The sequence below is a fragment of the Balaenoptera musculus genome, chromosome 13 (assembly GCF_009873245.2).
Source record: "Balaenoptera musculus isolate JJ_BM4_2016_0621 chromosome 13, mBalMus1.pri.v3, whole genome shotgun sequence".
In the NCBI taxonomy this organism is placed as follows: domain Eukaryota; kingdom Metazoa; phylum Chordata; class Mammalia; order Artiodactyla; family Balaenopteridae; genus Balaenoptera; species Balaenoptera musculus.
In genome coordinates, this window is record NC_045797.1 from 28,976,646 (window position 1) to 29,539,352 (window position 562,707).

General features: G+C 44.9%; 4 protein-coding genes and 1 long non-coding RNA gene across 28 annotated transcripts; 2 read left to right on the forward strand and 3 right to left on the reverse strand.

Moving 5' to 3' along the window:
* Positions 1 to 30,561: 30,561 nt before the first annotated feature.
* DYSF (dysferlin) lies at positions 30,562 to 264,085 on the reverse strand. 18 transcript variants are annotated; one of them, XM_036872978.1, is made up of 59 exons: positions 263,518 to 264,085; positions 239,490 to 239,545; positions 238,181 to 238,272; positions 217,027 to 217,132; positions 201,661 to 201,775; positions 200,289 to 200,381; positions 199,725 to 199,936; positions 197,402 to 197,530; positions 196,945 to 197,007; positions 196,218 to 196,268; positions 194,327 to 194,357; positions 193,599 to 193,714; positions 186,651 to 186,777; positions 183,126 to 183,229; positions 174,928 to 174,996; positions 174,757 to 174,800; positions 171,161 to 171,243; positions 163,753 to 163,794; positions 161,959 to 162,074; positions 161,319 to 161,432; positions 159,920 to 160,097; positions 159,238 to 159,362; positions 157,169 to 157,275; positions 151,868 to 152,060; positions 149,652 to 149,807; positions 145,942 to 146,073; positions 145,691 to 145,857; positions 144,775 to 144,889; positions 144,381 to 144,486; positions 143,983 to 144,125; positions 142,090 to 142,263; positions 126,755 to 126,848; positions 126,158 to 126,235; positions 118,113 to 118,294; positions 115,470 to 115,610; positions 114,629 to 114,658; positions 113,148 to 113,177; positions 107,103 to 107,144; positions 104,213 to 104,314; positions 103,933 to 104,094; positions 102,720 to 102,885; positions 102,189 to 102,265; positions 94,786 to 94,848; positions 71,703 to 71,714; positions 70,275 to 70,373; positions 62,618 to 62,746; positions 62,141 to 62,296; positions 60,515 to 60,606; positions 57,704 to 57,874; positions 56,949 to 57,091; positions 54,753 to 54,892; positions 53,447 to 53,535; positions 53,105 to 53,200; positions 52,557 to 52,698; positions 48,395 to 48,494; positions 37,779 to 37,957; positions 36,082 to 36,191; positions 34,586 to 34,733; positions 30,562 to 30,840 (listed from the first exon to the last, which is right to left on the reverse strand). In XM_036872978.1, the coding sequence occupies exons 1-59, from the start codon at positions 263,603 to 263,605 to the stop codon at positions 30,802 to 30,804; spliced, it is 6,459 nt and encodes a 2,152-aa protein (XP_036728873.1). In that variant the 5' UTR covers positions 263,606 to 264,085; the 3' UTR covers positions 30,562 to 30,801. The 18 variants fall into 18 exon arrangements, with proteins under 18 accessions (XP_036728873.1, XP_036728875.1, XP_036728880.1 ...); XM_036872980.1 differs by lacking the exon at positions 200,289 to 200,381 and having other exon boundaries at positions 263,518 to 264,084; XM_036872985.1 differs by lacking the exons at positions 107,103 to 107,144; positions 200,289 to 200,381 and having other exon boundaries at positions 263,518 to 264,084.
* Positions 264,086 to 296,549: 32,464 nt separating this feature from the next.
* On the reverse strand, positions 296,550 to 393,645 carry ZNF638 (zinc finger protein 638). 5 transcript variants are annotated; one of them, XM_036872333.1, is made up of 28 exons: positions 393,539 to 393,645; positions 380,558 to 382,073; positions 376,123 to 376,184; positions 370,020 to 370,058; positions 368,967 to 369,259; positions 367,550 to 367,824; positions 366,019 to 366,165; positions 364,972 to 365,094; positions 343,447 to 343,505; positions 343,166 to 343,218; positions 335,698 to 335,748; positions 333,743 to 333,814; positions 332,858 to 332,944; positions 332,519 to 332,587; positions 332,097 to 332,137; positions 330,248 to 330,379; positions 328,217 to 328,345; positions 326,272 to 326,313; positions 325,639 to 325,773; positions 324,361 to 324,486; positions 312,015 to 312,052; positions 306,099 to 307,326; positions 305,449 to 305,514; positions 302,623 to 303,577; positions 301,709 to 301,813; positions 299,248 to 299,349; positions 298,388 to 298,506; positions 296,550 to 296,869 (listed from the first exon to the last, which is right to left on the reverse strand). In XM_036872333.1, exons 2-28 carry the CDS (start codon positions 381,869 to 381,871, stop codon positions 296,804 to 296,806), a joined length of 5,928 nt encoding a protein of 1,975 aa, XP_036728228.1. In that variant the 5' UTR covers positions 381,872 to 382,073; positions 393,539 to 393,645; the 3' UTR covers positions 296,550 to 296,803. The 5 variants fall into 5 exon arrangements, with proteins under 5 accessions (XP_036728228.1, XP_036728227.1, XP_036728231.1 ...); XM_036872332.1 differs by having other exon boundaries at positions 393,529 to 393,635; XM_036872336.1 differs by having other exon boundaries at positions 296,550 to 297,136; positions 393,529 to 393,635.
* Positions 393,646 to 451,578: 57,933 nt separating this feature from the next.
* On the forward strand, positions 451,579 to 468,088 carry LOC118905612. Of its 2 annotated transcripts, XR_005022292.1 has the most exons (7): positions 451,579 to 451,668; positions 451,778 to 451,880; positions 452,697 to 452,852; positions 460,682 to 461,629; positions 462,643 to 463,553; positions 466,293 to 466,466; positions 467,814 to 468,088. It is a non-coding gene; the product is annotated as an uncharacterized LOC118905612 (long non-coding RNA). The 2 variants fall into 2 exon arrangements; XR_005022291.1 differs by having other exon boundaries at positions 451,628 to 451,880.
* Positions 468,089 to 486,166: 18,078 nt separating this feature from the next.
* On the forward strand, positions 486,167 to 533,406 carry PAIP2B (poly(A) binding protein interacting protein 2B). Of its 2 annotated transcripts, none has more exons than XM_036873231.1 (4): positions 486,167 to 486,329; positions 524,767 to 524,915; positions 527,531 to 527,707; positions 528,687 to 533,406. In XM_036873231.1, exons 2-4 carry the CDS (start codon positions 524,778 to 524,780, stop codon positions 528,741 to 528,743), a joined length of 372 nt encoding a protein of 123 aa, XP_036729126.1. In that variant the 5' UTR covers positions 486,167 to 486,329; positions 524,767 to 524,777; the 3' UTR covers positions 528,744 to 533,406. The 2 variants fall into 2 exon arrangements, with proteins under 2 accessions (XP_036729126.1, XP_036729127.1); XM_036873232.1 differs by having other exon boundaries at positions 486,167 to 486,294.
* A 4,301-nt stretch (positions 533,407 to 537,707) lies between these two features.
* On the reverse strand, positions 537,708 to 546,684 carry NAGK (N-acetylglucosamine kinase). Its single transcript, XM_036873690.1, has 10 exons — positions 546,562 to 546,684; positions 544,709 to 544,793; positions 544,455 to 544,553; positions 543,486 to 543,627; positions 542,562 to 542,672; positions 541,745 to 541,857; positions 540,360 to 540,447; positions 539,275 to 539,372; positions 538,699 to 538,777; positions 537,708 to 538,030 (listed from the first exon to the last, which is right to left on the reverse strand). The coding sequence occupies exons 1-10, from the start codon at positions 546,588 to 546,590 to the stop codon at positions 537,840 to 537,842; spliced, it is 1,035 nt and encodes a 344-aa protein (XP_036729585.1). The 5' UTR covers positions 546,591 to 546,684; the 3' UTR covers positions 537,708 to 537,839.
* Positions 546,685 to 562,707: the final 16,023 nt, after the last annotated feature.

Here is a 562,707-nt window from a genome sequence, read left to right on the forward strand (position 1 = left end):
TCTGCCTTTCCAGGTGGAGGCCTTTGCCTTTCAATTCCGAGCTCAGGGCTGAAGGATCTTGGTTAATCTCAGACACAGACTTGCATTAACTCAATTCACACAAGCTAGAGTACAAACCAGATGCCAGTTCATTCTTCTGTAGCAGGGACTGTCCCTTCTTTAGGCTTAAAATGCACCCTCCACTCCAGGGCACCCTTTCCCAGGGTTGGGGGTAGGGAACAGAATAGCAGAATAGTTAAGTACATGGGGTCAGGAACCAGGTTACCTGCGTTCAATTCCTAGCCCTTCATTTTAACTTAAGCTCTCTGAGTTTCAGTATCCTCATTTACAAATTTGGGATAATAACAGATCATGGTGAAGATAGTGAGTTAATACACGTAAAGAACTTAGAACGTTGCCTGGAATACACTAAGCACCCCATAAATGTTAATAATAACAATTCTACTACCTGAGATGACAAATTCTTACTCAGATGACTACTTTGTGAATGTGGAACTAGAAAAGGGGTGTGGAATGGTTTGGAGGGAAATTTTACTGTGTTCAGGGGAAGCCTAGTAAAATATCTCAACTCCACAAGAGAGAGCCCTCCCCCATTTCCTGAGCCTCTCTTCCCTGAACGTGGCTGGAAAGCAACAAACAGCTCTTATTCCTCTGATCTTTTTCATTCTAATCTCACCATTCCAACCCACCCACCCTCTTGTAAATGAGCTAAGCACCAATGTGCTAAGTACAGTGACTGTAGCTGTGAACTCAAAGGAGTTTCTTAGTGCCCGTGCCTCAATTTCACATCAATTTCACTAAACCATCTACAGGGTTGGGTTGCTGTTCCAGTTATCTATTGCTGCATAACAGACCACATCAATCCTAATGGCTTAAAACAGGGGTCAGCAAACTATGGCCCACTTTGTGTTTTTGTACAGCCTAAAGGCTGAGAATGGTTTCTTATATTTTTAAAGAGTTGGGAAAATATCAAAAAAATAATAAAGTTTTATGGGAACACAACCACACCCATTCATTTATGTATTGCCTGTGGCTGATTTTGCAGGACAAGAGAGTAGAATCATTGCAATAGTGACCTAATGACCCACAGAGCCTAAAATATTTACTATCTTGTCCTTTACAGAAGAACTTTGCCAACCCCTGGCTTAAGCTATCAACTGCCATTTATTTTGCTCACAAATCTGCAATTTGAGCAGTGCTCAGTGGGGACAAGTTATCTCTGCTCCTTCCAGGATCACGTTGGGTGGCTTGAGGCACGGAGTGACTCACTGTTGGGGTAAGAGCGCCTGAAGTCCTGCTCACTCACCTGTCTGGCGGCTGGTGGGGGCTGTCGGTCGGGACCTCAGCTGGAACCGTTGGTCAGATCGCCAACGTGTGACCTCTCCATGTGGTTGCTTGTCTTCCTCACAGCATGGTGGCTGGGTTCCAAAAGCAAACGTCCCAAAAGACAGGAAGTGGAAGCTGCCAGTTTCTTAAGACCTGGTCCCAGAAACTGGCACAGCATCATTTCCACCTTATTCTTTTGGCCAGGCTGCCACAGAGCCCAGATTCAAGGGCAGCGGACATAGACCCCCACTTATCATTGGAAACAGTGTCAGAGAATTTGGCGGCCATGTTTTTAATCCACCGCAGTTGTGAGGATCTGGGGGCACATGGCAGGGGCTCAATAAAGAGTAGCTCTTATTATTACTGTTAATCAGCGTCAGCATCACCATCATTTCTGATTATGCTTTAAGGAAGTCCTTGCTCCCTAGGTGTTTACTGACATAGATTCGGATTTCAACTGGTCTGGAGTAGAGTGTGGACATCCCTATTTTTCAGAAGCTCCTTAGGTAATTCTATTGTGCAGATTGAGTTGAAGACCACTGGGTATGGGAGCAATTCTAGCCTTTGCTGTCAGCCCACATACAGTAAATCCATTTCTCTAGCCCTCTGTGTGAAGACTTGAGGGTGAGAATCTGGTTCAACTCTGAATTTCCTGCAGAGCCCAGGCCAGACAGGGTCCTCAGTTGATGGCAGCGGGGTCATATGCACCTGAGGGTCTCAGGATTCCAGGCCTCCAGTTGGGTCACCCTATTTCCTGCAGGCTTGTTTTGACACGGGGCTGACACAGAGCAGAGGCGCCTGGCCTTTTCCTAGCTTTCGCAGCCCCTTCCTTTCCTTGCTTCTCCTCTGGAATAGGCAGCTTCCAGGACAAAACATCGAAAGAGGCATAAGCTCAGGGCAAAGAATCCGTTTGGTTGCCCCTTTCCTTGGGCAAAGGAGCAGCATTGAGTGGGTTCGCTGGTTGTTTTAAGGGACGAGGAATGGGTCTGAATGAGATGAAGCTTGTCACTCAGACTTGCTGGAGGCCCCAAAAGCCCATGACCAGCTGTGTCACATCTGAAGAGCCCTTGCCATGGGCCACATTCCACGTCAAAGCCTGGCCTCCAGATGCCAAGCTCCAAAGTCAGGGCCACCATCTGCCATGGCCCCCATAAGACCTCCCAGACTGCAGCCATGTGCAGGAGTCCTGTCAGTGGAGAGCTGGGACCTTCCAGTTGCGGAGCACTTGGACTGACAGATCTGCTGCTCCCACCCCAGGCCTCACCATGGACTTTGGAACTCGGCGCTACTAATGTTGAGATGTCTCCATTGGAGGAGGGGCCAGGCAACCTTTCAACAGCTGGGGCTTTGGGAGGTCACAGGACTCACTGCACGTCTCATCCACATCAATTACACTGAGGATAAACTGCTTCCCAGTCACACTCAGCCCTAATTCTGGTCACATCAGTGTAACCTCAGACTGACCGCAGACTGACCCTGACACTGACTCAGACTGATTCCAGCCCTGGCCATGACCAACCTCTGACACCGGCCACAAAACTGACCCTGTCCTAAGACTAACCCTGACCCCAGCTGCAAAACCAATGCTGACCATGTCCACAGACTGACTTCTGACCTATGAATTGGGTTAGTGGAATACACCAAACCAAAGCACGGCCTCACAGGTGTAGCAGTCTGATTATACTTGAGTGACAGCCATGTGGGCCAGGAGGAGGAGGGTCTGTCCTGTGTAAACTCAAAGCCCCCTGCAGCAAACAGGTCCTGAATGACTGCTCCTAGGCAAGACAGCTCAGAAGCACCTTCTGGAATACCAGAAAGGACCAAGCAATTGCCAGGTACACCAGCCCGCTTGGCCTCCGGACCTTGTCCTGTAGTTCCCCACCAGGCAGGCTTTCTTCTCCTTTCTGCTTACTCTGTTCCTACCACATCCAGTCCACCTGCCTGAGGAGGCCCGTCTGACTGTTCCGTGTAGGTTTTCAAACAGCTTTGACCGATATGATCCTCACGTGAAGCGTCCTCTAAAAGGGTCACGAGGGGGTGTCTCTTCCCAACCTTCCTATCCAAAAGTAGACACAGAGCTGTCCCTTGCTTCCCCCAACAAAATTCAGTGGAAACCAGTCTGGAATTGTTTAAATAAGATTTCACCGTCTTCTTGCATACATCGTTGCTGGGGAGAAGTCTGGTGTCAATTTGATTTGGGTTCCTTTTTGTAGGTACTCTGTTCATTCTCCATCTGAGTCAGGAGGAGAGGGGGTATGCGACAGAAGGGACAAGGAGAAGTTCACCCCTTGGGACACTGAGTGGACAATGGAGTGGGAGCCTGGTTGAGGGTGCCTTGGTCATGGCACCCCCCACCCCACCCCATCTGCTGTGCCTATGCTCCAAGCCCCACTCACTCTTCCTTCCCCAGCGTTCCTGAGCCTCAAGTCCCTGAGAACCAGGATTTTCTCCATACACACAGCCCCTATTCTGAGAGCTCTGGACCTCCCCTCTCTCATAGCAGGGAGCCATTCCCCATCCCAGCATGGCTGACCAGGGGACACTGCATATGTGAGTACCTGCTATGCAGGGTGTGTTCATACTTGTATGCATACGTGTGGCTGTACCTACACGTGTGTATGAATGTGTGTGTGATTGTGCACGTTTGTGCACGTGTACATATACGTGGATATGGATGAGCATGTGAGAGGTGTCTAGAAGTGAGTGTGTGTGTGTTTGGTATGCATGTGGGTGTGCACGGATTATATGGGTATTGCAAATGTGTTACATATGAGGTGTGTCTACATGTGTGCTTTTGTATATGTGTATGTTTTTGAGAATATGTTGCTCTTCCACCCCCGACCAGCAATGTGCTCCTTGGAGAGGTACCCTGCTCACCTGTGTTTCCTGCACAATCCTTGGACTAGATGTGGCAGATTCCCGGAAAAGCTCCAGGGCTTGGGTTCAGTGGGACAAGTTCCCAGGGCCTTCTGAGTCTGTGGCCAGTAGCCTTGACAAAGCCAGGAACCTGTCAATAGTTCAGTGCCCATGGGTAGCTTGGAGGAACAAGGACACCAGGAGCCTCTGGGGTGGACTTGTGCCTCAAAGTTGTTCCCCCAACACTAAGACTAAGCTCATGTGCTGTTACTGCCAGGACATACCACCTGCAGCTAATGCTGTCCTTCTATCCCAAAATCCTGCTCCCAGGCCCCAGGCCCCTCAGCATGCAAACCACTAGCCCCTGCTTCCTACCTGACCACTAACTCCCAGCTCCATCTGCCCCACTCCACCCTCCACACACACCCTCGCAGAGAACAGGAAGAGAGAACACCTTCAGGAAGTTCACATTTCCACAGCCGGGATTCTGAGCAAGCCTGAAGGGAAAAACCAAAGTGCAGCCTGTGAAAAGATCTTGCACCCCTGGGTGGTACTTCAACATCCATCTCAGCCCCGTCCATCCATGAAGAGGAATTTGAGGCTTCAGGAACTTTTCTTGGTTCTACTACACCCTGCAGCTAGGAAAGATTGTTAGAGGGTGAACTGAGGTCTCTCTAACTGGCTCTCAAGGCCTGTAAGGAGTCTAGGACCCCAGCACACAGGTTCACACATCAATCCACACTACCCTTCCCACCAGGTGGAGGGAGAAACAGGAATTGAGGCATCCTGGGAAGGGCATGAGGCATCCTGGGAAGGGCATGAGACATCCTGAGAAGGGCATGAGACATCCTGGGAAGGGCATAAGGCATCTTGGGAGGAGCACATAATTTGCATCAAGTCCCAGCTGAACTGCTTATCAGCTTTATGACCTTTGGTGAATTTTTCTTTAGTTTTCTTATATAAACAAGAATAACTGACAAGATAATTTAAAATCCAAACTGGAACACTCTTAACAGTGAAAAAAGGTCCTATTAATAATTATACCCAGACAACAGGTGTGAACCCCAAAATTCCATGCAAATGGGGATATGAGATCACCCTATGTCATCTACAAAAGTGATGATGATGATGATGAAGGACTTCCAAAGGGAAGAGCCCTGGTAGATTTTTCAGACATTCCATTTTGGCCCTGGGCCAGGATCTGAGGAAAAAAGGGCTACAGGCAGTCCCTCTGCCTCCCAGCCTCTCTGCCCTGGGGCCTCCTGCCCTCTCTCCGCCCTGCTCACCTTCAAATGCCCCCACTCTCTGACTCTGCAGCAGCGCTGATGCCTTTAGCAGTCACCCAGGTTTATCTCCAGGGGAGTGCTAAGTTCAAAGATCAGATAAATTTTCTGGCAGACGTTGGGCTGGTGGCCGACTGCCAGAGGTGGGAATGGCCCTGCAGGCGCAGGGTCAGCCGGGTTATTTTGACTCCTCGGCATGGGGTGAGGGGCCTTGGGAAGGAGAAATGTACAGTGTGGCAGGAGGAGATTCTCTGATGAGCTGGATTTGGCTTCGCCTTCCAGCTCAGAACAGGAAAGGAAGACGGAGGACGGGGCAAGGAGCTAGAAAAGGAAGGGGGAGAAGGAGCTAGAAAAGGAAGGGGGAGAAGGAGCTAGAAAAGGAAGGGGGAGAAGGAGCCAGGGGAAAATAAATCTGGAGAAGAACCTATTTTAAAAGTCACTCTTTTGGGTTCCAGCTTTCCCCTACCACACCCCAAAACCCAGGCACTAGGCCACAGGGTGTGGTGACAGGGTGTGGTGACAAGGTGTGTGTGGTCGGTGGCAGGAAACCCTTAGGCATCCAGGGCAGCTGGGGAAAAGCAAGGTGGGGAGGGGTGGGCGGGGCCAGGCAGAGGTCACCACAGCCAGTCGCCTGTCTCACTACCATGATTGCCTCTAGACTGGTGTCTTCAAACTTTTTGGATAGTGACACACAATTTATGCCACAACCCAGAACACACAAGGTTTCCCCCAAAAAAATACTTCTTCAGGGCATCCTACATTTTCAATTCTACTCTTATTTTTTTTAATGGTGATTGCAAATCATGGCATCATCTTCACGAACCACTATAGTCCTCACCTATGGTGCTGAAAATCACTGCTCCAGACTAGCACTTCTCACACCCTAATGGGTCTGCCTACAAATCACTTGGGAGCTTGCTAAATGCAGATTCTGGTTCAATAGGTCACCAATGGGACCTGAGATCCTGCATTTCTAACAAGCTCCCAGCATGATGTCGTGCTGCTGATCGTCAGATCTGGGAGTAAAAGGCTCCAAACTACAACTTCCTAGACAGCACCCATTTCAGCTAAGGGGCTGGGGGATCACGCATGCAAGGTGAAGGGGGAAGATGAAGGCTATCCCACTGAGGGTTATCCATCACTCAGCCTCCAGGCAAGGCTACAACTGAAATGTTGCAAAGTCCTGATGGCATATGACGGCAAAGAGCTGCCCTCCAGGGACCCAGGCTGAAATGCTATGATCTGGGAGCCACGTGCGTGTTCAGCTGCCAGTGTGAGCCCCCCCCCCCCAAAAAAATAATAATAAAAGAAGAAGAAAGAAAGAACCTTGTAGGTTTGGGGTCCTCACTCAGCACTCTAACAGGCAAGGTCAACAATGTCACAAACTGGGATTACTCACCAGAGATGCAGAATAACCAAGAAAAGCTGTCTGGTTTGTTCTCTGGCTGGAACAGTAATGCTGACCTTCCCCATAGGTACTCGAGTTAGAAAAAGCTATGCAGCAATTGATTAGGGCAGAGGATCCCAAATAGAGCTTCTGAAAACCCTAGCTTGGCAAGATCAACCAGAAATGAGTTCCAAGGTCAAATGTGTCTGGAAAACACAGTCCCACCTTAGAGCATCCAGTTCACAGTGAAAGGCTGTGAGAAGACCTTCAGTCAAGAACCCTGTTTAATTTGTTTTAACTCATTTAAGTTTCCAAACTTACTCAACCTTGAAACTTTTTTTAACCTATTGTTATGGACTGAAATGTGTCCCTACAAAATTCATATGTTGTAACTCCCCTAACCCCCAATGTGACTGTATTTGGAGACAGGGCCTTTAAGTAGACAATGAAGATTTAAATGAGGTCTTAAGGATGGAACTATAATCCCATAGGATTGATGTTCTTATAAGAAGAGGCAGACACAAGCTCTGTCTTTCTCTCCACCTGCTTGCACAGAGGAAAGGCCATGTGAGGACCCAGTGAGAAGGTGGCCACCTACAGGCCAGGAAGAAAGCTCTCACCAGAAGCCAACTCTAACAGTATCTTGATCTTGGACTTCTAGCCTCCAGAACTGTGAGAAAATACATTTCAGTTGTTTCAGCCACCCAGTTTGTGGTACTCTGTCTGGATGGCAGCCCGAGCAGACCAATACACCCACCTATAAGGCGCCATGGAAATCACCTTAGGCATGCAGGATTCAAGTTGTGCTTTTCATACCCTTAATCTTCAAGGAGACTTATGAGTTTCATGTAGACAGAAAATGAACTACGATCCCCATTTTAGAGGTTAAGAAACTAAAGTCCATGAGCATGAAGTGAGTGGCCCAGCGTCACACAGCTGGGCAGACCTGGGCACACAGAATTCAAACCCAGCTCTGATTGAATCGGAAGTCAAGACCCCACTGTGCAGAGGCTGCAGTTGATGTGCCTGGTCTGATACTCCCACTCATGATGAATGGGGGCTCTCTCCCTAAGCACAAGACTAGGTGGTAAGAAAAATTGTTGTTGATCAAAGAAGGTTTCCCAGAGAAGGTTGATTCTAGAAGGGGGCATGGAGTGGTCAGGTTTGAAGTAACCAGGGATGAAACTGAAGAGACCTGTTGGTGACAGGAACTTAAGTACTAGGCTGAGAACCTACTATCAGCCCAGCTGGGCAGTGAGGGCCCCTGTAGGTTCTTGAGCAGCAGGGCCATGACAAGGTCTGTGCTGGTGCAGGTGTGTGGGACAGCCAAGGAGGAGCCTGGATCTGGGAGGCCCAGGGTCCAGGCCAGCAGCAGAGTAATTCTTCAGAGGTGGAACATAGAAGGAGTAACTTCATCATTCTCCCCCCATGCCTGTCCCCATGACCTTGCCAATGGGGTGGGGATGTAGGGTTCCAGGGGGCTGGTGGGATTTTCCAGGTCTTGACGTTTAGAGCTGGTCCTGGCAGCCAGCCCCTCCCAAACTCCTGCTGAGGAAACTGACAATGAGGGGTGGAAGGTGGACGGAAAAACTAGTTAAGGTACTAAACACAAACACACACACACACACACACACACACACACACACACACACACACACACGGCCAGGATGGCTGCTGGGCAGGCAGGTTCTCTCTCTGCTTCCCTTCTTCTCTCCCCACGTGTAAGTGAAGCCCGGCTCGATGCTCTCATTTCCATGCATCCTCCCAGACCAGCTTATTCAGCCCAGAATTGGCATCACATGAGGGGAGGGAGAGAGCCCTAAGGCAAGCTCCAGAGGAACTGGCTGGGCCATCAAACAGGGTACCAGCCGGCCCTCCAAAAGATGGTCAGTTGGCCCCTTTAGGACAACTCTTCCAAGGTCTGGGGATTCCTAAGGCTCTTCAGAGTGTCTTGGGGGACAGAGGAGTGCTGGGGGCTGGGAAGCCCAGCATCTGCCCCCTCATCATCACTCCCATCCAAACCCAACTTTAACCAGCTCTGCTCCGCTTTAATAAATTGGGGTCCTCGTACATTCACTTAGTGAAAGGGATCTACATCTTAAAAAACCATCATCCTAGGGGTTGGGTTGGGGGTTTGGGGGCAGAAGTGCTGAGCAGCAGCTGATACTTTCATCCCCCAAGGCAGGATCAGAATTATGACACGGCAGGGCAGGGAGGGAGGGGGTGGCTTCTACCACTCTCTGTTTAATGCTCAAGGCAGCGCTACGAATTAAGGATGGTTTTTCCATTTCACAGGACGCAAACTGAGTCAGGAAGACTGTGAACTGACTTGCCTGCTCCCTGGCCACACAGCCAGAATCTTCCATCTCCCCTGGGGTGGCAGCAATTCCAGCACCTACTGGTTACTGGAGGGCAGCCTTAAGTAGGCCACCCCTGTCCTCCAGGAAACACCACTCACAGTTTATTCTAGAGAGGCAGCAGAGCCTGAGGACGGAGAACATAAGGTCACAGGGATTAGAATCCTGTTCCCATTGGAACCAGGGTGAACTTGAACAAGCTGTTCAACTGCTCTGTTAAACGGGGATAAAAAATAGTTCCTATCTTACAGGGTTATTGTGAGATTAAATGAGTTAATATTTGCAAAGTTCTTAACAACAGTGTTTCCTCATAAGTGTATTTAAATGAATGTTAAATGAATTCACTTGATTCTTTGTGGCTGGTACCCCCCCTGGAGCTGGTGCAAATCAAATCAGCAGAAGAGGAAGGGGGATTGCCGCTAGGGGCAAATCTGAGTTCAAACCTGGGCCATTTTCCACGACCTTGGATATGACCCTCTTTCTGCCGCTCATTGAATGACGATCGGGGTTGGCAAATCCTGTAAGAAAGCCTGCTGAAATCAAAGTCCAGCTTCCCAAAGCCCCCTTTCTGAGCTATCTGTCTCCCTCACATATTCTTCTTGGCCACTACACTCATATAGATGGCAGCACCCTGGGCACTGATCAGCTCTCTCAAGGGGGCCCAGTGGGGAAGGGCCTCGGCACAGTTAGGCAGCAGAGGACCAGAGACCAGGCTTCCCTGGCCACGGCAGACGGGGGCATCCTACCCCTTGTCTCCTGCACTGTGGCCACAAATCACCTCCCAGGCTTCCCCTCAGGGGCCCCTCCGATGGCCTCCCGCCCTCCCTCAGCTGAAGGGTCTGCTTCTCCTCCCCTGGTCCCAGCTGTTCGAGGCCACAGGGAGGGGCTGGGGTTCAGGGCCCTGGCTGGAGGCCCCTATGTCTTCCAGGTGTGGGGGAGGCCCAGCTGGATGGGCAGGTGTGGGGCGGGCCGGAGCAGCTGCAGCGTGTCTGGGAGGCATTTGGGCAGCTAATGAGCATGGGATCTAATTAAAACACTGGAGGAGGAATCTGGACCCAAGCCACGTGAAGCAGGAAGTGCAGACCGCGGGCCTGCCTGGGCCTGGGCTAAGAGGGAGGTGTGCCTGAGGAGCAGGGGCCAAGGGGGTCCGCAACTGTAGCCCTGACTCCACCCTTCCCAGCCCCACCTCTCCCTCCGGGGCCTCCATCACTTGGATTCTAAAGTGGCTGGGGACGCCAACCCCACGGTCCCTCTCCTCTCCACAGAGAATCAGCTCTGGGCCGAGGGCTGGGGACTGCGGAGTGGGTTAGGGATGAAGACCAGGGCTCAGCTCGGCTAAGTCCAAGGTGTTTCCAAGGACTGGAGATGAGAGTGCAGGGTCCCGCTAAACAGAAAGTCAGGGAAGTTTCACCAACCGGATACCATAAAAGCGGGCATCTGAGTGGAGCCACGCTGAGGACATCAGCCTCCGCCATTACTACCCCATCGCCACCATCACATTGTCACCGTCAGCACTACAGCCAGCACCACAGTCACCAACATCACTGCCCCCATCACCGTCAACCCTCTGGACGCTGGTCGCTGGCCCACAACGCCCTTGAGAACTCCGCCTCCACTGAAGCAACGTCATTACTCCCCCCGGGCCCTGGGCCCCATGCCCAGCCTCCTGCTCCTGGTCTAGCAGCCCCCAGCTTCCTTAGGCACAGTCCAGCCACAACACATGCTCCCACCCCTCACCCCGCCCCTGCCGGTGCCCTGGACGTGGATCCTCGGACCCCAGAGGGGTTCAGGAGAGGGTCAGGTGACGTGGACCCCCAGTGTCCATACACTGGGGCTTCTGCTGGGACACACACCCAGATAGACATGGCTCTCGGCATTGCCCTTCCTGAAGGCCCCTGTGTACCTCAAATCTGGATTTCCCTGTAGTCTGGACCAAAGAAGTTCCCGTGGAGGAGATGCTTGCAGATAATTGGCTCAGGACCCCAGTGGTCTGGGTGAGGGTCTGTCTGGTTTCCTCCCACACATAATCCCACCCCCGCCCCACCCCGAGGCTGACCTCCTCCCTCCCCCACGTCCCTGCCCCGCTACCATCCCTTCCCATCTGCTCCCAATAACTCCAGCTCCCATCTCCCAGCATGCCTTTCACCTCCCGGCCCTGCGGGAGGCCGAGGAGACACCTCCGTTCTGGTCCCTGACTCAGGGTGTTAACGAGGAACAGGTTTGCACCCCGGCCGTGGGCCGGGCCCTGAGACTGCAGTTTCCTCCCTCCTGCCTTCTCCTTTATTCTTCAAATGGCCCAATTTCCCCCACAGATGCTGGGGGGTGAGAGGCGAGAGGCAGGTGGAGAAAGTGAAGGCTTCTTTCTGGAGTGGAGGTGACAGGAGGAGAAGGTGGGAGCCTGGAGAGGAGAGGGTGACACTTCCTCGGGAGGCGTAAGGGGCAGCGAAGGAGGTGGCTGAGGAGGCTGCGGTCCAGAGGTGAGAGGTCAGGTCAAGCAGAGGACAGGGTCACGGTCATGGTCGGGGGCAGACCTAGAGGAGAGTTGGATGCTGGGTCCCCCGCAACCCAAGACGTCCTGGCCCTCCATCTCAGCTCCTGCCTCACCGCATCCTCCACCTCCCACAAGCCCCGGGCCAGGAGTGTCTCCCCCTGAAGCCTCCGAGGGAGCCCCACCTCCAGGAGGACCGATGCCCCCCCGCCCCCAGTGCAGAAGCCGCCCTTCAGGGCACAGGGACTCTTGCTCTTCCAGAGCCATGCGTCCGCTTCACCGAGGGCAACATCAGTCTCATTTGTCTGCCCTCCTTGCACAGGCTCCTGTGCCCAGCACACACTCGATAAATTCCCGTTGACTGAGTGAGTAAACGATTGACGGGACGGCACTCATGCAAAGTGGCAGCCTGGGAGACGGAGCAAGGAGCCCCGTGTTCTGCTCTCCCCTACTTGGCTGTGCAGGCTTGGGCAGCTTCCTTGCTGTCTCTGGCCTCAGGGGGTTGGACTAGATGAGCTGGGAGTGGGGGTGATGCTGTCTCCCTTACATGGTAGGATCTGAGGGGCTGGGGCTGAAAGGCGCACAGGAACTGCTTGGCGAGGACAGAAAAGGCAAACACAGTTGTTGGGGCGCTTCTGGGAGGGGTTTAAGCCAAGCTCTGCAGGTGGCAAGCTGGGGGAGTGGAAAGAAAAGCTACTCCTGCCCCCAAGCAGGCTGCTGCTTGACCCACCCAGGTTCAGGTGTGGACTGAGGCTGGGTCCTCAACCTTGATTCCCAGGAAAGAGAAACTCCCCAAGTGCCCGGCTCATTGGTGCAGGTTGTATCAATGCCTGGTGCCATCCGGAAGTTCTCCTTGGTGTCTGACTGCATTCCCTCCTGCTGCCTGACCGGCCATTAGTGCAAATTCAAAGGGTCAGACGAGGACAGAGGATATAGGAAGGCTGCCCTGCTGCTCTTCTCTGTTCCCCACCCCCTGAAAAAAACAGCCCCTACACATATCCCACCACTCGGCCACTGTGGGCACGTGAAGACTCCTGAGAACTAGGCATCTTGGTGCTCACTCTCTGTGAGATAATAGAAAATATATATTGGTTTCTGCCCCTGGTTCCTGGCACAGAGCTCCTGAAACCCTTATACATTCTTAAGTGATAAGAGTACCAGGAGCACCTTTTGTTCTAATGAGGAAACTCTGAGTGAGCTGCTGGAAGACTCCTGAACCGGGCTGGCCAACAGAAAGACCAAACCATGATCAGAGGCTTGGAATCTTCAGCCCCACTTCTCATCTTCCAGAGAGGGAAGAGGGACTGGCAGTGGAGTTAATAATTGATCATGCCTACACGAGGAAGCCGCCACGCAATCCCAATAGTACGGGGTTCGGAGAGCTTCCAGGTTGGCTAACACATCCACGTACAGGGGGATGACACACCCCAGCTCCACGGGGGGAGAAGCTCCTGTGCTTGGGACCCTCCCAGACCTCACCCTGAGTGTCGCTTCATCTGGCCGTTCATCTGCATCCTTTATCACGTCCTTTAATAAACTAGTCAACGTAAGAAAATATTTCCCTGAGTTCTGTGAGCTGCCCTAGCAAATTAACCCGATCCGAGGAGGGGGTCATGGGAACCTCCAATTTGTAGCCAAACTGGACAGAAGTTGTGGCTAACCTGGGGATCTACTACTGGCAGTTGGCATCAGAAGTGGGATGGGAACAGTTTTGAGGGACTGAGCCCTTAACCTGTGGGATCTGACGCTGTCTCCAGGTAGATAGTGTCAGAATGGAGTTAAATTATAGGACACCCAGCTGGGGTCGCAGAGAATTGCTTGCTGTGGGGGAAACCTCCACACATTTGGTGACTAGAAGTGTCAGAAGTGAAGTGTTCTGTGTGAACGGTGAAGGAGACTCACAGGAGAGACACTGGGTTTTGCCCTACCCCAGAGGTAGACTGAACTGAGTTCTTCCAACACCCTCTCCAACATTCGCTGCACGTCACACCCAGCAGAGTCAGGTCTTGAGCATGGCAGGGGCCGTGCCCACGGTGCTTGGTTAAGGGACACTGTCTGCTGAGAAGGCAGGCCCGGGTGGACCCCACAGCTGAGGTCCCTACCAGCTCACCTGGCTGGACACAGTCATTTTGCAAAGGGAAAAACATCCGCGCCCAGACCTTGCCCTGGTCCCCCAAGGCCCTCTCCCCACCATCTCTCCATCCTCCCTTCTCTCCTCCTCAACAGCCCACTCCCTCCTACATTCCTGGTGGAAGGACTCCACTTGTCACCCCACTGGGAGGGTCCTCCTGGATTCCAGGGCCCACACTGCATACTCTGAGCTACATAACCTGGGGCAAACAACTTCCATGGCCCCCAGAGGGCCACGCAGAGGGCGCCCAGGATTCTGTGTGCTGAGAACACCGTGAGAAGCTTCCTAAGGCCTGGCTGCCTCTGGCCCAGGGTGCCCTTGCCAAGCCAAAGTAGGAGGCAAGAGGTAAGTCAGCATCCCACAGCCGGGCTCTCCATGCAGGGAGGGTGTCTCCAGGGCAGAGCACTGACTCCATGTGGGACGCGGGGGGACGGATTCCAGGGCTCCCCTCCTGTGCCATGTGCCTCGGCCCAGGGAGCATGCTAGCTCCTCAGAGGGCGAGGGGAGCCCAACACTGGTCAGGAAGGCCTCTCCTCTGGGTGACTCCTGGGGGTCGATTTAAACCAGGGGCCTTGAGAGGGCACACGTGCCCCTGCAAAGGAGTGGTGCTGTGGTGGGCGAAAGGATGCTTTCTCAGAACTCCTAGAAACCCAACCCCTCCAGTGGGTCACCTCCTCCAGGAAGCCTCCCTTCATGGGGAAGGAACTCCCTTCTGTGTTTTGTGGTCCCTTGACCCTGAAGGGCAAGGGCAGATCCTGCCTCCCACTTACTTTCACTGCGGGCAGGAGGCAGGTAACCCCACACCAGTCACTGGTGTTCCTCTCCCCATAAGGCCCCAGTAAGCATCCCTCACCCCTACCCACCCCCAGGAAATTCCGTGGGTCCCAGGGCCTCAAGGAGGGGTTCTGGCCCTTTGGGGCTTGCCATGCTCCCAGCCTCCTCTGCACTCTGCCATCAGCCCCCGGCACACGGACCCTGGCCCATGGGCTGCTCTGTAGCAGAAACACCAGTGTTCATGATATTCTGGGGCTGCCACCCTCTGCTGTGCTCCCTGGAGTCCTCAGAAGGGTTCTCCCAAGCCCCCCACAAGCCAGCCCACACCCCCGCAGGACCAGCACAACTGCCTTCCTCTCCATCTCCGCTCCTCTCCTGCCGGGACCCAGCCAGGCCCAAGCTCTTCTCCCTTGACAGCTCCCATGGGAATCAGGACCCACCCAGGGGCCCCAGGCCCTGCTCTCGGTCAGACTCTCCCACACCCACCCGAACGCCCTTGAGTCTCAGCTGGGACCAACCTTGCCACCCACGTGTCTCTCTGGTCTTTGCCATTGGTTCTAAGGGTCTCCAAGGACAGGGGCTATGTCTCTACCACTTGACTGGGCACTCACTAAAGGACTCGGCCTCCCCCATCAGAATACGTGCTCTCTAAGGGTGGTGCCTGTGTCTTCTCCATTAATCTCGGAGCTTTGCATGCTCAGGGGCTGGCGACCTGAGGCTCCCTGAAAGCAAGGATTGTGAGTCCCACATCGGCCTGGGGGCTCACAAGGGGCAAAGACCGTGTCTGTCCCCGGATGGTTTGTGTCCTGGAGCTGTCATGCCTCTTTCTCCAATCTCTGGGCTCCCTAAAGGAGAGGATGTGCCTCTCCCATCATCAGATCTGTGGCTCCCTCATCAGACTGTGGCTCCTAATGGAACAGGCCTGGCCACATAATTCATGGGGCCCAGTACAAAATTAAGATGTAGCGCCCCTTTTTAAAAAATGATTAAGAATTTCAAGGCAGTGAGAGCAGAGCACTAAACCAAGCTTGGGGGCCTTCTCAGCAGGGGGTCCCAGGCACAGGTCACCTGCCCATGGAGCTGGCCCTGCAAGGGAGGGACTATGCCTCTCGTCCATCGAGGTGAAGGGCAAGCAGCTGAGAGGCCAGACGGGCACAAAGCCAAAGACAAGGGGAAGGGGCCTGGAGGTGAGCAGGGCAGGCCCCAGGCCCAGAGGAGGGACACGCAGGGTCACCTCTGGGAACAATGCGGCATTCACCAGTAGCCAGTCTCCTCCGCGGGGCCCGCGGCCAGGCTCAGCTCTGCGATTCGTGCTCCGCTGAGCGAGCGCTGGCAGGAGCTCAAGTGGGAGAAAGTTGAGGCTGCGGAGGTGGCCGTGGTGGAAACATCTATTTTTACCCTGGCGGGTGGGGAGGCAGGTCAGCGGTGGCTTTGAGTGTGTCCCAAAGCCACCACCAGGGCCAGTGAGGGCCTGGACTGGGTCAGCCATGAGGGAGTAGGGAGGGGGGTGGGCAGCCCAGCGTAGCTGAGAACCACCCAGGCAGCCCACCAAGCAGCACCAGTCAAGCCTGCCTCGGGCCCAGTAACAGGAGAGCCCGTGTGGAAGTGTCCCTCCTATCTTGGCTCTAGCCTCCCTGCCATGTGACAGAGCCTGGTCGCCACCCCCATGCCCACTCCTACTTAAGGACCACCACCTGCCTCCTCCCAGGTCCCTGGAGATGCTCTGGGCCATCAAAGCTGGGAGGGTAGAAGGAGAAAACAAGGGTTTCAGCTAACTTACCCTGACAGGACGGACCTGTTCAGTCACCCTCGGTTGGGAGCGGGAAGTGGGTTGTTCTTTAAATAAGGAGCCGGGAGAAGTGGTTGCAAAGCCAGTGAGTAAAGCACCGACAGGGGAATTTGGGGCTCTGTGCCAGCCTGGCACACTGCCTCGGTGGCCCCCACCCAGCTCCTGGGTGAGGCTGCCTAGTCCCCACTGGTGCCCCCAGCAGCCCGCCCTGCAAGGTGGATACTGTGTGCTGACGTGTTTACGCTACGTAAACCCAACCACGCTCATCAGGACAATTTGCGGCTCCCCCGAGCAAGGAAAATTCAAGCACCTTTTTATGCCGGGCCAGGCTGGGCTCCCAGCCACAAACCCTGGATCCACTTCTGACTCCTGGGTTCCCCAGGGCCACTGCCGGCATGGGGGTGGAGGAGGGACACCCCCGCTTGGCTCGCCTCTGCCCGCCCTGCTGGGCTACCCTGAGGGAGGCAGGTGATTAGCACCTCGGGCAGCCTGCCCGAGACTGAGCCAGAGAAGGATGTGGTCCCCTCCAGGGGTGGGGGACCACAACAAGGCCTAGAGATGCCACGCACAGCCCCCAGGAGCAGGGCTCACCCACTCTGGGCTGGTTCCCTCTCCATTTACAGACTGTCCCCTATCCTCGGCACCTTCAGTGCCGCCACCCAAAGGCCACGGGCCCTATTCCTCAAATACCTCCTTGGTGCCACAGCAAACACTTCTGTAGGGTTCCAACCACTTGACATTTATTATCTGGTTTAATCCCAGGGCCATTTTCCCTTCCTTCTTCCCTGTCACTCCTTCCAGGTGGGAAGGCTAGGGGCAGAGGTCCTTGGGGCAGAAGCTGCCTTGGAGACTGGGGCAAGGATGGAGAGGAGAGAGCTGAAGAGGGTGTCCTTCACGCGTGTCCTACCCAGCCCTGGGGAGGAGGAGTGCCATCTACATCACTGTCCTGAAGCCTGGGGTCTTTAGCAGCGTGCAGCGCACAGCCTGTGCAGCCTTCTGAGGAGTGAGGGGCAGATCTGGGCTACCCCAGAGGCATTGTCCATTCTTTGTAGGTCTTCTGAGCCGCCCTGAGGCCATCCCCTAATGAGTCCTGCCTGTTCTCTGGGGCCTAGCAGATTCGGATCTAACTCATAAAACCACAGCAGCCTGGGCTCAGACAGTCACGGGAGGAAAGAAGGGCCTGGCTCCAGGCCCCAGCGTGGGGAGGAGGGGAGAAAGGGGGTTGCAGACAAATGGTTTTTACACTTTGAGTTAATGAGGGTCAGGCAGGGGCACCCACTGGCAGGAGGGTATAAAATGAGACGAAAAGTGATGGGGGTGCAGGAGGAGGAGGGGAAAGTGCTCTGGGTGAGGGAGGGAACAGAACACTTATACAGCCATAAAAACCTCCTACAGACACACACACAAAGCACAGGGCAGCCCCACACAAGCTTCCTGAGCCCCGCTGTGTGCCAGGCCTGGTGCTGGAGGCTGGGGGGCAGGGCTCTCCAAACCCTTTGATATCACTAAAAAATCTGAACACGCACTCTCAATGTATGGCTATTTATCTCTCCATAAATTACATCCACGTACAACTGCCATGAGTCGATGTCTCAAGGCTCACTCTATGTTTAGGACAAGGTTCTTGGGTACAGTCCTAATTTCAACTAGTCCTCTCAATATCTCAGTTTGTGTCACTGACTTCTTGTCAGATCTGATTAAGTCCTTGTTGGTTTGGGGTTGTGTTTGTTTCTTTGTTTGTTTTGCTTCCTAACGAACTTGTCAGGTGAGCCCTTGCTGGGCTGGGAGATGTGTGTATCGGCTCTGTCCGGCATTTCTGCTTTGCATTGCTAGCTTCTCTTCAATCTGCTATTCTTTTCTGTCTACTTTGTTAGCTTATCTTTAGTCAGAGTGTTTACGTGGCAAGAATCTTTCTAAGCCCAGTGTCCTTTGTGTGAGGGTTACTTTAGTTAAATCCAGATAATGTAATCTGTCAATTCTCTTAACCAGGCTTGCACCAAAATCTAATACACCAAAAGCCGATAAACAGGGCTTCCCTGGTGGCGCAGTGGTTGAGAATCTGCCTGCCAATGCAGGGGACACGGGTTCGAGCCCTGGTCTGGGATGATCCCACATGCCGCGGAGCAACTAGGCCCGTGAGCCACAACTACTGAGCCTGCGCGTCTGGAGCCTGTGCTCTGCAACAAGAGAGGCCGCGCGCGATAGTGAGAGGCCCGCACACCGCGATGAAGAGTGGCCCCCACTTGCCGCAAATGGAGAAAGCCCTCGCACAGAAACGAAGACCTAACATAGCAATCAATCAATCAATAAATCAATAAATCTTAAAAAAAAAAAAACCCGATAAACAAGGGTGATGCTACTAATACCCCATGACATAAAAGCCATGCCCAACTGCCATATGGCATAAGTGGAGTTCAGGATCAGTCTGAACATTACATATTAGGCAAGGGTGATAGCTATGATTCTGTAAATATTTTCTTCCCATACCCCAGTGAAGTATTGCGTACATCCTGAAGTATATGGAAACCCACTGGGAGTGGGGGAAGGCACAGAGATGGCGAAGACATTTTATATCCCCTCAAAGACTTAGCCTAAGGAGAGAGAAGAAAATGTAAAAGAAATATTTAAAAACTGAGCATCTATCATGTGCCACACTCTACATTCCTGGCCTCTGGACCTCACAGGAACTCTCTAAAGGGGGTATGAGGACTCCACATTTGGTGGGGGGAACAGGACTGCCCCAGGCCTCACAGATGGTGGTGAGCGAATCCTGAGAGCTGGGAGTCAAGTTCAGGCTGACCCCAGTAACTGCTGTGATGGTGAGCAGGGGGTGTGAGGGCTCCAAGGGAGACACAAACCATGACAGCAAAGGCTCTGAGCCTGCCTTGGTGGAGAAACCAGAGGCAGCTTCGTGGAGGAGGCAAGAGGGGTTTTCCCCATCAGTGGTGCTCAGACAGCCTCACTTATCCATACCGCCCCTATGCTCCCCTGGGGGCCCTCAGCTTTCCCACCACCACCACCCCGCAGCTTTCCCACAATGCACCAGAGCACCAGCAGCCTGCAGACTCTCAGGACCTTCACCTCGGGGCAGGAGATCCTGAGCTCCCATCCCCCTCCCTGCTCTAGAATTCAGTTCCGCTACACCCCTCCCGCCACTCCCCGCCCCAGGCCTATTGCTGGCAGGCTAGAGGGCCAGAGTCTCCTTCCTGCAGAAGCAGCGCTGTTTGTGGACAACGGTAGAGAAAACAGTTTCCTTAGTTAAATCCTATCTCCTCAGTCTTCTCAGTGATTCAGCCTTAGCTTCGGGATGGCTGAGAGACCTAAGGGGTCCCTAACCTCAAGAAGGAAGCAGGGACCCACCTGCCCTGCCCAGACCCCTGTCCCGACCTCTGGCATCCAGAGGCATCTTACCCTGCCTCATACCTCAAGAACTTTCTAGACACTTCAAAGAGCCTCCTAGAATGGCCGGGGAAAAGGCCTGTGGACAAGATGCTCAAACAAAAGTGGGGGTGGCGGGGGGAGGGGCACGGCGTGCAAGGGGGAACTACCTAAAAATCCATCAGTAGAAGCCTGGTTAAATAAACCATGGCTTATCCAGATGATAGACAATTATGGAGCCATAAAACCATGTGGTAGAGGCGCACTCAGTGATGCAGATGTATATTCACAGTATGGTGGTTGCAAACCACTATAAACAGTGAGGTCATATTTTTTAAAAATACTCACATATATTTTATACTCACATGGAAAATTCTAGAGATACCCAAGTGCCAACAGTGGTTCTTTCTGGGTAATGGGATTAGTTAGTGGCTCTTTTATACTTTTCCTTTTGCTAGCTGTTTTCTCAGATTTCTATAATGAACGTATATCACTTTTGTAATAAGACAAAAACCAATAGAAGCTAGTTTTAAAAAATAAAATAGTCACCCTCGCCCATCTGGAAATAGCATGTTGCCTGAATCGGCAGCGGGGGTTAGAGTGGGCAGTGAAGAGTGTGGACGCTAGAAGCATTTCCCCGAGCTGCCAACCATGGGAAAGAAGACAGCTGGGGGTCTGTCACAGCCAGCCTAGTGGCTGAGGTGCCCCATCAGTCCCGGCAAGGGCAGCACACGGAGCAACAGGGATGAACTGCAATGACATTGCTGAGAACAGAAGGAGTTTCCAGCTGCGCCGTATGGGGGATGGTGGCCAACTCCCAAGCGGTGGCCAGTGCGAGCAGGGCAGCAAGCCAAGCTCTGTCCTGCCTCAGAGCCTTTGCACTTGCTCTGCCCTCTGCCCGGAACGCTCTCACCCAGGCTTTGCCCGCTCGCTCTCTCACGTCAGCCAGTGTCACAGTTTCAGAGGGCTTCACCTCAACCTTTTGGAGAAAGGTCACTCCCCACCCACTGTCCTTTCTATCTCATCCCCTTGCTTTATTTTTCCTCCTGGCATTCACTTATTACTACCTGAAACACTTCCTTGTCTGGCTCCCCGACTGAAAGCTTTCACAAGGGCAAGAATTCTGTGCTTAGAACAGAGCTTGGACATGACAGGCGCTCAAAAAACACTTGCTGAGTGAATGCAAAACTGAAAACTTTGCAGTGTCAGGGCTACACCTCCACACACAATCGCCCTCACCTCATCCTGCCTTCTGTACCCCCGACACCAGGCAGGGGCTCTGGGTCTGGTCAGGACATCACCAGCTGTGAGACGGGGGTTGGCTGGGCCTGGGGAGGGGGACAGAGAGCAAGGACTCTTGAGTCACCGTGGCTGGGTTTACCTTCCCTTGACAGCTGTGTGGCCTCCCTGAGTCTCCGTTTCCTTGTCTCTAAAATGGGGCTCCAAATAGCTACCTTCCACAGGGGAGGACTAAAGGTGACAACGCGCCTAGCACAGCGCCTGACACGCGGTGGGCCCTCAGTAGCCGAGGGTTGCTCTCTGACCAGCCTCCAACTTCATCCTCAGCCCTGGACCGAGCAACTCGGAGGCTGGGAAGACCTGGGTCTGCCTAGGAGCCCCTGCTCCCCCGCCTTGCTGGGAACAGGAAAGGAGAGCAGCAGGTGCCTCTGGAGACCCTGACCTGGTGGGATGTGAGTCTCAGGCGTCTGAGGCAGCCTGACTGGGTACAGCGGGAGCCTCCCTGCTCTAAAGCCCTCGGGGAAGGCAGGCACGGGGGCTCTGCCAGGGCCGGCCAGGAGCTCGCAGAGCCAGCGCTCGCGTGTGCTCTCTCTCTCTCTCTCTGTCTCTCTCTCTCTCTCTCTCTCACACACACACACACACACACACAAGCCCTGGCTCCTACCTTCCTCACTCCTATTCTTTGCGGTGGAGGTGTTCCCTCAGGCCCATTTTTCTCATTCTTCTGGCAGCCTGAGCCTAACTGTGAAAATCCAGCTCTCCTTGGCCAGGCCTAGGTTATGTAAAAGGCCCCAGAGGCCCGGGGAAACGGCAGGCAGAACCCCTACCTCCAGCCAGAGGCCTGCCCCTCCAGGCCTCTTCCTGTGGGCCCCCTTGGCTCCCCTTCAGGTCTCTCTGTTCAGGGTCACCAGGACCGTTCCTACTTCCCCCACCTCCCTCCCAGCCTCAGAATCCCCAACTGCCCACTCACAGCACCCCCTTTCAAAATCGAATCTCTGCCAACTCATCCATCCTCTTTTCAAACTAGCCTCACCTGACCTTCTTCGGGAATTCTTGTGGAACCAAAAGCGCCCAGTTCCCCCAATCCCGGTAGTCCCCTTTAAGTAACTCAATTCCCCTCCCTGCCTCTGAAAGAATGAGATGAGAAGGCAGCTGTCACAGAGGACCTAGCCTCGGTCCGAGAGGGGACGCACTTCTTTCTCAGCCTGGAGCAGACAGGAACGCTCAAACCTTCCGCAGCCCAAGTGAAGGGTATGGCCAAGGAGAGGATGCCGCATTTTCCCCCAGTAGGCTTCTGAAGGGGCACTCAGACGAGACGCTCTCAGGCTGAGATCCCTGAACCCCTGACTGTATGTGTCTGAGGGAGGTGGGTCCAGCTCCAAGCGGAGACCCTCATTAGCAGAGCTCAGAGAGGGGTGTACAAGCATTAAAGCCAGTAGGCAAGTGTTCAGGGGGCAGCAGAGCCTCCATCCCCCCACAAGCAGACCTGTGCTGGAAGCCAAATCACCATCAGAAGTTTGCCTGAGAGAGTGAGGGGTGAGGGGAAAAAGTCAGGGTTTCAAGGCCACAGGCCCCAATAGCCGTGGGAGATAGAAAGCCTTGCCAAGGGGTCCCCCAGCCAAGTCTCTCTCCCCTGGACACAATCAAGGTGAGTCTCACCTTTCTCTCCCAGGGTGGGTGGACACGTGCGCCACCACGGTTTGCCAGGCCCTGGGACCAGTCGCCTCATTAGGGAGCCTTTGCCAGCCTGTGCTCTGATCCCACATGTGGTCATTTCCTCACTCAGGTCTCAGAGGGCAGCTCTGCTTCTGCCAGGTCCACGTTCTTGGATGGCACCTCGCTGCTGCCCCAAAGCTCTGTCGGTGTGTGGTATCCAGGAATGGCTACAACTCTTTCCTGGATCCCGGACAGCAAGGAAGGGGGATGAGGGTACGGAGCAAGAGGGTCCCCTGCCCTGCCCCATTTTCCAGGCTCAGCCACGTCCGTACTTGTCCCCTCATTTCAGTAGCTGGCAGAGAGTTATAATTGAATTTGCAGTCAGGCTGAGAATGAAAAAAGAAAACCCTTTACACGTCTGGGATTAATTTATCCCTGATGATGGCCACATTCACACGCTCTTTTCTGCTTAGGTTTCCAGAGTGTATTCTGGCCAAAAATGTGAAACACACATGCACACACGCACGCACACACACACAGCAACACGTGTGCCCTGAGTGCACACGCGTGCGCCTGTGAGTATGCCTGCATTTGTGACTGCATCCCAGACAGCATGGTGCTTCCTGCGTGGGTCTGAGCGTAACTGGCCTTGACCATCTGCCTGAGGGGGTCTGTATGGGGCAGGGGCGTCCTCTAGTGTGCACCTCTGTAGGGATCCCTATTCTGGTCATTGGTGGGTGACTGTCACCCAGCCCACCCCAAGGCGGCATGCAGAATAGCTGCTCTCCAGGAAAGGAAAGCCCAGACGTGGCGGCCGAGACAGTCATGTGGTGGGCACTGCCCGTGTGGCAGGACAGCTGCACAGCTTCTCTCCCTCCTTTCCCACATCCAGAGAGCAACAAGCCCCGTCCTTTCCGGGCAAAGAAATGCGGCCACTGTCCCCTTTACACTGGAGGAGTCCCCCAGAGAGGGGAGCCCCCCCCCAACCTGCCTTGCCTTCTTCTTTAGCACTCTCCCTCGTCCCAACACCCTGGCAGCTCAGAGCTCCTTTTCAAAGGAAATCGAGCACTCACTGTATGTCAGGCACTGTGTATCATCTCAGGAAAGGCTCCTGGAGGCCCCAGGGGTCCCCTGAGCCTGCAGGAGGAAGAGGCAGCCAGACTCCAGCCCTAGGCTCATGATGGAAACATGTAGAACCAGCCAGGGAGCTGAACCAACCACAGCGCCCCACTCCACCCCACCCCAAACACACCCCGGCCAGCCCTGCAGAGTGAAGGGGAATGGAGCCCAGGGTAACCGATGGAGCTTACAGCGACCTAATGGGTTACCAGGAAAATATGATGTGAGGCTTCCCCAACTGGATTTGGAGTGGCCAACCCAGGGGCGTAGGCTCTCTCTTCCTCCTATATTCTGCGTCTAACCGAATAAGCTTGGGAGCCAGTGGGGAGGGCAGAAGGGAGCCGGCTCTGGAGGAATGAGAGGAGCTGAGGCCATGCTCCACGCAGTACGTGCATGAAAGGTTCTGGTCCCTTTCTGGTCCCTGCTGCACAGTCTTCCTGTGTGTCTGTCTCTGTCTCTGTCCCTCACCGTGAATCCGTCTCTCTCTACATCTGTCTCATCCGTTGTCTCTCTTTTACACACGCGTGTGCGCTCACACACACACAGACACAGACACAGACACACACACACACACACACCCCATGAAAAACCGAGACCAAAATAAAGGCAGAGAAACAGCATGAAATCCACACTGGGCCAAGCCACAGGGCACAGAAGCTGCAGCTAGTCGTCTCCAGAGCACAGGACGGAACGGCAGCAAAGGGGGAAGGAGGGAGAGGGGGGTTCCCGCTTTACTGGTGGGAATCTCAGCCACCATTTAAGGGCTAGCCTGGCAGGCGAACCCTGACCCTTACCCTGTTCTCATCCGCGATAAAAAAAATGTTTCCTGGGCTGTCCCCATGTCCCAGGCAGGGGATGCCCACCTGGCTCCCATGGAAATCCCCTAATCCTGCATTTATGAAACACGTGGAGAGAGGATTGAGACAAGTTTGCGATCCCTGGGGGCGGAGGCAACGGGGAGGGGGCTACAGGCCAGGGCTGTGCTTACAGCTCCTCCTGTCTATCCAGCTCCCTGTCACTCCAGCCTGGGCTGTCCACAGAGCCCTGGAAAAGGAACAGAAAATGGTGCGCGTGTGAATGCGTGTGTGTGTGTACGTGTGTGTCCGAGTGCACAAGCAGAGTCTCTCTCTCCAAAACACCAGCAAAGAAAATAAAGTCAGGGAACTGAGTATTCAGCATATAAAAGGCTTATGAAGTTTTACTGAACCATTTTTTTAACAGATGAGAGTGATTCTCTACCTTGCAAAAGGATAGGTCTCAAATGTTGAACACTAACTGAATTTCAGAACACAGAAATCCAATTTGCAATGGCTCTGAGGGCCTGCTTATTTAAAGAGAGGATGCAATGAAACACTTAGTAAAGTCCCTTTACTGAAGGAAGCAGACATCTCATTAAGGACTGAGATGGGATTTCCACCTTGGAGGCACAGATTAGGGGTCATGGGAGGCGGGGACAGTCAAGCGTGCCGGGTTTCAGTGGTGGACAGGCACCAGGACAGGTCAGAGGAAACCTCCCAGAGGAAGGGGCCACACTGAGGCCTGAGCCACAGGCCAAGGTCAGACTTGCTCAGCTTTCCACTCAGTAGAGCAGAGGGAAAAGCAACAGGTGAGGCAAGAAAGATGGCAGGATTGTCCTCTGAGGACCCTGGGCCAGCATGGTTGACCTCCCTTGTGAGGATGGAATCTGGGAGGAGGGGACCACAGCTGGGTCCAGGGCTGACTGCCTGTGGACAGTGAACTGAGGTGTGGCGAGGGAGAAGGCTGACGGAGTGGCACCTGGGTTCCAATGACTGGCCTGCTTGGGGGCCTGATCGTAATTGGAAGGGGTGGTATCGGGAAGAAAAGTAGCTCGATCCAGAGAGATTCGAGAGGCAGAATTTGCGGCATCTGCTGCTGTCTTGGATACAGGCTAAGGAGGAGGTAAGACTCCAGGATGCCTCCCACACATTCAGCTCCAGTGACTGGGTCGATGGAGGGAACAACAGGGCAGGAGCTGTTCTCATGGGGTGGAGGATAGAGATGTTGAGTGGGGATGGGAGGCGGGGGTTGAGTTTGTAGGGCTTGTAAGTCACCCTGGGGGAGATGCCCACACAGGGGAAAAAAATGGGGCTAGAGGTAGGGATTCCAGGGTCGGTAGCCTCTAGAGAACGACCAAAGCCACAGGAGTGGGTGAGGCTGCTGAGGAGGCGCAGAGTAAGAAGAGAGGACCAGGGGCTTCCCTGGTGGCGCAGTGGTTGAGAGTCTGCCTGCCGATGCAGGTGACACGGGTTCGAGCCCTGGTCTGGGAAGATCCCACATGCCGCGGAGTAACTGGGCCCGTGAGCCACAATTACTGAGCCTGCGCGTCTGGAGCCTGTGCTCCGCAACGGGAGAGGCCGCGATAGTGAGAGGCCCGTGCACCGCGATGAAGAGTGGCCCCCGCTCGCCGCAACTAGAGAAAGCCCTCGCACAGAAACGAAGACCCAACACAGCCAAAAATATAAATAAATAAATTAATTAAATTAAATTTTAAAAAAAAGAAGAGAGGGCCAGGCCAAGGGCCCTGGGGAACACTATAGACCAATCAGAGAAGGCAGGGCCGGACAGAAAAAAGGAATATTGGGCAACTGTGGTGCCATGGAAGCCAAAAACTGAAAGTGTATTAAGAAGCAGAGAACATTCAGTGCTGCCAGCTGCTGCAGAGAGTCGGGAGGATCAGCGTCCACAGATTTAACAACCAGGGTAGGTGGGGTCCTGGTGTGAATTAGAGAAAGGTGCCCCTTCCTCAAGGTAGTTTACTTCCATCAGAAAACCATAACACACTGATTTTATTAGAACAAAACACTTTACTGCCATCTGTGGGAAAATTGTTATAATAAAGAATAAACTCATGATGTCTTAGATGTGGTGCCTGTACACAGCGCCTTGGTTATTGGCAACTGCAGTGAAAACAGTAGAATGAAATCTACCAACAAAGATGCTTTGAGCTATGGGTAGCACACTACCCAACCAAAGATGGCTTAAACAATAAGGAATTTATGATCCCACATAACAAGACCTCTGGAAGTAGGGAAGTTCCAGAGTTGGTTCTTTCTCAATAGCTTCCTGGAGAATCAGGTTCTTGCCATCCTCTGATCGACTTTCTTCCTCAGGCTTGTCCCCTCATGATCACAAGATGGCAGCCATGGCTCCAGACATTACGTTTTTTCCACAACAAGAAGAAAAGGCAAAAGATGAAGATGTGTCTCCTTGTGTGTCCTTTGTTATTGGGGATAGAACCTTCCTAGAAACTTTTCAAGCACCCTCCCCACCCATAACCATCACCACCTTCCCCTCACATCTCATTGGCCATAAATGAGTCACATGCCTCTTCTTAAACCAATCACCGTCAAGGGTAATGGCTTTACTATGGTTGGCTTGATCTAATAAGACACCTTCCCCGAGGGCTGGGGCAGGGCTCTTTTCTCAGCACAGTGCCACAGGGGAAAAGAGAGGGGATGGCTGTTGGAGAAGACGACCCACTGAGTCAGCCACAGGGACGAAGTCAGACCACAGTGGGTGGAGGAGTGAGTGCAAGGTAAGGGCATGGAGACAGCAAGTGTAAATGATGCTTTCTAGAACTTTGTGAAGAGAGGAGAGACCATATTAATAGGGAGACATGGAGGACAGGAAGGGTACTTTGATGGTGCCCTAAAGATGTCTGAACTTTCTTTTCCAAAATGGACTTCATGAATGGTCCCACCACTCATAAAGCCAGGCAAGTGGGAGTCATTTGTAATTCACCTCCCATCCCAGCACCCCACAGCCCCACCCCAGCCCTAACCAGTCAATTCCCCAGGCCTCTTAGTTCTATCTGCTCAGGGTCTCTGCACTCCACGATCTCTATGCCAGAGTTTCCAACAGCAGCACTATCAGTTCTCCGGACTGGATAATTTGGGGTGGGAGGGTGTGTCCTGTGCACTGAGGGATGTTTAGTAGCTCCTGGATGCCAGTAGCACCCTCAGCCCCTCCACCCCAAGCCAGGACCATAAAAACTGGCTCCAGACATTGTCAAATGGCACCTGGGGGGCAAAAATCGGCCCTGGTTGAGAACCACGGCTCTGTGCCTTGTGAAGATTCTTACAGATCTTTGAACCATTTCTGGTCAGTGTTTGCTCTCTCTACTGTCTTTTCCACTCCCTGCCCTTAACCCTGTAACCCTTGCCCATCAGTGTGTTGTAATTACCTATCTACTTGTCTCCCTCCGCTACTCAATTGTGAGCTCTGGGAGAACAGGAACCACTTTTATCCTTTTCAGCATTGTATCTCCAGAGCCTAGCACCTTGTCTGGTACACAGACATTTCTCCATGTGTGTGTGTATGTATGTGTGTGTATGTATTTCTTAAATGAATGAATGAGTGAATGAATGAATGAATGACTCCTGCCCTGCTTTTCAGAGTTGGCTCCTGGACTAATGGACCAGCCTTCTAGAATGGCCCTCTGCAACTGGCCACACAGCATCCTGAGCAATTGTTCTTCACCACTTGTGATCATAGACCTTATTGCAGAATTGGGTGAGATCACTGGACCCTCACCCCCTCGAAAGCCGTAAGGCTTATACAGCCTGAAGCCCCACCATGTGCTCCCAGAAGACTCCTGTCTCCCAAGATAAGAACTAAGAAACCACAACACTGATCAAGGCCAGTCCAGCTTTAAGTCTTTCCGTGCTTCTTCCTTACCTCCGGAATGAAGTTCAAACTCTTCAGCTGCAGATACAGGCCCTTCAACACCCAGCCTTGCCCTGAAGGAGCCAGGCTCTCTGACAGCTGGAGATTGGTCTCTATCCCAGCTGCTCAGCACAGCTTTCCCTTCTTAGCCACTGGGCCAGTCCAATGCTCCACTCAGATGACATCCCTTCCCTGTCCCAGGGTGTCCTTTCTCTGATACTCTCACAAGCGTTCAAATAACCATGGTTTCCTGATCCACCTTTCCCCCCATGCTGGGAGCTATGGAAGGCCAGGAGTCATATGTAACTCACTGCTATATCCTCAGAACCTGCTCTAGGGCTGCCACGTGGAGTCTCTCAATAAACATGTGCTGGACGTGGTATCTCCTCACCATCCGTTCCTCATTCTCCCTGAGTTTTGCTTGGTGGCCTATATGGTCCCAGGGAGAAGCTTTAACCCCAACCCTAGCCTGACAAGGGCAGAGCAGAGAGAGAATGCAAAGTCTTGGTGACCTAATTGAGGAGCTGGATCAGCCCTCACCTGAAGCCAATCCCTCTGAAAGTTTCATTTCTGTAAAGCCATTATATTCCCTTTACTAGTTTAAATAATGTTTCCTATGATCTGCAACTCAAAGCAGCAAGAAAAAGCAAATGATTAAAGGAAAAAGTTAATAAGTGGGCACAATGTACCCCCAAACTCATTTAACCCAGCTGATAGTTGCACAGTATGCATTTATTTCCTCCAGCGTTCTTGTACCTGTAGGAAAGAGAGAACTTTCTTTCCAAAGCTAATGCCCTCCCCTCCTTCTCCAGAAGCTGGTTCCATTAATTATCCCATTTTCTCTCTTGTGTCCTGGATCTATCTTTCCCTCCTCAGTGTCTTCCTCCTCCCTGCCTTCAAATATTCTCGGGTCTCCCCAGCCTCTAAAGCTCTCTCAGCACCTCCCAAAGCTGCAGCCCCAGCTCTTGCATCCTTTCACCTCCAGCCCTCTCCATGGAATCGCCAGCTCATGGCCTCCACGCAGGCAGGCACGGTGGGTATTCAGGGAAGGCTCATGACCCAGAAGAGTTGGGTAACCCCAGTCCTTGCTGCCTGTTCCGTGCGAGGTGTGGCCACCCGGCTCCAGGTGTCAGGCGTCAGAGTCTCAGAACTGGCCACCCAGGTTCTCAGGGCCCACACGGAGTTGGACACTGAGGCCGTCCTCCAGCCAGAGCCTCTCCTGAAGAGAGGACCACTCTATGTTCAAGATGCAGCTCCCTCACCCAGGAGGGTTGAGGTCCTCAGCCCTGTGCCAATCAGCCCCCAGTCCTGCCAATCAGGTGGGGATGAGGCAAGGCCTCAGTCTGGGTCCCAGCATGCAGTGAAGAGACAAGGGGGCTGGAAGGCTCACTCGGGGGCCTCGGGGCCTGGGCCACGGGAACAGGCTCACAGCAGGAAATGGGAGAAGCCCTCCCACCAGGCTGTGCTCCAGAGTTCCAGCCCGTCAGCCAACAGAGGCAGAGGCCTCTATTTCGGAAACACGATGTTTTCGTGCTCTTCGGTTTTTCTCTAAGTATGTTCTTGCTGCTCTTGTAGATGAAGGCTGATTCCTGCGAGAGATGTCAGCCCGACAGCTAATGCGATGCTCAGACCACAAGAAAAGGGTGCGTTTATCCAGTCCAGATCGTTAAAGCAGGGTGAGGAAACAGAGGGAGGGAACCCCAAGAAATCCCAAGAGCATGGGAGACAAGGTCACAGCCAGGGGTCCAGCAGCCATCCCAGCTTGGAGAGTTTTTCCGAGGGGCTCCATGTGCATAAGTGGAACCTCTTCCTGGGCATGGTACAGGTAACTGCCCACCCAAGCAAAGATCACCGTGGGTGAGGAGATGCCTGAGGAAGGAGGGCACGGGGTGGAGGGGTGTCCCGGAAGCAGAACAGGCTGGGTCTCCAGGCAGGCCAGACATCAAGCCTCAAAGCCCCCGCCACCCCTACCGGTCTTACCGAAAGATACACAGTCCCACCGGGAACGCTGCAGAGATGGCACACACCCCGCACACGCGCCCACCCAGACATCCCCATTCAGGTACCACAGAGATACACACACCAACGCCGCTTTGTGGTTCAAACTGTTTTATACTGAAATACACATGGGCTGATCCCCAAAAGGGTTGGGTTGGGGGAGAAAGAAATGATGAAAGCGGGGTGACCGCAGGGCCCGATGTCGCCAACACTTGGAGCACGTGCCAGTCCCTCTCTCTGGCTGCCCACCCTGGCGGGACGGTGAGGCCTGGACATCTGGAGACACCCGGCTGAGCAGGGCAGAGGAGGCAGCCAGTCCTGGGCCCGAGGGTCCTCAGCTGAATGGCTTCACCAGCTTCATGGCAGTATAGTTCTGGAGGGAGGGGGGAGAGGCAGGGACACGTGGTGACAGCTGCCAGGGAAACGGAGCTGGGAAAGGTGGCTGGTCCACTCAACCACCTGCCTGCACCTCTCCCTCATCACCCCCCAGGCCACACTCAGCTCAACACTCCGCCCGGCCAGCGCTCTCGCTGTCACACGAGCCCGCACTCTTGCCTGGGGGCCACAGCGCCTGTATTGCTCTGGCTTCTCCCCCAGTCACTCCAGGGCCCACTCCCGGGTTCTGCCCAGCTACCAAGAGGACTCTGCCCCTGGCCAGGCCGGGCCCGGCCTTTCCCATCAGACAGGTGGCCTGAAGGCACGGCTGTGCTTCTCCCCACCCTCCTCCCACACTCCCCAGCGCGGGAGCCCGGGGCTCATTGGCCACCATGCTCCCGTCCGAAATGCAGAGAGAGAGTTGGGGCGGGGGGTACAGAGGGATGACCCACAGCGCGGGCTAGCCCTAGAGACGGGTCACCCCTGATTAAGCCCTGGCTGCTGCAGGCCTGGCAGGAATCTCCCCTCCCCACTCCTCCCCCCAAAACCATGAAAACACATACAACACAACACAGGGCTCCTAATTGGGACAGTATGTTCCCCAGCGCCGCCCAGGAAAGCCAACTCTGGAAACAAAGCCGCCGCTCCTTCCCTGCCAGATCGCCTCCTGCCTCCCCACACTGGCCCTGCTCCCGGCTGCCTCTAGGGCAGAGCTGGGAGGAATCAGACAGGCTGCCCTCCCTGTCCCCCTCCCAGGGGAATTTCCAAGAGGGTGGGAGATTAGGCCAACTGGCGGGGAGCCCCTCTGCACCCAGGCCTCTGCCCCGCAAGGCCTGAAAAGCCAGGTGATGGACGGTCACAGGTCTGGCATCCACCAGGTGACTGGGTGACTTGGCTGGAGGCAAGCAGGATATGCCCAGCTTGTAGCAAAGGCCTGCAAGCAAAAGCAGTCTGCAGTCTCAGACCCAGGCTGCCCTACAGCCCTCGCCTAGGATCTAACCCCACATGCCAGCTCTGGAGAGGGAAGGCAGGGTTGGTATTCGAAAGAGGACAATTCCTGAAGATCTCAAAGGAGACTGATGCCGCCGTTGGGGACTCAGGACACAGGGAAGAGGCTCTGATCAGGGCCTGCCCACAGGGCCTTGGGATAAGGCTGCCCCAGGGACGAGAAAGGACCACAGGCTGGAAGGGACTGGAAATCTTCCGTCCATCTCCCAGCCAAGCAGCAGGGCCTCCTTCCCCAGGTCCCTGAGGCCTAGTGCCTTGCAGGGGCGGGGCCCAGCTGGCCAGGGCACAGGGCCGGGCACAGGAAGGGTGGTGGTGTTGTTACTCTGAGCCCGCCCCTGCCCTCCCCCCAGCTCTTCAGCAGAAGGCTGGCTTGACATGCAGCCCCCCCCCCGGGGAAGGCAAACTCGCTCCCCTATCCACAGTGCTAGTCACAGCAGGTCAGCGCTGACCTATCCCAGCCCCTTCCTCACGCAACGGGAGGGCCTGGCCGAGGTCACTGGGGAGCCACTGACAGAGCCAGAACCCAACCAACGGCTCCTGACTCCACGTGGAGCTCTGTCCCGCACAGCAGCGATGCTCAGACCTTGATGTTCCCGAGGCAGATTCCCCGGCAGGCCTGGGGCCGGCCCAGGACTCTGCATTTCTTCCCAGCTCCCTGGTGCTGCCGCTGCTTGCTCCTCAGACCACCTCCTCAAGGAGCGAGGGTCTGCACCAGCTCCCCTTTGCCCGCACTCCCCGGCCTGGCCTCACGGCACGGCGTTAGGCTGTACCCTGTGCGCCCCCTCGCCCCTGGCTTCACTGTGTCTCCTCGTGGACCGACAGCTCCCAGGGGCACGGGCCCCGCCAGCCTCTCCCTCACCCACACAACACGCCCTCACCTCCCGGACACACTTCGCGCGCTAATAAGGTCTTCGCCTGAACCGAACGGCAGCTGGGTGTACTCAACATGAGAGGAGGTAAGCCTGAGGACAGGCCAGGTGAGGGCCATTGCGCCTCCCCAACTCGGCCACCGGGCCGTGCCCCAGGGGAGGAGACACAGGGGACCGGAAGGGGAGTCCTGGGCCCAACCCCTGAGCCCAGGTCACTGCCAGGGCAGCTACACTCCCGGCACCACACTTGCTCGTGCCCTTCCAGGGCCCAGCAGCTAACCTTGTACTTGTAATCTGTCCTCCTTTGCTTCAGGAGGGCCCCCCAAACCGAATGAGCTTCAGGCCCCCCCAACCTGGACCCGCCCCTGGGCCTCAGGCACATCTGGCCAATGGGCCGTGAGTCGTCTTGCTGAGCCTCAGAATGGTCTCGGCCTGGCGCTCCAGGCGACACAGTCAGCAGAGACGAGGGCCCGGCTCGCGGCCCAGCTCATGGTCCTCCCAGCTCTAGACCCTCCTTTGTCACTTAGGGTCCAAGGGGTAGCCGAGGCCTGGACGTCCAAACCTCAGCATCCTTTCTGCTGCTCCCACAGTTCATGATATTAGGGCCTGCAGGGGACTGTTGCGTGGTTTTAACCGTCCCCCTCATAGGAGGCGTGCTCTGCTGGTACAACGCCTTGCCAGCTACGGCGGGAAAGCGCTCTCGGGCGCCTCCTCCTCCCGGAGGATGCACGAAGCAAAGAGCTCGCAGGTGAGTGATTCCCAGAGCGCACCGCCCGCTGTGGGGACCGTGCGCTTGGCCGGCGGCCTGGTGCTGACCAGGGCTGTGGCCGGAACCCCAGACCGGGAGCTGTACACAGATTGCCATGCAGCCCTGAGCTGGTCCCTCTCCTCTCTGGATGTCTGTTTCCTTCCATTCAAATAAGGGTGACATGGAGTTGAGCACACCATTCCTCTTCTTGTATACGATTTTGAATTTTTCATATTAAAAAGTTTCAAAAATTTAAAGAATATTAAAAATCAGGTATCAGCCTGGGGACACTGTGATCCCTTCAAGGTCTGAGGTTCTAGAGACACTGGGGGTGCTTCTGTGAGGAGCAGGGAAGCGCAGGCAGGGAAGGGAGCTCCCGATCTTCCTCCCTTGGGAGGGGCCCATGGAGCCGGGCACAGCAGTCCCCACGCGGGGGGCCCTGGCCACTCTTCGTCAGGCATCAGCTGGCTTCTGAGCAGGTGAAAGGGGCCCCAGTGTTTACTGTGCCCAGTGAGAGGCTCCTTGCCCACCTCCTCCTCGCCCACACCTTGCCCCACGCCCACCCCACCGCAGCAGGCAGGACACACTTTATCAGGTCCCCGGGGGGACAGTGACACCCTCTGCAGCCCCAGGTCCTCAGCAGGTGCCATCTGCCCAAACAGAGGGCCTGCCCCTCTGCTCTGCCATCCACACCTTCCCTTCCCTTCCTGACCCAGCTCCACACCCTCCTTCTAGAAGGTTCCCCTGCCCATGCCTGCCCAAGGGGCCTTGCCTTCTGCCAACCCCTTGATTACATAGCCCCTCAGGGGCTTGCTGAGGATGCTGTGTCTCCCCATCTAGGGCAAGAACTCAGATTCCCTCACTGGACTAAGAGTTCCCCAAGGGTCTCCTACCAGACTGGGGCCTCCCCAGAGTAGGGCCTCTGTCTCCCTCACCAGACCATGGACTCCCCAAGGACAGAAGCTACTTCTCTCCATCAGACACGGGGTGCACTTTGAGGACAATGACAGACTCCCCTGAGACCAGAAGCTGCTGGAGGTCAAGGGCTGTACCTCCCACATCAGACCAGGAGCTCCTCCAAGACAAGGGTCTGTGCCTCCCCACTCAGGCCTGCTTACCGGGAAGGAGTAGATGAAGATGCCCAAGAACAGCAGGAGAATGAAGAGAATGATGAAGAGGACGATGGCGCACCGGAACCGCCGCCAGAGGATGAACTTCATAGTCTTGTACGGGGAGGTGAACCAGAGGAAGGAGGTGTCAGGGCGCCTGCGAGTGAGATCCCAGAGGTCAGCAGGGTACCTCCCACCAGGGCTTCTCCCTCCGGGTCCTGTTCACAAATCGCCCTGGCCCTCCCCAGTCAGCCCCCCAGACCTGCCCAGCCTCCAGGCCCCCAGCCCCTGTCCACACCTGCATCCCCCTCTCCTCCCAGCCTTCGCTACAGTGTGAGCCCCGCCCGTGTTGCCCTCCTCTTCTTGGTGCTGTCAAGCCCCGCACACCCTCAGGGACCCAGTTCTCAGCCACTCTGTCCAGGTCACCTTCCCTGCCACTCTCTCCTTCCTGACCCAGGACTTAATCACAGACTAGAGATTTGGGGACTCGGCAGAGCTTCAAGGGGCTCCACGTTAGATGAGCTATGGTCCATGAGCCCCAGATGAGCTAAGCCACTGGCCTAGATGCATGTGGCTGGTTCACTGTCAGGGAAGGATGGCAGGGAGTGAACCCAGAACCCAGGGCAGGATTTTGTGTCTCAGTAATGGCCATTTTAACTACTGCTTGCGTGCTGCTGGGTCTCCTGGGTCTCTCTTGTCTTTCCACCCAGAGCCCAGCATCCTTGGGCAGGGATGCTTCTCACTGCTCTGCCAGCCAGTGGCACTCAGGATAGCGCTACAACAAAGTGGGCTGTCTGTGCTAAGTGTGACTTGAGCTGAGCAGGCCGTGGAAAGGGACCCAGCAAATGCAGCCCCGCCCACTCACCCCCGCCCCCCACCCCGAACAGCCATCCTTCAGGCTCCGGTAACTGCCTTCAAGGCTTCTGCATCCACTGGATTGGGATGTAGGCCCCTCCCTTAGAGGCCTGTGAGGTAGGGGAGGCAGGGACTAGGCCCCCATTTCACAGATGGGAAAATTAAAGCTGAAAGGCCTTTTGAAAGCCACATTGACACCACAGGAGAGCCATGGAAGGCAGCTTGGTCAGGGAAAGACCTTGGTCAGGCTCCGGGGCCAATCAGACCAGGTGTGAGAATTTCAGCTTCACCACTTTCCTTGGAATGACCTTATTTAACTTTGCTGTGCTTGTCTCCTCATCTGTAAAGCGGGGATACTAATAACGACTCAGCAGGGAAGGTTCCATGACACAACATATACATGCCATATGACAGCATGCCTGGCCTACGACCAACAGCTACCCAACAGCGCCAGCTTCTGGAACTAGCTGATGAGCCCAGCGTGTCCTGGAATGATGTCTGTCACCTGCCCCCTAACAATGTGTACCCTTGGATGAGTACCCCTCTCTGGGCCTTGGGACCTCTGTGAGGCTATACAGTGAGTGTCTCCTGTACTGTGGATACTCCTCCCCATCCCCTTGGGCATCAGGGGTCAGGGGCTGGGCACCAACCTTGGGTCCTCGAGCTTGGGGTTCATGTTGGGCTCATCCCGGCCCTGGCCGGCCGGCCGCTCCTCATGTTCGCTCTCGGCTACAATCTCCAAAGTCATCTCCAACTTGCCCTGAGGGGACAAAGGGGACCTGATCAGAGACATAAAGGCTTGGCCCCATGGCTTGGAGAGGAGCCAGGCCAGGACAGATGTAAAGGTCACTTTATGATTTTTTTGAAAAAAAGATACAGGGTGATCTGATCATAAAAGTACCTGCTCCTTGCAGAACACATAGGAACTACAGAAATGTATAAAAAAAGGAGACTGTCACCCATACTTCTACTATGTAGAGACAAGCACTCTTAATATTTATTCATCAGAGCTATTTTTCTTTGCAAGTATATGAAATATCACACTGTGTATATATGGTTCTATAGCTTGTTTCTTTCAGTTAGGAATATATTTTATTATATAATTATATACTCTTTAAAGTTCGCTTTTAATGCTGTATCTATGCAATGGTTGACCATAATTTATTTAGTAAACCAGTTATTTTGGTTCGTTTAGGTTGTTTCCAACTCTTTGTTGTTATAAATAAACCCTAAGTTTTTAATTTTATGGGATTATTTCTTTAGGAGAGATTTTAGAAGTGGGATGAAAAATTTCAAAGGCATAAATGTTGTTAAGTCTCTGGCTATATATTACTAAATTGTTTTCCCCAAATGGTAAAAATCATTAGCCTGCCCAATAGAGGTAAATGAGAGGGCCGTCTCTCTGCATCCTCACTAGCAATAAGTGTTTCTATTTTTAAAAAATTCTAATATAATACATAAAAAATGTTTTCACATTTTAAAGCATTCCTTTATGTAATTACCAGGGGAAATGAACCTTCTTAAATATTTAATGGCCACTGTACTGCTTTATGTTTTATCTATGTATGCCCTTTGCTCATTTTTCTTTTGAGATTTAGTATTTCTTATTAATTGTTATAATTTGTTATACAACATGGATATTTTATTTCAAGGGCCACTTTAGGGATTGGCTGGTTGCCTGCCATTTCTAAGTACAGTTGACCCTTGAACAACACGGGTTTTAACTGCACAGGTCCACTTATACACAGATTTTTTCAATAAATGTACAGTTGGCCCTCATTTGCAGGTTTCAGATCTGTAGATTAAACCAAACACAGAAGGTGGACTATGAGACTTGAGCATCCATGGATTTGCTGTCCACGGGGGCTCCTGGCACCAACCCTCTGCGGATACCAAGGAAGGACAGTAAACTCATTTACTTCCTCTGCAGAGGAAGGATGATTCTCCATGGTCCCCAGTCACACCCCTGGGCAGACCTCTGGGCAGGGAGAAGAGGACAAGGACAGTCCCTTATAGGGTCCTGCTCAAATGGGAGTGGCATGACCCCTGTCCTCCACAGGAAGCCCAGCCAGAGGGGAACCCAGGATACAGAACACTGTGAAGGCCAAGGAGCAGAGTATAAATTAAACAGGGTCCACGGGAGATTAGGGCATCTTTCGATTTAGATAGGCTTTCCTGGGATACGAGCCTCGAGGAGACGAAGGCTGGGAACTGGCAGGGAAGAGGGACAGTGTCTTGGGAAACAGACAGGGAGGGCAGGAGAGAGGGAGAGGAACACGTCTGTGCTCAGCGATTTCTATGGATGAGTCACTCCCGCGTCTCCACCAACCAGAGGGAGCAGACTTACCGCCAGTATCTTCTTCTCACCCTCGTCCGCCACACAGGGCCACCAGCCCTTCACTGTTTTCTGTTCAAAAAGGGACACAAACCACTCCGGGTGGAAAGTGTCATCCAGCTGGTCCAAGGAACACTTCTCAGCTGTCTTGGCAGGCTTGGGCATGCGGTTGAGGTCCAGCTGCAAAGAGCCTGTGGCAGAGGAGGGTGCTTTGGCCCACGCTTTCTCAGTCACTGCCAGCCTAGGGCCACCCTGGGGCTGGGCAAGTTCAGCCTCCTCAGCTTCTATCCATGGTCTTAGCCCCATGGCTCAAACTCCACTCCCCACCCACTGCCTCTCATTCCATCTGTACAGCTTCCTATCCATCTATTCATGCATGCATATGCCTGCTACTGTGCCCTGATTGATTCACCCTTAACAGAACTTCCCACCTGCTCAACTATTCATCTTACTATGCACAAATTCACTCATTCACCCATCATCTACATCCATCAACCATCAACTTTTTTAACTGTTTTTAGTGCAGTAAAATATTTATAGATAAGATAAAATTTGTTATTTTAACCATGTTCAGATGTATACTTCAGTGGCATTAATTACATTCACAACATTTTGCAACCATCAGCACTACCTATTTCCATAACTATTTCATTCCCCCCAAACAGCAACTCTGTACCCATTAAGTAATAACTCCCCATTCCCCTCTCCTCTCAGCCCTGCTAACCTCTAAATCTACTTTCTGTCTCTATGAAAAAGCCTATTCTAGACAGTTCATATAAGTGGGATCATAAAAATTTATCCTTTTGTATCTCGCTTATTTCACTTGGCATAATTAGTTTGCCAGATTCATCCATGTTGTAGCATGTATCAGTACTTCATTCTTATTTATGGCTGAATAATGTTCCATGGTATGTATATACCACATTTTGTTTATCCATTCATCTGTTGATGGACACTTGGATTGTTTCCACCTTTTGACTCTTGTGAATAATGCTGCTCTGAACACTGGTATGCAGATGTCTTAGTCCCAGTTTTTAATCCTTTTGGGTACATAACTAGAAGTGAAATTGCTAGGTCATATGTTTAGCTTTTTGAGGAACTGCCAAACTTTTTTCCAAGCAGCTGTGCCATTTTACATGCATACCACCAATGTACAAGTGTTCCAATTTCTCCACATCCTCTCCAACACTTGTTATTTTCCATTTTTTGTTTTTGTTTTTGCTTTTTTATAGGTATAAGTGTTATCTCATTGTGGTTCATCCACCAATTTTTTCATCTGCCTGCCTAGTTATCCAAGCAGCTACCTTTCTATACTGCTTCATCTACTCATCTATTTTATCCATCTTCTCCAAGAATAGCTCCATCTACTGGGTTGAGCTATATGAAAATTCTGGTATTCAACTATCTTTGACGTATAAAAACAGCAATTTCATGCAGTTTCACCTAATCCAATTCCAACAACACGAAGTCAATGGGATTGGAGCATAGGTTACTGAAGGGATTAAGTGAGAGAGGTAAATCTAAAAAATATTTTCCAAGGGCAAATTGAAGAAATTCTGTAACAGGGAAGAGCCCAATCTGACTACATGTTGGATCTGTTTCTCTTACTTTAACCTTTGCTTTCCGCTGCTTTTGTTCACTAAAAGGATACTGTCTATACATAATGGCCTGCCTTGGGGAACCCTGCCCCTCTGCCTGAATGTTGAACCAAAGTGCCTTTGTTCAGGGAAACATCCAGAACCTGTCCATCTGTGGATGGCTATAAGAAAGAAGAAATTAACACATCCCCTCCCGGAGGCTGGCCATTCCAGGTGATGTTTGCAAAACTTATGGCCTTTTTACTTTACTTCCTCATCTCCTCCCCCTCTTTGTGCTATAAAAGAAACTGGCATCCAAACCCCAATAAGATGGTTATTTTGAGACATTAGTCTGCCATTTTCTCAGTCTGCCAGCTTTCCGAATAAAGTCGTATTCTTTGCCTCAACACCTCATCTCTGATTCATTGGCCTGTCGTGTGGCAAGCAGAGTGAGCTTGGACTCGGTAACAAATTTGGCAAGCCAGCCAGGAGGCTTGCTGCTTTTGGCTAGCCAGTCCCGGTCAGGGAACACTGTGGCAAGGCCTAGCAGATGCCAGGACCATTTGTCCTGAGGATCTTCCCTTCAAACTTCCCTGAAGCGGCGCCAGCTGCCGCAGCACTTGGCAGTTGAAGCAAGGAAAAGACCAACTTCTACGAGTCCACAGACTCAATTTTGTACAGTTAGTCTACCCAATTTGGTAACCAGTTCATTTGTTTTGGTCTTGGTCTTGTTTTGTTTTTGTGTATCCTTTTGTGTTGCGAGTCAATGAACTCGACTTTGTAGGGTAAGTTGCTCTGGCGTGCACACTGGGAACATATTTCCCTCTCAGTTTGGGCTTTTTCTTTACGGGATAAGCCAATTTGTTTGATTGGGGTACGCTATTGGAGGGGGGAATTGTTGTTGGACTCTACCTGATTTGGAGCCAGTTCGTTGGGAACTAGTTCGTTGGTTTTGTAGGGTAAGTCTACCCGATTTGGGAACTAGTTTGTTGGTTTTGCAGGGTAAGTCTACCTGATTTGGGAACCGGTTCGTTGGTTTTGGGCTTGGTTTTGTGTGCACCAATGCTAGAATTTGTTTGGGCCTTTTGTGTTGGAATTTGTTTGTGTCTTTTGTGTTTTGGTGTTATCAAACTTATAAAAATTGGAAATACTCCATTTATCCTGAAGGAGATCCCTTTGCGGTGTATATTAGATAAATGGGCGAAACATAGCCATGAGCCTATGACTAAGAAAGACATGATGTACTATTGTAATAGGGTGTGGACCCAATATATGTTAGGATGAGAAGAATGATGGTCCCTGAATGGCTCACTCAATTATTATATGATCTCGCAGTTAGAAGTGTTTTGCAAAAGAGCAGGCTGCACCAGCAGTTTCTCCAACTGCTTCCCCCCATGCCACCAACATATTCACCGCCTCCTGTTTCCCCTACCCACGGGAATCAAATAGGAGTTCCTATGATAACCCCCAAGGCAGAGGGACCTGGTTTAGTACCACCATCTAAGACCCAACAGGACACCCAATTTGGACCAGGGGCCACTTCTATAGCAGGGCAATTTCCCTTGTGCCGACATCCTGTAAGAGGCCAGGGGACTCCCTTGGACCTTGAGGCGCCCATTCTAATTTCCCCACAGGAGCCCCAGGGAACTTTGACAGTGGGGAACGAGTTGATTGACTCTCCAATAGATACCACTCCCCAAACCCTCCCTGTTTATCTTAAGAGGCTTGTAAATATTAAACAAAGGGGAAACAAAGTCATCCTAGGAAAAACTTGCCTGTATCTTTGAGATGCAAACGTCCTTTCTGGTCTTCTCCGGAACCCTCATCTCTGCCATCTTTTTAAAATGCATCTTTTTAAAAGAGGGTAAAGTAATTTAGAAATTGACTTATCAAGGATAAATAGAAAACCTAAGTGTCTTTTCTGTAAAAATTCAGCCATCTAGACAAGTGAGTTTGATTTTTTCCATCTGTCAGAAACCTAATTTGAATCCAACCTCTTTTTTAAACTGAGGGGTTTCACGTGGCTGTACCTGACTCCCTGCTGAAATTTGGAAATGACAACTATGACGTCTCTGTATGTTTGTGTCCTCGTATGTGTCTTTGTCTTTGGATAACATTGCTGGGGTTGATTTGCGGATGAGCTCTATTTAATTGGCTTAAAGAAGAGTAAGTTCTTACAAACCAAACAATTCTAAATACAAGAAAAATTAAGCTAAATGAATTTCGGGTTCATGTGAACTGAGAAATATTCAGTATTAATGTTTGTTTGTTGATCTAATTATTATAGACATGTCATTAGAGTCATCAGCATTAAGTATAATACTTTCATTATGCCTAGGTTTAATATAAGGTAAATAATAACTTGTTATATCTGTTGCAAATTTGTCAGCAAGGAAAGTAACTTGATGTAAAGAAACTTTTAAGGAAAGAAAATGCAAATGAGATAAGAGCTTTAGATGCACTTTTTAAAATAATTATCTTTATCTAAAATTAATCTCTCCAGAGCTTCCCTGGTGGTGCAGTGGTTAAGAATCCGCCTGCCAATGAAGGGGACACAGGTTCAATCCCTGGCCTGGGAAGATCCCACATGCCACGGAGCAACTAAGCCCATGTGCCACAACTACTGAGCCTCCGCTCTAGAGTCCACATGCCACAACTACTGAGGCCTGTGCTCCACAACAAGAGAAGCCATGACAATGTAAAGCCCATGCACCGCAATGAAGAGTAGCCCCCGCTCGCTGCAACTAGAGAAAGCCCACGCACAGCAACAAAGACCTAACACAGCCAAAAATAAACACAAATAAATAAATAAATTTTAAAAAAATAAAATTAATCTCTGCAGATATTCAACAACTTGAAAGTTAGAATTGTGCCAAAATAAATTAAGTCATGGGAGGTTTATGGGAAGTGGACCCCAAGAAAAGAGTTTTGTACATGGTCAGGATTGACTAAGTTTAAAATAAGTTTAACTGAGTAAATGAATTTTAAAAGTAAGCTGGTGAAAAACTTGAATTTGGCTTTTCTCTCTGTTAAGAAGACAAGGTTTCTTAAGATTCTGAACTGCCTCTGATAACAGATTTTAAGTTTTTCTACCTTTTAAGTGATCTGTTCTGTATTTGCCTTTGAAATCTTTTATTGTTACTTCGGCTAAGTGAATAACTATTGTTTCACAGTGACCTGCGATCCTATCTGACTGTTTAAACCCTTTTGATATTTTTTTGACAAAACTTCACAAATCAGGGGCTTCCCTGGTGGTGCAGTGGATGAGAATCTGCCTGCCAGTGCAGGGGACACGGGTTTGAGCCCTGGTCTGGGAAGATCCCACATGCTGCCGAGAAACTGGGCCCGTGAGCCACAACTACTGAGCCTGCGCGTCTGGAGCCTGTGCTCCGCAACAGGAGAGGTCACGATAGTGAGAGGCCCGCGCACCGCAATGAAGAGTGGCCCCTGCTTGCCGCAACTAGAGAAAGTCCTCGCACAGAAACGAAGACCCAACACAGCCAAAAATAAATAAATAAATTTTTTTTAAAACTTCACAAATCAAATTATAATGAAGTTCCTTTGAACTCTAGCTAACTTTGGGATGCTTCAAAGGGCCCCTGAAACACCCCAAAGAGAGATATTAACTAATTAGGTTCACTTGGTATGTTGAATTACATGGGAAGTGTCAGATAAGTAATAAATCTTCTTAGGTTATACTGTATGGCAAATGATACAGGTATTCTAGAGATTATGTGGAGTTCCTAAAATTTGATGTGTGCTGGTAAAATGTTATCAGTCATAATTCTAGCTATTATCTAAATGTGTTGCATGTCACAGCACTAACCAAGTTACTTTGTCAATTGCATTGTAATCAGATTTAAATGTGCCTTCTTAAGTCTTTCGTCATTATAGACAGTTATGGTTTCACTCTGATGATGCCTTTGTAAAAATGCTTCCTCTTCAAGAAGATTTATGGAAAGGACTTTGGATAAACACAAGTTTCTGGCTTTCAGGCCATAATGCTGAACTGGCTAAGAAATTGAAGAATTCTAATGGGAAACCTGATGGCTTCATAAAGCTGTTAACAAGAAGGATTAGTCACATAGGACTCAGTAAACTGGTGAATATGGTTATAATTTTTATGGTTTCTATCTGAAAAATGACCGGTTTAAATCTGTGTTTTCCAGGTGTAAGGAAAACCTCCCCCTTAAGCTAATTATGACCCACAGTAATTTGGTAAATTACATCTTTGTAAGCCAAATTGTTTGTACTTTGTGTCTCCCTGCTGCACCATGTCTTCGTCAATGTTACTAGCTGCATTACTTATATCCTGTCTATTTTATAAGACTGTTGTCTCTTACAGTACCCAGTGTGTAAACAGGTTTCCAACAAAACTTCTATGGCTAAACATCTTGAGGAAATAGATCACATTTATAATGTAAAATAATTGTAATGGTGTGATTCTAGGTATGGGAAGAAGCAACAAGGGAAAATGTCTCCTGGATCATAATTAGATAGGGGATCCAGAGAATCTTTAATTATCAATAGGGCCTAATCCAAAAACTAGCACTTGGAGTGGCATAACAAGAATTTTCACCTGATCTGGGATGAGCCTCCCAGCGCTGTGGGACAAAAGTTGATGTTGAAATGTCTCCCAAATATTGGTCAAAATCCTGACCAAGAGGAGAGGATCTGAGAAATTGAATATTTCCTGACACATCAGTCATTAGCGATTGCAGCCTTCCAACATGAGCCGGTGAACCCTGAGGAAACTCAGGATATGAGAATACAGGATACAGGCCCCAGATAGCTAAGGTGCATATCAAGGGAGTGATTTCAGTGAGCCCAGACTCTTGCATTTTCCCATACATAGAAAAGCGCTAAATTCCTTAACTTGAAGTGCTCCCTCCCAAGCTTGAAGCCCTCAAAATTCCCACTGAATACATCATAACTCTCAACTTTTAAGCTGTGAATATTTTTTAAGGCTACAAGTGTAAAGGAGACACTTTCCAGAGAGGAACAAAAGAAACAATGTTTGGAACACTGACACCGATGGACACGCCCAGAAAGATCCATCTGATGAAGCAATTAGAACGGTCATCACCCCTTCTTCCACAAGATTGTGGAATGGATATTGACAGTGGGGAATTGTAACAGGGAAGAGCCAAATCGGACTATATGTTGGATCTGTTTCTTTTACTTTAACCTTTGCTTTCCACTGCTTTTGTTCACTAAAAGGATACTGTCTATACGTAATGGCATAATGTCTATACATACTATCTATACTCAGGGAACCCTGACCCTCTGCCTGACTGTTAAACCAAAGTGCCTTTGCTCAGGGAAATATCCAGAACCTGTCCACCTGTGGACGGCTATAAGAAAGAAGAAATTAACACATCCCCTCCCAGAGGCTGGCCATTCCAGGTGATATTTGTAAAACTTATAGCCTTTTTACTTTACTTCCTCATCTCCTCCCCTTCTCTGTGCTATAAAAGAAACTGGCATCCAAACCCTAATAAGATGGATATTTTGAGACTTTAGTCTGTCATCTTCTAGGTCTGCCGGCTTTCCAAATAAAGTCGTATTCCTTGTCTCAACACCTCGTCTCCTATTCTTTGGCCTGTCGTGCAGTGAGCAGAGCAAGCTTGGACTCGGTAACAGTTCTTGAATACCATACAAAGGAGATTAGGTTTTTTTCAGTGTGGAATGCTCAGTTACTGCAAGTATTCATTGACTGGATCTATTTTTCTAGCTTTCTTTCTTTCCATACATCTATCTGCTTTGACTTAACTATCTACATCCCTCTAGAGCTACCATTTGCTGAGCACTGTATCTATCCATTAATCAGGTCATTATTCTATCCAGCATTTGTTCAACTCTATCAGCATTCATCTATCTATCCACCCATCTACACATCTCTCCATCCCTCAACTACAGACGAATGTTTATTTCCCATTTTAAATATGATCCCAAGATAATATTAAGTAAAAATCAGGATATTAAACTATATATACTATATCTACATAAAGACTGTAAGGAAACATAGGATTATTTCCTGATGGCAAAATTACAGATCTTAACCATTATTTTTAAAATAAAAGTAATAAGTACTCAAAAGAAGTAAAATATGTAATTAGAAAATACATTATGAAGGGGGAAAAAAGAAATCTCTTAATAATACTGTAAGTTGCTAAAAGAGTAGATCTTAAAATTTCTCTTCACAAGAAAAAAAAATTGTTAACTACGTAACTTATTTTGGCTATCACTTCACAATATATACAAACATCCAATTAAAAAAAAAGAAATCTATGGAGTTAAAAAGTAGTAGTTTTATTTTTAAAAACAAAAGCTGATCCTGTTTAATTTTATTTTGGACACTGTTTTCTCATTCAATAAAATGCAATTTTTTGTTTGTCTTTTTAAAATTGATTTTCTAAAGCCTCACCTCATAAAGGCAAGATTGATAGACTGATGCTAAAAAAAATTATTTAGTCTGTAAGCAAAAAAAAAATTCCATAAAAATGTGAAAGGCAATTGAAAACTGGAGAAATTATTTGTAATGTGTCCTTACTATATAAAAAGCTCTGAAAATCAACAATAAAAGAGGACCATCCCAAAACCATAAAAAAGAAAATCCCAGCAACAATATGGATAGCAAACATATTTTTAAAGTTGTACCTTACAAGTAATGAAGAAATGCAAAGAAAGATAAAAATGAGGTACCACATTGGCAATTTTTTTAAAAAAAAGATAACACTGGCAGCAAAAATTTAGGAAAAATGGTGTCCTTAAGGCAAACAGGGCACAGGTGAGAATATAAAAATGTAAAATCTTTCTAGAGGGCTATTGAACAAAATGTGTCAAAACCCACTAAAATGTACAAAGACTCTAAAAATCTGCTCCTTAGAGTTCAGGAAAGATACGCACAAAGGGTCCAAAGATGTAAACCTAGGCTGTCACTCACGCAGGAAATCCTAGAGATGAGCCGAGTACGCACCTAGGGGGGACTAGTGAGGGTCCGATGGGACATCAGGCGGGATGTTAGCACCATGATGCAGATACAATGCAGATGGATAACTTCTGACAGAAAGAATGTTTTTAATATATTGTTTTCCCCAAAATCAAGATCTAAGACAGTATGTGTAACATAAACCAATTTTGCTATCTATATGCCATATATGCATGTGTATATATATGTATAAAATACACATATAACACATATGTGTTTGCTTGTATAAGATACATGCCAAAATAATAATACACGCCAAAGTGAAGGTTATCTTAGTTATATTATTGAAGGTTATCTCTGGGTAGTGAGATTATAATAAAATAGGAAGTGGGGCTTCCTTGGTGGCGCAGTGGTTGAGAATCTGCCTGCCAATGCAGGGGACATGGGTTCGAGCCCTGGTCTGGGAAGGTCCCACATGCCGCGGAGCAACTGGGCCCGTGAGCCACAACTACTGAGCCTGCGCGTCTGGAGCTTGTGCTCCGCAACAAGAGAGGCCGCGATAGTGAGAGGCCCGCGCACCGCGATGAAGAGTGGCCCCCGCTTGCCACAACTAGAGAAAGCCCTCGCACAGAAACGAAGACCCAACACAGCCATAAATAAATAAATAAAGCACACAGGGGAATTAAAAAAAAATATATATATATATATATATATATATATATATATAAATAGGAAGGGGAGGCATTGGTTATCTCCGGTTTCTAATTTTGCCACAGGAATTATGTCTTCCAGAATAACAAGTAAAAGAACAAAAGTCCAGCTTGGTGCTATGATTTTGACACCCTGAATCTTTTACAGGGAAGCTGTGGAGCAGCTCCCGGTCCTCCAAGTTCAGGGGACCAGGCTCGGGGCCGGGGGGAAGTGGGGTGAAGAGCAGCCCGACGGGCAGGCAGCCCTCCTCCCCATTCCTGCCGGGGCTGCTCCTCAGGGCATCCTCTGCCGGCGCCCACGAGCTCGGTGACTTCTGCAATCACGGGCCACCCAGGGAGGGCTCCAGTGATTCGCCCAAGCCCGCCCTGCCCCCAGGTGGCAGAGCAGAACTGCAACACAGGACTCGTGACTTCCTGGGCCGCCTTTCTCACAGGTTCACTATTTCTCTACTGAGGTGAAATCCACATAACAAAATGCACCATTTTAACCATTGTAAAGTGTACAACTCAGTGGCGTTTAGTATATTCACAGAGTTGTGAGACCACCAGCACTATCTAATTCCAGAATATTTTCATCACCCCTAAAAAAACACCAGACCCACGAGCAGTCGGTCCCCAACCTCCTCTCCTTCCAATCTCCGGCAACCACTTTCTGCCTCTGTGGATTACGTATTGCGGACATTTCATGTAAAGGAATCATACGATATTTGTACTTTTGCGTCTGGCTTCTTTCACTTGGTTTGTTTTCAAGGTTCACCCCTGGTGTAGCATGACCTCATTTCTTCTTGTGGCTGAATAACATCCTATTGTAGGGATAGGCCACATTTTCCCAGTGAACTTTTATAGCTGTCATGGAGCTGCTACTCAGTCCAGCCAGCGGGCCCCACACCTCACCCTGTGAAGGCAACATCTCCACCTCGTCCTCCAACCCAGCGCTCCCTGTTCCGCAGTCAGGGTTGCCGCACACTTTCCCCCAGCAGAGTCCTGGCCCCAGGTGTGTTCATTTGCTCAGTCTCTGGGGCACAAGGGCAAAGAGAGCCTTGACCACTCACTCACTAGACTGAGGTGGCAGGGATCCTGTCACGTGAAAGGCCAGACAGCCAGTGACGGAGCTCCTGCTTGCACTGCCTTCACCCTGCGCTCCCCTCTCTTCCTTCCCTGGGTGCTACCAACCAACACGGCCCAGCGTTCAATGTCACCTCAGCTGGCAGGCCACCCTGCTGGTCACCCTGATCACCCTGGCACTACTCTGTGTCACCGATCTCACTCAGCACCAGGGACCAGTGACCCTGAGTTCCCTGATCCTCCTGCCAGCCTTCCCACAAGGCTTGAGAGAGGCACACAAACATACAGCAGGGGTTCCGGGCAGCCCCGACAGGCAAAACGGTGCTGACCGGAAATGGTGCTCACCCAGAAAGTCATCAAAGGAGAACTTGTCGTTGTCCCAGATCTGGAATACCACTCGGGCGCGGATCTTGCTCTCTGTCTTGTCCAGACTCCAGAAAGCATCCTGGCCCAGAGGAGAAGCAGAGGAGGAAGCAGGAGAGCAGGATTAGAGAGGAGCAGTGGTCCCTTCTAGCCTGGAAGGCTGCCTGGAGGAGGCAGTGGAGAGGGACGTCCCTTAGGGATTTGCCAGAGCCAGGTCCTGGCAGGAAGACTGCTGAGACCCCAGAGGGCCATGTTCAAGGGCCCAGGAGGGGACCATGCAGGCTCACTTGACATAAGGTAGCTCCTTTAATCCTCGCAAGTCCATGAGTCAAGGTTCTCATTGCCGTTTTACAGATGATGTAACAAAGGCTTGGAGAAGTTAAGAATTTGCCCAAGGTCTGACAGCTAATAAAAACAACATTAATATGCACTTCTTAGGCATCAGCCTCTTCGCACTATGAAATCATTTATGCTTCCAACGACCTATGAGGAGATACTATCTTGAGGAAACCAAAGCGAGTAATTTATCCAAGTCACCCAGCTGGGAAGTGGCAAGCTGGATTCCAACCCAGTCAGTCAGGTTCAAGAGTCTCTTAATCCTGCCCCTGTGATCTTGGGGACAAGGTGGGCTGGCTGGGAACCTGGGTGTCAGGGGGGATCCCCCGACACACCACTGTAAGGGGCTGGCACTGGGGGCAGTGTCCCCAGCCCACCCCACCTTCCCCTCCAAGAGCTTGCCCCGGGGCACATCGAAAGCTCCCGGCGCTGGGAAGTTCACCAGCTCACTGCTGTCCCCTCCCCGCTCCCTCAGACCAGTCAGCCTGGAACAGCACTGTCTTGGGCTTCTCTCCACCAAGGCCTCGTGGAGCCGCTGAGGGCTGGGGACGGGCACGCTGAGGCCTGGATCCGCCCCTGGGTCCAGTCACACTCAACCCAAAGGACCGTCCCTGGGGCTCTCCCACTCACACCTATTCTCTGTCCTCTCACTGTAGCTTTACCTGAGTGGCTGGCAAGGACCCACTGACCATCCCGCAGATGGTGGGTGCCAGGTCACAGCAGGGACCTGGACCCAGTCTCAGGGGGACAGACTCCACGGGAGTCGGGGAGCACTGCTGACCACACAGGGTTTGTCTGGGCCCAGGTGCCCTGTGTACACAGCCTTGGAGGCCACTCCAGATCACGCGGACCCCACAGAGGTCCCGTGACCAAAGACCGTGGCCAGCGCCCCCTGAGGAATGATCACCTTGCAAAGCAGTTGGCTGCAGCCTAGACTGCTGCCTGGGTGAGTGAAGGGGCTCAGGTCCCCACCTGGCCCCTCGCTCCCGACCCCCATCTGGTGCCTCCCCCTTTTCCGGGCCCCAGCCCTCCTGCAGGTGCCTCCCTCCTCTGGCGGGGCTTTTATGGCCAGCTCTGCAGACCCGCCTGTACAGGACGCCAGCATCCTCCGTGCCTCTGGCCGGCCCGGTTTATGGGCTCAGTAATGAGCCAGAGGTTCAAACAGCCCCTGGTGGGAGCAGCTGGGCTGGGGCTCCAGCCTGGGGATGGCCCCCCAGGTCCCAGGCACTCATTACGTTCCCAGTCTGGGCCCTTTTACTAGCTGTTTATTTGCAGGGTGGGTGCCTGACGCACAGGCCGGCTCCGGTGGGTGTGCTGGGCTCCAGGTGGGGAGCCAGCCGGGGCAACCAGCGGTGGTTCAAAGCCGCCGGATGAAAGGAGACCTTGTACTTTACAACAGTCTCGTCTGGTTAATGGGGTCCCTGGAGGGCCTGCCTGCCAGAGGCGCTGAACCCCTCGGCAGAGGGCTGGCTCTGCAGCAGGACCAAGGAGCCCAGAGGCTGTGCAGTGCCCCTGCACTAACCGCCCCCAGGCTTAGTCCCCTAGCCCAGACCAGCTAATTGGTGCCCCACTGTGGGCACGACTCCCCCTGCCTCCCAGGGTCCTTTCTCCCAGAGGGACCCGATGGCCCCGTCTCGGGTCAAGCCAGTTCCTCCCTCATGTTCCTGGTTGACTTCAGAACCCCTTGACTGTTCTCAACCTCCTCTTCTGACCTCTGCCACACCCCACCTCCAGCCACCCTCTCCGGAGCCTGGCACCAAGCGGGGGGGGAGTCCCGTTCCCTCAGCTCTCCCCACTCCGGGCGTGCCTCTCCCAGCCTCCTCGACGCCTCCAGGCTCAGCATTCCCCATAGCCTTCGCATTCTTCCAAGGCCAGCCCAGGCCTGCGGGCCATCGGGCCAATGCGTCGGTTCCCTCAGCCCCTCTCTTCCTCTGGAACTCCACTGTGGGTCAGCTCAACTCTCTCCCTCCTTGCTGGTGTCTAAAGGGCAGAGATGAAACCCCACTGTTGCCAAAATGGAGCCCCCTCAAATTCTTTATCAGCAATCCCCATTGGGCCCTCAGAACTGCTGGGTACCACCAATTAGCTCCCTCTCCCTCTGCCTTTCTCTCCCCCTTTCTCTCCTTCACTCAATAATAGCTGCTTCCCGCCTTTTCTCATTTGTCTCAAATCACCTGCCACAGTGCCAGGAGAGTCTCTCTCTTCCTACTTTGTAGCAAGGACAGAAGACGCTGCTCCCTGCGACTCCTTGCACCCATCTCCACCTGTCACACCAGAGAGGTGGTCCCGCCTCCCGTGTTGGGCCGATTGGCATCTCTCAGCCTCGGTTCCCCAGCCACGCCTCACCCCGTGCAGGGCTTGTTGAGCACGGGAGGTGGCCTGAAGAAGGGCCCGGCCGCCCTTCCCCATTCCCTCCGTCCACAGCAAGGACGGGCACTGTTTGTTTGACTTGGAGCTCTCCCCAGCAAATGCAGCATTTGGTTTGTTATGGAAACATCTTTTGATAGACAAACATGCTGAACAAAGGCAAACAAGATTAAACCTACAAATAGGCTAGGCTTTCCTTGACTGCACAGCACCCAGGGCTGTTGCTAAACTCTGCTTTCTGGTAGGCGTCCCTGGGTGAAAGAATTCATTTAACCTTATTTAACCCATATTTTCTTTTGTTTGATGGTTTCAGAATGTTCAGCGGAACATTCTGGTTTCTCTGAAGTGCAGATGATTCTGTCTGTTGGGTTAGGAAGGGGTCATGGGGGAAGGATGTAATGAAGAGAATAAAGAAGACCTAGGCAACCGAGGTCCATTACATATTTCCCTTCCTGAAGCCACACAACCGTTCAGGACATCTTGAAAGAGGAGTCACAGAAGCTTTGCCTTGAAGCCCTGAGCCACCTCTGGAAGGAAACGGGACCAGCAGGACCCAGACCTCCAGAGAGGCGTTCACCCTGTGGAGCAGGAGAGCACGTGCAGGTGGAACTGATTCTAGGTGGGATGCGGTAGTTAGAAGCTCCAACAGAGGGGCCCTCCGCCTCCAGAAGCTGACTGCCCACGGCACCCTCCTCACTGTGCTCTGGGGGCTGCTCCCTAAGGGCAGGCTCGGGGCCACCACCCGCCTTGGGGCCCGCCTATTTCAGGAGGAAAGAGTTCACGGCCCAGATGAGGCCTCAACTAGAAGATGCTATCCCACAAAGAGCTGAGGTCTCTGGAGCTGCCCCTCCCCCCGGCTGATGCACCGGCGTCCCCAGGTCTGAGAGATACTAGCCTGGACAGTGGCCCCAGGCCCCAGGCACAGAAATGGGAGGAAGGGGGAAGCAGCAGGGACTTGGCTAAGCAACACCCGATCCTACTGGGTGGCCGGACGACCCAAACCGCAGGCCAGACAGCCCTCTGGGGCCGCTCTCCCTAGGGGTTCTGCCCCACCGCTCTCTGATGACCGTGCTGGCTTTCCCTACCAATGTTCTCCCCACTCTGAGCCCATGGCCCTCCCTGCGGCTTGGTTTGTTAGGATTTGGACTTAGCTACATACAGTGGTTGTAGCGCTGGCGTGGGGGAGATCGTGGGATGGCAGCAATGCTAACGATGGCAATGATGGCAGAAGTAGGAGGAGTGGGCACGGTGGACATGGTGGTGGTGGCGACACTGGCAGTGATGGGACAATGGTGGTGGCTGGTATGCAGCGATGGCCGAGGTGCTTCCAACAATGGTGGGGCAGCGGTAAGAGTATGACAGTGACACGGCTCTAACCGTCATCAGGCTGATATTTGACAGCCCTGCGACTAGCGCCACTGGGGACAGGAATGACACTCACCTTCTTGGAGACAGTGCAGACTTGCTCAGCTGGCAGGTAGTCAAAAGGGAAAATGAACCTCCAGTTAAAGTTGCCTTCACCTCCCAGGGACCGATAATGCACATCTGTCTTTTGCTTGTGTTCTTCAAAGCCAACCATCCAACTAGACATACACATTTTAGAGAACATGGCTAATTAAGGTCTCCACCACAATACACAGCCTCAACTTAAGCAAACCAGGAATTAAGAAGGTCATTGAACTTGGTAAATGATAAAGGAAAAATAAGTTGATGTAGCAAATGTGCCATAAATTTCAAAATGTTCTAACTTCTCTCTCGAGGGACATCCTCAAACCTTGTACGTTCAACGCAAAGATTAATGTGGAAGAAGAAATCTGGTGGGGGTTGACCCCCCAAAGGCAGAGACCACTCCCATAAGGCCATCCTTCCTTTCTTGTTCTCCCCCTTCCCTACACCAGAGTTCCCCCTTTCCCAACCAACCACCACCCCCGAGGGAGCAGGGGCGGCACCGTGGAGTCGGGACGGGTGGGAAGGAGGGTGACTTCCTACCCTTTCACGTAAATGTCGCTCATCTTCTCCCCGGTGATGCTGAGGTCATCCAGGATCACATCCTTGGTGTTCCAAATAATACAACGCAGGAAAAACCTGCAGAGAAGGATGACTCAAATCCCCGTGGATTTCCCACCAAAGGGTGGGCAGTCCTTGTCCGAGAAGCCAAGAAGTCAGCTCACCCAAGACTCTGCTGCTTGCCTGGCTGGACACTTGGCCGGGCCCGCACAAGAGTGAGGCCCGAGTGGCCCAAAGCCTGGCCCAAGAGCCACCTCCTGCTCCCACCCGCAGCACCTACTCCACCACCCTGCTCAGCTCTGAGCCTGGGCTGGGGTAAGTCACCTTCTGGCTCTCCGCGGGGTGATGTTGAAGGGAGGTCCCGGCCGCCCCAGGGCCTTCGGAAACAGGTCGATCCACATCTGCAGCTTCCCCTGGGGAGGGACACACGACCCTGCTCTCTCGCCACCCTTTTCATTCAACCAACATCTCCTGACCACCTGCTCTGCACTGGATACTTGGAGCACAGGACAGAGAAACCCCAGGCCCTGCATGGAGAGGCTCAGCACCCTGTAGGGGAGGTGCCCTCAAGGGGACTATAGGGCCAACCACAGGGGTGAGCCCACTGCCCCACAGGCCGAGGACTGGGGTAGCACCTGGGGATCAGGGGTCAGGGCAGCTCTCTGGAGACAGCGAAGTTTGCTGAGTCTCACTGTGCCAGGTGGAAGAGGGCGGGGGGCGTTCGACCTTGGGGACGGTGTACACAGTTGTGGAGGCTCAGAGAGCATGGTTTAGTGATCGGGGCTCAGAGGGTTTCCACGACAGGAAACCACTCTACCTGCCACCCCTTAGCTCCCTCTTTCTCTGCGAGCCGGCTGTTACCTCTGTCCCCATCTTACAGAAGAAGGAGCAGGGATTGACCTAACTTCTTCTGGTTCACATGAGCGTGAAAGAGCTGACATTTCAACACCTGCAGTGCCGCTCTGGGGAGCTGGTGGCCACGCCGCCAAGGGGAGGAGAGCTCAGCTCCAAAGAGCAGAGGGGAGGTTCTCTGCATGTCCACAAAGGCACCTTCGTGCCACAAAGGCTGCCTCGGCCCATCTCTGCCTGCAACCTTTTCTCTCCTCCTCCTCCTCCTCCTCCAGTCCCCTCCAGGAAGCCTCCCCATGTCAGCCCTGGGCCTGCTGTCCCTCTGCCCTCCCCCCACTGCCTGGGAGGATTCCCCTGGCCCTCCTGACGGCTGCTCTGCCTCTCTGTCATAGGCTCGCCCTGTCTGAACTCCCCACTGCCCAGCACAGGGTTGGCCATCTGGGATGTCACTGACTGATGGCAGGGGAGGACTCCCTGTGGCCAGGCTGAAACAGCGAGGCATCAGAGTGACTCGTGGGCAGCCAGAGGTCCAGCCTACACGGGGATGGAGGAGGAGCCTCATTCCCCAGGCCCTGAGGCCTGCAGGCAGCCAGGGGAGGCCAGGCTCAAGAGGTCCCCTCGTAGGCCAACAATGGTAACCATTCAGGCTGTGGAGAAACTCCACAAGGAGGGATTAGCCAAATCCTGAGGTCTCCACTGGTACTTCTGGGATATCCAAGCTGTCCTTGGGGCGGGGTAGCTGAGGGTCAGGGGCTCTGGGGCCCGAGGGTGGAGGTCCTACCTGCTCGATGTCCGGCTGCAGGGGACTATAGAGGGGCCGGGACTCCACGTGCTCAGGGACCAGGCCCTGCTGCTGCAGGACATGCAAGGCCAGACGTTCCTCCACTGGGCCCAGGTGTGGGTTCGGGACCCTGCCAGCCTCTGCCCCAGAGAGGAGACAAAAAAGTTGCCAGGACTGAGTGAGCAGGAGATGGTAGGGGGGCCTGAAGGCCTCGGGAAGCTGCCAACCCTGCAGCCTCACCCCTAGCCCAGACACACTTCTTCTGGCCCTCACGTCTCATTCTCTGTAGGGGAAACCTCGTTGTCCACAGGCTCTGGGCTTAAAATCCAGATTCCCCATTGCCATCAACTCTACCAAGCCTCTTCTGTAAGCTCTCCTTCCTTTTTCCTACCCAATACCAATTCTCCCCACCCTCCAAAGCCCACCCCTTCCAGGAAGCCCTTCCAGATTGCTCTCAACTCTGAGGCTCCACAAGCTCTTCTCCCAGATTGGGCATCTAAGTGCTCTCAGTAGTATTCTCTGTTTCATGCAATCTCTTTGATTAGTAGCAGTAGCTAAAATAATAGCAGTAACAGAGAACACTTATAAAGCAGGAGCCAGGCACTGTTCTTCATAAATATTAACAGGGCTTGATCTTCAAAGTAACCCTAAAAGGTAAGTGCTATTATTAGCCCCATTTCACAGATGACAGACATGAAGCACCGGGCAGTCACACAGCTGGGTAGCAGGGCAGCTGAGATCACACTCTCATTAGGAAAGGCGCATGACTGGATGTGAATACCCCTCCCTTCCCCTGCGTGCTTCCCAGGTACAGCTCTACCTGCCAGGGGTTGGGTCATGGACTGGTACTGTGCGGGGGCGGGGGTGAGGACACGGGGGTGGTTCTGACCCTGACAAGCCTGGCCAACCAGCCAGCAACATGAACTTGGAGCCCCCTTGACAGAGACCTTGACTGGGGGTAGGAGGGTCCACATGTGCCTATACACACGTACACACACAGGTCTGTGCACTCAGGTGTGCCATGTTCACCAGCACCGATTCTAACGTACACACACATACACACGTTCATCCATCAAACCTGCCCTGCCCACTTTAATAGTTGCCACTAAGGAAGCAGCATTGCAGAAGGACCACCGGGCCAGGAACCTGGTTCTGCCTCTAACCAGCTGGGTGACTTTGGGCAGGTTGTTAACCACTCGTGGTCTGAATGGCCTCATCTGCAAAAACAGGGAGATGTCAGGCCTCACCAACTCTAGCTTTCTGGCTTTCTTTTCCTATGAATTTATGACCATGAGCCCTGGTTCCTGTGCTTAAGCTGCTCACAGACTAGCAGAAAGAAATGAGACCACCCCTAAAACAGATGCATGTTCTACAGGAAAAGAGACTGGGGGAGGGGTTAGGGCCTAATGGAAAGGAGCCTGGCTCAGCCATGACCTCGGAGAATCAGAGAAATGAAGAAGGAGGAGGGGGATTTGAGATGAGGGAGCCAAAGCCTCGCTCCCCTTTTACAACCTCAGCACCAGCTCTGACATCAAACATCTCCAAAACCAGCAGGAGGCGAGGGGCCAGCTGCACCTGTAAACACCTCCGGGGAGTCCGAGCTGCTCTGGGTGGGCCGTGCAGGCCTATAAGCAACTCAGACACGCGGGGAGCACATGGCAGGACCCTCGGCATGAGCGTGAGGCAGACCCAGAGAATTAGGCAAGACGGGGGCTACAGGGCTTCCTGCCACCCTTTGGATGTATCAGGTGCAGGAGTTGTGACTGGGGGCTCAGAAGGTACCGTCAAGGTCAAGTTGACAGACTAGTATGATTAAGTAGAAAACTTTCTCAGCGGTGGGCTGTACCCAAACTCTGACCAGTCTGCCCACCCAAAGCCAGAAGCAGACTGATCCTAACCATGACCCTGACCCTGGCTTCAGACTCACCCCTCATCTTGTCCTTAGACAGGCCCCAACCTGGTCTTAGACTGAGCTCTGACCCTGACCCACCCTGACCCTGGTCCCACCTTGACCTCAAATTTTCACAATGGTGTCCCAGGTAAGTACTGGTCCCAGGAATACCAAGTGCAAGTTTAGTCCGTCTGTGCTGCCCTGTAGAGACCCAAGACCACACCGTGCTGGTGTGGGTTGTGTCCAGTGGCTACAGCCAGCAGGAGAGGACCCACAAGAGAGAGGGCGGTAGCGGGAGAACTCACCTATTTCTTCAATGGTGTATTCTTTATCCTGAAACACTACACGGTCTGTCCGGTACACGGGGGCCTTGACTCTGTGCTGCTGGCAGAACAGGTGGAGGAGCTGGGAGGGATGGAGCTGATCCCTCCACTGGTTGGGTCCAGAGCTGAGGCCCAAACACAAGACAAAGATGAGACGCTCCAGGACACTGACGGGGGCAGAGGTGTGTGCAGTGACCTATGTACCCACACGCATGGCATCACCCACCCTTCACTTTGACCGTGGGCACCCTGTGTGATTGTTCATCATGACCGGGGAGCCCATTTCACACACAGAGAAACTGAGGCCCAGAGACAAAAGGACTTCTTTACATACACATGGAATTGGAACTGAAATGTTTCCAATTTCCAGCTTTAGAGAATCAGACCCAGACAAGACCCAAGTTGGCAGGAAGTGGGTGGGGCTGGCCACACGTGAGTTCACCTTGGGGCCCAGCGGGGCTGTGTGCCCCATTGTCTGTCTCCCTCCTCCTTCCCATCTCCAGGCCCTCAACGGTGCCTTAAGGAGAACTTGATTATAACGACGTGAGGAAGAGCTGGGTTCTTAGAGTCAGATAAGCACGTTCAAATCCTAATCCCACCACTTACAAGTCCAGGTCTCAGTTTCCATATCTATGGAGTGGGGGTAAGACCTGGGCTGACTGAGAGAGACAGTGTCTGTGCCGTGCTAGGCCCAGGCTGGCACACAGTCAGGGAAGCAGCCAGCGCCCTGCACCTACACGCAGTAGGTCTGGGGGAGTCCGCAGCGAGCCCCAAACTTGGACAGCAGCCTGTTCTCCAGGTCGATAACCGTCTCCCCGATCTTTTCGTCCTTGGAGAGGAGGTCGTAGTCATAGAGGGTAACCTTCAGGTCCTTCTCCAGAGGCAGAGTGCAGGTCAGCTCGAACATCCTATTGCGGGGGGAGGGGGGCGGGGAGGCGGGGGCAGTTGTCATGACGACACCAGCTCCCAGAGGTCACCGGACACAGCGCAAACTCAAGTGGGTGGCAAGGCTGGAGCAAGAGCTAGAAAGCCACCCCTGGCCTCCTCCTCTCCCGGGAATGGCCTGCAGTCCACCCTCCTCAAACCTCCTAGAGCTCTTACAGCACACCACCCACAGCACTCCCGGTGCTGGGCTTGCCTGAGTGTGTGTGTGTGTGTGTGTGTGTGTGTGTGTGTGTGTGTGTGTGTGTGTGTGTGTGTGTGCGGTTTTCCCAAATAATCTGAGCTGGGCATATAGCAGATGCCTGCCTGATGGACCACAGAATGGACCAATGAAATGAAGCACAAGGTTAAAAATGAAGTTTCAACCAGGACACCTGGAGACAAGAGATGTGAAACTCCAGAGCCAGGTGCCAGGGCTCCAGAATTTACCAAGGGCGTGGCCTGGGATCCACTTTCCGCACTCCTGGGGCTTCAACACTCCTGCTGGAGTGGGAAGAAGAGAGGATTTGTGCGGAGGTTTCTTTGAAGAGAGCTCCTGCCGTGCTCTGAGACCCCCCGCCACTGCCCACGGAGGTCAAGTGTACAAGTGCTGTCCCTTCTCCCCTGAAATGAGTTCCCTGCAGGAGGGACACACAAGCCTGGCACCCGAGCTGTGGTCGAGGAAGCACAGGCAGCTTGTAGCAGAGAGGAGGTGGGGGATACGTTCGGGAGGAGCTGAGCTCCCGTCCTGGCTGGGCACGGAACTGCAGTGCTGCCTGCGGAGAAGGGCGCTGCTGCTCTGAAGCCTGTCCCACGGGACCTGGGGCTCCAACAGCGAGAGACTGTGGGGCGGCCCATCTGAGAACGGGTTGGGGGGAATGGGAGGGGGACACCCGCTACAGGGACCCAGCACCTGCCACATCCCAGGAGCTATGTGAGGAGGGCTCAGGGGGTGTCTCTGAAAAGCCCACAGGGAAGCAAACATCTGCCACCCAAAGGGTGCCGGATGGGGCGAAGTCAGCACTTGAGATGGGCCCCTCCTCTCACACAGGCTCCCCAGTCCTGGTCCTGCAAGTATGGCGAAGGACGGCAGGAAGGGGCGGGGGGGACACTGGGCAAAGACCCTTCTCCCCTCCGCACACACCCACAAGGCGCACACGCTGTGCCCAAAGTGGACACAGCTGCGAGAGGGAGCGACTGCCCTCCAGCCATCCGGTGCGCTCCTGATGACACGTGAATGCGCGTTCTGGTTACCAACTTGAGACGGTGGGCGGACGGCAAAGTGGACTGTCTAAACCTGAGCGGGAAAGTGGCCTGCCTGCCACAGTTTCCACTCAGGGAGTGAGGAAGGTCACCCGCACAGAATACATGTTTACAGGAAACCGGCAGACAAAATCAAAGTTGTGTCTGATTATGTCCCATGCGTTCTGCTGGTCAACACGTGGGTGATAGAAACAAAGAGCTCCTGCTGTGGACTCACAGAGGCTTGACACCCCAAGCAGAGCAGGTGGCCATGATCCGAGGGAGATGGTGAAACAGAGAGGGAGAGGCGTGTTTCTACACTAGCGCCCCTACCCTGCCCCGGGCCCTGCGCGGTCCCGTCAGCCCGGGGCCCCACGCTGGCCACTGGGGCTCACCAAACAGGGTTCTTCTCTTCCACCCGCCATCCTCCCCGCAGCCCTTCCCTCCAGTTCCAGCTTGGCAGTGGCTCACCATTGGCCAGGACTGTTTCCCCTTCAAAAATGGCATTTCCCCTGGCTGATTGGGTCTCTCTGAAGGGCCAGATGACTACAACTAACTCAAGAGACACCGGTTCATGAATCCAGTGTGTCGCTTGACAATATCGGTACATGCCTTCTCCTACAGGTGCTAGAGAAATAGCTGCCAACCTCCCTCAAGGTTCTCCTTTCTCTGCCCTAAATACGCTCGCATCCAAACAGCAAGCAAGTCAGGAAGCCTGGGAACTACTCCCGTGCAATGGGCCCTGCTTCTTCCTTCCCTCGTTCTTAGATTTTAGGAAGCATTTCACCCTCTTGAGTCCACATCCTTCCACTCTCTGCCACAGATGAACATGCAACAGTAAAAGAGAATAACTACTAAATGTAATAGGAATCCTGGATTAGATTCTGAAACAGTAAAGGGACATTAATGGAAAAATTGGCAAAACCCTAAGAGTCTAGAGTTTAGTTAATAGTAATGAGCCAACATCAATTTCTTAATTTTGATACATGTACCATGGTTAGGTAGGATGTTAATGGCAGAGGAAACTGAGTGATGGGTATACAAAAACTGTACTATCTTTGTAACTTTTCTGTAAATCTAAAATTATTCCAAAGTAAAAGTTGATCTAAAAAAAAGAAGAATTAGCAAATGCATGCTCTGGGTTTCCATTTAGATTTCTGATCTTCAGGGTAATTGTTTAACTAGGAGCTTCTGCCAGGACTCAAGCCTTTAGCGCTTAAGGAAGCGCTAGCTGAGGTTACCCCCCTACAGACATGCAAGATTTAGGGAACACAGTTTTGCTCCAGGAGATGGGGACTTCCCAGTGGCGGCCACATCGCTCCCGCTGGGCTGTGGGTTATCCAGACTGGCACCTCCACCCCAAGACCCAAGCCACCCCAACTTACTTTCCAAACACAGGCTCCAGAGTACAGGGGATGTAGTTGTCCTGGTCACTCACCGACTTCTTCCCTATGGAGATCCTGATGTAAGGATCACACTGGAGGAGGAGAAGGAAACACTTCAGCGACATAACCTTCCTAACACACTTCTGAGGCGCCTTCATTGCTCTGCCCCTCAAAGGGGCAAGGGGGCCCACCATTCAAGAAGCTGCCACCTGCCAGGCCAGCAGCCCCATCCTGCACACCACCCCCGACGTGGGCTTCTAGCCTCGGCTCTGGCAGTGGAAGCTGGGCGCCTAAGTCCTCCATACTCCCAATCCACTGCCCCACTGGGCGAGGGTGGGTGGGGGCCAGGCCCGTATCATCAGAAACATGCCAGTTTGTGTGACATATGTGACTGGGCCAAGCTGGGGTCCTGTCTGTGACCTCTGCTTCAGCAGGTGGAAAGCGAGAGAGATGGCCAGACTTTTTCAGCCCAACGCAGCCTCCTACCAGCAGCAGCATTCCCTCAACTAGCCTGTGGAGCAGCCAGGGCCACAGAACGTTTACGGTCAGTCTCGGCACCAGGAGGGCTTGAAGTATATAAACTTGACCACAGCCACGTCTTGGAGGCCATCGGTGGTGCCTGGGCGGGGACTGCTCCATCCCGCCCTGTGATCTCCCAGCAGGGCATGGGCAGCTTTTCTCACCTTGAAAAGCAGGGCACCAGGGACGGGACACCAGGCCCCTACCCACAACCTAGGACACAGGCTAGGCCCACACCTGTCTAAGGAGATAAGAGAAGACCCTAGCCTCGTACCTCTGAAACCCACTGTCCCCCACTCCTGCCTCGCCTCTTCCTCTTTCTCTCTCTTCCCAACTTTACTCTGCTCCTCCCCCCATCTCCCGGTAGCTCCAGACTCCTGCCCTCCCTCAAGCTCCCCTCCTTCACTCAGGGTCAGGACTAGAGTAGGTCAGTGAGGTACTCGCCTCAGGCACAAAATTTAAGGGAAAGACAGAAAAGCTTAGTAATCAAAATAAACAACACTTTAATGTGACATTTTAAAAATTAAAACCAATACCAACAGTCCATGATGAACAACATATCAAAATTTTAAATAAAGACAGGATCAGGATTGCTGATTTTTCCTTTTGCCTCAGGCTCCACCGTGGCCAGGCCAGCACAGTTACCCATCATGTTCCACCCCTCCTTCTTCCCTTCCCACCCCACAAAGTCCTGTCCCAGCCTACACCATCAATGTCCCTTGTCCTTATGCCTTATCCTTGTGCTAAACCTACACTAAGGAGTCTGCTCCCAAACCTTTGCCAAGGTTTTTGACTCCTCCTAAAATATGGTTTTCTTCTCCCTCCCAGCCTATCACAACTCCATCAATCCTTAAGAATCCTATTCCTTCCAGGAAGTCTTCCCCATTATTCCAAAGTCTTGTACTGACTTTGGCCTTTTCTGACCTCCTGGAACACTTGGCCTTGATAGAACTCCAATGCAGTCACACCTCAGGTTTGTACATGTTTGTCTGCTTTCCCCACTTACTGTGAACTCCTTGGGGCAAAGTGTGTATCCAAATTCTGCAGCCTCTTTGTACCCCAGCCTATCATTTATTCCAGGGGAGGTGAGAGCTCTAGGAATGTTACCTTCCCATTGGGGTCCTTGGGTTGCAGGCCAAATGCTCGGATAATGTAGATGCGGACCAGGCATTCCTGAGGCCCTTGGGAAGCCAGCTGGTGGAACTGTCTTGGGGGAATGGGGATGGCCGGGTCTTCTGGGAGGGGATAAATTTTGAAGAGGCCCTGAAAAGGAGGAGGGGTCAACTTTAATTTTCATCCTCAGTGTCGCCAATACAATCACCACTACGTCCCTTACTCTCATGTCTGCCAGAGTCATCACCACTGCGATCACTAAGCCCAGTGCCATCCCATCACCCCCATCACATTCTGCATCAGCAGCATCACCGTCCCCGCCACCACCTCCATCACCCACATGGTCACCAACCGCAGCACTGGGGTCACTACTGATGTTACTACAGTACCTCTGCCCTCACCCCCTTCACTCATTGCTGCCACTCCAGTCTTGGGCCCCCCTGGGTTAGAGACGTGTCCTCAAGGACTTACCTTAAACTCCCCAATGACAGATGGGTCTTCCATCTCCTCCTGAGTCTTGCCCCGGTAGAGCTTGAAGGTGTTACAAAAGTCAGACAGGCCCTCAAAGTCCTTCACATTCTCCAGTGCTGTGTCATAGACCTGCCACATGGGGAGACAAAAGAGGGGGACAAAGGAAAGACAGAAAGAAGAGGGAAAGCAAGGAAAGAGGAAACATGACAGTGTTCAAGTAAAGAAAGGAGAGAAAGGACAGAGAAGAAAATGAGGGGGAAAAGCCATAAGCAAATTAGAGAACAAAGGCCAAGAGGAAGGCAGGTGGGAGAGGTGGAGGTAAGAGAGGGGGCCAAGAAGGAAGAGAGGCAGAGAAGAAGAGAACAAAGGCAGAGATAAAAAGGATGCAAATCATGGAGATGAGAGAGAGAAATGGGGGGGGGGGAGACCAGAGAAGGGAGTAAGAGGGGAAGACATTTGTTCAACGACGTTGGAAAACAGGGTTTTCTGATTAATCCAATATTCTAGATACCCGAGAGTCATCAGATACATGGGTGGTGCATTTTTTGAGAATAAGATCACAGTCAAACAAATAAATGAAAAGTTAACTGACTTTTTATTTGAAGATCAAGACAGAACTCTAGAAGATTCACAAGTCAGCAAAATACTTACTGTCCAGGATGTCCAAATGGCAGTGGATCAAATACTGGGCTGAGGAAGTCTTTTGAGCACCACTTTAAATTTGTCAACTCAATTTATTTGTTTCTCTCCTCTCAAACAATGACTTTTACTTGTTAGAGCATTGCTTAGACTTAAATGAAGCAGTAGTCTTCTATTATAGATGATAAAATGTACCTAATTAATAGTGATATTAACCCACTTAATATACATGCTAAAATTGGTTATGTCTGAAACTGACTGGCAAGATAGTCGGCCCTCCATATCTGCGGATTCCATGTGTTGAATCCGCAAATATGCAACCCGCGGGCACAGAGGGCCTACTGTACTTCAGGTAAGTTCCTTTCTCATCTCGCTAAACATTTTTTCTCATTAGGCCTAGCTCTAGTTCTATCTCTTCCATGAAGCCCAAGTTCTATCTCTTCTAAGAAATAATTAATTACATGAGTGATATAGGTTCATTATTAAAAATTAGAAAATGTAAGTAGATATAAAGAAAATATTATTATTGCCTTAAATTCTGATCTCCAAAAATGACAATTAATTATTTGGTTAACATTTGGTATGTATCATTTTGAATATTTTCTTGCCATATTTATATAGTTGCATCATTTCAATCAAAAGACCAATTCTTTGAGGTGACTATACTACCGTTTTCTCTTTTCTAGTTTCTTATTTCTGCTTCTATTTCTATTATTTTCTTCTACTATTTTAAGGATTTTTTTTCTTCTAATTTCTTCAGTTGAAATTTTAATTACTTTGTTCCCTCTTTTCTGATAAGGAAAACACTTATTGCTATGAAATTGCCTCTGCTTACTATTGTCTTAGTATTACCCCATTTGTTTTCATGTATAATGTTTTCATTTTTCTTTTCTTGGCATTCCATAATTATAGTTTTATATTTACTTTTTGATCTTAAAGCTAGATGTGTAATTAGTTTTCTTTCTTTTGTTTTAACATAAGTTTTTAAGGCTATAAACTTCCTCTGAATACTGCTTTAACTGTAACCAGTAAGTTCTAAAAGGTAGGGTTTTATCCTTGCTTCCCAGATATTCTGCAATTTCTCTTATATTTTCTCTTTCACCAAGAATTGTTAAAAGAGAGTTGTTGTTTTTTCTAATTTTCCAGATAGAAGTTTTTTGTGCTTTTGAGCTTGTTATTAATTTCTAACTTTATGGCATTATAATCAGAAAACATTGTCAGTGTTTTGTCACTTTTTGAATTTTATTAAGATTTTCTTTATGCTCTATCACATGGTCAATTTTTGTTTTGGGGTTTTTTAAATTAATTTTTGTTGGGGTATAGTTGCTTTACAATGTTGTGTTAGTTTCTGCTGTGCAGCAAAGTGAATCAGTTATACATATACATATATCCACTCTTTTTTAGATTTCCTTCCCACTTAGGTCATCACAGAGCATTGAGTAGAGTCCCCTGTGCGATACAGTAGGTTCTCATTGGTTATCTATTTTATACACAGTAGTGTATATATGTCAATTTTGTAAATGTGCCATAGGGGTGTCTCTATTTTCAAGCTACCAGGTTCAATCAGGTTAGTAATTACTTTAGTCTTCTATATCCTCTCATGCTTTTGTCCCCTTGATCTGACATGAACTGAGAAAAGTGAATTAAAATCTCCCCCACAAACCAGTATATTTCTATTTCTTCTTCTATCATCTCTTGTAATTTCTGTTTTGTAAATATTGAGGTATTATTTAGCACATAGATATTCTCATGACCGTCATAACTAGGAATTGCAGCATTTAGCATTCTAAAGTGCCAAGCTTTGTCTCATCTAATTTGGGGGACCTGTGTATGCTCTCATCTAATATTAAGATTGTGACTTCTGCTTTCTTTTCATCTGCATTTGCCTGGCACACATTTCCCCAATCTTTTATTTTCAACCTTTATGAAGCTTTTTATTTTAGAGTTAGATTTTGCTTTGAGGTCTGATTTAAATTTTGTGATTAATAAGTGATTGATATGACATGTATTGATATGACAGATATGTTTCGTCTGGTTTTACATTTGTATTATATTTACATAGTCATGTAATATGTTTATATTATATTTTCTAGTTTCATAGGGTTTTTCTAAAAATCTTTGCATGGTCTGTGTGTGTGTGTTTTAGTTTTTCTGAGAGCTAAAATGACCTGAGTTTATGTTCTAATATTATTATGTCTTTAGGGGCAGTATTTATGGGTTCCCCACTATAGCAATGATAAAATAATCAAATTTTATCTTCCTCCCTCTCCATCACCTAGTTTTAGACAATATTATCTATCTTAATGTTTATGTTTGTGCTGTTTGCTTATACTTTGCTTATACGCCTATTATTTGATTTGCCAATTTTATTTTTTGTATTTATATATTACATATATTAAGCATAAACATACCTTTTTAACCACTTTAAGTGTACAGTTCAATGACATTAAGTACAGTCACGCTTTTATGCTCCCATCACCACCATTTATCTCCAGAATTTTTTTCATCCTCCCCAGTTGAAACCCCAAACTCACTAAACAATAACTCCCTTTCTCCCCCCACCCCCAGCCCCTGGCAACCATCATTCCACTTTCTGTCTCTATGAATTTATTACTCTAAGTACTGCACATGAGTGTAATCATACACTATTTGCCCTTTTGCAACCAGCTTATTTCACTTAACATAATGTCTTAAAGATTCACCCATGTTGTAGCATGGGTCAGAATTTCCTTCCTTTTTAAGGCTGAATAATATTTCATTGTACATAATTACCATATTTTGTTTATTCATTCATCAGTCAATGGACATTTAGGTTGTTTCCACATTTCGTGATTTGCCAATTTTAAATAATATCTGTCAATTCTATTTATTCTGTAATATGACTATCAGTGCCCTTACTCTGTATTCCATCCTCTTTCCTCCTTTACCTAACTTTTGTCAGTTTTATCATTTCTACATTTTCAGTATATATGGTATTTACATTCTGTCCAGTTACCCTAACCCTCCCATTTGTTTCCATCTTAGGCCTAAGGTAAAATATGCTCACAACCATCCCTTTTGTTATGGTTTTCCCAATTACATCCAAGTTGAGACGGCTCCTAGATGAGCTCCAATTCATCCCGTAGGAGTCCCTCAAGACAGGCTCCTGGGAGCCATACTACCTGTCTCCTGACTGTGAATACCTGTGTGTCTGTAGCCTTTCTGCTTGAAGGGCAGCTTGGCTGAATGTCAAATCCTTGGGTCACTCTTTCCCTGATGATCTTACACATGGTGCTTTATCGTCTTTGGGCATTAAATGTTGTAGAGAAAGTGAAGTCACTTTGATTTCTTTCCTTTTTTAAATTATTTAAATTTTTGTGGGGGAGAATGTATGACTACCCAAAGAATTTTTTCTTTATCTCTAATGTCCAATAACTACACTAGAATATGTCCCTGGGTTGACCAATCTGGGTCAATTTTTCCTGACACACAGCAGACCTTCTAATATGCGTACTCAAGTATTCTTTCATTTCAGTGAAGTTTTATTAAACTATCAACTGTTTGTTTTAGTTCCTTGTTTTGGTTGTCCTCCTTGCGGACTCCAATTATGCAAATGTTGGATCTCCTTTCCCTGACTACTATGTTTGTCATTTTCTCTTTATTCTTTTATAACTCTTTCTTTATTTCCATTTCATTCTGTCCTCTATGCCCCTTTCTGTGTTTTCCAATGTGGCCATTCTGTCCTGTGCTCCTTCCAATTTCATGTTTTCTTCTCCTTTTTTCCTGAATCTTACTAGCTCATATTTCACATCTTCTCATCTCACCATCCCTTCATTCTTTTATTTCTGCTTGCATTCTGACCACCCTATTTCTAAAAAGTTAATAGCAAAATTTTTCATCTCATCTGTTCCTTGGAGAAATTTTTCTGGTGGGTATATATCCTCTTCTTTTGGTTAAGTTTTGTTAAATATTCTCTCTTCTTTTTTTCATAGTATTGTAAAATTAATACCGTGCTATTTTTTTTTATTATTACTTGTCACTAAATGTGTTGGATTTTCCTAGACCAGTTATTTCCTTTGTTCCCATAACAGAGGCAGGCTGTTCCCTACAAATATGGTTCATCTGTGTGATTCTTGTGTAGCTCCACCTTCTCTGTTTCTCTGAACCAAACCAGGTCTAAGAGGCTTCTGTCACCAGCCTGAACCTGTCTCCAGAGTTCCCATGTCCATTGTTGTGAACAAAGGATATATTTTTATATTTTACAGTGAAACTTCAATTTCGGGAATTATATTTTTAACTATCTGTTATGAAAATTTTCAAGCACACACAAAAGTAAAGAGAATAGATAAGAAGTCCCCATGAATCCATAGCCTGTCTTAAATAATTATCAACATTCTTTTATTAGGAAGTATGGGGTTTGCTGAGATCTGCTACCACTATGACCTTTCATCATTTTCATGCATCTTCTCTTCATTTACTGCCGAGTGGCTTCTACCCAATCTCAGTTGCCTTTGGACAGCCCTTACATGTATTTTGGAGTCTGCGGGTTTTATTTGTTTCCAACTTTTACTGAAAATGAAGTTTGTGGGTTTGAATGATTTCCAAAGAGAAAAAGTGAAAAATGCTGACTTATGCAGCCATGTTCATACTGGAAGTCCCAATAAAATACTTTTTAAATTTCCAAGTGGTTGGTCTTTTTGTTTAAACTTTTGTTATTAATTTCTCATTTTATTGCGTTTAAATCTGTCTTGTATGATTTCTGCTTTTGGTAACCTATTACTAACCTAATATGTGATCAAATTTTGTAAGTGTTCTCTGAGCATTAGGAAAAATGCATTTTCCATTTTTAAATTATTTTTATTCTCTATTTTAAAGCTACTCTTGCTGTAGCTTAGAAAATATTTACCTTGTTATTCAGATCTTTTATTTCCTTATTTATTGGTTGCCTGTTTCATCTGTCCAGGAAAGAGGTGCATTAAAATCACCACTGCAACTTTAATTTCTGTAATTTCATGCCTTCGTCTGTGTGGGGTGTTACTTTATATATTCCTATCCATTTTTGCTTTAAGGATTTCTAAGCTTTATTGTTCCATACATTAATGTTTGGGAGTTTTTGCACTGAGATGTACATCTTTTATTTATACAAAACACTCCATTTTGTTTCCTTTGCTTTTTACTTTAGTTTCTATCTGTTTCTCTTTTGTTTGCACTTACTTTATTTTGTTTGCCTAAATATTTACTTTTTTAGCCATCTAAGTTGTATTGTCTTAGATGTGTCTTTTAAAGACATTATAATGAATTTTGACTTTTGATGAAGTCTGAGTCCTTATCACTTAGTAAAAGACTGTAACCCAGTTTTATTTATTAGGAAAATTAATATTCTTTTTCTATTGTGTTTTTCTATGATTTCTGCTTTTCTATGCTTTCTTGCTGTATCTTTGTTTTCTATCTTTCACTATTGTGACTATGAGTTGTCTTTTTTTCCCTATGATAGCAATTTCCAAAATATGGGTTTTTCCCCCCCGACCCACTGTGTACTCCATTCTCTCCATAATACTATAAGCTATTTTTCAAAGACCCATGTTGGTGGTGGTGGTTACTGATCCCTAAAGAACCAGCGTTTCTTCCAGATCTGCTTTTCCCCCCAGAAACAGGTTGAATGCATTTTGGTTTTAGACAGCCCATTTTCACTTGGAAACTGTCACAGATCTCAGAGAGGTCAAGCTGGTGGGCTGGGTGCCAGTTCAGCATCCGGCATCTGAGGGAGTGGCAAGGGTGCCAGGGCCATGGGCCACCCTGGCAGGAGTCCTCATTCTTACTTGGCTTTTCTCATTTTTTGGCAAGGCCACAGTACCACATGCCAGACTTAACGTGTCGGACCTTCTTCCTGGTACACAAATAGTTCTGTCTCTTTGCCCAGCCTCACACACCCACCTACCAAGTCAACAAAGAACTTGCTGCCTGGGGAGGCCTGAGCCTTCTGACTGCTGCTGCCTGAGGCCTCATCTCTGCCCCTCCAGGTCTCCAGGTACAATGACATGCGGGCGTCCAACGTACCAGAGGCAGCTCTGGCCACCTTGTGAGATCACCTTCTATACTGGTCACCCACCACTCCAACAAGCCTCAAGCCCCCTTCATCTAGTCCCTGTTAGGGAGCTCCTTGGGCTTTTCTTGCATGTCTGACAGCCTTGGCCCCCTCTTGCTTTCTAGGTAGGGCTGCCAGGTTTAGCAAGTGAAAATACAGGACACCCAGTTAAATTTGAATTTCGGAGAAACAACAAATAGTTGTTAGATAAGTATGTTCTGTGCAATATTTAAAGCATATTTACACTAAAATATTATTCATTATATATCTGAAGTCCAGTGTAACTGAGCATCTTGAATTTTACCTGGTAACCCTCTCCACGACACTATGTAACTCCTTCAGGGAGTAATTTTGAGTCACCTCTGGTTATCTTTTTTAAAAGTAGTCTGCTTTTAAAAAGTATAACCGTATTTGTGGAATTTCCTCAAAATACCAGAATTTGGCTGACTCATCCCTGGTTTTGTGTTGTTTTTCAGGCTCCGGGGTTTTTTTTCCACAGAAACAGAGTCTACCATATTTTTATATGTGCTGGGTAATTTCTATCCCAGTTGCAGAGGTGGGGAATCAGAGGTACATTCTCACATTGACTTTCCTTTTAATTTTAATGGAAAATTTTTATAATAGAAAAGTTCAAATAACTTTAAGAGAGACAGAATAGTATAACAAATCCCTAAGTACCCATCTCCAAGCTTTAAAATTTTCAATATTTTGCAATTTCAATCAATCATCTTTAATATTTTGAACATCTATCAGAGGGTGACCCACATCATCTAAATAATTCATCCTTACTTTTCTTGAGCATTTTAAAACAGATCCCAGGTATCATTTCACCCATAAATATATATGCATATACATATATGTATACATATATTCTCTTTCAGTTGCAGCTCCCGCTGCCCAGTGCACATGCCCAGGGACTGCTAGACTGAAGAGGACATTGTGAGGAGGGCTCACCTTTAGAGTGTCAAAGTCCTTCTCCAGGTAGGACCCGCACTTTTCCCTCTCCCCTATCGAGGCAAAGAATTTGCTCCACCAATCAATGAACTCCTCCTCCTGAGTGGGTAGAAAAAAAGAGACCATTTCAGAAACAGAATTTGTCAAGCAAGGTTCTTCTGGACCAACACCAAGCAAGGCTGATGGGCTGGCCTAGACTGCAAATCTCTCCTGCTGGTGTGAGTTCGGGGGAGCAGAGAGCTGGAACTCCCTGCCTCTCCAGGGGCCAACTGTACAGTCAGGAGAAAGGTCTTCACACCTGCTTGGTGTTGAGAGGCAGAGGCTCTCGCCCTGGCCCTGCCTACCTTCACTGTGTGATTCTGTTAAGCTCTTGGGGCCTCCCTTTTCCTTTCTGTGAAGTGGGCATAATCATCACAGGCCCCTTGCATTCCAGGGGCATACTGAGGCTAAAATCAGAGGATACATAGGATAACTCTTTGGGGGGAAATGTCAATAAAGTGTTATTTATTAATAAAATACAGTAGCCCCAGGAAAACTCAGACCCCAAAGGGCTATCCTGATCCCCCCCAGACTCCAGCCAAAAAAAAGCTTCCAAAATCAGAACTTAGTCTTCTGCAAGGTCAAATCAAGGCAGAGTCCCTGAAATTCAACAAATACTAAGTGCCCATTATTCAAAAGACACTATACTCAATGGGGGAAATTAGGTGAGAAGAAAGGAAGTTTGTGACAGCACACTCTCTGCCTCTTCCTTCCTTCGCTTATTCAAATTTGTGGGCAAAGGTGGACGGGCCTGTTGGGGTACACACTGGTCTCCCCGCCTTTTAAGTCTTCCTGGGCAAGGCCCTCTTGGCTCTTGTGTCTAGAATGCTCCTTCAGCTGTGTTCTGTGCAGGTGTCCGGTCACCCAGGGAGTCAGCAAGCTCTCTGAAGGTGGGATCATCACTCTCCCCAGCCTCCCCCAAAACCCACGCAGGCCCAGGCACTGGGTCTGTGCTGCTGGTACCAGTAAAGCTCACCCAGTTCCATGGGAAGGGCCCAGGACAAGGTGTCAGGAGAGCCCATTCTGGGGCCTGCTTTCCTCCTCTGTATGAGGCAGTCAACTAGGGGATCTCCCAGGAGCTTGCTCTGATTCCATAAAATGAGCTGAACCCCATCATGAGTTTCTGGAAATGCTGGTGCTCCCTTTAGACCAATGCCCAGTCCGTCAAGCTCCACCTTATTAAGGGTTAGCACATGCTGCAGGCAGACCAAGGGAACTTGAACAGGTACAATGGGGAGAGCATGGACTGAGGTTCTCAGAGTCTCCACCCATCCTGGAAGTATGGCCCTAACACCATCTGTGTGGCCAGAATATGGTGCCTAGACAGAGCACCAAGTGGGTGCCAGAGTAAGACTGAGTCTACAGAGAGTCTCTGTCTGACCAACTTACCAGGAGGATCTTCTGCAGCCAAAAAGGGGAAAAGAGGTTCAGGTGGGTTAAGATACAGGGTAGCAGAGCTTTCGGAGTTGTAATGACTCTCAAAACAGCCAGCAAGGCAGACACCAGCCGTGATGTTTTAAGTTCAGTTTGAAGAAAAAGATGCCACAGATGAATAAACATACACAGACACACATATCAAACTCACCCAATCACAGACACACAAAAGAACATATTTACACAATCATGCCCAAGAGAGATGTATATGCTGAAACGCACATATATCCCCCCAAAGTACACACGCTAACACACAGGCAAATATGTACACAGAGGTAGGAATGGTTAGAATGGAATTCAAGTTAGCTGTTTGATTCCTCTTAAGTCTTTCTTTTCTTCCCCAGCTCAGATACTTAAAGATCTGAGTTTATGACTCAGGCTCAGAGTCAGGCATAAACAGGCAACAATCAGTGTGTTTTGTACAAGGAAATGACAGGAACACGATAGCTGTGGGAAAGTCATTACATTTCCCTCAGTCTTGAAAAACCAAGCAAACCAAGTATTCTTTTTAAAAAAAGAATATGGAGACAGAGACTCTGAGTAATATGATTAACAGTGTCATTTAAATACACAACCATCATGTAATCTAAAAACAGAACTTACACCTTCTTTTCCAGCACAATTGGAGCACTTAGAAAAAATTAAAAGCCACAAAGCCAATGTCAATAAAGTCCAAGGAATAAACCCATTACCAGTCACACTCTCTGGCCTCAATAATAAAACTAGAAACTAATGAGAAACTCAAAAATCAAAAACCCCAACCTTTTAGACATTTAAAGATGTACTCTTAAAACCCTTCTGAGTCAAAGGAAAAACCAAAACTAAAATCACGGATCCTTAGAAAATACCAAGAGTAAGAGGGCTATGTCTTAAAATTTGGTAGCCAAGTCTGTACTCAAAAGAAAATTTAGTCTTAAATATTCTTGCTTTTATACAAAAAGAATGAAAATAAATAACCTGATAACTCAAGAAATTAGAGAAAAGTAGGAAGATAATTTGAAAATGATGAGTAGAATTATGGAGAATATTACAACTGATAATTCAATCCCAGAGCAAACTTTCAAAAGACCAATAAAATAAACATTAGATTATTTACCAAATCTAATGTTAAAAACTAGGTACACCATTAGGAATAAGAAAGATCAAATAAAAAGATATTATGGAGAGAATAAAAATATTAAGAGATTTGCTACACCCAAATCAACGGGAAAACCTTGGAAAATCTAGATGAAGTAGGTGACTTTCTAAAAATATATATAAATTGCCAAAATTGATTCAAAAGTAATAGAAAACATGAAGAGATCACTTCCTGAAAGTGGAAGAGATCTCAAAGAACTACCTCCAAAAAAGACATCAGGCCAAGATGGTTTCTTTGGTGGCAGGTTCTATCAGTCTCTCAAAGAATAAATCATTCTTTGTTCCACAGCATAGAAAAAAAATGAAGTTTCTCCCTTTCATTTTGTGAAGCCTGACCAGGGGACACACACACACACACACACACATCAATCCTGTTCCTGAACAGAGATATAAAGGTCCTAAATAAAATACTAACAGATAGATTGCAACAGTAGATTTTGCATGGATTAGACTGGATTATTCCAGAATGCAGGAGTGGCTCAGTATCAATAAGCAAGGAGAGAAAACCCAAATGATCATCTATAACAGAAATTTGCAAACTATGGCCCAGTAGCCAGCCACCTGGTTATGTAATTTACATATTGTCTGCCTCTTAACTACAATAGCAGAGCTGAGTAGTTGTGACAGAGACTTCATGTCCCTCAAACCTGAAGTATTTACTATCTGGCCATTTAAGAAGAAGCTTGCCAACCCCTGATCTATATAGGCAAAAAAGAAGGGAGTGTGAGGGGTTATAAAATTGTTATAAAATTTTTAGTTATTTCTAAATGAAGCTCTCATGGATTAAGAATAAAAGGACACTTTCTTAGCATTGTAAAGACTATCTTCAAGCAATAGACAGCATTGTACTTAACAGTACCAGGCTTTCTCCCAGAAGGGAGTCTGTCTCAGGGTCCAAATCCTGCCACTCCTAGCTGTGTGACCTTGGGCAAAACTTAACTTCTCTGTGCCTCAATTATCTTGTCTGTAAAATGGAAAAATACTAGTACCAATTTGACAGAGTTACAGTGAGGAATAAATGAGTCGTATGTATAAAGTGCTTAGAACAGTGCCTAGCACAGTGCTACTGACAATAGTATTGCTTTTTTGTGTGGACCAGATTAGCTTCTGGCCAAGGGCTGGCTCTCTCACAGACTGCCAGCAGGAACGTAGCTGGCCACAATCTTTCCAGAAGGCAATCTGGCTGCATGTTTCTACAGCCCCAAAAATGTGCCTACACTTTGACCCATCACTCCCATTCTAGAAATCTATTCAAAGAAAGTACTTATAGATATGCCTAGAGGTTTAACAACATTTATAACAGGGAAAAACAACTTAAGCATCTGACAATAAGGAACTTTTTGGGTAAACTGTACATCCATGTGATTAAATGTTGTACAACATAAAAAAATGATGTAGAAATGTTTATTGACATGGAAAGTTATTCACAATGGATGAGATTTACAACAGGTTAAAAACTGAATAATGAGAATTCTTTTTAATTAAAGGATCAAACCCCAAATGTTCACAGCAATTACCTGTGAATGATAAGATTACAAATGTTTTGTTTATTCCTTTCATTTTTGGGTATCACTCAAAGTTTTCTAATTTTTCATCGTATGCATGTATTCCTTACATAATTTTAAAAAAATGAAATATTTTAAAAATAAAGAACAATAGGAGGATACTTCAAAACACACCACCAAGAAAATGAAAAGGTAATTCACTGAACAGGAGAAAATGTTTGCCCGTGTGTATCTGATAAGGTGATCTGTAACCAGAATATACAGAGAACTCACACAATTCAATAATAAAAAGATGAATAACGCAATAAAAATGAGCCATGGATTAAAACAGACATTCCTTGAAAGAAGATACACAAATGGCCAATAAGCACATGAAAAGATGCTCAACAAGATGCTCAACATCATTAGCCATCAAGGAAGTGCAAATCAAAACCACAATGAGAGAACATCTCACACCACTAGGATGGCTATAACCAAAAAGTCAGATAATAACAAGTGTTGGTAAAGATGTGGAGAAACTGAAACCCTCATCTACTTCTGCTGGAAATGTAACATGTTGCTTCGGAGAATAGCCTGGCAGTTCCTCAAAAGATTAAACAGAGAGTTACCATTTGACCCAGGAATTCTACATCTCATTATATATCCAAGAGAAATGAAAACTTAAGTCCACACAAAAACCTGTACATGAGTGTTCATAGCAGCATTATTCATAATAGCCCCAAAGTGGAAACAATCCAAATGTCCATCAATGGATAAAGAAAATGTGATGTACCCATACAATGGCATATTATTTGATAATAAAAAGCAATGATGCTGAATTGGGCGATTGGGATTGACATGTATACAGTGATGTGTATAAGACTGATGACTGATTAAAAAAAAAAAAAAAAAAAAGCAATGAAGGGGCTTCCCTGGTGGCACAGTGGTTGAGAATCTGCCTGCCAATGCAGGGGACACGGGTTCGAGCCCTGGTCTGGGAAGATCCCACACGCCGCGGAGCAACTAGGCCCGTGAGCCACAATTACTGAGCCTGCGCGTCTGGAGCCTGCGCTCCGCAACAAGAGAGGCCGCGATAGTGAGAGGCCCGCGCACCGCGATGAAGAGTGGCCCCCACTTGCCGCAACTAGAGAAAGCCCTCGCACGGAAACGAAGACCCAACACAGCCATAAATAAATAAATAAATAAATAATTTAAAAAAAAAAAAAAAGCAATGAAGAACTGATACATGCTACAACTTGGATGAACCTTGGAAACATTATGCTAAATGAAAGAAGTTCATATGTGGTCACAAAAGATCACATTGCATGATTTCATTTATATGAAATGTCCAGAATAAGCAAACCCATAGAGACAAAAAATAGATTAGTGGTTGGGAGGAAATGGGGGACAACTGCTCTTGGGGTACAGGATTTCTTTTTGGAATGATGAAAATATTCTAAAGTTGATGACGGGTGATGGTTGCACAACTCTGTTAATAAACTAAATGCCACTGAATCGTATACTTTAAATACGGGCTTGTATTTATGTGGATTATCGCAAAAAAAAGCTGTTAAAATAAAAAAGAACAGATGATAAAATACAAGCATATAACCTCTAACAGAAGAACAAAAGCAGAAATCTCAAGTATTTATTTTAAGGAATTTAAAGTTTTTTTTTTTTTTTTTTTTAAAGAACTAGCAATTGACCACCAAATAGGACTTAAGTCTTACCACACTCAACTTTGCCCGGGAACTCTCAGCTGTAATTTCCTCCCCCCTCCAAGTTCCAGGTGATTTCTATGGCTGGTTCTTCTTAAGCAGACACACTGGTGAGGAGCAGGGCTGGTGACTTTCCTAACCCCTGGTAACCCCAGCTAGCCGGCCGGCTGCTCAGTGACTTCAGTCCCCCTTTTCTCCCTGCATCCTGCAGGTAAGTCCTCTTCTAACCGTCCTCATTCTTGACAGAAATGATACATGCAGCAGAATCATAATTTACATCCTAGCTAGTTTATATTTGGCCTCTTTGCCCTTCCCCACTTCTAAATTCCCTTGGCCCTCTCTTGCTCCATTGTATTTCTGGCCAACCAAACCTAGGTTTAAACCCAGCTCTTCCCCCATCACATCCAACGTGGCTGAAAAATAGCAAACCAGAGGCTGGTCTCACTCCAAGTTCATGTCACAGCCTCAAGTGGGTCCATTGCTGTCGTCCACTCCATCTCAACTCCCTGGTCCTCTGCTCTCCCCCCGCCGGACACGAGCATTCCACACCTTCTCTTTTCCTCTCAGCCCTCTAACACCTCCTCCCTGTCGTCACTCTGGGCCAGTGACCCTGCTTCCTCTTTCTCTTAGAACAGAAGCAATCAGAAGAGACCCCACCCCCTGCAAGCCCACCAGCACCGGCACCACACCTGCCCTCCCTCTTGTTACGAAGGTGCTCTGCTTGCACCCCGACCCAAGGCCACCCCTGCACTCATGCCCTCTGACCCATTCAAGGACGTGATCCTCTTCCCCCTCTCCTGTGTCATCACGCTTCCCTCTCTACTGGATCATTCCCATTGGCGTTCAAACATGTGACACTAGTCCCCCATCATTTAAAAAGAAAACTCTCAAACAGCACTTTTGGCTCCCACCTACTTTCTTTTCTTCCTTTTACAGAAAAACGCCTAGAGTTGTCTACACTTGTCTCTAATTCTTGTTTTTCCATTCTCTCTGCTCCACCGCAAGTTGCCTGTCAAGGTCACCGAGGACTCAGGTCTCAAAAATCAACCAGCAGCAGTATTTGATAGAGGCAGTCACTTCCTGTCTTTGAAACATCCCCCTTGCCTTACAGAGCATCACGGCTGTGGTCCTCCCACCCTACTGGCCACGCCTTCTCAGTCTCTGTTGATTCCTCCTTGTCACCTGTGCTTTGATCATCTGAGTGGCCCATGGCTCCAGGCTCAGACCCCTTCTCCTCCCCATCCACTCTTACTCTCTTGGGGTTCCCCTCGAGTCTGATGTCTTTAAATAACATATACACTGAGGAACCCCACGTGGAGCTCTCTCCAACCTGCATGACTCCTCTGAACTCCAGCTGCCTGTTTAACATCTCCGACTAGACATCTAATAAGCTTCTCGAATGTGCCATCTCCAGAATCCAATTCCTACTCACACCTCCCACCCACCCACCTGCTCCTTCCAGTCTTCCTCTTATAAGCAAGTGCAACTCCGTCCTTCCAGATGCTCAAGTCAAAACCCCCGCAGTCACTTTGGACTCTTCCTCATGCCCCACATTCCATCCATCGGTGAATCCTGTTGGCGCCACCTTCAGTACATACTCAGAATCAGACCGATTCTCCCCTATCACCACGGGCCTGGTCCCCATCGTCTGGATAGTTTTTTGGGTTTTGTTTTTTTTTTTAACATCTTTATTGGAGTATAATTGCTCTACAATGGTGTGTTAGTTTCTGCTTTATAACAGAGTGAATCAGTTATACATATACATACATTCCCATATCTCCTCCCTCTTGCATCTCCCTCCCTCCCACCCTCCCTACCCCACCCCTCTAGGTGGTCACAAAGCACCGAGCTGATCTCCCTGTGCTATGCAGCTGCTTCCCACTAGCTATCAATTTTACATTTGGTAGTGTATATATGTCCATGCCACTCTCTCACTTTGTCCCAGCTTACCCTTCCCCCTCCCCGTGTCCTCAAGTCCATTCTCTACATCTGTGTCTTTATTCCTGTCCTGCCCCTAGGTTCTTCAGAACCACTTTTTTTTTTTTTTTTTTTAGATTCCATATATATGTGTTAGCATATGGTATTTGTTTTTCTCTTTCTGACTTACTTCACTCTGTGTGACAGACTCTAGGTCCATCCACCTCACTACAAATAACTCAGTTTCGTTTCTTTTTATGGCTGAGTAATATTCCATTGTATATATGTGCCACATCTTCTTATCCATTCATCTGTCAATGGACACTTAGGTTGCTTCCATGTCCTGTTTATTGTAAATAGTGCTGCAGTGAACATTGTGGTACATGACTCTTTTTGAATTATGGTTTTCTCAGGGTATATGCCCAGGAGTGGGATTGCTGGGTCGTATGGTAGTTCTACTTTTAGTTTTTTAAGGAACATCCATACTGTTCTCCATAGTGGCTGGATCAATTTACATTCCCACCAACAGTGCAAGAGGGTTCCCTTTTCTCCACACCCTCTCCAGCATTTATTGTTTGTAGATTTTTTGATGATGGCCATTCTGACTGGTGTGAGGTGATACCTCATTGTAGTTTTGATTTGCATTTCTCTAATGATTAGTGATGTTGAGCATCCTTTCATGTGCTTCTTGGCCATCTGTATGTCTTCTTTGGAGAAATGTCTATTTAGGTCTTCTGCCCATTTTTGGATTGGGTTGTTTGTTCTTTTGATATTGAGCTGCCTGAGCTGCTTGTAAATTTTGGAGATTAATCCTTTGTCAGTTGCTTCGTTTGCAAATATTTTCTCCCATTCTGAGCTGCACCAGTCTTCTAACTGGCCTCCCTGCCTTCACCCTTGTCCCCAAATCTATTCTCAATACGACAGCCACACACATCGGAACATATCGCCTCTCTGTGCAAATCCAGTGATTTGCCAACTCGCTTGGAATAAGGCCAAAGCCCTCACAACAACAGCAAGCTAAAGTCTCTCGTGATCAGGCCCTCACGCCTCCCCCACCTCACGTCCTTCCATTGCTTCCTCACTCACACTGCTCCCGTCCCGGTGGCCTTCCCAGTCTGCGAACATCGAACATCGCCAGAGCCCTCATGCTCCTCCCATGGCAGGAAGTCTATTCCTCCCCTGGGTCACTTCATCACCTCCTTCAAGTCTTGACTAACTACGATCTGTTTTCCCCTCCTTATTCACCATATTTTAAATCACCATCACCCTCCCAGCAATTCTCATTCCCCCTTCCTTGCTTTTTCTCCCTAGCAATTATCACCATCAGACACACCATATATTTCATTTAGGTACTTGTTTATTATGTCCCATGATGGCAGAGATCTTTATCTTTTTTAATGCTATACCTCCAATCCTTAGAACATTGCCTGGCACATATTTGGAGGCCAGTAAATATCTGACGGATATATGAATGCCTAGACAGCGGGGGGTGGGGAGGCAGGATCCTTGGCTTTTAAATTTCCTAAAGCAGATAATATGCCATTAAAAAAATAGGTTTAAGAGGATGTTCTTTCCAGCCCTTCTCCCGCTATTTACAGAGGAGATGAAAGAGTAGAGTGGGAGAGGAAGCAAGAACCAGCGTCTGTGAGGGTTTCTGGTAAGGCATCCCCACACCCTCCGCCACAGGTTAGCCCCAAAGTGTACATGGCATAGACCCCTCCGTAACCTTGGAGATCTGGTAAACAGCAGCCATCCAGAGATTGCCAGAGAATTTGGGGCATATGGCACTTGACAGAAGACGACTGCATGGGAGTCATGGGAGAGAGAGCCTGAGGGAGTCCTCGTCATTTCCTGTAGACCCCGGAGTGTCACAAAGGAGCTGCCGAATGGTACCGCGCTCCCCAGAAAGGCTTGAAAGGTAGTCGAGAGAGAGAGCTGGGACACCTGAAAGGGCCTTCTGGTCGAGTTAATGAGATATAGTCTGTTTGGTCTGTGTGCCCAATAGATCCAGGGTGCACACACACTAGTGACCAGGGGTCCCTTCCTGTGGAGGTCATGACCTTATGGAAGCCCAACCCGGAATTCAGCTGCCTCCCAGGCATGAGGACAAGGAAGAAAAATCCAAAACTAACTAAAGCTTAAACCTAAATGGTTGAAGTTACCAGGACTTTTCTGCCAGGAAAAATGTGAGCTCAAAAGAGAGATTAAGTTGAATTACAGAAAAATAAAGTTATATTTTCAACACGCTCACAGATGTGACTTGAAAATATCATTCCTGCTATTTCACTAACCTGGCTTCTGATGGAGTTACTTCATGCCCACTTCTTCCTTCCCTTCCTCAAGAAGCCCAAGAATAAGTTAGCCCCCCATGAGAATGAGCCCCACAGAAACAGGACGGTCCTCCCATGTCTTATCCCAGATGTGCCAAAGCCAAGCCACCCTCTGGTGTTAGTGGAATCCGATAATCCAAAGCTCCAAAAGGGAAATGGTCGTACACTCTCTAATTCGAAGTGTGCTCTTGACCTCATTTTGTAATAGCTAAGCATCTAGTCTTGGTACACGACAAAGAGGAGAAACAAATGCAAATGGCTTGATTGTTGAAGTGTCACCTCAGGCTTTAGCAAGAAGTCTGGCCATTAAAGCTTTATTTCCCCGTGCCCAAGGTTCAAGGTCCCTCACCATTCAGCCAGCCAAGCAAGTAAGTCTGATCAAGGCACGGACTGGCGGCCTCTCCAATTTCAGCTAATAGCCAACATTCAGTTCCTGAGCAACCAGAGCCATGTAACAAAGACATGCTTCTCCAGGCTTGATCCAGTCTAATGGGCACCCTAATCCCTCTGAAGACCCAAATCAGCACGGCACATTCAGACCATTTAATCTCCCATTTTCATTCAGTAAGCCTGACGCATTTCATGAATATGGATGGCAAAATTGACAACAATCATTCCAAGCCTGACTTCCTGTGAAGTTAGGAAAGTTGGGGAAGGCAGGGGGTATCGCTTGTGTTCTCTCCCCAGGATGACCACTTGAATCAAAGAGAAAAGTTCATGGTCAAATTCCTTTATCACCAAGGTTACAATGTTGAACCTTGGAGTCACTATAGGGAACTATACACCCACCTCCATTTTTTAAAACTAATTTTAAGCAGGCCTTCATTGCCTATGTCAACCAGAAGGTAGCCATCCTAGACTGTGTTGAAAGTAATTTCTGTCTTAGCACAAATCAGCATCATCAAGATCGTAATATTAGAACCCAACACTGGGATTAGTGTAGGCTTCGAGTTGGTGTCTGTGAAGATATTTTGTGACCTATAAAGTTTACCATGATAAACGCTCCTGTTGATATTGTCAACATCACCAGTTTGACCCCCAATGCTGCTGTCCCATAGCTCAACATCTGCAGAACTGGAATAATGATGTGATGATTCTCTAGTTCTTTAATTAATGTCTTGAGATTTAAAAACTGAGTCTGTTTGCTCACACACACATCAATACAAACACAGACATAACATATAAGTACTCACACCTCCATGTAAACCAGACAAACCCCTAGACGTGCAACGCCCCGACTCTGAACCTACCCCCCCCCATGCATACTAAAAGTTTCATGCCCCCCCAAACCACACAGACTTACACCCACGGTCAGCTACCATGTTGATTCAGCAGAACTCTACACACTAATGACAAAAAAAATCACTTAATTATCCCCACGAGTGGAACACTGGGCTTTCAGTCTTGTGTGGACACTCCCTGCAGTTCTGCCTCCATGTCTGTGGAAGGGATCACTACTCTGTTTACTCTGACTTCCAGCTGGACCAGCAGAGGTGGGAGGAAAAGGAAGACCTTTAACCAAAATGCTGAATTGCTTCCAAAAGGCCCCGTGAATCAGTGTGCCTGAAATCTGGCAAAGTCAAGCAGATGGCGAGCAGAGAAGGGTCAGGACCTGACAATTTGACTACTGGCCTGATCCAGATGGAGGGCCCAAGTGAGGTGGGGGACCTGTGGAAAATCTCTTCCAAACTCAGGAGCCTAAGGTATGTATGGGGGCCCCATGACTTGGTCCTCTGAGGACAGCATGACCCCATAACCCATGCAGAAAGTCCAAACGAATGGAATCTATCCAGCAGGGTGAATGAAAGAAGAGTGTTCAAACCTATGAAGAAAGCAATGAGACATCGCTCCTCAAAATCTGTGATGATTCCAGTAGGGCCTGAGCAAAAACTTGCCTTACCTTCGTTCTGCTTACGTAGACAGTTTTGCTTGACAGGAGTTCCAGCCATCTACTTAAGAGAAAAACTATTTTTGAAGGCCTTCCCAAGGTTGCAGAAGCATTCATCAAACTACAGACACTAATCTTAGCTATCTTAAATTCAATTTTAAAAGTATTTTGGGGGAGCCTACTATGTGCCAAAGTCAACCTACTTTCTAGTTACTGTGTGAGTTTTCATACACAAAGTCATATTACTTTTCAAATATTCTATATTTTGAACTTGCTGCTAATTCAGGCTGGTTTCCCATGCCTCAGTAAACGTAAGAGAGGTGCTCACGTCACTGGGCAGGTTGATGAACCAAGTTCCAAGCACTGTTTTGACCCAGGCTGGGGAGCGGGAGGGGACAGGGATGATGATAGGACCATCAGGGGTAGGAAGGCATTAAATTAGACCTCAGAGAGAACTTCCTGTCCTGTAGATTTTCAAGGAAAGCCGAGAATTTCCCTCTGGGAAGAGATGAAGCTTCTTCCTCGTGGACCAGGGGAAAGACCTCTTGGGAAGAGGGGAGTACGGGGCGGAGGCAGGGAGGGCTGCTAGGTGGGGGCTGGGGCCTCTTCCTCTCTGATGAGGCCCTGGAGTTCGCCAGACAAGTCTCACCCTGGGCTGTCCCCCCTGCAGTGCGCATCGAGGGAGGAGGGGTGCACCCCCGAGGAGACCACAGGAATGCCAAGCAGGGGAAAGGCGCCCGGAGCCAAGGGCTCCGGCAACGAGGATCCAATATCGGCGGGTGACTCCAGCCCCCGTAACAGGAGAGACCGTAAAGTATGTGCTCTGCTTCCCAACCAGCAAACACAGCAAATAACCAATTACTCCAAATAGCTAACAGATTTCGGCTCTGATTTCCCTCCCCTTGCCTCCCCTGTGCCTTCACTTGTCATTGGATGGGCGATTTGTATTTGCTCTGAGAAAATGAGAGAAGGAATGACTCACAAAGGAAGGTCCAGATTACACACAGTGACAGGCATCAAACCTCCCTAATCAGAACTAATGGGAGTGGGGGGAGGCCAGGCTGCACTGGCAACACATCTGAACCAGAGATATTTTTAAAGAAGTAAAGTTTTGTTACTTTCAAGCGCATACAATAATTCTTGCTAAACCAATAGTGCCAAATACAAGTGCCAAATGTCCTTAGGAAACCTGCTTTAAGGAGAAGATAAGTACCTTCCTCGTTAGCAAATCTGATATGTACAAAAGTACAGGTAAAAACCATTCATGTTATTAAGGTGAAAACACTGCCCCTGAAACTCTCAAGGTCAGAGGTGCAAGCACGGTGCACTGAGACAAACTACCTTGGGCACCTTCTGGAAATACTTCCTCACTTGGGAGACACACCCTGTCATTGATTCCTTTGCTCAGAAAACCTTTGCTTCCAAGTCTTTCAATAAATTGTTGTTGGTACCCATAAGCTGCAGTGAAGCATTCCCCCCAAAACTTGGAATTAAGAGAAATAGGGCTGCCCTCGGAGAATCCGACCATGAAATCAATGCAGAGGGGTTCAGAGCAAGGAGAGGCAAAATCATCTCAAAGGGAAAGGCAGCTTCTACACTGAGCCTTAACCGTAAGCAGGTAGATTGTACTAATACATCTAGAGAAAGACTATGTCAGGAAAAAAAGGAACTGATCAGTCCTGGAAATGTAAGAGAAGAGGAGTTAGAGTTGACTGTTCACACCAGCATCACCAGGGGCAGGATCCCGGGGTTAGGGACTAAAGCTGTCCCTTTCTTTGGAGATGGAGGTATCAGTCCGTTTTGGACAGCTGATACTCAATTTCAAATCCCAGAACTCCTCTCTCCTCATTCTGATTCCTCACTCATCTCCAGTCACAACTTGGCTTCCTAACTGCTGAGCCTATAGAGAGACCACAAGCTGGCTCACTATCCAAGGTCACATCCCCCAGGCAGAAGTATTTCTCACTGTAAACTCATACATTGGTAACCTTGGTTTAGAAACTTGAAAAATATGCATCTAGCCCTAAGAAAGTTGACCCATCAGGTGTCTGAGCTCACAAGGTTGAGGGTCCACACAGCCAAGACTGTAGAAACTTCCCTAGAGTAACACCCCTGCCTGGAGCCAGCTCTCCTTTATTTAAGAAACTCCTATATAGGGTTCCATAGGCAAGAACTGTGGCTCGGACCTAGCCAGCCAGCATCTGACTGCCCCAACAAACATAGAAAACAAACTCTTCAGCCCAGTAGAAAAGCCTCTGATCCTGTTTTCCTTCTTAATTCTCCCACCCTGCTGGATTCCTAACTGGCAAGATAAAATTACAACAACCTTAGACGGTTTCCTTCTTCCTTTTACCTGAGTTTGAGATTAGAAGGGGGCCTATGCACTAATGGAAGAGCCATTGGAGCTCCTGGTTCTTGACAAGCAAGGACTTCCCTCTGTAAGGACAGAAAGAAAAGATTAAGGTTCAAAAGAAGGGGGACAATATGAGGACTAAGATAAGTGTTCTGTTAAAGGGTTGAGTAAAAACAAAAGAAAACAAATGACCAATTTATGGTCACAGGAAGTCTCAAGAGGATCCCATAAACAAGAAGTTAGAGCATGTGGTCCTGAAGGAACTAGAATCTGCATGAAGACATCATGACTGTCAAATTGAAAACTATAACAAAGACACTGATTTCCAGCAAAATGGCAAACTAGAGGACCAGAGAAACCCTCCAAGTAAGAACACCTAAATTAATTAATAAGATACCTTTAAAATTCTTTTTAAATGCATGACTGAGCTGATAGGAATGTAAAGAAGATCCTTGGAGGCAAATGAAAAAGCAAAAATCCAGAGAAATAAGGAGCCAAAATGCAAACTAACAGTGGGGCCCAAAAAGCCCAAGCCAAACATTTAGTTTTAAGTGAATCTGAGTTTGTAGTGTTTCCAGGCATCTGGTAAAAGTAAACACGTGTCCTCTCTGAAAGAATGTGACTTTCATCCAGGCCTCAAAGAACTCTCAGATAAAGTTCCAAGGAACACGAGTTCACAATCGAAAATAGTGAAACACATAAGAAACAAGGCACCATGAGTGAGAGTCAGCTAGAAACACTAACTGCAGATCAGACCTGTCAGGACAACAGAAAGCAGAATTAGCAGAAATAGGACTTTAAGAAAAAAACTGTTTAAAAAATAAAGGCATTAACAATATGGCAAAAGAACAAGACACTTTCAAAAATAAACAAGAAGATTTGGAAAAAAAGAACTTTTAGAGATAAAAATATTAATACTTAGGACTAGAAACTCAATAGACAGGGTTACATAACCTTTAGAAACAAGACTTAGTGAACTAGAAGACATATCTTCAGAAATTAGCCAGTGTGTAACACAAAGAAACACAAAATACGAAAGAAAGTTGAACCGACATGGAGAATAGAGCAGGTCCACTGTAGATCTAATCAGGATTTTAGAAGGAAATGAGAGAATGGGGAATATGTAATATTTGAAGAGATAATGGTTGACCATCCAGAACTAATTAAAAGTAAAAAGGCAAAAAAACAGTCCTCAGATTTAGGAAGACAACAGCACAATGGAAGCCAGAAGATAGTGAGATTAGTGAGATAGTATCTTCAAAGTGATGACTGGAAATAAGTGTCAGTGAAACTAGTATTTCTAAAATAAGAGTGAAATAAAAATATTTTCAAACAATAATTAAAAAGTGAGACATGCCTGCTGCCAAACACCTGGAAAGCCACCCCCCACACACTGGGGCTGACCCTCACGCACCTGCCAGGCAATAGGAATGGCCATCATCAAAAAATCTACAAACAATAAATGCTGCAAAGGGTGTGGAGAAAAGGGAACCCTCCTACACTATTGGTGGGAATGTAAATTGATACAGCCATTATGGAGAACAGTATAGAGGCGCTCAAAACACAAAAAATAGAATTACCATATGACCCAGCAATCCCACTACTGGGCATGTACCCGGAGAAAACCATAATTCAAAAAGATACATGCACGCCAATGTTCACTGCAGCACTATTTACAACAGTCAGGATATGGAAGCAAAATGTCCATCAACAGAGGAATGGATAAAGAAGATGTGGAAAAAAATTGGAAAAAAATTAAACAAAGTGACGACATTGCCAACTGTTACATGATCTAAGAATGTCCAAACAATGGCAGCAAATGAGTAGCTGGAGAATAAGGGAATCGTGGAGTGAAAAGAGTTTTGGACTAGGATTCGGGAGATTTGGGATTAAATATTACTTTATTTATTATCATTATGCCAATTTTAAATGAAGGACTAGAAGCTCAGAAAGTTAACTAAGTCAGCCAAAGATACCTAGCTTCTGAGTGGCAGGAATGAGATTGAAATGCAAAGCACTGAACAACTCAACTGACATTTCTCACTGCAGATATCCAACTGCCTTCTTGATATATCTTTTTGAAGTCTAACAGGCATCTTAAACTGGACTGGACAAAATAGAGCTTTGAATTTCTCTGCCTGCCCTCCTAATTCACTTCCCCACAGATTTTCCCAATCTCAATTATGGTATCATCCTATCCATTCAGTTGCTCAGGCTTCAAACTTAAGAACCATCCTTGATTTCTTCTAATTCATCTAATTCATTGGTAGGATCTGCAAGTTCTATCTCTAAAACATATCCTGCCATTAATACTGTTCAACTATCATATTTTACCCCAACTATGGCAACAGCCTCTAAATTGGTTTTCTAGAAAAACAAATCTTTAAGTAGGGACATCAGGTGCTCCTGAGAACTCTTGCCTCCTTTATAGTCCATCCTGCATACAGAAGCCAAAGTGGACTTTCTAAAGTGTGATTCAGACCCTGTCATACTTCAGTTTAAAATCACCCAAAGCCTTCTCTTTATAACCAGAAAAAAAATCCACTGTCCTTGAAGTGCCCATGCACTCATTCCCCTGCTCCCCACTCTCCCCTTCATTCCCTACTCTGAGCCACGTTGGCTTTTCTGCCTCTTAGACAGCCAGCTTCTTTCCATCTCAGGATTTTGACATCAGCTTTTCCTTATCCACATATCTGCCTCCTACTCATCATTCAAGTAACAATCAAAATGTAATGGCAAAGTGACTACCTTAGTTAAAGCAACCCCCTCACTCACTCTGAATGGCGTTTCCACATTTTATCTTCTTCTTAGTGCTATCACTTCTTGAAATCCCAAGAGATTAAAGCCTCATTGAAGACATAGACTCTGTTTTACACACTTTAGTATTTCATGCCCAGAATGGTACCTGTGTATGTTTGGTGTTTAATAAATATTGTTTGATTGACTGAATTAATGGGTTATTTGCATCCTAAGGTAGCCTTTCAGAAATGGTGAACAAACTAGTGAAACAATAGAACATTCTCTTTCTAAATCCAGGCATATGGACACATTGCAAGTTTGGTTCCAGACCATCTCTATAAACCAAATATCATAATAAAGAGAGTCACATGAATTTTTCAGTCTCCAAATGCATATAAAAGTTATGTTTATACTATGTTGTAGTATATTAAGTGGGAAATAACATTATGTCTAAATAAACAATGTACATACCTTTAAAAAAAAAGATGTGGTACATTTATACAATGGAATATTACTCAGCCATAAAAGGAAAGAAATAGTGCCATTTGCAGAGATGTGGATAGACCTAGAGACTATCATACAGAGTGAAGTAAGTCAGAAAGAGAAAAACAAATATAATACCACTAGAAAAATGGTACATATGAACTTATTTGCAAAGCAGAAATAGAGACACAGATGTAGAGAACAAATTTATGGATACCAAAGGGGGAAGGGGGTGGTGGGATGAATTGGGAGATTGGGACTGACATATACACACTACTATATATAAAACAGACAACTAATGAGAACCTACTATATAGCACAGGGAACTCTACTCAAAGCTCTATGGTGACCTAAATGGGAAGGAAATCTAAAAAAGAGGGGACACATGTATATATATAACTGATTCACTTTGCTGTACAGCAGAAACTAACACAACGTTGTAAAGCAACTATACTGCAATAAAAAAAATTTTTTTAATAGAAAAAAAAAGTGAGAGTGTTTATAATGAATTGATCCCAATTACAGGAATTTCTATAGGCTCTACTTCAGGAATAAAGATGATCTCAGGAGGAGGAAGACCAGTCTACAAAACAAAACAGTCAACGTGGGCATAGCTAAAAGAAAAATCGATTACTTAAAAAATAATATTGCTTTAAAAGTGTCATTTATAGAGGTAGAACTAAAATATTGAACAAAAGTTTGTAAATTGGTAAGTGACTGGAATTAAAGCATCCAAAGTTCCTTGTAATATTTTGGAGGAGGCTATAAATACCAATTAAATTTAGACTTTGCTAAATTGAATATACATGCTAAAGTTTCTATACTAATCGCTGAAGGAATAGAAACAATGTATAGCTTTGAAACTGAAAAGGGAAGAAGGAATGAAAAGACAGGGTGGGGGGGGATCTTTCAATCCAAAAAAATTTTAAAAAGAGGAAAAAAAGAAAGAGGCAGGACAGTAGAATAAAATGGCAGAAATAAATCCAAATATATCAGTAAGACACAATTAATATATTAGACTGTCCAACTCTCTAATTAAGAGTTTATGTCAGAATGTACTAAAAAAAACCAGAATCCATCTATTTGCTGTTCATCAGAGACACCTAAAACATAAAATCACAGAAAAGTTGAAAGTAAAAAGAAAAAGATATACCAGGAAAACACCAAGCAAGAGAATATGGTATAGCTATGTTAACATGAGACAAAACAGACTTTAAGGCAAAACTCATTAGTAGAGATTTTAAAAGGCAAGGAGTGGGGGTTTACTACGTATCATTAAAAGATTCAATTCTCTAGGAAGATATAAGAAATCTACAGTTGTTTGTGCCTAAGAACACAGCCTCAAATATATAAAGGAAAAGTAGGCAGAAATAACAAGGAAGAACAAACATCACATCAAAGCAGGATGTTTTAATATCTCAAAAATTGATAAACCACACAAAACAAAATCACAAGAAAATAGATTTGAATAACACAATTAACATGTCTGATCTAAATGGACATGCTATATGTAAAACACATTGGGAGAATACACATTCTTTTCAAGCACACACAAGATCATTACAAAAATTGACCCTGTACTAGGCCATAAAGCAAGTGTCAAGAAATATTGCACACAGACCACATTCTCTGAACCACAGTACTGTTAAACTAGAAACCGATAAAAAGATAACTTAAAACATAAGTTAGGAATTCTAAAACATACTTTTAAACAATTCAGGTGTCAAAAAGAAATATGACAGAAATCAGAAAATACTCAGAACTAGAAAACAACAAAAATACCACTTACCAAAACCTGTGGGATGCATAAAGCAGTACTTCGAGGGAATTCTATAGCTTTAAATGCTTACATTAGAAAAGAGGAAAGTTTGAAAATTGATGAACTAGGCATAGCACTGAAGAGGTTAAAAATATAACAAGCTCTCTAAAACTTGAAGGAAGAAGATAATAAAGAAAAGAACTAGAAACTAGAAAACAAGGAAACAACAGAGCTAAATCAACAGACATAAAAATTGGTTCTCTGAAAAGACTTTTACAGATCTGACAAATTTTGGCAAGAATAATAAAATATAACCTTAGGAATGAAAGGGAACATAAATAGAAGAAGAAAATTTTTTGAAACAGTAAGAGGTTATTATGAAAAACACTATGTCAATAATTTTTAGCAAGAAATGGATAAATTCCTAAAATATAAATCACCAAAAACAACTCACGTAGAAACAGAAAATCTCAAAGGTCCTATAAACATTTTTAAAATTTTTATCAGCAGTTTAAAATATCCCCAAGAAGAATGCTAAGTCTAGACAGTTTTACAAATGAATCTACCAAACCTTCAGGCAACAGATGTCAAGCTTTTATCATTTATTCAGAGACTAGAAAAAGAGCAAATATGCCCCAAGTCATTTTATAAGATTAATAATACCTAGATACCAAAACCTGAAAAGAACAGTATCAGAAAAAGAAACTCCAGGCCATTATCACTCATAAAGATTGATGCAAAAAAATTCCTAAAGTAAATATTTGCAAACTGAACCCAACAATGCAGAAAAAAGACAATGTAACATGACCAGGATAGATAGTTTCAGAACTGCAAAGTTGTTTCAGCATTTTTAAAAAATCTATTAATGTAATTCACCACATTAACAGATTAAAGGAGAAAAATCATATGATCACCTCAACAGATCCATAAAGAACACTGAATAAAATTTAACATCATTCATGATAAAAACTCCTAGCTAGCTAGTAATCACTCACATGATAAATTTCATACTCAGTGGTGGAACATAAAAATATTCTATTTTATGGATAAAGAAGATGTGGTACATATATACAATGGAATATTACTCAGCCATAAAAAGGAACAAAATTGGGTCATTTGTAGAGACGTGGATGGACCTAGAGACTGTCATACAGAGTGAAGTAAGTCAGAAAGAGAAAAACAAATATTGTATATTAACGCATATATGTGGAATCCAGAAAAATGGTACAGATGAACCAGTTTGCAGGGCAGAAATAGAGACACAGATGTAGAGAACAAACATGGACACCAAGGGAGGAAAGTGGTGGGGGGAGGGAGGTGGTGGTGGTGGGATGAATTGGGAGATTGGGATTGAAATGTATACACTAATATGTATAAAATAGATAACTAATAAGAACCTGCTGTATAAAATAAATAAATAAATTAAATAAAATTCAAAAAAATATATTCCATTTTAAATTAGAGCAGATAAGAATACTCTCTATTATCAGTTACATGGAATATTAAACTTGTGGTCCTAGTCAGTGCAGTTGGGCAAGAAAAGGAAATAATAAAAAAGGAAAAGAAATTAAAAGTACACAGAAGAGGGTTTCCCTGGTGGCGCAGTGGCTGAGAATCTGCCTGCCAATGCCGGGGACACGGGTTCGAGCCCTGGTCTGGGAAGATCCCACATGCTGCGGAGCAACTAGGCCCGTGAGCCACAATTACTGAGCCTGCACGTCTGGAGCCTGTGCTCCGCAACAAGAGAGGCCGCGATAGTGAGAGGCCCGCGCACCGCGATGAAGAGTGGTCCCCACTTGCCACAACTAGAGAAAGCCCTCGCACAGAAACGAAGACCCAACACAGCCATAAATAAATAAATAAATAAAATTAAAAAAAAAAAAAAGTACACAGAAGAATAAAAAAAATTTAAAGAGCTGGTTCTTTGGATGAAAAACAACCATAAAATCGAAGAAATGCTATTAAGCCTAATGAAGTTAAAAAAACAAACAAACAAAAAACATAAATTACAAAATTAGAAATGAGGATAAAAAACAGAACAGATACAGAAGGATTTTCTTTTATTATAGTAATATGTATACATCTATACTAATGTAATAAGCAATATCTGAAGACATCTAAGGCACTAAATTGATTGAAGAAGTAGAAAATGATCAAAGAATCCCCTTCCAAAAATGGTGCTGGGCCCAGTCTTACAAATGAGTACAGAGCAGATGCATCTTATACAATTGTATAAGGTATGCATTCCTGAAGATCTTCTAAAATTCAAAACTCATGTCATATAACACCATTTTCAAGAAAAGATGATGGGTATCCTGTTTACCAGCTAAATCATAAATACAATTCATTTGGCCACCACCTTTTAAATTACATGACTGTTAATCATTTTTTAAATGTAGATTGAGTCACATTATTACACATTTTATACATAAAGCAAGACTATTAAAATGTTTATATCATGTAATTTTCAACTTGCATAATTCATATTCATAAAGAATGGCTCTCATGTGTTTTCAAACCTTTAAACAATCATTCTCCTGCCACAGAGACTGTTCAAGAGCACAGGAAATGAGAGTATACTTCAAAAAATATTTCATAAAACTATTATAACCCTGATATCAAAACCTAACAAAGACAACCTAAAAGTAATACTTATTAATAAAGATGCAAAAATCCCATATAATAATAACAAATCTAACTCAGTAATATATGCTAGAAGTTCTCCTTACAAACTTCCCCTTAACCAGGATTAACAAACGCTACCCATTCTCTCTGCTAACGATCTAAGGTCCAGAGCAGATGAAAGCCTGCAGCTAATCTAATTTATCCACTGCAGCTCCCAGCAGATGAGCTGCATGTTTACCGAGAGTTAATTGTTTGTTCCCAAATCTGCTTATGCCAGTTGTACTAATACGGTAATTAGATCAATAAGTAAATATTATAAAAATAAATTTGAATTTAAAGAGAAAGGGCATTTTATCTATGAAAATGAACTTAATGCTGTTGTTTTTTTTTAATTATGAAAGTTAAGTATGAGTGAGGTCACAAAAAGGTGAGGGGGATCTTAAATGTTAAAAAAACTCCATGTTCAGGGTCTTTTGCAGCTATCATTAAGAGCTCATCAAACTTTAATAAACCTAAAGGAAAAATCATAGCTAATGCATTATGAATGTGGTTTATACTGGAAAGACAACATGACACTCGAATAGCAGATCCAAATTCAAAGAGGCCTTGGCACATGTCAAATGATTGTCAAATGAAGATACATGGATATGATTAAAAAGAAATGTTCGTGGTACTTATATTTGACTTTTAATGAGTCCCTATTTAACCGACTTTAATTAGCCAACCAACTACCTATCTTGATTGACTGCATAAGAGGACTTCAATTGTAGTCAACTATAATACCATGACCAATTGACTGATTTGGGTTTACCCCAGGAATGCAGGACAATTATACATACATATATATGAGTGTGTGTATATATATATATGTGTGTGTGTGTATATGTGTGTGTGTGTGTGTATATATATATATATAAAAAACGGACAATGGAAAACAAAATGATCATCTTGATAAATGCCAAATGCCATCGGATAATATCGGTTGGCCATAAGATGTTACGGGAAAACCCGAACGAACTTTCTGGCCAACCCAATATTAAACCCCCATATATAATTTTTAAGTTATTAATAAACTAATAATACAGGACACAACCTGACAAAATCAAGAATATCTACCTGAAACTACCAATCATTATCATAATGGAAAAATGACAGAGACCTTCTCATTAGAATCAGTAACTAAATAAGTTTGCTCACTAGCAACTCCATTATCAAATGTCATTCTGGAAAAAGGAATAAGGTATAACTATTAGAAAATGACATGTTTATTATTGTTTGAAGAAGACAATCTTATCTACCTGAAAAACTCAACCGAATCAATTAACCACTGTCAGAAGTAATAAAGGCACTTAACAAAGAGTCTGTTTCAAAGTAAGTATACAAAAATATTGTTTTTCTATATTCTAGCAATAGCCAGTTATACAAAGTCATAAGAAGAAAAAAGATATTCCATTCAGATAGCAACAAAGACTATAAAATGCCTAGGAATAAACTTAACAAGAAATGGACTAGACCTATTTAAAGTAAACTAAAAATAACTCCTCTAAGGGACAAAAAATAAGACAATAGTGGAAATTAAGAAATTAAATGTCCAATGATAGGGGAATAGTTTATGGATGTCCATAAAACAGAATGACCTGCAACCATTTTTTAAAGAATATAAAGATATGGAAAAACATTCATAATACATTTTAAGTACAAGAAAATGCAGATTTTTTTAAAAGTACAATATGATCTTGATTTTGTAAAAAAAGATAAAAGTATGTACATGTGCATAAGAGATATCTAAAAATGTAGGCACATCAAAGTCTTAACAGTGCTTATCTCCAACTGGTAGGAACACAGGTGGTTTTAACTTTCTGCCTTACACTTTTTTGTGTTTTCTATATTTTCTACAATGGATAAATCAGAAAACATTTAAAATGTAGAGTGCCTCTGCCTAGAAGCCATAAAACACCCAACACAGCAATGCCTCCTCTTGGCACCATGAATGGAGTTTAACTTTCAGCAAGCCCTATCTCTTATGTCCCCCCTACAAGTCTGGGGCTCCCCTTGACTTCATGAGTGCATGTTGAAGGACCCTCGACCCGTAAAGATAATACCTAAGGAATCAGCCCAGGAGGACAGAAGCATCCCTCCTGGAAACTGCAGGAGTGAACTGTGGGCCCCAGCAGAGCTCTCAGAATCTGCTGGGGACAGCCAGGGTTCCGTAGTCACACACCTTTCATGCCTCTGGGCAGAGTAGAGAAAATCAATCTGCCTTTGCCCACAGAGGCCTCTTGTGTCCCACGTCCCAGCGGTCAGGGTCTAGAGACTTCCCTGTTTCCACTGGCCCATGCTACCCCATACAGGGAAACAAGATTAAGGTAAATCCCAGGATGCACCAAGAGATAATTCAGGAATGTCTGTTTCTGTAAATCTTCCCTCAGCTTTCTCCCTACCCCTCCATCACCACACAGGACAGGTAACTGTTTTCTGCCAGGGATCAGAAAACTCCTTTCTTCCCCTCCCATCCCCACCTCCTCTGTTCCCTTCCTAACTCCTTACCCCCACTCAGCCCCCCCGGGAAAATCAAGGTGCCCACAAATAGGTAAACAATACATACATGACGACTGGATGGAGAAGACGCCATGTTAGTGGGGGTGAAGCCCGACAGACCGTCTGCAAGCTACAAATTAAACACGCTGGTTAGCAACAGGATTAGAGAAACCACTTCAGGTAAGACTGCACGGTCCCGAGGAAGTAGAGCTCTCCAACCAGGCACCCTGTGCTCTCTCTCCAGGGAGGCTGCAAAAGTTGTGGGAGAAACGTGTGCTTTGGAGCTGGACAAGTGTGGCTCCAAATCCTGTCCCCACTGCTTTACCAGCTACGTGACCCTGGACAAGCCCCCTGACCTCTCTGAGTCGGCATCTCCATCTGGAGAATGGGAACAAAGCGGTTGTGTTGTCACAGAGCTGCAGCGAGTATGGATGAGGTGAAGGCCATGTACACCTAGGACAAGGTGAGGCACGTGGGAGGGGCTCAGCCAATACCTGTCTCGTGCCCGCTTTCTCACTGCCCTTGGCACCACTGACTCCATGCCACTCTCACATGCCCTCCCTGCCTTTCAAACTTCCTGACCTCAGACATACTCCAAGCTCCCCATCATCCCTGGTGGTTTCTTCTAACAGCTGAGCCACACCAACCCCTGCTTGGGCACTATTCCTAAACCAATGCAGGTTTCTGAGTCTTCTGTCCTCAAGGACAAAACCCAGGGCATCATATGGCTTCCCCAAAACCAGGGGGGCTTTAAGAGTCTCATAAACACACCACCCCTATACTACAGAAACCTTGCTGCACTCTTTTCTGGCATCAGATCCTTGCCTGCAGTCTCCTAGTACGGTGAATCCATACTTTATAGGCTGCAGGGTCCAGGAGGGCCTTGGTGGGGGTCAAGACTGAAGGCAGGGTGACTTTTTCAGGGGCCACTACAATAGTCCCAAAGGAGGTGATGGAGCTGTGGGTGGACGAGTACCAGTCTAGGTGGATGAGGCCAGGAGATGCCCTCTAGGCAGAGGAGACAGCAAGTGTGAAGGGTAGAGGAATAAAGCAGCACTGCCAGTTCAAGAGAGAGCAAACGGTCCAGGAAGGCAGGCTTGGGGGATATGGCTGGAGGGATGAGGAGACCAGCTGGGACCCAGGGCTGCCAGTGTGGGACCCTCTCTTCCTTTGAGTCTGGGGCAGGGGGCTCTGGGAGACTCCCCAGGAGGCCGAGCCCCTGGAATCGACCAGATGAACTCCACGTGAAGCCCCCAGCTGCCCAGAGACTGACCCAGCCAGGCAGTAGCTCTGCCCCTCTGGTTCTCATCCTGAGCCTCACAGAAGCCTTATTGTTATTTTTAATACAGTTCGTTTTTAGAAAGGTGAGAGGGAAACCGGCAGTTCACCAGTGCAAGAGGGAGAAAAAATAAAGCTAAACATAGTGCTCCAAAGGTCTGGGCCAGCTTCCGAAATTACATGTTCCCCTTTGGGATTCGGACATAATTTGCCGCTCCGGTTCTGGGAGCACGTTCCCACCTTCACGGTGTCCCAGAGACTAAAACTGGAGCAGGTGGCTCAAAATTAGCCCGAGCTGGGAGCCGGGGAGCAGACGGCCCAGCACCCCACCCCACCGCACGGGTGCGGGGAGCAGGCCTCCTGATGCCTCCTGCACGCTAGCCTGGGGTTCCCTACAGCCTCCCAGGCCCACCAGACACACACACACACACACACACACTCAGTACACCGTCAAACACATGCCATCAACACACATGCTGTCAACACACACGCACACACTCAGTACACCATCAAACACATGCCATCAACACACATGCTGTCAACACACACACACAGAGTACACCATCAAACACATGCCATCAACACACATGCTGTCAACACACACACACTCAGTACACCATCAAACACATGCCATCAACACACATGCTGTCAACACACACACACAGAGTACACCATCAAACACATGCCATCAACACACATGTTGTCAACACACACACACAGAGTACACCATCAAACACATGCCATCAACACACATGCTGTCAACACACACGCACAGAGTACACCATCAAACACATGCCATCAACACACATGCTGTCAACACACACACACTCAGTACACCATCAAACACATGCCATCAACACACATGCTGTCAACACACACACACTCAGTACACCATCAAACACATGCCATCAACACACATGCTGTCAACACACACACACACTCAGTACACCATCAAACACATGCAATCAACACACATGCTGTCAACACACACGCACACACACTCAGTACACCATCAAACACATGCCATCAACACACATGCTGTCAACACACACGCACACACACTCAGTACACCATCAAACACATGCCATCAACACACATGCTGTCAACACACACACACACTCAGTACACCATCAAACACATGCCATCAACACACATGTTGTCAACACACACACACAGAGTACACCATCAAACACATGCCATCAACACACATGCTGTCAACACACACACACTCAGTACACCATCAAACACATGCCATCAACACACATGCTGTCAACACACACACACTCAGTACACCATCAAACACATGCCATCAACACACATGCTGTCAACACACACGCACACACACTCAGTACACCATCAAACACATGCCATCAACACACATGCTGTCAACACACACGCACACACACTCAGTACACCATCAAACACATGCCATCAACACACATGCTGTCAACACACACGCACACACACTCAGTACACCATCAAACACATGCCATCAACACACATGCTGTCAACACACACACACACTCAGTACACCATCAAACACATGCCATCAACACACATGTTGTCAACACACACACACACTCAGTACACCATCAAACACATGCAATCAACACACATGCTGTCAACACACACACACTCAGTACACCATCAAACACATGCCATCAACACACATGCTGTCAACACACACGCACACACACACACTCAGTACACCATCAAATACATGCCATCAACACACATGCTGTCAACACACACGCACACACACACACTCAGTACACCATCAAACACATGCCATCAACACACATGCTGTCAACACACACACACACTCAGTACACCATCAAACACATGCCATCAACACACATGCTGTCAACACACACACACTCAGTACACCATCAAACACATGCCATCAACACACATGCTGTCAACACACACGCACACACACACACTCAGTACACCATCAAATACATGCCATCAACACACATGCTGTCAACACACACGCACACACACACACTCAGTACACCATCAAACACATGCCATCAACACACATGCTGTCAACACACACGCACACACACACACTCAGTACACCATCAAACACATGCCATCAACACACATGCTGTCAACACACACGCACACACACACACTCAGTACACCATCAAACACATGCCATCAACACACATGCTGTCAACACACACGCACACACACACACTCAGTACACCATCAAACACATGCCATCAACACACATGCTGTCAACACACACGCACACACACACACTCAGTACACCATCAAACACATGCAATCAACACATATGCTGTCAACACACACGCACACACACACACTCAGTACACCATCAAACACATGCCATCAACACACATGTTGTCAACACACACACACACTCAGTACACCATCAAACACATGCAATCAACACACATGCTGTCAACACACACACTCAGTACACCATCAAACACATGCAATCAACACACATGCTGTCAACACACACACACACACACTCAGTACACCATCAAACACATGCAATCAACACACATGCTGTCAACACACACGCATACTCAGTACACCATCAAACACATGCAATCAACACACATGCTGTCAACACACACACACACACACACACACACACACACACACACACACACCTCCCACCACCAAGCCTTTGCCCCAGCTCCTCTGCCCACCAGGAAAGGCCTCCTCTCCCCTCTGCTGTTCTAACCCCTCTCACCAGCCCCCTCGGAGAAGCTTTCCTGATGACTTAGCCCACGCTGACCTTGTAGGGCCCAGAGTCCAAGATCTTGGTGTCCCTGCTAATCAAGCATTCATCGCTTTGCTATCGCTCTGTTCATCTCATCTGGATCTGCCACACAGCCCTCCTCTCTCTGTCAGCCAGAGGGGAGACTTCCGAGAGCGCTCTTCCTCTTTATCCCTCCTCAACACACACATGTTCCCCACCCCACGGCCTGAGGACTTCAAGAGGAGACTCCTACCCAGGGTGATCTCTCAGAATGATAGGCAAGCGTCACCCTTGACCTGAAGGGTGGGTGCCTGAAGGTAGGTGATGTGTGGGATGGGCAGGGGGTGTCACCTCTACATGAGCCTCAAGACCCTCTAGGAAATGGTGGGAAGCCCACTCTGGGTGGCTTCCTGCACTGCTTCTCTTCCCATTTTCATCATCAGAACACCAAGAACTAGCAGACTAGTCGACAAAGACCCCAAGTTTGTTTGAAACGTAAAAGTACAGCCTGATTCATACTCAGAGGCAGAATCAGAGACAGAGAGAGCAGCCTGGGGGGGAAGGGAAGGACAGAGGAGGCCACGTTGGGAGCAGTTCATTCACAGCGTGTTCCTGGTTGGAGGCAACACCTACCTGTTCATTATTTTTCTATATTTTCCAAACTTTATATAATGGACATATATTTACAATCAGAGAAAAATGAATATATCCTTTATCTCAAGCAGAGCACTACACGGAAGGAAACACCTCTGTGCCCCTCTCTGAGGACACCCCCAGCCTGCCCTCAGCAGGTTAGGTGTCAAGGCCACGATGCTTGCAGCAGCACCACTACGCTTGCACACACATCTGCTCCCAGCCCCCCACCCCACCTCTCACTCACACTCATGTGCGCACACACCGCACACACCCACACTACCCCCATCCCCAGACTACGGCTCTAAAATCTACACGAAGACAACCACACAGACCAAGAATACACTGTGGAGTTGCCATGCGAGAGCTGATCTCATCCCAGCCCCGCTTCTCTTCCCAGAGAAGAGTCCAAGAGGCCAGGCATCTCCTTACTCCCAGAGACAGGTGCCCACCTACAAGTCCTAGAAGGCCAAGTGGACGGTTCTGCCTCATACATCCATTTCAGATCATCTCTAGAACTGGCTGCTCTTGACGGACACCGAAACATTTCTCAAAACCGGAGAAATGCTTGGCCGTGGTTGTCAGCCAATGGCACAAGCATCAGGAAAGTCTGGGGTATCTTTTTCTAGTGTGTGGCAGCCCATCCCAGGAACTGGCGGATGATGGCGAGAAGGTTCTTCAGCAGAGAAGAGGCAACTGAGCAAGGAGACGGGAGGGACCAAAACAGAAGCCAAATGTGGCAAGAGAGCATTTGGAGCTGGGGAGGAGCCCTCCGCTGGGTCCACAGCCAGAGCTGGTGAGCACAGCGATGGGGGCCGCGTCACGGGGGGAACGATACGGGCAGCCTAGAGACACGGGCTGGACAAACGGGAGCCAGCAAAGTCCAAATTCTGCCAGACTTCTCATCCCTCCATTCCGCAGAGGCCAGGGCCCTCTATCCTATCTGCACTGGGGAAGGGGCGAGGGGACAACAGCCCAGCCAGAACTATCTGGAAAACCACTGGATCTGGAACCCACAGCCTCCTGGATCAGCCCCGGGATGCCCGGTCCTCCCAAGTCCTGCACAGGAGATGTGCAAGACAGAGTGTGGGAAGGATTTCCCGGACCAGCCAAATCGGATCAATGATCTCAGAGAAAAGCACAATACAAAATTGCTTTTTCCCCAAGCCCCCAGCAGACCCCATCAGGACAGGGCTTCCCGAAGACTGGGACTGATCTCCCTGCGGGCCTCGGGGCTCCTTGAGAATAGGGTTATGTCTCCTCCATCAGACAGGGAGCTCGATGAGGGCAGGGTCCAAACCCCCTCCACCAGAGCAGGCGGATCTCACTTCCTCCTCTCCCTGTCAACCTCTGAGGTCCTGTGAGCCCAGGCCCTCCCCGCGCGGGCATGCCTCCACCAGCCCTAACGCCAGCTCCCCGCCCTCTGCCTGGCCACAGCTCTAGCCGTGTGCTCCCACCAAGAGTGCAGCCCCTGCTCTGGCTCAGACCCCGGGCCCCGGTTCACTCATGTCAACGCTGTAAGGACATCCAGCCTGGGCCTCCTTACCGTCTGCCTCTGGCTGTGCTTGTAGCCAGCAGGACCCAAGAGAGTCCCTCCCCATCTGAGTCTGTAGACATTTTGAGGGCAGCACACACAGAACGGAAATCCTGCTGGGCAAGCTCTACGCTTCCCTGCACAGACTCAGATGGCCCGCTGACGGTGGGGGTGGGGGGAAGCGGGAGCCAGCACTGGGCGCCCGGAGCTTGGGGCTAATTAGCTGCCTCATTCAGCTACGAACACCCACCCAGGCCAGAAGGTACTAGCCTTGAGTGTAGCTGAATTCTGTGTATTTGCAATTTCCATTTGGGAAAGTACTGCCTACACAGGCTGGAGGGCTCTGCCTCCGGGCAGCCCAGAAGCTCTGGGAGCCCCAAGTGCCAGGGGTGCGGCCAGAATCAAGAGAAGCTGAGAGGGGGGTGACAACCTGGAACAGAGGGTGACAACTTGGAACAGAGCTATTCAAGGCTGGTGCCCACAGTGAGGCCTTTTTCCATCTCCATTGCAGGAAGGACTGGGTGGTCTCAGCCGTACAGGACCCAGAGCCACCCCAGGGCCCAAGGTGAAGAGAGCGCTCCCCCCTCAATAAGAGATGCCACAGACCTCTTGCCGTGCTGTTTGGCACTGGTGTCTGGGTCACCAGCTCGCCCTGTTGTGGAGCACATAGCCAGGGGCTGCCTCTTACCTGCCGACAGGGTTGGACACCCTTGCAGTAAGGCCCCTCTCCTGGCCCCCTTCCTCTCCTTCAGGTGGAGGGAATGGGGTGAGAGGGACCACTGGCTTGGACAAAGACCCCTCCTTCAAGCTGCCTGCCAGGTGCCACAGAGCACAAGCCCATAGATGAATCTCTCCCCCAAGGAGGGTCCTAGCTGGGTAAGGCGATGGGGCTGGGGCACCCCAGAGGCTACCAGTCACTCCCCAGCCTGTCCTCCTTCTCTCCCGTTTACTCCTTCCACCCTGATTTCCTGGGTGATTTCCAGGAGAGAGCCCTCAATGTGGCCCTCAAGGTAGTGAGGCCATTTTTCTCATATGCTTTGGGGGAAATGATTGGGTCTTGACCAGAAGACCACATACAGCCTCCCCTGCAACCCCCAACCTGCTCCCAACCGGACTGAAAGCTCCTAACTAGGGCCATCCATCTGTAAGGTGTCCAGCCACCAGGCTAGAGAGAGAGTGTCCTATGGAAGCCGCGTGATAAGTAAGGGAGGGCAAGGGGCAGGGAGAGGGCAAGCAAGCCAGCTCCTGGAAGGAGCCAGTGTCTGTCCCCAGGGACCCATCGTACCTGGATGGGGATGAGGGGCTCCTTGTCGTCGATGTCAATCAGCACATCTTCCCCAGGACTGAGTAAGCTCACGTCATCTGTAGGGGGAGCAGTGTCCAGGCCTGAGAGGGGGCTCCCTCAGGGGCTCTCCCCTCCTGAGCCACAAGACTCGGCCCTCGGTCTTGCCACACTTTTCACTCCGTGTCTTCCTCTTCCTCCCACCCATCCTTCCCTCTCCCGTCTCCCTTCGCGCTCCCCGTCTCCCCAGTTCTCCCTCTGGCTCCCTCCTCATCCCACTGACCCCTGTATCTCCCTCTCCCTCGGCCTTTTCTGCACCACGCCCCACCTTTTCTGCATCGACCCCCCCACCTCTCCTGGTGGGCCCAGCCCAGGGCCAGACGATGCCCTGAGGGAGACCCGTCCCCACCCGTCCTTCCGGTCCTCTCATTCAGGGCCCGGTAAGAGGAGGGCTTCAGGACACGTCTCAGCTGGGAAGTCCACCTGTCCCAGCCCCCTCTGCCTCCCCACCCCCGTCAACAGCCCCTCCCCTACCTGGGCCGCCCTGTGGGGACGGACTCTCCTCTGAGTAAGGGTCGCACAGGAAGCTCTCCAGGGAGCGGATGGTACACTGGCCCACCACAGGCCGGCGGCCAAACTGGCGATTATCAATTACCTTGATCACGACGGGGGGACAGTAGAGCTCCTCCCTGGGCAGCATCTGGGGGGAGGGGGAGGGAAGCTCTGGGCAGCAGCCTGACCCCATCTCTGGGAGGTCTCAGAGGAAGGTGAGCCCTTCTTCCCAGGGCAAGTCCAAGGAGCAGAAAAATGCTCTCAACCCACACAGAACCCCCAAGAGCCAGCAATCCAAACGGGTGCTTTGCCGAGCCCAGGAGCTGGCCAGGGGAGAAGCCACACGCCCTTTCTGTCTGCCTCTTGAATGCTGTACGCAGAGGCCGACTTTCCCCTCACAGTTTCACCTTCCAAACACATCCAGCTCAACCTAAAGTTAAAACAAGTCTACTTTCCCTGAACCCTCACTGGCCGGGGAAGCAAAGAAGGGAGAAGTTGGCCCGGGACTCAACATTTCTCGCAGACAGACCCCCCCCAAGCGGATACTCAAGAGTTGGCTTCCAGCCCCAGATTCTTCTCCCCCCAACCCTAAAAGCACTTTGAACACAACTTGAAATAATTTATATGCTCTCCTTCGGTGGCGGCTTTGGCTCAGCCAAGAGGCGGCTCCTGTTGACAGCCACTGGGCCTGGAATTTCTATAGCACTTTCATCCTGCAAACCATTTTCCTTTCCTCAGACTTGCCTTACTCTGGTCACTAGGCCCAGGCAGCCCAGGTTGCTGGACAGGGCTGAGGCCTGCGGGCCGCGGGGGTGAGCCCCTCTGCGGGGGCCCAGGCTGGGGGAGGACCAGGTCCTGGAAGGTTTGGAGGAATCCTGGAAGCTCAGAGCCCTGGCAGGGAGCACCGGGGGACGGAGGCCGGCCCTGAGAGGGGAAACAGCCACGGATGGGTCCTTGGGAGTTCCGCGGACTCCGGATCTGAGGAGGAGGGGCCGAGCTGTCCCCTCTGCGCTGCTTGCAGGCTGCATCTCCTCCAGGGAGGAGACAGCATTTCCTCCCATTCTCCGGTGAGGTGGGAGCGATGCCGTGACCCACTCAGAACCCCGCAGGGAGCCAGACCCCAGGCCGCCTGGGGCCGCAAGGAAATTCTAACCACCAGGACTCCGGAAGGGGACGGCGGGGAGGTCGGGCTCACCACTTCCATGAAGAGGGTGCAGATGTCAAAGTTGGGGTTCTTCCGGAGGTTCTTGATGACACAGGACTGCACGCTCTGGCCCCCGCACTCCACCACCAGGCTGGGGGAGGACACGCTGGCCAGCTGGTAGCTCTTCATGTTCCGAAGGCCCCACGCCAGGATCTGGGGGCACGGAGTGAGGACAGCAGCTGGGAAGGCCCCAGGCCCCAGAAAGGCTGGGCCGGGAAGAGGAAGGGCCCGGCTGCCCACAATCCCCACCCCGCCACGGGGGCGGGCTCACCTCGATGGCGGTGCGCCGGAGAACCGGCCTGATGTTCTGGGGGACCATGTAGATGTTGGCCTCCCTCTGGGGTGGCGGGTAGGGCAGGTCCGTGTCCTCCGACTGCAGGGCAGCAGGTAGAATGGAGGCAAAGGCAGGAGGAAGACCAAGGCGGAAAGGCAAGAAAGGAGGACAGACGGGATGGAAAGAAGGATGTGTGGAGAGACACAGAAACAGAGCGGCGAGGACACAGAAGTGGGCAACCGGGCAGACAGAAATGAGAGAGCAAAGTCAGTTTCCCAGGCACCATCTTCTCTAGGATCACAATTCTAGCCCCTTGGCCCAGGGTTCAGGTGATCCTGTTTCAAATGAGCCCCGGGGCACCCCTCCTCCCACCAACGAGCTGCTCAGGGTGACCCCGTCCCTGTCACACATACACGTGTGCACACACGCGCACACACATGCACTGCCCCGTCCAACCTGACACGTCCACTTCAGCCCCTCTCAGTCCCGAGAGGACCACGTGCCCTCCTGCTAGCCTGGTTCTCCTGCCTCCTGGCTCAGACCCTCCCAACCTACCACCCGCCCTGGTGTTCCGTCTCCAGTCCCAAACTCCCACCTCTCACACCTGTCCTGAGGTGTGACACATCTGAACAGAACGCTTGCACCGTGGGCCAGAAGGGGTATTTACAAATAGGAGTAGGGGACAGAAAGGCCCACCATCCACGGGCACCAAAGGGCCTACTGGGGAGGCTCCTTCACACCACAGACCAGAGATGAGCGTGGCCCGTATCAACCCTACCTGCTATGGGTTTGCCAAAAAGACTTGGGCAAGAGTCCTGTAGAAATACATGGGGAAGCAGGTGGGGCAATGGAGGCAGGTATTACCGTGGATTAGACAACTACCAAGTCTGACACTGGTTAGGAACACGGGCTCTGTGTATGGATCCTGACTCCACTACTTACTGAGTTAAATAAGTTATTTCACTTCTCTGTGGCTCAATTTTTTTCATCTATAAAATGATTATTAAAAACTATCCACCTCTAAAGGTTAGTGTGAGGCTTGGAGAAGTTAATACAACATTTAGAAGAGTGCCTGGTTCATGTAAACTCTCAATAGGAGCCCACATGGCACCTTTGTGACAACTAGAGAAGGATGACCCTTTCTTAAAACTCTTTACTTCCACGTCAGAAAATCATCATAGTTTAGTAGTTTATTAGAACGAGACACTTTACTGCCACCTACTGGAAATTGTTATAATAAATAAAAATACATGATGTCTGCACTGGAAATCGCACCCCCTTAGACCCAGTGCTCTTCTGCAGTGCACAACCTGCACATCCATACATGGAGGCCCTGACACTCAGGAAATGTTAACTATAAATAGAAGGGCTGTTCTGCGTGCTTTACGGAGCTTGCCTCATGTAATTGCATTAATAAACAATGAAATCATTGGATTCATTCTCCAAGTGACTTGCTCTGGGTTCCATCTCAAAGGATGGTACATCCATCTACAGATGCTCTGACGTAGATGGTGGGAGCAGCTGGAGCATTGAAACACAACAGCTTCCTCCCGCCTCATCACTTCACAGCCAATCCCAGCTGTCACTCCTGCCAATGACACACTGATGATGCTATGCTTCGTGACCTGGGGTGGTAAGAAGCTCATTTCTAGAATCAAACCAGACCTTGGTCCTAGTCCTAACTAGAACTGAATTACAAAACAGAACAGAGTCATACATTTAGAAAACACACTTATGGCTGCTTAAGGGGAAAGGTGAGGTGGGGTGATGCATAAAACAAGAGTTTGAAATTAGCACAGATACTGTTCCATAAACCAAATATGTAATAGACAAGACCTACAGCTTCTGAGCTATTTGACCTTGGGCAAATTATTCAACCTCTGTGACTCAGTACCCTCATATGAAAATCCGGGATAATGAAACCCTTACAAAATTGGTCTGAGAATTTAACAAGAGAACAAACATAAAGAGTTTCTGGCACACAGGAGGTGCTTAATAAACAGCAGTGACTAAAATGATCATTGTATTGTTGGTGGTGCCACTGTTTTCATCACTAATGTTGTTGGTGATCCCCCAGTGACTTGAGCGGAGCTGAGCCATCAGAGACACCTCTCAAAACAACGCCAGCTGCAGAACTATCCCTACGTCCCCCGAGCACAGAGTGAAGGAATTCATCATTTTCCTCCAGACCCACAATGCAGGTGACATGATATTTTTAGACTGGCTGAGCACCGGACGCCATCAGGAGAAAGAGTGATGAGCAGGGCTGCCACGGGCACAACTCCAGGGGGTGCTGTGCCCGTCACAGTTCACCTGAATGGTGCCCCTGGAGGCTGGAGGCAGAGCCCGCGGTGGCCTGGCTGCTATGGGGACGCCTGGCTTGGTGTCCACCCTTGGCACTCCAAGGCCACCTACTGCAACAGCTGTGCAGCAGGGGTTGCCTCTTTTTAAAAAAGGTTATGCCTGAAGGCCTGCTGGTGGCCTGCTCAAGGCTGATGCCCAGCCCACAGTGGGCCCAGGGCCAAAAGCCCACGACGAAAGAGACAAATAGAAGAGGTCAGGGAGCGAACAGCCCCGGGCTCCTGGGTGGGGAGGCGGAAAGACCAAGCCTTTCTCATATGGCTGCAGTGTTGTCCTGAAATCACCCAGGAAAACTCATGAATATACTTCCCCCAGAACATTCCTCTCCAGGTCCCCACACTCTGGGCAGTGTCCCTTGGATTCCTTTTTGTCCCTCACTTCCACGTCCCGCCTTCCCTCTGGGCTCCTCCAGCTCCCCTGTGAGGATATTCCTCTCTCTGTGCAGACGCCCAGTCTCCCCACCGCAGGAACCTGCTTACAGAGGAGGACAGGGACCAAGAACCTGGAGAAGACCGGGCTCCAGTACCGTTTGCAGGAGGCCCTGGAGGAAGACGGCGGGTGCACACAGCTGTGGAGCGCCAGGCCCGGCCAGCAGGAAGGAGAGACAAGCAGAGACAGCGGTTAGAGGCGCATCCGCAGGGCAGCTTATGAGGCACAAGGCCCCCAGTCTCATCCCAAGGCCACCTCCGTCCACCATGCCGTCCTCAGGGGTCCCAGGACATCCTTGCTCCCTGCACCTTGTTGCCATTCCCCAGAATCCCTGCCTCTGCTGGGGCTCCCCTCTGCCTGCCAGCTGCCACCAAGTCCTCTGTCCCCTCCCCACTGTGCGCCCCGCCCCGCCTCTCATTATCACTGCACATCTACGCCGCCACGCGCTCTGGCTCCCTAACCCGGTCTCATCCAGTGTGCCCCAATTTTCCACACTATGTGCTGGATTTTTTCCTTCCGCATTTAAAGACAGTGTCAAGATGGTATCTCGGGTCCGTCCACACCTTCTCTCTGTGTCCTCTCCTGCAGCCTGCCACCCTCTCCTCTCTCTCTTCCTGAAAAAAGGCTGCCTCCATCCCCTGCCTCTCCCTCCCTTCCACACCACCCTCTCTGCCCCGTGCACTCGCTCCGCCCCTTGCACCCCCGCCCTGGAAACTTCTCTCTCCAAAACTAACAACAACCTGCTTGTAGCCCAACCCAGAGGAAACTCACAGGCGCCTATCTCTCGCCCTACCTCAGCAGCATCTGGCCAGCTGACCTCGTCCTCCTTCCTAAAGCCGTCTGTCTAGCTCCTCGCCGCTGGCCCCTCTGCCCTCTCTACCCTCCGTTGGCTGTGTCTCCCTGGCAGCCTCCCCCTGCTCCTCTGCCCAGCCCTCCCCTAGGCTTTCTGCTCCCAAACGTCTCTCCTAAGCCCCACACTCACATTCCAACCTTACCGCTACTTCATCCGTGTGTCCTCCTGGCCTCTCACACCGAGCTTGTCCCAAACTGGAATGTCTAAGATCCCTGCTCTCTTCAAATGTCATCTCAGAAACCAGCCCCAAAACCTGCTCTCTTCAAATGTCATCTCAGAAACCAGCCCCACCATCCACCCAGATAGCCAAGCCAAAAACGCCACGCCACCCTTGGCTCTCCTTCCCCTGGATTGATCCCCAAGCCTTAGGGCTCTGTCTCCTAAATCTCTCCCAGGCCCACCCACCCATCTTCTTTCTTGGGTCTGGGTCACCACCATCTCTTGCCTGGATTCACCAGCATCATCCTAAGTGATCTCTTGCATCTGGTTTTGCACATCCCCTTGCAATGAATGTATGCTGTACTCTGCAGCCAGGGAAGACTTTCTAAGAATGTCACTCTCTTTAAAACCCACCCACTCAGGGTGAAGTCCAAACTTCTTGACGCAGCCTCCAAGGTCCCTCACCTTCTAGCTCCTGCTGACCTCTCCGGTCTCGCCTCTCACCACCAACTTTCCCCTCTGGGACCCCAGGCAGTGATGAGCCGCCTTCCCCTTCTGAACGCCAGCAGGCGGCAGGAGGCCTCACACTCTCTCTACCTGTGAGGTTGGAGCTCACTGGTCCCTCTGTCTGAAAGGCTCTTCTGCCCACTTCATCTGGCTACCGCCTACTTGGACTTCAGGTCCACTGAAGTGTCCCTTGGAGCCCCAGGTTTAAGTTAAGCACCCCACGGTTCCCAGAACAACTTGTCCCATTGAAAGACACATCACCCTGGGTCATTTCTGTGTGTTCATTTGTCTGTGTCCCTTGTTCAACCAGCAATTCTGCACACAGGGACAACAGCTAAATCCCCTGTCCAATAAATAAAGGCTTACGAACAGATAATCGAAGGCAGGGAGGGAGGGATGGCAGAGGGCGAATGGACGGGGGGATAGGTGGACAAAGAACCGACTCCAACATACTCTCCCATCCTTCCCAACGCTCTTGCCTGTGTCAGTCTTGCATTCTCACCAGCCCCTCCTTTCCCCGTGCCTGCTCATTCCTCCCTCTGTTTGAATGGGCTTCCTTTGCCATCTTCCAGAATCTACCCCATCTTTCAGGGCCTAGGTCAAACGCTACATCCTCCAGAAAATCTCCCCAACCACTCCAGAAACTCCTTACAACCCTACTCTCTGACTTCTTTTACCTCTAATTAAGCGACCCTGGGCTCTGGTTGCCCAAGGTCCTGACTGGTCTCCCACATCTCACGCTTGGGAGTCCTGTGGCACCAGCCAGATGGCCACTCCTGTGCCCAAGTTTCTCAATTTTTTTCTGGTCCAGCCCATCTGAGAGGCATGAGATCTCCTTCCAGGACAGTGGCTCTCCGTGGGGTGGACTGCAGCGACCCCTATCAGCACTGCCAGGCAGGGAGGGGGTGGGCGTAGACTGAAAGCACCGCCAGGACATCCTGATTCACCGTCCTGTGTGTGACGGGGGGGCTCCGAGGCAGCCATGGTGGGGTCCATCCCTTCCATGCTCCTCCGCACCCACCCTGAATGCAGGGCAGACGTGGGGCTGCTACACTGACGGGGTTCTACAGGTGTGCAATGCGCTTACCGAGACAGCTCAGACCAAGAGGACAAGGACACAAGGACAAATGAGGCTCTCTCCCCACTTTAAGCAGAATCCACCTCCTGCCTCCTTTCATCTCTCCGTCCTGCTGGCCAGTTCAGTACCGGGAACTGAGGCCCTGAGCCATGAGGGGGGGCTTCCTCTCCCAGTCCCAAGGGCCACCACACTAGACAGAAGTGCGTTCCCAGGGCTGGGGCAAGTGTGGGCAGGCCCCTCCAGCCACCTAGGTCAGTGTTGCCACCAGTAGCCCACAGACTCCCTCCTCACACAGCAGGGCACAGTCAGGTGACCCTCTGGACACTCAGATCCTGGCTCCTCGGGGAGCTCCATGCGGGCACAGCCGGGCGGGCTGGGAGGGCTCCACTGTCTGCCTGCCCCACCCAGCTCGTTAGGAACAACATGCTGCTCTAATTACACTTCCCAGGAAAAACAGTGTTTTAAATTAAAGCCTTGGGGGAGGGATAGGGGGATGGGGGACCACTGGGCTTATTTTCCTGATTGCAAAACACCAAATTTTTCCTTCTGGAGGATTTGGGGGTGCAGGAGAGTACCTCATGTACATCTCAGACTAAAAGCCATAGCCTGTTGCCTGGATTAGGAAGGGGATGGAGTGACATCTGGTTGGCCCCCAACTCTCAGCAAAAAAGCCACGGAGGACGCTCTCCTTTCTACCAGGGCATGCCTCCACGGAGCATGACAGGAGCATCAGAACCAAGGGCGATACTCCGAACCACGCCCCCTTAGGTGCTCAGGACCACAAGCCCCTGCTCCCACCTCAAGGGTTCCCAGATGGGGTCCTCCGCACAGGCTCCACATCCTAGGAGCCCTCAATTATTAAGGAATCTGCCATCATCTCTTCTGTTGTTTGTGTGTGTGTGTGTGCGTGCGTGCACGCGTGCATGCTCTCGTGAGTGTACATATTTGCACACACTCACACATGCCTGTGCACTCTCCATTTCTCAGGAAATCTAAAATTGCAGTTTCTTTGAACTCATTCCCCTTGGCAGCGAAGACCGCCTTTGTTCTCCAGACAAAAAGGAAAAGAAACGAGACAGAGGGCTCAGAAGAGGCGGGGAGAAGGAGGGAGAGAGGGAGCCTGGGCCAAGGAGCAAACAGAGGAAAAGGGAAATGCGAAGGGAGAGCAGGACAAGGGGAAGAGCAAGGCTCAGGAAGAGGGGAAACAGCAAGCGACAGACAGAAAGACAGGCTAGGAGCTGGAAAGAAACCCTCCCCTCCACCCGTGAGGACCCAGGTCTCCCAGACACCAAAGCCTCAAAGACACAATGCAACAGTGCCCCTTCCCGACCAAGAGCCCCTGGAGAGGGATGCTCCAGGTGGGCAAACAGCCTGGGGGAGGGGAAATCTTGTTGCCCACCAAACTGGCCCCACGCGGTGACACGCACCCCCAGCCCGAGGCACTGCCACCTGGACCCCCAAAGAGAGCTCAGAGTCACCTCTTCCAGGAAGCCATCCCTACCGTCCTCCATCTGCTCTAGGAGCGCTCAGGCTGGGTAGATGCCTTTCACCTCATTCATGACACTGTCTCCCACACAGGCGTGGGCTGTGCTGGCCAGAAGGCAGTCCCCAACGGAGAGGCCGTCCTTACACCATGCTTCAGAGTCACTTGCCCCTCTCCATTCCCTCTCTAGCCTAGTCCCCCATCACCACATCTGTCTCAAAGGCCTCCTGTGCTGATCTCTCCTGCCCCTCGCTCCCCAACCCAAACCTCTCCGCAGCCAGACGGCTTCCTAACACACCCATCTGCCCTCTCTGCTCCCAGACTTTTGAGGGCCCCCGTGGCCAGTGGCCCAGAAGCTAAGCTCCAGGCATGGCTTTTCACAGCCCTCCGGGATGGCTGGAGCGCTCTTCACAGGGATCAGGCCGGGAGTCTGGAGGGGGCTGAATGAGGGATACCAAGCAGGAGCTCGGCCGCAGTAAAGAAGACAGAAAAATCTTGCTAAGGCGTCAGGCTTCCAGCAGGACCAGCGACAGAGCAGCAAGATTAACCTGCCTCCACCCCGCCCCTGGGGATTCTTAAAACCAAATAGGACCCAGGACCTCGGCATGAGTCTTAGCCTTCAAGTGCAGGGGAAGAAAGAGGCAGAGCTATGGGCCCCAGGGCCAGGGCGGGAGACCTCTGGGGATGAAGGGGTCACAAGGTCACCTCCTGGGGTGGTTCCCTGGACCAGCTGATCCTCCATCCATCCTACTGGGCCTGGGACCCTTTGAACGTGCTGGCCCAGCCCTGTGCCCAGCAGACCCCCAGGACTTGCTCTCCTCTGGCCCTGCTGACCCACCCCCGCGCCTCAGCCTGTGGCCGGCTGGCCCTGCGGCAGGGCACTTGGCCCTCGTCAGGCCCTGGCCCCAAAGCTGCAGATTTTGATTTGCTTCCTGACAACAAGACCACAGCCAGATCCCTGCTCTTGGAATCTGAGCCTTCACTGTTATATATTACAAATCCAGTTATTAAGGATTTTAACTTTTTTTAATAACTCATCCCTGGGCTGGGTCTTCTTCAGAGCAGGCTGTGGGTTTTGGCCACAGAATGCTCTCAATCAAGAGAGAGGGCTCCGTGCTGCTTCCCTGGACGGGACTCTGCTCCCCTTTCCAAATCGGCAGTCTTTCGCAACTGCAGCCAGAAGCAGAAGGCTGCCTGTCAGGCGCAGCTGCGGCCAGCTCGCTTGGCGGACCCCACCTCGGTCTGGGAGCCGAAGGAAGTGAGGTAAGGGGCGCGGGGCCTCTGCGGATCCCACATCCTGACCCTGAACTTCAAGTCCAAATTGCACTGCAAATGTCAAATGGTGTTCGCTCGCAGCCTGGGGATTCCCTGACGGCGGGAAGTGGCTGCCCTTTTCCCAACCCCCGTCTGACCAGGGCTCTCCTTCCTGTCTCTCTGCCCGGGCCTTTGCCTCAGCTCACTCTTGAGGACCTGCTCACAGATGTGCAGGAGGCCATGAGGAAATGTGCTCCTCATCCCGCACAGCAAAGGGCATAGCCTTGCTTCATTTGGATGCAAACCCCAAACTTCTCGCAGAAGCTAGGAATCCCCAGCTTGTCCCGTTCCCTAAAGCAGCCAGGCCCCAACCTGGTGCTTGGTCCCTTGGGCCAGAGGCACGTTCCCAACCTTCTTCCTAAGCGCTACGACAATGTTTGGCTAACGCCACCTCCACCAGTAAGGCTTCCTTGACTACTCTGGCCCCTTACGAACATTTTATTCTTGAAAACATGTCACTTGGTACTCAGCCAGTTGAGGCTCTGTACTGCTGTCCCGGGTGTCTGGGCAAATGTGGCTTCCAACATAGCAGCAATCCACCTAAGAGCCAGACTCACACCAGGACACACCCTAGGCAGCCCTGGATCTACGCAGAGTGTGGGAAATTAAATCCAGACAGGGGTCCATGTGACAGAGGCACACTGGAGTACTAGGAACCAGGAAGACTCCAGGGCATGGCCTTCACCTTCCCTCTGTCTCTGCCCACCTATCCCCAGCCACAGGCCACAGCTGTGAGGGGCCAGCTCACCTCTTCCAGGATCCCTGATGTATCCTGCACCTGGACCACACCATGGGACAGTCCACATCCAGGAGACGGTGGAGGGAGGAGAGGAAGGAGGGTAAAAGTTTACCGTTAGTGACAAGGACCACTAGGCTGGGGCAGAGATCAACACACCAGATGTCTCCCTACAAGGAGCAAACAGAAACCACTTCCCATCTAGGGTGAGGGTGCTGTGCTTCCCAGACGCGCCCTCTACGTGGTCCCTGAGAAAGAAGGTACAACAAACGTTGATGCAGAGGGACTGGTGGGAGAGGCCAAAGCATAAACCTGGAGCCCAGGCATCTCTAGAAGTGACAGGAGAAAGGAGACTGACTAACAGACAGGTGCTGGGAAGGTCCCGGACCCTGTGTAACAGCCCCAGGAGGCAGTCAGGCCTGAATCCCTGGAGCCGCTGCTGGAGATGTGGACTTGGAGAAGCAAGGAGAAGCAACCTACATGCCCAGGGCCGGCAGAGCCGAGAGCACAAGCTTGGACTGAACAGGGAGCAGGAGAGGGAGAGGGAGAGAGACTAGAGGGGGTGGGAGGAGAGGCAGAGGGTGGAGTGGGGGCAGGAGGCAAGGAGGGCATGTACTGTCAGAACTGTGCAAATTGCCTGGGCTCCCTGCCTCGTAAGGGGAGAAGCATCCAAACAGAGCCCAAACGACCACTTCTCAAAGCTGCAGCTGAGCCTGGCCGGGCAGAGGATTCCTGAATCAAATTAGCCTGGGTACCAGTAAAAGGTTTACATTTTTCATGACCCCCAGGAGAAGGAAGGGGAGCAGGGCAAAGGGAATGAAGTCCCCATAACTAGTAGAGGAAATAAAACCGGGGCTCAGTGGGAACACTGAGTTGGGAACTACGGTCTAAATCAGAGCTCCTGAAACGTGAGCACGCGTCCGAATCCCCTGGAGGGCTCGATAATACCCAGGTTGCTGTGCTGCCCTCAGAGTTGGCTTCATAGGTTTGAAGTGGGACCCAAGTTTGGCATTTCTAACAATACCTCGGGTGATGCCACGCTGAGAACCACTGGCCTAAGTCGATGGTTCTCAGCCCAGGCTGCACATTCAAATCTCCTGGGCAGCTTTGAAAGATACCAAGGCCTGAGCCACACCCTGAAAGATGGCATTTCATTTGGTCTAGGGTGGGGCCTGAGCACTGATGATTTTTAAAGCTGCCCAAGGGATTCCAACGTGCAGCCCAGCTGAGAGCCCCTGGGCTGGATGACCATGAGGTCCCTTCCATCTGAGTCTGTGATTCTTGGACTTCTCAGGGGAGAAGGGCAGGAAAGCCAGAGGTGGGCAGGGACCCCAGCCCCTACCCACCCTGCCCCTGTTGCCCCAACTGAGCCTTGCTTGGCTTGAAGGCAGGATGGTGGTGGTGTATGACTGCTCCCCTTCCTAGCCTGGGAGGGGGCTGCAAACACCGGGAGGGGGCAAGTTTGAAGAAGCAAAGGTAAGAGCAAGACTTACCTCAAAACCAGGAATATGGTGGATGGCCGGCTAGGGTGAAGAAAAAGAGCTTTGGTTAGGTGCCTGTCACCCAAGGCCCCACCACCTTTCTGCCCTGGCCAGGCAAACACATCTCCAAACACAAAATGACACTCATGGAATATGTCTGTGATCAGACAGTCCAGGGCTTTGCAGACTCTTCCTTGGCGGACTAGGGACTCCTGGGAGGTGCCTGGTAAGTGGGTGCAGGGGAAGCCAGGTTGGCAGTATGCCGTGTCCCGTCCAGACACTTCAGCCAGAGTAGCCTCACTTCTAGCCGGCTTACATATTAGGGTTCACATCACACTAAGAGCAAGTTTGAAGATGTGGCTCTAATCCAAATCCCCTATTTAACAGCAGGGAATTGGCTGGCTGAGGCCATGGCAGAGCCAACACTGCAACAGGGGCCCTGCCCTCACCTGTCCCTGGAGTCCCCTGCCCCGGACAATTAAGCACCCTAGCCAGATCACAGAGGTCCCCCCTTCCAGAAACCACGTCAGGATATAACCCAGAGAAAAATACATCCAATGGCCAGAGGACTCAGACATAGTAACACAGTTCAGATTTCAGCTTTCTGCCCCAGTGTTAGATTGTGTCCTGATTTGGGGCTCAGAAAAGATGGGCAAAACCGGTTCCAGCAGGAGGCCTAACATCCAGAGGTGGCCCTTCAGTGCTCTCCACTAAGTGCAGGCCCTTGGTGGGGGAAGAAGAATGTATCTAAGCCCCCTCCCCTCTATCAGACCATCCCCTGCCTGGGCCCTCACCCTCCACCACCAGGAGCTCCCTGCCGGGCCTCCTGGATCTGCATGTGGACCAGCCTCACCTTCTCTCTCTGGATGAGCTCAAAAGAGGCCAGCAGCTCACCCGCCGGCTGGTTGCCCCTAGTCAGCGGGAACCAGGCCAGCCGGGGCATCCGTTCCAGGCTCGGCTGACAGATGCAGCGTCCCATAAACTCATCTGCACCCTAGACCGAGCACAGAGAAAGAAAAGTCAGCGTCCCCCAGCCCAGGGTTCTGGCGGCCTCAGAGCAGTCACCAGACCTACATCTGGCCTCCCGAACTCGGCAGGGCCTCAGAAGTCAGGGCAGTCCCTGGTGCAGACGGTGAGCTCTGCTTCCCTTAGGGGGATGCAAGGGCAGCATGAGAGTGGCCTCCTGCCACTGTTGCTAATGCTGAATTCCCATCATGGTCCAGAAGTCCCTTTGTATGTCCAACTAGCGTTCACCTTGCTTTAATTTAAGCAAGCTCTAAGCCCACTGGAGACGAGAGTGACAGCCTCCTAGCATTTCTTTAATGCCCTCAGCAGGAGAGGTGTTTGACATTCCCCAGGAATTTGTATCTCCTGTTCATTTCACCTTCAAATCCCCCCAGTCTCCACATGGGGAAACTGTGATCATCAAATTAAATGAGTCTTGTTAAAATGATGTTTTCATCTTATCATTCCTTTACTCATGAGCCTTCCATGGCTCCCCACTGCCTAGAGGATAGAGTGACCTTGCTGACCGGTGAACTCTGACCTCGTGGTTAGCTTCCCCAAGGGCAGCGGCCGCAGACAGAACCTGGGTCTCAGCCAGATGATGCCACAGCTGTCACAAGCCTTGGTGGCTCGCCCAAGGCACTCATCGGGAGAAACCCAGGCCAGGACTGGGAGGCACCCCTACCTGCAGTCACATCACTGCTGGGGACATTGCCAAGAGCCATTCTGGAGTGGCCACCAGCTTCTGCATAAATGGCCACACCAGCGGGTGACAGTCCAGCATAGACCACTCAGAGTGGTCACCAGCCACAGCACTGGGAGGGGTCCTGGAGGCTCCTCTGGGCCCAGTGTTGCCCTCTAGTCGCTGGGTCATGGAGAGGCGCGGGGAGGGGAGTCCTCGCAGAGCCCAGGCAGCCAGGACAACAGGAGCTCAGGGCAACGGGTATTTGCCAACAGGTGCAGCCCCGTTTGACTATATTATCAATGAGCACAGCTCCGCTCTCCCCCAGGACCCTGGGGCCCACCCACCCAGAAGAGGCCATGGCTTTCTCCCCCGGGATCCCTCCCGGGCACTGGCCCGAAGGGGATAGAGTACCATTTGTGAAAGAGGAGGTGAGGTGCCATTGGGAGAGCGAGGCTGTGTCCTGCCGTCCTCCCGCCCGCCCTGCACCAGCACTCGCGCCTGCTTCTGCAAAGTCCCCTGGCCCCGGCACCCTCCGGGTCCTGCCGCCTCCCGCCTCCTCCTGCCCCAAAGCTCCTGAGATCTTCCCCCCAAAATCCCCAAAAGACCCTTCCTCCAGCTGCTCGGCCCCCATGGAGCCAGCTTTTCCTTCTAAGGGCAGAGCTTACAGGTCAGCCTCCCCAGCCCAGGCCCGCATTGCCCACTGCCAGCCAGTGGGGCACCCTCATCAGCCTCACCTTCCCCCAACCCCTGGTCACCACACCCTCCCTTCTAGTCATGGCAACTCTTTCTGGAAGCATCTGTGAAGCCCTATCCCCTCCCCTTTCATCTACTGCCACCCCCGACCCAGGCAGGGCCTCTTGGCCACACACCCCTCGGCCAACACAGTCCCTCTCTTCCAACAGCATCCCACCCATCCTTTGTAAAATGTCGCCCTGACCCCGCCACTCTCCCGCTCCCCTAGCCTCGTACTCCTTGCTCCTCCTTCCCTGCCTGCCTTCCCCGCTCTTCCATCTCCCACTGGCCCCCGTGCTGTGCTAACACCCCTGCCTCATCCCAACACCCCAATCTCACATTTCCACCAGGGCCTGGGTCTTCCCACAGCCCCTCACATTCCAGCCCACAGCCCTCTCCCTTCTGGGAACCTTTCAGAGCTGCGCTGTCCAATACCGGAGCCACCAGCCACCTGTGGCTACTTAAAGTTTAATGGATTAAAACTAAAACACAATGAAAACTCGGTTTCTCGGCACACACGGCAAGTGGCCCTCGTTTGGGGGGCACGACCACAGAGCCTTCCCGCCAGCACAAGAGGTTCTGTGCGACAGCCCTGCAGAGAGGGCCCCGCCTGTGCCTCACACTGGTTCCCTGGAGGAGACCCTGCCCGGTGGTCCCTGAGCCCCGGCTCCCACCTAGCCGGGGAACCCCACGTGAGGGGCCAACCAGCCCAGCACAAGTGCTTGATAACTGTGTGTGGAGTCAAAGCAGCCCTCTGATAGGGAGAAGGGACCGACCTGGGATCTTATAAGCAAGTTAGAGACAGAGAAAACCCAGGCTCCTGACCCACAGCCAAGCACCCTTGCCAGATCTGTCCCCTCTCTCTGCCGTGGGCACAGCACACATGGTGGCAATTCATTTTTAATTACTCTAAAACAGTTTTCACCACTGCCTGTGGGGTTGGGGGAGAGGCCATCAGCCCCAGCCTTGGGGAACTCCCGTCTCGTTGGGGACACATCCCTCACAGCAGCACTCCCCTGGGCCCTGGAGAGGGTGGGCAGTGAGGGTTCGGGGGAGGAAGGTGGGCAGACTCACATAGGTGTCGTGGTCGTACAGCTCCACCACGATGCTGGCCGGCTGCTCGGCGATGCTGGCCAGCTCCCCGAAGATCTCGATCTCGTAGAAGATGAGTGTCTGGTCCCAGGTGGGGTTCAGGGTGTTCTTCACCACCACAGTCTTCTGGCTCTGGTGCAGGAAGGAGACGATTGCGTAGGGATCTGTGTGGGCCGGGCACAGAGAAGGGAGACGGGACACAACAGAGACCGTGAGAGTCACCCGCTCAGGAGTCATGCAGCCACAAAGCTGGAGCAGAGCTGTGCCTGCCACTCAGGAGCACCGACGTCCAGGCTGGAGCCCTATCCTGGGGGTACCCCCCACCTCCATCCTCCATGAGGCCAGCCGGTGGCCACCATGGGAAGATGGGACCGAGGTCCCGGAGAGCGGGCGCAAAGATCCAGAGAGCTTCCCTTCTGGGCTCTTCCCTGGGCTGGTTGCTGGAGGCAAAATGAATAGATTGTGCATTCATTCATTCATTCATTCATTCGTCCAACAAGCACTTACTGACTGAGTGCCTTCTGCATGACAGGCCGGGGGCTAGGTGGTAGGGGCTGAGGATACATTTGGAGCAAAACGGTAATCTATACAAACAAACATGAAATTACAATTTTGATCATGCTTTGTAGAACACATATGAGGTGCAGTGGCGTGTGAGAGAGGGATCTGGCACGGCTGAGTCTGCATTTCAGCAAGCTCACTCTGGCTGCCACCTGGAGAAGAGACTGGAGGGGGCAGAAGTGGGTGCAGGGAGACCAGTTATGAAACTACTGCAAGGGTTCAGGCAGGGAGGGTGGTGGCTTAGATGGGTGGGGGCACTAGAGAGAAACAAAGGGATTCAAGGGCTATTGAGCAGTGGGGGGCGTGAGGGGAACCCTAAGATCCCTGCAGCTCCCTGACGCCCCCAAACTACTTTCCAGCCTGTCGGCCCCGGCCATGCTAGCCTGGGACCCACCCAGGAGGCATTCCCTCTGCCTGGTCCCGAAGTATCACTAGAGAAGATTCTAGGGCAGTGGTTCTCAAATGTGAGCATGCAGCAGAATCGTCTGGAAGGCTGGCAGAGACTGCTGGGTCCCACCCTCAGAGACTCCTTCATCGGGTCTGGGGTGGGGCCTGAGAATTGACATTTCTAACAAGTTCCCAGGTGTTCTTGATGCTGCCTTTCAGGACCACACTTGGAAACCAATGCCAGAGAAGGTCCCATGGGACTGAGTGCATGTAATTTGGGACAGGAGCAAAGGGCTTGGAGGAGGGGGCTCCTCCAACTTCTCTCATTAGGGGGCAGGGTCCAGTTTGCTGCCATTTTGTAAGACTCGACGTGCCAGATGCTGAGGGCATGTGGACAGGGAAGTCTGGGGATGCAGGAGGCTGGCAGCTGGATGCTAGATGTCTGGCAGGGCTGAGCCCAAACGCTCTATCACATGCCCTATACCCTTGGCGGCTTCTCCAGCCTGTGGCACCTTGCATCCTCTGCCCCCTCCAGGGCAGCCCCCACGTGACTCAAGAGGGCCTCAGCGCCAGACATCTAGAGCTGGGGTGTCCAACTGCAGTCCTGGGGCTGAGATGGGGAGCTAGCTCTTCCCCACAGAGGGGAGGGGAGCAGGCCAGTCTCTCCCTGGCCATCAAGAGTCCAAGTGGCATGCCACAGCCACGGCACAGGAGGTGGCAGAGAGTGACTATCGAAGAGGTGGGAAAGTTGGAGTGGGCAATAGGAGGACTTCCATCAGGGGATGGGGTGGGGGACAGGGTCCAGGATTCTGGCTATTGCTCAAAGCGCTTGTTTTAAGGGCGAGGGGGGGGATCCGCGTTAGGAAACAGAAGCTACGGGCACTCACTGGCCGAACAATGCTGGGTTTGCCTAACAGGAGGCAGCCACCAGGCTAAGACCAGCTTGCCAGCCTTCAGGCACAAAAGCACACTGGGGTCAATCCGGGAGGGCTTCCTGTAGGAAACAGGTTTTGAACCTGATTCTGGAGGTAGAAGAGGGCAATGGGAGGCCCTTGGCAGAAGAAGGGGCAGGGGAGACATGCCCACCACATCTTGCCACGCCCACCTGGTGGGAGCCTCCCTGGCATGGGGCTCTCCTTTCCCATGCACCAGCCTGGCAGGGCTGGCCCAAGCCGTTCCCTTCCTGGCCCTGGCAGGGCCCAGCGGCGTCTGTGCATTTAATGAAACCGTCTGGCTGTGATACCATCAGCTCCAAGCTCGGCAGAGAACCTCTCCCCGGTTCCAGTAAGAAAAAGAGGGCGCGTTCCGATAAATAAAACCATATTCGAGAGCCAGCGAAAAAGCCCCTTTTGTTCCCGCCCCCTGTGCTTCCCAAGGCTTTATTTTTATAAGCGCGCGGGCCCCAGACCGACCGCGTTTACACAAAGATCACAATTGCACATTGTGGCGGCCATGCACGCTGTATTGGTGTTGGCAGCGCCCCCCACGCTGGCCCCCGAGCAGGCGACTCCTTCCAGCAGCCCCATCAGCGCAGGCAATGAGCTCAGCACTGGGGGGAAGGGAGGGGGTGGCTTTCAAACAAAAATCACCCAGACCCACACGCTCGCCCCGCCCGCCCGGGGCAGGGGGGAAAAACACACAACAAAGGCATTGTAAGGAGCAGGCCTGGAGGCCTGGGGCCTCAGACACTGGGCTACTGTGTGCTGGGGCCTGGCCTCTCCCCACACAAGGCCCAGCCCCTCAAAAAAAGAGAAACAAGGGGGGGTGGGGTGCTGCTGAAGCAAGGTGGGCAGATGAAGGGAAGCCAGACGGACGCACAGACACAAGCCTCTTCCAGGAAAGCCAGGAGGATGGAGAGGCAGATCCCAAGGAGAGGTGGAGGGGAGAGGAGAGGCCAGCTCTTCCCAGAGCCACTCAGGTAGGGGAGGGCCAGCATCAGCCCTCCGGCCTCACCTGCCAAGCCACACGGAGCACCCCCCGGGGCTGAAGCTGGATCGGAGCTCTGTGAGGACCACAGGCTGCCCTGGGAGCTCCAGCCAAGAACACACAAGGGTTCTACTGGACTCCATCACCACCGGAGGCCCCAGGCAGGTGACTGCTGGACCTGAAGCCCTGTGCCTGACCTCTGCTGTTCAGACCTTCCCGGAGCTCCAAGGAGGACCCTTCTGCAGTCACAAGACACTAAGCTTCCCTCATGGGCCCTCCCTCCAGCTGCTCAGACCACAGGGCAGGTGTCATCATACCCCTTGTCAGAAGAGGGAGCGTTGCCCCAGAAAGACGAAGTCGCTAGCCCCTGCTCACAGGTGCCTGGGACCAGACTCCCTGACTCCTAGTCGGTGCTCCTTCTACCCGCCACGAACACGGGAAAAGAGCCCTTAAGACAGGGCGGAGTAGACTGCTAGTAATCAAGGCAATGCAAACAAAAACTGCAATACAGCAGTATGTTTCCTATAAAATTAAGAAAAATTGTTTAGATTTATAAAACCCAGTGTTGGCGAATATTTGACGAAATAGGTACTCTCCTTTATTGCTGGAAGCAAGTCAGCAACCCTTCGGAAAAGCAATCAGGCAGTATGCCCTGAAAAACATAAAACTGTTTATACCCTGTTTCCCATATTTCTGGGAATCATCCAAATTAACCAAAAAGCTATATGAACAAAGATGTTCACTCCAGCATTATTTGCAATCATTCGTTCAACATACAGTTACTGACTGACCAGAATATGGTAGGTAAGCACAGTGCTCTGAATATGAAGGTGTACGAGACACAGTCCGGGCTCTTAAGATCATGACTGCTGCTTGGAAGTGGTAACTAAACATCAGTTACAATACAAAGCGATGTGCAGCTTCACAGCGGAGTGTTCAAGGCGCTAGGGGTGGGGGTACGCCCTGGAGTCTGGTGGCGTCAAGTCAGTACCCCGAAAGGCGGTCTCCTACCCCAAGTCTCAAGAATAAGGAGGTAACCAAGGTGGACCAAAGAGAAGGGGGCGGCCAGGCACCCAGCACAGCACTGGCAAAGGCACCAAAGGGCACTCAGGGAACAGTGAGTCTGTCTGAGAGGGGGAAGGGAGCACCCCAGGCCCCAGGGAGGAGGATGCAGGCGGGCAGATCACAAACGGCCCTGGATTCGTGCTGAGTGAGCTGGACTGAATCCCGTCCGTCAGTGTTCCCCAAAATGTGTTCTTCGCAAGGCGAGTTCTTGGGGGAATGAAGGAACGCTTAAACACGTTCAACAGGCTCCTTTCCTGCAGCCGCCCCAGCCTTCGATGCCACCATGATTTGTAAATCGCTAAGTGTGCAGTGTTTCCCAGTCTCTCTCGCTCAGGAACCCTTTTTAAGTGGAGCATTTCACAAGCCTCCAGCACACCTTGGAAAATAGCTTCTTAAGCTCATCGGGAGAATTCCCCCAGCCAGAGCCAAACTTAACAGAAAGCTGTGCTTCAGAAGAGGGGGTGGGCTGTGACTGGAGTCCAGACAGAGGAAGTCCACAAGCAAGGGCTCCCCAGCCCCACCCAAGCCAGAGTCTGGATCTGGGGGAGACGAAAGCACTGGTCCCCACAGAGGTGACTTCAGCTGTGGGGCACCCATGGTTCACCAGACCTCACTGTGGCCTGGCCTGGCAGCAACGCCCCTCAGGACCACCCAACTAGCACACAGCTTTGACCTGCCTGGAACCATGAGGCCGGCAAAGAGGGCACAGGACCTTCTGCTTTCTTGGCAGACGCTCCACCCCCATAAATGAATAACTTGGCATCTGATCTACTAGCCTTCTCTCATCTTCTTCGTTAACCGAGTCGGGCCCCTGAGCCCACTGACCCATGAGACTCTCAAGGAGGAGTTTCTGGGTGCCTCAAGCTAAGGGCCATGCCCTGGAATGTGAGCTGCCCAAGGGTCCTCCCTCCTGGCGGCAGCTCTGTAGGCAGAACGTATGGCTCCCTCAAACCACACCGGTGGTCGCCGGCTGGGGACGAGGCAAAGCAGAATTCCCTGGAGTATAACAGGGCAAAGGAGACAGCACCCTCCCCGATCCCCTTTGAGAAGTATCAGTCTACAGGGAACAGCAACTCAGCTCTGACCGCTGTTCAGAGCCACAATGCTGCCCAGTAGGTACGGCCCTGAGGACAAGTGATTTCTAAGTCCTCTGGAGCCCTATCTTTTCTGTTCAAAGTAGATCCAGTTTGTACTCCAGATGCTCACCCAGCAGTGGCAACCCTATCCCAATGTAAGAGAAGTCATTTGAATTAAGCATCATTTCACATTTTTTTATGCCTAATCACTATGCTGGCCACACACACTCATAAGCACACAAGCACAGGCCACACTCGCCCTTCCAGTGGTCCAGAGAATTGATGCCGGCCCTCCACGCAAACCCCACCCAAGGCAAAATCCTCAGGCAGCCTGGATGGCAGTATCTCCACAAGCCTCCCTCCCCGACCGAGTTCAGTGTTATTCATCAAGTGTTTCCTGGACAATTCCTCTGTGTCCCCCACACCTTCAGCCAAGGAGAAGAAATAGACAGAGCACTGGCCTTGTGGCAGCCCCAAGGCCCACCACATAAGGGCACAGCACAGGGTCATGGGAGCCCCACTGGGGGAAAAGCCCAGAGCAGCAAGGTCAGAGCGCTTCCCGAGGAGAGCCCTCTCCGCTGCAGATGCCAGCAAGCAGGCTGGAAGATGACACCAGTGACAGACTCTGTGCCGGACCCTCCCCAGACCCCAGACATTCCTGATTCACACAGGAGTTTCCTCTGAGAAATGCCAGCCAGTGGCCATGCACAGCCTCCAGCCACCCCAGGGTCAGTTCCAGGGGAGAAACTGCTTTGGTTTAGGGTTTGGGAGTGAAAATAAACACTCTGGGTTTTATAGGTTCACCCGTGTTGGCTGCTGTTTTCCTTTCCAGCAGCTGCTCAATCAGGCCTTTCATTCAGAAGCCAGCAGCCTCTGAGGAAGCCCTGGGCAGTGCCCTCAAAGCTCAAGGGATGTTTATTTGGGGGAGGGGGTGGAGCTAGGATGGAAAGTGTGACGTCTCCTGCGGCCCCCGTACCAGGCTGACCCTGCCTGCAGTCCCCAGAGGTGCGGGTCCCCAGGAGGAGCTCCCTTCCTGCAGGGTCCACCCCCAGCCCGGCCAGTGGAGGACAAGGGGCCCTCGACCTGCACCCCACTTACCCACCCCCCACACACAAACCTGCCGCCTGCACCCCGACCTCTCACACCCTCCCCTGAAGGAAGAGGAAGCAAGACTGTGAATTAGGTCACTTCTCTCTCCTGGGGGTAGGTGCTGATTGTCAGAAAGCATCCTGGCCAAGGTTCCCAAGAAGTCACAGCTGCAGAGATCTCCCCCGCACTCCCACAAACCCCCGCCACCTGCCAATCACCACGTGCTTGTTGCTTCATCCACCCTGAGCCTGGCTGCGTGGAGCTAGAGAAAAGGTCACTGAGAGGAGAGGAACACGAGGAAGCACAGCTGCTGGGGAGGAACCAGAGTGGTTCCCAGGTCGGGGAGGAGCAGGGTCCAGAAAGGAGGATGGGTGCCTGGCCGTGAGCTGAGTGCCATTCTGTGAACAGGAGGTCACTCTCATAGGAGAACTCAGATCTACTCAAGTAAGTAGCAAGCACTTGGAGTAGGGTACATCACTTGTCAGCTATTTTAACTCAAGCAATTTAGTTTCTTCATCTGTAAAATGGGAATGTTAAATGCCTGCTTCATAGGAAAGTTGTAAGGGGTACATGAAAAAATGTCAGCAAAGCGCCTAGGCTCATAGTGAGCACTTAGTAAGTGATAGTTCTTTAGATATCTTAGTAAGTGTTAGTTCTTTAGAACCTGCTGCAGGTTCAAGAGTAAGTCAAGGTCCCTTCCTGGAGGAGCTCAGAGTCATGGTGGGAAGAATATGACAGAGGTAGATGGCAATTGATTTATGCAGTGGGTAAGGACTCTGAGAGAGGTGCTGGTGAGGTCCTGGCCAGGTGCTGAGGAAGCAACAACCAGCTCAGCTTGGGGAAGAGTCAGAGGGCATCTGGGCTGGGTCTTGAAGGATGAGTAGGAGTTCACTGGATTAAAAATAGGGAGGGAAGCCATTCTAGGCACTGAGCACAAAGGCCAGAAATGTGGAAGAACTAGACAAACGCTGACAAAAGTTGGTGCAGCCAGAGCTAGTGGATAGAGGGGAATTAGGGAAAGATGAAACTGGTGAGGTCCAAAGGGGTCAGATCACGAAGGAGTTGTCCGCCAGGCTAAAGAGTTGGGGATTTACCTGTTAGTGTCTATATCTGAAATCAGGGGAGTGACATGACCAGCTGTGTCTGGGGTTGTGTGGAAGGTCACAGGGAGGCCAGGAGACGACTGGAGCATTCAGATAAAAGGGGTAAGGCCAGTGTGAGACGGCAGCCACGATGCAGAATAGGAGGGAACAATCTCCCAGACAGATTCAGGAGCCAGAATCAACAGAACTGGGCACCTGATTGTTACCAACCTGATGGGTAGTAGAAGCGCATTGATGTGATACTAGGACCAAGGTGGGAAGTAAAGGGGGGCCTGGATCTGGGGGAGGGGTCCCAAGGAGTTCAGCTTGGACAAGATGAACTGAGGTGCCTCTGAGGCTTCCAGGGGAGACACCGAAAATGTAGCTGGACATAAAGGAACTAAACACCTGGAAGCTTCCCCAACAGGAGTGGCTACTGGGTTGCCTGGGGGACCCCAGTGCCCAGAGAAGAGAACACACACAGAACTCTCGGAAACATCAGGCTTAGAGGGCAGTAGCTGAGTCGGAGCAGGTGCAGCAGCAGGAAGCTGCAGGAGACCAGGAGAGAGGGGTGTCCCAGGGGCCAAGGCCAGGGGGCTTTCAGGAGCAGGGGACGGTCAGTAAAGCCAAAACCTGCAGACGGGTCAAGCAGGCCACCTGACAACCAGGAGGACACAGTGACCTGACAGCAGCCCTCACCTCCACAAACCCAACAAACACAGCGTCCCCCAACCCACCATGGGAGAAGCCCGGGCCATGTTCCCTGTGGTCTGAAGGCCCAATGACTCTGTTCCCAGCTCTCAGTCCCTGGTCCCTGGCTCTCCTCCCTCCTCCCACCTACCAGAAAAGGAGTCTTTGTCCATCGCAGGCAGATCCCGGGCCTGGTACATGTAGCAGCGTAGATGGTAGCGGTTCCCGTCTGCACCGAGGAAGAAACAGATGCCAAGTGAGGGGTTGGGGGTGAACAAGATCTGGGGCTAGAGGGGAGGACAGAGGGTGTCCCTAGAACGGGCAGCGGACAGAGGGGCTGGATGGTAGAAACGACACGTGTACGCTGTGCTGGAGTTAGCTGTTCTCAAGATCAGGAGAGCAGACCACAGTCCAAAGGTGGACCCCCAAGTGATGTGTCCTTGGGCCTGGTGACAGCTGGGGAGGTGGCAGAGGAGAGGGAAGGAGTGGAGGGGTCACAGATGATGGGGGCAGTGAGAATGCACAGCGCCTTGAATGCTGGATTTCAGGCTTAGAGTTCACACACACACACACACACACACACACACACACACACACACCAAGAGACACTGACCCACTAACAAAACACCCAGACTCAGTCCTCCTCAGCCTCCACATATACACCTGACCATGTAACCCACACAAACAGGAATGTAAGGCTACACACTCATCCGTGTCACACCGGTAGACACCTCCAAACGTCACTTACAGTCAAAGATGCAGGAAATCGTGGGTCTGTTCACGCCAAAGCTCAAGGTGGAGACAGACTTGGAATCTTCACTCCTGTCGTCCACCACGCCGCCCTGGAGATGGAGAGCTGGTCACCACAGACTCTGACCCCAGAGCCTGGGGGTGGCAGGGAGACTGGTACAGAGAGTCAGGTCCCCGGGGTCCTTTAGACAAGGCTCCTCACCTGCCCAAAGCTCTGATTTCACTCCAGGGGAGCGCCTCCCCAGACCCCAGTGTTAAGTCCACAGGGAAATTCTCCCTCTCTAGTGGAGACCAGACGAGCCAGAATGGGATTTTGAGTTGTTCCAGCCTAAGAGGTTAGAGTTTGATAGAAGGAAAGACTCGAAGGGGCTCTCTGAGAGGGAATCCAGTGGGGATCTGCCCGGGGTGATGAGTTAAGGGGAGCCCGAGTCTGGAGGGCCCTGTCTAGCATCTCTGTCCACCCAAGACATGTCTGGACACGGTGCTGGTGCCAGGGACACACAGGCGCTTAGCTGGGTCCCCAGCTCTGGGGAGAAGCTGCACTGCCTCCTCCACTGTCTCTCATCAGCTCCCACTGTGCTGACGGTCAGAGGAGAACTCAGCCTGAGGACAGGGAAAAGGAGCAGAGGCAGGGTGGGTCTACACTCGGCCTCAGAAGCTGTGTGTAAACCTTGCCCTTGTTAGCACTGGGCTCTAACCACTGGGCCATAAACCAGCCTCCTTGGACCAGATGCCCCCCTCCTTGGTGCGCTGCTTCCCTCCACCACCACCTCTGCCACACCGCCGCCCCTCATCAGGGATGAGCCCCAGCGGGGATCAAGGCCCCCACAAAAACTGAAAATGTGCCAGTCACACAGCAGCCCGTCCTTCCAGACCTGGCTTTCTGTGATATCAGCTCCACCAGCCTCCCACGGCAGAAGCCCAACAGAGGGACTGCCCGCTTCCTCTGCAAGCCCTCCCCCCCTCCCCACACTGTCACCTGCCCCAGTCCCTCGCCAGTCCCTCTTCCCAACACACAAGCATGCACACCCTTGAAAGAAAACCCCGGCCTCCCCTCCCGTGGCATTTTCACCCCGCCCAGGCCCACCCAGAGCAGCCACTTCCCAAGGCCACCCTGCCCTCCACCTGGCGGCAACCATTTCCCAGGAGTCTCGACCTCTCCCCAGGCCCTGCACCTACATCATCGCCCCACGCCCCCAGATGTACGGCCACCTAGTTGCTCCTCCTCTCCAAACCATGCCCACCCTCAGGGCCTAGCCCCAGGCCTCCAGTCCAAGAAGCCTCCCTGGGTGCCCGTCCACTGGCTTCCTATCGGCCCGCACCCAGGACCAGAGCCAGCTGCATTACCCACACTCAGCACTCGGCTCCCGGCCTGAAGCCCTCCATGGCTCTCGCCACCTGAAGGGTCCTGGTCAGACCCCCAGCGACCTGCTCCACCTTCCCCCTCCAACACCAGGGCTTACTTGCCCCAAATCCAATCGGGCGGGCCACGCTCCCCAAAGCTCATCTTAGCACACCCAGGGAAGGCCTGCCCTGGTCACTCTGCGTCAACAAGGAAATGCAACCTAAAGGCAGGCAGAGTCATCCTCTGCTCCATCCCACAAAAGGGCCCATAAAACATATACGGGGGAAAGACTTGTTCATCCGCTCTCCCAGGGGACCCACCGAGGTCCGGCTACGACTGGGTGCGCTCTGGTTCCTAGCACAGGACAGGAAGATACAGTGACCCCCCCCCCTTTCCTTTGGTCACAATTTCAACACAAGCTCTAGAATCAGATTCCTTGGGCTCCAGTTCTGGCCCTACCATTTACTAGCTGTGTGACTTTGGGCAGGTTGCTTAACCTCTCTGCACAAGTCTCTCTATAAATTTGGGATAATTCTCCAGTATCTATCTCAGAGAGTTGCTGGGATTGTTAGGAAGATAAATCCCATGTTGTGTTAGCACACCACCTGCGGAGGTCATAAACCATGAAGTTACTAATTGTGCTCAGGGGTGGTATTCATATACCCCATATTTGTTCAAAATTATTCCAGGAGCTGGAAAAGTGGACATTTCAGTGCAAAGGCACAGTCCTGGGCAGAAATCAAAATCGGTCAGTCAAGCAATCAACCTCTCTCCACACACACACACACACACACGCACACACACGCACACACATACGCACGCATGCACGCACACACACGTGCACACACACATACGCATACACACACATGCACGCACACATGCACGCGTGTGCACACACGCACACACATACACACACACAGGAGAGCAGGACAACAGGGAGGGATGCAGACAGGTGAGAACCCAAAGGCCACAGCATCTGCAATCTTCCCTGCCGGCAGGCGTGGGTCCCGGGCGTCCTGGGTTCCCGCCAGGAGAGGCCTTGGGCCCAGCCTCACAGCTCTGGCCCTGCCGCCACCCACACCAAGCCCAGCAGCTAGTAGCTCTGGTCGGAGGGTCTACGAGGCCGCATGTAGGGCCGGAGCTGGGGGCCCAGCAGGCCACCCCAGGCATGAGGTACAGGGACGCCAAGGAAAGCAGGTCAGGATGCTGGAACCAGGGTTTGGCCAGCCCCCAGGTGCCACGAGGCTTAGTGCAGGCAGCTCAGGGCGCCTTGGTCGAGGGGAGGGCAGGCTCTGTAGCCCCTCCACCTCACCCTGGCCACACATATGCCCCACACCAGCAAGTAGGGCGCTGAGGTGAGTGCGGGGAGGGAAGCCACCTCCGGCACCCATGGGCCCCATGATTCCTCTCTCCCACCAGGCGCCTGCAGGGACCTACACGCTTGCGGGCTGCCTCCAGGGCACATCCCCACTCAGCGCGCACCTCCTCCAGGTGGCCCCCCCAGCCGCGTCCCGTCAGCAGCGGTCCCACCCAATGGCCTCTGTCCGGGGCTTTGGCAGCGCTTTCTGGGTCTCTGTCCAAAGGCAGGGCCGCCTGCCTGTGATGCAAAAAGGTGTCCCCCTCCCTGGGATTTCCACAAGGCTGAGGCCAGGTACCTGAGGCCCGGCTCAGTCCTAGCCCACAGCAGGCCCTGGCACCTGGCACCTGGCAGGCACCAGGCAGCAGGCCCTGGCACCAAGAATGACACCCTTCAGAGGCAGAACCAGCGCTCCCTCGGGATGGCCCCGAGGGGCTGCCGAGGCTCCTCCACCTGCCCTGTCTCCAGAGGAGGGGCCCACAGCCACTCCCCCCGGTCCACAGGGCCTCTATCCGCCCCCACCCCCATCTGCCGCCCTTGCGTGGCCCTGCCTCCGCCTCCCCTTCCCTCCCTGCTCAAGGAGACAGACAGGGGTTGCTGGGAAGAAGCTAGGAGAACCAGGACGACACACACACCTAGAGTCCCCAGTAAGTCCAGTCCCCGCCAGAGGAGCCTCAGCCCTGCAGTCAGCCAGGTTCCCAGGCTGGGCAGAATTCCACCCACACAGCAGGCCAGCGCCTTTACATACTCTGGCCCACTGACCCTCCCGGGGGGACTTGGGCTCTCCACGCATCCCCTTCAGACCTTAGGAGCAGAGCGGAGGCCGGCCCCCCTCCCAGCCCGGCGGCAGCCCCTGCGTTGAGTCTCCAGCAGTCAAGATGCTCACTCCCAAACACCACAGCCTGCTGCCTCCACACTCAAACCAGCTGAACCCCCAGGGTCCCCTTTCTCACCCTCAGGCCTCCTGCACACAGTTCTCTCTGCCCTGCTCTTTCCCTGGCTTTTTCCTCAGACATCCAGTCTCACCTTCAGGGTCACCCTGCAAGGATGAGTTAGGTACACCTCCCGTGTGCTCCCACAGAGCCCCAGATTTCCCCCTTACTGCATATATCACCCTCCATTGTAAATGGAGGTGATGAATGAACAGGTAAATACCTGTTCACTGTCTGCCCCTCCCACAGAGAGCTCTGTGAGGTTCCCCCCATGCACCCAGCATCCAGCAGAACCCCTCACACACAGCGGGTGCCCAATTAATAATTAGAGAATGAGTGAATGAATGAATGAGCACACACCTTTCTGGGGAGAGCTGATGACAAAGGCCAGGTCAGGGGATCAGCCTGTGCCTTAACACAGATAATCCAATGCCACGCTTTTTCCACTTTGAAGCATATTTTTGGCTTTCACACGTGGACATACATGGCTCACGTTTGGGGAATTTCTCTCAAAGCAAACAATGAAGTCTCATGAAAAGCTGATTTGGGAGCTTCTGGGAAGCATCTCCCTCCCGTCAGCCCGTCCCTCTGGCATGCCACTTGTGTTTATTGAACACCTACTTTGTGTCAGGCCTTTCCCACATTCGAGTTGTAAAATAGGTATTGCTGCTTGTGGAGACATAAAATGTCACCTCCCCAGAGAGGCCTTCCCTCAAAGGTCAAAACTCATGTTCACATCCACACCGTCACATACCCCACCCCACACACCCCAACCCCACATAATAGTCCTGTCTACTCTCTTATTCAGCTTTACTGTTCCTCATAGCACGTATTACCCCACACATCTGCTATATTAACGTTTTTGTTCATTGTCTCTCTGGCTCCGTGAGGGCACTGCTGTGTCCCCAGAACCCGCTACGATGCCTGGCACACAGGAGCCCTCAGCAAATATTTACTGATCAAGGAATAAAATCCAAGTTGAGCCCCAGTCTCTGTAGGTGCCTCTCCTGTCACATAATCACCCATTTTCTGGAGGGAACTGTTTGGGGCTAAAGGAACTTTCTGGGCCGAACCTGACTTGAGGGAAGCACCCCCTGAGAAAGCGATGATGTGGGCAGAGGGGAGAAGAGAGGGTCAGTGGAGGCGCAGCAGAGATGCTGTCCTTAGCATCTATCGTCACAGCAGAATCCTGCCGACACCTTACCACCTTACAACAGGGACTGTTACTGCCTTTGTTCTCCAGACGGGCAAACTATGGCATACAAAGGCCAAGCCGCTTAACGATTGCGTGGAGGAAGAGCGGCCTGCAACTCCCTGACATTGCACAGCATGTGCATGGAGTAGACGATCAGGGCGACTCATTCATTTTACAGACCCTGAAGCTCCGACATAGAGAACATCAGGCTGCCAGTCCCCGGGCATCGGGCTCCATGTCAGGCACCAGGAAGGGGGGTGGGGGGCAGGTGCCTGGAGCTCACAGTGTGGGTCGGAGGAAGGTAGCTGGGGGTGCCTCAGGGAAGCCTGAAACTCAGATTCCTCACTGTAAGGTGGCCATCGTGGTAACACTCACCTCGATGGGCTACTGAGGAAAAGGCAGGGGTTTTCAGCCTTGGCACTATTGACATTTGGGGCTACGTAACTCGTTGCTGTGGGGTCTGTCCTGTGCATTGCTGGATGTTCAGCGGCATCCCTGGCCTCTACCCACTAGATGTCCATAGCTGCCCCCCTCCCTCTGTTGTGACCACCAAAAATATCTCCAGACATTGTCAAATGTCCCTTGGGGGACGGGGTGGGGGATAGAAATTGTCCCCAGCTGAGAACCACAGGTGGAAATTAAATGAAACGTACCCACAGCCCTTGACAGGTCCCTGGCACATAATCAGCATTCATCTCACCAGTTTCATGCTGAACAATACCTTCCCCCGCCTTCATCCCTGCCCTCTGGCTTTAAGTCTGGAATTCATCACCATCCCCCTGCCACAGGACCTTTGCACTGGCTGTTCTCACCACCTGGAATGCCCTCCAGACAAGCTAACTTGAGCTCTTCCCTCAACTCAGTCGTCACTGAGGCTTGGACACTTCCTCGACTGCCCTGCCTTTATCAGCAGCTCCTACCCAGCCTCTCCTAGCATCTCTCCTGCATCCATCTTTCCTTGTGTATAGGTAAGGCATGCACGTTCCTTTATCCCCTGCACCTGACCCCAGTGTCTGGCACTTAGTAGGCATTCAATGAAGATTTATCGCATGAAATGAATCACCAGCATCCCCGCCCTAAGGCATGTGCACAGCACTCAGGCCTTAGGTCCCAGGGAAAGCGACAGGAAAGTGTGCATCAGACAGCAACCTCCCAACCTCATGGGGCTCAGGGTCAGATGCCACCAGAGAAAGAGAGAGTGACGTGGGCTCACTTACACCCCAGGATGGGGCCATTTGTGGGGTGGAATGGAACAGGGTGGGCCCTTGGAAGGTCCCATTCAGGAAGGTTTCCCGGAGGAGGGGAAAGAAGAGGGGTGCTGGAACAGGGGGAGCAGTGGCACGCTGGAGGTCTGCCCCCCTCCAGAGCTTAGGGGAGGCTCGGCTAGAGGGGCAAGGCTGGGGCAGGGCGAGGCCGGGAGTGGGAGGGCTGGCTTCCCTCTGCTCTCACTTGGAGCCCTGAGCAGAACCAGGCTGCAGGGGTAGCTAAGGGTCTGGTTTCCACCCACCCACGCTTCACCCCCACTCCGCACTCACACTCTTCCCCAGCCCCAGGCCAGGCTCGGGGCATTGAGTTTCCCACAGTCACATTCCTCCCTCCATAGCTCATGCCGATGTGACTCCCAGGCCGGGGCTGGCAGCCACGCGGTCTGTGGCCACGCACTTGGTCTTGTGGCTAGCTGTGGGAGCGATCCTGCTGCTTGCCCAAGGGGACTGGGGGGCCTCCAACCCGCTGTTGCCCCGCTGGCAGCCACGGCTCCCTGGAGGTGCCCGAGCTCAGGAGGGTGAGGAACTCTCCTTCCCAGATGCCAGGGCTCCCCAGGGGTCCCCTGAGCCAGTGGCCAAGCCCACCTTCTCTGCTGAGGGCTGACCTCCCGGGACCCTGGCCGCCACACAGGGAGGAGGTGGGCAAGGTCCTGGGAAAACAAGGAGTCTGTGAAGGGGACTCCTCGACCCACCTAAAGTGGATCCAAGACCGAGCAGCAGACCCCTGGCGTTTCTGAGATTCTTTCTGCACGCAGGCTGTCACACACATGCCTCCTCCCTCTGGCACTCCCACACGGGGTCTAGAGGTCTGGTTCAGGATCTATAAAGCGGAGGCACCGAGGAGACAGAAGGGGCCAGAGCAGAGGAGGATGCAGCAAAAGGACACAGGCTGAGCAGCGGGGCTCCCCAGGGCTGAGTAAGAGGGGGACAGAAACACACAAGCCACACTCACGGCGGTCAGGAAGGAATGGAGCCTCGGAGGTAGCTCCAGGGGCCACCAGGGCACGCCCTGCCCCAGCGGAGTCAAGCATATGGGTTTCAGGGGCCAGCCGCCCTCCTCACCTTACAGGAAGGACTCAATTCCTATGTCTGACGGATCCAAAGAGCACAGGTGACAGAGCTGACAGGAGGGGTGCCACTATGCAGAGCCCCAATCTCTTTCTTTATGTGAACAAGATCAGAAGACCCCCGAGAGCAGCAGGTGCTGGAGCTGGCTCTCAGGGCTCATGAGAGATCATTAAATTTCCAGCCATTTGCAAGCCATTTGTTAAACACGGTCACTTGCAAAAATTAAATCATATAAATTTGTAACTTCAGAAATTATTTCTAAAACCAAGGTGATAAATATTCAAACGCATCACTTCCAAATTCTTCCACTACCTTTTACTGTTATCTTGCTCCCAAGGTGATTTACATCTAGAGTATCTGTGAGGTGGAAGTACTATATAAACACTATATAATGGTGTGCTACTGCCCATCTCCTCCTATCCCCACATTCTGTGATCTCACATTGAGACCTTGCAATTGGCCATGGCAGGGATATTTATACCATATCAGCAAATGCTACAAGTAGAGCTGGATTTGTTCTCTGGATTTTTTTCCGGAGAGCCAGTTGTTAAACGTCGACCAGCACAGGCAGGCCTCGGGTGACCTGCCAGGATCTCTTCTTCACCAACGGCTCTGCTGGGACACCCAAATAACAAATGACAATGTAGAGAAGAGTGCTATAAACCTGTGCAACCCAGCCATTATCCATAAGATTTTTCACAATATTCAACCAAGGAAACACCACTAAAATAATTATTACTTGTTTTCTCTGTGCCTCAGTTTGTTTCTCTGTAAAATGGGAGCACTAATAAAATCTACCTCAGGATTATTGGGAGGCCTAAATGAGATAATACATGAACAGGGCAGAGGGCACTGCCTGACACACAGCATATGCTCTAGAACGGCTGACAAACTTTATCCATAAAAGGCCCGAGAGTAAATACTTTCACCTTTGCCAGCCACGTAGGCTCTGTTGCAACTACTCAGCAGCCGTAGACAATGTGCACATGGATGAGCATGGTTGTGCTGATACAGCCCTGTTTACACAAAAAGGCCGAGGGCCAGACTTGGCCAGTGGGCCATCGTTTGCCAACCCCTGCTCTGTCAGGGGAGGTGGTTATTTTTGCTGTGTTGTTATCACCTCCATCTGATAAGTGAGAAAACTGGGACCCAGAGATTCATGTTTTCCTTCAGGATGCATGGGAAATTTGCTGGTAGAGCCCGGGATCTCCCAGGACCCCCCGCAGGGCTCTTCCCAGCTCCTGCTTCCCCATCAGAACTCAGCACCTGAGCAGGGATCTGAGGCAGGACGGGACTGAGTGCCAAGTCAGGGCCCTGGAGAGCCCACACCCATGTCACTGCCCTGACTGCCCTGGCCTCAGCTTCCAGGGAAACCCCACACAGGCCCACAGGCCAGGCCAGAGGAGAACCCTGTAAAAGAGAAAACTTGGGAACACACAGCCCTCTCTTCCTAATCAGGGCTGATTGCAACCTTAAGTGGAATAGCAGGCGAGTGTGCAACCCCATTTAATTTACAGCTGGAGCCAGGGCTTGAGAGCAGCTGCGAAACTCCTTGCAAAGCTACCGGCCAGCCCCTGGGGAGCCTGGGAGTGGAATTAGGAAACCTGGAGAATCCACAATGCCACGTGTGGGCTGGCACGAGTATCTGTGTTTGCATGTGCCTGTGTGTCCCTCTAGGCTTTCCAGGTCTCTGAAGTCTGCAGAGGACGCTCAAGCAGGTTTTAGGCCATGCCAGAGTGCCTCCGTCATCAGGACAACTGTATGTCCTTGTTTGCCTAGCTTATGCCTATTTTCCAACATGACTTTTAATAGTGTCCAGACCAGACAATATTATAAGGTCACCCTAGCCACTGTGTACACAGACCCTCATGCGTGTCTAATGACACACAGGGGGCACAGTAACACCCACAGTCCATGCTTGCCTGTGTGCTGGCATTTTGTCTCAGGTACACAGACACACAAGTTTCAGTGGACGCACGCAGGCTTCAGTATCCAAATCTTGGGTGAGATAGACCCAGAGTCCACATATTTAGAGGATTTACTCAAATGGTCCTTCTGTGTAATCCTCCGGTGGCCCTCAACCTGCCCCGTAGCACAATGCCAGGTGTGGAGCAGGTGCTTGATTAGGACATTCAAGAGACACAGAGCCGCCTTCCAATGGCCCACAGACCCAGCCAGGGGTCTTGATTACTTAATAAGGCAAACCCCTTTCACCTCTCAGGTGCTGCCTTTGCTCACTCTAGGAAGCATGCCTAGGTGCCCCGCACACAGCAGGATTTCATCCAGGTCCAGAGGTGGCCCCTCCCCCACCCACCCACATCTGACCTCCTTTTCAGCCAGTTCAAATCCGAAATTCCTCCTCTCTGGCACCAGCTTCTCCCTGACCCCCTTCTTAGCACTTCCGACTCCCAGCGGCCCTTCCCTGCCCCCTGGCTGGGGCTGGGGATGCCTGTCTCTGTGGGTCCTTGACACTTCAGGTCAGGACTCAGGCCCCTGCCAACCAATTGGAGGCTTCCTGGCTGGGGGCAGTGGTGCCAACTCCCCTCTAGCTGCCCAACTGCTTCAGGGAGGCCAAGCTGTCTGGCTACAAGACGAGGAGGGGGATGCATCCAGCCGAGGGCTCCAGCCAGCCGCCCATGATGCTCCCTGGGACCCCACTCAAGGGTCCTCTATGGGGGAAGGACTTTATGCCCTCATAGCAAGTGGGGGGATGAATCTGGAGAGAGAGAGCAGAAGAGCCTGCTCTTCTGGCCTTGGTTCTAGAACCGGCTCATGCCGTGCCGCTGGGCAAACTCCTTCTCAGGCCTCAGTTTCTTCTGGGGCTACATTAGGGACTCAGAGTTGTTCTAGAGCAGCACTGTCCAACAGAACTTTCTGTAGTGATGGAACTGTTCTGCACTGTCCAATATGGTAGCCACTACCCAGGCGTGGCTGTTGAGCTCTTCGAATGTGGCCGGTGTGACTGGGGAACTGAATTTTCTAATTTTAATCACTTTAAATGTAACTTTAAATAGCCACACCTGGCTAGTGGCTTTCATATTAGACAGTGCAGTTCTGGAACCTCAGTCTCCCCAACTGTAAAATGGGTATAATCATAGAATCCAGCCTTCTGGGGTCCCTGTGAGGATGAAATGAGACAATGCACGTACAGCTCTCAGCCTGGTCTTTGGCACGAGGTAAAATAGATTTCTGTAATTCTTACCCTCTTTGGGATCCTAGATTTTCTTGAGAATTGGAGAAAACCATGGACTTTACATCAGAATTTACCCACCACAGACACACACATGCACACTGCACACACACGCATATCACACATGTGCACACTCCATATACATCCATACACACAATCACACACGTGCTTACACATCAGACACACGTGCACACACAGATCACACATGCACACCCACAACTCTGCATCCAATTTCAAGCAGCACCAAAGCCAGATGGCGAGTGCTTTCGAACATGAAAGTTCCTTCCAGCTCTAAAAATCTCCATGACTAGGAGCACATGTGGCCGAGTCTCCATCTCCTCTTCTCCCTGCCCAGGCTCAGGCATCTCAGAAAACCCTTTCAGACACTCCAGGCCAAGCGCAAAGACAGGGCTCTGGAAAAATCCTCGCGCATGGAGGGCAGGCCCAGGGCAAGGGCCACAGGATGGATTCTGTGAGCTCATCCCCAGCAGCCGTCACCAGGGTTCTCAGAGAGGCCGGTGGCGTCAGGAGGGGGTGACTGGGTGGACGCCGGCGGTGGCGGTGGCGGCGGCAGCGAGGGGTGTGGGGCAAGGAGAGGGAGGCTGGATGGAACACGCTATAATAGCAGCTTTGTGCTCCGCTTCCCAGCTCCCTGGGAACGCCAGGAAGATTATGAAACCCGGTGTCTTTGGGAATGCCAGGATATTAGCTGGAAAAAGAATAATACGAAAATAAAATAATGCTCGGGATGGAGACAGCAGACGATTAGCAGACAGAGCCAGGGCCTCCCGCTCCGCGGAGGGAGCCAGGCTTGGCCCCGGCAGAAGGTTTCAGGGAAAGGCTGCCCGTGCTAATGAGCAGACTGGGCCTGCCTTCCAGTGAGACGTCTTCAGGAGGGGAGCTGGCAAGTGAGGCCCAGCTTGCTGGTGGACGCGTGGGCCAGGGGACGGGCAGTAGGAGGCAAGGGGGCGCCACAGGCCTGGCCCTTGCGCCCAGACGTCCAGAACTGTCAGATTACCAGGAAGCCCACCTGGCCACCACCCACAGTCGTGGCCTCCTCCAAGCTCTGCCTCCCCAGGTCCTCCTCCAAGAAGCCACCCTCATTAGGCGCTGTCACTCTGGAATGACCCTTAGTCTGCCCCCTAGCACTTCGGAGATGCAGATTCTGTTGGGTTTATTTGCATTCACACGTGAATATCCCTCTTCCTAATCAGACAGGGGTTTCCCATGAGCCAGGCCTCCACTATCAGGTGGAGGATCATTGGAAGAAAAGATCACTTTCTCCCCACAAGGAGCAGGGAGAACATGTCACCTGTCCCTGCCTCGCTCTCTAGGGCCCTGGCGACACACCTCCAGTCAGGAATAGACACCCCGCCTCCCTCAGAGAGGCACCCGGTAGTGGCCGATGTGACTGCCTCCCTCATCTTCGGGATGCACTGTGCACCCGACATCCTTGTTACTCAGAGATGGTCCTTGGACCGGCAACATGGGCATCACTGGAGGCTGTCAGAAATGGAGACTCTCGGGCTCCACCCAGACAGCAGGTCAAGAGCATGCGTCTTAACAAGATCCCCAGATGGGTCTTATGTTCGTTAAAACTGAGAAGCACCTCTGTACATGGGTTATGTCCTTAATCCTTATGATGGACCCATACATGTAGTGACGTTCATAAGTAACAGAGTCACTAAAGGGACAAGTGACCTTTCCACAGCTGAAGCAGAGGAAGCAGAATTCAAACCAAACCAGTGCCATTCAGAAGCCTCACCCACCCCACCACGCTCCCGCCAAGTGAATCGGCAGGCATCAGTGACCAGTGGGCAAAGGCCAGTACCCAGAACAATAGATTGGTCCTGGCACCCAGAAAACCCAACCATCTGCCCCAATGATGCAGGGTGGACTCCAGCCCCAGTGCCTTGCTGGAGCATCAGTACTTCCCAGGATGAAGGACAGCAGACTTACGGATGGGAACCCAGGCCATCCTTGGTCCTGGCAGGAAGCATGTAAAGGTGACCATGGAAGGGGAGAGTGTGTGTGTGTGCATGCGTGTGTGTGCGTGTGTGTGTGTGCGTGCGTGTGTGTGTGAGCACGCGTGCTGATGGGGGCTCATTTGCTCAAGTAGAGTGGTCCAGACAGTTTCTGTCCAATGGGGCTGTGGTCCTGTCCAAGTGCTGGTCACACCTAAAGACTGTGTCCAACTCCAGGTTTGTGGATCCAGCCGTTCTAACCACTGTCTGCCTCTGGCTCCCTACGTCAGCAAAGTTCCCCCAGGACTCTGGGCTTCACTACTTTGGTTTCCTCCACATTTCACAGGCGAGTCCCATCTGCATCACAATCATTCACCTTCCCACTTGACGTTTGATTTCAATGCTCCCTCGTGACATTTTTCTCCCACGTAAAGAATAAACGGACTGGTTTCTCTGTTCTGGGAAATGGCCCTCTTCATTCTCCCGGTCACCGAGCCATGAAAGCTTGGCAGTGGGTCCGCCAGCCTTGCTCGTCTTCTTCCCCTAGATCCTCGCCAGCCCCAGAGCCGTCCACGCTTCCATCCACGGGTCTCTGGGCACCTCCGGCCTTGCGCCCTCTCTCCTCCCAGCCCCCTCGCCTCACAGCTGATGCTCAGCGCCCACGCCCCCAGCCTCCCCGCCCCGGGGCCGCCTGCCAGGCAGCCGTCAGATCCATCTTCCTCCTACAGCACTTCACCGTGTGTGTCACGCTTGCCAGGGCCAACCGTGAACTCATCGCAGCCCCAGGCCCAACCCGCCCCGTGGCCTGGCGATGGGAGCGGCCCTGCCGTCCACCCAGCGGAGCCTCTGATGCCCACTTGACCCTTCCCTCCCCAAGCCCTGCTACCCCACCTCCCTCCACTTCGGTCCCTTGGCTCCCACCCCAGATGGTCACATCTTCCCAGATCCTGATGGTCTCCTGATGGGAGGCTCTCCGTCCCCTGCCATCCTCCACGGCTACTTGATTAATGGCCCTAAAACCCAGCTCTGACCAGAGCACTCCTCCTCCGCTCAACAACCCACACTTGTTCCCTGCTGCTCATTCAAGAGAAGAGTCCTGTAGTCGTCATCTATAGCTCTGTGTCCACCACCGTTTGGGGTTTTTTCCTTTTCAGATGCTCTTCTCCCCAGCCTGTGGGGCTGTCAACCACAAAAAAGGGGCGTGACCCAGGACGGTCATTCAGAACATTCCGTTCCTCGCCCTCAGGCTCAGGGGCTGGTGTGGGCACGGGGCCAAGCAGAGCCAGTCAATCGCACACGAGACAGTACTGGCACTACTGAGAAAGTGCACTCTCCGCTCTGGGGTCTCCAGCTGTGAGGAAACAGAGGATGCCCGCTGGGCTGTGCTAGCTGTAAAGGTGGCGTCAGCCTCTGTCACAGGCACCATCTTTGCCAACGACATGGAAAGAGCCAGTGTGAGAACGGGGCCAAGACAGAGGAGCGAGTCGGGGACACTGTGTGAGCCCCTAGTTCCTGCCAGGCCTAATGCCTGATTCACCTCGGTGAGTCAGATTCCCAGCAATCTGAGCCCTTAAGCTCTTTTTCTCTCTTCAGCCCACTTTGGTTGTATTTCCGTCGGATGAAAATGAGTCCTGGCTCCTTAGAGGGCAAGCACCCTCAGACCTGGCCCTGCCTCTGAGGCCTGCTGAGGTCTTTATTCCCCACTCCTCAGCTGGAACCACACAACCTCCCCCAGGCACTGCCCTGTGCCCAAGCTAGGCCCCTTCTGACAGGACAAGGAGACTCCCGGCTGCAGCTGCTCCAGCCTGGGTGGCAGTTCCAACCCCAACCTGAGCACCAGCTCAGGGCCCCAGAGAGCCCAGAGCTCTGCCGTCTCCTTCCAGCCTCCTCACCACTTGGCCCCCAAGACCCAGGAGGGGCTCCCTCCAGAGCCTCTGACATCATCTGGGCCCCGGAGGGTTTCCTCTCCCGTACTGGCACCCCTGGGAGTGATGGAACCTCCAGGCCCTGCCCACTACCCCTTGGGGCCACTGCCAGCCTCAACTCCCTTCTCTGTAGCCATCCCATCGGGTCAGGGGCCTGCCCCACTGTACTCCTTAGCTGAGGGCTAAGACCCACTGCTCCTCACCCAGACGAAATGCTCATATGGACGCGCGCGCGCACACACACACACACACACACACACACACACACACACACAGCTGGCTCACACGGACACACGCAGATTCCATTAGCCAGTGAAGCTGGTGGGACCTGCTCCCCTGTGTCACAGCCCAAAGCCCCCTCAGGGGACGGGCAGTCCTACCTGGATGTCAGAGAAGGTGTCTCCTCCCGGACATCTCACTCCCGATGCTCGGAGCCCCCGCACCAACAGAGTGGGGGACAGGCTACCTCCTGGCCCCGAATGTCCCCACTCAGACTGTCCAGGAAGGGTCTGCTCATCTCTTTTGCGGAACACATCATCCTGACCCTGGATAACCTTGACCTGACCCCCATTCCACTGGCTCCGGGAAGTACTCTCTGAGGCAGGACAGCCAGCCTGGGGTTTGATCTCTGAGGCACATCTCTCCCCAAAATTCCCGAGGATGCCCATAAGATAGCCTCCTCTCAGGAGGACTCATGTCCAACCAAGGACATTCAGGGTCACTAGACCTCTCAGGCTACTCCCTTGGACCGGGCCAAAGCCTCCCAGACCCACTCCCCAGGCCAGCCAGCCTCTTCAAGAAGAGCCAGGTCCCTTGGCCCCCGTCACAAGTCAGACCATCAAAAGGCCGGGGCCCTCTCCCCTGGTCCCTTCTCGATTACCAAAAAAGCAGTGGGTCTTCTGGTGCCAAGAAATGAGCTATTTTATTTTAGGAGGACACCCAGACTGGTGTCCACTTTCCCCACACGCAACCCCAGAGGACTGAAGCCAAAGTCCTGTCCCGGGGTCCTCTGCACCTCTCCTGCGTCAGCCCTGAACAGCCCTGGGAGACCACGCTGCACCCCACCAACCCAAGATGACCACTGCCACGTACCAGGGCCCCCTCGAGGGCAAACACAGCTGCAGGCCCCGTCTTCTCCAGTGGTTCCATGCGGCGGCGCCAGCGGCGGCGGCGAAAGGCGTCTGTCTTGCGGTACTCCAGGTGGAACTTCCAGCCAAAGAGCGAGGCGTACTCCCAGCCCTCACCCTCCGCCTCTGCCTGCCTGTGCTGCATGGGAGAACAGGGCAGACTCAGAGGCCACTTGGCAGGTTGGCGGGGAGTCCTGGGTTGGGCTCCAGCTGTGCCCTCCCTGCCCTCCACGATTCCCCCACACACACCCCACACCATCACCCTCCAGGTGGGAAAACCTGGGAGGGCCGCCCGGAGGAGGGGGCTCTGAGCAGTTTCCGCAGTGACAAGAGCCTCGGGTCAGGAAATCAGGAGGAGAAGAGGCTCCCTAGGCTGTGGGGAGGTCCAAGGAGCCAAGAAAGGAAGGTAGGTGATGAAAACACCAGCCCAGTGATGAAAACACTGGGCTTTCGGTTTGTTTGTTTATTTGGATTCTGGGTGGATTTCACGAATCCAAGGTTTTCTTGTCCTTTCCTTTTTCTTCTTCATATCCCAACTTATAAAAGTGGAAATGGGTCTGCAATTCAGAGGCAAAATGAAGAGCCCATTTCCCAGCCCCAGGCTGTTTCTCCATGAGGCTAGGCCTACGTCAGTGTGGACAGACCCCCGCACTTCTTCTCAAGGGGTCCTTTCCCAGCCTGGGGGAGCCCCGGAGGCCCCTTCCCATCCACCTCGTGACCTGAGATGATCCTCAGGTCAGGCCCAGGCCATGAGCTCGGTGACAGTGCCAGTTCCGGAGGCCAGCTGCGTCCCTCTCCAGGAACGATGCTGGTGGTGAGGGAGCAGGCAAGGCTTTGCCTCTGTCCCCTGGGTGCCCTCACAGGGAGAGTGGAGTCTGGTTCATGCCACCAGGAACAGCCTGCTGCCCAAAAGCCTTGCCTCTCCTGGGACCCAGTGACCTTCCTCTCTAGATTCACTGTGACCAAGGAGAGAGGAAGGGACTCGGGTAATGCCAAAGGCTACTCCAGGACTGGGGGAGGCCTAGTTCTCGAGCCAAAATTCCAATGCGTGCTTGGGGAGGAAGGACGCAGGCCAAGAGGGTTCCAGGGAGGCAGGCCCTGAGGCTGTGCACGACACGGGCATCTGTGTGACCCCAGGAGCAGGTACAGGCACTTGTGTGCTCATACAAGCTCACTCTGCACCTGTCTGTGTCCCAAGAGTATCTGGGCACGGCCGTGGGCATGTGTGCTCACACTGTGTACATGCCCTCTGGTAAATGCTGACCAAGCCCACCCAAGCCCCTTGACCAGCATCCCCCTTCTCCAGGGAACTGGCCGTGCTGGAGGGAACAGGCTCCCTCCAGCACGCCCCCAGCAACCCCCAGCCAATGACTGACGGCTAAGACCGTACACACCCCAGCCCCCTTGCCTGGTGAGGAGGATTCTGTGGTGCTCCAGGCTGAGCCCCTTCCCAAACCACAGCTCAAGCCAAAGCTGACTTTGCCTGAGACCACATCCTTGCTCCTGGCACCCCTGAGAGTACTGCCTCCATAAACTACAGGCAGCCGAGTCCCTGTCTCAGACTCTGCCCCTCGGACACCTAGCCATAGACACACTCTAGGTATGCCTTTGCACCTTCCAGGTCTGTGCGTGAATTTCAAGTGCATCCCCTGGCTTGGTCATGGGCATTTGGGTGTTTTCTGTCCGTGAGCATCTGTGTGAGTGCTGGGTGCGATCTGCGAGCATCTCGAGTGAGCCTGTGTGCCTTGTACATGTCCCCTGCACAGAGGTGTGCACCTGTGCCCAGCTGGCCTCCCCTCCCCAGGGCCTCACCCCTACCCATCCCCCCACCCACCCCACCCCCACCGACTGGGCTCACCCTCTTCAGCGCCTCCATCTGGCTGAGGTCCCTCCTGCGCAGGCGGACCCAGCGCCGCCGACGGTGCGTGTAGTACATCTTCTCAGCAGGGACCCAGTGCCTCGGCTTCCGGTCCGGGGGGATGGTGATGCTGTACTCCCAGCCTGGGGGAGAGGTGCCCATCACTCACTGCCTGGCCATTCCCCGTCTCTCCATTTGGGGTACATTCACAGACTTTCAAGTGGCCACTGACTCCCAATTTGTACTTTATAGTGAGGATTCACCCAGGAAGTCCCCCAGATGAAGTAGCCCAGTGAAGGCCAGAACCCCAGGCCCAAGGGGCCTGCACTCAACAGTGCCCCGCTGCGGCACGCCTCGCGAGTCTGCCGGGTGCTCACTGGGCTCCACGTGCTGCCCACCTTGTTCGTCAACGGCCCGATTGAGGTCCGTGGACCACTCTTCATCTTCCCACTTCCAGCCCAGCGGGCACTCGATGTCATCCTTGGGAAGCACCTTCTCCCCGTTCTAGGGTAACACAGGCCAGGCGAGCGTGAGAAGAGACAGACGTGATCAGGGAAGATGAGAAGATGCAACCTGACAACATACATTCTAAAGCCCCACGTGTGACTCGGGCTCGGTGTCCTACCCTTGCCAGACCTCACACACTGTCCCTCTGGAAACCAGGGCATGGACGCTGGGGATGTGGGAGCAGGGGAGAACATTCCTCTTCTTTCAGTCACAGGCCCCTCTTGGGCCCAAATGTCCAGGCCTCCAGGAAAGCAGAGCCCACCTGCCCCCAGAGCACCCCCTTACCACGTCCGTGTAGTTGTCGCTCATGTAGATCCACTGGCCTCCGGGGAGCCGGGTCTGGTTCTCAAACACCTCTTCCACGAAGCTCAGGTGGCCCGCGTCGGTGTCATGAAGCAGGCTATGGGCGGGGGCGGGTCAGAGCCTCTGCCGAAGAGACCCCCGGCCGTCCACAACCCCCAGCAGAGCACCCCAGAGCCTGGGCCAACCTTCCTGTGTCAGCCTCACCCCAGCCAACAACAAGAGAGATGAGGGGAGAGAGAGGAGGGGCAGCGAGTCGAGGGGAGACCCAGGGAGACACTTGCAGACAGAAGAGAAAGTCACCACCAAGATAAAGAAAGAGAAAGGGAAGCCAACTGAAGACGTCGAAAACCCAGTGGGTAGTTGAAGCTCAATAGATAGTTGTAGAAAGGTAAAATGTTACCGAGCTATATACTTAAGATTTGAGTACATGACTACAATATATGTTACTCTTCAATTTTTAAAAAGTTAAAAAAAAAAAAACCAAACAAACAGTTGCTGAATATCAACCAAACTGGAAAAGAGAGAGAGGAGGAGGGGGAGATGGCGATGTAGATGGAGAAGGACGAGGCTTTTCTGAGGGGCACTAAAGGAGGGACTAACACGCAGAGAAGAGAGCGGGCTTCCTGTGGTATCTTGGAGGAAAAGGCCGTAACCAGTGGACGCAAAGTCCACTGGAGGCCAGCTTCGGCTTAATCATAAAGGACTTTCCAATCATTAGAACCCTTCCAGAAAAGAACGCTGCCTCGTGATCCCCCAGTCCCGGGAGAGTTCAAATGGAAGTCGCTGTGACCAGCGTGGGGGCAGTGGCAGTAGACAGAGGTATGAATAGAGCCGAGGCCCGTTCAGAGAAATGGCTGGGGCAGACGGGGTCCCCAAGCCCTCCCTGTCCACGACTCACGTCTTCTCTGGACACACAAACCAGTCTCCAGCCCAGGCCCAGCCAGCTGAGGGGCGGAAGCTGTCCTTGGGTAGCTTGATCTTGCCCGTGACGTCGGAAAATTTGGGGTAGGTGAGGCCCGTTGTGCCCCAGTTCCCGACCAGAGCCAGCTTGGTCTGGTTCTCATACTGGAGAGTGAGCAACAGAGAAGTGAGTGGGGCTGCAGTAGCTTTGGGGCCGGGGGTAGGGTGGGCAGGCGGTCAGGCACTCACGGTTTCAGCAAAGACGGAGAGCTTGCCCTCAGCAAACTGGTTGAACTCCTTTTCATCCACAGAGAGCCCGAACCACAGCCTGACCCGAATCTGCACTGGCATCCGGGCTCCGGGCACCCCCTCTGTTGGATACTGGGTAGCAGAGAAGGAGAGAAACCCACAATCCCCTTCAGGGTCAGTACGTCTCGACTTGGGGGAGACTCCAGGCCTGAGCATACCAGCCTGACACCCCATCAGGTATGTGCTCCGTTGGAGGACTTATCAGAATTTCATGGAAGAGGGGTGTATGACTAAGAAACCCCCCCACCGGCCAAGATTCCTTCCCATCACAGGAGAAGACTGCATCCTCCCCATCTAGATGCTCTCTGCAGAGACGAGCCATGTCTAGACCAGGAGCCCCCATTCTCCCCTCTCCCACCACATCCTCATTTCTGTTCTCTTCTAGAATAGCATTCATTGTCCAATGGAACTTTCTGCTACAGTGGAAACGGTTTATATCTGCACAGTCCAATGCACTGACCCCATGTGGCAGTTGAGCCCTTAAAATGTAGCTGGTGTGACTGAGAAACTAAATTTTTAGTTTTATTTAAGTTTAATTAATTTAAATTTAAATAACCACATACGGCTACCGTATTGGATGGTGCAGTTCTAGAACATGTCTTTATAAGAGATAGAAAGGTCTGGGCTTCCCTGGTGGCGCAGTGGTTAAGAATCCGCCTGCCAATGCAGGCGACACGGGTTCGAGCCCTGGTCCAGGAAGATCCCACATGCCATGGAGCAACTAAGCCCGTGCGCCACAACTACTGAGCCTGCACTCTAGAGCCCACGAGCCACAATTACTGAAGCCTGTGCACCTAGAGCCTGTGCTCCGCAACAAGAGAAGCCACTGCGATGAGAAGCCCGCGCACCGCAATGAGGAGTAGCCCCCGCTCACCGCAACTAAAGAAAGCTCGCGCGCAGCAACGAAGACCCAAGGCAGCCAAACATAAATTAATTAATTATTTTTTTTTTTTAAAAGAGAGATAGAAAGGTCTGAAAGGGGAGGAGGTTAAAGCCTCTCCCTTCATTTTCAGTTTTTTTTTTTTCGGTGGCGGGGGGGGGGTTGGCTGGATGTTAGTGTATCATATGATATCCCTACCCTTTTAAGTGCTTATCAGCCTGTTAACCACTATTCACTGGTCTTCAACTGCTTTTTATCCTGAAACTTTCAGAAGCTCTGCCAAAATGGAATAACCACAACAACCCAACATAAAAAATTTATTCTCCACAACTGCTTCACCATTTGACTGAAATCAAGGGTCAGACATGGCCTGAAGAGCAGAAGTGCCTCACTCTTAGAATAACACACAGTCCCTTAGAGGAAGTAATACATTAACTACCCAGGCTTCATGTGTGTGAGCTTAGAGGAGTGTCTCCCCTGGGACATGGAGCTGAATGAGACGAGAAAGTCTTGGTGGGTTCAGAGGAGGAAAGGGAGGCTGAGCTAAGGGCTCTCTAACTGGTAGAGGAGGCCTGGATCCCCGGAGGGAGAGCCCAGGCCGGGTAAGAGGATCAGCAAGGGATGTCATGGCAAGGCATCAACAGTCTCACCCTTCATCCAGCCTCTCTGCCTTTGCTTCATCCTCGGTGAAGCCTGGAGGAGCCCCTGACCCCAAGTGTCACCCCCCAGAAACCTCCCCATGACTGCTCACTTCAGTGTCCTCTCTCCTGGGATGGTTAGCAGCCTTTTCCCCTCCAAACCACCAGCCCCAGGGAGATGGCAGGAATGCCTGACCCCCCTTTCTCCCTCCGCCCCCAGTCTCTCCCCTGCCCTCCCCCAGACAGGGCCAGCCTGCTGGACCCAAAATAGCAACAGCAAATAAAGAAATGTCTAGTTTGGGGCTCCTCTCCCTCTCTGCTGGTGCTCATTTTTTCCAACTTTGGTTTAAGTTAAGAAACACCAATGTTTTCTTGGTCTCTGCTTGCTGCCAACATTTTTGTAGAGCTTGCTCAGGAGCTACTGGCGGGGCTCATAAACTCAGTGGGGAAGACTTCGAGAAACAATCCTATATCTTTTTTTTTTTTTCCTTGCTCGGGATCAGGGAAATTTTTCAGTTTGCATTTCCCCGAGGCTGCAGGGCCAAGAGGTCAGAGACTGATCCCGTTCACGGGCATCCACCGGGCCCACTCCTGCAGCCCCACCTCCACTGTAGCCTGACAGCCCTCCCTAGTTAACCCCATTCAGATGTGGCCGCTCCTTGATTTCCTTTCCCATCTGCCCTACCAGGCAAGGAGCTGGCTTGGGAGGGAGGAAAGCAGCATGCTAGGAGGTTAGGATCTCACAAGGAACATGCCCGAGGTGGGAGGGGCAGCCGGCTGTCTGACGCCCCCGACCTCTTTCTAGGCAAAGCCAGCTCTCCTCTGAAGTACCAATGACCCAAACGCAGATATCTAATCATCCCTGGCCCTGCGCTGGCCTCCAGTCATGGTGCTGGTAGAGCCTCCTCTCCCCAGGGGGCAAAGGAGCTCCCCAGAAGGAAAAAGGGAGAAGAGGAGAAAAACACTGACATTCACTGATCACCTAGTTCCAGTCAGACCCTTGACCTGTGTTACCTAATTCCATCCTCAAAATTGTGATCAGGGCAGCCCGATCTTTGTTTTATAGGTGGGAAAACAGCATTCAGAGAGGCTAGACAATCTGCCCAAGACCACACAGGATTCCAGCCAGCCCTGCAACCTGTCCGCACGCTCCGGGCCTTCGAAACCTGTCTCCTCTGCCCACCTCAGGGGGCAGCAAGAATGACTGGTCAGGGTACGAACGGGTCGACCAATAGCCACTCAGAGGTTCGAGGCTAAGGTTAGTCCACAGTGACTTCATGGAAGAGGTGAGGTGGAAGGAGGTCCTGGTGTGGATGGGAAGAGAGACGTGGGAAGGGAGCGTTGAAGGCCAGGCAGTTTACGATGCCAGCGGAGCCATCTGGAGTCAGCCATGCGTGGTGAGGGACGGCCCTCCCCACGGGACGCTCCCCTGGGCCGCGAGAGCCACAGCTCAGATTTCCCCGAACTGTGTCCCGACCAAGCAGCCTGGGCTCTGTGTCCCCACATGAACCCAGAGAGGAGGACGGGGGCCTCCAGGCACCTGCTCACTTCCCTGTTACCCACCCCCCAAGGCTGAGAGAAGATGGCGGGAGGACAAAGGGCAGGAGAGGTGGGGGGGGGGTGACTGGAGGGACAGATTATCTGCTCCCAGATCTCTGATGGAGCAGAGCCATAGGCACAGCCGGTGCCCAGACCCCAGCCTTCCCCCGGGGAGGAACCTGAACCCACGTGTGGCTCCACCTGAAGCCAAACCCTCGGGAGGGGGGAGGGGGGAGGGGGGAGGCAAGTCTGTGCCCGGGCTCCTACAGGCTGGCGGTGGGAGCTGAGGGCTGAGGCCCCCCACCAGGGAGCTGGCTGGAGGGGAGCACAGCCTCGGGAGTCAGCCCCTCCTTCGTTCCCAGCACCCCTGGTTCCAATTCTCACCTGCTCCCTTTCCAGACCAGGTGCATGGGGTCTAGGGACTTTGTGGGGAGAGGGGAGAAGGGAAGTCTTTTTACGCAAGCCCTCGGTCCCTTCCAAGAGCAGAGTCTAAAAACTCGGAGTCTGACAGAGAACAGGAGGGGAGACAGAAGGAGAGCAGACCACCCTGGGGGTGAGAAAGTATGACCATGACTTAAGGAGAAACAACCCACTTTCAGAAACATCGTCTGCAGCTTTCCACAATTCTTGCCACAGTAGCTGGTGCCCCGTCGGGAGAAGAGGACCTCATGGGCGGGCACCCGCTGGTACGCCACCCGCTTGTCACCCTGCAGCATCCAGATGACGATGTCAGGCAGGCTGTTCTGGGGCTGGAGAGAGGGTGGCAGTCAGGGTGGAGATGGTACCGCCCAGCCCGCACCCTCAGCCCCCTCTCCCCAGGCCTCTCCTCCCAGCTCCCACCCGCAGCCGCCCCCTTGACCTCCCAGGGCTGGCGGGGCACCCCTGTCTTCAGCAGCTCTGAGCCCCCAGGGATAGGGCGCCAGGCTGCCCCTGGCTCACACGAGGAGCCCGCCAGGAATTCACTAAGCTGGGTTCACGTTTTCTAGGAAGAGACACTCCTGCCTGGAGCCCCAAGTCCTTAGATCCCCTCCACTGGGGGGGTAGATAGAGGCTCCCGGTGGGGAGACATCGGAGGATCTGATTTGACCCTGGAGATGACATACACTTAAGGTGTCACCCCCTTCCTCACCCCTGAGAGCAGAAGCGAATCCACAGAAGGGGTGCGCCTTCCCAGAGGACACACGATCCCTCCTCCCTCTAACAGCGGGGACCCTGGGGGTCTGGCCCTTTTCTGGGCCTGCTGACACTGGGCTCTGAAAATGGTGACTAGCCCAGACTGCAGGACCCTTGAGCCCCTCCGAGCCTCTAGGCGTGAGAGCTGCTCCCAGCTGCCACGCTCAGGAGAGGCGGCCAGTTGGCTAAGCCCATCTGCTCCCAAGGCTGCAGAGCGGTGTGGTCAGCGGGGCGGGGCTGGGTCTCAAAGCCAGGCTCCTGCTGAGAGCTGATGGCTGGCACCCTCTCTCAACACCTCCTAGGCTGTGTCGCTTCATCCCTACAGCAAGCCCAGAGGCAGGCACAGGTGAGGAAATTCAGGCTCAAAGAAGTTAGGAACCAGGGTTTTCTGATTCCAAGTGTATGTTTCTAACCACGATACCAAGGGTTCTCAAAGTGTGGTCCCCAGAGCAGCCGCAGCACCACCTGGAAACTCGGGGGAAATGCAGATTCTCAGGCCCCGTCCCAGACATGCGGGATCAGGTGGGGCTTGTACCCTGTCTTAACAAGCCCTTCGGGGGATTCTGACGCACACTCCAATTTGAGGAAGGCTCTCTCTGGTTTCCCTCACAGTCCATAGCACCCGTTTCACCTTAACCACTCCCAGCCATAACACAATCTGCGTGAGAGCTCCGGGGTCTGGGCCAAGACGTGGAAGGCAGCCTGTGACCCGCCCAAGGGGATGGTCCACAGCCACTGCCAGGGGTCGTCCTGGGGCTGAGCGACACAGTGGCCCCCAGGTAACCGGCCACACGTCCAAGGCCCCGCTTGGGGACGAGCCAAAGCTGACTCTCAGGGACCAACATTTCAGGCTGCTTCCCCCCCCCAAGCACCCCTTCCACCTCCTGGACCCCCTTCTCCCCTTCAGCAAGTCGCTCCCCCAGAAGCCACTCGCAGGCCCTGCCCTTCTCTGCACACTCCTTCTGGGGAGATCCTTCCTCACCATCCCTCTCCCTGGGGGTCCCAGGTGGCTCTGGCCAGGGTGGGCAGCAGCTGTGTCCACCTGTGACATATGAGCAGACCTTTCTCCTCATTCTGGACAAATCTGCGGCCCGCCTGCTTCCCTGCAGAGCTGGATGGGGGCACAGGGGTCGGGGTGTAGATGCAGAGTTACTGCAGGTGCAGCCACCTCAGGCCTGGGGCTCAGGGGCATCCAGAAGGGCAGGAAACACAGGGTCCCATGAGAGGCAGGTCTGAGGCCAGGGGTAGGCAGGTTGGTGGGGAGAAGGAGTTGGGTCCCTGGGGGGAGCAGACCCTGGCACTGAACCTAGAGCCGGGAGCCCTGGATTCTGGTCCCAGCTCTGTCTCTGACGTACTTTGGCAGCATTTATTAAGCACATTTATCGAGCACATTTGGGGGCATATATCGAGCACCTACTAAATGCCAGGCTCTGTTGGGCCCTACAACACCCAGTATCCCGTTGCATCCTCTGGCCTCCTTCTGTGAATGGGGACACGGAGGCTCAGAGAGGTTAAGCCACCTGCCCAAGGTTACCCAGCAGTGGAGCCAGTGTGGATCATGGTCCAGACTTTCCCCACGTCCCTCCCAGTTCTGACACTCCAGGCAGGAAGGAAGGCCCCTCTCAGGGTCAGCTACCTCATCTGCCAGGGCACGGAGACGCAGGAGCCAGTCCTCAGCCTGCTCCAGGGCGGCGGGGAGTTCACTGTGGCCGAGCTTCAGGGCCTGGGCCGCCTCAGTGATCTGGCTCAGGTGACGGGTGCGCAGGCGGTACAGGTAGTGGTCCAGGTGGGTGGCGGAGGGCGTCTCTTGGACATCACCCAGGGGTTGGCTGTGACGGACAGACAGACGGCATGTGCCCGACGAGCAGGAGCCCGGCGCTCGCCCAGGCCCAGGTGCAGGCGAGCACGTACACACGTGTGCACAGGCCCCCCCCAACGGGCCTCACACCCTCAGCCTGCCTGCTGGCTGCGGCGTGTGCCCTGGGTGCCTCCTCCAGCCATCTCCTCCAGGAAACCTGCTGCAGCCACACTGGCCAGCATGCCTCCTGCTCTGAAGCGCCCCAGCCCTTTATTCTGGGGCTGCCTGTCTGGAACCTATCCTCAAGCCTCCAGTCGTGTGAGTCCCCTCTGCCCACCTGACTGCACGTCCCCAGAGGCCCAGTGGGTCCCTCCCTGCCCCCGGCGCCCTCCTAGAGCAGAGGCGCAAGCACTAAGTTGCCTTTGGCTGAAGCGAATCCGTTCTGTTGTACGCACACGTTCTTCAAGAAGGAAATTTATGGACCCCTGACAAGCCACTGCAGACGCTGTGGGGAGGCCGGCAGCCAGCAGTACAGATGTGTCGACCCAGGGCGGCCGCACAACACCCCTCCCAGAACCCTCTGCTTTGGGAAGCCTCTGGAGAGGAGCTGGGGGTACACGCAGTCCCAGAAACACAGCCTTAGGCCTCCAGTCGGGGGGTTGGGCTTAAACTCAACCTCATTTAGAGGCGAAGAACTCTGACCACCCCCATCCAAAGGATGGGCTCCCTCTCCGGGAGCTCCCTAAAAGCCCTTTATGTGGCTCCCCCTGGCCATACGAAGCCCCGGGGTCAGTGAGCGCACACGCAAGGGTCACACAGGATGGAGTGGGGTGGGTGGGGGTGTCTGTGCTCTTCCTCACCAGGCAGGACCCTCTAGATCATGCCTGCTGGAGGGTAGGGGGGCTGCCCCCCCCCGCCCCCCGCTAAGCCCCTGACTCCCAAACAGGACATCAGTCAGGCCCGCTCGCTCGCCACATCTGCTGCCCCACCTCACGCTCCCCGCCCCACAGTGTCTCGGCTCCCGGCTCCCGGCTGATTTATTTTTCTGCCAATTTCCCCGAGCTATGCAGAACCAATTACCGCCGAGTGCAGCGGCACCGCCGCCGCCAGATACACCACTCTGGCAGGCCCTCGGCGCACTACATTTTTCCTGTTATTTTTTTTAATTGAATTTTTAGGGTGGGGGGAGCAGTACGCAAACTCCATCTCGGGAAACTTAAGCCCCGGGGCCTGTCTCAGGTCACGTACTGCACACCCCGTAGTAATATAATATTTACTGCCCCGAGGGTGCCTCGGATGGGGCTGCCCCAGGCCAGGAGAGGGGCGGCCTCCATCCCCAGCCCACTCGAACGCGGCGGAGGGGCATGTTCGGTGGGTGAAGGGGGGCCTGGGCCAGAGTCCTGGGCTGGGCCTGCTGGGAAGGGGGCGTGAGTGGGCCTGAGGGTGGGGGCAGGCGGGTCTGGAGTGGGATATGGGGAGGCAAGCCAACCAGGGTGATTTATGCTCCCGGCCTGGGTCGGGAGCTGAGAGGGACTGCCGTGCAGACCACCAGAGGGAGACGTTCACGGAGGCTACCAGCCCAGCCAAGACTCCCCAAGAAACAGCCGGGACCCGTAACTGCCACAAACAAGATGTCTCAGCCCTTTCTCGCCCCCAAAAAGCCCAAAACAGGGTACAGAAAGAAAGGGAGACCTGGGAGAGGAGGCTAGATGACACTGCCCCAACCTCAAGCAGGGGCAGTCGCCCTGCCAACCCTGGCTGACTTGGAAATGGCAGGCGGGCCCCGGGCAGGGCTCAGCCTAGGCTGGGAGCAGAGCTGAGCTGCTCGCCAGGTTGCTGCCTGCCCCTGCGGTGAGTGGGTGCCTTTATCAGGGACAGCCGCCTGGGAGCGGACAGCGTCCAGCCTGAAAGATAAACTGGCCGCTGGCTCATTCATTTCACTCCCCACGAGCAACAGCTCTGCTGGTCCTGGCTGGAGGCCGGGTCCAGGGATGAGACCCAGCCCTGCCCTCAGGGAGCCCCTGGAACAGACAAGCAAGCAAGCTAGATCCCCCCGAGCAGCCTCAGAGTCTGGAGTCCTTCCTGGAGGAAGTGGCCTCAAGCTGCACTGGCAGGGCCAGCGGGAGCTAGCGAGGCCAAGAAGAGCAGGAAGGGCGTTCTGGCCAAAGGAGCAGTATGTGCACAAGACAAAGGCTCAGAGGCACGTGGGAGTTGGTTGGAGAGAGGTGGGGTGGGGGGGTTGAGCCAGCACAGAGGCTCCGAAGGGCTAGAGGGTAAGACTGCTGAGGTCCAGAAGGCAGGCAGTGGGGACAGAGAGGCCCATCCATCAGAGGAGAGCTGCAGCTTTTCCTAAAGGCAACAGGAGCCACCGCAGGGCTGAAGTCGAAGTGGCACGGCAGAGTTTTAGGAAGATCACAGAGAATGAATTGGATGTGCTGGTGGACACCCAGGTGGAGATGTGCAGCTGGCCGTTGGGTCCGTGGGTTGAGACATGAGAGGAGAAGGCTGACCCGGAAGAAAAGAGTGGGCGCCCCTGGCCAGGGGGAGAGGGGTTCCCAGGGAGATGAGTCAGGAAGGGGTCTGACCAAATGAAGGACACTGATGGTGGATGTTGGGCAGGGGCTGGCTGGAGGAATGGGTGACAGCCAGGTCATCTATGGCAAGCTGGCTCATGTCCCCCATGCCCAGCTGCCCTGCTATCAGCTGTGACGCTCAGCACAGAGCAGGCCGGGGGTGGGGGGGGGGGCGGGTGGAAGCTCTCTTGCTGCGGCCCCAGGGCTATTAGTGGCCTCAGGTGGTGCCAGAGGAACTGGTCCTGAGGCCCAGTGTTCTCCCCAGAGAGCCGTGCATGCACTCCTGAGGGGATGGGACCCTCCTCACAAGCCCTTGACCTGGGACCCGGGCTCCCCAGGAGGGCCCTGGCCACCGTCTACCCCCAGGAGAATGATTCAAGGGGACCAGGCTTTGGCATAAGCATTTTTAGCCAAGTCCGCCAAGAACATAGCCCTGAGAGAGCGGAGTGACAGCCCAAGACTTGGGACCCACCCATCTCAGATGTTTCAGGCACCGCAGACCTGCCAAGGCCCACACCACACATGAGTCACAAGGAGAGCGCAATGAACCGAGAGCTGGGGCCCACCCTCTGCACCCGAGGCTGTCAGGCCGGGCAGTGGGGCACAGCCAGTCATTCTGCAGCCCTCCCTGCTGACCGCACCCCCGTGTGCTCCTCTAGCCTCGCTCTGACCTCTGACCTCCAGACCACAGATGCCCACAGGCACCTGCCACTCAACATGGCCAGCCCTGAACTCCTCATCCTCCCCCAAACCTGCTTTTCTCCCGCTGACTCCCTCCAGAAGCGGCTCTGCTCTCCACCCACCTGCTCTGGCCAGAGCCAGGGAATCATTCTGGACCTTCCTTGGGCCCTCACACTCCATCCACCATCAAAGCCTGTCTAGTACAGAGCAGCACAGCGAGGGGGCTCAGCCCCTTCCTAGAGGCCTGAATCTGGGCAATTCACCTCTCCATGCCTCAGTTTCCTCATCTGTAAACTGTGGATCATTCTACTTCCTACCTCATGAGATGTTTATGATTAGCTAATACATGTGAAATTCTCAGAACAGCACCTGGCGCAGAAAGTGCTCCTCATGAGGCTGTTACCACCATGATGCCTCCTGAAGAGTCCACGCTGCCCTCTGCTTCTTCTCTCACCCCACGTCCCTGCGTCCCTGCCTTGGGTGAAGCCTTCGTCCGGTCGCCCCTCATCACCACCCCCAGCCCACCTCTTACGCTGCAGCAGGAGTGGGCGTCTGAGTTCCGGGAATTCCTGTGCCCCAACAGCCCCCAGGGCTGAGCTTGCCTTAGCAAACCCTGGAGGTCTGTCGCCTCTGGACTGCAGCTTCCCTTGCAGCCCCAGGAGGCAGCAGGCATTTTGGGCTCCTGCGCCTGTGCCCGGCAGTCCGCTCCCCAAAGGCTGACTCCTTCCCCTCCGGAGTTCACGTAGGGCGTCCCCTCCTCCAGGAAGCGTCTCTGATTTTGATTTGTGTAAGATGCACCTGCTCTGAGCTACTAGGGCACATGCCTCAAGCCCCCAACACACTTTCCTTCGTTTGCCCACTTCTGCCTCGTCACCCCCAGGAGGGCTTGAGGCAAGGTCATTTCTGATAAAGGTGCACTTCCCAACTGGGGTACAAAGGGCCAGAGGGGCACTGTGGCAGCCAGCCACGGTCACGGATTCCTGATTCGCAGCATGAAGGCATTTCTCATGCATTCCCGACAGGGGCTGGGACGATAAGATTTAGAGGGGGCATAGAATACATTTGCATATATTTACACTTAATCCCATAGAAAGTAGAAAGACAGCTGTTTATTATTAAGTCCATTTAATAGCTGGGAAAACTGAGGTCCAGAGAAGTGAAGTTGCCCAAAGCCACAAAGGTGGTTAATGGGATGAGAATCTAAATCTCCTCACGTTTCTTCTTCTCAATAATAATTACAGCTACCGTTTATTAAATACTTCCTAAGGGCCAGGCATTTTGCTTGTGTGATATTATAAAGCAGTTATTCTTAATGTCAGGTTGAAGATGAGGAAAGCAAGGTCCAGAGCAGGTGAGTGGTGAGCTCCAAATCACCCAGCTGTGGAGGAGACGCTCAGATGCTCCCCCTTCTGCCGGGGCCCCGGGACCCGGAGCCCCCCCATTCTCCTTCACCCCCCCAGCGCCCCCTTTTCCTGAAGGTGACAATCAGCCGTGTTAATAGAAGGCTAAACAGAAACTGTGGTCCCCGACATGGACTTGGGGGAAGGAGGGGTGCCGTCACTCCCACCAGCCAGCTCCTCCTGGAGATTCCATCAGGGAAATAAGAGGTCGGGGATCAGAGACACAATGCTCCCCATTCAGGTGAGCCTGGCCGCCCCGGGCCCACAGCTGCCGCCGCTGCAGGGAGATTTATGACCTGCTCTAAATGTCACCTTTTCAACTCCCCGCGCTGGCTCCACCACCTTTGGACTCAGCATGGGCTGGACTGCCGGCCAAGCATGGCTGGGGAGACGTGCAGTCGCTCACCACCACACACGAACACTCCCGGGGAAAGGGCCCGGCCGGGCCAGGAGGGGAGGGCGCGTGGGTGCCAGGCACCCCCTACCTGCAGCCTGCGATGAGCTCATCCATCAACCGAGCCACCAGGGAGTCCACGTCCTCGGCAGAGCGCTGCGCTTTCAGGGCCAAGTGGACCTGCTCCAGGCCGGCTTCCTGTGGAACGGGCAGGCAGGGGTTGGGAGGGTCACCGTGGGACAGACCCTTAACCCCAGGCACTGTCACCACAGCCCGGTCCCACCAAAACGAGAGAACGGTTAGAGCCAAGAAGGCAGAGCCCAGACCCCACAGACCAGCAACTGTCTTGGCTCAAGAAGCTTCCAGGATTCCCCACACCAAACAGATCCAAATTCCCAAGCCTGGGACTCCCACCCCACGGGCTCTCCACGGGTCCCCGTCAAGCCAGGTCTAAGGTCTCACAGGCAAGTGACCTTGGAGCTGGCTCCACTTCCCCACCTGGCACCCTCTCTCCTTTCCAAATCCTGCCACCCAAGCAGGCTTGGATCCCTCCTCCTTCCTTCAGGAGCACTCAGACAACCTGCAATAACGGGGCTGCCCTCTCCAAACTCCTGTGGCCAAGTTGTGCCCCAGTTGCATCTGGTCTCCTCCATGGAGCTCTCCTCCCTGGGCCTCAGGCCTGAGCTGGGAGGCGGAGATCTCTCACGGGACACCCCTCAGGCCAAAGACTTGCCCCTCAGTCCCCCACCCCCTTCCCCACCTCAACCTTCCTGAGCGTGTGCCGTGTGCTGCACCCTGGGACTACCATGCTGGGGACAGACAGGCCCTGGAAGGATTAGCCAACCCCTGCCCGCAGGGAACGGCTTGGAGAGAACAGCTGGGCCAGAAGATGCTGGACTTGCACAGCATCGACTCCGACTTCTCCCAAACCGGGTATGGGCTGGTCCCCTCCCTTCCACAGAGCTGTGGGTCTCAGGGAAAGTGTGGTTCACCACGGCCCCTGACCGGGGCCTGCATCCCCTCCCAGACACTCTAAAATGCCCACACACCCCCCTTCCCTTTCCACTTTCCCTCCTCACTGTGCTCCCCTCCTCCACCTGCCCAAGCCTCTCCAACCCCCTTTCCTCCACCATGCTGCCCATCGCAGGCCCCAGCAGCATGGCCACGCCTGCCTCCCCATGTCCCCACGGGCCACACACCTCGTGGGTGAGCCCCCGCCCCAGGCGCACACAGAAAGGGCTGGGGACCACCACCAGGATCGCCCCATCCTGGCCTCTACACCTCTGCCCACTTTGATTCTCCTCCGCTCCCTGGCCAAGCACCAGGCCTGCAACTCCCAGCCTCCACCATTAACCCCCGGCCACATCCAAGACAGGACCCATCACCTGACCTCGTAGAGCCTGTTCTTCTCCCCAGCTTCCCAATTCCCCAGCCACCGGAGTCCTTCCTCACAGCCCCTCCTCCCCAGTTCAACAGACCACCAAGTCCTGGCAGCTCAAGTCCTTCAGTTTTTTCCCTGAGGTCAGCTCCTTCCCAGAGCCAAATCATGCCCCCCTGGACCCCTGCAAGGACGTCCTAACCAGCTCCCAACTCCCCTCACTGGACGCGGCCCCCCTGCTGCCATGCGATGCCTTCCTGCTGCTCCTTGGCCCCTCTCCCCTCCGAGCCCCCCTCCCTAGGGGCTCCTGGAGCGTCACCAGAATGTGAGTTTGAGTCTCTGCAGGAGGGGGTGGGTGAACCCACACTCTGCTTTACTAAGCTGACTCGCGAAGGCAGGCACAGAATCCTGTTCATGTCTACCCTCTAGCTAGAAGTTTCCAGCACAATTCTTGCTGTGGCAAGAGTCAAAGGCACTTGATGAACGAATGAATGAAGGAATGAATGGGTGGTGTCTCTGTCCTCTGCTCCCAGCTCAGTTTCTCTCAGCTTTTTCTCTGTGCTACCTCCTACATCAGACTGGGGGCGCCCCCAGGGCTGTGCTCCCTCCCTCTCCTCTATTCCCAGTAGGCAGGACAGGATCACAAGCCCGGCCTGGTCAGGTTTCAGGGGACCCCCAGGCACCATGAGGTCTGCAGGCTTAGCGCCCACGGAAGCAGGTCTGAAGACACCCACGAGGGGTGCGTGCACAGGTTATGGTGGGCGGGGCCAGCTTCCACTCACCAGCCGGTCGGCGATCCTAAGCAGCTGGTTCTGAGCCTCGACTCTGTGGCTGACGTCCTCCCAGTAGGATGACAGCACCACCACGGGCTTCACGTTGCCCCAGGGTAAGTAGTAGTAGTGGCATCCTGGAAGGACCCAAGGGCCTGGTGCTGAGCCGGGAGCGGAGCGGTGCGGGGACCGAGGGGAGGACGGATGCGAGCACCTGCTCCCCCACTGAGAACTCCCGTGGATAGCCGTGGCGCGGCCAGTATCCCCCAGTGCCCAGACAAGGTGCCAGAGTTCCCTTCCCGCGTGGAACAGGGAGCTGCCGCCCTCATTAGGGCTCCTTAACACATCAAAACCGAGGGGCTGTTAGAAGGGCCCTGGGAATCCCACACTCTCCGAAATCTCTATGCCAAGCCCGCAGCCGCCATGTGATAACCGACCGCCACAAGTCAGGATCAATGCCGACCGCTGCTGGCTTCGAGAGCCCAGTCTATGGGTCCCAGCAGGGATGCACCTGGGGATGAGCAGGGGGAGGCGGCACGGGGGGGAGCAAACCAGGGGGTCCCCCAAGCAGGTGTGCCCAGGGCCAGAGCCTTTGGGCGAGCCTCCAGCAGCTTTCCCCAGGGGGCAGGATTTAGGGCTCAGCCCCCTGCGCAGTGGTCTGGGTCCCAGCCAGGCACGTGGTCTCTGGCCTCACCATCAAAGACCGCCCGGCTGTACTGGGTGGTGGAGGCCAGTGGCAGGCAGGTCGTGTCGAACTTGTTCCCGTAGTTCCCGATGCTGACCTCAAACTGGACTGCGTCGTCAACGTCCTGCAGCATGGTGGCCGAGTAGAAGGCGGCAAAGAGCGAGTATTTGCGCCTCCGGAGGTATTTCTGGGGGCAGAGAGGGCAGCGGTGGGGTCAGGGGGAGGAGGGGAGAAGACACCAGCGTGGGGAGGGGTCACATGTCTGGCAGGCCCTGGCCATGCCTGGCACCCAATAAATCCTGGCTGGACGGATGGGTGGCAAGTGGTCCAGCTCTGCACCACAGCCCAGATTTGGTCAGTAACTGAGCAAACACATTCCAGGCCTGTGTGTTTGGCCATGTTCCTCTAATAAGGTCCACGCCTCCAAGGTCATGCTGCTCCTTGATCCAAACAAACAGCGATGGCACCGCCACCCCGGGGAGCCTGGTCTCCCGCATCTGCTGTTCAGAAGGGGCCGAAGGCTCTAACCCACCATGCCCCCACCCAGAAAACCCACCCTGCACCACTCAGGCTCTCCACCATGCCAGCCAGCTCTGCAGCAGCGCAGGGTGCCACGTGCGTGGGGTGAATGAATACCATTGTCCCCTCTGGGCATCGGGCACGGGGCTGAGGACATGGCAGGCACTCAACCACACACCCCAGCCTGAACCAAGGTGACTTTACAATCCCCTTTGTGGAAGGCAGAGAGAAGAGGGATTATACGACTATGCTTTTAGATAATGTACACAGTGATAACAGCTAACACTTACTGAGTGCTTCCTGCATGCAGGTATGAATTACTTTAATTCTCACAACAATCTTACGAGGTGAATATAATTATTACCCCCACTTTACACATAGGGAAACTGATACAACAGCTAGGTGGTCAAGTCAGAACTCAAACCAGCACAGTCTGACTACAGGGTCTGAAAGTGTACACCACCACGAGGACTCCATACATTTGCCTCCTGGACACAAGGCCCAGCTCCACCACTTGCTGCTCTGCTACATCTGAGCCTCAGTTTCCTCATCTGTAAAATGGAGATACTCATAGCAGCCACCTCAGAGGTGCTGGGAGGACTCAATGACATCAAGAGTGTCACCAGCATAGTGTGTGACACAGTCAGTGATCAAAGGGTTAGCTATTCTTACATTATTATTATTAATAAAATAGCCTCTCATTGTGCATTGAGCTCTAGACTTTAAAAACCTTCATTTATCTTCTTTGAACCTCTGAACATTCCTTAGGGAGGCAGGGTAGGTGTTGGGTTACTCTGAGGCCCAGAGGTGTGAAGGCGCATGAGCGTGGGTGGAACTGAGCCCTCCTCTGCCAGCCCCACTTGGCCCCTCCCAGGGCCACGCCCCTCACCTCCACCCGAAGGATGTCATCCGCAGGGAGATCTTCCACCTTCTGTTCGCTATGCTCCACCAGCTTGGTCTCCAGGGAGAGCAGAAGCCGGCCTCGGTAGGCCACACCTTCCCCCTGAGAGGGGAGGCTGGGTCACCAGGAGCAGGGGCGATGGAGGGGAGGAGGGGAAGGAAAGGAGCCTGATCTGGCCCTGGGGTCAATCACCTCCCCGGCAACCAGGAGGGCCCTGAGCCACACCCCATCACTCTGCAAGTGAGGAAACGGTGGCCCAGAGAGTTCATGGGACATGCCACCCTGATGGTCAGCACCAGAGTCCAACTTAGCCAGGGAGAATGAAACCTGAGACAGATGGAGGCTGGGCCCTCAGAGGCCAGGAAAATTAGGGGGGGCGGGGGGAGGGAGGGGGTCAGGCTGGCCCTGAAGGAGAGGCAAAGGGAAGGGAGTGGGAGGGAGGAAGGGGCCAGGAGGGGGTCAGGAGGAAGAAGGGTTCTCTGAGGGGGTGGCTGCCAGGCCCTGGGCCCACTCAAGTCTTGTCAGGCCCTTGGAGTCCAGGCCAACCGCAGATACTGCCCAGGCCAGGGGGGAAGACCCTGCATGCAGGCCTGGGGATCTGGGGGCTGTGGGTTCCTGTCTGACTCACCTTGCCCGTGTTGAGCTCTGCATAGGGGTCCGGGAAGCCAGTGAACTCCCTGGGGCTGCCGTAGAGGTTGACATAGCAGGGCCCGAAGGTGGGGAGGAAGCCCAGATGGTCATCCACTGGGAGACACAGGTGTGGATCAGAGGGGCCGTCCAGCCGAGATTTCTAGCACTCAACCCAGCCACCTCCGGGCCGGAGACCATCCCCAGCCCTCAGTTCCTCGCACATGCACGGGATGCAGGCCCCGTAAATGTATAAAGGATAGTGACACCCATGAGAGTTGTCTCCCATAAGTCCCTTTAATCCTCACCACCATGCTGAGATGTGGAGATTTGCATTGATTTTATTAGTCTCATTTTACAGATGAGGAAACTGAAGCCAAGAAATGCAAAGGAATACACGACTACAAAGAGGCACGACCCGAAATGGTCTAATCTCAAAGTGCATGCACTCAGCCAGTGGGCAAAGCTGGGGCTCAGGGGCCTCCACTGCCCTGCCCCTCTCAGGCCACATACCCTGTCCTGCATCCCCTCCTCATCCTGCACTTACATCTGTGTCTCAGGCCATCTGGCCTGTGGGGAGGCACAAAGGAGGCCCAGGAGCCTGGTGACCAGAGACTCCATCTCTCAGGTGCCAGGGAGGGGGCCCAGCTTGATGCCACCTCACACACAGGGCAGCCCCCAGGCACATGTCTCTTCCACCCTTGTACCCTTATGAAGTTGAGACAGACCATCTAATAGCCTTGACTCATCCTGGCATCTCCTCCCCTTCCCTACATTGTGCAAAGAACGATCTTTCAGTGGAGCAAGTTGGAGGAGAGTTTGAGAATTATACTAGTGATGAGGGAAAATCTTTTCTCCACATCATTTCCATCCTTTTTTGGAGGCTCTCTTTTGTTAATGTCATGACTTTCCAGTTGACAGCCAAGTTTCCCAGGACGGGACTTCACTGGCCAGATTCTGAGAATCCTGAAAAGCCAGGGTGCCCCTTCCAGAGGAAGGAGGAAGAGGCCATTTCCAGAATGGCAAAGGTGGGAGGTGGGCCCAGGAGCAGGTACCATCTGGGATGCTCCAATCCATAAGATCATGGGTGGGGCAAGGTAGGCACAAAATAAATGGCCTCAGCAAGGAAATACTTGAGCCAGACCCAAGGACTGACTGCAAACTCTTGAGTGCTCAGACGCTGGGGGTGAGCTCCGGGGCTTGAGCCCATCCCTGAGGAGTAAGATATTACCAACTAGAAGACAGGAGCATGCCTTCCCCCAGAGCCCTGCACCCAGCATCACTCATCCTCCCGTCCCCAGCACACGCTGGGCTCTGGCATTTGGGACAGGGGTGGGAGGCCTGATGGAACTGTTGTGAGCATTACTAATTATCTGTACTAATCATCTCGATTATAATTTACCTTGTAAATTTCAACTTCAAGAGTTTTCAACTCACCCTGGCCTCCTCCTCCTGGTCCCCAAGAGGACTTACACTGCCCCTGCCTCATCATGTACTCCCCTGCCTGCTCCACCCCCTCCCTGCTGAAGAACTAAACTCTTCTGAGCTCCAGGGCCCAGCAGATTCTGGAAGGGGTTCAGAGAGTGGGAGGGAATTGCCTTTAAAGCATTCCAAGCAATTTACATATTCAACCACGTTTGAGAGGTAACAGCCAAAGGTAAACTGGGATTGTGGTGGGGAATCTCAATCCCACCTCAGGCAAATCAAAAAATTCCCGGCAACCAGTGTGCCCTTGCCCCTCCAGAAAAAACCTCAAGGCCCACTCCCTTGTCATCCCGGAGGTGGAAGCACGTACGGTCTCTGGCTGGAAGAGGCGTGACCACACCTGCAGGCTCCTCTGAAGCGTAAAGAAATGGAAAAGGGGTTAGGATGGGCATGGCTGGGTAGAGGACGGATTAGGTGAATGGGGCATGTGGATGGACAGTTGGCAGACAGACAGATGGAAACGCAGCTCCTGGACGGGGAGACAGATGTGGCCCGAGACCCCAACCCCAGCCCAGCTGTGAATTTATCACACATTAAGTCAACAGCGTGCCCCCCTCAGCCAGACACAGCCCCAGTGCCCTCGTGAGCACTCGGGTCTCTCCCCACTGATGTCTGCCTACATGGTTGTCAGTTCTGTTTGCCAATTGGAAATTGGACCAGAAACTTCACTCAATACATTCAAGAAATAACACACGGACTTCCCTGGTGGCGCAGTGGTTAAGAATCTGCCTGCCAATGCAGGGGACACGGGTTCGATCCCTAGTCCGGGAAGATCCCACATGCTGCGGAGAAACTAGGCCCGTGGGCCACAACTGCTGAGCCTGCGCTCTAGAGCCCACGAGCCACAGCTACTGAGCCCGCGTGCCACAACTGCTGAAGCCCACGTGCCTAGAGCATGTGCTTCTTCACAAGAGACGCCACCGCAATGAAGCCTGCACACTGCAACGAAGACCCAACACAGCCAAAAATTAATTAATTAATTAATTAATTTTTTAAAAAATAAGAAAGAAATAACACAGAAAAGAAAATGTGCTTTTCCATATTATACCCAGATAAGTGAGGAAAACAAAGTACAGATGCAAAGAAAGGGTGGGGGAAACGTGAAAGGGCCAGAGCTAGGCAGTGAGGCACACCCAGCGGTCCCTGCCACAGGCAGGTTGACTGCCCTGAATGGAAGTGTTTCAAGGCACAAGATCGCCACCTAGTGGTTATTTCCAGTATTACCACTGAGGGCACCGTGTTGCATTTTCACAACAGCAGGCACTGGGATCTGGCTTTTGACACCTGCCGTTTCAAATGAACCACAGTGCCAGGCACCCTCCATTAGCTAAAGGTCCTACTCTTGGGTATACCCTAAATGCTGGTGAGGAGTGTCTAGAAATAAGAGAAGCAAGAAAGGAGATGCTCTGGCATACTTTCGGCCTCTTGGAATCCGTCCCTCGCTTATAGGCAGGTACAAGATGCCCCCAAAGGAGTAGGCAGCCCTCGGTCTCCTTCCACGGTCCTCTCCGATTCTGCCTCTACCCACACTCTGACCTTCCCTGTCTCCTCCTCCAACCATCTAAGTGTAGCCAAGTCTGGGGTCCTGATTGACCTGGGGTTGTGTTTGGTGAAACCCTAAATTATTTTCATTCATTGATCGCATTTACCCATTGGTCTCCTTCAAAAAACAATACCTATTGCTATTTTCCTATAGCTCCATGATCAGAGTTAAGAGGCAAGAGCTGAGTAAAACATTGTGAAGGAAGAATGAGGAGAGACACAGAAAGAAAGAGCGTGGGGAAGAGAAGAGGGAACGTGGAGCCTGGATACGAGGACAGGGCTGACCAAGTGAGCCCAGAGGGCAGCACGGAGGGCAGTGAGGCGAGGCTCTGGGGGGCCTGAGGCCCTGGGACCCACCCACTCAGCTCTCCACAGCAGGCCTCAGCTAGGAATGCCAGCTGGCAGAAGTCAGAGCTGCAGAAACCATAATTCATGGCCATTTTCATATCCACAGGAATAGGTTTTCATCAGTGGGGGAGCGAGGCCTCTGGTCGCAGGGGAGTTTCAGCAACCACAGAGGACCGACACGGGCACAGCTGCAGCCCCAGGAGAGCACAGCCAGGGCCCGCCGGAAGGAAACAGATTCCACTTTAAGCTCCTTCCAAATGATTACAAACAGGCCCGGTCAGTTATCTAGGGCTAATGAGGCCGAGGTCATAGTTCCGACCCCTGCGTGCTTCTTGCAGAAGCAAACATGGCTTTCCACCCACAGACCAACTCTGAATCCTGGCTGCAAGCTAGTGCCCAGCCCAGACACAGATGGCCCCTAGTCCTACCAGCCATCTGAACAATACGTGCCTCTGGTGGCTGGGAGGACCAAGTTAGGGGGCTGCAGAGTAGCCTGGTTCCCAGCCACGCCTTTTCACTAATTCCCTCACTCATTCATTCATTTATTCAGCAAACCTAACAGGCCCAGTGTAAGGTATGCTAAGACACGGCCCTGCTGACAACTGAGGCCAATGGCTCCTAATCTGGGGGCAGGGTCACAGGTCTCCGGGTGCTGAGGATCATCCTGGGTCCTTCCCCTGTGTCTGCAGACAGCTCATAAAGTCAAGGGCAGAGTCACCAGTGAAGCCAACCAAGACAAAGCCTCTATTTAGTCCTCATCACTCTTCTGCCAAAACACAAGTGTTCTGGTGGTGTGTTTTCCCTAAGCCCAAGGAATAGGGGCTGGGGAAGCCCCAAAACACAGATGAACGCTCCCAGTTCTGTAGCCTGAGCAGCCCAGCCCAGCTCCCTCACCTGGGGAAGCCGGAGGGCAGGCCCTCCCAGCCCGGGACCCCGCGTCTCCTGGAGAAGCTGAGGCCATTACCTGCGGCCAGCCCTGCCGCTCCCCCTGCCTCTCAGCCCATCTCCCACGCCCACGGCTTGGCTGCCTGACACCAGCCCGCGCCAGGCAGGAGGAGAAACCAAGAACTGCTGGGAAATCCTCATCATCTACGTTCCAAAGACAAAAAGAAACGAACTCTGGATTTCGTAGCTGTGGAAAAAACTGCCTGAGTGCTATTTATGTAGCACGATTTTCGTATGTACAAAGTTATAAAAGAATCTGTGTAGGTTTCATGGGTCTCATGTTCCTGTTACCTTTCGAAAGTACTGCAGCTTCTAAGAAAAGCACTCCTTGTTAAAAAACAAATTTTTTACTAAACGCTTTGGAGCACAGGGTCCAAGGAATACTTAAGTATGCCCAGGCAAACTTGTGGGCAGAGGTGCTTAAGAGGCTAGTGTTAGGTCCTGTCCTAGCTGGAAATCAAAACAAAACACGAAAACAAAAACTCCTGGTTGGATCAAATAATCTGGTGAACTGTGAGGCCGGGGAATATAGAGAAAGAACCCATTTTTACAGTTTGGTTTAGTTTGGGTTTTGAGAGCAGTGGGGAAATCAAGGGCCATGCATCACCCAGATGTTCAAGAACACCCCAGTGTGGAGAAAAACACAAAGATCTGAAAGCTGGGGTGACATTCTGAGGTGGCCTCAGGACAAGTGGGAAAAGCTTGGCAGGGAGAGAGGCAAGGGCTAACTTTCCGGGCCTAGAGAGAGCTTGGGAAGAACAGCTCCAGTTTGAGCAGTAAGTCTAACTCTTTTATTGCTACATAGATCAAGCTATTTAACTGCACATCTAAAACCGGTTAGCTGGTGGCAAGAAGATTCTCATTTAAGCCCAAAATGATCTGTGGGAGCCAGTGGTCCCTGAACCACACGGGGTTGCCCATGGCCTGAGCGCCATCTAGTGGCCAAATAAACATCTTTCTCACGTTCCCATTCAAATATTCATGATGACCCTGGAAAAGATCAAGGTCAACATCACCACCAGACGTGAAGACTGATGAGGTCACAGGGATCTAAACTCTCCCTCAGGTGGTTGACAGCTGGCGCAGCTGTAGCGTCATGAAACAGCAGCTGTTGGAAAACAGTCAGAAGGTCACTTTGTGCTGTACCAGCGTCTGTCCTTGGACTCAGAGACAGGAATGGCACCAGCCAGGAAACTGGAGAAGAGGTTCCTTCCATGCCAGGAGTTCTGATCCACGAGGAGCCTAGAATACCCTCTCTCCCACCCACTCCCATGATACACTGCCCCCACCTCCAATCTTTCTACCTCTACACACAGAAGAAGCACTGCATCCTGGGACCAGCAGTTCCCACAGTTGGGAGGGGGAGGGGCTGGGGCAGGAGGAGCCCACATGGCAGTGACTTCTGGAAGGGAGTTTTTGTGTATTCCACCAATTACAAGTATCAACGATGAAATCAGAATGACAGAAAGCAGCTAGATGTTAAAGCTGAGTGAGGGCACCTGGGAGTTCATTGTAGAATTCTTTACTTTCATGTATGTTTGAATTTTCTATAATTCAAAGGGTTTTTTCTTTTTTAATGTTTCAGAGAATCTAGAAGGGATTGGTCAACTTCAAGAGTGCTAGGTGGAATCTTCCAGAAACTGGGCATGCTAACCTGTCCTCCAGATAAAGATCTGAGAAGATGGGTGGACAGAGACCCACACATCCTGTCTGTAGAAAGACACCAACACTGACCAGATCTTGTGAGAGTAAATAAAGGGGGAGGGGGAAAACAGAGGGCCAACCAGTATAGGGAAACAGGGAGGAAATAGCATCTGTAAGATTCAAGAGAGTGTTCACCTGAAATTCTCAGGAAACGATTTGGAATCCTGGGTAGAGTGCAAGAAGACATAGTTTTTGTGGAACAAAACAAAACTTGAGGGAGAGGACAAAGAGGAAAAGGAAAATATAAAAAGAAAGACAGAGGGAAAAGAAGGCATGACAAGAAACTAAAAATGCAATAGTCAATTTTAAACCACATGGGAAGCAGTAAAAAGCAGAATTGGTACAGTGGGAAGAAAAATCAGATTAGGGATGCAGAAAGCCAGTAGTAGCAATACTAAACAACAGACATTACTTTGGGGTTTATTATGTACCAGAATGTAACATTTATAATCTCACTGGATCCTTACAAGAACCTTACAAGGCTGGGACTGGTGGGAGGAGACTGGAGCAACTCTCTCAAGCTGCCTGGTTCCAGAGCTCCCCTCTTACCCCTCCCGCACCCTGCCTTCAGCTGCTCAGGTAAACAATGTAAGAGTAAATGAAATCATCCCTCAACTCAGATTTAAGGATTCACTATGTCTCAGACAAAATTCAAGGAAAAGAGTCCTGCACCTAGGCAGATCAAAGGAATTTTTTAAACTGCAAGGAAAAAGAGACATTCCTACAAACAGCATCTAGTCAGAAAAAAAAAAAGACTACCTACAAAGGAATCAAATCAGTCTCAGAAAACACACCAAAATAAATTCAAAATAGATTAAATATTTAAATGTAAAAAATAGAGAGCAATATAACCTTGGGGTTTGCTGAAGGCCAAAAGCATGACATATGGAGCAGAAACCATACTTCCATTATTTAAATAAGAAATATTGAAAATAAACACAAGAAGTTAATTAGAAAGTTAAAAAGCAAACAACGAAATAAGTCTAAAGAGAGTTAACGAGTAAAAAGATGAGAGAATAAAAAAATTAGAAAATATTAGAATTAATATCTAAATCCAAAAGCAGATTCTTTGAAAAGTCCAATAAAGTAGGGAGAAAAAAAAAACTTCTAACAAGCCTAGTCAAGAAGAAAGAAAATTCAAACATATTTCATTAGAAATAAGAAAGCAGAGAGAATTGTTTAAATTATAAAAGATTACTCCACACAACACTATAAGTAAAAAAATTAGAAGACCTCAGTGTAATGAATGTTTTTCTAGGAAAATGTAGATTATCAAAATTAACTATAGTAAAAGTAACAAACTAAAAATACCAATGATCACAGGAGAAACTGAAAAGGTTTTAAAGAGCGAGTGCAACACCCACTCAAAAAGGGCACCCAGCCCATATGGTTTTATGGGTGAATTCTTTCAAACCCTCAAAAGACTATATTCTTATGATATATAAACTGTTCCAGATGTTAGAAAAGACTTTAAATCTTTCCAATTAATTTTACAGAGCCAGCATAGCCCAGATACCAAAACCTAAGAAGTAATAAGCAGACATACCAATTAAAGATAATAGAAAATCAAGAAATAGGCCCAAGAACACATTTAGGAATTTAGTATGGGATAAAAGTGGCAATTCAAAACGCAGGGAAAAGATTATTCAATATATAGCATTGGTATCACCAAAGAACAATTTTGAAAAAAGTAATGTTAAACCCTTTCCTAGTTCACTAAGGAAAAGATTAATATATTTGGCTATGTAAAATTTTTTCATTTCCACATGTTAAAAACTATTAAATGATAAAATAAGATTGACAAAAATTATTTACAACATATATGATGGGAGAAAATTAACCTCCACATACATACACAACTCTTAAAAAAAAATGAGAAAAAGACAAGCACACCATCAGAAATATAAACAAAAGCATGAATAGGCAATTTACAACAGAATAAATTTAAAAGTATATAAATATATATAATTTGTAAGTGTAAGATAATTATTAAAATATTTTAAAATTTACAGTGGTCAACTTTACCAGATATCAATGAAATAAAATTAAGGCAACAATGAAATTCACCAAACAAATTGACAAAGTTCTTTTTAAATACCATTATTTTGCATTTTGTTGATGAGGGTACAGCAAAATAAGCTTGAGTGATTAGAATGTAAATTAGTCCAGTCTTTTTGTAGGGCAATTTTGATATATACCAAAAGATTCAAAACGTTCAAATCTTTTTAAAATATTTATTTATTTTTTTACTTATCTATTTGGCTGGGCCAGAGCTTAGTTGTGGCATGTGGGATCTAGTTCCCTGACCAGGGATCGAACCTTGGGCCCCCTGCATTGGGAGCACGGAGTCTTAGCCACTGGACCACCAGGGAAGTCCCTAAAATGTTCAAATCTTTCAACACAGCAATTCCACTTGTAGGTATTTATGCAAAAGAAAAATCACAAATTACATAAAGATTCAGCTACAAAAATATTCAATATCAAGTTAGCTGTTTATAACATGGAAAAATTAGAAAACACCTAACTATTCAACATTTAGCTAATGTGGACTATGGTGCATTCACACAATGGAATGTGTGTATTCATTTAAAATTATATTGTAGAAGAATATTTAATAACATGAGTAAACATCTATGTTGTATTGCCAAGTGACAAAAAGCAATTTTCAAAACAATTGAAAATTGTTTCAAAGCAATGTTTTTCATGTACATACATACCGACAAACAGGTCCCGGAATATTAATATTTACCTCTTATATGGGAGGGTAGGCTTATGGATAATTTTGTGAGTAAATTTTATATTGTTCTTTCAGACTGTCTCTTTTAAATTGTACAAAATGATCATGAACTACTTTTTCACAGGCCAATGAAAGCTATTTCAAAACAGAAGCTGCTAGAACACAGTCAACCAACCTAGAACCCAGTGGATGGTGTGGCCACAGCCACCAATATCATCTGCAGGAATGAATCCTCCCTATGCCATTCGGTGGTATATCCCACCATCCGAAGTGGGCCCGTCCTAAATGCAAACCCATCTCTCTCACTGGCCAGAGCCCTTCTCCCTGGGAAATGGGCAGCAAAGACCTTATAATCTTCCCTCTTCTACAAACTCTCAAGACAGTAGGGGTGGAACGAGGGAGAGCATGGGGGGCCAGGGGGAAGCACAAAGGGGGAACGTACCTTCTATTTCTCCTCCAGAGGCAGAGATTTTTGACATACTCAGGTAGGTGGTGGCCACAATGTCGTTGTGGGTGAGGCGGTCCCTAGAGCAAAGGGGCAGAAAGGGCGTGAACAGGGGAGGGGGATCGCAGGCCACAGCCCACCCAGGAAGGAAACGACCTCAGTTATACATCATTAGGGGTCCCAGTCTTCACACGGGGTATGTTATGGAGGCCTAGTAATCCTAGGCAAGAAGAGACTGGAAAGAAAGTGTTACTCAAGACTCCTCTAGGGGGGACCCAGTCCATCTCCCCCGCCATCAGCATCCCATCGGCCAGGCTGGAGGTCTGCGGGCACAGCTGCAGGTTGAAAGGGAGGAGACCTGAGGCAGGAGGCAGGGCAGGGGAGCAGGAGGCCGCTCAGGGAGCCAGACCCCCAGGCCCAGGGAGAGCAAGGCTCTAGGAGCCAAGACATACCCGGACCAAGGAGAAAACCAGATGACCAGGAAGAAACTATCTCCAAGGCCACAGTCTTAATTAGCTTATGGTAGCTAATGCATAGCTCTTTTTTGTATCTGATTCTGAATGTGACAAAGCACTTTTAAACCCCCTTATCTCCAAGGATCCCCACAGCAGCCTTGAGGAACAGGTACTCTTACTAACATCTCTTTTGCATGGATGAAGAAACTGAGGCTCGGAGCCAGAAGGTCCTTGCCCGCGGTCAGCCTGGGAGGGAGGGGCAGAGCCAGAACTGAAACCCTGGTGTCCAGACTCCCGGTGCTCGCGCCGTGGCCCACGCGGTTTCTGTCTACAATACGAGGCCTGTCCTGCCTCCCAGAAGAAGGCCTCTCCCCTCCCCAGCCAGCACAGGGGACCATGGGGAGAAGCTTGAGGACTGACTGTCTTGTGCGGACCCTTCCTCTGTGCCCCACACCTGCCCCCCTAACAATCATATACAGTAATAGCCAGCATTTATTGGACGCCTCCTGAGAGCCAAGCACTGTGCTAACACCGTCACGTGACTTGGCTCATTTAATCCTCATGTTGGCCCTATGAGGCAGGTTCTGCAATTAGCCCCAATTTCAGATGAAGAAGCTGAGGTAGGCAGGATGGCAAAGCTGGGATTTGAGCAGAATATGCCAGACACGGAAACCAGAGCTATGCTTGCAGCAACCAGCTGCTTCCTTGCCAGGCTAGACCTAGAGTTCTCAATCCAGTGATTTTGACGCCAGGACATTTGGCAACGTCTGGAAACATTTTTGGTATGGAGGGGAGTGGTGTAGAGAGGCCATGTTTGTAGCCAAACATCCTACAATGCACAGGACAGTCACCCACTGCAAAGACTTTTCCGGTCCAAAGATGTCATAGTGCTGAGACTGAGAAACGCTGGATGGGGCAGGATCTATCTCCTTCTAGAAGGTTCTCCACGTGCATCTTCCCTCCTCTTGGGGCCCAGTAGGCCCTCTCTCCCTGCTGTGCATCATTTGGCCACAGGAGGCTTCAGGAGATGACACCCACGCGCCGCATTGTGAAAGACCCGCCTGGGCATGGCAATTTCATTTTTCCTTTAAATCTTAAAGCCATGAGATACCAGATCTCTGCTGCTCCCTTCCTTCCTCTCTGTATTTCCCAGGGAGGTGATTAAGCTTTAAAGTTTTCTCTCAGGGCAGGGGTTACATTAGGAAGAGTGAATTGTCAGCACAGATCTGTATCCCTTTTCCTGGTGAATGACATTAATATGAACTGGAAAGTAAAAATTCCCTTAAACATTTTACAGTAAGATTATCAATACCAGATAATGGACAGTTGATGACACTTTTAAACTGCCTTCATGGCCAACCCCTAGAAAAGACCAGCCCTTGGAGAGGAATAGGATTTCTCACCTCTGGTCTTACCGGAATCTGGTGAGAAGGGAAAGAGAATGGGAGGAGAGAGATTTTGTGTCAGGTTTTTTTTGGGGGGGGAGGGGGTAGTTTGGGGGGTTTTGTCTTTTAATGAAAGAAATTCTTTGAGAACTGAATGGAAGATTAAGTTACAGAGAAAAGGCCATATGGACCATATCGTATTTCTAGGATTCAGGTAATAACACAAGTTTATCTGAGTTTTCTGGGAAGAAAGCACTTTTCTGGATAGGAACTTGCAGCAACAGAATGCTTTCTGGCCAAGAGTTGGGTTTTGGGGCTTGGGGTTGCTTTTGGAAAATACAGCAAGTCTGAAAATAGACTCACAATAAAAATGCCACTTCAGCCTAAACCAGAGAGGCAACCACCAGATTCGGTAATGTGTTTGGATTGTACAGATGCCTCACGCGGCTCACAAGGACTCGGGCGAGGCCGCCCCCAGCACAGGGGACGCGGCGCCCTTGTGCACGCACGCCCGCGTGCATCCACTTACACTGCCACGCACAGGCACGCACCCAGCGCGCGCACATGTGCACACACAGCGAGGTGAAGGATGGCCCTGTGGACGTAGAGCACATTGCCCCCAAACCACCTCCCACAGAGGGCCCCAGAGGCCTCTCCCTCCTCGCCCCCCTCGCACTCCCTTCCTCTCCTCTAATTCTCCCAAGCTGTCTTCTCTCGGGCTGGGGACCTGGCGCACACTTTAATGGCTCTGTGGCCTGGGGGTTTTCCCTAGTCTCTCATTATCCTCCTGGCTGGGGGTGCCATGGGCCTGAGACCAAAGGACAACACGCTGGGAACCGCACAGCCAAGGCTTTTTGGGGGCAGAGAAAGGACAACTCTCTCTTTTGGGAAAGCCTGATGTAGGGAAGGTCCTGGAGATCGCGCGTGGGGACTCCTAACAGCCCTCGGGCGTGAGAGAAGGCTCAACGCGCAGGGGTCGGCGCGGCCCGGTGGTTAAGCACACGGGCGGAGGGAGCACAGGCTTGTTCGAGCCTGGCCTCGGCTGCTTCCCAGCTGTCCCCTCGTGCAGGGTACTCAGTCTATTCAAACCTACTCCCTCATCTGCAAGGCCGGGCCGTGCCTGGAGTCAAGGTGAGCGTCAGGTGAGGTCGGGCTGTGCCTGGAGTCGAGATGAGCGTCAGGTGAGACACGCATGTAAAGTGCTCACTGGGAGGAGGGCCTGGAGCACATAGACGCTCAGCAAGGGTTAGATACTCATTTTCTAAGATGACCGTGTGGCTCTTGCCCTCCCCTGCTACAAGCCGGCAGTGGCATCCCCTGCTTGGGTAACCGGACCCACCTCCCCAGCCTGGAGACCCGTTTCATCCTACCAACACCTGGAGCATCACAGCCCACCCTCCTGGAAGCTCTGCTCTTTCCAGCTTTCATGCCTCTGCTTATGACCCTCTCTTCATTAGAATGCCTTCATCCTGAACTTCCCAAAACCCCACCTCCTCCAGGAAGCCTTCCTGGCCCCTCCTGGCCTCAGGGATCTCTGGTTCCTGGAGCTGTTCCAGCCCCGCCTGGCTGCCCTGGAGCAGGGCTGTAAGCTTCCCAACAGCTCACACCCTCTCCTTCTCTGGCCTCCCCCAGAGGAGACTACCTCACCTGAAACAGACTCTCCCACTTCATGCAGACTGAACAAAAGGAAACCGAAGGACCAAGTGACCCCTGACAACAGCCACCTCTAAAGATCCTGGGACGCAGAACTCACCAGTCTATGACACGAATCCTCATTTTCTCACACATGGAGGGAAACTAAGGAGGGAAGAGAGACGGGTTGGGTGGGGTCCTTCTGAAGAAGCAGAAGTCCGGGATGCGGGCGGGAACTGGGTAGGTTGGGAGTCCAGGCCTCCTGGGGTGGGCTTATGGGGGTGAGGCTCACCATGGCAGGCACTGTGATGTTCTGGTTCCACTGAGGGTTGGCCGTCTTCTCCAGGATCTTGCTGCAGAGCTAGAAGACACAGAGCACAGGTGGATGGAGCTTTGAGGGGACTCTGGGCTCCCTCGGAGACCACCACACCAGCCAGCAGCCATTCTCTGCCATGCTGGCCACCCTTTGGGCTGGGCAGAAGGCCCTGGGGGCCATGGAGCCTGGTGCAGTGGGCTCAGACACAGGGAATCTTTCTAGAGACAAAGCTCAATGGTAGGTCAGACCCAATGGGGCATGGGGTGGAGGGAGTTAAGAGGGATAGATTGTTTGACTGTTACAACTCTTCTTCCTTATCTCATACCTCTGGCTGGAAATTCTCCTCCCTCACCTCCCATTATGGCCATGACCCTAAATATGGGGCCCTGAGTCCAGACCAGCTTTCCCAGGAGTCCTAGAGTCTGAGGCAATCCCCTTTGCCCATCAGCCCAGATCACCTGCCCCTTTGGAAGACTGTGAACCCAGGAGATTAGAGATGGAGGGAGGGGGAGAGGAAAGGGGAGCGGGAGGGCCAGGGCAGGGGGCCATGCACCTGCATCTGAGAGAGGAAAATTCAGTGAACACACAAACCTCATAAGCCACAGTCTGCCTCCAGTCAGCCCTGCTCATAAGACTGGGCTTTCCACAAACAAGAAACCTAGCAGAGGTGGAAACCAGATCCAAACCAGCGGCTCGTGTGTTCTACTCTGCCCTGGGAGTCCCCAGGGAGGCACCGGGTCCCTTAGCCAGCCCAGGGCATCCTGTACCCACACAGGGCAGCAGGTGAAGGCTCTGCTTCAGACATACAGATCCTGGAAGGTGTGTGTGTCCTACACACGGAAACAGTGAGCAGCCTTCCTCAGAGCATTTACTGTGGGTCCTGACTGTGCGAAGCATTTACATGCATTTTCTCATCTAATGAGCACCTGACCAGACTGGGCGCTTTGGGCCCTCCATCAAATGAGGGTGTGGCCTCCCTAGGGGCCAGGACTTGGTCTCCATCCCTGATCCACCCGGTACCAGCCCCTGTGCCCACCATCCCCTCCTCCCTGTGAGAAGAGCCCAGGCAAAGTCTGGGGGCAGGGATGGGTGCCGGGATTTGGCCCTTGTGTGAGCAAAGAAAGGAGTAAGGAAAGAAGAGATCCGACAATCAGATGGAACAAAAGGCAAAGTGGGACACACAGTTCTCAGGAATGGGTACACGAAGGGCTGTAAAGCACACAGAAAGATGCTTAATCTCCCTCATAACAGAAGAAACAAAAACAAAATGAATGAGATACCATGTCTCATCTATCAGATTCACAAAAATCTCTAAATCCTGACAGCCCTCTTCTTGGCAAGGCAATGGGGAAACTGCACGCCAGGATTTTGCTGGTGGGAAAAGAGAACAGCCCAACCCCTCCAAAGGGCAATTGGCCACTATCTTTCAAAATTACAAATGCAAATGCCCTCTGACCTACCAGTTCTACCTCTAGACAGTATCCTACAGAAAGACTTGGCACCTGTGCAGAGTAACACGTGTACGAGGTTATTCACTGCAGCATGGCTCCAACTAGGGAGGATGTGGAACAACCCACGTGTCCACCAACAGAGGACAGATTAGATAAAGTGTGATCCATCCACAGAATGGAGCACTATGTAGCCCTAGAAGAATGAAAGAGCTCTGTGATATGAAACAACTTCCAAGTTATATTATTAAGTGAAAAAAGCAAGATGCAGAACAGTGAGTATCATGTGCAACCGTTTGTGTTAAAGGGGTAAAAGGTAAGAATTTGTGGTCAGATGTGTGCAGCATATGCATAATTAAGCCAGAATGATGCAAAATGATGGATGCATAAATGTGTATGGTGTGCATAATGAATGTATTACCTAATTCAAAACTTAGATGAACAAAAGTTTAAAATAGGAAGGAAGGAAGGGAGGGAAGACTCTTTAATCAGACACAGCTGAGAGACCCTGGCAACATCACTCCTCAGCTCCCTGGGCAAGGCGGCACAGGTTGTCCCCACCCTCCCCCAGCCCTGCCACAGGTAGTCGAAGGCCTCCTCAGCAATCGCTTCCTCCGGGCTGCCCTTGGAGGCTCCCCGTGAGAGAGCCACCAAGACGTGGGTTTGGCAGCCTGAACACAGCAGCTTCCCCCCGCCTAGGCCAGCACTGCCTCTGGCCCTAGAAGTCCCCAGCTGCCTTCCCACACCCTGCTGCACTCCCCGCACTCAGCCAAGGCAGCACCAAGCTTCCTCTCCTCCTCCTCCCCCCCTTCTCTCTCCCCCTCCTCCTCCTCCTCTCTGAGCCTTTTTATTTTTTAACCCTCTTTCCCTTCCTGATGGAGTGTATTTATTACACCCTTTCTGGAGGGCTATTTTGGCCACCTGTATCAAATACTTAAAAATAAGCATGCCCTCTGACCCAGTTCTAGAAACTTTCCCATGGAAAACCAATCAGAGTGTAGACAGAGTCCTGTACACTGATGTTTGTCACAGAGTTGTTCATAAAAGAGGAAAATTGCAAAAAAAAAAAATCCAAAAATAGATTAAAATTTATGTTATATCGTCTCATGGAATATTATGCAGCCATCAAAGCCATCAAAAAATTGACTTCAAAGACTATTTAATAACCTAAGGAAATGTTAGGTGATAAAAGCACTTTACCAAACCACACAGATATAGTGGATTCTCATTACTGGCGGTAGTTACACATTCTAACTAGACATTGTAAGTCACCAAGGACATGAGCTGATGAACACTGAAGCATTGCTCCTAAGAGAAATACAGGGTTAGGTTCCTGCAAGCCTCTGTCACAACATTTTTTTGTCAACTCCCCAATAACCTTGTTTTATGTGTGTTTCTGTTTCAAAACACCGTTTTTTTATTATATATTGTGGATTCATTAACATTGAACTCACAGCCAACAGCACTCGAACTCATGCCTGAATGAAGCTTACCTAATAGATAGTTTCTCCATAAGGCACGTCACAGCCTTCTTACACAGAGAAATACTAGACAGCATTTCAGCGCTACACTCGAAAGCCATTGTAAACACTGAAATCACCAGCAAAAAGCCCAAAAAATGCAAAAAGAATGACACTAAATAGACCAGGAAAAGGACACATTTACACCATGAGAGCTGAAACAAGAAGGGAATCACATTGTTTCAGCTCAGCTGGCAACATGCACCTCAGCTGACTCAAATTGTTCACAGCTTTGCAAATGATCACCAAAGCACCACAGGGATTAATTTTGGGTTACAAATAAATTTCAGCGAGCAGGCAAATTTGCAAATACAGAATCTGTGAATAATGAAGTTCAACTGTATTCTGAATCCAATTTTTTTTTTCCAGTGGGGCAGGGCCAGGGTTGTTGGGGGGGAGCGGGTGCAACAGAGAGAAGGAGTGAGAGCTACAGGGAGGAAAACATACTAGCAGGAGATATAAACAAATGTTAACAGTGGGCATCTCCAAGGTGGTGTGCAGAAATGTGCTTAATTTTTTTCATTTTCCTTGCTTTTCTCTGATTTTTTCATCTTTTTATGATTAATAGGTTTTACTCTTGGAAAATAAAAAAGTTGCTTTAGTCTCCCACTCTGCCCTCCAAGTACCTCCCCTGTCCTTGCCCCATACCATGAAGAAGTGTGATATGTGTGTGTGAGTGCGCACACACACAACCGTCTATCTCGGTAGCTTGGCCAAATCAGGTATGGTTCACATCTTAGATAACAGTGCCACCAAGCGTCCATTAGAGGAAATGCAAAGAGGGCCAGGCTTGGGTGAGTAGGCACACAGAGGACAAATCCCCAGGGCTTTTCATTTCAGAAAAGGATGAATGAGAAAAAGTGACACACCAGAGACACAGAGAGGACAGGCAGGATGACACAGGTGATAAAGGTAGCAGACAGAGTTGGGGGAAGCCATGATGAGGTGGCTGGGGCAGAGAGCAGGGGACACAGAGACCCGGGGACCACCAGAAGATGGAGGGTCTCAACTGCCTCCTTCATAAGCCCCTTCCTTCTAGAGGGAAAATGGAGGGTGCAGCTTCATTCAGGAGCCCAGCCACCAATCAGCTTTATATATTCCCTTGCCTGGGCCAGGTCCCCTGCCTCTATCACCTTCCCCAGACATCTGCACCTTCCTAGAAAAATCCCCAGGGCCAGCCAAGGGCATCTCAGAACAGGAGAAGACCTAGAGAGATCAAGGTGCTGGCAGGGACCCAGTAGCAGCTAGGAGCCCCAGAGCTCTGCGACTCAGCTCCAAGGAAAGCCACTGAATCTGAAGGCAGGTCGGTCTTGGTTCTAGCCATCATCACAGCACCCTACCATGTTGGGAATGTGGAAGAAAAACAATCTTGAGACGTGACTTTCCCATCTGTCAAGCTGGGAAAATTGATCCCGGTCCTTGGAGTAAGTGTTCAGCAGGACTGTCCAGCCAACCTTCCTGCTTCCTTCCTGCCTTCATTCATCCCGTCACGGTCCCTCCTAAGGGCATCAGACTCTGAGCCCAAGCCCAAACAAAAACTGCACTTCGGTAAGACCCACAGTGAGCATTTACACCCCAGTGTGAATGAGCTTAAAATTCATGTTACCTCTCCCACAGACATTTCCCCTGAGACCCTGTCTTAGCCTGGGATGGAGGAACAGCTCAAAGGCGCTCCCACTGGCCAACAGCAGGACGGTTCACACATCCAGCACCATAACAACTGATTTTAACACACTGAATTAATAAAAAGTATTAGGGGCATATTAACACTCAAAAGGGAAGAGGGGAGGGGAAGCTCTTCTTTACAAAAAACACCAGCTAATAAAGAGAGAAGGAATGATAATGAGGGAATCGCTGCTTTGCACCCCAGGTGAATGACTTGTTCAGGCAAGGAGGTCAATGGCTTCGTGGACCATTAGGTAAGAGGTTGCTGGGAAACGGGACATCAGCACACATCGAGATATCGCCCACAGATAACCTGCAAAGTACAAAGGCAAGCGTGTGCTTTGACAAGGGAGAGATCTGGAGACACCACCTAAACCAGGTAATCAATCATTTCCAATGATGGGACAAGCTGTCATTTTGCTTCCTGTTGTGATGCAATACGACGTACGAAACATCACCCATGATGCGTTCTTGCCAAAACAGTTCATTTGAATGCAATCTGGTCTTGAGACCTAACTTCCAGTTTATAGGAAATACAGGGGACCAGAAGAAGAAATTAAACAACAACAGAAGGAAACAATGGGACAAATCCAGGATATGGACAAATGGCTTGGGCTTTTCAAAAATGCAATGCTGTGGGGTGAGAAAAATGGGAATGATGGAGGTGGGTAAAAGACTGTTACAGAAGAGACTAATGCAGAGCATAAATTCCAGTTGGGTCTTAGATCAAAACAAAATTAAACCAGCTCTAAAAGACATTTGGGGGATAATCAGAGAATATTCATATGAGCCAGTATCTGACAAGAGTAGGAAATAATTGTTAATTTCCTAGGTGTGATCATGTTATTGTGGTTACAAAGAATTTTCTTTTTCTCAGGAGGTGCATGCTGAAGCCTTTAAGGGCAAAGTGTGCAACTAGGTTTCAGATGATTGGGGGGGTGGGGGGAGTATCCAGAGAGAGAGAGAGAAAGTAAATGCAGCAAAATGTTCATAATTGTTTCATCTAAGTGGAGGCCATACCAGTGGGGGTAAGTGTTCACTGAACCATTCTTTCAACTTTTCTTTATGTTTTTAAATATTAAAAAAATAAAGTGTTTCAACAGTGTCTAATATTGATACACAGTAAAAAAAATAAAAATTTTAAAAACTAGAAAGATAGGCCCCAAACATAAACTTTGTATGATGCCTTATGGATAATGTTACTTTTTTCTGCATTTTTCAAAATTCCTTAATAAATATGTGCATTGATAATAAAAGAAACATAAAACGGGGGGAGGGGAGAGGGGAGGAAGAGTGTGGACTTCAGGTAGCAGGCAGAGGAAACAAGCTATCCAAGGCCTTCCACCCGTCTGTGAAATCACATCTGGGCCTCAGCGATCCCGCCCCTGACCTCAGGGGTCCCTTTGTTGGTGGGACGGGCAGGCAGACCCTACGTCTTTCCAAAATGAATCTAAGACGAGATTAAGTGAAAAAGAACACTGCAAAGTGCTGTGTGAATGGGAGCCCACACCACCTCTATCATCACCCTAGGCTTTTAGCGTTTGTTGTTAAGCTTGTAAACGCCTCCCCAATTGTCCTATAACACCTGTGTGTCTCCCCCTTCCGGCCTCTGCCTCTGGAGCAAAGCGGAGCCGGCTGCACCCGCCCTCCACTCGGCTCGGTTCAAAGCCCTTCTCCTCCTAAAGCCCTTCTCCTCCGCCCGTTTCCAATTTTCCTGTTAACACCCAAGTCATCCGACTCAACTCGCCGGAGCCTGGCGCTGCGGCCGGCCGATGGACCTCTGGGCCAGGACGGCGGGGCCCCGGAGGGCGCGACCCCACCCTGCCAGCTCCCTGAGGTCCGCACGAAGCTCAGAGGCGCCTCGGCAGGGTTCCGGGAGCCGGGGCGGAGGCTGCGCCTTCCGGATATGTCATTCTCCCCTATTTCCAGTATTTCCACCAGTCTCTGCTCTGAGGTTACAGAGTAAACGAAATCGGGCTGTTTCCCCGAAAGTCAGAGGAACAGATGCTAACAAACACCCGAATGCAACGGAAAACGGGCTAAAAGAGGGCCGTGCAATCGGCCGCGCGGAGCCCCGAGGGCCGAACTAGCACATCAGGCCTGTGTGGGTGACGGAAGCTAAACCTTGAACGATGCAACACACTTGGTGCGGGGCGGGGGCGGGGCGGGAAAGGGCCAGAAAGGACCCCGGAGTGCACAGGCCCGGGCAAAAGCTAGAGGCGTGACCGCAGGGCAGACGAGAGGACACACGGGCGACGTGCGGTCTGTGCGGTTTGCACCCGCACGCCCCCCCACCCCCACCACGAGCGAGCCAGTGGGGCTGAAACCCGCTCAATTCGGCGCCGCTCCAAGCGGGCTGCAGAGCTGCGTCCGCCCAGGAGGGGGCGAGATGTTCCGCATTCTCGCAAAGACTGTACAAGCTAATGTTGGCCGTGGAGATGAGGCGAGAAAGTTCGGCTGGGTGAGACCTGGTCAACCAGGTTATGCGGTTTGAACTTCATTTTACAGACAGGACTGTGTTTTACACTAAATACGCTGGTGGATTTCTATGGGGAGAACCCGGACAAGAGAACGGACCCAAGGCTGTTGTGTTGCCCTGGGGAGAGTTGCCTTGGGGAGAGTTGCCCTGGGGAGTGACTAGGGGCATAGAGACAGGAAAGGACCTCGGGATTTTTGAAGGCAAGAGCTAGGGGTGGCACGTTTGATGTACGGCGGTCAAAAAAGAGGGACGAATCAAGGCAAGCCCACATTTTCTGCCTTTGATGGTGGTACCTGATTAGGATGGCGCTTCTGGAAGTGGGGCGGTTTGGGACAGCAGATGACTCCTTTAAAGGGCTGGAGGGGCAGAATATAGAGACCTGAAGAGGCATGGGGAGCTCTGCGTCTGAAGAGAGGGGTCAGAGTTAAATAGAGCTGTGGATTCCTCTGCGGAGAGGTGATGGCTGAACCCTGGGAGTGGCTGAGGCTTCGAGGGAGAGCCTGGAAAGTGGGCAAAGCCATCCCTAAGGTGGGATGGAGGGAGGGGCCCAGGCAGACATCAAGAGGGACTGGAGCAACAGCCCTGCCTCTGGGCAAGAAGGAAGAGAGGTACATGATCCCTAGGGCCCCCACCAGCGTGGCCGAAAGGAGTCTGCCCAACTCCTGCCACAACTTTTTAAAATAATCATTATGTTTTCACTGCATTGTTTTTAAGTTTCCCTATCATTGTGCCTTCACATCTGGTTTCCTATTACTTAATTTTGCCCCAAATATTCCTCTATGAATCCACTGTCCATATGTCCTCTCCGTGTCCATCCACACCTATGTGTCTGTCTCACACACCTGAGCAGACCTGTCCTCGTGCGTGTGCATGGCAGCCCCAGAGAGCTGGGCCTGCGTGTCCCACCCCGTGTCCCACAATCAGCCCCCCATCCCCGGTGTGCACATGCCTCTGATGCGGGGCACTGTGTGTGCCTCACTCTGTCCTGCACATCCAGTGCCCATCCACAGGGACACCCAGTCGCCATCCTCCCACAAATCCTCTTGTTGACTTGCCCCTTACCATTTTCCCTGCAAAGCTGACTTCCACGAAGGGATCCACCAAGTTCTTCTTGTTACTCTCAAAGCCAAAGATCTGCTTCACGTTGTCCATTACGGCATCGTCCACTGAGGAGAAAGACATGCTGATCACTGCCCACCTGCTCTCCCATCTTCAAAACCCCCACTTCCCACCTGTCTCCCCGCAGTCCTGGGACTCCCTGAGAGAGACGCCATGGACCCCTCAGCCCAGGGCTCCTGGGAGGAAGGACCATCTCAGAATTGCAGCTCCTGAGGGCACTGAGCTGCTTCCTTGCCCAGCTCCAAACAGCTGGTTCACTGTCCCCCCACCCCCCCGTTCTCAAAGGCTTTCAGAACAGGTCCAATTGATCGACTGATTAGAAATCTACATTGCTAAGAGCAGTAAATAATCCAGAAAAAGACTGGAAGTTGGGGACTTCCCTGGTGGCACAGTGGTTAAGAATTCGCCTGCCAATGCAGGGGACACGGGTTCGATCCCTGGTCTGGGAAGATCCCACATGCCATGGAGCAGATAAGCCCATGCACCACAGCTACTGAGCCTGCGCTCTACAGCCCACGAGCCACAGCTACTGAGCCTGCGTGCCACAACTACTGAAGCCCGTGCACCCAGAGCCCATGCTCCACAACAAGAGAAGCCACAGCAATAAGCCCGCATACCACAACGAAGAGTATCGCCCACTCACCGCAACTAGAGAAAAGCCCACGTGAAGCAACGAAGACCCAATGCAGCCATAAATAAATAAAATTAAACTAAATAAATAAATAAACTTTTTAAAAAAACTAAAATGAGGTATCACCTCACACCGGTCAGAATGGCCATCATCAAAAAAATCTACAAACAATAAATGCTGGAGAGGGTGTGGAGAAAAGGGAACCCTCTTGCACTGTTGGTGGGAATGTAAATTGATACAGCCACTATGGAGAACAGTATGGAGGTTCCTTAAAAAACTAAAAATAGAACTACCATGCTATAGTGGGAATAGCAATCCCACTACTGGGCATATACCCTGAGAAAACCATAATTCAAAAAGAGTCATGTACCACAATGTTCACTGCAGCTCTATTTACAATAGCCAGGACATGGAAGCAAAGTTAAGTGTCGTCCATCAACAGATGAATGGATAAAGAAGATGTGGCACATATATACAATGGAATATTACTCAGCCATAGAAAGAAGCAAAATTGAGTTATTTTTAGTGAGGTGGATGGACCTAGAGACTGTCATACAGAGTGAAGTCAGAAAGAGAAAAACAAATGCCGTATGCTAATAACACATTTATATGGAATCTAAAAAAAAAAACATGGTTCTGACGAACCTAGGGGCAGGACAGGACTGAAGACATAGAGAATGGACTTGAGGACATGGGGAGGGGGAAGGGTAGGCTGGGATGAAGTGAGAGAGTAGCACTGACATATATACACTACCAAACGTAAAATAGATAGCTAGTGGGAAGCAGCCGCATAGCACAGGGAGATCAGCTCGGTGCTTTGTGTCCACCTAGAGGGGTGAGATAGGGACAGTGGGAGGGAGACGCAAGAGGGAGGAGATATGGGGATATATGTGTATGTATAGCTGATTCACTTTGTTATACAGCAGAAACTAGCATGCCATTGTAAAGCAATTATACTCCAATAAAGATGTCAAAAAAAAGAAAAAGAAAAAGAGTAGCCCCCGCTCATCACAACTAGAGAAAGCCTGCGTGCAGCAACGAAGACCCAATGCAGCCAAAAATAAATTAATTAAAAAAAAAAAAGAATGGAAGTTGTTATTATAATATCCCATTACTGGTGCCTGTTTGACATTTTCCTTTATATACATTAGCACAGTGATTTTCCTGAGGGTAACCAATAAGTCAATTCTGTTTAAAAAAAAAAAAAAGAATATTTAATCTATGCTGCTTCAAACCAATATTTTACTGAATTAGCCCTATTTTTTACATATGTATTTACAGATGATAGATGTGTGTATGTATGTATGTGTATATATGTTATGTATAAATGTACATATAAAAAAAAATGTACATATGTATATGAATGAGAAAATGAGAGGAGGGGACAGTTAACAATTGTATACTAGTCAATGTCTACATGAATACAACAGATAACAATTAGCAAATACTTGTGTTCTATTTACCCATCTATTTTTCTTTTATTTACATTTAAACAACATTTCAGAGAATTCAACATAATCCCCTTCACCTTGAGCAAAGCAAACATTTCTATTTCCCCAGCCCCCTTTGGAAGCTCACCAGCCTCACTTCTGCATAGTTTCAACCGACAAACGCAGAATGTTCTAAGCCTGTATTTTAATGCCCATTACTTATTTAAAGGCTTTCCCCATGATTTTGGTTCAATTAAACTTGTGCAGAAGGAACCCATTTATTGGTGTCATTAGTCAAAGCAGAAACCCTCAAGCAATTAGCTTCATGGAAAACTCGTAAACAGGGACCCAAGTAGTCCCCAACTACTTGTTCTCGTGAACTCTGCTATGGACAGCGCCTGGCTTAATTCTGCTAATGCATGCTCCAAAATAGTGGCTTATAGCCCGCAGCAAGAGAACTACCAGGGAGCATTTTTAAACTACCAGTGTGTAAGCCCCACCCCAAACCAAGTCAACCTGAAACACTGGAGGAAGGGCCCAGGCATCTGCACTTCCTTAAAGCTCCCAGGATGATTAACTGCAGCCTGGGTTGACACCCACAGCTTTAGAATATTCAGCATAATTCCCCCACATTTACTGAGCACACAGGGTAGGGCTAGTACAGGGTTAGTCACTGTAAGAAATCAGGCAGTGGCCACAATGGCCTTCCTGGGATGAAGAGGACATGGCCACAGCTAGGGTGACCCACTGTCCCAGTTTACCAGGGAATGAGGACTTTCTGGGATGTGGGACTTTTGGTGCTAAAACCAGGACAGTCCCAGGCAAACTAGACACCCATGTGTCTCCACTCGGTGGAAACACTGAGCCCTTCTAACATTTCAGCAACTGCTTCCCCAGCCCAGGGTCTGCCAATTTTCAGGCTGGGGCTTCCTAGAGGAGAGAAAGAAAATCAGTGGGATCCAGCCATGAGCGCAAAACAGAGTTGAAATGGTGCTGACTCCCCAGTGAGAGCCAAGAAAATGGGTGCATGGAGTGGCCAAAGAGCCAGACAAGGCCTAGCGGATGCTGAAACAGAGCCCAGGGGCAGCTAGTACTCTCAAGATTTCTTGCATCTCTGTGACTCCACCAGCATCAGTATTACTTCTCATTAATTCTGACTGTTTTTCTGTTAAGAACAGTAAAAAGCCTTGGGAAACCTAGAGAGGGTGTGAGGCTTCCCCAGGCGGCAGAGCAGAGGGAGAAATGGGCTGACACGGATCTAGTAGACCCTCGGGGTGAGGAAGCCAGGCCAAGGGGAGGCAGAGAGGGACCAGGGGACCAGGCCCTCCATCTCCTTCCCCCAGGGAGCTGAGGCAGCCCAGCCCAGTGTCCCCCCTCACAGTCACCCAACGAGGGCACCAGACTCACTCTGCGGTAAATCCTCGGCCCTGAAAACCTTCAGGCAGAAGTGCGCTCCGCGGAGGGCCACGCCGGTCGGCCTGAGCAGGTTGCCTTCAATGTCCTCCTTGTCTTCAGAGGGGTCTTTTCTCTCCAGCTACAACACAACCAAATATGATTCCTTAATGTGCCTTCGAGCACAGTGTTTTCCCTTCCTTTTCTGAGAGCTCAACCAACACACTTAAATGGTGCATCTTGGGACTTCCCTGGTGGCACAGTGGATAAGACCCTGCTGTGCTCCCAATGCAGGGGGCCTGGGTTCGATCCCTGGTCAGAGAACTAGATCCCACATGCATGCTGCAACTAAGAGTTCATATGCCGCAACTAAAGAGCTGGCGAGCCGCAACTAAGGAGACCAACTGCCACAACTAGAGAGCCCACGTGCCACAACTAAGGAGCCTGCCTGCTGCAACTAAGACCTGGTTGCAACTAAATAAATTAATTAATTAATTAAAAAAAAAAAAAAGCATTCCTCAATCCAAAATTGCACCATTCGGGTCATGTTTATAAATAAATAAATAAATAAATGGTGCATCTTGAAGAAAGGCAGATCTCGCCCTGCCACTTCCTAGCCTGTGATCTCTGACAGATTCCTTACCCTGAGACTCTGCTTCCTCATCTGGACAGTGGAGACAATGACACTGACCTCCCGGGCTGTGGGAAGATCAACTTCAATAACGTGTAAATGCACGTGGCACACCGGCAGGCACTCAAGAACCGCAGTCTCCTTCCCATTCCACCCATTAAAAAATAGCACAGAGGTGACAGAGGTCTAGGCCAGCCACCGTCTTCAATAACGTCTGTTCATTCACCCAACAAGTATCTACTGAGTGACTACTAAGTGTCAGCATCACGCAGAGGGGCGAGGGCTGCCGCAGTGAACAAGGGGGACAGAGGTCCTGCCCCCGTGGTGCTCACCTTTCACAGGGAAAGCAGACCTTTAAGCAAATGAATGTAATAGCATGTGCTGAGTATTATGATTAGAACAGTCATAATAAAAATAATATTTATTGATTGTATACACGCTCTCATTTAATCCTGACAGCAACCCCCATGAGCAGTGGGTCTCAAGTGTGGCTATACATTAGAAACTGGAGAATCAGTGACTTCTAGACCACTGCTGTACCTTCCAACTAAAATGCAGATTCTGGTTCAACAGGTCTGGGGTGAAGCCCAAGACTCTGCATTTCAACAATTGCCCAGACAATGCCAATGCTGTGGGGTGCAAGGCCCTAGGATACCCCACTTTACAGATAAGCTAGATGAGGGTTAACATAGGCTGGATGCAGAACCAGTGGGTTTAGAAAGAACAGAGCAAGGGGGCTTGTAACTATATTGAGGGGAGGGCGGGAATAGTGTTGGTGATGTGCCAGCTTGGAGACCTGGATGATGGGATCCAGGCAGGGGCAGCAACTCATGCAGAGCGAGGGCTAACTTGGCAGTTTGAGGAACAAAAGATCCACGTGCTGCACTTGGGCAGGTGGGTGGCAGAAGGATAGGGGAGAGGTGGCATCAAGCCATGCCCAGCAGCTCACTCCTTGGAAAGCTGCCTGGACCATCCTCACTCAGTCCACAGGTAGAAACCTGCTTCAGAATCTTTGCAGCAAAATTCTCCATCCCAGAATGCCTCATGTCACACAAGTGCTTGTGAAGGAATTAATTCTGCACTGATTTTCCTCAGCTCACACCTGAAGAAAATGATCATCTCCTCTGCTTTCAGTCATCCTTAACACTGCTCATTCCCTTAGACAACAAGCACTGATTTAGCACCTACTGTGCACAAGACCTGTACTAGGCAAGAGGGGAGATAAAACAGTTCATATCTATTATACTGTCGCTGACCTCAAGAAACTGAGTCTCGGTGACAAAGATGGACACATTAACTAAACTAACAAAACATGGGGTGGTGACCGAAAGGAAAGACCAATCAGTTTCCCTGGAGGACAAGGCAGGCTTCGTGGAGGAAGTAGCATCTGAATTGGGTCTTGAAGAACAAACTGGTTTTTGGTAGGCAGAGAAGGCATCCCAACAGGTGAAAAGGCAGGGAGAGGGATGGAAGTGCATTCTGGAAAGGGTCACATTGTCTGGTGTGGCCACAGTACAGAGTCCGTGGAAGTATGTCCCGGCAAGTGGCACTGCAAAATCAGCCTGAGGCCAAATGTTCATGGGCCTTGAATGTCATGCTAAGGATTCTGGACTTCATCCTGAAAGTAACTGGGAGGCAGGGTGGGTCTCCAGCAGTTTTTTAAGAGGAGACTCACATGATTGTACCTGAGTTTAAAGAAGATGGTTTTGGTGGTAATGTGGGGTTAACTGGAGTTACAGCAGCTGAACCTACATCTTCATTCACATAGAGGCCCAGGTAAGATATGATGGGAGCCTGACCTTGAACTCTGGTCTTGGGATGAGAGAGAGGAGAGGCGTGCACTGAGGTTGTCATGCCAACAAGACTGGCCACCTGTGTGCGTGTGGACTGACAGATGTGGGGCTGAAGGATGAGGAAAGACGCTCTGGCCTGGGGAACTAAGTGGATGATGAGTGCCATTTCCCAAGATGTCACCTAACACAGGACGGGAATCAGGTATGAGGAGTGGGCAGCAAATGATACTGGGTTTCTATATGTGAAGTTAAAGGGGCCTAAGGGACATGTTCATGTGCTTTGGTACAGGCAACTGAAACTGAGCATCTGGAGCTCTGAAGATCCAGGCTGGAGATGAGAGATTTAGGAGCCTCAGGTAGACGGAGACAGGGTTCTCCATAGACAGATAGATGCACTGCGAAATCAGACTGAGGCCAGATGTTCATGGGCCTTGAATGTCATGTCAAAGGCACAGCAAAGATGCAGGCAGCAGAATTTTATCAAGCCACTGAATTTGAAGGATCCATTCCAAAAAAAAAAAGGAAAAGAATGAGGGGAGTCATGGATGCCGAGGGAGAAGAGAGTTTCAAATAAGACGTGGGCTCCAAAATCAAACGCTGTGGAGCAACAGAGCGGATTAATGAGAGAAGAGCTCCTGGGACTTCGCGATGGATATGACCCTTAGGCCAGTGGTTCAGGGAAGGAGGCGGTGGGAAGCGCGCTGAAGGGGTGAAGGAGTGAGCATCTGGCAAAGGACTGGAGAAGAGGGACACAGGGTACTCTCAAGAACTTGGTGACCTTGGTGATGGCTGAAAGGAAGATGAAAGCAGCTTGGAGGGGAGGGGTGGGGAGAAATGGTGAAGGCAAGGGTGTTTTGAGATGGGGAAATCTGGAGCCTGGCACAGACCAGAGGGCAGGAGCCAAAGAGACAGGAAGAACAAGACGGGGGTGGTATGGAGGGCACGAGCACATGCAAAGGAGATGGGGAGTGGGGAAGGGAGGGAAGATGAAGGAAGATGGGAGGTGCGCGGACGACCCAGGGAGCTTCAAGCACTCACATCACTCCCGCTGTGCAGCTCTGTCTAAGGGGGACCGAGGCCGGAGCTTAAGACCAGGAAGTTGTTTTGTTTTGTTTTTTTTTAAGTTTTTTTGGCTGTGCCACGTGGCTTGCAGGATCTTAGTTTCCCTGACCAGGGATCGAACCCGTGCCCTCGGCAGGGAAAGCGCAGAGTCCCAACCACTGGACCGCCAGGGAATTCCCGACCAGAAATTTTGGAAACAGCCACTGTGGAGGATGGGATAAGGAGTAGACCTCACCCAACTAAAGGAAGACATTGACAGCAACTCAGGTGACTTTTGCCACTAAAGCTGACCAAGGAGTGGTGTGGACAGCGTGTCGTGGGGAGGGTGGGGGACACGAGGTGTGGCAGCAGACCCCAGAAGCTAGTGAGCACAGAGTGCGCGTGAGGATCGGGGATGGGGGCCAGGCTGCAGGAGGGAGTTGATGGGCTGGGAAACTGAGAGGGGTCAGGGCTGTAACCTCAGTGAGGAAGAACTGCCATTCACTGAGGGTGAGGGAGGGAAAGAGGCAGGAAGAAACTGGTGGAGAGAGCAACTTCCAAGCTCAGGGTCTGAAAGGAAGTAAGATCAGACGTTGATGGTTCATCAGCAAGGACACGTCAGACCTCAGAACCATGGCAAAGATGGGAACCTGCCAGCAAGGACCCTCCTGCACCTGCTCTGCCTGTGCCAGGGGTAGGTAACAGCCCAGAAGACCAGGGGAAATAACCAGTGAGGCAGGCTTCAGAGAAGAAGGCAATCTACAAGCAATAAATGCCAGAGAGGGTGTGGAGAAAAGGGAACCCTCTTATACTGCTAGTGGGAATGTAAATTGGTGCAGGCACTATGGAGAACAGTATGGAGGTTTCTTAAAAAACTAAAAATAGAGCTACCATATGATCCAGCAATCCCACTCCTGGGCATATATCCGGAGAAAACCATAATTCGAAAGGATACGTGTACCCCAGTGTTCATTGCAGCACTATTTACAATAGCCAGGACATGGAAGCAACATAAATGTCCATCAACAGAGGAATGGATAAAGAAGATGTGGTACATATATACAATGGACTATTACTCAGCCATAAAAAAGAACGAAATAATGCCATCTGCAGCAACATGGATGGACTTAGAGATTGTTATATTGAGTGAAGTAAGTCAGACAGAGAAAGACAAATATCATATGATATCGCTTACATGTGAAATCTAAAAAAACGGTACAAATGAACCTATTTACAAAACAGAAATAGAGTCAGAGATGTAGAAAACAAACTTAGGTTACCAAGGGTGGGGTGGATAAATTGGGAGATTGGGATTGACATATACACACTGCTATATATAACATAGATAACTAATAAGAACCCACTGTATAGCACAGGGAACTCTACTCAATACTCTGTAATGACCTATACGGGAATAGAATCTAAAAAAGAGTAGATATATGTATATTTATAACTGATTCACTTTGCTGTACAGCAGAAACTAACACAACATTGTAAATCAACTACACTCCAATAAAATTAATTTTTAAAAGAAGAAGGCAATGCTGAAGTTGAGAAGCTACTGTGGGAAACCAAAAGATGGCCACACCTCCCATCCTGAAAGCCACAAAGAGCTGAAGCAGAAAACAGGGGCTTCCCTCTGAGTTGGTCTCAAGAAAAGTGGTTTCATCTGGGAAAAACAAGGGTCTGATCGATGGGAAGAGGAGGAAAGAGTGTTTTAGGAAAAGGTAATAGATTCAGAGAGTCCATGTAGAAGGAAAAGGAGCAGGAAGGCACAATGTCTGTCTGGGCTACAGAGGGACATGGGATGAGAGATCAGGGGAGATGCCCTTGGGTGGAGCTGCTCCACCTGAGCTCCATTGGCCCCTGCACGGCACCCGGGGTTCTCCTTCCCCTAACCCTTTCCACAGCGGCTTCTTGAGCTCTCGTGAGCAGCCAGCTCCTCGTCCTTAACAGCCTCATGGAACTTGCCCTCCGCCTCCATGACCACATGCGGCTTTCCCTGGGGATTCCACCTCCCCAGCCCTCCTGGAGACCTGCCTTCCCCCCTCCTGCCTCTCCCACTCCTCCTGGCTCACCCTGCCTTGATGATCTCAGTATCTGCCTCAACTTTTGCGTATTTGATTTCCAATTCTCCCATGAGATAATCAACATCCACGTGGACAAGTCATTCACCAACACAATCCCTTGTCCTCTACCAACAGCATCTTAATCTCCCTCCCCTGCAGCTGCTAGAGGGATGGCCATATCTCAAACCTCCAGCCACTCAGAACCAATCCTCTAGGAAGACCTTGACCTTGAGACCCTTCTCTAAAGACAGCCTTCAACCTATCCACCTCCTCCAACCCCCCTCACACCGAGTGAGGCACCCAGCACAGAGCTTGGCACACAGCAGGCACTCAATAAATGTGTGTTCCTTAGCCCTTCCCTATTATTTGTCCTCCTCATCAGCTCTATGCCCAGTCCTCTTGCATCCTCCCCGCCAGGCTCATCAGCTACCTCAGTCCTGTGCCTCCACCACACCTGCCTTGTCCACACCTGACAGCACCTCCATCCTACCCCTCGTCTGCTTCCAGGCCAGTGAGTATTATGAGGTCACTCTCCCATAAAGCCTCCAGCCCAGTGTCTGCCTTTGTGTCTGCTCAGAAATCCTTCTGTCTTGTGGTGTGTGTGCATACATACACACACACACACACACACACACACACACACAACAGAATATTACTCAACCATCAAAAAAGAATGAAATAATGCCATTTGCAGCAACATGGATGGACCCAGAGATTATCATACTAAGTGAAGTAAGTCAGACCGAAAAAGATGAATGTCATATGATACCGCTTATATGTGGAATATAAAAAAAAATGATACAAATGAACTTATTTACAAAACAGAAATACACTCACAGACACAGAAAACAAACTTACAGTTACCAATGTAAATGAAAAAATAAATAATTAAATAAATAAATATTTTTTAAAAATTTTTTTAAATAAAAAAAGAAATCCTTCTGTCTGTATCTAATTAACCCCTTGTCCCTCAACAACTGTTCCAAACCTTCTCTCCTCTCCCCAGACATACAGAGATGCTGATACTTCCCCAACTCTGAAAGCCTTTCTCATTCTTACCACCTCCAACTTATAACTTTACTTACCGACCGTAAAGATGAAAATGATATATTCTTAGGTGATAAAATTCAGACTACAATACATTACAGAGTGAGTGATATCACTTCTGCACCAAAAAAAAAAGAAGAAAAATACACACATATACCCTTCTGGGAGAATATGCAAGAAGGTATTAATGACGGTTCTCTCTGATGGGGAGAATTATGAGTGATTCACTTTTTATTTATGCTTTTCCACATGTTCTACATTTCTCATAATTGCCATGTATTCTTTTAAATCAGAAAAACTAAAGTTGTTTTTTTTGTTTCTTCATTTGGTGCCTCCAAGGCCAGGCGGAGGTGCTGTGAGGGGGATGAGGAAATGTACTCACGGGGGCTTCGTCTCCAGGCCCCAGCACACAAAGGCTCACTTTCAGGTAGCCTCTGGCCCCAGCAGAGAAATCATCCAGGTCTGAAAGCAGCAGCCACTTCCTGAGATAAGTATGTCCTAAGAGAGACAACACCCTTGGTGATCCCAGAATTGGAAGGACCCAAGTCTACAACCACCTCTGGGAGCCCCGGGTGGACTCCATTGGATGAGATGAGGCACTCATCTACCCAGACATGGGGGAAGGACTCCAATTCTAGAATAAAATGTACCTTGAGTGTTCATTTGGGTCCAAGTCAGAAATGTTAACAGAAACCCCTATCAGAGGCTGCCAAAGCCAGACCCCCGGCCATTTTCCTCCCCTTCAGGAAGTGACCAGACCACAGCAGAGACCAGGGTGTAGAGAAATCCTAGACTTGGCATCCAAATGACCCGTCCCGTCTGGAGGCACCCCAGTCCCCAGCAACCCTTGCTTGGGCCTTCCAGATTTAGCCCCCCAGCTGGGCCAGCTGAGACCCACGTGAGGGTTCGATCTCCCTGGGGGCCTGTTTTACCCAAAAGATGAAAGCCTGTCCTCTCTTCATTCCTGCAGCCTCACCTCCAAGATCAAACCCCACCTCTAAATTCTAAAATCCCCTAGAAGGAAAGATGAGTGTCCCAGATGGGTGGCCCCATGCAGCCTCCAGAACCCAAATGCAAGGACCTGCCCAAGGGGAGGAGAGGGTGACTCACGGGGCTCTCGGTAGATGCTGCCCACGTCCATCTGAAATCAAACAGAAGGAGGCACACGTCACACTCTTGTACCCAGAGTGTTAAATAAAGTATGATGCATGACACCAACCCATTAAAAATCATGTTCTGAAGAACATTTGGAGACATGGGGAAATGTTCATCTTCTGATATCACATGGAAAGAAAGTGGAGTACATTTTGATCGAAGTTTGGTAAAAGTATATCTATGCATAGAAAAGACAGAGCAAAGGAAACACACCGAACGCTAACTGTACTACCTCTGGGTGGTAGATTTGGGTGATTTTTATTTTATTTTTATTCTTTCCTATATTTTATAATTTTCTATTAAAAAAATCACAGATTAGTCAGATGTTGATGGTAGGAGAGGTTATGCATGTGTGGGGGGAGGAGGTATGTGGGAACTTTGTACTTTCCACTCAGTCTTGCTATGAACCTAAAATTGCTTTCAAAAACTACAAAGTTTTTTTAAACCATGGATTACTTTTATAATTAGAAAAAAGAATACTTTTTTAACCTAACCCTTGGGTTCTTATAACAAGATTAGAGACTCAAAACATAAGATCCTGTAACATAAGTGTTACAGAATGACTCCAGCACAAGCCCATTCTTTTAAAAAAAACTGCTTCTCCAGAAAAACAGACTCCGTTTTCTATCTTGTGACTACCTCTTGGAGAAGGGGCCATATTTTATTTGGATAGCAAGAGGAGGGTCAAATAAACCTGTGGCCTTTTCTTTCCATCTGATAAATGCTTATTTCAAAATGAGAAAATCAATAAGAATGACATTAAAACACCATTCGTGAAGGTCTCCATTACCAGTTGCCTTTACACTATGTAATCTGTTAAAACCATCCTATGCCGTTGGTTCAAGGTCCTCTGCAGTGGAGTGTTCACTTCTGCACATCTGGGACAAATGAGGGGGCAGGCTTCCCTGCTCTCTCCACTGCCCCCCACCCCACTCCACCCCATCCCCATGGACTCCACATCTGGACCCCACTCCCAACCCAGGTGAGCCCAGGGCACAGAGCGCTGGCGTCACGCTGGCCCGAGATGGTCAGAATTAGGAGGAGGGCTGCCTAAACTCAGGTCCCACGCTGTCTTTCCAAGATGTAAGAACAAATGCAAATTTAAAAAAGAAGCTGAATCCTCCCTGTTGGAAACAAGGGGAGAGATTTCCCTCTCCTCTCTTTTTGTCAGAACATTTTCATTGGAAAACTTAATGTAAGTACTTTCTTTATCTCTTTGAAATGTACCTTTTTAGAAACCAAATAAGCCTTTCGTCAGCTTTATGATCCAGGAGTGCCTTTCTCCAGGCTCTCCCATCTCTGGGAAAGGGAAGGGTCCACCTTAACCGAATTGTAAATCTACCCCCCGTCATAAAAATGTGAGCTTGCTTTCTGTCTTTTCTTGTGGATAAAGTCAATTAGCAAACACAGATGGTCACCCCAATTACCAGGTAAATTTAGGATGAACTATGTGTGACTGAGGGTACTATCCAGGCCGCTAACTCAGGCACTAGTTATTGTTTAGTTATTGTTTATCTTGAGAACATATACGGAAAGGGTTGTGTCTGCTTGGCTCTATACAAGATTACTTTCTGTCTTTGCAATCTCTTAGCGGATGGCCCATAATAGCATCATATTCTGGTTTAATGCTTATTCAATAACAAAAGTGCTTTCTTTCTCTACTACCTTTGTGGAGAGGATTTCGGGGTTAGGAGAAGATCTTGTTTTGTTTTTTTCATTACATTTTCCCCAACACAGACCAAGACAGACAGGATCTCTGGAGCACCAACCCTGCCCATCATCGACAGAGCTTCCATTAACATGGATAAACAAGAACTGACTGCTTTCAAAGAAAATAAACCATTACCCGGAATTCCCCAAGGAAAGCATCTGTCCGGAGGGAACAGGAGTCCACCACCTGGAAGGAAAGACAAATTCAAACTCTCATTCACTAGCAAAGGTTGACCCAGACAGGGACCAATCCAACTGCTCTTCCCTCCCAAAAAATAACAGCCCACACTCCAGTAGCACTTGCTCTATCCCAGAGATTGTTCCAAGCAATGTTTAACCCTCACAAGAACCCCATGAGTAGGTACTATTATTATCCCCATTCTACAGATGAAGAAATCGAGGCACAGAGAGACCATTTGTACAGAATCACACAACCCCTACACGGTATAGGCAGGACTAGAATCCAGACAGTTTAGCTCCAGAGCCCACACTTTTAATTGCTAAACTATACTGCCTTTCAAAGGAAAGGGGGGAAAAAAAGAGCTGAGGTCCAGAGAAAGAAAATCTTGCCAGAAGCAGGCATATAGACAAACAAAATAAGATGAAAATCAAAGCTCCACTGCCAAAATTAGTTCAGGACCCTGGCCTAAGGCACCTGACCCCGAACAGCGAGGACTCCGCACTCAGCTGCCGCTTGCATCCGAGCTCAGAAGGCAACCCTGTGACCAGGGGGGGCGAGGCTGTGAGCTGCTCCCCATCATCCAGGCTCGGGTGGGGGGTGGGTGCCTGACCCACACACACTCACACTCACACTCACACATGCACGCTGAGCCCACAGAGGGCCTTCGAGGGCTGCCACGTACCGTGATAAAGATGGGTTCATCGAACAGCTCCGTGGGAGAGTCAAACACATTGAAGAAAAGAGTCTGTTGATGATTCAGGGTGAAAGGGGGACAGATGAAGGCCCGCTGAGCCCGGGCGGGAGGGCACAGCCACCGCCCAGCCTCCAGGTCTGGTCCACACAACAAGTGAGCAGTGGTCTCAGCCCAGCACCGAGCTCTGGGGATTCGACCTCAGGGAGATTGTCACCTCAGGGACAGGGTGGGTGGCCGGCCCCATGGGATGATGGGGATGTGGAGCTGGGGGAGCCCAAGGCAGGAGTACGAGCAGGAACCCTCCCTCCAGTTCCTCAGATAACCTACTCAGGAACTGACACAGCTCTCCACCCAACGCTAGCGCCATGTGCAAACACTGAATGAACTGCCAGGCATCTGCCGTGTGCTCCCACCAAGGTCCTAGCTCTAACCCAGGGTCTCCCACCTCGTTGAAGAGGGGGCTATTTCCCTTGTGGATCCGCGTCCGCTTGGTCTGCCCAGCTGCAGTGACCTTGACCACAGGCTTGATGTTCACTCCCGGCAGCTGGCGTCCCTCGATCACCTGGACCCTGATCTGAAAGCCAGGAGGGGGCATGAGCAAGAAAAGGGAGAAGTCATCAGGCACCCGGCCCCCGCCCAAGAGAGTCAGGAATCTCAGGCACCACCCTCACAGCTGGCCTCTTGGGACAGGTATTAAAAAGGAATTAGGGGATTCCCTGGTGGCACAGGGGTTAAGAATCCACCTGCCAATGCAGGGGACATGGGTTCGAGCCCTGGTCCGGGAAGATTCCACATGTCACGGAGCAGCTAAGCTCACGCGTCACAACTGCTGAGCCTGCGCTCTAGAGCCCGCGAGCCACAAATACTGAAGCCCGCGCACCTAGAGCCCGTGCTCCGCAACAAGAGAAGCCACCGCAACGAGAAGCCTGCACACCGCAATAAAGAGTAGCCCCCGCTCGCCACAACTAGAGAAAGCCCGCATGCAGCAACGAAGAGCCAACGCAGCCAAAAATAAATAAATTAAAATAAATAAATTAAAAAAGAAAAGACAAAAAGGTCAAATAACCAAAACAAAAGCAATATTCCTCAAAAAAAAATAAATAAAGGAATTAGGAAGAACACTGTAAGAACAATATCTTCCCACCAAGGTCCCTTGCATCTATAAAATCCCATGGTTCCACATAAGAGCTGCCAGGCTGCCCCACGTGAGCTGCCAGCGGTAAATCCCAGGGCTGGGCTGAGGATCCCACCCCCGTTCAGTTCATGCACAGCCCCACCTCAGACCCCTTGAGGCTGATGTTTCTGTGTGGCTTGAATATTCCTCACTGACAATCCCCTCAGAGGTCAAAGTTACATAGTGATGTAACCCCACTTTATTCTTATGTAGTATAAGGTGCAAGACAGAATGTCTGACATTCTGAGAAATGAGTTTTCTTCATTCAACTGTCAGTAAATGAAGGTTTCAAGAACATCTGTGCTTCCAAATTGAGGCAAAATATTTAAAAATAATACATTTTAAAGTATTAAAACTTTCATGAAAAAATGCGATGTTTACTGGTTCTAATTTCTAATCAGCAGTTATTTCCTTATTAATCAATTCTTTTTTAAAAATAAGATACTATAGAATATATTATCAATGGCAATGGGAAGGGGGTGAGTGATTTTTATTCTCTTCACTGTACAGTATTTTCCAAATTTTCTACCCAAAAAAATATATTAATTTTCTAAGGAGAAAAAAAATAACACATCTTGTGAATAATAATAAAAATAAGTTAGAATTTTGTCTCTCAGGCAAACATAGTGGTTATAACTAGAACTTTTGCTGAAATTACCACAATTTAGAACTGAAGCATATTTTTACAATTTGTTTCATTTAATAAATAAATATTTAAGTTTCCTGTTTTTAACTTTAATAGTAGTCTTGAAGAGTTAAATATCACTAAATGCAATTACATCAAAATGGAAAATTCTGTTGAAAAGAAAAAGAACAAGCAAAGGACCCAAATTAAAAGGCAAATTAGGGACTTCCCTGGGGGTCCAGTGGTTAAGACTCTGCACTTCCACTGCAAGGAGCCCAGGTTCGACCCCTGGTCGGGGAATTAAGAGCCCACATGCCACATGGTGCAGTCAAAAAATAAATAAATAAAAATTAAAATTAAAAAAAAAAGGCAAATTAAATGGGATAGATTTTTGGATTAAAAAATGTCAAAGGGTTAATATTCATAGTTTTATTCTGTGAAAAACTTGAACAAACTCAAATTGCACATGACCTTCAGAAAAATCACGGCTATAAATAGGGGAAATGGATAGAGGGAGAAAAGAAGATAGGCAGAGCTTCTCAGACTTGGGGATCCTGTTCAAGTGCAGATTCTGATTCAGTGGGTCTGGGATAGGCCCAAGATCCCGCCTTTGTGACATGCTTCCAGGTGACACCCATGCTGCTCGCCCACGGACCACACTCTGAACAGCACGGCACCGGCTGGCTAGGGCAACTCTGGCTGGGGAAGCAGATAACAGTGTAGTGATGCTGATTCTGCAGTGACCCTTTTTCTTCCTTTTTTTTTTTTTTTAAGAGCAAAACCATGGGCTGCGCAGAGGCTTTTTCTAGAGGCCCCAAGCCATGGCCTCCCTATCTAGCATTTGCCCAGGACCCAGGGGAGCCAGACTCCCACCTAGGAGAGCCCTTAGGACCTTCCCCACGGCTGGACAGACAAGTTTTGCGCTGGCATCAGCGGCTCCTGCTGGCTGAAGGAGGAGACTGCAGTCACCTGGAAGTCCTGCGATTTGTCCGACAGCAGCTTTCTGGGTGCGGGCGTGCTTCTCTTCCTTCTTCCCCCGAGGTGGTAGGGGGGAGGATGGGAAGGTGGCTTCTTTGGGGTGATGGGGGCCCCTGGGCCCGGAGCCCCGCTCTGGTCCAGGAATGGCTCGGCCTCGTCTCCCGTGAGCCCCTGGTCCTCAGTATCCTCCTCTCCTCCTGTGTCTGGAGGAGAGGGTGTTCATGAGGCTGGGTTCCTCCGGCCCCTGGGAGGATCCTCCATCAGGGACCCCGATGGAGGACCCAACAGCTGAGCACCCACCTCCCCTTGCCCTCTCTTTCCCCACCACTCAGCCAGGATGGATGAGGGAGAAGAAGAGGAGCTTCCAACAGCAGACACTTGAGGGTGGTCAGTCCAGTGAGTCGACAGGAGGAGACAGAATGGCCCCGGCCCTCCCCACCTCGTCCTGCTGGATGAGCCCTTCTGGCCACGTCGTCCCACTCTGGGGAGCTGACGATAGCAGCAAGCGAGCCGGTTACAGGTGGTAGGATCGGGACAGCCCGGCCCGCGTCTCACCCGTGGGGGCCAGCCACTTCTTTCCAGAGTATCTTGTGTCCACGGTGCTGTCACTGAGCAGGGACCAAGTCTCAGCCCGGCTCTGTCCCCCACCTGGCACACGGGCAGGGCACAGCCCCAGAAGGGGAGGAGGGAGCTGGTGAGGGAAGCCAAGCTAGGGCCCCCCCCCCACCACAACCCTGCTCTCCCCGCCTGCCCCAGCCTGGCGCAAAGCTCCGAAACAGGGGCCGTATCTGTCCAGACTGTCCCTCTCACCACCTTCTGGGGAGGACTGGGAACTGGTCACCGCTAGGAGCCTTCCCCGAGTGGCTGGAACCCAACTCTGTCAGATTCACCTCAAAAGTGGCCCCAGAACGTTCGGGGCCCTCAGCCTCCCCACCCTCGGTCACCAGGAACACCCCCTTGCTTCCCCCCTCAACCCCAGTCCAGAAGGATCTCCCCACCTCCGAGCTCAGACAGTGCCACGTCCAACAAGAGGGGCCCTGCCCTGCCTGCCTCACCAGGAGCCCTACACGGGCCGCAGGACAGGCTCGGGGCACACCTGAGACGGGCTGCCGGGTGTCATGCTGGGTTTGCCTCTAGCTCCCTTCACCACGAGAGAAACGCTAGAATCTTTCCCATGGGCAAGACCCCACCTGGCCCATCTATGTGGCTTCCTGTTCACCCCAGCAGGCTGGACTGTCGCGCCCAGGCCCAGCACCGGGCAAGCCAGCCACCCTGGGCCGGGTCCTCACTTCACCCGGCCAGGAGAGCTAAGTAAAGAGAACTGAGGCAACCTTGAGACTTAGACAATTCAGTCTGCTCACTTCACAAATAATGAACTGTAGGACCAGAGAGGGAGTGACTGGCCCAAAGTCACACAGCTACTTGGCGTCAAAGGCAAGACTGGAACTCAGGTCCCCTGACTTCAGCCCAGGGCTCTTTCAGGGAAAATCCAGCTCTTTGGTCACATGTCATTGCTAAAGGCCTACAGAGTGCCAGGGCAGGGAGGCATCCAGCTCTGGGGAGTGGGTGGGGCCTCAGGCGTCACCTAGGATGGACCCCATCTCAGCACAGGCCTACCTCTAAAACTCCCACCCCTCTGGGGCTGCAGAGGGCAGGGTGCCCAGCCCTGGCACAGTCCCCTTCCTGAACAGCTGGTGCTAGGAAGGCATCCTCACACTAATCCTAGCGGCACCTAGGGGAGCCCGCCTCCTGCCCCTTTGTTTTGCAAGACAGAAGTCAGCTCTCAAGACTCCCCACCCACCCACGGCCTCCCTTCTCCAGGCCTGGGCAGCCCCCAACATGAGGAAGGCACCCCCTTCTCAGACTCGGGTGCCACTGCTAGGCTTCTCCCCACGGGGCCCTGCCAGGGTGAGGGTGGTTTTCTCACCAGCCACCATATCCATGTCAGGCAGAGTCGGGGAGGGTTCCAGAGGCGTCGAAGGTGGGAACGTGGGCATGGTTCCAGGGAGAGGCGTGTAGGACACCTGCAGGACCAGTGAGGCCTGGAAGAGATGGGGGAGAGAGGGCAGCAGGTTAGTGTGTTAGCCTCCGACCACCACCCTCCAGCATCCTTCCTGTTCCTTTCGTCCCTCCACCAAATATGGAGTCTGGTTTGCAGGAGGCTGTGGCCCCATCAGCATAGTCAGGTGGTTAAGAGCATTGAATGTGGAGTCAATTCCACCACTCAGAAGCTGTGTGACTTTGGCAAGATCTGTAAACTCTCTGTGCCTCAGTTTCCTCGTCTGTAAAATGGGGGTAGCGATAGCACTAGCACTTTCTGCATAGGGTCAAATGAGGATTAAATTAGTTAATAGAATGCCTAGTAAGCTTCTATAAATGAATCAGCGATCGAACCTCACCTGCAGGATTTTTCAACTCTCAGCATAGGCCCATCTTCCAGAAAAAGCCCCCTTGGCCACTCTGCTCAGCCAAGGGTCCTCCCTTGTCTATCTATCAACAGTTCGGCCTTGCTCTGCTCAGGCCCCAGCTAGCACTGAGAGGGTCTCAGGGTGCTGCTCACCTTTCTGAGCCCTCTTCCCTCCCAGAAGCACCCCTGCCCCCCATCTCACCCCCAGATGCTCCGGCTTTGACCAGTGAGAGGAGAGTGACCCATCACGCCACTCACATGGACAGGGGAAGGCTGCCTTGTGCTCCCACCCCACCCGAGCCTACCAGGAGACCGGCACCCTTCAAAGGGGCACCCGGACCTGAAGAAAAGGTACAGCCATGGCGCTCTCTAGTCTTGCTGCTCCCAGGCCATGGAGGCCTGGCCGAGCCTTCCCTGATACAACAGGTCCAGCAGATGTCCTGGGGCAGCCTTTTAATCGATCAAAGTAATAAAAACTCCAAAGTAAGAAAGTTTGGAAATTACAAAAACCTTAAAGAAAAATGTAAAAGAAAACAAATTGCCATAATTCCACCACTATTCACGTTTTGATATAACTCTCTCCAATCTTTTTAAATGAATAACGTACAGCTCTGCTGTACAGCAAATGCTTGTCTTTTACTTAATATTAGACAGTAAGCATTTCTCCAAATTTTGATAAACACTTTATAAACATAACTGTAAATGATGCATCTTCTGAGCGACTCAGCATAATTCACTAGACATCTATCTCTCCTGAGTAATATTAGGGATGTCCGGAAACTCCTGGAGTGAATCCTGGTCCTGAGATGGAAAGAGCTCAAGGTCCTGAATGTACCCAGCTCTGCAGCTTGAACCCTTCAGGTTGGAGCCTGGGCTTGGGCAGCCGGGCTAAGGGAGGGCAGGGTCAGGGGGGTGGAATGGGCGGGTGCTCAGAACACCGAGGAAGGAGGCTGAAGCCAGCTCCCCAGCCCAGAAGACCTAGGAGGAGGCCCGGGAAGTCAATGAGACCCTTTAAGTCCCAGATCCAAGGCATTGTCCTAACAGCCATGCAGGTTCCTGAGGCACCGCCAGGTGTCGCCACTTGAGCAGCCAGCGCGCCCCGCACCCTAAGCTCTTGTAACGCGGACCACAGCCTCTCAGGCGGCCCCAGATAACCAGACCCGCTCCCAGCCACGCCCATCTCCCTGAGACTCCAGGTCTGAGGTGGGCCTGGGAAGCTGTAGTTTCCTTCACTTCATCAAAAGGCAATCTGAGCTCTTGGGAGCAATAACTAATTCCAGTGTTAGGCCAGGGAAGGTAGAAGGTGACCCTGGAACACCTTTTTGGGCCAGAAAACAAGGAAGTACTCAGAAAATGATTAAAAAAAAATGTCGAAAGGACACAGAAGCCTGCTTTCAAGGGTTCCCACAGGCCAAATCTGGTACAACTTAAACTTGAAAATAAATAATGATGGTAACAGACTAAACCATTGAATAAAATAGGAATACATGAATCCATATAGAAATAAATGAATAAATACAACAGGAGGACGCTTTTCCTTACAGTGGAATGCCAGATGATTAACACAGAAAAAATTAATAAGTGATTTAAGATATCACCATTTAGCAACCATCAAAACGATATCCAGCCAAGAAATAACAATGGGTGTCAAACCTGCTGGGTAAAAATTGGATATGGAACAAAGTATTTACAGAGTCACAAAATACCTCCCCCCGCCTGATTCTTACTCATTAGAAAAGGGAATGGATTCGTGATTGGTGGAGAAACCTAGCAAATGCCAGTTAATCAAACGATCCAGGTTAATCGCACAGGAATGAAACAAATCAAAGTCGTGCCACCCTAGGACACAGTGGGGGCAGCACAACATCACTGTGCTCTATTCCTGCTAAAGATTAATGACCTAAATCTAATCACGAGGAACCATCACGCTAACCCAAACGGGGGACATTCTACAGGACAACTGGCCTGTACTCCACAAAGTGTCAAGGTCACAAGGTTATAAAAGTCAGACTGAAGAATTCTCCCAGAGGAAAGGAGACTAAAGAGACAAAACGACTAACACAACACATGATCCTTAATTGGATCCTTTTGTTATAAAAGGCACTGTTGATAATACCGAAGAAACTTGAATGAGGGTCTCTGGGTTCGATAGTAGTGCTGTGTCAACTACCAGCAAACTACAGCTGTGTTAGTTTCCTCATTTTGAAGGTTTCATTGTGGTTATTATGTAGGAGAAAGTCCTTAATCAGAGAAAATACACACTAAATTCAGGGTAAAGAGCCAGGAGATAGAATCAAATGCTTTAGGACAAAATATTCTTTCAACTACTCTTGCAGCTTTTTGCTGAATCTTAAATTATTTTAAAATAGAAGGTTTTAAAAATCTGAGAAATCTGCTTCTGCTATAACCACAGGAATCTCACTCAGCAGAGACAAATAAAGTCCCCTAACACTTCGTGGCTAAGGTCCTCTGACCCTGGGACCAGATTCCCTTGAAGAACACCACCTATTGTTTCTTGGGGCTCACCTTGTCCAGCCCCCGTCCTTCACCACCTGGGGGCTTCCGGTATGTCGTCTCTGTGCTCTGTGCAGAAGTGGAGCCCTGGGAGTGTAACTGCTCCATGCCGTGGCTTGGGTGCCATTAGCGTGGAGGTTGAGGAAGGAACAGCAGCCCCTGAATCCCAAGACCACCCAGGTAACCCCTCCCCCCACCCCACCCCACCCCCGGAGTTTCCTGAGCATCAGGTCCCTCCACACCGAGAGCCCCCCAACCAACCTCCTGAAGGTTTGGCAACATGCCAGCGGCTCCAGGAATGTGAACAGACTTCCAAGACAGAGCCAGCTCCACCATTTACATGGCCATCAAGAAACAACAGGAGAGGGCTTCCCTGGTGGCGCAGTGGTTGGGAGTCTGCCTGCCAATGCAGGGGACGCGGGTTCGGGCCCTGGTCTGGGAGGATCCCACGTGCCGCGGAGCAGCTAGGCCCGTGAGCCACAACTACTGAGCCTGCGCGTCTGGAGCCTGTGCTCCGCAACAAGAGAGGCCGCGACGGTGAGAGGCCCGCGCACCGCGATGAGGAGTGGCCCCCACTTGCCGCAACTGGAGAAGGCCCTCGCACAGAAGCGAAGACCCAACACAGCCATAAATGAATAAATAAATAATTTAAAAAAAAAAAAAAAAAGAAACAACAGGAGAGAGGAACCAAGATGGCGGAGTAGAAGGACGTGCTCTCACTCCCTCTTGCAAGAACACCAGAATCACAACTAGCTGCTGGACAATCATCGACAGGAAGACACTGGAACTCACCAAAAAATATACCCCACATCCAAAGACAAAGGAGAAGCCACAATGAGATGGTGGGGGGGGGCGCAATCACAATAAAATCAAATCCCATAACTGCTGGGTGGGTGACTCACAGACTGGCGCACACTTATACCACAGAAGTCCACCCACTGGAATGAAGGTTCTGAGCCCCACATCAGGCTTCCCAACCTGGGTGTCCGGCAATGAGAGGGGGAATTCCTAGAGAATCAGACTTTGAAGCCTAGTGGGAATTGATTGCAGGACTTCAACAGGACTGGGGGAAACAGAGACTCCACTCTTGGAGGGCACACACAAAGTAGCGTGCTCATCAGGACCCAGGGGAAGGAGCAGTGACTCCCAGGGGAGACTGAACCAGACCTACCTGCTAGTGTTGGAGGGTCTCCTGCAGAGGCGGGGGGTGGGGGTGCTGTGGCTCACCGTGGGGACAAGGATACTGACAGCAGAAGTTCTGGGAAGTACTCCTTGGTGTGAGCCCTCCCAGAGTCTGTCATTAGCCCCACCAAAGAGCCCAGGTAGGCTCCAGTGTTGGGTTGCCTCAGGGAAAACAACCAACAGGGAGGGAACCCAGCCCCACCCATCAACAGTCAAGTGGATTAAAGTTTTACTGAGCTCTGCCCACCAGAGCAACAGTCAGCTCTACCCACCACCAGTCCCCCCCATCAAGCCCCTTAGATAGCCTCATCCACCAGAGGGCAGACAGCAGAAGCAAGAAGAACTACAATCCTGCAGCCTGTGGAACAAAAACCACATTCACAGAAAGATAGACAAGATGAAAAGGCAGAGGGCTATGTACCAGATGAAGGAACAAGATAAAACCCCAGAAAAACAACTAAATGAAATGGAGATAGGCAACCTTCCAGAAAAAGAATTCAGAATAATGATAGTGAAGATGATCCAGGGCCTCGGAAAAAGAATGGAGGCAAAGATCGAGAAGATGCAAGAAATGTTTAACACAGACCTAGAAGAATTAAAGAACAAACAAACAGAGATGAACAATACAGTAACTGAAATGAAAACTACACTAGAAGGAATCAATAGCAGAATAACTGAGGCAGAAGAATGGATAAGTGACCTGGAAGACAGAATGGTGGAATACACTGCTGTGGAACAGAATAAAGAAAAAAGAATGAAAAGAAATGAAGACAGCCTAAGACACCTCTGGGACAACATTAAACGCAACAACATTCTCATTATAGGGGTCCCAGAAGGAGAAGAGAGAGAGAAAGGACCAGAGAAAATATTTGAAGAGATTATAGTCGAAAATTTCCCTAACATGGGAAAGGAAATAGCCACCCAAGTCCAGGAAGCGCAGCAAGTCCCATACAGGATAAACCCAAGGAGAAACACGCCGAGACACATAGTAATCAAACTGGCAAAAATTAAAGACAAAGAAAAATTATTGAAAGCAACAAGGGAAAAACAAAAAATAACATACAAGGGAACTCCCATAAGGTTAACAGCTGATTTCTCAGCAGAAACTCTACAAGCCAGAAGGGAGTGGCATGATATACTTAAAGTGATGAAAGGGAAGAACCTACAACCAAGATTACTCTACCTGGCAAGGATCTCATTCAGATTCAATGAAGAAATCAAAAGCTTTACAGACAAGCAAAAGCTAAGAGAATTCAGCACCACCAAACCAGCTCTACAACAAATGCTAAAGGAACTTCTCTAAGTGGGAAACACAGAGAAGAAAAGGACCTACAAAAACAAACCCAAAACAATTAAGAAAATGGTCATAGGAACATACATATCGATAATTACCTTAAACGTGAATGGATTAAATGCTCCAACCAAAAGACACAGGCTTGCTGAATGGATACAAAAACAAGACCATATATATGCTGTCTACAAGAGACCCACTTCAGACCTAGGGACACATACAGACTGAAAGTGAGGGGATGGAAAAAGATATTCCATGCAAATGGAAATCAAAAGAAAGCTGGAGTAGCAATACTCATATCAGATAAAATAGACTTGAAAATACAGAATATTACAAGAGACAAGGAAGGACACTACATAATGATCAACGGATCAATCCAAGAAGAAGATATAGCAATTATAAATATATATGCACCCAACATAGGAGCACCTCAATACATAAGGCAACTGTTAACAGCCATAAAAGAGGAAATCGACAGTAACACAATAATAGTGGGGGATTTTAACACCTCACTTACACCAATGGACAGATCATCCAAAATGAAAATAAATACGGAAACAGAGGCTTTAAATGACACACTAGACCAGATAGATTTAAATGATATTTATAGGACATTCCATCCAAAAACAGCAGATAACACTTTCTTCTCACGTGCGCATGGAACATTCTCCAGGATACATCATATCTTGGGTCACAAATCAAGCCTCAGTAAATTTAAGAAAATTGAAATCATATCAAGCATCTTTTCTGACCACAACACTATGAGATTAGAAATCAATTACAGGGAAAAAAACGTAAAAAACACAAACACATGGAGGCTAAACAATACGTTACTAAATAACCAAGAGATCACTGAAGAAATCAAAAAATACCTAGAGACAAATGACAATGAAAGCACGACGATCCAAAACCTATGGGATGCAGCAAAAGCAGTTCTAAGAGGGAAGTTTATAGCTATTCAAGCCTACCTCAAGAAACAAGAAAAATCTCAAATAAACAATCTAACCTTACACCTAAAGGAACTAGAGAAAGAAGAACAAACAAAACCCAAAGTTAGGAGAAGGAAAGAAATCATAAAGATCAGAGCAGAAATAAATGAAATAGAAACAAAGAAAACAATAGCAAAGATCAATAAAACTAAAAGCTTGTTCTTTGAGAAGATAAACAAAATTGATAAACCATTAGCCAGACTCATCAAGAAAAAGAGGGAGAAGACTCAAATCAATAAAATCAGAAATGAAAAAGGAGAAGTTACAACAGACACTGCAGAAATACAAAGCATCTTAAGAGACTACTACAAGCAACTCTATGCCAATAAAATGGAAAACCTGGAAGAAATGGACAAATTCTTAGAAAGGTATAACCTTCCAAGACTGAACCAGGAAGAAACAGAAAATATGAACAGACCAATCACAAGTAATGAAATTGAAACTGTGATTAAAAATCTTCCAACAAACAAAAGCCCAGGACCAGATGGCTTCACAGGTGAATTCTATTAAACATTTAGAGAAGAGCTAACACCCATCCTTCTCAAACTCTTCCAAAAACTGCACAGGAAGGAACACTCCCAAACTCATTCTATGAGGCCACCATCACCCTGATACCAAAACCAGACAAAGACACTACAAAAAAAGAAAATTACAGACCAATATCACTGATGAATATAGATGCAAAAGTCCTCAACAAAATACTAGCAAACAGAATCCAACAACACATTAAAAGGATCATACACCACGGTCAAGTGGGATTTATCCCAGGGATGCAAGGATTCTTCAATATACGCAAATCAATCAATGTGATACACCATATTAACAAACTGAAGAAGAAAAACCATATGATCATCTCAGTAGATGCAGAAAAAGCTTTTGACAAAATTCAGCACCCATTTCTGATAAAAACTCTCCAGAAAGTGGGCATAGAGGGAACCTACCTCAACATAATAAAGGCCATATACGACAAACCCACAGCAAACATCATTCTCAATAGTGAAAAACTGAAAGCATTTCCTCTAAGATCAGGAACGAGACAAGGATGTCCACTCTCACCACTATTATTCAACATAGTTTTGGAAGTCCTAGCCACGGCAATCAGAGAAGAAAAAGAAATAAAAGGAATACAAATTGGAAAAGAAGAAGTAAAACTGTCACTGTTTGCGGATGACATGATACTATACATAGAGATTCCTAAAAATGCCACCAGAAAACTACTAGAGCTAATCAATGAATTTGGTAAAGTTGCAGGATACAAAATTAATGCACAGAAATCTCTTGCATTCCTATACACTAATGATGAAACATCTGAAAGAGAAATTATGGAAACACTCCCATTTACCATTGCAACAAAAAGAATAAAATACCTAGGAATAAACCTACCTAGGGAAACAAAAGACCTGTATGCAAAAAACTATAAGACACTGATGAAAGAAATTAAAGATGATACCAACAGATGGAGACATATACCATGTTCTTGGATTGGAAGAATCAATATTGTGAAAATGACTATACTACCCAAAGCAATCTACAGATTCAATGCAATCCCTATCAAATTACCAATGGTATTTTTTATGGAACTAGAACAAATCATCTTAAAATTTGTATGGAGGGGGCTTCCCTGGTGGCGCAGTGGTTGAGAGTCTGCCTGCCAATGCAGGGGACACGGGTTCGAGCCCTGGTCTGGGAAGATCCCACATGCCGCAGAGCAACAGGGCCCGTGAGCCACAACTACTGAGCCTGCGCGTCTGGAGCCTGTGCTCCGCAACAAGAGAGGCCGCGATAGTGAGAGGCCCACGCACCGCGATGAAGAGTGGCCCCTGCTTGCCACAACTAGAGAAAGCCCTCAAACAGAAACGAAGACCCAACACAGCCATAAATAAATAAATTAAAAAGAAAAAAAAATTTGTATGGAGACACAAAAGACCCCGAATAGCCAAAGCAGTCTTGAGGGAAAAAAATGGAGCTGGAGGAATCAGACTCCCTGACTTCAGACTGTACTACAAAGCTACAGTAATCAAGACAATATGGTACTGGCACAAAAACAGAAATATAGATCAATGGAACAAGATAGAAAGCCCAGAGATAAACCCACGAACCTATGGTCAACTAATCTACGACAAAGGAGGCAAAGATATACAATGGAGAAAAGACAGTCTCTTCAATAAGTGGTGCTGGGAAACCTGGACGGCTACATGTAAAAGAATGAAATTAGAATACTCCCTAACACCATACACAAAAATAAACTCAAAATGGATTCAAGACCTAAATATAAGACTGGACACTATAAAACTCTTAGAGGAAAACATAGGAAGAACACACTTTGACATAAATCACAGCAAGATCTTTTTTGATCCACCTCCTAGAGTAATGGAAATAAAAACAAAAATAAACAAATGGGACCTAATGAAACTTCAAAGCTTTTGCACAGCAAAGGAAACCATAAACAAAATGAAAAGACAACCCTCAGAATGGGAGAAAATATTTGCAAACGAATCAACGGACAAAGGATTAATCTCCAAAATATATAAACAGTTCATGCAGCTCAATATTAAAGAAACAAACAACCCAATCCAAAAATGGGCAGAAGACCTAAATAGACATTTCTCCAAAGAAGACACACAGATGGCCAAGAAGCACATGAAAAGCTGCTCAGCATCACTAATTATTAGAGAAGTGCAAATCAAAACTACAATGAGGTATCACCTCACACCAGTTAGAATGGGCATCATCAGAAAATCTACAAACAACAAATGCTGGAGAGGGTGTGGAGAAAAGGGAACCCTCTTGCACTGTTGGTGGGAATGTAAATTGATACAGCCACTATGGAGAACAGTATGAAGGTTCCTTAAAAAACTAAAAATAGAATTACCATATGATCCAGCAATCCCACTACTGGGCATATACCCAGAGAAAACCATAATTCAAAAAGACACATGCACCCCAATGTTCATTGCAGCCCTATTTACAATAGCCAGGTCATGGAAGCAACCTAAATGCCCATCGACAGACAAATGGATAAAGAAGTTGTGGTACATGTATACAATGGAATATTACTCAGCCATAAAAAAGAACGAAATTGAGTCATTTGTTGGGACATGGATGGATCTAGAGACTGTCATACAGAGTGAAGTAAGTCAGAAAGAGAAAAACAAATATCGTATATTAATGCATGTATGTGGAACCTAGAAAAATGGTACAGATGAACAGGTTTGCAGGGCAGAAGTTGAGACACAGATGTAGAGAACAAACGTATGGACACAAAGGGGGGAAAACCGCAGTGGGGTGGGGATGGTGGTGTGCTGAATTGGGTGATTGGGATTGACATGTATACACTGATGTGTATAAAATTGATGACTAATAAGAACCTGCAGTATAAAAAAACAAAACAAAAAAAAACAACTAATACTAAACTTTCATTGGGTTATTTGTATGGAAATATGTTAATATAAATGTTTCAGACATTACATGAAATTTCTAAAAATTTCTAAAAATCTTATAATGTTATAAGTCATAATTCTAGTTATTACTTTAAAATGTATATCTCAGAAGTAACTAAATTTCCTTGTCAATTGCATTATTATGAACTTTCATCAAACCTTTAACCGTGGTCATTTTTAAGTCTTTTGTCATTTACAGACAGTTCTGGGTGTACTCTGATGCTTTCGCAAAAAAGTTCCTATAAAAGGGTTTCATCTTCAAGGAATTCATGGAAAAGACTCTGACAAGTACAGGTTTCTGGTAACTGACTGTACTGCTGAACTGAATGAATAAGCATTCTCAGAACTCTAATGAAAAACTGATGAATTCATAAAAGTGCTAACAAAAGATCAAGATGAAAAAAAAAATTAATTACATGGGACTGAGTGAACTGATGAGGATGATTATAATTTTTGTGACTTTCTGTTTGAATGAAAAAAGAAAATCTCACAAGGACTCAAAGGCAAAAAATATACAAGTCAATTTTCACTGCAAAGTAAAGGAGCTGTTACAGTGGAGGATTACTGGCCTGAATGTCAATATTATGACATAGTATGAGTGTGTTTCCTGTTTGGTAATTGCAATCATTGTTGCTTTTGTTGTGGTCATCCATTTACAATGCTTGGTGCCAGTTTATTTGTCTCTTGTAAAAATAAAATACAGTGTGTGTGAAAAAAAAAGGAAACAACAGGAACATCCCTGGCAGCTTCTGAGGATCTGGAACCCAGGATCTAGAATAGATCTCGCCAGCAGGGGGCAGGCTCCAGGGTCCACTGCTTCAGGACCAGAGCTGGTTAATACTGGAGGCCTCTAGCTCTACTGAGATCTAAAGGAAAGGGGGCATGTCTGTGGGCCCCACTCAGGGTCAGGACCTCCCATCCTCACTGGGACATCATATCTCATAGCCTGTCTCCTTCTCCAGACATAACCAGAGCTGAGATTTTCTTTCTGTGGGATGTATGTGAGCTCCACATTCTCCTAGACCATGACTTTGGCCCATAGCCCCCGGTAGGACCCTCTTTAAGGCCCTCCACATCAAGGTGCTCCATCCGACAGCCCTGTCCCTCAGGTCCTCAGCCCCAGCACCACCATGCATACATCCTATCACAAGGCCACTGCCCGTCAGTCATGTGTCCATCAAAGCACGCTGTCCTGGAGCAGATAACTTCACTCACCCATGTTGCCATTCTGTCAACAATATCACAGAATTTTGGAAGGTCCTGTGTGGCCCCCAGGCTAAGAGGGCCCAGGAAACCAGGACACCAGGACAGGCAGAGACAGAGGACAACGCCATCAGATCCTCCTACAGGTTATAGGGCCAAGCTCCCAGGTCCTTCGCCCACCCTGCCATGTTCAGCCCCGTTGCTTGCTGCCTCCTTCCTGGGCCACTGCTCTCCAACACTGAGCTTAGCAGGACCAAACCCTGGACCAGCCCACCCACACTGCCCCCAACACACTTCATGTGCCTGGGTCTTATTTACCTTGCCCCCAGACGACACCCAGCAGCCGGCAGAGGGTAAGATGTGGCCCTGAGCTGAGGCAGGGGTGGTCGGTAGCATCTTCAGACCACCTGAAGGAAACTCAGGGATTCACCAAAGCGCTGTGTCTGCTCACCTCGGCACCTGCTCCAAACACACAGGGCCCTCCTGCCTCCCCGACCCACCCCGCCAGTGGGTTTCACATGTTTTGTCACCCAGTGGGTTTCCCTTCCTGACCTAACTCTGGTATTTAAGGCTGAGGAGATTCCGTCATGGTTTTCGTGGTGTATCATCCACACCCTCATTAGCAAGCTGCTCTTAAAATACATTTGTGAGTATGTTGCTTCTTTCCTCCATGTGTGTCCAGCACCCTCGTGGGCCTGGAGACTCCCCCAGGACAGGGGTAGTGTCTTCCCCTTCAGTCTAGAGGCATCTAGATAATTTTGGCATCTTCTCAGGGCACACAGCCCAGCACGCCACATCTGAAGGGACTTGGGTGAGAATACCGCGTGACAGGCAGGTGGAGCCCACAGGCCAGCCTGCAGAGGCCCCTCCTCCTCCTCTCAGTCCCTCTGGGGTTTTCTAAGGATCCCACAAGCCCTGACTTCACTCCCCTCACACCATCAGCAGGTTCCTCTGGCCCTCTGAGGTCATCCGAGCTACAACAAACAGGGGATGCCTGGCAAGCTCTGTCCATCGGACTCAGCCCAGAAATCGGCCTCAGTAAAGGGCCAGTGAGAATCCACAGCTGCTGACAGGGCTCTCTGTCCCTTCTGAGCAAACCCCCAGCTCTCTGTGCTCCCAACTGCCGCGCAACCAGCCCCAGGCCCCGGGTGGGGAGCCCCAGTTCAGAGGGCCTTGGGACCTGCCTGGGGCTGCAGTGTGACTCAGCACTATCACAGAGGCTAGAAGATGGTCCTGGACCCTCTGCACAGGCCAGAGCTACCTCCTGGGCTGCAGGGAAGGAGGTCCCATGCTATATTGTGATTTATAAGACATATATATTTGGTCATTGAGATGACCAAAATATATTTTTCATATATATTTGGTCTTTGTCCACATTTCCTGGCTCACAGCTTCCAAAACTCTTGGAATTTCTTAAGTGCTGAGAGTGACAAAGGTGGTCTCTTGTTATGTTAATGGAGTGACTTTGGGACCCCGCCTAAGGATGGGGCTGGTTGCCGGGAGGACCAACTGTGCGAACAGAGGGTTGTAACTTCAGTCCCACCCCCAATCTCCAGGGATGGAAGAGGGGCTGGAGGTTGAATCAGTCACTGATGGTCAATGATTTAATCAATCACGCTTAAGTCACGAAGCCTCCATAAAAACCCAAAAGGCTGTGTTTCAGAGAGCTTCTGTGTTGGAGACTGGAGAGAGCTGTGCTCCTGGAGAGGGCATGGAAGCTCTGTGCCTCTTCCCCATACCTTGCCTGTGCGTCTCTTCTGTCTGGCTATTCCTGAGTTATACCCTTTTATAATAAACTGGTAGGGCTTCCCTGGTGCTGCAGTGGTTAAGAATCTGCCTGCCAATGCAGGGGACACGGGTTCGAGCCCTGGTCCGGGAGGATCCCACATGCCGCAGAGCAGCTAAGCCCGTGTGCCACAACTACTGAAGCCCGCGCGCCTAGAGCTTGTGCTCTGCAACAGGAGAGGCCACCGCAATGAGAAGCCCGCGCACCGCAACGAAGAGTAGCCCCCGCTCGCCGCAACTAGAGAAAACCTGTGCACAGCAATGAAGACCCAACGCAGCCAAAAATAATAAAATAAATAAATTTTAAAAAATAAAAAAATAAATAAACTGGTAATCTAGTAAGTAAAATGTTTCTCTGAGTTCTGTGAGCCACACTAGCAAATTCACTGAACCTGTGGAGGAGGCTCTGGGCACCTCTGATTTATAGCCAGTTGGTCAGAAGCACAGGTAACAGCCTGGGCTTGTGACTGGTACCTGAAGGGGGGTGGGGGGCAGGACTGAGCATTTAACCTGTGGGATCTGATGCTATGGCCAGGCAGATAGTGTCAGGATCGAGTTGAATCGCAGGCCACCCAGCTGGTGTCCGGAGCACCGTTGGTTGGTGTGGAGAAGCCTCCACACACACGTTGGAGGTGGGTCCAGGAAGCTAGTTTACCGCAGCTCCCGGAGCCCGTGCTCAGCGCCCACCCATCACCTTGTGGCTCTCACAGCCCCTTCCTGGAGACGTGGTGTGTGACAGAGTGGCAAGCTCTGCAGACAGCCAGGGGTCCCAGCCCAGGGAGGAGAAGGCAGCCAGCTCCCAGCTGGCGCACGGGAAGTGCAGACAGAGCGCGGGAACACAGAGCGAGAGGAGGAGAGGTGCTGCATGCAGGGAGTCACAGCCGGGCTCGGCCCCATGGTCAGGTGGCTCAGGGGCTGGGTGCGCCTTTGAGCTTGGAGGGGAGCAGGTGCAGGAGGACTGGCAGGAAACACCAGCATCGCAGATGCAGAGAGGGCGCGAGTGAGGAGATGGCTGAGCGGCCCAGCCCGGAAGCGAGAAACCCCGGTTGGAGGCACTGGGGGCCCGACACTCAGCAAAGTAGGCAGCGCTGTCCCTGAGACGCCGTGGAGAAGCACCAGGCAGGTCCCCTGACTCAAAATACCTCTTTCCCCAGCTGCCTCGACGCCTGCCACTCCCCCATTCGTGCTCTGCGTCTCAGAGGAGCCAGCTCTGGCCCCCTTCAGGATCCCTAGAAGGGCAGCTCAGCAGTCCCGGAGCCCTTCCCGACTACAGGGAACATTAGCAGACTGAAGGGCTCCAAGGGAGGACAAAAGCGATGCAGGAGGTGATGGAGACGGGCTCAGCGAACCCTGCGCTGAACCAGAACGTTCTACCAGTGAGCACTGTCTGAGAAAGGGATGAATGCTCTGGGAAGTGGCATTTCCCCACCAAGGAAGCATCCCAGCCATCACTGGCCTAAGGCACCTTAGGAGAAAATGCCAGCATCAGAAGGGCAGTGAACCAGGAGTCCATTCAAGTCCCTTCCACGACTGAGAGCTCAGGACATGTGCCCCCCGATTCGTGTCCCAGTCTGGACGCCGATTCACTGAGTGACTTCAGTCACTCACTCTCTTTCTCCAGCTCCCAGTTCCCAGCAGTGGTTCCATTCAGAGCTTAGCCCAGACTGGCCACTTCCTGACTCACCAAGCCAGCCAAGAGCCCCAAGCCTCACACACACACACACGCACGCACACGCACGTGCACACACCCCACCGGGCAAGGTAGCCACACTCTGTCTGAGAGACTCCCCAGGGCCCCACTGGGAGGAAGCACTTCCAGACTGTTAGTTCCCGCACTGCATCCTGGGAGGTGGGGCTGACCCAGAGGGAAGGTCAGCAATTCTACTGACCGTGAAGAAAGAACCCCGCAGGGTATATTTAGCTCACTAAAAATAACGGGAGGCCAGAGATGAGGGCTGGGAATTGTCTGGGAGGACTGGGAGAGCCCTGGGAAGGCTGGCGGAGGAGCAGGAAGGACTACGGAGGAAGGGAAGGGGGTCTGACAGGTCCTGGTGGGCAGGGGAGGGGGGTGTCTGTTCCCCTTCCCTTGTGATCTGTGACCCAGATCACTCAGATATTCCGGATCTGGAGAAGGCGCTTGGATGGTGAGGAAGGGCTACCAGGGAGGTCGAGGCGCCATAACCAAGGCTGCCAAGAAGCTTGGGAAGACCTTGGGTTTCCAGTGAAAAACCAATCCCGGGAGGTGACCCAGGGGCAGGCAGCTGCTGTGAGGCAAGGCTGACTTGAGCCCTGCGGATGGGGCCAGGTCCCTCCTCTTCCCCTCACATCCCTTCCACCCGTGAGCCCCTCCCGGGTACACCGAGCTCCGGCCAGGGCGGGCCGGGCCTGGTTGCTGGGGGTTGGACTCTGACACACCACTGGGGTCAGGAGGGCAAAGCCTCAGACAGAAACCGGCCAGATGCAGAGGCCGGTGGACACTTACCCCTGTGGGCTGCTTCTTGGTGTCCAGCAGCGGGGCATTGAAGCTGGCAGACAGACTGGGGGTGGCAAGGACCTCCCGGAGTGGGACGTTGGCCTCCCCCAGGAACCTGAGAGGAGAGAAAAGTAGACTGTAGAAAAGCAGCCAAATGTGCCCAGTTCCTCTCCCGTATACCCTTCACCACGGCCACCTCACAGACACCCCACAGACCAACTGAACCTAGGATGCCTAGGACCCTTCAAGGCTCCCCCAGAAGCCCTGCCCCCAGTTACCCCATCACCATCCCTGGAAGACCAGGCCCCTCTCCCTGCACGAGAAGGACAAGAGCCACTTTCCCCCAAGGTCAACTTTGACCCCTTCTGCCCCGCCCCCCCCCAGAGGCCCAGCCCTGCCACCCCATCTGCCTGGGTTGTTTTGCCCATCAGACCTGAACAGTGCACCAGAGCAGCATCTCCTGAAAGCAGGGGCAGTTTCGCCGCCACTGCATCTGTATCCTCCTCTGCCTCAGCAGCTCTCCTGACCCACAGCTACACAGACCATCTACACTGCTTTCCCAGAGCTCAGCCAGCAATGACGATAAATGAAAAACACACAGACCTTCCTATCTTCAGGGACAGGGAGAAAGGAAAATTGGGGCAGGGGAGGCATGCCCCACTCCCAAGAGACTATCACCCCACACACACCTGAGGCCGCATCTCTGACTGAGGGGAGGGGGCCCATAGATGGATGGGCTCTTAGGAAAGAGAAGGTCACCACCTGATGTTCAGTGAAGGTACCCTTCAAAGAGTGCCAAGGAAAAAGTTTGTATCCCTAAGCTAAAAAGTGAGCAAACTGCCTCCTGAGCAGCGGTAGGAAATCAGGGCAGCGAGTGGCCTGTGTCAACCAGAACTGTTGCCCAGTGCCTACATCAGACTTGGGTGTGCTTCCTGCACGTTACTGCCAGGACACAAACAATGACCAGCCACAGGTGTACTCTCATCATTTGGTTGTTAATTTTTTGTTTTTCCGACGGATAAATAGCACACCTATTATCTGGGACCTTCCTTTTTCTGGTCTCTATAACAACTGATTTGAATATGAGTTTTTATTACTGATGAAATAAAACTTCCATCTTGACCTAATGGGCTGATTATTAAAACTGGCTGCTCACAATGAGGTACCACTTCACATCCATTACTACCATCAGAAAACAGAAAACAACAAATGCTCACGAGAATGTTGAGAAATTGAAACCCTTGCACACCATTGGTTGGAATGGAAAACAGCATGGCGGTTCCTCAAAAAAATTAAATATAGAATTACCAGGACTTCCCTGGTGGTGCAGTGGTTAAGAATCTGCCTGCCAATGCAGGGGACATGGGTTCGAGCCCTGGTCCGGGAAGATCCCACATGCTGCGGAGCAACTAAGCCCATGAGCCACAGCTACTGAGCCCACACACTGCAACTCCTGAGCCCACATGCTGCAACTACTGAAGCCCGCGCCTAGAGCCCGCGCACTGCAACGAAGAGTAGCCCCCACTCACCACAACTAGAGAAAGCCCACACGCAGCAACGAAGACCCAACACAGCCAAAAATAAATAAAATTTTAAAAAAAAAACACTACAAAGCTTTTAATAAATAAATATAGAATTACCATATGATTTGGCAATTCCACTTCTGGGTAAATACCCAAAAGAATTGAAATCAGGGACTCATAAAGAGATATTTGTACACCCAAGTTCATAACAGCATTATTCACAATTGCCAAAAGGTGTGAGGCAGGAGATAGATGGGCTCCAGGTTAGACATTTACAACCAGCCTCCTCTTTACACTTCCAGATAGAAATAACAGAAACAGGGTAAATAGCTGGACTTTGCCTCCCGTGGACACTTTAAGATAACAGTAATGGCAGGGGCAGAGAGGAGCTGAGCCCTGCCCAGATAAGAGACAAAGAGACCACATTTTTCTCATTCTCTAGGTCAAGGAGGCCTTCCTGACTACACAAGCGCAGAAAGGCTCCTCAGGGGTCAAAAAGGGAGGGGCGCCACCCCATAGTAGGAGATGTCAACCTACGTATAGGCCTCTTCACTAGAATCCAACTTGGCTGAGAGATGCGCACACCCACAGAGGAGGACCCTTAGTTAAACCAAGTACGGACACAGAGCTGGGCAAAGCAAGATGATTGGCCAGAGGAAACCTGGACGAAATTCCCCATAAAAGTGATTCAAACTACCACGAGGGCGTGACTCTCTCTCTGAGCCCGCCCCTGTGAGTCTATTCACACGTACTCTTTTTCCTCCTAATAAACACTTCGCTTATTTCACTACTGTCTGCCTCTTCGTGGAAATTCATTTCTACAAAGCCAACGGGCCAGGGCCTTGTCACTAGCCACTGTCCCTGGTGGTCTAGTGGCTAGGATTCAGCGCTCTCACCGCCACGGCCTGACTTCAATCTCTGGCTGGGGAACCAAAATCCTGCTTCAAGCTGCTGCAGGCCGAGGCCAATACCAAACCTAGATTTAATACCGGGTCTAATCGCAGTTTCAACCTTTCCCAGAAATGTAATCTTAATAGGCCAGTCTAGAATGGTCTGGTCAAGCACTAGAAAGGTAATCTGTCGTGTGGGCCATCTCCACCCCACTCCCACCCCACCCAGAAGAAGAGGAGGCAATCTGCATGATAAACCCTTGCCATTCCCCACCCAAAAAAGTTGATGTCCTGACTTAAAAATAACCCTTCATATTCTTTTGTTAATACCTTCTTGCCCCACCCTCCTTCTGCCTATAAAATCTTCCATTTTGCACAACCCCTTGGAGTGCCTTTCTAGTTGCTAGATGGGACGCTGCCAGATTCATAACTCATTGAATAAAAAACCAATTAGATCTTCAAATTTACTTAGTTGAATTTTGTTTTTTAATAGGACTAAAGGGAGAGATGTTTGCTAATATTCATTCCAGGGTTCTAACACCCCTCATGATGCTAGGAATCGAATTTTCTAGAATTTGGACTGGTTTGTGTTATAGTCCTTTGCAGAACAGAGCAGGCTTGTACCGTAGCTCACTAAACTGGGCCTCCTGGAGAGTCTCCATCCCAGAGCCAGCGAGAGGAAGGCCCCTGTCACCAGTGTGTTGACTGAAGTGTCCTTAGGACCTGGGCAACGTCAAAAAAACCAGACAGTAGGTGCAGAGAACCCCTGAATCCATGCTGTAAGCAGATGGGGTAGGGGGTCCCCAAAGAAAGAGAAGCAGGCATGGCCTCCTTGACATAAGAGAAGCCATTTTTGGCCTAAACCATTTTGTGATCTAATCCTGGCCACAGTGCTAGTCCTTGAATAGATCTCAGTAATGATCTTAAGAGAACAGAAAGGACAAACTTATCAAGGCAAAAGTAACAATAGCAAAGATAACAAACCAGTTGTGAAGACTCCCAGTTCTATTTAAATGGCAAAGACTAGCCTAAAGCACTTTCTTGAGCTGTTTGTTCAGAATTTAAATCCCCCCTGAGGCACTCAACCACCAGATCAGCTGGAATCTAAGAGATGGCGACGTTGACCCTTTCTGACCTTCATGCCTTCAGTCAACTAAAGCTTGGACTCTGCCTACTGCCCAAGCCCCTTCTCGAATATGCATATACCCATAGCTTAAAACTTCCCCAATTTTGCTGTTCCGGGGAGACACCGCTTTGGGAAGGGTCCCCAAAGTTCTCCTTACTTGTTGCAAGTAATAAATCCTTCCTTCTCCCGGTCTTTGACTTGGTTGTGTCTTTTGGCTCGACACCCACCAAGAGGCAAACCCAGTTTCTGGGTAACAATGCGACACTGTGAAACTGGGGCAGCAGAACGGAGGGACTTGCTTGAGCAGGTTGATGGTGGATCCTGCCCTAGAACTTGTGAAAGGAAAATCAAAATAGAGTCGGTATTCGTAAGAGAGCTCTATAAAATGGAGCTGGGAGGCCATTAATGAAGTGTGACTTATATATGTCTCAGCCTGGATGGAATCTGACCTTTTGACCTGATGAAGTCATCCAGAACACCTGCCCGAAACTCCAGATATTTATCGGACCCTTTCCCTAAAATAACTCAGGAGAGTCTATCTACTTACAGACCCCTACCCTAAAACAACCTGTGATTCTTTAAGCACAAATACTTTCAGATCCTATCACAATTCTCGCCAGGCAACTTTTAACAACCTCCTGGCTTTTTGTCTTTATAAGCCCCTCTTTCTCCCAATACTTTCACAGGTACCCGAATTTGCGTCTCCCGAATTGCAATTCTTAAAATCCCAAAGAAACTGTTTTCTTATTTGCAGCCTCCTGCATTATTTGTTGGTTGACAGACTTGGCCCCCAGATTCCCAGCGGCAATTCCTGGCAATTCTGAGGCTTCAGCCTGGGGCGGCGGGAGGCAGGGCCGGCAGGGGAGCGGAGGGATGGCAGACCTGGCGGTGCAGACAGCTAGTTTGCCGGCGGGCCCCCGGTTCCGGACCCTGGAGGCTGCGGTCAGAGCGCGGCGGGTCAGGGCGCAGAGCGCAGCCGGCTCTCCTCCCTCGCCGGCATCCCGCCCGCCCAGGCCGCCGTCAGGGAGAATTCCCGGAAGCGGGGCGGGAACAATGGGAGGAAATGCAAGAGGAAGCGCCGGCCCCACCCCTGCCAGCCCAGGCACCTCCGGGCGGGAGGAACCGCGGCCAGCAGGATTGCTTATTTCCTCCCTTAAACGTCTTTCTGGGCCATGAAATACCCCCACTTGCCACCCCTGCATAGGCCCTGAGGTCAGTCCCTCCGAGGGCCTGAGCGGCTTCATAGGCCTCCACTCCGCTAGGAGGTAAGGCTGGAAGCAGGATGCCTATCCCTAAGCCTAAGGAGCAGGCTGTGGGCTCACGCTCCCGAGTCCGAGAGAGGCAGAGCCTCCCCTGTGTCGGCAGCCCCGCCGAACTGCGGGGAGGAGGAGGGAGGCAGGAGGAGGGAGGGAAGCGGGACGGATCTGAGGCTTGACCGCGATCGGAAACCCTGACGGCCACTTTTCATTCATTCATTTCACGGAGGACGGAGAAGATGTGGTGTTATTCAGGGGGCTCGGACCTGGGAGGGTCCAGACCCTTGAGGAGACCCATTCTATCCAGAGACCAAGGCTAAGACACAGACCCTAGGGCGCCCCGGCCTTCTGCACATCAGGGATGCTGCACACGGTGGGTACCAACCAGTGGCCCAGTGTGGCAGGCAGGATTCAGTAGCAGTCAAATGAGGCAAGGACGGGCCTGGGGGGGGGGGGGGGTTCTGCACGGGCTGCCTGGGAGCGAGCTCTGAGTGTGTGTGGAGCCTGGTGGGCTGGAAGGAAACCCTGTGGGCCTCGGCAGCCTACTGTTAGAAAAATGCGCTGCCCAGCCTCCCCAGACCTGGTCATCCCTCTTGGCTGTGCTGTGTTCCCAAGCCACTGGAATGTGAGGGCAAGAGAAGTGTGGGGTCCGAAAGAGCTGCTGCCATCCCAAAGACAGAAAGCCAGGTCAGGAATTAGCACGGGGGAGGGAGTGCAAGGTCAAAGCTGCTTCCATGTTGACAAGGCACACATTCTTCCTCATGGAAGAGCTGGTTCCCAAATTCATCATCCAGGAGGTTGCTGTCCTATCAGAAATGGGAGGTGGTGACCGCCAAGTCTAAGCCTTAAGTGGGAGCGTTCGAATTAAGGTGGCCAAGTAAGTTGATTTTAACAAAGCACAAAGAAATCTAAACAATTTTATTTTAAAACATCGGGCCATACATGGGAAAAGAATCTAAAAAAGAGTGGATATATGTATATGTATAACTGATTCACTTTGCTGTACACCTGAAACTAACACAACATTGTAAATAAACTATACTCCAATAAAAATTTTAATAATTAATTAAAATTTAAAAATGAAACATCTGGACATTTTACATCACTGTAAGATCAAAACACAACAGGCAACCCAAATGTCCATCATAGAAAACGGGTAAGTTAAGTATAGACATACAACAGAATACTATACAGCTGTAAAAATAATGGAAATGTTACATTGTAAATTTATAATGTATGGAAAATCTTCAACATACATTGTTAGGCGTATGGATCAATGGAACAGAATAGTGAGCCCAGAAATAAACCCACATACCTATGGTCAATTAATCTTCAACAAAGGAGGCGAGACTATACAATGGGAAAAAGTCTCTTCAGCAAGTGGTGCAGGGAAAGTTGGACAGCCACATGTAAATCAATGAAGTTAGAACACACCCTCTCACCTTACACAAAAATAAACTCAAAATGGCTTAAAGACTTAAACATAAGACATGACACCATAAAACTACTACAAGAGATCATACGCAAAATTTTCTCTGACATAAACCTTACCAATGTTTTCTTAGGTCAGTCTCCCAAGGCAATAGAAATAAAAACAAAAATAAACAAATGGACCTAATCAAACTCACAAGCTTTTCCACAGCAAAGGAAACCACAAACAAAATGAAAAGACAACCTACAGAATAGGAGAAAATATTTGCAAACGATGTGACCAACAAGGTCATTTCCAAAATATACAAACAGCTCATACATCTCAACAAAAAAAAAACTAATTGAAAAATGGGCAGAAGACCTAAATAGACATTTCTCCAAAGAAGACATACAAATGGCCAATGGGCACATGAAAAGATGCTCAACATTGCTAATTATTAGAGAAATGCAAATCAAAACTACAATGAGGTACCACCTCACACTGGTCAGAATGGCCATCATTAAAAAGTCTACAAGTAACAAATTCTGGAGAGGGTATGCAGAAAAGGGACCCCTCCTGTACTGTTGGTGGGAATGTAATTTGGTACAGCCACTGTGGAAAACAGTATGGAGGTTCCTCAGAAAACTAAAAATAGAATTACCATATGATCCAGCAATCCCACTCCTGGGCATATATCCAGACAAAACTATATTTCAAAAAGATACATGCATCCCTATGTTCATAGCAGCACTATTCACAATAACCAAGACATGGAAACAACCTAAATGTCCATCAACAGATGAATGGATAAAGAAGATTTGGTACAAGTATACAATGGAATACTACTCAGTCATAAAAAAGAATGACATAATGCCATTTGCAGCAACATGGATGCAACTAGAGACTATCATACTAAGTGAAGTAAGTAAAAAAAGAGAAAGAGAAAGACAAATACCATATGATATCACTTATTGTGGAGTCTAAACTATGACACAAATGAGTCTATCTATGAAACAGAAACAGAATCAGGAACATAGAGAATAGACTGGTGGTTGCCAAGGCAGAGGGGGTTGGGGGATGGGTAGAGTGGGAGGTTGGGGTTAGCAGATGTAAGCTTGTATAGAGAGAATAGATAAACAACAAGGTCCTACTGTATAGCACAGAGAACTATATTCAATATCCTGTGATAAACCATGATGGAAAAGAATATTGGAAAAAAGAGAATGTATATATGTATAACCGAATCACTTTGCTGTACAGCAGAAATTAACACAACATTATAAATCAACTATACTTCAATTTTTAAAATATTGATTTTTTTTTAAAGATGCATTGTTAAGTAAAAAACCAAAGTTCAAAAAAGTGTGTATAATATACTACCTATTACTTAGAGTGGTCAGATAGATAGAAAGTGTAATGGTGTTTGCCAGAGGCTGGTGGGAGGGGACAATGGGGACTTATTGTTTAATAGGTATAGAGCTTCAGTTTTACAGATGAAAAGAGTTACAGGGATGGATGGTAGTGATGGTTATAAAACAATGCGAATGTATTTAATGCCACTAAACTATATACACTTAAAAATGGTTAAGATGGTAATTGTTGTGTGTATTTTACCACAATACAAAAAAATCTATTTTAATAAATAAATATACTACCTATTATGTAAAAAAGAGGAAAGTCAGAATTTATACTGGTGATTAACCAATAATATGAGTGATACAGAAGAAACAAAGAACAATGGTTACCTATGGGAGAAAGATGAGAATTGCGCAGATGCGGGAACAAAGGGAGAACTATTGCTGCATTTTTTAAAATAGAGTCTGCTTTTATAACTCCTTAAATTTTTTTACTAACTCAAAAATTAAATTTAAAAACAAAGCATAAAAACTCTTTTTAAATTTTATAATTTATTCATTCAACAAATACTTATTTTGCATATCAGACAAAACACCGAGCCTGCCCTCATGGAACTTACATTCTACTAAGAGCTACCTGCCTCCTGACTGAGTGTATATTAGACACTCTACATGTATAGAGTGTCTAATATACACTCAGCAGTTAAACTGCCACAGTGGGTAAACTGACACTAGGGCTTCCCTGGTGGCGCAGTGGTTACGAATCCACCTGCCAATGCAGGGGACACGGGTTCGAGCCCTGGTCCAGGAAGATCCCACATGCCGTGGAGCAACTAAGCCTGTGTGCCACAACTACTGAGCCTGTGCTCTAGAGCCCGCGAGCCACAACTACTGAGCCCATGTGCCATAACTACTGAAGCCCGTGTGCCTAGAGCCCGTGCTCCGCAACAAGAGAAGCCACTGCAAGGAGAAGCCTGCGCACCACAACGAAGAGTAGCCCCCACTCACCACAACTAGAGAAAGCCCACGTGCAGCAAGGAAGACCCAACACAACCATAAATAAATACATAAAGAAATAAATTTATAAAAAAAAAACTGACACTAGCCCTGTGGGGTAGGTACTGGTATTAGTTCAATCCACCTTACAGATGAGGAGATTGGGACTCGGAAAGGCATTTCACTTGTCTGATTTCACACAAATAACAGACAGAGCCAGACTCCAAGAGCCTTGCCTTAGACCCTATCCTGGACCGGTGGCACACCTCAGAGCCCCATGAGCACATCATGAAAGACACAAAAAGACCCTTGGTTTGCTTCGTCCATGGAAAAGAGAGCCCAGGCTATAAATCTGATCTGGTTCAACCTTTTTAAAAAAATCTAATTCCAAGCTGTATTAATCATGCCTTTTTATTTTCAATATTTTGATGTTTTGATATCTGGGGCTTTGCTCACTTTGGAGGGGCTGCCCCGCCCAGGGCTAACCAATTCCTAGAGATATAAAGGACTCACCTGCAACTGCACCTTTCATATGCAAACCAACCAATCCAGAGCCCACACCCCTACCACCTTCACTACTGAGCACTCACACTCAGCCAACATTCTGCTGCACTGAAAACCCCAGGGCCAGGTACCACATGACTTCACATAGCCCCTGCACTCCAGAGCCTGCTGAAATTATTCAAACTAGCCAATCCTAAACCCGCTTACCTTGCCTTGCCTGTTCTTTTCTGAGGAAACCACAGTAAAGGCTCTTGCCCATGCTTTCCCATCCCTCCCCCTGCCTCCTGACTGACCCCGGTGCTTCCCCATGTGGCCCCCATGGTGCAGCGTGCCCCCTCCTCTGAGGAACTGTAACGAACTATCCTTTCAATGGCAATCATCTCCTGATTTGTTGGCCTCACCATACCTGAATAATAATAAAACCTACATTTTAAAACACAAGCCTGCTAGTTCTTTGTTGGGGAGATCAGGGGTGAATGGTCATTTTAAAGAGCTCAGTAATTGTACTCTGTAGATGGGCTACACTCTCCTATGAAGAGGAGGTTGGGAGGTCTAGTAGTCTACACTATGCATTTGGAGCTTTCAGAGGGTGCCCTTGAAGTCTGGGCCCTGAGGAGAGGGAGGAAGGGAAGGGTCCAGTGTGCAGAAGAGGTCTGGCAACAGGGCAGCTGGCTGAGAGACCCCAGGAGAAACCAGCTAGTCAGAGAGAGGCAGCCATGCCTGTGGCAGAGATAGCTGAAGGACCTAAGAGAGACGCTCTTCCATTGAAAGTGGCCTCCATACCTGCAGACCCTCCATTGGTTACCCCAGGCCTTCCCATATGCCATGGTGCCATGAGCTGAAGAAAGAACAGGTGAGGCAGCCGAGGTGCAGCAGCCCAGAGAAGACAACATCCCCAGGTGCTAGGAGCTGTGGTAGGGAGCAGTTAGATGGGAGATGTGGGTGCAGCTCACACTGACACTGACCAATAAGTGAATGTAAGACAAGCCCCCTCCCCAAATACCCTGAAGGAAGGTGACCCAGGAAGGCTGGCAGGACACAGTTCTTGCTCTGTTTGGTTCATGGGACACCCCAGGTGGCAGACTCTGGGTGTCACACACATCAACCATGGTCTTCACATGTTGAGTCACTGCCAACATTTTTAAACTATACCTTTCAACCTATAGCAACACTTTGAAAACATTCTTCCTCTCAACTATCTTCCAAAAATAAATTTTATCATAGAATGATGAAGAATAAGAGCTCTCGAGTCATCCTACCTGGGCTGGAAGCTCAGCTCTGCCATGCGACAGCTCTTTGGCTGAGCGCAAGCTACATAACCTTTCTGAGGCCTGTTTCCTCATCTGTAAAGGTCATTTTTTCATTTGACAAATATGTAGTGAGCACCTAATTATTGTAGGTATTGGGGATACTGGTTACACAAAATGGACAACCACCCCTGCACTGTTGGAGCTTCACAGGAATAGTGCACACTTCAGAGGGTTCTTGTAAAATCCAAGTTCACATACCTAACACCCCCAACTGTGTCTGGGACATAGACAGTGCTTGGTAAATGTCACCCCACTCACCACCTTCCCGTCCTCTGCACATACTACCCCACCAGATTGAAGTGAGGGCCACATTAGATCATGACTGTCATAATGTATGTAAGAGGTAAGATTTATTTTTGGTCACTCCTGATGGTAGAATAGAAATGAGACCCTCAAAATCTCAGGGAGAGAGACTGTGGCTCAACAGAAGGAAGGACTTTCTAACATTATAATCCAGGCCCTGAATAGGCCTCTTCCTGACTCTAGCTCTGTCCTTGAAGGATGGAGGAGACTCCCGCAGGTCTTTCAACTCTGGATGACATACCTGCCAAGGGGGGAGGCTCCAGTGAGAGTGTGGGTGACCGATGACCAGTGCAGGCACAGGGTAAGGTCCAGGCATGACAGCAGTGGGGTTAGACAAGCACCATCACTAGGGCCTCCTGCAGGAAAGGCTTACACAGCCCAGAATGGTAAATGTGAAGGGAGTGCTGGCAATGGAAAACCAGTTCACAACCTTCATGGTAAAGACTGAATCAGTCAAGCAAGAGTCACCTGTGGATGCTAAATCTAGGGGGACATTTTGATGAGGAGCAGGATATTTGCAGGGTCTTAAAGTGTCTCTTAACAGACTTCAAGGAGGAAAAAAAGAACAGTAAAGACACAATGGAAAAATCAGACAACACCTTGACAGGTGATTGAAATGAATGTCACCAACGAGGGACACCATGCACCTCCAGATCCTGAGATAAACACAACACACCTATGACGGATTCCAGCCAGGAGTCAGTAACCGAATCTGATCATGAATCTAATCATGAGAAAGACATCAGACAAACCCAAAATGAGGAATATTCTATTTTTTTAATTGGGGTATTGTATTATTCAAAAATGTAAATTGTCCTAACTGTGGAAATGTCCCAAAGTAAAGGAGGCTATGGAAATATGATGACGAAATTCAATATGGATATCTATACTGGGGGAAAGGGAGGGGGAAATGCTATAAAAGACATAATTTGGTCAATTGATAGGATCGAAATACAAACAGTCGATTAAAGTAGGCAACCATGTTAAATGTACTGAAGTTGGTAACTTACTGTGATTATGTAAAAAAATATCCCTGCTCTTCGGAAATATACACAGAAGTATTTAAGGATAAAGGGCCATGACGAGTATAACTTACCCTCAGATGGGAGAGAGAGAAAAAGGGAGGACGGAGGGAGAGGAGAGAGCGAAAGAGAGAGAGAATATTATAAACCAAATGGAATAGAACATTATCAATAAATGAATCTAAGTAAAGTGTGGGGATGTTCTTCTTTTTTTCTTTTTTTTTAAAGTATTAGCACCTTTAATTATTATTTATTTATTTATTTGGGTCTTCGTTTCTGTGCGAGGGCTTTCTCTAGTTGCGGCAAGTGGGGGCCACTCCTCATCGCGGTGCGCGGGCCTCTCACTATCGCGGCCTCTCTTGTCGCGGAGCACAGGCTCCAGACGCGCAGGCTCAGTAGTTGTGGCTCACGGGCCCAGTTGCTCCGCGGCATGTGGGATCTTCCCAGACCAGGGCTCAAACCCGTGTCCCCTGCATTAGCAGGCAGATTCTCAACCACTGCGCCACCAGGGAAGCCCTGTTCTTTCTTGAAACTTTTCTATGAGTTTGAAATTATTTCCCAAAAAAGGCTCTAGAAAGGTCTCCATGTGTCAGTTTCTCATTCTTTATCTTTTGAACTAAGAAAAAGAAGTGTCAACTAAAAATATATATATTACAACTCAAACCCATTCATCACTGACTCAGCCGCACCTTCCTCATTAGATTGAGTGAGTCAGCACAGCAGGAAAGTCAGATAGCCCCTGACCTTGCAGGACACACACACAAACACACACACACACACACACTCTCAGGGGAAGTTTAAGGACACCGGTGAGGAGACACCATGAGCTGCGGCCCCTTCAGCCATGTGTGCCTGGCCGTGAGGGGCAGGAAATGAGAACAGCCAGACGTAACACACACACACACACACACACACACCCCAGCCCGCCTGGCCTCTGGCAGACTTCCTGCCAGTATCTGATCCTCCAGGGGCTGCCCAAGGGTAACTCTAAATAGTTTTCCACTTCATTCCAGAGAAAGACAAAAGAAAAACTATTCCAAAACCCAGGGATGTCCCGGATAGAATCCAGGACAAAATATAGTTATAAAAATCCTTGGAAAATAAGGATATGGTCAATGCTTCCGAGGATGCTGAGAATAATGGGATGGTGAACTGTAAGTATTCCTGCCTCAAAACTGCCTCCCAAGGATTCCGGAGGCCTGCCAACTGGCTTGCTGAAACCTGGAGGCTGAACATAGGCCTACTTTCCCCAATTTCTAACAACAGCAAACTGCCTCTCTGCCGTTTTAAATGTCTATGCGCACGGGCCTATTTCGGGGAACATCCATTCCTGTGTAAGAATGACACCAGGACAAAGCAACCAATAGACGACACGCAGAGAGAAAATACCATCCACACTTAAAACAGGCCGAGGGTCAATATTCCTAACAAGATCCCAAATGTACAAACTACCATGAATTAGTTAGAAAAAAACAAGCACCTCAAAGTATTAAGATAGGCAACTGACAGAAGAAGACATACAAATGGGCAATAAACACATGGAAAGATGCTCAACTTTACAAGCAATTAAGGAAACACAAATGATAAGATACCTTTTTTCCCCCATGGCACTAGCAAAAATAAAACATTGACGGGCACTTTTTTTACACTGTCGGTAGACATAAATCAGGACACCTTTTCTGAAAAGTAATTTGGCAGAATTGATGAAAATGTTATCCCATTTCTAAGGGCTTATCCTAAAGGAAAAATAGTATAAGAACATAAAAAAGTTTGGATAAAGATGTTCAGTGGAAGGCCAGGAAAGAAACTAAATACCAGTCAATAAGGTTACAGTGGGATAAATTATGGTGCACTCATACCGTGGAATACAACACAACTACTGAAAATGGGGTTGATCAATATCCACTGACCTGGGAAAACAGTTCATGATAAAATGACGAAAAGCCAGATGGGGACCAATATACATGGCGTGACTCATTTTTGTGTAAGTAAATGAATACACTTGTATATAAACAGATGCTTGCAGACACTTAGGGAAAGTTGAGGAAGCTATATATCAAACGGTCAACAGTGGACACCACTGGAGGGAAGGGAAAGAGCGGATAGGGGAACATGCATTTTTTTCCTTTATAAACTTTTAAAAATGGAGCTTACTTACGCTTATTATTTTATTTTATTTTTTTGGCTGTGCCACGTGGCATGCGGGATCTTAGTTCCCTGACCAGGGATCGAACCCGTGGCCCCTGCAGTGGAAGCACAGAGTCTTCACCAATGGACCACCAGGGAAATCCTGGAGCTTACTTATGCTTATAAAAATATTTATAATTTTTATACTCTTGTGGGGTTTTTTTTCAAATAAAAAAGAATGTGTTCATATTCAGGTACAGCATGTGTCCAGACGGGGCACGCGCTTGCTGTAATGTTCACATACCGGTGTGGTTTCTGTATGTGCATCTATGTGGATCCTGCTACAACCAACAGTCCCCATGTACTGGACACCTTCAACGTGCCAAGCACAGGGTAGGCATCTGACACGTACGCATTATACAACAACTCTGCATTGTAGGTACTGTGATTGCCTTTGTCTTGATGAGGAAACAGAGGTTCAGAAAGGTCCAGGTCAAGGCAGTGCCAGGATGAGACCCACTGCTGAAAGTGGGGCTCCCGAGAGAAGCCTTTGACCCTCACTCTCATGCCAGCCACCACCACTGCCCTGCTCAGCTATGCAGACAACCTGGGGGACCGAGACCACCTGCCCCTGCCAGGATGGAACCCCTCGACCACATCAACTCATTCCAGGTGTGAGTCAAAGGCACCCACTGGCTAGATCTGCTCCCCAACCTTCCTTACATTATTGCGCGTGACAGACTCACGTTCAGCTCCTTCCTAGCAACCCCGCTTTCCCTCAATAGATTAAGCCCGTTGTCCCAGGAGACACCAGGACAACCCCTACCTCCACCCTGGGGGCACCAAGACCTACTCCAGGGTCTGCAACAGCCCTACAGGAGATGGTCACCTACGTCAGGAAGACCCACCGTTCCCAAAACATCTCCTCACAGCCTATCGTGGTGCCGAAAGGCTCACCGTTAGCGCTTTCATTTTTGGTCTAAGCAGAGTCTGGGAAATAAAGCACCATCGCCTACGTTCCTAAGAAGGAGCAAAACGTTAAGCCACAGGCTGCCACCAACACTTCAGTATGAATGAGTGAGTCCATTTTCAAACCACAGCTGGCTGAGAGCAGCCTTTGATGGGAAAGGGCTGGGGTCAGTGGGACTCAAGCAACTGGAGCAGCTGGAGGGCAGCACAGGGGAGCTACGGAAAAGGTGATGTGCCGAAAGGAACTGCCATTGAGGGAGCAGCCCTCTGTGGCATGTCCCTGAGATGTGCTTTTGCACTTGATTTAATACTCCCTAAGGAGGAGGAAACAGGCTCAGGGAGCTGAGTTGAGGACCTGCCCAAGGCCACAGGGCTGTTGAGTCTGGACCCTAGCTCTTCCCAAAGTCCATATTCATTCCAGCTCATTCTGCGACCAGCTCACGGGGCCGACGTCGGGGTGGGAGGAGGAGCAGCTGAGGAGGAAGCACAGGGAGCAGCGGTGCCCAGGGAGGTACCCGAGCTGCCTCCTGGGCCCCCGTCAGTGGCAGCCGCCATACTGACAACCCCAATCGCAGGGCAGGTGAAGGCAGGCAAGGCTCTGTGCGTGGCTGAGAGAGCCCTCAAGGCCCCACTTTACAGAGTCACCAGGTCGCCGATTCACTCTTTAGAAGAGTGAATCACACTCTTCTAAAGAAAATGCTATTGTGAGAGCCTAAGGGAACGCTTCTTTAAAGGCAGTAATGTGCCTTCTAGCTGATTCTGGGTGTAAATCTGGGTCTCCTTCTGTACTGCTTGATTGAAGGGGGGGCGGGGGGACAGCCACCCTGGAATAGAGCTGCCAGATCAAGCACAGGATTCCCTGTTAAGTTCACCTTTCAGATAAACAATGGGTAATCTCTTAATATAAGTATGTCTCATGCAACATTTGGGACATTCAAACTTAACTGAGTGTCCTATATGTTTCTCTATTGAATCTGGCCACCCTACCCTGGGCCTGGCTAGGCCTGGGGCCAGTGAATTATGGTGGTCAAGGTGAGTATCATTTTAACCCTGGTGGTTTTTTTGCTTCGTTTTTTGGGGGATTTTTTGGCTGGGCTGTTAGGCTTGTAGCAACTTAGTTCCCAGACCTGGGATCAAACCGGGCCCTCGGCAGTGAAAGCGCAGAGTCCTAACCACTGGATGGTCAGGGAATTCCATAACCCTGGTGTTTTGACAGATGGACATTTTGACCCCATGGAGACTTTTGCTCCCATATTTACATTTACCAAACATTTAAATAAAAAAATTTAAAAATACACATACATTAATTAATTTCTACTGGAAAGGCATTTTTCAGAACAAATTAAATTAAGCCCATTTAATTTGTTGAGATATTTTCTATACAGTGTAATTAAACTCCTTTCTTTTTTTAATCTTCATTTTTATTTTACCGAAATTATTGTCACTGGTAACAATTATTTTCTGTTTAAATCTCCCAACACAGGTTTGGTGCAAAGTTTTTTGGGAGGGTTTTTTGTTTGTTTGTTTTTTCATTTTTCGGGTCATATCAAGCTTTATCAAATATAGCTCTCTTGGGCTTCCCTGGTGGCGCAGTGTTTGAGAGTCTGCCTGACAATGCAGGGGACACGGGTTCGAGCCCTGGTCTGGGAAGATCCCACATGCCGCGGAGCAACTGGGCCCGTGAGCCACAACTACTGAGCCTGCGCGTCTGGAGCCTGTGCTCCGCAACAAGAGAGGCCGCGATAGTGAGAGGCCCGCGCACCGCGATGAAGAGTGGCCCCCGCTCGCCGCAACTAGAGAAAGCCCTCGCACAGAAAACGAAGACCCAACACAGCAAAAATAAATAAATAAATAAATTTATAAAGTTCCTACCAAAGTTCTTAAACAAACAAACAAAAAAAAAATATATATATATATATATAAATATATATATAGCTCTCTTCCATTCTTGAGTTTTCTTTCGTGGAATTAGTTCTATTAAGTCTGATTCTCTCAGGTCAATGTTTACAGTTACCAACAGGATTCTTCAGTCAGTTTTTCACTTCCTTAACAATTTTACCATGTGCCGTTTTGCCCATAATTATTGCATGGTAATCATTTCTACCAATAACCACATCCAGAAGCTATGGCAAGATTTATATTTATTTCTTAGTTAATCCATGAAAAGATTGAGAGCCATTCCTTGCAGAAGCGCCAGCATTGCTCTCATGCCCTGGTGCACACTGGTCTCCACTGGGCAGTTTCAAGAAGTGCTGCTGCCTGCACCCGACCCCAGCTTCTCCTTTAATCAGTTTGTGCCTAGACACTGATCTATTGTAAAGCTCCCAGGCCATTCTAAGATGCACCCAGGGTTGGGGCACTCTTCTAAAAGTCTAGAGCTGCGCTGTCCAACACAGTAAGCCGCCACTACGCACGCACGTGAGCTATTCAAATTTAAATTAATTAAAATAAATAAAATTTAAGATTCAGTTCCTCAGTTACACTAGCCAACACGGAACGGTTCCATCATCTCAGAAAGTTCTACCGGGCAGCACTGGTCTGGAGTGCAGACGACTGGTTCTCACTCGCTAACACCTGGGAGTTCGTAATGATGCACAGGTCCCGCTCCCCATCAATTAAGTGAGAACTTGCAGGCGGGGCCAGGCACTGGCATGTTATGTCAAAGCTGCCAATGATGCTATTGCGTCTCATAGCCTGGATTGGGAACTTCTCAGCTGAACATCCCAGGGGTCAAACAGCTGGTCAGGGATCAGGGTCAGCTTCCCCTCCAGCGTCCTTCTGAGAAGCCCAGAGTAAACAGGAAGTTGTTGAGTGCAGCCTGGGACACTCAACTGAGTCCAGGACCCAGCCTAGCTGGGTTTGCATGAGTGTCTCCCATCCAGAGGAGTGAAGTTCCCTTTTATGTGCCTTTGAAACCTGATTTTAGCAACACGGAGTTGATCCACCCCTGCAGTTGCTTCAGGATGGGTGGGGTGCAGAATGGCCCAGAGACAGTATCCAGCCCGAGGTTCCCCTGCTGAGAGATTCCGAGACCCCACTCCAGGCCAGCAGACCAGGCTGGCATAATGAGGTCACCCAAAACTGCCAACGGTCGTCGGGGAAACACAGAAACATCAAAAATCCCAGAAGCCCTGGGGAAAGAGAAGAGGGTGGAAGTGGGGGAGAGTCAGAGGATAGAAAGAATAAAAGGAGAGGGGCCAGGAAGGAAAAGGAGCGAAACCACAGACCTGTGGAGACAGAGGTGCGAGTGAGGGGCTGTGAAGAATGAGTGAGGCATTGAGGGGACTCTAGAAACAGGTGGAGGCAGAGGATGGAGGTTCAGAAGAGGGAGAGGAGGAGACAGAGGGAGACTGTGGGGGGCTGGGCTGCACCTCGCTCAGAAGAAGACCCAGGGGGACCCTTGGTGGGCTCACAGCCCACCCAGGACTGCCAGGAAGGAAGGAACTGCTGCATGACGACCCTGTGGACCTCCCTGAAACCGAGGGCAGTCAGATGGCAGCGGTCACCATCACACCTGTTATCTCCCTATTTGCTTCCTGACCAGACACTGCCAACTGGAGGGTAGTGAGTAGGTGTTCTATGTAAAATGTTCATTACATTGAATTCACTGATTTTTTTCCCTTTTCTCTTTTAGAACGTAAAATGTCACATGGTTGCTCTTGCCACTTCCTGGAAATGCTTCTTACTTCTACAGCGTTAGACTTTTTAATACTTTTAATTAACTGGGATTCTTTTCTCACATTTCATGAGCAGCATGAACGTACTGTGCGGTCTAACCATGAGGGCCTTACAGAAGCACCCTATGGGTACCTGCCTCCCTCTCGCTGCTCCACTGGGTTTACCCTCATGCATCTTCCATCCAAGCAAACTGCTCTCCAGCCTGCATACCCCACTGGCTCCGAGGCTCCGATAACAAAGCTAAAATTCTATTATTTCTGAAATTCTTCAGATGTTTGTGAAAGTAAGTTTAAATTTAGTTGAATTAAAATTTAATTTTTAATTGCTAGAAATGCAAAATTGAGATAAATGTTTGAAAAACTCAAAAATTACATTCAAGTAGTTATCAGAAGGAAGTTTCTGGTGAATCGGGAAGCTTTGTGAATTAGTTCTTCTGCAAATTCCAGTACACCGGCCTCTCAGTGACCTACCTGGTCATGTGGGAAACTGGTGTTCAGGGAGCTGACTTGCCCCCAGGAGCCAGAGGACACCCACAGGGGCCAACGAGAGGGCTGCAATGTGCGAGACAGCCTGCCCCTGCTGTGATCTCCAACCCACGGAGCCAGGTCGGCTCATGTGTGGCACTGGCCTGCTATCACCCCGAGGGCTAGCCTGGCCCTTGAATTGATCAAAACTATGTTCTCATCCCCTGCTGCCTTCATGGTCTTAGAAATCTCCCCACAGGGCCTGAAAAATACTGAATGTGACCATGAAAGTGAAACATGCGTTCCCTCTGCATGCCTTTGCCTTGCTACGCTCTCTCCAGAAGGGCCCAGCACCTGCCTGGGGCTTCCGGGAGCCTCTGAGAGGGGCAGGGGCTCCGTGATTCTGACCATGTTGCAGACCTGCCCTTCAGTCACAGCTCTGCCATCAGTAGCCTTTGAGGAAATTAATCTCCTGGAGCCTCAGTTTCCCTCCGTAATAATGACAAGTATAATAGTAACACCTAACGATTAAAAAAGATCTTTTATATAAAGACTCAGCACAGGGCCAGACACTTGGCTAAGCTCTTGGTAAACATCAGCTGTTGTGGGTTTGCTATTATTATCCTCAGCCTGGTGTCAGAGGCCCCCTCCCAACCTGGCCCCATTGCTCCCTTCTCACTGGGCTGCACAAGTCATGTGACTGAATCCCACGTGTAAGGCCTTAGCCTGCTGCCCTCCATGCCCAAACAGTGGAAGGCCCTCCCTTCCTCTCCTCTCTAAAGCCAACCCTGGCCTCCAAGTCAATCTGTGTGGCCCTCCTCCAAGAAGCCTTCCAGGACCACCCAGAGTCCAGCATTGCTCCTCCCTCACCTGTAGGTCCACCGTTCATGCTTGTCAGAAGCTGCCTTTTTTCCATGAAATACCTGTGTTGGGGTAACAGTGTGAATGAGTTCCATCCCCTGCCCCTGTGCACATGGGGGCTGCTGAGGTCCAGGCTGGACAAGATGGACCCCAGATGCCCTGGACCCACACCTTTTAGCCCTACCTTGGGAGGGCCCAGTGGAAGCGCCCCTATCCTCCCCACACGTACCACGCGCTGCCCCCACGGCCAGCAGAGACACAGAGAGACCGTGGTGGTTGCATTTTTCTTCCAAGCTTTTTAAGATTTCAAAATTTCCAGATGTCTGGCAGGCTGAGACCCCTGTTGGCCTTCCCCAGGTCTCTGAATCCTCCTTCCTTCCCTCTCCCACTCTCGCCCCGCCAGGGAAACACAGCCCGGCCCCAGACACCAGCTGACCCAGTTCCCAAACAAAGGCTCTACTGTCAGCAGGTCACAAAACAGCAAGCCTATGCCCAATCCTCGGGCCCAGACTTCAGCGAATGGCACCAAGAGCATGAACCCACCCCTGCCGGCCCCTCACACAGCTGCACCCCGTCAGGCCTAGCAGGGACCGCTGAAGCCCCACCCTGACATTCAAGGTCCGGCCCTGAGCGCTCTCAGGCTATGTCTCCCGGGTCACCCTACCCACAGTCAACAGCGCCATCAGTCTGCAAGCTGGCTGGCCCTGCCCACCCTGCCACCAGCACACACAAGGCCCAGGAGCTCCATACGTGAGGAAGGACCCATCGCCCGCCTTGAGAGCCTACTTTTGCCACCACAAAACTTTGAACTCTGCCCCTACTATTCCCCCTCCCTGGAAACCATCCCTACTACGTACATGAGATATCACCAGAAAACACTGCCACAGGATGGTGGGCAGTCAGTGTGGGTCGTTATTACTGTCCCAACTTCTAAACCACAACTCTCACCTCGAGTCCCACCTCTTCCATGAAGCCATCGCTAGGCCTGCCTCGCGCCATGTGCCACTGCCCTCCCTAGCCTGTGCTGGGCAGGGAGAGAGGGCCGTGCCTGGCACCTCAGGGCTGCAGCAGGACCCAGAGAGCCTTTTCTTCCCTGCTCCCTGGGACACAGGCTGTCCGGGGAAACACATGCACATCTGATTCTAGCCCATCTTCCTTCCCTGCCACTTGGGAAGCTCTCAGATTTACCCACGGCTGAGTTCCTGAGACTGCAGCCAGCCCTCTCCCCGAGATCTACCACTGGGCCAGGCCCACTAGTGGCAGGTCTTCACTAAACACCAGCTCTCCAGAGCCCACATTCTGTAGTCTACATCCGCCACGACCCTACCCATACACACCCACAGGCCAGAGTCCCCCTCACCGCCTCACCTGTTCCTCCCCATCGTCTCATGGTCTTTGACCACCACTTGAAGCTCGGAGCCCTGGTCCAGGGGGACACCCTTGAGGTCCCACTCAAAGCCCTGGAAGAAAAAGAGAAAAGATGTCTTAACCTATGGACCCCTAGAAGAGACTGTGTCTGGTTCCCACAGGTCCCTCTCGGGCACTGAGCAGGCATCTGTGACCACTACTGGTGAAGGGAAGGACGCAGGAGTGAAGGGATGAGTAGCAGGGTCTCAGAGCTTCAGAAGGGACAGCGAGAGCTGAAGGCAGCAGAAGAGGAGACCAGACCCCCATGACCCCCTCCCCAACTCAATTCCACCAGTCACCAGGAGCACAGCTGGGAAAAATTCCAGGTGACCCTGCAGGGCCCTCAGGGACCAAGATCAGTGTGCTCATGGGGCAGCCAGGCGCCTGGTGACAGCAGGCATTAGTGCCACACTGGTCTCCAGAGACCCCAGGACCCTCCTCAGAGCAAAGGCACCCCATGCACCCCAACCCCATCCACACAAGGATAGGGCTTCCAAAGACCACCAGGGCGCCATAAAAAGAAAGCTGGTTGACTAAGTCTCAAACAAGAGCAAGTTATGTAGCAGATGGGAGCCAATTCTTTTGGCAATTAGAGAATGACAAATCTCTGTGCAGATAATACCCTGACCAGCAAGAGCCTGAGTTGGTAAGCAAATAAATGAGCATCTGCCAACAGAGATTTAGTGGTTAAAATTGTTAAAGGCTATTGCAACATGCCTTAAGTAAATCATTTACACAGATGATTTACTGCAAATAGGCAATTATTTCCTATAGTTTAAATTACCTAAACACTGTCAGTTTTTCTAAACGGTGTATTAAATTTAACCCAAAGGAGAAAAAAAAAAAAGAAAGAAAGAAAGCTGGTTGAGAGGGCAGAGGCCAGCAGGAGCCAGAGGAGGACCTGATGAATCAGGGAGGGCTGTGGGGAGGAGGTGGATCTGGGCAAGGACAACGGCCTGTGTAAGGGAGGAAAAGCAGGTAAGAGAGCCCTAAACACCCTCTTCCTGGCTGGCCAGAGCTGAAAGAAGCGGAGACAAGGGACCCCTCCCTCCTCTCCACACCGTACCCACATCACAGGGGAGACCGCCGGCCAGGCCGCCACCCCTCCTCCCAGGTGCCAGGAGGATTTCGTTGGCACACCGGACCAGAGCCCCTCGTCTCCATGACAACACCACTGAGAAAGCCGCCTCTGCCTGAGCCCCCTGACTCGTCCCTGCAGAGACAGTGGCAGCAGAGGGAGGAAAGGAGGGAAGGTGGGAAGCTCACATACCTCATTCCACACGGGGTTCACGTTGTTCTTGATGACTTTGGTTCTCTTCTTCACCCCTACGAGAGACACAGAGGGAGAGTGAAGAGACGTACCCCAACGTGCGCCTTCCCCAAGTGAGGGCCAGTTCCCAGACCTGCACTGCAGCTCACCCGCCAAAGGAAACTTTACAAAACCCACGAGTCCCCGAGAATCCCACCAGTCTGCAGTGAAAGCCCAATGCCAATCACACACATCTCTCAGCTCTGGGATGGACAAACAGCAGCCCCATCAGAAGGACTGTTTAAAGGGAAATACCCAGCCTGACTCTTCTTAATGAGTTTGTTATTGTTACTCCTGACTTTCTAAATAAAGTTTTTAAATTGTAAAGTTTCTGATTCTCAGAATGAATGATCTTCATAGAAAATATTCCATTTTTCTTTAAAAAAATCTATCTCCACATATTGTATGATTCCATATATATGAAATGTCCAGAATAGGCAAATCCACAGAGACAGAAAATAGATTAGTAGTTTCCAGGGCCCTAGAGGGAGATGGGAATGGCAAGTGAATGCTTAATGGAGATTTCTTTTTGGGGTGATGAACTGTTATGGAATTAGATAGTGATGGTGCTTGTACAACATTGTGAGTATACTAAAAACCATTTATACTGTACACTTTTAAATGATTAAAATGGTGACTTTTAGGGTCTGTGAATTTCACCTCAATTTAAAAAAAATCCACCTCACTCTCACCTTGAAGGTATCTATCTGAAGCAGGCTGTTCTACCTGCTCGTGAGGGCTGGGCCTAGGAAATGCAGAAGGGCTTTGAGATAGACAACAAGAAGAACTAACACTGTGATGGCTGAGAAGAGCCACAGTGCCCCAGGCGGCAGACGGCTAAGCGCTCCCTCTGGAGTTTGGGCCTAAGGGGTGAATGAGGGGCACAGAAAGGGCTAAACACGTCTGGCTCTTCCATTAAGCATCAGAACAGAAATGATTCTGTGTTCAATGGACTATTAAAAGTGTTCAGCCCGGGCTTACCTGGTGGCACAGTGGTTAAGAATCCGCCTGCCAATTCAGGGGACACAGGTTCGAGCCCTGGTCGAGGAAGATCCCACATGCCACGGAGCAACTAAGCCCGTGCACCACAACTACTGAGCCTGCGCTCTAGAGCCTGAGAGCCACAACTACTGAAGCCCGTGCACCTAGAGCCCGTGCTCTGCAACAAGAGAAGCCACCCCAGTGAGAAGCCCGTGCACAGCAATGAAGATCCAACACAGCCAAAAATAAATAAATAAAAATAAATAAATTTTAAAAATAATTTTTTTAAAAAAGTGTTCAGCCAGACACAGAACTTATATTTGGGTTGGATCTGAAAGATCACCAGTTCAACCCCGCCTGTGCAAGACCCTGCAGTCAGAAGCCTTTGGTCTCACCTGGACTGCTCACTGTTTACAGAGTCCTGTCTGGACCATGAAAGCCCCTCAAGCCTCTGGAAACGTCTCCCAGGACCCCCGAGTCCTCCTCTGAAGCTGAGCATTGTCCGTTTCCCTTCTGTAGGGTCAGCCCCCATGGCCCGGTTCAGAGCATGGAGAGAAGGGGGGAGCAGAGGTGGGTCAAGGACGCAAGCCAGGTAGGGGGAAGGATTTGGAGGAAGGAAACAACAGAGAAAGGAGCAAAGGAAAATCCAGGAGAAAGAAACATCTGAGGGAGGATCGGTAGACTTAAGGCAAAGATTCAGCCCCAAGAGCCCCCTCAGAGATCCTGAGAAACCTCCACCAGTGGTAGAGGGTGAGCCCCCAACCCCTCTCACCGCCTGCTGCAAATCACTGTTGTGGGAAAAGCACGTGGACTTTGGAATGACACAGACCACCATAGAACACTTATTTTCTGGGAGACCCTAGGGCAGCAGTTCTCAAATTTTTGGTCACAGGATGTCATTCTTAAAAATTATTGAGGCAGGACTTCCCTGGTGGTGCAGTGGTTAAGGATCTGTCTGCCAGTGCGGGGAACACAGGCTCGAGCCCTGGTCCGGGAAGATCCCACATGCCGCGGAGCAACTAAGCCCGTGTGCCACAACTACCGAAGCCCGAGTGCCTAGAGCCCGTGCTCCGCAACAAAGAGAAGCCACCACAATGAAAAGCCCGCGCACCGCAATGAAGAGTAGCCCCCGCTTCCTGCAACTAGAGAAAGCCCGCGCGCAGCAACAAAGACCCAATGCAGCCAAAAACAAATAAGTAAATAAAATAAAGTTTAAAAAAAATTATTGAGGGGACTTCGCTGATGGCGCAGTGGTTAAGAATCCGCCTGTCAGTGCAGGTGACACGGGTTCGATCCCTGGTACAGGAAGATCCCACATGCCGCAGAGCAACTAAGCCCATGTGCGACAACTACTGAAGCCCATGCGCCTAGAGTCCACAACAAGAGAAGCCACAGCAATGAGAAGCCCACGCACTGCAACAAAGAGTAGCCCCCGCTCGCCACAAAGACCCAACACAGCCATAAATAAATAAATAAATAAATAAATAAATAAACAAATTTGTTTATTTATTTTAAAAAAAGAAAAACTTCCATAGAAAAAAAATTATTGAGGACCCTAAGGAGCTTTTACTAAGGTAACTTGTATCTATCAACTTTTACTGTATTCAAGGTTAAAACTGAGGCATTTAAAAATATTTATTTAGTAATTAATATTACATTAACAATAATAAGCCCAGTACATGTTAACATAAGTCATATATTTTTATGAAAAATAACTAACTTCCAAAACAAAGGAAACAGAAAAGTGACACTGTTTACATTTTGCAAATCTCTTTAATGCCTCACTGGATTCTCATTATCCTGTCTACATTCAGTCCATTGAGATGTCTTGTTTTAGCTGACATCTGTGAAAAAAAACCCAACCATATAGTTGGAGATGCATTTTAATAAATTTTCAGATAATTGTGGATCTCCTTCTTTGATACTGCACCAAAACTCAATAAGCAGTACTTATTTATTTATTTTTGGCTGCACTGGGTCTTCGTAGCTGCGTGTGGGCTTTCTCAAGTTGCGGCGAGCTGGGGCTACTCTTCGTTCCGGTGCGCAGTCTTCTCATTGCCGGGGCTTCTCTTGTTGTGGAGCACAGGCTCTAGGCGCATGGGCTTCAGTAGTTGTAGCACGTAGGCTCAGTAGTTGTGGCTCGCGGACTCTAGAGCGCAGGCTCAGTAGTTGGGACGCAGGGGCTTAGTTGCTCTGTGGCACATGGGAGCTTCCTGAGCCAGGGCTTGAACCCGTGTCCCCTGCATTGGCAGGCGGATTCTTAACCACTGTGCCACTAGGGAAGCCCTCAATAAGTAGTATTTCTTAAACCTAAAGGTTAGCTGCAGTGTGAAATCTGAAAGCAGAGTGATGAACATTTTGTACTCTGTTACATTAAAATCCATTGTCCTATCTTGCATTTTGAATAAATCTTTTATCCACACATGATTCTGTAACATCTTGCATTGCTCATTTGGGAAGTTTTTGCTCACTGAGTTATGCAGACCTTCCAAATGTTGACACATTTCACTATATAATACTGAAAAATCACATTCATTAATATCACCATCAGTCTCATCAGAAAAGTCATTAAATACTGGGAAACTGGAAGACAGAAGCTTTCTAAAATTCCAATTTTTGTTTGAAAGCTCAAATTTTATGATGGGCAACAAATGATAAACGTCAGCTTTTAAGGTGGCAGGCTCACTCACTCATTTTCAAGAAAATGTCTATCAAATGCCCAAGTCTGAACGGTCATAGTTTGTCAGTCATTCTTTCAAGTAAAAACAGTATTCCATTAAAAAAAAAAAAAAGCCTAGTTCAGCATGCCACTCAAGCAGTCACACAGTGCTTTTTCTTGCAACAATCATCATTTCCCAGGGTGCAGCAGAATGCTCTGTGCATACTTCCCATCTCAACACAGAAAATATTACAAACACGTGTAACTCCAGGATCAAGATTAATAAAATTAATATTTGCACTGCTTTATCAAGGTCATTCTTCAGTAAAACTGGCTTTTTTTTCCCCCAAAACTGTGAGTAAAGCCAGTAAAACTGGCTTTTTTTTTTTTCAAATTACATGAGGGTGAAAAATACAACTAGTACAATTTGGTGCCAAAGCCCTCATTAGTCTTAAGGCACCAACAGTTTTACCTTCCAGTGCTATTGTACCAGTTGTACAAATATGGACTCAGTGAAAATGGCAAATAGCATCTTAGTGTTATTGTGGAAATAGCTTTAACCTTGCTGACCTGCTCAAAGTCCTGGGGATTCCCCCACAGGTCCACGTACCACACTTGAAGAACCTCTTAGGAAATTCACTGAACATGTTAGTTTCCTCATCTGTAAGGTCATAATGATACCTCCCTACGGGACTGTGGTGAAAATTAAACAAGATAGGATGACTGAGCTGCCTGGCACACAGCACGCTCATTAAATGTGAGTTCACTTCCCCTCCCCTCCCCTCTGTGCCCCACTCTGATGCATCTAGTGAACTCCTACTGATCCTTCAATGGGCAGCTCAGTTGTCTCTGCTCGGATAAGCCTCCCCTGACTCTCCCAGACAGAGATGGTTGCAAGCTGTGACCACATGTATCGAACAGCAGGACAGCTGTGTGCTTCTATGTCTGTCTCCCCAACTAGTGTGAGCTTCAGAGAGCAGACACCATGCCTCCCTCATGTTAGGAACCCTAGAGTATAGCAAGGTGCCCAGTAATCGGGTGCCAAATGAATGGGTCCTTTTCTTTCCCAAGTTGACTGCAAGTTCACTTCCTCACTAGAGGACAGAAGAGGACGGCTCTTCTCAGGGAACGCCAGAGACTGCATTCACAGAATGGCTACATGTCAACAGACAGAGGGGATGAAAGAAAGTACAGTGGGGGGCAGGTGTCCTTGGGGGGCCCAGTTATCTTCTTAAAGGTTGCCCAGGCCTGCCCTGGCTGAGTCATTCTGAATCCCCTTGGGGGCCGTGTTGGTGTGGCTCCTGCAGAGGTTAAACACATGGCTTTGGAGTCATTCAAACAGCAGGCACTACTAAGTGAACTTGTCACCTCTCTAAGGTACGGCTTGTCACCTCTCTAAGGCCTTATCTCCCTTGGCAGTAAAATGATAATAATAAAGAGTGTCTACTTTATCAGTTTTGAGGGGATAGGAGATGCTATCTAAGTGTTCACTTCCCCTCCCCTATCAACTTTCCATGACCTACAGGAGTAACATGGAAAATTCCATCTGCAGCCTCTCTTGAATTGGCCACTTGGAAACATATCCAGGTGCTCCTGGCTAGCAGCAACTAAGCAGTGTCTGTGTGCCAAGCCCTGTGCAAAGTGTCTTTTAAACATTTTCTACTTCCTGCCTTCCCTGAAGATGAGGAGGACAAAGGCCCTCTATGGGATTTCACTAAGTCCCGGTTAGAAGGGCCAACTCTGGGACCCTCTGGATGACATGAAGGGAGTGGTCACTGATAGCCTCTACAGCCCCAAAGAAGAGCCAGAAAGAAATGAAACATTAACCCAGCACAATCACATGACTTACAGATGCCAAGGAAGAGGAAGGCAGGCTGCTAGTTAGGAAACAGTTCCTTCCTCATCATGGATTTAGACCTGTCCTGTCCTTGATCATCAATTCTGGCCTTGAGAGATGTGGCGCTATGTCTGTAAATAAACAGACTCAATAGTTAAAGATACAGGAGAGCTCACAGCTCATGCTGGGATGGGGCGAGGGGATTACATCCTCTCCCCAGGTTACTCTGCAGAACTGGGGGCCAGCAGGCATCCGTGAGAATCATGCTGGAGCCCTAGGGTGTGCCTCCAGACTGAATGACTCAGTGAAGGGGAGTGAACCCGCCATGGGAGGCTCTTCCGGGCCCCATGCAAATTCTTCACTTGTTTCCCCAGCCTACCCACCCCAACTCAACCCACACTCCTAGACCGGAGTCACCCATGGCTGTAGGGTAGTGTTTTTCTTTCTCTTTCTCTTTTTTGTTTTTTGACCGCACTGCACAGCAATGGGTGTAAGGGTAGTGTTTTTCTTTTTCTTTCTCTTTTTTGTTTTTTGACCTCACTGCACAGCATGCAGGACCTTAGTTCCCTGACCAGGGATCGAACCCGTGCCCCCTGCAGTGGAAGCACAGAGTCCTAACCACTGCACCGCCAGGGAAGTCCCTAGGGTGGTGTTTTTCAAACTGCAAATTGGGACCCATTAGCAGGCCATGACATCAATTGAGTGAGTTGACCAATATGTCTTTTTAATGACAGAATAGACTAGAGAAGAAAATTTCAGAGCACATCTTTCGTGTAAAAGTACTATAACTCGAAAATTTTGGTTATATTTTCACCTACATACTTATGGGTGTACTAAGTCTTGATGTAAAATATATTTCTTGCTGTGGATAACAGTCCCAAAAGTTTGAAAATAGTGCCTTAAAGGAAGATTGTCAGAGGAGAACTGGAACAAAGAAATCTTGGCCCTTGCGTGTCGAGAGCCCAGGTGTGTGACAGAAAACGACGTAGCGCACCGTCCTGGTCCCCCACTGGGGCCAGTTTTGATAGAGACCACGGGCTGTGGGAGGGGATGTGAGAAGGAGCCTCAGAGATAGGCGCAAAGTGAAGGTAAGAGGACAGTCCACCCTGCCCAACCAGCGCCTGGGCCCACCTGGCTGAGCGGTCTCCGCCTGTGGGAGTTTCACAAATCTGACACCTGAGCATCAGACGTGGCTGCGGCTTCACTCGAGGAGCCACATCACTGCCCTCTCCTACCCGCCTGGTGAGGTCTACCTGTCGGCTAGGTTGCTGTCTCCCCTGCGGTCTGGGCCTCAGGCCTCACTCATACCTTCAGGCCCGTCTAGTGGGGACAGACCCCTTTCAATGGCCCAGGATGCTTGTGAGCCCTGCCCTGCCCTCGCCACCAAGGCCTGGACAGGCACAGGGGTTACAGCGTAGAAGGGAGCACCCCGATCTCTGGCAGAGCCAGCGGGCAATCTCCCTATAGCAGAGATAAGGCAGACTCCCTCCCCCAACACGATGATAAGGTCACGGTACATTTCGGAAGCAGACAAAATGCTTGTCTTTGTAATACTGATTCAGTGGACTCTTTGGGGCTGGTGGGATCACAGAGAAGACAAATGCCAAAGCAGGGACTTTCACTGAGGGTGCACATCACAGTCTGTAACCTGCTCCCATGTTTCTAATGCCTGTCCAAAGAGGATTTACAAAAAGGCTGAGAAATACTGGTCCATTTCCCATTGCATCTCAAAGGCACCATGGCCCAGATATCCACTGACAGATGAACGGATAAACAGAATGTGGGATATACGTGCAACGGAATATTGTTCATCCTTAAAAAGGAAGGAATTTCTGACACATGCTACCACATGGATGAACCTTGGAGACATCATGCTAAATGAAATAAGGCAGTTACCAGGGACTTGGGGAGGGGGAAATGGGGAGTTATTATTTAACAGGTATAGATTTTAGCTGGGGAAGATGAAAGGGCTCTGGACATGGATGGTGGTGATGGCTGCACAACAATATGAATGTAATTCATACCACTGAACTGTACACTTAAAAATGGTTAGGATGGTAAATTTTATATTATGTGTATTTTAACACAATTTTTTTTTTTAAAGTCCAGGTGGAAGATGGTGAGGACACAGGTAGCAGGCCTGGGGTCTACTGACAGGCATCTGGGTGGGGAAGGCAGAAGTGGGGGGGGGTGGGGGGAGCAGAGCACATCTCAGATTCTGACAGGGATGCACGAGTGCTGGTGGGGCCGTTCACCTAGAGAGGGAGCAGAGAGAAGAAGAGATGGGGCATCTGGGACTCCCAAAGAGAGAGAGACGGGCTGTGTCTGCCCACCAGTCAGGTAACAGGACCCACTGTCAGAGAGGCAGGGCACCTTCAGATCATGCAGGCAACCTCAATGCAGTCTCTCATTTAGTCCACAAATATTTATTGAGGACTTGCTCTGTGCTGGGCACTCTCTTGACACCTCATTAGAATACCCATCAGAGGGACTTCCCTGGTGGTGCAGCGGTTAAGAATCCGCCTGCCAGTGCAGGGGACACAGGTTCGAGCCCTGATCCAGGAAGACCCCACATGCAGCGGAGCAATTAAGCCCATGCGCCACAGCCACTGAGCCTGCGCTCTAGAGCCCGAGACCCACAACTACTGAGCCTGCGTACCACAACTGCTGAAGCCCGCGCGCCTAGAGCCTGTGCTCTGCAACAAGAGAAACCACAGCAATGAGAAGCCCGTGCACCGCAACGAAGAGTAGCCCCCGCTCGCCACAACTAGAGAAAGCCCACACGCAGCAACAAAGACTCAATGCAGCCAAGAATAAATTAATTAATTAATTAAAAAAAAAAGAATACCCAGCAGATAAACAAAGCGATAGGAATTCAAAGTTACCAGCAGAAAACCAAAAACTGGTGGACGAGAGAAATGGTGGTAAACGGAGAAAAGGTAGCCCTGGCTTCTGCTGAGGGAAGGCCTGCTTTACTTCTTGGCACAGATACCCCCTAACAAAAAAGGTAGGCAGACTCTGATAACTCTGATACTTGCCCCACCATCTGTGCCCTGACTTAAGCCTGCACACCCCTAGACTGGGCAGCAGTCACTCCCTGCCTTCCCTAGCAGAGCTCTACTCTTCTCACCTCAAGAACTCCCACCTCGATCTCCAGCTTTCTAAATCTTAACTGAAAACATACTTTCCAGAAAATGAGTAGTCAGGAAGGGGTGGTGGCAGGTGGATATACTGGCTGTGATGGAATGCTCTCTGAGAGGGGTAGTCTTTAAACTCAAAAGGCCAATTAGAACTGGGGAAGATATTTTAAACATCTATGACAACATCTTAATGTCCTTAATATGTAAAGAGGACTCACAACTAATGAAGAAAAAGACAAACATCTCTTCCCTCCCAAACTGGGCAAATTAAAAAGCAATAATTCAGTAAGAAATAAATGCAAATAGGCAATAACATTGAAAGGTCACAAATACTATTTGAACCTAAGAAATTGTTAAAAATTTGCATGATAATGCTTTCTGTTAGCAGAATTATAAGAAAACAAGCCCCCAAACTCAGCTAATGGGAAGATAAAGTTGGTACAGACTGTCAGGATAGCAACTTGGGAAATGTGGCAAAGCCTTAAATATGCCTATAACCTCTGACACAGCAACGCCACTTCCAGTATTTACCAAAAGGAAATAGTTAAATAAGTGGGCAAAGATTTAGTCACCAGGATATTTCTCATAGTGACAGTATAATTTAAGCTTTGGATATAAATATTTAAAAAATTGATACAACCTAAACATTCCTTAATAGGGGGTTGATTAACTGAATTATGGTGCATCCATGCAATAAAATAAAACTTGGAAGGTGTGTAGAAGAATATTTACTGATACAAAAATGCCCCTGGCTTCTTACTGAGTGAAAATGTAAATATGCAAACATCTGGAAAAAAGATATCTGGATGGGATTATCTCTAGGGAGGAAGGCAAGGGGTCTGGGGACTTCTGGTGGAGGGGTAGGACCGGTAAGGTTCAATTCCTTGACCTGAGTGACAGACATGGGTGTTCCCTTCATAATTTATCCATTAACGCAGGGCTCCTCAACCTTGGCCGTATTAGCTTCTGGGGTTGGCTAAGTCTTTGCTGTGGGTGTCATGGAGCTGTCTTGTGCACTGCAGGACGTTTAGCAGCATCCCTGGCCTCTGCCCACGGTAGATGCCAATAGCACCTCATCCTCCCACCCAGTGGGGACAACCCAAAGGGTCTCCAGACATTGCCAAATGTCCCCTGAGGAACAAAATCGCCAACTGAGAACAACTGCATTAAAGCGTACATTTATATTTTATGTACTTACTTAGGTGTTAAATTTCACACTAAAATTGCTTTTTAAAAAAAAGAGAAAAAAGAATCTTGGAGGAAATACGTCAAATTGTTGACAAGTTAATTTGAAGTATAAGGATGGGGGGCTACTTTTTACTTTTGTCTCATCCTTTTTTACACTGAGTACATGTTACGTTCACCTGAAGAAAACAGGCTATTTTCCATGCTTTAAAGTAACTTTTAATATTCAAAAAGCTAGGTTCAGAGAGTCCAGTGTCCTTGCAGCTCACCTTCCCTATACAGGTAAGTCACGTGGGCCCACCTACAGCTGGTTCTATAAGATCCCCCAGGAGATAGATGAGAGGGGAGGGGGGAAGGGAGAGAGAGCGACTGGAGAGACACGGGGAGGAAGAGAGGACTGATGGGAGGAGGGAAAGGGAAGGGGCAGTAATGACTCGGGTTCTGGCTGGTGAGCCTGGAGGAAGCAGGGTAGAAAGTCACTAAGTGGGGGCACAAGAGACCCAAACTTCAAGGAAATAAGACGTTTGAGCTCCAAGGGAACAGGGATCTGGTTTTGTTCTTGGATGCATCCCCAGCCCCTCGAACAGCACCCAGCATGTAGTAGGTGCTCAATAAATATTTGTTCAATGAACTAAATGCATGAATGAAGGGATGTAAATCATGACATTAGAGGGTGGGAAATGGGCAGGGCAGAAGAGAAGTACAGCTCATTAAATGCTATAGGAAATGAAGCTGCTCATTCACGCAGATGGTCAGTCAAAAATCTCTACCATGGCCCAGGTACTCATGGTAGTTAGTCATGCTAACTAATTAATTAATACAAGAACAAAGGGATGATAAGTATTCATTAAAAGCCTCTATCCTAAAGCCCTGAGAGAGGGAACACATAAAAGGGCCCTCAGAGTCCAGCCTCCCAGAGTTCATAGTCTATTTTGGGAGGCAGGTCCTGAAATTACATCTGAGCCTGGAATGCCGGGAACAACTGTGAGACAAGTGGACCTGGCCAGGCCCATGCTCCTCAGGCTCTGCTCCGAGTGGGAGCCCAGCACACAGTGTGGAGACTTCTCTGCAAGCAGGCCAGTCCCCTCTGTGCCATGATGTGTTCCGATAAGGCTTCTCACCCCTGATTGCGCTTCCTGTACATTTGGAGATTTTTTAGAAACACCTATATCTGGGCCCCTCCCCCCAGAAGTTTCACTTCAAGAGAGGAGGGACAGGGAGTTTGGCAGTGGTCTTTTTGAAAGCTCCCCACGCAATTCTGATGTGCAGCCGGGGTTGAGTACCCCAAGCTAGATGATCTGTAAATTCTGGGCCTGATTCTAACAGCCCCTTTACCTAAGCATCAACTCAGCCCCAAAGTCCAGCATGAATACCCCTGTAGGGTGGGGGAGGTCCCATTAATTTCACCTTTCACCACATCTCACATCAATTTCTCTCAAGATGTGGTTCCAAAATGGCCTGCATCAGGTATGGAAATGCTAATTCTTAGGTCACTTAAACCTGCTGCATCAGAACCTCTATGGATAGCACCCAGGAATCTGTCTTTCAAGCACAATCCCCAGAAGATTCTCAGGCACAGTAAAACATGAGAACCATTGCCCCAGACTGTTGAGACTCCCAGGCACATCTGGAAGATGGTGAGTAACTGGGCCAGAAAGGGCACACACTAGAGAGTACCACCTGTTCGCTCTCAGCACCAGGCATCCTGATGAATAGGACAAGAGGCCGCCCTCAAGGAGTCCTGCGATCCTAATTATGGAGCAAAGTACTGAGCACAGCCCGGCTGGGGCGAGTGCACTAGCAGACCTAACAAGGTGCTGTGCATCCAGAGAGGAGAGACTAATGATAGCCAGGGGAATCCTGGGTGCCTTCCTGGAGAAGGTGGCATTGTAGCTGGGCTTTGAAAGATAAATAGACTTTGAACAGCTGGAGATGGTACATTCCATTATATTTCAGTTTTGCTAGGAGCTCATCAGTGCAAATAAACAGTAAGGCATTATAAAGGGAGGGGAATGCAGAGATGGGGAGAGGACAGCAGGTGCATGTGCTCGGGGTACCTGGGCTGGGGCAACAGCCAAGAGGGACCTCAACTGATTTGGACTCAAGGGCACTGCCCACTCCAAGCACTCCCTGCCATGACCAGGACACTTCCCCAGGTTTCCATTTCCTTGTCTGCAGAATGGGGAGATTAGTAGCTACCACAAAACCGTTAGAGAACCAGGGAAAGAGAGTGGTGAACAGATGCAAAAGAAGTCCAAAGCATCTAAGAGACCTAGGCTGATGAAGGGCCCTGGGCTCAGGGTCCTTGGGGAACTTCTTTCCCAGCCAGTGTTGGCCCCATAATTTCCGCACAAGAATGGCTTAGGCAGAATCTGAACCTAAGGGAGAACTAGGGACCTTGTCTGGACGCTGCATTTCATAGTAGGCACCCAGGAATATCACCGATTAAGGAAAACAGAAGAGTTTTCTAAACTGTTTCGACTCACACTTTTCAAAAAAGGAATAAAATGTAAATGGTCCCACAACAAAGAATAAAAGCTACAGTTAGTTCTCACTTTGCCAAATTGTGTCTTTCATCTACGGTTATCATCATTTCGGGGTGCTTGGGGCGCAGATGGCGACCGTGGGTCAGAGCTAAAGAGCCCCCTTGGTGGTCCCACCTTTTTCTAACCTCCTGAAAACACCAGCCACTTGTCCCTCTCCGTTTGACCACCTTTTGCGCCGCACACATTTTTTAATTCCACAAAACCACAGGATACACCTCGTGGTAAGAGGAAAACCCTCTCCCTTTCCTTAATTATCTTTCTCTGCATAACTGGGGTCCTGACTCACTGCCATTGTTCCTTCTCTTAATTTTGACAGATCCTTCCTCTTCCCTTTCCCCTCCTGAGATACCTCCTCCCGTGGGAATGTCTGCCTTGAGGCGGAAGTTAAGGGTGCCTGGTGAGAAGGGGGAGGGGTTTGAGTCCTTTGGGGTGTTTGCCCCAAACAGAGAGAGACCTTCTCTTGCCTAAGTACCACAGGCAGGCATTTAGGCTCTTTGCATTTAAAAAGCTTCCTTGAACTCTCAAAATTTTTTGTATCAAGGCCACATCCGCCCTATTCTATCCCTTTTCCTCCCAACTGAGACACGGCCGATTCAATATGGCCAGTGTTGAAGAAAGATGGACGAATGAATGAATGAAATCAAGACACAACTTTCACGGTCTCCACGCCCAGTTTTTAAGCGATCCTATTCCTCTCTCTTCCGCACCCATCCTCCAACCCCGCCCTCATCACTGCCCGCTAAGGGCTCGCACGTTATTCCCTCCGGGCTTCGGTCTTAGTTAAGTGGTAACTGTTGACCTATTATGGCACTTCCGGTTTTCCAAAATTTCTGAGCACAGTGGCATTTATCGTGCTCGGTTGCATCCTCCTCGCCCCCTCTGCAGAAGATAGGACCGAAATTTCTCTGAGATTTCTGTCCTTGCTGACGGGGAGGAAACTATGGCTTGGACTGCAGTTAGCGCCGGAGCCGGGGCGGCAGACCCGGCGGTGCGCGCGCAGAGTCGGTGGCGCGAGCGCACGGGCGCCACGGCCACGGGGCTCTCACCTCGGAAAGTCAGGCTGGCGACCGGGTCGCTGCGCCGGTCCTTCTTCACACTGGGGAGGTTGCTGGCCCTCACCAGCTGGCAGCTCAGCATGGTTCGGCCGGCCCCCACCGAGCAAGCGCTCGGCTCCGCGGCAGCCGCACCAGAGGGGAGCGAGCTGTCGCCTCCGCGGGAGAAGTCCCGGCGCCTGGGAGAGGCCGCGGCGAGGACACCGGACACCCACTGGGTGGACCCTCCCCTCCGTCCCGGGTCCGGATCCGCCCTGCCCGCGGAGGGCGGGGCGGGCCAGGGGTCAGCCCGGCGCCGGCGGGGGCGCTGGTCCCCTCCGCGGGTCCCCGCCCCCACCAGGAATGGAAGCGCAGCTGACGCGGGGCGCACGGCTCGGCTGCGCAGCTGGGAAGCGTCGCCCGCCCGCCTGCTAGCGGGAGCCCGCACCGTCCCGGCTACCCGCCCGGCCAGCGCGCCCGGGCCCCGAGCGCACCAAGGCCGACTTCGCTTCCGCTGCTCTCCTGCCCGAAGCGCCCAGGGGCAACTGGGTGCGAAGGCGGGAGGTGGGGGAAACCCGGCTTCAGAGACCAGAGTGTGTCCGCGGGAAACTGCAAGCGCTGCGAGCGCTAGAGGAGGAGACGGCCGAGCGGCCGAACGCGCGCTGCGCCCTGAGCCCCTGGCGCCCACGCCGCTCGCCTCGGCCCACCTTCCCCCTCGACCGCCCTCGGTGCCCCGGAGGCCCGAGAGACTCCAACGCTCGAACTCTCGCGAAGGGCCTCTGAGCCTTCTCCAGAGCAGTCCGGGGTCACTCGTCTCCGGAGGCGGAGGTCTGCATCCTGCCCGCTCGGTACCCTGCCACATCCCCAGCAGCAATCTCTAGGTCCCCTCGCCCCGACCGTGAGGGGGATTGCCTAGAGAGTGAGCCTCGAGCGGTGACAGCCTTTAGCGCGCGTTCCCGTGTTACGTCTGGTTCCTTTCCAGCAGATGAACTTCTTGGCCACAGGTGGCTTCTCACCTCTATACCCCTACATTGCAGCGCCGAGCACCCGACAGGCACTGTCCCTCCTCCCACCTCCCGGGTCCTCACTAGCTTCCTCACTCAGCCTCAATTCAGTGACTAGTTATCGTCATTCTGCTGCACAAGATCACAGCTCTCTTTCTCTTCTCTTGTTTTGAAGATCCAGCATTTTCAGGTGGCTAAACAACAACGTGGTGAAATCCAGCTCTGCCTGCTCCACCCCAGCCCGCTAAGCACTAAAGGTGTTGGAGAATAACACAGCTAACCTGCTGGCCTCACCTGTTATTTCCCACCCCTGACTCTGGTGGATCCTGAGTGCTGATAGGCAACCACACTACATCTCCACAGCCCCTTCAATCTCCCTCTCTCCTAGACAACAATTTCATACTTTTCTCTCCCCAAACCTACAACATCCCATCACCATCCTCGCTCTTAGTTTGCTTCTTATATGCACAGTAGAGAACTTCCTCAGGCTCCCGGCCTCCTAACTCCCGTCAGCTCCTGCCCCCAAATCTTTTGCTCTTTCTCCTGCTGTTATAAATGAATCATTCGTACTCCTAAGCCCCCCTGGGCACTTGGGCACTAGATCCTACCGCCCTCACCCACTCGATGACAAGTCTGAGGCTGTCCTCTCCCCAACCTTAAAGGCTGCACCTTCTCTAGCTGGCTTGCGCCCTCTTCCTCCTGACTCTACCGCTCTCCCTGGGTGACCCCACTAACCCTCATGATGAGCTGGACATTTACTTCCTCTCCAACATCCAAACTTCCTCCCTCTCAGCAGAAGCCGACTATTCGGGTACTACCCCCAGCCCTAGCTCCAGATCCTGACCTATCTGAGACCATCTCCTGGCAATAGCTGTTGGTCCAGCGATGGCATATGTCCCGAGATGTTCTCCTGGAGGGATAACTTATCCTCCGTGAATGAACAAGCCCAACTCCCTCTCCTGCTTCGTGAGAATAAGGAAGCATGTGGATCCAATGGCCAACCAGCTCTAAGATGTAGCAGACACCAAGGACGGCAGACCAGAGAGAAAAATGGAGTCGGCCTGGGTCCAGGGTGACTGTGGAGCTGTCCACTCTATATGCCCAGAGCCCACCAGGTCTCTGGATCATACTGTGGCCTGGTACTAACAGGGCTTCCTCCCAAGAGGACTTGTATCGGGAATAAAAATCACTTTAAGACTGTTTATTATTAAAGCCTTTTTGAGGTAGGATTTCACTTACTTGCAGCCTAAGTCATCCTTACTGACTTTGGTACCATCTATGTGCCCGCAGCATCCAAATACCTCCACCAAGGCATTTCCACCACCACCCTCTTCTGCCTGGCTGCCTCTTAGCTGGTCACCTCTGGTCCATTATCCACACGGGAGCCAAGTGATCTTAAATATAATCAGGTCCCTCCCCTCGTAAAACCCCTCCAAGGCCTCCCATGCTCTTGCAGTAGAGCCCGGCTCACTTTCCTCTGCATACAAGGTAAGACCCCTCAGCCCCTCACTCTCCAGCTCCAGCTCCAGTGACTTCTCAGTTTCTGGAACATGCTGAGCTCCCTCCAAACTCCCTCCAAGCTCTGCTGTCACCTCCACCTGCACCTGCCTTCCCCCCTCTCTTAAAGGGCCACCCCCACTCACTCTTCAGGCCTCATCACTTCCGTGGGAAGCCTCTGACCTCCTGGTCTAGGCTGGGTCCTCTGGCAAACAACTGCACAGCAGCACTTTTCCTTCTTAGCGCTTGTCCCAACTGTAAGCAGTTAACTATTTGTTTAAGTGCTGGTTTGATGTCTAGCTAGATGGTGGAGTCGGTCGATGAGGGGAGAGCCCAAGTTTGTCTCAGGCAGCCAGGTGTTCCCAGTGGATAGGAAGGGCTGGCCTGGGGTTGGTGTGATGGACATTGTACTTGGCTCCCCAGTGTCCCTTCCACCCCGTGATGTTAAGTGTGCTGTTCTCAAAGAGGATAGTACTGCCCCCTAGGGGGAATTTTGGATCTGATGATTGAGGATATTTTTTACCATCATAATAATTCCTGACTTTGCTGCTTTCCCCAGCACACCACACCCTGCCCCCTAGCCCTGCTCTAATCGGTCAGAGGTGGCACAGGAAATCTGTAGGGGCATATCTAATATTTCCAGAGGAATATTCCAAGGGACTTTTGCAAACCCTTGGCTTATGTCCAAGGAACAGGGTCTCCACACACCTGTTCAGTACACCAGAAAAGCAGCAGCTGGTGGCCTGAGCCCTGGACACTTCCTGAGGCCTCTTTTCCCATCCCAACTTCCAACTTCCCAGCCTGGCTGCCCTTCACTTCTCCCTGAAAGGATGGCTGACTCTTCCCTTGGAGATGTCATCCTGGGGCCTGGTGCTCAAGGGGGCTTCCTCCCAAGGGGACTTGCATCAGGAATGCAGCTCTTGCGGACAGTGTGCTGAGACCTCAACTTGTCCCCCTCAAAGATGTCCTCCCCTCCTGCCATAGAGGTGTTCCAAGGAGCTTGACCTGGAAGCATGGTCACCCACATAAATAGACTACATTTCCCAGAACTCCCGCAGAGCTGGATGTGGCCAGGAAACCAGGTGATGACCGATGCGATATGAGCAGGAGGGCTATGTGTTCCTGCCCAGGCTGCAGTGAAAACCTATCCCAAATCATCAGATCCAAAATTCCCCCAAGGGGACAGTACTATCCTCTTTGAGAACCACTGGCTTAGCCTTATCATGGTGTGGAAGGGACACTGGAGAGCCAAGTACAATATCCACCACGCCAACCACGTTGTCAAAGGGACCACGGGGGATAGCAGAGAAACAAGACAGAAAGGATCTGGGGGCCTGGACAGCCCTGTGGGTCAGAACTTTACCAGCCTGGGCTGCCTACACATCAACCATTATGTGAGTGAGAGAGACCATCGTGCCCCCCACCATCAGTTAGGGCTCACTAACCAAGAGCCCGGTCTGCATCCTACCTAAGGCCCCAGGTAAGGGCGACTCCTTGGCATCCGGGACAACTCCAGCCCCACTGCAAAGGTGACAGGGCCAGCTTAGGGGCCACTGTTGCGTAGCAAGTGGGTAAGGGTGGTCTCGGGTGTCCTCGGCCTACAGCGGCTTGAAGCAGGATTTCAGTTCCCGGCCTGAGATTGAAGTCAGGCCACGGCAGTGAGAGCACTGAATCCTAGCCACTAGACCAGCGGCCAGTGACACGAAAATGAATTTCCACAAAGAAACAGAAAGTAGTGAAACAAGTAAAGTGTTTATTAGGAGGAAAAGGAGTACGTGTAGATAGACACACGGGCGGGCTCAGAGAGAGAGTCGCGCCGTTGTGGTAGTTTGAATGACTTTTATGGGGCATTTCTTCTGGGTTTCCTTTGACCAGTCATGTTGCTTTGCTGGTTCTGAGTCCATATTTGGAATATCTCAGCGTCCTCCTCTGTGTGTGTGCGCATCTCTTAACCAAGATGGATTCTAGAGAATAGGCCTATGGGTAGGTTGACATCGCTTACTATGGGGTGGCGCCCCCTCCCTTTTTGACCTCCAAGGAGCTTTTCTGTGCATGTGTAGTTGGGAAGGTCTCCTTGACTTCGAGAATGAGGAATATGTGGTCTTTTATCTCTTATCTGGGCAGGGCTTATCTTCTCCTCCCTCCTGCTATTTTGGAGTATCTGTCCACAGGGGATGAACTCCAGCTGTTCAGCCTGGGGCTCATCTATCTCCTGCCTCAAGGGGACCTGCTTTGAAGCTGAATTTGCATAGCAAGCCCAGTTTTTACTTACAATTTCATGTTAAGCGCAACGGACATTTCAGAGCTAAAAGAGGTAAGGGGGGGAGGGGACTAAAGCTCTCCCCTGCTACCCCATCGGTGTAGTCATGGATAGGTGCTGGTTGATGATCTCAGGTGAGAGGAGACTGGCTGCCTGTTCCCTGGAGAGTCCAAGCACCAAGGTCTCCCAGATTAAACAAAACACCATCAGATGCTGCCACTGGTGTCCCCTGGGACACATCCAGCACATAGACCTGCTGTCTTTGATCAACACAATGTTTTATAACAAAATTGTACTTTAAACATTAGGAGATCTGGATTTATAGCATCCCTTGACAAATCGGAGAAGCTGGCACACGATCCCTAATTTCCTGCCTAACACTGATCATCTGGCACCTGCAGCCGGGAGCATGCATCTCGGCTTGCCCTACTCGCTACCACTCACCCAATATGCATGCGCTTCTCCCTCTGGCCTTAGTTACGCCACCTGCCATGCTCCCATGGGCATGTGGGTTTGTGACCCTCTCCTGTCACCTATATGGGGTCCTTCCTCCCTGCCAGTCAAGGAGGAGATACTTCAAGGAGAGCCTCTTCTTGCTCTTGGAGTTGGTCTCCTCTGGCTCAGTTCTCCTAATGTCTGGGGCCTTGTTTTTTCCCAAGGCCTGACATGGGGTATCCAGAATGCAAATAAACCTTGCCCTCTGCTTCCAATAACAACAACCTTGAGACGAACACTCTGCATGTGAGCTTACAGGATTCCTCAGGGCACATTTGCCAAAGTCCAAAAACTTACAGGAGTACGGATGGTCCAAAGCATCCTTCTGCCCTCCCCCCTCACATTCATTGAAGAATTTGTGTCCCAAGGATATCCCAATCCGACCAGCTGGGATTAGAGAGGCAGTCACATGTCTACCAGGGGTGTCAGGGTAGAGACTGCACAGACAGCAGTGATTCTAGTTATGGCCATGGTCATGTGACCAACTGCCTGGGAAGAACTCTCCCATAGCAGGAACAATCAGACGGCCCTGCGTCCATCCCAGTGCACCCTTTTCTAGCCATGTGTCCCAAGACGTGAGATTTGACCTTTCAGAGTCTGTTTCCACTTCTGTGAAATCAAGAGAATGCTACTTCACAGAGCTGTTGGGAGGATTAAACCAAACACTAAGGTTTCCAGCCCAGTGCCCGCCTGGCGCACAGTAGGTGCACAATAGATGTTAGTGCTCTTCTTGCTAACATTTCAGCCTAATGAACCAATCTGGAAAGAGGCCAGCATGCAGGAAGTAAAGAAACAGATTTTGGCCTGGGGAGAGGGACTGAGAAGGTTTGTGGGCTCAGGGAGTCACTGGAGGGATACTTTTTCCAAGAAAGATCTAGCCCGATGGTGAGGGTCACAGCCAGCCGTCAGGCAAGTGGACATATGTCTTGGCCTCTGAAGGGACTGCTCCGGGGGGTGCGAGGGGAGCAGCTAGAGGAGACAGGACCAGGGTCCCTTGGGGCCGAGGGGATGGCCACTCACTTCTCAGCACATTGTGCCTAGTCTGGTAGGACAGTAGATGAACCAACAGAGCTGGTGATAGGCCGGACCAGGCAAAAAAGATAGTGAAAGGCTTTTTGGATGTGTGCAGTGATTTCTTAGTACATGTACAATACATGTTAACCATAATAATAATTATAATAAATATATATATATAAACATATATAATAATAGTAAAACAGTTAACATGTATTTAAGTGCCAGGCACTATTCAAAGTGTATTATGTGGATTAACACATAAACTCTTCAGAACCATCCCTCCAAAGCAGGTACTATTACTATCAACACTTTATAGATGAGGAAACTGAGACACAGAGAGGTTAAGTAACTTGCCCAAAGACACACAGCTGGAAAATGACAGTGCTGGAATTCCAAATCCAAGGTCCCAGGCAGTCTGGGTCCACAGCCAATACTCTCAGCTACCGTCCTTTCATTCTTGTCCCATGCTCTCATCCCACTGGAATGTGACCAAGGCTGCCAGCTATCTGTACTCCTGAGCCCCTCCACCCCACTGGATTGGCTAAGCTTGGGGTCTATGCTTACAGTGCCCCCTTTCCGGAGGCCCCCAAGTGCCTGCCACACCCACTGCAGGCTGCCCACCTCAGTGCTACATGATGATGCATCATGCATGACATGATGCATGTCAGTCCCTGAACAGCCATCACAGGCCTAACAGAGGCCTTGAGATAGCATAGCACAAGAGTACTTCCCAGAGGGAGCAACCTGGGCCAACTGGTGACCGGTCCCATGAGATGCAGAGAGGGTGATGCAGAGGGGCAGAGACCCCTCTGAGATAAGAAAGCATCCTCCAGACCAGAGAATGAGAGTGGGGATGTCAGGGCCTGAGGGAGAACGAGAGTGGGTGGCAGCAGGGACAATGTGTGAGATAAGGCAGGGTGTGAGGGGGCCACATGCAGACTGAGACTGGGCTCTGGGGTGTGAGCCAGACCTGGGTCCACTCCTGCCCCTCCACCTTTTACTGCTTGTCTCTTATAAATCAGAGCTAAGACCAGAGGGAAATGGTAGAGCAGTTAAAGATGGGGTTCTGGAGCCAGATTGTGTGGGCCTGAATCCTGATTCCACTAATTACTAGTGTATGACTTAACCTCTTTTTGGTGTAGAATGGGGGTGATAATGGTTGCTACCATATATGGTTGATAGGAGGATTAAGCGTCTGCATATAAGGGCCTGGTACAAATTACAACTCAAACATGACAGAACTCATAGTAAGTGAGCTCTATTTAGAACAGTGCTTACATCTAGTAAGCACAGTATCAGTTAAATATATCTCACAGGATCGTTGTGGGGTTTTGAAGAAACAGCATCTGAAAATGGTACATTGTGCTTAATGAATGACCATTCTCTCTCCTTGTGATGAATACACTTTTCAAAATTGGAATCCTCCATCTCTGGGTCATTCATCATACACTGCGCTCCCTGCAACCTTGCACTCCCCCCTCCACTCTGACTCAGCCCATGCTGCGTACCCCACGCACACCCCTCCCCTGTTCTGGCTCAGGCCCAGGGTGCCTCATGTGTGGGCAGTGCATGGTATGCTTTCCAAAGCACTTTCTTATTCATGAGCATGGACGTTGAGAACAACAGAGGGCGTGATGATGGGGGTTGGGGGGGTGCTTTGGCCACTGTGTGACCTTGGCAAGGCCCCTGCACTTCTCTGGGCCCATCTGTTCATCTGTAAAAGGGGATGATATCCCTGCCCATTGGCTTCACAAAGCTACTGTGAGCAGGAAATGAATTTATGCATGCGCGGAGGCACCTGTGAAATTATGAAATACTACAAATAGGTAGCCAAAGGAGGGGGGTCTATGGGCCCCAAAACTAACAGGTCTGGGAAAGCCAGATCCAGGCCAGCTGGTGCGGGAAGCCTTCCCAGAAGGGTGTTTTGCTCTGAGAAGTGTGCTCCTGAGACCAGAGCCTTCTGTGTAATCATTCACCAACCTGGCCCTGGTCGGGAGGAGGAGGGTGAGCAGGACTGAATGGCGCAGGGAGGCCAAATTTGGACATAAGTGAAGAGCTTGGCCAACACGCAGGAGGTGGACTGCGGCCAGGGGTGGGGGAGGGGGGCCTGCGCTCCCCATGACTGCCTGGCAGTGACTGCGATGGCTGGGAGTGGGCGGGATCCAGAAGGCCCCCTCCGAAGGCGGGGGACACTCCCGGTCAGCACACAGTGTACCTCGTTCATCACCAGGGAAGGGGGAGCCCACCCGGAGGAGCCAGGCTGCAGGCAAAGGGGAGGACTGCAGACTGACAGCAGACAGACAAACGGGGGGGAAGGGCTCAGTCAGGGCGAGGATACAGGATGGGGCGATTGCTCCACAGGCGGCCCTGGGAGTAGAAATGAAGACAACAGGATTTCCTCTAGGCAAAGCACTTCTGGGGTGAGAAAGTGCTTCCCCTTTCATTATTCATTATTCATTCTTTCCTTTCTCTTACTAGGGTTCTGAGCTTGGTCTGGGTAGGGGCGCCATGAAGGCTGAGTCAAGTGTGTTGTCCTGCGGGGAGGTGTTGGGAGCTGGGGGTGTGGTCAGAGAAGGTGGAGGAAAATCTGGTTCAGGCTGAGTGGACGCCAGAGGAGATAAGACCCCTGAGAACAGAGGCAGGGGCTCCAAGGTGACCCTTCTTGCATTTCATTTGTGCACTGGACAGCTCCAGAGGGTGCTCAGCCCTCAGGGGGCCCTGTGCCAGGCGAGGGGTGCTGGGGAGGGAGTAGCTGCTTAAAGCACAGGGTGCCTGTTTTCCCTCTGGCTGCAATGTATCCTCCCTCCCCTCAGCCAGGGGGCTATTTACAGAGTGAATGGTGCTCCCTGGAGGTCTGCAGCTCTCAGCCCAGGGCCCTCAGCCAGGCTGCTAGTCCGGGCCATGCAGATGAACCACTGGCCTGGCCTGCCCAGAGCCAAGGTTTCAGAGGAAGCATGGAGGCCCCCGATTTGTGCCCTCGTTCTCCTCCTGGAAACACCTTGATAAAGCTCATTTCTGAAGGCAACTGTGGGAAACTGGTCAGAACAGGTCAAAGCAACGCGTTAGGAAAAGAGCACAGCTGGAGTGTCACCTACCGCTCCTCCTACCCCCTTCGGTGCACACTTCTTTCCAGGCCAAGGGCCCATTCAGCGACTCCTCCTCGAGAAACCCAGAATCTCACACCCAGGAATGTGTGTGTGTGTGTGTGTGCGTGTGTGTGTGCGCGCGCGCGCACATTGCTATGGACACATGCCTGCGTTCTGTGAGTTTCTACTCCTTGGAACTTGCAGGTGTCACATGCACTTCAGGTGTGCATGTGTCCAGGAGCACATGGGCACATGGGCGTCTGGGAACAGGTAGATCCAGGAGCTCATGAAACTGAAAGGGAATGTCTGCTGGATGGCCAGGGACCAGCCGATGCTATGATTGCCGGAGGCCTGGGATGTAGCCAGATCTCCGGGGGAGAAAGGGAAAGACAGGTAACAGAGGCTGAGAGTGAACCCACAGGGTGGGTGGGGAGGTGGGCTCCCACACTCCTGCCCTCTGGTCCTTCTCCTTCAGTATGGCTCCAAACCCACAGACCCAGCTGTGTAGACCCCAGCTCTGGCTCCACCCAGAGGGGGGTCGCAGAGAAGCAGAGAGGGCCCAGCCCTCACCTCCTGGAGTAGTCCATTCATCACCATGAAAAGACCTTCCTGCGGGAGGTCTCAATCTGATAGGGAAGCAGGCTCCCCTGCTCAAGGTAGCCTCAACCTGATGATGGAGCTACCACCCCCAACAGGCTAAATTTCCCGCATCCTGTGCCCAAAGCAAGGGTAGGATCCCTGGACCGATGGGCGATGCCTCTGCCCCCAGGGGCCGCCTGCCTGCCGGCCCAGCCTGTAATAGAGAGCGAAGGCCGAGGAGAGCCGCCAGGCCCGGGCCGGGGCGCGAGGGGGGGCGGGGGGAAGAGCTGGATTGCAAATAGTCCGGGGACCAGTCTTCCGGGGAGAGGCGGGGAGCCCTGCAGTACAACGCTTTGCAGCACACAGCCCGGAAAGGCCTCTTTTAAGAGATCCAGAGAGTGCGAGGAAAGATGTTGGCCCCGTCTTCCAGGTCCCTCTTAGCCCCAACCCGGGCTCAGCTTCCAGGCCGCTCAGCCACCTCTCCCTCTTGCCTCAATTTCCCTCTGAGTCGCCTCTCTCCGAGGGTGTGTGTTTCCGCAACACTCAAAGTCAATCTGGTCTGGGCGAGGAGTCTGGCCTCTCACGTCCCGGTTCTCTCCGGGATGGAGAGCCGCGGCGTCTCCTCCCCGACCCCATCCTCCCCTCCCGGGAGGGATCGCGGGCCCCTCCTACCTGCAAACACCGCAGAGCAGTAGGCATCGCTGATGTCGGAGTCCGGGGTGTGGACGTTCTCGGCGTAGAGGATGAAGACCCTCAGCATGACTGGCGGGAGTCCGGGCCCAGTGCGCCCAGGGCGCGGAGAGGGCTGGGGAAGGTCGGGGACGGTCGAGGCGCAGCTCGAGGGTTCCCTCACTGGAGAGAGCTGGCGGAGGGAGAGCGGCTTGGATCACTGGCTCCCGGCTCAGAGCAGCGGCTCTTAAAGAGGAACAGGCCAGTTCCGGGCTGCTCCAGTGGGCTCCACTCGGTCCGCGCCCCGGCTGCGCTCAGCCCGCTTGTCAGCGGGTGCTCCGAGGAGAACAGGGACTTCTGCTCCCCTTCCACCCCCGCCGCCCTACCCGGGCTCGGCTAAGCTGTAATTCAATGCTCCGGCCGCAGACTCTCCCAATGACACGGCATTTTGCACCTGGCGGTGGAACAGCGGACTGGGCGGCGGCCGCGAGGGCTGAGGGCTGGACCAGGGCTCCGGGCGCCCAGCGCAGTTCAGATCTCGCTCCTGGACAGGAGAAAAGCTTGGCCCCTCCCCTGACCTTCCACCTCCGGCAGTGCGCGACGCCAAGCCCGTCGCCTCCTCCCGCCGCGGGGATTCCAGCACTCTCCCTCGGAGCCAGCCGGACCGCCCCGGGGACGCGCTGGGCAGCAGGCGCAGGGCCGGCGCTTTCGCTAGGGAAGACCAGAGCTGAGGAATTTCATTGACTGGCAGCGCCGGCTGCCTTAAAAACTTTGTATCCCTCTTCTCTGGTTGTAAAAACAACACATGCCACTTTTAACACAAAATCATAAAAGAAAGAAATCACTGAGTCTGAAAAATACAGTATTAACATTTATTTACCAGCCCAGACTTTTTCCTGTGAATTGCATGTATATATGCATGTAAATTAGTCTTTATTGTATACCTGAGATCAGAGTGTCTGTGCAGTTCTGTGTCCTGCTTTTTCATGTACCATTTTCTTGCATCATTAAAAATTCTTTATAAACAATTTTTTTCAATAGCTACCTAATTTTCTATCATATGAATGTCTTAAATTCTCAAAGCTTTCTCCCATTGCTGCACATTTAGGCTCTTCCCAGTTTCTTACCATCAGAGTAGTGAGAAATCGTTTTTTATATAAAAACTGGGATATAAACCCATCTTGAGCCCCCCTCTGCTTGTTCCTCAGATGGGATTCCTAGCTTTGGAATTATAAGGGCACAGGACATGCCTTTTTTTAGGTCCTAGTACCTGTTGCTAAACTGCCTTCCGGGAGCTGTGTGGACCCACTCCCAGCAGTTGGGTGACTCACCTTCTAAAGTGGGCCACTTGGACGGGTGTGGGTGTGCAGCTGTCAGCAAAACTTCTCCCCCAGCAGCCCATGGGGGTAGCACACACTCCCAGGGCAGGAAGGGTCAGCTGCTGACAGGGGGCTGGCTTTGCCTTATATGAAGGTACCAGGAGGTAGCAACACTCCCCCAAAGGTCTGTGATTTTAAGATCAGAATAGCAGACACTGTGGTCACTTATAGTCCTCCTGCTGCAATCTGTGCCTCTTCTTTGCCTCTAGCACAATATGTGGTTGGGGGAAAAGTAAAATGAGGGGGCTTAAATTTAATCATTCATTTAACAGGTATGTATGGAGCCCTACAACATGCCAAGCACTGTCCTGGGTGACAGGGACACAACGGTGAACATAAGTGACATGGTCCCTGTTATGGGCTGAATTGTGTTCTCCCAAAATCTGTACATTGAAGCACTAACCCCAGTTAAGAAGGTGATTAAGTTAAAATGAGGCTCTTAGAGTAGGCTCTAATCTAATACAACCTGACAGGTTCTTATAAGAAGAGGAAATTTGGATACATGAAGAGACACCAGGGAGGCATGCACACAGAGGAAAGACCATGCTAGGACACCACAAGGAGGGGGCCGTCTGCAAGCCCAGGAGAGAGGTCTCAGCAGAAACCAGACCTGCTGACTGACAGGTTGATCTTGGACTTCTAGCCTCCAGAACTGTGAGAAAACAAATTTCTGTCGTTGAAGTCACCCAGTTGGTGGTATTTTGTTATGGCAGCCTGAGAAAATTAATGTAGTCCTTGACCTCACGAAGTTTCTACTTCAGTGGGGGAAACTGACGCTTATCAAGTAATCAAGCTAATCTTACACCATTACAATAAGTGCAATAAAGGATAGAAAATGGTGGTGTGTGAGAGCAGATAGTAGGAGCCCTCATCTCATCCCCGGACAGTGAGAGGTATTTGAGATGAGATCTGAAGGCCAGTTAGGAGTTTACTGGGCAAGACTGAGGTTGGGGCAGAGGACAAGAGGGTTCTCAAGAGAAGGAAGGAAATCTCTGGGTCACGGTCCTGGGAAGAGTCCAGGAAGAAAGAACATCCTGACTGGAGTGCAGATTGGGGGCAGGGGGTGTTGGAGGAGGTGAGGCTGAAGAGAACCACACAGGGCCTGTGGGAAGCTGCCTAGGGCCCACCAGGTCCACAGGGATGACAGGATCTGGTTTACTTTTCAGCATCTCTGGCTGCTTTGGGGGGAATGGGGTGCAAGGGGCTAGAGTGGAGGTGAAGAGGCCAGTTAGAAGCTATAGCAGAGGGTCAAAGTGAAACATGGCGGTGACTTGGCCCAAGGTGGTGAAAGTGGAGATGGAACGAAGGAAACCTGGGAGGAATTGGGAGGGACGTTCTGTAAGCAGGTGGAGTAGATCAAGCTTCTTGCTGCTGAACTTGGCCTTTATGTGTTGCTGGAGAAAAAACCTTTGGATGAAGTAATTGGCTGATTCATTCATTCATTCATTCAACCAACGTTTATAGGGTGCCTCGTATGTGGCAGGAGTTTGACAGATTCCAGTTTTAGAGAAGGGTACCAAATAGGGAGTAAAACTTAATTTCATTGAGAAGAAAGGCAAGAGGCCCTGTTGATCTAGGGGAAGTCCAAATTATGTTCTATTTTTAAAGAAGTACAGTTTGGCTCTATTCAAATGCATAAAGTAACATGAACCTGCTGCAAGGCAGAGCTAAAATTGGATCCAAGAAGCACTTAGCTGCTTGCAAATACAATGTGACTAAAGTGATTTGAGAAGAACCAGTTTTCTTTATAGGTTATACATCCCCTTTGCAACTTCTCTACACTGTTTATTCATGCAGCAAGTCCTCTTTTATGCATAGCCACACCTGTACAGATATGAACCCCTAGTGGGAATGCCCCCCAACTTTATTCCTCAATATATAGGACATGTTTGGGGTGTCTTCTCTATTTAAAAGAACCATGTTCTCTGAGACCGCCCCCCTGGAGACAGGGAAAGACACCGGATTCAAGCTGAAGCAATTCGATGATCTTTCCCAAGAATCTGGAACTGGAACTGAGATGCTAGCTTCTGTGTGTGGCTGGAGCTCAGATGAATAAAACGGAGCCTCAGAAAGAGCTCCATGCAGGGAGAAAGTTCTGCAGTCAGAGAAAAAGAGATGATGGGGGAGGGGGGAGGGAACAGAGAGAAAGAGAGCCTTCTAGTTGTTTCTGGATCCCATCCCTCATGAGTCTTTCTGCCCATGAATTCTGAGATGGTCTTGGAAGTGAATATGCGTCGTTTTTGGCTCCCAGCTTTCAACCTCTCCTTCCTAAAACGCCCCCTCACCACTCCTCGTAAGTGGTCCCAGGGAGCAGAAGTGCCTTCCTCTCTAGAAACTTCAGAGCCAGGGCCTCCCGCTCCCTGTCACTGTACAGTGTGGCCCAGGCTCAGCCAGATGGACACTCTCCCAGGACTGGAAGTAAGTCCTTAGGAGCTTCAGGAAGTCAGACATGGCAGCTGCAGTGACAGCAAATGACCAGCCTTTTCCTGCTGTAGGACGGAGGATCACAGCTGTGACTCCTGCTGCCCTGAGTTCTATTTCTTTCCCAAGCCGAGACTGCCAGCTTCCCTCCGTTCTGTGAGCCCCCAAGGCTCCCCTGTAACTCTCTCGATTCGGATGCCCAGGTTTGGTTGCTATTGCTAGTAGCCGAGAATCCAACTGTATCCAGTGTCTTTATAGTGAATCCCTCCACATCTTGATTAGGGTAATTTGAAGCACAATTCTTTTTTTTTTTTCTTTTTTTAAGATTTAATTTTTATTTATTTTTGGCTGTGTTGGGTCTTCGTTGCTGCGCACCAGCTTTCTCTAGTTGTGGCGAGCGGGGGCTACTCTTCGTTGTGGTGCGCGGGCTTCTCGTTATGGTGGCTTCTCGTTACCGTGGCTTCTCTGGTTGCAGAGCGTGGGCTCTAGGTGCGCAACCTCAGTAGCTGTGGCTCGCAGGCTCCAGAGCGCAGGCTCAGTAGTTGTGGTGCACGGGCTTAGTTGCTCCGCGGCATGTGGGATCTTCCTGGACCAGTGATCGAACCCATGTCCCCCGTGTTGGCAGGAGGACTCCTACCCACTGTGCCACAAGGGAAGTCCCTGAAGCATAATTCTGTTTCTTGCTATAAAAGATCCTTGGCTATGACTTTCAAGATATATTAAGCACCACTAGTGTCTTATATTTCTGCCTATCTTCTCTGCTTTGGAACTATGGTTGGAATCAGACCAGGAAAGAAGCAAAGCAGTGGAGGAGTGGAGAATGTGAGGACTTAGAGCTTTTTTTTTTTTTTGGCCGCACGGGGTGGCATGTGGGATCTTAGTTCCCTGACCAGGGATCCAACCCATGCCCCCCTGCAGTGGAAGCACGGAGTCTTAACAGTACTTAGAGCTTTGATGTAACCCAGAAAGAGTCCTCAGAGGGTAAAGTAAGGTCTACAGGTGTGTGTTATTGTCAGGGGGATTATTGTGGGCTGGGGTCCATCCCTTACTTGGGATGAGAGAATAACCAACTGGGCTGCCATGTACAGTTGCACAGGTAGTGCCCTGAACAATGATACATGATGACCCTCGTAGACCACAACCAAGTCAAAGTCAGGATCTCTAGCTGAAGGTACTAAATAGGCAGTCAGTCAGCTTCAGCTCAGGAAGTCTCTAAAGATGAATTCTACTCTGTAGATAGCCTGGCTGACATGCAGAATTTATACATCTTCTTGTATTGGGTTGGCCAAAAAGTTCGTTTGGGTTTTCCGTAAGATGTTACAGTTTGGTTTCTCCTCTGGGAAAGAAAGTAGATAAGTAGAACCCTTCCCAACTTCAGCAATTTAACGAAAAATTATTTGAATCTTCAAGGTCAACCTATTTTTGCTTCTATGAGCTCAGGTCTTCGGGGACCACATGCTCTGTGTTCTGGGCAGAGGAAACCAGTGGGTCAGGTGTACCGGGAACAGAAAGTGGGGATGGTAACAGTGTTAGCTCCCACTTACTACATGACTATTGACAGATTTATTATCTCTGAGCCTTAGTTTCCTCATCTATAAGATGAATACAATCACAGTTTGCAGTGAGGATAAAATGAGAATAAAATGCATGTAATGTAAAACACTATTTTAAGGTTTTCCAAAATCAAGGGTGCCTCCCTTTTCTGGCCTGGATAGGGATTTTTTTTTTTTATCACAGCAGGTTAAGCAATTACAACATATCAGGATACAGAGGCTGCTCAAAATATTTTATTTATCTTTTATTTCCTATCAAATGCAGAGATGTCCACTCTGTTCCTGCCCTCTGCTGAAGGTGAGATTTGTCAATTGTCTGGATTGTCCAGGGCCAAGGGGTGGCCTCGCCTTGCTCGATCTTTGGGGGCCAACAACAGAGGGTGCCTACTTTCCACAGCCAAGTCAGAAAAGTGCCTCCACAAAGATATATTCATTTCCTAATCTCCAGGACCTGTGAATATTACTTTACATGGCAAAACATGTGATTAAGTTAAGGCTCTTGAGAGGGGGAGTTTATCCTGGATTATCCCAGTGGGCCCTAAATGCAATCACGTGTATCCTTATAAGAAAGAGGCAGCGGGAGAAAGGCAGGTGCACACAGAGAAGGTGATGTGAAGATGGAGGCAGAGATTGGAGTGATGGGGCCACAAGTTAAGGAATGCCAGGCAGTCACCAGAAGCTACAAGAGATAAGAACAGATTTTCCCCCAAAGCCTCCGGAAGGAGCATGGCCCTGCTGACACCTTGAGCTTGGACTTCTGGCCTCCACAACTGTGAAAGAATACGTTGTGTTGTTGTAACCACCACAATCGTAACAGCCATACGTTGGAGCAGCCATAGGAAACTAATGCACCAAGCCTCTGACAACGCACGCAGCCAGACCATTATTGAAAAGGGCTGGTGTTCAGACCCCTTTTACTGCTTGTTGTTTCGGGGTAGAAAAGGAGAGTCAGCTCTCCAGCCTCACTGAGACACCAAGCGACAAGTCTGATACCATTTTCCAATAGAAAACAGAAAGAAAGAAGAGAAGCAGCGACAGATTTTAACAGAAGAGAGAATGTGTCAACACTACATGACTTGCACATTCTCCGCCACACAGGTCTCCGCCACGCCTGCAAAGAGCCACAGATCCCGCTCACACTCTGGTCATCTCATCTGCTTAGGCTGAGGAGAACAACTTACGGTAATGTCAGAAGGTTTCAATTTTCCATGAAAGGGACCTTCCTGAGAATCTACCATGATAAACACTTAGTAAGCACCCAATAGACAGAGACTATTTTTAGCCATTCAGGCATGGCTGCTACAGCGAAAAGGAGTGCGCTCAGAATGGAGGGGTGGGGTTCCTGTGGTCTCTGAAATGCCCCCTGGAAGCCCCATCCTGAGCACGGAGTGGGATCAGCCCACCTGCTGAAGTGTGAGGAGCACGGCCTTGGGACCAATGTGAGCAGGTCAGTCTGTAAGCACGGTCCTCCTTTCACATCAATGCCAAAGGATGAGGAGTCTCTAGAGAGGATGAGAGAAACACACACACACACACACACACACACACACACACACACACACACGGGTGGGGCGGGGTGTTGGAGGAGGGGAGAGAGCACAGGTGCACTTCTGAGGAGATCCAAACTAAGGTGATGGAGGAAAAGAACAGGAATTAAACTTTTTCCAGAGTGAGGCTATCGCATCTTCTGGAAGAGGCTACAACATCCCAGGATGCAGCAGTCTTAGCAAATGGGAGGAAACCTGTTCCGGGCCCCAGCAGGGGGAAGAGGCAGATGGTGGTGCTGGATGGCTCCCTGCTGAGGCACAGAATAAGGGCCTAGGCAGAGCTCATGCCCATGAGGAGCAGCGGGTGGGAAGGGCTCCTTCTGTGCATTTCTGGGCAGAGCTGAGCCAGAGAGCTTTCTGAAGCTTACATACCAAAGGACTCCTGCGGCTATCTGGGGACACACCACCAGGAAAGGCCTAAAGAATAGTTCCAGGACTTAAGAGGGCAACAAACTGTTGGCATTTTCAGTGTGTCTTCCTTGCCTGAAGGCTGAGACTTTGGAAAAGAAAGGACACCAAGAGAAGTGAATATTTGACTCATCAGCATTTCTTAAAGTGTGCTCGATCTGAAGGTTTCCTGCATTGGAAGCGTCTTGTAAAAAATGGAGACACCTGGGTTCCTCTGTACTCCTAGACCTACTGAATCAAAATCTCTGCAAAAGGCCCAGGAATCCGGCTTTTAAAAACTCCCCAGTTATTCTTATATGGACCAAAGACCAGGAAACACTGACCTAGGTAGTGTCAAAGCACAGGCTTTGGCTCTTTGGATCATAACCTTAAATGCCAGGTGAATGCACTCCTGAATCCAGAGGGTGTACATTTCACCAGGACTGAGAAGACTATGTTTGTCTGGAGATTGGCTTGAAGTGGCAAAAGAGAGCATTTGGGGGAGGGAGAGAAGGTGAGGGAGATAATATTCAGCTCAAAACTGTAAAACCAGTAGGACAAGAAAAGGACAATGGCACCAGTGTAAAAGGATGACTCTGGAGTCAGACTACCTGGATTCAAACCTTCACTCTTCACCTTCTAGCTGTAGAGCCTTGGGCATGATAGCCTACTTTCCTGAGACCTTGGTTTCCTTGTCTGTAAAATGGATACTATAGGAACATCTACCTCATGGGACAAGTGCTTGTGATGATTAACTGTTATGTGTCAACTTGACTGGGCTAAGAGATGCCCAAACAGCTGGTAAAACATTATTTCTGGGTGTCTGTGAGGTTGTTTCTGGAAGAGATTAGCATCTGAATCGGTAGGCTAAGTAAAGATCACCCTCACCAGTGCAGGTGGGTATCATCCAGTCCATTGAGGGACTGAATAGACTGCTTAGAACAGTAAGGCAGAGGAAGGGCAGATATGTTCTCTGCTTGAGCTGGGACATCCATCTTCTCCTGCCCTCAGACACCGGCACTCCTGGTTCTTGGGCCTTCTCAGATCAGGACTTCCACCATCAGCAACCTCCACTCCCACCCCACCCCACTCCTTCCTGGTTCTTGGGCCTTTGGGTTAGGACTGGAACTGCACCACTGGCTTTTCTGGGCCGCCAGCTTGCAGACGGCAGGTCATGGGACTTCTCAGCCTCCATTAAGTGCAAGTGCTAATCTTTCATAATAAATTTCTTTCTATGTATTTATATGTATATCCTGCTGGTTCTGTTTCTCCAGAGAACTCTGACAAATACAGTGCTTTACAAACATTATATCTGCCTGGTGTATAGTGAGCATTCAGTAAATATTAGCTAGTTATTATTATTGTTTTATTATTATTACTATTGGAATGTGTAGCTATTATTTAATTTCATAAAATTAAAACTTTAGAAATGAAACCACAAATAATATTTATGGTCTCTAACATCTGTAAAAATGTTATAAGCTGTCTTAGTCCATTCAGGCTGCTATAACAAAATAACATAGACTGCGAGGTTCATAAACAGAAATTTTTACTCGCAGTCCGGAGGCTGGAAGTCTCATATCAGGGCACCCGCATGGTTGAGTAAGGTCTCTTCTCCGGGTCACAGACTTCTCATTGCGTCCTCATGTGATAGAAGGAGGCTAGGAGTATCTCTGGAGCCTCTTTAAAAAGCACTAATCCTATTCATGAGGGCTCCACTCTCATGACTTAAACACCTCCCAAAGTCCCACCTACTAATAGCATCACCTTTAGGGGTTAGGATTTCAGCGTATGAATTTTGGGGGCCAAAAACATTCAGACCATAGCAGAAGCATTTATGGTTTTAACAGTAGAAGTATTTACATAAACCCAACAAAGTGGTGAAAGATAGTCCTTGATCAAAGCAGCATAACTACCAGAGGGCAGAAGAGAGTCCTGCAGATCAAGAAGAGGTACCCCTGCATGGAAATCCTCACCAAGACTCATGCAAGAGAGGCTCTAGGTGAGGATTATAGGAGAGGGGAAACTGGAACATATGATTACTGGAGATGATGATTCTAGTGCAAGGGCTAGCCCAGGTGGTGAGGAGAGACTTCCACTCTCTGGACATTTGGGGGAAGTTACAGTAGCTCAGCGATATGCATCTAGTAATATCTCGATTTACCTTAGGGACCATTCTATTGCTTAGAAGATGAGCTGAAAAAGAAGGAACCCACTACATGGAACATAATCCTGGCCAACGAGAAAGAACTGGTTGGAAAAGCAGGCACAGAAGGAAGCCTGGGGAGAATCAGCTTTGGGATGAATGCTATCCAGGGCGATGACTGGTTTTCAAGGCTCATACCCTGTGCTTTCAGTAGGACTCTGTCTTTCCACAACACTCTCTATTAACCAGGCTCCCTCAAACCCAGGGAACCCACTTAACTCCTTGATCCTGGCAAATCCCCACCCTTCCCAAGAGCTTTCTTTTTATAGAGTCAACTTAGGAATATAGTTGGCTTGAGAAAAACAGAACTGAACCAAAGGTCCTACTGAGACAACAGAACAAACCACGCTGCAGTACTTCCCATCCAGTCACAGTACTTCACAGTTGCTCTTCTCTCTTGCCCAATCATTGCCCAATATCTGATCCAGAGATCATATTCTATTAGCACCCCTAACATTTGACAACACTTTACCCTCCAAGGTGATCCTCTTTAAGCCTAGGCTCTGAGATCAATCTTTACTAATATTCAAGTCCCTTAGTGGTTTTAGAATTGGGTACTTACCAGAGCATCCTTAGTCTGTTACACCCAGCATATAAAATAATAGGAGAAATAGAGATTTAAAAAAAAAGAATCACCTGCTATAGTCTCCACCTCTGTATCTGGTAACAAGGCCTATGTTGATAATCAAGTTTAATTTTTCCATTACTCATTCCATCTTCTGCATAACCCTCTGCCAGCAGGAAGGCTGGGCAGATTTGAGTCCTTGCTGGTCCTGTCTTTATCAGATTGCCACAGTTTTCCATTGACCAGGGCTATTGGGCAAGTGAGTCGTAAGAGGCACACTCCCATGAAACTCAGTTTCCCCCAGTAAACAGGACCAATTATCCCATCAGGTACAATGATCTCTTTCCCTTCCTGTTCGTCCAGTGGCATGAGGAACCCCAAAAGGTGAAAGGGCAGTCTCAGCTTCCAATTCATTCTGGTGTATGCATTCTTCTCTTAGGTACTTCCAAAAAGACTGAGGCCAAGGTCACAAAGATGGGAAATAAAAATCCTTCAAGTGGGTTAGTGGATATAATAGTGAGAGGGAACACCCATACCTCCACTCCTTAGTTCCCAAACCTATGCATTCTGACCATGGGGGAGATGGTACCACATATTGGCCTCTGTCTAAAGTATATAAAGCGGGCTTCCCTGGTGACGCAGTGGTTAAGAATCCGCCTGCTAATGCATGGGACATGGGTTCGAGCCCTGGTCCGGGAAGATCCCACATACCGTGGAGCAACTAAGTCCATGCGCCACAACTACTGAGCCTGTGCTCTAGAGCCCATGAGCCACAACTACTGAAGCCTGTGCACCTAGAGCCCGTGCTCTACAACAAGAGAAGCCACTGCAATGAGACGCCTGCACACTGCAACGAAGAATAGCCCTGCTCACTGCAACTAGAGAAAGCCCGCATGCAGCAAAAAAGACCCAATGCAGCCAAAAATAAAAAATAAATAAAATAAAAGGCTACAAACTGCAAAAAAAAAAGAAAAAAAATAAATAAAGTATATAAAGCATCTGCAGGACAACACCCATACTTTCCAAGATGTTGTCTCCAATTTGTGCCATAACTACTCTAGCAGGTCATTCCACCTATCAGCCACCTGCTTCTGGGTTATGGAGCACACAGGAAAACTTGTGAAGTCTGTGGGCATAAGCCCATGGCCCACATGTCCGTTTACCAAAAAATGTATCTCCTTGTCAAAGTGAGGTTGAATGCTATTCCATGGTGATGGATAAGTCCATCCATAAGTCCACAAATGTGGTACTATCAGAAGCCCTGAGTTCAGAGAAGACAAATCCAGACCCAAAACGTGTATATCCCTGGTGAGGACAAAGCATCGTACCCTCCATGATGCGAGGGGCTGAATATAGTCAACCGGCTACCAAGTGGCTGGCAGGATCTGAGAGGAATGTGTCATATCCAGGCTCCTCACCCTTACCTTATCTATGACACCAGATGAGGAACTACTTCAAAGCTGCCATAGAAAAAAAAAAAAGAAAAAAAAAAAAGAAAAAAAAAAAAGAAGCTGCCATAGAGGTCTTCTGGTTCTCCATGCCTGTTGTTTTTTTTGTTTTGTTTTGTTTTTTACATTTATTTATTTATTTATTTATTTATTTATTTATTTATTTATTTATGGCTGTGTTGGGTCTTCGTTTTCTGTGCGAGGGCTTTCTCCAGTTGCAGCGAGTGGGGGCCACTCTTCATCACAGTGCGCGGGCCTCTCACTATCACGGCCTCTCTTGTTGCGGAGCACAGGCTCCAGACGCGCAAGCTCAGTAGTTGTGGCTCATGGGCCCAGTTGCTCCGCGGCATGTGGGATCCTCCCAGACCAGGGCCCAAACCTGTGTCCCCCGCGCCGGCAGGCAGACCCTCAACCACTGCGCCACCAGGGAAGCCCCTGTTGTTTTTTTGTTGTTGTTGTTTGTTTGTGTTTTTTGGCCATGCCCCATGGCATGTGGGATCTTAGTTCCCCGACCAGGGATCAAACCCGTGCCCCCTGCAGTGAAAGCCCGGAATCTTTACTACTGGACAGCCAGGGAAGTCCCTCCATGTTTGTTTTAATTGTATGCTTATAACTTTTCTCTTTTTCTCTAAATATGCTAACTGGGACCATAGGAAACCAGGTAAATCTAGAATCTTTATAATCACTATTGTTGTCACAGTGACTTAAGTGCCACAGATACTTCGTCTTCCAAAGCCTGCCCTTAAACTTCATTCCTTGATACCACTGGTGATAATTGGAATAATTGTGATGATACTGCATACCAGATTACCATGTCCTATTCACCCCTGGCAAAGAGGTTATGTATTACTTGAATATATGACCAGTGCAACCCCAGAATCCAATTTTTTAAAATTTTCACTTTGAAATAATTATGGATTCACAGGAAGTTGCACAGAAATGTACAGGGAAGTTCTGTGCACGCTTCCACCAACTCCCCCAATGCTAACATTTTAAGCGACCATAGAACTATATGAAAATCAACAAGTGGTATTAGTACAACCCATAAAACTTTTTCAATTTCACCAGTTATATATGCACTCACTTGTATGTGCATATAGCACTATACAATTTTGTTATGTGGAGCCTTGCATAACCACCACCATGATCAAGATAATCAATTGTAATATCAAAGACTATTTCATGTTACCCCTTTACAGTTACACCCATCCTTTCTCCCATTCTTAATCCCTGTCAATAACTAGTCTGTTCTCCATCTTTATTAACTGCTATTTACGAATGTTACATAAATGGAACCATGTGGTATGTATCCTTTTGAGACTGGCTTTTTTCACTCAGCATAATTTCCTTGAGGTTCATCCAAGTTGTTCTGAGTATCAATGGCTTGTTTTTAGTCGTTAAAGAGTATTTCATAGTATGGATTGACCACAGTTTGTTTAACTATTCACCCACTGAAGGGTATTTCGGCAGCTTCCCTTTTGGGACTATTACAAATAAAGCTACTATGAATATTTGTGTACAAGTTCTTGTGTAAAAATAAATCTTCGTTTCTCTGGGATAAATGCCCAAGAGTACAAATGCTGGGTCATATGGTAAGTTCATTTTTAGTTTCAAAAGAATCTAACTATTTTCCAGAGTGGTTGTGCTGGTGGGCAATGTATGAGTAACCAAGTTTGTCCGATTCCTTGCCAGCATTTGGTATTATCACTGTTTTTCATTTTAACCATTCTGATACTTGTGTAGTGATACCTTGTGATTTTAATTTGCATTTCACTAACAGCTAATGATGTTGAATATCTTTTCATATGTTTATTTGTGATCTGTATATCCTCTTTGGTGAAATGTCCTATCTTTTGCTGATTTTTGATTGGATTTTTTTAATTTTAAGTTTTGAGACTTTATTTTTTATTTTATTTTTAAAATTTTTTGGCCACACCATGCGGCATGTGGGATCTTAGTTCCCCGACCAGGGATGGAACCTGCCCCCTGCAGTGGAAGAGCAGAGTCTTAACCTCTGGACAGCCAGGCAAGTCCAAGACTTTATATATTTTAGGTATAAGGCCTTGGTTGGATATGTGATTTGTAAATATTTTCTGCTACTCTATAATTTGTCTTTATCATCCTTTTAGGTCTTTTGCAAAACAAAAGTTTTCACTTTGATGAAATCCAATTTATCCATTTTTCCTCTTTTGGATTTTACTTTTACTTTTGGTATCAAGTCTAAGAACTCTGGCCAAGTACTAGATCCTTAAGATTTTCCTTACACTTTTCTGAAAGTTTCATAGTTTTGTGTTTTACATTTAAATCCATGATCCTTTTTGAGTTTTTCATATAAGGTGTGAAGTTTAGGATGAGGTTCAGTTTTTTGCTGATGGATGTCCAATTGCTCCAACACCATTTAATGTAAAGTCTACTCCTATTCCATTGAATTGCCTTTGCTTCTTTGTAAATAATTAATTGGGTATATTTGTGTGGATCTATTTCCAGGTTTTCTATTCTGTTCCATTGATCTATGTGTATTTCCTTCTGCTAGTACCATGCTCTTTTGATTACTGCACCTAAATGGTAAGAATTAACATTAGAAAGTGATTTCTTTCCCTTTATTCTTCTTTTTCAAAATTGTTTTGGCTATTCTAGGGCTCTTCCCTTCCCATATAAACTTTATTTATTTATTGAGATATAGTTGATGTACAATATTATATAAGTTTCAGGTACACAATGTAGTGATTCACAATATTTAAAGGTTATATTCCATTTATAGTTATGATAAAAATATTGGCTATAATCCCTGTGATATACAATACATCATTGTAGCTTACTTATTTTATACATAGTAGTTTGTACCTCTGAATCCCCTACCCCTACTTTACCCCTCCCCCCTTCCCTCTCCCCACTGATAACCACTAGTTTGTTTTCTCTGTGAGTCTGTTTCTTTTTTTGTTACATTCACTAGTTTACTTTTTACATTCCACATAGAAGTGACATCATACAGTATTTGTCTCTCTGTGTCTGACTTATTTCACTCAGCATCATGCCCTCCAGGTCCATCCCTGCTGTGGCAAATGGTAAAATTGCATTCTTTTTTTTATGGATGAGTAATATTCCATTCCTATATATATTACATACATGGCATAATATATGTACACCACATCATCTTTATCCATTCACCTGTTGATGGGCATTACGTTGCTTCCATATCTTGGCTATTGTTAATGATTTTGCTATGAACATTGGGGTGCATGTATCTTTTCGAATCAGTATTTTCATTTTTTTCTAATATATACCCAGGAATGGAATCGCTGGATCATATGGTAGTTCCAATTTTTAGTTTTTTTGAGAAACCTCCCTACTGTTTTCCACAGTGGCTGCACCAATTTATATTCCCACCAACAGTGTACGAGGGGTCCCTTTTCTCCACATCCTCTCCAACATTTGCTATTTGTAGACTTTTTAATGATAGCTATTCTGACAGATGCGCTATCTCATTGTGGTTTTGATTTGCATTTCTCTAATAAGTAGCGAAGTTGAGCATCTTTTCATATGCCTTTTGGCCATCTGTATGTCTTCTTTGGAAAAGTGTCTATTCAGGTCTTCTGCCCATTTTTTAATCAGGTTGTTTGTGTTTTTTGATATTGAGTTGTATGAGCTGTTATATATATTGGATATTAACCACTTATTGGTCATATCATTTGCAAAAATTTTCTCCTGTTCAGGTTGCCTTTTTATTTGTTGATGGTTTCCTTTGCTATGCAAAAGCTTTCAAGTTTAATTAGGTCCCATTTGTTTAATTTACTGTTTTTCCCTTTGCCTTAGGAGACAGATCCAAAAAAATATTTCTATGACTAATGTCAAAGAGTGTTCTGCCTATGTTTTCTTCTAGGAGTTTTATGTTGCAGTCTTACATTTAGGTCTTTAATCCATTTTGAGTTTTATTTTGTATATGGTGCTAGAGAATGTTCTAATTTCATTTTTTTACATGTAGGTATCCAGATTTCCCAGTACCACTTACTGAAGAGACTGTCTTTTCTCCATTGTATATTGTCCCCTCTGTCATAGATTGACCATAATCCAGTGTGTGGATTTATTTCTGGGCTCTCTATTCTGTTCCATTGATCTATGTGTCTGTTTTTTTTTTTTCCTCCCAATACCATACTGTTTTCTTTTTAAGATTTTTTTAAATTTTATTTATTTATTTATATTTTGGCTGCATTGGGTCTTCATTGCTGTGCGTGGGCTTTCTCTAGTTGCGGCGAGCGGGGGCTATTCTTCATTGTGGTGCGTGGGCTTCTCATTGCAGTGGCTTCTCTTGTTGCAGAGCATGGGCTCTAGGCATGCGGGCTTCAGTAGTTGTGGCTCCCAGGCTCAGTAGTTGTAGCTTGTGGGCTTGAGCGTAGGCTTAGTAGTTGTGGCACACGGGCTTAGTTGCTCCATGGCATGTGGGATCTTCCCAGACCAGGGCTTGAACCCGTGTCCCCTGCATTGGCAGGCAGATTCTTAACCACTGTGCCACCAGGGAAGCCCTAAGATTTTTTTTTTCGATGTGGACCATTTTTAAAGTCTTTATTGAATTTGTTACAACATTGCTTCTGTTTTATGTTTTTGTTTTTTGGCCACAATGCATGTGGGATCTTAGCTCCCTGACCAGAGATCGAACCCACACCCCCTGCATTGGAAGGTGAAGTCTTAACCACAGGACCACCAGGGAAGTCCCAATACCATACTGTTTGATTACTGTAGCTTTGTAGTATAGTCTGAAGTCAGGGAGCATGATTCCTCCAGCTCTGTTCTTCTTTTCAAGATTATTTTGGCTATTTAGTGTCTTTTGTGTTTCTATACAAATTTTAAAATTATTTGTTCTATTTCTGTGAAAAATGCCCTTGGTATTTTGATAGGTATTGCATGGAATCTGTAGTTATCCTGGGTAGTATGGTCATTTTAACAATATTAATTCTTCCATTCCATAAACACTGTTTATCTTTCCATCTATTTGTGTAGTCTTCAATTTCTTTCATCAGTGTCTTATAGTTTTCTGAGTACAGGTTTTTTACCTCCTTAGGTAGGTTTATTCCTAGATATTTTATTCTTTTCGATATGATTGTAAATGGAATTTTTCCTTAATTTCTCTTTCATAGTTCATTGTTAGTGTATGGAAATGCAACATATTTCTGTATATTAATTTTGTATACTGCAACTTTACCAAATTCATTGATGAGCTCCAGTAGTTTTTTGGTGGCATCTTTAGGATTTTCTATGTATAGTATAATGTCATCTGCAAACAGTGACAGTTTTACTTCTTCCTTTCCAGTCTGGATTCCTTTTATTTCTTCTTCTTGTCTGATTTCTGTGGCTAGGACTTCCAATACTATGCTGAATAAAAGTGGCAAGAGTGGGTCTCCTTGTCTTGTTCCTGATCTTAGAGGAAATGCTTTCAGCTTTTCACTGTTGAGTATGATGTAGCTGTGGGCTTGTCATATATGGCCTTTCCTATGTTGGAGTGTATTCCCTCTGTGCTCACTTTCTGGAGAGTTTTTATCATAAATGGATGTGGAATTTTATCAAAAGCTTTTTTCTGCAACTATTAAGATGATCATATGGTTTTTATTCTTCAATTTGTTAATGTGGTGAATCACATTCATTGACTTACAGGATATTGAAAAATTCTTCCATCCCTGGGATAAATCCTACTTGATTATGTGTATATGATCCTTTTAATGTATTGTTGGATTTGGTTTGCTAATATTTTGTTGAGGATTTCTGCATCTATGTTCATCAGTGATACTGGCCTGTAATATTCTTTTTTTTTTTTTTTTACAATTTATTTATTTATTCATTAATTTTTTTTGGCTGTGTTGGGTCTTTGTTGCTGCTCATGGGCTTCCTCTAGTTGCAGGGTGAGCAGGGGCTACTCTTCGTTGTGGTGTGAGGGCTTCTCATTGCGGTGGCTTCTCTTGTTGCAGAGCAGGGCTCTAGGCTAGTGGGCTTCAGTAGTTTTGGCACACAGGCTCAGTAGTTGTGGTGCATGGACTTAGTTGCTCCGTGGCATGTGGGATCCTCCTGGACCAGGGCTCAAAAACGTGTCCCCTGCACTGGCAGGCAGATTCTTAACCACTGCACCACCAGGGAAGTCCCTCATTTTCTTTTTTTGTGGTATCTTTGTCTGGTTTTGGTATTGGGGTGGGGGGAGTGATGCTAGCTCCGTAGAATGCATTCAGAAGCATTTCTTCTTCTGCAATTTTTTGGAATAGTTTCAGAAGGATAGATGTTAACTCTTCTCTAAATGTTTGATAGAATTCACTTGTGAAGCCATCTGGTCCTGGACTTTTGTTTGTTGGGAGTTGTTTGTTTTTGTTTTACTGTTTCAATTTCATTATTGGTAGTTGATCTCTTCATATTTTCTATTTCTTCCTGGTTCAGTCTTGGGAAATTGTACATCTCCAGACATTTGTCCATTTCTTCTAGATTGACCATTTTATTGGCATAGTTATTCATATCAGTCTGATTCTTTGTATTTCTGTGGTGTTGGTTTTAACTTCTCCTTTTTCATTTCTGATTTTTTTTTTTTAATTTGGGCCTTCTCTCTCTCTCTTTCATGAGTATGGCTAAAGGTTTATCAATTTTGTTTATCTTTTCAAAGAAACAGCTCTTAGTTTCATTGATCTTCTCTACTGTTTTTTAAGTCTCTATTTCATTTATTTTTGCTCTGATCTTTGATTTCTTTCCTTCACTAACTTTGGGTTTTGTTTGTTCTTCTTTATCTATGCTCCTTTAGGTGTAAGGTTAGGTTGTTTATTTGAGATTTTTTTCTTATTTCCTGAGGTATGCTTGTATCACTATAAACTTCCTTCTTACAACTGCTTTTGCTGCATCCTATAGATTTTGGATCGTTATGTTTTTATTTTCATTTGTCTTCAGGTATTTTTAAATTTCCTCTTTGATTTCTTCAGTAAGCCATTGGTTATTTAGTAGCATATTGTTTAGCCTCCATGTGTTTGTGTTTTTTGACAGTTTTTTTCTTGTAGTTGATTTCTAGTCTCATAGCATTGTGGTCAGAAAAGATGCTTGACATGCTTTCAATTTTCTTAAAAATTACCAAGAATGTGATGTGAGCTATCCTGGAGAATGTTCCATGTGCATTTGAAAAGAATGTGTATTCTGCTGCTTTTGGATGAAATGTCCTACATACAGCTATTAAGTCCATCTGACCTAATGTGTCATTTAAGGCCTGTGTTTCCATATTGATTTTCTGTCTGGGTGATCTGTCCATTGATGTAAGTGGGGTGTTAAAGTCCCCTACTATTATTTTTACTGTTGATTTTTCCCTTCGTGTCTGTTAATATTTGCTTTGTGTTAATATGTTGGGTGCATATATATTTACAATTGTTATACTTTCTTCTTGGATTGATCCATTGATCATTATGTAATGTTCTTCTTTGTCTCTTGTAACAGTCTTTATTTAAAAGTCTATTTTGTCTGATATAACTATTGCTACCCAGGCCTTCTTTTGATTTCCATTTGCATTGAATACCCTTTTCCATCCCCTCACTTTTAGTCTGTGTCTTTAGATCTGAAATGAGTCTCTTGCATGCAGCATATATACATGCACTTGATGTTGTCCCAGAAGTCTCTTAAAACTGTCCTCATTTCTTTTCATTCTTTTTTCTGTTCAGCGGCTGTGATTTCCACTACTCTGTCTTCCACTCACTGATCCATTCCTCTGTATCATTTAGTCTACTGTTGATTCCTTCTAATGTATTTTTCATTTATGATTGTATTCTTCGTTTCTGTTTGGTTGTTCTTTATATTTTCAAACTCCGTTTAAAAAATTCTAACATCTCACTCTGTGCATCCATTCTTCTCCTGAGTTCTTTGATCATCTTTATGATCACCACCCTAAACTCTTTCTTGGGTAGATTGCCTATCTCCACTTAGTTCTTCTTTGGGTTTTATCTTGTTTCTTCCTTTGGAACATGTTCCTGTTACCTCGTTTTGCCTAAGTTGCTGTTTTTATATTTACGTATGTGGTAGATTGGTTACATTTCCTAACCTTGGAGAAGGGGCCTTTTGTAGATGTCCTCTGCTTCCCAGCAGCACACTCCCCTCGTCACCAGAGCTATATGCTCTAGGGGTTCCCCCTATGAGGGCCATGTGGGCCTTTCTGGTGTCTGCTCCCAGTGGGCGGAGTTGGGGCCTGGGATCTCTGGTTAGAGGGCCCTGGGGGTCCCAAGTCTGGTGCCTGCACAGTGGTGTGTGGGGTGGTGTCCTGGGCCCTCTGGTGGGCAGTGCCATGTCCAGGGGCAGCTGTGGGTTCAGGGGGTGGTGAGGCAGCCTGTCTGCTAGAGGATGAAGCTATGTCCATACACAGTTGCTTGGCCTGAGACATCCCTACACTGGTGCCTACAGGTTGTTGGATCAGGGTGGGGCTTGGTCCTGGGGCCAATAAGCTAGAGGGAGGATTCCAAAATGGCACATGCCAGCACTAGTGTCCATGTGGTAGAATGAGCTCCCCAAAATGGCTGCCGCCAGTGCCTATGTCCCCACTGTGAGCTGCAGTTGCCTCCTGTCTCTCTGGAAGACTGTCCAAGATCAGCAGGTAGGTCTGACCCAGGCTCCTATCAAATTACTCCTTCTGCCCGGGGTCATGGAGCATGTGAGATTTCGTGTGCATCCTTTAAGGGTGAAGTCTCTATTTCTCCCAGTCCCCTGGAACACCCTAGAGTAAGCCCCACTGGCCTGCAAAGCCAAATGCTCTGGGGGCTTCTTTTCCCAGTGCAGGACCCCCAGGATGGGGAGTCTATTGTGGGGCTTCAAGCTCTCACTCCTTTGGGAGAACCTCTGCCATTGTAGTTATTCTCCCCTTTGTAGGTTGCCCAACTGGGGTTACAGGACTTGACTACATCACATCTCTGCCCCTCCTACCCATCATGTTGTGGTTCCTTCTTTATATCTTTAGTTGTAGATTTTTTCGGGTAGGTTCTGGTCTTTTTCACCAATGGTTGTTCTGCAAATATTTGTGATTTTGGTGTGCCCAAGAGAGGTGAACTCAGGGTCTTTCTACTCCAGCATCTTGGCCAATCCCCCTCCACTGTTTCAGCTTTATGTGTCCCACATATACTTTAGAATAAGCTTGTATATGTCTACAAAAATAAACAACTTGCTGGGATTTTGACAGGAATTGCACTAACCTATAGAACAGTTTTGGGGAGAATTAACATCTTAACTGTGTTGAACTTTTCAATCCATGAACATAATCATCTCTCCATTTATTTAGGTCTCCCTTAATTTCTTTCACCAGCATTTTATAATTTTCATAATATAGATCCTGTATATGTTTTGGTACATTTACACCTAAGTAATTTTCTTTGGGGCAATTGTAAATGGTATTGAATTTGAAAAAAAAAATTTTGGTTTCTACTTATTGTCAGTATATAGAAAATGCAATTCATTTTTTGTATTGCTCTTATATCTTACTGAACTCATATAATAGTTCTAGAAGTTTTGTTGTAGATTCCTTGGAGTTTTCTATGTAGACAATCATATCATCTGCAGATAGCAATAGTTTTATTTCTTCTGATTTTTTTTCTTGCAGTGGCTACAAGTTATAATACTATGTTGAATAACAGAGGTGAGAGTGGACATCCTTTCATTGCTTGGGATCTGAGAGGGAGAGCATTGTCTTTCAATGTTAAGTGTGATGCTAGCTGTAGATTTTGGGGGGTAGAGCCTCTTTATGAGATTGAGGAAGTTCCCATCTATTTTTAGTGTACTGAGAGGTTTTTTTGTTTGTTTATTTAACCATGAATGGGTGTTGAATTTTGTCAAATGTCTTTTCAGAATCAAAAGCTATCATATGGCTTTTTCCTTCCTTAGCCAGTTGATATGGTGGATTACATTGATGAGTTTCCAATATTGAACCAGCCTTGCATATCTAGAATAAATCCCTCATACAATGGGCAGGAAGTATTTCTTCTTCTACTTTCTGGAAGAAATTGTATAAAGTAATTCTTTGAATGTTTCAAAAAATTCTTCAGTGAAACCATCTGGGCTTGGAGTTATCTTTTTTGAGTGTTTTAATTATAAATTCAATTTTAGGATTATTCAGGTTCTCTACTTCATCTTGGCTTAGTTTTGGTAACTTGTGATTTTCAAGGGACTTGTCCATTTCTTCTAAGTTGTCGAATTTGAGCAGAGATTATTATTCATAGTATTCCTTTATTCTTCTAATAGCTGCAGTGTCTGTTGTGATATTTCCTTTTTCATTCCCAATATTAGTATCCGTGTCTTCTTTTTGTGAATCTTGCTGAGGTTCATCAATTTTATTATTTTTTTATTTTTTATTTTTTAATTTATTTTTTATTTATGGCTGTGTTGGGTCTCCGTTTCCATGTGAGGGCTTTCTCCAGTTGCGGCAAGTGGGGGCCACTCTTCATCGCGGTGCATGGGCCTCTCACTGTCGTGGCCTCTCTTCTTGCGGAGCACAGGCTCCAGACGCACAGGCTCAGCAATTGTGGCTCACGGGCCCAGTTGCTCCATGGCACGTGGGATCTTCCCAGACCAGGGCTCGAACCCGTGTCCCCTGCATTGGCAGGCAGACTCTCAACCACTGTGACACCAGGGAAGCCCAGGTTCATCAATTTTATTGATTTTTTTTTTAGGAACTAGCTTTGTTTCATTAATTTTTCCCTCATTTTCCTCTTTTCAATTTTATTAATTTCTGCTTTATCATTTCCTTCTGATTACATTGGGTCTCTTTTGCTCTTCTTTTTCTAGCTTCTTGAGCTATGAACTTATTTCTTCTACAAAGTAAGCACTTAAATATCCCTCAGTACTTCACTAGCTGTAGCCCACAGATTTTGATGTTTTCATCTTCATTCCTTTTTTTTCCCTTTGAAACGTCATCTTTGACCCATGGATTATTTATAAGTGTGCTGTTTAATTTCCAAGTGTTTTGTGATTTTCCTATTGTCATTCTGTTGTTGATTTCTGTTTGATTTCATTATGGTCAAAGAACATATTCTGTATTATTCTAATTGTTTTAAATGTGTCAACGTTTGCTTTATGGTCCAGATTATGGTCTGTAATGCACATTCTATACTTGCTTGAAAACAATGTGTATTCTGCTGTTGCTGGGTGTTCTAGAAATGTCAATTAGATCCTGGTGATTTGATGATTTTTCTTCAGTTCTTCTGCATACTTGATGATTTTCTCTCTAGCAATTCTATCTATTGGTGAGAGGTACTGAAGTCCCCAAGTATAACTGATTTTTCTATTTCTCCTTTTAGCTCTACCAGTTTTTCCTTCATGTATTTTGAAGCTTTGTTGCTTGGTGTTTAAACATTTAGGATTGTTACATCTTCTTGGTGGACTGATCTTTTTACTGTCAAGTAATGTTTCTCATTGTCTCTAGTAATACACTTTGAAGTATAATTTATCTGATATTAATATAACCAGTTAAAAAATTAATGTTAGCCCAGTTTTTTTTTTTTTTTTAAGAAATTCACGTTCTTTTTTATTTATTTATTTATGACTGTGTTGAGTCTTCGTTTCTGTGTGAGGGCTTTCTCTAGTTGCGGCAAGTGGGGACCACTCTTCATCGCGGTGCGCGGCCCTCTCACCATCGCGGCCTCTCTTATTGCGGAGCACAGGCTCCAGACGCGCAGGCTCAGTAATTGTGGCTCACGGGCCCAGTTGCTCCGTGGCATGTGGGATCTTCCCAGACCAGGGCTCGAACCCGTGTCCCCTGCATTGGCAGGCAGATTCTCAACCACTGCGCCACCAGGGAAGCCCTGTTAGCCCAGTTTTGAAGGACAGTTTCCTAGAGCCACTTGCAGTACCAATTATTCTATCAATCTAGGCCTCATTAAGAAATAGCACACTGATATTAGGATAATGTGAGGAAGGTTTAATAAAGAGTCTATTGACAAAGTGTGGAGGCTATAGGGTAGTTCAGCACCCTAGGATGAGTAACAGTAGTTACTAGTTACTGGAACCTAAAAGGAGAGAGAGTCCTATAAAGAATGCAGCCTTGATGAAAACGTTGATTCCTGGTTGAAGAACAAAGCCAGACTGAGGTGATCCTGCAGAGAGAGAGAGCCAGGAGAAATACTCTGACCTCACTTACTCTGCTGGATTTCCTGCCATGCCTCCTCATTATTCAAAACCACTCAGAAGTGGACAGGCAATGGATGCTGTCCACATAGGTTAGCCTCCTGGGGCAGAAAGCAGGGTGGGAAAGGGTAGAGAGTGGATCTGGTAGGCCAAACAGAAAATATCTAACAGTTCCTTACCTGAAGGACCCTGAAATTTTCTCTTGGATTTACCTCTAAGTTTTTAAGACTCAAATTCTAAAGAGAGGATTATAATAACTAGAACTATCTAAAAATGGAACTGGCCACAATGGGAGCACCCAGGCCCTAGAAGTACTCCTTGAATGGACAGCCATTCCATTGCGGGAATGCCATGGAGAATTTCGAGCATCTGAAGACTGGCCTTGGTGACCTCTGATGTCCCCCCAGCACTGAGATTTTGCTGCCAAGACGGCTGCAACAAAACAGCCTAAAAAGTATGGAAACTAGTCAGTGTGGAAGTCCTAACCACTGGCATTAGGAATCAGGTTGGAGTACAGAGAAAGTAGACTGGGGTTGTCCATGGGACATGACAGAGGAGGCATTGTGTGTGTGGTTATTTCAAGCAAGGCTGGGGAGATAAAAGGGGCAGGAGCCTAGTGGAATCATCCACAAATGAACAAGGAAAGCAGCAATATCACATTAGACAAAAGATGGAAATTAAACTGTTGCCTTACATCAGCGCCAGAGTAGATGGCATGTAAAGGTGTGTAAATGTGATTTTCCTAAATATGGGATTTCATCTCAAAAGTGTGCATATTTTCCTTTGACAATGGGATGAAGTTCAAATTCCCAACCTCAACGTCTAAAGCTGTGAGTTTGAGAGAAAGCTGATAAAACATAAGAAAATGGATTAGCTCTCAGAACTGAAAATCCAGAGGTAGGGTGGCTTCCATGTTGGTTCCCAATGGCAGGACTACTTAGAAGAAAAGGGAAAAATGAGTGCTTCACAAGCAAGCAACAGCAATCACATGTACAAGCCCTCCTAAGTACCTTTCATTCCCACCTCTAAACCTCACTTCCCCACAATAGCAACTCCTCTCTCTCAGGTCTTGGAGCTACACTATACGTCCATTTAATTGACATGCTGAACAGAAGAGATTGGAAGTTTCAAATACTTAGGTGCCAAGCTATTCTACTCAAGGAGAAAGGCCCCGGGTGAACACGAGGAAGGCATGATTTCTGCCTTCCTTCAAGCTGTTGGTCACAGATGCCCCTTTTGGCATGCGCAGCCCTCCCTGCTAAGTGTAATTCAAAGTTTAATGACATAGTGTATTTCTTAAGTAAAAAAGGCCTGAAATACAAGCAAATTACTTAATCAAGGGCTCAAAAAAGGAAAAGAATAGAGAGATTCAATAGTGTTCTCTGTTTAATTCAGTTTCCTTATGTTTAAGTGTTCCTCAGGTTTCTAACTAATATAGCTTTGAATGTCGCGTTAGAAAAACCTGGCTGGGTCACACTTACCAAGAGCCAGCAGCTCACTGCAAAGTATGGGGACATTTCTACAACTGCAGAGTGATTATACCTCGGTGCCAAAGTTTGAACTTCACCTTTGCAACATCCCTCAGGTGTCTTCACCCCTTCCTTCCCTGGCTGGGGCAGCTTACCACAAGGGGTTTTCCTTGGGAAGGTGGTGGCAACAGGTGTGTTGGAGTTGGAGGACTGAAAATAAGAAAGTTCCAGACTACAGGGCCATCACAGGGTAGATAAAACCTGAGTGCAGCTCCCAGTCAGTCCCTGCAGTGGCTGTTATAAGCCAGGCCTCTCTTCTCTGGTCCTTAATACATGACTAGGATCAACCCGGGGGCCTACACACACCTGGAGTCAAGAAGTTGTCCTCACTGCAACCAAGCCTGGTGAGAGGTGGTGCGTTAATTACACTTCCACCCAAGCCTCTGGCTAGTCTTTTCAAAAAGTCACCAGCAAACTCCAGGTGCCCCTCTTGGCCACTCAGAAGCCTTTCTTTGTAAGTCAGGAGAGACTCAGAAGGCTCCAGCTGTTCTACAGGGCTGAAAGAGTCACCACAGATGCAGCAGGGCTGCCACCTCTAGGGGAATGCAGCCCCATTGGCAGGGGTGTACTAAAGGCAGGGCAATGGGTATAGTCTATTCCATGAAGGCCAAATTTGGGGGGGGGGGGTCTGTAAAGTACTTAAAAATAATAAAAACTGAGTACAACTGCTTTTATCATCATCATTTACTATAGGCAACTCTATACAATATTAGTGATAAAATACCCCACCCCACCAAAGACCAGAGACCACTCCTACCAGTGAGCTACCAGGGTTTTCCACCTTATCCACTAATGCTTTTGCAGGTAACTGAAACAAAATACTCCATACCTATGCATGGAAGGCCATCCTTCTTCCTTCTCTGATTCCTGGTCCTACCAATACAGCTACATTGCTATGTCTATCTATGAACTTCTCTTCCTCATGACCCCAAGGGGTCTAACCAGCTGACCAGAACTCTGGAGGGTGAAAAAGAGCATGGCCTCTGGGTTAAGATGCACTGGTTTCCAATTCCAGTGCTATCACTTGCTAGCTGTGTGGCCCTGAGCAAGTCATCACCTCTTTGAGCTTGCTTCCTCATACGTAAAATGAGAATTACCATAGCATCTATTTCCTAGGATTATTTTGAAGATTAACTGAGAATGCTATAACACATTTAGCACACTGGCACATGGATAGGATTCATATTTCACCTACTCCTAGGTTATGAGAATTAAAAACTACCAGCCCACACTCTACCAGACAACATTCTTTTTTTCACTCCTGACTCCAGTTCCAATGTCTAGTTTGATAAATGAGCTCATCTTACATAAGTGAGATTTTTTTTTCACACAAATTATTTATATGTCTATAGTAACTAGAGTTGTTTTCTCACAGGTTATATTACTCTTTCTGTAAGAGACTTAATTTAAGAAAAGCAAAATCTTCAAGTTTAGGGCCCACCTAAGAGTACAAAGAAGCTGGCCACGTGAGGATGTGCTAATCAATTAATTTCAGTTCATGCCTAAAGTATCCAACACTTTAGTTTAATTGCAATGTATAGTCTAATGACATATAATAAAATTATTGATATGGTGGGGTCCAAGTCTACCATCTTTCTGTAAGTTTTCTATTTGTCTCTTTAGTTCTTTATTTGCCCTTTCCTTTTTTTTGGGAGGGGGGTTAGATTATGTCTTAGTAATCACTTTATCTTCTCTGTTGACTTTTTAAACCTATTATTTTTTTTAGTGGTAGACCACTAAAAAAATATATACCACTTCACAAGTAACGTAAAAACTTAAAACAGTATAATTCCATTTTACTCTCTAACCTCCCCCTTTGTTGTCATTTATTTTACTTTTCCTTTTGTTAACTCTCACCATCTATACCTCTCAGTAAGCATCTAGCATAGGCAAAGTTGTCAAGTATCTTTTTATGATCTTGTTCTCATATAAGACTTTGAAAAAGGACAGAAACATGATTTATATACATATACACACACACTTTTTAAAAAAAAGTTCAGCACGTACCTCAGAAGCCTGTAATGTTTTGCTGATGAAGATTCATAGATGTCAGAGCAGAATAAAGTGGTAGAGAGTAAATCATAGAACCTTATTTCCTTTTTTTCATGGAGTCTGGGGCATAGAATGTGTTATCCATTTCCCACTCTTTCCTTGTAAATCTTCTAAAAGTCTTCTTATAAAACCACCCCTTTAAGAAAAAAATACTAAAGTTTTATTGAAAGGTATACTACCCTTCAGCTCATGGAACGTATTGTAATTTAACTCCAGCAGTGTTGTGACCTGTAAAAAGTTCAGCATCTGGCAAATCCCCTCCTCCTATGTTTACACAGGATTCAGATATTTCCTGCCTCTCCTCTACCTTCAACCTCTGTTCTTATTGTCACTGGGTCTTCATTTAGGTTAGCAATCATTAAAGGTACAAGGTATTAAAAACTGATTATCCCATGGGTATGAATCTGCCTACATACATAAAAAATATATTACAAAATTAACAAAGAAAGGTTACTTATGTCAGGAAGGGAAGCAACAGAATGGAGACAGAAGCTAGGCTTCTTTGTCCTATAAGTGTGACTTTAGAAGCATGTAAAATGTTTTACGTAACGCAAAATTAAATTGAAAAAGGTAACCCTTAAAAATCAAAAATGAAATTAAACAAACCTCAATGTTAATCTAGATGGCAGCATAACTGTTAAAGAACTATTCCAAGTGACCTGAAAGCCCTATAATTTGAATGTATATCCTTACTAGGATATACCCTAAAGGCAAAACAAAAGCAAAGATGGAAAAAATTTTTTTTAATGTTTATTGGAGTATAGTTGATTCACAATGTTGTGTTAGTTTCAGGTGTACAGCAGTGAATCAGTTATATATGTACATATATCCACTCTTTTTTAGACTCCTTTCCCATATAATCCATTACAGAGTATTGAGTAGAGTTCCCTGTGCTATACAGTAGGCCCTTATTAGTTATCTATTTTACATACAGTAGTGTGTATACGTCAATCCCAATCTCCCAATTTATCCCTCCTCCCCCTTATTTCCTGTTAACCGTAAGTTTTTCTACATCTGTAACTCTGTTTTGTAGATAAGTTCATTTGTACCTTTTTAGATTCAACATATAAGCAATATCTTATGTGTCTTTTTGTGTCTTACTTCACTCAGTATGACAATCTCTAGGTCCATCCATGTTGCTGCAAATGGCATTATTTCATTCTTTTTTTTATGGCTGAGTAATATTCCATTGTATATATATATACCACATTTTCTTTATCCATTCCTCTGTTGATGGACATTTATGTTGCTTCCATGTCCTGGCTATTGTAAATAGTACTGCAATGAACACTGGGGTACACGTATCCTTTCGAATTATAGTTTTCTCTGGATATATGCCCAGGAGTGGGACTGCTGGATCATATGGTAGCTCTATTTTTAGTTTTTTAAGGAACCTCCATACTGTTCTCCATAGTGCCTGCACCAATTTACATTCCCACCAACAGTGTGGGAGGGTTCCCTTTTCTCCACACCCTCTCCAGCATTTACTGTTTGTAAGATTCTTTGATGATGACCATTCTGATGGGTGTGAGGTGATATACTTCATTGTAGTTTTGCTTTGCATTTCTCTAATAATTAGTGATGTTGAGCATCCTTTCATGTGCTTTTTGGCCATCTGTATGTCTTCTTTGGAGAAATGTCTATTTAGGTCTTCTGCCCATTTTTGGATTGGGTTGCTTGTTTTTTTGATATTGAGCTGCATGAGCTGTTTGTGTATTTTGGAGATTAATCCCTTGTCGGTTCCTTTGTTTGCAAATATTTTCTCCCATTCTGAGGGTTGTCTTTTCGTTTTGCTTATGGTTCCCTTTGGCGTGCAAAAGCTTTCAAGTTTAAAATTTTCTGTTTTTAATAATCACATTGTTGGTTATGGTCTTGGTATTGTTATTCTGATGTCCTTGAGAATGAGAATTCCTGACATAGGACAAAGAAGATCTAGACTTAAAAGAGCTAAATAAAAACTTGTAAGTCCGAATTTGAACCAGAAGAATCAGTATGATCATGATGCATTTTATCTTAAAAACAAAACATACACTTCCAAGTTCCAGCCACTGAAGAGCAATAACCAAACAGAAGCAATGAACACCCTAAGTAGACACTGTTCCTTAAGGAAACAGCTGACTTCAGATTTGGGGCAGGAGGTATTCAAGATGAGCCTGCAACATCTTCATATATAGATAGGAAGGAACCTATTAAAATTAGTTGTGTCATGTTAAAAGGAATGAGGAGTCAAATCAAAAAGGCCAAAAATGGAACAATTGAGTATCAACAGGCTGATACTGCAAAGGTTTGTAACATCAAATATGTTAAAATTCATCAACTCAAATTAATATTTAAATAAAAAGAATTTATCACAATCAGTGAATGCCAATAAAACAACTTATTTTGGGGGGGGAAAAAGGTAAATAAAGGAAAAGCATCAAATATGTATCATGTCTTTTTTACATAAACCATACCCACTGAGTAACCAAACAGCAGATGAGGGGACGTTCTCTTTTCAGACAAGTATCCTAGTTTATACAAGAAGAAATACAGAATTATAATATCAATGTTTCACAATCCCTAATGACCAAGTGCATCAAAGCTCTAAGCATCAACTGCTACCAAAATCCCAAAGAAAACAGGTATTTCGTGCCTCCTGATCAGGAAGACCACACACTGTCTGAAGCAGTCTTGCCAAAAAGAAAGGAAATTCTGATCAAGGTTCTGTATTCAACTATCAATTTATAAGAGGAATATGTTAGAATTCCACTGTATAGTTGCAATCAACAAAATCCAGGCTGTGTGAAACCCTTCAGTAGTGCTTCTCAAACTATGTGATGGATCAGTTTATTTTTCACCCCCTAATTTCCAATCTATCACAGACTGATACTTGTAAATATTTTTTTAAAAATAAAAAATGCAAAAACATGCAAGCCCGATTTTTAAAATTATTAGATTCAACAAACACAGCCTCTGTCAAATGGCGATGAAGTTTCTAAACACTTTCAATTTCTGTACTAGTACCAGACAGTTCGTGGACTGGCACTAGATCCAAAGACCACATTTTGAGTAGCATGGCTTTGCAAAACTGAATATCTCGTTTCTTCATTAAATAAATTACCAGAAGAGAGTCTATATATTAAAATTTTAAAAGACCTGCCAAGCCAGCAACAACGTATGGATCTTATTTTGATCTTGATGCAAACATAGTAAAAGAAAACAAAAATCATTTATGAAAGAGTAGAAAATCTGAACTGGATTTTTATTTATTTATTTTGGCTGCACTGGGTCTTCGTTGCTGCGTGCGGGCTTTCTCTAGTTGTGGCGTGGCGAGTGGGGGCTACTCTTCGTTGCGGTGCACAGGCTTCTCATTGTGGTGGCTTCTCTTGTTGCAGAGCACGGACTCTAGGTGCGCGGGCGTCAGTAGTTGTGGCACGCGGGCTCAGTAGTTGTGGCTTGTGGGCTCTAGAGCGCAGGCTCAGTAGTTGTGGTGCACAGGCTTAGCTGCTCCGCGGCATGTGGGATCTTCCCAGACCACTGCTTGAACCCGCGTACCCTGCATTAGCAGGCGGATTCTTAACCACTGCACCACCAGGAAAGTCCCTGGATTTTTATTTAAATAAGGAATATTTTTAATGATATTATTGGTTATTTTAAGAAGAATCCTTATCTTTTAGAAATACATAATGAAACATTTATGGGTAAAATGACATGCTGAGATTTACTTTAAATAATATGAGAAGTGAAAAAAGTAAATATATAAATTGATAACTGCATTGATAATTACTCAAACTAGATAATTAGTATATATAAATTACCCTATTCTTTTTCAAATGCTTGATATTTTCTACAATCAAATAATAAAACATTAAAATAAAAATTTAAAGTTTTAAAACCCGACTCTCAACACATTCTTTTTCTTTTTAAAGAATTCAGAAGGAGCAGTTTTGGAGAGGCAAAACCTCCACAGCATTCTATGCCAGAAAGGGTAAAAGAATCTGAATACCTTTACAGAGGTGTTGAACACAACCTTTTCTTGCTTTGGTGTCTAGATAATGATAGAAACTATGCTGAAATGATAAAAGTAAGCTGCGATCCAATTATATACCTTAACCAACTAGTAAGCAGAAACTGCTATGTAAATGACATCCCATATGTGTAGTGTGAATAAAGGGAGGGAGGTATTTCAAGGTTTTCTGGAAAAGTCTAGAACACTTCTAAGATTATACGCAAAAAAGGTAGGTTTATTTAAAAAAACAAAACAAAACAAACCTAAAAATCTTTTGTATTTGGAGCCCTAAGATAAAAATTCCCAGTCTTAACTGCAAGCAGCAGCAGAGAGGAACATTATTTACTACATATAGTGAACCATCAACATGTGTCACTACGATAAAACACACAAATCACCTCTACTATACTTTTATGCTTTAGCAGTTCCTTTTATTTTAATTTAGAATCCCAATATCCAGATAACTAATTTGAAGGAAATAAGAGTTTCACATTTAAATTCTTAAGATTAGGGAGTTCCCAGGTGGTCTAGTGGTTAGGATTCGGTGCTTTCACTGCCGTGGTTTGGGTTCAATCCCTGGTTGGGGAACTGAGATCCCACAAGCCACGTGGTGTGGGCAAAAATAAATAAAAATAAATTCTTAAGATTAAACACCAAGGTTGATCCAGGCAAGATTAAAGAAGTTCTTAATTTCTCTGGTTTTAAAAGCTTCAGAAGCAGCCCCAGGAAAAGATTCTTTAAGAGTCTTATTTACTCTACTGGTGTGTTTTTTTGGGGGGGTGGTGGCGGGCTGCACCACACAGCCTGTGGGATCTCAGTTCCCAGATGAGGGATTGAACCCAGGCCTTAGCAGTGAAAGCGCCAAATCCTAACCACTAGAGCATCATGGAACTCCCCTACTCTGCCACCTTAACTTGCCAGCACCTTATACTCCAACCTTTTAATAGCTCTTCTCCCTCTTAGTACCTCATTCACCTATATGGTTTTAATTACAACAGACTCTTGGCATTCACAAGCCATCCCTCTCCCCACCCCATTCCTTACTCCGTGGCGCGTAGTATTTTATCATTTTGCTCAGGCTGTGGCTAAGTGCGAACTGAGTGTGCAGTGAGTTTGGTGAGCAACAACAAAAAGATGTTGTGTTCTTCACTCCACTCTTGCTGACTGTGAGCTAACTCTTGTGCTGTGATGGGAGTAAGAGATCTAAAAAAGTAGTTGTTTTTTGTTTCCCTCCATTCACCCTCTATTGTTAATTGGTGCATTCTAATCTAAAGAGATAAAGAATCAGATACTAAAAATTCTAAGTCAGTAGGCTTACGTCTGAAGCATGGCCTCATCTAAAACTTTACAGTACAGGGCTGTGTCCAGCACCTAACAATCCAGTGAATTATTTTTTTTTGTACCTTTACAACTCCCCACAAACATATTAAATAATAATTCAAGTGGTTTAAAAAGCAATTCTTGTGGTCTACAGAAAGTAAAGGCTACTTTGTCTTTGTAGTTTCAAGTTAATATTAAATGACTTGCTAGGAGCTACCTTAAATGGGTCCTGGCAAAAATAGCAGATGCTACCAAACGCAGGAAAAATATCTTTCTAACCCATTAAAAAAGTCAAGCAAGGTTTTACTCAAACCTACCTGAGCCAAACATGCTGTAATTGAATTTTATCCAGAAAAATTGAGAGTTTTAAGAAATCTTTGACCTGTACCAGTTGAAGCAAAGCCAAACACTGTCATGCCTATGACTTCCAGTAACACAAGAAGAATCCCCAAACATCCCAAGTCTCAGTGGTTGTAGAGAAGCCTGTTTGCAGAGGCTAGCAAGTCTTTAATAAATCAGCCACAAACACAACATGGTATTTTAAATATACAGTAGGAACATTTATTTAAACACTTCTAAAAGATATTTCTCCATGCCTGATGATTTGATATAAAAATCAAACCCATCATACTTTCCCCTTCAGTCTCTCTACATCAAGGGCAATCAGAAATTTGTACAACATGAATATTTGCTTCTGAAACAAAAATTACAAATTAAGTGATAACAAAAATACACAAATCAACTGGACCCTAAACGAATTTCTAATGAATTTTTTCCCCTTTCCCCCAATCACCTAGAGCTTCTTTCTTCAGCCTCATTCTGCTCCTTTTCCTTTCTTTGCTTGGCCATGAACTTCTGTTAAAAGCAATTCATAATATAAAATATTTATTAGATGTTGCTTTGCTGTGTTACAAACGTATCTAATATATTTCATTGTATTTACAATTTAAAGAGCTTGATCCTACAGAATAAAGATTAGAAACACAGTGCCTTACATTAACATTCCTTCCTTCCATTCGTGAATCATCTGATATTTATGATATACTTATGCATTATCTTGATGCTGGGGGACTCAGTGGTCAACAAGATAGATAAGGCCCCTTACCTCATGGAGCTGACATTCTAGTGGGGGAAGAGAAACAATAAAAGAATAAACAAGATAATTTAGGGGATGGTGGTAAGTATTATAAAGGAAAGAAAGACTGTAAAGTAAATGAGATTGACTGTTTTTTTGGGGTGGGAGGAGTGTTCTACTTTAGCTAGGTCTTTCTTTGTCAAAGGTCTTTCAGGGAAGCTGTTATTTGAGTCGAGACCTAAAAGATGAGGAAGAACCAGCTATACAAGGGGGGTTGGGAGAGGGCAAAGGAACAGCAATATAAAGGTGCAAAGGCAGCCAAGGGGCCTTTCATGTACGAAAAAAAAAAGAGCCAAAAAAGCTGAAACAGAGTGAGCAATAATAGTGAGGTCAGAGAAGTAGAAAAAAAATCAGATCACGAAGGGCCTTACAGACCCACAATAAGAAGTTTGGATATTATTCCAAGTGTAATATGAAGGCAGTGGAAGATTTCAAGAGGAAAAGTGGCATGTTAAGAGCATAGGTAGCACAGCACAATGTTTAAGGGCATAAGCTTAGAATAAAACAAAGGTAGGTTCAAATCCTAAATCTGCCACTAACTAGCTATGTGATCTTGGGGATTAGGTACTCTTCAATCCTGTTTCCTCATCTTCAAAATTGGAACTGATAGCATCTACCTCATAAAATTGATTGGGGGATTGAACAAGCTTCCAGCAAATAACAGTTCAATGAATGTTAGATGAGTGTCTGTGCCACAAATTCAATACAGAGGATATATAAAGCAACTCTCAAACATTCAGGAGGAATCGGAACCACTGTTTCAACTATGGCTAATGACGATTCTCTAGAGTTCTAATCTAAATGTGTCCCAAAGACATGTACAACTAAAAAAAGGGGTGGTGGTAGTGAGGAAATGGATTAAATAAAGTTAAGTGGATTCTTTGGCTAGACAAGTCTGAAACTTTAACATGTTATGTGTCCATGACTCTGCAAGAGGGCATCAGAATATACAGTTTCCCACACTTTAATGGAGTGTCACATGGGACTAGTGATATGCAAAATCTACTCTGGCAAACGTTGCCAAAGGAAAAGGAATAAAAACTAGGAGTTACTGGCAAGACACAGTGAAGGACATGAATAGTACTTTGAACTTAAGAGGAATAAACTTAAGAGGAATAAACAAACCTTAAAAAGTTCGTCCAAAAGGAAAGAATGTACATTTTGTGTGGACACTTCAGTAGTTTGACTATGATACCACCACCTGAAGATTTGATGAGTTAAAAATTAAAAATATCTACCTCTGTATTTTGCTTATGACGTGTACTCCTGCAGTGATTTGTCATTGCTTTTTCACCTGAGTAGAAGAGGGAACAAATTGGACAGAAGAATCCAGCCTTCGGTACAAGAAAGTCTAAATCTAGAGGACAGGAAGAGAGAGGGGGAAGAGGAAGGAAAAAAATTAACGATGATTTATCTAGAGCTGTGTTAATTTATCTAAACATGATAAACATACTAAACACAGTATACACTTATATACAAACATAATACACACTGTTATGTATCTAGGGATCAAGAGCAATTAAGCCTCTAATCACAAAACCGAAGTCTTTATTTTTAAACAAATTCTGTAATATTCCAGAGCCTCCAGGAATGGCAGGGAACTCCTTCAGAATAGCAGTTCACTGGGAAAGAATCTGGTAGTCTTTGAAATAAACCTCTTAGGAATCCACTGTTAAAATAAAACAGGGAGAAGAGGCAAAATGATAGTCAACTGTCTGCTTGAGGAATACACTGGGTAAACAAATAAGGTGCCCCTTAGCTCATCTGAGCTGGCCATGAACAAAGTTTGCTAGCTAAGCTTTTCCAGCATGTCCTACTCAACTGGAATTTCTGCCTGGGCAAGTATAACTCAATTCTTACTAGAGCAACAAAGAAAGTACATATCCCAGACTTCAAGAGTGCAATAAAAATATCTTTGCCAGGTAAAAACACAGCTTAATAAACTGTTCTCAGAAATGCCAGTGTGCAAAGCTTGCTAATTTCCACTCTAATCATCTAAGCAAGGTCACTGCATTACTCATCTAAACAACAGAACACTTATTACGGTTCTGAATTTTTATTTCACATGGATAAGGAAAAAATGTCATTTTTACTTTACCTTCAGGGACATCAGGTGCCACTGATTTCCCCAAAGAAGAGTCCTCAATCTTCTTGCGTTTTCGTTCTGGTTCTGAATCCATTAATTCAGATTCTTCATCAACTAAACTCATTAAATTTTTCAAGGAAAAAAAAAAGTTATTCAAAATAGATTTATAGATTTTATACTAAGTGATGTTATCTGAAGCTAACATCAGATAATCTCTGCCTTCAAAGATTAATCTATGAAAAAAAAAGATTAATTTATGGATCACCTCTCTAAGTAAACCTTTCTTGGTTAATCCTACCCAACTATTCTTCCAAGAGTCTTTATATAAGGAATAAATGGGTAAATCTGTTCAACCTTATTAAACAGATTTAAGGATATGGGACTAATGCTTAGCAGCATATTTTATTTACACATTGTTAAGGAAAAAATTTAAAAGGTAATGGAAGAAGTTCAAGTTCTATATTATTGGCAAGAGTTAACGTGTGTATGCAAAAGTGCTGGGGTGGGAGAAGAGTGTGGATTGAGGGGAAAAGGACACGAGCAGAGAATAATTCTGCTGCCCTGTACTGAAAACCCTTCCAACCAAGAAAAACAAAACCTAAACTGATGGACTAAGACCCTTGTTAGACTGAATCACAAGTGAAACTACAAACATTCAAACCCAGCAAAGTGAATTAACATGTAAGAAGCACTCAATGTGATCAGCAAAATGCCTAACAGGATCTTGGGGGAAGACAAAAACAAAAACTGGTTCCAAGCAATTCTGGTTACCCTCAGTAGCTGAAATACCTAACTGCTGTAAAGCACTGGACAAATCTCTCTCACATATGTATCATTCATTTAGCTTTTATCTCGTGTGAGACAGGCAGGTCAAATCATTATTATCCCTATTTCTTCACAGATGGAGAAAGCAAAACCAAAAGAGGTAAGAAACTGATTATGTCCAAGGATGCATAGCCAGTAAGTGACAGAGACTTGTGACTTCAAGTTCAGTGCTCTCCCCATGTAACTGGGCTACTCTTTACCAAATCTGAGGGGATGGTTAGAAACTATGAAATCGTTATTTACTGTTCTCTTACTCCTTGCATTTTACCAGTCATCAAGTCCCAAAGAGTCGATTGAAAAGGCTGTCTCGCTTTTCTTGACTTGATGCTTAAAACAGCCTCCAGTGTCTTGCTACAACCCTGAACAGAGTAATACTTCCTCAAACACATATGCTGCTGCCACTCCAAAGGCACCTTTATCTAATAATAACAACAACAATAATACATATTATATATAATTACATAATAATTTAAAAGATTAAAACAAATATTTTAAGTTTAAAATTATTTAAAAAATGACTTTTTCTTAAGCTAGGTTCTTTCATCAAATATATTGTCTATTAATGAAAATAAATGGTTACAAAAGCAGTAAAGAAATGATTCTTTCTCTATTCTTCTGTTGAGATGAGGCAGTTCTAAGCAAGCTGGTAGCTGAAGTTGCCCTATCACAACAGAAATCCCGAGGGGGGAAAGCCCTCATGAAATTATGCTAGAAGCATTTGTCAGTTAGTAAAAACACTGACTATGGCTTGGTATCAAGGAGAGGTTAATGGAGAAGAATAGACAAAGGAGGAGTACCCACTTAGCCAAGGGAGAGAGCATCAAGAAAGAGTACATAATCAACAGTAACAAATGATGCAGAGAAGTCAAATAAGACTAAATTAAGAAGAAAAAAACTTAATCCAGTATGACAAGCAGAAGGGTTTTAGGTTTTTATTACACCTGGTTAGGAAATGGGAAAGGAAGGAGGCCTAAATAAATTGTGGAGCAGCACTGAGGACCCAGCTGAGAGCTAGGTCAATGAGATTCGACTGAATCACAGTTGGTAGTTTTTCCTTAGAGAACATAGGATACAAAAGCAGGAGGGCAATGAGGGTGCTGTTTTCAAAGAGAACGGTACAAGGGATTTAGGATTTTGCTATGAATATATGGACACAATGACAAATACTTGTTAAGTAACTGGAGTATTCTAGACACTGTTCCCTATTTGTTTCAACATGAATTGCACTGTTATTAAGACATCTTATTTAATTCACTGGCTGTCTGCTTGGCAGCATCCATAAAGCAAGGGATCTGGTACACAAATAAAAGCTAGTTAATAAATAATTTTTACTTGATGCTGCAACATGGTCAGAATAACCTTTCGTGGATCATTTCCACAAAAATTTGTCACATTCTATTATAACAGGATCCCATATTATTCTCTATTACCCCATTCCATTATGTTCCATTATCTCTATAATTGCAAAGATAAAAATCTTTATCCAGATCTAATCATTAATGGGCTGCCTTCCCTCACTCCCTCAACTCCCATCCCTGCTCTGTTGACTCTTTTTCTACTTTTCTTCTTAGACAGTAGATCTTTGGAACTTTAACCACCTCCTCATATTGCATTACTCTCTCCCCCACTTCTATCAATCCTGCTTTACCTTCACTAATTTGGAAGGCCTCTTCATCATTTGCTGGTTCTGCCGTAACAGCTTTTTCTGATGGTGGCGTTTTCCCAATTCTAACTCTCTTGGCTGGCACTTTAGCTTTAAAGAGAAAGTCTAATTTATTGCTACAGTAACAGTGTTTAAATTGCTTTTAACTCTGAATAACAACTTTGACACCTTTTTTGCAAACAAGATAGATATTACTCAAATTTGGGAAGGAAACCTATTTCTAATATAAAATAGGAGAATTCTGTTTTTAAAAATTCAGCACTAGTCTAAGCATTCTCCTTTTATTTTCCCATTTATCCGGATCAAAACTCCACCTTACCACCTGCTTTTCTCAAGGAGCCTACCCACATTTTTCTATTTTGTTCAAGACTGTGGGACCTTTCTAGTATTTTTTCTTAGTTTGGTTAAATTTTTCAAGATTTTTGTATTCGAAATTATTTTGATCTCCCTAAAGTACTGAAAGTGAGCTGATCTATTATTCTATACCATCAAAATATTACTTAAAAGTGAAATGGTACCTTCACAAATTTTCCCAAATCCTAAGTCTAAGCAAAAACTAGGAGGCAGGCTGGTATAAACAGCCTTCTACTTATCAAAAGCTGTATTTTCTCAATAATACAAACATATCATTTTCATTCCAATTCTAATCTGGGTATTCTAGTTTGCTTTCTGGTTTTGTTATCTTTTCTTAAGATACAGTAACTTGGGGCAGGGTCTGAACTAAGAGAAATTTGTGAAACTTGAACATATTTCTTCGGAAAATATCACTTGGCCATAACTATCTGTTGGCTTCTTATGTCAATACACAGTGAAATTATTGGTAATGTTGTAACATATATTTAAAAAAATTTTAAATGTAGTCCCCTATAAAACAAAAGCTACCACTTCTGAGTATCTACCTGCTAAGTGTCTTTCAATCATGGTTTTCAGATCTTCTTCCATAATATTCTCATTTACTGGACCCACTTGGGACAAAGCTTCAAGTTTTGTCTTCTTTGTGTCCACAGCTCTCTTTCTTCTATCCCCTCTTTTATCGGTGGGATGGTCATGTTTGCTTTGTGTTAATTCAACTTTTAAATCATTGTCTCCATCTTCCTCCTCTCCAACTTCATCAACAGTAACAAAATTAAGCTCTTCTTTAAGGTTGTTAAAATCTGCCAGAGAGTCTTCATCCTCTTCAGTTACTTCATCTAATGTCACTAAATGCAGATCACTGCTGTCATCCTGTATTTCATCTACAGTAACTAAAGCAGAAGGGTCTTCAGGCATGTGAGAAGAAATGAACCCAATGGAATCCCTTCCAGTATTTTCCTCATCTCCTTTAGTATTTAAAGCAGCAAAACTTATGTCTGCCGACTCATTTAAAGGTAGCTCTTCTACTTCTCCAATTTCATCCACAGTTACCAAGCGTTCCTGTTTGAGAAGATCTTGTTCTTCAGCCACTGACAGTACAGTAACATCTTTAGGTTCACTGTGGGAAATGCAATCATCTTGATCAATTAACTCATCTAATGTAAGAAGTGAATTTGAATTTTTTACCATTTCTTCCATATTTATTTCTTCTTCATCAATTACTTCATCCACAGTGACTAGAGCTTGTGCTAGATGTGCAGCTGCATCTTCTTCTTCCCCAATCTCATCCAATGTTACAAAAGATAATTCTCCCTCAACAACACGAGGAGCAGAGGTTTTCCCCTTCTTCTTCTTCAAGTTAAGTTCAGAGGAAGGGGTATTTTTGAGAGCTTCTTTCCTTTTTCCCTTCAGTGGATTCTGCTTGGCTTGAAAAGGATTCACTTCTTCTATAACTTCATCCACAGTAACAAATTCATCCAAATTAAATGGAAATAAGGGTTCCTGTTGGAAAGGTAAAAAAACTCACAGAATTGTGAACAACTACTGATAACTGGCTAGGTTCCATACAGTCTCAATAAATGTGCATGACATACCTATCATTTGTGAGAATTTCAGTATAGAGATGTTTCCTAAAGCTGAAATTAGTTATTTTTCAAAGCCCCACAAACAAATCCAAAGAGTAAACAATGCCAAAGGTAAAATCCTAACAATAGCAATCTAATTCCACCTTTACTTAATTTCAGTAAGATTACAATTATTTCCTAAATGACGTGCGAATTGGAAATATGATGTACAAAAATACTACATTAAGAGCATTTATCAAACAATTAACATAATATAAAGAATTTACCATTCCATATGTTAAATGATATCTAGCAAGTGTTTTGGAGACTTCATGGACTACTAAAAGCACCTCAAATGCAACTAGAAAGTTAATAGCTAACTAGATTGTTCCATCAATCAATTTAGATACATAATACATATTTTAAGATATGTAATACTAAGATACAGGCACATTTTGCTTAATTGCACTTTGCTTTATTGTACTTTGTAGATACTACTTTTTACAAATTGAAGATTTGTGGAAACCCTGTGATAAACAAGTCTATTGGTGCCATTTTTCCAGCAGCACTTGATAACTTCATGTCTCTGTGTCACATTTCGGTAATTCTCACAATATGCAAACTTCTTCATTATTATTGTATTTGTTATGGTGATCTCTGGTCAGTGACCTTTGATGTTACTACTGCAAAAAGATTACGATTCACTGAAGACTCAGATGATGGTTACCATTTTTTAGCAATAAGGTACTTAATTAAGGTATGCACATTTTTTTAAAGACACAATGCTACTGTACACTTAATAGAGTACAGTATAGTATAAACATAACTTTTACATGTACTGGGAAACCAAAAAATTTGTGTGACTCACTTTTATTCAGATATTTACTTTACTATTCTGGTCTGGAACAGAACTTGTAATATCTCTGAGGTATGCCTATATAAGATTTTGAGAAAGTTATACAGAAAATTTATTACTAAGACTTAATGACAAATATAACTGCACTTGAAAAAAAAAATAGTATCTGTAATTTGAAAAATGGTGCCAATTACTAAAGAAAATAAATTCCTGGCAGGCCTCCTACACATTTAGTACACTATCAATGGTCAATTACTAGTAAATATAATAATGGCATTAGAATACATACACAGTAAATTTAGGGCAGGAGGGGGGATGTGTAAGCAACTGTACTATCAATTTATTAAGCCATGGAAGAACCATAATCCTTACTTCTGCTTCTTAAACTACTAACATTTCTCCTTGCCCTAATAAAGTAGACCCAAATTTATGCCCTACCAGGGGAAAAAAGTAAAATAACTGAAAAAATATTCTATGAATAACAGAAATCTAAAATACCAAACAGCCAAATATAAATTGTAACATGTTTATTTGGCAGTAGAAGTCAGTACAAAGAAAGTAAATCTTAAAGCCCGTCTAGTTAGGTTAAATTGAGTGGTACCAAAAGGATAACAAAATGGAGAGGACTCAAGTCAAATGTCAACCTCCTTTACATAGATGATTTTATTCTGTGTTACAACCCCTTCCTACTGATGTGAGACTGGAGGTGTCTTCCTACTCTAATCCCCTTTCCATCCCTGTGTAACTTTTTGCTCCACACCAAGAACAAACTATTTAGCCTAGCTCAAGGTCAGAAAATGAACTGGTGGTGGGGTCAAAAATGTACTATCTCATTCCTGTCCCTTGCTCTATATCAAACTAATTATTACAGGAGAGACACAAGTTACAAGGTGGACGAACTCTTTTATGGAATGATGGAATAGATGGGTCTGTGTTAGTAGATTGTTTCTTACCTCTTTGGGTTTGGAACTTCTACCAGTGGTGCTTTTAGGAGTCTTAGTGTTTTGCCCAGTCAAAGTCTGAAATATTAAATAAGAAATACAGAAAAACAGAATTTACAACTAGGTTATTAATGTTCTTTAAAACACAAAAAGAATTCAAAAAGCAAATATTACCCAAACACATTCAATTATACAAATATTTAACAGGTATACCAAGCTAAGTCAACAATCATTTAACAGTATAGGCATCATCTCCATAAGCTGTAGTTAAATTCAGTTTTACTGTCTAAGTAGGGCCATCAGTAAACTGATAAAGGAAGCTTCAATTTAAAAGAGAAAACGGTTTCCCATTTCAGAAGCTAAATCACCTCAGGAGATTCAATGCAGATTTTTTTTTTTTTAAATGCAAAGTTTTATTTCTGACAACATTTTATCCAAATAATGCTTTCACACCTGTTAATAAATTACAAACTTGAGCTTATTATTCTAAGTGTCTACTGGCTTAAATCAATGGAGTCATTTAAGAAAGGGAAAAGGGAGCTTGGGGGTGAAGGGAGTGAGCAGATGAAAGCGTAAAACAAGATTACATCTCCTACTCCTTAGCTACAACAGAGAGCTAATCACTTCAAAGATTCTCTGAACAGTCTTCCTACCCTCCTCACCTTATTGTTGCTGTCATCCCGTTTCATGATGGAAGGTTTAGCCTCTGTTTCCTGAGACTGTTTTGTAATATCCCTGTAATCCAGTTTAGAATCTTTGCCTTGCAGGGCTGAGATCCTTCCACTGCCTCCTCTGGTAACACTGCTCTGAGTGGGTTTCAATTTACTGCTGTTTTCAGCCAAGCCTGATCTGGCACTTGTAGGTTTAAGGAGACCCAATTCCTTGGCTGAAAGTTTCTTTTCAGCATTTATTTGATCTCTGAGTACAGATTTTAGAAAACTTTTCTGGTTTTCAGATTTTGAAGCTGTAGCTTTTGCCTTTAGAGAAGAGACCATACCAGCCTTGATGCTTGATTTACTGCTAGATGCATTTGATGCAGGCAGCATACTAATTTTACTAGTTTCCTCGGACTTATTGGCCTGAACCACTCCTTTATTTGGGCATGCCTTGGTCACTGAGTTTTCTGCAGGCTTTTCTTTCATTGCAGCCACAATCTTTTCCAACTTCTCTGCAACCATCTTATCATCATTCTTTTCAGCCTTCTCTATTCGTATTTGCAGATTCATTCTGGTTCCCTTGGTATTTAATTCATTCTCCTCCTTTTCATCCATATTACTTTTTGCAGAAATTCCCTTTGTGCTCACTGACTGCTCATCCCCAGTGGAAATTCCAGGTACTAAGGCCACAACACAAGTAGATGGTACTATTTCTGAAACAGTTTCATGTTTGTCTACTTCAGCTACAGCTTCTATCATAGACTGTGTAATTGCAGAAAAGAAATCTTCTGCTTCAGATGGAGAGTCTTCTAGAATTCCTTTGATGTTCCTTTCTTCTATAAATGCACTATCAGATGATGTTAATTCCGTTTCAGGGTTAATAATTTCTGCCTCTTCCTTCTCAAAGTCACTGGTATACACCTGCTGATTTAAAACAGACTGCTCTCCATTTTCAGTGAATAAGTCAATACTGGCTGGAGTGGATGCTACAAGAGGAATTTCCACTTTGACCTCCTCTCCTTGAGTTTCAACTTCAAATGTTTCAATAGCAAAGTCAGAGACACATAGTGCTTTTTCTGGTTCTTCCTCACAAGGCTCTTCCTGTTGTATAAAAGTTTCTGTTTGAATGCTGGGAATAGATTCTTCTTTAACTTCTTCACTAGGTTTAACGGAGGGACTATCAGCTGCTCTTTGCACCTCACTTTCATCAACTGAACGGTTTTTCAAGTCAGGGCTAAAAGTATTTAAAAACAAAAAGAACACAAACAAAAACACAAACAAAAATCAAACTATGATGAGAATTCAACCATCATAAATAATCCTGTTGATGCTAATTGTTAAGACTTCCTGATAGAAGAGCAATAAGCACTGGGAAATCCAGCCAATCAGCATAATAATGGTTAAGAAGTTTTGATGTAAATATACAGATAACATAAAATTTTAAAATGATCCTCCATTGCACTAAAGATTTCTTTTTAGTTCAAAGGAAATTATGGCAATATTATGACCACTGATATGATCATTTTACTCATATAAGTTATAACCATTTTTTTTTCCTTCTGTGTCAAGTTTGCCCCTGATACCAGAAGGCTGAATGTGAATTTGAGACATCTCAAATTATTATTAGGTCTTATCTCCCCAACAGTGGTAACTGAAATAATAAAATATGTTTATGGTTCGTGAAACTAATGATCCATGCATTATTTACAATTTTATAAGTGAGCCTTACATAAAAGGAACAGAAACAGAAACTGATAGGCCACACTTATCTTAAACACGTCACCTCTTTCTTTTGGGTGTGAAACAGATTTGTTTTCAATTTCCCAAGAACTGTATTTATTAGTAATACTTAAAAGAAAACTTTCTTTGGAAATATCTTTTAAATACTCTGTTGGAGATTTAAAGTTAGAGGCAAAGCTGATACAACCACCTTAACATAAACATGTGTACTTATTATAAAGTATGTGCCTTTGGCTATATCACAAGAAGAAATTTGTTAAAAGAAATTCTTCCAGTTACAGAGACTAATTTAAGATTCTAATACATAGCTTAAAATTTTAAGTAAAATTATTTAGAAGAAATGGAGGAAATACATGGCAAGTATATGCAACTGATCTAATTCATCAAGGTCCTCCCAAATCCAACATAAAAATAAAAGTGTGCGATACAACTATTTTCACTGAGACAGAGACAGAATAAACTGTTTTTATATTAATGCTCCATGGATAAGAGATTATCCTGAATAGTAATAAGGAAAATCTTAGCTTCTGAAGACAACATCCAGCACTCTGTCAACACAATAATGTTTAACAAATACATCTGATTAATTACATTAGAAGGTACAGGTTGGAGAAAGACTCCAGAAAGTGATCCTGCCATATCAATATCTCAGTGTTGACTTTTTCCTCCTACTCTTCAAGGAAGGAGGGGGGATGAGACATCCCTTTTGATATGCTTCTCAAAGGGTGGCTATATACTCTTTAGTTACTGCAAGATGGTGTCCGTGTCCTGAGACATTAATAATATTTCAGAAGTTTGGAAAAAGTAAGTGCTACCACATCAGGGTCTAATCTTATGAGCCAATAAACTATTCCTCCCTCCTCCAAAGATGGTTAAGTTTAAACTTCCAGAGGAGAAAACTTTTCTAAGAGATCAGAGAAACACCTCTTGAAGAAAAGCCATTAAGGCAAAGAGTTTGAGGAATTTATTTAAGTTAAAAAGTCAGTAACCATAGACCTTTATCAAATAATATTCTATTCAACTGTATAAGCTATCCTTTGTATGCTGAAAGGGTTTAAAGGTTTGTATTTGAAATGATTCACATCCCTTATATTAAAAAATACCAATGGCTGATTTTTGGTGTTCCAAATTCTTAGGAAAAGTAAAAAAAAAAAACTTGTTGCCAAGCACAAATATGACAAAGAAAAAGTTGTGATATTCAGTTAAAGCAGTTATGTGAATATTATTTCTCAAGAAATAAGCTTTCATTTTTAAGTTACAAGACTCATTTCCAATAATGAACATTAAATTCAAACTCCTGCCTCATTACAGAACTGCATATTAACCCTAAAGGCTTTACAAACTAGAGCTATACAAAAACACCAATTTACTGGGCTTTAGAAGGAGAACAATGGAGATTTTGATTCCTGGCTCTAGGATACAGTAAGTCCTCCCCCTTTACCACATTTAAAGTTTGTCAGTAAATTTAAAAAGCTGTTATCTTTTATACAAAATGAATCACTATGCAGTATCACACTTGAAACAGACAGCATGAACCTACTTAGGAAAATGGCTTAATTCCATATTTGTTCTTGTGTGCCAGTCTTTTAAAATTATAGTGCTTTCTTCATAGGATTTATTTTCCAAAAATTAGTATCTAGTTTTCTGGCTGATACGGTAAAAAGCTTCAGTGTTCATCAAGTTAGCTTGGAAAGTCAGTTTGAGATGTCAAATAAATGAAATTATTAACACCAGAGTATAAAAAACAGTCTTTTAAAAGAATAAAGAAGGACTTCCCTGGTGGCGTAGTGGTTGGGAATCCGCCTGCCAATGCAGGGGACACGGGTTCGATCCCTGGTCCGGGAAGATCCCACATGCCATGGAGCAACTAAGCCCGTGTGCCACAACTACTGAGCCTGCGCTCTAGAGCCCATAAGCCACAACTACTGAGCTCACGAGCCACAACTACTGAGCCCATGTGCCACAACTACTGAACCCACGTGCCACAACTACTAAAGCCTGTGTGCTGCAACTACTGAAGCCCACGCACCTAGAGCCCGTGCTCCGCAACAAGAGAAGCCACCGCAATGAGAAGCCTGCCCACTACAACCAAGAGTAGCCCCCTCTCGCCACAACTAGAGAAAGCCCACACACACCAACGAAGACCCAATGCAGCAAAAAAAAAAAAAAAAAAAAAAAAAAAAAAAAAGAATAAAGAAAACAAAATCATATTCTGGAAACTGGACCAAAAAAGGATTCCAGAAAGGCTGGGTTCAGGATAGAGGTATCTAATTTCCCACTCCCCTGTCCTACCCCATCCCTCCATAAAACCAGGGTTCCAAAATCTTCAGAGAAGGTATATAATAAAAGCTGGCCATGAGAACAAAGGTTAACACCATACCATATACTTTCTGAGAAACTTTAGACTGAGACATAACAGTGAAGATCAGTATTTATTTCAGAGGGCCACTGAGTACTGCCCAACATTATTAATGAACTGGTGAACATTTCCTCTTGCACCCTTATTTGGAGCCTTAATCATATGATAAATAAATAATGTTCACATGGGGGTTGGTTAAAACAGGGAAAATATAGAATTTTATTAAATTATTAATATATCCATGTGAGATTTCTTTTAAAAAGGAAACAAATACTTTACATTAACTATAAACAAGAGGATCATATTAACGAATTAGCATCCACAAGGGCTTAAAAAAAAAAAAAAAATACAAGGACCAGTATTTTCTCAGGATCAGCTTACTCCAATAAAGAAATGTGAAGTATTCAGCCACATCCCATGTCTTTTTTCTCTAACATCATACAGGTCAGAAAAAAAACAACTGCAAAGTGGGAATTAAGAAATTATTAGTGCTAGAACTTTAAAAATTAATAAGATTAGACAACTATTTGTAAATGCATTAAGACATATCTGATTTTAAAAGATAAGTGAAAACAATGAAAGAGAAAATGACCAAACGCACACAGTAACTATTCTTTTGGACGTGAAAGAAACTGTCAAATGAAATATATAAAATGGATTTTTGGAAGAGCCTACTTACTTACCAGCCAGAGTTACTACAGCCAAACTGCAGGTCTATCTATACTACTACATGCAGCATCGTTACTTATTCAGCCCTTTGCGGGCTTCTGTAGCAAACACTGCTTGCTGTTGGTTATTACTTCTTAGGCATGTAAATATAATTGGTATGCTGATGTGCAACTTAAAAAAGTTTGTGTGGATATGTATAGCCAACCTATTGCTTAAAGTTACCGATATATTTTAATGTACTCGTAATCATCTTTATCATTTAAAAGTCTCATTTTATAAAAATTACTGAGAAGAAAAATCCATAAGACATCCTGTTTTTCAGGCATCTTATAATTAGGCAGTGTATCAAATAAAATAAACTTTCCATATTTATACACTCAAACTCCTCTTTCAAACTGATAAGCTCTTACTACACTGACTAAAAAATAAGGGTAAATCACTTAGTATGAAAGAGAGAAAGAATTCTCTATCAGTGATTCCCAATGAAGAGCAGTAAAAGGGAGGTTATTCATTGGTGGGACAAGGGTGGTGATGAGTGTGGTATTCATCAGGATGAGAAAGTCACTACAAAGAGGATATACTATATGTGGTCAAAAAAAGTTGTGAGTTACCAGTTTGTATAGACTCTGAAGAACAACCTTTCACCCTCTGAAAATATAAAGCAGTGTACATATTATTTTGTTTTATACCAAAATACACACTGAATATTATCTTTCTGGTTTTAAAAACTCAATGAAAATTTAAAAGGATTATACAAACAAACTTAAAATTACTACTGTGCCTAACTATTTTGGAATAGAAAAATCTAACAAGAATATAACACTGATAACAGAGTTGAGCTGTTCAAGAGAATTAGCAAAATATTTCATAAAGAAGGCAAATTCATATATTTAATTCAAACTGTGTGTACACATTCACTTCTCCTAAAAAAAAAAATCAGTAAATATCTGAAAGAGACAAAAAATAATAACAAAAAAAGCCCCTAGGTCAAACAGAGCCCTCCAAAAACCCCAAAACAAAAAACACCCTCATAACACTCATATAAAAGATACAAACTTTTTGTTACTAGTGAACAATTACCATAAAATACACAAATAATATTTAGTAATTAACTACATACTATAAAAACTGTTAGCAAACTTAAAGCAACATACCTTTTTTTCCCTAGTTCTGGGTCTTTCTCAGCTTCAGCCTGTAATATAATTCCACATTTTATTAGAGGCTATTCTACTGGATTTAAAATATTTAACTCATCAATGCAGTGTTTTCAGTTCTTAAAATCTAAGGTAAAAAAAACACCCATACCTTAAAAATATATCAAAACAGATAATTTTCAGTGTCCACATAACCATCAGGTTCTAGAATTTTTTTCCCATTTTTAGATAAAGATCTCTAAATAAGATTATACAGAATAAATGACACACAGAAATTAATGAGAAAAATAAGTTTCCATAATGTTGATAATAAATAAGAAAACTTTAACTTTAAAAGCCTGGAAATACTACCTTTTGCTAAGAATAAAAACAAGTAACCTGGGCTTCCCTGGTGGCGCAGTGGTTGAGAATCTGCCTGCCAATGCAGGGGACACGGGTTCGAGCCCTGGTCTGGGAAGATCCCACATGCCGCGGAGCAACTAAGCCCGTGAGCCACAACTACTGAGCCTGCGCGTCTGGAGCCTGTGCTCCACAATAGGAGAGGCCGCGATAGTGAGAGGCCCGCGCACCGCGATGAAGAGTGGCCCCCACTTGCCTCAACTAGAGAAAGCCCTCGCACAGAAACGAAGACCCAACACAGCCAAAATAAATAAATAAATAAAAGTGAAATTCTTTAAAAAAAAAAAAACAAAAAACAAGTAATCTGAAATATCAACGTATTTTTTGTGCAATTATTATTTTAAAAGACTTCTATTTATGAGAGACTAGTTGACTTAGAAAGCTTTCTACTCAAAACACACAGAAGTGCTGGACAAAATTTAACAATAATCCTTTTAAACATGTATCTGAACCACCAAGAAAGCAATGTCTTGGGGCCCAAAATGAAAGGAGGAATTAAAATTCAGTGCTTATGCCAAGCACTGGTCCAGGCACTTAGGATACATCACTGAACAAAAGAGCAAAAATATCTGCCCTTTAGAACTTACATATACTAGCTGAAGGTTTTTTCTGTGGGGAATCGTGTGCTGAGTTGAGAATTATCTTTCTCTAGATTTTCTCAGATTAAAAGCTGAGAATTATATTGTATAGAAACTGAATAATATTTCTAGAGAGGTTCCCGGTGTGGGTGTTGGAGTCCCAGAGTAAAGGCCTTCTTTACTAGGGTCTCTGGTAAGGTATCCACTCTACACTGTAATGGTATATAAAGAAAATTAAAGATGGCAGTTGATGAGTCCCATCCACAGTGCTTACAAGCGGTCTTCTCATTCATGGGAGAAACTTGTTAGAGGAAACCAAAACCAAAACCAAAACCAAAACCAACCTATATGATAGTAGAGAAAATCTGTACCAGATACCTGTATTAGCTAACTTGCTTCTTTATTCATAAATTAATAGAAGAGAAAAACAAATGCACAAGAGAGAACAAATCAAGCATACAAAGCTGACTGAAGATATTTCAGAGAACTGCTTTAAAAACAACTCTAAAGAATACTCTCTAAAAAATTTTTCTAAAAAAAAATTCAATAGGATATAGCATCCATAATATCAGTACAGGTGCTACTTCCAGAAAGACAGAACATTAAAATCTGAAGAGAAGAAATATTCAAAGACATAAGAGGAGAGTAGGGGCAAGATGGCGGAAGAGTAAGACGCGGAGATCACCTTCCTTCCCACAGATACAGTAGAAATACATCTACACGTGGAACTGCTCCTACAGAACACCCACTGAACGCTGGCAGAAGACGTCAGACCTCCCAAAAGGCAAGAAAATCCCCACGTACTTGGGTAGGGTAAAAGAAAAAAGAAATAACAGAGACAAAAGAATAGGGACGGGACCTGCACCAGTAGGAGGGAGCCGTGAAGGAGGAAAGGTTTCCAGGCACTAGGAAGCCCCTTTGTGGGCAGAGACTGCGGGTGGCAGAGGGGGGAAGCTTCGGAGCCGCGGAGGAGAGCACAGCCACAGGGGTGCGGAGGGCAAAGCGGAGAGACTCCCGCACAGAGGCTCGGCGCCAACCAGCACTCACCAGCCCGAGAGGCTTGTCTGCTCACCCGCCAGGGCGGGCGGGGGCTGGGAGCTGAGGCTCGGGCTTTGGTGCTAGCCGGGAGGGAGTCCGGGAAAAAGTCTGCAGCTGCCGAAGAGGCAAGAGACTTTTTCTTGCCTCTTTGTTTCGCGGCGCGCAAGGAGAGGGGATTCAGAGCGCTGCCTAAACGAAATCCAGAGACGGGTGCGAGCCGCGGCTATCAGCGCGGATCCCACAGCAACAGGGGCGCAGAGGGAAAAATGGAGAGATTCCCACACAGAGGCTCAGCGCCGAGCAGCGCTCACCAGCCCGAGAGGCTTGTCTGCTCACCCGCTGGGGCAGGCGGGGCTGGGAGCTGAGGTGCGGGCTTCGGTCGGATCGCAGGGAGAGGACTGGGGTTGGCAGCGTGAACACAGCCTGAAGGGGTTGGCGTGCCGTGGCGAGCCGGGAGGGAGCCGGAGAGGAGGTCTGCAGCCGCCGAAGAGGCAAGACTTTTTCTTGCCTCTTTGTTTCGCGGCGCGCAAGGAGAGGGGATTCAGAGCGCCACCTAGACGAACTCCAGAGGTGGGCGTGAGCCGCGGCTAACAGCGCGGACCCCAGAGACGGGCGCGAGCCGTGGCCATCAGCGCGGACCCCAGAGACTGGTAGGAAACGCTAAGGCTGCTGCCGCCGCCACCAAGAAGCCTGTGTGCGAGCACAGGTCACTCTCCACACCGCCCCTCCCGGGAGCCTGTGCAGCCCGCCACTGCCAGGCTCCCATGATCCAGGGACAACTTCCCCGGGAGAACGCACGGTGCGCCTCAGGCTGCTGCAACTTCACGACGCCTCTGACGCCGCAGGCTCGCCCCGCCTCCTCCGTACGGCTCCCTCCCCCGGCCTGAGTGACCCAGAGCCCCCGAAGCAGCTGCTCCTTTAACCCCGTTCTGTCTGGGCGGGGAACGGATGCCCTCAGGCGACGTACATGCAGAGGCGGGTCCAAATCCAAAGCTGAACGCTGGGAGCTGTATGAACAAAGAAGAGAAAGGGAAATCTCCCCCAGCAGCCTCAGAAGCAGCGGATTAAAGCTCCACAAACAACTTGATGTGCCTGCATCTGTTGAATACCTGAATAGACAACGAATCATCCCAAATTCAAAAGGTGGACTTTAGGAGCAGGATATATTAATTTCCCCTTTTCCTTTTTTTGTGAGTGTATATGTGTATGCTTTTGGGTGAGATTTTGTCTGTATAGCTTTGCTTTCACCATCAGTCCTAGGGTTAGGTCCGTCCATTTTTTTTTTTTTTTTTTAACTTAAAAAAATTTTTTTCCCTAATATATGTTTTCTTAATAATTTTTTCCATATTTTCTATTTTTAGAAATTAAAAAATTTTTTAATAAGTTTTTTCATATTTTTTATTTTAAAAAATTAAAAATTTTTTTCTTAATAAATTTTTTTCTTAAAAATTTTTTTCTTATTTTTTACTATAAAAAATTAATAAATCTATTCTTAAAAATTAAAACAAAAATCTTTTTCTGAATACATTTACTCTTAATAATTTTTTTTCTTATTTTTTATTATAATAGCTTTGTTTTATTTTATTTTATCCTCTTTTTTTCTTTCTATTTTTTTCTCCCTTATATTCTGAGCTGTGTGGATGAAAGGCTCTTGGTGCTCCAGCCAGGCATCAGGGCTGTGCCTCTGAGGTGGGAGAGCCAACTTCAGGACACTGGTCCACAAGAGACCTACCAGCTCCACGTAATACCAAACGGCAAAAATCTCTCAGAGATCTCCATCTCAACATCAAGACCCAGCTTCACTCAACGACCAGCAAGCTACAGGGCTGGACAACCTATGCCAAACAACTAGCAAGACAGGAACACAGCCCCATCCATTAGCAGGGAGGCTGCCTAAAATCATAAGGCCACAGACACCCCAAAACACACCACCAGACGTGGACATGCCCACCAGAAAGACAAGATTCAACCTCATCCACCAGAACACAGGCAATAGTCCCCTCCACCAGGAAGCCTACACAACCCACTGAACCAACCTTACCCACTGGGGACAGATACCAAAAACAACGGGAACTACGAACCTGCAGCCTGTGAAAAGGAGACCCCAAACACAGTAAGATAAGCAAAATGAGACGACAGAAAAACACACAGCAGATGAAGGAGCAGGGTCAAAACACACCAGACCTAACAAATGAAGAGGAAATAGGTAGTCTACCTGAAAAAGAATTCAGAATAATGATAGTAAGGATGATCCAAAATCTTGGAAATAGAATAGACAAAATGCAAGAAACATTTAACAAGGACGTAGAAGAACTAAAGAGGAACCAAGCAACGATGAAAAACACAATAAATGAAATTAAAAATACTCTAGATGGGATCAATAGCAGAATAACTGAGGCAGAAGAAAGGATAAGTGACCTGGAAGATAAAATGGTGGAAATAACTACTGCAGAGCAGGATAAAGAAAAAAGAATGAAAAGAACTGAGGACAGTCCCAGAGACCTCTGGGACAACATTAAACGCACCAACATTCGAATTATAGGGGTCCCAGAAGAAGAAGAGAAAAAGAAAGGGACTGAGAAAATATTTGAAGAGATTATAGTTGAAAACTTCCCTAATATGGGAAAGGAAATAGTTAATCAAGTCCAGGAAGCACAGAGAGTCCCATACAGGATAAACCCAAGGAGAAACACGCCAAGACACATATTAATCAAACTGTCAAAAATTAAATATAAAGAAAACATATTAAAAGCAGCAAGGGAAAAACAACAAATAACACACAAGGGAATCCCCATAAGGTTAACATCTGATCTTTCAGCAGAAACTCTGCAAGCCAGAAGGGAGTGGCAGGATATACTTAAAGTGATGAAGGAGAAAAACCTACAGCCAAGATTACTCTGCCCAGCAAGGATCTCATTCAGATGTGATGGAGAGATTAAGACCTTTACAGACGGGCGAGGGCTGAGAGAGTTCAGCACCACCAAGCCAGCTTTACAACAAATGCTGGGGGAACTTCTCTAGGCAAGAAACACAAGAGAAGGAAAACACCTACAATAACAAACCCAAAGCATTTGGGAGGGTGGGAATGGGAACATACATATCGATGGTTGCCTTGAATGTGGATGGATTGAATGCTCCCACCAGGAGACACGGACTGGCTGAGTGGATACAGAACAGGACCCGTATATATGCTGTCTACAAGAGACCCACTTCAGACCTAGAGACACATACAGACTGAAAGTGAGGGGATGGAAAAAGATATTCCATGCAAATGGAAATCAAAAGAAAGCTGGAGTAGCAATTCTCATATCAGACAAAATAGACTTTAAAATAAAGAATATTATAAGAGACAAAGAAGGACACTATATAATGATCAAGGGATCGATCCAAGAGGAAGGTATAACAATTGTAAATATTTATGCACCCAACATAGGAGGACCTCAATACATAAGGCAAATACTAACAGCCATAAAAGGGGAAAGGGGAAATCGACAGCAACACAATCATAGTAGGGGACTTTAACACCCCACTTTCACCAATGGACAGATCATCCAAAATGAAAATAAATAAGGAAACACAAGCTTTAAATGATACATTAAACAAGATGGACTTAATTGATATTTATAGGACATTCCACCCAAAAACAACAGAATACACATTTTTCTCAAGTGCGCATGGAACATTCTCCAGGATAGATCATATCTTGGGTCACAAATCAAGCCTTGGTAAATTTAAGAAAATTGAAATCGTATCAAGTATCTTTTCCGACCACAACGCTATGAGACTAGATATCAATTACAGGAAAAGATCTGTAAAAAATACAAACACATGGAGGCTACACAATACACTACTTAATAACGAAGTGATCACTGAAGAAATCAAAGGGGAAATCAAAAAATACCTAGAAACAAATGACAATGGAGATACGACGACCCAAAACCTATGGGACGCAGCAAAAGCAGTGCTAAGAGGGAAGTTTATAGCAATACAAGCCTACCTCAAGAAACAGGAAACATCTCGAATAAACAACCTAACCTTGCACCTAAAGCAATTAGAGAAAGAAGAACAAAAAAAACCCCAAAGCTAGCAGAAGGAAAGAAATCATAAAGATCAGGTCAGAAATAAATGAAAAAGAAATGAAGGAAACAATAGCAAAATCAATAAAACTAAAAGCTGGTTCTTTGAGAAGATAAACAAAATTGATAAACCATTAGCCAGACTCATCAAGAGAAAAAGGGAGAAGACTCAAATCAATAGAATTAGAAATGAAAAAGGAGAAGTAACCACTGACACTGCAGAAATACAAAAGATCATGAGAGATTACTACAAGCAACTCTACGCCAATAAAATGGACAACCTGGAAGAAATGGACAGATTCTTAGAAATGCACAAACTGCCGAGACTGAACCAGGAAGAAATAGAAAATATGAACAGACCAATCACAATCACTGAAATTGAAACTGTGATTAAAAACCTTCCAACAAACAAAAGCCAAGGACCAGATGGCTTCACAGGTGAATTCTATCAAACATTTAGAGAAGAGCTAACACCTATCCTTCTCAAACTCTTCCAAAATATTGCAGAGGGAGGAACACTCCCAAACTCATTCTACGAGGCCACCATCACCCTGATACCAAAACCAGACAAAGATGTCACAAAGAAAGAAAACTACAGGCCAATATCACTGATGAACATAGATGCAAAAATCCTCAACAAAATACTAGCAAACAGAATCCAACAGCACATTAAAAGGATCATACACCATGATCAAGTGGGGTTTATTCCAGGAATGCAAGGATTCTTCAATATACGCAAATCAATCAACGTGAATACATCATATTAACAAATTGAAGGAGAAAAACCATATGATCATCTCAATAGATGCAGAGAAAGCTTTCGACAAAATTCAACACCCATTTATGATAAAAGCCCTGCAGAAAGTAGGCACAGAGGGAACTTTCCTCAACATAATAAAGGCCATATATGACAAACCCACAGCCAACATTGTCCTCAATGGTGAAAAACTGAAACCATTTCCACTAAGATCAGGAACAAGACAAGGTTGCCCACTCTCACCACTATTATTCAACATAGTTTTGGAAGTGTTAGCCACAGCAATCAGAGAAGACAAAGAAATAAAAAGAATCCAAATCGGAAAAGAAGAAGTAAAGCTGTCACTGTTTGCAGATGACATGATACTATACATAGAGAATCCTAAAGATGCTACCAGAAAACTCCTAGAGCTAATCAATGAATTTGGTAAAGTAGCAGGATACAAAATTAATGCACAGAAATCTCTTGCATTTCTATACACTAATGACGAAAAATCTGAAAGTGAAATTAAGAAAACACTCCCGTTTACCATTGCAACAAAAAGAATAAAATATCTAGGAATAAACCTACCTAAGGAGACAAAAGACCTGTATGCAGAAATTATAAGACACTGATGAAAGAAATTAAAGATGATACAAATAGATGGAAAGATATACCATGTTCCTGGATTGGAAGAATCAACATTGTGAAAATGACTCTACTACCCAAAGCAATCTACAGATTCAATGCAATCCCTATCAAACTACCACTGGCATTTTTCACAGAACTAGAACAAAAAATTTCACAATTTGTATGGAAACACAAAAGACCCCGAATAGCCAAAGCCATCTTGAGAAAGAAAAACGGAGCTGGAGGAATCAGACTCCCTGACTTCAGACTATACTACAAAGCTACAGTAATCAAGACAGTTTGGTACTGGCACAAAAACAGAAATATTGATCAATGGAACAGGATAGAAAGCCCAGAGATAAACCCACGCACATATGGTCACCTTATCTTTGATAAAGGAGGCAAGCATATACAGTGGAGAAAAGACAGCCTCTTCAACAAGTGGTGCTGGGAAAATTGGACAGATACATGTAAAAGTATGAAATTAGAACACTCCCTGACACCATGCACAAAAATAAACTCAAAATGGATTAAAGACCTAAGTGTAAGACCAGACACTATCAAACTCTTAGAGGAAAACATAGGCAGAACACTCTATGACATACATCACAGCAAGATTCTTTTTGACCCAGCTCCCAGAGAAATGGAAATAAGAACACAAATAAACAAATGGGACCTAATGAAACTTAAAAGCTTTTGCACAGCAAAGGAAACCATAAACAAGACCAAAAGACAACCCTCAGAATGGGAGAAAATATTTGCAAATGAAGCAACTGACAAAGGATTAATCTCCAAGATTTACAAGCAGCTCATGCAGCTCAATAACAAAAAAACGAACAACCCAATCCAAAATGGGCAGAAGACCTAAATAGACATTTCTCCAAAGAAGATATACAGATGGCCTACAGACACATGAAAGAATGCTCAACATCATTAATCATTAGAGAAATGCAAATCAAAACTACAATGAGATATCATCTCACACCAGTCAGAATGGCCATCATCAAAAAATCTAGAAACAATAAATGCTGGAGAGGGTGTGGAGGAAAGGGAACTCTCTTGCACTGTTGGTGGGAATGTAAATTGATACAGCCACTATGGAGAACAGTATGGAGGTTCCTTAAAAAACTACAAATAGAACTACCATACGATCCAGCAATCCCACTACTGGGCATATACCCTGAGAAAACCATAGTTCAAAAAGAGTCATGTACCAAAATGTTCATTGCAGCTCTATTTACAATAGCCAGGACATGGAAGCAACCTAAATGTCCGTTGACAGATGAATGGATAAAGAAGATGTGGCACATATATACAATGGAATATTACTCAGCCATAAAAAGAAATGAAATGGAGGTACTTGTAATGAGGTGGATGGAGTTAGAGTCTGTCATACAGAGTGAAGTAAGTCAGAAAGAGAAAAACAAATACAGTATGCTAACACATATATACGGAATCTAAGGAAAAAAAAAAAGCCATGAAGAACCTAGTGGCAAGACGGGAATAAAGACACAGACCTACTAGAGAATGGACTTGAGGATATGGGGAGGGGGTGGGGTGAGATGTGACAGGGTGAGAGAGTGTCATGGACATACATACACTACCAAATGTAAAATAGATAGCTAGTGGGAAGCAGCCGCATAGCACAGGGAGATCAGCTCGGTGCTTTGTGACCACCTAGAGGGGTGGGATGGGGAGGGTGGGAGGGAGGGAGATGCAAGAGGGAAGAGATATGGGAACATATTGTATATGTATAACTGATTAACTTTGTTATAAAGCAGAAGCTAACACACCATTGTAAGGCAATTATACTTCAATAAAGATGTTCAAAAAAAAAAAAAAAAAGACATAAGAGGAAAATTTTCCTCAGGTGAAGGAACACACTAATTTTTAGATTTCATAAATTCAATGAATGATCTAAGCAGGATATAGGAAATAAGTCCCAAACCAAGTTAAAACCTTGCTCACTGCACCAGCCATACTGATCCTCCTTGGAATTCCCGAATCACCAAATACGTCCTTAAGGCCTTAGCTCTTGTTCTCTCTAAAAACCTCTTCTCTTTGATACGTCAGTAGAGTTCGCTCTCTTACTTCTTTCTTTCAGGTCTCTCAAATAACTCTTTCTCAGAGGGGCCTGACCACTCTAAAATACACATATCCCCCTGCACACCCCGCCATCCAGCACACTCTATCATTTTTTCTTGATTTTTCTCCACAGCACTTCATAGCACTTTTTACCACCTGACACTATGTATATATACGTGTGTGTGTGTGTGTGTGTGTGTGTGTGTATATATAAAATAAGCTCCTTGAAGACTGGGCCATTGACTTCTCTGTTTACCAATGTATTCCAAAATCTAAAACAGTGCTGGCATAGAGAAGGAATTAGATAACTACTTGCTAAATGAACTAGGAATAAATGCTAAAAGGTTTCAAAGAGAAAAAAAAAAATTACACAGAGGTAGGATTGGAATCAGCCTTCTCCTTAACAACAATGGTTAAGAAAAACAAAACAATAAAAGCAAGAACAATCTGAGGACAGAATTCTCCACCTGGACACACCATCAATGAAACATGTAAGAGAAAAATAAAGTCATTTCCAAATATGCAGGGATTTAGAAAGTTTACTGGCCATACATACTTTCTGGGAAAATTATTTGACAATATATTCTGGCAAACAGAAAGTAATCCAAGAGAGTAGGAGATACATAGTCCAAGAAATAACAGAAGTAACTCAGAAGAGCAATAAAAAGAAAATCAAAGGTATATAGATGCCTTTACAAAGCAAATGGCCATAAATTTAGAACAGGGTGTCAGAAGAATAGCTCTAAGAAGAGAGCATATTCTATTCAACAAATAGTAATTAAGTTATGTGACCCGAGTAACATGAAGACAGTCTTCTTTTTTCCTTTCAACAACAAAACAACAACTCCTAAACTGTACAGGAAAGCCATAACCCAAATACTGAACAAAAACACAGCATCATTTTGAGAAAAGACCGGGAGTATAAGAGAGTCACTTCCAAGTGTGCAAGTTACACGTATTTCTTTCTTTATAGACCTACTCTCATTACTAAATTCTGCAGTAAATATCTTCATAATCAAGATATCAAAAATGCAGGTACTGGGTTTCCGTACTTAGAATTAAGCCTTCATACTCTGTATGCAAGGTAACTATAGTTATAGAATTAAAGGTTGTAATGTACTACATGTGGAAGTAACATTACAGGTAACAAAAATGGGGGGAGGATATTGAACAGAGGGTAACATAGGATACTAATTAACTCATTATAAACATGGTAAATTAAAAACTGTTATTAAAAAAATCTGGGGGCAGGATTTATTTCCACCTCATAGTCTAGCTTAGGCTTTCATTACCTCTCATATAGACTATTACAACACCTTGAAATTAGTCCACCTGCCTCTACTATCCAATTTATGATTTGTTAAATGGATATAATGGACATTATGTGACATGCTCAAGATTACAAGGCTAGCTTATCAGTGGTGGAGCTAATAAGTCTTTTATAATAAGTTAAATGTGCTCTTCAATTTAATAAGCTGTAAGAATGAGGTTGAGTTAGGATGTGGGAAATAAAAGCATTAATTTAGGCAGAAGTTTCATATAATTTCCACTTGTTTCATTTTCTTTAAGTCTAAGAATTTGGGACCACAATTCTGGAAGAAAAATTTATGTGTAGTCTGTGTTTACTGTAATTCTGAACATAGTTGAAAGTAATAACTTGAAACATACCACAACACAAAGTTTTAAAAATACAATGTTCTGTTGAGAAAAAAAAAATGCTAAAAACTTAAAAAAAATTTTTTTCTGAAATCAGGTTAAACAAGCCACACAAATTTGTGCTTAAGGACTTCCCTGGTGGCCCAGTGGTTAAGAATCCGCCTGCCAATGCAGGGGACATGGGTTCGAGCCCTGGTCTGGGAAGATCCCACATGCCACAGAGCAACTAAGCCCGTGTGCCACAACTACTGAAGCCCGTGTGCCACAACTACTGAAGCCCTTGTGCCTAGAGCCCATGCTCCGCAACAAGAGAAGCCACCGCAATGAGAAGCCTGCACACCGCAATGAAGAATAGCCCCCGCTCGCTGCAACGAAAGAAAGCCTGCACGCAGCAACGAAGACCCAATGCAGCCAAAAATAAATAAATTAAAAAAAAAAAATTTGTGCTTAAATCAGTATCATGATGCATTCATTTACTTATAGGTGCTCTATTTAATCTGGATTTAGATGGTGGAATTTTCTCTTTCTTGAGCAAGCACGAGTTTGGCAGATTAACAAAAACCAGCAGACACCAAATATAAGGCCCTATTTACCTCCTGCTATTGAGATATAATGAAACTATTAGAAAGAGAAAACATCTGAGTTTCAATTTAATTCTTTCAAAGGTAGACTATTCATAGTTTTCAAAGATTATTACTGTGCAAGCCAAGAACCTGTAAAATCTTCTTTCTTATGAAAGAAGAGAGTATAATAATTTAAACAAGTAAAAGAAAAAAACTTCTATCAGGAGGAAGTCAAAATGGACTCAATGCAGACTGCATTCTGGAGATAATCATGCTATGTATATGGCATCACTCTGCACATATGTCCACAGTAAGCATCAGAATGAATATGCTACATTTTCTAAAATTACCTCAATCTACTCTCATTTATACAAATTTATACTGTCCCATAAACCATGAAATTGGAATAATGATTGCAAAATAAATTTTTAAAAGAAACAGTATCTAAACTCAGAATGAGTTTGACTATTGTCCAAGAATAATTCTCGAAATCAGCTTCAGAGTGTATCTTCTAGCTTTGGGAGAATGACCTTTATGCTTTCCTCATTTTCTAAAAGCACAAAAGTTGATACAAAATAATCTTACCTCTGATGAGTCTATCTTTGGAGATAATGTGCAGGTCAATACATGGTTACCTATGTTCTGTGGATTTTGTTTCAGAAAGCTGTACATTGACTGAGCAGATTCAGGACTATCTAACTGAAGAATTGCCTTTGGAAAAGACAGAAAAGTATTAATTAATAGTTCCTAAAAAAATTAAAAGTAGAATTACCATAGAATCCAGCAATTTCATTTTTTAGTATATACCTAAAAGAATTGAAAGCCAGAACTGGAACAAGTATTTGTACACCCATATTCATACCAGTATTATTCACAGTCAAAAGGTGGAAGCAACCCAAGTGTCGATCAACAGACGAGTGGATAAACACATGTGGTACATATATACAATGGAATATTATTCAGCCTCAAGAAGGAAAATTCTGACATATGCTACAATACATGCTGGAAGACATGCTAAGTGAAATAAGCCAGACACAGAAGGACAAAAATTGTATGATTCCACTTATATGAGGTACCTAAAGTAGTTAAATTCAGAGACAGAAATTTAAATGGTAGAATGGTGGTTGCCAGGGGCTAGGAAAAGGGGACATGGAGAGTTGTTGTTTAATGGACAGGGAGTTTTAGTTTGTGAAAATGAAAAAGTTCTGGAGATGGATAGTGGTGATGGCTGCACAACAACGTGAATATACTTAAATGCCACTGAACTGACACTTAAACATGGTTAAAGAAATTTCTTAAACATGTCAAAGAAATTAGTATCTACTATTTGGTCAATTAGGTATTTTTTATGAAGCAAATACTGTCAACTTTGCTATAAAACCCTTTCTACCTTTCTAGGTAATACATGGTTGACCAAAATCTAATTTTCATGGACACGTCTGAATTAAACAGAGAAGACAGAGGGCACAGAAAATGTAAAGGGACTTTAGAAATACCTGGTTGACACCCTTTCATTTTATAAATAAGAACTAAAAGTGTAAACCAACTTAGCTAAGGTCACAAAGGTAGTTAAGGCTAGATGAACACAAGTCTGCACTTCCCCAAAAGATAATGCTCTTTGCACGTATTACCTTTCTCCCTTGTGCAAGTTTTTATTTCCCCTTCAAACTAAGAGTTCTTCCTCCTTCCTGCCACAGCCCAGGAGAAAATATGATGGTATATCATAATTCTGCTAAGAGGCTGAATAATGTTATAGGTGCTTCAGTTCAGAAGCTGAATTAAAAGTTACAGATCATAAGAATATAGGGTTCAATTATATATTCTCTACAGAACATACAGCGAAAATAGAAGTGACCTTGTTACCTTGTTTTTATTACTCATGTATACATGGTGATCCACTTTTCCAAACTGAAGTCCAACACAAAGTACACACTGAAGTCCATCTTCTGGTAAGTTATCAAGATGTACAAATCGATCGTAAATTTTATCTACATTTGCCTGTAGTTTTTTTTTTTTTTTTAGGAGACAGCATAGAAAAAGAGAAAAACAGCTAAAGTATCAAACTGTAAAACACAGACTAACAATTTATTTTTCAGAGGTCAGGTGATGTCCTCTCCCAAGAGTAAGAAAATGACTATATGGGTAAAGATAGTGAGGTCTTAGTACTAGATGTGAATAATCAGTGAAACAATATACTAAAAAAGGAAGTATAATCTTTCTTCTATCAATATAATATGTACCCAAAACACTTAATATACCGAATATTTACCCGTCAGTTAATATGGCTCCAGAATCTAAAAAATATTGCACATTAGGACTCCTTTACCCTCTATTTCTTATTTTTACCAAGAGAAGACTCATCTGACATCTCCATCACTTCAATATTTTAAAACTAGTGCTAAGATTTTCTTTAATTCTTGACAGGTGAACAATAAAACAACCAATGTTTCTATCAATTAAACAAGTGTACAAAAAGCATTTAAATGCAAAACTCACCTCTGGGTCATTTTCTCTAATCAACGTTGTAAATATAGCTTCCTAGAAAGGCAAATAGAAGAAGATTGAAGGTGTAAGCTCTTTCTTATTTGTATATTTAATTAGTCAAGATTTACTGATATAATAAAATAATCTATATGAATAAGCATTAAGAACTACTTCATAAAATGAGGAGTAAGCAAAATTTGTTCCTTCCAAAAATCTTTCCCTCTTCCTAAAACAAGTTATCTAAGTCCCACCCTACCCATAGACTTTAATTCTTCCTAATCCCCTAAGTACATTAAAGACTAATAAGGTGGTACCATTTAGGGGAAGACACTCAACTTCATATACAAAGAATAAGAGATTTAATTTAGCAGACAGTAAGAGAATTCAAATTACACAACAAAAAGTCAGCTAAGCAAAATAGGGGATGAGGAAGAACAGAGATGTAGGCTAGTAAAAAAAACATCACAGGGTATTAAGTGTATAGTGATTTGGTGCTGCTGAATTATATAAAGAGGCCAAGAGTGGCACAAGACAGGGATGTCAAAGCTGGGAGAGGCTAGCTGATAAAAGGCTTAAATGTATAGAAAAGGAACTTTATCTCATGAGACTACGGTTCTTAAATTTTTTTTTCTCTTTGACACTACTGATATATATAAAACCACCCCAGCAATTACATCACATTAGAGTGATTCTCAATGGAAGGCTTTTTCAAAATACATGCATTTTCAATGTTCATTACAGCACTATTTACAATAGCCAGGACATGGAAGCAACCTAAATTGTCCATAGACAAAGGAATGGATAAAGAAGATGTGGTACATGTATACAATGAAATATTACTCAGCCATAAAAATGAACGAAATAGTGACATTTGCAGAGATGAGGACGACCTAGAGATTGTTATACAGAGTGAAGTAAGTCAAAAAGAGAAAAACAAATATCGTATAATATCGCTTATATGTGGAATCTAGAAAAATTGTACAGATGAACTTATTTGCAAAGCAGAAACAGAGTCACAGATGTAGAGAACAAACATAGTTACCAAGTGGGGGTGGGGGGTGGGACGAACTGGGAGACTGGAATTGACATATACACACTACTATGTACAAAATAGATAACTAATGAGAACCTACTGTATAGCACAGTGAACTCTACTCAATGATCTGTGGTGAACTAAATGGGAAGGAAATCTAAAAAAGAGTGGATATATGTATACGTATAACTAATTCGCTTTGCTGTACAGCAGAAACTAACACAATATTGTAAAGCAACTATACTCCAATAAGTATTAATTTAAAAAAATACATGCATTTCCACCTTCCTCTAGATTCTAGTATCTCTGTTCCATGCCTCTTAGCAGTAAATGTTTGTAGGCCACACAGAAACAATGAAGCGTTTCTAAATCAGTTGAATTTGAAGAGATTTGAATTGTACGCCAGTCTCATGACTTTGTGAAAAAGGTTTTGAGGGAGATAAAACTGAAGGTAGAGGATATAAAGAATAACTATTTTAGCCAGCGTTTTAAAGAAGTGAAGCAATGGTGAATGGGATGAAGAGGGAACAAATTCCAGAAATATTCAGGAGTTAAAACAGACCAGACCTAGTGACCAGCTGGTTATGAGAAATGAGAGGAAAAAATTATAATGGTAACCTCTGGAATTCCAGTTTGGATGACAGATAATGGCAGTGAGATAAGAATAGGGTTCTTTACAGACTACTGTTTTCAACTTTTTTTTTCCATTCCAACATACATGAGGGATTGGATTCCCTCAATATGGAGGTAACTCTCAAACTATGAGATGGGCAACTATTGAGAAACAGGAAGATGCTTTCTCAGTGTTTTGAGAGAAAATATGTGACCCAAAGAAGAAAACTAGAAAACACAACGGATTATAATAAATCTGATTTAAAAATTTAATAATATTCTAGTAAATATGATGGTAAGTCTATTATTTACCTCGTCTTTTAAATTCATGTTGTCAGGAGCCATACTTATTGAGAGTTGATTTCCATCCAGTGATATTGGGAAGCAGGTATAAAATTTTACCATAGAATCTGCAGATTTTCTATTTATTTCTATAAATGCCTTTTAAAATACAAATTACAAGAATGAAAAAATAAATCTTAAGTTACTTTTTCTTAAAAAATTTAATACTTAAGAGTCAAATGAATTGAATAACTTAGTAAATGTTTTTAAGATAAAAAAAGCATTCCTTAGAACATTACGACCATAACCAAGAAATAATGAATAACTGAACTCATAAGGCAATACTAAAGAGAAATAAGAAGGGACATTGTAGTAAATGACACTAGGGAAATCTTATTTATCTTATTCATCACTATACCCTTAGTACCAAGAGCAGTATCTAGCATGTAGCAAACATTTAATGAACATTTCCTGAGTAAATAAATTTAATGATTGACAAAATATGAGAAATATGAGGAATGAAAGAATCAAAGAAACATGTAATGGTTACCAAGTTATTTTTTATTTTGTTGTTTTCATAAGTGTAAAATTGTAACTCTATACATTTTGGTTTTAATTTTCATACCTGGGTAAGTAAAGAGATTGAACATTCTTCCATATGTCTGATAGTTAATGAGGTGGAAATAGTCCATATTTTTATTTATAGTTGTAATTTTTAAAAATAAATTATCTCTCTATGTCATTTGCCAATTTATTAAACTTTTAATATTTTATAGCATGTTTATATGAACCATGTTCCCCATTTTACATAAATATTTTAAATTTTTTATTTCCATTTTGCTTTGATTATGATAATTTTAGTTTCACAAATGTTTAAAATGTTTTTATGACTGAATCTGATATTTTTCCATATAACATCTAGAAAAATATTAAATCTCCAAATAATTAAATTAAATTGAATTAAATCTCCAAATAATTCTACTCAACTCTAATCAAAACTGGGCATAAATAATCTAGATTTTCTGTATTTGGATTCTGTATTTATCTACATACACATCCACTTTGGTATATGATGCAAAGTATGAATTTGAATTATTCATTCCTAGATTCCCACAATTTTCCCCATTTTAATGTATCATCACATAAAATTCTTACATTAAAAAATGTATTCTTTCTTATTCTTGTCCATCTCTAAACATTACAAATAATGTGCTTTTTAGAAAACACTTTATTGAAATACAGTTTACAAATCATAAAATTCACCTGTTTAAGTGTATAATTTAATGGGTTTTAATACATTTATAGAGTTGTACAACCATTCAAATAATCTACTTTTAACATAAGGTAAAACTGCATATGACTACTTACACTTACTCTCCCCTCCTACTTTGTTTTCTTAAGCACACTTGCTTGACTCTCAAAAATCTCTAGTGATCATTAACTCCTTCCTATAGTAAGAACACTACTTCCCACCACTCTAACGGTGTTGTTTCCATTATTTAAACTTCCCTGAAATTTCACGTCCTATAAAATACCTTCCACAAGTTGTTCATTATTAACAATATTTTGTTTTGTTTTTAAATTACAAAAGCAATATATACTCATTATAGAAAACTGAAGACATACAGATAAATCTAGGTTGTTCTAAATACTGATGACTTCACTAGTCTGAGTCTGAAAATGGTTATTTCCCATTTGAGTATAACTGGTAAAAAAACAAAAAGAAATACTAGTAAAGAGTGCTCAACAAAATTTTATAAGTTGTTTAAAAAACTTTGTTTTAACATAGTACAGATGTAAAGTATTTTCTGTTAAAGTAAATGTTTGAGCAAAACTTTAATGGGGAAATCCATCCTTCCCATCGTAAAACTACATCTGATTAGAATAATATATCTTTAAAATAAAGGATTATCTGTGTTTTATATTTTAAAAATGCCTTAACTTGAGACAGCTTATTCTGAGGTGCTGCTCTTAAACCCTTTTGTCCTAGTTTTGTGAAGTTAATGTTTTTCAAAATGTGCTTGCAGACAACATGAATTCACAACTATTTTCAACTCTTACCTTTTTATGAGATGATAAAATCAAAATATCCTTTAAACCACCAAATGGTTTTACTAGGTTGTAAACTTCTTCAATAGAATATCCTTTATTAGGCAAATCAGAAATAAGTACCACACAAATTTCTTCTGTTTCCTTCAAAACCAATTTAAGAATTGACATTAAAACTTAACTGCTGTTATATTTACTTAAATTTACACTGCAGATCATATGTTATATGTTAGTATTTAAATTGTATTTAATACTAAATCTGATTAATTCAGAAGGCTGGTCTAAACCACAAATTAAAAACAAACCAAAATGCACTTTTCCACTCTTCAAGTACACAGAATATTTCAGTCATACCACCTGTCATCTAGTCAAGGTCTTCAGTTCTCTTCTGCAACCACTGCTTAAAAATAAATTTAAAAACACAGGTTTGCCCGTCTCTGACTACAGCTCCTTCCTTTCATGTACTGTTGCCATTCCTGTGCCTTGTGATGCTAAGATCCCCATGCTCCAAATCAGTGCATATTCTTTTATCTTACTGAGTAAAATAATCCCTTGTTGGCAATATAAAAAAGTTTACCTAGTCTCTTAGGATCCTTACCCCATAACCCAATCCCCACTACAAAGTAAATACTTTCATTTCTGCCTTCTCTTCTCTCAGATCTATTTTACTCTTCAAGATGACTCTCATAAATGCCAACTTTTCCTTTAGTGGATGTTGGTGAAATCCCCAAAGGCATAAATTTGGCAATTTGTGACTTTTCTTTTGGTGGGGGAAGGTGGGAAATTATAATTTTCATAAGCTAGTTGAGAATGATTTTTAACTAGCAAGTAAATTGTGTTCAAAAATGATTCCCGGGCTTCACTGGTGGCACAATGGTTAAGAATCCGCCTGCCAATGCAGGGGACACGGGTTCGAGCCCTGGTCCGGGAAGATCCCACATGCCGCGGAGCAACTAAGCCCATGTGCCACAACTACTGAGCCTGTGTGCCACAACTACTGAAGCCTGCATGCCTAGAGCCCGTGCTCTGCAACAAGAGAAGCCACTGCAATGAGAAGCCCGCACACTGCGACAAAGAGTAGCCCCCGCTCGCCACAGCTAGAGAAAGCCCGCGTGCAACAACGAAGACCCAACGCAGCCAAAAATAAAATAATAAATAAGATGAATAAATTTATATATATATTAAAAAAAGATTCCTTCTAAAGTGCAGTAAGTAAATCTAAGATACTCTACTGGTGTTTTACAATATTCTTCTTAAAACAAAACAGTAAGTTAACACATACTACTTACTTAAGTTACTACTCGAAGAATGGAGCAACCAGTCTAAAATAAACTTATCCTGAGCACCTGAAGGATCTCAAGATCTTAACCAGTAAAGTCTAAATTAATGAAATCTTAATATATTCATAATAACAGATATAAGCACACGAAAACAATAAAGTGAACTTTATGCCCTTCAAATAGAACTGCAAACCCCACTTGCTCCTCTAAAAACACAAAAAATAAATGGTATTCTAAATACTAACGTATCTCCAATTTGCTTCTAAGAAAAAAGAAATTTCACAAAATTCCATTGGTTCTAATTTGACAACCTGTTTTCTACTCAAAAACCCAACTGGCCTAACATTTTCTTCTCAGTGAAAAGTAATCCTCAATAACATGTACATTTATTGATAATCTGCACCTAAATTTTTGTAACTCAAGATTTTTTTTAACTCAAGCCATATTTTAAAAGTCTCCAATGACCAGGATTTTTCACCATACCAAATCTGTGTATTTTTTACCTAGGTTTATAGTAAGAAAAATACATTGTGTCAAAATTTCTTAAGCTTTAAAAAAATAAGTAAAATGTAAAAACTGACCTTGTTAACTGGTTCATTTTCTGTGGCCTCCAAAGCAACTTCTTAAGAGACAAAATAAAATAAGAATTCACACAGATATACTTTATTTATCAAGATCCCACTTTATTCCACAATGGATTAAATAGTAGCTACATGAAAATGTATACAATGGGTAAAAGACTAGAGAATTTAAGTAGGATATAGCTACATAAGTTAACACTGGCTTTTCAATAATACATTGTTTTATTCCTTCTGAGAGCAAAATTTCAGACTAATCAAGAGACAAGGTGAAGATCTGAATCATAATATTCTTAATTTCACTTAGGTATGACTCTGGTATTGAAAATATATATATATATATATGAGACACAAAATTATTTTCCTAAAATTTAATTTTCTATCTTTAAACATAAGAGAACAAAATAAAATTTCTATTGACCTACCTGAAATAGTTTCTTTAGCACCATTTTCAGTGGCTTTGACTTCCACACTCATCTTTATTTCAGAGTTTTCTGCATGAAATAGTCTGCTTTAATAGTCTAGAAAAACACACTAATATAATTAAACTAATGAATCTAAACAGGAACTTAAGCTAGTTTATTTTGTTACTTCAAGTCTCCTTAGGCTGACCTGATTTAAGACAAAGCTAATACAAGTTTTCCTTTGAAACACCAAATAATCCTTTTGACGATTCTTAAGCAACAATTTCAAAATATACCTAGAATGTATACCAATAGAATTGAATGAAAAGAAAGCACTGCATGACAGCATTTCAAGCTTACCTGGTACAATCACAGGTTTACTGGCGTCTTTGTTTTTGACAATTCCAGCCTTTTTGACTTCTAGAGACTTCTTTCCACTAGATTTTGCTTTTAAAAGTAGAGTTGAACCATTATTCTAAGGGTCTATTCAGTCATTTAGCATGTTTCATACTAATATATTAGTAAATAAGTAGTTCAACTTTATTATAAAAGCAGCTCTTTTCCACATACTTATTTCCATTTATTTTCAGTATCTGTTTACCAATAAGATTAAAAGCAAATTTAAACTGAGATACAACTTTTGTTGAGGGCTATTAATGATTCACAAATTATTAAATCCTCATGTGGCAAAAGCACACCATAATCACACACACAAAAATCATTATTTTATAACTTCCACAAAGATTCTTTAAAATTACATTAGTCAATTGGAAAAATATATTAATAAATGGATCATGTTATTTTCAACATGTTACAATTTAGTGTTCCATTTCTTTATGGAGGATACATCCTTGTAACATGGAAAGAAAATCTTTAAAGTAACAAATATCAGAGGAATTTTACAAGCTGGGGAAGGTATTATGAAGTGACAGCTCTAAAAAAATGAGTAAAAAAAAGATTAAACAGGGGGGAAGTGGCAGAGCAACCTATGATTATACGGCTGTCAGAAATGTTTCCTAAACAAAAATGTATCTGCAATGGCAGATACTGTCAAAGACCAAAGCATCAAAAAACGAAAGTCCTATGTGTGTCAGGTTCTAAATATCAAAGAATTATTTACTAAACTTTTCAAGATGTTATTACATACTACAAATTAAAACTTGCTTTTGATATCATATTTATTACATTCTTTAACGCAGAATTAAGAATAAACTTAATATAACCTCTCTTTTCCAACAGTCTTACCTGTTTTGATTGAAGCTTTATTACCTTTAGCAGCTACTGTTACCACAGATTTTACAGAACCCGCTGATTTCCCTAAATCACAAAAGCTTAGTCAAAACTGATTTATTTAACTAGTATCAACAATTCCCAAAGAACCTCACAAAGAATATAAGAGCAACAAACTATATTTTATTCAAAACATAAAATGCTATCATCTTTAGGGACACAGGTCATTTGCTAAATTAGAAATGATAATTTCTTTAGGAAGAAAAATATCACTGAAATAAGAATTCACCTCCCCTTTGGGGTACTTAAAAACAGCGTTCAGGCAAGTTACACAGATCTCTAAATGTGTGAATCAACTTAGTAATTAGAAGCAAAATTACTAACTTCAAGGATATAAACACAATCCCACGATGACTTTAATGGCTCCAAAAGCAGTTACATTGAGGACCTCCCAGCTCATGCTTCCTTGGCTCCCAGTTGATTAAAAAGCACTTAAGAATACCTACATCATGGTCAGGCCACATAAAGACTATTTTGACTCATTCCTAATGGGCCCTATCTGAGCAGGATTATTTAAACTGTTCTGACCCTTCTTTGTACATATGTATACTACTGTTGCTTATATTCCAAAATGATGTTGTTTATAAAGACTGTGATCATCTAAGTGTCACTAAAAAGATTACCAGAGTCAAAAACTTTTTCATTCAGAGAGCAACAGGAGGTTTAGCTCTGAAAATCAGGATGCTCAACGAGCAAGGTAGTATAAGGAAAAAGCCCAGGATCACAAGTCAGTGAATTCAAGTTGAATTCCAAGTCAAGGTGTGAAGTCTGGGGGAATTTACTGATTTCTGTGCATGTTTCCCCATTTATAAACCAGGGTGGTAACTGCCTTAACTACCTAACAGGACCTTTTGTGAGAATATGATCATGCTTTTGAAGTTATTAAACAAACAAAAAGAATTACTGACATCTGCAAAATTTAATCAGAATAGTTTACAAATCCACCCTTTATATCCAAAGACAGACCTTAATTTTTGCTCAAAAAGAGAAATACCAATCTTTATAGATTGTCACTCAACCAGTCATTTCTTAGTCATTCCCGTTTTGTCACACTGCAGTAACCTTAGCCCCAGTGAGCTCTTAAGGTGTTTCTTTCACTATCCTATGTTACTACCACAAGTTGATTCACTTTACTACTTCTAGTTGGGTACCAGAACTTAAGGAAAAACTATCTAGAATTAATTTCCAACACTCAAGGGGGAAGCTACTGGTTTTAGCACCCACTCCCCCAGATTTCCACCAATGACTCCTATAAACTTACTATTAAAGTAGTATCAAACTGTTTGCTAAGTAAGTGCATCTTCAAAACATGTTTTCTAGCCACACCTGACTCCCTCAGATTACTGCTTCTAAGAAACTACTATATGACAATTATGGATCTGCCACTAACAGTGGTTCAAGACCGCTTCCTTTCCTTCCTACCATTATAAAGACAATTAATACATTGATCTCTATCCTCTTAAAAAGATGACTCTGAATTAACCAGCATTTAGCAGAAATGGGAGAAAAACAGAAATGGGGAAAATGCTAGGGGAAGGAGAAAAAAATTAATAATTACTTTAAAATCCACTATAGCCCATAAAAAATGCAAAGAGAACATAATTTGCTGTAAGTTTGTTTATAAAAGAAAGTAAACAGAGAAGACCTCAATAAAAGAGAAAGGCGGAAATATCACCAATATTCATCATGAGAAACAGTTTGCCAGTTAAATTATTTTATTTTGATAATCACTGCAAGGAAAGAGCACTATCTACTAAACCTGCTTTCTCAAAACTTCTAGATGACTATAAATTTCACAGATTGGTATATACTCAGCACACACTGTGTCACATGAGATCCAAGACTACTGATAAAAACTGCTTAAATAATTTAAAGTTAACATGTCTAGGATCTTAATATAGAAAACATACCTGAAGATTTATTTATTTTGGCTGCAGATGTCTTGGTTTGTCCAGGTTTGGCTAAAATAACAAGAAAAATATATCAGTAACACATTAAAAAAACATCACTTAGATTTAGGAAAGAGCTAACTTAGCATAATTTTGGTAAAAACACTGCAAGAAACATCCTTATACTCATCTTTGTATGCCCATGGAACTATAACTATAGGCAAATTCTTAGCCATGGACTTGTTGAGACAAAGGGATAGATTTAAATTTTAACAAACATGAAATTGTCCTCCAGAAAGGTTATACCAATTAATATTGCCATCAATAGTATACAAGAGTGGGGCTTTCCATTTCCACACAAACACAGTATGTAAAAGAAGTTATTAATCACTCCAATCTGAGCTAGAAACTAGTATGATTTAATCTTTGTTTCGTAAATTTTAAGTAAAGCTGTGTCAATTTTCATATGTGTAATTTATCTCTATTTTTTTGTGATCTGTCTAGTCTTAATATTTGCCAATTTATCTTTTGGGTTTTGAGGATTTTATTAGAGTTCTTTATACATTAAAATTAACCTGTATCATATAGGTAACAACTTTTTAAAAAGTTATGAGAAATACTTATACAAAAACATTTTCATGTAATCAGTGTCTTCCTGATACGGGAGGACTTTCTCATTCTGAAATTAAAAACAAACCAAAAAACCCTCCACATTTTCTTTCAATACTTTTAACTGCTGTCTATGTATCATGTTAAATCTCTGATCCAGTTGTAATTTATTTGTTTATTTATTTAATTAATTTATTTGGTTGCGTTGGGTCTTCGCTGCTGTGCGCGGGCTTTCTCTAGTTGTGGCGAGCGGGGGCTACTCTTCGTTGAGGTGCGCAGTCTTCTCATTACGGTGGCTTCTCTTGTTGTGGAGCACAGGCTCTAAGCGTGCGGGCTTCAGTAGTTGTGGCACGCGGGCTGCAGAGCACAGGCTCAGCAGTTGTGGCACACGGGCTTAGTTGCTCCGCGGCAATGTGGGATCTTCCCAGAGCAGGGCTCGAACTCGTGTCCCCTGCACTGGCAGGCGGATTCTTAACCACTGCGCCACCAGGGAAGTCCCTGTAATTTATTTTGATACTATAAACTATATACTTCACAAAGAGGCTAGTCAATTTAATGAATAATTGATCTTTTCCCTGCTAATCTGAAATATTACCATAATGATTTACTGATATTCCATATGTTTGGGGGAGTATCCGTGGAATCTATTCTGTCCTACTGATCTTTTGTCTATTTATGCAACTAGATGAAACTATATAAATCTTTTAACTTTGTAATGTATTTTAATATCTGTTAGTGCTGGTCTGTCCTAATTACTCTTCCTTTGCAGAATTTTCTTGTCTATTCTATGTATAAACTTTATTATCAGCTTATATAGATTCAAAAAATCTTTACTGGTATTAGGTTCCTAATATTTATCTTTTAATATAAGAAGAAAAGGCATATTATAATGGTGAGAGGCTTTCTATCCAAAAATGAGCTGTTTTCTCATTTAAGCCTTATTTTATGCCTCTTAGTATTTAAAAGTTTTCTTTTCATAGCTTCTACCTTTTTTATTATTATAAATGGAATATTTTATTAATATATTAATATTAGTATATTAATATTTTATTAGTATATTAGTATGAATGGTTCTTTATGTAATAAAGCAATTAAAACTTTATAGTAATTTAGAGAATTAGGATGGCTAATTATTTAATAGCATTTCAATAGATTCTATTGGGTTTTCCATCATACATATTTGCAAACAATAATGTTTTATCATACTTTCCAATTTTTATGCCTCTTGACTTGTAGTGCACCGGCTAATGGCTATTAGTTTTAGAACAATATTTATTTTAACTCATAGAAGTGATGATGAGTATCCCTTGTTTTGGTCCTAACTTTAATGGGAATGCTTCCACTGTTTAACTCTTAAGCATATGCTGGCTTTTGACTTGATATATGTGTATTTGTTATGTATATAAATAAATAAAGTATATATACACAAACACACTATCATATTAAGGAAGTAGTCACCTACTTTAAGAATTTCTCAGCATTTATCTCCCTCTATTTAATATAGTAAATGGAATTGACAGATTTCCTAATTTTGAACCATCTTTATACTTCTGACATGACCCCCCTCCCCCTCTTGGGCATACTATGTTATTCATTTAAGGTACTTCCAGACACTAAAATTTTACTTTAAAACTTTACATCAAATATTCAGAAGTGAAATTGTTCTATAATTCTAGTTTACTATGATAGCTTTATCAACATTTTAAAACATTTCTCTAACTTTTAATTTTGAGATTACTGTATATACACATGGAGTTGTAAGAAATAATAGGGAGAGATCCCATATACCCTTCAAGGAGTTTCCTCTAATGGTAATATTTTGCATAACTAAGTACTATATCATAAACAGGAAACTGACATTGATAAAATTTACAAACATTCCAATTTCCCCAGATTGCATGCACGTAATGTATATTTAGTTCTATGAAATTTTATCACATACGTGTAGATTACTGTGACCATCAGTCAAGACAAAGAGCAGTTCCACCACAAGGATCTTTCCGACTACCCATTATAGAAAGAGCCATCTCCTCCCTCCCCCAGAATCCCTGACAACCACTAATCTGTTCTCTATCTCTTTAATTTTATCATTTCAGGAATGTTATGTAAATAGAAGCTTACAATACATAATTTTTTTAGATTGAGTTTTTTAAATCAGCACAATTCCTCTGTAATCCATCTAAGTTGTTGTATGTATCAATAATTCATTCCTTTTTATTGCTAAGTGGTAGGTATTCCACGCTACAGACATAACACGGTTTGTTTAGCCATTCACCTACTGAAGGACATTAGGGTTGTTCCCAGCTTTTGGCTATTAATACAGAGGCTATAAATATTTGTGTACTGGTTTTCTGTGAAATGTAGTTCACTTGCCTGAGATAAATGCCCAAGAGCGTAACTGCTGGGTCCTATGGTGAGCACATGTTTAGTTTTGTTAAAAAGCTACAATACTTTTTTCAAGAATGGCCATACTATTTTACATTCCCACCAGCAATGTACAAGCTTCTCCACATCTTCAATAGCATTTGGTATTACTATTTTCTTATTTTAGCCATTGTGCTAAGTGTGTAGCGTCTTTGTCAGCATTCGATGTTGGTATTAGCCTGTTTTTTCCTTCCTGTTTCCCCTCCCTCCATACTCCCTTTTAAAGAATGTTTTCCTTTCCTCTGCATGCTATGGAATAGTTGAAATCAGAACTAGAGTTATTACTTCCTTTAAGGTTTGCTGGAATTCACATGTGGGAACTATTTGGGCAGAGTGCTTTTATTGGGGAAATAACTGACTGAAACAAAAAAAGTCATTTTCATCTGGGAATTGAAAAGATAAAAAGACATGCACTTAAAAAAAAAAAAACGAAAACCAATAAAATCTTACAGAAGAAAAAAATCATTAAATCAAGAATGACAAATCAGAAAATTCTGGTCCACTATGTGTTTTTCCATGGGTTCAGTTATTTTTTTTTATTGAAGTATAGCTGATTTACAATGTTGTGTTAATTACCACTATATAGCAAAGTGACTCAGTTATACAAATATATACATTCTTTTTCATATTCTTTTCCATTATGGTTTATCACAGGATACTGAATACAGTTTCCTGTGCCATACAGTAGGACCTTGTTGTTTATCCATTCTATGTATACCAGTTTGCATCTGCTAATTCCAAACTCCCAATCCATCCCTCTCCTGACTCCCTCCCCCTTGGCAACCACATATTCCCTATGTCCGTGATTCTGTTTCTCTTTCATAAATAGGTTCATTTGTGTCATATTTTTGACTCCACATAAGTGATATCATATGGTATTTATTTTTCTCTTCCTGACTTACTTCACTTAGTATGATAATCTCTAGTTGCCTTCCATGGGTTCAGTTATAACACTAATACAAATGTGATTTGAGTATCCCTATACTCTTCCTCCAGCAAATATTTATTCATTAACCCTTACACCACATTAGATATTAAGGTACAGAAAAATAAAACTACAAATATTCCCTTACCCAGCCAAGTGAAAGAGACAGACTTATTAACAACCTATTAATACCAAGTGATTTAATGTACACAATACAGTATTTCTAGGAGGGAGTTGGGAGCATTCAACTGCCTAAGAGTCAGGGAAGGTATCACAAAGAAGCTTCATCTGAGATGGACCTTAAAAGATAAATTAGAATTTGCCCCACCTCGACCCTCCAAAAGGAGTCTTAATTGACTTTGTATTTTCAATACCTTGCACGAGGCCTGGCACCTACTAAATAGCTACTTCATAAGTGCTTACTAAGTGAAGTTAACTGGAATTTAGACAATGATTCCACACAAATGGATAGCATAAAGACACAAGAAATGAAATAGCACAGCTGGAAAATAAACTGTTCTGAGTAGCTTAAACATAATATACAGTTGCGTGACAAGCGATTGAAAAAGTCATCTGGGCCAAAGGGGAAGGGGTCGTTATGAAGAATTTGGGCTTTCCCCTGTGGGTCACTAGGAGTGGAATGATCAGATCTGCTTTAAAGTGACCTCAGGGCAAGAGTGTTAATACCGGAGCAGAGTAGAATAAAAATCGCCAGTCGGGAGGCTATCTTCAAAAATTCAAATGTGAGTCTAAACTAAAACATTTACAGCTGTGATGGAGTAAAGGTGAGATAATTTGAGGTATATTCAAGAGAGAACTAATTTGAATCAGCCACCTATTGGAGGAGAAGAGGAACGATGTTATTTAAGTTTGAACTGGGTGGGACAAAAAAGAAGACAAGACAGGGTAAAGGATTACTAACAGATTCCTACACTGGATAACTAGTGGTGTTGTTAGATAATACAAGAAAATGAGGCATAAACTTGAGGGGGCAGAAGAGGTTTATGTATGTATGGGAGATGTCATTGGTCCTTAAAGATATGGAAAGGAAAGAAATCAACCAGCAAGAAAAGTAGGACATGAGAAGAGGAACAGACATTTAGGGAAACAATGAAGGGAAGATAAAAGAAGAGCAATCAAAGGAGATATAGAACAAGTTTTCATTCTCAGAGAGGTACTTTAGTATAGGTGAAAAGCTTGGGAAACATACAGTTTTGGGTTTGAATCCTAACTCTTCCATGTGACCTTGAGTAAGTCATCTAACCTCTCTGAATCTGTTTCCTCATCTATCAAACGAGAACAGTATGAACTATACTCATAGGGTGGTCTGAAATATTAAGTGAGATAACAAATTGCCTACTATAAATAGTGTAACCACAGCAGGTTTCTTTCCCTTGTTTTCTGTCTTCTGGCACAAGTTAAACTATAAGCTACTTAGAAATAACTCTGATGTATCCTAACCACTTTATAAAGCGCCTCTAATTATGGGTATATAGCCGAGTGCTCAGTAAGTAAGTAATTAGCACTGGGTAAAAGTTCTAAAGTTTCCCTTTCTGATAAAATTAGGCTTTTGCTCCCTCCCTGTACTTTCCTACATCCTTTTTGATTTGTGCTTATAACCAAAGTTCTCTTTAAAACTACCCTGACTTCCTATCCCTCTTCAATCTGACATTGCTGATCTCAAAAAGCTATGTTATCTTTCTCACCTGACACTTTCTCAGCCTTGGGCTCCTCTCTTTCTTTCTACATTTATATTCGAAGGGAGGAAGTACTTAACTTGAAGCACTTCTCCCCCTACGCATTACTTTTATTATGTTAGGGCCATTCCCAAATTTCAGACCTTAAACTTAACAAAAAATTTTCCTAAGTATCCCACTTTCAATGCCATGTGATTGACTAAATGATACCTCCAATAGATATTCCTTGATACCTGATATTCAGCAATGTTCTCCCCCAGTTCAAAGAAATCACTGCAGCTAAATTTTATTATAATCAACATGACCACATTCGTCTAGAAAACTCCATCCTCCCTGAAACCTTGAAAATTTTAAATTATTTTTTATATTTTTTCCACTAAAAAATTCTATATAATAAAAATTCAGATTTTAGCATCCCAGATCATTTAAATTAACCTTTTAATATCAGGTCCTAATTACCTGAAAGTGAATCCCAAATGTTTTCTCAATAGGCTTTTTCAATCACTCCATGTATCCAATCTACATGAGAATCCTAAACAACTAGTGGTTCTTTATTCTCTAAGGAAATTTCCCAGAGTTTGTACCAATTATTACTAGGTCTTACACAGAAAAAATGGGGTGCACTTATCCAAGCTTTGGAAACAGTGGGTTAAACAAAGTTAAATAAGTTTCTTTCCTGCAGGATTTCATAAAGTGAATGTGTTTGTGGATTATTTTTTAAAGGAAAAAAAAAGGTATAATACATATCCTGAACTTTACCTGATCCAAAACATGTTCTATGAATAAGTCTTTCACGCAACACATTTTGAGAAATGCCGTTAATGGGGTCAAATTAAAAACACCCCAGCACTACTCTTCAAGGCCTTTCTGTTACCTTTTTTATGTTATCTCCCTAACTGAAGTAATCTTCTGCCTCTAAATATTATCCGTTTACACGTTCACATTTAAAACTTTAGTAAAAATTTATTGCCTTCCAGAAGCCACTCATAGTCACCTCCACTAACTTCCAATAACTTCAGGACACTATCCAACTAAACATTATGGAAAATTGAGATATGCTACACAATCCAATTTTCCAGTCACTTGAATATTAGCTCTAATACCAAAAACTCTTTATCTATTCTGAATATAAATCCATAAACTACTACCTTTCGAAAAGATAACATACGAAACACAATTTAAGTTTCCTAATATATTGTTTATTTCAGCCTTTCTGTCTTGTCCTTCACTATCACACTGTTTACTAGATTCAAGAGTGTATGTTTTGGCAATAACTTTTTTCTCTTGACATTTCCAATCCTAAATGGACTGAGAAAAAAATAAATAAACTGGGTTTAAAATTGTATGCAAAATTCATTTAGCTAGATTCATAATAAAGACCTGAAGTATTTGCCTGTGTCTAAAGAATTAACACATGAGTGTAATATCACCTATTTCTGTTTAGTCTTTTTTGTTTACTTTTTGGTCCTTAGCAGACTTTCAAAATCAAAGAGGACCACACAAGCAATCTTAACATACCTTTATGTTTTGTCTTGTCAGTTTACTGGGAGAGAATGGAGACAGATACTGCGAAATTAACCTAAATAGCTGTTAACTATGTAACTACGATAGGTATTTTGCATACATTATCTCATTGAGTCCTTATATTTATTCCACAAGAGATTTCATAATTAAACTGCTTAATATTAACCATTAGCTTAATACAGGGGCCAGTGTGGGTCCCCCTTCTCCTAAAGCACAATGAATAATGTTTTCCTAGCATCATCTTACAAGAAGTTTCTAGTCATCTGACAGAACATACTCATTTGGAGGAGTACTGAAAGTAACAACTTACTAGCAGAAGCTGAAGTCACAGTTTCAACAGCCTTGGAAGCGTCTGTCTCTTTTCTATTAAAAGGAGAAAAAAATTTAGCAAACAATAAAATTCTAACTTCTAAAACTTCTAAAGATGCAAAGCTTAAAATTAAAAAAGTTTAAAATAATTCAGTTTGAATGATGTCCCATTTAAACTGAAGTCAGGATGATAAAATATATTAAAAATGTCATTGTAAAAATTAAAAAATTTTAATTCATATGCGTAGTCATTCTCACATTGGAGATGATGGAATTACTTACTTTAAAGTAGATGCAGATGTTTTCTTTGAATCTGATATCTTTTTCTTCACCTCTTTGTTCTATGAAAGAAAAATATTTTGAAAAATTTAGTTTCTTCCCCAATTATAAAAAGCCATTTAGAAAATACACAAAAGCATAAGAACACACACACACGTACATAAATCTAAAATATTCCTACCCTAAAGTATAAATGCTAATCACCATTTTCTATTTATAGATAGAAATTCTTCAATTTGTGATCATACAGTGTAATTTTACATCCTGCCTTTTATCACTTATCTACATTTTCTTATCACTACCTTTCAAAAACATTATTTCAAATAGTGCTATAATATTTCTGATGTCTAACTGCTATCACTCTGGTCCAATCTACGACCATCTTTTCCTTTAATTACTATAACAGACTCATAATGGTCCCTGCTTCTGTCTTTGCCTTTTCACCCACCCTCACTCCATATTAAACACAGAACCAGGTTGATCTTGCCATTCCTAAACTTAAAACCTTTCATCACACTCAGAGAAAAAGCTAATACTTAAGCGTTTACACCACACATTCCATGCACTCTCTACCCCCAAACTACCATACTTCTCCCTATCCTTCTCTACTTCCAATCCTAAGCATCCTTTATACTTCTCAAACAAAACAAACTACATAGGCATGGACCTGAGAAGCCTTTCGCAGTTGCTGTTCCTTCTCTCTGGAATGCTCTCAATCCAAGGAACAGTTTGCTCCTTCACCTCCTTTAGGTGTCTGTTCAAATATCACCTATTCAATGAGACCTTCTATAACTACCTTATTGAAAGTTGCACGGCTCCTCATTCCCCAAAAAGAGCACTTCTATTTCCCTTTTCTGTTACTTTCCTCCACAGCACTCATTGTTAATAGACATAGTATATATATATATGTTTAATTTCCTTGTGGTCTTTCTCCTCTTCACTATCACTGGTGCCTAAAATCATGCTTGGCAATTAGTGAACATTCAATAAATGTGTTAAACTGATCTGAACTTAACAATAATTGTTGTCATGTTATTTTATGTTTCTGTTCTTTTGGGGCATCCTTGCCATTTCCTTTTGTTCTATATGGGATTTTATCCCAAACATCTTCCTCACCCCAATGGTTCAGAAGATAATCATCCTCCTACTTTTATTCTACTAATAGGTATCTTTAGTTTTAAAAGAAATGTGAAACCACTGATTTCTTCTGTATAAATTTAAAAGCCCTTACAACTTGGCTTACATGCCACTTTAAAAAAATTTTTTATGTATTTATTTATTTATTTTAGGTTGCGTGGGGTCTTTGTTGCTCCGCGCGGGCCTTCTCTAGTTGTGGCGAGCAGGGGCTACTCTTTGTTGCGGTGTGCAGACTTCTCATTGCAGTGGCTTCTTTTGTTGTGAAGCACAGACTCTAGGTGTGCAGGCTTCAGTAGTTGTGGCTTGCGGGCTCTAGAGCGCAGGCTCAGTAGTTGTGGCGCACGGGCTTAGTTGCTCCACAGCATGTGGGATCTTCCTGGACCAGGGCTTGAACCCGTGTCCCCTGCGTTGGCAGGCGGATTCTTAACCACTGCACCATCAGGGAAGTCCCCATGCCCATTTCTGATGACATATTTTAGACCAAAATTATTATTGTTTTTAATTTTAAGTAATTTTTTTTTTTTACAATTTATGTTATTTTATAAAGATACAAACGACTATTTGGATCTTATTCTATGCTTAAATGGTTTCATTACTCATCACCAATCATTTTATATTAATTTCTCCATTTCTTAAGTTGTTCATTTTGATAGTAATATTTTCAGAAAGATAGACAGATGAAATGTTCTTTGAGCCCATACATGTCTGAGAATACCATCCTAGCATACAACTTGGGATTTGACTTGAAATGCATGTACTGCATTACAATCAATCCTTTTTTCCACTCAATCTTGAGAATGTGTTGCTTGGCTATCTAAGGCTAGTCTACTTTTTACGTTTATACTGTTTCTGCCTGGATCACTATAGCTTGCACCTTTATAACTATGAAAATTAACATCTTCACCAGTTTTTAAGTGATGTTCTCTTTCTGGAATTCCAGTTATATGCAGATTGGGTCTCCTAGATGTATCCACCATGCCTTTCCTCTTAATCATTTTAGACTTTTTAACCTTCCCTAATAGACAGTAAGTTCTAAGAAGAATGGAAGCACATCTGCCTCGTTCATCAGTGCATCTTCTGCATGTACCATACTGCCAGACACATAACAGATGTTAAAGAAATAGTTTCTGAATTAAAATAAAACTAAAAACTAAATAAATAAATAAATAAATATAAATAAAATAAAACTAAACTCTCTTCTGAATTGCTTGTATCTCTGCAGTTTTATCTCTTTGTTATTCATCAGATTTTCCATAACACTCAAACCACTGTTCACTGCTTCCCAGCACTGCTTTTGTTTCCATTCAGTCTTCTTAAATCTAAGCTGGCTGCTTGCTCTAGGTTTTAGATGTAATGTCCCCATGAATCTTGCTGAAAACAGTAAATTAAAAATTTTTAAGTCTTGTTTGTCTTGTGTTTGCAAAGGGTTGACCTGCAGCACTATTTTACAATTACAAGGGTTCTGTTTGTTGGAAAGTCTGATTCTACTTTTTTATCAAGGGCTCCTGTTCCTTTAAGGAAAATTTTGAGTATCAACATGTGTCCATTTCTCTGGAAAAGAAGAATGCTTGCTTTCAGGAGATTGGTTAAGAATCACTGTTAAGGATTGAGGTCTATGCTGGCTTATGATTAAAGACAAGGTTACTGAGTTTGGCAGAGTTGTCCAGACCCATATTTTAATCTTTCAGGCTTAAATACAGGGATGTAGAAAATTTTAACCTTTTCTCTAACATTTCATTATTGACTCCAAGAAGTAGCAAAATGAAGAGAATGTTCTATGAATCACAGCCAGAGTCCAAGGCTATCCTAACATGAAATATCAAACGTGGGCAGAAAAGTTTCGTTGTAGTTTTGACTATTCATGCCAAAATTAAGATGTGGATCAAGAAACCTTTAGGGCTGCCCTTTCTTTTCTAGTTTGAGTTTCAAGCCTATTTTGGGCTTGCTCTATTAGGAAAACTTAATGTCTTCCCCTGTGATAACAGGCCAGAAAGACTGTCCCATATACTTCTAATCTGAAGAAGCCATAACCAGAGTTCTGTTAGGGATCCCCTCTGGTCAGTCACAGCTGAGAAGTCAGGAGTTAGCGTTCTAAGGCTTCATTTCAGCACCATCCAAACCATATTTAATTGAAGAACATCAACGTTTTTGACAGGTAGATGGCATGTTTTCTAGTTTCTAGTGCTGATACTTAGCCCATTCATGACTATGAAAATCAAAACAGTAAAATATGGAGACTTCCCTGGTGGTGCAGTGGTTAAGAATCCGCCTGCCAATGCAGGGGACACCGGTTTGAGCCCTCTTTGGGGAAGATCCCACATGCTGCAGAGCAAGTAAGCCTGTGCACCACAACTACCGAGCCTGTGCTCTACAGCCCGCGAGCCACAACTACTGAGCCCGCAAGCCACAACTACTGAAGCCTGCACGCCTAGAGCCCATACTCTGCAACAAAGAGAAGCCACTGCAATGAGAAATCCACGCACTGTGACTAAGAGTAGCCCCTGCTCTCCACAACTAGAGAAAGCACATGCACAGCAACAAAGACCCAAAGCAGCCAAAAATAAATAAATAAATAAATATGATTGGGCTATCTGACTTACACTGCTGCCTTACCAAACTTATCAATAAGTCATCCAAGAGAATTTTTTAAATACTGTTTGAAATACTCTAATACCCTAAATGTATCCTTAGTCACCCATTTTCCCAGATTAAACGTTTTAGAATTAAAGAAGACTGATCTCCTCAGTTCTCCAAATTTAATGATCAGCCAGTCTTGCTTGAGAGTCACTGGTATAAGCTACTTCTCCTTTCTATTCTCAAGGTTACTAATCTACCCCAAACGGTTACTATTATTATAATAGTCTGATTGGCTAGATGAGCACTCTAACTGGATCAGTGATCTTTTCTCTTCTTTCCTTTTATCAATTTGCTAAGCTTTCTTTGCCTTCAGAGTCATTTGCCCAACTAATTCATTCTGCAGATCACGTCCTGATGAATCTTTCTAATCCATCCATTTCATTATGTCATAGCACTGCTGAAAACCTTGAGTAACATTTAACTGTCTACAGGATAAAGTTTAAATGTTTAAATTATGCATTCAATTCTTGATTCCCCTTATTCTCCTCTGCAACTAGACATGGCCATGTGTCACAGTGCTGGTAAATCAAATGTAGGTTAAAGTTGCTGGGGAACTCGTTCTTCCTGGAGGGGTTGGGGGGGGGATAAAAATCCATTCTGCTCTTGATTTTTATTCCTTTCTTTCTGCTTGGAAGACAGAAACAATACCAGAAGGTACAGCAACCATCTTACAAACAAGAATGAAAGGTACACGCTAACGATAGTGGAGGAGAAAACCAAAAAGGCTGGGTTCCTGAAGACAGTATGGAGCTGCTGCACCAGCCATGGACTGCCTGCCTGCAGATTTCCTGTTATGAGATAAATAAACCTCGTATTTGTTTAATAAAACACTGGTGAACTTTTCTGTTAATTGAAAACGAAAGAAATTCTAAGTTGGTAATAACTAGGGTCACCATGTAATTCATTATTCAAATCAGGACAATGGGACAATGGAATGAGTATGTATATAGCAGGTGTTAGTAAACTAGGACAATGGGTTACTCTAGTAGTAACTAACCAGAAAACATAAGAGAAAAAAAATAAATAAAAACTCTTTTCTCTAATAGCAATTGAAATAATATTTATAATGTATACAAGTAAATATAAATAAAAGTTAAATTTAACACTTCCTCCAAAATGTACGCTATGGAAACATTACAAAAGAATGTTATGGAAAACAGTGTGGGACTTCCCTTGTGGTGCAGTGGTTAAGAACTCACCTGCCAATGCAGGGGACACAGGTTCGAGCCCTGATCCAGGAAGATCCCACATGCCGTGGAGCAAGTAAGCCCGTGCACCACAACTACCGAGCCTGCCCTCTAGAACCCACGAGCCACAACTACTGAGCCCTCGTGCCACAGCTACTGAAGACCACGCACATAGAGCCCATGCTCTGCAACAAGAGAAGCCAATGCAAGGAGAAGCCCGCGCACCACAACGAAGAGTAGCCACTGCTCGCCACAACTAGAGAAAGCCCGTGCACAGCAATGAAGACCCAACGCAGCCAAAAATAAATAAATAAATTTATTTTAAAAACATGTAAAACTTGCTGAGGGACACTAAATGAAACCTAAATAAATGGAGAGATAAACCACGTTTTTGACAGAAAGATTTAGTATTGTAAAGACATCAATACAAATTCAATGTAGTATCAATTAAACTCTCAATAAGATTGTTCAGAGAACTTAAACTAATTCTAAAACAAATATTGAGGAGTAAATGTTTAAGATTAACCAAAATAAATTTAAATCAAGAACAAAGAAAAAGGATTCTATTAGAAAACTAGGCAAATACTGTAAAGTTATAGTTGTTATAATAATTGAAACCATACAGTATTTGTACAAAAATAAACAGACTGAAACAGATCTGTGTGTATAGGATAATTTATACACATAGACAGCTTTCCAAATCAATGAGGAAAGACAAATCAGGTATAAATGGTGTTCGGTTAATTGGTTACCCATTTTGGAAACAATATTGATACTATTCACACATTATACCACAAATCACAGATTTAAAAAATAACGAAAGCATATCTTTTTGGCACTGGTACAAAGGTCTTCTAAAACAAGATGAAAGAAGCAAAGCCATTAAGAGGAAAAAAGCAATAAACTTGAGTACACTGAAATTACTTAAAACTTTATATATGTATACATACAAGCAATAGTCTAAAAGAAAATACTTCTCCTGTGTAATACAAAGTTAGTGTCTAGGATAATGAACACCTTCAGATGAAATTTTTTTAAAAGACAAATAACCTAACAGAACAATGTGAGAAGATATACACAACAAGTAATAGAAATAGCTAGTAATTATATTAAAAGATGTTGAAGTTCAGTAATAATCAGGAAAATGCAACTTAAAACTAGATACCAGATGGGATCAAATTGTGGAGGAGTAAGACGTGGAATTCCCACAGGTGCATCAAAAATACATCTACATGTGGAACAGCTCTCACAGAACATCTACTGAACACTGACATAAGACCTCTGACTTCCAGAAGGGCAAGAAAATCCATGTAACTGGGTAGGGCAAACGAAAAAAGAAAAGAAAGAAAGGAAGAATCTGCCTGCCAATGCAGGAGACAAGGGTTCAAGCCCTGGTCCGGGAAGATCCCACATGCCGCGGAGCAACTAAGCCCGTGTGCCACAACTACTGAAGCCTGCGCGCCTAGAGCCCATGCTCTGCAACAAGAGAAGCCACCGCAATGAGAAGCCCGTGTACTGCAATGAAGAGTAGCCCCCGCTCGCCGCCACTAGAGAAAGCCCGCACGCAGCAACAAAGACCCAATGCAGCCACAAATAAATAAACAAATAAATAAATAAATAAATAAAAATTTAGAAAAGAAAGAAAGAAAGAAAGGAAATCAGGACAGGACCTGTGCCTCTGGGAGGGAGCTGTGAAAGAGAAAAGGTTTCCAAACACTGGGACGTCCCCTCGCTGGCGGGGAGATCAGCCAGGCCAGAGGGGAGGCTTCAGAGGAGAGCACAGCAACAGGTGTGTGGAGTGCAAAGTGGGGAGAGACCTGCACAGAGGCTCATGCCGACTGGCACTCCCCAGCCCGAGACACTTGTCTGCTCACCTGCTGGGATGGGTGGGGGCTAGGTACTGAGGCTTGGGCTTCAGAGGTCAGACTCTGGGGAGAGGACTGGGGTTGGCTGAGTGAAGACAGCCCTGAGGGGGCTACGGTGTAGTGCACCACAACTGAGGAAGTCCAGGAAGAAGCCTGGGCCCACCAGAGAGGCAAGGCACCACTGCTGTTGGGGGGTACATGAGGAGGAGGTTGGCCCACCATAGGAGCTTCTTTCTCTGTGCACTCGCAGGCGGCAGGACACTGCCTACACAAGCTCCAGGGGTGGGTGTGAGCCACTGCTGATGCCAAGGGCCCTGTGAGTGGGTGCAGGTCACTGCCCCCACCTTCCCAGGAGCCTGCACAGCCCACCACTGCCAAGGGTCCCACGATCGGGGTCAACTGCCCTGGGAGCGTGCACGGCCCGCCGTTGCTGCTGAGAGTCTCACGACCCAGTGCCAACCACTGCCCCTACCTCCCCAGGGGTGTGCAAACCACCACCGCCACTGTGGAGTGACCTACAACTGGGAGCAAACTGCTGTCCCTGCCTTCCTGGGAGCTTGCAGGAGCTGTGCACCTGCGCAACCCCTATCAAGGGGATAACAGCCAGCACATGCTAAGGAAAGAGACAGCAAGCATCCAAACCAAAAACAGCCCTCATGCCAAAAAAACATTAAATCCACACCAGCTACACAGGGACACTCCCACTTATAAATAGCTCTCCAAGACTACAATAGATAATTGTTCCCCCTAAACTCACAAACTAAGAGATACATAAGCAAAATGAAGAAGCAGAGGAAACACTCTCAGTTAAAAAACCAAGAAAATTCCCCTGAAGGAACCAACAATGAAACAGATCTCTTCAGTCTAATAGATACCAAGTTCAAAAAGGAGGTAATGAAAATATTGAAAGAGTTAAGAAAGGCTATTGACAGAAATGCCGATTACTGTGAAAAGGAATGAAACTATAAGGAGGAGCCAAGAAAAATTAGAAACTTCATTTGCCAAGACAAAAGCTGAGCTCAAGGCAATGAATAGCAGAATGAATAATGCAGAAGAAAGAATAAGTGACCTGGAAAAAAGACTAACAGAAATTACACAACCAAACAGCAGACAGAAAGCCAAATGAAAAAGAATGAAAGCAATATACGAGACCTATGGGATAACATAAAGTGGGTCAATCTACACACAGTAGGGATTCCAGAAGGAGAAGAAAGAGAAAGGGAACTGCAAATGTATTTGAAGAAATTATGGCTGAAAATTTCCCAAACTTAAAGAAGGAAACAGACATCCAGATACAGGAAACACAGAGGGTCCCAAACAATATGAACCCACAGAGACCTACTCCAAGCCATAATAAAAGTGGCAAAAGTTAAAGAGAGGATTATAAAGGCAGCAAGAGAAAAACAAAGAGTTCATTACAAGGGAACCCCCATAAGGCTATGAGCTGATTTCTCTCAGAAACACTGCAGGCCAGAAAGGAGTGGCAAAATATATTTGAAGTCTTGAAAGAGAAAAATCTGCAACCTAAAATACTCTACCCAGCAAGACTATCATTTAGAATAGGAGGAGAAATAAAGAATTTCTCAGACAAGCAAAAACTAAAAGAATACAGCAATACTAAGCCTATCCTAAAGGAATATTGAAAGGTCATCTCTAAATGGAAAAGAGGCAAGAAGAAATAGGAGGGAGGAAATCACAATTGGAAGGTAAATCACTTAAATTAGCCAGTATACAGATCAAAAAGTAAAAAACAAAACAAAACAAAAAAAACACCCTATTTGTGAAAGCAATGATAAACACAAGGAACAGCAAAAGGATAAACATGAAGATGTAAAAAGGGACATCAAAATCATAAAATGTGGGGAAGGAGAGTAAGAAAATGCAGATTTCTTTTCTTTTTTTTACAATGTGTTCGAGCCTATCTGACTATCAGTCTAAAGCAAGCAGACATAGGAGGGGGTTAACATACTTGAAAAACAGGGCAACCACAAATTAAAAACATAGATTCACAAAAACCTAAAAGAAGAGAACACAAGCATAAAATAAAAGGAAATCATCAAACCACAAAAGAAAAACAAAAGAAAAAGAAAGAAACAGAGTAGAAACAAAGAATCAACTGAAAAACACGGTTTGTAATGGCAATAAATACGTTGTATCAATAATTACCTTAAATGTCAGTGGACTGAATGCTCTGATCAAAAGACACAGAGTGGCAGACTGGACAAAAAAACAAAAGCCTACAATATGCTGCCTTCGGGAGACCCACCTTAGGGCAAAAGACACACATAGATTGAAAGTGAGGGTATGAAAAAAAATATTTCATGCAAATGGAAATGACAAGAAAGCGGGAATTGCGATACTCATATCAGACAAAATAGGCTTTAAAGCAAAGTCTAGAAAGAAAGATAAAGGACACTTATATAATGATAAAAGGATCAATACAGGAAGAGGATTTTACACTTATCAACATATATGGACCTAATACAGAAGCACCCAAATACATAAAACAAATACTAACAGACATAAAGGGAGAAATCAATGGGAATACAACAATACTAGGAGACTTTAACACCCACTCGCATCAATGGACAGATCTTCAAGACAGAGAATCAATAAGGCAACAAAGGCACTAAATGATACAATAGAACAGTTAGACTTAATTGATATTTTCAGGACACTACATCCAAAATAACCAGAATATATATTCCTTTCAAGTGCACATGGAACATTCTCTAGGATTGACCACATCCTAGGTCACAAAACTAACCTCAACGAATTTAAGAGTATGGAAATTATTTCAAGCATCTTCTCTGACCACAATGGCATGAAACTAGAAATCAACCACAGGAAAAGAAACGAGAAAAAAACTATTACGTGGAGACTAAATAACACTCTAGTAAAAAACCAATCAGTCAACAAGGAAATCAAAATGGAAATTAAAAAATGCCTTGAGACAAACAACAATGAAAACACAACCATACAAAATCTATGGGACACAGCAAAAGCAGTTCTTAGAGGGAACTTCATAGCGATACAGGCCTTCATCAAAAACAAGAAAAATCTGAAGTAAACAACCTAACCTACCACCTGACAGCATTAGAAAAAGAACAAGAAACAAAACCTAAAGTCAGCAGAAGGAAGGAAATAATAAAGATCAGGGAGTAAATAAATAAAATAGAGATTAAAAAAAAAATCAACAAAAAAAAAGAGCTGGTTCTCTGAAAGGGTAAACAAAATTGACAACCCTCTGGCCAGGCTGACCAAAAAGAGAAAAGCGAGAACCCAAATAAACAAAAAAAGGAGAAATCTCAACTGATACTGCATAAATACAAAAAACCATAAGAGAATACTATGAACAATTATATGCCAACACATTTGACAACCTAAGAAGAAATGGACAACTTTCTAGAAACATACAGCCCACCAAAACTGAATCAAGAAGAAACAGATAATTTGAACAGACAGATCACTAAAACTGAAATAGAATCTGTAACAAAAAAACTGCCTACAAACAAAAGTCCAGGACAAGATGGCTTCACAGGTGAATTCTACCAAACATGTAGGGAACTTACACCAGTTCTTCTCAAACTCTTCCAAAAGACTGAAGAGGAGGGAACACTCCCAAAGACATTCTAAGAAGCCACCATCACCCTGATACCAAAAGCAGACAAAGACACCACCAAAAAAGAAAATTACAGGCCAATATCTTTGATGAATATAGATGTAAAAATTCTCAACAAAATATTAGGAAACCAAATCCAACAACACATAAAAAAGATCATACACAACAACCAAGTGGGATTCATCCCAGGTTCACAAGGATGGTTCAACATATGCAAATCAATCAATGTAGTACACCACATTAACAAAAGAAAAGTCAAAACCACATGATCATCTCAATAGATGCAGAAAAAGCATTTGAGAAAATTCAACATCCATTCATGATAAAAACTCTTACCGAAGTGGGAATAGAGGGAACATATCTCAACATAATTAAAGCCATTTATGACAAACCCACAGCCAATATAATGCTCAGCAGTGAAAAGCTGAAAGCCTTCCTGCTAAATCTGGAACAAGACAAGGATGCCCACTCTCACTCTCTCTTCAACATCGTATTGGAAGTCCTAGCCACAGCAATCGGACTAGAAAAAGAAATAAAATGTATGTGAATTGGAAGGGAAGAGGTAAAATTGTCACTACATGCAGATGACATGATACTATATATAGAAAACCCTAAGGACTCTACACAAAAACTACTAGATCTAATAAGTGAATTCAGCAAAGTAGCAAGATACAAGATTAACATTCAGAAATCGGTTGCATTCCTTTACACTAACAATGAAATATCAGAAAAGGAATGTAAAAAAACAATACCTTTTTAAAATTGCACACAAAAAATAAAATATCTAGTAATAAACCTGACCAAGGAGGTGAAACACATATGCTAAGAACCATAAAACATTAATAAAGGAAATAAAAGAGGATTCAAAGAAATGGAAAGATACACCATGCTCTTGGAATGGAAGAATTAATACTGTTAAAGTGGCAATACTACCCAAAGCAATCTACAGATTTAATGCAATCCCTATCAAACTGCCCATAACATTTTTCACAGAACTAGAACAAATAATCCAAAGATTTATATGGAACCATAAAAGAGCCAGAATTGCCAGAGCAATCCCGAGGAAAAAAAAGAAAGCAGGAGGCATAACTCTCCCAGACTCAGACAATACTACAAAGCTACAGTAATCAAAACAGTGTGGTACTGGTACAAAAACAGGCATATGGATCAATGGAACAGAATAGAGAGCCCAGAAATAAACCCACACACCTACAGTCAATTAATCTTCAACAAAGGAGGCAAGAATATACAATGGGAAAAAGACAGTGTCTTCAGCAAGTGGTGTTGGGGAAGTTGTACAGCTGCATGTAAATCAATGAAGTTAGAATACACCCTCACACCGCGGACAAAAATAAACTCAAATGGCTTAAAGACTTAAACATAAGACGTGACACCATAAAACTCCTATAAGAGAGCACAGGCAAAACATTCTCTGACATAAGTCATACCAGTGTTTTCTTAGGTCAGTCTCCAAAGGCAACAGAATAAAAACAAAAATAAACAAATGGGACCTAATCAAACTTACAAGCTTTTCCACAGCAAAGGAAACCACAAACAAAATGAAAAGACAACCTACAGAATAGGAGAAAATATTTGCAAATGATTCGACCAACAAGGGCTTCATTTCTAAAATATAGAAACAGTTCATACATCTCAACAACAAAAAAACTAACTGAAAAATGGGCAGAAGACCTAAATAGACATTTCTCCAAAGATGACATACAAATGGCCAATAGGCACATGAAAAGATACTCAACACTGCTAATTATTAGAGAAATGCAAATCAAAACTACAATGAGGTACCACCTCACACCAGTCAGAATGGCCATCATTAAAAAGTCTACAAATAACAAATGCTGGAGAGGGTGTGGAGAAAAGGGAACCTTCCTATACTGTTGGTGGGAATGTAATTTGGTGCAGCCACTGTGGAAAACAGTATGGAGGTTCCTCAGAAAACTAAAAATAGAATTACCATATGATCCAGCACTCCCACTCCTGGGCATATATCCAGATAAAACTGTAATTCAAAAAGATACATGCACCACTTTGTTCATAGCTAACTTCTGAACAACCACTGTCAAAAAAACGCTGGAACCTACCAAGAAAGATACCCGACATTCAGAGACAGAGAAGAAGCCACAACGAGGGGGCAGGAGGGGTGCAATCACGATAAAATCAAATCCCATACCCACTGGGTGGGAGACCCACAAACTGGAATCTAAGCCCCATGTCAGGCTTCCAGCCTGGGGTCCAGCAACAGGAGGAGGAGTCCCCAGAGAAACTGGCTTTGAAGGCCAGCAGGGTTTGATCACAGGAATTCCACAGGGCTGGGGGGAAGCAGAAGAAACTCCACTCTTGGAGGGTGCACACAAAGTCATGTGTACACCAGGACCCAGGGGAAAAAAGCAGTGACTCTATAAAAGACTGGGCCAGACCTACCTGCCTAGTATTAGAGGATCTCCTGCGGAGGCAGGGGGCAGCTGTGGCTCACTTCGGGGACAAAGACTCTGGCAGCAGCAATTCTGGGAAGTACACACTGGCATGAGCCCTCCCAGAGGCTGCCATTAGCTCCACCAAACATCCTGTAGGCTCCAGTGCTGGGTCGCCTCAGGCCAAACAACCAACAGTGCAGAACACAGCCCCACCCATCAGTAGACCAGTCTCCCTGAGCACAGCCCTGCCCAACAGAGAGACAAGACCCAGCTCTACCCAGCTCTACCTACCACTAGGCAGGAACCAGTCCCTCCCATCAGAAACCCTGCACAAACCTCTTAGATAGCCTCATCCACCAGAGGACAGCAGAAGCAAGAACTACAATCCTGCAGCCTGCAGAACGGAAACCGCAATCACAGAAAGTTAGAAAAAATGAGACGGAAGAGGAATATGTCCCAGATAAAGGAACAAGATGAAACCGCAGAAGAACAACTAGATGAAGTGGAGATAGCCAACCTACTAGAAAAAGAATTCAGAATAATGATAGTGAAGATGATCCAAGATCTCAGAAAAAGAATGGAGGCAAGGATCAAGAAGATGCAAGAAATGTTTAACAAAGACCTAGAAGAACTAAAGAACAAACAAACAGAGATGAACAACACAATAACTGAAATGAAAACTACACTAGAAGGAATCAATAGCAGAATAACTGAGGCAGAAGAACGGATAAGTGACCTGGAAGACAGAATGGTGGAATTCACTGCTGCGGAACAGACTAAAGAAAAAAGAATGAAAAGAAATGAAGACAGCCTAAGAGACCTCTGGGACAACATTAAATGCACCAACATTCACATTATAGGGGTCCCAGTAGGAGAAGAGAGAGAGAAAGGACCTGAGAAAATGTTTGAAGAGATCATAGCTGAAAAATTCCCTAACGTGGGAAAGGAAACAGTCACCCAAGTCCAGGAAGCGCAGATAGTCCCAGGCAGGATAAACCCAAGGAGGAAAGCTGAGACAAATAGTAATCAAATGGACAAAAATTAAAGACAAAGAAAAATTATTAAAACAAGGGAAAAGCGACAAATAACATACAAGGGAACACCCATAAGATTATCAGATGATTTCTCTGCAGAAACTCTGCAGGCCAGAAGGGAGTGGCACGATATATTTAAAGTGATGAAAAGGAAGAACCTATAACCAAGAACACTCTACACAGCAAGGCTCTCATTCAGATTTGATGGAGAAATCAAAAGCTTAACAGACAAACAAAAGCTAAGAGAATTCGGCACCGCCAGACCAGCTTTGCAACAAATGCTAAAGGAACTTCTCATGTGGGAAAGAGACCAGCAACTTAAAACAACCTTGTACATATATAGACTGCTATATCAAAACCTCATGGGAACAGCAAACCCAAAAACTACAATAGATACACACACAAAAAAGAAAAAACAACCCAAATCAAAACTAAAGATGATCATCAAAACTAGATACCATTTTTTACATACTGGATTTTAAAACTGCAAATATTAAGATGTCATTGATAATAGAGAAACACTGACTCACATAAATTATCAGACTATAAATTATTAGTTATTTAACAGGCAATCTAATATTTATTACTGTATACCTTAAAACCCAGCAATTCCATGATAGATATCACCTTAAAAACATTATCATAAATGCATTAAGAAAGGCCAGTGAAAGCCATATACAAGGAAGTTAACTAAAGTCCTATTTATAGCAATTTATAGTAAACTAGAAATAACCTAAATAGCAATCCATAAGGAACTGGTGAAAAAACTGTGGTATATTCATAGGAAGTAACACCACATATAACCTTAAAAGAATAAGGAAAATCTATGAGGTACTAACATGGTTTGATCTCCAAATCAAATTAGTGATTGAAAAATGTGTGCTCCAAAGCAGGCATTCTTCAGTAAATAAGAAAATAAGAGGATTAACCAAGATGGCGGAGTAGAAGGACGTGCTCTCACTCCCTCTTGCGAGAGCACCAGAATCACAACTGGCTGCTGGACAATCATCGACAGGAAGACACTGGACTTCACCAAGGAGGATACCCCACGTCCAAGGACAGAGGAGAAGCCACAGTGAGACGGTACGAGGGGCGCAATCAGAGTAAAATCAAATCCCATAACTGCTGGGTGGGTGACTCACAGACTGGCAAACACTTATACCACAGAAGTCCACCCACTGGACTGAACGTTCTGAGCCCCACGTCAGGCTTCCCAACCTGGGGGTCCGGCAACGAGAGGAGGAATTCATAGAGAATCAGACTTTGAAGCCTAGTGGGAATTGATTGCAGGACTTCGACAGGACTGGGGGAAACAGAGACCCCACTCTTGGAGGGCGCACACAAAATAGTGTGTGCATCCGGACCCAGGGGAAGGAGCAGTGACCCTGGGGGAGACTGAACCAGACATACCTGCTGGTGTTGGGGGGTCTCCTGCAGAGGCGGGGGGTGGCTCTGTTTCACCATGGGGACAAGGACACTGGCAGCGGAGGTTCTGGAAGTGCTCCTTGGCGTAAGCCCTCCCAGAGTCTGCCATTAACCCCACCAAAGAGCCCAGGTAGGCTCCAGTGTTGGGTTGCCTCAGGCAAAACAACCAACAGGGAGGGAACCCAGCCCCACCCATCAACAATCAAGTGGATTAAAGTTTTACGGAGCTCTGACCGCCACAGCAACAGTCAGCTCTACCCACCACCAGAGCCTCCCATCAAGCCTCTTAGATAGCCTCAACCACCAGAGGGCAGACAGCAGAAGCAAGAAAAACTACAATCCTGCAGCCTGTGGACCAAAAACCACAGTTACAGAAAGATAGACAAGATGAAAAGGCAGAGGGCTATATACCAGATGAAGGAACAAGAAAAAAACCCAGAAAAACAACTAAATGAAGTGGAGATAGGCAACGTTCCAGAAAAAGAATTCAGAATAATGATAGTGAAGATGATCCAGGACCTCGGAATAAGAATGGATCCAGGACCTCGGAATCAGAATAATGATAGTGAAGATGATCCAGGACCTCGGAATAAGAATGGAGGCAAGATTGAGAAGATGCAAGAAATGATTAACAAAGACCTAGAAGAATTAAAGAACAAACAAACAGAGATGACCAATACAATAACTGAAATGAAAACTACACTAGAAGGAATCAATAGCAGAATAACTGAGGCAGAAGAACGGATAAGTGACCTGGAAGACAGAATGGTGGAATTCACTGCTGCGGAACAGAATAAAGAAAAAAGAATGAAAAGAATTGAAGACAGCCTAAGAGACCTCTGGGACAACATTAAACGCAACAACATTCGCATTATAGGGGTCCCACAAGGAGAAGAGAGAGAGAAAGGACCACAGAAGATATTTGAAGAGATTATAGTTGAAAACTTCCCGAACATGGGAAAGGAATTAGCCACCCAAGTCCAGGAAGCGCAGAGAGTCCCATACAGGATAAACCCAAGGAGAAACACGCCAAGACACATAGTAATCAAAGTGGCAAAAATTAAAGACAAAGAAAAATTATTGAAAGCAGCAAGGGAAAAACAAAAAATAACATACAAGGGAACTCCCATAAGGTGAACAGCTGATTTCTCAGCAGAAACTCTACAAGCCAGAAGGGAGTGGCATGATATACTTAAAGTGATGGAAGGGAAGAACCTACAACCAAGATTACTCTACCCGGCAAGGATCTCATTCAGATTCAATGGAGAAATCAAAAGCTTTACAGACAAGCAAAAGCTAAGAGAATTCAGCACCACCAAACCAGCTCTACAACAAATGTTAAAGGATCTTCTCTAAGTGGGAAACACAAGAGAAGAAAAGGACCTACAAAAACAAACCCAAAACAATTAAGAAAATGGTCATAGGAACATACATATCGATAATTACCTTAAACGTGAATGGATTAAATGCTCCAACCAAAATACACAGGCTTGCTGAATGGATATAAAAACAAGACCCATGTATATGCTGTCTACAAGAGACCCACTTTAGACCTAGGGACACATACAGACTGAAAGTGAGGGGATGGAAAAAGATTTTCCATGCAAATGGAAATCAAAAGAAAGCTGGAGTAGCTATACTCATATCAGATAAAATAGACTTTAAAATAAAGAATGTTACAAGAGACAAGGAAGGACACTACATGATGATCAAGGGATCAATCCAAGAAGAAGATATAACAATTATAAATATATATGCACCCAACATAGGAGCACCTCAATACATAACGCAACTGCTAACAGCTATAAAAGAGGAAACTGACAGTAACACAATAATAGTGGGGGACTTTAACACCTCACTTACACCAATGGACAGATCATCCAAAATGAAAATAAATAAGGAAACAGAAGCTTTAAATGATACAATAGACCAGATAGATTTAATTGATATTTATAGGACATTCCATCCAAAAACAGCAGATTACACGTTCTTCTCAAGTGCGCACGGAACATTCTCCAGGATAGATCACAACTTGGGTCACAAATCAAGCCTCAGTAAATTTAAGAAAATTGAAATCATATCAAGCATCTTTTCTGACCACAACGCTATGAGATTAGAAATGAATTACAGGGAAAAAAACGTAAAAAAGACAAACACATGGAGGCTAAACAATACGTTACTTAATAACCAAGAGATCACTGAAGAAATCAAAGAGGAAATCAAAAAATACCTAGAGACAAATGACAATGAAAACACGACGACCCAAAACCTATGGGATGCAGCAAAAGCAGTTCTAAGAGGGAAGTTTATAGCTTTACAAGCCTACCTCAAGAAACAAGAAAAATCTCAAGTAAACAATCTAACCTTACACCTAAAGAAACTAGAGAAAGAAGAACAAACAAAACCCAAAGTTAGCAGAAGGAAAGAAATCAGAAAGATCAGAGCAGAAATAAATGAAATAGAAACAAAGAAAACAATAGCAAAGATCAATAAAACTAAAAGTTGGTTCTTTGAGAAGATAAACAAAATTGATAAGCCATTAGCCAGACTCATCAAGAAAAAGAGGCAGAGGACTCAAATCAATAAAATCAGGAATGAAAAAGGAGAAGTTACAACAGACACCGCAGAAATACAAAGCATCCTAAGAGACTACTACAAGCAACTTTATGCCAATAAAATGGACAACCTGGAAGAAATGGACAAATTCTTAGAAAGGTATAAACTTCCAAGCCCGAACCAGGAAGAAACAGAAAATATGAACAGACCAATCACAAGTAATGAAATTGAAACTGTGATTAAAAATCTTCCAACAAACAAAAGTCCAGGAACAGATGGCTTCACAGGTGAATTCTATCAAACATTTAGAGAAGAGCTAACACTTATCCTTCTCAAACTCTTACAAAAAATTGCAGAGGAAGGAACACTCCCAAACTCATTCTATGAGGCCACCATCACCCTGATACCAAAACCAGACAAAGACACTACCAAAAAAGAAAATTACAGACCAATATCACTGATGAATATAGATGCAAAAATCCTCAACAAAATACTAGCAAACAGAATCCAACAACACATTAAAAGGATCATACACCACGATCAAGTGGGATTTATGCCAGGGATGCAAGGAGTCTTCAATATACACAAATCAATCAATGTGATACACCATATTAACAAATTGAAGAATAAAAACCATATGATCATCTCAATAGATGCAGAAAAAGCTTTTGACAAAATTCAACGCACATTTATGATAAAAACTCTCCAGAAAGAGGGCATAGAAGGAACCTACCTCAACATAATAAAGGCCATATATGACAAACCCACAGCAAACATCATTCTCAATGGTGAAAAACTGAAAGCATTTCCTCTAAGATCAGAAACAAGACAAGGATGTCCACTCTCACCACTATTATTTAACATAGTTCTGGAAATCCTAGCCATGGCAATCAGAGAAGAAAAAGAAATAAAAGGAATACAAATTGGAAAAGAAGAAGTAAAACTGTCACTGTTTGCGGATGACATGATACTATACATAGAGAATCCTAAAACTGCCACCAGAAAACTGCTAGAGCTAATTAATGAATATGGTAAAGTTGCAGGATACAAAATTAATGCACAGAAATCTCTTGCATTCCTATACACTAATGATGAAAAATCTGAAAGAAATTAAGGAAACACTCCCATTTACCACTGCAACAAAAAGAATAAAATACCTAGGAATAAACCTACCTAGGGAGACAAAAGACCTGTATGCAGAAAACTATAAGACACTGATGAAAGAAATTAAAGATGATACCAACAGATGGAGAGATATACCATGTTCTTGGATTGGAAGATTCAACATTGTGAAAATGACTCTAGTACCCAAAGCAATCTACAGATTCAATGCAATCCCTATCAAATTACCAATGGCATTTTTTACGGAGCTAGAACAAATCATCTTAAAATTTGTATGGAGACACAAAAGACCCCGAATAGCCAAAGCAGTCTTGAGGGAAAAAAAACGGAGCTGGAGGAATCAGACTCCCTGACTTCAGACTATACTATAAAGCTACAGTAATCAAGACAATATGGTACTGGCACAAAAACAGAAACATAGATCAATGGAACAAGATAGAAAGCCCAGAGATAAACCCACGCACTTATGGTCAACTAATCTATGACAAAGGAGGCAAAGATATACAACGGAGAAAAGACAGTCTCTTCAATAAGTGGTGCTGGGAAAACTGGACAGCTACATGTAAAAGAATGAAATTAGAATACTCCCTAACATCATACACAAAAATAAACTCAAAATGGATTAGAGACCTAAATGTAAGACTGGACACTATAAAACTCTTAGAGGAAAACATAGGAAGAACACTCTTTGACATAAATCACAGCAAGATCTTTTTTGATCCACCTCCTAAAGTAATGGAAATAAAAACAAAAATAAACAAATGGGACCTAATGAAACTTCAAAAGCTTTTGCACAGCAAAGGAAACCATAAACAAGACGAAAAGACAACCCTCAGAATGGGAGAAAATATTTGCAAACGGACAAAGGATTAATCTCCAAAATATATAAACAGCTCATTCAGCTCAATATTAAAGAAACAAACACCCCAATCCAAAAATGGGCAGAAGACCTAAATAGACATTTCTCCAAAGAAGACATACAGATGGCCACGAAGCACATGAGATGCTCAACATCACTAATTATTAGAGAAATGCAAGTCAAAACTACAATGAGGTATCACCTCACACCAGTCAGAATGGCCATCATCAGAAAATCTACAAACAACAAATGCTGGAGAGGGTGTGGAGAAAAGGGAACCCTCTTACACTGTTGGTGGGAATGTAAATTGATACAGCCACTATGGAGAACAATATGGAGGTTCCTTAAAAAACTAAAAATAGAATTACCATATGACCCAGCAATCCCACTACTGGGCATATACCCAGAGAAAACCGTAATTCAAAAAGATACATGCACCCGAATGTTCATTTCAGCACTACTTATAATAGCCAGGTCATGGAAGCAACCTAAACGCCCATCAACAGACGAATGGATAAAGAAGTTGTGGTACATGTATACAATGGAATATTACTCAGCCATAAAAAGGAACGAAATTGAGTCATTTGTTGAGACGTGGATGGATCTAGAGACTGTCATACAGAGTGAAGTAAGTCAGAAAGAGAAAAAGAAATATCGTATATTAATGCATGTATGTGGAACCTAGAAAAATGGTACAGATGAGCCGGTTTGCAGGGCAGAAGTTGAGACACAGACGTAGAGAACGGACATATGGACACCAAGGGGGGAAAACTGCGGTGGGGTGGGGGATGGTGGTGTGCTGAATTGGGCGATTGGGATTGACATGTATACACTGATGTGTATAAAATTGATGCCTAATAAGAACCTGCAGTATAAAAAACAAACAAACAAACAAAAAACAACTAATACTAAACTTTCATTGGGTTATTTGTATGGAAATATGTTAATATAAATGTTTCAGACATTACATGAAATTTCTAAAAATCTTATATGTTCTGGTATAATGTTATAAGTCATAATCCTAGTTATTACTTTAAAATGTATATCTCAGAAATAACTAAAAAAAAAAAAAGAAAATAACAAAAAGAACACATATACACAAAGCAAAACTTACTGGATATTTTTAAGTACTTCTATAGACATTATCTATGGATATATAAACTAAAGCAAAGAAAACGATCTACAAGACTAAACTCATAAACGTTGATACTTCTAAGGAAGCAAAAGGCCCAGAAGAATATATACACTATGATTCTGTTTATAGAAACTTCAAAACAGGCAAAACTCAAGTACGGTATTAGAAACCAAGGTGGGGTTACACACTCCCCTCTGCCCCGAAGTAAGTATTCAAAAGAAGTATGCAAGGGGCTTCCAGGACGTTGTCAGTGTTGTAGTTTGTGACTCAGGTAGAGGTTTCACAGACTTCTGCTAATTCTGTTAAGTATTTTCCCCTAGTCTATTGCTTATCATTTAATACTGTTTACAGTGTGATATATATACGTATGTATAAAGAAGTTGCTAAGTTCAATGTATTTGAATTTATACCTAATCTGTGGAGTGAACATTTTTGTTTTATGCCTTTTTCAGTATGTGCCATACTTAAACAAAAAATTAATCAACAATGAATCACGTAAGAACTAAATTCAGTTTACCTGTGACTTTTTCTTTCCTGGAACACATACTTTCACACTTTTCCCATTTATCAGAAGTGGTGTTGTTTCAATGTACTTCATGACTGCAGTAATTGCCTCTTTAAATTCCATTTCCAAGTAAGCCTAAAATGAAATGTATTCCACTTTTAGTCACAAAAATCTACCTTAAATTTCTCTGTATGACCTAATATAATACTTCTTTGTGGAATATAAAACTGAAATTACCTCAAGTCCTGGTTGCTTTCACCTCTTTTTGTTTTGCTAAAGTTTAATTTGATGTTTAGGATGTTTTCACACATGAAATGGACATTTAACCTTATAGAATTTCTATACCATTACCAAGGTAAGAAGGAAGCATGGGTCCATGGCAGGATCATGGAACAATAAGAAATGGGAAGGCAGGGCTCACTGAACAATCGAAGAGAAGGCAGGATCTGGTCTAGCTGCTGTTAAGTCTGACCTTTTTAAGGGTTCTTGCAACAAAGAAAACAATACCAACTATGTTCCGTTGTCTTACCTCACAATTTTTTACGTTCTGCTTAACCTAGGGTTTGTAGTTCTGGTAAACCCTATTATGTGAGTTATAGGAATACAACTCATATGTAAAAAAATACTGTACAGATAAAATCATTTTTTTAATATGACCTTACTGGTGTGCTAAAGCAATGAATGGCAAACTATGGCCTGCCACCTGTTCTTGTAAATAATTTTTTTGAACGCAGCCATGCTCATTCATTTATATATTATCTATGACTGTGTTTGTACAACAACAGAGTTGTAGAGCAGAGTTGAATAGTTGAAATCCTATAACATGCAACGCCTAAAACATTATCTGGCCCTTCACGGAAAAAGTGTGCTCTTCTAAAAAAAAAGTGTGCTGTCTCAAACGATATAAAGCAGTACTTAGGGACCTTGTTCATTCAAATCCAAACATTTACATAACTCAATTAACAATTGTGTATGCAGGAAAAGCAGCTATAAGATCCAACAACAGTCTTTATAAAATAATGACTTTGTATGAATTTTAGAACAGACTAAATGACTCACTTCCTTTCTATATGGAACAATCAGGACATCATTAACTTTTCCAAATGGTTGAAATATTTTTCTAATATCTTCTTCAGTACAGCCATCCTCTGGTAAATCAGATATAAGAAGAACGGGACCATACTGTGAAGACTGATCTTTCCGAAGCTTTTTTTGGGATGAAAGAAAATTAAACCAAATTAAGTGACAAAGTACAGTTATAATAATTCCCACTATAATTTCTTCTACCATTAATCTTAGTCCTTTAAGCAGTCTTTTCAACATATTTTAGCATATTTGAAAAAATTTTAAAGGCCAAAGAAAAGTAGTAAGAAATATGTTTTACATTTTACCACTCAAACCCAACAGTGGTCAGAGTTTATGGGTAACCAATCACAGATGCTCTTTTCTGTTTAGAAGCATTTTGTAACAAACAAGACCTATGAAATGAAATGGTCCAAAACTATTAAAGAGTATTTTTCTATATGAATCTGCATGGCACATCACTAGTGAAGCTGAAATTATAGCTTTACTTACTCTGTGTTCTAATAATTAAAAATGTTATCTAGATGGGCATAATATTTTTAAAGATTTATACTACATACAATTTAAATATACTTTATCAAATTTGCCACCTATGTTAAAAATTGACTCAAAAAGAAAAAACTTTTTAAAAGTTCCACCGCCACCATCTAGAAGTCTAGAAACAAAATGAAAGGACGTTACAGAATAACTAAGCCTCTTCGAGATTAATGCCCTGTACTCAACATTTCTTCCTAATTAATGCTCTTCAAAATCCTGTAATTGCAGGTTGATTACTTTAAGTTTATCCTTCTAAATATAAGCTCTCCGGGGCAGGGAACTGTAGTTGTTGAAAGTTAAGACAATGTTAAGAGCAATGTATACCTAAATACCTGAAGACTTGTTACTATTACAATATAATAAACATTTGAAAATCTGGCCTATCAGGAGTTACTCTGATAGTCTCAGGATGCTTTATATATTATCTGCTATAATAGTAATTTCATTAACATATACAATAAAGCAATACCATCAAAATACACCAATAAGTTAGTACCCAGAAAAGAGACTAGTATTCTACACTGGACAATGAAGTATTTAACTTATGAACTGTACTGCAAAAAGTATAAAACAGATTAAAAATGACCAATTCTCAGCAGAGACTCACTAATAACTTACTAACAAAGATTATAAAACCTCATTAATGCTGCTGATTACATCCATTTCCCCAATCAGGGAGCAAAACTTATCACAAGGATCTGTTTGTGTGGTTAGCCAAAAACACCAAACCGTCAAAATGTTTTCACTTTTGATATATCAAATGCCAAACCTCTAGGATTTGTAATCTACAGGACTTTATTGGACTTTTATTATATTCAGAAGAGAAACCAATAAATATTCCATATCAACATAACAAGTCACGATTTCAAACTTTTGGAAATATGAAAATTAAAAATTCTGAAAACTTTGTTTTCTCTTTGTCATATTAACAAATGTATGCACACACTTCCACTAACAAAGAACTACTGACCTTACGTTGTAGAGAAACAGCTTTATCAGACACCTGTTTACTTTCTGGTGAGGTGTCATCTTCAAGATTCTTTGATTTGTAACGAGTACAATGTCCTATATTTGAATCACTCTTTGTAGAGCTCGTAGATTTAACTGATGGCTTTGCTCCACTGACAGTTTTAAGTTTTTGTGCTGGTGAGTGTCCTTTATCAACTGCTTCAAGATGTTTCTGTTTACTGAATTCTGACCCATGCCCAGACCGTTGTACTACATCTTCTAATGCTTTTTTTCTGTCTGGTAAAAAGGACATAAATACTACTTCAACTGAAAAGAACTTAAGGTAGGAAACATCTCATCACATTATTAAAAAAAAAAGAATCATCTCTCAACTGTCCAAATATTTATCACATTGAGCTATTGTTAGGCCAAACAGGTGGCAAACACACACACACAAAATTATTCTTCTTTAATTCTTCACTCAAAAGTGAAGATATAAAAACAAGAAGATCCCTTATTCAGTGAGCTTCTCTTATACCAGTGGTACTCAAACTTTTGGTTTCAGTATCCCTTTACACTATTAAAAACTGAGGACTCCAAAGAGCTTTTGTTTGTGTTCAATTTATCAATGTTTACCATTTAAGAAACTAAAATAGAATTTTTAAAATATTAATTCATTTAATAATAATAAACTCCTATGTTAATATAAATAATATATTTTTATAAAAAACTTTAATTTCAAAACAAAAATTAGATGAGTAGCACCACTGTATATTTTCCAAATACTTTAATATTGGTCTTAAAAAAAGTCTGAATTCTCGTATCTGCTTCTGCATCCAATCTGCTGGATACATTATTTCAGCTGAAATACTAAAAGAAAAATCCAGCTTCACAAAGACATGTAGTTGGAAAAGGAAAGACCTCACAGACCTTTGCAAAGATCTCAGAAAAAAATTATATAAGAGCTATTTCCAGAAAGGTCACTAAACCAATACAAAGACACAGGTTGAAAATATGAATAATTTTTAAAATGTTTCAAATTAATTCACCGAAGACAAGTCTATAATCAATTACTAAAGCAAACTAAGATGTTTGTATATCCTTGGTTTTTAAGTTTGATGTTGGGTGGATAGATACAGTCTCCCACACTTCTTCTGATACATAATAAAGGGAAGAAGAATGAAATAGGTTGGGATGTGGGTTGGATTTCATATAGAAATTCTAAAATTCAATGAAGTAGAACATTCCATCTCTTAAAAACCTTGAAAGTTTTAAAAAGAGCTGAGCCAAATACCTCAAAATGTCAACATTTAAAAAAACTTCACAGTAGTATATAAGTCACCATTTCAAGCTTAATAGAAATAAAAAATTCAAACAAACAAAAAAACTAAAAAAATTTAGTCAAAATAAGTACTTATTATTCACAACCATAAGTGTACCTGATGATCTCACTGATCTCCTTGATGTCCTTTCGGGGCTAACTGATCGATAGCATTTTGGACTAGCTCTAAATGGATTTCTCATTCGATACGGTGAACGGGATCTGGATCTGTATCTAGGAACGAAACGGTGGCAAATTCTTGGACTTCGACTTCTTGGTCTGTACATATAACGTATTGGGCTTCGGGATCGACGGAATCTGTGACTTGAGCTTGATCTCCTAGAACGTCTAGGACTGGGAGAATGAGATCGTCTTCTTGGAGTTTCGTTTTCTTTTCTATTGCCTTCATTTCTACAAAGTGTAGGAAAAAACCCACAAGATTCATCAATTTAACATAAATTTAAATCTATATTAAATGACAGATTTATCTTCTTAAAAACAGACTATTAACAACGCCAAATTCTGATACCATGTATTTACGTAAAGCAAAAACCTGTTTGACATGATGCAATTCAGCCTTGTAGATGAGTAAGAAACAATCAGAGCAGATGATCACCTCTCTCATTGCTTAGATTCCTCTGTTTTGTTAATTTACAAAAGAATATTATCATCAATTTCTTGCATTTTTCCTATACCACTATTATATCCAATTATGTTTTGAAAGTATTATATTACATGAAGAATTTAGGAAATGACTTACATAAATAAATGTTTTTCAACAATTTTTCCTGAAACATTATGCCATCCACAAATATTTCTTTGACTGTTGTACTTGTATACCTACACATTGAACCGGGAACCCCATTCCCAGCCTTCAAATCTAAGATCCCACAAACATAAAATAATAATAAAAAGTATTAAAGTATAAAGTATTTTCAGAACAGACTTAAAAAAAAAAAAAAAGAAGTTCACAGATGGGAGCTATCACACTTAAACTGGGGTAATTAAAGAAAGATTCATTGAGATGGTTGCATTTGCCTATTGTTTAAAAGTAAAAATGGTCAAAACAGGACTCTATTCAAAACAGTACCTTTAAAAAAAAAAAAAGTACTTGTTTACTTTTAAAAGAAGATCAAATTTCAATAATACCACTATTAAAAAAAATAACTACCTTCTTGATGGGAGGATCTCAGGATTCCAATCGGGATACCTATTTTGAGAATAAACAATATTAATGAACAGTTAAAATAAGATTATAAGGCTCAATCTTTCCCTGCAATGTATCAAGAGGACTGTTCAAAACCAAAGTTAAGGGAATTCCCTGGCGGACCAGTGGTTAGGACTCCGTGCTTCACTGCTAAGGGCACGGGTTCAGTCCCTTGCTGGGGAACTAAGATCCCACAAGCCATGTGGCGCAGCAAATAAATAAATAAATAAATAAAAATTAAAAAATTTTTAAAAACAAAAATTTTTTTTTTAATTTTTAAAAATTTAAAAAATATTTTTAAAAAGATTAAAAAAAGATAAAAAACCAAAGTTAACACAGTGATTTATTAGGCAATTCAGGGAAAAGAAACACATTCCCTATACTTCAAAGGCCTCGATGTTTATTTAGGTAAAACAAGCAGTACACATAAAAGTGTTGAGAGGTATAGAAGAGGTATAAAACACAAGCTTAGGTAGGGGTTAAAGACAGTTCACCCACTTTGCAGAACCCCAGGGGACACCACTCTACAGAATAAGACATAAATAGTGCCCCTTACACTGTACCAATTGCTCCTCAAGAGAGGATCTAGTGGGAGGATTCAGGGGAGAATTCAAAGAAAAAGGTTGCTTTTCAGGGGAACTAAGACCCCACAAGCCATGTGGCGAAAGGTCTTGTTAATAGGCATGGATCAGGTTAGGTTTCATACAGTGGTGATACATAAAAGAAGCACTGGAGGCAAAACATGTGTTCTATTCCAGGAACCTGTATGGCTGCAGCATGTAAGTGACGAAAAGCAATTATGAGGGGGAAAACCTGGAAAGGCAGCTCAGAGACAAACTATGAACGTCCTTGAAATCAGGTTAAGGAGGCTGCACATAAGTAAAAGGCAACAGGGAACAATAAACATTTCTGAAGTGAAGGGAACATAGGAATGTTTTCAGAACAACTGGAAATATCTGGATTACAGAAAAAGATGAGGGCTGGGATATTAAATATCAGGCATCAGCTATACTACTAAGAATGAGTGAGATAAACAGAGAATAGTTTGCGGGGAAAAAAGAGGGCTGAGGACAGAATCTTATGCACACTAACACTTAAGAGTAAAGCAGACAAAGATACACCAATGAAAGAGATTAAGGGTTAATTACAGAAAGAAAAAGTAGGAGGAACAGCAACATCATGGAAGCCTAAAAAAAAGACATCTTTATCCTCATCTTTTCTAGATGCTCTGGACTCTTAAAAGTTAACTGGAAATGGTGATTAAATTAAATCACTGAATCACTGATGTTCAAAAATACAATTTCAGTAACCAAGTGGAGAGCCAGGTAAGGAAATGAAGGCAGCAGACTCAACAAGTCACCTGGCAGGAAAATCAAGTGAGGTCAAAACCTTACTAAAGGTAAAGTGGTTTTTATTTGTTGATATTTGTCTCAGACATTGTTAGCAGGTTAACTCAAAAGCAATTCTGAACTCTCTTTTCCCATGCCTGCCTCCACAACAAAGGCTAAAAAAGCTAAATATTTGCTTTCCCAGCCTCCTTAGAAGATAGCCAGTGATAGGTACAAACCAATGAGACAGCCATAGGTGCAAAACCACTGGCAGACTTCTGAGAAAGCTTCTGCCCACTTCTTCCTGCTTTAAGAGCAGACATGATGCATCTTCTAACTATAATGTGGCAAACTATGAAGGCAAAAAAACTTAACTTCAATCCAATGTATCTATCACCCAGCATCAACAATTGTTAAAACATGAACAATTTTGTTTCATCTACTACTACATTTTTAAAAACTTTTGTTACTCTGTACCATCTAAGAAGATACGAAGATACATTTCCGGTCTCATGTTACTGTGTTTAAAAGCAAGACCTTTGGGAGTTCCCTGGTGGTCTCCTGGTTAAGATTTGGCACTTTCACTGTTGGGGCCTGGGTTCAATCCCTGGTTGGGGAAATGAGATCCCACAAGCCATGTGGTGCGACCAAAAGAAAAAAAAAAAAACTAAAGCAAGACCTTTGGAATCAAACACAGCTGGGTGTAAGTGTAGGTACTGCCACTTAATGGCCATGTATCTGAAAGCCAGTTACTTACTATGAGTAAGCCTTAGCTTTCTCTTATGTACAATGCTGGAAATATAGCTGGTTGTGGACACACAGAAGTTATTAAATTTCCAGAGCTTTCCAGTTCAAGAGTGGGTAACAATGTTTCAGATGTGAAATGATGTTTCAGAACTAGGTTAACTGCTAGAATACATATTCTTGTCTCTGCTGCCCAGAGCAGAAAGATAAAGCATACATACTATTCTGCAAATAGAGTTTGGACTGCCTGTATATTGCCTAACTAGTTTTTTTTTTTTTTTAACATCTTTATTGGAGTGTAATTGCTTTACAACGGTGTGTTAGTTTCTGCTTTATAACTAAGTGCATCAGTTATACATATACATATATCCTCATATCTCTTCCCTCTTGCGTCTCCCTCCCTCCTACTATCCCACCCCTCTAGGTGGTCACAAAGCACCGAGCTGATCTCCCTGTGCTATGAGGCTGCTTCCCACTAGCTATCTATTTTACATTTGGTACTAACTAGGTTTTTAAAATGTGTTTCAGAAGCATGATACATAAGCAATATAAACATAATGGCTAAGAACAAGAACCTAAGTAAACGACATTATCTGTATCCCAATGTGATGCAGTAAGTATACACATCACCTATAAAGTTTTTGTGCCAAAACTGTTCAACCTGAATTTAATGAAGAGGAAAAAAAACCAAAAAGGTGCAGAATGTGGAATATTCTACAAGACAACTTTTGTGGACATTTCAGAAGTCAACCATTGTGAAAAATCCTCCTCAAAAGGATATTGGGATTGACATACATACACTATTGATACCATGTATAGAATAGATAACTAGTGAGAACCTACTGTATAGCACAGGGAACTCTACTCAACGCTCTGTGGTGACCTAAATGAGAAGGAAATCCAAAAAAGAGGGGATATGTGTATATATACAGCTGATTTACTTTGCTGTACAGTAGAAACTAACACAATATTGTAAAGCAACTACACTCCAATAAAAAAAATTTAATGCTAAAAAAAAAGTGTAGGGGTGGGGTAGGCAAAGATAGTTATAAAGGCATTTTGGAAACAAATGGCAAAATTTGAACTTGGCCTATGTACTGGAAGGCATTATGAAATCCTTGTTAATCACTGTGTTATATTGTGGTTATAACACATAACCATTGTAGAAAAATTTCCTTATTCTTAAGAGACAGATGTTGAATTAAGGAGTAAAGTGTCATAATGTCTGTAATTTATTTTCAAGTAGTTTTCAAAAACTATAATATTAAAAATGTACATATAAAGATATAATAGATATGTCAAGTGTTAATAATTGGTTAATAAAGACAAAGACTATATGAATGTTTATTATCCCTTCAACTTTTTTGTGGCTTAGAAACTTTTCAAAATAAAATGTTGAGAGGAAAAAAAGGAGCAAAGATCCATGAGTTAGACAGATTAGTTGTGCCAATTATTTGCTGTATTGTAGTAGGGAAGTTGCCTCTCAGTTTCCCCACTGGTAAAAATCACAAATAATCATTATACATATATCTCATAGGGTTGCTTTGAAGATTAAAGACACTGTGTAAAGCACTTAGAAGAACGCCCAGCACACAATAAGCATACAGCTCTTATTATTTATTTTTAATACTAAAACTTTAATGCACTATTATCTTTTCTCAAGTTAACCAACTACTCTTATGTCATAATCCAGAAAGATCCAAGACAACGAGAGAGAAGAGATAATCAGCCTTAAGAAAAGGAATAAGAACCTAAATATACATCAGCAGAGGAATGACTAAACAGATTAAGGTTTAGAAACACAACGCAGCTTAAAAAAAAAAAAAGAATGAAGTAGCATATATTGTGCCATGGAAAAATCCAAAGCACCTAATCAAATCTAACATATTTGTTAAATTTTTTTTGCACTAGAAAGCCATAAAGAAACTATTCAAGAGCACATAACCTGAAAAACATAAAAATGTAAAACAAGCAATGAAGTAGCAGGCATGGAAAGCACATGCTTTAAAATCAGCGTCCTGGAGACTTCCCTGGTGGCAGAGTGGTTAAGAATCCGCCTGCTAATGCAGGAGACAGGGGTTCGAGTCATGGTCCGGGAAGATTCCACATGCTGCGGAGCAACTAAGCCCGTGTGCCACAACTACTGAGCCTGTGCTCTAGAGCCCATGGGCCACAACTACTGAGCCTGCGCTCTAGAGCCCATGAGCCACAATTACTGAGCCCTCGTGTCACAACTACTGAAGCACACATGCGTAGAGCCCATGCTCCGCAGCAAAAGAAGCCAGCACAATGAGAAGCCCACGCACCTCCACGAAGAGCAGCCCCACTCGCCACAACTAGAGAAAGCCCACACGCAACAAAGACCCAACACAGCCAAAAATAAAAAATAAAAATAAATATAAAAAAAAAAATCAGGGTCCTGTGTGCATTAAAAAAAAAAAAGGCTTATCTACACAAAAGTCTTTAAATAGGCATAAATGCCATTTGATGTAGTAAATTAATGACAGTGCATGTAGCTAGAATCCTCTTACTAGCATTAATGCCTACCTACAGCAACTAACTAACTCCCACCTAAATCCCTTACCTTCATAAAAATGAGACATCCCATTGGGTATCTGTGGGAAAATCTGTGGCTTAGGAGAGATTTTCCACTTACAGTGGCAGTAAGGCCTATCCAATTTAAGTAACAAATTATCTCCGCATGATAACCAATGTTTGTGTGCACACATCTATACAGGTAAGCAACTCTATTATTAGTCTATACAATTAAGGTAGGGCTTATATCACACTCAACACTTGACACCAACCGAGGTTCAGTACCCTATTCCTGCAACCATTATAACTGGTTTAGAGATGGACAACTAACCCACAGTGAACCAAAAGAGTCAAACCAAGGACTTCCGCAGAATTTATGAGGAAAGAAGTGTTTTTATTTATTTTTTAACTCCTGGAATTGCTAGCTATACAGATCACTTAAGTCTGGAACTAAGGGGGTCACTTTGCTTTGTGGAGAAAAGTGTGCCTTTCTCATGAGGCTAAAGCAGAAGAGAACAGCCAAGAAACGAAAATATTTCTGACACTCTGATTTTTGTTTGAGCATCTTATTCAGCTGTTCCTGAAACTAGAAACACTCCTTAAGCTTCCCAGTTAAATAAGCTAATAAATTTCCTTACTTTAAAAAACTAGTCTGAGTTAGGTTTATCACATATGACTAGAAGAGTCCTGAATAATCTCAAAAAATTTTGTTGATATTTCATAAAGAACAACAACAAAAAACCAAAACAGCTGCCACAAATCCATTTGCTCAAGAACATGTTATTATCATCAGTATAGTGACCAGGAATTTGACACACAACTATATCAGTATATTTAATGATGTTAAAAGGAGCACAATTTAATTTTATGTAACTCCAGGTGATATTAGAGAATACTGTTAATATCACACTTTTCACCTTCATAGGTGCCCTGTCTTAAAGAAGGAAAAGGTCAAAGAATTGAAGAACCAATGTTGAGGAAGCACCACATCTAGCTTGTTCATCTCCTACTTAAGGTTTTTTCTGAATATAGGTTCTAAACCAGGAGAGGTTTAGACCTGAAATTAAAGACTAGTGTTTGGTTTGGGTGGTTTTTAGTTTTTTATCCTTTGGGAAAGGGGTGGGGATGAGGGGGAAGAAGTGTAGGAGAAGGGTAGACTATGTGCTCTGAAAAAGATAAACCATCCCAAGGGAAGGCAAGCCAGCAGGAATGAACCAATGATACTAAAGTTACCTACTGGGATTAAATTAGGAAGGAGTCAGAAGAAAGGACCATATTTAATGCTCTCCTTTGGGGAAAAGATTAAATATATTTGTATATTAATATTTCAAATACACAATAGCTTTCTAAAAAAATATTTTTCTCCAACGTACCACACTAAAGGTATTAAGCAGTCATACCTGAAACATTATTTATTTTGTAAACTTGCTACTTATAAAAAAGGAAAAAATTGTTCTTACTGTTGACGTAACTGTCGGCAGCTCTCAATATGAGTAGATGTATTTTGATGCTGAATCCAATCCTATTGTAAAAGGAGAAGAGTGCACAAATTAGAACATTCCTTATTTGACTAATGAAATTAGGCTTTTTAACATGACACAGTATACTTTGTTTTATCAAAAATTAACCAATTCTAGTTATAAATACCATTTGGCTACAATAAAAATTTTCACAAACAAAAATAAAAGGCCTCCAAACAAAAGCACTTAATACCAACTCATTGATGCCATTTTAAAACATTTTAGTATAGAAAACATTTTTAAAATCATACCCATGGATACTCGTTTTGAAGTCAAATATACACGTAAACTTGGAGAAAATAAAAGCATGGATCAGAAATAACTCATCTCAAATATAAAACACTACTACAGAGAACACCAAAAAACTCTATAAATAGAATGGTATCGTTCTATAAAATATAGTCTAAAATATAGTCTCTAAAATATAGTCTCAATGCCTTACAACTCTAAAATTCAAGCTAACAACATTAACAACAAAAAATCCTACCTCTTAGGCCAATACTATTCCAAGCAAGGTACTCACTATGTACTGGCAAAGGATAAGATTAGTAAAAATATGAAAAAATGCTGCTGATCAAATCTAATTTATTTTCAGGATATAATGAAAAGTAATATCATTTCAAAGACATAATATCCCTTACATATAGAGCTTTACAATGAACAAAATGCTTTCTTATACATAACTTCATGTGTCACAAAGCTGCCCTAAAATTACATTCTGTATCCATAAAAAGCTCCTGGAAGATACATCTGATTTTTTTTTTAAAGGCAATACAGTTTTCAAAGATACAGTCCCCCAAACGAAACAGTTAGTTAAAAGCAATGTGTATATTACTCAATGTTTTATTGTTTCTCCAACATTTGGAAAGGCAGAAAACTTACTGAACAGTTCCATATTTTAACGCTTTCCTTGAGGAAAATGTTATTCACTTCCATTTCAAAAACATTTTAGTTTGTCATTGCCAAAGACGAACTAGAAATATCCAGAGTTAAAAACAACAGTTGACACTAATTTTGGAATCTGCCTTGTTGAGAACTATCTGAAAATAAGTGCATGCTATTTGCAATGCTCAGCAGCAGGTTATGACAAACCCTAAATTATTTCATTAAGCCATGTAACTCATTGTGGATTGCAAAAAAGAAATGTCTGCATATCCTGCTCAGTGATACAAATATTTAGAAAGCTAGAAGAGACTGGCAGTTAAGAGTCTTTAGTACTGTTAAACCCATGTCTTTGACATTAACTGGATATTGCTTACATCAGACACACTGGCAGGTATCAAGTTGGGCATGATTTATTTGGACCATAAAGTGTTTTATTTGAATAAATTGCCGATATTTAAAAATCCAGAGATTTCCAGCTTTTCTTGAAAAAATATGAAGATGTAATTAATACTAGACATATATTTGATATAGCAACCAACAGGTGATGCTGACAGCTAACTTACTTAGGGCATACTCTCTCCAGTTCTACACACACACACACACACACACACACACACACACCCCCTTTTAATAGGTCCGCTTTACTCACTGACATTACTCGCTTTTAAGCTCAGTAAATAGATGTACACCACCCCAATTTCTAGACTCTCCAGTAAGACAAGGGTCCAAGAGCAGTACTCCTCTCCAGAGAAAAAGTGATAATTATCTACTAAGCAGGAGATGCTGCAAGGACTGTAGACTTGAGTGGGCCCAGAATCAAACTGTGAAAATACCTACCCATATCAGAGCTCACTCTCTGTCCACCAACTATTTCAAAAATCTTTTGTCAGTATTTTCTCAAACTGAATTATTTCAGTCAAAAAGACATGGCTTCTAAACCAACTGTGACAGTCAAAAAGACATAACTTCTAAACTAAGGTCGGCTCCTCCTCTGTCTGAAACCCAGTTTAGAAAAAAAATAATTTCACATTTTCTTGTTGTCTTTTTCAGGCTATAGTTTTAAAGACTCAGAGATGGGGAACATATTGTCAGATATTACTTAGCAAGAAAAAATTTGCAGTTGGTAATTTATATTTATTGGTTACATATTTATAATGTCAAATACATGCACACTTACAAGGCAGCAAGATATATCACAGAAACAAGAGAGGTAGTTTGTACTAAGTCCATGTTCACAAATCCCTATCATTTGTCATCCAGTAGTGAAGAATTCATTAGTTAGGTCCATTGTGTTGTTCTATTAAAAGGTATCTGTTCATTTAAAATGGCAATCAATCTCTGTGAATTCTAATAATCGTTAAATGATTTCTTTTCCTAATTTTTACTTTTATCATAGTAATTCATACTTTCACCAACTTATACTTGAATAACTAGGGAAGTCTCGAATTAGGTGCCCTACCCTCTCTCTTCTCATTTCTATTCATCTTGTACACGTCAGTCAGATTTATCTCCCTGAAAGACATTTTTAATGTGTCACTTCGCATGTCAAGAACCTTAATTAGCTTCCTAATGCCTCTCACCTCAAGTCTAAAGTCCTTAGGCTAGCTTTTCAAGGCCCCTCAAACTTACTGTTGTTGCTCCTATCTGAAATGTCATCCCTCCTCCCCTGGGTATATCTAAGCCTACTCATCATTCAAGACCCATCTTCGACCTACTCCATGAAGTCTTCCCTCCCAGACCACTCTAATCCAGACAGACTTAGTGCAGTAGTCCTCAATCAGTCTTATTTAACTGGAGTACGGAAGTCTTCTGATGTCAGAAAGTATATTATACTTTCTAATTACATACTGCTAAATATACAATAAGTGTCAGTAAATTGATAATGCTAGCCTGAACTGATATGTCTGCAATCAAACAGAAATATTAAATATCTCTCCCCCAACAGCATAACCAAACAATTATGAACCATTTGTTACCCTCCAATTTTTAAAAAATTCTTTAGGTGTATAATTTTTCTCCTCAGTGAGACTGTAAAAACTGCTTAAGAACAACATGTAAACTTTATATAGTTCTTTATTTCCATCCCAGCACCTAATATAGTCATGTACAAAACTAGTAATCAGTAAATAGTTACTGAATAAATGTATATCTTTTCTATTCACCAGATTAAAAATTAAAACATTTAAGATATTTTTCTTGGATTTATCATGACTAACTGGAAATTCAAAATAAATGGAATACAGGGGGCCTAACACTCAATTCAGTACTTAGGCCAGGGCTACTTACAGATTTTAACTAAGTGCTATAAATTATTCTGAGATTTTTCAAGACTTTGCTATCCCCTGTGATAAGGCAAGGCAATTATTATTTTATTAGAACTCAGCAAATATGGCTAAAATGAGATAGAATGCTGATTTCCTTTGCTGGCGTTAACCTTTATGACAAAAGCATCAGTTTTAGGTATCAGATTCTTGTTGGCTGAAACCTGGTGAGTGGGAAATAGAAAGACAATAAAAGGGCAGCACTGGAAGGAGAAAAAACAAGAGAATTAACACTGAAGACTTTTAAGCCTATTCAAAGTATACAACCAATGCTATGGCCTTGAATCAAAGCTTTTTCCCATGGGAAGTACATTCCTTCCTGACCACTTGTATTGAATAATATACATCTTCAAATCACATTAGTAAATAGAAGAAACAGTGGTTTCCAAACATATGTAAGTAAATAAAACATACTTGGAAATTTCTACTCAAATCCACCAATGATTACTATCAAACAGTATAGTCTACATTACTCTTCAGCACCTCTGTAAAACACTTCATTCTAACTATACTAACCATGAAGACACCTAAGGCTTCTTTGTTTTTTAAAGACTCTTCTCTCTAAAGTTCTATCATTCTACACTCTATGCTCTGAGCCCACAGCTGGTCCGAATAATTCATCTTGACTCAACTTTGCTATGGATTAGGTTATTTGAGGAAGCTCCTCCTCATGAAACGCTAAAAATCCTAATTCAGACAGAATCAGAAGATATTTAAATCAACATTAACTCTCTTTAGCCCAAGACCGATAGATACATGCAAGGCTACAACAGACTGTCTCTTAAAAGTGTGCAGTACAAATGTTTTATTCCAAGTTTTTATTTTTATACTAACAGATTCTCTTATTTAGATAAAGGTAACTCATGTGACATTGTCTTATAAGTACAGTTTATGTCATATCAATTTTATGTTGCATTTTCTGGGATAACTTCTCAGAAGTTCAAAATAAATGGACAGACCCATGTGGTGTGCCCAGTCACAGGAATACAGAAAGCCTAACACCCAATTCAGTACTTAGGCCAGGCTACTTAAGATTACAACTAAGTGTTGATGTTGCAATCAAAATTTCTGCCTTTTCCTTAATGACTAGTTAACACCAGCATACATGAGAATTTAGAGGAAACTTGGGCGCTGAGTATCATGATACAGTGATCTTTAAAAACACTCACCTTCAAATGACTACATTCTACGTTACACAGAGAACACAAATGTGGAAATATTCTTGGAGACGCTGCATAATAATCATTCATCATAGAAGGAGTTGGAAGTCTCTTCATCTTCTGGGCATCAGCATGTGAAAACTTTGGTAGCCATGATGCTTTCACAATCCCAAAGGGAGACTGAATGGGGATGTCAGCCTCTGACTGGTAATTCTTTTTACTTCCTCCCGATCCATGTACATTAGATGAATTAATGACAGGTTCACGTGGGATCCGATCTTGCTGGCTTACAGCTGAAATTAATTCCGATGAAAACGGTTGCTGGTTCATAGGAGGAGGAATCAGAGACTGACTCATTGTCTGGTTAACTGGCTGGCTAATGGATTGGCTGACAGATTTTACAGGTTCAAGGACTGACTGTCCTCCTGAAATGTGTAAGCCTGACATCTTGCTTCCACTCTCAACTGGGAAAAAGGACTGATTATTGGAGGACTCACTGGGGAAGTCCATCTGTCGAAACACATCTTCAACAGGAAACATAGAATTACATATCACATTTGGAGCAGCAACAGATGCAGAAATGCTCGGCTGTGACCGAAATTCATTCTTGACCTCATCAGTTGGAATTTCAGGATCGTAAATACGTACTTCAAGTGGATCTTCTGTGTAGCCATACTTGCTTGCATGCCCATAATCAATCACATTACTCGAAACTGCCTCACTACCAAGTGTTTCTTTATTTCTGCTCTGAGAAGGTAAATTAGGTAATCGGCGCCCCACTTTTCGCATTCTTATATCCCTCAAAATTAATGGCATATTTTCAGGAGTTAGTTGTTCATCAGGATAGCGACTGAGTTCTTCTAAATCTTCATTAGATAATCCAAAACTTGCTAAAATACTTGAGGCACTCTCTTTTGTATAGCGGCTCTGTACTTTAGGACTCTGCTCTGTAACCTGCGTTACAGAACTCTGTTTCACTCCCACTGATGCAGACATATGAGGCTCATCATCCCACCGGCTACCATGAGGCTTCGCCTTCTTTTGTTGTGCTTCATGAAAATCCAATTTTTCTTTGGTCAATCTTGGATCAGTTCGGTGTTGAGTTACCTGAACATTCATTCTCTGTGGTCCCATGTTCTGATAAGATTCATGGCCAGCAAATCTGTGTGGTATCCCACGGGCTCTCCCTGCTGGGTAAAATCTTGGAAGACCCATTGATCCAGGCCTCATAAATGGTCCTGGAGGCCTCATCCCAGAAGGGTTAGGTGCTCGTGGCCTCTGAAGTGGAAAGTTTCCTCGAGGATTAAACCTGGGTCTCGACATGGCTATTTTCAAGAAAGCCTGATTTAATAAAGTATAAGGTGGTGTTGAACTATGTGAGGCAACGGCATTCAGCTGCTGAAGCGCCAACTGAGTCTTAATCTGAGCAAAGTGCAAAGGAGATGGGCCCAACAGAAGTGGGTTTGCAATGCCCAGGTTCAAGGAATTCACAAGTGGTGCCAAATTTTCCAAGAATAACACAAAGCTGAAAGTTAAAACACAAATATTAGATCATTTTAACTCAAACTACTTCATGAAGTGGGTTCTACAGCCAGTGTAAAACATTTTGAAACAAAGCCATGAAACCATTCTGCATTTCATACACTTTTAGAGTGTTTACGAGGATTTTAAATTTTCCCCAAAACCTTCTCTTCTTTTCTTTCCCGAATCCAGAACACAAACCCCAAACCTCAAGCCAGAGTTCATGTACACTGCGTTGCACTGGGTGCTGTCCTAGGTGCTGAGCAGTAATTACAACTCCTTTTAAAACTTCTTAGAAGTGTCCAAATCCTGCATGCCACTGGGGGATGGGGTGAGAATATACATTCAGTTGCTGTGGTAAGTTCTCAGAAGTTGTTTCTTTATCATCATAGATCTTTTTCCCCCTTCTTTTTGATTTTAGTGGAAAGGAATGAATTCAGAATCATTCAATTTATTAAACATTTTTTGTCTAATATGACAGTCACTATGGAGTTTTCAAGCCAAATAAAACATGATTCCTGCCAAAGTGCAAGCAATCTAACAAGAAAAACAAAATAGAGTTTTTCATTATTACAACAATGCTAAAAAGCATCATAAAAGGATTTATTTCTGTAAAAGGTCATGAGTGTTTGAGTTGAGTTTTATAGGATGAGTATCTTCTAGAGTTTTGAGGGAACTGGGGTAAGAGAGAGTTCAGATAACAAGGTCTTACTAAACATGTGTTTATCAAATTTTTTAAAATGTAGAATAGCCTAGGTTAGGGCTTCTGAATAAAACACTGTAATAAGATGAAACAGCTTGCTAGGATGATTTAAAATTTTAAAACTAATTAAACTTATTAACTGCATGTTTCTGACAAAGCTATAAAATTCTGGACCAAGACAAAATATAGTTTCAGTTAATATATGTGATTCTTCATTAACCCCAGGACTATTTAATAAAATTATCTATGAAGACAAAAAAAAAAAAAAATTGCCAAGAACCTCTCTCCTTTATGCCAACTTTTAGCTACTGTTTTTACTGACTTTGGAACTTTCTCCCAAAACTATCCATTTTCAACCCTCTGTTCTCTACACCAATTCCTTTAGTCAATGAGGCTCAAAAACATTTTATTCTCCATTTCTAACTAATCATAAAATTCTACGTATTCCTGTCGATGTCTCTTATACTTTCCTTTCTCCTTTCACCACCACCACCACCCTACTGCAAGCTCTCATCACTCTATACCACAGCTGGCCTCCATCTCAATTCATTCTGTCGTTACTGATTAATATCCCTGAAACACTTCTTTTATTATCACCCCTCTACATAAAAATCTTCACCACTTTACTGCTTCTCATAAGATAGTGTCCAAACTTGTCAACCTGGCATTTAGTATATAACCTAATCCCAATCTACCTTTCACACTTTCCTAGCCAATAATACTTAATGAAAAATTTTTACTACAGCCAAATTGGTCTATTTGCAATCTCCTGACCACTTTCAACACGTTCCATACTTTATTCATACCTCACTACCTAGAATACTCCTAGCTCTCTGAATCAAACTCAATCTTCAAGATTGTTTCCAAGTCCCACCCCACAAGAATCTCTTTGATCATCTCCTATGGCACACATTAAGCTATTAATCTAATAAATGCAGTAATACATGCAATGTTCAAATTCATTTCTAAGCTAGTAATTATCTCTATATGTCAGATGAGAAGGGTTTGAATTCTACCAGATTCACCATTTACTATTAAGATTTTGGGCAAGCTACTTAATCTCCAGAGCATCAGTTTCCTCATCTGTAAAAAAGGAAAGTATCTTCCTCTATGGATTACTGTTAAGGACTAAGATGAAATACAAACATGTACAGTGTCTAACAAAGGAGCTGCCCAATAAATGTCAGTTTCACTCTCCCTCCCCTCATTCCACTGAGCAGGGGTCTTTCAGGCAGACAAATCTCACTCCTAAGCATCAATACCTTTTCATCTCTGCCTCTGCAAAGCAGAGGGTAGCTAAATTTAGGGGGGCAAAAAGGGTAAGAGATGAGTAAAAGCAGAAATCATCAAAATAATTTCTATCTCTATTCACATACAACCTCTTTCTATCTTAACAGATTCAGAAAAATAGAGTTAAATCTCTTGAACACAAAACCTATCCTGGAAGAACTACAACACAATAGGTGCTCTGGAAGCCCAAAAGTAAAAGCAATCCAAAAAGCCAGCTGTGCTTTATAAAAGTGTTTTGAAGCAATTAATTCCTGATAATGTCAATATCTTAAAAAAAAAAAAACTCAAAATGCAAAATGATCAGAAAAAGGCAAGCTTCCCAGCTACACAATAGTACGCTCCAGTCTAACGTTAACACTTTTTCCTTGGCTGTTATAAACTGAAAATCTACAGTTATCCACATAGATTCGTTGATGCACTAGCATTTAAAGAATCAAATGTTGACTCAAGTATCTAGCAAGTGAAATGATGAATTTGGGATTTTCATTAAAATAATCTAGAAAACAAAGAGTGCATGTCGGCGGGAGTGAGGGGTGGGGTTTGGTGAGTGAGAAGTTAGATGAAGCACAACTGGCAAAAATATTTGTTGTGGAAGCTGAGTGACGGGTCCAAAAGGATTTATCACCTTTCCTCTCTACTTTTTTACGTGTTTGAACATTACCAAAATAAAAAATTAAAGTGCTAAATATTAAGTACGACATTTTTAACAAAACAAAAAAAGAGGGTGGGAGAGTATAAAACCAACGTAACTTCATACTTCTCAATCTAATTTAATATTATCACACCAAAGTCTAACAAAAGCCAAAATCAGCTAATTTGCTATGATTAACAGGCAATGTATAAATAACACGCAGATTAAATCTAAAATCTCATTTTAGTTCATTTTCCCCTACATCATTCCTTCCCACCTGACTCAACAGACTTATTAGATATTAAACAGTTTCATATTTCACTCTTTCTCTGTGTGGAAAAAAGTTAAACTATTTGTGAGATGAAAAAAGTAAAATTAAGCAAAACAAGCAAAGGACTCTTGATATGAAACCGCTGATTAAGAATTAGGTTATGCCACACCAAAGAAAATAAACCCTCAGTCTTTTGAGAATGAAACTGATATAACCTAAAAACAATGTGATAAGAAACAAGAGGGCTTCCCTGGTGGCGCAGTGGTTGAGAATCTGCCTGCCAATGCAGGGGACACGGGTTCGAGCCCTGGTCTGGGAGGATCCCACATGCCGCGGAGCAACTGGGCCCGTGAGCCACAACTACTGAGCCTGCGCGTCTGGAGCCTGTGCTCCGCAACAAGAGAGGCCTCGATAGTGAGAGGCCCGCGCACCGCGATGAAGAGTGGCCCCCGCTTGCCACAACTAGAGAAAGCCCTCACACAGAAATGAAGACCCAACACAGCCATAAAAATAAATAAAAAATAAATAAATTTAAAAAAAAACAAAAAACTTGCTTCCTCTTAAAAACAAAACAAAAAAAAAAAAAAAAAAAGAACCAGGAAGACAAGGGTAAATTTGGCATTAACACCTGGAAAACAACTGAACAAATAAAGACAACAATTATAAAGCCTTCTTCACTTAACTCTGGGAGTTCTGGCCATAAAGAGGTTCATTCACCTAATGGAATTTACAGAGAGCCAACACATCAAATCATTAAACTAACTTGGAAAAATCTGAGTTGGGATCTGAGTTCTTAATTATTAACTCCTCTGAACACAACTGCAATTAAATAACACTTACCCTTTAAAATAAATTTTTATTCCTGATGATATAACAGATGTTTGTTAAAGAAAACAATAAATAGTAGTAAATGAAACGCTTACCAGTAAAACCATTACCAACACTGAACTAATATTTTGATGTAATTTCTTCTAGTTTTGTGTATGTGCATACATACATGGATGGGAAGGGGAAGAGGGTACACCAAACTTTATTGTATGAACTATGCTATTTGCTATTTTCAATCAACATTTTATTTTCCTATATTTAATGGTTTTCAAAAACAGGATATTTAATGGTCACAAAACATTCTGAACTCCTGAAGGATTATTATTTTGACAAGTAGCAGTTAAAAACTCTTCTATGTCCTATCAAGAACGAAAATATGCCACTCTGAAAAGAAATGAAATATTCAATAAAATGTCAACCATAAAAATTCTTTTAGAAGCATCTAGTAGAAACTGAGTTCTTGAGGCAGACATGAAGAAATGGCTTAAAAGATTTTTTTAAAAATCGCCATGATATCCCATGAGATATTTCTGAGATGTCCACTACCTGCTATTTTGATAGTCTTTCAGATGGAAGGGAATCCTTAATTTTCTTTACAGATATTCATAAAGAAATCTGAAATCTAAAAATATAAAAGCATCATCAAAAATTAGTCAGCCAGATCATAATGGCTCCATTAGATTCATAATGAAAAGACTTATCAAACCCCATACTTGAACTTTATAGCACTTCACGGTTTAAAAAGCAATTTGATATCCGTTATCTCATCTGAGCCTTGCAACAACCCAGTAAGCAAGTGAATCCAAGTTCACAGGTTAAGTAAAGCCTTAGAACTAAGTGGCAAGGTCACAAATAGAAACTGTGACTCCTCTTGGTGTTCTTCCCATGCTGTATTCTAGATATATAAAATTTAAATTTTGTAGCTTTGTTTTTTCTAATTATTAAAAAAGGCAATACATGTTCATTAACACCCTCCCCCAAAAGAAAGAAAAATCATCCTCTTGACAAGCAGAAAAGAATTAAAAGTTTTCTATAATCTTACCACGAAGGGAAAACTACAGTTAACATTATTTTCTAGGTATATACCCACATACTTCATTTGATACCCTGTGTTAGAGCAAATGTTTGTTTCAAAATATATAATATCTACTTTCACACCTAAGAATGCAAGTATTACACTGGCCAGTTAATACAAGAGTACACGTCATTCCGTGCTTTTCTCAGTTTGACTGGTACTCAATCTTCTAATCTCCTCTAGTATATAGGTAGATCCACTCAGCCAACTCTTTTCTACCTTTAGTTTTATCCTCTCATGTCTCACAAAAGGTACACAAGTCATAATTCTGAAGGTGCCACGAGTACCATGCTGGATGTTAAAAATGCCAAAACGTGGTACACCTCAATGAAACTGTCAAAGAAACAGAAAGAAAAAAATAAGCAGAAAACTAGAAACATTGTTTTTATCATGAAGGGCATCATCAAACTTCACTGCTACCTGGAAGGATTGGTAACCATCATGATTTCAGATCTGAAAGAAAATGGAAGATCAACTTGCTAATAATGCACAATACCAGGAACAGATCACCATTAACAACCTTATACAGCAATGATTTAAAAGCTATTATTTCCAGGAAAACAACTTTTTTGATAAACAGGGTATGTGAGTATAATCAGATGCTTTTTTCTTTTTCAGGAATATGTATAATGCATACATAAATGGGTCTCTACAGACAACACTGTATTCCCACAGTAAATGATGCCCCCCTGAGATGTTCATTGGTGGTCCTGCTTATTACTTTGCTACCCTCAACAAATACAACACATTAGTCCAAGAAAAACTACTAGATCCAACGTGGAATAAAGAAATCTTTTCTGGGATTTTTTTTTAAACTAGAAATGAGAAAAATGGTGAACACTGATAAAATTCTGTTGTCAAAATGCTGTTGACAGCATACTCACTGCCTTAGTGAGAAAGCACGAATACTGAAAAAAGGAAAGCCAGTATAATAGGTAAGCAGGACCAAGAGGTAAATATAGTACTGAAGACATTCACTACCCAGTTCCAATTGTTCTTGAAGTCAGACTGCATCCCTACCCTTCCTGCCATTTGGTTGTTCACTTCTTTCATGAAGTGCATGAGCCAGAAAATGTTCCCATCTGCCTAAAATGGGTTTCCAAAATCTTCAATTAAGCACACCAAAATTATCCGACCAAATGCCTTAAAATGCCAAATGCCTTAAAGTCTTTACAAAGTACAAAAGAACATATATAATGTTACTTTATATAAAAAATGGAAATGAGAAAACACATGCATCTGCTTATGGTTACAAAAAGAAATATAGGTAGGATAACACAGAAAACAGGACTCAAAGGAAATAAATGGGAACCATATTTCATGGAGTATGTCTTACTATATAATTTTGACTTTCAGAAGCATGTTAACAAACTAAATTTTTAAAAAAATTAAATCAAGGATGGGAAGAAGGAAAAAAGCTAAAACTGAAAGCAAACTAATTCATTTTTCAAATGAATACCGTAACTCACTGAAGGCGAAAAAGAAAACTAAACTAAACTAAAAACAAGTAATTTATGAACCCACTATTTGATCTATAACACCCTCAGTTTTGGTGGAGCTGGGAGAAAACTGAGAACTACAAACAAATTCTTACCCTTTTTAGTAGTTTGGTTTTTTTTTGCTTTTTTTTTTGCAGTGGTATGGATGAAGCTATTCTTAAATTACTTTAGATATATCATGGGATTGAGCATATAAGTAAATGTTTTGATAGTGCTGGGAACCAGGGTTCTCACTGTGGAAAACAAGATATATATATGGAATAAGATAAAGCAAGAAAGAACTGGACAGTAACCACTGAGAAAACCAGGGGTCCATAACGCCACACCAATCAATCACTGTAAATGTAGAGGAAATGCTAAGTTGGAAAATCATTTTATAACCATCACAGTAATGTAAAGATTGGTTCAGGCAAGAATCATCCATGCATGTTAAATCCTGAGTGAAATTTTGACAAGGAATAGGACATTTGCATGGTCTTAAAATATCTCTCCACAGATCAAGTAGTTCAAGGGAGAAAAAACCTCAAACATTTTGACCAAACATGTGATCAAACAACATATTATCCATGAGGGGCAGATGGACTTCCTGCACCTCCAGATCTGATACCATGGGGGAACAAAGCAATTTGATTTTTCTCTCCAGGGATGCATAATCTGAATCTATTCAAGAGGACACATCAAAAAAATCCAAAATGAAAAATGTTCTATTAAAAAAAAAAAAGAAAGCAAATAGTATTCTTCGAAAATGGCAATTTCACAAAAAGATTAAAAGACTATAGAAATATTCCAAAGCAAGGAAGACTAAAGAAACACGACAACTAAATGCAATTACCTAATCCTAGACCGATCCTGTACTGGAGGGGGGAAAAAACTGCTATAAGAAACATTATTGGGTCAACTGACAAAATCAGAATATCGTAAAAAATTTTATCAATGTTAAATTTACTGAGATTGATAACGGCACTATGACTACAAAAGAAAACATCCTATTCTTAGGAAATAAACTATTACACTAATTAATAAACTAATAAAGGGTAAAGGAGCACAATACATGCAACTTACTCTCAAGATAGTTCAGGAAAAAAATAAGGGTGCGTGTCTGTGCATGCAAGCACGCAAAACGATAAAGGGAAGGGAAATAGGGAATTCCCCTGTCAGCCAGCACTTTAATTCATTCAAATAGTAAATGACCCAATACCAGGCTATCTAACACCTTAGTACTAGGTCAAAAAAGGACTATAAGCAAGTATGGCAACAGACAAAAAGCTGGCAATGATAAAGAGCATCAGTCCTACGCACCTTTTCGGATTTGGCTATTCTTCTGTAACATGTTCACTCCCTAACTATTGACTGTTAGTCAGCCCATTATGCAATCCATAATAATCTCATCTTTGGGGAAATTTCCACTGATCTGAAGATATCCACCCGCTACAAGGGGTGCCAGCAAGTGACTTCATGCAAAATTGGGTAACTCCCATAAGTAAAATTTAACACTAACATAGCACAGTGTTTTTTAAGAACTTAGACCCTGGACTCAGTGCTTTAATTCTGATCCTGTTGCTTGCTAAAAATGTGAGCCTCAGCAAGCTGATGAACCCAAGACTCAGTATAACAGCACAGAATGTTGATGTGAAGAATGATTAAAATTATACCCTCTGACATGCAACAGATGCTCAAAAAATGTTAGACAGTAAACAAAATGCTTTACCTAAGAAGCAGGTAGTTGTTTGTTCCTTTTATTAAGACGTGGGTAATTTCTGAAAATTTCAATATGGTAGTAGAAATAGAAATTAAATTCATACATGTATACACAGACACGTGTGTGGTGTATAAGAAACAATTAGGGAGATTTGAATACTGACCGAATCTCTGATATTAAGGAACTATTATTACTTTAGGTGTGATATGCATGTTTTTTCCTAAATATTTTGGAGAAAAATTCTAAACTATAAATTGATGAATGATATGTTATGGGATTTGCTTAAAAATAACAGGATGGAGGGTAGAGACAAGACTGACCATTAGCTTATAATTGTTGAAGCTGGGTGATAGGTGAATCATTATAAAATACCCTCTGCTTTTGTGTATCTTTAAAATTTTCCCTAATAAAAAAAAAAAATTTTTTAAGTGAAGAAATTCAAAAGAATAGAAAGTTGGCAACATTCACTCATTAGCAAGGACAACAGGGAAATCAGTTGCAAGATTAATAAAATGAAGACTGTGGAAATAAGGCAAGAAAAAAGTATGAAAACTTAAGAATGACTGTAACAATAAATAAACTTTTTTAAGGGGCTCAAAAGAGTAGAAAAATAATCCAAAATGTACACACCCCAAGGTAAGCACTAAGAAAACATCAAAATATATGCACCTTAAAACCCCTTCTCCTATACTCCCTGAACATTTCTTTTCAATACAAAGCCCGTTACTCTTGATCCTCACTGATCATAAGAGCTGTGTTTTATTTCTGTACCTCACCTTTTCCCTACCATTATTTCTTACTTTCCATTATTCTCTTATTTTCCATATACCTATCTTCTTTCCATTTTCATTTCAATCACAAATTTCAGACTACAGTAAATAAAGCTGAAGCAATGAAAGAGTAAGTAAAGTTGGATACAAAGAGGGCTTATTGGCTTTAGCCACAAGTATAATTACTTTCAGTTTGGAGGATCTCTAAACCACCACATTGTAACATTCAGTAGCTTGTTTCCTTGCACAACAGCCCAAAATATATTACTGGGTACCCATACTGGAAGCCCTGTTTCTCAGTATATAAAGCACTATATTAATTATTTGGACAGATATTTTCCAAACCTTGCCCAGTATACATTAAGTCACAGTAGAAAGAGCACGATTTGGACTCCCAAGGGCCTGTGTTCTTATCCAGACTGTGGCAACCACCACCTGAGTTCGAGCATCTAATACATACCAGGCACTGGGACAGATACAAAGATGAACATAACAATCATATAAACAAATGGATACAATATATTTTGATAAGTTTATATCAACAGATGAACAAAATATTTTAATGAAAGATTATATGATCTTTCAGCTCCAAAATTCTATCAATTTAACCTAAATTCCTTTAAGCCTCTTCTTTTTAATTAAGAGATAGTATCCACAGGTTGCAATTTTCTATTAAAAGATGCTGCCTAAGCACTTAAAAACTTGCAACAATAGTAACAGCTAACATTTATTAAGTACCTACTACGTGCCAAAGGATAGGGGCTTTTTATACCTTTTCTAACTTAATCCTCACAATAATCCCAAGCAGGAAGTAGTATTATCACCATTTTACAGATACAGAAACAAAAGTTCAGAAAGACTAAAATAACTTACCCCAAATCTCACTCATACAGTAAGAGGAAAACAGGGATTCGAAGCCAGATCTTCTGATTCCAAAGCCTATATTCTCTTTCCACTAAACTGTTTGTCTCTCATTTTCTTTCACTACATAAAAAAAATTTCCAGAGATCACCTTCCTAAGAGCACCCAAGAGAAAATTTTTAAGACAGCCATGAAGTACAAAGTGATCACTGATTGTAAGAAGTATTTTTTTAAACCTGAGTATATGCTGTATACACTCTCCATAACAAAATACAAGAGATTACAAAACTAAAATACAACCACTACTCAAGGTAATAGATATGTGTGACATGAAAACTAGTTAATAAAAACGAACGAGATTCTGTGGTTTCTTCCAACTGTTTTATCTTTACCCTCACTTGGTTCCAACACAATCAAGAAGGCCCAGCATTATTTCTGTGTAATAACATGTTAATTTCACATGATTATTTAAGTGTATATCACCGAGTATGAGAATATAAAGTGTATATGAAATGCTGTCAAAAGGAAAAAGAATGCAACATAAGCCCACTAAGTCTAGAATACCTAATCATCAACAATATTTAAAGCTATGTTGAAATAATGTAAATTATGCGTTCATTTTTCTGTATAAACTTCATTAAACTCACTTTTTTTGTAAACTGTTTTTCAGGTTATCAATTTTAATTGCAAATCTGAGCCAGCAAACATCCTTGAAAAATGAGTTAAGCCTTTACAACAAATAAAGAAAAAAAAATTTTTGTGCACAATTCCAAAGCTGGTTAGAAAAAGAATTTGAATCAACATAAGTCGCCGGATCCTGCTAACAAATTTTTCTTCAGAACTCCTCCAGATTAAAATATTACTTTCCCCCCAAATTTTGCCTCAGAGCAAATTTTTAAATTAAGAGAAAATAGCTTGAGGCAGCCTTCGTTGTCTACTTCAACTAAAGATCTTGTAATAATATGTCTCCCTTATTCACAGTTATCCCAAACAACAAAAGATCTGTTTCAGATGTCCTCCAGGATTCTTGTGTGTGGTACACATTCTCCCCCCACCTTGAACAGAACGGGGCCCAAGCTAGGAATCACGCAAAACTAAATCACTAACGATCCGCATTCTGGATTCCTCTGAGTAATTTGCAAATAAGTATCAGAGCAGTTCACGAGCCCTCGGTATCCCGCACAGAGGTGACACTCTCTTTGCCTTCAGGCCCGCACAACGCAGGCAGAGGAAACCCCGACCAGCAAAAGCCGCTGGATCGTAGATTCCCTCTTCACCCCAACTCCCCCTTCCCCAGCCCCAAACACAAATACGCTCTTCTCTCCACGCTTCTTGCACAATATCGCTCGCCAAAGGGCTCAGCTCGAGCTCCACCGCCTCTCTTCCAGGCCCGACGGGAATGGTTACTCCCTCCGCGATGCTCCCTCACCACCGCTTCCTCCGGCTGTCAGGCCTGGTGCGCTCTCGGCAGGCCCTGCGCGGATGGGGAAGGGGCCGCCACGGCCTTGCCAAAGGGCTGTTTTCCTTCCTCCGCCCAGTGCAAACGGCGTCAGGCGGCTCTTCCTGAAGTAGGGTCCTAGCACGGGCCCCGACCCGGCCCTCCGGGGGCAGTGCGGTGAAACGACGCGGTGGCGAGGCAGCCGAGCTCCCTTCCCATCCCGGGGGTCCCCCAACCTCCTCCCGCCCCCGCCGTCAGCCCGCCGCCATTTTGTGCGCAGCCGCTGCGACACAGATACAATAGTCGGCCCGGATTGCAAAGCAAAGGCTCCGGACCTCCACGCTACAGGCTCCCGCCTTCCAGCCCCCTGCTCCCCACAAGGCAGCCGTCCTACCTATGCCTACCCGACTAACAGCCGGATCCCATTTGCGCCCCACACAGTTTAGACTCAGCCTCCAGTCTCGACGCCGAAGAAGCTACCGCCTCCAAAGAGCCGCACGCATGCGCTCCTGTCGAGCCTTTGCGAGCCCTCAGCTGCTCGCGGCGCCTGCGTACCGCCGGCACCGCGCTCGCCCGGAGGCACGAGAAAGGGGCACGAGGAACTCGGTTCCGGAAGGGGGCGCTCTCTCGTGTGGCGTTGCAGGCCTGCCCGGCAAAACTCGGGCACCGGTGTCAGCGCCTCTGCCTGTTCGGTGCCTGTCCTGTATTGTCCTGTTCAAATCATGCGCATATGTAAGACCTGCATTGTCTCAGCTCCATGAAGTCTTCCCTGATCATTTTTGCCTTCAATAATACATTAAAATACATAGTATTCATCTGGCATTGGATATCGTAATGCTTTGTATGGTTAAGATTTCGCCTGCCTTTATCCTCTAAACATAGATATAGAAATACTTAATATTTCAATATCAAATCAATAGATATAAATTTGCAATGATGCGAGGCATATCATAGCCACTGAAAACGTCAGGAAATTTGAATTCAATTAAAGCTAACTGAGCTAAAACTTAACACCTGGAAAATCCTTTGAGTCGTTTCATAATAAAAATACCTAATGTGGTAGATATTTTTTACCGATTAAAAACCTTGGGTTGAGAGAATTTGAGTAACTTCTCAAAGTACCTCTACTACACCAACAAAAAAATTCAATCATTGGGCAAAATCTGGTAGAATACACAAGTCCTGCCCCTTGGATACCATGCAGTTCACATCACCTACGAGCAACTGCTAGAACCCAAGTAGATGCATTTCTTTTATTCACATTAAGCATAGAAAAGGCTGAAAGAAAAGTCTTTTATAAAATATATCTTACTGGATTTTCTTTTCAAACTTAAAGTCCTGATAGAGGCAACAAGCCAAAAACAACAAAGAAAAAGCCAAGAAGCTCTCCCAAAACTCCAAATAACCAATGTTAAAGTGTGATTATTTCCTTCCATATATTTCTTTATATTCATACAAACATACCCAAACGTGTTAATTGCATGTAATGGGACATGTTCTTCATTCTTTTTTTCCCAAAGATTTACACATTGCCCTGCTATTTGCTTTCCTGATTACTGTCATTTCTCCAAGTAAACCATATAAATCCTCTTTTTTTTAATAGTTGCATAAGATTCACAGTATGACTCTATCATCAGTTATTCAACCTGCTGAACATTAAAGTTGTTTTCAGTCTTTTTGATACTTACAAACATTGTTTTATACAAACAGCCTTACCAACTAATATTTTTATTTCCAAAGGCAAGGATCCCAATAGTGAGACAGCTAGATTAAAGGACATGGATAGATAGATAGATATTTAATTTTACTAGATATTGACAGAATACTTTCCAAAAAGCCTATACAAATTCCCACTGTCACTAAATATGTAAAAGAATGACCATTTCTCCACAACCTCACTTCTTTTTCTAACCTGACGTAGTTTAAAAATCAGTGGACCTGTCTGCTTTCTAAGTTTGGTAGAATTCACCTTTGAAATATCTCTTCTGGTGCTTTCTCTAGCGGCTGCTCTTGAACAACTTTCTCTAGATATTTTATGATATATAATTTGATTACAATTTTTCTCTTTCCTCCACAATCATTCCTATAATTTACATTCTCCCAGAAAAGCATCCATTTCATCTAGGTTTTCTAATTCATTTCCCTAGAGTTGGGCAAACTAACTTCTTAAATTCATTTCCTTTATGTTGCCCCCTTACATGGCTTTATTTCTATAGCACATATCACCTTCTAACATACCATATAGTTTAGCTCTTATTATTTCTTATCTATCTCCCTCCACTAGAACATGAGCTCTATGATGTTAGGGATATTTGTCTGTTTTCTTCAGTGCTTTATCTCAAATACCTAGAACGATACCTGGCACACAGTAGAAAATCAGTGTATATTTGATGAAAGGGTGAATGACCCTGATGGGTAAAAAAAAAACCTTTAATATTCTTTGCTGGTATTTCTAATGAGCTGATTGTCTCTTTTTTTTTTTTTTAATTTTATTTATTTATTTATTTTTGGCTGTGTTGGGTCTTCGTTTCTGTGCGAGGGCTTTCTCTAGTTGCGGCAAGTGGGGGCCACTCTTCATCGCGGTGCGCGGGCCTCTCACTATCGCGGCCTCTCTTGTTGCGGAGCACAGGCTCCAGACGCGCAGGCTCAGTAATTGTGGCTCACAGGCCCAGTTGCTCTGCGGCATGTGGGATCTTCCCAGACCAGGGCTCGAACCCGTGTCCCCTGCATTGGCAGGCAGATTCTCAACCACTGCGCCACCAGGGAAGCCCTGATTGTCTCTTTTTTTTATCAGGAGATGGTGCTTGTATATAAGGAATATAACCCTTTGTCAAATATGTTGCAATTGGTTTCTCCACATTGATATTTTGTTTCTGAGTGTCTTTTGCCATTATAAAATTTATACGTAATCAAATTTGTCATCTATTCCTTTATGACTTCTAAATGGTGTGGGTTTTTGTTTTGTTTGTTTCTGGTCTAAGAAGGCTCATCTCACCCCCAGAAGCATATACACCTGGAAATTATATAAAAATTCTTCTAAAATTTCTATATTTTTGCTTACAATTTTATAACTTTATTTTTTACAGTTAGATGTTCAATTAATTTAAGATGTATTCTTCTTGTGACATGAAGTAGCAACCTACCTTTGTTTTCTTCCAAATGTGTTAGATCCATCATGAAGTTTCCAGATATTAAGTAAACCACCATTTTCCCCCTTCACTGAAATGCTCCTTCCCCTTAAAAAACAACAATCAAACATTATTAAATTCCTGTATATAAAAATGGATTTATGGACTCTCTAGTCTATCCTACCAATCTATTTGTCTACCTATGGGCCAGTACCATTTGTTCATTCATTAACTGATCCAACAAATATTACTCGAGGGCCTACTCTATGCCAGGAACCCTTCTGGGTACCAAAGGGTCAGTGGCAAACCAGACAGCAACAATAACTCCTGCCCTCATGACACCTACAGCCTTGATTGGGGTGACAGACAATAAACAAGTAAGTATGTAGTATGTCAGATGGTGTTAAGTGCTATGGATAAAAATAAGCATAGGGATCAGGACATAGGGAACCAGGAGGTGACAGAAGCTATAATTTAAATAGGATGGTCAAGAAAGGCATCACTAAGAAGGCAGCATGTGAGCAGATATCTGAATGAAGTGTGGGAATAAGCAGGAGAGATATCCAGGAGGAAGGGTATTACAGGCAGAGTAAATGTAAAACAGAAAAGCACTGAGGTGAAAGCCAGCTTGGCATATTTGAGAAACAGCAAGCCAATAAGGCTGCAACAGCATGAGTAAGAGGAGACAGAGGAGATGAGTGGAGGGGAACGGGGAATACTTACAGGCTGTATTAGTCAGCTTGAGCTGCCATAACAAAATACCACTGGCTGGGTGGCTTAAACCACAGGAACTTATTTTCTTACAGTTTTGGGGGCTGAAAGTCCAAAATCAAGGTGTGGACAGGTTTGGTATCTCCTCAGCCTTCTCTCCTTGGCAGCTGGCCACCTTCTTGCCATGTCCTCATGTGGGCTTTTCTGTATGCCTACACATCCCAGGTGTCTCTCCCTCTTCTTATAAGGACACCAGTCATATTGGATTAGGGCCCACCCATATGATCTCATTTAACTGTAATCACTTCTTTAAAGGAAAATAAAGCATGTAAGGGAAAATGATGAAGCAGGGGCTGGGTAATGCTTTCAATAAGGTAATCAGAGAAGTCCTCCCTGGTGAGGTGACAGCTAAGCAGAGATATAAAGGAAGGGAGGAGGAAAGTCACGCAGAGATCTGGAAGAAGAGCTTTCCAATAGAGGACACATCAAGTGCAAAAGCCCTGGGACCGGAGCATGTTGGGTGCGTTTGAGGAATAACATGAAAGCCAGCTCAGCTGAGGTGAAGTGATGTAAAGAAAGAACAAAGTTGAGATAGCAAGGAACCAGATAATGCAAAGCCTTATAAACCCCTTACGGCAATATAGAACACGGAATAAAACCCTAGATTAGGAATCAGAAGAGTTACCTTTCTAGTCCCTGCTCTGATACTAATCTCACTGGATTTCAATTTCTTATAAGGGAGGGGACTAGATTAGCTTGCCTATAAGATGTGAGCCTGGAAATCTCCTGTAAACTGAAAGATGCTCACCAATATTCATGGCATTCCAAAGCAAAATATATTTTTACCCTTAGAGACTACTGTATTCGTGCTTTTATGCCAAGCTTCTATGTCATCTAGTCTCTTTGGACCACTTACGGAAATTCTCATTCCCATCTAAAAATGTCAATATTCTTAACAGAAAAAAAAAGGTATCCTACCCCACATCCTCTTCTCACCATTACTCTATTTTACAATTCCCCATCCTCTACTTTTACCCACTCTGTTTTCTGATTGGCCAGACAAGTCCTGAGCAGCTCTATCCAAAGCTCAGCTTCTGCCTGTTCAGCATAGCCACAGCTCAATGCCTGAACGTGTTAGAAAAAGAAGAGTCATCACAAACTGTTTCCTGTGATTTGTTAACATAAATGGGGCTTTGTTTCAATGACATAAAGAATCTCATCACCATTTCATCTCAATTGCAACTGTCCTAATAAATAGGATTTGGGGGCAACCATTGCCTTCCTTCTGTCTTTAGAATCCAAATCCAACGACTGGGATAGACACAGGGCCATGATGAAAGTTTGAGAAATCCCACAACATTTCATGTCCTGCAATAGAACATAAACATCGAGAATACTTAGTTCTGATACTTGAATTTTGCAGCATTCATGCCAGACTATAAGGTGTGTACCCAGGTATAACATATATAGAATTTTAGAAACTAACTCAAGAAAACAAGCAGTTGGGACTTCCCTGGTGGCACATTGGATAAGACTCCGTGCTCCCAATGCAGGGGGCCTGGGTTCGATCCCTGGTCAGGGAACTAGATCCCACGTGCATGCTGCAACTAAGAGTTCACATGCCGCAACTAAGGAGCCCTCCTGCCACAACTAAGACCTGGTGCAACCAAATAAATAAATAAATATTAAAAAAAAAAAAGCAGTTATTTTTCTGAGTTTTTGTCAAAGCTAGTGCAATGGTGACCAGAAATCTGTTTGCCTCTTCTTGTTAAGGTGGTTTCTAAACCTGTCCACAAATTCTTTGATACATCTCACTTCACAAGGTGGAGCCTGATTCCACTTCCTCTGAATGTAGGTCAGACTTGTATACATGTATACACTGATGTGTATAAAATTGATGCCTAATAAGAACCTGCAGTATAAAAAAACAAACAAAACAACTAATACTAAACTTTCATTGGGTTATTTGTACGGAAATATGTTAATATAAATGTTTCAGACATTACATGAAATTTCTAAAAATCTTATATTTGTATTTGTATGGAAATATGTATGGAAATATGTTAATATAAATGTTTCAGACATATGAAATTTCTAAAAATCTTATATTTGTATTTGTATGGAAATATGTATGGAAATATGTTAATATAAATGTTTCAGACATTACATGAAATTTCTGAAAATCTTATATGTTCTGGTATAATGTTATAAGTAATAATCCTAGTTATTACTTTAAAATGTATATCTCAAAAATACCTAATTTTCTTGTCAACTGCATTATTATGAACTTTCATCAAATCTTTAACCGTGGTCATTTTTAAGTCTTTTGTCATTTACAGACAGTTCTGGGTGTACTCTGATGCTTTTGCAAATATGTTCCTATAAAAGGCTTTCATCTTCAAGAAATTCATGGAAAAGACTCTGACAAGTACAGGTTTCTGGTAACTGACTGTACTGCTGAACTGAATGAATAAGCATTTTCAGAACTCTAATGAAAAACTGATGAACTCATAAAAGTGCTAACAAAAGATCAAGATGAAAAAAAAATTAATTACATGGGACTGAGTGAACTGATGAGGATGAGTACAATTTTTGTGACTTTCTGTCTGAATTAAAAAAAAAAAAATCCCACAAGGACTCAGAGGCAAAGAATATAGAAATCAATTTTCACTGCAAAGTAAAGGAGCTGTTACAGTGGAGGATTACTGGACTGAATGTCAATATTATGACATAGTATGAGTGTGTTTCCTGTTTGGTAATTGCAATCATTGTTGCTTTTGTTGTGGTCATCCATGTACAATGCTTGGTGTTAGTCTATTTATCTCTTGTAAAAATAAAATACAGTGTGTGTGTGTGAAAAAAAAACAAAAACAAAAAAAAACAAGCAGTTATTTTTCTGAGTTTTTGTCAAAGCTAGTGCAATGGTGACCAGAAATCTGTTTGCCTCTTCTTGTTAAGGTGGTTTCTAAACCTGTCCACAAATTCTTTGATACATTTCACTTCACAAGGTGGAGCCTGATTCCACTTCCTCTGAATGTAGGTCAGACTTAGCAGATTGTTTCTAATGAATAGAATGTGGTGCAAGTGATGCTATGTGACTTCCAAGGCTAGGTCATGAAAAGGGTAGCCTCTGACTGACCCTCCCTTCTCTCCCTTGGATTACTCATACCAGGGAACGCCAGCTGCTATGTCATGAGGACATCCAAACAGCCTTTGAGAGGCCCATAAGGAGAGAAATCAAAGCCTCCAGCCAACAACTACCACCAAATTGGCAGCCATTTCATTGAGCCACTTGGGAGACAGAACCTCCAGCCACAGTGAAGCATAAATGACTGCAGCTTAAATCAATATCCTGAAAGCAATCTCATGACGGACCCTAAGGAGGAACTACCCAGTTATGAATTCCTTATCCATGGAAATGGTAAGGATAAAAAAGTATAGTTTTGGAACTTCCCTGGTGGTCCAGTGGGTAAGACTAAAAGCTCCCTATGCAGGGATCCCTGGTTTGATCCCTGGTCAGAGAACTAGATCCCATATGCAAGCCGCAACTAAGAGTTCGCATGCTGCAACTAAGAAGTCTGCATGTTGCAACACATGCCACAACTAAGAAGCCTGCATGCTGCAACTAAGATCCTGCATGCTGCAACGAAGACCCATGTCGCCAAAAATAAATAAATAAATAAATAAAATATTTTTTTTAAGTATATTTTTGTTTTGCGCCATTAGGTTTTAGGGTAATTTTTTATGTAGCCAACATAACTAATGCATTTGTTTTCTGAAGATTGGGGTCTCAATTCATTAAAAATACAAATCAAAAGCATGATAGGGCTTCCCTGGTGGCGCAGTGGTTGAGAATCTGCCTGCCAGTGCAGGGGACACGGGTTCGAGTCCTGGTCTGGGAAGATCCCACATGCCGCGGAGCAGCTGGGCCCGTGAGCCACAATTACTGAGCCTGCACGTCTGGAGCCTGTGCTCCGTAACAAGAGAGGCCGCGATAGTGAGAGGCCCGCTCACTGCGATGAAGAGTGGCCCCCGCTTGCCACAATTAGAGAAAGCCCTCGCACAGAAACGAAGACCCAACACAGCCAAAAATAAATAAATAAATAATAATTTAAAAAAAAAAAAAGCATGATATATCAATCAGTGAACAAAGACCTGGGATTTAGAAACAATAGAATTTTGACTTGAACTCTAATTTAAGCGATAATAATAGTTTCCACAAGCATAAAATGAGAATAATCCTTTACCTTCAGGATTTTCATCTTATGAATTCCTTACCCCTATACATTCTGTGTAGAGTTTACATACCAGCTACAAAAGCAATTCCAGAAAAAGATCCACTTCAAGAGTGGAAGCATGAAGAGTTCTATAGACATACTCCCCAGTGAACCAAACATACTGGTGAAAATTATTTTTAAAAAACAATCATTTAAAGTGTCTGTAAATTGTCCTAAGTTTAGATGGCAAATGAAGAAATATTTATTCAAGAAAATCTACTAAATCTTGATAAGAAGTGAGAGTTTGTGGCAGTTTACCCATGGCCCACTCACTTGCCACTCCCACCAATCTCAGTGTGATGGAAGCTCTACTCCAGTTGCTACTGATAAGAGGATGGGGCTCCCTCTTCCCCTAACTCCCAAGGGATATGGCATCCCCCCCATCAAGAAGGATGGGCCACCAACATTTCTGTTCCTTCCCAGCTCTGTGCTATAGAGGCTAAATTTCAGGCAAGTGCAGCACAGAGGTTTAGGGCTCCCTTCTTAAGCCCAGACCACACTCATAAATTGGAGGCTCAATCCCAGATGAAGCAGGCCAAAAATACTGTGGCCCTAATTGCCCTTGTCCCAATCTGTTGGTAGGACAGAGATTTTACTCCAGGAGAGGCAAGCCAAGAAGACCAGAGGCTACTGCCCCCACCCAAAGTCCTGTTCATAAGCAGAGTTGTCATTCCAAAAGAAATGGGCCACTGTCCCCAACACCTGCTCTGGAGCAGTGCCTCAGAGATTTTGCCTAGGGAGGAAGGCAGTCATAACAACAGAGAGCTCTTAAGCTCTCCTCAGAGGAAATGACTTTATTTAAAACAGTGTAGGGAAGTTCAAACCTACACTGGCAATCTCAGAAATAATGGAGAAATTGGGTAAGAAATTAAGAGGAAGGCTGATAGCTTCATAATATCAGCAAGCTAAACTGGTAGATCAGCAAGTTTAACAGAGAGAACCAGGGAAAGAAAAAGTTAAAATAGCCTCCTGGGGACAGATGACATGTCAGAGACTAGTCTCAAAAAGTACACCAGCCAAGGAGCCCAAATTGAATTGGACCAGATTATAAAGAAATTTATGTCCGAAACAATAGAGAAATCAGCCTAAAAGCTGGATGTGATACCAACAGAGGCAGACAGCTTAACAGAGAGATCAGAGAAAGAGACAGTCAAAGAGAGCACTGCTAAAACACTGTCATCCCAGAGCAACTTGTGCACATTGAAGGCTATAATCTCTAAGGAGTAAGTACAGAGTCTGCACACTGCAGGGGCAACAGACTTCACTAAAATAGTTAAGTCACTAAACAAATAAATAAATAAACAACAACAAACAAGTCCCAGGGGAGAAGGAGAATCAGTATCAGATTTGCTACAGTATATTACCTTAAGTGTCCAGTTTTCAATGACAAAAAATTACAAGACATACAAAGAAACAGGATGTGTGACTAACTCATACATAGGAAAATAGATAGGCAACAGGAACTGGCTGTGAGAGGGCCCAGATATTGGATTTAACAGACAAAGATTTCATAATAACCATTATAAACATATTGAAAGAGCTAAAGAAAACCATGCTAGAAGAAGTAGACAAAGGTATGACAACATTGCAACAAATAGAGAATGTCAATAAAGAGAGAGAAGTAACTTTTAAAAAGAACTACATGAACATTGTGGAGATAAAAAAGCACAATAACTAAAATGACAAGTTCACTAGAGGGGCTCAACAATAGGTTTGAACTAACAAAAGAAAGAATCAGCTCTCTTGAAGATAGACCAATGGTAATTATGCAACCCAAAGAACAGAGGGAAAAAAAGAATGAAGAAAAGTTAACAGAGCCTCAGAGAAATGTTGGATACCAGTAAGTGCACCAACATATGCATAATGTAAGTACCAGAAGAAGAGGAAAGAGGAGACAGAGAAAAGAGCAGAAAAAAAAAAAAAAATTGAAGACATAATGTCCAAGTGCTTTCCAAATTTGATGAAAAACATTATTCTACACGTACATGAAGCTCGACCAAGTCATGTAAACACAAATATATCCACACACAAACATATCATAGTAAAAATGTTGAAAGACAAAGACAAAAAGAATTTTGAAAGCAGCAGTACAAAAACAACTCATCGCATACTGATTTCTCATCAGAAACAATGGGGGCCAAAAGGCACTGGAATGACATATTCAAAGTATTAAAGGAAAAAAATTGTCAACCAAGAATCTTCTATCCAGCAAATCTATCTTTCAAAAATGAAAGTGAAATAAAGACAGTCCAAACAAACAAAAACTGAGAATTTGTTGCAAGAAGACCTATCTTATAAGAAATGCAAAAGGAAGTTATTAAGGTGGAAAACAAGAGACTGCAGACAGTAATTCAAATCCTTATGAAAAAGCAAAGATACCAGTAAAGGTAATTATGAAAGACAATATAAATGCCTATTTATTCTTCTTTCTTCTCTTAAGTGATTTAAAAATCAACTTTTAAAACAACAGGTATATAATTGTTTTGTTGGCCTACAACACATAGAAATGTAATCTATTTGACAATAATAGAAGGAAGTGAATGGAAGCAAATTTGTATTTCAGTAAGGTAATGACACCAGGTGGTAACTTGAAAACACAGGAACAAATGAGGAGAACCAAAAATGGTAAATAAGAAGATTACTATAACAAACTCTATAAATATACACTTGCTGTCCTTTCTTCTCTCAGCTTCCCTAAAAGACATAAAATTATATAAAGTAATACTTATAACAATATATTTTGGGGTTTGTAACATATATAAGGTAACGTTATTTTAAAAGCACCAAAAAGGGGAAGAGGCACTAGAGCTACACAAGAGTAATGCTTTTAAATATCACTACAAATAAGTCAGTATAAATCTGAATGGATTCTGAAAAGTTAAAATGTACATGGTAAACCCTAGAGCAACAACTAAGAAAATAATTCAAAAATATCTATATAATGAAAAAAATTATTAAAAGAATTAAGATATTACAGTAGGAAAACATCCACATGATACAGAAGAAAGCAATAAAGGAGGGAAATAGTTATGAGACTAACAGAAAATTAAAAGTAAAACAGCAGAAATAAATCCAATCACATAAATAATAACATTGTATGTGAATGGATTAAAGAATCCAGTCAAAAGGCACAGATCATCAAAATAGATAAAAATATATCTCCAAATATATTTTGTCTATGGGACACACACTTTAGACTCAAAGATACAAATAGGTTGAAAGTAAAAGGGTGGAAAAACATATATCAAGCAAATAGCAATAATAAAAAGCTGAGGGCTTCCCTGGTGGCGCAGTGGTTGAGAATCTGCCTGCCAATGCAGGGGACACGGGTTCGAGCCCTGGTCCGGGAAGATCCCACATGCCGCGGAGCAACTGGGCCCGTGAGCCACAATTACTGAGCCTGCGCGTCTGGAGCCTGTTCTCCGCAACAAGAGAGGCCGCGATAGTGAGAGGCCCGCGCACCGCGATGAAGAGTGGCCCCCGCTCGCCACAACTAGAGAAAGCCCTCGCACAGAAACGAAGACCTAACACAGCCAAACATAAATAAATAAATAAATAAATAAATAAATAAATTTTTTTAAAAAATGAGAAAGACTGATACTGTCTATAGTGGTGATGAGCATGTGGGGAACTAAGCAGCCTCACATGCTGGTGAATATGTAAACTGGTAGAGCCGTTTTTAGAGGGCATTCTAATGGCATCTTTAAAAATATGCGTATAGCCTTTAAACCAGGGAGTATAATTCATTTAAGCAATTCCAGTACTTACCATGGTACCTGGTATATAAGGAATCATTAAGCATGTGAAAATTGAGATTATCAGGTAAGATTTCCTGGAAAAGACAAAAGTTTGAGCTGAACCTTCAAGGATGGCTAGAGTTTGAACCAGTGAGGAGAAAAAGAAGGATATTCTAGGAGAAAGAAAAGATGAGTCACAGTGGCTCAAAGAGGCAGGATAAATATGGTAAATTGGCATTAGCCAGGCTTCAGTGAAAAAGAAAAGTAGGAAGTTAGAGAGTACGAAATGGAAATTTCCTCACACATGAGGTCCACCTCCTACTTTAGGACCCAAATAGATTCCACCTCCCCTAAGAAATACCCCCATACCCAGAATTAATTGCTAGCTCCATTGCACTTCCATAGCCCCTGAGGGAAACCTCTTTATCACTGGATCTCAAACTTTATCCTGTATCAGAATCACCTGGTGGGTTTATTAAACACAGATTGCTGAGTTTCTGATTCAGTAGGTCTGGGGACCACAGTTTGAGAGCCACTGCTCTAGCCAAATTGACCTCCTTCGAATGGCTAAAATACCATTATAGTGAGCAGCTGTTATTTTTGCCTTCCCAGCATTCATCCTGCCTTCTTCCAGTAACCAAACCCTTTTCCAGAAGGGAACCACTTCTAAATAGTTTAGGTGTGGCTGATCTGCCTCCCCTGACCATAGTAGACACATGACCAGTCAGAATATTCCATTCCCATGGTCACAGTAGTTGATTCAGGAATGAGGACAGAGCCAATCAGAATCTTCTCTGGGATTTTTCTGCCAGACTTATCAGAGAAGATGCTCTCTTTCTGCCAAGGTTGCTAAGCTGATAACACGTGAGTCTTGAGCTTCTGGTGGCCCTCATGACTACCAAATGGAGGAAACCTATTAGAGAGAAAACGAGGACGTAGATGACATCACTTGAGCCCTTATATCCAGGCATGCCCCAAACCAGTCTATTCCACAGCCCTGTCAGTTCCATGTGTAAATAAATTCCCATTTTCTTTAAGCCAGTTTGAGTTGGGTATTTGTCACTTGCAAACCAGAGTCCTAACTAATATATAAATTGATATGGAAAAGGGGAGGGGTGGCAATGATAGACCTTACAGTATGGAATGCCATGAGGATTCTTCTATCCCTGGCTGGGAAGTAACAAGTCTTATTCTGTGGTTACAAAGGAGCTCGTTAAAACTGCTGTAACTTGGAACACTGACTTTGTGCCTATCAAACCTAAAGCTTTAGAGGATTTTAGAAAATTTTAGATGTGAACACATGACTTAGGTTGTTCCAATCAGACTAAGGGAAAATATTTATTTCATTTTAGTTGAAAGACCCTCCCTGCCTCTATTCCAAGAAATCACCAAGGAAGTCTCTGGTGCTCTCCACAGTTACTGGCAGCTTCCCTGCCACCACAAGAAGCCCGTCTTAGGATGAAGCCTCTACTGATAACAGCAGATGAAGAGAGGAATAAACCTGGGTCTATAATGACATAAATGAGCCATTGCTGATGTTTAGCAGTTTGAAACCCACCCTATGCTGAACTTTCGGTTACATAAGACAATAAATTTGTTTGAATTGTTTTTTTCTGTATCTCAAAGTCAAAAACTATTCTAAGTCATATAATAGGCCACTTCTGGAATATAATTCTTGCAGGAAAGAACAAGCTTCAGTCAAACTGGTCCATCTGAAAGCAAATAGGAAATAGATAGCCTTGCAAAGAGGTACCTTTATTGCCTAGACAGAAATCCCAAAATGGTGTGAGTCAGATATAATAACCTTCCTAGGGTGCAAAAGCCAAAACTTCTACTGCATGCTAAAGTAAAGAAGGAGACACAATGGGAAATCTGATCAGGATCCACGAAGAGCCAAAGAACCAGGACAGCTGAAGGGCCAAGGTCCTTCCTGCCTCCTCCAGCCCACCCCAAACGGCTCTAGGTGGGACAAAGGTAAATACCACATAGGTGAGCCAGTCTCTGGGATGCAGACTGGGGACAAGTGGAAGATAAGCTGTGCCTCCCCACCTCAAAGCTGCCTGAAGACAGAGGCCAAGACTGAAACAGTCAAATTGATTGAAGGAGCTTAACAGAGAAGGAGGCCTATTCCTAAGGAACAGAAATGAGCTTTCCCATTCAATATCGATGGGGATGCTGTCTTTCTAGAAGGCAATTTAGCTTAACAAAAACCTTTTTTAAAAAAATATTGTGGCCACGCCTCGTGTCTTGAGGGATTTTAGTTCCCCAACCAGGGATGGAACCCGGGCCCCCAAAGTAAAAGCACCGAGTTCTAACCACTGGACCACCAGGGAATTTCCAAAAAAAACCTCTTTAAAAAATGTATCCACCCCTTGGACCTAGAGTCTGTCATACAGAGTGAAGTAAGTCAGAAAGAGAAAAACAAATACCATATGCTAACACATATATATGGAATCTAAAAAAAAAAAAAAGTTTCTGAAGAACCTAGGGGCAGGACAGGAATAAAGACGCAGACTTAGAGAATGGACTTGAGGACACGGGGAGGGGGAAGGGTAAGCTGGGACGAAGTGAGAGAGTGGCATGGACATATATACACTACCAAATGTAAAACTGATAGCTAGTGGGAAGCAGCTGCATAGCACAGGGAGATCAGCTCGGTGCTTTGTGTCCACCTAGAGGGGTGGGATAGGGAGGATGGGAGGGAGACGCAAGAGAGAAGAGATATGGGGATATATGTATACGTATAACTGATTCACTTTGTTATAAAGCAGAAACTAACACACCATTGTAAAGCAATTATACCCCAATAAAAATTTTTTAAAAAATGTATCCACCCTGGATATAGCAATTTTATATATAGGAATTGATCCTAAAGAAATGAAGACTTATAAATAACAAATGCTGGAGAGGGTGTGGAGAAAAGGGAACCCTCCTACCCTGTTGGTGGGAATGTAAATTGGTGTAGCTACTATGGAGAACAGTATGGAGGTCCCTTAAAAAACTGAAAATAGAGCTACCATATGATCCAGCAATTCTAATCCTGTGCATATATCCAGAGAAAACCATAATTCGAAAAGATACATGCACCCCAATGTTCATTGCAGCACTATTTACAATAGCCAAGACATGGAAGCAACCTAAGTGTCCATCGACAGATGAATGGATAAAGAAGATGTGGTACATATGTACAATGCAATATTACTCAGTCATAAAAGAGAGTGAAATAATGCCATTTGCAGCAACATGGATGGACCTACAGATTGCCATACTGAATGAAGTAAGTCAGACACAGAAAGACAAATATCATATGATATCGCTTATATGTGGAATCTAAAATATGGTACAAATGAACTTATTTACAAAACAGAAATAGAGTCACAGATGTAGAAAACAAACTTATGGTTGACAGGGTTATTATTATTATTATTTTTTAGTTTATTTATTTATTTATTTATTTTGGTTGTGTCGCGTGGCCTGAGGGATCTTAGTTCCCCACCAGGGATTGAACCCAGGCCCCCTGCAGTGGAAGCACGGAGTCCTAACCACTGGACAGCCAGGGAACACCCGTATTTTTTATTTTATTTTATTTTTATTGGAGTATAGTTGATTTACAATGTTGTGTTAGTTTCAGGGGTACAGCAAAGTGAATCAGTTATACACATACATATATCCACTCTTTTTTAGATTCTTTTCCCATATAGGTCATTACAGAGAATCGAGTAGAGTTCCCTGTGCTACACAGTAGGTCCTTATTAGTTACCTATTTTATATACAGTAGTGTGTAGAGTATATGTCAATCCCAACCTCCCAATTTACCAAGTAAGTCAGAAAGAGAAAGACAAATACCATATGATATCACTTATATGTGGAATCTAAACTATGACACAAATGAACTTATCTACGAAACAGAAACAGATTCACAGACATAGAACAGACCTGTGGTTGCCAAGGGGGAAGGGAGTCGGGGGAGGGTTGGATTAGGAGTTTGGGACTAGCAGATGCAAACTACTATATATAGAATGGGAAATATATTCAGTATCCTGTAATAAACCATAATGGAAAAGAATATGAAAAAGAATATATATATGTGTGTGTATATATATATATATATATATATAACTGAATCACTTTGCTGTACACCAGAAACTAACACAACACTGTAAATCAACTATACTTCAATTAAAAAAAAAGAAAGAAATGAAGACTTAACTATACTATGAGAACATTCTCATAGTATTCAAAATGGCCAATCACTGGAAACAACTTAAATGTCCCCAAATTGCCAAAGTTATATCTTTCGTTTCACAAATACTTCTTAATTTATTTATTCTATATGTCTTCTATATGCCAGGCATTGTGCTAAGCACTGGGGATGCAACACATCAAGTTACGTGCAAACATCAAGAGTGTTCAGAAACTTTTATACCAATTTGACAGAGCAGTTTTATGTCTGTTAAATCTAATAAAATGTGAGGCTTGTACTTTGTATACCTTTGTTAATTATTTCATTTTTTCCAGTAACTTATTTTTATTGTATCTAACAAAAAATACCTGATTGGGTCCAGGAAACCAGCTGGTCTGGCCAAAGATCATAGCAGAGACTAAGACGCTGGCATTGAAAACAGTAAGACAAGAAAGACTTGAGATATTTAAGAGGAAAAACTGGTATGGTTTGGTAATACAGTAGATAGAGGGGAGAGGTGAAATATGCAGCAATGGTGATTCCTAAGTTTATGGCTTATTCAGTGGGACAGATGATCTTGCTATTCACTTAGACAGGGAACACTGGAAGACTGCCAGGTTTGGGGGAGAGGGGATTCATTAGTTCTGTCTAGCTTGGATATGCAGAGTTGGAGGTGTCTTTGACACAATTAGAAGTGCTAAATAGGCAGTTAGATACCTAGGCTGGGGCTCAGAAGAGGCTTAGGAGATGTAAATTTGGAAGTCACTGGCATGTATCTAATAATTGAAGCTGAAAACCATGGATGAGATGACCTGGGGAGATAATATTGAGTGAGAAGAGCAGACGGCCAAGGCCAAGTGTTGAGAATAGGCAATAATGAATAACTATGAAGAAAAGGATGAGCGTGCAGCAATAATTGAGGACAGACCACATAACTGTTTTATATTCATATAATAGAATATTATTAACCTATTACATTTTTTAGATTTGTACGATTAGTTGAAAAAGTTTAAAGTATCTATAGTATGTTCCCGTTTTTAAACAACAAAATATATATGCAATCATATATCCAAAAGTATATGTCATAAAAAGCCTGGTGTTAACAGTGGAAGAGATTGAGAGGGTGTTTTTCCTGCTTATTGTTATTTCTACTTTTTTTTTTTTTTTTTACAATGACCACAGTTTTTTCCTCGTGCCGAAGCAAAAAACTTTGCAAAACTTATGTGTCCATCAAGATACCGTTCTCAGATTTAAAATTCTACCTGAAACACAGAATAAGAGCCTTCAAGTTTTGACTAAAGATTGCCGAAGTCACATAAGGATTCTTTGAAAATACAATCTCTCAGGCATGCTAAATTTCTACTTTTTTTCTGGCTTGACACCTATCACAACTACATACTAGCACCAAGGGAAAAAAAACAATTTACAAAAGAATTCACAAAATCAGAAAGTGTGGAAAACGTTATTAAAGAGTAAATTATCAAGGAAAATATTTGTAAAGCATATTTCGAACAAAGGACTAGTTTCCCAACACAGCACCTATAAATCAAAAAGGAAAAAAAAACTCATTGTTATTGTTATCAGATTAGCATAGATCAAAAAGTATGACTTACGTTGGTTAGAGTGTGGGTGACCAGCACCCCCATATATATATATTTTTTTCTTCAGCTAAGATAGCAAGAGAGACAATTTATTGTACACATGTTACATTCAGTCACAACTGAGAACAGAACTAGTCCAGAATGTCCCAGGTCCAGGGCAAAGGACCAAAAGAGGCTGTTTTGATAAGAGCAAGGTGGGTCTCTCAAAGGTGGTCAAGGCCATCAGAATGGCCATAGATGTTTCAGATCCATTGAGACAAGTTCTAGACAGTAGGCATGCAGTCCAACAATTTGTACCAGTGTCCCTGGCCTCTGGCTTCCCTTGTTTCTGCTCCTGTGGCTTCCGTGGGTGTAAGAGTTTACTCGGACATCTGCTTCAACTTTCTTTTGCGCTTCGGCATGCGCATTCGCATCTTCCTCTACTCCGTTCCTATGGCGCGGAGGTTTATCAGATGATGGCGCTAAGGCCGAGAGCAGCACCCCCATATATTTCTATTTGGAGTGTAAACTGTTGTGATCTCTATGGAGGACAATTTGGCGATATCTATCAAAATTACAAAAGCACATGCTCTTTGAAACAGCAATTCCTAGGAATTACTAGGAATTCTACTACTAGGAATTTATCCTGGTGATGTACTCATAATTGTACAAACATATAAGATTATTCACTGAGCAATATTTGTAACTGCAAAAAAATTGAGAACATCCTAAATATCCACCAGTAAGGAATTAGTTAAAAAACTATGGTACATTCAACAAATAAAAATACTGTGAAATTGTAGAAATGACCAAGGAATCTGTAGAATGATCAAGAATAATCCCTGAGCTATATTTAGTGACAAGCAAAAAATAAGAGGCAGAACAGTGTGTCCAGTGGGTGGCTGGAGTATAGCCTTTTATACCTTTTAAATTTGAACCATTTAAATACATTGCCTATTCAAAATAATTTTTTAAAAGAATGTAATTTTTAAAAGTTCTCTCAGATTTAAAGCTAACACACACACACACACATACACACAGAAATTAAATAAATAAATACAGTAGTAATGCCAGAAAAAAGATAAAGATGCCCATTGCACTAGTTTCCTGGGCTGTAATAATAAATCACAAGGAGCAGCTAAGCCCATGCGCCACAACTACTGATCCTGCACTCTAGAGCTCGCGAGTCACAACTACTGAGCCCACGTGCCACAGCTACTGAAGCCTGCACACATAGAGCCAGTGCTCCGCAGCAAGAGAAGCCACCGCAGTGAGAAGCCCCCTCGACACAACTGGAGAAAGCCTGCGCGCAGCAACGAAGACCTAACGTAGCCAAAAATAAATAAATAAATAAATAAATAAATAAATAAATAAATAAATAAATAAATTTATAAAATCAATCAATCAATCAATCACAAAATGGGTGGCTTAAAACACAGAAATGTATTCTCACATTTCAGGAGACCAGAAATCGAAAAGCAAGGTATTGGCAGGGTTGGTTACTCCTGAAAGCTCTGAGGGAGAAACAGGGACATGTCCCTCTTTCCCAACTTCCAGTGGTCACTGGCAATCCTTGGCTTGTAAATACATTACTACAACCTCTGCCTTCATCTTCACATCACCTTCTTTTCTTTGTGGCTGTGTGTGTCCTTTCTGCCCTTATCAGAATGCTTTCATTGGAATTTGGGCCCACCCTGATCCAGTATTATCTCGTCGGGATCCTTGGTTACAGCTGCAAAGACTCAATTTCCAAATGAGTTCACATTCTAAGCTTCCAGGCAGACATGAATTTTGAGGAATGCCGTTCAATCACTATACCCATTTTCCCTGCTTTTTTTGGCATTACATTGCAGGTCCTAGCTAATGAGGTAAGACAAGAAAAAAAACCACAACAGTATAAATCGTAGCAATTTTTTTTTTTTTGGATCTCTCTCCTAAGGCAAAGAAAACAAAAGCAAAATTAAACAAATGGGACCTATTTAAACTTAAAAGCTTTTGCACAGCAAAAGAACTATTGACAAAATGAAAAGACAACCTACTGAATGGGAGAAGATATTTGCAAATGATATGACTGATAAACGGTCAATATCCAAAATATATAAACAGCTCATACAACAATATTAAAAAAAAAAAAACAAACAACTTGATTTAAAAATGGGCAGAAGAACTGAATAGACATTTTTCCAAAGAACACAAACAGACGACCAACAGGCACGTGAAAAGATGCTCAACATCACTAATCATCAGAAAACGCAAATCAAAACCACAATGAGATAGCACCTCACACCTGTCAGAATGGCTATCACCAAAAAGACCACAATAACAAATGTTGGTGAGGATTTGGAGAAAAGGGAACCCCTGTATACTGTTGGTGGGAATGTAAATTGGTGCAGCTACTGTGGGAAACAGTATGGAGGTTCTTCAAAAAACTAAAAATAGAACTACCATATGATCCAGCAATTCCACTCCAGGGTATATATCTGAAGAAAACAAAAACATTAATTTGAAAAGATACATGTACCCCAATGTTCACAGCAGCATTATTTTTTTTTTAACATCTTTATTGGAGTATAACTGCTTTACAATGGTGTGTTAGTTTCTGCTTTATAACAAAGTGACTCAGCTATACATATACATATATCCCCATATCTCCTCCCTCTTGCGTCTTCTTCCCACCCTCCCTATCCCACCCCTCTAGGTGGTCACAAAGCACAGAGCTGATCTCCCTGTGCTATGCAGCTGCTTCCCACTAGCTATCTATTTTACATTTGATAGTGTATATGTGTCCATGCCACTCTCTCACTTCATCCCAGCTTACACTTCTCCCTCCCTGTGTCCTCAAGTCCATTCAATACGTCTGCATCTTTATTCCTGTCCCACAGCACATTATTAACAATAGCCAAGACAAGGAAGCAACCTAAGTGTCCATCAATAGATGAATGGATAAAGAAGATATATATGTACACAATGGTATGCTACTCAGCCATAAAAAAGAATGAAATTTTGCCATTTGCAACAACATGGATGGATCTGGAAGGTATGTTTAGTAAAATGAGTCAGAGAAAGACAAATACTGGATGCTTTCACTTATATGTGGAATCTAAAAAAGAAAACAAACAAATGAATTTAACAAAAAAGAAACAGATTCACAGATATAGAAAACAAACTAGTGGTTACCAGTGGGGAGAGGGAAGGGGAAGGGGCAAGATAGGGGTATGGGATTAAGAGGTAGAAACTACTCTGTATAAAATAAGGGGACATCCCTGGTGGCACAGTGGTTAAAAATCCGGGTTTGAGCCCTGGTCTGGGAAGATCCCACATGCCACGGAGCAACTAAGCCCGTGCACCACAACTACTGAGCCTGCACTCTAGAGCCCGTGAGCCACAACTAGTGAGCCCGTGTGCCACAACTACTGAAGCCCGCGTGCCTAGAGCCTGTGCTCTGCAACAAGAGAAGCCACCGCAATGAGAAGCCTGCTTACTGCAACAAAGAGTAGCCTCCGCTCACTGCAACTAGAGAAAGCCCGCACACAGTAAGGAAGACCCAACGCAGCCAAAAATAAATTAATTTTAAAAAAAGTAGAATAAAATAAATAAGCTACAAGGATATATTGTACAGCATAGGGAGTATAGCCAATATTTTATAACAACTATAAGTGGAGTATAATCTATAAAAATTTTAAATCACTATGTATTTCAATTTTTAAAAAACCCTAAAAAAATATTATCCTGAAATGGTTAAATAAGTAAGCATAGTATCCTTTAAAAAAAAAAAACCTTTTGGATTATTGAAAAGGTCTTTCTTCTATACAGATAGCAAATATCTATAAAATAAAAATCTATTCTGCTTTAATCTGTCTTTTTATTTTCTTGTTTCACTTTCTGGAATATAACAACCCTAAACCCTTTAATAAAAGTCTTCCATATAAATAAACAAAATTCATGCCATCGTCTCTTCAGTGACTTATCTAAGGGTGGAAGATAGGGAAACATGACTGACAGGAAAAAAAAAAGCTATTAAATGCCACCTACACCAAAAGCAACTATTTGATTTAAAAGTTTGGTTTTTGGGTTTTTTTTGTTTTTGTTTTTGTTTTTGTTTTTGTTTTTGCCGCACCACGTGACTTGCAGGATCTTAGTTCCCCGATCAGGGATCCAACCGATGCCTCCCGAAGTGGAAGTGTAGAGTGCTAACCACTGGACCGCCAGGGAATTCCCTAAAAGTTTTTTTGTTTTTTGTTTTTAACGAGAAAATCCTCAAACAGTTAACTCATCTGCTTAATAAATTAAAACAATGTAACTCTATACATGAGTAGAAAAATTTGAAACCTTAATTCCATAAAGATTTAACATTTTTCTATGCCAGGCATTGTTTTAAGTGCTTTTACACATATCAATTCATTTAATCCTGAGAATAAGCCAATGAAGTGGGCACTATTATTATTTTCCCTATTTTACAGACAAAGGAACCAAGGCACAGAGTTAAGCAATTTGGTGAATGTCACACAGTTAATAACTGGTGGTCTCTAATTGAACTCAAGCAGTAGGGCTCCATAACCCATGCCCTTCACCACTTTGTTATATTGTTTTCCTCTGATAATAGGGTCAGAGGTCAGAAAAGAGAGAAAAGGAGGGCAGAAAGCTAAGGAGGCAATACTGACACCTGTTAAAGTCTGAGAAACAAATATCTAACTCATTTAACAATATTGCTCTTTTTTTTTTCTTCTCAGCTTTGTTGAGGTAACTCGACAAATAAAATTGTAAGACTTTTAAAGTGTACATCATGATGATTTGACATAGATATAATTGTGAGGCTTCCTCCCACCTAGTTAATTAACACATCCATCACCATATAACATCCATCGTCACATACATGTGTATATATACATATATATTGATATATTTAAATTAACACAACAAAGTTTATTTTTTGTTTGTGCTACCCATCCAATGCAGTTTGGTAGAGGGTTCTGTTCCAAGTAGTCATAGAGTGTCCATGTCCATGGAACCAAGAAATGGTTCCTTCTTGTGACACTGCCATCTCAACATGTGGCTTTACATATATATATTTTACTAAGATCCTTATATATATATTTTTTATATATATTATATATATTATACTCTATATAGTGATGCATATATTAATTAACACTATATATTGTATATATCTATATAAATGATATATATACTAGATTCACACACATATATATTATGAGAATATTTGTTTCACTCTCTTGGTAAATTTCAATTATACAATACAGTGTTATCAACTATAGTTACGTTTTATATTAGATCCTTAGAACTTATTCCTCTTATAGCTAAAAGTTTGTACCCTTTTACCAACCTCTCCCTATTTCCCTCACCCCCCCAGTCCCTGGAAACTACTTTTCTACTCTCTGTTTCTATGAGTTTGAGGTGTTTTTTTAGATTCATATATAAGTGATACCACAATATTGTTCTTTAACATGTATGAAATCCTTCGCCTAAACAATAAGCAAGCATTGCAAAAATTTACCACAGCAAGTATTTTGATCATTCCGTAAGTTTTAAAATATAGACATTCTTTTTTTTTTTAATTTAATTTTATTTATTTTTTTATACAGCAGGTTCTTATTCGTCATCAGTTTTATACACATCAGTGTATACATGTCAATCTCAATCGCCCAATTCATCACACCACCTAAAATATAGACATTCTTAAACTCTTTTTCTTGTTTTCATCAAGGAACATCTGATCTGATAATTGCCTCTCCCAAATCTAGCTTTAAAAAAAAAAAAGAAAAGTGGCATGTTAGAGTTCTTTTGTTGCCATCTTGTGGTCTTTTATAGTATCGCTACTGAAAACTTTAAACCTTTGGGCTGGGCTCTGATCACCTTTCCACCGGCTCCTGAATTAATCTACATCATTTTAAAAGTGTAGAAACCAAAACTGGGCATAATCCAGTCTATCACTAAAGTGCTAGACAAAGGATGGCCATGCCCAAAACCAAAAAGGGAAGTCCCACCAAGCCCCTTCTGAGGGGAAGTCCGTGTGACTTTTCACAAATTATAACAGTCTCAAGGCAGTTTTTATGCAGAATTCATTCTGGGTTTCCTTAGTTAACTCCAGTAACACATTGTATCAAATTAGAAATCTTAAATTAGTCTCCCCCTCAAGGGTATTTCCCCTTTCCTTCTTCTGGGAGGGAGGAGGGACCAGCTGGCACTGGGGAGACAAGGCAAGTGCAGGTCTCAGGGGAACATTTCCGAGTGAGGGTCAGAGGGGAAGACTGATGAGTCCCTTAGGCACAAGTCCATTTCCTGGCAGCTCCCTGGTGTTGGCAACTGAGAGCCCAACTTAAGCCCCAGAGAGAACTTGAATGAACCCAGCTTACCTGCTTTTCTGCCTTGCTTATGGTCAAAATAATCTTTGAAAATTCCTTATTCAAATACAGCATTCACAGTTTTGTGCAACCAATCCTAAAGACCAGGTGGTCAGTTCCTCTTATTCTTCTTCACTCAGCTTTCTTTCTCTATGACCTTATATTCTTTCTTCTTTTGTTCTTCTAGTGTTCTCAACCTGAGACAGTACGCTCCTAACCCCTGCCCCACCCACTAATGTTTGAAGATCTGTAAGGGTGGTTCTTTGACTCAATAACTCAGGAACTACTGGCACTTAATGGTTGAGGGCCAGATGTACTAAAAATCCTGCAATGAAAGAATGCATATATATGTATAACTGAATCACTTTGCTGAACTGCAGAAATTAACACAACATTGTAAATCAACTATACTTCAATTAAAAAAATAAATAAAAATCCTACAATGGGCGAGACACTCTCTTAAAATTAATAATCCAGCACGATAGTTAGGAAAACCACTACTGTTCATTTGTCTGGCCTCTCAAATCATGCATAACTCTTCTTTATAAATGGTTAGTAAAACCCTAAAATTATTCACAAACTATTTCCAGAGACTGTTATAGAGTGGACTATATATTCAAAAAGTGGGAAAAAGGCAACGGCAGTCCCCTTGGCCCTCTCTAATAATATATTATTTCTCTTTCTTTCACCTCCATGAATTGGTTGATTTTGAGTAACTTAAATGAATTTTGATGAAATTCCACTATATCAACCCATTTTTAAACACTGTTCTGCACCTTGTTTTTGACTTAATTCTTTGAGATTATTCTCTATTAATACAAAGGGCTCTACCTCATCCTTTTTAATGACTGCAGAATATTTCATTTTATGGAGCTATCCTAGAATATACTTAACCAGTCTTTGTGGAAGGATTTTAAGCCAAAGAGCATTATCAGATGTCTATTTTGAAACGGCCATTATTCTGACTGATAAATGCCAGATATCATTCATTGTGGAGAATGGTTTGAAGGTTTGCAATAGTTTATGTGACGATACCTGTGAGAGGATACTACCATCATATTCCTGGTGAGCAATGATTTCTTTTTATTGTTGCTATCTAATATTTCCCCAGCAAGGCTAAATCTTGGAAGGAAGGAAGGAAGGAAGGAAGGGAGGGAGGGAGGGAGGAAGGGAGGGAGGGAGGGAGGAAAGGAGGGAGGGGGGCTCTTTGAGAAATATGACATATATACATGAAAAAAAGACAAAACAAAAATGTATAACTTAATAATTCATGACAAAGTAAATACCCATATAACTGTTACCAAGGTCAAGAAATTAGACACTGCAAAGATGGTCCTTGCCCCTTCTCAATAATATCCCTTCCCTCCCCTTCAGAGGCCCACTATTATGGGCCTGGCAATTATGACAATCACTTCCTTGCTTTTCGTTATAGTTTTACCACCTAATCTTGCATTCCTAAACATTTTAATTTCATTTCTCTATTTTTAAACTTTATATAATTAGAATCATGCAGCATGTATTCTCTTGTATATAGCTTCTTTCACTCAATGTTATGTTTGTGAATTTCACCTATATGGTTACATTCTCATTGTTCATTTTTATTGCTGCATAATATCTCATTATTTGAACATATTATAATTTAACTGTTCCACTGTTGGAGGGCATTTGGGTTTGTTAAAAACAAGACAACAGGCTCAAAATGGAGTTACTTACGCTAAGCCCCACATCACCAAACCAATACTTGATTATACTTTCAGCTTTTCCGGAAACAGAATCTTAAACCGGTCAATCTGGAATTACCTGGTCAAGGCTAGTGAGGTAATCTGTCACATAGACCCCCATCATCCCCTAAAGGAAAGCGACCTTGCCATAGTCAATCCACTTTTTGCTAGTAGAACTTGATTGTCCTGCTCTCTTCTGCCTATAAAAATATTTCATTTTGTACAGCTTCTCGGAGCTCATTTCTATCTGCTGGATGGGATGCTGCCCGATTCATGAATCATTGAATAAAATCAATAAGGTTTTTAAAATTTACTCATTTGAATTTTGTTTTTGAACAGTTTGTTTGCAGTTTGGAACTATTCTAAATAATGATACTATGAACATCCTTTGAACGTTTCCTGGTGCACATGTGTATGCATATCTCTTGATTATACACTAGGAGACCAAATGTCCCGGGGGGCCTAGAACTCTCACAGTTTTAGCACTGAAAGTCTTACGTCCAGGGAAATCCCCTTCATCCCAGGCAAACTGGGATGGTTGATTACCCTAATATAAACCAAGGGAGTAAAAATTCTCGGTCAACTTTAGTAGATAATGCCAAATAGTTTTTCCAAAGTACTTTCTACCAATTTACACATGATGGGGTTCAGGACATGCCACCCTAAAATGTGGATCTTAAGCTGAAGGAGTTTGAGAAGATGGCAGAAGCAAGATCACTCTGACCACCCCCTCAGCCCCCACCCCTGCCCTTCTTCCCTGAAAGCAAGAGATAAATCTTTTTATGTGAAAGGTATCCTCCCTGTACCAGGAGGAAGGGAGAAATCCCTATCAACCAGAGTCAAGGAATATAGGAACCAGAAGGCTGCAGAAACCTTACTTCTTCACCATTTACTGTCCCTAGCCCAAACCTCTGCCTTGTCAATTCTTCACAAATGTATTGTTTCTTTGTCTAAAATGTATAAAAGCTTCCTCCTGCTCTGGTCACTTCTTTGAGACTCATATCTTTGAGTAGCATATTGCAGAATTTCCTTCCTTTTTAAGCCTAAATAATATTTCACTGTATGTACATATCACATTCTGTTTATCCCTTCAGCCACTGATGAACAATAGGGTTGCTTCCACATTTTAGCTATTGTGCATAATTCTGCTATGAACATGTGTTTACAAATATATCTTTGAGACCTTGCTTTTTAAAATTTATTTATTTTATTTTTGGCTGCGTGGGGTCTTTGTTGCTGTGCGCAGGCTTTCTCTAGTTGCAGCGAGCGGGGGCTACTCTTGTTGTGGTGGCTTCTCTTGTTGCAGAGCACAGGCTCTAGGGCACGTGGGCTTCAGTAGCTGTGGCGCAGGGGCTCAGTAGTTGTGGCTCGCGGGCTCTAGAGCGCAGGCTCAGTAGTTGTGGCGCACGGGCTTAGTTTCTCCGCGGCATGTGGGATCTTCCTGGACCAGGGCTCAAACCCATGTTCCCTGCATTGGCAGGCAGATTCTTAACCACTGCGCCACCAGGGAAGTCCTTTGCCCAGTTTTGAATTGGGCCTTTTTTGTTGTTGAGTTTTAATTCTGTGTAGTTTCTGGATATTAATACCTTATCAAATATATAATCTGTAAATATTTTCTCACATTCTGTGGGTTTCATTTTTACTCTGCTGATGGTGTCTTTTGATGCACAGAATTCTTAAATTTTCATCAAGTCCATTTGTCTATTTTTTTCTTTTGTTACCTATGCTTTTGGTGTCATATCCAAGAAATCATTGCCAAATTCAATGTTGTGAAGATTTTGCCATATGTTTTCTTCTAAGAGTTGTATTGCTTTAGGTCTTACATTTAGATCGTTGATCCATTTTGAGTTATTTTTTTATATGGTGTTTGGTAAAGGTCCAACTTCATTCTTTTGCAATGTGGATATCCAGTTTTCCTGGCACCATTTGTTGAAAAAAACTATCTTTCCTCCATTGAATGGTCGTGGCACCCTTAGCAAAAATCATTTGATCATATATGCAAGGGTTTATTTCTGAGTTCTCTATTCTATTCCATTGGTCTATATGTTTGGCTTTATGCCAGTATCACACTTTTGATTACTGTAGCTTTGTACTAAATTTTGAAATCAGGAAGTCTGAATCCTCCAGTTTTGTTCTTCTTCTTCAAAATTATTTTGGCTATTTGGGGTTCCCTTGAGAGTCTATATGAATTTTAGAATGGGTTTTTCTATTTCTGCAAAAAAAAAAAAAGTCATTGGCATTTTGATATGGATTGCATTGAATGTGTAGATCATTTTGGGTAGTATTGATATTTCTAAAATAGTAAGTCTTCCAACCCATGAACATGGAATATGTACTCATTTGTTTATATCTTCTTTAATTTCTTTCAGTAATGTTTTATAGTTTTCATTGTACAAGTCTTTTGCCTCCTTGGTTAAGTTAACTCCTAAGTATTTTATTCTTCTTGATGCTTTTGTAAATGGAATTGTTTTTGAAATTTCCTTTTCAGATTGTTTATTGTTTGTGTATAGAAATGCAACTGATTTTTGTGTGTTGACTTTGGAACCTGCTACTTTGCTGAATTTGTCTACAGACAATTTTTAAATTAAACTTTTCATAGTTGTAGATGCATATGCAGTTGTAAGAAATAATACTGAGAGGTCCTTTGTATCCTTTATTTCATTTTCCCTAAGGTAACACCTTGTAGAACTATAGTACAATATCACAACCAGGATACTGACATTGATAGAGCCTAGACACAGAGCACGTCCATCACAAGGATCCCTCTTATTGCCCTTTTATACCCGCATCTACTTCCCTCTCACAATCACCTTCTTCCATATCAGGGACAACCACTAATTTGTTCACCATTTTTGTATCCAAGAATGTTATATAAATGCAGTCATATGGTGTGTAACCTTTTGGGATTGGATTTTTCCATTTAGCATAATTGTCTGGAGATCTACCTAGGTTGTTGCACATATCAATAATTCAGTCCTTTTTATTGCCCAATAGTTTTCCATAGTATGGATGTACCATAATTTAAATATTTATCCTTTAAAGAACATCTAGGTTGATTCCAATCTTTGTTTATTATGAATACAGCTGCTAGGAACATTGGTGTACAGGATTTTGTGTAAACAAAAGTTTTCAGTTCTCTAGGATAAATAAATGCCCAAGGACTACTGGGTTGTATGGTAATTGCATGGTTAGTCTTATAAGAATTGCCAAATTGTTTTCCAGAGTGAGTGTACCATTTTATATTCTCACCAGCAAAGCATGAGTGATCCAGTTTCTTGGCATCCTTGCTAGTATTTGGTGTTTTCACTATTTTTTATTTTAGCCATTCTAATAATTGTATAGTGATATCTCTCTGTGGTTTTAATTTGCACTTCCCTAATGGCTAATGATGTTGAACATCTTTTTCATGTTCTTACTTGCCATCTGCATATCCTCTTTGTTGAAATGTCTCCTCATGTCTTTTACCCATTTTCTAATTTGACTGATTTTTGTTTAACTATTGAGTTTTGAGAGTTCTTTATATATTCTAAATACTAGTCCTTTGTCAGACATGTGGTTTGCAAACGTTTTCTCCCACTCTGTAGCTTGTTTTCATCCCCTAACAAGGTCCTCTGTAGAGCAGAAGTTTTTAATTTTGATGGATTCCAATTTATCAATGTTTCCTTTTCTAGACTGTGCTTTTGGTATTTATTCTAAGAACTTTTTGTCTAGCCCTGGATCTTGACATTTTCTACTATGTATTTTTTTTCCTAAAAGTTTCAGAGTTTTACATTTTACATTTAAGTTGGTAATCCATTTTGAGTTAATTTTTGTATAAGATGTGAAATTTGGGTCAAAGTCCATATTTTTGCCTGTGGATATCTACTTGCAGTAGCATTATTTGCTGAAAAAGCTATCTCCCCCATTAAATTGCTTTTGCATCTTGTCAAAAATCAGTTTGACATATTTGTGTAGGTCTATAACTGGGTTCTCTATTCTGTGCCATTAATCTATGTGTTTCTCCTTCCAGCAATAGCAACAGTCTTGTTTACTGTAGCTAAAGATAGTAAGTCTTAAAGTCAGGTAGCCTGACTTCTCCCATTTTATTCTTCTTCAAAACTGTAGTTATTCTAGGTTCTTTGCCTTTCCATATAAACTTTAGAATAAACTTACCTAGATTTTCCAAAAAAAAAGCTGCTGATATTTTTATAGGAATTGCATTAAACCTGTATATCAATTTGGGGAGAATCAACATCTTCACTATGTAGAGTCTTCCAATTCACGGTATTTCTTTCCAAAGAAGTACTTAGATCATTTTTGATTTCTTTCATCAGTGTTGTATAGTTTTTGGCAAACAAGTCCTGTACATTTTTTGGTAGATTTACACCTAAGTATTTCAGATTTTTGGAGCAATTGTAAATGGCACTATATTTTTAATTTTGGTGTCCATGTGTTCACTGCTGGCATTTAGAAATATAATCGAGTTTTGTATGTTTTTCTTGTATCCCGCAACCTTGCTGAACTCATGTATTCGTTCTAGTTTTTCTTTTGATTCCTTGGGGTTTTCTATGAAGACAATTATGTCATCTGCAAATAGAGACAGTTTTATTTCTTCCTCTCTGATCTGTATGTCTTTTATTCTCTGCTATAACTCCCAGACCATTCTTGTTCCCAATCTTAAAGAGAAAGCATTCAGTCTTTCGCCATTAAGTACTGATATGATTTTCGCTGTAGGCTTTTTGTAGATTCTCTTTACCAAGTTGAGAAAGTTCTCCTCTCTTCTTATTTTTTGAGAGTGTCTATCATGCATGTATTTTACATTTTGTCAAATGCTTTTTCTACATCGATTAATATGACCATGTGATTTTTCTTCTTAACTTGTTAATATGATTGATTACATTGATTAATTTTCAGGTATTAAACCATCCATGCATCCCCAGAATAAACTCTACTTGATCATGGTATATAATTCTTTTTATATCTTGTTGAATTCTAATGCTAATATTTTGCTAAGAATTTTGCATCTTCAATATCACGAGGGATGTTGGTCTGTACTTTTCTTTTTTTTAAATTCTTTGTCTAGTTTTGATATCAGGGTAATACTAGCTCCATAAAATGAATTCGAGGGGGAAAAACCACATGATCATCTCAACTGACACAGAAAAAGCACTTGACAAAATTCAACATCCTTTCACGATAAAAATACTCAACAAATAAATGTATTGGAAGACTTAAAACTGTTAAAATCTCAATAATACCCAAAGGGATCTACACATTCAATGCACATGTAATAAAAGATAAAAACATATAAACTGGACTTCATCAAAATTAAAACTTTTGTGCATCAAAGGACAGTATAAAAAGTAAAAAGGCAACCAACAGGATGGAAGAAAATATTTGCAAAATGTGTATCTGATAAAGTATTAATATCCAGAATATATAAAGAACTCCTACAACTCAAAAACAAACGAACAAAAAAATAACCCAATTAAAATAATGGGCAAAAGACTTGAATAAACATTTCTCCATAGAAGATATCCAGATGACCAATAAGCACATGAAATCAATATTACTAATCATTAGGGAAATACAATCCAAACCACAATAAGGTACCACTTCACACACATTAGGGGGGCCACTATAAAAAAAAGAAAAAAGAAAAAAGAAAATATTTGGAAAAACTGGAACCTTTGTGCCTTGCTGGTGGGAATGTAAAATAGTGCAGTCACTATGGAGAACAATGTGGCAGTCCCTCAAAAACTAAACATAGAATTACCATATGATCTAACAATTCCACTTCTACGTAAATAATCAAAAGAACCGAAAGCAGGGGCTTGAACAGGTATTTGTATGCCAATTTTCATAGCAGCATTATTCACAAGAGCCAAAAGGTAGAAACAACCCAAATGTTTACCCACAGGTGAATGGATAAACACAATGTGGTATATACATACAATGGAATTCAGCCTTTAAAAAGTATGAAATTCTGACATGCTACTGTACATAAAAGAACCTTGGAGACATTATGCTAAGTGAAATAAGCCAGACACAAAAGTACAAAAATTGTATGATTCCCCTTATATAAGGAACTTAGAATAGTGAAATTCATAGGAAAGAAAGTAGAATAGTGGTTACCTGGGGCTCCAGGGAGGGAGGAATGGGTAGTTATTGCTTAATAGGTACTGAATTTCAGTTTGGGATGATGGAAAAGTCCTGGAGATGGATAGTGATGATAGGTGCACAACAATGTGAATGTGCTTAATGCCACTGAACTGTACACTTAAAAATGATTAAAATGGTAAATTTCATGTTATGTATATCTTACCACAATAAAAAGAAACTAAACACACGATTTCGCATGCAAAGTCATATACTCAGACTTTCTTTTTTCTCTAGTGAATTACATACACTAACTAATCAAGATGAGAATAATTGCTCTTGGCCATCTCTCAAAACTAGATTCCCTTCTGATCAATAGTTCCTGGGATGCCAGACCTAACTGACTTCTTCTGGAAGTACCCATGGCATCTCTGTCTCATCCATTACCTCACCAATCAGTTTTATCATTCAAGGCAGTTCACTGATTGCAGGGACCACAAAGTCCCAGCCAGCTAGGATAAAGGTCCCCAGCTTACCACAATATATATACTTTATCTCAGACTCCCAAAGCAATGAAAGGAAAGCACAAAGACACTAAAGGAGTTTGAAAACTTTTCTAGGTTTCCATGTGCAAAGCTAACAGAGGTATAATTCAAGTCATATAGCACGGTGGTTCTCAAACTTTAGTGTAAGCCACAATCACCACACATTGCTGCCCACATACACCCCAACAGTTTTTCATTCTGTAGGTTTGGGATGGCCCCCAAGATTTTGCATTTTCAGTAAGTTCCCAGGTGGTACGGGGAACTATTCGCACAGGGACCACACTTGAGAACCACTGAAGAACAGATTCAGAAACACAACTCCCGTTATACCTATCTGACCCCAAAGAAGGATCAAAAGGGAGCGAGGAGAAATATGAAGAGCGGAGAGTTGCCATTTTACCCCTTGATATTGTCATTTCTTTAAATAAACGTATTTTTTCTAATCGGTCAGCAAAGTTAAAATTTAAACACCCAAATAGACACTGAACTTTAGGGAAGAACAAAGGAAATATGAATAGTGACAATTCAGTACCTACAAATTACATAAGATTTAGAAAAACTTTTTCCATCGTCCTCTTTTTCTGTTTTCCTTGGACCAGTTTAGAAACTAGACAAAACCTTTTTCTTCTGTGGTCAAAAGTTTTACTACACTCTTTCAAGTCTATAATTCTATGAAAAGGCAACACACAGCAAGTAATTGAGAAGGCAGAGCCATAGCTGCATCGGAGCCAAGGCAAGGATAGTGCTGCCAGGGAGAGAGGACTACCAGGCAGCTTCTCACAGACGGCATACGACTGATCCCAAACCAAAGAATTTCAATGAGGCAACGACAGAAACTCGGGAGTTATTACAAAACGTAGCACAGCCTCTGGTTCCTCACCTGAACAGAATTACCCATCTAAACAGTCTGAGTGGAGTCTCTGATCCTATCACAGCTTATGGGTGTTATTTTTCAGTGCTTTGCCCAGAAGTTTTCACAGGGAATATTCACTGAAGATTCTACAGGGGGTGAGCGAAGGGTGAAGGGAAAAGCTCTTGTCCCATGATACTGAGTTGTCTAATATGTACTTACAATGTTGAAATAAATAAGCATAAATGCTCAATTTTCAGTTCCTGAAACTGCCACCATGAAACAAACCACCATGAAAATATATTTAATGCCTAAGTTAAGGAAAAGTGGTAACAGTGTAAAATTAATTAGAATGATGTGATCACCATATTTTCACAGGCATCTTCCCCAAGGACACAGCTAAGATGTTACCTTTCAACTGTGACAAAGGTCGCAAACTCAAATACCCACAGGGGACAAGCTAGTAACAAATAATTGAAGTGATCAAGATAACAGAAAATTCAATGCCAGAAATAGAATCAAACATTATTTTTAATGAACTATGATTTAGGCATGTAACATAATGCAAGCATTTATGATAGATCATAAATTTGAAACTCAAAAAACACAAATTGGGGCTTCCCTGGTGGCACAGTGGTTGAGAATCTGCCTGCCAACGCAGGGGACACGGGTTTGAGCCCTGGTCCGGGAAGACCCAACACAGCCAAAAATAAATAAATAACACAAATTAAAAAATAGGAACTTAATTATTAAATTTTTCTGGTAGCTCACATATTTTTGATCTAAAACTGTACCAAGATGTCAATGTAGTTAACATGCAATGTATAATATAGAATTCAGCCCTGAATCCTTGAACTAACAGCAGTATTTTTTTAAAACTGAGTTTCATAAGAGAAAAAAACTCTTCTTAAACACAGGTACTTTCAAACAAAGATGAAGTTCTTGCATAGTTCTTTAAATTTAGGATAATTCAAAGCTCTTTGCAGAGTTCCGTGCTCCGATGTTATAATATTTAGTTTTTTTTGTTTTTTGTTTTTTTTAAAATAAATTTATTTATTTATTTATTTATTGGCTGTGTTGGGTCTTCGTTTCTGTGCGTGGGCTTCCTCTAGTTGCGGTGAGCGGGGGCCACTCTTCATCGCGGTGCGCGGGCCTTTCGCTATCGCGGCCTCTCTTGTTGCGGAGCACAGGCTCCAGACGTGCAGGCTCAGCAATTGTGGCTCACGGGCCCAGTTGCTCCGTGGCATGTGGGATCTTCCCAAACCAGGGCTCGAACCCATGTCCCCTGCATTGGCAGGTGGATTCTCAACCACTGCACCACCAGGGAAGGCCCTACAATATTTAGTTTTTAATAATTTCATTTGTAGCTATCCATTCATCTTATTGCTATTAATTGAAAAACGTTCATTTTCATAAAGTGTAAAATCAAAAAGCCTGCTTGGAATTCAGTCTTAAATTCCATAATTTAGGGAATGAAGTTAAGGCCATAATTTTCATTTCTGGAAACCAACTTCAGCATATGAAAGTGATCCAGATTGTTCCTTAAAAAAATGTTTGCCAGGGACTTCCCTGGTGGTCCAGTAGATAAGACTCCATGCATCCACTGCAGGAGGTGCGGGTTCGACCCCTGGTGGGGGAACTAAGATCCCGCATGCTGCGCAGAGCAGCCAAAAAAAAAAAAGTTTGCCAAAATCATATATATTTACTACAAATGAGAGAACTGAATCATATAAATGCTGCACTCCTTGTGAATGCCCCTGTATTTGCAGTAGTTAGATGAGCCGTAATGTCAACCAAACAAGCCAAATCATTGAGCCATTCATCATTGGTAAACTGAGGGCAAAGATTTTCCCTTGAATGACAAGTACAGGTTGATTTCTTTTTTTTTTCCTTTTTCCTCCTTGCATTTTATTTTATTTTTTATTATTATTTGGCTGCACTGTGCTGCATGCGGGATGTGGGATCTTATCTCCCTGGCCAGGGATCGAACTGGTGCCCCCTGCGTTGAGAGCGCAGAGTGCTAACCATTGGACCGCTGGGAAGTCCCCAGATTGATTTCTTATAACAGTTAAAAAAGCACTATGAGTTCTAAGCTACATATTGGAAACTAGAGCTGTGCATACCATAAGTACTGCAAAGTCTTGAAACATCTTAAGTTCAGGAATCAGTATCCAATTTACGGTGATAATTACTATATTGGTTGCATTTTTAAGCTTTTGGTCTAAAATTATTCCTAGTAAAATCTGCAATAAACAAATTATTAAATCTATGACTTCTCTTTCCAACATGGTCCAGTATTAACCCCAGCTATTCACTATTCCAGGAGCACTATCTGTAATCAAGTTAATATATTTTTACCCATTTACATTAATTTTCTTTTTAATGTGTGGGTCTTTTTTTTCTTTTTCATAAATTTATTTATTTTATTTTATTTTTGGCTGCATTGGGTCTTCGTTGCTGCATGTGGGCTTTCTCTAGTTAGTGTGAGCGGGAGCTACTCTTCGTTGCGGTGCATAGACTTCTCATTGTGGTGGCTTCTCTTGTTGCGGAGCACAGGCTCTAGGCCCGCAGGCTTCAGTAGTTGTGGCATGCAGGATCAGTAGTTGTGGCTTGCCGGCTCTAGAGCACAGGCTCAGTAGTTGTGGCGCACGGGCTTAGTTGCTCCGTGGCATGTGGGATCTTCCCGGACCAGGGCTCGAACTTGTGTCCCCTGCATTAGCAGGCGGATTCTTAACCACTGTGCCACCAGGGAAGCCCAGTAAAAAAGATTTTTTAAACTCATAAATATTTGGAAATTAACAAACATACTACTAAATAATGTTTCGATCAAAGAAATCAGAAGTGAAATTTCAAACCATTTTGAAGGTGATGAAAAGGAGAAAAATTTAGACCCATGAGATACCACTCTAGGAACTAAAACAGTCCTCAGAGGAAATTTTAGAGCCTTAAATGCCTTCATCATTAAATAGGGTTTTTAAAAAATGTAAGGAAATTATTATGCAAAGTAAGGAAAAAGGATAAACAGCAGAATACAGTAGGAAGCAGGAATTGATACAGATAAACCTAAGAGTAAATTTTAAAAAATAGCAAGGATATATAAATCCAAAAGCTTGCTCTTTGGAAGAACAAAAAACAAAACCCTGATTTCGGTAAATAGTGGGGAAGAGGGAGAGGGCTGAACGAAAATGCATAGGATCAGAAAGAAGAAAGAAGACATAAAAGAGCTTAAATAAACAGCAAGAGAATATCATGTGCAACTCCATGACAACAAATTTGAAAACCAAAAGAAAACAAATGACTTCTCAGCAAAATATAAATTATAAAAATTAACTCATGAAATAATAGAAAATTTGATTAGATGAATTACTTCAAAAGAGAAAAACTTGTGTCTATGTATGATAGATATACGAGCATAAAGAAAAGTGTAGCTATATACAAAATATACACATTGCTGAAATATACATATTATTTTGCTAATATAAGATTACATTGTTAAGATGTGGAACGTAAGAAGGGAAAGATTAACCAAAAAGTGACTACTAAAAAATATCAATATGATCTCATATGTGTAAAATTAAACATATGCACATGTATATACATACAGAGATGCATGAAAGCATGATAATCAGAATGTTACTGGTGGCCACCTCAAGATGAAAGGATACCCTTGCTTGCACATCTCATTCTCGTCTTCTGTGGCCCCTGGTGCCAACAAATACTGAGCATGGAGAGTGAGGGAAGGACAGTGGTGAACTGGCTTACTTTTCAAGGGAATCTCCATTCTCTGAAGGAAGTACTGCTCAAACTTGAACACACATCAGAATCACTTAGAGAGCTTGTTAAAACAGATTACTGGGCCCCATCCTTAGGGTTTCTGATTTAGTAAGTCTGAGGTGAGGCCCAAGGATTTGCATTTGCAGTAAGTTCCCAGATGATACAGACGCTGCTGCCCCAGGGACCACACTTTGGGGATCACTGCCCTAAAAGATGCTTGAAATTACTGTGGTCTCCTGTTCCCCTCTCTTTTGCCTTTTTTATTCCCTTCTCTTATCATTTTATTGAAGTTTGGGGAATTAAATTCTCAAATACTCTCTTTTCAAGTTTCTGAAATGTACCTTAAGATGTTCATGAAGATCCTGTAACGTGCTCCAAGTACACTCTACTGCTTCAAAACTAATGGTTAAAAAAAACCCAGCAAAGCAAAACTACAGCAAATTAGTAATATATGCTATGAGATAAAGCATGGTAACACCTTGGTTTAATGATTACGAGATATCACTTAGAGGGCCCCAAATTTTGAATAAAATAATGTTAATATGTATACAATTTGCAGTACTGGTAATCATAAGGTGCTTGCAAATGGCAGAAGGGTTAATAATGTTTCTGTATCATGGGTAAGCAGATCTGGGTGACATGGACTAATAGAAGAGACATTTTTTTAATTTCTAAAACAATTTTGAAGAAATGGGAGGCATATTTGTTAGTATACAGACTAAGTTGCTGTAATAAAGGCCCCCAAATAAAATGGGTCAAATGAGATCAGGGTAGGTTTCTTTCTCAGTTAACTGTCTAGACATAGGCTAGCAGCTTTGTTCTGTGATGATGTCTAAGCATCCAGGTTCCTTCTACCTTGTTGCTTGCATTCTCTTTTTGTCTGCCTAGTTGAAGTTAGCTCACTGCACAATTCTGCCCATGAGAAGGAAGAAAGAGAAGAAGGGGAGAACAAACCCAGCCCATTAAAGCATGCATTCTCAGAAAGGACATATTGCCCCCAAGGGGCAAAATCTGGTTCACGGGCGGTGGAAGAGCAAAAAAACTTTAGTCTTTTTACGGCTAAAGCACAGATATTTACATACAGTGCATAAATAGATATACATCTGCGGTATTAAAATTTCATGGGGGCAATTAGGGAAAAAAAGTCTAAGAAGGCTCCTTACGGAAGTGATCATGAAAAACAGATTGCAAAATTATGTTTTAAAGGCAAGTAAGAGAAGTTGCACACATCTCTCCTGCTCCCAAGAACTTACTCACAAAGATAAAACTAGATGCCAGGTAAGCTAGGAAATACTGTTTGGCTGGGTGGCTGTTGGCCGAGGGTAAAATTGGTTTCTTCCCATAGGAGCCTCTTCATAGGACTGCTTAAGTGTTCCCACAACGTGACAGTTGGTCACGCTCAGAGCAAGAAAGCCAAGAGACCACGATGGAAGCAGCAATGGATTTTATGACCAAGTCTTGGAATCCATATGCTGCCACTTCCACCACTATGTATGTAAGTATACAAAGCAATCCTGATACAATGCTGAACGAGCCTACACAGGCTACGACTATCAGGAGGCTAGGTCTGGGGATCATCTAGGAGATGGGCTTTTCACTTGGAAGTACAATCGGAAGTTCTCATATATGTATGAATGGAAAAGTCATTCTGGGTAAATTCTAGTTGTCCTCCAAGGCCCTGATGAAATGTTAACTCCCTAGCCAGATTTCATTGCTTCTTTGTTCATGATTCTACATCACACGATTCCCACTTCTGATGCAGTACCTATCACATGGTACAGTGGTTTGCTATGTATACGGCTGTCTCTCCAATGAAAATATAGGACTGAGACTTACTAAGTTTGATGCCCCCCCAAGCTCCAGGCAGTGTTGAACTTAAAAAAACTGCTAGTCACTCTCAGTACTGTATCAGTAAGGAAACCTATCTGGGACCAAAGCGAGAAACCTTCTAAATTATCTATTCAGCTCATCACTGATTTGCCTTATAAACCTAAACAACTTGCTTAAAACAAGCAAGTAACCTAGCAAACAAAACGAACCCAGAATACAAATTTATTCAGTTCAACACTAGATGTAACTTCTCTGTTAACCAGAATTTTCATTTAGATAATTTTACATGGGCAGGCAAATTAAAATCCAAAATTTGCTGGATGAGTTTTGTAAGAGAAGATATGTGCTTCAGTGGAAAACTATGCTGCATTTAGATCACGCCCTCCCAGGTTATCTGATTCTAGCCTTTGATTGCTGTTGAGCTGTTTTACTTTATTCGTTTCTACTGAAGAAAACTGATAGTGATGCAAAATAACTCTTGCCTTTAGGCATGTGAATTCTGTCTGGTGGAGGGTCAACTGACTTCCCTCTACAATGGAAGAGGCCAGTTCTGCCTTCTCTGCACATTCATTTCAATAGTCCTGATCTATAAACGTGTCTGTTCTTTGGACTCTCCCTTTGAACTCTCCCTTTGAATTTGCTGTAACATCTTACTGGTTCCCTCATTTAATCAGTGAGTTAAATAAAATGTTTAACGCTTGTTCATTTTATATCTGTATAAAAACCATGATTTTACCCATTTTTGAAAGTTTTCCTCCAACAGCACATATATCTAGGACAAGAGGGATTGATTGTGTGATCTTAACCAAAGTTTTTAAAAAGCACAGACTGTAGAATTACACAAACCTGGATTCAAATCCTGGCTCTTTGAGGCACTCAGGGCCCCTGCACTGCATACCTCCAGTGGGAGCCATTCACATTGCAGTTTTTGTGAATGTGCTTCACTGCATAGTGCTTTGCACAGGTCTGCACTGCATATATGGCAACACCACCTCTACTTCACAAGTGTGCATGGGTGTGTGCACTAGGAAAGGTTGTCCTGTCCCTTCGCCCTGGTGGTGATGAAATGTTTTATGAACCAATAATATATGCATATAGGCTCAGCTATAGTAATGTAAGCAGAGCATGAGAGTAGAAAAGAATAAGGGGAAGAGATAAGAACAGCTTCTAAATGTTAACAGCTTTGATCAGCACTGTCCAACAGAACTTTTTGCAATGATGAAAATGGTCTAGATCGGTGCCGCCCAATACAGTAGCCACAACCCACATGTGGTTACTGACCACTTGAAATTTGGTTAGTATGACTGAGAAACTGAATTTTTTATTTTATTTCATTTTAATTAACTTATATTTAAATAGCTACATGTGGCTAATGGCTACCATACTGGACAACACAGGTATAGATAGACAACTAGTAAAAGGACAAACTACTAGACTCAGAAGAATGGGAAAAGATTTTTGGTCCAAGGACCTACGTATTTAAAAAGCATTGAGACTCCAAAGAACTTTTGTTTATGTGGGTTATATCTATCTAGGTTTGTTATCTTAAGAAAAACTGAGAAATTCAAATTATTTTAAATTTTTACTCCACTTATTAGTCCATTTAAAAATAATAAGCTCATGATTTTTAGGAAAAGAACCCATATTTTCCAAAACAAAAAATAAATTAGTGAGAAGAGTGGCATTGCTTATATTTCTGCATTCAGTCTATTGTAACACTATATAGCCTCTAGAAAACTCCATTGTATGCTTATAAGAAAAAAGCAAACATCATGTAAGTATTATTATGAAAAGGGTCTCAGGAGCCCCCTGAGACCACACTTTGAGAACCAGTCACCTAGTTATTGGACAAGTAAACAGCAAAATATTAGATATTCACTCACCCAGGGCCACTCTCTTACCCTGTTGCAAACAGGTGACTTTGTCACCTACAGCAGGTGAAAGGCTCCGGCCACCAGGTTACCAGTAGAGGGTAAGGATAGGGCACCAGGCAGAAGATAAGAAGGTTAAGAGAAAGCCTATACAGTTGACCCTTGAACAATGTGGGGTTAGGGGCACCGACCTCCCTGATGCAGCAGAAAATCAACCTATAACTTTTGGCTCCCCCAAAACTTAACTATCAATACTACTAGCCTACTGTTGACTAGAAGCCTTACCAATAACACAGTCGATTAACACATATTTTGTATGTTATATGTATTATATACTGTATTTTTACAATAAAGTAGCTAGAGAAAAGAAAACATTATTAAGAAAATTATAAGGGAGGGAAAATACATTTACAGTACTGGACTGTATTTACTGATACTGTAATTTACAACCGTTTATAAGTATCTACATCATATTGTCTTACAAGATACAAAACACTGTAGATATTATATGTATTACTAACACCAGACATCAAAAATGAAAGGATAATGTGAAAAAGAAATTTATATTTATTTACAGGTATAATGATTCATGCATTGATAATGAAGAAGCAACATGATTGTTTTATGGTAGCCTAGTGTAATCAATGTGATTATTTCACGGTAAGCCTAGTCTATACACTAATAAATAAGTCATTATAAAATTTTTATGGCATACAGTAATACAGTCATATTCATAATACAGTATTGGAAACATTGTTACCTTTTTAAAGAAACCACTTACCTGTGATGATAGGCTGATACACAATTTCTCCAATTAGGAGAGAGGAAGAAAGAGAGGCATACTGTATGGTAATGTAATTCTTTGAAATCAAAGTTATAAAACAGTAAGAAAACTAACACATTATTAATTTTATATTAAATATCAATCACTTTATGCCTAGTAGCTACATATATTTTATGCATTCATAACATATATTTTTCTTAATTTTTTCCATGTTTCTAGTCTACAGAATTTGTCTGCAAGTTTTTCAAATTGTCATAAATCTCCAAAAAATTTTCCAATATATTTATTGAAAAAAACATGTGTACAAGTGGACCTGCGCAGTTCAAACCCATATTGTTCAAGTGTCAACTGTATATTAAACTGTGGGGCCCTCATTTCCTATTCAGGAAAGAATTCACATTGTAGGCCTAAGACTGCTATTCTTTGAAAGGCCTGTTTGCAAGGCTAGCCTTTGGCTGGTATCTGGAAACTCTGATTTCAAGAAGGTTCCCACCATTCCCTAACGGATAGAAGCAGTTTAATGTGCCTAAACACAAACAATGTGGTTTGTGCCGAACACCTGCTTTCCTTCTGGGAGTCTAGAATTTTGGTGCATAAAATTCAGCACAGCCTGTGTGACTCCAGTGGGAGAGGACTCTGGAAGCTGGTGCCTGCTTTCCTCTGGACTTTGCCCCACCTACCCTTTTCCTTTGCTAATTTTGTGTTGTGTCCTTTCACTGTATTAAATCATAGCTGTGAGTATGATTACATGCCAAGTCCTGTGGGTCCTCTTAGTGAATCACTGAACCTGTGGGTAGTCTTAGGTAATCTCGACATATTCCATTTCATTGGCCCTGCTCCCAGAATGTCGACACCTAGGATTATATCCCACACTACAGAGGACTGGAGGCTTCTCCCTGAAGAAACTGAAAAGCCAAACAAACAGGAAAAAGGACCACAAAGGGCAGAAACAATGAAAAAAGCAAAAGAAAACTCCAAAAATAAAACTACAATTTATATCTTTAAAAAGGTAAGAAAATATATTGCATCTATAAAATGCAAAGAAGCAATCAGAGAACAAGAAAGGTTAAAATTTTAAATATGATAATCAAAAATAAATACTGAATAGAAGTGGAAGTGCTAGAAGATAGAGTTGAAAAAAAATTGCCTTGAGAAGTTGAAAAAAAAAAAAGGAGAAGGATAAAAAACAGAAGAGAGAAGAAAACTAAAGGATCAATCCAGGAAGTCTAAAATACTTAACTAAAGAAAAAGAACAGGAGTTCTCTGGTGGCCTAGTGGTTATTTCTGGGCTTTCACTGCTGTGGCCCACATTCAATCCCTGTTCCAGATCACGCAAGCCATGTGGTGTGGCAAAACAAAAACAAAAACAAACAAACAAACAAAACAGGAACAAAGAAGAAAGAGGGCTTCCCTGGTGGCGCAGTGGTTAAGAATCCGCCTGCCAATGCAGGGGACACGGGTTTGAGCCCTGGTCCGGGAAGACCCCACATGCCGCAGAGCAACTAAGCCTGTGTGCCACAACTACTGAGCCTGTGCTCTAGAACCCACGAGCCACAGCTACTGAAGTCTGTGCACCTAGAGCTTGTGCTCCACAACAAAAGAAGCCACTGCAATGAGAAGCCCGCGCACCGCAACGAAGAGTAGCCCCCGCTCACTGCGACTAGAGAAAGCCCGCATGCAACAACGAAGACCCAATGCAGCCAAAAATAAAATAAATAAATTTATTTTTAAAAAAAAAGAGAGAGAGAGAGAACATTTTAAATGGAAAGAAAAAAACTTATTGAAATAAATTTCACCAGACTAGGAAAAAAGAGGCCTCAGGTTGAAAGAGCCAAAACACAATAAATGGAAAAAAAGAACCACAGTAAGGTCACATAACCATAAAATTTCAGAATACCAGAGAGGAGTGTACCAGAAGAAGCATGCCAGAGAAATCAAGTGTAAGGGTAGAATAAAGACATTTCTGAGACACACAAGGACTTAGAAAATTTATCCTCTCTTAGAAAGTAACTGGACTAAGTGCTTCACCAAAGTGATTGAGTAAACCAAACCAGGATCCAAATAAAGGATCCAAATTAGGAGAGACGTGAAGGAAAGTCCCAGCTATGCACCAAATTGAGAGAACTTTATCTTCTCCCTTCAGTTCAAAATTCCATCTTGGCTATCATATTTTTAATTTCATAGAGCATTTTCTCCTTCTCTGATTGTTTCTTTCCATAGCATCCAATTCTTATTTCATGGGTGCAATCTCCTTTCCTATCTCTTTAAAGATCCTAATCTTTAGGTTGGTGCAAACCTAGAATCAGACCAGATCAGAGTATGAAGAATGAGATCTAACAAAAGGAAAGGCAAAAACCACATGATCATCTCAATAGACACAGAAAACACATTTGACAAAATTCAACATCCATTCATGATAAAAACTCTCATCAAAGTGGGTATAGAGGGAACATATCTCAACATCATAAAGGTCATTTATGACAAACTCACAGCCAGCAAAATACTCAATGCTGAAGAGCTGAAAGCCTCCCTGCTGAATTCAAGAACAAAATAAAGATGCCCACTCTCACCGCTTTTATTTAACAAAGTATTGGAAGTCACAGCTATGGCCATCAGACAAAAAAAAAAAAAAAAGAAATAAAAGGTATCCAAATTGTAAGAGAAGAGGTAAAACTCACTATCTGCAGATGACATGATACTCTATAGAGAACCCTAAAGTCTCCACACAAAAACTACTCGAACTAATAAATGATTTCAGCAAGGTAGCAGGATACAAGATTAATACACAGAAATCTGTTGCATTTCTATACACCAGTGATGAAATATCAGAAGGAGAAAGTAAAAAACAATCCCATTTAAAATCACATCAAGGGAAGAGATATGGGGATATATGTATATGTATAGCTGATTCACTTTGTTATAAAGCAGAAACTAACACACCATTGTAAAGCAATTATACTCCAATAAAGATGTTAAAAAATTAATTAATTAATTAATTAAATAAAATCACATCAAAAAAACACTAGGAATAAACTTAACCAAGGAGGTAAAAGACCTATACACTGAAAACTATAAAACACTGATAAAAGAAATGGAAGATGATTCAAAGAAATGGAAAAATATCTCATGCTTTTGAATTGAAAGAAGTAATATTGTTAAAATGGCCATATAATCCAAAGAAATCTACAGATTTAATGCAATCCCTATCAAAATACCCATGACATTTTCCACAGAACTAGAATAAATAATCCTAAAATTTATATGGGGACTTCCCTGGTGGCACAGTGGTTAAGAATCTGCCTGCCAATGCAGGGGACACAGTTTTGAGCCCTGGTCCGGGAAGATCCCACATGCCGTGGAGCAACTAAGCCCATGAGCCACAACTACTGAGCCTGCACTCTAGAGCCTGTGAGCCACAACTACTGAGCCCGCATGCCACAACTACTGAAGCCCACACACCTAGAGCCATGCTTCGTAACAAGAGAAGCCACTACAATGAGAAGCCCACGCACCTCAACGAAGAGTAGCCCCCCACTCGCCGCAACTAGAGAAAGCCCGTGTGCCGCAACAGAGATCCAACGCAGCCAAAAATAAATAAATAAATAAATTTATATTAAAAAATTTATATGGAATCACAAAATACTGAGAATTGCCAAAGCAAACCTGAGAGAAAAGAAAAAAGCTGGAGGCATAACCCTTCCAGACCTCAGACTACACACAACAAAGCTACAGTAATCAAAACAGCATGGTAATGGTACAAAAACAGAAACATAGATCAATGGAACAGAATAGAGAGCCAAGAAATAAGCCCATGCTCAATTAATCTATGACAACTAAGGCAAGAATATACAACGGAGAAAAGAGAGTCTCTTTAACAAGTGGTGCTGGGAAAGCTGTACAGCTATACGTAAAACAATGAAATTAGAACATTTTCTCATATACAAAAATAAACTCAGAATGGTTTAAAGATCTAAATGTAAGACATGACACTGTAAAACTCCTAGAAGAGAACATAGGTGAAACATTCTTTGACATAAATCACAGCAGTATTTTCATAGATCAGTCTCCCAAGGCAAAAGAAATAAAATAAAAAATAAAAAAATGGGACCTAATCAAACTTAAAAGCTTTTGCACAGTGAAAGAAACCATTAACAAAATGAAAAGATAACCTACGAAATGGGAGAAAATATTTGCAAATGATGCAACTAACAAGGGGTTAATATCCAAAATACATAAACACCTCATATAGCTCAATAGCAAAAAAAAAAACCAAACAATCCAATAAAAAAATGGGCAGAAGACCTAAATAGACATTTTTCCAAAGAAGATATACAGATGGCTGACAGGCACATGAAAAGATGCTCAACATTGCTAATTATTAGAGAAATGCAAATCAAAACCACAATGAGGTATCACCTCACATGGGTCAAAATGACTACCATCAAAAAGTCTACAAAGAAATGCCAAAGAGAATGTGGAGAAAACGGGACACTTGTATACTGTTCATAGGAATGTAAACTGGTGTAGCCACTATGGAAAACAGTACGGAGGTCCTTTAAAACCTAAAAATAGAACTCATAAGATCCAGCAGTTTCATTCCTGGGTGTATATCTGGAAAAAAAAAGTGAACACTCTAACTCAAAAAGATACACGCACCCAATGTTCACAGTAGCATTATTTACAGTAGCCAAGATATGGAAGCAACCTAAGTGTCCATCAACAGCCTATTGGCTTAAGAAGATGTGATATATATATATTGGAATATTATTCAGCCATAAAACAGAATGAAATTTTGCCATTTGCAGCAACATGGATGGACCTAGAGAATATTACGCTTAGTGAAATAAGTCAGACAGAGAAACACAAATACTATATGTTATCACTTATATGTGGAAGTAATACAAATGAATCTATATACAAAACAGAAACAGACTCACAGACATAGAAAACAAATTTATGAGTATGGGATTAACACATACAAACTGCTATACATAAAATAGATAAAAACAAGGATTTACTGTATAGCACAGGGAATTATACTCAACAGTTTGTAATAAGCTATAATGGAATGTAATCTGCTAAATAAATAAAAAACAGGAAAAAAAGAATGAGGTCTAGAGAAAGGAAGTCTTAAGGAAAAAATGAAATTGACAGATTCCTGCATTTGTTTAACGCATCTGAATAACTGGAAAAAATCAACCTTACATTAATAGAAAATTAAGTAAATGAAAGAAACAATCTTAGTTTATCTTTTGGCTGAAAGGCTAATCATATTTACCTAGTCATAATAATATGAAACCTCACTACTGATTTAACTAAATATTGAGATAAAAATCTCAATTGAGAGGATGGAAGAAGTCAAAATAGAATACAGAGAAGAGGAGCTAAATCCTCATCTTCATTTATTAGTTCTCAATTTATCAAAAAAGCCATTAAATCATTTAAATCAAGAAGTAGTTATAAAGTATACTTTTTAGAAAGACAGAGGTAAATACTACTAGGAAAAGTTGCAAGAGTTGAAAGTAGTTGCCTCCCAGGAAATAAACAAGCACTCAAGAGGAATGTGTCCCACTTTTCTGTAGTAAAATTTTAAGAATCGATTTATTTTTTCAATGATATATATTATTACTTCGATGTTGAGGTAACATTTAAAAAATAATTTATTGGCTAATTAAACTGGAAGGTTTTACAATTCCTTACATCAGTACTCAGAGCGATTTCCTCTTCACTAAGCAAGAGAGTCTTGTACTCAATACCCCAACAACCATGAGGAAAATTCTTCTTTTAATTGTCTTTTCAATTTTTTCATCAAGGTGGGAATTCCCTGGTGGTCCAGTGGGTAAGACTCCATGCTCTCAATGCAGTGGGCCCAGGTTCGATTCCTGGTTGGGGAACTAGATCCCACATGCGTGCCGCAGCTAAGGAGTCTGCATGCCGCAACTAAGAAGTCCGCATGCCTCAACTAAGTAGGCTGCATGCCGCAATTATGAGCCTGTGTGCTGCAACAAAGACCCCACATGCCACAACTAAGACCCAGTGCAGGCTAAATAAATAAATTAATTAAATAAATGAACATTGTTAACAAAAAAACACAAAACAAAAAGAAGTTTTGATCAAGGTCCATTTTCTGTCTTTATTCTCTCTTTCTGTTCTGATCATTTTTTAGAAAAACACTTTTAGGGTCCTGAGCCAAGATGGCAGAGTACAAGGACGTGCACTCACTCCCTCTTGCGAGAACACCAGAATCACAACTAGCTGCTGGACAATCATCGACAGGAAGACACTGGAACTCACCAAAAAAGATACCCCACATCCAAAGACAAAGGAGAAGCCACAATGAGACAGTAGGAGGGGTGCAATCACAGTAAAATAAAATCCCATAACTGCTGGGTGGGTGACTTACAGACTGGAGAACACTTATACCACAGAAGTCCACCCACTGGAGTGAAGGTTCTGAGCCCCACATCAGGCTTCCGAACCTGAGAGAATGGCAATGGGAGGAGGAATTCCTAGAGAATCAGACTTTGAAGTCTAGTGGGATTTGATTGCAGGACTTCGACAGGACTGGGGGAAACAGAGACTCCACTCTTGGAGGGCACACACAAAGTAATGTGCGCATCGGGACCCAGGGGAAGGAGCAGTGCCCCCAGGGGAGACTGAACCAGACCTACCTGCTAGTGTTGGAGGGTCTCCTGCAGAGGCAGGGGGTGGCTGTGGCTCACCATGAGGACAAGGACACTGGCAGCAGAGGTTGTGGGAAGTGCTCCTTCATGTTAGACCTCCCAGAGTCCGCCATTAGCCCCACCAAAGAGCCCAGGTAGGCTCCAGTGTTGGGTTGCCTCAGGCCAAACAACCAACAGGGAAGGAACACAGCCCCACCCATCAGCAGTCAAGTGGATTAAAGTTTTACTGAGCTCTGCCCACCAGAGCAACAGCCAGCTCTACCCACCACCAGTCCCTCCCATCAGGAAACTTGCACAAGCCTCTTAGATAGCCTCATCCACCAGAGGGCAGACAGCAGAAGCAAGAAGAACTACAATCCTGCAGCCTGTGGAACAAAAACCACATTCACAGAAAGATAGACAAGATGAAAAGGCAGAGGGCTATGTACCAGATGAAGGAACAAGATAAAACCCCAGAAAAACAACCAAATGAAGTGGAGATAGGCAACCTTCCAGAAAAAGAATTCAGAATAATGATAGTGAAGATCATCCAGGACCTCGGAAAAAGAATGGAGGCAAAGATCGAGAAGATGCAAGAAATGTTTAACAAAGACATAGAAGAATTAAAGAACAAACAAACAGAGATGAACAATACAATAACTGAAATGAAAACTACACTAGAAGGAATCAATAGCAGAATAACTGATGCAGAAAAACGGATCAGCAAACTGGAAGACAGAATGGTGGAATTCACTGCTGTGGAACAAACTAAAGAAAAAAGAATGAAAAGAAATGAAGACAGCCTAAGAGACCTCTGGGACAACATTAAACGCAACAACATTCGCATTATAGGGGTCCCAGAAGGAGAAGGGAGAGAGAAAGGACCAGAGAAAATATCTGAAGAGATTATAGTCCAAAACTTCCCTAACATGGGAAAGGAAATAGCCACCCAAGTCCAGGAAGCGCAGCGAGTCCCATACAGGATAAACCCAAGGAGAAACACACCAAGACACATAGTAATCAAATTGGCAAAAATTAAAGACAAAGAAAAATTATTGAAAGCAGCAAGGGAAAAACGACAAATAACATACAACGGAACTCCCATAACATTAACAGCTGATTTCTCAGAAGAAACTGTACAGGCCAGAAGGGAGGGGCATGATATACTTAAAGTGATGAAAGGGAAGAACCTACAACCAAGATTACTCTCCCTGGCAAGGATCTCATTCAGATTCGATGGAGAAATCAAAAGCTTTACAGACAAGCAAAAGCTAAGAGAGTTCAGCACCACCAAACCAGCTCTACAACAAATGCTAAAGGAACTTCTCTAAGTGGGAAACACAAGAGAAGAGAAGGACCTACAAAAACAGACCCAAAACAATTAAGAAAATGGTCATAGGAACATACATATCGATAATTACCTTAAACGTGAATGGATTAAATGCTCCAACCAAAAGACACAGGCTTGCTGAATGGGTACAAAAATGAGACCCATATATATGCTGTCTACAAGAGACCCACTTCAGACCTAGGGACACATACAAACTGAAAGTGAGGGATGAAAAAAGATATTCCATGCAAATGGAAATCAAAAGAAAGCTGGAGTAGCTATACTCATATCAGATAAAATAGACTTTAAAATAAAGAATGTTACAAGAGATAAGGAAGGGCACTACATAATGATCAAGGGATCAATCCAAGAACAAGATATAACAATTATAAATATATATGCACCCAACATAGGGGCACCTCAATACACAAGGCAACTGCTAACAGCTATAAAAGAGGAAATCAACAATAATACAATAATAGTGGGGGACTTTAACACCTCACTTACATCAATGGACAGAGCATCCAAAATGAAAATAAATAAGGAAACAGAAGCTTTAAATGACACAAAAGACCAGATAGATTTAATTGATATTTATAGGACATTCCATCCAAAAACAGCAGATTACACTTTCTTCTCAAGTGTGCATGGAACATTCTCCAGGATAGATCACATCTTGGGTCACAAATCAAGCCTCAGTAAATTTAAGAAAATTGAAATCATATCAAGCATCTTTTCTGACCACAATGCTATGAGATTAGAAATGAATTACAGGGGCTTCCCTGGTGGTGCGGTGGTTGAGAGTCTGCCTGCCAATGCAGGGGACACGGGTTCGAGCCCTGGTCTGGGAAGATCCCACATGCCGCGGAGCAACTGGGCCCGTGAGCCACAACTACTGAGCCTGCGCGTCTGGAGCCTGTGCTCCCCAACAAGAGAAGCCACGATAGTGAGAGGCCAGCGCACCGTGATGAAGAGTGGCCCCCACTTGCCGCAACTAGAGAAAGCCTTCACACAGAAACGAAGACCCAACACAGCCAAATAAATAAATTAATTAATTAATGAAAAAAAAAATTTAAAAAAAAGAAATGAATTACAGGGAAAAAAACGTAAAAAACACAAACACATGGAGGCTAAACAATACGTTACTAAATAACCAAGAGATCACTGAAGAAATCAAAGAGGAAATCAAAAAATACCTAGAGACAAATGACAATGAAAACATGATGATCCAAAACCTATGGGATGCAGCAAAAGCAGTTCTAAGAGGGAAGTTTATAGCTTTACAAGCCTACCTCAAGAAACAAGAAAAATCTCAAGTAAACAATCTAACCTTACACCTAAAGGAACTAGAGAAAGAAGAACAAACAAAACCCAAAGTTAGGAGAAGGAAAGAAATCATAAAGATCAGAGCAGAAATAAATGAAATAGAAACAAAGAAAACAATAGCAAAGATCAATAAAACTAAAAGCTGGTTCTTTGAGAAGATAAACAAAATTGATAAACCATTAACCAGACTCATCAAGAAAAAGAGGGAGAGGAATCAAATCAATAAAATTAACATGGAAAAGGAGAAGTTACAACAGACACCGCAGAAATACAAAGCATCCTAAGAGACTACTACAAGCAACTCTATGCCAATAAAATGGAAAACCTGGAAGAAATGGACAAATTCTTAGAAAGGTATAACCTTCCAAGACTGAACCAGGAAGAAATAGAAAATATGAACAGACCAATCACAAGTAATGAAATTGAAACTGTGATTAAAAATCTTCCAACAAACAAAAGTCCAGGAACAGATGGCTTCACAGGTGAATTCTATCAAACATTCAGAGAAGAGCTAACACCCATCCTTCTCAAACTCTTCCAAAAAATTGCAGAGGAAGGAACATTCCCAAACTCATTCTATGAGGCCACCATCACCCTGATACCAAAACCAGACAAAGATACTACAAAAAAAGAAAATTACAGACCAATATCACTGATGAATATAGATGCAAAAGTCCTCAACAAAATACTAGCAAACAGAATCCAACAACACATTAAAAGGATCATACACCATGATCAAATGGGATTTATCCCAGGGATGCAAGGATTCTTCAATATACACAAATCAATCAATGTGATACACCATATTAACAAATTGAAGAATAAAAACCATATGATCATCTCAATAGATGCAGAAAAAGCTTTTGACAAAATTCAACACCCATTTATGATAAAAACTCTCCAGAAAGTGGGCACAGAGGGAACCTACCTCAACATAATAAAGGCCATATATGACAGACCCACAGCAAACATCATTCTCAATGGTGAAAAACTGAAAGCATTTCCTCTAAGATCAGGAATGAGACAAGGATGTCCACTCTCATCACTATTATTCAACATAGTTTTGGAAGTCCCAGCCACGGCAATCAGAGAAGAAAAAGAAATAAAGGAATACAAATTGGAAAAGAAGAAGTAAAACTGTCACTGTTTTCAGATGACATGATACTATACATAGAGAATCCTAAAGATGCCACCAGAAAACTACTAGAGCTAATCAATGAATTTGGTAAAGTTTCAGGATACAAAATTAATGCACAGAAATCTCTTGCATTCCTATACACTAATGATGAAAAATATGAAAGAGAAATTAAGGAAACACTCCCATTTACCACTGCAACAAAAAGAGTGAAATACCTAGGAATAAACCTACCTAGGGAAACAAAAGACCTGTATGCAGAAAACTATAAGACACTGATGAAAGAAATTAAAGATGATACCAACAGATGGAGAGGTATACCATGTTCTTGGATTGGTAGAATCAATATAGTGAAAATTATACTATAAACTATACTACCCAAAGCAATCTACAGATTCAATGCAATCCCTATCAAATTACCAATGGCATTTTTTACAGAATTAGAACAAAAAATCTTAAAAATTGCATGGAGACACAAAAGACCCCGGATAGCCAAAGCAGTCTTGAGGGAAAAAAACGGAGCTGGAGGAATCAGACTCCCTGACTTCAGACTATACTGCAAAGCTACAGTAATCAAGACAGTATGGTACTGGCACAAAACCAGAAACATATATCAATGGACCAAGATAGAAAGCCCAGAGATAAACCCACACACCTATGGTCAACTAATCTATGACAAAGGAGGCAAGGATATGCAATGAAGAAAAGACAGTCTCTTCAATAAGTAGTGCTGGGAAAACTGGACAGCTACATGTAAAAGAATTAAATTAGAACACTCCCTAACACCATACACAAAAATAAACTCAAAATGGATTAGAGACCTAAATGTAAGACTGGACACTATAAAACTCTTAGAGGAAAACATAGGAAGAACACTCTTTGATATAAATCACAGCAAGATCTTTTTTGATCCACCTCCTAGAGTAATGGAAATAAAAACAAAAATAAACAAATGGGACCTAATGAAACTTCAAAGCTTTTGCATAGCAAAGGAAACCATAAACAAGATGAAAAGACAAACCTCAGAATGGGAGAAAATATTTGCAAATGAATCAACAGACAAAGGATTAATGTCCAAAATATATAAATAGGTCATGCAGCTCAATATAAAAAAACAAACAACCCAATCCAAAAATGGGCAGAAGACCTAAATAGACATTTCTCCAAAGAAGACATACAGATCGCCAAGAAGCACATGAAAAGCTGCTCATCATCACTAATTATTAGAGAAATGCAAATCAAAACTACAATGAGGTATCATCTCACATCAGTTAGAATGGGCATCATTGGAAAATCTACAAACAACAAATGCTGGAGAGGGTGTGGAGAAAAGGGAACCCTCTTGCACTGTTGGTGGGAATGTAAATTGATACAGCCCCTATGGAGAACAGTATGGAGGTTCCTTAAAAAACTAAAAATAGAATTACCATATGATCCAGCAATCCCACTACTGGGCATATACCCAGAGAAAACCATAATTCAAAAAGACACATGAACCCCAATGTTCATTGCAGCACTATGTACAATAGCCAGGTCATGGAAGCAACCTAAATGCCCATCAACAGACGAATGGATAAAGAAGTTGTGGTACATATACATAATGGAATATTACTCAGCCATAAAAAGAACGAAATTGGGTCATTTGTAAAGACATGGATGGATCTAGAGACTGTCATACAGAGTGAAGTAAGTCAGAAAGAGAAAAACAAATATCGTATATTAACGCATATATGTGGAACCTAGAAAAATGGTACAGATGAATCGGTTTGCAGGGCAGAAATTGAGACACAGAAGTAGAGAACAAAGGTATGGACACCAAGGGGGAAAGCGGCGGGGTGGTGGGGGTGGTGGTGGGGTGAACTGGTAGATTGGGATTGACATGTATACACTGATGTGTATAAAATGGATGACTAATAAGAACCTGCTGTATAAAAAAATAAATAAAATAAAATTCAAAAATTCAAAAAAAAAAAAAGAAAAACACTTTTATTGAGGATACTCTGTATATACTGATACAAAAAGGTCTCTACGATACACTGTCCAGTGGAAAAAGCAATGGAAGAAAACTGCAAATATATCTAAGAAGGAGAAAATGTAAATCTATTTTGATATGGAAATGCATGAAATATCTCTGGAGGACAAGCAATAAACTGGTAATAATAACTACCCAGGGCAGGCAAATTGAAGGAATAGGAATTGAGGAGATGAAGAACAGGGGAAAGAGGGAGTCTTTCCATTGCATACTGTTTTTTAACTTTTTGATCTTTAACCCTGTGAAATGATTGCCTACCTGAAAATAATTTTTAAAAATTTAAGTTATACCTCTTTATCCTGGTGTAAAATTAAAATATAATAATTTTCAATATTTTGGGAAATAATGAAAATACAGAAAACAATACCCCCAAATCCCATCTCTCCAGAGATAAAACATTTTGATGTACATACAGTGCAATCTTATCACATAATTTGAACTTGCACACTTACTGCCAGCCTGAGAGCCTACTTGCCAGTCTTTTAATCCTCACAACAGTAAACCTACTAACCTATAATAAGATTATAGAGGCTCAAATAAAATAAAAAGGAGTAAACCTTGTGGATAAGCAGGGATACTTGAAAACTCCCCATTCATCTCTAGATAGTCAATGATTATTTCAGAGATAGAATGGTTTCAGTGCCTAGATATGTGAATATAGCCTTTCCTTTTTCCTTCTTGCAGTCTAGCACTATACTATGCAGAAGAATTTCTCTCAAAGTGGCAAGCCTGAATCAAGTATTATCTTCACTACAATTCAATCTTTTTATACTTCTTTTACCCAAAATGGGATAATATTCATAAATTTAAAGAAGTTGTTCTTTTTTACCCTGATATTATGACCATTTTCTCATTTTGTCAAGTTTCTTCCACAACATGATTTGTAATTGTTGTATAGATTTACAACATGATTTGTAATGGTTGTATAGATTTACATTGTATTAATATATAGTATGAATTATTATATTCTATGATTTAAATTATTTTACCATTTCCCTTTTTAGGGACAATTAGTTTTTTCAAAGTTCCATCATCATAAACAACATTGCAACAAACATCCAGTAACTGACCCTGTGTACATATCCATTCCTTAGAATAAGGAATTTATTCCTTAGAATAAATTCCCAGAAGTGGAATTGCTGGGTCAGATGTATCTAAAATATTAAAGAATTTTCATAAGTATGAGTGATATGCCTTCCAAAAACCTAATTAACTCTTAATGGGAAAGAAAATAAAAGGTACTTAGGGGAAATGACAAAGGATGCTTTACTAATTCGATCTGTGTAAATCCCCAAATCTCAAACTGCAAAATTTTGCTCATGTAACATGTCAAAAATTCAAAAAGAAGTTGACAGCCTTGACATCAAATCACAGCTCTTACATGAATGCTGCAAAGAAAATCTTGAGGCCTCAAAGAGAGATCTCTATGATAAACTCTTCTAGGAATGACACATCACTGAGAGATGACAGAAAGACTTAAGTTCTCAAAATCTTCCAACTTACTGCCATTAAAAAACTTCAGCATTTAATGTTGGTTATTGTAATATTCAAAATTATTATAGCATTTTATCATCACATCCCTTTCTTTTTTTAAATAAATTTATTTATTTTATTTTTGGCTGCATTAGGTCTTCATTGCTGCGTGTCGGCTTTCTCTAGTTGCAGCAAGCGGGGGCTACTATTCGTTGCGGTGCGCGGGCTTCTCATTGCAGTGGCTTCTCTTGTTGCAGAGCACAGGCTCTAGGCACGTGGGCTTCAGTAGTTGTGGCTCGCGGGCTCTAGAGCGCAGGCTCAGTAGTTGTGGTGCATGGGCTTAGTTGCTCCATCATGTGGGATCCTCCCGGACCAGGGATGGAACCCATGTCCCCCGCCTTGGCAGGCGGATTCTTAACCACTGCACCACCAGGGAAGTCCCAACATTCCTTTCTTTAAGGAGAAAGTGCTGTAATAGTCTCTGCTGGTGCTGACGTTTCAATGGAGAAAAATAACATTTTTTAATAAGCCCCCAGTCTCCCAAATTGCATATTCAACACTATTAACACCATTCCAAATTTGGAACCTGGGTATTTAGCTGTGGGTGCAACAGGCCTAAGTAAATTAGGAAAAAAGTAATCTTTCAAAATTGATGATTCAAACAATATACATTATTTTTTCTGTATTTGGCAAAATTTCTTTAACGAAAGATAGTGGTATTACCATAAAATATTAAAGCTTAAAACATTATTTAAGAAACAAGTGTCACTGTTGCATTCTGATGACTACAACTGACATCAAAAATTATTTTTGGGTGAGATACAGCATAGTATACAATTCTAGAAATCATAATGAACATAATGTAACTTTTTTCAAAAAGAGCAATCCCCAACAAATTCTTTAAACCATTGTATTCTCATAGATCAGTACTAAATAAGTTTTCCTGGCCACCACAAAATGTCCCCAGAAGCCAAAGGTAAAGGTTCACTACACTTATAGCTCCCTCAACTCCCCTCCCTAAAATACACTTAAAGTTCGGATAAGAAGTCACTCAGAATCCGGACAACTATGGGCGGCCAAACACAATCCAAGTACTTTAAGCATATGCAAAAAAAAGATTTACAGAAAAGATAAATTAAGGGTTCTTTTTGATTTTACAAGAGAATCCACAGAAGCTTTCGCAATTTTAAAGGGTGTTTAAAGGGCTTACACTTTTCCTAATTACTGAATAAAAGAGAGAGGTATTTCTATTTTCCAACTCCCTAATAGGAACAAAATTTTCAGTATTCGACAATCTCCAACATGCCCTCATTTTTAAAAATCCACAATCTGAATCTCGGAAGGAGGCAGTCTAAATTCCAGCACCTTTTTCTCAAGATAGCAATCCCTTTTCCTCATCCTTACGGGCTAAGAAATAAGCATTCCTTTTTGATTCAAACTAACCCACGGGGGCTTGGAAAAGGGCAAAGCCGACTGAAACAATGCCACCAGAACTTGGACCCGGAAACCAGCGCCGAGAAGCATGACACGCGTTCTGCAAAATGTGTTTCATTCTCTTCACTCCCGGCCCCCATCAACTCGCAACAAAAGCCACAGAGATTGGGAGAGGGCAGTACAGTACTGGTATTGGATTGTCAGAGCAATTCACTTAATTGCTGTAAGGACCGGAGACAGACTCAGGCCACAAAGGTGAAAAGAAAGAGCCGATGCTGCTACGAAGTGCCCCCCAGACTGAGACTTGAGCAGTGTCGTAACAGGTGTGCAGCTCGGCTTCCTGGGGACTCTTGGAACACGCAGACCGCTGCGATCAACAGCCCGGCGGCCGTCCGCTCCTGGGGGACAGACCCGAGTCCGCAGCCGAGGGGGGCTGCGAGGCGCTGCCTATTTCCCTCCGCTATCCAGTGGGAGCCGGGAGGGGGCGCACGCTCTTTTTACCCCATTCCAAAATCTGGAGCCTGGGTATGCGGTTGCGGGTGAAAACAAGCCTAAGCAAACTGGGGGGGGGGGGGGAATCCCTCAAAAATGATGGCTCCAAAAAAAAAAAAAAGATTGATGACTCAAAACGGTACGCAGGGTTTCTTTCTTTTCTTTTTCTGCACTTTGAGACGCATGGTTTCTTTCCTTTGTTGTTTTGTACTTTGAGAAATTCCTTTAATGAAAGAAACGTATTACTCTAAAAAAAGAAAGCTCAAAACGTGTTACTTAGAAAACAAAAGTGTCAGTGTTGCCTTTAAACGACTACCTTGATATCAAACACTATTTTTGGCTGAAATACAGCATATTATGCAATTCTACGGTGTAAATTTTTAAAAGAGAAATCTTTAGAAAGAGCTTGAGTTCATCCGAGCTATTTCATTGACTTCAAGCGAAACTTAGGCTCTCTGGCGACCCCTCCTCACCCCACCCCGACCCCAATACCCCGCAGTGCAACGATTATTTACATAATCGGGATCTCCTAAGACCCGCCCGGGCAGCGCCGTGTCCACGGAGCCTGTCCAGATCCGAGAAGAGTTACTGGGACAGCGAAGTCGAGTGACAAGTGCCAGTGAGGCGTTCCACTGCTAGCCGACCGGCTGGGCGCCTCCGCAAACACAACTTGCTTAGCGCTAAAGACGAGACGACTGGAGAGTGACAGTCACCGGGTGGAGTGGGGTGCGGGGTCCAAACCCCGCGACGCGACAATGCCTTGGCTCGGACCCTGCCGGCCCGCCCGCCCCTGCCTACCCACCCACTGCCAATTGCCCGGGAGCACAGAAAGGGGCGGGGAGCCCAGGAAGCGCTCACCGCTTCAGCGAGTCCGCAACCGGCGGCGCCGCGGCAGTCGCGGAGACGTAGCTCGGCGCCGCGGCCCCAGCTGCCGCCCGGGTTGTAGCCCCGGCAGGAACGCGGTGCCTGAGCATTGCCGGAGGCGCTCCTGCAGCATCCGCGCAGTTCTCCGCGCTCCGCGCACACCGCCCCTTCGGCCCCGGGGCGAGGGAACCGCGCGGCGGGGCCGCTCACCCCCGAGGGCGGCCAATGGGCGCGGAGCGCAGGAACCCAGGGGCGGGCCGGAGCGGACCAGGCTTCCCAGCGACGCCGCGGGCTCCGAGGTCCTCCCCCGCCGACCAAGAGGCGTCCGGGTCTCCACTTGACCCGGCGTGGAATAGTGGGTTTCAGATCTGTGAATGTCTAAGAAGTGCGGGACACGTTTCTGATCTTGCGGGGTCTCTTTCTTTCCCTTTTTAGACAAACATTTCTTCGTGTGCTGTTTATAGAACACCTATCGAGGCCCAGCTCCAGTGCTTGCGGACGCATGACAATGGGAAACAGCCCCTACTTTAGAGGGTCTCCCAGACAGTCGGGTGCAGAAGGAAACAGGTAACTAGGGGAGCCCGCATGGGGTGCATTCCAATATCAAAAGTCACGTTTTGCAATGGAGGAGAGGAGAGCATGGGGGAGATTTAGGCCAGGTGAGAGCTAAAGGGCATGATACCCTGGAATTCTAGTGGCCATGATTCACAGTGGAGAACAGTCCACGCATCATTTTCTTTTTCTTTATTCCTTAAAGACAACTAGATAGCATATGTGACAGTTAATTTTTCAATAGCGTCAAAAATATATGATATGCAATGAAAGGAAATTTCCATCATCCACTGCCCCTGGTTTTCTTACCTCTGAGGCTACCACTGTTAACAAATTTCCTGCATATCTTTTCAGAGAGACTCTGTGCTATATATATATATATATCCTCATTACTCTTCCCTCAGTCTCCTCTCTCCCTCTCTCTCTCTCTCTCTCACACACACACACACACACACACACACTGTACTCTACACAGTTTTGCCACCTTGCTTTTTCTTCACTTACCACTGTATCTTGGACAACTTTCATTGTTTTTAATGATTGCACAGTATTCCATCAAATTGTTGTTTCTCCTACAGCAATTTATCAGGGCACCTGTTTCACCACATCTCTTTGTACAGTATTTATCAAACTTAATTTTTTGAAATTTCCTTTCTGTAAACATTCTGTTTGTATCCTTTGCCCATTTTTCTATTCAATAATGTTAGTCTTTTTTCTTAATTGTTGGAAATATATATATTTGGAGATAGGGCCTTTAGAGAGGTAACTAAGGTGACATGAGGTCATGAGGGTGGGGACCTAACCTACTATGCCTGGTGTCCTTGTAAAAAGAGGAGGAGACACCAGGGATATGCATGTACACAGAAAAGGTCATGTGAGGACACAGCAAGAATGTGACCATTTCCAAGCCAAGGAGAGAGACTACAGGATAAACCAAACCTGCTGATACCTTGTTCTGGGACTTCCAGCCTCCAGAACTGTGAGAAAGTAAGTTTCTGTTGTTTCAGCCACCCTGTCTGTGATATTTTGTTTTGGCAGCCCTAGTAAACTAATACAGCAAGAATGAGGAGAAACTAGAACCCTTTTATTTATTTATTTTTTTAATTTATTATTTTTTTTACACATACTGGATTTGATTTTTTTTTTTTTTTTGGGGCTGCGTTGGGTCTTCGTTGCTGTGCGCGGGCTTTCTCTAGTTGTGGTGAGCGGGGGCTACTCTTCGCAGCGGTGCACAGTCTTCTCATTGCGGTGGCTTCTCCTGTTGCAGAGCACGGGCTCTAGGCGCACGGGCTACAGTAGTCTTGGTACGTGGGCTCAGTAGTTGTGGCTCACGGGTTTTAGAGCACAGGCTCAGTAGTTGTGGCGCATGGGCTTAGTTGCTCCGCAGCATGTGGGATCTTCCCAGACCAGTGCTTGAACCCGTGTCCCCTGCATTGGCAGGCGGATTCTTAACCACTGTACCACCAGGGAAGTTCCCTAGAACCCTTTTACACTGCTGGTGGGAATGTAAAATGGTGCATCCACTTTGGAAAACAGTCAAAGAGTTAAACATAGAGTTACCAGCAATTGCACTTCTGCATATATACTCCCAAATAAATGTACGCACAAAAACTTGTACATGAATGTTTATAGCAACATTATTCATAGTAGACAAAAAGTAGAGACAACCCACATGCCTGTCAATTGGTGAATGGATAAAGAAATATGATATATTCATGTTATGGAATATTATTCTTCAATAAATGAAGGAGTAATACATGCTACAACATGGAAACACCTTGAGAACATTAAGTGAAAGAAGCCAGTCACTAAGGATCACATATTATATGATTCCATTTATATGAAATATCCAAAAATAGGCAAATCTATAGAAACAGAAAGATTAATGGTTGCCCAGGGCTGGAGGTGGATGAAGGGATTGGGGGTAATGACCAGAGGTACAGGGTTTCTTTGTGGGGTAATGAAATGTTCTAAAATTTATTGTGGTGATGGTTTCATAGTTCTATTTGAATATACTAAAATTCATTGAATTATATACTTTGAATGGATGAATTATACAGTATGTGAATTATATCTCAAAAAAAGTGTTAAAAACAGAACCAATACACAGACTTCACTAAACAAGAGGTCACAGTATGTGACCAAATATTTCATACATGAAGAAACTCAGAGAAGTTAATCTTGGGGAAATGATTAACCTTACTGCAAGGCTAATTGAAAATACAAAGGAGAATATTGGCAGAGCTAAGAAAAATGGCTAAACTCCTAAACTGATAAAATTATTTACTAGGACAACTGTCTTTGAAAGTACTGAGGCAAAACACAAGACCTATGAAATTATTCGTATTTGTTCCATAATCCGCATTTGGGGATACCTCAAAATAATCCAAATGAGAAAAATCAATTTTCACTAAATGTTTATAGCAATACTATTCATGATGCAAAACAAAATAAAACTGGAAATAACTCAAATACATGATAATTGGAAGGGTGTTTAGTAAAGTAGCAAACATGGACTGCATTAATGAATGGGAAAAAGTACATCCAAAATAATGAGAAAGTAGAATACAAATTAGTTTCTAAACTCTAATGACTGTACATAAATACATGTACACTGTTGAGTATAAAGAGGAGGAAATTTAGTAATAAATGGGACCAGAATTCTTCTTAGGAAAAAAAAAAACAACTGTGTTTGGGAAAATATCCTCATAAGCTGTTTCTGGTATAAGGTGAGACTCTGAAAACATGGGTATGAGCAGAAGCCCTAGCAACACAAGAAAAGCTGCTCTGCCTGGAAACACGGGGGGAATTTATTTTTGCTCCTGTGAGAGAGCGAGAGAGGAGGGAGAAGAGATGGGCCAAGCAAGGGAGGGATGGGAGAGAGGATTTGAGAGGAGGAAAAGTCTGGGTTGCTGCATTGACTAAAGGTTGGTGGGAAGTCTCTGGTGACTGGGTGGGAAATGGGACTTTTAAAGGAATAGGAGTGTCTAATATATAAATTTTAAGTTGTTTTCTCAAATCTGAAAACCTCACTAAAGCTCTGTGTGAGTGGAGTTTTGTAGAAACTGAGGAAGAGACTGAAGTTGAGGCAGTTGGAATAGTGAAAGGACAGCACCGTTGGATACAGGGGCTCAGGGCCAGGGAAGATAGAAGAAAGTGAGTCTCTCAGAAATTATCGGTAATCTTGGGAATGGCTCTACATGCCCAGATTGGATGTTCGGGAAGACCTTATTTAGATTACAGAGGGAAGGGAAGCTCTACCTGACATGTGCCTTACATAAGGATGAGAAGATAACATGAAGTAAATGTAGGTGTTTTACGTTTAGGAGAGGCTTAAATATATGAATTTAAAAAGAAAAAAATTCTCGTCTGTTCTAACAATATTGATCCCCATCCACTGACTAAAACAGAACGAATGGATCATGGCTAAGCCCCTGCCACAGCAAAATCCAGTGGAAGTGATGTTCAGGTACACTGTGGATAATGGCTGGGGGGAATGGAAATGAATAGGTAAGATGGAAAAATTAACATCCATTCTCTCTTGGCAGCAGGGCTGGAAGGAATGTAGTTGGGCTGTCCAATTTTAGAAAAATTGTTCTGTGTGTTTGTTGAAGTGTTATTAGAGCAAAAACGTGAACAAATGTTCAAGAACTGGTCTGTGAGAAAAGTTCACAGAGAAAAGAATTAATATTGTAAATGACTCTCAGTGGGCACATCAAAGTTCTTAATTGCCCAACTTCAGAATTCATCGTTTCCACTGACTTAGCCAGAGGAGGGTTACTAACCAGCCCAAACTGACAGATAGATGGCAGGTCTGTGGCACAAGGCCTAGAGGTGATTTTGCCAAGGTTATAGAGCAAGCCAGAGGGTGAGCTGAAAATAGAACTGTACCTCACGCTCCCATGCAGGCTATATGATAACTTGTGTACTGTCAGCAAAGAGTTAAGGAATGAATGTCCTGGAGAGGTGAGCATAGTTTTATGGCTAAAGGAGTCTTGCTCAGCAATTGCAAATGTAACTTGACAACGGTGAATGACCTACCTAATCCTATAAACAGTAACAACCTGAGCACTTAAGCAAAAGTTGCAGAAAAAAAAAAATATTTTCTCTCTGACGACTGCAGAATTTTTTAAATGCACAGCTCCACTATCAGGAAGCCGCTACTTGTACAATGCTTAAACTGCAGAGACCGTCACCTTTGGTCCTCCTCCTCTCAAGACTAAGCTTCCAAATAACGACTCTCAACACTGTAATACCAGCAAGCTTACAGGATCTCGCGGAAGTGTGTAAATGTTTTCATAAGCGTAGGATTTTCTGGAGACAGATAACTTTCTGTAAGTTTCCTTACTGAATTAACAGAACTGGAAATTAGAATGGCACAGTCAGATAGTTAGAGCTCCAGGGCTTAGCCGTTAAATTTATGTCTCTAGGTACTCAGGCCATGGAGGAATTGCTCAGCTAGCTGCTATGCTCATATTTTTAGGCAAACAACAAAAGCTAGTACCACTGGTTAGGTGACTGTTCTCTAGGGTAGATTCTTTTTTTTTTTTTTTTTTTCCCACACACACACACTGTATTTTATTTTTACAAGAGATAAGTAGACTGACACCAAGCATTGTACGTGGATGACCACAACAAAAGCAACAATGATTGCAATTACCAAACATGAAACACACTCATACTATGTCATAATATTGACATTCAATCCAGTAATCCTCCACTGTAACAGCTGCTTTACTTTGCAGTGAAAATTGATTTGTATATTCTTTGCCTCTGAGTCCTTGTGGGCTTTTTTTTTAAATTCTGACAGAAAGTCACAAAAATTATACTCATCCTCATCAGTTCACTCAGTCCCATGTAATTAATTTTTTTTTCATCTTGATCTTTTGTTAGCACTTTTATGAGTTCATCAGTTTTTCATTAGAGTTCTGAAAATGCTTATTCATTCAGTTCAGCAGTACAGTCAGTTACCAGAAACCTGTACTTGTCAGAGTCTTTTCCATGAATTTCTTGAAGATGAAAGCCTTTTATAGGAACATATTTGCAAAAACTAGGGTAGATTCCTATATTGCACGGATCTATTCAACAGAATAACTTCAAAAATTTATGTTTCAGGTGTGTTGTTAATCCCATTCCCACTTTTCAGAAAGAGTTCTTTGTGATGATTGCTGTGTAAAGTGGGTTAATACTTTCGGTCCAGCTCTAAGTGCAGATGTCACAAACAGTCCCAGACTATGGATTTCTTGACTGCTAGTTTCTTCCCCTTCATATAAGAGGCTGCACTATTACTGCTTCTACTCAGTTCTTCAGTTGTGCCTTCTACAAGACCCTGACCAGAAGAAACATAAAATCGAAGTGTACAGTAGAAGAAAGGAAGTGATAGGTCCAGCAACTATTTCTCAGAGAGCTCTCACTTAACTGGTAAGCGTGGCGGAAGCCACTCCCCTTTCAATAGCATAGCATCATATTTGAAAGCATCTTACAGAGGCTCCATGAAAAGCAGGAACAATGGAACTACATGGATAAAATATATATCAAAATATCCACCAATAAAATCAGGGTTATTAGAAATGTTACCTTTTGCAGGCAATATTTTATTAATATGTTAATAACTCAGTTATTGTGAGGTGAAGAAATAATCCAAACATTCAGATTTGCATGAAGTTTTTTGCTCCTTCTGCCTCTTTTAGCATAAATATTTTGGCTGCTACCATTTTTTCCCCTTTTAAGCAGCACAGTGACATAGGTTAGGACATTTCTGAGTTAAATACATATAAATACACAGGTTAAGTACATTTGGGGTGGGAAGTAGATGCAGCTTAATTCAGAATGCCTTTTGAGCATTCTTAGCCATTCTGTCTAAATTCTGGCAATATTCAGGATTTGCCTCTGTTCACCAAAACATAGGCTATGTTTCACAAAGAAGGTAAAAAATGTGAGAAACTCCAAGGGGTCAGCAGTGTGTCTGGGATGCTCCTCTGCTCATTTCCTCTCCTCCCTTCCCACTTGGACCTCTGTTTTACAGTCCTGTTTTATCTTGAACCTTGGTTCAGCAATTTCTGTCTGCACAGTTCCAACATATGGACTATTTTAATTGATTCATGTATTCATCCATCCATCTATTCACCAACAGTTTTGTCACTTTAAGGAACATAAGCATTCCCTGCCCTTAATAAGGCTTCAGTTGAATAAGGGAGATAGCCAAGTGACAAGGTAAGAATATATGAAATGGACCGAACAAGCTCCCCCCTGCTGCAGCAGGGGCCCCAATAAAGCCTTGCCTGAATTTCTTGTCTGGCCTCGGGTCAATTTCTATTGATTGGGGAAGGTCAAGAACCCTGGTCTGTGTCAGATTTATGGCGCCTAATGTGGGGCTGTTGTCCCCTTTTGGGGAGAGGATCTGGGCATCTCCAGGACCACTGAATGCAGCCTCCCCAAGGGTGACAAGTGGCAACCTGAACCTCTTGTTTCAGCATCACCGCATTCAGTAAGTCTGCCTTCCTGGCCCCTGGGGGCCTCAGTACCCTCATTCAGGCAATGCTCTTCCCCTCCCCTTTGTCCTTTTCCCTCTCCTGATATCTCTCTGCTTCTTCTCTCTCGATCCTCTCCTACTTCTGTCCTCTCCTACTTCTGTCCTCTCCTTCCGGGAGAGTGGACATCAGGCAGCTACCGCATCACTCCTCTCAGCTTGTGAGACCATGCTCCCTCTGGCCAGCAATGGCTCACCTTGATGGGTGACAAGCAGAGGTGGGAGAGGCTCGCCTCATACCGTGCAGACCCTGGTCCAGCAGGCTCTCCCTGATAGGAGATTTATGAGAGTGATAGAGGTTTAAACCTCATATCTTGTAGTGGCTGGAAGTCCTATCGTCCCAGTAGCCTCACCTTTATTTTCCTGCTGTCTCTTTCTCTTTTTCAGTCTTATCTGTCCCTCCTCCCTTTACCTCTCCCTTGATCCTTTTTTTAAAAATTTTTATTTATTTTTTATTTTTATTTTTGGCTGCGTTGGGTCTTCGTTGCTGTGCGCGGGCTTTCTCTGGTTGCGGTGAGCAGGGCTACTCTTCGTTGCGGTGCGCGGGCTTCTCATTGCAGTGGCTTCTCTTGTTGCAGAGCACGGGCTCTAGGCACGCGGGCTTCAGTAGTTATGGCATGTGGGCTCAGTAGTTGTGGCTCACGAGCTCTAGAGCACAGGCTCAGCAGTTGTGGCACACGGGCTTAGTTGCTCCGCGGCATGTGGGATCTTCCAGGACCAGGGCTCGAACCCGTGTCCCCTGCACTGGCAGGCGGATTCTTAACCACTGAGCCACCAGGGAAGCCCTCCCTTGATCCTTATACCTGCACTGCCATCCCTTTTATCCTGAAAACTTCTTGTTTGTGTCTTTAAGTTTTTGTCATTGGTATCTTTGTTTTACGTAGTTTTGCCTGTCCACCTGCTTCTGCAAGTCTCTGTCGAAATTGTGGGCATGGTGGAGTATTTAAACCTTGAAATATAAATGCAGCCCACACTGCCTGAAACTCCAACCTTGGGTTACTTGGTGGGATTTTAAAGAACAAACAAAAAAAGACAGGAGCTTGCATTTTTCCCTCCTCTGCTTTTGCAATGTAAATATTGTGCCTGGGTTGGAAGAGCTTTTCTCTCTCTCCTCTGCCTTTGCAGTGTAACTATTCTGCCTGGGCTCTCAGGAACTACCTGATTCATCTGTAGTCCCCCAGACTGAAGAAGAAAAAACAGAGCCATTTTAAATTCAAGCAGGAAAACTATGAGGTCTCTGGTTCTGTCTGTCTTCATATAAAAATTAACTTGTAAATGAGCTGTATTTAATTTGCTTAAAGGAAGTCAAGCACATATACATTCTCAGAAGTATAAAAGAAGCTCACCAGAATACATTTCGGGTTCATGTGATCTGGGAAATACTCAATATTGAATTAATATCTGGTATTAAAGCTAACTTAAGCTTGTGGGTTTAATTAATACAGACCTGTCTTTAGAGCCATCAACATTAAGTATAATACTTTTATTGTACCTAGGGTTACTGAAGTCAGTAAGTGCATATTGTTTTTGTTATGAAATTTGTCAACAGGGAAAATTACCTGATATTATTAACTTATTAAGTAAATGTAACTGGGATAAGAACTTTTTGGTAAACTCTATAGGAATAATTATGTTTTGGAAACGTCCATCTAAAACAATCCCTCCAAATTTTGGTAACTTTAAATTAAGTTAAATGATAGGAAGTCATTGAATATCCAGACCATTTCAAATAAGATAAAATGTTGAGAACTTTAATTGCTAAACAGGTCTAAATTTACCTACTTTTGTCTTCTTGTGAGAGGGAAACTCTTTGGTGACACCTTGAGATGTTCTCTACCAATCTATAGAATGCTAATGAAAAAGACAGTTCATGGTTGCTTAAGGAAAGTAGGATGTGTCAGAAAAGAAGGTATGAGGAATGGAATTATATTTTGTTGAAAGGGAAAAAAAGGTGATTTTGTCCTAAAGCTGGCTGTTTCTAAACGGAAAGAATGAGGGATAAAGTATGGCTACAGAAAGTTATAGAAAGTTGCAGAAAGTTCACAGAAAAGGAACATTGAGAAAAGAATTTTGTATGTGGTCAGGATTTTCTAAGGTTGGATTAAATTTAATTAGGTAAATGGATTTTATTAAGAGTAGGCTGATGCAAGACTGGATTTGGTTTCTCTCTCTCATAAGAGAACAAAGTTTTCCTGGAATGCAGCTTTTGATATCAGATTGTGTGAGTTTCTGTGCCTTTAAGGGATCTGTTTTTATTTTTGAAATCTTTTTTTTTTTTTCACCTTAGCTCAAGGAATAATTCCTTCACAGCGACTTATGATTCTATCTGACCAGGTGTTTTAAAACTTTTTGAGATTTTTGACAGACTTCCCAAATATCAAATTCTAATTGAAATTCTTTTGACTTCCAGTTAAATTTGGGGTGCTTCAAGGGGCCCCTGGAATATCCCAAAGAGAGATCCTAACCTAATTGGGTTCCTTTGGTATGTTAAATTATATGGGAAACATTGTCCAAACTCACTGTTGCCTATGTGAGATGGAATCATCAGGCTCTCCCCAATTTTATCACAGCCACCAAAAAGATAAGGGAAAGGGTTTTGGGTTCTTCTTCTGTCTAGTCTCTCACCTTGCTCTATGTCCAAAAAATCCCCTGTGGGAATACTCCCACCTCTAGGCCCTCAGGTCCTGACCCCCGTGGCATTTTCCATTGCACCCAACTCCAATTCCTCCAGGAGTTCCTTTTTGCACCTCTAGGACCCTCTTCACTCCAGGCCTTGGCAGCCTATACCTTGTTACAGACTACCTATTGGGCTGGCCACTTCCAAGCAGCCCATATCCAAGCAGCCCACATCCTAGGCTTTGTAGATGTTCAGTCTCGAGGAATACACCCCAACACAGGGAAAACTGTTACAGGACATAAGCTTTATAGACAACAGATCCCCCTCAAGGAGAGCCCTGGCAATGCACTAGCACTGGTTCAAATGCCCCCTATCAGGGACCCCTTGCACGAGGGCCTGATGACAAGAGACATCTGATTAGGCAATGGGAGAGTAGAGGATGCTCAAAATCCCATTAGGTAAGAAGGGAATTCGGAGGACACTCTGATCCCCTTCCAACAAAAGCCTCCTGGTAAAATGTCTCTGAGATGCCAGGCTTCACTTCTAGGAGCGCTCTTGGTTGCAGGTTACTCAACACGGGAGGATCCTCTTCTAAGCCAGAAGAAACACCTCTGGAATGTATCCTTAAAAACTGGAAATTTTGGGCTTCCCTGGTGGCGCAGTGGTTGGGAGTCTGCCTGCTAACGCAGGGGACACGGGTTCGCGCCCTGGTCTGGGAAGATCCCACATGCCGCGGAGCAACTGGGCCCGTGAGCCACAACTACTGAGCCTGCGCGTCTGGAGCCTGTGCTCCGCAACAAGAGAGGCCGCGATAGTGAGAGGCCCGCGCACCGCGATGAAGAGTGGCCCCCGCTTGCCACAACTAGAGGAAGCCCTCGCACAGAAACGAAGACCCAACATAGCAATCAATCAATCAATCAATAAATCTTTAAAAAAAATTGGAAATTTTAAAAATAGATGGGCTGAAAAGGGAAAAACTTAAACTCTACTGTCACACTGCCTGGCCTGTATATAAGTTGGGGGATGGAGAAAAATGGCCTGAAAATGGGCCTCTAAATTACAATACCATCTTGCAATTGGATCTTTACTGTCACAGATGGGAAAATGGATTGAGGTTCATTACGTCTAAGCCTTCATGGTCCTTTACCAAAACCCCGCTCTAAGCAGCTCCTGTAATCAAAAGCCTGGGGAATCAGAAAGCACTCTTGACATTTTAGATGATCTCCTTCTAACCTTCCCCAATTCTCAGGGGGGTAAACCAGGTTTCCCCTGCTTCTCTAGAGCTACCTGCTTCTCCAGAGCCTCCTACTTCCCCAGAGGCACCTACTTCTCCCTCTGATGGCTCCCAAACTCCGCCTCCCTGTGTCCCTTTATACCCTCTGTTACCCCAGGGAGGAGAGACTAGTCCCTCCAGGGTAACTTGTAATGGAACTTCCTATCACCCAGGATCGGGAAAATTATGCCCTCTTAGGGAAGTGGCAAATGGTGATGAGACAATCGGGGTACATGTGCTCTTCTCTTTAACTGACTTAGCCCAATGCAAAAAGAGAGTGGGCAGGTTTTCTGAAGACCCCAGTAAGTTTGTTGAAGGGTTTGAGGCCCTAACTCTGGCCTTTGATTTAACTTGGAAGGATGTCCAAATAGTCCTATCTACTTGCTGTACCCCTGAGGAAAAACAGAGAATTTGGGCAGCAGCCCAGGGGCACGGTGACCAGCTTGCCAGGGACCAATCCCAATATTTTGTTATGGGTGGAGATGCAGTCCCAAATCAGAAGCCCTGTTGGAATTATAATTCCTGAGAGGGAACAGAAGTCAGGAAGCACATGATCCAATGTGTATCAGAAGGGATGAGAAAGTGTATCAAAAAGCCAGTTAACTATGAAAAGGTTAAAGGAATGACCCAAGAAAAAAAAGAAAATCCAACCCTCTTTCAGGGGCAGCTTGTGAAGGCTTTTAGAAAATTTACTAACATTGATCCATCCACTCGCAAGGATCAATCCCTGCTGGGACAACATTTTATCAGCCAGTCCGCCCTTGATATTAGGCGGAAACTCCAAAAGTTACAATTAGGCTTCCAAACCCCAATGCGCCAACTCCTAGAGGGCCTTTGGGGTATTTAATAATCGAGATCAAGCCGAGGAGGAAGAGAGAACCCGATGTAAAAACAGGAAGGCCAGCGCTCAAGCTAAACTGATGGCCATAACTGTCAGCCGTGTCTTGCAACCTCAGGACGAACCAAGGGGGCCAAGGAAGTTTAACCATCCGCCTGGAGGTAAAACAGCAAGGGGGAATGCTTCAAATGTAAGTCAACCGGCCACTGGGCCCAAAAGTGCCAAAGGGAACCCCCTGGTCCATGCCCAGTCTGCAAACAAAAAGGTCATTGGAAGTGGGATTGCCCTCAGTCCTGAAGATGAAGGGGGGCTCCCACTCCCGAGACAGCCATGCTGGACGACTGAGGCAGCCCGGGGATTCTGACGGCTCCCCACAACGAGATGTCTATCTCCATCGAGGAGCCCTGGGTGATCCTTGAGAAAGGTGGCAGGTAAGAAAACCAGTTTTTTAATTGATATGGGAGCCACTTACTCTGTCCTGATCTCTCACACTGGGCCTGTTGCCTCCAAAAGTTGTACTGTGACTGGTGTTGATGGAAAGCCTTCCACCCGTTTCTTCACTGGCTCACTTGTCAATCTGAACAGCATTTGATCACACATGGCTTTTTAGTTGTGCCTAAGTGTCCTACCCCACTACTGAGAGAGAGCTTCTGGGCTGCCTCGGAGCCATATTATGATTAGGAGGTCCTGAGCCACCCTTTTTCTTGATTCTGACTAAGACAAATCAGCTGGAAGAACAAGGTCCTATTAACAGCCATATTCTACACACAGTAAACCCTGCAGTTTGGGACAAAGGAATCCCTGGGAAGGTTATAAACGTCCAACCTGTAAAAATTAGCCTTAAGCCAGAAGTCGCTTATCCTAACAAGAGACAGTACCCCATAAAGTTGGAAGCAAAAAAAGGTTTGCAACCCCTCATAGATAAATTCTAAAAACATGGCCTCCCAGTGCCCTGTCCGTCTCAATGCAATACCCCTATTCTGCCCGTTGTTAAGCCAAATGGGGAATATCGAATGGTACAAGACCTTAGAGCAGTAAATGAGGCTGTGGTCCCTATACATCCCCTTGTGGCCAATCCTTATAATATATTAGTCCAGATTCCTGGAGATGCCGAATGGTTTACTGTGCTTGATCTCAAGGATGCCTTCTTTTGCATACCAGTTCATCCTTCATCTCAGTATCTATTCGCCTTGGAGTGGACTAACGCCCACACAGGCCAAATGCAACAATGTACCTGGACAGTATTGCCTCAGAAGTTTCGAGATAGTCCACACTTGTTCGCCCAGGCCCTAGGAAAAGAACTATGGGAAATACACCTAAAAGAAGGGGCCATTCTGTAGTACGTAGATGATATATTAACATGTAGCCCCTCCATGGAGCCTCAGATCAAAATACCACTGAAGTCCTTAATTTCCTTGAGACCCGGCGTTACAGGATCTCCCAAATAAAGGCACAAATCTCAAAACAACAGGTTAAATATCTGGGATATATTATAAGCCCCGGAAGTCGACAGTTATCTCCAGATAGAAAACAAGCTATATTAGGCCTAAGCACCCCAAAGACAAAAAAAATCTTCGTACTTTCTTAGGTGTGGCAGGATTTTGCAGAATTTGGATTCCAGAATTCGGACTAATGGTTAAGCCTCTATATGAAGCCACTAAAGACCCAGATATAAAACCATTACTTTGGATTGGGGAACAAGAAGAGGCTTTTAATAATATCAAACAGGCCCTCACCAGAGCTCCTGCTCTGGGTGTCCCCAGTTTAAAAAAAACCATTTATCTTGTACGTAGCTGAAAAACAGGAGACAGCCCGAGGGGTCCTTGTACAACAGCTAGGAGAAGCGCCTCAACATATAGGCTATTTTGCCAAACAACTAGATTCTGTGGCCCGAGGTTGGCCTGGCTGCCTCCAGGTGGGAACTGCCACCGTTTTATTAGTGGAAGAAGCTAACAAGCTTACCTTTGGACAGCCACTGGAAGTCCAGACCCCTCATCAAGTACAAGGGATTCTGGAGATTAAAGGCCACCACTGGCTAACTGGAGGCCACCCTACTAGGTACCAGGCTTCACTCCTTGACTCCCCAGAACTAACATTCAAAACTTGCCACACCCTCAACCCAGCTATACTAATGCCGGCGGAAAAGCCCAGAACTAACACATTCCTGCCTTGAAACCCTTGACCATGTTTATGCCGTAGGCCTGATCTAACAGACCAGGCCATAGAAAACCCTGAGGAAGAATGGTTTACTGATGGCATACTGTTATAGAAGCAAAACCTTTGCCACCTAACACTTCAGCCCAGAGGGCTGAGCTAATAGCCCTAACTCGAGCCTTAACCTTAGGGAAAGGAAAATTATAAACATACGTACAGACTGGAAATATGCCTTCGTTGTTTTACATGCCCATGCAGCTATCTGGAAAGAAAAAGGACTTTTAAATCCGAAAAAGTCCCCTGTAAAATATGGGGCTAAGAGTTTACATCCCATAGAAGCGGCTCAAAAACCAAAACTAGTAGCAGTCATTTACTACCACGGACATCAAAAGGAAAATTCTCAAATTACCCAAGAGAACAACAGGGCAGATCGGGAGGTAAAGAAAGCAGCCCTTATGCCCATACCAAGTAGAAACCAACATTGAGAAAATTTGACAGCAAGCCACTTGGCTTCAGCAGACAAGTAACCACCAATTCTTGCTATTCAATATGCGCGGGGAAATTGAAAACTCGCTCTCTAGTTTGTTCTCTTGGATACCACAAGGTGTAAAAAACTTTCTGGCAGGAGGTTTTCATTTTCTTCTAACCCTTTTCTTTTCAGTCATACTGATTTATGCCATATTTCACCTAGTACTCCGTTGTCTTTCCTACTGTTGCAAACCTGTGAGTAAGACTTTTCGGTCCAAGAAGGAGATCTGGGACCAACAGGTCCAGACCATCCATTCGAAAAATTGAGAAACATGTGAAACTTTAGCCCCGAGGTTAACAAAAATATACACCAAGCAGAATGGCTTTTTGGCAGGGGCAACATCGCCCCCTGTCTGGTCAACAGTTAAGGAAGCCCTCCCAAAGTTACCCTGGTTGCTTCCCTTTCTAGGCCCTTTAATAGCTATTGTTGTTCTTCTCCTTTTTAGCCCCTGTTTGTTTAACCTTTTGATTAAGTTCATGTCTTTCAGACTCCAGCAGTTTGAAGTAAGGCTCATGATGGCTCAAGGAGTTCAACCCAGGTCCCTACAGGTCCTTGGAACAGTCAGCAAGGGACTTCTACACCTCCAGGGTAGGCTAGGGTCTGTGGCCCCTGCCAGCAGGAAGAAGTTTCAGAAGAGACCTTCAGCCTTTACCCCTTAAGAGTAAGTGTGACGGGAGTAAGTGTGACGCAGACCTACTAGAGAATGGACTTGAGGATATGGGGAGGGGGAAGGGTAAGCTGTGACAAAGTGAGAGAGTGGCATGGACATATATACACTACCAAACGTAAAATAGATAGCTAGTGGGAAGCAGCCGCATAGCACAGGGAGATCAGCTCGGTGCTTTGTGACCACCTAGAGGGGTGGGATAGGGAGGGTGGGAGGGAGGGAGACGCAAGGGGGAAGAGATATGGGAACATATGTATATGTATAACTGATTCACTTTGTTATAAAGCAGAAACTAACACACCACTGTAAAGCAATTATACTCCAATAAAGATGTTAAAAAAAAAAAAAAGAGTAAGTGTGTAGGGACTTCCCTGGTGGTCCAGTGGTTAAGATTCCACGCTCCCAATGCAGGGGGCCCGGGTTCGATCCCTGGTCAGGGAGCTAGATCACCCATGCCGCAACGAAGACCCGGTGCAGCCAAATAATAAATAAATCAATAGATAAATAAATAAATATTTTTTTAAAAAAGAATAAGCGTGTAGAGCCTCTCAGCAGGGAGTGAGACAGGCTGGGACCCAGGACCCTTTGCTGCAGTGCTGCAATGCTTGCACGTGCTGTCCTCCAGCAACAGAATACAAAGAAACTGTATGGGACTAAAAACAACTGCATGCATGTGCAGTTGGAGCAAATTCTGGACAAAAGATACAAAGAGATCAAAAACCCAACTACCGCTTTTGAAGAGCCAGGAGAAAAAGCAGGGTGCTCGGCGTGCCCCCTGCACACAACACCACCTAAGAGGTGGGCAAAACACCTAAGCCACCCCTCCGGCCTGACCCCTGGACACACCCCTACCCTCACCCCATGTAAGGAATAAGCTCACCCCCCCACCCCACCCCCGCCTCAGGGAGCGAGCAAGCAAGGGAACCTGTTGTTTGTTCTCGCTCCCCGCTGCTGCAGCAGGGGCCCCAATAAAGACTTGCCTGAAAAGAAGAAAAAAAAAAAAAGAATATGTGAAATAAGTGCTAGAGGTAAGCTGTGGGGTCAGAAAGACTTAAGTTCACATCCAGCTCTGCCATTTACTAACTGAGTGACCTTGATTATTGTTATTGAACCTCACTGAGTTTCAGGTGCATTATCTGGGAAAATGAGTGAGGCAGCTATCTTTGAAGATGGCCCTCAATGACCCTGCTATTCATGCCCTTGTGTATCTGCTTCTCTTGAATGAAGGCTGGACCTAGTGACTTGCTTCTAACAAACAGAATACTGCAAATTTTTTTTCCATGATGGGGATTCAAAAAACAGACTTTCATCTTACTGGATTTTTCTCTATTGCCTCCTTAGCTTACATGCTTTAATGAAGCCAAGCTTCCATGTCAGTGAGCCCCATGTGGCAGAGAACTAAGGGAGGCCTCCAGCCAAAAGCCAGTGAGGAACTAAATCCAGCCAACAACCATGTGAGTCAGCCTGGAAGCAAATCATTTCCCTCTTGAGGCTTGTGATGACCGTAGCCCCATTTGATACCTTGACTACAGCCTGTGAAGCAGAGGACTCAGTTAAGCCAGCCCAGACTCCTGACCCACAGAAACTATGAGACAATAAATAAGAAAGAGACTGGGGAAGGAGCATAAGCACCCTTCATTCTGGGCAGCTTCTGAGAAGGGCAGCTGAGGACCTATATCACCTTAAGCCCGTGAAATTTGGGTTATAGATGTCTTAAAGGACGAGCAGAGTTCTGACAGGCAAAGAAAGGGAAACAGACATTCTACACTGAGAGAACAGCACAAGGAAAAATTCAGAGCTCTGAACATAAATCATTTCTTTAGGGGAAGGCAAGTCGTCTTGTGTGACAGGACAGGAGTACAAACTAGTTAATACTTCCTACTCTGATTCTGATTTAGTCCCTAGAGCAATGATTCTCAAACTTTTTGTGTCAGTTTCCCTTTACACTCAAAAATTATTGGTGACCTTGGGGACTTCCCCAGCAGTCCAGTGGTTAAGACTCCGGCTTCCACTGCAGGGGGTGCGGGTTCGATCCCTGGTCAGGGAACTAAGATCCTGCATGCCGCACGGCGCGGCTAAAAAAAAAAAAAAAAATTATTGGTGACCTCAAAGAACTTTTGTCTATGTGGATGACATCTTTTGAATATTTACTGTATTAGAAATTTAAATGGATAAATTTTTAAATGTTTAGTTTGAAATTATCTAAAATAACAATAAAAATATGTTAACATAAGTAGCATATTTTTATGAAAATTGTATTTTCCACAACACGACAAAAATAAGTGAGAAGGGTGGCATTCTTTTTTATTTTTGAATATCTTTTTAATGTCTGGCTTAATAGATGACAGCTGGGTTTTCATATTTGTTTCTGCATCCATCTGTTACACTATCACACATCACATTGCCTCTGGAAAACTGTGAGAGAATGAGAGTGAAAAAGGCAAATCATGTTTTTGTATTATGGAAATAGTTTTGATCTCCCAGACTCTTTGAAAGAGTTTGAGGGACCCACAGAGGTCCCTGGACCACACTTTGAAAATCACTACCCTAGAGCTTTTCCTGAGAGAAAAAGCCAGAATTTACAAATATAGGAATGATGATGATAATAGTAATATTACTGATAGCTAACATTTATTGGGTGCTTACTATGTGCTATTCTAAGCACTCACAAAAACCTAAGGAGTGGTTACAATGATACTTTCCAGATATGGAAACTAAGGGCAAAGAAGTTAAGTAACTGGCCCAAGTTTACATAGCTGGTAAATGGTGAAGCTGGGATACAAATGCAGGCAGCCCTGGCTCCAAAGCCTATCCTAACCACTGCACAATCCTGCCTCTGTAAGGGACAAAGGCCTGCAGTGAAATGACAAAGGGTTGAGTCATCCCGCTTATCCACCCCTTCTCCCTCCTCTCCCTGCCATTTTCGATTTCAATGCTCTTTTCTCTTTCCCTGCCTGTTTAGGGAACTCTTGTTTCTTTTCATTCTGCAGTAAGTCCTTATCCATTGCCTGTTGTTCATTATTCCCACCACTCCACAGAAACTGCTCTCTCTTGAGGTACCATCGACCTTATAATTACCAGACTCAGTGGCCAATTTTCAGTCTTCATCCTCCTTGCTCTTTAAGATATGGGATATTATTGACCATTTTCTTTTATATTAAAATGTTCCCCTCTGTTGGTTATTCTGACACCAGACACTTCTATTTCTTTTACCACTTATCCAATAAAGAATTTTTTAAAATATTCTTTACAAGGTCCTCTTTCTTGGCCTGAACTGTAAATATCTTCATTCCTCAGTGTTCGGTCCTAGGCCCTTCTTTCTTCTCATTGTATAACTTCTCCAACTGCCACGTCATTCACCTCCATGGCTTTAATTACTAAATATATACTGTTGACACCCAAAGACATTATTTACAGCCCAGCCCTGTGTCATATGTCCAAATGATGCCTAGACATTCCTCAGACATCTCAAACTTAACCCATCCAAATCCTAACCATTATCTCTCCCTTCAAACTGGCTACTTCTCCTATGGTCTCCAGCCTGGGGAATTACACCACCATCTTCCGTGAGCCAAATGATCTAAAATGACAATAAAAATATATTAACATAAGTAACATATTTTTATGAAAATTTTAACTGTATTTTCCGCAACACAACAAAAATAAGTGAGAAGAGTGGCATTCTTTTTTATTTTTGAAAATCTTCTTTTACCTCACCCTTAGGATCTGCCCCAGGGTCCAGTAGGTCCTGAAACATTTCTGAAACGTTCTAGCCCAGGCCCTCCTCTTCTCCCTCCTGGATAATGATACTGACCTCATTAGTCGTTCACTTCCTTCTAGTTCTGCTGTGGGCAGTTCATCCACAGCAGCCAGAGTTGCTGCCCCACGTGGCTCTAGGTACCATCACTCCATTGCAAGCTCTATTACTGGGGCTGGCTGGAGTTGTGCAGCACTGAGGCTTTGTATGCGATACTGTTGGAATGTGCCTTCTAAATCCCAGGCGTGACCATGTTTCTCCATATCCTGAAACCACTTCCATGATTCCCTGTTGCCTTCAGATTAAAGCCCAAACCCCGACAGTGTCCAGTTATTAAACTTACTGGTGTAAAACAATAACCATTTTGTTAGACTTGTGGATTCTGTGGGTCAGAGATTTTGGAAAGGAAAAACAGTTTGTCTCTGCTCCTTGATGTCTAGGGCCTTACCTGGGGGTGTCTCCATAGGCAGTGACTGGACTCATTCATTCGCGTGTATGGTGCTTGGGCTGGGGGAGAAGATTAGGACTGATGACTAGAGCACCTAAGCCCAGCCTCGCCTCGTGCTTTGGTTTCCTCTTAGCTTGGCAGCCTCAGGGTAGGAAGATATCTTACATCATTTCAGAGTTCCAAGCGCAAGTGCTTCCACAAGGTGGAAAGTACACAGCCATTTATGGCAGCCTCTGAATTCACACAGTGTCACTTCTACTACATTCTGTTGCTTATGAACAAACTAGTCCAGATTCAAGGGGAGAGGATGTAGACATCACCGCTCAACTGGAAGAATGTCAGGTCACAGTGTAGATGAGCGTGCGAGATGGGAGATACTGTGGCCGTCGGTAGAAAATACAATCTGCCACACAAACTACACCAAACGCCACCCACAAGCCCAGTCACTTCATTGACTCATCTCATTCACCTCACACATCCGATCCAGCGGCGTATCCTGCCAGTTCTGCCTTAAAAATATATCCAGAATCTAGTTACTTCTCAGCATCTTCACTGCTGCCACCTGGTTCAGGCCACCATCATTCCTTGTCTTACTGGTCTCCCTTGCATGCCTCTTGCTCCTCCTACAATTTATTTCCCACCCAGCAACTGAAGAAATCCTTTTAAAAAGAGGTCAAATCACCTCAGAGTAAAAGCCAAAGTCCTAACAATGGCCTGCAAGGTGCTACACGATCTACATTTCCACTTACCACCCTCACCTCATCGCTTACTACTCTCCCTCCCCTACTACTTTCCGGCCATGTGGGCCTTTTTTGCCTTCCTGAAATGTGCCAGGCATTTTTCCATCTCAGGACTTTTGTACTTTCTGTTCCTCCTAGTTAGAATGCTCTCCCCGCAATTATCCTTCACTTCCTTCAGATATTTGCTCGTGTCACCTTTCGAGTGATAGCCTCCCTGCCCAGGGCCACTGCATATAGTTGGGCTGTGGCCAAAGGGACAAATAGGTCTTAAAATCCAGCCTCAGTACATGATACACAGGAGGCACTCAATAAATATTTGTTGAATAAATGGATGAATGAACAAAAGAACAAACTATTAAGTCAGACACGTATGACTCCTAATTCAGTATATATCCTTAAGGAGGAAGGGCCATTTCTTAACTTCATCTAGAGCACCTTCTCATGGTGTCAGGGCCTCGCATTATTACGCAGAGCTCTGTTGGTTTCTCTCCCCTTATTTGGCTTACAGATTGTGCTCATTCTGGCTTGCTGAGAAAAAGAAGCCCGGTGCCTCTTTATGGCCCTTCCTCAGTTGCACAAAGCCTTGACTAAGGCTGTGGAGATTACTCTAACGCTCTTAATGATTGAATTATATTCTTAACTCAAAACCACGTCTTCCTTGGTCTCTACAAGGGAGCAGGAAAAGGGGTTGTATTATCCTTGCTAAGAAACAAGATTATTCTCAACCATGCTATTGGGTCAACTGGTTAGCCATCTGGAAAAAAAATTTGTTGGATTTCCTACCTCTATTCCTAAATCAAATGGATAAATTCCAGGTTATTTTTGCACTTAAATGTAAAAAATTGAAACTAGTACAAAAAGAAAATACAGTGAATATATAGATGAGAGAGATGTTTCTAAGCATACAGCAAAAGTCATAAATCATAAAGGAGAATAGATACATTTAACTTACACTGGAATTTAAAAAGCTTCCATGTGGGCATTTAGGAATAAATACAGGTGAGGTAGATTATAAAGTAAAATAAGAGAATGATTAGCACAAAATTCTATATGATGATTACCTTTGGGGAGAAAGTTACCCAGCAATTTTGTTTCTATAAATTATCCTTTGGAATGAATAATACAAATTTCTAAAGATATATTTGCAAGAGTGTTAATACCAGTATTTTTATATCGGAAATAACACACTAAAGTTCATTAAAAGGGAACTGATTAAATAAATTATGACATACATACAAACACATATATTAAAGATGATGTTAGTCTAGATATATTAACGTGAAAAGATGCCCACAATATTTTTTCAAATGAAAAAAGGAAATTAGAGAACATCATGTGTACAGTGGTCCCATCTGTGTGTGGGTGTGTGTGTGTGTGTGTGTAAGTGTGTGTGTAGTTAAACTAAGAGAGAGGTATGTGGATGGAACTATTAATAGCGTTTATCCTTGGTATTTCTGGACATGTTTGGCTTCATTTTCTTAGTTTTCTGAATCATTGGATGTTTATTAACATAACATACAATTTTCTCAGTGACAGTTTTTAAAATTTGAAAAATATTAAAATAATATTTTCATTAATTAAAAAATAATTAAATATATCTCATTCCTGTCCACCCAGGATTTCCATATAGCCCGAGAAACATAGCACTCTCTGCACTTTTCTTGTTCTCTACCTTGAACCCATGCTGCCCACCCCCAACCCCCCAAACACACACGTGTAAGTTTGGGCCACTGTGTTGCATCTTGTTTCTTCTGGTAGAACTACATAATTTCCTGCCCCATAACTAGAGCCATTCTGAAAACCCCAGTTGGCTGGACTCAGGGCATACTGCCCAATTTTTGCATCAGAAAGAATAATTGGGTGAAAGAAACAAATTATTCTAAAACATAGAGAATATTACTCAGCCATAAAAAGGAACAAAATTGGGTCATTTGTAGAGATGTTGATGGAACTAGAGACTGTCATACAGAGTGAAGTAAGTCAGAAAGAGAAAAACAAATATAGTATATTAATGCATATATGTGGAATCTAGAAAAATGGTACAGATGAACCAGTTTGCAAGGCAGAAATAGAGACACAGATGTAGAGAACAAACGTATGGACACCAAGGGGGGAAAGCCGGGGGGTGGGGGGAGAGGGAGGTGGGGTGGTGGTGGGATGAACTGGGAGACTGGGATTGACATACATACACTAATATGTATAAAATAGATAACTAATAAGAACCTGCTGTATAAAAAAATAAAATAAAATAAAATTCAAAACAATAAAAATAAAACATAGAGAATAGCACAGAAGGGAGTCTAACCCTACTAAATGTTAAAATGTACAACAGAGCAGCTATAGTCAAAATAACACAGTATCCTTCTGTAAATTAGACTGTGATGAATGGAACAGAAGTATGTCAAAATTTAGTACATAACAAAAAGAGACACCACTGAAATAACTGAATAAGGATTACTTAATAAATGTTATCATGGTAAGTGTTGTATAGCCCAGAGTAACTTCCAGATGAATGAAAGAGTGAAAAACAAAAAAGTAGTAAAATATATTAAAAAGCAACGAAATAAAAGAGAAATTAGCATCAGATGCTGGAAGGAAAATCCTTGTAAGCATTGATGCAATAGAATAAATCTCGCCAGCCAATCAACTCTATGAAATTAAAAAATTTTCACTCAGTACAAAGGATATTACTAAATTGCTGTACTTGAAATATATGTGTAGCAAATATGACTAATAAGGAGTTAATATGTACACCAATCATATCATTGGGTATATATTAAATACATCAAAACCTCAACATCTCTATAGATACATATTTTAAAAACTATACACAGTGAAAAGATGAAGGAAAGTTTTTTTTTTAATTTTTATTGGAGTAGCTATTATATAATTAGTGCTATGCTTGCCATTATGTGAGAGTACAAGATAATCACCACCATCAAGTAAGGGATCTCAGGGTGACAAGATTTATACACATGTAATACCTAAATAGCCATCCCAGGCTTAACACAATTTACAGGCCAAAATAAAACACACCTGGTAGCATGTACCGTAAAAATTTGAGGAATTTCAGGAATTCCTGTTCAGATGATGGAAAACCTCAAAGAAGAATCTTGGAAAGCATTAGCTTTTTTTTTTTTTTTTTTTTTTTTCAGCATTAGCATTAGCTGAAACAGGAAATTTTGCTCCTTTGGGCAAAGGGGCAGGTGGAAATTGTGGAGACCACAGTTTATTCCATTCCTATTTGTATGTCCTCTCTATGCCCCATAAAGTCTGAAACCTGTTGTTGTTCTTATTTATATTTTGGTCTTTTGCACTCACTGTGTGCTCTTCAAAGACAAGAACCAGGTCGCATTCACCAGCGAGTCCCCAGCACCAAGTCTGTAGCTGGTGTAGAATAAATGGTCAGTAGGTAGATGCTGAATGGAAGGATGAATGGATGAGGCAGCATCACCTAGATCTGAGCCCTTGGAGACCCACAGACCATTCCTGTTCTTACCTCCTTCCTACATTTCCTGTTTAACTTTCCTCTCTACCATATAAGTATGCCTAATATATATGTTGTTTGCCAGGATACAAGATGCAGATAAGTGCTGGGGAAGTAACAAATTAGAGTCACTTGTCCTACCTATTTCCCTAGGCCCTGAGGTCCTGGCTCTGCCAAGGGCTCCCTGCCCAGGGCCAGAAGCTGCTCTCTCTCTTGCCAGCTTGCTGTGCTGACAGCTCTAATTGATAAATGAACAGTCTGTGTTTCTATGTAGGCGAGAGGTTCTCAAAAGAGTATTTGGGCTCCTGCAACCCCAGGAAGGGAACACGATATTGTGTAATCAGAAACTACCACCTCAGCAGAAGAGGTCAGCCCTGGATTTTCTATTACAGGAGGGGTAAATTTGGAACCTGGAGGCACTCTTGGAATTTTGGTTCACAAAGTATTGTGGAACCCTTCTGATCGTGGGGAATGTGGACGAGCTTTGCTCTCAGAATGCAAGTTCCTATATAAACATAAAGGCTTGCGAAAGATAAATTGGGTAGTGGTGGTGTTTATGGGCTCATATTCACAACATGAATCTTTAAAGTTCATCCATAAATAGATACTTGTTGGACATGTGCATGTGAGGTAGAGAAATCAAGAATTCTAAAACATGACCATTAAAGAGGTGGCAATTTTATTGAGGAATAAATCAGGCAGTCACAACATGTAATTAAAAATTCCAGGCTAAAAATAAGGATCACGTAATAGATGCAAGCACTCAGGAGAAGAAAAAAATCATTACTCCCGATGTGCTTAAAATAGATGAATTTGCAAATGAATATTTAGATCATTGAAATCAGGATAGACCTAGGAAACTTCTGGAGAAATTCGGAAACTATCAATATTTTATCAGCCAGCTCTAACCTCAAGTTTATTCTGCAAAGTCTCTTTATGTTAAAGATTTTTGGCCAAAAGTTTCTGGTCAACACTAATAATTGATAATATGTTCACCCTCATAGTCTTGATTTCTCATTAGTATAATCATTTATTACATAGTTGTATTTTAGTTTCTGATTGGTCCATTTATAAAAGCTAATGTTTTAGCCTTCTTGTTTTTAACTTTTATTAAGAAGAATATTTAAACAGAAAAGTAGAAAGACTAGTATACCGAACAGTCATATTCTCATTACTTGAGTCCAAAACTAGTTAACATTTTGTCGTATTGACTTTACCAATATGTATATATGTGTGTATTGCTAAACCATTTCAAAGTTAATTTCAGTTATCATGAGAGTTTATCCTTAAATATTTCATCTTGTAGCTCTAAAAAATTAAGAATATTCTCCCTATTAACCACAATACCACCATTACGCCAACAAAATGAACAATAATTCCCTAATGCTATCATCTAGTACACATTCATATGTTCCCAACTATTCCAAATGTATTCTACAGCTGATTTAGCTTGTTTTTTAAATGCTCATTGAAATCATCATTACCATTAAATTACTACTGTTAGTATCACTTGTGTTCTTAATTACATAATATCCCCTCCTATTTTGTGTTAGGCTTACGCCTAACACAAAAGAACTCTGGGTATCTCAGCCCTCTTTACAAGTCCTGGCTAGACTCCTTTCCCCATTTTTGGCCTTTGTTCCTCACCTTCCTTTCACCTGGCTTCAAACTTTTAAATTTTGTCTGATTTTTGTCATCTCTCCGACCTGACACCATTGCCATCTTCAGTCTTGGCTTTGGCTCTCTTCTGGACTGCTTTTGGACCCTGCTTTGGATCTCTTTCTCTCAGCTGTTCTACTTTGCTTGACCAAACTGGTGCCAACATTGGCCAAACTATGCCGCTGACGTCTACTGGGGTCCCCATCTAGGGAGATGGGACACTTTTGCATTTAGCTCATGGCGAGTGGGTTAGAGGGGATTTCAAGCACCATGGAGGATCCGATGATCATAGTTCAGCCCATGCCAGTCTTGCCCTGTATTTGCTGTTGCTGACCACTCTTCCATGGCCTCATTCCTGCTCCTATCTCTCCATCTGGCATCTTCAAATTGATGCTTCATTGAACTATATGTTTGGTACTATGCTCCAGGCTCAACTACAAAAAGGGTTTTTCTGCATTCCAGTTGTACTTGGGCAGAGTCTTCCTTCTTAGAGTAGATAGAGAAGGGCCAGATCAGGACACACAGGTGCCCAGCGAAGCTAATGATTTGATGCTCCATTAAATCAATGCTTAAGGAATATTTGTTTGATGTTTCTTTAGAGGAAGAGTTATGTACTGTGTGGAGAGGCATGGAGAAGGACTATAGGTGTCACATACCACTTGCACATTTGACTCAACACAACAAAGGTTTGCAGTTAACTGGCCCCACTCTTCTTAAAAAATAGTTGGAGAGAAGAGATGAGGCAATATTGCTGAGGTTGAAATGGAGGGAGGGGCAGGGAGAGAGGACAGTGACCCATATCACTTCATTCCAGCTGTTCCTGGGGCAATGTGTCCAAGGCCAGCTACTATTAGTCCCATGCTGCCCACACTCTCTGAGTCCCTTGGCCTCTCTAGACAAGACCAACAACCAGAGCATCTCCTGAAGGACACATGCCTGCTATCCACCAACATTGCTTGGCCCCATGGGACCCCAGCTCCCCTGCCACTTCAATGCCAGAGATCCCAGATGTATACAACCTACAGGGAGGCTGAGGAGCTGCCCTGTTATCACCACCCTCCCTAGTAAAGTGCCCAGTTGAACTTGTGCCCAGCCTAAGTTCTTGCCAAGCAGCTGCATTCCCTCTTCTAGCCTGAAGCTGAAGCTCTTCTCACAAACCCTAACACCAATTTCCCAGCAAGACTCCAATGATCTTTGTAAAGAACTCCCACCAAGACTACCAAGGCCTCAAAATAATTTATCATCGTATCTAGGGGCATTGATATTACTAATGCTCATTCACTCCTTTCCTACTCTGAAAGCACCACAGTTGACTCATTCAGAAGGCAGTGTGATTTTTTAGGTCCCTGAAAGTTGCTCTATAATCCAGATGCTGCAGGCTTTAATCTCTGCCCTGACCTTAGCCAGTCTGGTATTTCATAGACTCTTAGCTTATTACAAAGTTATGGGGGCAACTGTATCTCATGGGGGATGTCAGGTCTGGTAACCTCAACTCTGTGCCCATTTCTCATGGAAGATAACCCCAGTGGAGGTCAAATATTATCCCAGGAAATGGAATTCCAGCCTAAAATCAGCTTTTAGTCACGGTTTCCTAAGGGACCCACATCTGAGGCTAAGACACACATACCATCATAGCCTGTAGCAGCTGCCACATGCAGGGAGCTCTGTTCACACCAGGCAGGCCACCTCTTTTTAATGCTCTGAGTTTTCAATCTCATACACTCCAGACAGCCAAAACTGCCTGTGTTCAAGGAGCATGTGTTCAGGTTGATGCTCTGTCACCGTGCTTCTTGGCTAGCTTTAACTAGCCCTGAATATAGCCTATAAAGTACAGAATCAAAAATGACATCCTGTGCATTACCGCTATGTGAGACTTTCATCCTGAAGTCAAGGAATGTGTGGGAAGCGTGAGGAATTCATGCATCCTTTCCAACTCCCAGCGCTTCCTTTCATGCTTCTGACCCAACCTCCTATCGTGGACATTTTCCATATTAACCCCTATCTGTGCCTCCACAGCCAATCTGTTAATCAGTGAGGTCATCTTCCTTCAGAGTCATTTGACTTCTGACCTAGCCGCCAGTTCGCCTCCCAGTTTAGAAGGGTACATCCTTGTCTACCTGAACACTGCCCACCAAACACAGTGATTACCAAACAGAGCATCTCATTCAAAGGCTCAAAGGAAACCTACTATCACCATCAGGGTGCCTCTGCAGAGCTCCTCGTCCCTGCAGGGTTTATGTTCAGCTCTCTAGACAGAGCACTCCCACCATGTTTCCACATCCCCCTGCACTACCAACCTGCATAGTCATGATGCTTCCACTACTCTCATGTCCACTTGACCTGGAGCCTTCAAATCCACCAGGCCAGCCTGTGGGTCAGAACTGAGAGAACAAGAAAGACAAGGATTGTTCACTTCAATTCAGTTCCTTCCCTAGGAATTAACTAGCATCCTCAATTTTACTTCCAACCTGTTTTCATCCCAGCTCTCCTCAGCTCTTGATTCGTGACTTTGCCATCATCTGAGGCTCTGTTCCTGCCCTTTGTGTCCACTGAATGACCCTGGTTTTCTGGGCTTGACCCATCAATTTATTAAAGACTCGGCCTTTTACTCATTGCTCTGGTACATCAGCCATGATAGGTAAGGTCAGACTGTGGTAACAAACAATCCCAAGATCTCAGAGCCTTAATATAACAAAAGTTTGTCACTCATTCTCTATGTCCAGTGTGAGGTGGCAGGGGGCTGTGCTCATTGTAGTTACTCAAAAGACCCAAGCTGATGGAGGATCCATCTCAACACCTGTTACATGATCACTGTGGTAGGAAGAAGATGTGGCATATAATATGCTGGCTCGTCAGACGCCTGTTCAGAAATAACACATATTGCTTCCATTTACATTTCATTGGCCAAAGCAAATCACATGTCCATGCCTAACTTTAAAAGGGAAGGAAAAGTACAATCTACCATGAGTCTAGAAAAAAATACTGGAGTATTTGTTAATGATCTTAACGAGAGACCCAGGACCTATTTGCTATGGCCCATTTGGTTGTCACCCCTAGTCAAGGCCCATCCAGTGCCCCAGGCCCCTCTGTCTCTCTTCGTTCTTGGAAGAAATTTCCATTCTTTCACCCCTATTCACTCATCCTACATTGGCTCTACAACCTGGCTCCTGCTCTCTGCGTTTCCCCTGAGATGAGCTCCCAGGTATAGGATCCCTACTTTTGCCTCTCATTCTGGTCTCTACCTTTTGGCTTCAGCCCACATAAAAATCAGAAAGACTTGCTCTGCCCACATGTCATGCCTGGAACCCACCAAAGCTAGACTAGTCCTTGTCTGTCCCCCTTCTGACAGTGGAGGTTTAGCTACTCAGAGGCCCAGACTTGCAGCTGGAGGACAAATACCAAAGCTGTGTCCAAGGAAGGGTGCCAGGGCTGAGGAACTTGGCCAAATCTAGCCATCATGCAAGGAGCCAGAGCCAAGAAATAGGATCCTGAGACAAGGTCAGGGAGCCGGGGAACATGAGAGCAAAAACCAGCAGGGTGAACACTGCAAATAGAAACTCCGTAAACAGGGTCCCATATTCACACCTTATGGGTTTCTAATTAAATCTCTTTAATCAAACTAATGCCTATGCATGTTTTACAAAATCAGTTGGTTTTCCAGGGCTTCCAATGAAAATCACCAGTCCCCTCCTCCATCCTTGAGGCAACTTTTTCAAACTTTTTACCTTTTCTTTTGGTGTATCCTCATGTATTAATAATTTGGTTATATATTTATTCTTGGATTTTTTTTAGTTTTAGACTATCTATTTAGTCTATCTAATGCCTTTCCACTGTGAAATAAGGGGAATTAGCTCTCTTATGCCACTCACTACATACTTTCCCTCTCCCCGTCTTCCCAGTGTGAATCCATAATCAGTGCCAACATGATTCTGACTATGTAAATATTGTCATAGAGGCAACAGGGCATAATAAGAGTAAGAACTCTGGAGGTAACAGTATCTGGATTTGAATCCTGCCTCCACCCCTAGCTGTGTGTGATAGGCTAAATAATGTCTCCTCAAAGATGCTGATGCTCTAATTTCCAGAACCTGTGAATATTTTACTTTACACGGTAAAAGGGACTTTGTAGCTGTGATTAAGTTAAGGATTTTGAGATGGAGCAATTATCCTGATTACCAGGTGGGCCCAGTGTAATCACCAGGGTCTTATTAAGAGGAAGGCAGAAGAATCAGAGTCAGAGAGAGAAGAGGTGAGGATGGAAGCAGAAGTCAGAGGGAGAGAAAATGCTACACTGCTGGCTTTGAAGATGGAGGAAGGGGCCACGAGCCAAGGAATGTAGGTGGCCTCCAGAAGATGGAAAAAACAAGGAAATGGGCTCTCCCTTAGAGCCTCCAGATAGAACGCAGGCCTGCAGACACCTTGATTTTAGCTCATTGAAACTTATTTTGGACTTCTAGACTCCAGAACTGTAAGATAATAAATGTGTATTGTTTGAAACAATTAAGTTTGTGGTAATTTGTTACAGCAACAAGAGGAAATGAACACACTGTGTGACAAGGTATTTAACCTCTTTGTCAAAGATTTCTTATTGGCAAAATGAGCTACTGTGAGGATTAAATGAGTTAATAAATGTAAAATATTTAGAATAGTGCCTGGCACATAGTAAGTGCTATGTGTGTATTTGCTATTATCGTTTGTAGCTAAGCCACCAAGAGTAGTATAATTATGTGCCTTTTCTTTTGTCTTTTTCTCACACTTATAATTCCCTCTTAGTCTTCTATGAATTTATCACTAACTAATCCGCAGCTATAAAATTGCCTGTTGATATGGCCATACATATAGCTGACATATCCATTCCATTTTTTTCTGGGAGACATCACTCCTGGAGTCCCAATTTCTCTTCTTCACTGCAAGCAGGTTGCTCTCTAGGCCTGTTGCACAGCTACTGCCCCTTCATTGTCCTTTTCGGGATTCCCTTCATTTTTCTCTTCTGTTAGATCTCCTGCTTTCCTTGGTTCTGTGTCTTCCTCTTTCTTCTTCTTCTTATGTTTTTAATTAATTAATTTATTTATTTGTTTATGGCTGTGTTGGGTCTTCGTTGCTGTGTGCGGGCTTTCTCTAGTTGTGGTAAGTAGGGGCTACTCTTCGTTGCAGTGCGCAGGCTTCTCATTGTCATGGCTTCTCTTGTTGCGGAGCACGGGCTCTAGGCGCGCAGGCTTCCGAGTAGTTTAAACCACTCTGGTTTAAAGCTTTGTCTGATTAAGTAATTTAAACAGAGCCTACAAGGAATGCTTAGCTCCTTCAGAAAAAAAATTACTTGTCTGCCTACTAGCCTCCACTGTACCCTCCAGAAACACACTTTCAAGCGTTGAAAGAACACTATCAACAGAGAAAAGGCAACCCACAGAATGGAAGAAAATATTTGCAGATCATATATCTGATAAGAGATTACTGCCCAGACACATACAGAACTCATACAGTTCAAAAACAAACAACAACAACAAAAAACCAGCCTAACTTTAAAATGTGCAAAGAACTTGTATAGATATTTCTCCAAAGACATACAAATGTCCAAAAAGCACATGAAAAGATGCTCAACATCACTAATAATTAGGACAATGCAAGCCAAAACCACGAGATACCACTTCACATTCATTAGGATAGCTATTATATTATAAAAAAAAAAAACAGAAAATAGAAAGTGTTGGCAAGGATGTGGAGAAATTGGAACCCTTATGCACGGCTGGTGGGAATGTAAAATGGAGTAACCTCTGTGGAAAACAGCAGTTCCTCCAAAAATTAAACATAGAATTATCATATGATCCAACAATTCTGCTTCTGCATATATACCCAAAAGAATTGAAAGAATGAAAGAACTTGAACAGATATTTGTACAATCATATTAGCATTACTCACAATGCTCAAATTCTATTGGCAGATGAATGGATCAACAAAAGGTGGCATATATATATGCAATCAAATACTATTTAGTTTTAAAAAGGAATGAAATTCTGATGCATGCTATAATGCTATACAACATGGGTGAACCTTGAAGACATTATGCCTACTGAAATAAGCCAGACACAAAAGGACAAACATTGTATGATTCCACTTACACAAGGTATCCATAGTAGTCAAATTCATAGAGCAGAAAATAGAATGGTGATTTCCAGTAAATGAGGGAAGGGGAGGATGGGAAGTTATTGGTCAATGGGTACAGAATTTCAGTTTGGGATGATGAAGTCATTCTGAAGATGGACAGTGTCGATGGTTGCACAGCAATGTGAATATACTTAATGCCACTGAACTGTATACTTCTAAATTTTTATTTATTTTACTTTTGGCTGCATTGGGTCTTCGTTGCTGCACGCGGGCTTTCTCTAGTTGCGGCGAGCAGGGGCTACTCTTTGTTGCGGTGCATGGGCTTTTCATTGAGGTGGCTTCTCTTGTTGCGGAGCAGGGGCTCTAGGAACGAGGGCTTCAGTAGTTGCAGCACGTGGGCTCAGTAGTTGTGGTTCGTGGGCTCTAGAGTGTAGGCTCAGTAGTTGTGGTGCACGGGCTTAGTTGCTCTGCAGCATGTGGGATCTTCCTGGACTAGGGATTGAACCCATGTCCCCTCCGTTGTCAGGTGGATTCTTAACCACTGCGCCACCAGGGAAATCCCTGAACTGTATACTTAAAATGGTTAAAATAGTAAAAATTTGTTATGTGTATTTTACCACAGTAAAAATAAAAGAAATACCCTTAAAGAATGAAGATTTATCACTAGGACAGCAGTGGGATGTGGGGAAGGGTTGGTGGACTCCTCTTGTCTCCCTCTCTCCAGATGACACCATCCCCTATAACTACATGACTGGTTATTGTCTCCTTTCTGTCCCTATGGACTCCTATCTAGTCTGTATACTACCACCAAATATCCACAAAGCTACCTCCCCCTTGTCTTTTGGCTTCCATAGTTTCTGATAAGAAGTCTGATGTAGTTCTTGTCTCCCCCTCCCCACCTCCACCATGTGATGTACCTTTTTTCTCTATCTGCTTTTAAGACTTTATCATTAGTGATATCCAGTCATGAAATTATAAGAGACAGTGTCAGTTGTATGGAGGGAAGCAACAAGAGCCCACCAACTCTTCCCCACATCCCATTGCTATCCTGGCAATAAATCTTCATCCTTGAAGAGTACTTCTGATTGTGCAAGGACACCATACTGACCTGAAGACTCTGTTTTTCAAAGCTGTGGATCATGTAAGTCCCTCTCTCACTATACACCTGAAGCCACCTTAGGAAAATAAGCAGTGGAGGGTATGGGGAAGTCATCTTGGAGACAGATTTTTTTTTCTAAAAGAGACGTGTTTCTTGTAAGATCTATTTATTTAATCAGATAAAGCTTAAAACCGGAGTACACAATCCTAAAAGGATATATACCTAATAACCCAAGTTGGAAATGCAAGAAGCAATATGACTAGTGATTCTAGAGTTGTGCAGCATAATGGCCCTGGGGATGGTACCCTCTTCCCTTTTCTTCACCTTATTCATGTCTCTGTTCAATGCTCCTTCCTCAAACAGCTCTTAAACTATTAAACCTAAAACAGCCATTCCCTTAACCATTTCTTAACCCTGCTTTATTTTTCTTTGTAGTGCTTAGTCAAAGCATATTTTATTGTTTAAAAATTTTTTAAAAATTTTATATTGGAGTATAATTGATTTACAATGTTGTGTTAGTTTCAGGTGTACAGCAAAGTGATTCAGTTATACATCATATATGTATATCTATTCTTTTTCAAATTATTTTCCCATTTAGGTTATTACAGAATACTGAGTAGAATTCCCTGTACTATACAGTAGGTCCTTGTTGATCATATATTTTATATATAGTAGTGTGTACATGTTAATCCCAAACTCCTAATTTATCCCCCCCCCACCACCACCTTTCCCCTTTGGTAACCATAAGTTTGTTTTCTTAATCTGTGAGTCTGTTTGGTAAATATGTTCATTTGTACCCTTTTTTTAGAGTCCACATATAGTGATATCATATGATATTTGTCTTTGTCTGACTTACTTCACTCAGTATGATAATCTCTAGGTCTATCCATGTTGCTGCAAATGGCATTATTGCACTCTTTTTATGGCTGAGTAACATTCCATTGTATATATGTGCCACATCTTCTTTATCCATTCATCTGTTGATGGACATTTAAGCTGCTTCCATGTCTTGGCTATTGTAAATAGTGCTGCAATGAACATTCAGGTGCATGTATCTTTTTAAATTATGTTTTTCTCAGGGTATATGCCCAGGAGTGGGATTACTGGTTCATATGGTAGCTCTATTTTTATTTTTTCAAAGAACCTCCATACTGTTCTCCATAGTGGCTGTACCAATTTACATTCCCACCAAGAGTGTAGGAGGGTTCCCTTTTCTCCACACCCTCTCCAGCATTTATTGTTTGTAGACTTTTTGATGATGGTCATTCTGACTGGGACATTTTATTACTTATTGGTTACTTGTTTATTGTCAGTTTCCTCAGCTAGAGAATAAGCACCCTGGGTGCATCTTCATTGTCTTGTTCATATCATATACCCAGAGCTTAGATCAGAGCCTGGAACATCATAGCATATGCTCAATAATGTTTGTTAAATGAATGAATTTATTTAATTATTTATGTATTTACTTATTATATTTAATATATTACATATATTTATTTAATTACTGTATTATTTAATGAGCTTACTTAGCTGTTCTTGTCATTTTTATCATGTATCCACTCATTTTGCAATCACTTACTAAGCTTCTACTTTGTGTTATGTACACAGTTAACATGAGAGGTGGGGAGAGACAAAGATGTGTAAGGATTTCCATAAAGAAATCCCCACTTCCTGAAGGATAAAATTCAAAGTCCTTCGCAAGCAAAGATTGGACACCGTAAATCCAAGGGGATAGTAAGGTTTTATACATTTTTTAACATTCAGGACGCTAGATTTGTCTCTAGAAATGTGAAGAGTGCCTCTGCTTCCCTCCAGCCCCTCCAAGGAGCCGAACTCCCCAAATTTCCTCAACGGAGGGCCGCACCGTGTCCCAGTCAGCCTTGCTCAAAGCGCCTCCCTTGGTAATTGACAGCTGGGGGGAAACCCACTGAGGCCCGCCTCCACGCCCCTCCGTGCTAGGCTGAGTGGCTCAACCCAGTGGGAGCGGCTGCTGGCTCAGCCAATGGAAGAAAACGGGAGCAAGGGCCTCTGTAAACAAACCCAGAGGTGCTGCGCCTTGGGCTCCTCCCCCACGTGGGGGGCCCGAAGGATCCTTGGCCCAATGCCTATACTGGACTAGCGTAGCGTCCTTTCAGCCAATCAGAGCTGGTGTCTCTCTCAAGGAGGTGCTCCACCCCGAGGGGAAGAACTCAGGGAGCGAAAAGACAGACATTAACACCAATCAGAAGCTGGAACTTCTGAGGGAGTGGGCGGGAACTGCTTCACATTTAGGCCAATAAGCAGCACACGTGCCCTTCTAGGTGACTGAGCGGCATCCTTGTTGGTCCAATAGACGAATGGGGCGGTGCCCAACAACCAATGGCTTGGGTTCGGGGGCGGGGTGAGGACCAGTGTGCAGCAAGAGGTAACCTAGCGAGTGATAGCGGCGCTCCTCGGGTGCTGTGGCTCACGCTTTGGTACTACAGGCCGAGACTGTTCTGGAGACGGCGATCTCTGCGGCGACGGCTCAGGTTCTCGGAGGAGTAGCAGAGTACGGTCTGGAGGAGGGGCTTCTGGTCAGCCCAGGTGGGCTCGGGCGCCCGGGCTGCCGGGGAGGGGACCCGCGGGAAGCGCCGCTCTCCCGGCTCTGGGGGCACCCTGCGCCTCTCTTTCCGCTGCCGTCCGGGCTGTGAGGGGTGGGGCGCGCCTCCCTGAGCTCCTGTGAGGAGGGTAAGCCGGCGGGTCCCACGTCGTGGCCCTCGGCGAGAAGGGGCATCCGCCGGGGTCAGTCCCTGCCCCTCGGGGGCGCTAGGCGGTCTTTAGTCCCTTTCTCCCCGCACCGGCGCGCTATTCTTCCTCCGCCCCCAACTTCCCTGACCCCCACTCAGCCCCCTTCTAATACTCGGACTGAAGTCTCTGGCTTGCGAGTCCCTTTACTGCCCGTGTGCAACACTGCCAGGCACATTGACCAGTGCTGCCTCCTGCCGTCCTCCTCCCGGAGGTGGGAAGGGGGAGGAGTTGCGCATTTTCGCCCCTCCCCCATTCGCGGGTCCCCCTGCATTATTTGCGTTTCTTAAACTCCCTGTGCTTCCCGCGTTACTCTAACCTTCATTCTTGATACCTAATTTGAGTTAGGGACCTTGGCCACTTGTCTTCATCCTTCCCTTAAGCGAGTGAGCCCTTTACTCCCTCCCATCCCCTAAATTTCATCTTCATCTCTCATGGAAACTAACATTTTCTACTTGCCCCTTCCAGGCTGCTGGAAGGTGAACACAAGAGAGGCAGAATACACTGTAGAGGGAGCTTTTCAAGGTTGGGGACTTTAATCGGTTTTGTTAATGATAACCCATTCTTCCCTTCCTGAAAATGGCATTGATCATTATATCCTTTCTAGAATCTGTCCCATTATAGTTGTTTTGGTGATAATTTTTGAAAATGCAAATGAGAAGGGTTTACTGGAAGCAAGAAAATTTTAAATGTATCATTATTATTTTTTAAGTAGATAGAATTGGATTATACTTTAAACAACTTAACTGGGGTGTCCGAGAGTTTGCAGTGTAAGTAAAGGCTTGACCCCCTACTTTGTCGTGAAATATAGGACATGCTTTAGCTGTATGGAGCTATGTGATTTGATCACACCCAGCCTATGGATAATATAGCATTAAATCTGTTTAAAAACAGCACTCTCTATTCCCCTTTCACAGAGAATTTGTATTCACCTTCATAGTATATCAGTTTGGGTTTCAACAGGGTTGGTTGTAGCCATATGTTTCTAGATAAAAGTATAAATTATGTTGTGCCTAAATAAAATATGCCAAGAATTTTATGGGGAAAAAGTAACATCATATTCAGTTTTGATTGAGACTTAGAGTTTTGAAAATATTAATTTAGATGTTGGACAGTGAGGATTTTGTTTGAGGAGATGGAGGAAATGGGAGTACTGGGAGAAGCCTGATAGGTCCTTTACCCTGTGTGCAGGGGGGGAAGAGGGAAGAAAGAAAACACACGTGTACAAAGCCTAGTAGATTCTAACTGTGCTTAGTTTCATGACTTTACATAAATCGCAGTTGTTTTTCCTAGTTCTTAGTGGGGAAATGTAAGCAGTGAGTTTAACGTCACGTCCACTGTGTTTTGGCCAGAATTTTGCAAGCTTTTGTGAAAAATTCTTATTGTTTTCCTTATCCTATTTGTGACATATATATCAATATGCCTCCTTGTATTTTACTATGTTAAGACTGTATCTTGTATATAAAGAAATAAGTCTAATAGAGTGAATTAAAAGGAGTCTTTACTCTAAAGAGGCAGCATTGTCTAAAGGACCATATGTTTGAGCCCTGTTAATACAGAAAATCACACTGAAAAGAGGAAGATCTTAAAACTAACAAATGTCCAGATGTCTAGAACAACAACAAAAAAATTATGACAGAATTATTAGCAGTCATCAACTAAAAGTCCTATGAGTTGGTCACTATTGTGAGTTGGTATAAGGCTGCAGTTGAAAACCAAAGTTCAGTCTTTTCAGGTGTGTTTGTGCTTAGTAATTACTCGTTTACAAATTTAGAGCACTATAGTTATGATTTCTTCTAGAGACCTTGTCTTTAAGGAGCTCATAGTGTGATGGAAGAGAGACCTGTAAACCAAGAATTAAATGCAGAGGGAGAGCTTCTGCAGTATAAGGTGTGTACAGGGCAAAGAGAAGCACTGTGGCCTGGTGTTCTGTCCTCATCTCCTACCGCTCTAGACTTTCTAAAGTGCCGTTTCCCAAACTACCTGTTTATTTCACATTCCTGGGCCTTTCTCTGTAGGTACTGTTCTCTCTTCTTGAAAGCCTCTTCCACGTCTTATGTGCCTGGTGGGGTTCTATTTCAAAATCTTCTTGAAGCCTCCCACTGCCTACCCTCCATCCAAATAATTATTTTCTGTATTTTTTTGTTACCTTGTTATAAGTAATTACAGTTGATTCTCATTATTCATGGTGATTATGATCTATAAAATCACGCAGAACACTAAATTAGTGAATATTGAACCATTGCTCCTAGGGAAAATATGTACATTTCTCACATAGGTTTAATCTTAAATCCTAAATACAACTCATCCTGGTAGATTCTATTTCTTTATTTTACAAAAGAGAAAATGAGGTGCAGAAGTGTTAAGTGACTTGCCTGAGGCCAACCCCTAAGAGGTGCCAGAGTTAGGATTCAGACCCTACTGGCCCCTGAGCCAGAGCTTCCTGCACTACACTGCACTGCCCCCTACTGTCTGTGTCCTTAGTCATCCCCATGAGAGCTGAAACTAAAAAGCAGAGCACTGCCTAGTTCGACCTTAGCTGGGAAGGTACTCAGGGGTGACTCAAAATTTTTGACACTCTGTGCATGCCATGAATGACTGTGAAAGCATCACCAGTACTGATTTGGGGGTTACAAATAAATTTTAGCAAATAAGCAAATTCACAAATACGGGATCCACAAATAATGAGTATCAGCTGTACTTGTAAATAAGCCCTGGAATCTATTTCATGGTAACTTTCCCTGCAATCCACTGTGGAATGTGCCTTTAGCTTCTTTGAGAGTTCATTCTCTTATTCATTTGTTCAACAAATATTTATTAAGCATTTACTATAAGCCAGGCTCTGTTTTAGACTGTGGTGAACAAACTAGCGATTAAGCTGCTGCCCGGGACTTCTCTGCTGGTCCAGTGGCTAAGACTCACACTCCCAATGCAGGGGACCTGGGTTGGATCCCTGTTCAGGGAACTAGATCCCACATGCTACAACTAAAGATCCCACATGCCGTAACTAAAGATCCTGCGTGCTACAGCTAAAGATTCCATGTGCCACAACTGAAGATCCCGCACTGGCAACGAAGATCCCGTGTGCTGCAACTAAGACCTGACGCAGCCAAATAAATAAATAAATATTTTTCTTAAAAAAAGCTGCTGCCCTTACAGATGTTAAATTTGAATAAGAAAGACAGACAGCTAACAGTCTGGAGCTCAGGAGAGAGGTCTAGTTTGGAATTAGAGATTAACTTGACCAAGGTGAAACCCTTTGTGGTCCCTCCCACTTCACATCCCCTAGCATACTGACTTCCAGAACATTTCTGTTCCACTCTGCATACACTCTTTTGAGCCTCTCTACTTGTTATTAGTTGATTTTGAGGCCATTTACCCGTGTAACTGGCAGGATATTCTAGAAGAATCATACTGATCTGGTCTTTAATTTCTGCCTTTGCCACCTACCAACTGAGTGACTTTAGTCAAACTGTTGAACTTTTAAAGCCTGTTTCCTAATTTCAAAAGTGGTGATCTGATGTTCTAGGCCCTTGTGGGTTGCAAGGAAGAGACACACATATTACTTTTGATGATGAGGGTTTAATGTAAACTAGAATGGGATATCATCTTAGCCACCATATTGTCCCTTGGCCCTAGTGCTTTCACAACCTTACAGAACAATAACTTAGCAGTATTTAGGATAGGATTTAAGCTCTGGAGACCTACCTTCTTTTACTCTGTTCACCCAACATTTGTGTTTTCTAAGAGAGAGTATCTGATTGGATTGGTTTGTCACCTTCTAAAATGGAGAACCCCTGTTGAGCAGAATATTGAACCAGGCCATGTCCTAGGTGATCTCCCTCAATTTCAACCTGTAGATTGTTCTTAGTTAGAGCTCTGAGTCTGGTCCAGGAGTTTGTGGCCAAAGAAGTAGCATTAATTTCATGTATTATCTATGACACAGACTGTAGCATATATAAAAAGAACCCCTTGGAGACAGTTTCTTCAGAAAACAACTGAATATAGAGTGGTCCTTAGAGTTTTTCGTGGACTTCTGTCCAATTCAGATACCTATCTAACATGGTCATAGACAGTGTTTAATAAAGCACCTAACAAAGTACCTGACACACGTCAAATATTGCATAGATATTCCTTTTGGTATTGCATTTAACATTATTATAGTGTGGTTATTTGTTCACGTGGCTGTCTTCCTTACTAGACTGTGCTCCGCCCGGGAGGGTTAACATCTTCATCCTCTATCTTTGGCACTTAGTTCAGTGCCTGATACCTGGTAATAAATGTACAAATGTCTAACTTGAGGAATTCCCTCACTCTTCCTAAAAGGATGGAAGGATAGGAAAGCTTCCCAGAGAAGGCATTGTTTAAGCACATTCTTAAAGAATGAGTAGGAATGTTTTCCAGGTGAATAAAACCTTGAGGCAGTAATCCAAGTAGGGACTAGTAGGTGCAAAGGCAGAGATATAAAAAGATAATGAAGTTTACTGTATGCTCCTGGTAGATTAAAACAACAAACAAAAAGCAAACAAACAAAAATCACCTCAGGAAAAAACTATCAGTGGGCTTGGCCAGAAGACCTGTCACACCTGAATTAACTATGACCACAGCTGCTCAGTAATGGATGCAAATTTTAGGGAGAAAGTGTAATATTCTCAAGTTGTTGGCAGGGTATCAGTAACAGTTTAGAAATACAAATATTGACTTTTGGGAACTATTACACTGTAGTGAAATTGTTTACTTCATCATGAAGTTCATATGTGTCCTACACTGTTCAAGGTGCTGAAAATGTAATCAAACTTATTCTCAAGTGGCTCACAAGCTAACAAGGAGACAGATGGATGAACTGATTTATTATGTAAGTGAAGTAATAGAGATATGAATAAAATGCTATCTAAACCAGGAGAAAGGAGTATTTTGTGGTATGGAACACTGGGGGAAGATTTCTTAAATGAGGTGGTATTTTTTTTTTAAGTCTTTATTGAATTTGTTACAATATTGCTTCTGTTTTATGTTTTGGTTTTTTGGCCACGAGGCATGTGGGATCTTAGCTCCCCGACCAGGGATTGAACCCGCATCCCCTGCATTGGAAGGTGAAGTCTTAACCACTGGACCGCCAGGGAAGTCCCAAATGAGGTGGTATTTGAGCTGGGCCTTGGTAGGTAAAGAAGTAGGGGTGCACTATACTGAAAATAAGGACTTTATGAAGATAATTTGTGGTAGGAAAGATTTAAGAATTATCCATATTTGCCATATCTGTTTTGGGCGTTCAGGTAATAGTTACATTTATTCAAGCAGTTTCTCTGAGCATAAGATGTGAATAGTTATGCCATAGTAGAATTTTGTGTCAAAATAAACTGGGTTAAACAAAGGTTTCTGAAATGCAGGACATCTCTAGAGCCTTTATTATATTAATGTCTTTTGTGAAGCATGCCTCTCCAAAAGGGCTACGTTGTATTTAACCATGGCTTCTCTCCCCATCCCCACCCCTGCAGCATACCTAAACATCTTTTGGAACAGGATTACATGAGACATAGTTTGAGGAATGATGAATTAAAATATATTTTTACCAAACCAAGATTTATCGGTAGTCTCCATGTCCACTGTAAAATAGTGTATAATTCTATAATCTTATAGAAAAGAAGGAGAGACATTTGGAGAGAAAGAATACATTCTAGCCAAAATATCATCATCTTGGTCAATAAGTCCCAAACTTAAAAAAAATTGTTATATGATCACACCCTCCCTTGAAAAGTATGGCTTATTCATATTTTGAAATTCTCTAAGGTGATCAGAGACACCCTGGGGCGTTGCAGAACTAGAGCAGGAGTCCATGGTGGTGGCAAAGGCAGAGGTCATTTTGGAAGTGGTACTCTTCCACCTTGAGAGAATGCTTCTTTTATTAGCATTCATTTTAGGCTATGTTAGACATATTTTGCAAGATGGGTAATTTATTTAAGAGGATACTGAAAATCCACACCCTCTTCTGACTCTGGAATTTTTGGGGTTGTATGCCAATGTTCTCTTTTCAATAAGATTTGGTTATATGAGCATTAATTAATGACCTTGCTGTAAAATTTTAATTCATCTGTCAAATTCTGATTATGTGATTAACTCCCAAGGTATTGTTAAAATTAAGGAAGCAATGATCATGTTTTTGATAGCTCACTGAATTTGAAGTCAGAAGATCTATGTTTGAGATTTGTCACTGCCAACTTTCTATTTGAATGACCTTGGGCACAGCTGTCTAACCATCTGTGGCCTCCTTTTACATTTTTCTTCCTTTCCCATTTTGACAAAATGAAAGTACATAGGGTTAGTATAAGAATTAAATGATGCATATAAACATACCTTATGAACTCTGAGGCACTATGCAAATAAAAGGCAGACTGAAGGAATGGAATGTATCCAACTTAATTTTCATTAACATTTTATTTTTAGTTTTTAATTTTGTATTATAGAAATAATATGTATTTACCATTGTAAAATTAGAAAACATTGATAGGCAAAAGGAGGGAAAAGCTACAAAGCACTTCATAGATCTACCATACTGAGATGATTAACATTTCAATGGATATATTTGATGGATGTGTGTGTCTGCATTATTTAAAAGAAATGGGTTCATCTTGGGTGTTTTGTTTAGTCACTTTACTTTTATAAGTCCCCTAAGAGTACATTTGCTTGGTTCAAGGAATTGTTAAGTCTTTTGCTACATATTGCTGTATATAATGAGAACTATAATACGAAAAGGAGCTGACTTCTCAGCCTGGTGAACGTAGGACCTTGTGGTAATCTAATATCCTGCAGCACTTCAGAAGCTTCATGCAAGGCACATTCAGAAATGAACTTGATATATGTACATAGTTATGCTTGGCATTGTTTATAATAGCATGAAAAGGATGACTCCAGTGTGTCAACAGGAGCTGGTTAAATAAACCTTGAAACATCCAAATCATGGAATATTGTATAGTTGTAAAAAGAATGAGGAAGAGAGAAAGAAGGGTACAATAAGAATATACATTGCTTATAATTGCAAAAGAAATTCTGAAATGATATATAAGAAACCAATGAAAGAAATAGGAGTGGGAATGGGATTTTGCCATATGCCCTCATATATATTTTATATATTAAAAAAAATTTTGAGTCATGTTTTTGTATTACCTTCTCAAAAAATGAGTGAATGAATGAATGAAATGGAGTTAGGAAAAAGAGAGAAGAAAAAGGGATCTGAGGTGCTGCCCATCTCTTTGGTACCAGGTGAATACATAGCAACAGTAGAAAAGATTGGAAGAGAGGCCCCAGGAAGGAGTGGCAGCCTTGTTTTTCTTCTTTTACTCAGTTTTGTATATTTAAAAAATATTTTGAGAACAATGAAACGATTTGAAACTGTCAAATGGCAGTACCCATTGCTTCAATAGCTGCATTGCTTTCTTTTTCATATTCACTTATAGTATTTTTTCATATGCATACATATTATTTTTAATTGTATTTATACTTTTAATATTTCTAAACTTATCTAATTGTATTTTTTCCATGTTGCTATAGGAGGACCTTTAAAAAAAATGAAGGTAGGGCAGTTTTATCTAGTGCACACCCCCAAAGTGGTCTAATCTACCTCAAGGGGCAGGAAATTCAAGCCCTCTAGTTTATACGTGACATACATACATGAGGAAAATTAAGAAAAGGAAAACATTTGAATATGTATCAATAAAAATAGCATTTCTCCTTGATTATAAAAGAAAGCACACTTTTTTTTATAATAATACAGAAAACAAAATATAAAGAAAAATATCTTTAATTTTCCACCCAAAACATTCTATTTTTTGCTTTTTGGACCTTTTTTATGCATATAAACTTAAAAAAAATAGAATTATATATATATTTCTCCCAACTATTGAGATGCTCATGTAGTTTTTTTTCCTTTGCCTGTTAATATGGTAAAATACATTTTCATATTTCTTAATTTTAGACCATCCTTGCATTTCTGGGCTGAACCCTGTTTGATCAGAACTTTTTTGTTTTGCTTTATTTTTAAATAAATTTTTAAATAAATTGCTTGACTTTATTTAATCCTGTTTTATTTGAAATTATATGTTTGTAACATGGAAGTTGGCCTGTGATTTTCTTTTGTGTTATTTTTGTTCTGTGTAATGTGTTGAACTACCTGTACACTAATCATTAGAAGGTTCTCTTAATTTGTCTGTGTTCTGAAACAGTTGCATGGGGATTACCTGCTTTTTTTTTAAAATTATTTATTCATTTATTTATTTATTTATGGCTGTGTTGGGTCTTCGCTTCTGTGCGAGGGTTGTCTCTAGTTGCGGCAAGCGGGGGCCACTCTTCATCTCGGTGCGCGGGCCTCTCACTATCGCGGCCTCTCTTGTTGCGGAGCACAGGCTCCAGACGCGCAGGCTCAGTAATTGTGGCTCACGGGCCTAGTTGCTCCGCGGCATGTGGGATCTTCCCAGACCAGGGCTCGAACCCGTGTCCCCTGCATTGGCAGGCAGATTCTGAACCACTGCGCCACCAGGGAAGCCCCTACCTGCTTTTTGAAAGTAGATACTTTGTGGACTATAGATTGGTCTTGCCCACCCCTTAAAATGCATTAAGGGGGGCTTCCCTGGTGGCGCAGTGGTTCACAATCTGCCTGCCAATGCAGGGGACACAGGTTTGAGCCCTGGTCTGGGAAGATCCCACATGCCGCGGAGCAACTAGGCCCGTGAGCCACAATTACTGAGCCTGCGCGTCTGGAGCCTGTGCTCCGCAACAAGAGAGGCCGCGATAGTGAGAGGCCCGTGCACCGCGATGAAGAGTGGCCCACGCTCGCCGCAACTAGAGAAAGCCCTCGCACAGAAACGAAGACCCAACACAGACATAAATAAATGAATAAACAAATACTTAAAAGAAAAACAAACCACCAATCCTACTCTTTTAAAAAAAAATAAAATAAAATAAAATGCATTAAGGGAATTCTCTAGCTGTCCGCTGGTTAAGACTCCGTGCTTCCACTGCAGGGGGCACAGGTTCTATCCCTGGTCGGGGAACTAAGATATCCGAAAGCCGCGTGGCGCAGTCAAAAATAAATACGTAAAATAAAATGCATTAAAATCAGGGGAAGTGAAGTTTTAACATAGTGATTGCAGTGTAAACAGAAGCAAAACAGTGTAATTATCTAATGAGAACTTACTTTTGTTTGACAGTGGTGTTCTCAGTGTCTTTTTGCTACCAAGGCTAGTGCTGAGGTTACACTCACCATCTGAGGGTTTACCAGATGTAACTGTCTAGTTCTGAGGTGTTGCACATATACTAAATGTGCCTACCAGGGCTCTGCTTTATCCCCACAGAAAGCAAGAAGTAATGCAGTAAAAATCTACCTAGCTAGGAGATTTTGAAGAATGGGGTATTCTGGTTTAATTCTATCAACTTTGGAAGTATAAAGGTGAAAAAAATCCTGAAGTTTAACTCCCTGTTGAATGCAGTTCTAATATGTAGCAAATAATTCCACTTTTCTTCTTTAGTAAGTTTGATATCTTCAGACCTAGTTGATGTTTTATTATAGAATCACTAAAGTGTATTAGGCGCATATTTGAAGATCCTTTTTTAGAACTTTAGGTGTAAGAGGATGTAAATGGTATTGCATGAAATCAGGCTGGGTGGGAACTGATACCTGGTTAGTATCTATTTCAGACTAAATCTCTGATTGCTGCTTGTGCTGTTGTCTAACTCATTTGAAATAAAACACATTGGGTTGAGGGTGGGAGTTGTGAGGAGAATATGTCTTTTAATCGGATGTCTTTATTTCATATCAAGATAGGATATACAGTACCCCTGCCTTTGGACCTATAGAAGGAAGCATGTTTTTCTACTTGCTGTAGACCAGTGGTGCTTCACAATCACATTGCTGGGCCCCACCGAGTTTCTGATTCCACAGGTCTGGGCTGGGGCCTCATAATTTGCATTTCTAACAAGTTCCCAGGTGATAATTGATGCTGCTAGGCCAGGGACTAAATTTTGTGACCAGTTGCTGTATACTAACTGTAAATTCTAGAAATCTGGTTCTAAAAGAAAGCTAAATTTGGTCTGGGAGTATAAGAAGTGCACAGGTTATGGGGCCGATCATGAAAGATTCAACTCTGCTGCTGCTCAGCATAGTGTTTGAGTTCAGGTAATGAGCAGCATACAGGGATATGACACAATTCTTGTTTCATGATTGGAAGTCCTAGCCAGATATCAAGTGAGAAATTTTGTTTCATTTGCAGAGTTTAGAGACCAGGGGATTCTGGTCAAATAGGATTAAGTGATTAATCCCATGAGAATGGGGGTTATTTATATGTCCCTTTTGTCTTTCCCACTTAACATTTAGCCTTGCTTTAGAAGGGCCTGATATTTTTTTTTAACTGGGAAAGAACTTTGAGTGCCTATTAAATTGAAAGTTTTTGTGTTTTTAAAGATATTAGCTATATTTAGTCTTAACATTTTTTAAACAGTAATTTAAGAGAATAAGAGAAACTATTTTTAAAAAAGAGAGAACTCACTGAAATTATTTTATATGTTGGAGAATATCGTCTGCTTCATAAAACATCAAGCATACTATGGATTTTCTTTTTTTTTTTTTAGTGATTTGTCTTTACGTCGTTTGAGGTAATGCTAGTAATTCTTATAATCCCGCTGAAGATGAAAAAATGAAGGCCAAAATCATAGACCTGGCACAGAAGCTGGATACAGGAGACAGCTATGAAGGAATAGATAGATACACACACACACACACACATAAAATACACATACATACACATATATATTTTTTAAATGGTTATTATTGTTATTATTTTAACTAAGACAAAGATACCTGTGCTGAATTTGGGCCTCAGCTCTGGAAGCCACACCTTTTCATGAAGGAGTTTTCCTTCAACAAGTTTCTCTCACTTGTCTGCTACCTAATTTCTGTTGTTCCACTGCTGACACCCTCGGTTTTAAAGTTGACCAGCTGGTTGAACATCGACTGTTGGAGGAATAACTGGTGTCATACACAGCAGCCTGGGCAGACTCCCTGCTTGGAAACATTCCTGTTTTGCTCCCACCCCCACAGAGGAGAATTAGGAGGAGAAAAAGGAGAGGAGAACTAGATCTTAACAGACCAGGCCAGTGGTTCTGAAGCTTGTTGCACAGCAGAAACAAGCCACTAGCGTTCTAATGCACAATATAGATTTGGGGGCCCCACCCCGAGACCTTCTGAATCATGATCTGCTAGAACGGAGCCTGGGGGCTGCATTTTAAACAACTACCTGAAGTAATTTTATGTAGCCAGCTGGGCTCCATGCCTCAGACCAGACCAGTGCTGGTCCTAGGTGAATTTTCACCAACCATGGTAAAAGTAAAAAAATTAGGACCACATAGTGTTTTTCATAAGATTGCATTTATTAATACAAAGAATTGTTTTTTACGTTGAATTAAGGCCTTCCTATGTTTTTGGATGTTAAAATATCCCTTTATAAAATTATGTTGATAAGGATGTTTTCTATTACCCTTATTTAGTTAAAACAAATTGCAATCTTATGTTCTCCTCAAAATACTTGTGAAAATTTCCTAGTCTGTGAAATCCTAAAGATTGAGTATCTCTGATCTGATTTCCATTTTTGGAAATTGTTTTTAAAATACTTTGGAATACAGGTCCATAGAGGGTCCAAAATCTTTGGCTAGATAAGTTTTTTTTTTTAATTTAAAAAAAATTTTAATTTCATTTTTAATTTATTTTTGGCTGTGTTGGGTCTTCGTTGCTGTGCTCTGGCTTTCTCTAGTTGCGGCGAGCAGGGGCTACTTTTTGTTGTGGTGTGCTGGCTTCTCTTGTTGCTCAGCGTGGGCTTCAGTAGTTGTGGCTTGCGGGCTCTAGAGTGCAGGCTCAGTAGTTGCGGCGCACGGGCTTAGTTGCTCTGTGGCATGTGGGATCTTCCCGGACCAGGGCTCGATCCTGTGTCCCCCGCATTGGCAGGGGATTCTTAACCACTGCGCCACCAGGGAAGCCCTAGATAAGTTTTAGAATTCAGAAATTTTCAGATTTTATAGAGATCCTTTCTCTGTATGTTATGTAATGCCTGAGGGGGTCTGGTGCAGAACCCTTAGTCGCACACATTAATATTTCTGAGCAAAACAAGAGTATTCACACTAAGTAAGGTAAATTAAGGCTATATATAGCTTCACATCAGTTCAGGCCAAGTTATACTGTCAATTGAGTTTTGACATGAAGTGTATGGAAAATTTTTAGTTTTTAGAGCTTTTTGGATTTTGGAATTGTACATAAGGGATAGGATAGACCTATTTGAGGTCTGCTTTCTCATCCTAAAAGTGCCAGCAAGCTTCAAATTAAATGGAGCTTTGTATGTTTATGGTAGGGAATAACTTATTTTGATTTAACACACTAGTGTGTGATGTATCCTTATTTGTATTTTCCTTCCAAAGACCTAGTCCTTTTGTTGAGTAGCGGTTTTCTTCAGCCTGCTTCCCCTACTCCCATTTGTAGTATTTGAGAAAAATCAGAGTTTTATATCAGAGCCATTCTAGAACTAAAGTGGGAAGAGTGAGAGTGTAAAGTAGTGGCTAAGAACATGGGCTTTGGCGACAGAAAGACCTAACCTTAAGCCCCAGTTCTGGCACTCACTAGATTGTACCTTGCTTTAACAAATATCTGAATGTCAGAGAATTCATCTGAGAAACCAGGATAATAATAGCATCTATCTCAACAGGATTGCTGTGAAGGTTAAGAGAGAATGTTAGTGAAGTACTTGGAAGAGCAGTTATTCTATTCTCATCTTTTTCCCCTGGTATTTGGGTAGATTACTTGCTTCCTCTGTGTAACTTAATTGTCCCACGGTACCCTCTCTTTCCCTTAGAGCAGGGGTCCCCAACCCCCAGGCGGCAGACTGGTACCGGTCCGCGGCCTGTTAGGAACCGGGCTGCACAGCAGGACGTGAGCAGAGGGTGAGCGAGCAAAGCTTCGTCTGCCGCTCCCCATTTGCTCGCATTACAGCCTGAACCATCCCCCCCACCACACGCCCCAGTCCGTGAAAAAATTGTCTTCCACGAAACCCTGGTGCCAAAAAGGTTGGGGACCACTGCCTTAGAGGTTCTGGATAAGCTTGCTTCAAATATTTTCCCAATTCATGATCTGCTTCTGTTCCATTCTTGCAACTTAAACATCAAATCCTGCCTCATCAATGATTTCCACACCAAAAAATCCACAAGCTCCTAAGCCTTATATGGACCTAGTAGTTTTACCAAAATTTGAATGTCTTAGGGTAGAGTCCACATTACACAGTAAGAGGCCTTTCACTACCTGAAATGTATCACTCTTATTTTTTTCATCTTTACTTTGTTCCAGTACTGTGCTCCCACTAACCAGGTAAACCTTTCCCTTTCTCCCATGAAACAGTTCTGCTCTTACCCTGGCCCCTCAAGGACTCACCTTCTACCCCAAATTAATTTTCAAGGAGTTTCTGCCACCCTGAATGGTATCTTTCCTAAAAAGACTTCCAGTGAATACAGTTTTCTCTACCTCATTACACATGTATTTAGACTACTTAGCTCCTTTTTCCCCACTTTGCTGTGGAAGACAATTCTTTTCTCTAGAAATATATCAAATAAAATGAGCATGTGGTCCTTTTTGGTGACTTTTGTTGAGATCCATGGTATGGATTTCTTCCAGTTTACATAATCCTCTATGGCAAGATTTTATACCTAGCCTGCAGCTCGTGAAGAGAATGTTGTAGCCACCTGGTGTTATTAAACACTCAAATAGTAAATAAGAACATGTAAAGTATTTTTGAAGAATAGCATTAGGATTTTTTTTCCCCTCAAGAGTAATTTAACCTGTCAAAAACAGATTCCTGAGTGATATTGTCACTGGCTGTGGGGAATAATTGTTGATACTCAGTGAAGAATGCTCAGCCCAAATCCAGGGCCCTGAAGGCATGGACTTCCCTTCCTAGGAAATGAGATTTAGAATACAGCATTCTAGAAATGGCAGTTTGTCAACAAATTATTTATTGAAGATGTATTGGGCACATAAAAGCATACTAGAAAGTGTAAAAGACTTGATTCTTGCCCTCGAGAAACGTCTAAGGTTATAAATAGACTGTTCCCAAAACAAATAACAAGTAATGCTTACTCTAATGTAGGTATAATCAAATGTGAAATGGTGATGCAGGTGGGGTAGACCTTAGGCAGAGATTGTATTTAGGTTTCTATAGTGGCATTCCTTCTTTTTTTTATTAAAAAATTTTTAAAAAATATTTATTTATTTGGTTGCATTGGGTCTTAGTTGCAGCAGGCGAGCTCCTTAGTTGTGGCTCAAGGGGTCCTTAGTTGTGGCTCGCTGGCTCCTTTGTTGCATCATGCATGTAGGATCTAGTTCCCGGACCAGGGATCGAACCCGGGCCCCCTGCATTGGGAGCGCGGAGTCTTAACCATTGTGCCACCAGGGAAGTCCCATGGCATTTCTAATACTATTACGCATTTAAAAAACAAGCTAAACTGTCCTCAGATCAGTCTAAGACATTTAAAAGCCTTTGTTATTCAGAAAAGTTACACATATTTCATATGTAATAATTTGCCCATAGGAATTTTTTTTTTTTTTAAAGACACCAATTGTACTGGAACATTTGTTATTTTTTTTTTTAATTTATTTATTTATTTTTGGCTGTGTTGGGTCTTCGTTTCTGTGCGAGGGCTTTCTCTAGTTGCGGCAAGCGGGGGCCACTCTTCATCGCGGTGCGTGGGCCTCTCACTATCGCGGCCTCTCTTGTTGCGGAGCACAGGCTCCAGACGCGCAGGCTCAGTAGTTGTGGCTCACGGGCCTAGTTGCTCCGCGGCATGTGGGACCTTCCCAGACCAGGGCTCGAACCCGTGTCCCCTGCATTGGCAGGCAAATTCTCAACCACTGCGCCACCAGGGAAGCCCCATAGGAATGTTTTGATTAATGTTATCTGCTAAAGATTCAGTTTGCAATATTTTCTCTGTTAATAGTATATAATATCTTATTGGAGCTGTATATGGAGAAGTCAAGGTCCCTATGATAACCACCACTTGATGTTATCCTGGGAGGACAATTGATGGACTTTACCTGGGGAAGTAGAACTTGCCACTGACTGTAGTCAAGTGTTGATTCTACCTTTGAAAGTGCCTTTAAATGTTTTATGGAGAGCATTTTATGTCTGTTTTGTACATTTCCAGTAGGATAATAGTAATATCACAGAACATTCTAGACATTGTTTCTAAAAGTTTGTGAGTTGTTAGAATAACAATGTAATGAATAGATAAATAAGGCAATTAATTAATTAGGGAAATGCTTGGTAGTTAAGACTTCTCAGAGCAGTTAATTTACTTGGCCATGGATTCTTTTTTTTGGGCCATGCCTGTGCAGCATGTGGGATCTTAGTTCCCTGACCAGGGATCAAACCTGTGCCCCCTGCAGTGGAAGCACAGAGCCCTAACCACTGGAAACCACCGTTTGTTTGTTTTTTTTATTTTTTGCAAAGGGCATTCACAAGACTGATGTTTTGTAAAACACCAATTTGCGAACTATTGTACTAATGTAAGAATTAGGGAAATTGGGATTTGTACTATTCCACGTAATGTTTGCCACTGTATTACAGGAATTGTTCTTAGTCTTTAGTCTTTCTGTATATCAGAATCACCTATAGCAGTTAATAGGCAAAAATACAAATTTGGGGCCCTGGCTCAGGACTAACAAGTCATATTGCTTAACAAGCGTATTAACATTCTATTTGCAAGCCCTTTTCTTGCATCCAGTGAAAGGATGGAACATTTGTGTATTGAGGTCAATATAGGAAAGCTTAGCAGAGTGATTACTTCCTTGTTTTCTGTTAAAGGCAATGCAGCTTCTCCGAGAACAAATGAAGTGGAAACAGAGGGGATAAGGTCATTCTAATTCGAGACTGCCCTAGAACTTGTTTTTAAATTTCCATATACATATCCTACCTGTTCTCCCTATACTTCCCCCACCCCCCAAAAAAGTTGAGCTACTCATTCTGCCTCCTTTGCACCTTGATCTTCCACCAAATGATGGAGAAAATTTGTTGGGTTTATTTACTCAGTAAAAGAAGACTTTGTAAAACAAGGAGACAGATAAATTACTTTAGTTCAAAATATAACATGGTATATGAAACTATGTTCTACATTGTGGAAAGAAAATCAAAATGGAGTCGGTATTGCTAAGAGAGCTCTTTAAAATGGAGCTGGGAGGCCATTAATGAAGTGTGACTTATATATGTCTCAGCCTGGATGGAATCTGACCTTTTGTCCTGATGAAGTCATCCAGAACATCTGCCAAAAACTCAGGATACTTATCTGACCTTTGCCCTAAAATAACTGTAACAGTCTATCTACTTACCGGACCCCTACCCTGAAACAACTTGTGCCTTAAGGACAAATATTTTCTGATTCGTGTCAGAGTCAGTCACAGTTCTCACCAGGCAACTTTTTTTCCAAAGTGAAGCCTATAATATTCTTTTATTAATCTACAGGTAACAAATGTAATGCAGACATCAATCTTATTGGAATAGTAGAGAAATCTCTGGAGCCAATAGAAGAGAAATGGGCGCTCCATTAAGTAGCAGTAACAGGGTAATTTAGCAGCAATCACCATTAAAGGCAAACATGTATGCAAAATTATGGAGGTGAGCTGTTAAATAGTAAAATCGGGACTTATTAATTACAATCAAATAAAAGTTAACACTGATTACTTACGATATACAAGGCACTGTTCTGAACACTTTATTTTTTTAAATTGAGGTGTGGTTGACTTACAATATTATATTAGTTTCAGGTATACAACATGGTGAATCAAAATTTTAATAGATTATACTATATTTAAAGTTATTATAAAAGAGTTGCTATATTCCCTGTGTTGCAAAATATATTCTTATAGCTTATTTATTTTATACAATTTTATACATAGTGGTTTGTACCTCTTAATCCTCTACCCCTGTCTTGCCCCTATGTCCTTCCCTCTCCCTAGTGAACCACTAGTTTCTTCTCTATATCTGTGAGTCTGTTTCTACTTTGTTGTAGTCATTTGTTTTATTTTTTAGATTCCACATATATAAGTAATAACATACAGTATTCATCTTTCTCTGTCTGATTTATTTCACTAAGCATAATGCCCTCCAGCTCCATCCATGTTGTTGCAAATGGCAAAATTTCATTCTTTTTTTATGGCTAAATAGTATTCCACTATATATATCCATTATATGCAGATCCAAAAAAATATTTCTACAATTTATGTTAAAAAGTGTTCTGCCAGGACTTCCCTGGAAGTCCAGTTGTTAAGACTCCGCGTTTCCATTGCAGGAGGCATGGGTTCGATCCCTGGTCGGGGAACTAATCCCACAGCCATGTGGCACAGCCAAAAAAACAAAACAAAAACCAACAGCAACAACAAAGAGTGTTCTGCCTATGTTTCCTCCTAGTAGTCTTATGGTTTCTGGTCTTACATATAGGTCTTTAATCCATTTTGAGTTTATTTTTGTATATGGTGTGAGAAAATGTCCTAATTTTATTCTTTTACATGTAGCTGTACAATTTTCCCAGCACCACTTATTGAAGAGACTGTCTTTTCCCCATTGTATATTCATGTCTCCTTTGTCATAGATTGACTATAAGTGTGTGGGTTTATTTTTGGGCTCTCCATTCTGTTCCATTGATCTATGTGTCTGTTTTTGTGCCTGTATCATACTGTTTTGATTACTGTGGCTTTGTAGTATAGTCTGAATTTATTATTTATTTATTCTGTGAAAAATGCTCTTGGTATTTTCATAGGGGTTGCATTGAATCTATAGATTGCCTTGGGTGATATGGTCATTTTAACAATATTAATTCTTCCGATCTGTGAACATGGAATGTGTTTCCATCTGTTTGTGTCATCTTTAACTTCTTTCACTGGTGTCTTATAGTTTTCCAAGTACAAACCTTTTACCTCTTTAGTTAGATTTATTCATAGGTATTTTATTCTTTTGGAAGCAATTGTAAATGAGATTGCTTCCTTAATTTCTCTTTCTGATAGTTTGTTGTTAGTGTATGGAAATGCACCAGATTTCTGTATATTAATTTTGTATTCTCCAACTTTACCAAATTCATTGATGAGCTCTGGTAGTTTTTTGGTGACATCTTTAGGATTTTTTTATGTTTAGTATCATGTCATCTGCAAATAGCGACAGTTTTACTTCTTCCTTTTCAGTTTGGATTCCTTTTATCTAATTGCTATGGCTAGAACTTCCAACACTATGTTGAGTAAAAGTCGCAAGAGTGGGCATCCCTGGCTTGTTCCTGATCTTAGAGGAAATGCTTTCAGCTTTTCACCGTTGAATACGATGTCAGCTGTGGGCTTATTATATATGGCCTTTATTATATTGAGGTATGTTCCCTCTATACCCACTTTGTGGAGAGTTTTTCTTAAACATGGATGTTGAATTTTGTCAAAAGCTTTTTCTGCATCTAGTGAGATGATCAGATGATTTTTATTCTTCAATTTATTAATTAATATGGTGTACCACATTGATTGATTTGCAGATATTGAACCATCCTTGTATCCGTGGGATAGATCCCACTTGATCATGGTGTATGATCCCTTTAATGTATTGTTGGATTCAGTTTGCTAGTATTTTATTGAGGATTTTTGCCTCTATGTTTATCAGTGATATTGGCCTGTAATTTCATTTTTTTGTGGTATCTTTGTTGGTTTCTTGGTATTAGGGTGGTGCTGGTTCATAGAATGAGTTTGGAAGCATTTCTTCCTTTGCAATTTTTTGGAATAGTTTGAGAAGGAAAGGTGTTAACTCTTCTCTAAATGTGTGGTAGAATTCACCTGTGAAGTCATCTAGTCCTGGACTTTTGTTTCTTGGGAGTTTTTTTGTTACTGATTTAATTTCAGTACTGGTAATTAGTCTGTTCATGTTTTCCATTTCTTCCTTGTTCAGTCTTGGGAGATTGTATATCTCTAGGAATTTGTCCATTTCTACTAGGTTGACCATTTTATTTGCATGCAGTTGCTTGTGGTAATCTCTTATGGTCCTTTATATTTCTGTGGTGTTGGTAGTAACTTCTCCTTTTTCATTTCTGATTTTATTTACTTGGGCCCTCTTTTTTTTCTTGATAAGTCTGGATAAAGGTTTATCGATTTTATTTATCTTTTCAAAGAACCAGTTCTTAGTTTCCTTGATCTTTTCTTTTTTCTTTTTTTTCTTTTTCTTTTTTTTTTGTCTCTATTTCATTTATTTCTACTCTGATCTTTATGATGTCTTTCCTTCTACTAACTTTGGATTTTGTTCTTCTTTTTTCTAGTTCCTTTAGTGTAAGTTTAGGTTGTTTATTTGAGATTTCTTTCTTATTTTCTGAGGTTGGCTTATATCACTATAAACTTACCTGTTCATGCTGCATCCCATAGATTTTGGATCATTGTGTTCTTGTTTCCATTTGTCTCCAGGTATTTTTTAAATTTCTTCTTTGATTTCTTCAGTGATCCATTGGTTGTTTAGTAGCATATTATTTATCCTCCACATGTTTGTGTTTTTTGCAGTTTTTTTCTTGTAGTTGACTTTCTGGTCTCATAGCGTTGTGGTTGGAAAAATGCTTGATATAATTTCAATTTTCTTGATTTTACTGAGGCTTGTTTCGTGGTTTAGCATGTGATCTATCCTGGAGGATGTTCCCTGTGTACTTGAAAAGAATGTGTGTTCTGCTGCTTTTAGATGGAATGTTCTATGTATATCTATTAATAAGTCCATTTGATCTAATGTGTCATTTACGGCCAATGTTTCCTTATTGGTTTTCTCTCTGGGTGATCTGTCCATCGATGTAACTGGGGTGGTAAAGTCCCCTACTCTTATTGCATTACTGTTGATTTCTCCCTTTATGTCTGTTAATATTTGCTTTATGTATTTAGGTGCTCCTATGTTGGGTGCATATATATTTATATTTGTTATATCTTCTTCTTGGATTGATCCCTTGATCACTGTGTAATATCCTTCTTTGTCTCTTGTTACAGTCTTTGTTTTAAAGTCTATTTTGTCTGATATAAGTATTGCTACCCCAGCTTTCTTATTTCCATTTGCATGGAATACCTTTTTCCATCCCTTTCCTTTCAGTCTTTGTGTCTCTTTAGATGTGAAGTGAGTCTCTTGTAGGCAGCATAAGTAAAGGTCTTGTTTTTGTATCCATTCAGCCACTCTGTGTCTTTTGATTGGCGCCTATAGTCTCTTTACATTTAAAGTAATTATTGATAGGTATGTATTCATTGTCATTTTGTTAATTGCTTTTGTAGTTCTTTTTTGTTCCTGTATTCTTTTGTTCTCTTCCCTTGTGATTTGATGACGATCTTTAGTGTTATATTTGGAGTCTTTCTCTTTCTTGTGTGTGTATCTATTATAGGTTTTTGGGTTGTGGTTACAATGATAGGTTTTGGGGTTGTGGTTACAATGAGGTTTATCTATAGCAATATATATTTATTTTAAGTTGTTGATCTCTTAATTTCAAATGCATTTTAACAACTCTCCATTTTTACTCCCTTCCCCTCACGATTACTGTTTTTGTCATCATATTTTACATCTTTTTGTTCTGTGAATCCTTTAACTGCTTATTGCAGATATAGATACTTTTACTACTTTTGTTTTTTAATCTTCCTACTAGCTCTGTATGTGGTTAATTTACTACCTTTACTGTATATTTAACTTTACCAGTGAGCTTTTTCCTTTCATAATTTTTATGCTTCTAGTTATCTTTTCTTTTTTGCTTAGAGAAGTCCCTTTAACATTTCTTGTAAAGCTGGTTTGGTGGTGCTGAAATCTTTTAGCTTTTGCTTCTCTGTGAAACTTTTGATGTCTCCATCAAATGAAAGCCTTGCCAGGTGGCGTATTCTTGGGTGTAGGTTTTTCCCTTTCATCACTTTAAATATATTGTGCCACTCCTTTTTGGCCTGTAGAGTTTCTGCTGAAAAGTCAGCTGACATCCTTATGGGAGTTCCCTTGTATGTAACTCATTGCTTTTCCCTTGCTGCTTTTATTTTTTTTAGTTTATTTATTTTATTATTTTATTTATTTATTTATGTTTGGCTGCCTTGGGTCTTTGTTGCTGCGCACAGGCTTTTCTCTTGTTGCAGTGAGTGGGGACTACTGTTCGTTGCGGTGCGTGGGCTTCTCATTGTGGTGGCTTCTCTTGTTGCAGAGCACAGGCTCTAGGCACGTGGGCTTCAGTAGTTGTGGCACGTGGGCTCAGTAGTTGTGATGCGTGGGCTTAGTTGCTCCGTGGCATGCGGGACCTTCCGAGACCAGGGCTTGAACCCGTGCCCCCTGCATTGGCGGGCGGATTCTTAAGCACTGTGCCACCAGGGAAGCCCTCCCTTGCTGCTTTTAATATTCTCTCTTTATCTTTAATTTTTCCCATTTTAATTACAATGTGTCTTGGTGTGGCCGTCTTTGGATTGATCCAGTTTGGAACTGTCTGTTTCCTGGAGCTGGATGTCTGTTTCTTTTTCCAGGTTAGGGAAGTTTTCAGCTCTTATGCCTTCAAATATGTTTTCTGCCCCTCTCACAAGGCAACCTTTAACAATCTCATGCCTTTTTGTGTTTACTAGCCCCTGACTCTTTCTTTTCCTTGGAATACTCTTTCGGGGTTTCCCAAATCTGTGACTCCTGAATTGCAATTCTGAAGTCCCAAATGAACGGTTTTCTTATTTGCAGCCTCCTGCATTATTTCTTTGTTGACAACATGTATTTAAAAGGCTTTACAAAATTATTTCCTGTATTGCTTATGTAGCTTTAAAATGTGTGTATATGTTTATATGTATACACACACACACACACATATACATGACTGTGAAAAATTAGAAGAGGAAACAAAAACAAAGTCCGAAAGTTAGAGTTTGGTAGGTTTATCCAGCAACTGTTTGGACAGGGAGACTTATACTTCTGCCATCAGGGAAGTGAAAATCTCCTGCCATGGAGTTAGAATGTTTCGTGGAGTAAGGCTTTGTAATGGATAAACTCTCTCTCCCAGTGCTCTTCCTTCAGCTCTGACTTCATGCTCACCCTGCAACTGTCTATTACTAATTAAGAGTCCCAGGCATTTAGATTTTGACTCATGGGAATGAATTAGCTATTCAAAAGAATAAACAAGTAAAGTTGAAATAGCAACAAATCAAATAACAAAAAACATTTTTATAGATTTTTAAACCTTACATTTTCATGTTCATTATCTAATTTAATCCTCAGATCAACTCCATGAGATAGTTATTATTTTCCCATTAGAAATTACCACATATTAAATCCTTAGTGATTGCTCAAGAAAAGCTGAAATCTTGAGTGTTACATCTATTAATGCCGAGGTTGGGTTTTTTTCCATGGGAACATTGGATGCTAAAATCCACAGGGATTTTCAGCTCAAGATGGTAGACAAGGAAACATATTTACTTTTTGTTCCTCCTGAAACCATATTTAAATAAAAGTGTAGAAATGCCAAAATTAATAAACCAATAAAAGCCAAGAGATTGTGAAAGTCATCAACCACAGAAAGATTTCAACACATTTCAAGAAGGCAAACAATGAAATGGAGGAGCAATGAATAAAATAATAAAGAAAAGACTACCCTAAGTAGGGTCTGCACAAAGCCAGTCAGCTTTTGCTGAGCTCTGGTTATAGTACAGGGCAGAGAAAAGAAGAGGGGCTGAAAACAAGGAGACAAAAGTCATTTTAGGAAAAAAAGTTCATTTAATGAGCTCCAGGGAGCACTCAGCCTGCTGCCATACTAACTCATGAATTACAATGGATTGCTGGTAAGCAAGACAAGAAAGCAGGGAACAAACAAAACAAACAAAAATCAAGAGATTGTTTCTTACTGAACTCTTCTCAAATGAGATCAAGAAATTATGGTTAAATGCCACAGCTGTAAATCATTTCTGCTCCTGGCGAGGTTAGAAAGGGCTTATAATATTTACCCCTTTTTTTCAGACAGAATTTAGGTCTGAGCAAAACGTTTTGTGTCCTCCAACCTCAAAGATTATTGGAGATGGAAGTCCAGATTTGCTTTGACATACCATTAAAAGAATCTCATGAGCAGAGGGTCAAACTAATTTTGTAATATATGAATTATGCCCAGTGTTAATTTAAATAGATTTTAAACTAAAATATATAAATAAATTTTTACTGATCTATATGATTCTGGGTTCTAAAACTTCTACATGTCACATGCGTGATACAGAGCACACAATGTCAGCCCCAGGAGAGAGAAAACACTCCAATGAAGCAAGCCAAAGAAACAAGATTCAAACAAGGTAAAGTGATGTGTAGACCAGGATTTTTCAGTGTTTTCCTGTCATGCTGAAGCTTCCAGCTCCTGAATAATAACACATGTTTCCCTTGTCCTAGACACCCAAGAGTATGTCTCCTTTCTTGGGCATAAGAATCTCTAGAGTTACATATGTGTAGTAAAGAGTGGACCCAGCTGGCATACTCACAATGACCAAATTGTGTTGATTGTAGTTTAAACCAATACATCGCTCTACGATGAAGTTGCAATAAACGATATATTTGCTTTCTAGACGTGAATGAGATGCCTTACTGGATATACTCCAGGAAGGCCAGAGAAACTGGCTTCTAATCCATATGGAGTAATTCACTGGTGAATTTCTTTCAGGATAGCCCATGATTTATCTAGAATATAATCTTTACATATCTGGATCCTTCAGACTAGACCAAAGTGAAAATCTGGGCTGCAAGCCTCAATTAGAAATGTGGGATGTTGCTTCTTTCTAGACAAAACAAATGAATATTCTTTTCATACCGCCATTTTCAAATATACCTTGGAAAAACCTTGTCATTTAAAGTATTTTACAGTTGTCATACACTTAGATTGGTAAGAAAGGACTCATAAGACAGTATAAGTAAAGCAAATGACTGTACTAAACCCAGAAAATTGTTGAAAGAAAAGTGGTTAGCATGTTCTAATTGGGATTCTAAATATAACTCATATTTCCTGTTGGCTTAGAGTATTTGTTGCAAAGAATGAAGTGCAGTGATAATGATTATCCTACTTGGTCATACTGGGCCAGCTTCGTTCTCTTCACAGATTCATATATGACTCAAGCATCTGCCTATTAATTTACCCCAGTTGCCAATATTTTAAATTGCCATGAGCCAAATATCTCTTCTGTACAGTTGATCCATTTATTTAAATGGCTGCCTTTTAATTCCCATCTTTCTTTTCTTGCTGCTACCCATCTTTATATGTAGTCATTAGAAAACAAAATGTGGCCACAGTTTTTGCTGGAAAGATTTCATGTTAAAAGTGAACATTTTGAAAGCTTTTTTGATTGGTGAAAGAAATGAGTTTGGAATAATGCCACCAGAGACTGAGTGGGAGTTGCCCCTTTCAGAGGTGCCATTCTTAGGAGCTAAAAATTAGGTGTTTAAAAGTTTATCTTGAGGGAATAACATGTAATATAGTTTGAAATAAAGGTATAATAACCTTATGAAGAAGAGCATTATAACTGATACCGTTGTGAAGGGGGTGAAATTGTTAAATGAATGACTTTAATAAAGCTTTCATGCACAAAATGTATTCACTAGGTTTCTACATAGTGATCTGCTTTTACTTTGTAATTTGTCCTTAAAAGACTTTTTAAAAAAAATAAGGTCCATCCTTACACTTAGGTTTATATAGGTCAATCTTCTTTTTTAATTTTTAATTTTTTTTGTAATTTCCATGTTACTGCCTACTGGTAACTGTATGTTATGCATTCAGACATCTCTGCTATGTAAGCATTAAATAATTGCTCTTTTCATCAAAAAAAAAAAAAAAAAAAGGTGGGATGGTGCTATGCTGACAACTGGTGGTCCCTGACCTGTATCTTCTGAGACTAGAACCCAGTGTGGTGAATGACCAATTCATGAGTTGAACAAAAGAAGACCTCCTACAGGGCAGTGTATGTGTTCATTACACGTATGGCACTTAGGGCTAAGTACCATAAGGACTACAAGAAAAAAAAAAAAGAAGTAACAGATGAAGCATATATGATAAGGAGGCACCACAGTCCAGAGCACGAGCTCTGGAGTCACACAGGCTTGGTTCAAATCCCGGCTAAGCCACTACCATCTGTATATGCTGAAGAACAGTCAAAGGTTTAAATGTTTTACCAAATTTCGAAAAAGAAGTGAAGAAAGAACCTATCTGCCAGGAAGGGACATCGTGGGGTGCAGCACCCAGTCGGGTCAGGGCTCTGCATCCTCTGCTCAGAAACCTTCGCCGCCTGGCTCATGGTGATGCTGGCAGCTGAGCAGCCCTGGAGAAGGCGCTCCTGTCTCCAGGCCTCGCGAAGCTGGGGGGGGTCCCCAGAGGAGGCGGACCACACCCTGGCAAGATCTGGGCGGCTCCTGCCCTCAGCTCTGAGCAGGCTCTGGCCCCTGGGCCCCTTGTGGGGGAAGGGCTGGCCGATACATACCCAGGCGCTGAGGGGCCTGCAGAGCCGGTGCCTAGGCAGGGTGAGCTCTGCAGGAGAAGGCTTCCACAGTCCTGAACAGTCTCCGCATGGTGGCCCATCCGGTACCAAACACCTGCCACCCACAGCGAGAAGTCCCAGCCACTAGAAAGTCCAGAAGGGGTCGGGCTCTGGGGCCCTGCCCTTTGCCCTTGGGCTGGGTTTCTCCACAGGCTGGGCTTGCGTGCGCCCCTACCACACCCCCCGCCCCGCCCGCCCTTTCTCTGTGATGGGTACAATGGACATGCCACAAGCGCCAGGCTGAGCCATCCAGCGTCCAGTGCGTGCTAGACCTTGAGAGGAGGTGAAGCTAAGGAGAAGCTCTCCCAGTTTCACACTCTATTCTCAGATTGCTTGGCGCACAACCGCTTCTACATGGGCAGTTTACTTTGTAAATTTCGTACCTGGCTCCACCGCCGCTGGCCCCGCTACGGGCCCTGGTGGGCTGTCACCCGCTGGTTTTGCCCTCCCAGGAGGCTGCCATATCTGACCGGGACCGCCCCGCTGCTCCAGCGCCTGCCTTCTGCCCTGGTCGCAGGCTGTCCCACCAGGACCGAGTGCCTTTATCGTCTGGCTTTTACATCGCGCCAAAAAGGCAGTATCCCATCCAGCAGGCCAGGTACTCCCATCTGGGGATGATTCCCTTGGTGAACTGGAGGGACTCGCCCAAGAAGCCCGTGCTGTCTGCTTGTGATTCCATCAGGTTCGGCCACTCAGCCATCAAGATTCCTCCACTGGGGCGCAAATTTACCCTCCTGCCTTCACCCCCGGAGCAGGTAGTCACGGTTAGGAAGCCATCCAGATGGTGAGGTACCATCCAGTCACCTCCCACTTCCTTGCCCAAAGGAGAGTGAGGTGAAGGTCCAAGAAGAGCCCCAAAGAGGCATGGCAAAGATGGAGGATCACACAGAGACCGAAGGAGAGGATGCTCGGAAGAGGGGCCACCGTAGCAATGGGGATATACCATTGACATCTAGGCCCCAGGAGACCAGTGGAGTCCTCACTTCCCTCAAGTGCGATCCTGAGCCTCTGGACCTCCTTCCCGAGCACCCAGAAGACAACTTGAGTGAGAACGCCCAGATGTCTCCAGTGAGCTCCTCCTCAGAAAGCCATGTCGTCTGCTCAGATGGAGATCCTGGAGATGTCCTGCCTCCTTGGAAGCCTGAATCCCATGCCATGGTGTTCTCTGCCCCAACCGCATGCTGCTCCCTGCTGCTGGAGAGGCCAACAAAAGAAGTGCTGGGTGAAGACCACCGGCCCGACTCACCGGGCTCACTGATGTCTGGGAAGGAGCTGCAGCGTGAAAAATCTTCAGACATCCCATCAAGAAGGTCCCCTTCTCTGGTGTCTACCAGCAGTAGGCCCTGCAAGCGGAAGATTCCCCTGCCGCTTTTTCTGCTGCCGCTGGGGCTGAGGTCACCCTCGCCAGGTCTGAGGTCGCCCCTGCCACTGACAAGGGATCGAGGTGAGTGGCCCCCTCCTCCTTAGCTTCCATGCTTAGCTCTTGCCAAAAACCCAGGCACCTTGGAGAAGAACATTGAGTGTCAGTGGAACAAGATCCTGAATAATATAAGGAAGGTCCAGCCACCGTCCCATGAAAAGGAACCCCCAACACCCATTTTTGTAGATTCTACCCCTCCTTTACTACTTACCTACTCCTCTCCCAGTCCCTACCATCAAACCCCCTGGTTTTTTGTTTTTTGTTTTTTTTTTTATTTTTGGCTGTGTTGGGTCTTCGTTTCTGTGCGAGGGCTTTCTCTAGTTGCGGCAAGCGGGGGCCACTCTTCATCGCGGTGTGCGGGCCTCTCACTATCGCGGCCTCTCTTGTTGCGGAGCACAGGCTCCAGACGTGCAGGCTCAGTAATTGTGGCTCACGGGCCTAGTTGCTCCGCAGCATGTGGGATCTTCCCAGACCAGGGCTCGAACCCGTGTCCCCTGCATTGGCAGGCAGACTCTCAACCACTGTGGCACCAGGGAAGCCCAATCCCCCTGTTTTAACTGGGCAGCCCATGACTTCTATGGCAATCCCTTCCACCATGGTCACGGCATCTGGAAGTTTGACCTTCCAGCCTACTGTAGATCCTGATGTCACTGACATGAACACTACTGCCCCTTCCCAAGCTGTCATTTTTAGGTCTCCCCCAGGTTTCAGGGTGGAGCAGAGGCACCCTGCAGGGGTACCAGTGTCCATCACCCCACCTGTGCTGATGGTTCCCTGCGCCACCTCAATTTTTAACCATCCCTTTGGCCCCCAAACCAACCCTCAGCCCATATTTGGGACCTCTTACGGGCAGCAGAGAGCCTCTCTCCCTGGTGCTCCTGTTTTCCCCAGCCCCCCGTTTACGGCTTCGGCTCCTGTTTTCCCCAGCCCCCCATTTATGGCTTCGGCCGTTATCAGTGCTTCAGCAGGCAGCACCTCTGACACCGAAGCTATGGACACCACACCTCCTTCTTAGGCTGTCATTTTCCAGTCTGCCCCTGTCTCCAGGGAGAACCAATACCCATTTCACACGGCTGTTCCTATTGCGGAGAACACACCACCCAGTGGTAGCAATGCCTCAGCCCATGCCTTGACTCATTTACCTGCAACATCGGCCAACAGACCAACACTTCAAGCTTCTCTTGGACCCAGGTCTCCCATCTCAGGCCACATTTGGGGCCAACGATGGGCAGAGGCCTAACGATTATTTTCTATTGGGAAACCCAGTAGCCCTAGCACAAGATAAAGTCCTAACCTCTCCTGCAGCCTAGCCACCGCGAGTCAGCATCATGCAGTCAGCTTTGCCAGCTTCCCTATTCGCCACCACCAGCAACACGCAGCCGGCCTTTGGCGACAACCCAGGCATTCTCCCCAGGGCTGTATCCATTACTACTGGCTTTGGAGTTGCCACCAGCATGCCCAGTACTGGGGACAGTAGCTCGCTCTTTGCCGACACCACGCCGGGCCTACTGTTCATGGGACCTGCATCCCCTACGGCCGGTGGGAGCCTTGGGGTCGGTGTGTCAGCCCCAGGCCTCACTCATTCAGAGGCATCCAGACCACTTAACTTTGGGGCAGGACTAAGTGGGGCACCCAGCACCGCTTCTGTTCCTACTTTGGGCCAGACAACCTGCCATCTACCTGACCACAGCAAGGCTGCTGCACTAGGAGGGGCAGGCACCATCCCAGCATTTGGGAGCATACCTGATTCCACCTAAATCCAAATACCTGGGGCCTACCTGGGCTGAATACTGGTGGTACGGTGATGGCAGGGGATAACACCATCCCCACGACTGGAGGCCACTTTCCTTCACTGCACCCAGGGCCCATCTGGATGTAGAAAATCTACATTTAAAAGCTCCATCACCAAGGAGAAGAAATCTGTGTCAAGGGACGTGTCAGTTTCCACCTTCCATCAGAGCACACCACATCTGTTGGAGTTGCAAGTGTGGGTACCACCCGTGGGTTTCAACACACTTCTAGTTCTACCTTATTTCCAAACAGAAGGGGCCCACCTGCCCGCAATCCAGATGGTGGTCATATAGGAGGGAACAACATCATGCCCATGATTGGAGGACCTGGTATTCCCGCTTACAGCTGGGGCCCACCTGGCCAATACACAGGTGGTACGGATGGAGGGAACAACATCTCACAGGTGCTGGGAGGCCCTGTGTCAATAACTGCCATCAGACTTGGAACCCATCTGTGCAGAGAATGGGGTGGACGATGGGGGACAGCACCACACCTGCTGTGACTGGATACACTTCTGGTGCCACAGTCATACAAAGCACCTGGGGCCCCCCCAGCCAAAACCCAGGTGGTGCCATGGGGGCTAACACCATCCATATTTAGAGAGGAACCTCTACTCTCAGTAAGAACACTGGGGCCCCCAAGTCAGGGTACCTCTCTGACTTAGACGAGCCAGCATTGTGTTTGCAGGCCCCTGGTCAGGGCAGCTGTGCCTGTGTGTCTGGCAGCCTCATAACCTGCCCAGGGCTTCATAGGCGCCACCAGCGAATTCCTTTCTTCTCTGAAGAAACTCAACAAATGAAGAGCAGATCTTATTCTGCAGACTGTGTGTAACCATGAATGGACTTTGCCTCACTGGAAAGCGGCTCAGCCCCTTGAAGTGAAACTTAACCTCCTCTCTTCCTACAGCAAGCCAGAGGACCACACCTCAGGGGTGTGCAAGAGTGTGTGTATGTGTGTGTGTGTGTGTGTGTGCTGGAGGGTGAGGAGCATATGAGCCCACTTCAGAACTACACCAGACTTGAGAAGCTCCAGTTAGGAGAATGGAAGAGAGCTGGCTGTGTCATCCCCTGTGCCATCCCTGGCTTGACTGTTAACTTGGCCACCCAAGCTCCTGGCCAGTTTTCCCTAGACTTGGAACTGGCAGGATGCCCACTGCTGTTTTCAGATGCTTCCTCTCCCCCTATGCATTTGCCCCAATGGGCCCTTCTCTTTCCCAGCTTTATGTACATATATATATGTCAATAAAATCTTGTTCGTGTTAATCTGCTTCTGTTTATGTGTCTTTACTCACTGACTCAGCTGTAGAGGAAGAACTGACATATGTGAGTGGTGATGTGGGAGCAAGACTTAAGACACCAAAATTTTGTGTCCCAGTGACTGGGATGTGGAGTTAGGCACATATTATGGCTGCATGTGCTGACTCCTGAAATGTTTTGAGTGTAAGGAGTGACAATCAGGAGGAACTAAGGTCCAGAGGAGGGAGAGATGGGGTGACTCACCCTGGCTTCTCTATATGTGTCTCTGTCCCCTCACCACTCCGACCACACTGGAGGCTAGATAATCCCTGATGTGTGATAAGGAACCACACTTTATGATTTTAGTTTTTGAAAATGTTTAAATGTCTTTCGGGGCATCTTTTTATTCAATTGAGACTTAGGCCAGTCATCTTCATACATTCCCACTCCACCCAGAGAGGATGGATTTGGCATCCATGTTCATGTGTCTGGAGCAACAAAGGAAGAGTTCATACCTGCTCTGTAATTATTGAAAATTTAAGTTTACCTCAAATTTACCATGCTGCTTAAAATAGCAGAAAATATCCTCTTTAATAACTGGCTTGGCTCTGAGCTAAACCGCTGAAATATCAAATCACAAGAGTTACAATCGTGCCCAGTTCTGGCTGACCCTAGAGTTCTGCTGGGCCTCCACTAGGTTTAATAATGGCAAAATTCCTGAGTCTATGCAGCCTATCTTCCAGTTGGAGGGGAGAACAGAAACCCATGTAAATTATCTGGTAGGTTAGCCAGTAATAAATGCTATGGAGATTAAGCAGTATATGGTGAGTTGAGATTGTGGGCAGAGAGAAGCAAGGCTTTCAACTTAAATGGTAGACAGGATAAGTCTTACTGGGAAGGTGGAATTTGAACAGTCTAGAGGGAGGCAGATGAGTCAGACATCTGAGGGAAAAGCATTCCAGACCATGGGAATAACCTCTGCCAGGCCCAGAGGAAAGATGCCAGTGTCCTCAGGGAAGAGTTAGTAAATAATGTGGCTGGAATAGATTCAGCAAGTGGGAGGGAGGGAAGGAGGAAAGGAGGACAGAGAAGGTGTGTGTTGAATTCCCTGCATCACCATTTATTGATTGTGTGATCACAGTTAATTCAATCTTCAAGTGTTTCAGTGAACTCAGTGCTTTTTCTATGGCCTATTTACCTCTCAAGAGTTTTGGAAGGATAAAATAATGTAGGGACGTATCCCTTCCTACCTTCCGATGGCCTACACTATCAGTTATTCCTTCTTTCTCCTTTATTTGTAGCCTCTCTGTCTCTACTAGACTCTTTCTGTGAACATTTAAACATTTTCTAGACTGTCCAGTCTTTGAAGTTTCCAGGGACCTGTCACCCCTCCAGTTCCTGTTCATTCCTATTCCTTTCCTTGGCAGCTGGCCTCCTTGGGAGAGTATCTAATACTCCCTGTCACTGCAATTCATGCCTCATCCGCTTGACTTTCTCCCTCATTTCTCTTTATGGATACTGCTTTCATTAAGGTCATCAGAGACCTCCATGGTCCTAAATTCTGTGGACACTCTTCAGCCTTCCTTTTGACCTTGCATCAGCCTTCAATACACTTGCCTTACTGGGTGTGTCAGTCCCCTGTATCTACTGTAACAGATTACCACAAACTGGTGGCTTAAAACAACATAAATTTATTCTCTTGCAGTTCTGGAGGCCAGAAGTCAAAAACCAAGGTGTTGGGAGGGCTGGACTCTCTCTCTGGAGGCTGTCGGGGAGAATCTGTTCTTTGCCTCTTCAAATTCTGGTGCCTATAGGCATTCCTTGGCTTGTGGCCACATCATTCCAATCTCTGCCTCCCTGGTCACACTGCCACCTTCTCTCTGTCTCAAATCTCCCTCTGCTTTTCTCTTATAAGGACACATCATTGGATTTAGGGCCCACTGGGATAGTCCAGAATGATCTACTTATCTCAAGGTCCTTAATTTAGTTGCATCCGCAAAGACCCCTATTCTAAACAATGTAGCCTTCACAGGTTCTAGGGATTAGGGTCTGAACATATCTTTTTGGGAGCTACCATTCAACTCACTACACTGGGGTTCTGTCCTCCCTTGATTTCTGTGATGGCACACTCTTCTGGTTTCCTTCTCTGTCTCCTTTTCTATATTATCTCCTCCTATAACTGACTTTTTAAAATGTTCACACTTGTCAGGCCTGGGTCTTGGACCCTCTTCTCATCTCACTTTGCCCTTTTTCTCTAGGCAATATCTTCTAGTCCCATGACTTCTGTTACCATTTATAAACAGCTAGTCCAAATTTCTATATTTAGCCATACCTCACCTACTGATGCATATAAACAACCTACTTATGTCACCATTTGAGTGTTTCAGAGGCATTACACATTTAATGTGTCCAAAATAGAACTCATCACCCTTTATACCTCGACTCCCCATCACCACCCAAGAAAAATTTGCCCTTCCCACAGAGTTCCTTAGCTCAGTGAGTAACATTACCACCCACCCAGTTGCTTGTGCCAAAGTTATCCTTGATATTTCCTCACCCTGTCTCCCCACATCCAGTTCCTCACCAGAACAACCTAAAATAGTTTTGGAATCTACCTACTCTCTTCTTACTGCCATAATCTTAGTCCAAGTAGCTACCTCTTTTTTTTTTTTTTTTCCTTCATCTGGATTAGTGCATTAGCTGCCTTACTGGTCTCCCATTATCCACTCTCAGTCTCTCCAATCCATTTTCCATGTGGCAGCCTGAGTGATCTCAAAATATGAATTGAGTCATGTCACTCTGCTACTGAGAACACTTTTTAATGTCTTTCATTGATTTTAGGATGATATCTAAAATCCTTCATGTGGCCTCTGATGTCCTGCATGATCTGGCCCCATCTGCCTCTGCAACCTCATTTCCCTTCCTTGGCAATTCTCCCTCTGGTTCTCCTTTGACCTTCCAACTATATACGTACCTACCTTCTTGTAGTTCCTGAAAGTTCCCTCCTGCCTCTGAGTCTTTGCACATGCTTTACCCTCTCCTCCCTATTGCTAGCTAACTTAAGTTCTTCAGGTATCAGTCTAAATGTTGCTTGTTCAGGGAAACCTTTCCTAACCATCCCCCACTCCTGGACTAGATTGGGTCTTCCTGTTGTCTTCTGATACTCCCTTTTACTTCTCCTTTTAATTTAATAGTAATTATTCTTAATTATTTGCTTGTCTCTCTCCTGAGAGAATGTAAATACCACCAGGGAAAGGACTGTGTACCCTGTCAAAGCAGCAGTCAAGCACAGTGCCGGGGTAGATAGGCACACAGATATTAGTGAGTGAGTGCATCTAATTACCTGAGTTGCTAAGATGTAACTGGGAGAAGACAAAACCTGAATCTAGTGGCAGCATGTTTGAAGTAAAATAAAATGTAAAATTGTTGTCCATAATGTTTAATTTTTATTAACCAGCATTAACCAGACTGAATGAAGTTAACAAAACTGTAGGAAACAGAATAGTAGAGACTAGTTTTTATATCAGCTACTCAATTGACTTTTTCCCAGTAATTGAGTCAAAAGTTCCAAGTGTTCTTGACAGTCAGACTGTTATCCTGGGCACGATCTAGGTTTATAGCTTCTGAAAAAATCTCATTTAGGTTAAAAAAAATAGTCAGTTTTTGGTGTGAACATGTTGTATCTGAAAGTTGTGGTTCTTCAAAGCGTTGAACTGATGAAGTATGTATTCTAGAAATATCCTAGATACATTAAAAGCCCTGACGTTCTTTGTGGCTGAGACCCAAGGCCTCTGTTTCAAGCCAAATATCTTAAACACAAACCCTTGACCATGGTAAAGTGCTAAATCAAATGCTTGGCAGGAGCTTAGCACTCCTGTTTTGACTATGAACAGGACTACATGCTTTCCCATCTTCAGCCAAATGACAATCGTTATTTTCCATTTTCAGCATGTTTGCCGTGTCTGTAAGAGGGAAAGTGAGATAGAGGGGGAAGAAGTTTCAAATAGTTCTTAGATTTCATAATGCAGTTTAGACACAGACCAGACACCAACTCCTTTATGTACTGCTGAGGTCTAATTCTTGAAGAACTTCTCAAGTAATGACCTACTTCAGACTGCACATTTGACTTCTTGATAGATAAGTGGAAAGATGTGGCAACTGGTGGTCTATGTGGCAGAGATAGTTGTCAGTGTTTACTGAATACCTGTGTTAGTTATTTATTATTATATAACAACTTACCCCAAAGATTAGCAGGTTAAAACAACAAACATTTATTATCTCACAGTTCCTGTGAGTCAGGAATCTGGGAACAGCCTAGCTGGGTGCCTCTATCTCCGAGTCTCTCATGAAGTTACAGTCAGGCTGTCAACTGGAATGGCTGTCTCACCTGAGGGCTTGACTGGGGGAAGATGAACTTCTAAAGTCAATCACATGGTTGTTAATAAGATTGAATTCCTTTTCACATGCGCCTCTCCATAGTGTAGCTGACAACGTAGCAGCCATTCTGATTTGTGATCTGCTTATGTAACCAAGCATTTCCCCCCATCTCTGGAAGCTTTGGGGGTATTTTCTTTGTCTCCACTACACTAGAATTTCACAATGATATGCCTTGGTGTGGGAGGATCAAGTGAAATAATGAACGTAAAAAATCAAAATAAGATGATTAGAGAAACACTGTGCTGTTGGAGGGCACGCATGATGGATGGTGAGCCGGAGAGGGGCTGGAAACAGAAAGAGAATGTTAACATGCAACTTCGGAAGCAGGAAAGTCAGGGAAGTTACAGGCAATGGTGGTATCTTACCTGGTGTCTTCCTCAAGTTGGAAGGCATTCCCCAAGTGTCTTACCTAGGAGTTACCATTCTCCAGCAAAATCTCCCCATTCCCACCCCACTTCTAAAGTCGAGGGGCACATTAAGCACCAATTCACTGTCACCCAGAAGGCCCACAAACCAGTGTTGTTATTGAACTAACCCAGCAACCCAGTTTGCTTAACCCCTGAACCAGTACCTTCTTTGGTCTTACTTTAGCACTGTCTGGGTGGTTTTTTAAAAGTGAGGTTGGACAGATTATGTGCCTTAAGTTACAGCATAGATATGAAAGTACTTTATAAATTGTTCAACACTGCACAAATTAAGTTGTTGGATTGCTGCTATTTAGAGAAACCAAACTTCCCAATTGTGTGGAAAACACAGGTGGAATGGTATAAAATACGAATCAATACTGTATAACCTACTGTGGAGAGAACCACTTTACTAGTATTGACAGTCTCATATCTCAGTGTTTTCAACTTCTCTAAAGTGTTTGTGTTAAATTGGATAATCCCCATGTTGCGTTTGTGGTAATTTTCCATTCCCTTTCTCATGAAGGTGTATCCTGCAGTTTGTTCTCTGTGCCCTGCCTTGGTCTTGAATTAGCAGGGTTATTCTGTTCTTTCTTCCTCTGTCTTCCCTTTTTCCTTATGGTCATGTGCACTCAGGATTTATTTTTTGGGCAAAGGCAGATGTTTCAGAAAACTGAACTCTGATTCTCTGTGGGTGATTTCCATAATGTGGGGAGAAATCAGTGTTGGTGGTAAACAACTGCCAAATGAATCTTTGGAAATACTATATACTGAATATAATCTGCTACCCAGCAAGGTTCAAGACCTTTAAGAGTCTCTGATTTGGGACTTCCCTGGTGGCGCAGTGGTTAAGAATCCACCTGCCAATGCAGGGTACACAGGTTTGATCCCTGGTCTGGGAAGATCCCACATGCTGCAGAGCAACTAAGCCCGTGCGCCACAACTGCTGAGCCCGCGCGCCACAACTACTGAAGCCCACGTGCCCTAGAGCCCACACGCTGTAACTACTGAGCCCACGCGCCACCACTACTGAAGCCCATGCTCTCTAGGGCCCGCGTGCCGCAACTACTGAGCCTGCATGCTGCAACTACTGAAGCTGGTGCGCCTAGAGCCCGTGTTCTGCAACAGGAGAAGCCACCGCAATGAGAAGCCCACGCACCGCAAAGAAGAGTAACCCCCCCTGCGGCAACTAGAGAAAGCCCATGCACGGCAACGAAGACCCAATGCAGCCAAAAAAAAAAAAAAGGTCTCTGACTAGGAATACCTACTTATGCAGTTGCCCTGGCATTTAGAGCAGACTTGATTCTATCATTGTTATGCTGCAAACGGAAGTGGTGAAAGTCAAGAGCTGGTTTCCTCCCTTTTATAGCCTTATGGAATTATTATTCTGGAGCAATATTTGGAATAATCATTTATTTCTTTTGTCTCTATCTGAAATATGTTAAACTGATATATTTCATACTAGGTGCCCTATTTAAACCAACAGTGAATTAAATGGGTTCTGTCTTAAATTCTTTTTGAGCTATCACTGAGCTGTTTTTCCATCTATTCTTATTACTCTTCACAATTCTACTTTGTCTTTTAAGAAGATGAGATTTTCTAATGTTCATAACAGGTTAGAAAATTGCAAAAATTTTAAAGGGGAGTAAGCAATAATTTTTTTAGTGTACCCAGAAGCAGAGAAGGTCTTTTTCATGAGTGTTGCCAAGATAGAAATGAGTGAGGAAATAATTTGTTAAAACTTAAAAATGCCCCAGGGATGGTTGGGAGGGGATTGAGTTGAGACTGGAAGGAGACAGGCTAGAAAGAGAAGGTTGCCTAAACACGATGATCCGCCTAAACACGATGAACCACAGTAGATATGGAGTTCCTAATACTGAGGTAGGTTACAAAATATAGAAACCTACATCTTGTGTTTCAGGAGTTTATAATTGGAAAGAGAAAAATTAAACATATGAAACAGAACAATTAAGTAGTATTAACACCATGCTCATTACATACAAGAGCCTAGGGGAGGTGGTATAGAGTGAGTAAAGACTTGCAGTGGTTTTTAAAGAATCGTTAAGATTTAAATAAAGTACAGAAAAAAGACATATTTCAGATGATAGCGAACACATCAAAATGGATTTGGAAACCAAAGTAAACAATTTTTAAAAATACGTACGTATTTGAAAAGCCATAGACAGACACTCACACAAACTGCAGACAAAAATTAAAGCCAGTAAAAACTGCCACCAAAAAATTAAGCGAAAAATAATTTTTATTTATAAATTAGTTTATGAAAAATAAAAATGATGACAAATGTAATAAAAATTCTTACAAAAGGTAAGGAAATGATATATATACCCTGAGAGAAAAATGGGTGAAGTACTTTAGCAGAAAAATTACAATATAAGAAATATAAATGCCTAGTAAGCTTATCTCAAAATACTTAGCCTCAGTAAAAATCAAAGAAATGTAAATGTAAACAATAACTTGCAAGTTTTCTTATATGAAATTGGCAATGGTTTAAAAAATAATAATACTCATGAGTGCAGAGAAGGCATTTACATAATACCAGTGGGAATTTAAATTCTTATGGCGGCATGGCAATAGATCAAGAACCTTAAAAAAAAAACAACGTTCTTTCCTATACAGCAGTTCTATTTCTAGGAGTTATCCTAAGGAAATCATTAGAAAAAATGAACACCAGAAGTTCATCCAACCTTTATAATACAGAAATACAGGAAATACACCAAATGACAGTGTGGCTGTATTAACATAGAAATGAGAAAAAGCAGATGATGGCGCATCATGCTGTTACTGTACGAATGGATCCTTGGAGAATGGGTGTGTGTATATGTACACACGTAGGGGAAGTCAGGAAGCTTATATCCACCACATTGTTAATCATTTCTAACTCTAGATGGTTAGACAACTGGTGACCTTAACTTTTCTCCTTTTCGCTTTTCAATACAATTAACATGTATTATTTTTGAAATATGTTTTAAAGAAAAACACAGCTTAAGAATCAGAATAAGGGGCAATTGTTTACAGTGTTTATTAAGAATGCATTTTCTCTACCTAGTTAAATGTTAATAAGGAAGCTGTGTGATCTTGGTTACGTTCTAGAACCTACAGAAATTTGGCTTGAAAAAATACCCCCCACCCCCGGCCCCCAACCCACTTGCTTAGAAAGGCTAACTGAGCCTAGATGTTTTTTTCTTTTAACTCTTAAAGCACCGTACATCTGTATAGTTGGTAAGAGGATATGGCTCGTTTTGTAACAGTTATAGACTAGCAGTTTCTATTCATCTATAGTTAATAACTTTGATTTAGAACTTCAAAAGCATCTGGAAGAATCTTTTCATTTCCTTGATCCTTGTATCATTTTATCCTTTCTTTTGCTCCTGTTTAGGTTCTATCATAATGAATGGATCCAGTGTGGCGAATACATCACCCAATATAAAATCCAAAGAGGACCAGGGGTTAAATGGGCATGATGAGAAGGAAAACCCATTTGCAGAGTACATGTGGATGGAGAATGAAGAGGATTTCAACAGACAGGTAAAGAAGTGAAAGGCTAATGAGATGTGTAATTCAACAGCTATAGTATTTTACCGTCAGTCTGTTACAAGAGAAATGGGTTCATTGGCTTTAGAACAACTTGAAAATATGTAGAAGCCTGGTCTGGGCTGACCAAGAAGCAACTTCAGCTGCTGAGACCAGATTGAAGATACCTTGGAGGACGATATTGAAATATTTCTTCCATGCTAATTAAAAGAGGATCGAATACCATGGTGTTTTGGTGTAGACTTCTGGGAAACAGCAGCTGTGTGCAGACAGGCCAGCTTGGCATGCCCCACATAGGAACTCAGAGACTGGCAGAATGCAAGTCTGAGATAGAGAGTGTATTAGGTGGGGAAGGCTAGACTGCTTCCACAAAGATCCAGCAATAATTCATTGTCTTATATGTCTGTGGCATTAACAGCCCAAGGTAAGCATTCCAGGTAGACAGGTGACTCTGCAACTACACGGTGCCCTCCATGATGTTGCTCTGCCGCGCCCAGGGCATTTTATCAGATGCAGGATAGCTGGAAGTCAAGCCACAAGGAAAGGCAGAGAGTCAAATGTCAAGGCAAAGATCTCTTTTTAACCAAGTGATGCCAAAATGCTCACATCACTTCTGGGGACATTACATGATTAATAGTTACATGGCCATATCCAGCATGAGAGACAGGAAATGTGATTTTAACTGAACAGCCTGGTGCTTTGGGGAGAAGGAAACAAGTTTAGGGGGGCAGCCAGGAGTTACCATCCCATGTGGCCCATTGTGGTATGATCTGTGTGAATAGTACATAGCCATTTTCGTGGGTTGTGCCTGTGAATAAGGGTAGATTTAATACCAGGGAGCATGTTGTTACACTCTTGGGGAGAGGAAGGGCACATCTTGAGCAGTCAGGTTAAATCTTGTAGCTTGGAAATATTTTCTACTTGTTATTTTAAGTACTTGATATTAAAAAAAAGAAAAGTGTGGCTAATTGTAATGTTGAAATAGTATGTTTAAGTCTTGCTACCAGTGACTTTTCCTTTGAATTCATGAGGTTAACTATATTGGCTGGCTTGGGTGATTATTTTTGCTTGACCAGCCCTCTGGTGGTGGCTCAAGTGAACTGTGAATCTGTCACCAGGCTTCCTGCAGGAAAGTGATGGCCAAACAAGAAGCGGGAAGCCTGTTAAAATCACACTTAATCTCCAGAGTGAAACATACTCTTTCTTAAGAGTTAACAGTGTCTGCAAAAAAGTGTAAAATATCCTAGCTATATATTGCTTTAGATTAAGACAGTCTTTAAGAAACATGCAGTTGGGGACTTCCCTGGTGGCGCAGTGGTTACTAATCCACCTTCCAGTGCAGGGGACACAGGTTTGAGCCCCGGTCTGGGAAGATCCCTCATGCTGCAGAGCAACTAAGCCCGTGCGCTACAACTACTGAACCTGCACTCTAGAGCCCGTGAGCCACAACTACTGAGCCCGCATGCCACAACTACTGAAGCCCACGTACCTAGAGTCCATGCTCCGCAACAAGAGCCACTGCAATGAGAAGCCCGCACTTCACAATGAAGAGTAGCCCCGCTCACCTCAACTAGAGAATGCCCGCGTGCAGCAACGAAGACCCAACGCAGCCAAAAATAAAAATATATATATAAATTAATTAATTAATTAAAAAAAAGAAATATGCAGTTGTGTAAATACTCATATTATTTCTTCTTGTTTTGAAAGAATACTGCATTAATGACATCATTTTCTATTGGTATGCAAAAAAGTGTTCTTTATATCTTTCTAAGTTTGTGAAAGTCATGTAGGGGCCTCATTACCAGAAAAGTGGGCCAGAAGCTGGGAGTTGGTTTTGATTTAATCTCCACTATCCAGGTAGTGGTCTAGTTACATAGTTCCTGTACCCTTTTCATAGCTGAAAGATGGGAAATTTAGGAAGAATCGCTTCTCAACAAGATTGAGAAAAGAATTTCAAGCTTTAAAATGATTTTCTGTAAGTGCCATATGAGTGGAAAATATCTGTATCACATATTAGAAGATCTGTGAATACCTGGAATTTCTGCTATTTTGACTATTTCCTCAGCCTTATTTTTGATGGAATTTGGTTGAAAAATTAACAATTATATTTTCTCTAGCCTGTCATTAGAAGCATCATAATTCTTAGTAGATCTCATACAAGATCATTCTTTTTCTTTTAATTAATTAATTAATTAATATTTATTTTTGGCTGCGTTGGGTCTTCGTTGCTGTGTGTGCGCTATCTCTAGTTGTGGCGAGTGGGGGCTACTCTTCGTTGCGGTGTGCGGGCTTCTCACTGTGGTGGCTTCTCTTGTTGCGGAGCACAGGCTCTAGGCGCGCGGGCTTCAGTAATGGTGGCCCACAGGCTTAGTAGTTGTGGCGCGCGGGCTTAGTTGCTCCGTGGCATGTGGGATCTTCCCGGACCAGGACTCGAACCCGTGACCCCTGAATTGGCAGGTGGATTCTTAACCACTGCGCCACCAGGGAAGTCCACAAGATCATTCTTAACTGCAGAGTAACAACCTCTGAAAGAAAGAGGTGGAGAAAAAACCGGAAGGTGTGAGTCCCACTGGGGCAGTACGTCTGAGCTCTTCCCCTTTGCTTGCTAGGTGGAAGAGGAGCTGCAGGAGCAAGAATTCTTGGACCGCTGCTTCCAGGAGATGCTGGATGAGGAAGACCAGGACTGGTTTATTCCATCGCGAGACCTGCCTCAGGCCGTGGGACAGTTGCAACAACAGTTAAATGGACTGTCAGTCAGTGATGGTCATGATTCTGAAGATATTTTGGTAAGAGCATATGTAGTTCCACATGTGACATAGTGAAAAGAATATAGGATTTAGAGTCACAGACTCTTTTTTTGGCCCTACAACCTTGGGCAAGCTCTGGAGCCCTCTGAGCCACTGATTCTTCACTCATCACCTGGGCATTAATAAGGGGGTGCGTTGAAGATGTATTGCACCTCTTAAAGCACTGTGCAAACGTCCTGGTTGCAGCATCACCAACTTTCATTTTCTCCCATGGGCTTTTCAAAGGAGAACTGGGATTAAGGGTAAAAATTTGAACATGGAAGAGGTTTGGTTTCAAATTATCATTTGCTGCTGTCCTTTTCTTTTGCTATCCCTCACATCTGTATTTATAATTTTGAATGATGCTGTTATAAAAATTGCCTGTTCACTTTGGAAGGAATATACTCTTAAGAGACCATCTTCCACTTATAATTAGAAGCCCAGATAAATGAATTCCTTGCATTCCATGTTGACCTAATGTCAGAATTCTGTAAGTGATATTGTTCTCACACAACTCACTTTCTGAATGATTGTGCCCTGCAGTTTGATGAGATTTTAGATATTCACAAGAGAGTAGATAACCAGAGAGTACAGAAAGATGAAAAAAAAATATATATGTAGGGATTGTGGTAACCAAACTAGTTTGATGGAGTACTCTGATTTTCATCAAGTTGAGGTACTAATAAATAGAAAAATTATTTTTGGAGTCAAATTTAAATGAAATGTAAATGAAAGCATCATGAAGGGAACAGGAGTCTAAAGCAGGAAGGAGAAAATGAGGTTAGCAGGGCTTAGTGCATCAGAACATTGAGAGCAGCCCAGCAAGGAACAACTCAACAACAGCTTGAGTTGCAAGGAATTCTATTTTTTCTCTCCTTGAGGCTGAGAGGAAGGTACTGGTAATAACGGAAGCAAGGAGAAAATACGTTTTAAAGTGCAGCTTGCCTTGGGATTTATTATCTCTTGGTTCTTATTTCAGAGCAAAAGTAACCTGAACCCGGATGCCAAGGAATTTATTCCAGGAGTGAAGTACTGAGCTGACAGAAAGCTTTGAGGAGAACTTGTACGTCCCCACATTTGGGGACAGCGCTGCACAAAAAAGGCGGAGCTGAAGAGGGGGGCGGGGCGGGCAAGGGGTGCACAGCGGGGAAAGGGGACAGTGGTTTAACTCGACACTGTGATTGGAGTAACTAATGTGCTCAGTCTTTCTCTACAAGCCTCTGAGTATTTCTCTTTTGTTCTACTGACTTTCATTTGGAGCAATTTCCTATTATTATTAGCTTTTTGATTTAGGGAAATTGCAATTCCCGCCCCCCCCCCCAACCCCGTCCTTCATCAGGAATGTTCTGCTGTATGTGTTTAAACAAAATAAGCTGACCAAGAAAATCTGGGTGTTTAAGAATGCCCTTCCCGCTCTGCTGTATACTTACCAAGGGCAATGAACACCTAGAGCACTACTTACTCAGTCTATTAAGCTGGATGGGAAGAGGGGCGAGAGGAAGAAGCAGGTGTTGTAAACCAGAATGCACAGCTCCCTGATCCCTGGGAGTTTCCTGTGATGAGCTGGGATTACCAGTGGCCTGCTGAGCCCATGTCTCCCTGCCTGAACCCCATTCAAGAAAACACAGGCTTAAAGTACTGGAAACCAATAGAAGCAACTTTCATCAACCATCTGGTTGATGAAAGTTGTGAAGCAGAAGGAGAGGACTGGGCTGGTGATTGTCACCTGAGTCTCTCAGTTACTGTTGGCCTACTCTTAAGCCTCTGTTTACAGCTACCATCAGACTCAAAATTTACAAGGTAAAAAAGAGCACTAGAGTGGATTTGCCATTTCGTCTCATGGTGTCTAGTCCCCTGTCTCCTCTCCACCCCAACCCCACTCTGTTTTTAAGAAAAGATATTGTTACCAAAGGTGTATGAGAGGCATGCGGTGCTGGCCATCAGCGTCAGCCTGGAGAAGTCATCCTTGAATCCTGTTAGTTATGTCTTAAATTTATTTCGACAATTTTTTTCCAGCCCCATGAGGACTTGGTCCACCTGGTACCTTACTTTCCTTAGAAAGGTTTATGCACTTTCACAAGTCAATGTATTTTTCAGGACACTAGCAAGAAGCTCAGTTCACAATTTGGATGCTTCTTCCCACCTTACAGAAGTATGCAGAAGAACTCCAAAAAAGCCTAGGAGAGTGACTCCCGTTTGACCCTGCGACTGTGTGACCCACCAGGACAGTTTCGGCAGTTGTAAAATTTTGCTGTTCCCACATACCCAGGTTTTTGAGTTTTCTAGGTTGGACTTCCTGGGTATGTTCCTTTCCTGCCCACAAGTCACAGGGGTTTTTCTTGTCATTGTTGATACTCATAAGGAACTAAACTTGGCCCAGGAGCTGCCTTTGTGTGCTAGAGAAGTCGGTGGGAGAGTCAGGTCTAAAAGAGAGCATGTCCAGTCCTGGCCGTTCTCCCAGGACGGGCAAGGTCTTGCAGGGGCCTGAGGAGGACAGTGGCTTCTGTATGACTGCCACTGTCTTGTGTGATAGGCCTATCAGGAAAAGATCATGTAGCTTGAAATCAAGTCTGTGTAAATTCAGTACGTGGATGTGGGACAGAGGTTGGAAGGAAAGGACTAGGGTTTGGAAAATTTAAGAATTTCTCCTCTTTCTTATGAGGTCCCTTGTTGACTTTTTGAACAGCCACAGGTTAATGTCAGATTGAAAATATGAACCCACGTCTTTTCCTTGTTTGAGTCTTTAGAATGGCATCATTTGAAAAATGCCCTTCCTTGTTAGGTCACATGTCATGGGAGAGTGGTTTAGGGAGCTCGTATTGTCAGATGTGCTCATGAATTCCCAAAGTCTCTACCTCGAGAGAATGGAACTCTTAACTCGTTTTCAGGGAGGGCTACGAATAAAGAAATGTCTCAATTCCAGCTTCAGCTTTCAGCTGGAATTGTTGCCTCTAATAAGGAGAGGACCTTGGAAGTGCAGAAATAGAGGTCTCTTTCTTCCAGGGCTGCTTTTCCTCCTTCAATCTGCATTAACTTGTCCAAGCTCAGAATTCTGAAGGCTGCTGGAAATGTGTTGGGATTGCAGAAAGAGCCATTGTCTCGACCGTGGTGTCTCCATCACAAAGAGCACCATGGATTCGTGTGTGGCTCCTGGTCTGGGAAGTCCTACAGGGATCCAGATCGAGCCGTTTCTTCATCCTGAAGCAGGCTTGCCCTTCTGACACCAGGATAGGCTAAGGTATTTGGTGTAGTTCAAAGGGCTTGTTTTCCCATCTGCTGTGGGGTTTCATCTAGGATGTCAGCATGGTTCCACAAGGCATATTTGGTCAGGACTAAGAAAGCTTCCTTCCAGCCAAGCAGTGGAACCTGAGGGCTGGCCATTCCAGTCCCACTCAGACACAGTGCGCTGACTCAGGATCAGGAAGCAGCTAGCAGTGTGACCCCCTACACAAATGTGTAGGTTTGTGCTTCCAGCGGTTCCTCTTGCAGCATGACCTTTTTCTCCATCTATTCTATGTTGTGAGGTGGGAGCACAATTGTCACCCAGATCACAGGCCCAGCTATAGTCAGAGTTTGCCAAGTCCTTAACAGGAAATGCATGTGGGTCTTATTGGATCTTCACTGGGGAAAGGCTGGGAACCTCTATCTCAGACTTTTCCTCATAGGAGAGGTTCTGGGTGCAAGCCAAACTAGACACCTTTACCTTTTAAGGACGAGGCTGGTATTATAAGTGATGATTTTGATACTGAATTTAAGCCACTACTCTAAGTTTTTTAAATTGGCAACTGGAAGATTAAGTATAGATACAGAATATGTATTTTCAACAGTTGCCAATTCTGGCTGGTCCCAGTGTTTGTTAGTTTATTAGTGACTGATTTTGTGATTATTGGACTCTAAAACTCCAAAATGAAAATGATTTTATCTCTTGCTCTTCAAGGGGTAAAAAACAAAAGAAATGCCTTTTATTTTCTCCTGCCCTTTGAACTGCAGCAGGAAACTTGATAGATACAGCCTAGGCCTGAACACCTGCACCTTTGGGTCTTTGGAGCAGTTTCTGACTGCAGCAGTTGACTTTTGGGGATCACATAAGGTCAGACCCAAAAAGATTGCAAGGAAAAGGGTGGACCTTGGCAGCACCTTTAGTTTCCAAAGTCATAACAGCTGGGGTCTCTTTAATTAAGGTTACAATGCTAATTATAACTTTAAAATGTTTTTAGAGGTAATCAGCATTTTTCAAATTGTGTATTGCTATAATGTCAAAGACAGAACTTTGAAGATGCTGGGAAGTAAGGAGGTGAGTCAAACACTCTGACTTCAGAGTAGAAATTAATATATGTCGGGAAAGTTGTGTGAAGAAGTAGCCAGAGGAAACAGCTTGACTGGATCTCGTTGCATTGGTGCTGCTGCAAAGCCCATGTATAAACATCAGGAGCCCAGGAATCTACGCTCCTGAGATGGGAGGGGGCAAGCGTTCTTCAGTAAGGGTCCTGGCATCACGGGTTAAGAATGTTGCTTGGTTAGGTTATGTTGATGTATGGGTTCAGGCAGAGACCTGACAAATTTGACCAAGATTTGGAGACGTGCACCTTTTGGGAAAGACTGTGTATTCCTAGCCACTCTCCTCCGGGATAAATGTGGACCTCATTAGTTTGGGAAGTTGATGGAGAGAACAGGAGGATTGACTGGGATCTGGTGAGCATCGGGAACCTTGGTCTCCTCCTAGCTCTGCCCACGGTTACCCATGGGAATCGTTTCCCCTCACAGAGATCATTAGTTCTCCTGGTCCCTGTGTAGTACGCAGAGTACTTTTCTGCAGCCGGTGCTCTGCTGCCTTGTGAATTTCATCACAATTTTGTAAGGTGTTTTTTTTTTTCCCCCCTTTGTTTTTAATCTTCTGTCTTTATTTCTCCCATCTTGAATCTGCAATTAGTGACAAAGGACAGGGGAATAGGAGGCTGACCCAAGGAGACACTCAAGTTTCCTGCTTGTTACTTGGCCTCTGCCCTCACTGCCCAGCCCCCTACTGCTGTCCCCAGTCGAGATTTTAGGGGGTGGGTCATACAAATAGGACAGCTGAGTACACTGATCTCTATGGGGCGTTAGCCAAGTGATTCACCACCCTACCCCCAGGGGACAGAAGAGAAATCTACAAAGGGACAGATGCACCATCTTTATTTTAAAAGAAAAAGCCCCTTTAGATTTTGTTACTAGGAGTCCCATTTGTGAGGTCTGCTGAGTTTTCTTCCCCAATCCTCCCTTCTTACTGGCTACCTTTTAATATTATAAATAGTAAAGAAACATTCTAGGCTATGTACTATAAGAGTACAATGTTTTCACGCTGTAACTCAACACTAATTGATAATCCTGTCCTGTTGATTGTGAGCCTTCAGAAATGTTTAATGCTTGACGGGTGGTTTGCGAGACAGGGACTTTTTTTTTAAAATAACTTTATTGAGGCATATTTTACATAACATAAAATTCACCCATTTCAAGTGTACAATTCAGTGATTCTAATAACTTTCCTGAGTGGCACAGCCATACAGTTCTCAGTTTTAGAACATTTTCATCCCCCTCAATAAGATCCTTCATGCCTATTTACATGATAATACCTGTTCCTAGCTCTAGGGAATCACTAATCTTTCTGTCGCTATAAATTTGCCTTTTCTGGACATCATCTCAATGAAATCACACAAAATGTGGTCTCTTGTATCTGGCTTTTTCATTTGCATATACTTTCGAGGTCCATCCATGGCATAACTTGTGTTAGTAGTTTGTTCCTTTTTTATTGCTAAATAATATTCCATCGATGGATTATATATTTTGTCAGCAGGGGGTCTTTTAAACTTGGATTTCAACCTCCTGTGGTCTCAATGGACCCCTGAGACCATAGGGCTCCTGGCGGGGCTGCTGCGCATGTCAAAGGGACTGCCTATCAGAACCAGCTTCGTCATCAGAAGCTCTGCAAGGAGCCTGAACTGCTGCAGAAACTTTTTATAATTTTGCAACTTCCTTTTTACATGAAACTTCCGTGCTGTCTACACATCGGGCTTCTGAAGCATCTGATGATTAGCTTAATAAGTTAATGAGAATGTGTTTGCGTGGACAAGAAAGTGAAACCATCAATACTGTGTTGAATGTTTTTTCCTCCCCGACAAAATGGAGGAATCTCTGAACTTGCTCAATAGCGTCGTCTCCATTACAAAGCTGAACTTGTGTTAAAGATCGTGCTGCCTTTGTTAGACCGATTTGGAAGGAAAGAGGACAGCCAGCAGAGGCGGTCAGGAGGAGAAAGGGAGTGGCCTTTGCGGTACATCCCAGCGGGTCTGTGCACGGCCCACGCATCTGCTGTTGTGGACGGTGAAGCGCCGAGCGTGCCAGGGCAGCTTAGCACCTCCAGCAGGCCCAGGCCTGGACTTTGGACCTTTATCCCTATTTCTCAAGTGTTTTAAAAGCTGTTTTTATTCCTTTTTTTTCCCCTAAATACACATCACATGGTAGTTAATACTTTGGGGGAGGGGCAGGGCTTTTAAATTGAAGAAAATACTTTTCATAAAAATATCAAAAATGGAAAAAAAGTTACTTTTTAAAAAATTTGCTATACAAACCAAATGGCAGCTGTTGAAAATCTTATTAAAATGAGAATAAAATGCATTTGCTGGCAGTGGTATCCTTTTTCCTACAGTTGGGTCATTATATCATATTACAAGGGGGTGTATGTGTGGGGTGTGTTTGTTTGATTTTCTCTCAACATGGATCACAGTTTTAGTTGCGTGATTTTCCATTCTAAACGGTGTTACAAAGTAGTACAAGCATTGTCTTGGAAGTCACAGACCTGAGTGAATCCCACCTCCACCACTTTGTACCTTTGGCCTGAACCTGTTTATTCGTAAAGGTGTGACACCTTCCTCCTGGGGCTATTGTGAAAATTAGACCAAATAATTTAATTTCAAAATACTGCCTGGCATATGATAGGCACTTAATACATGGTAGTGACAGTGCCAATAATGTGTGTGGCTTTGCCCAGAGGCGGTAACAGGAAATCCTTGGGTTTGAAGGGCAATTGGATAGCTGATATCTTCCTGTTCCTAGGCAAAACTGACCCATCTAGAAAACAAGTAAAGGGCTTCTGCATCTGCCTTTCAACTACCGAACAAGTCTGAGAACCTGCTAGGTACCAAGCATTGTCCTAGGTACCAGGGCTGCTGGAGTTAACAAGCAGACATCCTTGCTCTTGTGGAGGTTAGTTTGGTAACGCTTACTCGGTTTACACCTAGCTTGAATCTCCCAATGATTCTCTGAGGGGCTTTATTTTATGGTAAAAAGATCACGGGACCAGACCATAGCCAATGGGTTTTGTTTTGAGTGCTGTCTTTTCTTTGCCTCCTTCCTACAATCAGGTTTAAAACAATCTGAGCTGACTTGCCTATTTACAGCTTTTTGAGATAGTTATGTCTATACAGGGCCTGAACTATTCACAGCCTTAAAGATGTGAACGGTGTATTCATTCATTTAAAATTTTCATTAAACTAAGTACATTAAAGAGAAGTGCAGATATTGTAAACAGTACAGTCCATAAATTTTTACCAACTTTCTGTTGGTATAAGGTGTAACGGTGTACTCATTTTTAATCCTTATATTGAAAATCCTTAGAGCACTCATCGCAGGTAGAAGACATTCAGTGAACATTTGCTGGGTGGATGGCGCAGGTGAGGCTGTGCTGTTCACGAGATCACACAGGTAGATTAAGGCAGTGCGGGCCTCTTCAAGTCCAGTTCTTGTTCCCAGCTCTCGTTTGGCTGTTATAAGCTCAGATGCGATGAATACATACATATTCAATGCCTTGGCAGTGCGGAATCCCATTAATTGCTCCTGATATCTTAATTAGTGAAGGAGATTATAAGTTTAAAATTAAAGGGGGAGAATCTCATCAAAAATCACTTATGACCTTCTGCACTGCAACCTCTGTGTAACAGAGCCTAACTAACTGGAGAATAAGCTACCCCATCACATCTCCTTTGGCCAAAGGAAAAAGGAACACAAAGTGACCTTGTGCAGTTTAACATTGCCTTCATTTTTTCAACTAATATTTAGTGAATACTTATGAGCTGGCACTAGGAAGTCCATCAAGCTGTGCTCCTTGCTGTGCTCTAAGCCCTCCACTGTCCATCTGGAATAGCAGAGCCTGGGCAATGTTAAGGAAGTGATGGCTGTACCCTGAAGAACATAAATATGTCATTTTTTTTTTTTTAAAGTTGCCATTTAATGTTGCTTTTAACTTTTTTTAAAATTAATTAATTAATTTGTTTATTTACAGCTGTGTTGGGTCTTCATTTCTGTGCGAGGGCTTTCTCTAGTTGCGGCAAGTGAGGGCCACTCTTCATCGCGGTGCGCGGGCCTCTCGCCATCGCGGCCTCTCTTGTTGCGGAGCACAGGCTCCAGACGTGCAGGCTCAGTAACTGTGGCTCACGGGCCTAGTTGCTCCGCGGCATGTGGGATCTTCCCAGACCAGGGCTTGAACCCGTGTCCCCTGCATTGGCAGGCAGATTCTCAACCACTGCGCCACCAGGGAAGCCCAAATATGTCTCTTTTTAAACTCTTCACCAATAGTTTTAGATTATAAATCCGAAATACTGCTTGATCCTGGTCCTGAGATCATGTGAAAAGACTTCTCCAAAGTTCACCACTCATCAGGAAGTGTTATTAGGACTGAGATGGAGCAAAGGCACTCTGCTGTGGCCCTGACTCCTTGCAAGCTTTTTAGCTGATGATGTACTGGTGACTTGCTGAGAGCTGACCCCAGTGGTCTGGACCATACCTAGATGTGAAGAGGGCTGGCTGTCCCTTCAGAAGGGACTTGTCTTGAGTTCTTATTGTTGTGTTGAGCTAGAGTTGATGGGACAAGAGCCGCTACCGTTGTGTTCTAGACAGTGAAATAAGTGTCATCCGACTTGGGAAACAAGTATTCAAGACCCCGTTGAGAGCCTAATCAGAGCTCCAAAATTATTGGGTAGAGCTCCCTCAAGTGCAGATCCTGGACCTCTGCACCAGAAATTACCCAGGGTATTTGGTAGAAATGAAAATTCCCCATCTCATCTCATCCTTGACCTACTGAATCAGACACCTTATGGAAGGGGGAAAAAATAGAAACCTGAGTTTAAAACAAGCTCGTGAATAACTGATGCACAGCAGTTTGAGAACTGCCGCTTAGGACATGATCCGTGCCTCTAACAGCTTACACTCCAGACACCTGGAGAGGCAGCCACTGTGGATCAAGACTCTGGCTTCAGTCTTCGCCAAGCAGCACGGGCAGAACAGGAAGCTCTGGGCTTGTCTTGACCAATCAAACTGCAGTATCCAGAGGACAGGAAATCATGTCTGCCCCTCACTGATGTTCATCATTCCCGCTGCCACACAACAAAGTGTCATCCTGTAACCAGAGCCAGGCCAGCAGTCACCAGGAACAGGCAGGCCACCTAGTTGTGTCTAGCTGGCCTTCTTGGATCTCAGCCATCCTCACAACTTCTTAAGAACTCATTCATGCAGAACAACTGCAGAATGTGCTGTTTACCTGTAAGTACCAAATCCAGTGAGGTAAAAATTCTCCCAGATTAGAATTGTCCCCTGTCCCCTAAATCCTACTGGGACTATCAAGAGAGGGTGTGATATATCTAAGGTTATTGCTGGTGATGTTTTCCATGGACAACACTTAGTTCCACTAAAAATGGTCAGGCAGCGATCTTGACCCCTACCTTTGACTGGAGAAAACTGAGATCACAGGTTAACTGGCAGCCACATGGCGTAAGTATCTAACGTGGTGGGCAGGGGCAGCACACAGGTTATCTGCCTAACCGTGTGGCGAGCAGATTGCAGACCACAGGCCAAGCATCTGGGGGTGGGGCTTTAAACCCTGGGCTAAGACCATCTCTGAGCCCTCTGGGATACCTGCTGGCAGGTGAGCTGACGATGTACACAGCAAACGTGCTTGATAACACAGTCCAACTGGGGAGTGGGTAAAGTGCGTTTATTTTCTTCTATATGTTTCTTTTTTTAAAAAAAAGAAAAGGAAAAGCCTCCTGCCTTCCAGCACCCAATGTCCACTGGGCTTGGAGGGGGTGGAGCCAGGGCCAGCCCCCTAGGAGAAGGTGTAGGAGTAGAAGGCAATGGCATTGACGCTGTAGTCCATGGGGAGGAGGTGCCCGATGTGCCTGGCCCCTAGGCTGGCCCCGCCCAGGGCAGAGGAGTGCCGTAGCTTCAACAGGGTGAAGCTGGAGAAGGAGTTCTGAGCCTGGATCTCTCTGCCCTGGGTCAGCGCCAAAAGGAAACCTGGAGGAAAGAACGTAGAGGATGGAGGTGAGAGACCAGGGAGAAGGTGGGGACAGAGGGAGGGAAAGAAGAGGCCCAGGCCCTGAGGCATCCTGTGGAGGTCCCACATGCCAAATCCCTAACAGATGGTTGCACCAGGATGCGTGAGTCCAGTAACGGCTGTGGGGCGCTGGAGCCCGAGGCCCCCAGCCCCCGATGCCTCCCGGGGGTTCCTAGGTAGCATCAGGGATCCTGGAGCTACTTCAGAGTATCTCATGGAAACCACACCGCCACCTGAAACAAGCTGCAAGGTTGCAGAAGGCACATTTCTTTCCTTCTAGCTAGGATTATGGTGACTGGGATGTCACCACATGCTGGTCAGAAGCTCCAACTTCAAGTTAGATTTGTCTTTAATTTTTAAAAGGTGGTGCCTATTTAATAATAAATAATAAATCCTTTGGAAGAGAATGTCTTTCTAAGAGTTCAAGGAAGCTGGATGGGACACTGTAAAAGGGCTCCCTGGAAGAGTGAAGGTTGAGGGTCTTGGTCTGAGACATCAGTGGCCTGTCCAGGCCTCAGGGCCCAGGTCCCAAGTCCTCCCCAGGGCAGGCTGTTTTCCCAGGCCACCCCCTTTCCAGCCCCATCTCTTGCCCTTGCCTGTCTCAACCTGTCCCCCACCCTATACTCACCTTCCTTCAGCAGCTCCCAGCTCTTCCACACAGAGCCCACACACAGGATGGGGAGGCCAATCTCCCCCTGGAACAAGACCTGGAGGAGAGCAGAAGCGGATATTGGGGGCAAGCAAGCCTCTCCAGTGCCAGAGGGGCAGTTCCTTAAGACTAGCCCGACCTATCCCAGTCACTCTCCCTCTAGCTGAGAACCAGAAGGTGGACTCAAAAGGGAAAAAAGGGAGAAAAAGAGATTCATAAAGGCAAGGTAGAGAACAGAAAGGAAAAAAGAGTTAAGCAGCAACACAGAGGAAGAAAAGAGAAGGGAGGGAAATGGACAGAAGCAGGACTGAAAGAAAGGGGACAGCACATACACCACAGTAAACCAATTTGCTATATATAAACACAGATGAGGGAAGGCACCGACCCAAAGAACTTTTTTGTGTTATAGACTTCCTGCAGAGTTTTTCTCATACCCTAAGTTCCTTTAAAATCGTATCCAGTTTACACAGTTTGGTGGGACAGTCTCATTCCAATGGGGAAGGGCCGAGTCTGGCCCAGCAGATCCCCAGCCTCCATTTCCCCCCTTCAACTCACCGGGTCAATCTCAGGCAACACTGCTACAATGTGTCTGCCCAGCATCTCCCCAGCCTTCCTGAAGATGTAGCGGGAAAGGGGATCTCCCTGCTGAGCACCTGCGGTAGGGAGGAAGGAATGGAGCGGGTGAACACCCAGGGAGGCTCTGGTCCTCAGTTACTCTCCTTCTCTCTCTGTCGCGGGGCAGCAACAGTGCGAGTACGATGGCTAGCAGAGGTCTCAATCAGGAACAGACGCTCACCTCACGGCGTGGGGGCAAGCCAGCCTCCAGAGCTGCCTCTCGTCCTTACCCACCGGCCCCCACCAGCTACTTCCACCCTAGGAAGGGTGTCCTGGACTGAGGTGGCTCACTCCAGGCACTCAGGAAGGGCAGCCCCGCTGGGGAAAACACTGGCACCTGGTCTGTACTCCAACTTACACTGAGTTATTCAGTCTGTCCCCGAAGGTCTCTCTGCTCCGGGGACCCAGGACCCTACTTGAACAGCTGGCTGGTACTCCTCTCGGGGCCGCCCACCCCCCTCCAACAGCCTGCTGTTAGTCAGCCCAGCCCCTTCCTAGCTCTGCTCTGAAAGGGCCTCAGACCAGCAGGATCTAAGAGGGCCCTACAATGCCCTGAGGCTTCAGGAATCCAAATTAAGGGAGCATGGACCGTACACTGGGGCAAGAGCAACGTGCAGACAAACAAGCCCTATGGTTCAGCTTCTCCTGATACCCAACCAAATATGCCTAACCTCTCCGTGATTCCCTAGTCCTCTGGGTATCACTCGTTAAAAAAGAAAGTTATAGATCTGCCCAAAGGATAACTGCTTCATAAATTTCTCAGAAACAGACATACAGCCTGCACAAACCGTGACAGCTGTCAAGAGGAGAAACAGGTAATATAAAACGACTGTCAGTACAACCCGCGGGTCCTTCTATCTCCACCTCAAGGCCCACCAGGACCAAGGCCCACAGTGGCAGAAAACTGACGGCACTTGGTCAAAGGGAAATTGGCTTCTAATCCTCATCTGAACCCTACTCCACCCTCCAATTAGGGAGGTCTTTGCAGAACAAAGTCAGATAAAACCCTACCCCACCTCCAGTACCTTCTGCAACTTTCCGGCAAAACCCAGCAAACCTGCATTTATCAAAGTCCCTATACAGGTGGGTGAGGATTCCTAGCCGATCTGGCACCTGAGAGACAGAGAAAGGGCACAAGATAGTCATCAGAAGCAAAGGAAAATTCCCAGTCTGCCCACCCAGTCGGCCTTCCTGATGTCTCTACTGTTTGAAAAGCTGGAGTAATATTTGTTTAAGCTCTAGACTGCAAGGATTTGAGACTTCTCATTTGAGAAAAGTTATCTGTTTTCGCCAGCATGGCCTCTACTGCTCTTTAGAGGTCAGCCTGGACGCAGCACAGAGCACAGATCTGCGCTCACCAAAGAGTCCTCTGCAGTTCCTGGAGGTGCTCTTGAAAAGATTTCTTTGGTCGAAGGAATCTAACCACTACTGCTCATTGCCCCTCTCCCCTAAGAGTCACAATGCAGACCACAGGCTCTGAGAAGTCAAAATTGATTTGTTTCTCCCACACTTATTTCACCACATAAAGTGCATCTTCTACCTCAACTACCTTACACACCTGTAACGCCTTTGAAGGTCCCGAGGAACCAGAGATTCCCTAGAATAACGTTACTAAAATGGAAGAGGGGGTGGGGGGCTAAAATCTGAGCATCTGTGGCAACGTATTAAGCATGTCATACATACTTTTAATCTTTAAAGCATGTCATTTAATCTTTCTAATGTCTTAATAATAATGACTAAACAATGAGAGGGAGCAGTAGACATATTAGTGGTGTTCAGAACCAATCTGCTGAGTCAGCTCGCCCAAGTGGCCCTCAGCCAGAGAGATGTCTCTCAAAGAAACTTACTTGCCTTCTCCTCTCTCAGCCTCCACCTCTGGTGCAGCTAAAGGCAGCTGTTTCCTAACCCACGTCAAATGAGCACAGCCCCAGACAAGGAGGGCAGTCAATCCCTGATGCCCTGGGTGGGAAGCTGTACCCTCCCGAGAACTCTCCCCGCCCCTCTTTAACAGGCTCTCCTCCCTGACCCATACAGCCAGAGGCAGCGCACTGTCCAACATACCTGTTCAGACTTCACCTGCTGTCCCTGTGTCCGTGTGCACTGTCTCCTGATCTCACCCTGCACCTCTCACTTCAGCCTAAATGGCATCTGCCTTCACCTCGCTGCAGAGTCTAGCTGCCCAAGGATGAAGTCTAGCCTGTCCCCAACCTACCCTCTCCTCATGCGGGGAATGCATGCCCACCTCATTCTGAATCTGGTCCTCACAGACAACTTCTCCATCCTCCAGCTCTGACAAACAATTCACCCCGACATCCCCGGGCCCACCCAGTCCCTCTCCTGAATTCACTCCTGCTCGGTCTCCCACTGCCCTATCCCAGATGTGCATGTGTACCAGGGGCAGGGGAAGTACCTGGAAATAGTTGAACATGGCCTGTTTGACATAGCCAATGTCATGAGGAGCCGCCTCTAGGTTGTCGATGGAGTCAAACACTATTTTCACTGCTTGGTGTGCAATCCAGTAGGCTGCAGAGAGCAGAAAGGGCTAAGAAGATGGGGCAATCTCCCCGAGTTCACAGGGAAGGAAACTCAGACCTAGACAGGGTTGAGTATTACAGAGAATTAGGTGCCCCAATTCCCAGCCTGGGGTCCTCTAATTAAACCATATCTGACTGATCCACGTAAGGGCAAGCTGGAGGGGGGAAAGACTGAACAGGTGAAGCTGTGTCACATCAGCTCCCATCCCCACATGAAGACCAGGTCAGTCAGCTGCCACCCCAACCACCAGAGTCACTGCCAGGAGCTGGACCCTAAGGGCCCTTATGAAAATGTCCACCTGCTACCTATAAAGAGGTGATGGTGGGAGGAGCTTCTATACCCCCTTCCCACTAGCAGACTGGTACAGCATTTCCCGACATCTATGGCCTTAACCTTCACAGTGTCAATTCTCTCCTAAGGACTCCAAAAGTCAACACCAGTAGGCAACAGCTATTATGCTGAGGCATGAATATGAGTCCCGGGTGCAAATCATTGCTGAAGAGCACGGCCAGCCACTAGTCCAGCATTTGCATCTCTAGATCTCTTAGTCATTATCTTGGACTCAGATTCAGGCGCTCTCCCCAGAGAGCCCCAGGGGGTCAGCAGGCAGAGGGGAGGGGAGAGGAAGGTGGAGAGCTGCAGGAAGTGAACGGTCCAGGACCCTGAGCCAGGCCCAGTCAGCGTGAGCTCACCTGAGCCCTCGTCTCCCATCATGTGGCCCCAGCCACCGCAGCCGCTCTCAGAGCCATCGGGGTTGATAAGCCTGCAGTTGGAACCTGTCCCAGAGATGAGCACGATCCCACCTGGGGAAAGGGCACAGGAGGCTCAGTGCGGCCGAGGCCCTGCACAGAGCACACAGCTTCTGACTGAGGAAAGAAAGGACAGAAACCAGCCCCAAGCAAAGGGATCACCACCCAGTTTTGTAGAGAAAACCGAGCCCAGCTAGTTTCCTGCCTGAAGGTGGAGGGCCTGGGTCTCAGAGAAACTCCAATCACATAGTGCCCTTCTCTAGGGAACAGAGAGGCACACGAGTCTGTGTCTCCTTGCCCAGCCAGCCTTCAAGTGACTACCTGCTTTACTGAGTCCCTACCATGTGCCAGGGATTGTGTCAGACCCTATTCACACAGTGATCCTCATTCAGCACCCTAAACCACCTTATGAATACAATTACCCCCATTGTATAGATAAGGAAATTGAAACTCAGAGCGTTCCATAACTTCTCCAAGATGGTATAGCTGGCAAAACAGGAGCTGAGATTCAAATGCCAATCTCACGATACCATCACTTTTTGTACTCCCGTCACAGAGTTCCTCCCATTGTCTTTTCAGCACTTGCTGCTTTCTCCAGCCAGCTTCATCACTGCACCGCCCAGGGGCTCCCTCCTCTGCAACGGAGCCTTACGTTTGACTCCTTTCTTGCTTCCCATCAAGACACCCTTCCTGCCCTCCCTCCTTCTGTCCAGTCCCTGCCCTGGCAAACTTCAGCTAATGAAGGGAGTAGGGGCCGTGCTGAAGGCTGCCTCCCAGGTATTTACTAGTCAAGTTCTGCCAGCTAAATCTAAGGGGCTTCCCCAAGAAAACCGGTTCTCAACCTCACCCCTCCCTCCACCTCCTCACCATCCGGCGTAGCTGTGGCGATGGAGCCGGCGGCGTCAGTGGTGATTAAGTAGCTTTCACTCAGGTAGGGAAATCGGTCCCTCAGCTCCTCCATCAGGATCCTCACCGCGTCCTCCTGATCCCCACCGCTCAGGGATAGGCCCTAGGCCACGCGGGAGGTGAACGAGCAAGCAGGGCCCCAGACCCAGCTCCTTTCTCAACCCCCTCCCCTCCTAATATCTGCTCCCTGCTTTCTACCGCTGGGCATACCCTGCTCATGCAGCCCCAGTCCACCTTCCGCCACACACAGTGCCTCATCGAAGGCTGCGGCTGCAAGAAGAACCTGGACTGAGCCCTGACAAGACGAGGGATTCAACAATGCCAGGTCAGGAGCTGGGGAGGACAACAGTGCCCTTAACAGAAAAATCAGGCAGAGGAGCAAGTCGAGGAGAGATAAGCTTGGTTCGGAATGCATGGGGTTTGGCTGTGTCTGCAGGACATCTCACTGAGGATACGTCCAGGAAGTAGCCGGAGCTACGGCAACTTGGGAGAAAGCTCTGAGCCAGGAATAACAGGTAACATTTAATCAGCCCTTACGGGTCAGGCTCTGTGCAAACCACTTTGGGATGTATCATGCCATTTTACCATCCCAGCAACTCTGAGGTAGCTACTGTTATTCGCATTTTCCAAACGAGGAAACTGAGGCTTTGAGCAGATAAGTAACCTGCTTAGGGTCACACAGCACAGATGCTGAGTGACAAAGCTGGGATTCAAACCGAGGTCCCATGGCTCTCCAAAGCCCTGTGCTCTTCCAATCCTTGTGGCTTGTAGGTGACAGTGCAGCCACAAGACTGGATGTGATCAGGTGAGTTTCTAGACCAGAGACTAAGCCCTCAAGGCCTTTCCCTTTGCAGTCATCGGACTCATCTAGTTCAAACTCGCTGTCTCAGTGTTGCTGTGACCTAATTCCCAAACTCTACCCAGACTCACCAGGCTTCGTAGAGGAACAAGAGGATCCACCCCTGCTTTCCGTTTGGCCCTGTTCACCATCTCGTTGATCCTCTCCACACACTTGTCTGTCCCGATCAGCTGGCCCCAGTCAAGGGAAGGAGGAGTTACAAAGGCCTGCCTGACCTCTGTCGCCCCTACAGGCTGCCAAGTGAGCCCCCAGCCCCCACCTTAACAGGAGTTACACAGAATAAAACCACAGTCAAGCCCACTGGTCCCCTCAGTGTGGCCTTTACCCAGTGGTTTGTGCTGAGTCCATCCGCTTCTGCCAGGATCTGCCCATCCTCTGAGAGTAAAAGGACCTTGGATCGTGTGCCTCCCCTACAGAACACAAGGGGGCACTCAGTCTTGCTCAGAAAACACCTGCAGATACAGCTAAACTTGTGCAGTCCTTGTCATAGGCAGAGCCCAGAGTGAGGGGGACAGCTTCAGCAAGCCCAATCACCATTCCCAAACCCTCCTCTGTGGCTGGGTGTTTGCTGGGCTCTTGGACTTCCAAAACATAGTTCCTGCTCAGCTTCCCTTGGGGGTATCCTACTGATCCTGCAAGACCCTACTCATATTTCACCTCGTCCTTGAAACCTCCGATGTGTGGCCCACCACTATAGCTCCATTAGTTCAGTCATGTCAGTGCCCCCATGGACTCCTCTGTATTAGACGTGCATTAAGCTGTTTTCCTGTCTGCCTCTCACTAGACTACAAGTTCCACTGGGTCAAGCTCTGGATCATTTATTTACTCTCATGCCTGGCACAGGTAACACTCAGTAAACGTGACTAAAAACAATGGCACGTCTCTCTGCTTCTCTCACAATAGCTAAAGGCTGCCTTTAGCAGCTCCAGCTGCCAAGATTTTCAAGACACCCTTGTGAGAAATGCTGGCCAGATGACAGTAAGAGTTAATACCTGCTTAAGCAACTAAATGGTCAAATGCTTATTACTGGGAGAAATGGTAGTTTGGAGGGAGGTCGGTGGTGGTGCGATGTACGTTTCTTTATTGATCAGTACTTTTAGGAATATCAGAAAAGGACAGTGAAGACCTGCTGATCAAACTCAAAGATGACAAAAAGTTTCAAGGGGTAGTTAATGCATGAGGTGGCAGATTATCGTCCCAAAGAACCTCTTGACAAACCGGAAAAATGGGTCATATGTTACACGTGAATATAACAGGGATGAACGCAAATTTCTGTAGTTTTTTTTAAAAAACAGTGCAATAAGTACAGGGCAGGGGAGACCAATCATAACAATGCATGTGAAAAAAAAGACTTTGGGGTCCATTAGTCAGCAGTGAAATGTGACTGCCATTGAAGTAATGCAATCTCAGATTCAAAAGTAAGTGCCCTAGCCCACACCCTCTTTTGTGCCCTGATTTGACACATCCAGATTCACAGAATGTTGACTGGCAGGGGACTTGGCGATCATTCAGTTCATCCCTCTTATCACTTCACACACGTTGTAACTGAAGCCCAGACAGGGCAAAACTCTTGCCCATAGTCACACCGAGGGGAAGAGCTATTACAAAAACACCTGCAGACAAGCTTCCGAACAGGAAATAAGCAAGAATAACAGAGGGTTGGCTCTAGAGTGAGTAGCCTGGAGTGCCGACAAGAATGGAGGGGTTTCAACCTCCCCCAGCTTTAGGTCCCAGATACCTTCCGGCAAAGATCACTGTCCCGGATTCCACCACACTCCCGCTCCCCACCCCCAGTCCAGCAACTTCACACCTGACACCTGTTCTGCAAAACTCTCTCCGGAGTGGGAATGCAAAAAAGAAGCTTCTCCAGCGGAGCACTGCGGAGTGGGTCTTTCGTGGGAGAAAGGGCTGTGGTTCCGCCGCTAAACACAAAGGACCCCCCCCCGGGGTGTGGCCGTGGCACACAGTGCCTACAAAGCACACGACCGCGCGCGCAAGGGCACCGTCGCGCGGGCACACACTCCTCCACAAGACCCCACAGCCCCAAAAAGTGGCCGGACCCTGACTGAGGTGGGAGGTCACCAGCCTGCCGACCTGGCCACGGCCTTCCTTCCGCCCCCGGGCCAGAGAGTGGCCCAGGCCGCCCCTTCCGGACTCCCTCCTCCGGACCGCACTCACCCCTCTACACCCCCATAGAGCGCGGCCATGCTGCTGCTACCGCCACCGCGGATCCCGCCGTTTGCCTCCCTCCTGTCGGCGATCCCTGCCCTCCAGCCCGCTGGGCACCGCCCCGCGTCACGTGAACGTCCGTGCGGGCCAGCCGACTCCCAGTGCGCGTGCGCGGGGCGTGGCACCGTGGCCCGCCCCCAGCCTCAGGGCTGCTGGTCTGGCTATGGCACCGGGCTTGGTGAGTGCGGTCCTCAGCGGCTCCTCCAGATCGCCTCCCCGCCTCCTGAGCCCTGCTTCTGGAGATGGATACGGGATCCCAAGCGGAGGAGCCAGGAAGGGGTGTTTGGGCCGGACCCCCTAGACCCGTTGCCCTGCTCTCCCCTCAGTGGCCGGAAGTTGCTGGCAGCTACGCCTCGCGCGTGCGCAGTGCGTGTGAGCCACGTAGACTGGGGGTGAAATAGGACAGTGAGGTACACCTGGCCAGACCCCCACTGGGGTGTGGGATCAGGGAGCTGCACGAAGCCAGGGGACCACTGGGAGTCTTAAAAAATTGCATTGTTCAACCCAACACCTGCCTGGCAATGGCAGAGTCACACCGTGGGCACACGAGCACCCACGCAGACTTTACACTGGACTTGTGTGAATATGTGAAAGCAGGAGTAACCAGAAGCAGGCTGGGAAAGGAGAAAGCTCCCCAGGCTGTCCTTGTAAGCCTAGAGATGAAAGAGTTCAGATTTCACTACTTTCCAAAGAAAGGTGGGTTCTTTGCGGAGGGTATTTGGGGGCTGTAGACTGCCAGGCAAACTAGCAGATACAGTTTGTGAAATAAAATTCATATTTTATGGCAAGACAAAAATTTAAACATAAAAAGTTTTATCTGCCCTTTGGCCTCCTCTCTCCCCCCTATTGTGCATTGTGTATCTGCATTATGGATCGACCAAGCCTCCCCAAACTATTGCAGGAAGGGGGACCCCTTCCGGGGCCCGAGAGTGGGCTCTTGTCTAATGCTCAGAAATGAATTGTTCGAGGAGACACACGTGCTGACAAAGCAAGAGACTTTATTGGGAAGGGGCACCCAGGTGGAGAGCAGGAGGGTAAGGGAAACCAGGAGGGCTGCTCTGCCACGTGGCTTGTGGTCTCGGGTTTTATGGTTATGGGATTGGCTTCCAGGTTTTCTCTGGCCCATCATTCTGACTCAGGGTCCTTCGTGGTGGTGGACGCGTCGCTCCTCCGAGATGGATTCCAGTGAGGAGGATTCTGGGAGGTTGGTAGGACATATGGACTGGAGTCTCTTTTTGACCTTTACCAAATTCTTTGGTTTGGTGGTGGCTTGTTAGTTCCATGTTCCTTACCAGGACCTCCTGCCATAAAACTACTTGTGCAAATGGTTACTGTGGAGCCTGGCCAGGGTGGGTGGTTTCGGTCAGTGGTTCCCCTAACAAAACCTCCATCGGCAGAATTACCTGCTTAATCATAAAGAGCAATGTTCTCCTAACATCGGTAAGACAACTCCTTAAAGATAACATTCCTTCTTGATAAGGGGTCACATGGCACTTAGATCTGGATTATGTAAACTGTCAATAATACATCATTTAATGTACAGCCATCTTTCTCAAAAAACTTGTATTACTGTGCTTTGACTTCTAACAGGTGGAACAGTGCTGAGAGCTTTCTGAGATGCTCTACTTGGGTTATAATCCTCAAATTTGACTGGAATAAAACTTTCCATTTCTTTCTTAGATCAACTTTTACTTTTTTGTTGACAGGTTTTACAAGCCTTTTGTTGCCCTCCAGCCACCACTGCACTCTCCTTCCTTACACGGGGTCGTGACAGGGAAAGGGAGGACGAAGGGGGAAGATGCCAGGTCTGGGAGTCAAGCTGGGGCTCCTGCGTGCCTCTGCGGGCTCCTCTAGGCGGTTCTGGGCCCGTAAAGGGCAGCAACTCGTGCTAGAAGGACAGTCAGCTGCCCTTGGTGTCTCTTTGGGAACATCAGTCTAGGGAGGGGTCCTTCGCAGGGCCATTCTCAAGCTGGCTTGTCCCCACTCCCCACCCCCATCTACCTGCCCAATAAAAATTAGTTAAGATCTATGTAGTACTTTATAGTTTTCAAAACTCTTTTGAGGGCTTCCCTGGTGGTGCAGTGGTTGAGAATCCACCTGCCAATGCAGGGGACACGGGTTCGAGCCCTGGTCTGGGAAGATCCCACATGCCGCGGAGCAACTGGGCCCGTGAGCCACAACTACTGAGCCTGCGCGTCTGGAGCCTGTGCTCCGCAACAAGAAAGGCCGCGATAGTGAGAGGCCCGCGCACCGCGATGAAGAGTGGCCCCCGCTTGCCGCAACTAGAGAAAGCCCTCGCACAGAAACGAAGCCCCAACACAGCCAAAATTAATTAATTAATTAATTAATTTTTTTAAAAAACCTCTTTTGATAGTTAAATCCTGTGTTAGCCTGAGTAGGTGGCTGTTTATCATCTCCATTTTGTAGAGGAGAAGCAGCAGCAATTATGTGTAATTCACCCAAGGTCATCCACTAGTAAACGGTGAAAATTCTTATCTTCACACCTTTCTCTTTTGCCTCCTTTTCTAACAAGAAATACAAAGGGAAGCTTTAATATTATCATACACATATATCCCAAGGCTCATTGCACTAGTGCATGGAAAGGTACAGTCTTTTCAAAATCCACCTATATCTCCTTTCCTTCAAAAATCCTGCCAGTTTTGGGACTTCCCTGGTGGCGCAGTGGATGGGACTCCCATCTCCTTAAAGAGAAACCCTGCACTAGGAGCCTCTTTCCCTGATAGCCAACTGGGCCTGGTTATGCTTTGGTGTGAACGTTTGGTGTATATGTACTTTTTAAACTAGAAGAGAGGAGTCTTTTCATTTCTTACATATTTGGGACACTGAAACACTTCAGTTTAACCCCCAAGAATAATTAAAAAGTAAAGCACTGCATCATAGGGAATATTGGAGAGAGGAGTAGGATTTTTTTTTTTAATGCCCATGTATATCATTTACATCCATAGCACATCAGACCTGGAAGGTGCTTAATCCAACAAACACATATTTTTAGAATAATGGAAGTAATAGATTCTGGTGAAATTAAACTGGCAGGATTTTTTTTAAAATATTTATTTATTTATTTATTTTTATTTATTTATTTGGTTGCACCGGGTCTTAGTTGCGGCAGGTGGGCTCCTTAGTTGCAGCTCGCCGGCTTGTTAGTTGAGGCACGTGGGCTCCCTAGCTGTGGCTCGCAGGCTCCTTAGTTGTGTCATGTGAACTCTCAGCCGCTGCAGCATGTGGGATCTAGTTCCCTGACCAGGGATCGAACCTGGGCCCCCTGCACTGGGAGCGCAGAGTCCCATCCACTGCGCCACCAGGGAAGTCCCAAAACTGGCAGGATTTTTGAAGGAAAGGAGACGTAGGTGGATTTTGAAAAGACTGTACCTTTCCATGCACTAGTGCAATGAGTCTTGGGATCTATGTGTATGATAATATTAAAGTTTCCCTTTGTATCTCTTGTTAGAAAAGGAAGCAAAAGAGAAAGGTGTGAAGATAAGAATTTTCACCGTTTACTAGTGGATGACCTTGGGTGAATTACACATAATTGCTGCTGCTTCTCCTCTACAAAATGGAGATGATAAACAGCCACCTGCTCAGGCTAACGCAGGATTTAACTATCAAGAGTTTTGAAAACCGTAAAGTACTACATAGATCTTAACTAATTTTTATTGGCATTACTAATCAGTGTCTGCTGTCCAACACAGTAGCCACATGTGACTATCAAGCACTTGAAATGTGGCTGGTCCAAAATGAGATGCACTGAGTGTAAAATACAGGATGGCAAAGATTTCGTACCAAGACAGAATGTAAAATATCTCCAATAACTTTTATACAAGTTACATGTTGAAATGATATTATTTTGGAGATAGTGGGTTAAAATTATATATTATTAAAATCAATTTTGCCAGTCTGTTTTATCTTTTTTAATATAGTTACTAGAAATTTTAAAATTATACATGTGGCTCACACATTTCTATTGCACAGTGCTATTTTATATCCTGTCTCCTAGACATCTGGGCCAGAATATTTCAGTCATTAAGTGCCTGTTTATGAACTATGATTGATTTAAAGAAGAAAACTGCATTGAATAAATGACTGTACATTTGTGTTGTACATTAAAGTTCTATATAAAGTTCTTTTAGGTACATTTATCTCATTTGATCATTATAACAACCCCATGAAAATATCAGATTTCTAACCACATATTACAAGTGAGGAAACTCTGAAATCAAAGTTATTAGCCTAGGTTCACACAAATAAGAGACGTTGCTTAAAATGGGTGTGGGTAGTTCCCGTAATGGGAAGGAAATAAAGATGTTGCAAGGCAGACAAGTGTTAACCACTGTATAGCTTGTAAAAGTTTAATGCCCCTTTGTACTGGACTTGCAGCATCCTGACGGCTGCTCCTGTGAAGCTCACGAGGTTGGTAAAGTCCTCTAAGTATCTGCAAGCCACAGTTTCATTTTCTGTCTTCTCTAGTTTGTCCCCATGACTCCAGAGAGGCCCTATTTCCTGGGGGGTGGAGAGGTCAGGTAAGAGGGACAGGAGGGAAAAATATCTCCCCTCCCAAATCCAGTTAACGATTTTGGGACAGAGGATTTGGTGACCCAAGATCCTCAACAGGTTGTGTTGACTTGGTTCATGAAAGCACAACCACATCTGTTTTTACTCAGCACTGTATTTCCAGGGCTAACCTCACTATCGGGCACAAGATAGGAGGTCCATGAATGGTTTTGAGAGTACTTATAAACTATAAAGCACTGTACCACAAACATGAGAGCTAGTAAATGCTACTGTGAACTAAAGAAGGAAGCAAGCAGATTCTACGGCAGAGACAATTTGCAGAACAGACTAGGCAAGAGAAAGACGTCTGGAGAAAATAGAAATGAAACTGTGAATTGGGGAAATGGGAGCTGGACAAGTGGTCAGGGGGCCTCAAAGGGATCTAGCCCTCATCTGTCCTGCATTGGGAGATTGCCAGTACATGTGTGACCTCAGCACTGTACTTTAGGATAATTAATCTGACAGGTTCCTTGTAGCAGGACAAATGGGAGGGAAGAGCCTGGAGCAGGGAGACATTTAGAAGGCTGGGGCAATGGCCCAGGCAAGAGATGAACAAGGAAGTGATAAGGGACAGGGCAGAGGTCATGGGAAGGGATTGAAATTGGGGTGTGGATCATACGGACCTCGTCCTCTGTTGATCTAGGATGAGGGCAGGGACAGAGGCTGGAGTTGGCTTTCTTACAGTGAAAGAGAGAGGGGTGAGGGGCTGCCTTGCTAAGGGTGGAGGTGGGACTCTGAGGCTGGTTGATGTAAGGCAAGAGCTCTTCCAGACCTGCAGGTCGCCCAGGAACAATCCAGAAGGGGCAGGGTGTACACAGAAGCAGGTGTGGATGACTGGCTATACACAGTCTGCCCTTCAAGTCTCCTCTGCCTTGATCTGAAGTGGTTCTGAAAGGGGGGCTTTGGGCCAAGGCAGCTACCCCAGAAAATCATGTTGGTTTTCTCACTCTTACTGGGCATGTGGGTGTTTATGTATGTGTTTATATGCATGTTTTGGCTTGTGTCATCTATATGTAGATGTGTATACATTTATTTATATATTTGAACTTGTCTTTGTGTATGTTTCTAAGTGACTAAATGTGTCTACAAGTGCATGATTTGAGATGATATCTTTTTTTTTTTTTTGGGCCACCCCTAGAGGCATGTGTGATCTTAGTTCCCCAATCAGGGATGGAACCTGTGCCCCTGCAGTGGAAGCGTGGAGTCTTAACAACTGGCTCGCCAGGGAGGACCCTGAGATAATATCTTTATGCACTTTTGTACTAGTGTATGTACAGAATTAGAATTAGCATTTCAATTCTTTTTTTTATAAATTTATTTATTTATTTATTTTTGGCTGCATTGGGTCTTCGTTGCTGTACGCGGGTTCTCTCTAGTTGCGGCGAGCGGGGGCCACTTGACTACTCTTCGTTGTGGTGCTCCGACTTCTCACTGCTGTGGTTTCTCTTGTAGCAGAGCACAGGCTCTAGGCGCGCTGGCTTCAGTAGTTGTGGCACGCGGGCTCAGTAGTTGTGGCGCACGGGCTTAGTTGCTCTGTGGCAGGTGGGATCCTCCCGGACTGGGGCTCAAACCCGTGTCCCCTGCATTGGGAGGCGGATTCCCAACCACTGAGCCACCAGGGAAGTACCAGCATTTCAATTCTTAGAGGAACCTAAGCAACCTGCATATCTAGGCACCTTTGAGCAGATGCACAGATGTACAAGCGTAACTTTGCTGGTTGTGCTGGAGCTGGCCTGCACTAGCTCACAGAGAGCTAATTGTGCACATCTTTCTAACTTCTGTTCAGTGGTATGGTATTCGTAGCTCTAAATTACCACGGTGTGAGTATTTATACCACAGAAATCAGCAACTGGTACCAATCACATTGTTGTTATTTTTGCTTCCCAGAAAGCTGGCTGTTAAACATTTACCAGCACACACTGGATAGATGTTTGTCATGTGTGAGAATGTCGGTGGTCTGTGTATATCAGTGCAGAAGTACGTATACGAAAGCGTGTCTTGTGTAATGGGTCCAATTTTTTTATAGACCACAGACTCAGGGGTGCAAAAATGCAACTAAGTATTTTCCCACAACTAAAAGCAATTTCTGTCTCAACCCTCCACTCTTAATCTAGTCACTTACAGGGGAACTCGGGCATTTCAGATTCAATTTAGATTGAACACTCGTCCCCCTCTTGGTTCCCCGTGTTTGTGTCTGAGGGCCAGGTGTAAAGGGCACTGCAGCAGCAGTGAGGAGGGGCGGCTCCAGGCATCTGCTGAGATGGTGCAGTTTTCCCATCCGGGCCTTTGCTTATTCGCATCCAGGCCCCTGACATCTCCTGAGATTCCCTCGGCCCTGTGAAGCATCCAGTTTCCCAGTGCACACTGCCATTTTTGAAACCTGTAGCCTTGGCAGGTGTCAGGGCAGATTATGTTTCCCTCTTCCTGGATTCCCTCCAGTCTGCTGCCTCCGAGAATCACGAAAGAAGAGAAGCAGTGTCACATCCCCTCACAGCACAGTACGCTATAAGATAAATCTTATAGAGGCTGAAATTCCCAGAGGTCAGGGGCCAAGCTGGGATTTCAACTCAGTTCTCTCTGACTCCAAAGCTTTTTCCACTCTACCAGACTTCCCCAGTTCTCCATGGATTAGGGGCACTTGGTACAAGCTTTTGATCATGATGGGTTAGGCCACTGGTACTTAAATAATCATAGAATTCCCAATTCCATCGTTTGACCCTGTAGCAGCTGGTACCGCTCCCAACACTGCGGTACAACGGGAACGCCAGAAATAAGTGTGTGTGGAGGGAGGCCTGTGAGCTGAACCTCCTCTAGGAAGTCTGTCACATGTAAAGCACGTGGCGTAAGTTTCACCAACTTCTACTCACCAGCCTGTCCCGCTCCTTTATCAGGATTTGTTTTTGGTGCCTAGCTGGAGCTCTGGACACAGAACTTTCTGAGCTACTAACAGTCTATGTCCTAAGAAAGAGGGGCCAAAGACTCAAGGTGGGGTGGGTTATGTGGACCAGAACGGAGGCCGGATTCTCCCAGAATCCTCCTCTGGAAGAGGTCCCCCTGCAAGGGAGGATGGACAGACATGTAGAAGAGGAGCCTCATCTCTCCCAGCCTCCTGTCTTGCCCCTTAGCAAGTGTGAGGAAACCAGAGCTCCCCTTTTATAAAATTTATTCTTTTTAAAAAAGTAAATAATTGTTTTTATTGAGATAATTGTAGATTCACATGAAGTTGTAAGGAATACTGCAGAGAGGTCCCATTTTCCCCCAAAGGTAACATCTGGCACAACTATAGTACAGTATCACAACCCACATGTTGACAGATGCCATCCATCAGTCTTTCCAATTTCTCCTATTTTACCTGTACCCATTTTCACAAGTATTTGTGTGTGTGTTTAGTTCTGCAGTTTTATCACATGTATAGGTTCGTGTATCTACCACCTCAGTCATGAGACAGAACAGTTCCATCTGCAAAGGATGCCTCAACTCACCCTTTGATACCTGCCCTCCCTCCCCCAACCCCCACCCCTGACTCCTGGCAACCAATAATTTGTTCTCCATTTTCAAAATGTTGTCATTTCAAGAAGGGGACGTAAATGGAACCAGACAGTGTGCAACCTTTTCTCACACAGCATAATTCCCTGGAGGTTCATCCAAGCTGTGGCATGTCCCATAGTTCCTTTTCATTGCTGAGTAGTATTCCATGGTGTGGATATTGTATATTTCCTTTTTGTTGTTGTTATATATATAAATTTTTTAATTTATTTATTATTTTATTCATTGATTTTTGGCTGCATTGGATCTTCATTGCTGCACACGGGCTTTCCCTATTTGTGGCGAGCAGGGGTTACTCTTCGTTTCGGTGCACAGGCTTCTCATTGTGGTGGCTTCTCTTGTTGCGGGGCATGGGCTCTAGGCGTGTGGGCTTCAGTGGTTGTGGCATGTGGGCTCAGTGGTTGTGGCTCGCGGGCTCTAGAGCATAGGCTCAGTATTTGTGGCGCACAGGCTTGGTTGCTTCGCATCACGTGGGATCTTCCCGGACCAGGGCTCGAACCCGTGTCCCCTGCATTGGCAGGCGGATTCTTAAGCACTGCGCCACCAGGGAAGCCCTGTTATATATTTTTTAATTGAAGTATAGTTGATTTACAATGTCGTGTTGGTTTCAGGTGATTCTACAGCAAAGTGATTCAGTTATATATATATATATATACACACATATATATATATATTTTCAGATTCTTTTCCATTATAGGTTATTACAAGGTATTAAATATAGTTCCTTGTGCTATACAGTAGGTCCTTGCTGTTTATCTATTTTATATATAGTGGTGTGTATCTGTTGATCCCAAACTCCTAATTGATCCCCCCTCCTTTCCCTTTTGGTAACCATAAATTTGTTTTCAATGTCTGTGAGTCAATTTCTGTTGTATAAATGAGTGCATTTGTATCATTTTTTAAGATTCCACATATAAGTGATATCATATGATATTTGTCTTTCTCTGTCTGACTTACTTCACTTAGTATGATAGAATCTATGTCTATTCATGTTGCTGCAAATGGCATTATTTCTTTTTTATGGTTGAGTAATATTCCACTGTATATATACACCACATCTTCTTTATCCATTCATCTGTTGATGGACACTTAGGTTGCTTCCATGTCTTGACTATTGTAAATAGTGCTGCTGTATTTCCTTTTATTTATTTATTTATTTATTTATTTATTTATTTATTTATTTTTGGCTGTGTTGGGTCTTCGTTTCTGTGCGAGGGCTTTGTCCAGTTGCGGCAAGCGGGGGCCACTCTTCATCGCGGTGCGCGGGCCTCTCACTATCGCGGCCTCTCTTGTTGCGGAGCACAGGCTCCAGACGCGCAGGCTCAGTAATTGTGGCTCACGGGCCTAGTTGCTCCGCGGCATGTGGGATCTTCCCAGACCAGGGCTCGAACCCGTGTCCCCTGCATTGGCAGGCAGACTCTCAACCACTGCGCCACCAGGGAAGCCCTGTATTTCCTTTTAGTTAAATATTTCACTCATACAAAAATCTATGCAATGTACATAAAGGTTATAAAGTCATGGATCCTTATCTGCAAACTCTTGAGCCTCACAGAAGAACCTGGGAAATGAGGAGAAACTCTGTTTTGGTACCAACCCTCGAGCCCTTGCATGTGAGAATCCCTCCTTGGGTCTGGAGGGACTGTCTGCAGGGAGAGGGGGCTGATGAGAGCCTCAGGATGAAAAGAGGAGGCAAACCGGGCCTGGGGCCAAACTAGTGCCTATCTAGAGTAGGGCCTCCCTTTATGCTCAGACCTGTGGTGGGAAGAGGCTGGAGCAGACAGCTGCTGGTGGGGGCTCGGCAGAGACTCTTCTCAGTGCAAGTCACCACCTGTTCCAGCACCATCTGCTACCAGGGACAAGATGAGCACAGAGGCAGTGCCAGGATCAGACAGACCTCTGCCAGGAGGGTTCCCTGGAGGAGGTGGGAAATCAGGAGAGACACCTCTGAAGCTTTATCCTCAGCTCCTGGAGCTGATCCTGGCTAGGACTTCCTTAGCAAGCACTAAGTCTCTGCTTTGGTTATATGCAGGCAGCTGGAGTCTTGGACTAGTCAGGGCCCCAGGGAGATCCCAGCTGAGAGAAGGGACCTGGAGCCTGTGGGAGACAAAGTGTGTGAGAAAGCAGAGGCTGGGAGACTTGCTCAGGGCACCGCTGTCCCAACTGGCTCGGCCACTCCCTACCACATGCCCCAAAGACTCTCTTTCCAGGCTGAGTGCCTTCTTCGCAGAATCCTGAGGGCTTGCAAACCACTTCCCAACTTATCCATCCCAGCGGCACAGTTCCATCTTTGTGTGCTCCCATCCAACCTGACTCTCTCTGGACCCTCCTAAGGGTGGACCCTCACTGAAACTCAGGAGTGAGGAGGTGAGAGGGAGGGGCTGGGAGGGGCAACCAGGGCACTGGCTTCTGAGCCTTTCCAGGTGCCTCGTTCAGGGTTTGGCCAGGCCTGGGGGAGGGCAGACATGGGTCTCCCAGACGGGCTGGGGAGGCAAGGAGTCAACCCCTGGAGAGTTCAATAAACCAGTGATACCGAAAATCAGCCTCTGTACACCAGCACGGAATTGAATCTCGGAGACAGAGTTTGGGTGAAGTAGAAAAGAACAGCTTTATTGCTTTGTCAGGCAAAGGGGGCCACAGTGGGCTAATGCCCACAAAACTGTGTGTCCTGAGACTTCCCTGGTGGTCCAGTGGTTAAGATTCCATGCTCCCAATGCAGGGGGCCCAGATTTGATCCCTGGTCAGGGAACTAGATCCCCCATGCTGCAAGTAAGGGCTCGCATGCCTCAACTGAAGATCCTGCATGCCTCAACTGAAGATCCTGCATGCCTCAACGAAGACCTGGTGCAGCCAAATAAATAAATAAATATTAACAAAACAAAACTGTGTGTCCTGACAGGGGGATGGGGAGGTGTTGTGAGGAGTTTTGTTTTGCTTTTTGGCCATGCTGCGCGAGCATGGGGGATCTTAGTTCCCCCACCAGGGATTGAACCCTCACCCCCTACAGTGGAAGGGCAAAGTCCTAACCACTGGACCACCAGGGAATTCCTGGTGTTGTGAGGAGTTTTATAGTCAAGGCGATGGGTTGCTGATAAGGATCAGGGTACCTGCAGGGCCTGCATTTCTTCAATTCAGAGATCATCCAGAGTCAGGTGGTTTTAAAGATACTTTTATATATATCCCTTGAGGGGGAACCAGGACCCTGCCCCAAGGCTGCACTATTGTTTGTTGACTGCCCCTCCCTTGTCTCTGCATCCCCTCCCTTCCCTGATTAGCAACCATTTAAAATTGCCCTTTGGAACTCAGGGAAGGTCATGGAGGCCGAACGAAACCTATTTCCTACAAACAAGAAACAGGGGGCTTCCCTGGTGGCGCAGTGGTTGAGAATCTGCCTGCCAATGCAGGGGACACGGGTTCGAGCCCTGGTCTGGGAAGATCCCACATGCCGCGGAGCAACTGGGCCCGTGAGCCACAATTACTGAGCCTGCGCGTCTGTAGCTCCGCAACAAGGGAGGCCGCGATAGTGAGAGGCCCGCGCACCACGATGAAGAGTGGCCCCCGCTTGCCGCAACTAGAGAAAGCCCTCGCACAGAAACGAAGACCCAACACAGCCATAAATAAATAAATTTAAAAATGGTCCACATCAAAAAAAATCTTAAAAAAAAAGAAAAGAAACAGGGGACACAGAAAGACTTTTGTGCCCAGGAGCCCCACATGGTCCTGCTCGGTTTCACCAGGAAGTCACACGGAGGTGGTCAAGGAGTCCAGTGAGCATCGTGGACTCCGGGTGCAAACAGGAGGCCAGAGAAGACAGGGGTTAGAATGGGCTGGAGCACCCAGGAAGGCTTCCTGGAGGAGGGATGTTAAGTAGGTCTTGAAAGCCTGGGCAGAGAGAAGGGGCAGGAAGAGCACTGTGAGTGGGGGGAGGAGCTTCTGTGCAGGGCAGGGGGCCAGGAGGAGCAAGGTCCTTTAGGGTTCCAGAGCCATGACTCAGGGTGTCACGTGCGGGGGCAAGGGGTAGACCCAGGCAGCTTTCCTTTTCCTCTCCACCTGCCCAGGAGACCCGGCCAGTGTGACCGGCAGGGTGGGAGACTGGACAGATGGAAGAGGAAGGGCCGGCGGGTAGCTTTGAGACAGGAAGAGGGCAGGGGACAACCTTTAAAAGAATGACATAGCTGTTGAGGACACGACATAAACGGGTTAGAACCAACTAGGTCCAAGATGGTGGACAAGTCGACTTTTGCTAGATCTTGAACCTTAGTATACGCTCATTGTAATACATCAGCACTCTACATGACATATCCACAGGGGCTATGACAGTTCCGAGGCCGACCATAAAAGGCCAAAAAGTGGGCGGTGACCCAATTCCTGGAAATCTCCACCCCTTCCCCAAAATAGTTGGAATAATCCTCCCACTCATTAGCCCATGAAATTACCCAGCCTATAAAAACTAGCCGCTTCAAGGCTTCCCTGGTGGCGCAGTGGTTGAGAATCTGCCTGCCAATGCAGGGGACACGGGTTCGAGCCCTGGTCTGGGAAGATCCCACATGCCGCGGAGCAACTAGGCCCGTGAGCCACAATTTACTGAGCCCGCGCGTCTGGAGCCTGTGCTCCGCCACAAGAGAGGCCGCGATAGTGAGAGGCCCGTGCACCGCGATGAAGAGTGGCCCCCGCTCGCCCCAGCTACAGAAAGCCCTCGCACAGAAACGAAGACCCAACACAGCCATAAATAAATAAATAAATAAATAAATAAATAAAATTTAAAAAAAAAACAAAAAACTAACCACTTCAGATTCCGGGGGCCTCTCTCGCCTTCTGAGATGGCTCACACTCGGTCTGTGGCGTGTGTATCTCCCTGAATAAAACTTCTTGTACTTTATGGCTCACTCTTGAATTCTTTCCTGCAAGAAGCCAAGAACTCACACGTGGCGGCCGTCCCAGGGACTCGCCTGAGACCTGGGACACCACCGTCTTTCTCCCAAGACACTCTTTCCTGCAACAGCTTAATCAGTTAAAACAGTCCCTTTCATGGTGCCCTGCGGGTCTCAAAGGGCTCCTTGGAGCCATTCCCCCCTATTTCAATACCTGCTAAGAAATAGGGAGACCAATGGTCTGTTTTGCTCAGGACTGACGGAGTTCCTGTGACATGGGACTTTCAGCTTTAAAAATGGGATGAATTGGTTGCTCTATCAAAAAATCGCTTCTGGAGAGGAGTCCTAGGGCAACTCTGTCAATCGCCCCAATGACCCATGACAGGTTTTATGGCTCAAGTGTCTTTAGAAGGAGAAGTGTTTGGTTTTCAGTTCTATAAAATTGTCTTCCAATAATTTAGGAGCAGGATTTACCTGTCACTGCCGATGACAGAATGAGCTATTGTTCCACAGATCAATTCTGCATTGTTTCCCAAATGGTGTTCCCTGGGGAGATGTTAATTGGTGCTTCCAGAACAAAGGGTTCCTGTGGTCCCTGGGCTGAGTCCTCTTCAATCTTCCTGCGCCACCTTTCTTGGAGAATCCGGCTGCCCATCAGTACATTAAGGCTCAGAAAAGCCCCAAAGGAGAGAAACCCGTTTTGTCCTGTTTAATGGCTCAATAAACAAGGTTGCACCAAGGGAGTCTTGTCTCACAAGAGGTATTAAGCCCCTAATACATCTGCCCCCCTCCCCCGCCAACACATGCGCGCGCGCGCGCGCGCGCACACACACACACACACACACACAGATTTTCTCTCTCTTTTTGAAAAAAAATTTATTTTATTTATTTTTGGCTGCATTGGGTCTTCGTTGCTGCGCATGGGCTTTCTCTAGTTACGGCGAGCGGGGGCTACCCTTCCTTGCTGTAGGGCCTCTCACTGCAGTGGCTTCTCTTGTTGCAGAGTACCGGCTCTAGATGTACGGGCTTCAGTAGTTATGGCTCGCGGGTCTAGAGCGCAGGCTCAGTAGTTGTGGCACTTGGACTTAGTTTCTCCGAGGCATGTGGGATCTTCCTGGACCAGGGCTTGAACCCGTGTCCCCTGCATTGGCAGGCAGATTCTTAACCACTGAGCCACCAGGGAAGTCCCCAGATTTTCTCTGAATTCCAGCTTGAAAAACTCTGGAAGAGGGACTTCCCTGGAAGTCCTGTAACAGGTCACTGTTAACAGGTCATCCTACATAGATATTTGGGCTCAGGGCCTTCCTCATACCCTTGTCATCACGCCTCACCCCTTGGGCAAATGCCCCCCTCCCCAGGGCAGTCCTGTGTGCTGAGCCATCTCTGCTCTCTCCCAAGAGTGAGAGGGGCAGGGGCCACCATCAGAGGGGCTCGCTGGCCCAGCCGGTCCCACGTGGCCGGGCATGTGCGGTTCAGTGACTGTCTGAGGCCTAAGCAGAGGGGACAGCAGCGCCTTTCCTGAGACAAGTGGGAAGAAGGTATCAGCCATGGCTGACCGAGCGGTGACCCAGGGCCCAACACAGAGCAAATCAGCAGCCACCACAGTGGTAGTGGGCTTGCCTCGGCTTCCACGAGAAGCCCCACGTGCAACTGGCATGTCAGGCCGAGTCAGCACCAGGAGGGCTGAGTGGAATCTGGCTGGAGGCTGCCTGCATGGGGGAACGTGGGTGATAACGCTTCTCCTGGGCTCGGAGGAGCTGGGCCAAGTGAGATGCGTGAGCACGTGTGCCTCTGCCTGAGAGCTCACGTGCGTGTGTGTACTCGTGCGTGGTGCGTGTGACACATTCGTCATCCAGGACTCGTGTGTCAGTGTGCGTGTGTACACCTGCTCATGTTCCTTCAGCATGTTTGGTGCGTGCTTTGTGTGCCTACCTGGCAAAAGCTGGGAATTCTAGGACTGAGCCAGCCAAAGTCCCTGCCCTCACGGGGCTTACATTTTAGTGGGAGAGACAGAAAAGAACCAAGTAAACATCTACTATATTGACGTGTAGTGGAAAGTGCTACGAGGAAAGGCAAAACAGGAAATGGGATGGGGGTTCCTATTTTACACTGCGATCAGGGAGGGCCCCTCTGTGGAGGCGACCTTGACCTACATGAGGAGGAGGCATCTTGTGAATATCTGGAGGAGGACCTTAGACAGAGGGCAGAGAGCAGGGCCAGAGTGAGGGAGCTGGAATTCCACCACGTGGCCAGTGGGCGTGGTGTGGATGGGAGGAAAAGGGAGACCGCACAGCTGGGATGACATCTGCCGGACCAAGCCTGGGGACCACCCTCAGTGAGAACCTACCTGCCCGACTCGGCTCTGAGGGGCAGCTCTGACCCCCTCCCTAAGCCCGATCCCACTGTCCAGCGCAGCGAAGCACCATCCCCAGGTAGGCCTCTCAGCTCTGCCGATGCATCTGCATGGTGACCAGCAACAAGAGAAGCCACTGCCCAGGGAAAGAGGACAGGACTCTCACAGCCAGGCTCGAAACTGGCCTTGAAGCTGCATCCTAGTGACCAGAGACAAGGCTGCTGGTGGGTGCCCTGATGTGTGGAAGCCACTGGCAGATGGCGTGATGGGACTGCTAAGAGGCTGCTGGGGACACTGGAGACCCTGGGCCAGGCTCTCTCAGCCCAGACTTTCCCTTGGGAGGCCTGGCAGGGTACAGCAAGCAGGGCTGGGCCTTGGGAAAGCTGGAGGCCTCACTGCCCCTCACACCGCCTCCCCGTGGGAAGGGCAGGCTCTAGCCCCCCAGCCAAGTTGCCAGAAGCTGCTTTCAGACCTTGTCCTCCATTTCCCAAATCCCGCAGCCCTGGCCAGAGAGCCTCGCAGGCCCGGGAGGGGAAGCTTAGCGGGCCGCACTGCAGATGGCCTCCAGCAGAGGTTGGGTGGATGAAAGGAAAGGGAGGTGCTTGGGTGGGAAAACTGCTGTCACCACATCAAACCAGCCAAAGGCTTCCTTCCAGGGGGGCAGATGGATTGGGGTGTCTCAGGATGACGGCAGGCGTGGGGCCTGTGTCCGTGTGTCTTGCTGGGAAGCTGCGTCTGCGGGTCTGTTTGTATGTGTGT

Coding starts and splice junctions, on each gene's coding strand:
- DYSF (XM_036872978.1), bottom strand. CDS start 263,605: ATGCTGAGGGTCTTCATCCTCTACGCCGAGAACGTCCACACCCCGGAC. Junction 159,363..159,919: donor CAGCCGGGCGGTCTTTGATG/GTGAGGCCAGAG, acceptor GGGTCCTTCCAG/GATGCCACTACTACTACTTA. Junction 53,201..53,446: donor ACCCCGCGGAGAGCCAGAAG/GTGACTTACCCC, acceptor CCTTCTCTGCAG/GTTTTTCCTGCGTTGTATTA.
- ZNF638 (XM_036872333.1), bottom strand. CDS start 381,871: ATGTCGAGACCCAGGTTTAATCCTCGAGGAAACTTTCCACTTCAGAGG. Junction 325,774..326,271: donor TTAGAGAAAATGACCCAGAG/GTGAGTTTTGCA, acceptor AAAAAACTACAG/GCAAATGTAGATAAAATTTA. Junction 324,487..325,638: donor ACATGAGTAATAAAAACAAG/GTAACAAGGTCA, acceptor TCTTTTCCAAAG/GCAATTCTTCAGTTAGATAG.
- PAIP2B (XM_036873231.1), top strand. CDS start 524,778: ATGAATGGATCCAGTGTGGCGAATACATCACCCAATATAAAATCCAAA. Junction 524,916..527,530: donor AAGAGGATTTCAACAGACAG/GTAAAGAAGTGA, acceptor TTTGCTTGCTAG/GTGGAAGAGGAGCTGCAGGA. Junction 527,708..528,686: donor ATGATTCTGAAGATATTTTG/GTAAGAGCATAT, acceptor TTCTTATTTCAG/AGCAAAAGTAACCTGAACCC.
- NAGK (XM_036873690.1), bottom strand. CDS start 546,590: ATGGCCGCGCTCTATGGGGGTGTAGAGGG. Junction 544,554..544,708: donor GACTCAGCACAAACCACTGG/GTAAAGGCCACA, acceptor GACTGGGGCCAG/CTGATCGGGACAGACAAGTG. Junction 538,778..539,274: donor TGTTGCCTGAGATTGACCCG/GTGAGTTGAAGG, acceptor GCTCTCCTCCAG/GTCTTGTTCCAGGGGGAGAT.